This window comes from Dromiciops gliroides, chromosome 1, assembly GCF_019393635.1.
Source record: "Dromiciops gliroides isolate mDroGli1 chromosome 1, mDroGli1.pri, whole genome shotgun sequence".
NCBI lineage: Eukaryota > Metazoa > Chordata > Mammalia > Microbiotheria > Microbiotheriidae > Dromiciops > Dromiciops gliroides.
Genome location: NC_057861.1, coordinates 615,486,568 through 616,053,402, shown reverse-complemented (window position 1 = coordinate 616,053,402; position 566,835 = coordinate 615,486,568). Strand labels below are relative to the sequence as shown.

At 38.2% G+C, this 566,835-nt stretch overlaps 5 protein-coding genes and 1 pseudogene across 8 annotated transcripts; 3 read left to right on the top strand and 3 right to left on the bottom strand.

The window, feature by feature from the left end:
- Positions 1-17,968: 17,968 nt before the first annotated feature.
- MSANTD3 (Myb/SANT DNA binding domain containing 3) lies at positions 17,969-54,799 on the bottom strand. 2 transcript variants are annotated; one of them, XM_043975842.1, is made up of 3 exons: positions 54,703-54,799; positions 29,621-30,070; positions 17,969-20,999 (listed from the first exon to the last, which is right to left on the bottom strand). In XM_043975842.1, exons 2-3 carry the CDS (start codon positions 30,036-30,038, stop codon positions 20,590-20,592), a joined length of 828 nt encoding a protein of 275 aa, XP_043831777.1. In that variant the 5' UTR covers positions 30,039-30,070; positions 54,703-54,799; the 3' UTR covers positions 17,969-20,589. The 2 variants fall into 2 exon arrangements, with proteins under 2 accessions (XP_043831777.1, XP_043831776.1); XM_043975841.1 differs by lacking the exon at positions 54,703-54,799 and adding an exon at positions 54,556-54,635.
- Positions 54,800-116,806: 62,007 nt separating this feature from the next.
- Positions 116,807-121,864, top strand: LOC122752718 (annotated as a pseudogene).
- A 495-nt stretch (positions 121,865-122,359) lies between these two features.
- Positions 122,360-181,395, top strand: TEX10 (testis expressed 10). Of its 2 annotated transcripts, none has more exons than XM_043979545.1 (12): positions 122,360-122,471; positions 129,716-129,828; positions 132,091-132,323; positions 142,749-142,884; positions 144,753-144,928; positions 146,038-146,215; positions 158,107-158,195; positions 160,701-160,834; positions 170,524-170,604; positions 173,639-173,820; positions 177,020-177,230; positions 181,146-181,395. In XM_043979545.1, exons 1-12 carry the CDS (start codon positions 122,469-122,471, stop codon positions 181,257-181,259), a joined length of 1,650 nt encoding a protein of 549 aa, XP_043835480.1. In that variant the 5' UTR covers positions 122,360-122,468; the 3' UTR covers positions 181,260-181,395. The 2 variants fall into 2 exon arrangements, with proteins under 2 accessions (XP_043835480.1, XP_043835479.1); XM_043979544.1 differs by lacking the exon at positions 122,360-122,471 and adding an exon at positions 124,682-125,714.
- A 181-nt stretch (positions 181,396-181,576) lies between these two features.
- INVS (inversin) lies at positions 181,577-430,914 on the bottom strand. Of its 2 annotated transcripts, XM_043979547.1 has the most exons (17): positions 430,609-430,914; positions 408,771-408,897; positions 377,717-377,883; positions 270,834-271,007; positions 267,318-267,485; positions 264,809-264,989; positions 252,689-252,798; positions 234,167-234,338; positions 231,345-231,500; positions 227,132-227,361; positions 224,710-224,816; positions 218,004-218,216; positions 200,141-200,442; positions 196,356-197,136; positions 190,552-190,784; positions 188,659-188,739; positions 181,577-183,008 (listed from the first exon to the last, which is right to left on the bottom strand). In XM_043979547.1, exons 2-17 carry the CDS (start codon positions 408,874-408,876, stop codon positions 182,893-182,895), a joined length of 3,297 nt encoding a protein of 1,098 aa, XP_043835482.1. In that variant the 5' UTR covers positions 408,877-408,897; positions 430,609-430,914; the 3' UTR covers positions 181,577-182,892. The 2 variants fall into 2 exon arrangements, 1 of the variants encoding a protein (XP_043835482.1); XR_006354232.1 differs by lacking the exons at positions 181,577-183,008; positions 188,659-188,739; positions 190,552-190,784; ... (10 more) ...; positions 270,834-271,007; positions 377,717-377,883 and adding an exon at positions 399,510-400,724.
- A 157-nt stretch (positions 430,915-431,071) lies between these two features.
- Positions 431,072-563,785, top strand: ERP44 (endoplasmic reticulum protein 44). Its single transcript, XM_043979548.1, is given in 13 exon segments — positions 431,072-431,290; positions 494,898-494,970; positions 498,092-498,131; positions 500,624-500,739; positions 505,279-505,463; positions 506,718-506,833; positions 509,108-509,182; positions 510,842-510,885; positions 510,888-510,955; positions 534,931-535,042; positions 537,227-537,368; positions 560,890-560,992; positions 563,180-563,785. Coding segments are annotated over 13 exon segments (1,233 nt in total). The 5' UTR covers positions 431,072-431,233; the 3' UTR covers positions 563,282-563,785.
- LOC122737102 (40S ribosomal protein S21-like) lies at positions 556,779-557,269 on the bottom strand. The gene has a single exon (XM_043979546.1). The coding sequence runs from the start codon at positions 557,154-557,156 to the stop codon at positions 556,779-556,781; it is 378 nt and encodes a 125-aa protein (XP_043835481.1). The 5' UTR covers positions 557,157-557,269.
- Positions 563,786-566,835: the final 3,050 nt, after the last annotated feature.

Here is a 566,835-nt window from a genome sequence, read left to right as displayed (position 1 = left end):
TTCAATGCTAAAATAAAGAGTGTGTATTTTATCCTTTTTGAAGTATTAGGGAGTCACCAAAGGTTTCTGGGTCAGAAAAATGACATGGTTAGACCTGTGCCTTAGGAAGAATTTTTTTTAGCTATCGTATGGAGGATGGATTGGAGAGAAGAGAAAATAAAAGCAGAGTGGCCCATCAGAAATCTATTGCAAAAGTCCAGGAGAGAGAGGTTGAAGGCCTAAATTGGGGTTTTGGCAGAGAAACTAAGAGAGATGTGGAGGTAGAATTAACAGCATTTGGCCTCTGATTAACTATCAGTCAACTAGAATTTATTACATGTCTATTGTGTGCCAGGCACTATGCTAAGTGCTGGGGATACAAAAAAACAAACAACAACAAAAAAAAACCCAAGCAGTTCCTGCCCTCAAGGAGCTTGAAATCTCATGGTAGGGAGACAATATACAAACAAGATATATACAGAATAAATTGGAGGTAATCTCTGAAGGCAGGCACTGCGATGCAGGAACTAAGGGAAGGTTTCTTGTAAATTTCTTGCAAATGGTGGGACTTTAGCTGAGACTTAAAAGAATCTAGTGGGGCAGCTAGGTGGTGCAGTAGATAAAGCACTGGCCCTGGATTCAGGAGGACCTGAGTTCAAATCTGGCCTCTGACACTTGACACTGACAGCTGTGTGACCCTAGGCAAGTCACTTAACCCCAATTGCCTCACAAAAAAAAAAAAAAAAGAACCTAGGGGAGCCAGGAGGTAGAGGTGAGGAGGAAGAAAGTTTCAGGCATGTGGAACAGCCAGTCAAAAAACATGGAGGGCAGTAAATTGTAAGAAGACTGGAAAGGTAGGAAGGGGCCCAGATCCAGGTAGGGCTTTGAAAACCAAAAAGAGGATTTTATATTTGTTTCTGGGAGTAACTGGAAGCCCCTGGAGTTTGTTGAATGGGGTTGGGGAGGGGTGTGTTATATGATCAGACTTGCATTTTAGGAAGATCAATTTGACAGTGAAGTAGAGCATGGATTGGAGTGGAGGGTGGGAGGCTGTCTTTCTGATGTTCTAAATGTTAAGGAGGTGTTAGTTGCTTCTGATCACTTGAAAGCAGGGGCTAAAAGGGTAAAGCAGTCACACCGACCGGAAGATCAGCAGGTGTCATCTTTCCTGAGGAAATTCAGATGGGAACAATCTTTTTACCTCTTCGTGAAGGATGGCTTGAAAGGTCACTGCAAAACAAGGTCATTTGTTATAATGCTTCACTCAGTATTTCAGTAGAAGAGATTTCACAACACTGGTTTTTTCTGTGTGTGAAACTTAGTGCTAATAATTACTACTTTTTTTTTTTGCGGGGCAATGAGAGTTAAGTGACTTGCGCAGGGTCACACAGCTAGTAAGTGTCAAGTATCTGACCTCAGATTTGAACTCAGGTCCTCCTGAATCCAGGGCTGGTGCTTTATCCACTGTGCCACCTAGCTGCCCCAATAATTACTTCTGTAATTAATTACCTTAGGGTGAGAGGAAGTAAAGGTATCAAATTATTTAGAATTAGAATATTAGGAAAAGAAAGGCCTGTTGGTATAATCAATAAACATTTGTTAAGTGATTACTATGTGCCAGGAACTGTGTTAAATATTAAGGATATTAGAAAAGGCAACAACCATCCCTGCGCTCCATGCAACTCCACATTTTATACACTGGTGATGTAGGGTAGTGGAAAAAAGCAATTGCATAACAGTTCCTACAACTGAAATACAAATCCCACAACTGAATTCTTAGTAGCTGTATAACCATGGGGAAGTCACTTAACCTCTCTGAGCATCTGTAAAATGGGTATAATAATACTTATTTGGCGGGGACAGTGGGGTTAAGTGACTTGCCCAGGGTCACATAGCTAGTAAGTGTCGGGGGGCAGCTAGGTGGCACAGTGGATAGAGCACTGGACCTGTATTCAGAAGGACCTGAGTTCAAATCCGGACTCAGAGACTTGACCCTTACTAGCTGTGTGACCCTGGGCAAGTCACTTAACCCTCATTGTCCTGAAAAACAAACAAACATTGATAACTAGTAAGTGTCAAATGTCTGAGGCTGGATTTGAATTCAAGTCTTTCTGAATACAGGTTCAGTGATCTATCCACTGTGCCACCTAGCTGCCCCCCATAATACTTATTGTAGTTACCTCAAGAGCTGTTCTGATGATCAACTAAAGTAGCCCCCAAAGCTAAGGCATCCTTGGGCTCCATTAATAGAATCATGGCTTACTGCAGAGGTTCTTAACCTCAAGTCCATCAACTTTCTAAAAGATAGTTTGATAATTGTATTTCAGCATAATTGGTTTCCCTTGTAATCCTTTGTGCATAATTTATGCATTTAAAAATATTCTCCTATCCAGCTTCAAGACACTTGACGCTTACTAGCTGTGTGACCCTGGGCAAGTCACTTAACTTTCATTGTCCTGCAAAAAAATATATATTCTTCCAGGGGGCAGCTAGATGGCACAGTGATAAAGCACTGGCCCTGGATCAGGAGTACCTGAGTTCAAATCTGGCCTCAGACACTTGACACTTACTAGCTGTGTGACCTGAGCAAGTCACTTAACACCCTCATTGCCCCACAAAAAATGAAAAAATAAATAAAATAAATAAAAATATTCTTCTGAGAAGAGGTCCTTAGGCTTCACCAGAAGGGGTCCATGTCACAAAAAAGGTCAAGAACTTCTGGCTTATAGGAACAAGGAGGAAGCCAGCAGTCTTGCCCTGGACAGGTAACATCTGGAGTATTAAGTTCATTTCTGAGCACCGTATTTTAGGAAGGACGTTGATAAATAGGAGAGTCTCCAGAGGAGAGCAACTCAGAATAAGGACAAGCCAAAGGGTGCAAAGCTCCATGCCGTGTGATGATCTGATGAAGGAGAGGGGAATGTTTAGCCTGGAGAAGTCTTAGGCTGAGACATGTTGGCTGTCTCCAAATATCTGAAGGGCTGTTATGTGAAGATACATTAGATTTACTCAGTTTGGCTCCAGAGAGCAGAATTCAGAGGAATACATGAAATTCAGAGAGACAAATATTAGTTTACGTCAGGAAAAATCTTGTGAATAATTAGTGCTATCCGTTAATGGAATGGACTGCCTCTAGGTAGTGGGTTTCCTCTCACTGGAGCCTTTCAAGAGAGAGTTGGAGGACCACTTCTCAGGGGCGGGAGGAACGTCTTTGTAGATATTCTTGTTTTGGTAAGTTACTTCAGAAGGCCATGAGGCTCCTTCCAACTTGGGAACTCTTATTCTGTTTTGCAAACCTTGAAGTACTATGTATATGTTGGTAATGATTACAGAGGAGGAAGTGACTTACTTGAGGTCACACAATGCACTTTGGCAGCAATAACCCATGCTTTTCCCACTGCAGCACCGTTCTGTAGGTAACAAAATCTTGACAAGTACATTTGGCTACTCCTCTTTCAATAATCTTGCCTCTTGTGGTTTCCATGACAATGGATTTTCCTGGCTGTAACGATTGGAATAACGCCACCTGCTGGATACTTACTGTAGAAGAGTTCTGCCCATGAAGCGAAGGTCTTTGAGGGCAAGACCAGGAGTCTTTTCTTTGGCGGGAGGAAGTGACGCGGAGTAGTGGGAGGAGGAAGGAAGAGACTGGCGCTGACTCTGGGGCTTTTTCCTGAGGACGCTGGTGGAGAAGGGAGCTAGAAATGTGCTCTCCCTTTAATAGATAGGAATCTAGGCCTTTCTCTCTCTTTACCAAATTCTTATTCTCCTTAATAAATGCTTAAAAGTCTAACTCTTGCTAAAGCTTATAATTTATTGGCGACCACTCATTAGATATTTTAGACAGTTTAGCTAGAATTTTAGCCGTTAACAGATGGCTGACCACGAAGAGGAAAGCTAACCCTCAGTCTTCTTCTGATCTTCTAGTTGGGTAAGAAATTTCCCCTCCCTCTCCCTTTAACTGCTAAGTACTGGTGTACTGGCTGTGTTTTCCTTTAAATTTTTTCAAATGGACCTTTTAAACTCCCTAATTATCCTATTTTTGATTTTAGTCTGTTTAACCAGACAAATGGGAGATAAGATCATGTTAATGCTTTGTTTTTGTGGATTTTCTATTTTTCTTTTTATTTTTGTTAAAAGAGCCAGCAACTTACACAAGGAAATATCTCTCCCTCTCCCAACCATGCTTTTTCAGAGAAACCTGAAGAGATTCCTGCAGCTTTTCCCAATTCTAACACTAATTGTTGCTCTAATTTTGCATGCCTGGAGGCAATGACCCACCCTCTAGAAGCTTTTAATTCCCTAGCACCTGGAGGCAAAATGGGGGAAGAGGAATCCAGGCCTGAGTTCAAAATCAAGTCGGATTCAAATTGTGCTGGTCCCTCCCCTCCTCTCCAGACCCCACCCTCTACTCCTCCTATGGCCAAGCCCATAGCTTCCCCTGCCTGGGAAGTCCAGAGATCTGATGCGCATGCTCAACTTTTCTACCTGCATTTGCAGCTTCAGGCTCAGCCCTTCCCCAGCCTGACTGTGCTTCTGAGACAACCTTAGAAAACCCTTTAAATTCCAGATATGCTCGTTTTGTTCATAATTTTGCTAACCTGCTTTTGTCTTTAATTAGTAATCTTATAAAGCATTTGTATGGTGAAAAGCCTGACAGACAATATAGAGGGGTTAAAGAAGAAAAACTTAAGCTGAATAAGAATGACAATCAACATAGTTCAAGACTCTGCTTCTTTTGCCATGGAAGGGTATATATTTTACAGAAATGTGGAAGTAAGCAGCAAGGTATTGATATGAGTATTGGGGATTTTAGATATCGGAATCAAAAGTGTTCTAACTTCACTCAGATTATTAATAGTATCAGTTCAGAGGTTACATAGGATTTCTATGCTATTACATATACATTTTGAAATTAATGGTATGGGTTTCTTTTCATAGAGATTTTCATGCTTTTGAGATTGTGTCTTATACTTAGTTTCTAAAACAAGGAGAATATTTGTAAAAGCTTTCTATAGTCATGTGATCAAGTTTATATTTTATAATACTCTTATTGATATTAAGTTCATATTCATTTAGATTTCCTTAGTTTGAATTTCACTGTATTTTATTGTTCCATGTGTATTTTCTTCTATTCATTTGTCTATCTAATTTTGAAACATTGCAAGATGATTTTGATTTTATTATACAATGTTAATTCTAGGAGTATTGTGCTCCCATATTCTGAGTTATTTGTTTTTGCTTTTTTTTCTCAACTGATTATTTGATCAAACTCTTTAAAGCATTTCCCTGGCAAATTGTTTGCCATGGCAAGTGTAAATTGATTCTAGAAGTATTATTTTTGATAAGCATATTCCAAAAAAAAAAAAAAAAAAGAGGGGAACATTTGTAAAAGTTTTCTTTTTTCAAAAAAAAAAAGTTCTTTGAGATTCTGTTATGCTTTAACTTGTATTTAAATATATTCAGATTTTTCACAAAAGTAATTGTATACTAAGTTTTTAAAAAAGGGGTATTATTTGAAATTGTTGCATAATTATATATTGTGTTCTGAGTCAAGATGTATTCACATTTTTTGCAATCATTTATTATCCTCAATTTTTAAATACATATGAGACTTGGATTATGGGAACTTATCATTTAAGACATTAATTGCCTTTATTCTGAGTTATCAGATGCCAGTTGGCCAAGATGCCATCCAATCACAAGAGGAATACACGCAAGAGCAGACACTGAACTGTCACATGAGGGGAGACATGCATGAAGTCAAGGTATGGCCAAGGGAATGGCTTTTGACAAATGTTGAGGTTGGATTCTCTTGGTTTAATATTTTATTTTATTTTTCCCCACAATATTGTACAGATGGCTGGAAGTATTGATCCCACCCATCTCACTTCTACACCTGGCTTCTATGCTCCCTCCTATATGCCTGATGCCATGGACATCTCAATCCCATGCATCTGATTAAGTCTGACTCAGTTTCTTCCAATATGTTCGGTGGCATGGACATATATTCCATCCACCTCTTTTAAGCCTGGCATACTGTATGGGCAGTACATACTGCTCAAGTGTGGGAATGCTCATATCCCATCATTTCTCTGTTCTTTTATGGTAACCCCCATAATTATCTCAGGTGTCATGATAAATACAGTGTTGAATTTGGCCTTGACACCTGTTACCAATTATATTAGATTTTTTAATTTCTCATAATGGCATGAGGATAATTAGGCAGATGATGCAAAAAGTGATGAAACAAAGATAAAAAATTATTTTTAATAATTAATATTGCAGCAATTGTCTTCTCAATTACCCTCCATAAGGGGGGGACTATAGTAATATTATAATTTTAAAGAATGTTTCAATTTTTGTTTTATTATATGTTTCATGTGTAACAACTAAGATTATGAATTCCCTTAGACATGTTTTTGAGAACTTTCATTGTTTGATTTGATTATTGACAAAGCTATTTTAAAGTTGTGTTAAGCTCAATTTTGTAGGAAATTTCCTGGCTGATTACCAGCATCCACACATCAACCCCTGAAAAGACTTCCATTCCACGACTACACCTAGAGGACATCTGAGAAAAGACTTTCAGAGACTTTAAATGAACAGTTTTGATTTGTTGTTTTTGTTGTTTTTTTTCTCTTTCTGTTATATACACCATCTGTAACATGTATTCTCTGCAGAGGCCCTCCCTTTGCAAGACTAATGTCAAAGCATCGGTTCATGAGGACAAAAAATCGCCCCTCTGGACAAAACTTTCCTCTCTTCCTTTTCTATATTGTTGTTCACATATTATTAGTTAGCAATAGTTATTATATTCTTTTTACTGTTCCATCAAGGAAACATTTTGTTTCTTGAGGAACAACAGGGGGGACTGTAACGATTGGAATAACGCCACCTGCTGGATACTTACTGTAGAAGAGTTCTGCCCATGAAGCGAAGGTCTTTGAGGGCAAGACCAGGAGTCTTTTCTTTGGCGGGAGGAAGTGACGCGGAGTAGTGGGAGGAGGAAGGAAGAGACTGGCGCTGACTCTGGGGCTTTTTCCTGAGGACGCTGGCGGAGAAGGGAGCTAGAAATGTGCTCTCCCTTTAATAGATAGGAATCTAGGCCTTTCTCTCTCTTTACCAAATTCTTATTCTCCTTAATAAATGCTTAAAAGTCTAATTCTTGCTAAAGCTTATAATTTATTGGCGACCACTCATTAGATATTTTAGACAGTTTAGCTAGAATTTTAACCCTTAACATGGCTTTCTTCCTTTCTCTCTAACCACTTGATCTTTCCTGACTTTAATAAGAAGCATTTTCTCAGGTTCTGCCCTTGGCCTTTTTCTCCTTGCTTTAATCTCCATTTTCTTTTTTGGTGACCTCATTCATCCCTATGGCTTCAGGCAACCATGCATGACTCCCAGATCTTTATCTCCATCCCTCTTCTCCAGGATTCCAAACCTTCATTTCCAGCTGCTGGTTGGACAGTTCTGCTTAGATGTCCTGCTAAGCACCTTAAATTCAGAAGTTTCCAAAACGGAGTGGTTTATTCTCCTTTCCACATTCTACTTCTCCTTCAGCCATCACCACTTCTGTCAGTCGATCTAATTTCCTATGTTTGAACCTTGATATTTCTTTTTACTCTTCCTCTTGCTCACCTTTCATATCTATCTAGTTACCAAGTCCCATCTATTTTGTCTCTGCAATATCTCTCAACCATCCCGTCTATTCCTGTTGCTACCACCCTAATAGAACACCACTCAGCTGGAAAATGACAATAACTTCCTAAACTTTATTGTCTTTTTCCATGCCAATCCACCCTTCTGTGGGGATTAAATTGTCCAACCTACAACAAAATAGAATGAGGCAAAGATCTGAGCCAAAGGCACTATATTAAAGGGTCTGTGGTCCCTTCTAATGAAGTGGACCTCAGATCTTCCTCATGATCTAAAATGCCCCCTTCTTCTAGGGTCTTATCTTTATACAGTTTGATACCAGATCTATTACCTGGATATTCTAAAGTGGCTATACAAAGTACAGAATTCCATTGGTTGACATATGATGCATAAGCTAAAATAAGCAAAAATGGTATGTCAGCAGCGGGGTCTCGGGTTGGAGAAAGCATGGGGCATCTTCACTGACTAAGTGGTCATAAGATGGTCACCTGCTCATGCCAGACAAGAGAGAGTGATCCAGAAGTACACAAATAGGTTGAAGGGCTTTCCATGTAATTGAGCCACCTCCGCCACCCTGGGCTTGGTCACCATGACAAGGAAAAACAAGGATGGAGTACCTCTGGTTAGCTTCCTATGATTAAACAAGTGAATTTGCAATCTGCAACTCATAGCTCTGGGGCCTAATATACAGAACTTATAATAACTACCACTATGGAATCATACTGATTGGAATAGAGTAGGGGTCCAAATGAATTATTTCTCACACTTCCTACCCCTGCCAAACTAATTGAATATATCTGGTCCTGTCAATCCTTTGCTCAAAAGCCTTTAGAGTCTTCCTATTGTCTATTAAGTTTAAATTTGAACTTCTTAGTCTGGCATTCAAAGCTCTCAATAATCACCTCTATATCCTTGTCTCATAAGATTTCCATTTAAGTACTCTATGGGTTACTACCCATGATCAATATTTTCCTTCCTTTGTGCCTTCTTTATACTCTTCCATATGCCTGAAATGATATTTCTTTTCCCCCTCCCTCCATTTTCACCAGTTGAATTTCTGATTTTTAAGCCCAGAGCAATTGCCTACCTCCTCCATGAACCCTTCCCTGATTAGTACTAACCTTCCCCCTAGAACTTACTTTGTTTTCACCTCTTTAGTGAGCTTAGCATCACTTACTTAGCATTATAGTTAAACTTATTAGCTGTGTGACCCTGGGCAATTCACTTAGTCCTGTTTGCCTCATTTTCCTTATCTGTAAAATGAGCTAGGGAAGGATACAGCAAACCATTCAGGTATCTTTGCAAAGAAAACCCTAAATTGGGCTGCAAAGAGTCAGAGGCAACTGAAAAACAACTGAACAACAAAACAGTTACCTCCAATGTTTGTTTTTCCCCATAAGATCCAAGAAGGCAGAGACTATTTCTTAACTAAATTTCTTTATCTAAGGGGTTATTATCTTTTGTCTTCAGGATATTTCCCCTTCCTTTACTTGGCTCACAGTCTTTCTCTCCTCGCCATCTCTTTCCTCATACTAGAATCCTTCGGTATATATATTGGTTGTCCTTCAATTGGTTCAGTCATATCATAGCCAGCCAATGCTGTCCATGGGGTTTTCTTGGTAAGGATACTGAAGTGGTTCGCCATTTTCTTTCTAGCAGACTATGGCAAACAGAGTTAAGTGACTTGCCCAAAATGTGCTAGTGAGGCTGGATTTGAACTCAGGTCTTCCTGGCTCCAGGCTCAGCACTCTATCCACTGAGCCACATGGCCATCTATACCTATCAGGAACCCGCCCCCCAAATACTCTAACTTCCCAGTTCCTCAATCCACTCAGTTCCCATGACCTCCTTCAATCCACCTCAGCTAGATACAGAGATGGTGACATCCTTGATCTTGCCATCTTGACAAATCCTTTTTCATATACTTGTTCCTGGTTCACAAACTCTCATTCTATCTTTCCCAGGACCTTAAAACCTCTGACTCTGTTCTTCCTCTTCTCCATTACTTCTATTCCCCTCTACCCTCAGTTCTTATCCAGGCCATCACCACTGAGAGGACTGCACTCTTCTGCCTTCCCTATCACCAACCTTTGGTGAACCAAAGGAATTCCCTCTTAAATTCCTTCCCTCTTCTTATCATTAATCACACCTTTACACCGCCCCCCCCATCCTAGATTACTCCCATCATCTGTCTTTTTTATCTCCTTTAGTTCTGAATGGAACCAGAGGAAATCACAAAACTCTGCTGACCTGACTCCCATACTCTTAGCTGAGCACCTTGCCTCATATTTCAGCCCCCAGATTGAGGCCGTTAACAAAGAGCGGCCCGTTCTCCTCTCCTCTCACATCATTCATACATCTTTCCCAAAAATCCATATGAAGAAGCGGTCCTTTTCCTTGCCAAGGCCAATCTATCCACATGTACCTTTGACCCTATCCCTTCCTTACTTCTCTATCAAATTGCTTCCATTTTCCTTTCTGCTCTCTCTTATCACCATTCTCCCTATCTACTAGCTTCTTCCCTTTCCAGTCTGACTTCAGATTTCATCAATCGATTGAAACTGCTCTTTCCAACGACACCAATAATCTCTTAATTGTCAAGTCTAAAATGCTTCTTGACCTATCTTCAGTATTTTCATACTGTAGCTCAACCTGTACTCCTGGCTACTCTCTCCTCTCTAGGTTTTCATGACACTGCTCTTTACTGGTTCTCTTACTCTCTGTATGACCATCCAAGTTAAGCCAAATAACCATGGGTATCCCCCAAAGCTTTGACCTAGGTCTTTTTCTCTTTCCCCTCTATACATCTCACTTGGTAATCTCATCAGCCTCCATGGGTTTTGTTACCATCTCTACACAAATAATTCCCAGATCTATGTACGCAGCCTTAGTCTCTCCTGAATCACAATTCTGCATCACCAGACTGCCTTTTTAATGTCTCAAACTCAATGTCCCATAGGCATCTCAAACTCAACATGTCCAAAACAGAATTTATTATTTTTTCCTCTAACCCCTTCCTTTTATCAAGGAAAACTTCTCTGACTTTACTGTCAAGAGCACCACCATGTTCCCACTTACCCATGCTCACAACCTCTTATGTCATCCTCAACTCCTCACTGCCATTCACTTACTCCACATATCGAATCTAATGCCAAATTTTAATATTTCTATCTTCACAGCATCTCTTGTATACTTCCCCCTTCTCTCCACTCATTCAGGACCTCATCACATCACCTCTCTCCTGGCCTATGGCAACAGTCCTCTAACTTTGTGATCTATCCCTTGTCCGGCTGCCAAGGTATTTTTTTCTAATGTGAAGATTTGATGATGCTTCCCCCACTCACACCTTCATTGGCTTCTGGTGACTCCCCATTCCCACCAGCATCAAATATTTGTTTGGCATTTAAAACTCCCTACAAGCTCCCTGGACCCTTCTTACCTCTCCATTACTTTTATTATTGATTCCCTTTCCGTGAACTATGCGATTCAGTTACATCAGCCTATTTACAGCTCATCGAAGGACACTCCATCTCCCACCCCCATGCCCTTTATACTGACTGTTCCCTATGCCAGGAATGTTCTTCTTCCCTTTCTCTGCCTCTCAACTTTCTTGGTTCCCTTTAAGACTCAGCTTAAATCATACCTTCCGCAGGAGGTCCTGGCAGCTAGTGCCTTCCCCTTCCATATCCCCTTCATCCTTACTACCTTTGTTATTATTACCTTTCATCTTCCCTGTATGTATTTTGCACTTACCTAGTTATTTACATGTTGTCTCCCCTCCCCCCCCTTGTGGATGTGGATAGGGCTTTTTTCCCCACCATCTTCAGTATCCCCAGCACTTAATACCAGCACCTTGAAATTTCTTAATCAAAGCTTGTTCCTATAATCTTCCCAGCTGTAATTCCTAGTAGAGTATTCTGCACATAATTGACAGTTAGAAAATATCTAATAAATGACTTGAACTGCCTGTCCAAGTACCTATGAGGCCAAATTCTTTTAGCCTTCTGAATGTTTTTCAAGGGGAGCATCCAATATTACTCGGTAATAAACCAGACCTCAGGTCCTAACAGGCTGAGTAACCAGTATAAGATGGCAGTGATCTCTAAGCATTTCAAAATTATGAACTCAGTTTTCTGACTCATGGCCAGCAGCAACCTATGAAAGACCTTTCTGCAACATTAAAGAGAATTCTCTTGCTTGCTATGTCACTAAAAATCAGGACAGAGGGCTGAGACCAGAGTAAGGTCAGATGCAATATGTGTGAACAGGCATTGTTTAGGGGAGGGGCTGTGGACCCTACAGACCATAGATAGATTTCAATTATTTTGGGAAAAAATACATCTTTATTTTTACTAACTTCCAACTCAAATTTAACATTTCCTTTCATTATGAATGCAAGCAACCAACTGGTCATGTTAGCAATAACTGTGACTTTGTGACTGATAGAAATCAGCTATTTTCATATCATGTTAGTAGTTGCAGATTATTTTGAAATATCACTTCAGGGGGCAGCTAGGTGGCTCAGTGGATAAAGCACTGGCCCTGGATTCAGGAGGACCTGAGTTCAAATCTGGGGTCAGACACTTGACACTTACTAGCTGTGTGACCCTGGGCAAGTCACTTAACCCCCATTGCCCCGCAAAAAAAAAAAAAAAAAGAAAAAAAGAAAAAAGAAATATTACTTCAGCTCATCACTCTTTTGAAATTATGGTAGTTACTAAGGCCCGCTGCTAATATATTGCTATATTATAACTGGATTTCAAAATGGTGGGTTATTTGGCATGAACTTAATTTTTGCAACTGATGTTTTGCCTTCTGAGAAATGGTCCATAAACTTCACTAGACTGCCAAAAATACACAGCACATACACACACACACCCCCTAGCCTTCTCTAGAGGTTGCTATTCACTCTCAACAGTTTCCTAAATGGTTTTCAGGGGCCCTTTGGTACTTTTCACTAGCCCACTGTTGGAAAATCCACCAACTAACAGCAGAAAAAGAACAGAAAGAACAAGATTTTTTCCTTTCTTTCAGCTCCCAACAGGTTTGTTCATCTTGTGCTTTGCACAAAAAGAAGGGATAAATCAGAAAATCTACCTCTGACATCTGGGCTTCCAAGTGGGTAATACATCAGCTCAGGTTTCCAAAGGGCTTTGCCATCTGCAAAGCACTTGGCTCACAATAAAAATAAACACTGCAAGAATGAGCCTTCTTTTTATAGAGGAGGAATCTTCAGCTCAGAGACATTCGGTGACTGGAAGTCAAACAGCAAGTGTTAAAACTGGTCAAACCCAGACTTTCTAACTCCCAGCTCATTCATTGCTTTAAAAAAAGTCTATTAAACCAGGTTGATATTAGGCCTATTTCTGAGCCTGAAGCCTTCAGACATTTTACTGGTCCAACCCGATCTTCAGATCCTAGTGTGTTAAGGGAGTAACTGAGCCACCTTTCTCACATACATAACAAGAGAGCCACCATTCAGAGAGTCGTGTGAAGAGGACCGACCATCAGTCTTTTTTTTTTTTTTTGCAGGGCAATGGGGGTTAAGTGACTTGCCCAGGGTCACACAGCTAGTAAGTGTCAAGTGTCTGAGGCCAGATTTGAACTCAGGTACTCCTGAATGCAGGGCCGGTGCTTTATCCACTGCGCCACCTAGCTGCCCAACATCAGTCTTGTAATAATGAAATGACTGCCCTGCTCTGGAATTCTTGATTATTTCAGAAACCTATCAAATATACTGGACTGCCTTTTTTTTTAAAATTTTGGTGAGGCAATTGGGGTTAAGTGTTAAGGTCCTCCTGAATTCAGGGCCGATGCTCTATCCACTGCGCCACCTAGCTGCCCTCTAAGTACTTCTAAAGTCAAGCAATCTACTAGCCTCAGCTGGGAAGGGTGTACCACCACACAAAGCTATGTTGAGTTTTTTTGTTTGTTTGTTTTTTTAGTGAGGCAATTGGGGTTAAGTGACTTGCCCAGGGTCACACAGCTAGTGTTAGGTGTCTGAGGCTGGATTTGAACTCAGGTACTCCTGACTCTGGTGCTCTATCGACTGCGCCACCTAACTGCCCCTATGTTGAGTTTTAAAGTGGGCAAATCTGTAATGCTGCGATAGCACAGGAAATGAACACAGGAAGACTTTTAAGACCAGGAGTAAATGTTAGCATTACAACAATGTCACATACTTTAGAATACTTTTTATTATAAAATTTTTTTTAACCACCATTAACTGATTCATTTTAACAACATTCATGGGAGGTAGATAAGCATCACACCAATTTCACTAATGGAAAAACCAAGGCAGAGAAAAATTAGGTTGCATTCAAGGGCACACTTCATGGCAAAGTTAAGAATAGAATTTGCAGCCACTGTTAATCCCATTATTCCCTCACTGGCTTCCAATAGCTGTTGAATTTTGCCAGCATAAAAGTTGGCACAATACAACAGGACCCCATTTACTTGGTTCTTCCAAGGGTCACCTTCAGCTCATCCATACCAAATGTAAGAATACACAATCTCATTCCACAACTCCCTACACACACATACACACACACACAGAGTGATTTGACCTCCAGGATATGGAAGAATTGAGACCCATGTTGAGCAAGTGGAAACAGTGTCTAGTCAAGCTACAGATTTGGGTAAATGAAGTAAGGAAAGAGAAACCAAAAGAAAAAATGGAGAGAGAACAATTGGGGAAGATTATCAAGGGAGGTGAGAAGGCAAGAAGGAAAATAGCATGACCATCCAGGAATGAAGGCAGATACAAGAAACCAATAGAAATCCATAAAAAGAAAATCCATAACCAAGAGAAATAAACCAAAAGAAACTAAATAAACCATAAACTAAAAGATAGAAGAAATCCAGAAAATTTAAGGGGTTTAGTGAGACCTAATTAGGTTATGTGCTTTGACACTGAGGCATCCAAGTTGTTATGAAACATAGTACTGCAACAAGTATCATTCTTTGTGTGTGTGTGTGTGTGTGAGAGAGAGAGAGAGGGGGGCAATTGGGGTTAAGTGACTTGCCCAGGGTCACACAGTAAGTGTCAAGTGTCTGAGGCCGGATTTGAACTCAGGTCCTCCTGAATCCAGGACCAGTGCTTTATCCACTGAGCCACCTAGCTTCCCCAACAAGTATCATTCTTATGCCATTGGAACCTAAGGTAGAAGTGCCTTATTATATTCCTTTGAGGGGAAAAAATCTCAGTGTCATAGGTTATGAAGGCAGAGGGATGTGACTGGCAGGAGAGTGACAAGTTGGTACCAATGAAAATGCATGTCCTCTTTTTTTCCAAGCTTGTGAGCTTTCACATACCAAGCCTCTTTTCTCCCCAACCTTTACGTTTTCTTTGTTTCCTATTCTCCCTACAGAGCCCCTTCAAAGTGAAATATAATTGACTTTCCTTTCCCAAAGAGATAAAAGGAAATTACCTAGATGTACAGAAATATTTGTAGCAGCTCTTCTTGTGGTGACAAAGAATTGGAAATCAAGGGGATGTTCATCAATTGGGGAATGGCTGAACAAGCTGTAGCATACAATTGTGATGTAGTACAATTGTGCTGTGGGAAATGACAAGGGTGGTGGTTTCAGAAAAAAAACATGAGAATATGTATGCAAACGGATGCAAAGTGAAGTGAGAAGAACAGGGAGATCATTGTGCACAATAACAGCAACGTTGTAATGATGATCAGCTGGGAAAGACTTGGCTGCTCTGGTCAATACAATGATGGAAAAGAATTCCAAAAGATTCATGATGAAAAAAATGCTATTCACCTCTGCAGAGAGAAAACTGATGAACTCTGAGTGCAAACTGAATTATAATTTTCTCATTTTATTTTTCTTGCTTTTTTAAAAAAATGTGGCTATTATGGAAATGTTTTACATAAAAAATTCACTTGCCTTCCCCAAAATATTGCCTTCAAAATTGACTTAATTTTTCATGTAAATGCAAGAAGGACTCTATTATAATAATACTAACCAGGGAAACATTCACTTTTAGAATCTCTCTGAGTAACAGAGAAAGTGATGCGTTGTACATTAATTCCATTAAATTCCCTAGGACCAAAGCTTCTTTTTATAAGATGTTTTTAAAATATCAACATGTCATAATTTGTGGAGGCTCTGCTGCCCAAGGGGTAGTTCCCCAGCCCTCAGTCAGTGGTGATGGTGCTGCCTGAGATGATGGGAGTGGGTAAAGAATTTGAAGGTGGCCAAAGCTAAATTTGTAAGCAGCATCAGGAGCGGCAGAGAAGGTGGTGGTGGTGCAATGGCACAATCCCAGCAGCAAAGGCAGAGATGACCACAGCTGAGGTAGTAAGGTGGAAATGGAGTAACAAGAGAAAGAGGAAGAGGAGGGAGAGGCAGCAGCATTGTAGGGTTCCCAGAGGGGCTGGGACCTAAAAATGAACAACTGTGTTTCTTGTATTATCTCCCCTAGACCTCCCCATTCCTATTCATGGCATTTCTTTTCTCTAATTTACTCAGACCTGAAACTTCAGAGTAATCGGTGTCTCTTCCCTCTTGCTTACTCACTTCCCATCTCCAGATCTAGTCCACTCTTCTCTACAATGTCTCTCCTGTACTTTTGCTCATTCCCCTCCTTCCATTGCGGGTCCTAATTACCTATTCCTTGGATCACTGCAGGAGCCTAATAACTGGTCTATCTGCCATTAGCCTCTCCCCACTCCTATACATTACACAAATCACTGCAAGATGAATCTTCCCAAAGTATGGTGTTACTCATGTCAACTCCCAGCTCAAAGAGATTCAATAACTCCCTCCTGCCTACTGAAAAAAAAAAAAAGGCAAAATTCTCCAGGATGACATTCAAGGTGCTTTATAATCTGGCCTCACCCACCCAGTCACTTCATACTACTCTCCCATGTCTCCTCATGATACCTTCTCTTCTCATCCCTCAAGGTGCCTGGGATTATGCTATCTAGTCCTAACACCAGTCTCAGATGTCCACGAACGCAAAAAAGCATACACAAATACCAGATTGTCCTGAAAACAGAAGCTTAGAAAACTCATCCAGTTGATGGTGTGCTTCTCTTTAGCCAAAAAAAACAAAAGAAAAAGAAATCCATATTGCTTTCATTATGATTGCTTTTTGAGTGTGCAGTACAGTGTGGAAACAAGCAATGGCTTTGAAATCACAGGACGTTAGTTCAAATCCCATCTCTGCTATTTACTATCTATGTGACGTACAGGGCAGCTAGGTGGCACAGTGTGGATAAAACTCTGGGCCTGAAGTTCAAATCCAGTCTGACACTTACTTGTTATGTGACCCTGGGCAAGTCACTTAACCCTGTTTGCCTCAGTTTCCTTCTCTGTAAAATGATCTAGAGAAGGAAATGGCAAACCACTCCATTCTCTTTGCCAAGAAAACTCCAAATGGGGCCATGAAATGACTTACCAACAAAAATGTGGCCTCCAGGAGATCTCCCTGGACTTTTCCCCTTCACCTATAAAATGTTTTTTTGTTTTGTTTTGGTTTTGCTGGGCAATGGGGGTTAAGTGACTTTCCCAGGGTCACACAGCTAGTAAGTGACAAGTGTCTGAGGCTGGATTTGAACTCAGGTCCTCCTGAATCCAGGGCTGGTGCTTTATCCACGGCGCCACCTAGCTGCCCCTCTTCACCTATAAAAGGAGTGGAATTGACTTAGATGGTCTCTAAGGTCCCTTCCAGCTCTAAAGCTATGATGTAATCCGCCCAAGAATGTTAGAGATGGAAGGGGCCCCTAGAGATCATCAAGTCTATCCCCCTAATTTTACAGATGAGAAAACTAAGGAACTGAAAGTTAAGTGATATGCCAATGTCACACAGCTAGTAGATGTCTGAAGTAGGATTTGAATTCAGATCTTCTTGACTTTATCCACTATACCCCCGAGCTGTCATTTAGTCCAACCCCTTCAACATTATAGATGAGAAAACTGAGGCCCAGAAAGTGGAAGGAACTTGCCCAGGGGCGTACTAATACCCAGTGACAGAGCTGGATCTGGAATCATGCCTCCCGAATTCCAGTGCTATTTCCGCCACATCGTGGGTAGGTCCACAGGGATTGGGGAGGATTTAGAGTTGTGTTGATTGGAAAGAAGGCAGTGACCCAAGGAAATAGGAGAATAGGGGGCCGACTGTTAGAAAAAGAGTGATGGACTGCCCGTGGATAACCTATATCAAATCACCTTCGAGGGAGAGAATTTGGAACTCAAAATTTAAAAAGAAAAAGAATGGTAAAGATTGATTTTGCATGTAATTGAGGGGGATAATAAATATATATATTTTTACTGGGCAATGGGGGTTAAGTGATTTGCCCAGGGTCACACAACTAGCAACTGTCAAGTGTCTGAGGCTGAATTTGAACTCAGGTCCTCCTGAATCCAAGGCCACTGTGCCACCTAGCTGCCCCCCATAATTTTTTAAAAAAAGAAAATAAGTGATGTATCCAAAGCCCAGAAGACTTCAGGAGCCTCAGGTGTTTAGAAATACAGTGCTCTTGCTTGGTGCACACAAACCTTCTGCAGACCCATTGTTTTAGGATATTCTTGGCACTGATGCTCCAAGCAAGATAGGTCTTTTGTCCTCCAGAAAGTAAGCATGATAACAACTTACATTTATATCTTTTAAGGTTTGACAAATTCTTTCCCCACAACAACCCTGTGAGGTAGGTGATACGGGTATTATTATCTTCATTTTATAGATGAGGAAACAGAAACTCATAAAGGTTAAGTGACTTTCCCAGGGTCATCCAGCCAGCGAGTGTCTAAGGCGGAACTCAAACCCAGATCTCCTAATCCCAAATCCAGCCCTCTCCCCCCATAGTGTCCATCTAGATTGTATTCTATTCATTATTCTTTAACTCATCACATGTGACCTTGGGAAGTTTTTGCCTTGGGAAACCAATGAACTACCTTACAATGTAAAATAATAATAATAGCTCACATTTACATGGCGCTTCACAGTTTACAAAGCACTCTTCCTCACAACCACTCTGTGAGGTAGATAGTGCAACCATTATTATCCCCATTTTACAGATGAGGAAACAGAGGCTCAGAGGGGTCATAAGGATAATAGTTTGGGAACTAGAAGGAACCCTAAGAGGCTATTGTGTCCAACCCTCTAATTCTATGTAGGAGGAAATTGAGGCTCAGGTGGGAAGTGACCCACTGAAGGTCACACAGCGAGTAAGTAAGTAGAACAGAAACTCAGATCTTCTGATTGATAGTCCAGGGCTCTAATGAGACTGGCTTTTGCCATCTCTTTCAGCATTTATCACCTTATCCTAGCCCTTTCTTCTCCAAATTGTCCATTTATGCTCAGGAAGCACTTTTCAAAGTTTCTGTTGAATAAGTCCGTGTTGGTAAGATAGATAGGTTGGTGATGGAAAAGCAACCAACCAGCTTACTACTCTCTAAATGCATCATTTTATCAAATTACTATAAGATAGCACCTTTGGCATGGCTGGTGAATGAGCCTCTCCTTGGGTGTGACTGGAAGCCCAAATAAAAGGAAATCAATAATTTAATACTATCTAAGTAGGTAGAAAATCCAGGGAAAAGGTGGGAGCCCTTTGGACCACTTGCCAGGAGAGCAGTCCCTTCTTAAAATATATAGGGTGTGATTATAAAATAATAAGACAATGTAAAAAAATGTGCTCAAATGTATATATACATCCAAGGAAATGCCTTCCTTCCTCCCGGTCACCCTGGAGGCCATATACTTTGTTCAATGATATAAACTACCATTGCTCAGAATAGTTTTGGAATTCAAACTCCTCTTTGGGAGTACCTTTCCAAGACAAACAGTAACAAAACTTTATACTCGTGTCTCTGCCTCTGTCTTTCTCTCTCAGTCTGTGTATCTCCATCCCTCTCTCTGTTGCTCCCTCTGTCTTTCTATCTGTCTCTATCAATAAACTCTCCATTATCCAAAATTTGTCTCACAATCCTGTTTTATTATGCTAACACAATCCTGGCCAAGAGAACTTGGATTTCAGGCCCTAGACTACAGCCAGAAAGGATCTGAGGTCATCTAATACAACTTCTTTATAGTTGAGGAAATTCAGGCCCAAGAAGGATAAATGATCATACACGAACCCAAGATCACATGGGTAATAAATGTCAGAGGCAAGATTTGAACCCAAGTGTTCCGATTTCAAAGCTAGTATTCTTTCCTCTTCACTACACTGTCTACTTGGTATATTCCTTTTGCCATTTTGAGACCTTCAATCTGTCTCCATTACTCTGCAGACTCAGGTTTATTCCACTGTCTACGTCTCTTGGCCAAGATCCTTGTTTCATGCTTTGGTTTTATACCATTTTTTTCCCCAAGCACTAGGTGGGTTCTGGATGATTTCTGACTATTATAAAAAAAATCCAATTTCACCTAAAAGAATGAAAATGGAAGCTAATTCCATAAGAAGAGGTTCAGATGCGTTTAGAGCAATGGTAGGATCACTGGACCAAGTATTTGGCCTCCCAAGAGGATGCCTTTGAAGGGAACAACCCTCATTTGCACATACAAATCCTTGAATGTTAGTAAAAAGTAATCCAAATGATATTAATAAGTGGTCACATTATAAATACCTTGTATTTGATTAAAAAAACAATAAAAAAACAAACCCACAGAGTTCTTGTGTGACTTCTAATTAAAGACAATATCACATTCAGAATGATCACACTTATAGCTACAATGTTCAAAAATCAAAATCACTTCTTTCCTCATCCTTAGTAGAAGTGGTTAGAAATAAAGGAGTCAGAAAGGGGTCAAGTCATGTGTGCTACCTGAATGTAATCTCAGAAAAGTTACTACTTTCCATTTGACTCTGACATTTAATTGGTCTCATTCCAACTCTGACAAATTGTAAATTCACAGATTTATCTCATACACCCCTTTTTCCAAACACCTTTGTTAAATGTGAATTCACATGTATGTTCATTCCCCATCCTCTACGGTGAATTGGGGAAGGGCCTGTTAAATGATGACACAGGCCACTCCTTAGTGAAAGTCTGCAGTTTTCTCTCCCAATACATCTTCTTTTTGTTGAGAACTTCCATTTTTATCCTGTGTTCCTCTTCTGCCATTTCACATTCTCTTTCGATCTGCTGGATTTTGGCCACATGCACTTCATTCATCTGGATCAACTGCAGCTGCAAAATGGACATTTGCTGATGGTGTTCCTCTTCATGCATCTTTTTTAAAGCACTTTCCTGAGAGGCTCTGCTCCGGTAGTTTTTATTGGTTGTTATTCTGACCGCTGAACACGAAGGTTCAGGCTGTGAGGTCCCTTCACAAACTGGGAAATGAATTAGTTCCTTCTCTTCCTCGCATAGCTCTCGATTTGAAACAGGAAAAGGTTCTGAAAGACAAGAGCAAAAACCAGACACTCAAAGGTTGCTCTCACATGTCAACAGAATATAAATGCAGAGGGCAGATTGGGATGGGCAATACCAAAATGTTCTGGGAAGGAACAGATGGTATGGTAATTTCCACCCACGACAACCAGTTAAAATGGATTTCCATAGTGTCTTTGCTTCCTAATGCTAAATGCAATTTTTTTTTTTTTTGCGGGGCAATGGGGGTTAAGTGACTTGCCCAAGGTCACACAGCTAGTAAGTGTCAAGTGTCTGAAGCCGGATTTGAACTCAGGTACTCCTGAATCCAGGGCCAGTGCTCTATCCACTGTGCTATCTAGCCGCCCCCTAAATGCACTTTTGCCAAGAGGAAGAAAGTATTTTCTCTATAGGATAAAGTTTGGGGTTTGTTTTTGTGAGAGTAAATAAGGTCTAGAACTGAAGTTCTAGAGTAGGAACTTCCTCCACTGATACAACTCAGCAACTTGTCTATAATTTATAGTTTTCCATAAGACACTGAAAAGGTAAGTGTTTTACTCTGTTATGATGAATTTGATGGAGCTGCCTTATTATCCAAACAGATTTTATGAACCCTAGATTAATAAGAGCAAAATGCCCTTTGACTAAACTTCAAACTGAAACTAGATGGTTAGCAGTATAAGAGGCTAAAATTAGCCTCGGGTGCCCTGAACAGGCCACCCCTCCCCGAGTGTGACCGTTCTCCCGCTCTCCCCGAAACTGCCTCAGGGACACTGGACACGGCATGCCCTGCACAGAGGCCTCAGGCGCCTGCTCCGCTCAGCTAGGATACACATGCGCCAGCTTCTTCTGCTTAGCTCCTAGCTCCAGGCGCACCCAGCATGGGGGCTTTGTGCCCCTACCGGCTTTAGGTATGGCCTGGGGGTGCCAGCAAATTAGCTTGGTGTGCATGGGCACGGTCAGCCCGAGTTTCAGGGGAGAGAAGGTTTTTATAGCCTGGGGGGGGTAGAGATGCTAGGGGGACACTACTGAGAAAGGAAGACTGAGAAAAGAGACGCAGGGAGACGTGGAACTATAGAGAAAGAAGAGCAGGGGCAGCTGACAGTGAAGGGGAATGGTAGACAGGAGGAGAGCTATGGAGAGGGGAAGATGCAGGGAGCGACCAGGGGTAGAGCTGAGTCCAACTGAGTGAGGTGTGGCTACAGCAGCAGCCCAGGCCAGACACACCCAGAGGAGAGAGATTTCAAGGTGGCAGGGAGAAAGTTAAAACACAGTCAGGTCGTATTGTCCTATTTTTCTGTATCCTTATCTCTAAGTTTATTCTTATCAATAAACCCTGATATTTGCTTAAATTGAAAGAGGCTTTTTCTTCTCAATTTGGGAGAAGCAGTTGGAGAATTTTTAAAATGGCCTTTACAGACTGGCTTAGGCAGCTAATAGCCTACTGATAGGCACAGTTTATTAGCTTTCAGATGCCAAGCTAGCTAATTTGAGCTATAGAAATTTTTCAGCAGATAAGTCCCTCTTCACTAACTTCTTTCCCTAAGAAAGTAAATCTTATTGTTCTCCTTATCAAATATCTAGGCATCCTTGTTGTCCTTGATAAACCCTTCCGTTTCTTTAAGTTGCCTATTATAGTATTTGCTTTAGGTTGATTCGTATCATGCTAATGAAGTTACCCTGTAACCAGTGCAAGAGAAAAAAAAGGTTTATATAATGTCACAAAAAAGGGGAACCTTTGAGAGTTCCTTCTTTGGAAAGGGTTTCCACATGACTCATGCCTGCTTGTTCTTGGGACAAATAAACTGGTATTATGTTTTACCTGTATGTCTCGTATCTGGTTTTTCCTATAGGAGAAATTATGAAAATAATTTCTCTGATCTGTTTATTTTTATTTTTTTGTAGGAGACAGGCATAAAAACAAAAATTGACAACCCATGGTGACAGGATGTATCAAAAGCAAGATTTGCATCCAGGTCTTCCTATTGCCAAGGCCAGCCTTGTATCCACTATACTATAATTCATCTTAAATCTTAACAACAACAACAATACAACTAAGAGTTATACAGAATTTTTTAAAATCATAAAGCACTTTACATGTCATCTTTTTATATGCTCACAGCATCCCTATAAGTTAGTTACTATTATTATCCCAGTTTTACAGGGGGCAGCTAGGTGGTGCAGTGGATAAAGCACCAGCCCTGGATTCAGGAGGACCTGAGTTCAAATCTGGCCTCAGACACTTGACACTTACTAGCTGTGTGACCCTGGGCAAGTCACTTAACCCTCATTGCCCCACAAAAAAAACCAAACAATTTTACAGAGGAATTAAAGGTGAGAGAGATAAAGTGCCTCATAGAACTAGGAAGTATCTAAGGTAGGACATTAGCTCAGGTCTTCTGGAATCCAAGTCTAATGCTCTACATTGCTCTACAAGTCTACATTAAACCACCTAGTGGCCAACTTAAGCAGCATTCACTTTCGAGCTATTAACTTGACCACCATTTTCTTACCGAAGTAATGAAACAGTCTTAATGGCCTAGAAAAGTTAATGCACATTCCAAACATGGGTAATAGTGCTCCTTTGGATAAATTGCTTCCCAATTATGAATTGCATTATATTGCTATTTGTAAGCATAAAGTCCTGATGAGAGAGGAAGGAGGTGGAGACATCATTTTCCCCATTTTTCAAGTGAAACACATAGAAATCATGTTTGAGGTAACACAGGAAGTTAATAGCAAAGAGGGGTCTTCTTTCAAGCTCCTAATTCTCAGTACATTGAGCTATATCCAGTTTCAGCCTGAGACATAAGGAGATGATATAAAAAAATCAAACCCCTTTCCTGTTATTCCCTCCCACTGCATCATGGCAGGATGATCAGGGCACCTTCTTTATTTGTTAAAAAAAAAGGGGGGGGTGTAGGTGGGAGGGGAAGAACACAACCTCTGTTATGCAGATAAGATTAAGGAAATAGCAATGGATTAGGTAAAAGTTTAAAAAATACAACCAATTAAAACAAGAAATCATTCCACATATCACAATAAATTCCAAATTGATACACAACCTAGATATTAAAGGTCACATCATAAACAAATTAGAAGAGAATGGAGGCAGATACTTTTTATAACAATGGATAGGGGAAGAAATTATGACTATTCAAGGGATGGAGAGGGGTTACAGAAAATAAAAAGGGTCAAATTTGATTGCATGAAATTGAAAATGTTTTTGCACAAACAAAATCATTGAAATTAAAATTAGAAGAGAAACAGTTAACTGGGGCAAAAATCTTTACAGAAAGTTTCTCTGATAACAGTCTGATATCTAAGATAGCAGGCAACTAAATGGAGCAGTAGACAGAGTGCTAGGCCTGGAGTCAGGAAGATTCTTCTTTCTAGTTCAAATGTGACCTCAGATATTTACTAGATGTTCGAACCTGGGCAAGTAAAAGTAGGCATGATGCAAAGAAAAATTATCAATGTATCATATTAAGTATAAAACAAAGAAAAACTCCCATAACTATCTTAACAGATGAGGCAAAATTGTTTATTCATTCATTCATTTTTTTTAAATGGGGCAATGAGGGTTAAGTGACTTGCCCAGGGTCACACAGCTAGTAAAATAGGCTGGTGCTCTATCCACTGTGCCACCTAGCTGCCCCCATTCATTCATTTTTGCAGGGCAATGAGGGTTAAGTGACTTGCCCATTGTCACACAGCTAGTAGGTGTCAAGTGTCTAAAGGCCAGGTTTGAACTCAGGTCCTCCTGAATCAAGGGCTGGTGCTTTATCCACTGTACCACTTAGCTACACCTAAAAAGCAAGATTATATGTACTGCCATGCAAAACATGTTCTTGATTATAGGTCTTAAGATAGGTAGGAATAATTTTTTATTACTCTACCAAAGAGATCCTATTTAAAACCAAGAATTAACATTATACTGCTTAGAAAAGTTCCCCCTTAAAAGTAAGAACAAGGTCCCCAGTACCTAATACCTACTGAATACAATAAAGAAATTTTGATCACCATTTCTTTTACAAAAAGAAATGTTATAAATGTGACAGTAAGAAATTAAAACTTCACATTATATAGATAACACTAATATAAACTTAGAAAATCCAAAAGAATAACTTAAAATGACAAATTGAAAATGCACTCAGCATTCTGTGTCATTATAATGATCAAGTTTGGCTCTAGGAAGAGATGAGATATTGCACCTCCTTCCCTTCTTTGCAGAATAGCAGGGACTGTGGGTGTGAAACCTTGCACATATTGTCAGACTCAGTTGATGTGCTGGGCCAGTCTTGTTGAACTGCCTTCTGTTTTATTCTTTGTTACAAAGGATGGTGAAGGATGGAATATATTTGGAAATTAAGGTGATATAAAAAGAAAAGATATCAATGAAGAAAATAATAAGCAACAAGATTGTGACAATTAAAAATCAACTCTGGATTCTAATATATTAACAACATCTAGATAGAAATTACAATGAAAAAATAAAATGAGTGATAGAAAACATTTAATACTTGGCTATTAAAACTGATGATAAGGTACTTATGATAATAAAAACATTAAATTCCAGTGGGAACACTGCAAGAAAAGATTATTAAATGGACAACTTATTTTATTAAGTCTGAGAAGGCTAAATTAATGGAGATTTAATGCAATATCAATTTAAGACCCTGTGGGAAATTTTAAAGAATATGAAAAATTGATAGTGAAAATTATCTAGAAGGAATAAGAATACTAGGGAATTTTAAAAGGAAATAATCATATCTTTGCCCTACCAGACTTCCTTAATCTTAAGAGTTCCTCAAAATTCTTCAGTGGTTTCCTAGTTACCTCTAAGATAAAAAACTGAACTCATCAGCTTAGAATTCAAGACCCACTATGGGGGCAGCTAGGTGGCACAGTGGATAAAGCACGGGCCCTGAATTCAGGAGGACCTGAGTTTGAATCTGGCCTCAGACACTTGACACTTACTAGCTGTGTGACCCTGGACAAGTCACTTAACCCTCATTGCCCCACAAAAAAAAAGACCCACTACAATCTGTCCCTAAATTATGTTTCTTACCTTATTTCAGTTTTCCCCTTCACTATAGTCGGCTGTGATCTCAATTCAATCAGCCAATTTATTGATGCTATCTCTCATCTTTGTTCAGAGAATATGACAAGTATGCCATCTCTGTTGCCCTTTATGTCAGCATCTAGGTGGCACAGGGGATAGAGTGCTGTGCTTGGGATCTGGAAGTTCTGAGTTTAAATACGACCTCAGATGTTTACTTCCTTGCTGTGTGACCCTGGACAAGTCATTTACTCTGTCCGCCTCAGTTTCCTCAACTGTAAAATTAAGATAATAGAACCTATCTCATAGAGTTACTTTGAGGAATAAAGAAGATAATATATAAAGCACTTAGCACAGTGAATAGCATATAGCAGGTGCTTAATAGTGCATGTTCCTCCACACCCCCTTGCTCTATGCCTTCAAGTCATTGATAAAAACACTGAAGAGTATAGCTATGGTAGTATTCAACTAGAGATCTCACTACAGGTTGCTATCAACCTTGAAGAAGGCTTGTTTCCATACTTTACAACAAATGAGCCAAAGAAAAACATTTTTTAAAAATACTCTCTAGAAGGCAAAGGAAAACAGGAATATATAATATTTACATAGCACCTTCAGGTTGACAAAATACTTTACAAATAATATCTCATTTGATCTTCACAACAATCCTTAGAGGTATTATTACTTTCATTTTGCACATGGGTAAATTGAGGCAGGCAAAGGTTAAGTGATTTGCCCAGGGTCACACAGCTAGTAAGTGTCTGAGGCCACATATGAACTCAGGTCTTCCTGGTTCTGAAAGGCCCAGTGCTCAATCCACTGGACCACCTTTTACCCCAGCTTGTGGGGGAAAGATAAATTCATGATTACTGAAAATATGGAGGATATCAGATAAGGCATATTTCAATGGATATATTTCTTCAATACTTTGAAAGATTTGTGATCATGCTTACTCTCTCCATCAATGCACATAACAACCTCGTTACAGCTTAGTAACCAGCTTCAAGTTTTACCCTGGTCAAAAAGAAATTCATCACTTAATAATGTCACTCTTTTTCCTTAAACTTGGCTAAGTGGGTGATTAGATGATGAATTTTTAGTCCATTTGCCAAGTCCATTCATTCTATTAGCATTTCTAGCTTGCCAGAAGTTTGCCCCATCAACAAGAACGTAAGGTCATCTCTATGCCAGGATGACGTAGTAGAGCTACATTTGAATATTTTAATATAGACAAAGAAAAACATGGGAAAATGAGAAACATATAAATGATGAAAAATACTAACGATCTGTCGGCTCTGCATAACTGTTATAAAGGATGTTTCAAGGCTGGGGTTGGGGGTGGAGTAGGAGGAATATATTGGCAAATGAGTTTAATATAACAAAGCTTCAGTAAGCATCAATTTTTTTAATTGTTTTGAACGTGCCAATAAAAGCTTACTGTCCAAACACAAAGTGATATGCCTGATGTTGCCAATTCCATTTGCTAAGTGGTCAGAAAAGATTCCCTTCTTAGCAGAGAGGTGATGGGCTAGAGGTAATGAACGAGAGACATTCAAATTAAGATATGGCAAATAAGTGGATCTGAATTGTGTGACTATGCTTATTTGCTACAAAGAGAGAGCTTTTATTTTGGTGGGGTGTAGGAATTGAGGGAAATGGCAAATTACAGATAGAGATGCAATAAATAGGAAGAAAAGGAAAGAATGTCAATGAATGATTAAAAAATAAAGAAAAGAAGAAGAAAGAAATTTAAAAGGTATCAGATAAGGAGGGCCATATTGGATCTACCATATAAAATTTAAAATATAGAAAAAAATAACCACTATGTAGCTGGTAAAAAAAAAAATAAGCAAGGGGCGACTAGGTGGAGCAGTGGATAAAGCACCAGGCCTGGATTCAGGAGTACCTGAATTCAAATCCGGCCTCAGACACTTGACACTTAATAGCTGTGTGACCCTGGGCAAGTCACTTAACCCCCATTGCCCTGCAAAAAAAAAAAAATAAGCAAAAACTATGAAACCTAATATTAATGAGATACTGTTTATAGCTATGGACATCAACTCAATCTCAGCTCCTAGCATATAATGCTTTACAAACAACAGGTGTATATTAAACATCTGTTGGATTGATTCCATGAGAAAATGTGTTCCAGGTTCTAAATAAATGACTTCAAAATAGCTTTAATTAAAAAATAACCCAGTACCTAAGTTGAGAGTTTCCAAAACTATATAAATATTTTCTGACATTATCCTAAAGAGGAAGGCATCTCGGCGTAACTATTTCTTTTTGCCTGTTACTTATCTATAAATATTTTAATACCTCAAAGATACCCAGTCATTATTTTTTCTTACTTTGCAACAATACTTCCTTTTCCTTAAATGAGTTGTAGTTTTTTTTTCTTCCTTTTTTTTTTCTTTGCAGGGCAATGAGGGTTAAGCGACTTGCCCAGGGTCACAAAAGCTACTGTCAAGTGTCTGGTATGTGAACTCTGGTCCTCCTGAATCCAGGGCTGGTGCCTTATCCACTGCCACCTAGCTGTCCCCTTTAATGAGTTCTTTATGACATGCTTGTCAAACAGTTATAATTCCTAGTCAAGAAGACCTGAGTTCAAATCTAGACACAGAAATTTACTAGCTATGTGACCCTAGGCAAGTAACCTTAACCCTGTCTGCCACGGTTTCTTCATCTGTAAAATGGGGATTATAGAATATATTTCACATTTTTGTGAGGAACAATTGAGATAATATTTTAAAAGCAATTTTGAAACCCTTAAAGTACTATGAAAACGCTAGTCATTATTATTTCTTTAAAACATTTGAAATTAATTTTCTTCTTAGAATTTTTTAGTTCCCTAAGGCATTATTGGTTTTTTTTAAGAAGATCAACAAACAAGTTTATTACTGGAATTAATTGATATAGTTCTGGTCCCTTGATATAGTTATTGGGATAACAGTGTAGATATAGGGTATTGTTAAAGGTTGGGAATCATTGGGATAAGAATCATTACAATAAACTTTTGGAAATGCTCATTTTGCATTATTTAATAATAAGCATTAATGCAAATCCTCTTGAAGAATGCCCATTTCTACCCCCAGAATGCACTGTCTCCCATCATGCTGAATGATAAAAATCAACAGCAGTCCTTGGGGTAGTTAAATTAAAAAATTCTCCGGATTTTGGAAGTGTCTGTAATCCCTGTCAGATGTCACAAGGATAAAGGGTTGCAAACATATAATTCAACACCTTATTCCAGCGTCTGATTCTTTTCCTCTATACAACTCCATGATCCCCAATTTTGGGGGGGGATTGGGGTATTTGTGGGGCAATGAGTGTTAAGTGACTTGCCCAGGGTCACACAGCTAGTAAGTGTCAAGTGTCTGAGTTCGGATTTGAACTCAGGTCCTCCTGAATCCAGGGCCAGTGAGTGCTTTATCCACTGCGCTACCTAGCTGCCCCCATGATCCCCAATTTTTAACGGGAAAAAATCAAGAATCAACGTCAAAGTTATGTAAAGATGGGGGGCATTACACAAAATGCAGACGGCGTCCCAATGAGCAAAGGAAGGGGTAACAGGCACATCGATACCTTGGTTTGCTGCATCTGGGTGGTATTCCGACTCTTCTTCCGGAGGACTCTGTAAAAAGTAAATTTGCTCAGGTAGCATGCTGGCAATCTTCTCTTTTCCTATTACCTGTGTGCTCAGCAGTGGACTAACGCTTCGTTTTACCTTCTCTCTCCTTTCGTGGGCCATTATCTTTTTGGTCCGTGCCTTGATGTTTTCCCAGCACTTCTTCAATTGTTTGAAATCTCGAAGCGAGACGCTCGGTTGAGAATTGTACTCATGGGCCAGGGCTTGCCAGGTCCGCTGTTTAAGTGCAATTGTCCTGGCGTCACTTTTCTTACATTCAAGCACATATTTATACTTTTCCACTAATGCAAGCAGGATACTCTTTTCCAATTCAGAAAAGTATTTGGCAGGTTTTATAATTTCGTTGTTTTGCATTTTCTACTCTTTTCCTCCAGGCAGCAAGAATTCTGTAAAAGGAAGTTTTAAATAATAATTAGATGTTCAACCAAATGTTCAACAAATTATTTTAGCCTAATCACAAGTAAAGCCCTAAATTTATTATTTTGTTTTATTTTTAAAATTGTTTTTATTTCATTAAATGTTTTCCAAATAAATATAATTTTTAACAACCATTTTTTTAATATTTTGAGTTCCAAATTCTCCCCATCCCCCCTCTTTGGGAAGGCAACCAATTTACTATTGATTCTATATAGTCATGCAAAACATATTTCCATATTAGCCATGTTGCAAAAGAAAACACACAAAAAACCCCAATTAAAATAGAGTAAAAAAAGTATGCTTAAATCTGCATTCAGAGTTCATCAGTTCTTTTTCTAAAGGTGTATAGCATTTTTCATCATCAGTTCTTTGGAATGCCTTGGGTCATTGCCTTGAGATCTGAGTGACAGTCTTTCATGCTTGATCATCCTTTATAATAATGTAAAACCCTAAATTTAAATGTTTTCTTCTCTACTAAAGATTTTATTAAGAAAAGTATGATATCCTTAAATTTATCTATGTTCAAAATAGCTTTGGGGGGGGGGCAATGAGGGTTAAGTGAATTGCCCAGGGTCACACAGCTAGTAAGTGTCAAGTGTCTGAAACCAAATTTGAACTCAGGCCCTCCTGAATCCAGAGCTGATGCTTTATCCACTGCGCCACCTAGTTGCCCCGACCTCACCTTTTTTTTTTGAAAGAGAGACAGAGAGATAGTCTTGTGTAATGAAAGACCACCAAATTTGGAATCAGAACAGCTGGCTGCAAGTCCTAGCTCTTACACTAGCACTCCAGTCAGAGGGACCGAATGTAGTGAGGGTAGGTAGTGGGGAGAGATGGCAGTTCCAAAGCAGCTCTAATATGCAAGAATGATGAGTGTCTTGATGTTGAAGTTTCTTGAGGACATGATGGAGTCAAAGAAAAATAAGTAAATCTGGTGGGACAAGAAGAGATGGCTGTCCAAAAGGCATACCCATTGACCCAGCAATACCACTATTTGTTCTATATCCCAAAGAGATCATAAAAAAGGGCAAAGGACCCACATGTACAAAAAATATTTATAGCTACTCTTGTGATAGCAAAGAACTGGAAATTCAGGGAATGCCCATCAATTGGGGAATGGCTGAAAAAGTTGTGGTATATGAATGTAATGGAATACTATTGTGCTGTAAGAAATGATAGCAGGTGGATTTCAGAAAAACCTGGAAAGATTTACATAAACTGATGCTGAGTGAAATGAGCAGAACCAAGAGAACATTGCACACACTATCAACAACACTGAGGGATAATCAGTGGTGATAGACTTAGCTCTTCTCAGCAATATAATGATCCAAAACAATGCCAAAAGATTCATGATGGAAAATTATCTCCACATCCACAAAAAGAATTATGGCGTCTGAATGCAGATTGAAGCATACTATTTTCACTTTTGTTGTGTTTTTGTTGTTATTGTTTCTTCGTTCTTGTGTTTTTTCCTTTTGTTCTGATTCTTTTCTCAAAGCATGACTAATTGTCATGTATAACCTATATCAGATTGCTTGCTGGCTTTGGGAGTAGGGAAGGAAGGGAGGGAGAAAAATTTGGAACTCAAAATCTTACAAAAATGAATGTTGAAAACTATCTTTTTTTTGTGGGGCAATAAGGGTTAGGTGACTTGCCCAAGGTCACAAAGCTAGTAAGTGTCAAATGCCTGAGGCCGAATTTGAACTCAGGTCCTTCTGAATCCACTGGACCACCTAGCTGCCCCCTGAAAACTATCTTTACATGTAATTGGAAAAAAATTAAATAAAATACTATTAAAAAAAAGAAGAAGAGATGGCTGTTCTGGGAGTCCTCCTTGAATAGAAGCTTTGGACAGACTTAAAAAAAAAAATCCCTTTCTTCCAGCTGTTCAGTCCTCCAGTTGAGGACCAGAGCATAGTGAATGTACTAATAAGATGTGAGGCTTCAGACACTTAGTAGCTGTGTGACCCTGGGCAAGTTACTTAACTCTGTTTGCCTCAGTTTCCTCATCTGTAAAATGAACTAAAGGAGATGGCAAACCACTCCAATATCTTTGCCAATAAAACCCCAAAATGGGGTAATGAAGAGTCAGACATGATTGAAACAACTGAACAACAACCACAACCAATACTGACCTATAGCTATTTATATCATCTATAGCCATATTTATAGCTATAGCTATATTCATACACATGTGTGATATGTAACAGATATATATAATTATAACATATTCTATCTGTGACATCTACATAACATAAACATGAACATATAACATATATTTCATGTATATAACATTTAAAATACAGTATAAATAATGTGAGCATAATCAGTGACTGCCCATGTGTAATAAGTGACAGTATGCATGTGTAATATGTCATTTACTACATATGGGTAATATGCTACACATAACTCATAGATGATTTATATAAAAATATATTTATATAATTATAATATAATTAATCAATAGTGTTAAATATCAATTTTATATAATCATATAATATATTTGACAAGATGGCTGGCCTGGGAACCCTCTTGAAATGCTGGCTTTGGAAGGAGCTCTTTACCCTGCATTCAAGTAGTCTAGCATTCCAATCAGAGGATAACATAGTGTAATACTGACCTTTTCTTTTCTTTGGACTCTCCCTGCAATTCTGCAGTCTATACTTATCAACCACTTGTTTAGGTTGCTTTGAACTTGTCTTTTCTCCACAGTGGTTATTCCAAATATTCTTGGTTTTGCTCAAACCCTCCATAGCAGCACCCTGTCTCCCTATCCTCTCAGCTGAGGACCTGAACTCATTCTTTGCAAAACAAAACAAAAAAATTAAGGCTATTCCTTTTCTCCTCGTCTCATATAATTCAGCCATCTTTTCCCTCTCACTATCTCCATCTTTACCCCCAACCCACCCCTTCTCCTTGCCAAGGCAAACTTCTATATAAACCCTTGATTCCATCTCCTCCCATCTCTTCCAACACATTTCCCTCTCCAGCATCCCCATTTTCTCTAATCTTCAATTTCTATTTACAGGCTCCTGTTCTGTTCCCTACAAACACTCCTACATCTCCTCCATCCTTAAGAAATCCTAATTTCATCAGAACCACAGGCAGTAGTTATCATCTTGGGTCTCTCTTCCCCTCCTTTGAGAAAGCTGCTTACATTCCCTGCCTCTATTTCCTCTTATATTCTTTTCTAAACCCTCTGCAATCTGGAGTCATCATTCCACTGAAACTGCTCTTTCCAAAGATACCAGGGATCTCTTCATTGTCAAGTCAAATAGCCTTTCCTCAGCTCTTATCCTTGAACTGTCTGCAGAGTTTCAACACTATTGATCAGCTGTTACTCCTCGATAACCTCACTTTTCTAGGTTTTCATGACGTTGTTCTCTCCTGGTCTTCTCATTGTCTGTCTGATGACTCTTTCTTGGTCTTCTTTACTGGATCTCATCCAGGTCATGCCAACCAACGGTGAATGATCCCCAGTGCTCTGACCCATGCCCCTTTCTCTTTTGTTCTATATGACCTCACTTGGTGATCTCAATATCTTCTATGAGTTCAATTATAATCTAGGCAGATGATTCTTTTATATATACTTACAGCCCTGTCTCTATCCTGAGTTCCACATTACCAAATGTCTTTTTTTTTTTTTGGTAAGGCAATTGGGGTTAAGTGACTTGCCCTGGGTCACACAGCTAGTAAGTGTCAAATGTCTGAGGCCGGATTTGAACTCAGGTACTCTTGACTCCAGGGCCGGTGCTCTATCCACTGCACCACCTAGCTGCCCCAGCAACTGTCTTTTAATGTCTTAAACTGGATGTCCCATAGGCATCTCAAACTCAGCATGTCCAAAAGAAAATTCATTATCTTTTCCCCTTCCATTTAACAAGCTGAAAGACTTCTGGTTATTTGTGTGTGTCGAGGGGAAACACCAGTAGAACTTAAGATAAAATTCAACATATAATATCCAGGAGAAATACAAAGTAAACATTAAAGACCAATTATAAGGGATGCAATAAGGTCAAATTGTTTACTACTTCTTTTTTTTTTTTCCTGTGGGGCAATGAGGGTTGTGACTTGCCCAGGGTCACACAGCTAGTAAGTGTCAAGTGTCTGAGGTTGGATTTGAACTCAGGTCCTCCTGAATCCAGGGCTGGTGCTTTATCCACTGTGCCACCTAGCTGCCCCTGTTTACTTCTTATATGTGAAAATATAATCAGTACTCTTATGACTGTTATTATTATTCGGGTAATTTGATAGAAAGGCTTGGGTTGAGTTGAGTATGATGGGATGATTCTAAAAAAATTAAATGGTGTATGAAGAAATAAAAAATAGTAATTATCTCATATAGATGAGGCATAAAAGGAAAAACTGATACAGAAGAAACTAGTAGGGGGGAGGGCAGGTAGTGTTGGAACCTTACCCTCATCAGCAATGGGTTAAAGAGGGAACAACATATATATGTATATATGCATGTATAAAAATCTTCTAAAATCAAATAAGTTGGCAAGGGGATAGGGTGGGGGGAGAGGATAAGAAAGGGACTCATGGATGGGAGGGTAGATTAAAGAATAAGAGATCAAGGTAGCAAGTAGAAGTAAAGCAAAGGAGTGAGGAGGGATACAGTAAATAGGGTAGAAGGATAGTGAGGAAAAATAGGAAGGAGGAAAATACACAAGTAATTATAATTTAGAATCTGAAGGGGATGAATTTACCTATAAAATGGAAATGGATAGCAGATTAAAAATTTGAATTAAAAAATATGTTGCTTTCAGGAAACATAAAAATGAGGGATACACACAAAGATAAAATAAAGGGCAGGAGTAAGATTTATTATGTAAAAAAAAAGCAGGGGTAGTAATCATGGTCTCAGAGTTAAACCTAAAATAGAAAATTTTCTCAAAAGAAAAAATAAGGAAACGACACTATATGTCAGCAATATTATTCTCTATTGTTTTAGAACATTTAAAATAACTAGAAAGTATAAAATACCTGAGTATACGTGCCAAAACAGACACAAAAACTATATGAATGTAATTATAAAACAATTTTATATAAATAAAGTCAGATTTAAATAACTGAAGTAATGCTTATTGTTCACAGGTAGGTAAAACCAATATTTTTTAAACGTCAATTTTACCTAACTAATCTATTTATTCAATGCCATCCCAATTGAGTTACTTAAAAATTATCTTACTGAGTTAGAAAAAATAATAAAGTTCATTTGGAAGAACAAAGGGTCAGGAACATCAAAGAAACCAGGGAAAAATGATGAAGGAAGCAGATTCAGAAGTATCAGACCTTAAACTATATTATAAGATGAGAGCATTATTGACAGGTATAATGAATAATTTTGATTATTTTAAATTAAAAGTTTCTGCTATAAATAAAACCTATATGGCCAAGAGTAAAAGGAATACAGAAAATTGCGGGGGAAACTTTCATAGACAATCTCTCAGGATGTGATTGGGTTGGAATATAGCTATGATGTAGGAAATGATGAGCTGGTTGGTCTAAAAAAAAAAACCTAGAAAGACTTGGAATTATAAAGGAAAATGCTATCTACCTTCAGAGAAACAGATGACAGTAGTACAGTCTTACATATATATATGTATGAGTGTATATGTATATGTTTATAGATATCTATGTATATGTGTATGTGTGGGCAGCTTTAAAAACAAGGTATATTATTTATTATATAGGTTTTATTGAACTGGAAATTTATTGTTTTATATTGAATCCTCTCCTATGTTCTGCTGTGTATATGACCATGTTTATTTTTTCTTCTCTTGTTTTATTTTATTTAAAATAAATTTTTAAATGTACAGAAAAAGAAAAAAATATAAATCAATAACTATCAAAACTACCCAAATAAAAAATTAACCAGTGGAACAGAATATGGAACCCAGAATTGCGTCCAAATAAATGTTTAATATATGAGAAACTTGATGAAAACAAACAAAATATAATACAATAATATAAATGCTATTATATTATTAAATGTTATAGTATATAATACAATAAAATAAACCAACTGATGATATTCCTTAAATTAGACAAATAAGTTAAAATATTAAAACCCACAGAGATAGGCAAGGCTGTTGGAAACAGGTACACTCATATACTATTGGTTGCAATACAAATTGGTCAAATGCTTTTGTAGAACATGGGTTCTTAACTGCTTTTTGTGTCATGGATCCCTTGGCTGACTGACAAAGCCACGCCTGTTCTCACAATAATGTTTTTAAACGCCTTAGAATAAAATATCCAGGGTCCCAAAGGAAACTAATTATTGAAATAATTAAAACAAGCACAACACCACTACTCAAGCTCATGGACTTAGGTTAAATAGTCCTGCTATAGAGTAATCTAGCAAGTGGTAGAAAAAGCTATGAATTGATCATATCCTTTGTTTTATTTTTATTTACTTATTTTTTGTGTGTGAGGCATTTGGGGTTAAGCGACTTGCCCAGGGTCACATCAAGTGTCTGAGGCCAGATTTGAATTCAGGTCCTCCTGACTCCAGGGCTGGTGCTTTATCCACTATGTCACCTACTTGCCCTGATCATATCCTTTGACCCAGTAATCTTACCATGGGGTATATATGCCAGAGAAATTAGCCAAAAGACAGGGAGCCTATTTGTTCCAAGTTGTTTATAGTAGTGCTATTATAGGACCAAAACCTGGAAAAATCCCAGATGCCCAACAGTGACAAAATGACTGAACAGACTGGTCACTGCGATAATGTACTTAGTAAACCACCACTTAGAATGACAAATAGGAATACCATGCAGACATATGGAAAGGGCTATGCAAATATAATAGTAATATACAAATTTAATGTAAAGTGAACAGAGTAGAACAAATAACTCTATGTACATACTGATTACAACCATATAAAAATACAATGTTAGCTAAAAAGTGGTTATGGAATTAGCTAAGAGTTGCTCCTGATATTTGAAAGTATGTTTAGTTTTTCATTTTAAAGATGATTACAAAAAAAATATCACTTAATATGTTGGAAGCAGAGAAGAGGGAAAACTTTAAAACAAAGGTAAGGATCATGAGACCATATTAAAATAGGGAGGCTTCTTGATTAAGAAAAAACAAAAAGAGATAAAAGCTCAGAGTCAATGAGATGTCACAAAGCCTCTTCCATGTGCCAAGCACTGTGCTTAAACTCTTGGGATACAATTACAAGCACAAAAAATTCCAGCATCTGGCTTCAAGGAGCTTACTTTCTAAGCAGAGAAGATAATAAGGGAGCTGAAATGTGTGTTTGGTATAAACTGAAGCAAAGCTCCCTTAATGGAATTTGGATCTCTCTTTCCTCAAAGGGGAAAACCTGAGAAAACAAAGGCTAGTTCCTGAGACCTAAAATCCCTTCCTCCTGAAAGAGAAGGAAACCAGAGAAAGACAATGACTATGAGAAGATTGTGGAGGAAAGGCAGTAAGCTCTCAGAACTCACAAAATGATCGCTCCAAAAAACCTCCAAATAACGCCATAGGACAATTTCTGGAGCAGCAAAACCCACAAAAGAACAGGCTGAGATAATTTTCTAGCCAAATATAGCTTAGAAGGTCAGCAGGAGGGGGCTGCTGTGCCAGGGCAGGAGTGGAGTCCAACCCCGAGGTCACGCTGACAGAGATCCAATCCCAGGAAGGCCTCACCAGAGAAAGAGGCTCCCAGAGCCTCTGAATCAGCTGCAGTACCAGTGTTGTCTGGAACTAAGCTCACAGTCTGGTGAGAGAGATGAGCCTTTGGCAGAGGGGAGATTACAGAGGTCTATGCTGGTGCTGAGGCAGAACTTGGGTTTTTCACCCCTGCTGGGAACTGGGAACCAGGAGGTAGGCTTGAGTAGCATTGGCCCAGGATGGGGAGGGGTATAGGTTCATTGGAGCTGACAACCACAACACACAAAGCTGGTTGATTAGCAAGTTGGTCTGGATTCATCTACAAACCAGGGAACAGGCCAGGTGAGTGAAGAACCTGTTCCTCCTTAAATCATACCACCTGGGACTTCTGAAGCTTGGGATAGTGCAGCCTGGAAACAGTGCCCCACTTTAAGGAGCTAAAAGTCAAGTAAAAGAAAGGCAAGATGAGCAGACAAAGAAAGGTGAGGACCATAGAAAGTTTCTTTAGTGACAAGGAAGATCAAGGTGCACCCTCAGAAGAGGATAACAATGTCAGGGCTCCTACATCCAAAGCTTCCAAGAAAAATATGAATTGGTCTCAGGCCATAGAGGTGCTCAAAAAGGACTTTGAAGATAAAGTTTGAGAGGTAGAGGAAAAAATGGAAAGATAAATGAGAGTGATGCAGGAGGGTCATGAAAAAAAGTCAACAGTCTGAAAAGCCAAATTGGCCAAATGGAAAAGGAGGTACAAAAGCTCTCTGAAGAAAATAATTGCTTAAAAATTAGGATTGAGCAAATAGAAGCTAATGACTATGAGAAATCAAGACACAATAAAATAAATCCAAATGAATAAAAAATAGGGCAATGTGAAATATCTCCTTGGAAAAACAGCTGACTTGGAGAGATAATTTGAAAATTACTGGTCTACCTGAAAACCATGATCAAGGAAAGAGCTTACACATCATCTTCCAGGAAATTGTCAGGGAAAATTGCCCTGATATTCTAGAAGCAGAAGGTAAAATAGAAATTGAAAGAATCCACCAATCACCTCTTGAAAGAGATCCCAAAAGGAAAACTCCTAGGAATATTATAGCCAAATTCCAGAGCTTCCAGGTCAAGGAGAAAATATTGCAAACTGCCCAAAAGAAACAATTCAAATACTGTGGAGCCACAGTCAGGATAGCATGTGATTTAGCAGTTTCTACATTAAAGAATCAGAGGGTGTGGAATATGATATTTCAGAGGGCAAAGGAATTGGGATTACAACCAAGAATCACCTATCCAGCAAAACTGATCATAATCTTTTAGAGGAAAAAGTGGGACTTCAAAGAAAAAGAGGACTTTCAGGTATTCGTGATGAAAAGGCCTCAACTGAATAGAAAATTTGACTTTCAAATCCAAGACCCTAGAGAAGCATAAAAGGGTAAACAGGAAAAAGAAATTAAGAGGGATGTTTAAAGGTTAAACTGTTTACATTCCTACATGGGAAGATGATATGTCTAACTCATAAGAATTTTCTCAGTATTAGGGCAGATGATAAAAATAAATTTAGACAGAGGGAATAGGTAGGAATTGATTATGAAGGAATGATATCTATAAATTATTTATTTTTTGTTTATCTTTTTTTTGTGGGGTGGTTGGAGTTGGGTAACATGCCTGGGGTTGCACAGTGGGTGAGTGTCTTTTGTCTGAGGTCAGATTTGGGTTCGGGTCTTCCTGGGTTTGGGTCTTCCTGGGTTCAGGTTGGGTGCTTTGTCCACTGTGTCACCTAGCTGCCCCATGATGACATCTTTAGGGTAAAATCGAGATGTGAGAGGAATGCACTGGGGGAGGGGAAGGGGAGAGGTAGAATGGGGTGAAATCTCACATGAAAGAAAGGGCTTATGGAGTAGGGGGAGAGACAGGGAAGGAGTAGGGCAGTGAATGAACCTTACACTCATCAGAATAGGCTCAATCAGAGTTGGCTCAAGGAGGGATCAACATACACACCCAATTAAGTGGAGTAATCTATCTAAGATGGGCAGTAAATGAGCCTTACACTCATCAGAATTGGCTCAAAGACCTTAATCTCATCAGAGTTGGCTCAAGGAGGTAATATCATACACAATCAATTGGGTAGAGTAAGTTATCTAACCCTGAAGGAAAGTAGGAGGGGAAGGGGATAAGGAAGGAGGGATAAAAGAAGGGAGGGCAGATTGGGGAAGGGGGCAGTCAAAAAGAAGCAAATTTCTTTTGAGGAGGTATAGGGTGAAAGAAGATAGTAGAGTAAATATCATGGGGAATGGAATAGGATGGAGGGAAACAGTTAACAACAGTAACTGAAAAAGAGAAAAGGAAAATAAATTGTACAAAATATATTTATAGCAACTCTTTGTGGTGTCTAAGAATTGGAAATAGAAGGAATGTCCATCAATTGGGGAATGACTGAACAAGCTGTAGTATATGATTGTAATGGAATATTATTGTGCTATAAGAAATAACAAGCAGGATGATTTCAGAAAAACCTTGAAAGACTCATATGAACTGATGTATAGCGAAGTGAGCAGAACCAGGAGAACATTGTACACAGCAACAGCATTATAGCTCTATGAGCAATTGTGAATGACTTAACTACTCTCAGCAATACAATGATCCAAGACAATCTCAAAGGACTAATGATGAAGCATACTATCCACCTCCAGAGAAAGAACTGATATTGATTGAACACAGACTGAAGCATGCCATTTTGAGCTTTCCCTTTTTTTTAAACTTGAATTTTTTATGTAAAATGACTAATATGGTAAGGTTTTACATAATTGCACATGTATAGCCTATACTGATTGCTTGCAACCTTGGGGGAGGGTATGGAGGGAGAGAATGAGAGAGGGATAGAATTTGGAACTCAAAACTTTAAATAAATTAATTAATTAAGGAAAAACAATGACTATGAAAATTAAAAGAAAGGTTTTATTAAGCAGGGAAGAAAATTTAGCATGCTGCATGGGTACTGTCTAGCTTATTGCTACATAGGAAGCCAGGTAACAGATTGCAGGGGTTTATATGCAGTTTAAACAAAGGTAGGTAAGGAATTTGGAGGGAAAGATGGGCATAGAAAGGAATGAGCCCCATTCCCAAGGGTAGATGTAATGGGGAATTTCAGGGGTCAAGGATGGGGCCTTTGATACACAAATCAGAAAGCATCCTCTGTGATAAGCAGTTCAGTTCAAGGCCTTATTAGACGATGTCTTGATAAGAAGATCTCTCAAAAAAAAGAAAAGAAAAGAAAAGAAAAAGGATTATTCCAAAGTTAAGGGAGTCCTTGAAGATAAGGTTGTCTCCAAAAAGACCATAAACAGGATATATCCATAGTCATATATCTTGCAGTCAGATAAGTCTTTGATTGGCTTCAGAGTTACTCATTATCTGCATGTCCAATTAGGTTTACTCTCAGTCATGCAAAGGATTGTTGGTGTGTCAGTCAATGCAAACAATTCTCATACAGTAGCTCTGACTACCTGGATAAATAGGGGACTCAAGCAAATCAAGGTATACATTTTCACAGTGGGAAGGGGGGAGGGGTGGATGGGAAAGAAAAGGCAATAGTAGCAAAGTCAGAAGAGTAAAGTCCAGCTGGTCTGGTCCCTTCCTCAAAATGGAAGTTCCTAGGAGAACTCACCAATGGAAGAAGTAGGCCAGAAGGTAGAAGGAAAAGGCAGCTGAAACATGGTGGGTGCAAAAGGGAAAGATCAGGTAAAAACAATTCTGAAATAACCAGAACACCTAAAATGTCATTGAGAGGGAGAAGAAAATCTTACTTTGTAACCCCAGATCATCTTTGACAAGAGTTGAAAATCAGATCAGGGCTTTGTTTTAGGAATTCAACACTGGAAAAAACCCAAGGTTAGCAACTGGTGAGTAGGGGACCTGACTGGGCAGCCTCACTCTAAAATCAGCAACATCTGCTTTGCACCAAGTAGGTACTTAGTAATGGTTTATTTGAAGAATAGTATTATCTTTTATTAACTTTGTTCTCTGAAGAACTTTGGAATTGACTATATAACTTGGGAGACACTGGCAAAGGATTGACTAGCATGGCATGCCTACATCAAAGATGGCACCACTGTGCTCTGTGAGCAAAGCAGAATTGCAGCAGCTCAAAAGAAACATGAGATGTGCGGATTTAGAGAATCTATCCCAGATGTTCTCATAGACTCTTTGTGCCCAACCTGTTATAGAGTGTTCCAACCTCATATTGGTCTGACCAACCACAGTCAGACACATTGTAATTTTTTGGTTTGCTTTTTTTTTAGTGAGGCAATTGGGGTTAAGTGACTTGCCCAGGGTCACACAGCTAGTGAGTGTTAAGTGTCTGAGGCCGGATTTGAACTCAGGTACTCCTGACTCCAGGGCTGGTGCTCTATCCACTGTGCCACCTAGCTGCCCCAGACACATTGTAATTTGACTCTAACATAAGTGATGTAATTTTGGTCTTCCAGGAATGAAGGACAACAACCAACCAACCATATTAACTTAGGGTCATAGATCTTCCAGAAAGGAATGAAGATATTTATTGTCTAGATTTCAACATGCATCAGAATAGACACTCTAGAGTTTGTCCATCAGTATGAGTAAATATATGGGATGCACAATACAATGAGAAGAACCCTGAAATGAAAAAAAAGAAAAGTTGAGTAGACTGGATTGCTTTTGGGATAAAGCCCATATTACCAATATAAACACTTTATTGGTGTTACTATATAGCAGTGAAACCTAGAACACCATGGCCTTAGAAAAATTAAAGATATGCATCACTCAGAGAGCAATGGAAAAGCACATCATAGGTACAAGCAGGCTGCATAATATAAACAATGAGGAAATCTGATGAGAAACAAGAAAGAAGGATGTCATCAAAGAGTTCTATGACAGAAAAAAGAGATGAGCTCATTACCTAGTGAAAGGGAGGGATGAGAGGTGGGGTAGCCAGAGGGATCCCCTGGTACCCTTACAATGTCAGAAGAAATTAAGGATGAGCTCCAGCACATTGGGTGGGCCCCCTGTGGTAGGTATTTGAGAGAACATGGAAGAGTCACACAGAATAGGCAAGGGAAAATGTGTTATCTGCATCACTCTAAGAACTTCATGAATCAGCAAGGTCATGGATCCACTTGATTATTTACATACAGTTTTTGTGTTCAAATAGATGTTTAGGATCGTCTAGTTTGGAACCCAATCATTTTAGAGATGAGGAAACTGAGGCCCAAACAGATCAACCCTTGAGAAATGTACAGCTAACTATAGAGCAATTATGAGAAACATACAGGAACAGAAATTTTATCTCTGTATTGAGTTCAGTGGCACAAAGGGACTGATTTCCATAGGGTGCTTAAAATGACTAACTCTGAGCCATAAATGGGGCTGTGACTCAGCCTTGGCCTCAGGAAAAATTGTAAATTCCAGACATTTGAGACAACCTATGCATAGGCATGGAAAGTCATGAAAGACTAACAAGTAACAAGTCAGTTTAACTAGAATAGACTGGAAAAGTAGGTAGGAGTCACATTTTGGAGGGCTTTGAATGACAAGCTGAAGATTCTTTGGTTAACCTGGAGGCAATAGTCACTGAAGATTTTTTGAGTAGGGAAATGACATAGGCATATCTGTGTTTTAGAAAGGTTAATTTGAAGGGGCAGCTAGGTGGCGCAGTGGATAGAGTACTGGCCCTGGAGTCAGGAGTACCTGAGTTCAAATCGGGCCTCAGACACTTAACACTTACTAGCTGTGTGACCCTGGGCAAGTCACTTAACCCCAATTGCCTCACCAAAAAAAAAAAAAGAAAGGTTAATTTGACCACTGTGGAAGATGAATGGAGATGACAGCAACTGGAAGCAAGGAGGTCAATTAGGAGGCTATTACAATAGTCCAAATGAGAGGTAAGGAGGCCTTGAAATAGGAAGGTAGGTGTGTGAGTGAAGAAAAGGGAATGGATGCATTGCATGAAAGAATGTGAAAGTAGAGTCACTACGATATGATCCCTGGTTGAATATGAATGGTCAAGAAAAGGCAAGAGTCAAGGATGACTCTAAAGTTGTTAATCTGGGGTAATCTGAAGAATTGTGGTGTATTCCAAAGAAAAAGGGAAGTCTAGAGGAGGGATGGGGTTTTGGATGGAAATAGAACAGGAATTTTTCATCTTTTTTTGTGTTATGGGTCCCTTCTCAGAATAATGTTTTTAAATGCATAAAATAAAATACATAGGATTATAAAAGAAACCCATTATATTGAAGTTATAAAAAAAATTTTTTAAAGTTCACCATCCACCAGTTAAGAAGCCCTACAATAGAATGAATTCCATTTTGAGATATGTTGAGTTTGAGATGCTTACAAGGACGGACACCCAGGTAAAAATGTTTAGGTGGCAGCTGGTCATATGAGATGATAGAGTTCAGGGCAGTTCATCCTTTTCTCATACTTTTCTGCCTTTACCTCATTCCTAGTTTTTGTTTGTTTGTTTGTTTGTTTGTTTTAGTGAGGCAATTGGGGTTAAGTGACTTGCCCAGGGTCACACAGCTAGTAAGTGTTAAGTGTCTGAGGCCGGATTTGAACTCAGGTCCTCCTGACTCCAGGGCCGGTGCTCTATCCACTGCGCCATCTAGCTGCCCCTCATCCCTAGTTTTAAGGAGTTATAGAATGAAAAAAGTTTTAAGGAGTTTTTTTAATGGTCTTTTAAAAACATTTTAATGTATTAAAGGAATAGGAGGAGAGGTAGTGGAATGAAGTCAGTAGAGGAACAATCTTGGACTAAGCAAGGCTTTGAGTTCAAATCAAATGTCTGACAGCCCTAGTTTTAAGAAGTTATTAAATAGGGGCAGCTAGGTGGCACAGTGGATAGAGCACTGGCCCTAGAGTCAGGAGTACCTGAGTTCAAATCCAGCCTCAGACACTTAACACTTACTAGCTGTGTGACCCTGGGCAAGTCACTTAACCCCAACTGCCTCACTAAAAAAAAAAAAAAGAAGTTATTAAATTTTAAAAAAGCTTTAATAAGCATTGTTTATGGTCTTTTAGAAGACATTTTAAAAAATTGGGGGGGGGGGCCAGGGCAATGAGGGTTAAGTGATTTGCCCAGGGTCACACAGCTAATAAGTGTCAAGTGTCTGAGGTTGGATTTGAACTCTGGTCCTCACAAATCCAGGGCCAGTGCTTTATCCACTGTGCCACCTAATTGCCCTCGACATTAAAAAATTTTTTTTAGTGACATTTTAAATTTTTAAAGGAATAAGAGGAGAAGTGGTAGAAAGAAAAAGGGACAAACTTGGAGTCAGAAATATCTGCATTCTGATTTCATGAAATTAAAGTTCATTTTTAATGAGGCAATGCATAATTGCCTCTGACACATTACAGCATTACCTTTTGCAAATCTCTAAAACAAAAGAGAAGGTGTTTTTTTCAAATGGACCCTGCAATGAAATTATTGTTTGGGATGAAAAAATCCACATCCCTAAGTTAGAATGAGTCAGTTTATTAATGTCCTTCCAATAACACAACCAATAATAGCTCTCATTTATACAGTGGTTTCCAACCTAACAACTAGATGAGAGCAGATTTGGCAGGAAGGAATTGTCTAGGGGTCATAAAGGCACTGGGTTCCTATAAAAATGAAAAGTACAGTGACTTTACTTTCTAAATCAAAGTATAGGAAACACAGACTATCATGTTTGCCTTGTTGCCACAGCTGAACAACAGTCTTTTATTATTTGCTATTGGGGGAATTAAAACAGCAAATGGTAGTGGGAATTGACTGAACCACACTGCCTCCATCTTGTGACTCAATTCTGTACCTAGCTCAGTTCTCTTTCTATTCAATTATGGGTCTAGTCCTATTTCTGTCTGGAGAGAAAACTTTATTCAATTGTGAGAATTGTGAGAAAAAAACATTGTTTGAACCTAGCCCTGTGTGGCTGGGAAGCTGGACCACCTCTCCCTGCCACTTAGAGACCCTTAACTAAGGACCTATGACATTATGCTGACCAGAAACCCAGTCAGATCAAAAGACTGATGCAAGGAGTTTTCTCACCATTATACATTGCAAGTAGCCCATACATCTTATCTGAAAACTAGCCCTAGGGACATTAGTATCTGTATTGTTTTGTTTTCCTCTAAAGGGGTTCAGCTCTGCTTCAAACATGCAGGCTAGTAAGACACTGAATATAGGTCTGGTTTTATTAAACTCAACCAAAAAAAAAAACCCAAGAACCAAAGAATAGGCTTATATCCATGGAAAGCCAGGAGAACTCATTTCTGAAAAGTCTCAAGAAAGTGCCCTCTCTTTTGCATCCTACCCTCCATCACCACCTACACAGTCGACATGACTACGAGCAAAATAACAGGAGGTCCAGGTTGCCCCTTGGTGAATGTGGTTTGCTGCTGCACCAGCCCCTCTAGTATTGGCAAGAGCAAAGTTTTCAGGTTTGTTTTATCCTGGAACGACTTCTTTCAGCATCTTGGTGTCTATTTTCCATTCCTTCTAAGTGCTGCCTGCCTGCACAGACCTCTCCCTAGGTTTAGCCTCAGAATCAGGGAGCTCTCCAGTTAAGTCCTGATTCTGACACCTACTGACTGTGTGACTTTGGGTGAGTCACTAAACCTTTCTGTGCTCTAGACAGTACTCTAAGACTTTAGATTGTCGAGGAATTATAAATTGCCTGCATTGGTGGAGGGAATATCCTCACCTGAGAGCCCCCTGTACCAATGAAATCATTGTTTCAGTCTCTGTTTCTCTCCCAGTCCCTCTGGAATGAGTTGTTCACTCATAGTTCAGATCTCTATTTAATAAGTGACTGGTTTGAGGGGAGTGTGTGATGATGATTCCTCTCCCCTTCTGTAATATTGCTTCTATTTTCTAAGGTTTTTTTTTCAGCTTGTTCCTCTGCTCTCTCTTAATCCCTTCCCCACTAAGCTCATCAGCATTCTTATCCATTTAGGAATCTGACTCAAACACCCCCCTTCCCCTTCATTCTTTCCTGGCCAATAAGTGAGTTGTTTGTTTGTTTGTTTGTTTTGAGGCTTGGTGTTTTATGGCCCACAGCTGTGATATCTTCAAGGTGTGGAGCTCTCCAGTTCTTCCTCCACACAGCTGCCAGGCTGGATTAACACTCCTAAAATGTGGGTCTAACAACATCTCTCTCTTCTGAAGATGCTGCCCTATCAAGAACAAGAGAGATAACAAGCCAAATGGACTCTTCCCTAGTCTGATCCCTTCTGGAGTTTGTATTTAGTTCTGGCTAACACATTTTAGCCGAAACAATGACAAGCTGAAGTGCATTGGCAGGAAGGTTATTGAGCTAGTAAGGAGCCTGGAAGGCATTCCTGCCATTTTTTTTTTCAGTTGTGTCCAACTCTCTGTGACCCCATTTGGGGTTTTCCTGGCAGTGGTTTGCCACTTTCTTCCCCAGTTCATTTTACAGATGAGGAAATTGAGGCAAAGAGGATTAAGGGACTTGCCCAGGGTCTCATGGCTAGTAAGTGTCTGAGGCCAGATTTGAACTCAGGAAGATAAGTCTTCCTAACTCCAGGCCCTGGCACTCCACCTAACTGCCCATTCAAGGATTAATACAAGGAAGGAGGATGTTTGGCATAGAGAAGGGAAAACTTGGATTGCAGCTTTATATGCAAAATAAACATTCTTTACACTTAAGAAACTACCCCAGGAGGTAATGAATTTCTCATCCCTGGAGATCTTCAAGAAGAGAACCCTAATTAACACTGCAAGGTGTAACAAATGACACCACCTGCTGGACGCTTACTTCAGGACGCTCCGCCATGAGGAGAAAGTGTCTGAGGGCAAGACATGCGGTTCTTTGGCATCAGGAAGTGACGTTTGCTTATGGGAGGAAGAGGGGGTGAGGCTGGCTCTCTCGCTCTCTTTCATCAGGACTCGGGTGGAGAAGGGAGCTAGAAATGCGCTCTCCCTTTAATAGATAGATGAATCTAGGCCTTTCTTCACCAAATTCTTATTCACCTTAATAAATGCTTAAAAGTCTAATTCTTGCTAAAGCTTATAATTTATTGGTGACCACTCATGAGATATTTTAGACAGACTAGCTAGAATTTTAGCCCCTTACAAAGGTCAGCTGCACGATAGTAAATATATAAACTTAAGGTGGCAAACCTACTCTGTCTGTTCTAATAATTTTATAATCATTCTGTCCAGATGTCAAAACTACAAACTTCTACATGTCTGCTGTTATAAAACTTAAGCAAAATGAGAAACGCTGTCTCACTTCCCAAGCAAATGGAATTACCTTTATGTCAAATGAGACAACAGATGTCAAGTGTTTTTGCAAGATCTCCAGTCCTATAGAAATGTAAGCGATTATTGCCATCATCCTAATAACAAGTGGAAGGGCAAAACTGTTCATGGTACCTAGTCACAGAGACATTTACCAATGCTTTGCCACTCTTTTTTTGTTTGTTTGGTTTTTGTTTTTTGAGGGGCAATTGGGGTTAAGTGACTTGCCCAGAGTCACACAGCTAGTAAGTGTTAAGTGTCTGAGGCTGGATTTGAACTCAGGTACTCCTGACTCCAGGGCCGGTGCTCTATCCACTGCGCCATCTAGCTGCCCTTTTTTTTTTTTTAAATATCTTTATTTTTAATTTATTTTATTTTTTGGTGAGGCAATTGGGTTTAAATGACTTGCCCAGAGTCACACAGCTAGTAATTGTTAAGTGTCTGAGGTCTGATTTGAACTCAGGCCCTCCTGAATCCAGGGCCGGTGCTCTATCCACTGCACCACCTAGCTGCCCCGCTTTGCCACTCTTGATGCTTCTTCACTGATTTTATAAAAGTTTAGGTGCAGTAAAGTATCACTACTTAGAATTAGAGGATCATTCTTTAGTGCCTTCCCTTCTAGGGCTACCTTCCACCTACTCTATATTTATCTTATGTCTACCAATTGATGTATGTGTGGTCTTGCCCATTAGAACATAAGATCCCTGAGGGCAGGGTCTGTTTTCACTTTTTCTTTGTAACCCTGGTGATTAGCACAGTGACTGGCTCAAAGTATGTACTTAATGCCAGACATTCTGTGGTGGCATCACTCATCTCACTCAAGCCTATCTCTACTCACTAGCTAAGACATGGATCGCTTTTCTTCCACTTATAATCTTATGGCCATAATAGTAACAGCTGACATTTATATCATACTTTAATGTTTACAGAGCCTGATATATATAGCTATAACTATAGCTATAGATTTATCTATACACATATACATGCATATATGCACATATGAATATATAATATATAAAATTTATGTATATACATATAGACAGCACATATAAAATATATGTGTATATATACCACACATACATACATATATACATATATATGTGTATATATATATATATATGTATATATACATCTGTATATTTCATTTGAACCTTACAACAACCCTGTGAGGTAAGTACAAAAGGTATTGTTACCCTTATTTTACAGGTGACGAAACTCAGAGAGGGTAAGTGCCAGGATTCAGGGAAGTGCTGTTAAATGTTTAACAACTTGCTCTCCAAAAATCCATCACATAATTTTAAGTTTAATCCACATAATTAACATTTTCTCCATCACTTTCTTGAGTTTAGACAATCAATAAAACAATAACACTGATTTATAAGCACTTGCCAATTTCCAATTTGTAAGTAAATGCTCACAATAAAATTTTAACAATAGGCTCTTAAGAGCCAGTACACCCCTGTGAAGGTTCCAGATTTTGAAGGGTAGTCTTGCTTAATCCAAGCCCAATAGTACATCCATGCTAGTGTCCTCCACCCAGCCCTCCAAGACTACTCTGTTGTCTCTTAACTATCCACGGTCAGTCATTTTCCTCCCCTACTGTTTATTGTACGATTTCCTTTCGTTTACATTCCATAATTCCTTTACATTTACATTATTTCTGTGTATATTTACTTTTTTAAAAAAAAAAACTTTTTCTTTCCTCTGCTCTTCTCTGAATTTCTCTATGCATTATTCTGTACTTTGGGGGACTGAATAGGATATATGTGGTGGGGTGTTGTTTTTTTTAATATCTATGTGAGTTTGTATATCTGTGTGAACTAGACCATGATTGGAGTTAAGGAGCCCTCCTCAAAAAATATCCAGAAAGGATACTTCAGATGCCTGAAATAACCCTATCATTTCTTCTTGTTGTTGTTGTTCAGTTGTTTCTGATTCTTCATGATCCCATTTGGGGTTTTCTTGACAAAGATGCTGAAATCATTTGGCATTTCCTTTTCCAGCTCATTTTACAGATGAGGAAAGTGAGGCAAACAGGTTTAAGGGGGTCACACAGCTAGTAAGTGTCTGAAATAGGATTGGAACTCATATCTTCCTTACTCAGACTCAGTGCTCTATCCACTGTACCACCATCTAGCTATAATTATCCTATTATTAAAATCATCACTTTGGGATAAGAAAGCATTGTCTTCAAATAGGGTTAACACATTCATCCATTAGGACTGAAAAATGGATTAAATTATCAAATTAGTTTATATTATCAAGTCACAGAAAGGGTACTAAAGAATTGTGAGACAGGACAAGTAAATCACGATGGGAAAAGAGACCTAGAAATGGGATGACCATAAGTTAACTCCCCCTGCGGGCCCCCCCCCCCCAATAGCGTAACACAGGCTGGGTGATATAATGAGGAGGAAGGAGGAGGGAGAAGGGAAAGCGGGGAATGATACTAAAGTCATATTCATACTTGTGAGTGAGAGGAAGGAATGTGTGAAATGAAGCAGGGAATGAGATGTCAGCTCCTAGTGAATGAGGATTCTTGTTCTCTGTTCTGGTCTTCCACAGTGGTCGTCAGCACATTATCTCAAGCTTAACCACTTAATGAAGACAACTCTCCTAGTCAAAGAATGCCTGAAAGGGATACTTAGAGAACTTCGATCCCTTTGCATCCTGTGGCTCCCTGGGACACTTTTGCTGGCCTAACCATCTCCTAAACATCTAAAAATGGTCACATATGTGACGTCTCATCATGGTGTGGAGGTGACATGAGTCTCCTTAGAGCTTATGCCAGTAGAGGACAAGCTCTAGCTGGTCCTACTCAGTTAGAAAGGCTTCACATATAGCCAGGTGATTTAATAATCATACAGGAGTTTGGACTTTTGAGGCCTGGTATAGCTAGAGATGCTCATCAGCAAAAGCTTAGCCACTTGGTGATCATTTTTTTTTTCAGCTCCAACAACTCCTAAAGACCAATTAATCAAGTGATAAAGGGTTGCTGTAATCAGCCTTTGGTACAGGTAGTACCCACAGATATAAAATCACATGTCCTTGAAATATTTAAGTATTTAGATCAGAGAGAATTGTAAAGAAGGAAAAAAAGAGGTGCCCAAGGGCCACTTAGGAAAATATGCTGGATCCTAGTTGGGTCTCAATTTTAAGACTAGGCAGAAGGGGATCTTTGCCTTCCAAGGTTATTGGCCTAGTTAGTGGGTGCTAAGAGATTAAGGACCTCCAAATACTGTACCCTTTTGGAAAAGGTAACCTAATAGAATAAAAAACAAAGACCCTCATGTACAACTTGTACAGATATACCTTTTGTTGTTGTTATTGTTCAGTCATTTCAGTCATGTCTTACTCTTTGTGACCTCATTTGGGTTTTTCTTGGCAAAGATACTGGATTTGTCATTTCCTTCTCCAGTTCATTTTATAGATGAGGAAATTGAGGCAAATAGGGTTAAGTGACTTTCCTACCATCACAAAACTAGTAAGGGTCTAAGGTCATATTTGAACTAAGGTCTTCCTGACTTCTGGCTTGGTCCTCTATCCACTGCTCCACTTGGCACCCATTGCAGATAAGCTTTTTTTATTCAAGATGTGTTCTAAGAACCTGTAGCATCTTGGAAACTGAGAATGTTAAATGCACTAAAGAAGCTCACATTCTAAAGGTACCCTAAAATTAATTTTTTAACTGAAAGAATCCTTCAGTAAAACAAATAATTACTACTAAGTTTTATACTTTCTTTAACTCATTTTCATGTGTCAAAGTTTTCTTAAAAGTACACCTCTATCCGACCTCAGACACTTAACACTTACTAGCTGTGTGACCTTGGGCAAGTCACTTAACCCCAATTGCCCCTCAAAGAAACAAAAACAAAAAAAAAAAAAAAAAAAAAAAAGTACACCTCTAGTGGGAGATTATTGCTTTGTTTTTCTTAGTCACCTTCAACAGTCTGGATGACGTATTATATATAGTCAAGTAAAAACAAGAGGCACCAGAAACTTAAGAAGTCTGAACAATGTAAGGACCATTATTCCAGAGCATCTATGATGAAACATGCTACTCACTTCTTGACAGAAGTCACAGCCTCAAGACACAGACACATTTTTTTTTTAAAAATGGCCAATAAATGCCTGATTGAAAAAAAAAGTTTTTAAAATAAGGCATCAAAAAATCTTTTTTTAAAAAAGCACACTTCTACATTATAAGACAAAGTTAAGGTCAATTTAGATCAGAAAACAAAGTCATACCTTGAGTACTTAATTTCCTGGGAACAAAGCTCCTTTATATGAAGTTAGCCATGTTTTCAAAAAAAATTCTTCTTAATTCATGTGAAGAAGCTACCATTGTTTGTTAGGTTTCCCCAAATCCTAAATCAACCAATCCTTTCTGCCTTCACCCACTTCCTCACTTCCAGATATTGTCTTTAGCCACATCTGACATTATTTTGGCTAGCATTTATTAATAATATTTTTGTACAGTAAATATCCCTTAAAGCAATCTTATGGGGGGAAGGGAGGGATAAAAATTGGAACCCCAAACTATAAATAAAGGTGTTTATTAATTTAAAAAAACATTCTTATGTCCCCAATATTATTATTTGATCATACCATTTCTAACAAAGGGGTATCACTAGAATGCATCCCATTTGCTAACAGAACAATCACTGTATAAAAGTAATACTATAACTTTTCATTTTTGAAAAGTATTTAAACACAATTTTCTTTGAGTTTGCAATTCTCCAACTGCATTTATTAATCATCTTTCTGCCTGCAAGGTACTGGGCTAGGGAGATAGGGTTATAAAGTCATCCATAGGATGCTGTGGAAAGCATGGTGGTTCTTGGAGTCAGGTATTTGGGTTCCATTCCTGGTTTGGCCACTTATTATCTAAGGCAAATTACATAACCTCTGTAAGGCCTTAATTTTCTCATGTGTAAAATGATAGGCCTGAACTTAATGACCTCCAAGGTCCCTTTCACATACATATCTTTGATCTTGTAGCAGAAGTAATCCCTGCCCTCAGAGTTTACACTGTCCTGATTGGGGTCTGGAAGTGGAGGGTGGGATACAATGCTAAGTAATCAGATGGCAATTTAAGGAAGGGGAACACTGGAAACTTGTGGGGGGTTGATTTCTTGTAGAAGGTGGTGCTTAGGAGTGACACCTATCTCCTTAGGGTGATTCTCCCTGTGGTCAGCACAGTATTTCTTTTTTTTTTTTTAGTGAGGCAGTTGGGGTTAAGTGACTTGCCCAGGGTCACACAGCTAGTAAGTGTTAAGTGTCTGAGGCTGGATTTGAACTCAGGTACTCCTGACTCCAGGGCCGGTGCTCTATCCACTGCACCATCTAGCTGCCCCAGCACAGTATTTCAATAAAACTTGGGAAACTGGAAAAAAAAATAGAAGGTGGTGCTTGAGCTGAACTAACTGTTCTACTTGTCTCCCTTAGAATTTCTTCAAGATGAGATAATTTCATTTTTTTCTGCTCAGCTGCCATTAATTGTTCATCTTTTTTTGACTCCACATTTTGTAATAGACCACGCACACAGATAGATGGACAGATAAACAGATATACTTATCCCTATTTTCCATGTATGCTCAATTTTTACTGTCCTCTTTTACATTTCCCCGAAAAAGTGGGGTTCATATCTTTTACAGATAGATTTTACTGTCATGAGACAAAAAGGGGTGCCAAAACAAGTAGTAGCAACAGTTGGAATGTCATGGTTTGGAGAGATCAATGAAAAATCCCCAAGAGACAAGACAAATTCTCAAGATGCCAATTGCTTCTTGGGGAGCAGGCCACTCTTACGCTCTTTCATGTTCCCCTATCAACAACCCTCAAAGAAAAGTTAGAAACACAATTGCTCCACCAACTCTTTGAGTCACTTCATCCTGGCTGTTAGTCCCTAGCCTACCATGAGATCCTATCCAGTGTCCAAGGATACTGGTGCCCTCCATCCAGGTCACTGGGATTTCTTTCCATAGGCTTGTCTAACTGAGGGTATATAAATCACTGAAAATAGTGCCATACTGAAGACGGAGTGCCAATGCTACTTAGTAAGGTAAGAGCAGGCCTGGCCCTGCTTACCCAGCCAGATCACATCACGGGACTGGCATCCGAGGGTCTCCAAGCCTGTTAAGCCCCAAGTGCTTGGGAACGTCTGTTCTGAAAATTCATAGTTCCTGTGCTAGGTAATGATACCTGCCCTGTTGGGTTTAAAACACAAACTCAGATGCTTTCAAGTTCTTCTCTCCCTGGGAGGGGAAAAGGGCTAGGGTAGTTAAAGAAAAAAACAAAAACAAAAAAACCCCTCATTTTACAGCTGCTCTCCGTGAAACAAAATGTTGCCTGGGCGTTCAGGATGGAGAGCCCATCTCTAACGGCAGGTTAGCCCCATTCTCCGTCTACATGCAATTCCTGGGCAACCCACCCGGCTGGTTATGGAGGACACCAAAGGCAGCTCAGCTCAGAAGTCCCGGCTGGGGGCGAGGCGAGGAGCTGGCCCGCCCGGGCGAGCGCTGCCTGGGGAAGAAAGAAGGAAGGGGTGAATCCTACCTGATACTGCAGTGCATCCGGACCGCAGCGCCGCGGAAGCAGGGGGTGGGATGGGATGGGATGGGATGGGATGGGATGGGATGGGATGGGGGGTGCGGGGAGGGGGGGGAGAGGAAGAGGGAGATTCGTGCTGCCTTCCCCGCTCACCTCTTTTCCTCCCCCTTCTTATTGCAATGCCAGAGAGCGCGCAGCAGGGTTCCAGATTGACAAAGAATAAAAGCACCACCCACCGCACCGGCAGCGGCTGGCCCACGGGCGGGGAAGCAGCGTGGTCCGGAAGCCAGGCAGCCCGCACGGCCGCTTCCTCCGGCTGCGTTCATCTTCCCTAGAAGTGGGCTCCTCGCCCCTTCCTCTCCAGTCTCCCCCCACCCTCTCCTTCGTTCGGAGCCGCGCGGGAGCCCAGGAGGGGCGGCCGCGGTTGCGCCGCTTTCTCCCCTGGCCTAGCCTGCCCCTCGCCGCCTGCTCCGGGGGGGCCTAGAAGGGCTCGAGCCGCCGGGGTCCCGGGGCCGTGTCCGTTGCACGGGGTGGACAACTGCAGCTACCCAGGAAAAGGCTTGGAGAGAGAAGCCGAGCTCCGCTGGCTTTGCAGCTTGGCTACAGACCCCGGAGAGGGGCAGAGAGGCCTGTCTGTTCCCTTGGGGAGATGCACCGACCTGGGGAGAAAGCAGCAGTCCTTCCCGCCGCACTCCCCACGGCTGGAGGGCCGGCAGGCCTCTGTCACCTAGAGTGAAGCATTTGCCTACAAAATGCAGGCATCCCTTACTCGTTTTTGCACTTATTTGGAATTTTCTATTGTTAGATCTGGAGGGGGGAAAAAAACTTCAACTTGAAGTTTCCATGAAAAGAACATAGGAGTTCGTTGTGATTTGTGTGTAAAGACTGCATTTCATTTCATAGGCACTAACCTCACTCCACAAAGCGTTCGTTGGCCTGGTTTGGTTTGTAGGTCAGATGGGCAGGCAGCGTGTCTGACACTCCGGCTAACTTTTAGAACAAACAATGTACCTTTGCTTTTCTCAATCAGGGCGGTATTTGGGTGTCACTGATTTCTGTGAACGAATTGGAGCTGGGGCAGCACTGGCATTGCCTTGGTCATGATGAAATGATATCTCACGGTCACACTTTCTCATAGCCTCTTTTTTTTTTTGATGCAATAAACATTTTTATTTATAGTCCTGGGTTCCAATTTTTAATCCTTTTTTCCTCCCTCCCCTACCCCCTCCCTGTGGTGCCAAACAATCAGATATGGGTTATACATGTATATTATGCAAAACATTACCATATTTGTCATTTTGTACAAGGAAACTTGAATTTTTAAAAAATGAAAGTGAAAAATAGCATGCTTCAGTCTGTTCCATCAATATCAGCTCATAGCCTCTTGATCTCACCTCTTCCCACCCCTAATTCCTAAATTGTTGTTGCTCAGTAGTTTCAGTCATGTCTCACTCTTCATAACCCCATTTGGGGTTTTCTTGGCAAGGATACTGGAGTGGTTTGCCATTTCCTTCTCCAGCTCATTTTACAGATGAGGAAACTGAGGCAAACAGGGTTAAGTGACTTGCCCAGGGTCACACAGCTAGTAAGTGTCTGAAGTCACATTTGAACTCCAGAACATGAGTGTTTCTGATTACAGCATTGGCACTCTATCTACTGAGCCACCTAGAGGATAATGATATTTATGTTACCTAATTCAAAGAATTACTGTGAAATTATTGTACAAACTCTATAAATGTGAGTGATTATTTGGGGATTGCAAAGATAAACACATCCTCACAGTTCCTGTTGCTCACATTCACTGTTTGCCTGCCCTTGCCCCAAAGACCAAGGACAGGTCTCATCTGTGAATTCCCTTGCCCATACTGTTACTTAGGATCTGACCACCTCCAAGCAGCAGGTCAGAATGAGAAGGCATGGATAAATTATGGTTGGAACTAGAGCAGAAATTAAAATTACAGATTCGTCAAAGTTTTTAAGTACGGTTTAGAGTTAGGGAGTAGGCTTGTGATTTCACTGGTACAGGGAACTCCTCAGTGAAGAAATTCCCTTCCTCTATGCAGGTCGGCAACTTGAGGTTAAGTGACTTGTCCAAGATCACAGAAGCAGTTTATGTCAAAGGCTCAGAAGCTGGCTTTCTATTCACTACATCACATATAGGTTAATCCAACATTATTTAATTAAAAAAAAAAATTGAGGGTTAAATGGCTTGTCCAGGATCATACAGCTAGTAAGGGTCTGAGGCTGGATGTGAACTCAAGTCCTCCTGACTCCAGGGCCAGTGCTCTACCCACTGAGCCACTTAGCACAGTTATTTATTTTGCAGCTTCTTGACACCTGGTTGGTGTTAAATGCAACATTTTATTAGCCCATAAGCTCCTTGAGGGAAGGGTTGGTCTTTTCCCTTCTTCATATCCCTGGCATTTAGCATAATTTTTTGTACATAATAAAAGCTTTAATAAATGTCATTAAATATTTACAAAAATGCCATTAGGATAAATTGTGGACTTTATTAGAAGCAGCTTCTGGGACAGTGAATAGAGCACTGGGCCTGGAGTCAGAAGACAAGAGTTCAAACCCAGCCTCTTAACCTCTGTTTGCCTCAGTTTCCTAAACTGTAAAATGGAGGCAATAATAGCACCTGCCTCATAGGGTTGTTGTGAGGATCAAAAATATTTATAAAAAGCACTTAGCACAGTGCCTGGCACATAATAGGTACTATATAAATGTGTATTCTTTTCCCTCTAGTTTTCTGCTGTATGAATGAACAATGAAGGGATAAGTATTGATTATATGCCTTTCCACAGGAGTGATATGTGGGGAGACTTCATTTGTCTTGGGTCCTTGGGATCCCAGAAATAATCTGTATCAAATAGGGTGACTGGCATCTGAAAATAGTTGACCCCCAAAATTTCTTTTGCCCTGACTAGGGAATAATAGGAAAGGAGAGATCACATTAGCTGACACAGGACACTCCAGCTAGTATCAGGACTGATGTGTTTAGCGCCTCAGAAGCCAAAGCCACCTCTTTTCCCAGACCATTTCTGGCCAAACAGCTGCATGATTGATTTAGTTCTTGGTATTAATCCAGGCCAGGCATATTTACTTCCTCATTGAGCTCCAAGGCCTCACCCTTTGGGAATTCATCGACATCTGTCTGAAGCTGGGCTTCTTCCAGCTATCTGTGTCTTCTCCAGGGACCCAGGGAGAATGGTTAAGTGATGGGTAAGTGAATGAATGAAAAAGCATTTTTTGTGCTTTGCCATGCACTGATAGGCTAGGGAGGTACAAAAGTGAGACAATCCCTGCCCTAATAGGATAGGGGAGTACAACACAATAGGAGAGTGATGGCCAGGGAAGAGAATTTTGATCTGGGCAGCCACAGGGATTGTGAGATTGACTACAATAGGGCAGTCAATTTTCCTGCCCTTTTCAGTAGCAATGGTAGTATTGATTCGAATACTCTTTCCAGAGCAAGAGGCAGAAAACATTAATAAATGCTTGTTAATTTATTGATTTATTGGAAAAATAGTCTTCCCCCAAGGAAGGAAGGAAGGAAAGTGCCAAACAGCTGCTTATTGACTCTTTTCTGGGCATCTTCCTATCCCAGGGCTCTAGCCCAGCAGGTTCAGAGGAAATCCTTGGGGAGGGTGCTGCCTGTAGCCTAATTAGGTAGGCTCCCTTTGCCTTGCTTCCCCCACCCCATCTTATACAACTATGCTATCACAAAGTTTGACTTTGTGAGGGTTGCTAAGAGCCATATCCCCTCTCACCACTCAAAGCACTGTATGGTTTAACTGAAGAAGTAGGAGGAAAGGGAAGGAATTAGAGGCAGCTGAGTTGGCATCTTAACCCAAAGCTTTGTTACACACCAGTAAAAACCTTCCATTTTGATGAGGACAGAACTTTGAGACTTGGATCCAGTACTGGAGGAGGTTTCTTCCAAGTTTGTCATTTATAGAGTAAGGAGATCCTGATGTGGGTTCATTCTTTGTTTTTGTTTTATTTTCAAAACGGAACCCCATTTATTTGTATTTTAAATTTGTACACATTTGTATAATAATCTGTACCTTGTGATATTTGCTATTATTAGAAGGAAATCTTTGGATTCAGAACTACTTACAGTTTTCATATCATTGACTTGGTTTGTATTTTTAAACAAATCCTAGTGGTTTTGGTCCAAATCCAATGAAGGTTGTGTAAAGAAAGAAAATTTATATTAAAAAAAAAACAAAACCAAACCTAGCGGCAGCTAAGTGGCATAGTGGATAAAGCACCAGCCCTGCATTCAGGAGGACCTGAGTTCAAATCTAGATTCAGACACTAGTCACTTACTAGCTGTGTGACCCTGGGCAAGTCACTTAACCCTCATTACCCTGCAAACAAAACAAAAACAAAGCAAACCAAAACAAACCAAAACAAAACCTGATAGGCAGGGCCCTCACATAGCTAATATTTGAACTAGGGAAAAAAAATAACAACCAACCCTTGGCTGTTTTCCCTCTCCTTTGGAACCTACCAGTCCTTAGAGCCTTGTTAGTGATAGACTTTACTTCTCCAAAAGAAGGGAACTCTCACTCCCAGGGTTAAGTTCTTTGTGAACTCAGAAAAACCAGCTGGCTAAGCAATGCCCACAGGCATGAAAGTATGTGTGTGTATACACACATATATATTTATACACACATACATGTATGTTAACATTAATTTTCTGCACAACTAGACTATAGTCTTTCTCAATCTAAATTATGTTTAGAAAGTTCCCATAATTCCTCTTTATTGTCTGATTGCCAAGTGGTACCACTTCTAAAACATTTTAGGGGCTTCACTTCCAACAAACTGCCTAAGGCTATCTGAGTCTGACTCCCTCATTCCTCTCCTCCACCTCAATTCCTGACCTTATTATGCATATGTAGTTGTCCTCAAGACTTTCTAGCCATATCTCAAAACTTGCCTTCGCTAAGATTACAATAGTATAAATAAAAACTGCATTTAATTTAATTGCATTTATGTTCCTCTCCCTCCCTACCTGCTCAAACTGGGCAATCTAGGGTTAATGGAGATTGGGTGAACAAACTGGCATGTGAGCATAATGGTATTATATTATTGTGTTCTAAGAAATGATGACTATGAGGAATACAGAGAAATATGAGGAGACTGTATAAACTGAAGTATAGCCAGGTAAGTAGAACTAGAACAATACATACAGGTAGATTACTACAATGGAAGTGAAAGTAACAGTGATGGAGTTGAACCCTTAGTTTAAGAGAGCAGATAATGAAATACATACCACTCCTCTCTATGGAGGGGTGGGGCACTAACTGGGACATTGGCTACAGGTATGCCAGTTTTGCCTAAATCTTTTCTGTCATTATAAGGGAGAGTTAGAGGATGGAGGGGAGGGAGGGTCAGATGTATATTCAGAAATCACTTATGCAAGAAAGAAAAGGCATCAATTAAATGTATTTCAAAAAAGCGACAAAAATAACGATCCATTTCAATAACATATTTACAAAGTTAAATGCCACGTTCCTTGTTTCCGTTAATAATGGATAATCTATCATCTTTTTTTAGAAGAAGAAAATAGGGTGTGTCTGGAAGTATATCTTGCAACAAAATAAAATATAGAAATAACTTTTTAAAAGAAAGGAATATGTCATAAATAAATAAGCATATATAAAAATAAAAAACCACCTTCATAAAATGTTAGAGCTGAAGGGGAAGGTAATCACTATGTAGTTCAATCTTCTTAGTTTTACAGATGGGAAAACAGACCCAGAGATTTTAGGTGACTTGCTCAGGGCCATACTGTTAATGAGTGGAAGCATTACTCCTTGCCCAGACAAGGTCTGTCTGGTTGTAGGGTAGAGGGATCAAGTCTCATCTCTTGCCCTATTCTTGATTTTGTGATTTCAAAAGCCACGCTTCTATTACGGTTTAATCTGGGAACTTCCCTTCTTGCCTGGGGTATCCTTACTCTAAAGCAACCAACTAAGAGATTGTAGACCTTTAGAAGTCATCTTTTCACCATGAAAAATCCCTCCCAAGATCCATTCTCCTTTCTGTTTTCTCATTGGTGAATTCCTCCTGGAGCCTTCCTTCCTTCATCCAGTTCCCAGCCCTGTTCCTGACTTTCTAGACATCAGAACAGTCCCTTTATACAGGTATTTTCTCTCCCATCATCTTTTCAGTTCCTTTTTTGTATTTTGTCTTCCCCCATTAGGATGTAAACTCCATTACTAGGGCAGGGACTATCTTTCTTTTTTGCATGCATTTGTATCCCCAGCTTAGCCACAGTGCTTGGCACAGAGTAAATGCTTAACAAATGCTTTTTTCCTGCCTTCCTTCCAAGAAATCCCCCATCCTTATCCACTCTAACACTGAATTTGATTCTGCAAAGGATCCATTTATCTTAACAAACATACCTGAGAGATAATAAGGACAAGAGGAAATGCAATCGATTGTTTGATTTATCTGTGCATTTGCTTAATCAACTTATTTTCTAATAGCTGAGATTTAATAAGGGAAAAATAATTTTGTTAGGTGGGAAGATTTGGGAGCAATGTGAGAGAATTTTGGAGTATGACTCGTTGCAGAGGATAGCATGCTATAGGAGGGAATTTGGGCAAAGAAAAGTGAATTCATGGATGATGAAAGAGAAAAGGAGGTAGGAAATGGGTGACAGGCATATATAGTAAATGCAATTAAGTCCAATTAGACAAACATTTATTCAGCAACAACTAGGTGCATGGCATTGTCCTGGGTGCTGGTGATGCAAAGAAACTGGTTTCTCTCAAGAAGCTTTTTTTTTTATTTTTACAAACAGCAATACCGATTACCAAATGGTACCAGTCTTGCCAAAGAAGACTGTACTCAAAACCAATAAATAAGTAAATAAAAATTTTATACACTTTCAAGAGGAAGAGAGAACTAATAGCTTGTATCAGTTAAGTCCTCATGTAGGAGAGGAGACCTGAATTATGCTTTGAAAGAAGCTAGGGATTGTAAGAGAGATGATGATGATGATGATGATGATGATGATGATGAAGGGTCATAGGGTCATAGAATTTAGACCTCTAAGGATTTTTTTTTTTTTGCAGGGCAATGGGGGTTAAGTGACTTGCCCAGGGTCACACAGCTAGTAAGTGTCAAGTGTCTGAGGCCGGATTTGAACTCAGGTACTCCTGAATCCAGGGCCGGTGCTTTATCCACTGCGCCACCTAGCAGCCCCTCTAAGGATCTTTAAAGACACCTAGTCCAACTCTTTCCTTTTACAGAATAGTAAACTGAGGTCCAGTGGGGTTTTGTGATTTGCCCACAGCCACACGACTAGTAAGTAGCAGAACTGAGTTTCAAACTCAAAATCTCTGATGCTAAATCCAATACATTTTCCAGGAGTACATACACCAGCTGTGAGGGACCACCTGGGCCAGGGAAGAGAGGTGGAAGTTAGAATGCCACATGTGAATAGCTAATAGGCCAACTAGACTAGAAAAGAGAGAGTACATGAAGAGGAGTGATATGAAAGAAGATTGGAAGAGCAAGTCATACTGTGAAGGGCTTTAAATGCCAGCCAGAGGATTTCTTATTTAATCTCAGAAGCAAACAGAAGCCACTGAAGAATTTTGAATAGGACAGTGACATGATCAGATATGTATTTTATTTTTGAATTTTATTTTATACATGTAAAAACAATTTTTAACATTCATTTAAATTTTTTTTGAGTTCCAAATTCTCTCCTTTCCTCTCTTCTTCCTTCCCTGAGACAGTAAGCAATTTTATATTGGTTATAAATGTGTAACCATGCAAAACATTTCCACAGATATGTGTTTTAGACAAATTAATCTGATCTCTGTGTTTGCTTTCTATTTTGTCAATAGTGGTGGTGGTGGGTGGGATAGTAGAAACAGATTTTCTTTAAAAAATCATAAAAGTATTTTATTATTTTCCAGTTACATGTAAAGATAGTTTTCAACATTTGTTTTCATAAGATTTTTAGTTCCAAAATTTTATCCCTCCCTTCCTTCCCTCCCTGCTCCTTAAGACAGAAAGCAATCTGATATAGGTTATATATGTACAATCACATCAAACATATTTCTGCATTAGTCATGTTGTGAAAGAAGAATCAGACTTACTAGCTGTGTGACCCTAGGCAAGTCACTTAACCCTCATTGCCCCATCAAAAAAAAAAAAGAAGAAAGAAAGAAAGAAGAAAGGAAAGAAGGAAGAAAGGAAGGAAGAAAGAAAGAGAAAGAAAGAAGGAAAGAATCAGAACACAAGGGAAAAACTTCAAAAAACAAAAACAAAAATAGAAACAATATGGTGAAGAAGGAACAGATTAACAAAAGAAAAGAAAGATAAGTACCTGAAAAAGTGTTAAGAATAGTAATGTCAAATTTCCCATGTTTTGAGAGACTGTACCCAAAACCAAGCCTACCTAACACATTAATGATATTATTATGGTTATTTTTGTTATAAATATCTCTGCATGTTATATATTGTTTATTTGATGTTTAAGATTGGTTTATATGGTAATGAAATTGTAAAGAAAATTCTTTATTATAGATGTGAAAAACATGAATGTTTCCTTATATAAAAAGCAGAAAACAATAGGAAAATTGTAAACCATAACTCTATTATGTAGTTTCTTTTCTTAAGTATGTATTAAAATTAACATGATAGTACACACACACTGCCCTGTTTGTCTGTATCCCCTTTATGAACTTCCTTTTATTCTCTTCTGTATATTTTTAAAATGTTTAATCGATATTATTTTCCTCTTGAAAAATCACTATGGGGCAGCTAGGTGGCTCAGTGGACAGAACACACACCCCGGAGTCAGGAGTACCTGAGTTCAAATCCAGCCTCAGACACTTAACACTTACTAGCTGGGCAAGTCACTTAACCCCAATTGCCTCGCTAAAAAAAAAAATAAAAATCACTATCACTACTTCCCTTCCTCCCCATGATTTTTATTCCAAAATGAAAGCTTTCCCTTATAAAGAATAAATATGGTTAAAGTAAAATAAATGCAAAAATTATCTCTATCTTAAAATATGTGTCCTACTGCACCTCTGATTAATCCCTTTTCTGCTGAGAGGTGGGAATCATACTTTGTCATTGTCTTCAGGGGTCCTGTTTGGTCGCTGCAGTGATTAAAGTTTTAAAGTATTTAAAAATGATTATATTTGTATTCCTGTGGTCATTATATATGGTCTCCCCTGATTCTTCTCACTTCACCCTTAATCAGTTCATACATGTCTTCCCAAATTTCTCAGAATCCATCCTTTTCCTCATTTTAAATTATAAAAGTATTTTGTTATTTTCCAGTTACATGTAGAGATAGTTTTCAATATTTGTTTTTATAATATTACTAGTTTCACATTTTTCTCCCTCCCTCCCCCCTTCCCCAAGACAGCAAGTAATCTGATATAGGTTATATAGGTACAATAACATTAAACATACTTCTGCATTAGTCATGTTATAAGAGAAGAATCAGAGCAAAAAGGAAAAACCTCAAAAAAGAAAAACACCACCAAAAACAAAAGAAATAGTATGGTTCAATCTGCATCCATATTCCACAGTTCTTTTTTTTTTCTGAATTTGGAGAGCATTTTCCATCATGAGTCTTTTGGAACTATCTTGGGCCATTGTATTGCTGAGAAGAATCAAGTCTATCACAGTTGATCAACACATAATACTGATGATACTGTGTACAATGTTCTTCTGGTTCTGCTCATCATCAGTTCATGCAAGTCCGAAGGTGTAATAATATTCCGTTACATCCCAGTACCATAATTTGCTTGGTCATTCTTCAGTGGTAGACATTTGATGAACATGTTTTTGCTATACAGATTTGTAATAGACTTGGAAGATACAAATCAGGCCTCAAAAAAACCTTTCTGAAATTGGAAGAGGACAAGCAAAATAATCATTAGTTAAATCATGAAATCATGGATCCTTATAGTTAAAGAGCAATGTTAGAGTTCATCCAATTTATTCTTTGCCCGAAGCATGAAAGTACTAGGTTATAACACCCGAGACAAATGGTCATCTAACCTCTATCTAAACATTTCCAGCGATTGGGATCAAGGTGACTAATTCTATTTGTTACTGAGAGAACATCTGCCTTCTAACTCTGACCAGCTGAAAGTTCTTTACCTTGGGAGAGCTAGAGTAAGTCTAATCCATCTTTCACCTGAAAACTTTCAAAATTACTTGAAAACAATGATCATATCCCTTTCTATCTTCCCTTCTCTAGGCTAAATATCTCACTTCCTCTAATGAATAGTTATAACATAATATTTCAAATGGTCTCAGCACCTGGTTGCTCTCCTATGGAATTGATCTGTCTTATTAATCATACCTCCTAAAATGTGTCACCAAGAGATTTCTGACACAGCAGAATAAATAGAAAACAGGAAACCAACTCCACTAGCTATTTTGCAACAAAAACAGTATAATAATGTGAAAAAGATAACAAAAAACCATCTGAAATAATTATAGATGTATCTGGAAGTTGCTATTGCCACTTGATGCCTGCCCTAGGTCTGATTTTCCTCCTGTTTTCATCCCTTTATTACCTCTATTATTTACCTCTTCCTTTAAGGAAACCAACTCCCTTCTCCCTGTAAAAGTCACTTATTCTCTTCTCTTGGACAACAGATGTGGGCTAGAAAATATAATTAATTGGATTTGTAAGTTGTTAAATGGCTAAAATAAAAGAGTAATAATAATAACAATAACAACAACAACAATAAATTCATTTAGGAGGCAGCTAATTGAATCAGTGGATAGAGCACTGGGTTTAGAGTCAGGAAGACCAGAGGTTAAACCCAGCCTCAGACATGTACTAGCTGAGTGACCTTTGGCAAGTCACTTAACCTCTGTTTGCCTTAATCCACTGGAGAAGGAAATAATAAATCATTCTAGTAACCTTGCCAAGAAAACCCCATGGACAGTATGGTCCACAAGGTCATGAAGAGTTGGACGTGACTCAACAACTGAGCAATGACAGTGAAAGATTTCTTTCTACCCATGGTCCCAAAGTCTTTAAGCAAATGCTGAATGGCCTCTCATCGGGTATATTGTTGAAGGGGTTCTCGGTTGTATAGTTAGGGCTAGATAACTTCTGAGGTCCCTTTTGTCTCTGAGATTCTCTACTTGTGGAATTGCCTGCTTTCTTATTTGACTTAAAAACTTGTCACATTTGTAAGCCTGCTCCAATACAGGCTCAAAGCCTTTTAGTTTGGTGATACCTGCCAGAACTTGGGTTTGAGTGGCAAAGCCTTTGAGAAACCAGAGTTATTTTCTCATTACCAAGAGCCAGACTAAGACATCTGTGGAAAGTTTATACTTTATATACTTCCTGGAAGAAGAGAAGATGTTTGATTTAAAAAACCCAACAACCCTATACCATCTTTGTGCAGGGTTCATCAAGGATAATGCCTAGTTGTTGTACTTATTCTAGTTGTTTCTTTTTTTTCCCCATGTCGAATAGGAGCAGATGGCATTGATGCAGTTTTGTCACACTGCTAGAATGGAGATTTTTTTAAACGTTGAGAATTATTACATTAATATAACCTTTCCTCTACCTCTTTTGTTTTCACCTATCTGGATCTCAGTCTCCCCAGCTAGTAAAATTGACTGAAGAGCATTTCTGAAGTCACAATGGAGCCTCAAACAAGACTTTTTATGTCCATCCAATAATCTAAGGTCTTCTTTTTCTTTCCCATTAGTTGCAAGGAGGGAAGGGGAATTATTACAAAATTTCAAAGAGGATAGGAAAAGAAATAGACTTCCTTTTCAACCCAACGGGTTACAAGAAAGAGAGGTAGGGTGAGGAGGATTGGACTAGTTCTCAATTTTGTCTTCAGCTGTGTGATTCTAGGTCCTTTTAACTTTTTGGGCCTTACTATCTTTTTCACCAGTAAAGTGAGAGGAATATAGTAAATCCTTAAGGTCGTTTCAGGTTTTAAAATGCCAAAAATTGAATACTTTTACCTAATTACCTACCCCCCCAGGGAGAAGGATAAAAGAAAGGAGACTATGTAGTATAGTTGAAAGACAGTGGCTGTAGATTTCAGATGGCCTGAATTCCAGTCTAGCCAGTTTCTGCCTGTTTGACCAAGTCATTTACCATCCCAGGACCTCAGTTTCCTCATCTGTAAAATGAGGTGGCTGACCAGATAGACAAGGTGGCCCTTCTTGCCAAAGGCAACCAATCCCTCTGGATCCATCTTTTTTGGTCTTCTCCAGCCAAATGCCCTCTCAGTCATGTGGTCATGAGAAAGTTTCTATCTGCTCTATATCTGTGAATTATTCAACAAAATTTTATTAAGTGCCTCTCTGTGCCAAGGTGGTAACAAAAAGAAAAAATAATAATTCCTCCTCTCAAGGAGCTTACATTCTATTTGAGGAAACTACATGTATATATATATATATATAAGTATATGCAGATCAAATACAAAATAAACTCAAGGTAGTTAGGGAGTCAGGTGGTGGTTGGAGGATTAGGAAAGGTTGTTGTTCGCCTTTATTTATTTATTTCTTTATTGCTGGACAGTGAGGATTAAGTGACTTGCCTAGGGTCACACAGCTAGTAAGTCGCTTTTCATTTTGAAGAGAACGAATGATATCATGGGGTGATGTCCTAACTTGCACATGAATTGGATTTAAGTAAGGCAGAGTGGCACAAAGTCATCAGCTTCACTCTCTCTTCCAGAATCACTGAAGTCTAGTGGCAGGACAAAAGTCAAGACAACTGGAGAAGGCCCAGGATGGCATCTTTGATGTTTAACCAAGCTCTAAGCTTTCCACAGCTTCTGCTTTTATGGCCATTGGAATATTCCACCAGGGGGAAGTCTTCACATGTTTGGGGTAGATACCTCAACCTAGTGTAGTCCGGATTTCCTTAATCAAGTAGGTGAAGACCTGAGTTCAAATCTGACCTCAGACATTTACTAGCTGTGTGATGACATTTAAATCACTTAACCTCTTTCTGCCTCAGTTTCTCATTTATAAAATGAGGATAATAATAGTACCTACTTCCCAGAATTGTTGGGATGATAAAATTGGGATAATATTTGTAAGGAGCAGATAGGTGGCTTAGTGGATAGAGTGCAGGGCCTAGAGTCAGGAAGACTCTTCTCCCCAAGTTCAGACCTGACCTCAGACACTAACTGTGTGATCCAAGTTATTTAACCTTATTTGCCTCAGTTACTCATCTGTAAAATGATTCAGAGAAGGAAATGGTGAACCACTTCAGTATCTCTGCCAAGAAAACCCCAAATGGGGTCATGAAGAATTGGACACTACTGAAAAACCTAAACAAGAACAAAAATATTTGTAAAGGTCCTTGGAAACCTTAAAACACTATATAATTGCTAGCTATTATTTTTATTGTGTTGTTCTTTTGGCTCATCTTTCTTCATCTTGAATAAATTCATATAAGTCTTCCCATAGTTCTCTGATTTCTTTATATTTATTTCTACCACCATAGTATTCCATTTCAACTATATGCTGCATTTGTTTAGCCTTTCTCCAAACATTGGTCACATATTGCATTTACAGCTTTCTGTTATCACACATGAATGCTTTTGTATCTATGGTTCTTTCATGTTGTCTTTTGGGGGAAATGATAGAGTAGGGATAGGATACAGGGGTAATAGTAAGATATCTGGACCAGTAAGCATGAATAATTTAGTCCTTTTTTTTCATAATGCCAAAATGCTTCCCAAATTGGTAATTCTAATTCACAGTTTCAACAGCAATGAACATGCACATTGGTCTTCCAAGGGGCTTTGCAACACTGAATTCTTCCTTTAAACAAAACCAAAAAAAGTAACCATATTTGCAAATTTGATGGACCCAAGGGAATGCATCAAAGGTATGGATTGATCCTTAGTGTTTTAAAACAGTTTTTCAGATGACTATTGATAGTTTGCATTTCTTCTTTTGAAAATTGTTTTTTTCATATCCTTTGACCACTTGCATTTTGGGTAACAGCTTGATTTTCAAGATTTTGTCAATTACCTATAAATTTTGAATGTTAAACTTTTATCATAGTTGTAAAAGATGTAACTAACCATTCTTCACTTTTAAAAATAGTGTTGGGGGGGGGGCAGCTAGGTGGAGCAGTGGATGAAGCACCGGCCTTGGATTCAGGAGTACCTGGATTCAAATCTGGCCTCAGACACTTGACACTTACTGGCTGTGTGACCCTGGGCAGGTCACTTAACCCCCCATTGCCCCACAAAAACAACAACAACAACAACAACAAAAAATAGTGTCAAGAAGACATTGTAAAAGGGGAAAAAAAGAACTAAAAATAGGCCCATGCATTGACCTTACACATTCTAGTTCGGAGGCATCAAGCTTGTGACTTGCAAGCTGACAGCTGAACTCCAGAGTATGACATCAAGTTGTTTAAAATGTAATTGCAAAATGTTTAATTAAATAAACAAAAATAAAATACAATATAGATGATGTTAATTTGAGGTTTTCTAAGTCAATATGAGACCTATAGGAACCAGTTTCTATTTGAGTTAAACTCCATAGTTCTAATGGATTAATTCTGCCTTTAAAATAATTATTTGTATTTTCTTAAAAACCTGAGCTTCATTAAATGTGCTGTACCATTTCCTAGCTCATTAAAAAAGATGTTAAGGGGCAGCTAGATGGCGCAGTGGTTAAAGCACTGGCCCTGGATTCAGGAGTACCTGAGTTCAGATCCGGCCTCGGACACTTGACACTTACTAGCTGTGTGACCCTGGGCAAGTCACTTAACCCCCTATTGCCTGCAAAAAAAAAAAAAAGAAGAAGAAAAAAAAAGATGTTAAAACATTAAAATTTTAAATTTTAAAATATATTACATATTTTCACATTGTAATTCTAAAATATTGGAGTTTTATTTTACTTTTTAAAAATACACAACAATTTAAAATCATGTAACTAATTAATCACAAGAAAATTGTTTTGGATTTTTAGGGAAAATTTCTCATATTTCTTAGTTAATAAATAGAGTTCTCAGAGATTGAAATAGAATTGATTTTGTAAAGATTTCTCTTCAGGATGAGTCTCTATTGAGCTCACCTTTCCCAGCTGTAAATATTAATCATCTTCAGGAAACATATTATGTGACCAGTGGGATTGGTAATTAGAATAATAGAACCTTTGGGAATATTGATTGGCAGAGAAGAGCTTTTTAGTGAACATTCTCTTCCTCTTTATGAAATTATTTCAGATGTTGCTTTGTTAAAAACTAATTTTTTGTCTACACTTTTAAACAGTATCTGCTTTACAACAAAAGATGAAGATGCTTTAAAAACTGGTAAGTACCAGTGCCAGGTGGCACTGGTAAGTATCACCATGCAATATGATTATTTAGGGAAGATTAAAGAAAACGCACAATGTACAGATAGTTTTCTGTAAACTTTATCAATATGTTTGTTCTGAGCACAAATGTCTTTCAATAACGATAGCAACATGAAAGAATAACAGCTGGCTGTGTTAGTGTAGCTTCTCAAGTGAAAAATAAGACTTTTGTTGTGGTGCCCACAGAATAGCAGAGAAATCTAGGAGAGATGCTATCTTTGATATGTCAAGAACATGTCAATAGATGTTAACAGCTATCAATAGCATGAAGAGGAATGAACTGGAGAACTGAGGGGCGAGCTCCTTGCATTCTGCATTTGTCATGGGAAATATAAACAACTTGGGAACATGTATATACTTCCAAAAGAATCGTGATATACATGCAAAATTAATTTCATTTATCTTAGATTCCATTATGAAAAAATGGCTTTTTATAAATTCAAAAATTTCTAATTACTTGTCATAAAAGAGGTTGTACTTTTATTTGTGTATCCCATCAAAATTTGCCTCCCACATATATCTTAAAGAGAGGCAATGTTACTTCAGAAGTATTCTTTCAATGGGAGTTTTGGAAGAAATAATAAAATAATTTCAAAAAATTAGTATTAACTATTTATATTTCAGTATTTTCTAACTTCAAAAAGTCTACATTACACATCTACTTTTTTATACTTTAAATGGTACTCCTGGTAAATTCAGCTACTTTGTCTTCAACTCTTTTGAACAAAAGAGGGAGTCATATATTAGGTTCAATTATCCCCCATGTTTGCAACTTTTCAAAATGGCCAAATTAGAAAGGGTTATGGGTACCTAATTTTGCTCATTGACTCAATAGAGTTTGATTTCCCTGTTCAGATAGCAGACTGGAATGAGGAAGAGAGTATTAAACTTAAGAAATAGGAACAGGACTAGAATTTTTGCAGAAATAGAGAAATTCTCATTCATTATGTGACCAGCAACATTCAGGTCCAAAGAAAAAACTGACCTTCTGGTGAAATCTGCCCATAGTTAATGATGTGTTCAAGTGTGACTGATAGTCCCATTAATGATTGAGAAGATGGGAAGGCAAGAAGTAGAGAAGTAGAATTTAGTTTTTTATAGTGACTAACCACCCAAAGCCATATAACTGTTACCCTGACTGTTACAGATAGTTTGGGGACAATTACTGGACAACTTCATTTCTGAAGAGTTACCTTTGAGAGAGGGAGAGATGGAGTCTACTAGAGAGGCATAGTCTAGCAACCCTAAGCATTTACCATGCATTTACCCATGGTTTATAGGGCAGTCAGTGAAATAAGCATTTATTAAGCCTCTCTTTTGTGCCAAGCACTGTGCTAGATAGAAGACAATGAAAAGCAAAATAGTACATGCTCTCCTTTTGTTGTTGTTCAGTCCTTTCAGTCATGCCTGAATCTTTGTGATCCCATTTGGGATCTTCTTGGCAAAGATACTAGAATGTTTTGCTATTTCCTTCTTTCGCTCATTTTACAGATGAGGAACTAAAGAAAACAAGATTAAGTGACTTGCCCAGAGTCACACAGCTACTAAGTGTCTGAGGCCAGATTTGAATTTAGAAAAATGAGTCTTGGGGCAGCTAGGTGGCGCAGTGGATAGAGCACCAGCCCTGGAATCAGTAGTACCTGAGTTCAAATCCGACCTCAAACACTTAACACTTACTAGCTGGGTGACCCTGGGCAAGTCACTTAACCCCAATTGCCTCACTAAAAAAAAAAAGAAAGAAAGAAAGAAAGAAAGAAAGAAAGAAAGAAAGAAAGAAAGAAAGAAAGAAAGAAAGAAAGAAAGAAAGAAAGAAAGAAAGAAAGATGAGTCTTCCTGACTTCAGGTCCAGCGCTCTATTTACGGCAATACCTAGCTATCCACATGCTCTCTGGGAGCTTACATTCTAAAAGAGGAGTCAACATGTATAGAGGTAGAAATAGAGATAGAGATAGATAGAGATAGAGGTAGAGATAGAGGTAGAGGTACGTGTAGATAGATAGATACAGATATAGACGTAGAGGTAGAGAGGTAGAGATGTAGAGGGAGATGGAGATGGAGATGAATGGAGATGGAGATGGAGATGGAGATGGAGATGGAGATGGAGATGGAGATGGAGATGGAGATGGAGATGGAGATGGAGATGTAGATATAGATATAGATATAGATATAGATATAGATATAGATATAGATATAGATATAGATATAGATATAGATATAGCATGAAACACATATAAAGCAGATAGAGAGTAACTGTGGAAAAGGGGGGTTGGGAAGAGAGGTATGATCAGGAAAGATGTCAAGTAGAAGTTGGCATTTGAGTTGAGTTTTGGGGAAATCCAGTTTTTTAAAGAGGTCAAGATGATAAAAAACATTCCAGGCCTGGAGAACAGACAGTGTAAGGGTAGGGAGAGACAGAAGACAAAGTGTCCTGTATGAAGAGCAACAAGTGGGCCAATGGGATTGAATTGTAGGATGTGTAAAGGGGAGTGATAAGAAATGCTTTATAAAAGAATGTGTATTTCATTAGAGAAATATTAGGAAGCCACTAGAGTTTACCAACTGGGGTGGGGTGGGTGATGTGATTAGATTTGTGCTTTGGGAAAATTACTCTGGTATTTTCGGTGTGGAAGATGGCTTGGAGTGGGGAGAGAATGGAGTCAGGGAGAACAAGTAGGAGGCTATTGCAAAAGTGCAATTGAGAGATGATTTGGACCTGAACCAGGGTAGTGATAATATGAGTAGTAGTTGTTGTTGTTTGTATGTTGGGTGATGTCATGACTTTCACTGAATTGTATTTAAGTGAGAGAGGGTTGTGCAAGGTCACCAACCTTCCTCTCTCCTCCAGAGCCATCTGGGTCCAGTGGCAAGATATACATCAGGATGACTGGAGATCTAGGTCCTAGATGTTTAAGACGATTGGGGTTAAGTGATTTGCCCAGAGTCACACAGCTAGTAAGTGTCTGAGATGACATTTGAACTCAGGTCCTCCTGACTCCAGGGTCAGTGCTTTATCTACTGTGACACCTACTGCTCCTTATGTGATTAGAGAGATATCATGGAGATAGAAATGATAAAATTGGGCAATTGTTTGAATAGGTGAGACTTGGGAGTAAAAGGTAACTGTGGGAAAAAAGAGGAACATCAAGGAGAAAGAAAAGAACTCAAGTGGGGAGAGGTGTAGGGTGGAGGAGAGGAGAGACATGGGAAAGGTAGAGAAAAGAAAGTCAGAGAGGTATAGGACATGAACTGTAATTGATGCTGTGCTCAATTGAGTCAATGTGGTATTGTGAAAATCTGGCTAGATTTGGGATCAGAGGAGCTGACATTAGATTTTGCTTCTGTCACTTACTTCTGTGTGATCTTGAGCAAGTCATTTAATCACTATGACCTCAGTTTCCTTAACTGCAAAATGAAAGAATTGAATTAGATGACTTCTTCATTCTCTTCCAAGTGTCCGATCCTATAATCCTAGGTCAAAAACAAGACTACAAACAAAGCTTTTTATACTTGAACTCATTAAAACTAAGAAGGATGTGGTGAGAAGGTACAAAGATAAATTTCTTCTACTTTATAATTTTGCTTAGTCACAGCCTGATTTGTTGTGTCTCATAGAATTAGTAAGTTTGACTACTGTATGGTAAACAATCTCATCTTGTTACTGACTCAGTACAGAGACAAGTTTCCATTTAAATTCGATTCTCATAATTACTAATTAGATGTGCAATCATGGGCAGGGGCTAATCTCCCTTCCTCATTTGAAAAACAAGGTGGCTGAACTAGATGGTCCCTAGTTCTAAATGATCTTTGCAGCTATAAAATGTTGTCAATCTCTAATTAACAATTCTTCTAATTTATCATTCCCATTTTAATTGTTGTTTGGGTCTCATGAATATCCTGAAAATTTAGCTTTCAAGATAAGCTTTGGTTCTGTTATTGTTTTGTTGTTTTTTTTCAAGTGAGGCAATTGGGGTTAAGTGACTTGCCCAGGGTCACACAGCTAGTAAGTGTTAAGTGTCTGAGGCCGGATTTGAACTCAGGTACTCCTGACTCCATGGCTGGTGCTCTATCCACTGTGCCACCTAGCTGCCCCGGTTCTGTTATTGTTAAACTTTGATAAACCTAGATAAGACATTGATGGCACTGGGAACTTCTGATGGAGAATCTTGTCAAGGGGTTGGCTTACTGCTTGGCTGTCTATTGTCTTAGAAATGTAATTATTTCATTTAACTATCTGTGAGTAACTTTTGTATATTTACATGGAGAGAAAAAATTATTCAAAATAATCTGAGTTTAATCACTTGAGCATGTGTGGAGTGTGGTTTTTTTTCTTCCATCACTAGTTAAAATCGTATCTTCAGGTAGAAAATTTCTCTTTATGGTAAACTAATTACACGTATTACAAACATTGTGATTTCTCTGAATGATGCTAACTAATAAGATTTGATTGCTGTTTGATGGACCTCCTACAGTGGGAAGGGTATATGAACAGAGATCCAATGGTGAGGAAGGGGTCTTCGGTCTGAGAGAGATGCCAATAGATCTCCTTTTATTAATTCCCTGTCAGCCATTTTAATAAAAATGATTAAATTACCCAGAAACTATGTCTCATATATATTTTTTTGTGAGGCAGTTGGGGTTAAGTGACTTGCCCAGGGTCACACAGCTAATAAGTGTCAAGTGTCTGAGGCCATATTTGAACTCAGGTCCTCCTGACTCCAGGGATGGTGCTCCATCCACTATGCCACCTAGCTGCCCCCCGTCTCTCAAATTTTTAATCACAGTAGCATGACCCCTCATAGGTCTTTTAGAGGAATGGTTGGTCATTGCATTGATTAGAGTTCTTAATTCTTTCAAAGTCATTTATACTGTTGTTACTGTAGTTTTTGCTCACTTCACTTTATATCATTTCATACAAGTCTTCCCAATTTTATCTGAAACTGTCCCTTTCATTATTTCTTATTAATGCAATAATATTCTATCATATTAATACACAACAATAGAAATAATAGTATATTAATGAAATGTTATTAATATGTTAATGGGATATACTTTAAATTTTTAATTTATGGAATAACACAGGTATTTCCATAACATAATACAATAAAAAAGATGATTGTACATGAAACTGCAAATCTACTATGCACAACTTGCTATTCCTTTCAAATATACAACAAAGTTATCATGTAAATTTCTTCCCTTTCTAGAGATGTCTATCGTTATATATGTAAAATTATTCTATACATACTTTGATTTATCAGTTTTTTCTCTGGATGCAGATAATATCTTCATGTATTCTTTATAGTTAGTTTAGGGATTTATAATAGTAATAATAACTCATTGGCTCAAAGTTGTTCTTAAAACAATATTGCTGTTACCGTATATAATATTTTCTTTATTCTGCCCTTTGTTATTTTGTTCAAGTCTCTCCATCTTTTTCTTTTTCTTTCTTTCCTTGTTTCTTTTTTTTTTTTTGGTGAGGCAATTGGGGTTAAGTGACTTGCCCAGGGTCACACGGCTAGTAAGTGTTAAGTGTCTGAGGCCAGATTTGAACTCAGGTCCTCCTGACTCTAGTGCTCTATCCACTGTACCACCTAGCTGCCCCCCATCTTTTTCTAACATCACTGAACTCATAATTTCTCATAACATAGTAGTATACCATCACAATCATAATGATAACTCGTTCGACCATTTCCCAATTGATGGGCATCCCTACAATTTCCAGTTCTTTGCCACCACAAAGAGAGCTGCTATAAACATTCTAGAACATAGAGGTTCTTTTCCTTTTTCCCTAATCATCTCTGGAAACAGACCAAATACTGGTATTGCTAGGTCAAATGGTATAGGTAGTTTAATAACTCTTTGGGCATAATTCCAGATTACATATGTAATATTAGGAAGCATTAATATCAAATGAATGAAAGAAAAAAGTATTCTCTCATTTTTATTTCTTATTAATGCAATAATATTCAATTATACTCATATACTATAATTTATTCATTCATTGTCCAATTGTTGGATATCCCTTTAGTTTACATATGGATTCTTTCCTTTCTTTGATCTCTTTGTGGCATAGACCTTGTAGTGGTATAGCTGGTCAAAGAGTACACATATAACTTAATAGTTGAATGTTGGAAGTATGCCCCAAAATATATTAAACTGTGTACAAACCCTTTGACCCAGCAATGATCATTTGATGTATACCTCAGTGAGATAAAAGGGGGAAAAAGATCCATATATATAAAAATGTTTATAGTAACTTTTAATGGTATCAAAAATTATAAACTGAGGGAGTGCCCATCAACTGAGAAATGGCTGAATAAGTTGTGGTATATGAATATGATGAAATATTATTGTACTGTAAGAAATGATGAAGGGTTTATGTAAATTGATGCAATGATCAAAGCATATAAACAGTTTTCAAAGGAAGTCTGTTTCTATTTATGTCTAAAGCGCTACAGCTCTTCTCAGATCTGTTTTCTGGATTCCATTCTAGGTTTCCCCATTTCCTTCATATATTCCAAGATATCATTAGCTATTTGGAAATGTGCTCCAAATCATTAATAATTAGAGAAATGTAAATTGAAACAACTCTAAAATATCACCTCACACTCATGAGAATGGTGAGGCTAACAAAAAGGGAAAATAACTAATTTTGGAGAAGCTGGAGAACATATTAATTTTTATGATATTTTTAAAAAACATTTTTTGTCTTTTTTAAAATTAAATTTTATTTTATTTCCAGGTCCAAATTATCTGCCTCTCACCCTTCTCATTAAGAAAGCAGGAAAAATAAAACCCATTATCAACATGTGAAACAAACCCCCCATATTGGTCATTTTCAAAAATAACCCTCAATCTGTGCTCTAAGTCCATGCTTTCTCTATCATGAGTCTTTAGGAGTTGTGATTGGTCATTGTGTTGATCAGAGTTCCTAAGTCTTTCAAATTTGTCTGTCTCCTGGATCTACTCATTTCACTTTGTATGAAAAAGAAGAACATTATCTTTGTAACAAATAAATAAACCTAGCCATGCAAAGCAACTCTGTACATTTGACATGTCCAAAAATGTATGACTCATCCTGTACCCATCCTGAGTCCATCACCTCTCTGTGAGGTCTTCTGGAGTTGGGGTTGGCCATTGCTTTGACCAGAGTTCTTAAGTCTTTCAAAAGGACAAATGCTTCTTTTTTAAGGCATTCAATAGCCTCAGACCTTGAAGAACAATTTCCCAGGATCTATAGATTGTGTGTGATTATGGAGAAATCACACCATGCTTTGTTATATTTATTTGATTATATTTTGCCTCTTACTAGATTGTAAGCTCTTTGAGGACAAAATAACCATGTCTGGTAGAAATAATGAATCCCCTGAAGTAGTCACATTATTTGAATTCTAACCACATATTTCCATTGGGCTGGAACCAATGACCATGTTTTACATAATTATAATTTTTATAGTTAAAAGTTGAATACTTGCAACCTCTTCAGGGGATTCATTATTTGAAGTAATTAGGACCTAGCTATAAAGCATTGGACTCCATACTACATCTAATTCACTGTCTTTTCACACAGCAGGTACTTATTTTTAAGTGAATTAATGTAAGGAGAAGAATGAATATAATAATGGAGAAGAGAAAACTAATTCTTATACTTTCACCCAGTCTAAAGGTACAATGAATTTTCAATTATAAATAAACAAATATTAAGATATTATGCAAGTCATGGTACAGAAGAGGTCCAGGGGACTCATGATGGAAGAGGATCTCCAAATCCAGGAAAAAAAAAAGAGCTGTGGTGTATAGATGCTGAATGAACCATACTACTTCTTTTGTTTTTGGTGCTGATGTTTTTCTATTTTGAGGTTTGTCGTCATTGCTCTGATTTTTCTCTTATAACATGACTAAGGCAGAAATATGTTTAATGTTATTATGTATGTATATATCTATATATCTATATCAGATTACCTGCTGTCTAGGGGAGGGGGGAGGGAGGGAGAAAAATCTGAAATTGGAGAGCTTTATTAATTAATTAATTTATTTATTTATTAATTAAAAAAAGATATTATGCAAGTCACATAGAAAGGTACAACATAGTGTCTTCTGCTGAAGGGGCTTACAATCTAGTTGGAGAGATAAGAAATGCATGTAAAAAGCTAAGTTACGAGGTAATATAATTCAAAAGCTTATAAGAGATCACACGTGGTCGCTTTGAATAATTGGCAGAGATGAGTGTGCCACTTGGTGGAAGTAACATAGTAATCTTGTTTCTAAAGGTGATGGGACAAGGAGTCAACAAAATAATGACAATAACTCATTAAGTTGGACATTAAGTTGTATCAACAAAGAAATATATATCAACTTACAAAGGTGGAATAATAAGATCTAACATTATAGGTATGTTGATAAATGTTTAATAAATAGCTTTCCAAAAAATGGTACCCAGGATACACTTAAATTTTATTTTTTTAATTATCAATTAATTTTTTTCTCCCTTCTACCTCCCTCCCACAGGAAGTAACAAATTAGAAACAAAACCACCCTTGCATTAAATATACCTAATCAAGTAAAACAACTTCTCATATTGGTCATGCCAAAAATGTGTGTCTGAGTCTTTCACTTTTCTGATCATTATACACTTTTAAAGTTTAATCTGCATATTAACATTTTGTCTATCACTTTCTTAGGTCTAGACAGTTAACAGAACAATAAATTAAACCCTCATTTGCAGCACTTGCTGATTTCCTAGGTATAAATGCTCACACTGAAAATTTAACAATTTGCTCTCTTGAGAAAGTATGAGTTGGCTCTAGCACACCCCTGGCTAATGTTTTCATAGTCCTTTATGATTTCAAAGTGCATGGCATTTCATTTGATTCTCACAATACACTGTGAAGTAGGTAGCTCAAGGGTTATTTTCATCTCTATTTTTAAGATTAGGAAATTGAGATATAGAGAGGGGAAGGAACTTGCCCAAGTCCTTGAAGCTACTGAATAGTAGAAACTCTAGGGTTCCTGAGATCCTAATCCAGTGCTCACTCCCCTGTACCATTTACCCTCACATATAAAACTAAAGGGGCAACTAGGTGGTGCAGTGGATAGAGCAGTAGCCCTGCAATCAAGAGGACCTGAGTTCAAATCTCACCTCAGAAACTTACTAGCTGTGTGACTCTGGGCAAGTCACTTAATCCCAATTGCATTAAACATCCAGGACCATCTCCAGTTGTCCTGGTATGTATCTTGTCACTGTACTCAGATGGCTCTGGAAGAGAGAGTGAGGTCGGTATGACCTTGCACAGCCCTCCTTCACTTAAATCCAATTCACTGCAAGTCATGACATTACCCCAAAGTCATCGTCCGAACAAAGGACAAACAACAGCAACGCTAAAGCTGTAATCGAAGAAAGTTAGGAAGAACCTAAAATGGGTCCTCTAATTATGAACAGAACTGTTAGGGGCATGATCAGGAGCATTCAACGTTATGGTTCTTTTCAGTTGCTTTTCCTTTACTTGCTTCCTCTCTGATTAGATCATTTTAAAATGAATTTGATTGATAGCTTTTGTTTTTGCATTCCTCACTATGTTCCTCCTCTTCCTCCTCCCTCAAAAGAAAAAATAAAGAAGGGGCAGCTAGGTGGCGCAGTGGATAGAGCACTGGCCCTGGATTCAGGAGGACCTGAGTTCAAATCCGGACTTAGACACTTACTACTTACTAGCTGTGTGACCCTGGGCAAGTCACTTAAACCCAATTGACTAAAAAATAAAAAAATTTAAAAAAAAATTTAAAAAGAAAAGAAAGAAAAAAAAGTTCTATGTAACTAACAAACATAAAAAAGCCCAGATGTTAAATGCAGTATTGCATAGCCATGCACCTCTGCCTTTGGAAAGGAATGGAGGAAGGTATCTTCTCATACCTCTTCATTGTGGCCAAACTTGGTAATTATACTTGCACATAATTCAATTTCAACTGTTTTGTTGTTGCTTTCCATTTACTTTATTGTAGTCATTATGTGCATATTGCTTTTTCTGCTTCTGCCTGCTTCACTTTTCATCAGTTCATATATCTTTCCATACTTCTTTGTACTCGTTATGTTCATGATTTATCACAGTAATGTTCTATTGCATTTATGTATAACAATTTATTTGGCCATTTCCCAATGGATGGGCATCTACTTTGTTTATAAATATTTGATATTAAGGGGTAGCTAGGTGGCACAGTGGATAGAACACCATTCCTGGATTCAGGATGACCTGAGTTTAAATCCGGTCTCAGACACTTGACACTTACTAGCTGTGTGACCCTGGGCAAGTCACTTAACCCCAATTGCCTCACCCCTCCCCCCCAAAAATTTGATATTACATAGGGACTTTCTTTTTGTCATTGACCTCATTGGGATATATGGATTTGGATCTGAGCATATGGACATTTTCAGTCACTTTTTTTCACATAACTCATAATTGCTTTCTAGAATGGTTGTACCAATTTACAGCTCCACCAACAAAGCATTAGCATTCCTATCTTTCCAATACTCCTACAATAATAACTATTTCCATTTCTGATTTATTTATTTCAATAAAAGTAGTCTTTGCTGCATTGTGACCAGATGGCTTGCAAGTGGGAGATTGGTATTAGGATTTCCCAGCTATTAGGATTTAGGTATTAGGATTGGTAATAGGTTCCCAGGATTTGGGGTGGGGGATTGAACAAAAAAAATCCGAAAACTCTCCCCCTGAAAGTCACCTTAGGTAGAGGCTTCATGGCCTTTGTGCCCTGGTACAAAGTTTACAGGACATGATTTTATAGTGCTTTGCTTGTAATAAGCACTTAATAAATGATTATTAAATTGAAAATGCCAAATGAATGGTTACAAAAAGGAAGATACAAGAGACATTATGAAAGAAGAATCAATAAGACTTAGTTTTTTATTAGCTCTGGAGGATGAATGAAAAGGAAAAATCAAAGATGACTACATTTTTAGAGTCTGGGTAGACTTTTAAAGTACAAAGTTTTAGACTGAGTAACTGGAAGAATGATGGTACCTGTCTACTCCTGCCTGAAATTGCACTTGCATCTATCTTTTCCATCAGGATCAGGAGGCATGGCTAGCACCTTATGATCCTATAATATGTTTAATCTCCATCTTAAAAATTTATTTCTTTTCAGAGAACTTTGATTTAACATAGCCCTTCTCTCAAGTTATTGTATCCTGGTCTTTGGAATCTTTGCTCCATCTAAGGAAGGACTTCTCTCCTCCCTCATATCAGTTACTCATTAGCTCTTTTGACCTCAGCTCCGCATAATGACAAAACTTTTGGTTCTGCTCCTCTTGTAAAGGCAAGAGTCCCAGATCTTAAGCTCAACTTCCATGCCTCCCTGACTATGGCAAAAGAAACAAAACCTGGCATAATGACCATGCCCTGTCATGTGGGTCAAAACATTCATGTTTTACCTTACCCTGCTCCAAATGTCTAGGTAATGAATGATCCAGTCTATCTTTTTTTGTGTTTTTTGTTTTTGTTTTGTTTTGCTGGGCAATGAAGGTTTAGTGATTTGCCCAGGGTCACACAGCTAGTAAGTGTCAAGTGTCTGAGGCCGGATTTGAACTCAGGTACTCCTGAATCCAGGGCAAGTGCTTTATCCACTGCGCCACCTAGCTGCCTGATCTAGTCTGTCTTTGAAGATGAGGTGAGCCAGGTCACAGATCAGATATCTATCCATGACACACATAAGCTGAGTGGTATATTTATATCCAATAGTTGTATTTGTAACCCACTATTCCGCATAAAGCTGGGCATAGAGTGCTTAAATAAATGTTTTATCTACTATTCTATAGTTCTGATGGTTGCTACTGGAGACCCAATTGAATTGCTTCATGGACCCCTATGACAGGGCATGGCCATCATGGGCAGGAGAAAGCACACAGCCATGGTCTTCTTTTGGATGGGTTCAGAATTGGCTTCTTTTACATATTTACTGTGTGATACTGGCCACCTTGCTGTTCCTCACATGAGATACTCCATGTCCCAATCTCTTGGCATTTTCATTGAATGTCCCTCATCTCCAGCTTCTGCCTTCCCTAGTAGCTTCCTTAGGGTGCCACCTAAATATCCCACCTTCTACAAGAAACCTTTCCTGATCCCTTTTAATGCTGGTGCCTTCTCTCTAAGATCATCTCCAATTTATCCTCTCTCTTGTTTGTATATAGTTGTTTGCATGTTTTGTCCCCCATGAGAATGTGGACTCTTTGAGAACAGGGATTATTATTATTTATTTTTACCTAAAGAAATGCTTTAGGACAAACAGACATTACTTCATTAAGTAATAGTAGCTAGGGGACAGCTAGGTGGCACAGTGGACAGAGCACTGGCCCTGGAGTCAAGAGGACCTGAGTTCAAATCTGGCCTCAGACACTTGACACTTACTAGCTGTGTGACCCTGGGCAAGTCACTTAACCCCAATTGCCTCACTTAAAAAAAAAAAAGACAATATACATCTTTCTATCAGTTGCTTGGTTCTAGATTATGCTTTAGTTTCACACCCCATCTGGCTATCCCCTAAGGCCTTCTCACCATCTGCCTGCCTCACTCACCTGCTTCTCCTCATCTGGATTTGCCCCCTTCAGACTGGACCAGTATCCTTTCCTCCTTCTACCTCCCCTTCCATATGTATAGTCTTCCCCATTAGAATATAAGTTCCTTTAAGTCAGGGATTATCTCTTTTTAAAAGATTTCTGTCCCCAGTACATAGAACACTGCCATCTAGGTCTGTGCCCATCTACTGTGAAAGCTGAACTCATGCATGAGCTCTAATTCCTGTTAGGATAGGAGCTCCTTAAGACCAAAGATTATCTTGCTTTTCTGTTTGCATCCCCATGCTCTTGTGGGGCTCTCTGGATCAAGAAAGTTCCTTACCATTTTAGATGTTTGCCTAGGATGACTTAAGGGAAGTGGAAAAGCAAGGGTTTCCAGGAGACTTGATAAAAACGTGTATATCTCACCTTTAATTTTTTTAAAAAAAGGAATATTTCTGGGGCAGCTAGGTGGTGCAGTAGATAGAGCACCTGCCCTGGATTCAGGAGTACCTGAGTTCAAATCCGAGGTCAGACACTAGCTGTGTGACCCTGGGTGAGTCGCTTAACCCCAATTGCCTCACCAAAAGAAAAAGAAAAAGAAAAAAGAAAAGAAATAAGAAGGAATATTTCTTCCTGGAGATCCTTGAGTCTCTTTACTTTTTTTTTGTGAGGCAATTGGGGTTAAGTGAGTTGCCCAGAGTCACACAGCTAGTAAGTGGTAAGTGTCTAACCTCGGATTTGAACTCAGGTCCTCCTGAATCCAGGACCAGTGTTCTATCCACTGTACCACCTAGGTGCCCCCTTATTTTCTAATAGGGTATAAAACTAAACTTTAAGCAAACCCTTGGTTGTGAAAGAATGGCAAACATCACAGACTCAATGTGGGAGATTTAAAATTTTTTTCTGTTTTCTTTTTTATTTGAAATGAGATACTCTGTTCTTGCCTTTCTTCTAGGAGCTCCTTTTGAGAACTATCATGTCAAATTGTATATGAACATTTTAACACCAGAATGATCACTCTGTTTTTCACTTATTAGCACTCTAACAACTCCATCCAAATTCCAGTTCAAACCAGTTTAAATAGGTTCAGAGCAGTTTAAACTGGCTAAATTGGTTTAAATGGGCTAAAACCTGTTCAGACCAGTTTAAAACAGGTTCAAACCAGTTTTTAAAACCAGCTGAAGCTGGTTTAGATCAGTTCAAACCCTCTTAAATGAATTAAAACCAGTTTAGAACTGTGGGTAAAACCCACTCAGACTAGCTTAAACTGGTTCAAACGGGATAAAACCAATTTAAACTGGTTCAGGCTACTACACTGTTGTTGTTCTGTTGTTTCACTCATGTCCAATTCTTTGTAACCCCCATATGGGATTTTCTTGGCAAAGATACTGAAGTGATTTGCCATTTCTTTCTCCAGCTCATTTTACAAATGAGGAAACAAAGGCAAACAGGGTTAAGTGACTTTCATTCTTTACTAAGGCCTGTAAATATATTATTAGGAGACACTTTGTTTTCCAGAGTTAAGTCCCAGCAAGGAAGCTGTGCCCTGAGTCATAACATTCCTTTGTATTCACCCTCTGGCAAAATCATATAATTATTGTATTGCTTTGACCAGTAGCAGAATATGAAATCATGGATTTTTGAAATATTGTACTGAAATTGTCTTCAGGAGTTTTGTTTTTAAGGTATGGAGATAAAATTCAACTCATTGGGACCGTATATGTGTTGATCATAATCTTTTATTATTGGCTTCTATTTTTAGGAATGATACTATTTTGGTTTGTAACATGTTTCAATTATTTAGCTCTGTGTTTTTTCTTTTTTCTTAAACTTAAATTATGTTTTAATTCTAATTTGTGGTATGAACAGCTTCAAAAACTGACCATTATGATCACTGTACAAGAATTGTCCAAAATATGCTTTCTTTAAGGAATTTTTGGCATAACACGTTTAGAGAAACTAAATTGGTTGTAACTTTTACATTTTGTAAGTCATATGTTTCAAACAGTAGCCTGAAGCACAATTCAGTTAGAAGATAAAAAGATAAAGACTTTTGTGATTTAAAAGAACGTTTCATAAAGGGATATATTTTTTACTTCCTTTAGATTTATTCCTTTTTAGAGAACTTTAAGTGTCTATCTAGTACTTCTATAAAACATGACCTTTACCTTCAGGAAAGCTAAAAAGAGGTTCTTTTCTAATTCTTAATTTTAGCAAAAGGATTATAAAAATTTCTCCCTCTTCATGTTTCCTGAACATGTTTATTTAGTCACTATTATAGATTAGAAACCAAAAGGCCCTGAAAATGAACTTTTGCCAATTTTCTTTATGTTCCTCTACAGTTCTCCCTACAATTAACCCTCCTTAAATTATAGTTTATTTTGATTAAATAGTGCTTAATTTATAATAGTAAAAGTTAGAACCCAGTCAGTAAATTTTTTTTAGGTGCCTACGAAGTAGCAGGCACTGTGTGCTAAACCTTGGAGATACCCAAAAAAAAAAAAAAGGCAAAACACAGTTCCTGTACTCAAGAAGCTTATGAGTTAATGGGGGATGTGAGGGGAAAATCCATCCTCTTCTGAATAATTCTCAGGAACTCAGCAGTGAAGTGACAAAGGCTTTATTTCATCCTCATGAGAAAGAGGCACCCTAGTGTGCAGCTAGTGGGTGCCCAGAAAGGGGGCTCGAAGGCCCTGTTTTATACCCTAGTCCCTAACGAAAATGGACCCTCCCCTTTTTCATCACTGGTGGGGTTACAATCTACGAGTAAAAACTAGCTAGTATTCCCACCCCTCTTCCTTTTATGGGCATAACTCAGGAGTGGACCTTATACTTCCTTATATGGACACAACTCTGAAGCAAACCTTATTGAGACCAAGGCTCCTTGAACCATGTGACCTTGTTAACCTGTGGGGGAGGAGGGGATCTGAGACCTTTGTCCTACAAACAGGCCCCGGGGGAGTATGACTGACTGTTATATCCACATTGAGAGGAGACAATTACCCATTTCTCATGGGGGAGATGACATGAAAACAAATATATAGGAATATATACAAAACAAGAGATATACATGGTAAGTAGGAAAGAATTAGTAGAGGGAAGTCACTGGAATTAAGAGGGGTTGGGGAAGGCTTTCTGGAGAAGGTAGGATTTTTGTGGTGACTTACAGGAAGCCAGTGAGGTCAGTGGTGGGAGTGGAGGGAAGGAAAGCATTTCAGGCATGGGGAACAGCCAGAGAGAAGCCCTGGAGCCAATGTGTCTTGTTCATGGAATAGCCAGGAGGCCAGTGTCACTGAAATGAAGAATATGTTCTGGGTAGTAAAATGTAAGAGATTGAAATGGTAGGAGGGGACTAGGTTATGAAGAACTCTGAATGCCAAACAGGATTTTGGATCTGATCATGGAGACAATCAGAAGTCACTGGAGTTTATTGACCTGTGCTTTAGGAAAATCACTTTAGTGGCCAAATGGAGGTTGGCTTGATTTAGGGAGACTTGAAGCTGGGAGACCCATTGCAATAGTCTAGCCATGAGGTGATGAGGGCCTGCACTAAAGTAGAGGAGAGGAGAATATCAGAGGAGAGAAGCAAGAGAATTTGAGAGATGTTACAAAGGTAAAATCAACAGGCCTTGACAAAACAGAATATTAGATGGGGGTGGGAGAGTGGAGTGAGGGATAGTGATAAATCCAGGATGACTGCTATGCTGTTATCCTGAGGGACTGGGAGGGTGCTATTGCTTTCTACAGTAATAGGGAAGGTGGTGGAGGGGGAGTGTTTAGAAGGAAAGATAAGGAGTTGTGTTTTGCACATATTGTCATGGGGGAAATTGGTGTTGGGGGGTCCTTAGGTATTACTCTTTAAAGAATTACACCCTCTTGCACACAAATCCAATTAGAATAAAATAGTCTTTTATTTATATGCTAGAGAAAGGAACCAAGGGAGAAGTCAAGGATTTCTCTCAAGGGAACATGGTTCAGAGACATGATTCTCTGAGATATCTATTTCCTCAAACACTACCTGACAATGGAAAGTTCCCTTTGGGGGTGAGGGAAAGCTTGAGTGAGGTGGTGGTCCTGATTTCTGGGATTATCTCTGTCTCCCGGCACCTATCAGGCAGCAGACATGCCTAATGGGTTTATCTCTCTTCCTTCCCCAGGTATGTCTGTCCTTTATCTAGTAGGCCAGTTTAATAGTCCCACATTCCTTGATATGTCCCAACTCCATATCAATATTGAGTTTAAAATGACTACTGCACATCCAGCTGGAGATATCTGAAAGGCAATTGGAAATGTTCTATTGGAGGTCAGCAGGGAGATGAGAGCCAGAAAGGTAGATTTGAGAATCATCAGCATAGAGACGGTAATTAAATCTATGGGAGCTGAGGAGATCACCAAGGGAAGTAGTATAGTGGGAGAAGAGAAGAGGACCCAGGGCAGCACCTTGAAGGATACCTACTCTTACAGGGCTTGATCTGGAGGAGGATCCTGCAAAGGAGACAGAGAAGGAACAGTCAGATAGGTAGGATGAGAATCAGGAGACGTGGGTGGACCCAAAAGCTAGAGAGAAGAGAATATCAAGGAGGAAAGAGTGTTCAACACTGACAAAGGCTGCAGAGAGGTTGAGGAGAATGAGGATTGAGAAAAGGAAAACTATCTTAGACATTGTATTACGTGGAAGAACTCTTTAACATAATGTTTACTATCCTATCTAAGGATATTTAATTAAATGATTCTGTTTTGTGTATATATTTTATTGTTTCTCAGAGTTACTTTCAAAACTTTCCTGCTTTTCTGGGTTTCCTTCTAAACTGCCGGCTGTGCTCTTCTGTGTATTTTTAAAAATGGTTCGATGGTCCTCTTGCTTTTTGGCATCACCTTGCCATCTCTGTTAAAAACACAGAATGAGGGGGCAGCTAGGTGGTGTAGTGGATAGAGCACTAGCCCTGGATTGAGGAGTACCTGAGTTCAAATCTGGCCTCAGACACTTGACACTTACTAGCTGTGTGACCCTGGGCAAGTCACTTAACCCCAATTGCCTCACCAAAAAACCCTAAAACACAAACCCCCCCAAAAAAAACATAGAATGAAAATTCTTGTAACAAACAGGCATAATCAAGCAAAAGAAATCCTTATCATGTTCATGACCAAAAGTATACGTCTCCTTCTGTAGCTTGTATTCAATACCTGTCTGTTATGAGGTGGATAATGGGCTTCATAATAGGTCATGTGAAGATTTATGCATTTTTTTCTTATGACACAGTAATATTCTATTATATTCATATTGATATTCATATTCCCCAACAGACAGATAACCCTTCAAATTCTAGTTCTTTGCTTTTCACTTTTTTATCCTTCCCCTTTAGGATTAGGAAAACTTGTTTTCGATTGTGAACTCTCCCCAGGGAGCAGCAAGGTGGCACTGTGAGCAAAGTGCTGGGCCTGAAGTAAGGAAAATTTATCTTCATGAGTTCAAATCTGGCATCAGATACTTTCTAGCTGTGTGACCCTGTCCAAGTCACTAAACCTTGTTTGTCTCAAATTCCTCATCTGTAAAACGAACTGGAGAAGGAAATAGCAAACTACCCCAGTATCCTTGCCAAGAAAACCCCAAAGGGGTTCCTGAAGAGTCAGACACAACCAAAAATTACTAAACAACAAGCTCTCTCCTCCATCATCCCCACTTGTTTTCATCTTGAGTTTGATATATATTTCACACCAAATTAGTGTGGGAGGTGGGAATGGGTAGGTAGGGTGTCCGACCCTTCTTTGTCTAGTTCAGATAAGAATGAGGTTCATCAACAGATGCCTGTTCTCCCCACCCCTTTCTCCATGTTTAGGTACTCTTTTCAAACTCCCTAATTATGAGAAATGGCAAGTTCCACTCCCTTCTTCCTCCTTTGTACAATAGTGTAGTCCTTAGTCCCTGGTTCTTGCTATATGATGCCAAACTCTTGTAACACTGTGTATGCTTTGTCTACTTTCTCAGCAATAATCTGGCCTTTCCACTTGCAAATTGAAATGTGGTTCTAGAGTTGGTTCCCATCATTCTTCCCCTCCCCCCATGCCAACCTATAAAGAGTAATTTTTTTTAAAAATTCAGTCATATGTACAGATAGATCACTTGATATAAGGTTTATAGTCTGATAACTTTTATGTCTTCATTACAGAACCTGAATATGTCATTGAATATCATTCAGAGGAATATTTTTTCTGGTTCCTATGAATATCAGCTGTGCAAATGTCAGAATAACTTGAGTAATATGTTCATGCATGTTTTTGGAGTGAAATACAGACAAGCATATCTGGTAATTCAGTTCTAAAGCAATGGTGTCCTTTTGGATGATAATTACTTGAACTAGCAAATATTAACTACTACCACCTGGCTTTTGGAATAGATTTCATATTAAAGAACCAGATTACATATTTTTTAAACTACTAAATTATGTGTTCATGTATTTATTTTTTCTTTTTTTCCTAATAATAAACATTTTTATTTATAGTTTTAAGTTCCAAATTTTATCCCTCCCTGAGGCAGTAAGCAATCATATATAGGTTATACATGTGCAATTATTTAAAACATTACCACATGTATTTATTTTTTAGAAAGCACATTATGTTCAGTGGAGGAGAACCTACATGAGGAAATAAAAGATTTTTTAAAATATGAAGATATTTTAATATTGGGTGGCTATGTATTTAACCCCACTTAATTTTTTAATGAAGTTACAACATTTAATTACATAAATATTTATTACATGAATTACAATTATATTTGTCCTTTTTGGACTTAGGTCTTTATTAAAGCATGTTATGTTATTTCATTTTATATGTTTATATTTGTAAGCCAACCATTCAAGAGAATTCATTTCCTATTAGGTACTTGACTTGTAATTAGGATATGGTACCACCAACATTGGAGGTAGTTAGGTTATTCAGTGAATAGAGTGCTGGACCTGGAGTCAGGAAGACTTGAGTTCAAATATGGCGCCAGACACTTACTAGCTGTGTGACCTTGAGCAAGTCACTTATTCTCTGTTTGCCTTAATCCATTAGAGAAAGAAATGGCAAACCACTCTGGTATCTTTGCCAAGAAAACCCCAAGGAAAGCATTGGCATGATATGGTCCATGGGGTCACTAAGAGTCAGACATCACTAAGAGTGCCAACATGGTACTGTGTTAATTAGAGATTTTTGAGCCTAATACTAATAGCCACACTTCTCCTAGTCATGATTAACTGAAGGAAAATTAACAAGCTTTCTCAAAAAATTTCCTTTTTAAAAACAAAAATAGAATCATTTTTGGAAACAGTTAAACATTAACATCTCCATAAAATCTTATAAAAGGTGTTGCTACAGGGGAAAATAGCACATTTAATTTTAACCCATTTGTTGACATTTTTTTCCCTCCTTTAAATCTCACTCAGCTGTAGCCTGGTGTCAAGACACAGTGGTAAGGAAAGGTAGTTTGAAGTTCCTTCCTCATAGCCTCAGGGAACACTTCCTTATCTCCCTATTCTCTGGGTGACGTTTTGGCTAAGAGTTAAAGCTACTTATTATCCATGAGTTGAGAAGAGGTAATTATTGAATCCAGACAGGATAAGGAAGCCAAATAGCTTTCCACACTGCCTGCATTATTTAGGACTCACAGTGTAATTCCATTATTTCTTTGAAGTATTGTAAATTACAGAATATGACAAATTCTTAAGCTGAGTATAAAATGTATTCCAAATATCAACAAATTTTGATTGTCTTAATTAATACATATCTTTTTATACACAAGGCTAGAACTATATGAATTATCCACTTATCTGATTTAATTTAATTAAACATTTACTTGGCACCTAGTACCTTCATTGACTTTCTAGGGATCCAGGAGAATCAGAGAACAGGATCTTGCTCTGAAAGAGCTTATGATCTTGACACACACATGTGAAATAGCTAGAAAATGTACAAGGCAATATATAAGCAAATGTGTGACAGAGTACAGAATATTATAATTACTGAAAAAGTTAATGCAAGAGAACGACATTTTCTGTTGAAAATGAGAAAATTGATTCATGATACTGTTAAAGGCTAAAATTCTAGCTAAACTATCTAAAATATCTAATGAATGGTTGCCAATAAATTATAAGCTTTAGCAAGAGTTAGACTTTTAAGCATTTATTAAGGAGAATAAGAATTTGGTAAAGAGAGAGAGAAAGGCCTAGATTCCTATCTATTAAAGGGAGAGCGCATTTCTAGCTCCCTTCTCCGCCGGGGTCCTCAGGAAAGAGCGCGAGTCAGAGTGCCCGGCTCTTCCTTCTTCCTCCCACTAGCAAACGTCACTTCCTGATGCCAAAGAAAAGATGCATGTTCTTGACCTCAAAGACCTTCCTTTCATGGCAGAACTTTTCTACAGTAAGTCTCCAGCAGGTGGTGTCATTCCAATCGTTACAATACGCTTCATGGAAAAAATCAATTGATCAGGCCATTAATGTCAGAGTTTTATTATTAGGTTACAATGTATATCTTTGGGCTGAAAAGAATATTCCAAGCCTGAGAGTGTTTTTAAGATATGTGAAATTGTAGGAATATATCCTATCAGCCTATCAGAAAAATATCTCAAGAGTTGCTCCAGGCAGAGCCAAGATGGCGGAGGAAAGGCAGTGAGCTCTCAGAACTCATGACACAATCACTCCAAAAAACATCCAAATAATGCCATAGGGCAATTCCTGGAGCAGCAAAACCCATAGAAGAATGTGCTAAAATCATCTTCCAACCAAGGACGGCTTGAAAGGTCAGAAGGAGGGAGCTGCTGTGCTGAGACAGGAGTAGAACCCAAACCCACAGTCACCCTGACACAGATCCAGTCCCAGGAAGGCCTCACCAGAGAAAGAAACCGCCTATCCCCAGAGCCTCTGAATCAGCTGCAGCACCAATGCTGTCTGGAACTAAGCTCACAGTCTGGTGAGAGGGCTGAGTCCTTGGTGGGGGAGGAGGGGGAAGATTTACAGGGTCTATGCTGGTGCTGAGGCAGAACTTGGGTTTTTCACCCCTGCTGGGAACTGGGAACCAGGAGGTAGGCTTGAGTAGCAGTGGCCCAGGATGGGGAGGGGTACAGGTTCATTGGAGCTGACAACCACAACACACAAAGCTGGTTGATTAGCAAGTTGGTCTGGAATCATCTACAGACCAGGGAATAGGCCAGGTGAGTGAAGAACCTGCTGCTCTTTAAATCACACCACCTGGGACCTTCTGAAGCTTGGGATAGTGCAGCGTGGAAACAGTGCCCCACTTTAAGGAGCTAAAAGTCAAGTAAAAGAAAGGCAAGATGAGCAGACAAAGAAAGGTGAGGACTATAGAAAGTTTCTTTAGTGACAAGGAAGATCAAGGTGCACCCTCAGAAGAGGATAACAATGTCATGGCTCCTACATCCAAAGCTTCCAAGAAAAATATGAATTGGTCTCAGGCCATAGAGGTGCTCAAAAAGGACTTTGAAGATAAAGTTTGAGAGGTAGAGGAAAAAATGGAAAGATAAATGAGAGTGATGCAGGAGGGTCATGAAAAAAAGTCAACAGCTTGAAAAGCCAAATTGGCCAAATGGAAAAGGAGGTACAAAAGCTAGCTGAAGAAAATCATTGCCTAAGAATTAGGATTGAACAAATGGAAGCCAATGACTTTATGAGAAACTAAGACACAATAAAGCAAATCCAAATGAATAAAAAAATAGAGGGCAATGTGAAATATATACTTGGAAAAACTGCTGACCTGGAAAATAGGTCCAGGAGAGATAATTTGAAAATTATTGGTGTACCTGAAAACCATGATCAAGGAAAGAGCTTAGACATCATCTTCCAAGAAATTGTCAAGGAAAATTGTCCTGATATTCTAGAAGCAGAAGGTAAAGTAGAAATTGAAAGAATCCACCAATCACCTCTTGAAAGAGATCCCAAAAGGAAAACTCCTAGGAATATTATAGCCAAATTCCAGAGCTCTCAGGTCAAGGAGAAAATATTGTAAGCTGCCAAAAAGAAACAATTCAAGTACTGTGGAGCCCTAGTTAGGATAGCACAAGATCTATCAGCTTCTATATTAAAGGACCAGAGGGCATGGACTATGATATTCCAGAGGGCAAAGGAATTGGGATTACAACCAAGAATCACCTACCCAGCAAAACTCATCATAATCTTTCAGAGGAAAAAATGGGGTTTCAATGAAAAAGAGGACCTTCAGGTATTTTTGATGAAAAGAACTGAACTGAATGGCAAATTTGACTTTAAATACAAGACCCTAGAGAACCATGAAATTTTGGAGTTGGGGGGACATACCTGGGGTCATGCAGTGGGTGACTGTCTTGTGTATGAGGCCAGGTTTGGGCTGGGATCCCCCTGGGCCCAGGGTGGATGCTTTGTCTATTGTGTCACCTAGCTGCCCCATGATGACATCTTTAAGGTTAAAATGGAGGGGAGAGGGGAATGCACTGAAGGAGGGGGAAGGGCAGAGGTAGCATGGGATGAAATCCCACATGAAAGAAGCAGGAAAGGGCTTATGGAATGGGGGAAGAGATGGGGGAGGATCAGGGCAGTAAATGAATTTTACACTCAAACACCTTAATCTCGTCGGAGTTGCCTCAAGGAGGGATTAACACCACATCCTGTTTGTCATTTCCTATAGCACAATACCATTCCACTACAACTTTTTGTGGTGGCTAAGAATTGGGAATCAAGGGAATGTCCATCAATTGAGGAATGACTGAAGAAGCTGTGGTATATAATTGTAGTGGATGATCCCAGAAAAACCTGGAAAGACTCATATGAACTGATGTATAGTGAAGTGAGGAGAACAGGGAGGACATTGTGCATAGTGACAGCAGTATTGCTCTATGAGCAATTGTGAATGACTTAACTACTCTCAGCAATAAAGTGATCCAAGACAATCCCAAGGAACTAATGACAAAGCAAGCCGTCCACCCCCATAGAAAGAACTGATAAAAAGAGCACTTGTGTATTGTACATATATAACCTATATCAGATTGGTTGATGTCTTGTGGAGGGGGGAGCAAAGGGAGGGAGGGAGAAAAATTTGGAACTCTAAATCTTATTGTTAAGGGCTAAAATTCTAGCTAGTCTGTCTAAAATATCTAATGAGTGGTTGCCAATAAATTATAAGCTTTAGCAAGAGTTAGACCTTTAAGCGTTTATTAAGGAAAACAAGAATTTGGTAAAGAGAGAGAGAAAGGCCTAGATTCCTATCTATTAAAGGGAGAGCACATTTCTAGCTCTGCTCTCCACCAGAGTCCAAAGGAAAGAGAGTGAGACTGAGCGCCAGTCTCTTCCTTCCAATACCCAGAGGAGGGGCATACTTTCCTCCTATACCACCTCAGTCTTTGGGGAAAATAGGCTCAATTTAGGCTACAATTCCAATAGAGTATCTCTCCCTACCTCTTGGGTTTGCTGTGAGACTCATATTGAAGCTCTTTGCAAACCTTTAAGTACTATATAAACATGAATCACTTTTATTAGGGAAGGGGATAAAGCATTAGTGAAGCACACAGAAGAATATTTAGAGGTGTAATGATTGGAGTGACGCCACCTGCTGGAGACTTACTGTAGGACAGCTCCGCCAGGAGAAGAAGGCGCCTGAGGGCAAGACATGTGGCTTTTCTTTGGCTTCAGGAAGTGACATTTGCTTGTGGGAGGAAGAGGGGGTGAGGCTGGCAAACTCGTTCTCTTTTGTGAGGACTCTGGTGGAGAGGGAAGCTAAAGATGCTCTTTCCCTTTGATAGATAGATGAATCTAGGCCTCTTTCTCTCTCTTCACCAAATTCTTATTCTCCTTAATAAATGCTTAAAAGTCTAAACTCTTGCTAAAGCTTATAATTTACTGGCGACCACTCATTAGATATTTTAGACAGACTAGCTAGAATTTTAGCCCCTTACAGATGGCTGACCATGAAGAGGAAAGCTGAAACCTCCATCTTCTGATCTTCCAGTTGGGTAAGAAATTTCCCCTACCCTGTTCCTTTAAATCTGAAGTACTGCTAAATACCGGCTGTTTTCTATTTAAATTTTCAAATGGGTCTTTTAAACTCCCTTAGTACCCTGTTCCTGATTCTAGTCTGTTTAACCAGACAAATGGGGGATAAGATCATGTTAATGCTTTGTTTTTGTGGATTTTCTATTTTTATTTTTGTTAGAAGAGTGAGCAAGGTGCTCACACAAAGGAATATAAATATACCCTTTTCTCCCAACCATGCCTTTTCAGAGAAATCTCTGACTCCTGCAGCTTTTCCAAATCCTAACACTAATTGTTGCTCGAATTTTGCATGCCTGGAGGCAACAACCCAGCCTCTAAAAGCCTTTAATCCCCTAGAAGCAAGGAAAGGGGAAACCAGGCCTGAGTTCCAAACCAAGCCTGATTCAAATTGCCCTAGTCCCTTCCTTCCTCTCCTCTGTCACCACCTCCTACTACTCCCTTTGCCAAATCCCTTAATCCTCCTGCCAGGGAAGTCCAAAGATCTAAGCATGTGCAGCTTTCTCTACCTGCATTTGCAGTTACTCAGTTACCAGAGCAGTCAGGTTCAGCCCTCTCAGCCTGACTGTGATTCTGACTTGACCTGCTTTGGTTCTCTGAAACCAAAGAGAAAACTATGGAAGTCAAGGGAAAAAAGAGAATATTCAGAAAGAGAGGGTTAGAAAAGCAAAAAATACTGCAAGAATCAAGGAAGATAAGGATTGAAAAAGACTTTTAGGCATGATAATTCAAAAGCTATTGGTAACTTTTGAGAGAACAGTTTCAGAGATTGGGAGTAATAGAAGCCAGATTGCAAGGATTATAAATCAGAGGAGGTATTGAGTGTAAATAACTTTCAATAAATTAGGCAGTAAAAGAGAATAGAAAGATTAGGTAGTAGTGTAGAAGGCAAAAGGGGGGTTAATAGTAAAACCTAAGACCCAAGCTTTAATTTAGATATTAGCTCCAAAAGGGAGTTAGACCCCAGTTAATGGATAACTTACAAGTCAGGATGCTAGGTTCTCTTACCCACAGAAATCAGTACCCATAACGGGAACAGAGGGAGCCAGGATGTGAAGGCCTAAGAATATAGCAATGATAAAATTGACAGGCTATAGAAACTTAGACTATAAATAAAAGAAAATTGAAGATATTTTGAAACTAGTCATGGGAAACAGAAAGAAACATGTGCAGAAAAGGCCAAATTTGTCCCCAGATTCACCTTATGACGTGTAAACCCCCAAAACACACCTCCACTGAAAAAGGTACCCACGGGGGGGGGGTTGGAACTCCAAATTAGGATAAGCCCTCCCCTGTACCTCCCAAAGGTAGAGAATATTATAATGAGTAGGACAGGCCCTCCCTTGTACCTCCCCAAGGTGGAGATTATTATGATGAGACTGACAAATCAATTTATCTATGCTATAAATATAACTGTCTTTTCTTTCACTATTTGAGAGATACCTATCCACTATTCTGGTTCTCTCCCTGTGATCACTCACAGTATTGAAATAAAACTTGGGAAACTGAGTCACTGAGTCTTGTAATTCTTTTGGGACAACTCAAGATCAATTTGACCCCAAATTCTGCCCACATCATCAGTAGCTGTATAGGTGAGTTGGAATTTAGGTTATTGGTCTTCCCTTTCACTTAGTAGCAAATGTTCTTGAAATTGATATCTTTTAAAAAACATTCTCTAAATTAGTATCTGTGTCAGGTAGGTGGCTCAATGGCTAATGTGCTGGGCCTGACCTGAGTTCAAATCCAGCCTCAGATATTAGCTTTGTGACCCTGGGCAAATCACAACTTCTTTCTGCCTCAGTTTCCCCAACTATAAAATGGTTGTGATAATAATAGCATTTACCTCCTAGGTCCAACTCTTCTTTCTTTCTTTCTTTCTTTTTTAGTGAGGCAATTGGGGTTAAGTGACTTGCCCAGGGTCACACAGCTTGTAAGTGTTAAGTGTCTGAGGCCGGATTTGAACTCAGGTCCTCCTGACTCTAGGGCTGGTGCTGTATCCACTGCGCCACCTAGCTGCCCCAGGTCCAACTCTTCTTGACCAAAACTGGAATTTTCTTGGCAGAGATACTGGAGTGCTTGCCATTTCCTTCTCCTGCTCATAATCACAAGCTTCCCCCTCCAACATGAGTATTTTATACAGATTGACTGTTTTATGATTGTTACTATTATTTGATGCAGGGAAGAGTTATAAATTAATTTTTTCTGATCCATTTGACAGTACATCAATAATGGAGATTTCCTGTAATGGTAGTTTATCTGAAGTTGGATGCACAGTGCCACCCCCTACACTTAGAGGACTCCTCTGTGACGGAGGCTGTCCTGAGGGGCAGGAACTGAAGTTGCGAGCATCAGTTCTTTTCCCGTTGGTCTGGTTTAGTGATGTGGAGGTCTTTAAGAAGAGCCTGGATGACCACTGACTGGGTAGGTTATAGTGGACATTCCTTTTTGGTTTGAGTTGGACTACGTGGCCTCTGATGCACCTTCCAATTTCAGGTTTTGTGATATCTGTAGTAGTCATTGAAGGCAGTTAGGATTCATCTTTTTCCTTGTCATAGGTTTGCCATCTACTTCCTAGTCTAAAAACCATTCTCCGTTCAAGAAAAAATAGAAGTAAAAGAAGATGAATAATTCTGCCTTTTCTCCATCCAGTGTTCACATCCCATGGAGGACATGAATTTGCTTGTAAATTTTTTTTGGGGGGGGATGAACAGGGAAGGCAGATGTTCCTCAGACTTGGCCTGAGGCAAAGGGGGTGACAAATGTGCACATATGTTAGGACTGGGCTAGATTTGGACATATGAGCTAGAGTAAGTTGTGAGCTTGAATACGAAGTCTGTAAAGGAATAGGAAGCAAAAAGCTGGATCAGAACCAATTTTGTATGTAAAAACTGACTTGTGAACAAGTCTATGCTATTTTATTCAGGAGGCCAACCCCTTGGCACTAGAACCTCTTGTTCTTGGCATTAACTGCCCTAAATCACCTACAATATTTAATCATTCTTCTTGTCTATCCAAAGAACAAAGGGTATTTTAATTTGTAGAAACTGAAGACTTAGAAAAAAATTCTTATCAATGTTTTAAAAGTTTAAAGGTTTCCAGACCTAGTGCTTATTCATCTCATAGTGATTATATGGGCCATAGCTTTAATACAGTTCTGGTTTTTTAAAAATTAATAAAGTATGTTTTTCCCGTTACATGTAAAAATAGTTCTCAACTTCTGTTTATACAAGCTTTCCAATTTCAGATTTTTCTCCCTCCCTCCCCTCACTCCCCCCTCTCCTAGACAGCAGGTAATCTGATATAGGTTATATATATATATACATACACATACATAATAACATTAATCATATTTCTGCATTAGTCATGTTATGAGAGAAAAATCAGAGCAATGATGAAAAACCTCAAAATAGAAAAAACAACAGCACCAAAAACAAAAGAAATAGTATGGTTCATTCAGCATCTATACACCACAGTTCTTTTTTTTTCCTGGATTTGGAGATCCTCTTCTATCAAGAGTTCCCTGGAACTCTTCTGTACCATTGCATTGGTGAGAAGAATATAGTCCATCACAGTAGATCAATGTAGTCCATCACAGTAGATCTACCCGTTTTTTAAAGACTGGAAGCTAAGCCAATTAATTTGTTAATCCTCATTTGTTCTTAGGTTACTGTAACACCCATTTCTTTCTTTCTTTTTAAGTAATAAACATTTTTATTTATAATTTGGGGTTCCAATTTTTATCTCTCTTTCCCTCCCTCCCTTCTCCCTTCCCTGAGGCAGCAATCAGATATGGGTTATATATGTATGATTATGTAAAACATTACTATATTTGTAATTTTGTACAGGAAAACTTGATTAAAAGAAAAAAATGAAGGAAAGTGAAAAATAGCATGTTTCAGTCTGTTCCATCAATATCAGTTCTTTCTTTGGAGGAGGATAGTATGTTTCATCAATTGTTCTTTGGAATTGTCTTGGATCATTGTATTGTTGAGAATAGCCAGGTCATTCACAGTTCATTAAACAATATTGCTGTCTCTGTGTACAATGGTCTCTTGGTTCTGCTCATCTCACTAAACAGGCCTTTCTGAAGTCATCCTGCTTGTCGTTTCTTATAGCATAATAACATTCCATCACCATCATATACCATACTTTGTTTAGCCATTCCCAATTGATGGACATTCCTTTGATTTTCGATTCTTAGCCACCACAAAAAGATCTGCTATAAATATTTTTGTACACATAGGTCTTTTTCTCTTTTGGGGGATGTCTTTGGGATATAAACCCAAGAGTGGTATTGCTGGATCAAAGGGTATGCATAGCTCTATAGCCTTTTGGGCATAGTAATTCCCATTTCTTACAGAATGGCTACACTTGCAGTATTCAGGGATGACTAGCAACTCAGGTGTGAGGGCTTGCTGAGCCCTTTTCAGGGCTGCTCATCCACCTTTGTTGTTGATCTTCACCCAACTCTCACTTGTCACTCCAAGAAGCTTTAGCATATACAGTGACCACAACCTGGTATAGTAATATTAATTTTAAAGAATGTTTCAGGGGCAGCTAGGTGACGCAGTGGATAAAGCACCGGCCCTGGATTCAGGACTCCCTGAGTTCAAATCCAGCCTCAGACACTTGACACTTAACTAGCTGTGTGACCCTGGGTAAGTCACTTAACCCTCATTGCCCTGCCAAAAAAAAAAAAGAATGTTTCAATTTTTGTTTTATCATATGTTTCATGTGTAACAACTAAGATTCTGAATTCTCTTAGACATGTTTTTGAGAACTTTTATTGTTTGATTTGATTATTGACAAGGCTATTTTAAAGTTGTGTTAAGCTCAATTTTTTAGGAAATTTTCCTGGCTGATTACCGGCATCCACACATCAACCCCTGAAAAGACTTCCATTCCACGACTACACCTAGAGGACATCTGAGAAAAGACTTTCAGAGACTCTAAATGAACAGTTTTGGGGGTTTTTTTTGTTGTTGTTGTTTTTCCTTTTTCTCTTTCTGTTATAATATACCATCTGTAATATGTACTCTCTGCAGAGGCCCTCCCTTTGCAAGACCTATGTCAAAGTGCAGTTCGTGAGGGACTGCTCCTCTGGACAAAACTTTCCTCTCTCCCTTTTCTATATTGTTATTTACATATTGTTAGCTAGCATAGGATATTATTTTTGGTTGTTTCATTGAGCAAACGCATTCATTTTTCAAATGAAACAAAAGGGGGGACTGTAATGATTGGAATGACGCCACCTGCTGGAGACTTACTGTAGAAAAGCTCCGCCATGAAAGGAAGGTCTTTGAAGGCAAGACCATGTGTCTTTTCTTTGGCGTCAGGAAGTGAAATTTTACCAGTGGGAGGAGGAAGGGGGAGCCAGGCACTCTGTCTCTCTCTCTTTTCGTGAGGACTCTGGTAGAGAAGGGAGCTAGAAATGCGCTCTCCCTTTAATAGATAGATGAATGTAGGCCTTTCTCTCTCTCTTTACCAAATTCTTATTCTCCTTAATAAATGCTTAAAAGCCTAACTCTTGCTAAAGCTTATAATTTTTTTGGGCGACTACTCATTAGATATTTTAGATAGTTTAGCTAGAATTTTAGCCTTTAACACTGGTAAACTGTCTTGGCAGATAAGCTAAATCAGGTTGAGGGTAACAAACAGGCCTCTAACCCATTGGTGAGTTATGGGGATGACTATCCCAAGCATTTGAGGACTTCCCTCAGCAGAATGGGTGGATGAGAATAATTTGTTCCAATGGCCATGAAGGAGCTGTGAAGCACTTAGAGCTCAGTCAGACATTGAAGACTCCAAGGTCATCTGCTGTATCCTGGGCTATGGCCAGTCATCTTGACTTTTGTCTTGGCACTGGACTTCAATGACGCTGAAAGAGAGAATGAGGCTGATTACTTTGTGCAACTTTACCTCACTTAAATCCAATTCACACACAGATCAAGACATTACCTGTAATTTCATTGGTCCTCTTCAAAATAAAGGACAAAATAACAACAACACTTGTAACAGTATAATCTTAAAACAAAATCAGCAAGGGTTAAGTAACTATAATGGAGGGTCCTACTACTTCCCATCTTAGGACTTGAGGCTTTACCATTTCAAGTTTCATTCAGCCAAGTCTAAGCAGTTTAACCCTGGAGGGTCCTACTACTTCCCATCTTAGGACTTGAGGCTTTACCATTTCAAGTTTCATTCAGCCAAGTCTAAGCAGTTTAACCCTTTCCCCTCTATTTGCTTTCAAAGGTGGCATAGCTCCCTCTAGGTTGACTTTGATCTACTTCTGGGTTAGACCAACCATGTATGTCCCTTGAGGATTTGCTCCTCATTATGCTCAAGTGTCTACAAACTCTGGTGTGGATTCCAATTTTTGGACTTTTTCTGATCTTCTGACCTTTTAAAGTCCATAAAGTCATAGCTTAATCTGATCAAGCAAGGTGGTAAAGGGCAGAAACAACAGGAAGGTCATCGATTCTTGGTTTCATGTTAAGCTATATGGAGAGAGTACTATTGACCTGAAGATGGACTTCAACTATATCTGTGCAATGAGTTTATTATACTTTTAGCTGGAACTCTACAGGCTCAGTAAAGTATACTCATCAATCCAGTATATACTAACATTATTTTGTGACTTGGCCACAATGGACAAGTCTGGGTATACCATTTTGGCATAGTTAATAGAGTAGTATTTGGCTGATTGTCCAATCTTTGGAAGCTAATTGTTACATGGATTTGGGAATAGCCTGGGATTTAGTGAATGACCAACAGGCATGTTATAAATTGGAGCAATAATGTACATATGGTGGAGATCAAAGTTTCAGATAGAAAAAATAAGAATTACAATTTCCCTGGAAACAGTCAATATGTAGAATACTGTAGATCCATGTCAATGTGAAAGGAGACTATCTTGGGGGAAGATCTATTTGGGAGACACTACAACCCCTTATAATTTAAGTAATTAAGGGAAAACATTGAAGTCAGGTTACTCTGGCTGACTTTAAGGTTGGTCACCTGAAATGTTGGCAAATGTTTAAAGGGAAGAACAATGAGAAAGGAAAGGAGAAAATGGGTCAGGAACTAGAAGGGTAACAAAGAACATCAACTAAGTATCTTGAGCTAGAAAATAAAGTTTTAAATTGAGGTTGACTAAGGACAGGCTACAGAAGAGCAATAGACTGATGAACATCAGCTGCTACAACCCTAAACAGCCATTTCAGGAATAATAATAAGGGTATCAAAGGGAAACAAGAGAAATAAGCTTATTCCATGATGGACTTGAAAAAGAACTTAGGTTTTTGCACTGGCCAAAATGTAACATCAAAGCAATCAGGCTTCGCTGCTGACAGATATGAATAATAGAGACAGAGATATAGGCTAGATAATGGAGAACTCTACCTTGTCTCCTTAGTTTACCTTTTGTTCTGTCTTGAATTCATTTGCTGTGTGGATCCTGGAAGTCACTAAGGGTATCTGAATTCTAAATTAGGTAGTTCTGTTACTGAAGGCTTTGATCTCCCCCTAAGACATAGGTGGTGAAAGGAAAATACTTTAACTGCTATTATGAGGAAGAACAATTTAGTTACTCTACCTTAGTTGACCAAGGCTGAGATGGTTTGAGTGGTCCTGGAGGGGTAAACCTAGATTCTCTAGAAAAACAATAGTAGGGAATAACATTTGACATGAGCTACAGGGCTTGCTGCTACCAAAGCACTACTCATCTAAGACTCGCAGAGACTAGCAGAGCAATTCCCCTTAAAATCCAGTGATATAACATGTTTAGAGCTCTTTGCACACCTTGTTGTCGTTCAGTGGCATTTGACTCTTTGTGACCCCCATTTGAGATTTTCTTGGCAGAGTTACTGCAGTAATTCACCATTTCCTTCTCCTCCTCATTTTATAGATGGAGAAACCGAGGTAAATGAGTTTAAGTGACTTGTCCAGGGTCACCCAGTTAGGAAGTGTCTAAAGTCAGATTTGAACTCAGGAAGAAGTCTTTTTGACTCCAGGTCTGGTGCTCTCTCCACAGCATCACCTACTTGTCCCTGGTAAACCTTAAAGTGCTTCATAATTGCTGACAGTAATGATGGTGATGATGATAATGATTATGATTCTGTGGCCAGACTTACAAATGTCATCAGAACTAGGTGCCCTATGAAGCCCAGTGAAGCAAAAGTGCACCAGGGAAGTGATCTCACCAAAAGAAATGTGTTTGTTGGGGGTGGGGGTGGTCCTTGTAGCAAGAGACGCGCGTGCGTGTGTGTGTGTGTGTGTGTGTGTGTGTGTGTGTGTGTGTTCCTTCTACAGATATTATGCATTCATGGGTCCCAAATACACGATCCCTCCTCATTCTCATTCTCACTCTTCCTACTGATGGTGCCTACATTTGTATGTCCTGGGATTATGGGAAGAATATTCTATGATAAATATTCTTACTATGCTATTTAATTCAATACCTTAGCTTTAAAATGTTCTCAGCCTGACTAGAACATATAAATGGAGCACAAGAGCTATGATTGTGGGTGAACTGAGAATACACTTAACCTAGAGCATGTCTTCTGGGGCTCTTGTGTATAAGAGGAGGGTTCTTGAGTTATTCTAGGCTATTTCTGAGGTCGTAACGGGTGATGAACTCCATTGCTGACTGCAGATCCTGGCTGATGGACAGGGGGGAAAAGGATGAGGCACCCAAGAAAGATAGACATGAAAGAGATTTTAGAGAGAATTGGCAAATCTTATGGCATGTCCTCTGATAGTTCCTGACAGAAAGACAAGAAAGGAAATAGAGGACAACCTTTCAGTGGGTAGCTGAGGTTTCACTGGCTGGTAGTCATACTTGTAATATTTTCCCCAAGTCTCTGAGACTCAGTCACAATGTATTTTTGTGACTGCTACCAAGATTCAGGTCAAATTCTCTCTTCTACTAGACACCTTTCCTGGTTCCCCAGTCCCAACTCCTATTCCCATACATTGCTAGTGTCTTCTCTTTGAGATTATCTACAGTTTACCCTGTATATATCTTGTAAATTTATACATATACACATACATACATACATATTCATATATACCTATCTACCTTTCTACCTGCTTACTTATCTACCTACTTATCTATCTATGTATCTAATATTGCTTGCTGATTCTCTCATTTCGAATGTGAGTTCCTTGATGGCAGGGACCATTACCCACCTCTCCCCACTTTCTATATCCCCAGTGCTTAATAAATGCTTGTTGACTGACTGATAGTTAATGGGGGCTTATAGAGTTAGAGACTTAAGAACACTTACTAACTGGACTAGAGAAAATAAAGTTAAGTGTAGGGATAAGAAAGCCTTGGGAAAAGCTGGGTTTAAAGAAGCACAATAAAAAGAGCTGAAGACTAGGATTATCATAATAATGAGAAGCACTTGTTAAAAATGTCGGATGCCTCATTCACAAGAGAGAGGAGGCTGTGCCAAAGCCTGCATGGGATTTGATAGCAGTGTATCAGGTAAGCAGGTAGGTGTTAAGTGGGGCATTCAGTGAATCTATGCTGATTAGTGTAGTTCAGGAGCAAGTGGGAACCATTAAGGAAATGGACATGATTGTTGGGATTTTAAATGACATTTGAGGGCAAGATATTAGGCAACATTTGGGGAAGGAAAATGAGGAACAAACATGCTGGAGTGCATCAGAAAGGAAACTATGCTTTAATTTATATACTGTAGTATGACTAGGTGGGAGTTAAGCTATCTATGTGCATCCAGCTATGCCCCCATAGCTTTCTAGCTAGAGGTATTCAAGCTCATTAAGTAACATGGTATATCTGGGTCTTTTTACATTAACTGCAACCACTGGGCCATGGAAGATTCAGGAGGGATACATCCCCCCACCCCCCACCCCTCTGTCCCTAGGACATATTCCTCATTCCCCTCCTTTCAAAGGTGTATCTTAACATTTTTGTGTGTGTCATGGACCCCTTTGGCAGTCTGGTGAAATCTAGAGACCCCCTTCTCATAATAAAGTTTTTAAAAAATGAAAGAAATACTAAATTTCAGCTACAGGTTAGTGAAAATGAAGATGTAATTTTTTTTTCTGATCCAAGTTTACAGACCTCTTAAATCTTTTCACATACCCTTTGGGAATCCTCAAATTCTAGGTTAAGAACTTGAATCATGGAAATAATAATAGTAGTAATAGTAATAATGCTAACTAATAAATAACACTTGGATAGTGCATCCTATGTACCAGGCAAACTGTGCTAAGTGCTTTGCAATTATTATCTCATTTGATCTTTACAACAATCCTGTGAGGTAGTCATTGTTATTACCTCGTTTTATAGATGAAGAAACTGAGGCAATCAGAGATTAAGCGATTTGTCCAGGGTCACACAGCTATAAGTGTTTGAGGTCACATTTTGAACTCAGGTCTTCCTGACTCCCAGCTTGCTACTCTATCCAACTGTACCATCTAGCTGAAACAATCACAGATTAAGATATCTAGAGATAAACAAAATAATAACACAATACTAAACAAAACTTGATTAAGCACCTGCTCTGTGTTAGGTGCTAGGCTTATAAAGGTAAAAGTAAGATAGTACTTGCCCTCAAAAAGCAGGCTTTCTATTGGGGAAGAGATCTTGTGTCTGTATTTGTCTGTCTATATGTGTGTATTGTATGTTGTGTATATATATACAAACAAAATACTCAAATGGATCTGTGATCTTGTTGATTTGGACATTCCCTTCAGTGATGTAGATCATAGTCCATCCAAGCTTGCCCAACCTATACAACTTTTGTCCATATCTTCCCATAGGGTGTGAGTGATCTACCTTTGATTTCTCTTGACCATCAGAAGTATACCAGTGAATCACTGTGGCTGTCTACTTGTCATACCCTTGCCCTCATTATGTGACCAATGCATCCCCTTTTTTGATCATATATTTTTCTTTGATGACATTTTTTTTATATTATTATATTTTTTTTAGTGAGGCAAATTGGGGTTAAGTGACTTGCCCAGGGTCACACAGCTAGGAAGTGTTAAGTGTCTGAGGCTGGATTTGAACTCAGGTACTCCCGACTCCAAGGCCAGTGTTCTATCCACTGCGCCACCTAGCTTCCCCTCCCTTGATGACATTTTTTACTCTAGTTCCTCTTAAAGTTTCTCACTGGTTACTGTCAACAGCTCACAACCACCTTGTACCTCTCCATTGCCCTTTGTGCAATATTTTAATTTTGGGGAGACTATTATATTCTATTTCTCATTGCTATTAGCATTGAGAAAAAATGCAATTTAATTTTTTTTGGGGAGGTGGGACACTAGCACAATCCATTCATTGACTCCTCTTTTTTCTCTTAAAAGTCAGCATTTAGGCATGAATTCAATTAAATTAAACTTTATTAAGGGCCCTGCTATATGCAGAATGAGAGGAACGGGGGTCAGAATCAGGAAGACCCAGGTTCAAGTCTAGCCTCTCACACATACTGGCTGTGTGATTTTGAGGTAATACAATCACAGAGCCACAAATAACTAAGACTATAAATTGCAGAACAGTTAATAATTTGCCAAACTAATAAAATCACATCTAGACCAAAACCAAACAAACAATCTGAGTGTTCTTTTAGGTGCTGGAGATAAAAAAGTGACAGTATCTGTCCTCAAGAATCTGACAATGTTGCAAAGACACAGGTTGCTACAAGTTAAAAATGTGATAATACATACGAAAGTTTTGATGGAGACAGATGCACTGACATTTGGGGACAGCAAAGTCAATTTGAGTGGGGGTCAGCACCTAAGTGAAACTCCAGTCCATTCTAAGGTGCAGAATACATTAACAGTTTGAATGAAGGATGGATGGAGTGGGGAGAAACTTGTGCCAGGGAGACCAACCAGCAGGTTATTCCAATAGTCTAGGTGTGAGTCAATGAGGGCCTGCACCAGAATGGTAGCAGTGTCACAGAAGGAGGCATATGTGTGAAATATTATGAAGCTTTTGGAGTAATAATGTTTGAGATTTTCTTTATACCCTTGATAACTTCTCATCTTTAATGTATTTTGAGAATAATCTTTCAATGTCCTCAAAAATTGAATTAATCAAATTACCAATACCTACCTGTTTGCCCAAACTGACTTCTCTCTGAATGGTACCACAATTCTCTCTAGTTTTAGAACTTTAAAGTCATTTTCACTCCTTCCTTTTCCATACTCCCCACCTGCCATATCTATTAAGTGGTAGCTAAGTCCCTGTCATTTTGATATCTAAAATATCTCTTCTCTCTTTTCTTTATTCCCACTGCTAACATACTAGACCCTAATTACCTCTTGCTCAGACTATTGCAACAACCTGTTAACTGATCTATTTATCTTCACTTGATCTCTGTTCTAGTCCATTCTCTACTTCACCTTCAGATGAATTTTCAACAGCACATTTCTGATCATATCGGAGAGGTATCTATGCCAGATACTGTGTTTAGAATTATGGATAGGGGCAGCGAGGTGGCATAGTAGCTAAAGCACCCGGCCCTGGATTCAGGAGGACCTGAGTTCAAATCCGACCTCAGACACTTGACACTTACTAGCTGTGTGACCTTGGGCAAGTCACTCAACCCTCATTGCCCCTCCACACAAGAAAATAATTTTAAAAAAGAATATTGATAGAAGAGAGACAAAGACATAGTCCTTGCCTTGTGTGAGTTCATATTCTGATTGTGAAGATAACATACAACTATAAGATATATACAGTGTAAAGGGAAGATCATCTCTGAGGTGCAAGTAAGTGTAACTGGATGGTGAATGGAGGGGAGTAGAATATGAGAAAACTGGAAAGGTAGGAAGTATCTCAGGTCTTGTGAGAGGGTTTTTGTTGTTGTTTGTGTGAGAAGAGTTTTAAAAGCCAAATAGAGGATTTTATATTTGATCCTGGAAGGGTCAGGAAAAGGAAAGGGAGGGAGGGAGGGGATAAGCATTTATTTAGTACTACAATATACCAGGCACTGCATTAAGTGCTTCACAAATATTATCTTATAATAGGGAGCCAGTAGTGTTTTTTAAGTTTATCAAGACTGGCAGCTGAGGGGAGGATGGATTGGATTGGGGAGAGGAGAGGCAGGGAGAGCAACTAACAGGCTATTGCAACAGTCCATGCCTGTAAAGAATGTCAGACTTGATTGGAATCAGGAGACTTAGATCTAAATCCTGTTTCAGATTCTTTTACTAGTTCTGTGACCATATATGGAAAGCAATTTCTTAAAGCCATGTATAATATGGAGTTAATAATTACTGCTCAAAACATGTGTAAGGGTCATCTAGTGTAACCCTTTCATTTTACAGATGAGGAAACTGAGAACCTGTAGTCAAAGTCGAAGTAAGTGGAAGATTTGAAATTGAACCCAAATCCTTTGACTACGAATCCAGTGCTATCTAAAAGTGAGTTTTTATGTTACCCCTTGGCTCAGAAAACCTAATTGGTTCTGTAACTATCTCCAGAATACGGTTTATAAATCATGAGTCCGGCCCCATAATTGGGCAATAACCTGATCCTTACAACTTTATCTTCTCTCCACCCAATCTCCATATCAACCAAAACCTAGCAAACGTGATTTTCCTAGAAAACCCACCATGCTTTCCTGCCTGTTCTCTATTGCTAAAGTGACCTTTTCAGACACCTTCCCCTCAGTCCCCCCCCCCCCCCCATACTGTTTGTATGGACACTATCTAAAGATCCTTCCAGGTCCAGACTACCTCCTCCACCAGACTGTCCCGAATGTCCCAGCTTCAGCCACTTATCATTTCCTTCCTTGACCATCTGTTTTGGAGCCCCTTCTTATGTAAAACCTGTCCTAATTAACTCTCCCCAAACTGGAAAATGATCCCTCCCGTCCTAAATCCTTCGTTTTCCAATTCGACCTCTTCTTTGAATTGATTTAGTTCTTCCAGGTCACATAAATGTTTATACGGGATGTCTTCCGTCTTCTGTTCCACATCCCCCTGAATGAAAACTCCCTGAGGGCAGGGATTGGACCATTTAATAATCTTTGCATCCCTGGCACCTACCATAGTGCCCTCGACATAAAGCAGGGGCTTAAATTAATGTTTGCTCTTATTTTTGTTGACTTGCTTAAATTTTTTCAAGAATGTATGAACGAATGGATGCGAAATAACCAAATGTAAGGCAGGTGTTCCTCTTTCAGCCCCATTCAGTTCACATCCTTGGAGAGTTTGTTCTCTCGCGTACTCGGGCACGGGGAGCGGGCGCGGGTTGGGCAGACTACGTTCAACTGAAACTAAAGCACACAAGAGACAGAAACAGCCCGGGCTGGAAGCTTGGAATCAGGACTGGCCAGTGTTCCGAGGCACCGCCCCACTGGGGGCGGAGCTCCCCAGACGTCCCCGCCCCCGTGCCCCAGGCGCCGAAGACATCACGTGGGGAGTGCACCCTGCGTGGGGCGGGGGCAGGGAACCGGATTTCCGGGCGGGGGAAAGCTACGCGGAGGCCGCGTGAGGAATAGGCGATTTGAAAACACGCTCTCTGCTAGGGCAGAAGAAAAGGCGGCGTTGAGCGCGGCGATTTCGGGGGGGAGTAGTGGCGCGAGCTGAGTCTCTCCTTGCCTGGGTTGGGCCCTGCACACCCACATCAAAGTCCAGGTTAGAGCCCTGAGACGGACGGGGGGTTATGGGGAGAGCTCGAGCTAGCGGCGCGTGAGTCCCGGCGCGGGGTCCCGACCCGCCCGAGCCCATGGGCTATACCGCGTGGTTGAGGGTTGTGGGAGGCCGGAGGCCATGCGACTGGGGGGACCGACTGCCCCGGAACAGGGCGAGGAGCGCGAGCCTGGGGCCCGCTGGGGTGGCCCTTGCGGGCCTGCCTGCTGGTTGCGCCGGCCAGGGCGGGGCGGGGCGGCCGTTGCTCCTTAGAGCTCCGATTCTGGTGCTAAGGGCGGTGGGGAGGGGGAGCCTACCCTGCGCCCTTGACTGGGGGGTGGGGGCCGGCCTGGTGAGGGCCTAGCCTGAGAAACTCATCCCCTCCCCTACGCGTTCCCGCCCTACTCCTTCATCTGTGGCCTAGGCTAGGCCGGGGAGCAGAGCTGGAACTGTCTGGTAAATTGCAAAGAGGAAGTGGTCCATGCCCACCCTTAATGAATGCATTCCCTGGGGAGCGGTTGTGGTCTCTTGCTGTGGTGATTTGACAGGGAACGTGTACCAAGTTCATAATTAAGAACTTAATTAAATCTCATTCTATATCGGGATTTCCAGGTATCAGTGGCTTCGTTTGCTCTGCCATGGAAGATCTTCATGCATCACTGGCCCTGGCACTCTTAATTGAGCAATAGGGAGCGGGCGAGGCTTTGGAATTCAAAGCCCCCCATGATAGGAACTGGTGTCTCTCCCTTGCTTGTGCTCTGTTCTGTGCTTTCACTGAGATTGTCCCAGTCAGTATATTGGGTCAATATTATGTTTGTTCCTAGTTGTTTTCATGTTTGTCTGCTCTATTAGACTGTGAGCTCCATGAGTGTGGGGACTATTTTTTGCCTTTCTTTGTATCCCTAGAGTAAGTGCAGTGCTCATAACGCTAGTAGTGCTTAATCAATGCTAGTTGACCAGTTGAAGTTCACATCTTTTCATTTGCTGTGCTTGTGGGCTCAGTTCTGGAACGAAGACAGCTGTCCTGAGATGGGGTGGGGGTGGGGGATTGAAGCTACCAGGGAAAGTAAGTACATAAGATATACAAATTGTTTACTTCCTAGTTATTCAGCTGTGGTGAGGTTAGAGAATGGGAAAAAAATGAAAGAGGTGTAAAGCACCTACTATGTTCGAGGATTAAGCTTAGAGACTGAACTTAGAATTTTAGTAGTTTAGTGAACTCAGAGGTTAGGAAAGCTGTCTGCTATGCCAGGTAGGTTCCTCTTCAGTCTTTGAGAATTAGTAAGTGCTGAGAGGCAAAGTGTGACTGGCCCACAGTGACAAAACAAGGATGGTCCAAGAAGACCATGACATCAGGGTGGTGTCATGACTCGAAATGAATTGGATTTAAGTGAGGGAGGACCGTGCAAGGTCACCAAGCTCACTCCAGAGACTTTTAGGTTCAGTGGCAAGATTTGCATCAGGACACCTGGAGATGGCCCAGGATATTTAGGGCAATTGGGGTTAAGTAACTTGCCCAGGGTCACACAGCTAGTAAGTGTCTGAGGTGAGATTTGAACTGAGGTCCTTCCAACTGCGGGGCCAGTGCTCTCTCCACTGGCCACCTATCTGCCCATCAATTATATCAATATAATTTAAAGCAAGTCAGTCTTTTAACCACTAATACATAAAACTTGGGTTGGAACCTTGGAAAGAATAAGGTCCTCTTTACTTCTCCCTGGTCTGTTGTAGTAGTTTGTTTAGTCTCCTTTCCTTAGTCTGACTCTTTTACTCCCCTGTCCAGAAACTCCAGTGCCTTTTGCCTCTAGTCCAAAATACAAACTCCTCTGTTTGCCTTTTAAAAGCTCTTCTACACCTGGTTTCAGCCTGCCTTTCCAGGCTCATTGCAGTTTACTCTTCCTTTGATAAACTCTAATACTCTAAGTCCTGCCTAAACTGACTTTTTCTTCCCTACACCAGATGACATGCCAGCCTTTATGCTGGGTCCTTACTCGTGCCTACAGTGTGCTCTCTTTTCTCAAAGAATCCTTACTTTCCTTTAAAGCATAATGCAGCCATTACTTCCAATAGGAGGCCTGTTCTCATGCCCCTCTTTGCTAGTTCTCTCCCCTTGGAAATTACTTTGTAGATGTTTTGTATTTGATTTTAATTGGGGGGGGCGGGGCAATGGGGGTTAAGTGACTTCCCCAGGGTCACACAGGTAGTAAGTGTCAAGTGTCTGAGGCCGGATTTGAACTCAGGTCCTCCTGCATCCCGGGCTGGTGCTTTATCCACTTTGCCACCTAGCTGCCTCATCTATTCTCTCACAGACAGGACTATTAAGGATTTTGTTTGCATAGTTTTGATGATTGAGGGATGAAAGCAAAACCAAAATACCCAGTCCTAAACTTCAGAAGGGCAGCTAGGTGTGCAGTGGATAAAGTGCCAGGTCTGGAATTAGGAAGATCCGAGTTTAAATCTGGTTTCAGACAACTTCCTAGCTGTGTGACCAAGTCACTAACCCTGTTTGCTTCAATTTCTCATCTCCACTGGAGAAGGAAATGGCAGACTATTCCAATATCTTTGCCAACAAAACGCCAAATGGGGTCACAGAGTTGGACATGACTGAAAAATGACCTGACAATTTCAGAGAGAAAGCAAGGAAAACCAGCTTGAAACCCTTAACTACATTGCTTATGTTTTCTTGGTCATTAAGTCTTCTCTATTCCTTAATGTCTTTCATAACTATTCCTTCTCTGTTTTCATTGCTGCCATTCTGGTCCAGATCTATCTATAACACCTAGGTTGTGCCGTGCGTGTGCGTGTGTCTGTGTTTAAAATATGTTTTTAACATTCATTTTTAAAATTTGGAGTTCCAGATTCTCTCCAGGCCCTCTCCCACCTATTGAGAAGGCAAACAGTATGATATCCATTATACATACATGTGAAGTCATGCAAAACATTTCCATATTAGTCATGTTGTTTTTTAAAAAAAAGCAATAAAGGGGCAACTAGGTGGTGCAGTGGATAGAGTACTGGCTCTGGAGTCAGGAGGACCTGAGTTCAAATCTGCCCCCAGACACTTAACACTGGCTGTGTGATCGTGGCCAAGTCACTTAACCCAATTGCCTCACACCCCCCCCCCCAAAAAAAAAGAAAAAAAAGTAATAAAAAGTAAAGAAAATGGAAAATATGCATCCGTTCTACACTGTTAGTTCTCTCTATGGAGGTGGATTTTTTATCATGAATCCTTTGGAATTATCTTAGATCATTTATTGATCAAAGTAGCTAAGTCTTTCACAGTTGATCATTGTCGCAATATTGTTACTGTGTACAGTATTCTTCTGGTTCTGCTCATTTCATCTTGCATCAGTTTATATAAGTCTTCCCAGGGTTTTTTGAAACCATCCTGCTTGTCCATTTCTTATAGCATAATAGTATTCCATCACCCACAACTTGTTCAGCCATTCCCCTATTGATGGCCTTCCTCTCAATTTCTGATTGTTTACCATCAGAAAAAGAGATGCTATAAATACTTTTTGTACATATAGGTCTTTTTCCTTTTTCTTTGATCTCTTTTGGATACAGACTTAGTGGTATTGTTGGGGTCAAAGGAGTATTCTCCAAAATAGTGGGATCAGTTCTCAACTCTACTAATAGGTATGACTTCTAATAACTACCTAGTTGGTCTCCCAGATTAGATTCTAGTCTTGTCCTCCCCACTCACCCTTTCTTCCCCAGTCTCTTTTTTCTTAAATCCTACTTATACTCTGTTGCTGTTTGTCTGCTCGAGAACATGCAATGACTTTTATCTGTCACATAAATTCATCAGCATTTAGGGCCCTCTATGATTTGATCTCCTACCTATCTGAACTTATTTTTTTGCTCTACTCAAACTTAAATTACTGTTTTTATCTTTTATATCTGTTTTATATATTTTCCTTTCTTCATATCCGTGCTCATATGGGGTTCTTCCTGGAATTCCCCACTCTCTTCTTTGCCTAGGGACCTATCCCCAGTCTTCTGAAACTTTTCTATCCAGATGATCTTTGAGGTTCCTGAGGACATTTGTCTCCTATTTCTTTCTATTCCCTTATTCAGTTTTAGCATTATTTTAAGCCCATTGTAGGTCCTTAGTGAATGAATACTTGAGTATTGAATATGCATAAAACATTCTTAAAGCCCTGAAGTCCTCCAAATAGCCACGATTCATTTGAGTTGGAGCTACTTTAACTTCAGGGTCTTCATATATTTAATTTTCTCTTCTATTCAGTTCAAAATTCAACAAACATTTATTTAGGCCTTCTGTCTTTAAAAGCACTGATGTTTACAAAATTTGGCTCACTGTCCTTTTTACCTCAGTACCATCACTAATGCAGAAGGTGTAAAGCTGCTATTTTTTTTTTTTTACCCTTCTTGGTTTTAATTTTTTAAGCCTGGGATTTTTTATTCTAGGGAAGAAAATACTTGGGAGGTATGACTATTTTCTTCATATACTTGAAGGCCTGTCACATGGAAAGGAGATTAGATTTATTGTATTTTGAGGGCAGAATTGGAAACAGAGCCTAGGACTTAGAAGGAAGCAGATTTAACCTCATTGTAAGGAAGCAATTTATGACAATTAGATGTCCAGCAATGGGTTGGGTCATGTCTACAGCTAAAGAGCTGCCTCACAAGATGTTCACCTGGGTGCTAAATGATTGCTTGTCTTGCATGTTATAGATAGGAATTATGTTTCTTTCAGGTAGTAGTTGGATTAGCCTCAGAGGCTCTTCCAACTTTGAGATTCTAAGATTCTGTTTCTGTAAGGATACGTTGTGTGTGTTACCCTACCTGATCTGAACTCTGCTGCCTTAAATCTTGGAAGTAAAATAGTATGAAGATTCCTGACATGATTTATTCCATTAGTAATTGATTTTTTTTGGATCATAGGGTTCAGCTGAGAACAGGTCTCTAATGGAACAGTGTGTGTAGATGTGCATGCACGCTTGAGTGAGTGTGTGTGTGTGTGTGTGTGTGTGAGAGAGAGAGAGAGAGAGAGAGAGAGAGAGAGAGAGAGAGAGAGAGAGAGAAGTCATAAGAAGGTTTCAGCTCAACATTAGGAAAAGCAAGAGTGTCTGAAAATGGATTGGGCTACCTTATTAGGGATAGTGTTAAATTTAAGCAGAGGGTTAGTTATTCAACTTTCATTTGTGGAGAGAATTCTTATATGCAGTTAGAATAGATCATTTGGGAATCCTTTATCAGATGGTGATGATGTCATAATTGAGTATTGGGAGAAAGGGGATAACCCTAACTTAATGAAACTTTCTTTTGTTGATTCCACTTGTCTCTGAAGAAATAACTTCGAGAACCTTCAAAAATGTTTTGAGTAATAGCACCATCTTTAGGATAAATGCAGACTTATCCAAGTAATTTCTATAGTCTCCAGTTATAACGTTGGAACTAGAAATTTTTTAAAAAACCATCATGAATAAGTGAGTTTGATAGTGTTAAAATATACTAGTTTTAAGGTATTAGATAGTATTAGTACATTGTGCTTAATTTTTCTTCTCCTTTATTCTAAGACTTGATACTGTTTTATTTGTTTGAAAAAGTTAATCACTGGGGGGCAGCTAGGTGGCGCAGTGGATAGAGCACTGGCCCTGGAGTCAGGAGGACCTGAGTTCAAATCTGGCCTCAGGACACTTGACACTTACTAGCTGTGTGACCCTGGGCAAGTCACTTAACCCCAATTGCCCTCACTAAAAAAAAAAGTGATTGTAAAAAAAAAAGTTAATCACTAGATTTCACATATATCATATATCAGGAGGGTAGTTATGAAGGGTGTTAGTTCCAAGCCCTCTTATGCCCAAGGAACTTAATGTAGTAAAAATATTTGGAGGTTGCCTAGTCCTAATTGAGTCCTACCCCTCATTTTGGAAACACCATTTAAGCTTGCTAGGTCTCAGTTTTCTTATCTATATAATGAAAGAGTTGCTCTAGTAGTTGCTACTGCCATGTGATATCTAAGTAACAACACCAATATATTGCTGGGGATAGTGAACCAAAGGAAGGGCAAATTTCAAAGAGGACCTAACAATCCCTTTTAGGATTTGCCATTACCTCAAAAACATGAGTTGGTGCATTGCTCAGAATGATTGGTATGAATCCTGGGGCTACAGTTATATGCAAAAGGTGGCATCCCTAAGACATATCATCCTATGTTAAGCATTAATGGGAATTCTGGGCTTTATAACCTTTTTTCCTCCCTGTTTTGTATTTTGTTGTCCCCGAAGAAAAGCTATTTGCTTTTTTTATTTAACTTGCAAGCCCCTAAAGGGCAGCTAGGTGGCTTGGTGGATAGAGGCACCAGCCCTGGAGTCGGGAGGACCTGTGTTTAAATGCGACCTCAGACAATTACAGCTGTATGACCTGGGCAACTCACTTAACCCTCTTTGCCACAGTTCCTTATCTGGTAAAATGAGTGGAGAAGGAATTGCAAACCACTCAGTATCTTTGCCAAGAAAACCCCAAAGTAGGGGTGTGAAGAGTTTGGATGTGACTGAAATGACTGTACAACACCTCAAGCCCTTGACCTCTTAGCAGCCTCTGATTTTGAAGGGAAGATTTGGGGCCAGTTTTCTTTAATTCTTATAAATCTTGTTTCTGCAATGTGCAGTTTACTCTTTATCTATGCTGTGTAAATTTAAAGTTGGCATTGGTCTAGTAACTTTTTTTTTAATGAAAGCGAGAGTTATTGTAATTCTGTGAGAAATTCATTATATTATATTTTTCAATTGAATGATTTTAAGTCTCTATTTTTGATAAGTGTCAGCTGTTTAAATCTACCAGTTACTACCCAGTTCAACTGTATGTGGGAATAACCCATATCACATTGGGAGGGAAGGGGGCTCCAATTTGAGGCTGTTAATTTACAAAATGTATAATTAATTTGTAGTACAAAAGTAACTATTGTACTCTTAAGGAAGCCAAACACAACCTCTTTTTAAAATTGGTAGTGTATTTGTTGTCTGATGCCTAAAGACACAAAAGAAGAGAGGGGAAGTGGTCGGTCGAGTTTGATTTACTCCAAAACCCAATCCTTCCCTGGGAAATCATCAAGGTTTGAAATACGGAAAAATGTTTTCACTGCACTCAAGGATCATTTTTCCCAGGTTCCTGGACTCCAGGAATAGGTAGCCAGTTGATGTTTACAAAAACAGGTTTATATACTTAATGCACATGCATGAATTAGAAATAGTTTTTATATTATAGTTATGTTTGTGTCATTGTCACATTACTTAAGGTTGTGAGCTCCATGAGGGGAGCTTTTAAGTAGTAACTGTTGACTTTGAATAATTGGAGTTGGTGTTTGAGTGAGTGACTTGTTGCTGTACAAACTCTAAACTGGTTATATTTGGGGGTGGGATGAAAAGAGAAGACTGGGTGGATCTAGGATATTTTTGATTAACCCCCTCTCCTCTTCTGGGCTTCCCACCTCCACCCTCTTTCCCCCCAACTACAAAGACCATTTTGTTGAATTTTGCGAAGAGGATTTTTCACCCCAGTGTTTTGTTAATATGGCATACTTGCATTTTCCTTGTCCTCAGGGCTGTTAAATGTTAAAATAGTAATATAAGCAGCTGAACCATGCAGTTCTTTGAATTCATTATTCTTATTCTGTTTTTGAAATAATCCTTCTAATTTTAGGATTCAAGAATGACTAAAAAAAAGGAAACACCAAGATGATTTTCAAAAGGTGAAACTGGAAAGGTTGAAGAAAGAAGCCTAAAGTAGAAAATGCTACAGATACAAACTTTAAAACAAAAACAATATGCCTTCCTACGCAACTCAAAGAGGATGAAACACTCCCAACTAATAACAGAAAACTTAACATAAAGGTACACTATGGTATTTGGTAGATAAAAGATTTTTTACTATTATTTAAACAGGTTTTTTGTTTGTTTTTTTAACGAAAAGTGTTTTTGTTCATTTTAGTATGACTAAGAAGAGGACTGTCACAAAATGATTGGTTGATAGGCCAGATTAGTGTCTCTGTTTTCTGGTTTGAGGGGCCTGTCTTCTTTCTTTTGTACCCTGCTGCCGTTTCCTTACCTCTTCCACTATATTGTTTCAGACCACTTTTAGTCCAGTGGTCTCTCCTACCTCTAAACTCAAAGCACTTAATGTCCATACTATTCATTTGACAATTAACCATATATTACCTTATACCATCTATAGTATTACTGTCTTGTATTGTACTTTTCATTTGTGGAGCTTGTCTTTTATTTCTTGAGGAAAGGGAGCCTTATTCATACTTTTAGGTAGGATGATGCCAGATTATGGAGTGTCTTAATTGCAAAATCATAGGAGTTTGAAGCAATAGGGAGCTTTTGAAGATTGTTGAACTGAGGAGAAAGTGAACATTACTGTTTATATTTAAGAGAGATTATGCTGGTAGCATTTTGAAAAGGGGATAGGAGTAGAGATGGATTACAAGTGAAAAGTCATTAGTAAGTAATTATTAACAGTCTAGTAAGATGATGAGGACCTCTATCAGGGTGATGAAAACAGGAATGGTATACCTGATGTTGGTAGAAAAAAACAGTGCTTGGTAGAGATGTGTTATGAAATAGTGGAAAGAATGTTGGACTTGAAGTGAACAGACCTGGTATTGAATCCTACCTCAGACCCTTCTTAGGTATTTGATCATCATGGTCAACTCACTTTTGGATTTTTAGTTTCTCACCTGTAAAATGGAAAAGACTAATCTTTGTACTACCTCTCACAGTGTTATTGTGGGGAAAGCATTTTACAAACCTTAATATACTAATATACAATGTGGACAAAAGTCACGATATTTAATAACTTTGAAAATTATTTTTTCCTTATTTTTTGGCCATTTACCAGATTTGATTTTTTCCACACGTAATGTAAATTTGTTTCGTATACACACACACACACACACACACATTGTATGTGATGTTTGGTATTGTAAATTAAAAACAAAAAAAAAATAAAGCAGTTACTAAATAACAAAACTCCTTCCTGATTTTTGGCCTACCCTATATGTGTTTGGTAACTTACTGGATTTGAGAAATCAGGGAAAAGGAGGAATTATTAATGACCTCAACCTATGAGAGCATAGGGAACCAAAGGAATGATAGTGACATAAACAGAAATAGTGAAGGTCAGAAGGGAGAAAGGGGAGAGAAAGCTCTTAAGCCTGGATTTGAGGTCCTCATATGGACATCCAAGTAGAGAGGTTACTTTAGTCATCTGGAGATGCAGACTAAGTCTAGAAGAGAAATCAGAAATACGTATTTGGAGCTATGCCATGGAACGAGATTGTAGGGAAAGAGAAGGAAAAAAAAAGGAACAGGCGCATGTAGTTGGGGAAGACCCATATAAAAGGAGCAGGAAGATAGTCTAGGGAAAGAATTTAAAGATGTGGTAAATAAGAACTGTGTGTGTATCTAGGGCCAAGGAAGAGAGAGTATCCAACAGAGTGAACATAGTCAACTGTGTTAATTGCACAGAAAGGAATGAGGATAAAAATTGGGGGGGGGGGATTCATTTGGTTTGATTATTTAGAGGTCATTAGAGAGGAAAGTTTAGATAGAGTAGTATGGTGAAGGTCAGGAGCTACATTACAAGAGTTGGGAGAGAAGTGGATAAGAGGATAAAAATGAGATTTTGCTAAACAGTGCAGTAATAGCATGTGTTGAAATTCTACTCAATTTGTATTATTATAAAGAGATTACTTTTTTATGTTTATATTATTTTTCCTTTGAATTGTAGTATCAAATGAGATAATTATACTTATTCTCGAATCACTCTTAAAAGATTTAGAATAAAATCTTTTCATTTCTTGTGTGTTTTCCCTTAATTCTCATGTTAATGTATTACAGTAAGTGTACCCATAACGTCACTGTGGCTCTATACAGAAAGTGCTTCCCCTCCCCAATCCCAGAAATTACATAACTGAATGTATAGTTCCTTCTACAGTCCCAGAACATAGTCTCACCCCCTTTATACTCAACTTCCAACTATCTCTAGGCAAATAAAGACATACAATTCTCCCCAACATCTAAACCATTTTTATCATTCCTTTACTCTTAAACTCTGGGGAACTTAATCACTCAAACATTCTGTATCCTGAGTCAGGATTAGTGTACTGGAAGTGATGTACATGTTAAAGAGAGTTCTTTTTAAGGTGTACTGGTAGAGAATAGGTTCAGGATTGGTGCCTTGGCAAGACTATTGGCTTGGCTTCTTGGCTTTCTGTGTACATTTTATTGATTTTTGTCATTATTTAACAAGTATATAGCAAAATATTTTAAAACAAAAAACTGCAACAAATAATAAAGTATTTCTAGGGTGTGAAGCCATGGAAGTTTTGTTCTTTTTCTTCTTGGGATGGCTAGGATGTCAAGGAATTAGCAGATCATTTCTGAATTTAGGTGTACAGCAAAAATAAATAAATCAAAAGTTTGAGGGCATAGTTCACTTTGATATTTTAGCCTTAAAATTTAGCTGATTTTTTATACATATTGCTTTATCATACTATTATTAAATTTATTGGAGTATTATTACTATATATATATCTATAATGTGCACAGATGTGCATTCACATACAGAAACCAGACTTTTAAATAAATGTAAGACTTGTCTGAATATAGATTGAAGCTGTAGACCAGTATTTAAAATTTTAAAAACATGGAAACTAAAACAATAACTTTGAAGACACTTTAAAAATATTACTCTCTTGATTTAAAATTCATTGTTCTTGACACTGGAAGCTTTAAAAAATTTTAAGCCCTAAATCTTTGTGGATTGATCCTATTTGCTCATTTGTAAATGAGTAGAGACCTATATGTATTAGTGAGGCTCATGCGTGTGTATGTATACATACATACACACACACATATATTTCTCAAGTTCAAGAGACTTGCAGGGGCATTTATAGTTTGTTATTTAGACTTGATTTTTGAAAGTTTAGGAGAAGAGTGAGCTTGTTTGTTTTTTCATTGCAAAAATATAATGAACTTCATGACTTATCCAGGTTTTGATGATGGAATTCTATTCAAAACCTTCCATTCTACAAGACCTGATATGAATTAATCCTCCAAAAAATTAATATATAACAGGAACCTTTTCAAATCCAGTAGAAAAAGTGTGTGTGGGGGGGAGATAATTCACAATTTGTTTTCCTTTTGCATTTCTTAGCTTTCAGCTTATTTTTTTGTTGAAAGCATGGTTTGGGCATTTTGGGGCATTTTATGTTGAAGTTTGAGAATGATTTAGGGAAAATGAAGAATTGATACTTAAATGTTGAATAAAAGAGTATTCAAGTACGTTTTTGGCCTCTCATTCTTTTTGTCTTTACTTCGAGTCATTTATTATAATTGATTACTATTAAAAGAACAGAAATAGCATATCAATTTAGGACAATATAGTAATCAAGTGAAAAATATCATTCTGTGGGACTATCTGGTGATCTATATATCACTATTTCTGGTGATATAGGGGATTTAAATATTTGTATTATAATAAGATTTTATCTGCATGTGTGAAAAGTTCAATTAATGGGAAAGTTAGACTTTTTTTTTTTTAATTTAAAAAGGGGGAAAAAAGCATCCTGAATACTCTGTTAATCCTAATCAAAGATTTCTCAGCAGTGGAGGCTGAACGTATTAGTGAGGTTTATAATTTCTCTCAGGTTTTGATATAGGAATCCACTAGGTTGGGAGAATCTGGTGGCCAACTTCAAGAACAAAGAGACAATCCCTATGCTACTAGCATTCCATATGTATCATCGTATCCAGGTTTATGAAAATGAGGATTCCCAGCCAAACAGAGTACCCCAAGTTCTTTTAAGTACTTAATATTATAATTTAAGTTGTTTACTAATCCAATTAAATACTTACTAAATTCCTTGTGGAACTGAATAAGCCTACATTTTTGGAGAGCTGAGGGAATTGTAGCCATGAATTTAATATTTTCACATATATTCATATAGATGTACATAATACACACACATATAACTGTATTTATATTTATAGGACCTCCTGTCACAGATGCACCACTACAATGCTGGAGTTAAGCAAAGTGCTCTTCTTGGGCTCAAAGACCTTTTGTCTCAGTACCCGTTCACAATTGAGGCACACCTTTCAAACATATTAAGTGAAGTAACTGCAGTGTTTACAGACAAAGATCCTAATGTAAGAGCAGCAGCAGTCTGCCTTCTTCAGTTCTTGGCTCCAAAAATACGACCTGAACAAATAACTCCATTTTTTCCTTTAGTATGTTGCCCCATCTCTCTAGTGCCATGACTCATATTTACTGAAGGAATTCAGGAAAGACTCTTTAAAAGTCTTGGATATTCTGCTGGAAGAGTACCCAGCTCTTGTTACTGGCCGCAGCAGTGTATTGCTAAAGAATTTTGTAGAACTTATTTCTCATCAGCAACCACTTCTAAAGGACTGAAAAATAGAGACAGACCCCAATCCTGGCTATTGTCTGTTAATCCTAATCGGAAACTCACTTCTCAGCAGTGGAGGCTGAGTGTATTAGTGAGGCTCAGTAAATTCTTCAGGCCTTGACTATGGATCCACTAGGTTGGGAAGAATCTGGTGATCGACTTCAGGAACAAAAAGACAACCCCTATGCTACTAGGAATTCCATATGTATCAACTGGAAGGAACATGCCAATGACCATCAGCACATCCAGGTTTACGAAAATGGGGGTTCACAGCCAAATATCCATTCACAGTTCAGGCTACGGTAAGAGAGATTTCGGTTATGTCCACACTAAGTTATCTTATGTTGCCCTATAGTTGTTGATCATTGATGGCTGATAGAAGTCATGTCTTCCATAGTTAATCGTAATTTGATTTTGTGGAAGGAGTAAATTAGAGGTAGTTTTATTGTCAGGGAAACACTGTCTTGAAGTAATAATTTAAAAATTAACTCTATGGGCTCTATTTATTATTGTTATAGTACTTTGTTACTAGTATTTTGTATGATACTAGATGGAGACATTTAGCATTGGTTCACTTCATGTTATTTAAAACTGCTTTGAATCATCTAAGGGGTTGAACTTAAAAGTCATTTTAATGTCTCTCTTCATTTTCCTTTCTGGTTTAATACCTAGTTGGTGAGTAATGGGGTGTATGGATGAGAGCTTCTCATCGGCTGAAAAAGTTGAAAGGATTCATTGAAATAATAATTCCATTACTAAATCGAATGCTGATTGGAAGGCTGCACCTTCAGAGTTGTGCCTACTTCCCTTATGAATCTTCAGATCAGAATCTCATCAGCTTAGGAGCAAGTACTTAGTATTATTTCCCCTGTTGTTGAAACTCTCTAGGCAACATGATGATACATATAAAATGGAAGGAAAAAAAGAAAATTACATGTTATCTGTGACACTCTTATGGATATGAAGAAAATCTTTCTTAAATTATTGTATACCATTATTAAATTATACTCAGAGGATGCCATTTTGTAATTTCTACAAAAACTTGATTAGGGGGAATTATTTTGAAAAGGTACATGTCTCAGCTTTATCAAATTTAATTGGTCCTTGATACTTGCTAAGAGTTCTCATGAAGTTTTTTGAAGTTTACTAAAACAAAAGGTTGGTTTCCTTTTAATTTTCTTGTGTTGTTTGAAGTATTTGTTATTGTATATTGGAAAATACATGCTAGTTCATGTATGACCCAGCTGGTTTATGAATACTTTGCATAGGGACAAAAAAAAATTCTGAAGTATAGGACTCTTGGTTAGGCTTTTAGGGTGGAAGTGCTGAGAATTAGGCATAAATAGTATCAGGATAAGGTTTCAAGACTCGAGCCATTCCTCAGTTGTCATGAGACTAAATTGATATTCAGGATGAGGTGTGTTCATTTCTTTTAAAATATTTTCATAAGGCAGCTCTAGATAATCTCTCCAAAATAGAGGAGCTTCTAGCTATTGATAGAGTAAGTGTAAGAGAAGTACTATATGTTATTTTATTTTTGAAAATTTCTGTGTATTTCTTTTTGGAAGAAAATTTATTCTGAACTCGATCACCAAAAAAGAGCATTTCTATATACATAGCAGCATACAAAGGGGGTTCCTCTGTGAAGTGCTAAATTCCATTTCATACTACTTTGCGTTTAAAAAATGCATCTATACATATAATATGTATAATAAATTCTATATGTTACTTTCAAAACTTTCCTATTAGTCTGTTTCCTTCTGAAGAGAAGTGCTATAATCTCCTTAATATTACATAATTATATATCAGTAGCAGCTTCTACCTAGAAAGCTGATGGAGTTGTGATGTTTGATTTTTTTAAGAATTAAATAGAAGATAGTTTCCTGATTGAAGATAATTTGGTCATGGAAACTTTTCTGCTATGATTGTAGAAATAGCCTATGTAGTTTTTGTTTTTTGCTTCTGTGAGTGGTGCTGGGGGAAAGAAGCAGTAAGAGCTGAGTTGTAAACTGTCAGAGGGCAGATAAAGGAGAGTGATTTTTAAAGCTGAAGCACCTATAACTGGTAGCAGAGAAGACTGGTTAAGACTTTGATCCTATAATTAAAGCCCAGGAGCTATACATATACCCTGGGACAGGCTTTTTATCACAAAATGAAATGTGGGGTGAGTTTGACACACATTTTAGTCAGCCTCTAGATTATGCCCTTGCTATAGTAAATTACAATTGACAGTACTTAAACATGAGTGCAAAAGGTTTCAAAGTGTACCTTTTTTTTTTAAGGTATATACAAAAGTTAAGTGTTTGTTTTTTTTCTTAAAGCCTCCTGTATTTAGCTGTTTTTAATAAATTTCTATGGCAGTTCTGTTAATGAGATTATGAGTTGGCCACAGCAACCCTTGAAAGTAATTTATTAAGTTAGAGCAGTTTTATCTTACAGTGGAAGAACACATACTCACAATAACAAAATTCCACTATTGAAAAGTAGGGGGTTTTTTGGTTCAGGAATGAACACCAGTTGTTATCTGAGTCTCAAATCAAGACTGAGACCATGTAAAAGGGGAGCTCTCTTAATTTCAGGAAAAATACTTAAAGGGAAAATCCAGTAATGACTAATGTCAGTGAAGCACTGGAAAATAAAAATCTTGATGGAGTATTTAGTAACCTAGGCTTAATATCAGACAGTGAGTATGGAAATGTGTAAGCTGATCTAAAGGGAAAAACACATAACTAAAACTATGGAAATACTGTGTGGAAAGGGGCACTGGAAAATCTTTATTTTCTGAACTCCCCTCCCCCCCCCCCAACTCTTAGTAGGACTAGGTGATAATAGCTTCAGAAAATCATGGGTTAAGAGTTAGAATAATAGAGATCATCCAGTATAACCCCTTCATTTTATTTTTTTTAAATATAATTACATTTTATTTTTTCAATCAATAAAAAATCATTTTTCCCCCTTCCTCCTTCCCCTCACTGAAATAGCAAGAGAAAACAATCCCTATTTCAAGACATATGGTCAAATGTGTAGTCCAAACAAAGATTCCCAAATTGGCTATTTAAAGAAATTAAATGACTGAGCCTGTTTTCCTCCTCCTCTTGTTGCTAATATACTTCACCCCTTCATTCATACGAATCATGTAACTGTTCATTTTACTGATGAGGAAAGGCCCAGGGAGGTTGTGACTTGCTTGGGTAGCAACAATGGTGAGCATCAGAAGTGGGATTTGAACTTCGGTAATCTGACTAGTGTTCTTTCCTCTATACCTTGTTGCTTTATAAGATGGACATCCTTATTTCAAAAGGGAAAAAATGTATGAAATTATCTGTATCTGAAGTATCTGGTATATACAAATCCTATTTTAGCATATCTGTGTTCTCGTTTATGTAGATACTTGATTGTAACAGGTTGCAGCCCATCCACACCTTATCCTGTAAATCTATGTTTCTTTCCCTGACACTCCCCTGCCCCCATCTTTCACTCCTTACATAGATAACATTGATAAACATGATTTGGATTGCCTGTTTTATCTGACACTTTTGGAACATAACCAGACTACCTCATTTTAAGGGTATGTATCTTTATAATGCAATCCTTAATGTTACTTTTCCAGTACAGCTCTTTATTGGTAATATATATTCATAATGTCCCACTATTGCTTTAACATGACCTGTAATCTTTGCAGATTAGTATTTCATGATCCATAATCAGAAGCATCACTGGAAGAATATAGATGTTAAAAAATATGGATCATTATTTCAAGGAGAAGGTTAGGATCATAAAAAGTGTCTGATACAATGTCCCAAATCCAATCCAGCTTTTTTGGTTCCCGTTGTTTTAATTCTGTGTTCATTGTTCATCAACAGCGTCTGTCCAGGATATAGTACTGACCTAAAGACCAGTTTTTCTGGGTCGTTCCTCAAACTGCACATCTCATCTTCTTCCACTTAGTTTTTCTTGTGTGGATGGTTAGGCCCAGCTTTTTTGAGTGATTATGGATCTCATTTAGGAAGCTCTGCAGTGCTATGGGGCTTGAGGCTCCTGTTTCCAGATGACATTGTGCTGATTGCAGCTGGAGGACCTCAGCATGCACAGAGGAATTTCTTTTCAATTTGGACTTTATCCCGGACATCCTCCATGGTGGTGGCAAATACCTTTGGTGAGCATATGTCTCCCTCTTTTATGCCTCATGCAAAATTAATCATCAGGGGTTATCAGTTATTATTTGTTACATCTTTCAAGGAATCTTGTATGGTTTTGCTAAACTTGGGAGGCAACATGGGAGAGCCTATTAAGGCAGGATTTTGCTCTCCTGAATCAAATTCTTTTCTATGGTCAACAGATGGTAAATAATATGGGGTCTTATATTCTCTGCATTTTATAATCAGTTGTACGTCTGTAAAGGGCTGCTTTAGAATATCATTTGCAAAAAGCCTGTCTGTTGTCTTTTTAAAACCTTAATCAAAACATCTCCTTGATTCATACATGGATATTCTCATAAAGATTCAGAAGACATGGAAAAGAAGGTACATGGAGATTAACAGTTAATTGCTGTTTTCTTGGTCACCTCATTTGTTGTAAATTCATAGGTTTAGATTTGCATGGGACTTTGGAGGTTATCTAGTTCAGTTCTCTGATTTTGCAGAAACTAAGGCTTAGAAAGAAAGCCTAAGTGATTTGCTCAAGGTAACAGAGGTAGCAGTATCCATAGTTTCAACCCAGTCTTAACTTTGAGTCCACATCCAGTGCGTCTATTTTTCCTAGGCCTTTGATGCTTCCCCACTTTCAAATATGTTGAGAAATGATCGCTCCCTCTCAAAACCTTGTTGTTTCAAGAATGGACTTCTTCTTTGTATATTTATTCTTTATTATCTTTAGTGTTGTTTCTGTTTTTTATGTAGCAATATGATGACTTTAATTTTTGTAATTCAGAAATGTTAGATTCACTGTCATTGATGGGACAAAGAGTTTGTTACAGAGATCTTAACAAAGCTTTTATGTTTTTTGTTTATTCATTGTTCTTATGTTTGACCCCTTGGTCAATCTGGCATATTTGGGTCTCTCATCAAGAGTTCTATCAACATACTTTACCCTCTACTTTTTCTTTGTTGCTTTATGAAATGATATTCATTCTGTTCTACCATCCATTCCACAAAATTTTGCAGATAACTTGATATTCTAAATTGGTGTTGCTTTTGACTGCCATCTTTCTATGTTTAGCATGATAGTTGAAGTTAAAGACTAGAGTATTTTTCTTCCTTGATTTATATTCGTTAAAGTTCCTTAATATAAATGGTAATAGTCTATGTGAATATCTGGTTTTTTAAATCAGTTTCTGTCTTTTGGGAGATTTCAGCAGCTTGGTTAATTTGGGCAGGCTGGTATTGTCTTTGTTTCATGTTACATCTTTTAAAAATTCTTCTAAATTACCATATGCTTAGGTCTTTCCTATCACAAATCAATGATTTCTGACTATGCTGGTGGAGGTGATTTGGAAATGACTCCCACATTTCCTGTCAAACGATAATTTTGCCTTTTGGAGGCAAATGCTATTTGACACTAACTGTATCCAACATCTCATTCTTCTTGAAGAAAGTATTCATAATATAAAGTTACAAGGTCTCTAGTTATATGCTTTGGGGTTTTTAATTTCATAATTCTGAACCATGCTTTCTTACATTTTTCATCATGTTCTTCTATTTTTACCTTTTCATTAAAGTCACCATGTTTTAAAGTATGTGTTAATTTAATTTGGAGAGTTTTTTAAAAGTTCATAAATGAGGATTTTTGATTAAGAAGTGGAAGGGCCCTTAAAAGTCATGTAGGCCAACCCTCTCATCTTATAGATGAGGAGGAAACTGAGACCCAGAGAGATTGTGAGCTGCCTGAGGTGACACAGGTAAGAGCCATTATCAAAATCCTGGTACTTTGATTGCAAGTTTAGCCCTTTTCACACTATACCTACCCTCCATCATAGAATTTCCTTACCTACTCATCCTCTGCAAGAGATGTTAATGCATAAGCTGCTGGTATCTTTTGGATGATCTTTTGAAGATTTTTTTTATGAGTATTCCAATGATATGACCCAAGTGTCTTATGAAATGAGGGTTTTTTGTGCCTTTGGTCATGTAATAATATTTGATTCTCTGAGGTGAACCTGTGAGCTATCCTTCCATTTAGCTTCAACTTTTATTTTCTTAAAGTCATTTTTAAAGCCCTTGAAGCTAAAGGCTTTTAAAGCCTCAAGCCTCTGAAGGCTGCTAAAATTCAGTTCCTCTATTAGAGTGGGCAGTAAGTAGTTCATTGGACAAGGATCCTACATTTAGAGTACTAAGAGTTAAATGAAGAGTCTAGAAACTCAACTCTTAGTACCATCTATCTCTGTTTGCCATATTACCCCTGTCACTGAAGAATCAGAAGGTAGCTGTACTGGTTTTTCCTTTTGTTTCTTCCATTAATATCTTTTATAAGAATTTTAACACCACCTGGTCAGCTTGCTGCTGATGAGCCTCTTCATATTTAACTTGGCTGTTGCTAAGATTGTGCTTGAAGCTTTTTCGGTATGGCAGAACCTGCCAGGTATTAGGCTGTACTGACATGAGAGCCTATACTCATTTACTTGCCTCAGTGAGACATTAGAGTTGGGCAGAATGTGTTATTAAAAATTGATTTTTTGATCACTTCCTTTAGCTAGGCCTCTCCAGGCCTCTTAGACAGAATGGTTGGAAAGGCTTCAAATAAGTAAGGAAGGAACCCTAGAAAATCAACTTTGGGAAGCTTTAAGGGTTTCACTGACCTCAAGTTCAAAATAGATGTTAAAGATTTGAGCTTTAGATCTTTCCCAAAATTGCTTGGCAAATAATTGAGGGTCACAAGATTATTTATGCACATATATCTTTTTGGTCTTTTCACTTTAGTTGGAAAACTTCACTTGAAACAATTATAGCATTTTTAGCAAATTAAATTTTTGGTCTTTAAAATGAAAAAAAAAAGTACAGTGAACTATTACCAGGTATGATTATGGATTGTAATATTAAAGCTAATTAGGGTATTTAGTTAAAATTTGGTATGTTTGCAAGTTTTGTTATAGTTAAGGATCAGTGAAATGTATTAATAATTCTGAGGGCGCATCAGTAATTTTTAGTGTTTTCCAGTTACTCTTAATTTAAAAAACATTTTGTATCATTGCTTCAGTTGATGTTGTTTAATGAACTAACTATACTTATCTTTATCTGAAAATTTCTATCAGTGACACATGAATGTATATTTTACTGAATGCCAGTGCCTAGTTATCTTTAATGGAAATAATTTAAAAAGTGAATCATTATATATTTTGAGAAACATGGAGGAGAGTGTCCATACTTGAGTAACCTAGAAATGCTGTTTAGTTGAATGTTCTATGACAATTCTTATAGGTTTCATAATTATTGTGTTAATTGCTTAAAATTTTAATTTTTGTGGTATTTACTTCTAATGTAAAGTTTAACAAACAGGACAGCTTGAAAGTTACATGTTGAACTTACATTAAAAAGAAGTCAACCAGTTTACAATAGAGATTCATAGTTTCATGTAAAATGCTCTTTCTGTTTGACTTTGTATATGGAAATGCTCATTTTATTTGGTGTTAAGTTCAGAATAACAATAAAATTTCACTAAAGTTTAATTTGACTGCAAAACAAGTTGTGACTATAATTAATATAATTTGATGGTGAAAAAATGGTGGACCATACTAATTCATTTTACTTTTATTTAGTTTGTCATTAGCAGATGTCATTTTTAGTAATTACAAGTATAGCTGGGGGGGGCAGCTAGGTTGTGCAGTGGATAGAGCACTGGGCCTTGAGTCAGGAAGATCTGAGTTCAAATCTGACCTCCAACACTGGCTGTGTGACCCTGGGCAACTTAACCCGTTTGCCTCAGTTTATCATTTGTTCTTTAAAAATGGGGACATTCAGGAGAAGAAAATAACAAACCACTCCATTATCTTTGTCAAGAAAACCCTATGGATTCCATAGGGTCATGAAGAGTTGGACACAACTGAACAACAATAGCTGAAAAAAGAACCTTTAGTTTCTGCTTCTAAATTTTATTATTTAGATGATTAAATAATTGAATTAATTTTACTCAGGTTTTTCTAATGTTGCATTGTCTTTTTAATAGGAGGTATGGCTTCGAAAGAATTACCTTCTTGATTTTAAACACCATTTTATGAGTAATTTTCCTTATAATCTACAAGAAATTATGAAACATAAAAGGAAAGAATCGAACAAAAGGTATTGTTTCCCATTATATAGAGCTGAAAAAGGAATATAAGATCTATTACTTAAAAATATTGAGTCTTTCAGAAGTCATATTTAGGTTACTTCATTTTAATCACTGCCAAAATTGCTTGTGTTTAAACTAGGACTTTTTTGTCCTATTAAATATTTTTCTTTTTTTATTTTGGGAAACTTAGTACTTTTTAAAAGCATGTTTTTATTGATTTTTTGTTTTTCATGTCTTTATTTCTAAATATATTTTTACTTCCCTTTCCTAAAGAACAATTCCTTATACCAAAAAGGAAAAAAAAGAATAAAGTCAGTTGAACAAAATTAACAATTACATGAACCTAATCTGACATTATATACAGTGTTTCATACCTATCCTCTATGTCTTCAGGGAGGAGCTTATTTTGATATTTCTCTTTCTAGTTCTTATGAAATAAATATAGTGGTAATATGTTTGCCCATGGGCAGATTTTATTCTAGATGAGTGTCTGGATCTGACACTTAGTATATGTGACCATAGGCAAATTACTTAACCTATTTGAGCCTCAGTTTCCTCACCTATAAAATAGGAAAACAACTGTTACTAATAAAATTTTGTATAGATAGATGTTGCAGTTCAGAAAAAAGGTTATTTCTCACCAGAGTGAACAGAGATTTGTGGAGGGAGTGTTGTAAGCTAGTAGGGAGATGGTTCTTGACTTAATTAGGTTGAATCAATCCTATTGTAGTTCCTAGAGAAATCCATTAGAGAGTAGTAAGCTTGCAGCAGTGGTCCAGGAAGTTGAGATTAATTATGATCTCCTGTAAAACAGGAGAATGTGAATTAGACTTAGAGTTTTGGACCTGACAGGGGCTTCTGGAATCATCTGATTTAATTTTACAGCTGAGGAAATAGACCTGTAGGAGAGAAAGGTCTTGTCCAAGATCACACAGCTGATAAATGAGGAGTGGTAGCCCTTCCCAAGGAAAGAATGGCTTCCTATGGCTAAAGAAGAAAGGTCTAAACATAATCAGATCTTACCAAAAGGAGAAAACTAGTAATGTTTGTGACCAGTTAGGATGCTAGTTGTGGAAATATGACAAAGTTATATCTGTCAAGAAGAGACATTCTGTTCCTTAGTACTTATGAACCCAGAGAATATGACTCTGGAAAGAAAAACAGTATGGATTTTAAATTAATAATAAGATAGAAATTCATTGTAAATTTAATGAAATTAATGGGAATAACAGATAATGAGGTCCCTTTGGGAATGTTGTATATTTAAGACCCATACTTTCAATAGTTTGTTGAGTAAAACTTCTAAAGGGGATTATTATGATCTTAGTCCTAGGAAATCAGTGCTTGTTATATCTAATGCATGTTTTTTAATATCAATAATGACTAATATTTATGTAGTACTACGTGCCAGGCACTTTGCTATGTCCTCACAACAACCCTGGGAAGTAAGTGCTATTATTAGTTGAAGAAACTGAGGCAAACAGGTTAAGTGACTTGCCCAGGGTTACACAGCTAGTAAGTGTTTCCTGGCTGCAGGTACAGCACTTTATCCACAGTGCCACCTAGTTTTTAAAAAAAGTTTTATTGATAACATTTTAAAAATACCATGATCATTCCTGATACACTCCCTTTCAATTGAATGCCCTCTTACAGAGCAATATTTTCAATTGAGATAATATTTGTAAAGCTCTTAGCATAGTGCCTGGCACATAGTAGGCACTTAATAAATGCTTGTTCCTTCCCTCTTCTGTAGTAAAGATAAAGTTTAAGCAAGATGACCAGCAAAACAACTTTGTTTGACAATTTTTGTTGTTGTTGTTGTATTTTGCTCTTGGATGTACCCCTTTCCCTACTGTGAGTCAAGAAATGTGTTTGATTCCCCAGGACCATGGACCAAGATAAGGCATTGCTAGTAATTTGAAATCACTATCATTGCATGGAATTTTACCTGATGACATTAGGCCAGTGTGAAGTATAGGCCAACATATCTTTTGGTATATTGATGTTTTTACATTCTAGATTGAAACTGAGAATTGCCTAACTCCTGTTTCAGGTCTTCACCCCAAATATGACTCCATAATTGGATAAATGTCTTCCCTAAACTATTATTCCTAGCGTGTTTGCACTTGCTATTGAAGTTTATACTTTATTAAGGGAGATATTCTTCTTAATGTTTATTAATAAGGTACCTTATTAATTGTATTTGGAATGTTCGTTTTATTGGATATAATGTCTTATAGTGTTTTGTGTTTTTTTTATATATTTACCAGCAAATATATGACTCCATTAAACAACGTAGATCATCTTTTGCTGAATTTAACTTTGTGTGATATCATGGTGTCCCTGGCAAGTACCTCAACGTTGCAGAAAGACTTTGATTGGATAGAAATGATTAGGAAATTTGTGACTGAGAGTTTTGAAGATGGCTACAAGCTAAACAGTAAACAGTTGAACAGATTGCTTGGGGTGACATGGCGATTAATGCAGATACAGCCAAACAGAGGTAAATAATATTTCTAAAAGGACCCAGGCAAATAGTTGTGGATAAGATCGTTTTTATTTGTATTCCTTTCTAGTGTCTTTCTGAATTCTTTAACTATTTATTACTTGTCTCTGGAGGAAGAAGTTTGACACTACTGTTCACACTTTCTGTTTTTATGAACAATCATCTAGCTTTGCTTCAATTCTTTATGGTTACAAGTTTAGGTAAATCAGTATCTTTAACTTTTAAAAAATGATTACTTAGGGGCAGCTAGGTGGCACAGTGTATAGAGCACCGGCCCTGGACTCAGGAGGACCCGAGTTCAAATCCAGCCTCAGACACTTAACAATTACTAGCTGTGTGACACTGGGCAAGTCACTTAACCCCAATTGCCTCATCCCCCCCCCCCAAAAAAAAAAAAAGGATTACTCTCTCAGCTTGACCAAACACTTAAGAAATGCCTGCTGTGTACATAATTGTGTACTAAGTGCTGGGCATTTAGTGGCAAAAATGTAAGTCTCTGTCCTTAGGAGTATACATTTTGCTCTAGAAAGATCCACAGATGATTTGATAAGAGATGATTTGAAGAAGTTGAAGAAAATAGTAATAAATAGGATAATCAGGACAGATTACAGGAGGTAGTTTTTGAGCTGAGCCTTGAAGTAAGCTAGGAATTTTAATAGGTCAGAGGTAAGAAAGTGCAGTGACTTCCAAGGTTGGGAAATATGCTTGTTCATAGAGATACTACTAGGCCAGCTTTAAACTCCAACCCAAAGAATTTATATTTTATCTTAAAGGTATAGGAAGCTACTAGAGGGAGTGACATTGTTAGGCTGATCTATAAATAATACACTTTGTGAGATCCTGAAAGAAAAGTTACCAACAGGGAGGGAGGGAAAGGAATAGAAAATCAGTTAGGACTTTTAGACAGTGGCATTAGAATTAGACTTTTAAAAATGGGTAGCAATTCAACATACGGAAGCATGCAAGTAAAGTCATAGGAAAGTAGAGGGAATGTATAATCCAGTTTGCTGGCACATAGATTATATATAGGAGAGTATTAGCATAAAAGGTTAGAAATGTTTGCTAAATATGGTTGCCAAGGACTTGTATGTCAAGTAAAGGAGTTTAAACTTTACTCAGTAGGCAATAGGGAGACATTGGAAAGTTATAAGAGGAATAGTCCTGTCACTAACCCTATGCTGAAGGAAACCAAGTCTGACATTGTTGTAAAGAATTTCTGCAAGGAGAAATGAGGGATGGTAAGATCTTGTAGGAAGCCCCTACAGTAGGTCAGGCCAGTGGTAATTAGGGCTCATACTAAGATGATGATGATGGGAATACAAGGAGGGGATGGATACAAATAATCTTGCAGAGATAGAATCCAAAGGATTTAATAATCAGTTAGTTTCATGATAGGGCAGCTATGTGGTTCAGTGGAAGGAGTGCCAGACCTGGAGTCAGGAAGATTCACCTTCCTGAGTTCAAATATGGTTTCAGACATTAGCCATGTGACCCTGGGCAAAGTATTTAACCTTGTTTGCCTCAATTTCCTCATCTGTAAAATGAGCTGGAAAAGGACATGGCAAACGACTCCACTATCTCTGCCTAGAAAACCCCAAATGGGATGACAAAGAGTCAGATGTGACTGAAATGACTGAGCCACAATAACATGGTAAGGGAGATGAAAAAGTCTTCAGGGTTTTGAACATGGGAGACTGAGTTAATGGTAGTGTGCCATTGACAGAAATAGTGAAGTCTAAATGAGGAACAGGTAATCATTCATCTTTTTTTTTTTTTTTTTAGCAGGACAATGAGGGTTAAGTGACTTGCCCAGGGTCACACAGCTAGTAAGTGTCAAGTGTCTGAGGCCGGATTTGAACTCAGGTACTCCTGCATCCAGGGCTGGTGCTTTATCCACTGCGCCACCTAGCCGCCCCCTCATCATTATTTTTAATAAAAATATCCCTTAAGACTATCTCTTTTTACAACAGTTCTTTATTTAGCAAGCAACATAGAACTTGTTTTCTTGGTGTGGAGACTAGAGTATTGGACTCGGAGTAAAAAAACAAAACAGTTTCACTCTGCCACATAAAACACTTGTATGACCTGAGAAAGCAAACAATATATCAGTTATACATGTGAAATTATGCAAAACATTTCCATATTAGCCACATTCCAAAAAATAAAAAAGTAAAGCAAGAAAATTCTACTACAGTTTGCACTCAGAGTTCATCCATTCTCTCTCTGGAGGTGGATAGCATTTGATTATCTTGAATCTTGAAATTGTCTCGAATCATTGTATTAATTAGAGAAGCCAAGTCTTTCCCAATTGATCATCTATTACAACATTGCTGATGTTGTGCACTGTTCTTCATATTTCACTTTGCATCATATAGATCTTGCCATATTTTTCTGAAACCAACCCCCCTCGTTATTTCTGATAGCACTATAGTACTCCCATCATAATCATATGCCACAACTGGTTCAGCCACTCTCTAATTGATGAGCATCTCCTCAGTTTCCAATTCTTTGCCGCTACAAAAAGAGCTGCTATATTTTTCTACATATAGGTCCTTTTACTTTTTCTTTGATCTTTGGGGCACAGATGTAAGTAGTGGTATTTTTGGGTTACAGTATGTACAGTTTTGTAGCCCTTTGGGCATAGATCCAAATTGCTTTCCAGAATGGTTGGACAACTCCACCAGCAGTTTATTAGTATACTTTATTAGTATACTTATTTTCCCATATCCCCTATAGCATTTGTCTGATAGGTATGAGGTGGCACTTCAGAGTTGTTTTAATTTGCATTTCTCTAATCAGTAGTTATTTGGAGCATTTTTTTCATGACTATAGATAGCTTTGAATTTTTTTTCCTTCTGAAGACTACCTTTCATATCCTTTTACCATTTATCAATTGGGGAATAGTTCTTATTTTTACAAATTTAACTCATTGGAGAAATGATACCTTTTATCAGAGAAAATTTTTTCTATTGCTTCATTGTCTAATGGTACCTTTTATCAAAATGTAGTATCATCCCCATTATCTCTTTTAATTAGATTTTTTTTTTTGCTTTTGCTTTGTCCAAGATCATGATTTCTACCCCTTTTTTATTTCAGTCGAATGAATCTATTAAGATTTTGCTCCAGCCCTTTATTTTAACCCTGTGTGTGTCTTTTGCAGATAATTGTCATTTGTAAACAACATAGTGTTGGATTCTGGTTTCTAATGCATTTGCTGTTTCTATATAATGAGTTAGTTGATTTCATCCACATTTCAGTTATGATTATATATATTTCCCTCCATCCTATTTTCTGTTTATCCATCTCTCTTTTTTCCTGTTCCTCCTTAAGCATCTGTCTTGTTTCTGACCACTGCCTCCTTTAATCTGCCTTCCCTTTTATCATTCCTTCTATGTGCCTCCCCATCCCCTTTCCCTCCGATTTTCCTGTTGGATAAATTAGAATTATATACTCAGCTGAGTGTGTGTGTGTGTGTATGCATGCGTGTGTGAGAGAGTATTTCTTCTTTGAATAATTTCTGATGAGAGAGAGGTTCAAGCATTGCCCTCCTGCCCTGCCTTTTCCCCTCCATTATAAAAGCATTTCCTTGCATGTTTTTTTTATGTGAGAAAAAATTTCCCCATTCTATCCCCTTCTCCCAGTACATTTCTCTTTCTCACCGCTTCATTTTTATTTTATTTTGGGGGGGGGAGATCATCCCAACATAATTAACTCATACTCATGCCTCCTGTCTATGCAGATTCATTCTATCTGCCCTAATAATGAAAATATTTCTAAGAGTTACATGTAGCATCTTTCCATATAGGAATGTAAGCAGTTTAACTATTGAGTCCCTTATGATTACTCTTTCACTTTTACCTTTTCATGCTTTGCTTTAGTCTTGTGTTTGAATGTCAGATTTTCTATTCAGCTCTGGTCTTTTAATTAGGAATACTTGAAAGTCCTCTGTTTCAGTAAATGTCCATTTTTTTCCCCCTGAAGGATTCAACTCAGTTTTGCTGGGTAAGTGATTCTTGAGTATAATCCTAGTTCCTCTGGATTGTGGATTATTATATTCTAAGCCCTTTGCTCCTTTAACATACAAACTGCTATATCTTTTTTTTTTCCCCCAATACAAAATTTTCAATTTTAACTCATTTTTTAGCTTAAAGGTATTTTAGTGTCAGCCTGACAAAATCAAAGTCGCTTAGATACAGGTACTTAATAATTCAGTTGAATTGCTGGCTCTGGAATCTGAATTTTTAACTCATTTTAATTTAGCATTTTATTTTTCCCGAATTACATGTAAAAACATCTTTTAACATCCATTTTTAAAACTTTGAGTTCCAAATTCTCTCCCTTCCTCCCTTCCCACTCTTCTTTGAGAAGGTAAGCAATTCAATGTAAGATATATATATATGTGTAGTCATGCAAAACATTTCCAGATTAGTCATATTGTGAAAGAAAACAACCCCCCCTCCCCAAAACTCAAGAAAAATAAAATTAAAAAAAATTATGCTTCAGTATGTATTCCGACACCATCAGTTCTTTCTCTGGGGACAGATAGCATTTTTCATCATAAGTTCTTCAGAGTTGTCTTGGATCTTTGTATTGCTCAGAATAGCCATGTCATTCACAGCTGATCATCCTACATCACTGTTACTTTGTGCACAGTACATTTCACTTTAAATCAGCTCATAAGTCTTTCCAGGCTTTTCTGAGAGCAACCTGCTCATCATTTTTTATATAGCACAATAGTATTCCATCATAATCACCTACTACAATTTGTTTGTCCACTCCTCAATTGACAGGCATTCCCTTAATTTCCAGTTCTTTGCCATCAGAAGAGAGCTGCTATAAATATTTTTTGTACATATAGGTCCTTTAATTTTTTGATTTTTATTTCTTTTTAGATACAGGCCTAGTAGTGGTATTGCTAGGTCAAAGAGTATGCATGGTTTTATTAGCCCTTTGGCCATAGTTCTAAATTGCTCTACAGAATGCTTGAATCAGTTTACAATTCCACCAGCAGTACATTAATGTCTTGTTTTCCCCACATCCCTTCAATATTTGTCATTTTCCTCTGCTGTCCTATTATCCAATCCAATAGGTATGAGGTAGTACCCCGGAATTATTTTGATTTGCATCTTTCTAATCGGTAGAGAGAGCATTTTTTCATATGGCCATAGATAGCTTTGATTATTTTATCTGAAAACTGTTCATATATTTTGATCATTTATCAATTTGTGAAATGGCTCTTATTTTGATAAATTTGACTCAGTTCTCTATATGTTTGAGAAATGAGACCTTTATCAGATAAACTTGCTTCAAAATTTTTTTCACACTTAACTATTGCTAACTGTATTTCCCTCCCTTCTATCACCCCTCACCCCCACCCCAATCCCCTTATCCCCTTCCCCATCTCCTTTCCTGCAGGGTAAGATAGATTTTTATACCCAATTTAGTGTGTATGTTATTTTCTCTCTGAGCTAATTCTGATGAGAGCAAGGTTCACTCACTCCCCCTCACCTCCCCCATCTTCTCCACTGGTTAAGCTTTTCCTTGCTTCTTTGTGAGATAATTTATCCCATTCCACTTCTCCCTTTCCCTTTCTTCCAATGCATTCTTCTCTCACACCTTAATTTTATTTTTTTTAGATGTCATCCCTTTATATTCAACCCACACCTGTGCCCTCTGTCTATATACATTTCATCCACCTGCCCTAATAATGAGAAAGTTCTTATGAGTTACAAGTATCATCTTCCTCTGTAGGAAATATAAACAGTTTAACCTTTTAAAAATCCCTAATGATTTCTTTTTCCTGTTTACCTTTTTATGCTTCTCTTGAGTCTTGTATTTCAAAGTCAGATTTTCTATTCAGCTCAGGTCTTTTCATTAAGAATGCCTGAAAATCCTTTCTTTCATTGAATGCCCATTTTCCCCCCTGAAAGAATATAATCTCATTTTTGCTGGGTAGATGATTCTTGGTTATGATCCCAGTTTCTTTGCCCTCTGGAATATCATTCCAAACCCCTGATCCTGTAATGTAGAAGTTGCTAGGTCTTGTGTTATCCTGACTGTGGCTCTGCAATACTTGAATTGTTTCTTTCTGGCTGCTTGCGGTATTTTCTCCTTGACGGGGGAGCTCTGGAATTTGGCTGTAATATTCCTGGGTTTTTTCTCTTTGGGATCTCTTTTAGGAGGTGATCCCTGGGTTCTTTCCATTTCCATTTTACCCTCTGGTCCTAGAATATCAGAGCAGTTTTTCTTCACAGTTTCTTAGAAGATGATGTCTAGGCTCTTTTTTTTGATCATGCCTTTCAGGTAGTCCAATAATTTTCAAATTCTCTCTCCTGGATCTCTTTTCCAGGTTAGTTGTTTTTCCAATGAGATATTTCATATTGCTTTCTATTTTTTCATTCTTTTGGTTTTATTTTATTATTTCTTGATTTCTCATAAAGCATTAGCTTCCATTTGATCATTTCCTATTTTTAAGGAGTTATTTTCTTCAGTGAGCTTTTGTACCTCCTTTTTCCATTTTGGCTGGTTCAACTTTTCAAGGCATTCATTTACTCATTGGCTTTTTGTTCCTCTTACCATTTGGCTTAGTCTGCTTTTTAAGGTGTTATTTTCTTCAGTTTTTTTTTGTGTCTTTACTAAACTCTTGACTCTTTTTTCATGATTTTCTTACATCACTCTTATTTCTCTTCCCATTTTTTTCCTCTGCTTGCTTGTCTTTATTTTCAAAGTGATTTTTGAGCTCTTCCGTGGCCTGAGACCAATTCATATTTTTCTTGAGTCTTTGGATGTAGGAGCTTTGACTTCGTTATCACCTTCGGAGTGTGTGTTTTGATCTTCCTTGTTGCTGTAGTAACTTTCTATGGTCAGAATTTTTTTCTGTTTGTTCATTTTCCAAGCCTATTTCTTGACTTTTAATTCTTTATTAAAGTAGGACTCTGTTTCCAGGTTGGAGGATGCACTGTCACAAGCTTCAGGGATTTTGTGCAGTTGTTTTAAGAGAAACTTCTGTAAGTTTTCAGTTCTACTAAAGTGGTATGATCTAATGAGAGGTGTGTTGACTATGCTCCTGGCCTGTGCTCTGGTCTGCAGGCGGACCCCAAGCCCTTTTTTCTGCCCTGGAATTGTGAAGAGGGCCACTGTTGTGGTGTGCTAGTGCTCCTCCCCACCCTAGGATTGCCACCCAGAACTGTGACCCAGATCCAAGTATGGACAGAGCAACAGAGTCTTGCCTCAGTGCTAACAAAGAGACTCCTGTAATCTCTTTCTGGCCAGTTGTTTGATCCTCTTACTGTTTGTGGGGTTGAGAGTTCCAGAAGCAGTTGCTGCATCTGCTGTTTCAGTGGCTCCTGGGGCCAGATCTGTGCTGGCGCAGCCTGCACTGGATTGTGTTTCACTCTCACCCAGTACAACAGACCTTTCCCACTGATCTTCTAATTTGGCTGGAAAATTATTTCACCCTGTCCTTTTGTAGGTTCTGCTGCTCAAAGGAATTGCCTTATGGCATTATTTAAAGGTATTTGGAGGGGTCTTGGGGAGAGTTCAGGTGAATCACTGCCTTTCTTCAGCCATCTTGGCTCCACCTTTCAAAACTGATATATGTTGGATGATCTTACTGTGGCTCCATAATACTTGAATGGTTTCTATCTGATTGCTTGCAATATTTTCTTGACCTGGGAATTCTGGAATTTGGCTGTAATATGTCTTTCAGAAAGTGATTGGTGAATTCTTTCAGTTTCTATTTTACCCTCTGATTTAAGATATCAGGGCAGTTTCCTTGATAATTTCTGAAATAAGATGTCTAGGCTCTTTTTTTGATACTGGCTTTCAGATAGTCCAACAATTCTTAAGTATTTTTTACTGTTTTCTAGGTCAGTTTTTTTTATGAAATATTTAATATTTTCTCCTTTTTAAAAATTCATTTGACTTTGGTTTATTGTTTCTTGAAGTTTCATGGAATCAGTAACTTTCACTTGCCCAATTCCAATTTTTAAGGAACTTTTTTTTTTCTGTGAGCTTTTGTACCTTTTTCCATTTGGCCACTTCTTCTTTTCATTGATTGATTGATTGATTTGGTGGGGCAATGAGAGTTAAATGGCTTGCCCAGGGTCACACAGCTAGTATGTGTCAAGTATCTGAGGTCAGATTTGAACTCAGGTCCTCCTGAATCCAGGGCTGGTGCTTTATCCACTGCGTCACCTAGCTGCCCCCCACTTCTTCTTTTTAACAGGTTGTTTTCTTCAGTGACTTTTTGTGCTTCTTTAGGAAAATTCTGTTCTTTGAGGTCTTCCTTCCTTCCTTTCTCCCTCCCTTCCTCCCTCACTCTTTCCTTCCCTACCTCTTTTTCTCCCTCCTTCCCTCACCAAGCTATAAATTCTTTTTTCATAATTTACTTACATCATCTCAATTTTCCCCCTCTATCATTCTTGAGCATGGATCCAATTAGCATTTTTCTTTGATGCTTTGCTTGTAGATGTTTTCATATTATTGGCTTTTGAGTTTGTGTCTTGGTCTTCTCTGTCACTGAAATCGCTTTTTATGGTCACATTCTTTGTTTGTTTTTCCAGTCTATTTCTTGACTTTTTGTTAAATCTGGGCACTGCTCACCTGAGAGTGGGGAGGCATTGTCCTAAGCTTCAGGCTGTTTTCAGAGTTAATTCTAGGGATCTGCAAGTTTTTGGTGCTTCCAAAGTGGTGTGATCTGGTGAGAGTTCTGGTCATAGCTCTTTTGGTCTGCGCTCTGGTCTTTATCCAGCTGGGTTCCATGTACTACTCCTGCCACAAGTGCTAGTGTTTTTCTCTGTCTTGGAACTGTGACCAGGATTCCTGCTCCCTTGTGACTGACCAGAAGTATACCTCTCTGCCCTACTGCATCCCATGACAGTGTATTGGCAATAGAGTTGCCAGTCAGTGCCAGCTGCACCCATTGCTAGCAAAGGGTTTCCTGTATCTTTTTCTGACCAGTTGTTTGACCCCCTTATTATCTCTGGACTAAGAGCTCTAGAAGCTGTTGCTCCTGGTATAGCTGACTCCAAGGCCCTCTCCAGAGTTTGCTACACTGTGGATCAGTGGATTATAACACCCCCACCCCCACCCCCACCCCCCCAAAAAATTAGGTCTTTATATACTAAATTTTAAGAACCATGAAAGCAAGGATTTTGTCTCATCTACACCTTATGTCCCAATAGCACCTGACATAGGACTGTGTATACAATAGGTGCTTCAAATTTCTTTTTTTACTCATTTTTAATTATTTATTGGGGGGGGGACTGACTAGATTATTTCAAGTGCATTAAAAAACATTTTGAAAAGGAAAGGAAAACATCCTGATACTGATAAAATCACAAGCCTGAACTCCCCTCTCCACATACGTTTGTTGTACTGTTCTGTGCTAATCCAAAAGAAGAAAATGTTAGAGCACAACTACCATAGTTTTAAAGTTTTAATTAGACTAATTTTCTAAGAAATGTGACATGCCTGTCGTATGATTATAGAACAAGAAATAATAGGTGTATACTAAAAGTTACTAAAAGTTTGTTGAATTTATAACTTCAGGATGAGTTTTCTTTTTCCCCTTCCATGCTATAATGAATCTGAATATAGTCAACATCTCTAAAACGAGATATATTTGAAAACAAATATATGGTTATAAGCTGAAAAGTAATTAAAATTATATTAAAATATTTTTTACTGCTAAAGTTGAAGATGTGGACGGGAGGGTAGATAGTCTAATTCATTTTTGGCTGACCTCTCGGGGTTTGGTTGGTGTGTAGGTACTATGCAGATTTTCGGACCTACACTGTTTAGGGAGGGGAAAAAAAGACCCATGTGGGACTATGTTACATCTTCAGTTGGCCTCTTCTTGGAGGAGGTTGGAGCTGGAGTGAACAAAAAAGCCAATTAGAGCACAGTTATGTTACCTGTTAATATTTTTATCTATATTCTTGTTTTATTTGTCAGAAGAGTGTATTAATAGTAATTTTCTAATTTCCTCAGTAGCATTTGGGCTTATATTTCACTAAAAAGAAATCCTTTTTTTTTTTAATATTCCTCCTTTTCTCTCTTAAGTTCCAAACGTCTTGTATCCAAATTGAGGTTTAATGTCGCTTGAAAATCACATGAAACAACTGGTACCATCTTAATTGGTCTGTTTTGTGTTGTTACTTTTCTGTCAGAGAAAAGGCTAATGCATCCCTTCAGTTGCCAGTTGTTACTTTGACAGTTAGACCAAACACTATGAATCATTTTTGTGGGCCATTTAGTGGACTGGATTTTCTACAGTATTGCTAATTAATAAAATTTTATGATCATGAGTTTGCTGTAATATATTTTGTCCAGACAAGATGAGTACTGGTCATGTAATTGTGCCAAAACTCATGTTTAATCAATTTATATATTTGTTGTAAACTTTTTTCCTCCTCCTAGTGGCAACAGAGGTGCTAATCAGGGCAGTTTATACACTTTATCAACAGAAGAATCTCCTTGGTTCTGTTCGTTCTTCACTTCTGAACTTTTTTAATAATATCTATCAGAAAGAAGAAATGGGTCCTCACAAAATCAAGTAAGAAAGGATTTTAATTTGTTAAAATTTTTGCATCTTAGGTATAAATTTCCTATGATGATATTTCTTCCTTTTGGCATGTTGTACTGTAGTTTGATTAAGTGATTGCATAGAACAGTATAGTGTTTCTTGATCAATAAATCATGTAGAATAAAGACTTTGAAAGAAAATAAATGACAAAAGCATTTAAGTACATTCAAGATGTAAATAGAAAATCGAGACAAACCCTGCTTTTAAGGCGCTTCCATTCTAATCAGGGGAGACAACTCATAAAGGAAAGTTCAGAAATGAGGAGGATAGAAAAACTTAGGTTTACTTCTAAGATGCAGTGGCAGCATGGAATGCAAGGTCCATGAAAATTTTATAGTGCAGCAGTAGGGCAGATGTTAAGCCTGGTGGACCAGGAGGCATAATGACCTTTAAGCACCAATCATCCTCCATCTTATTGGAAGGATTGTATTTCGTAAATCTCTATACATTCAAATGGTGTAAAAGGCCTTGTCTTCCCTATATATGTGGGTAATTGGAGAGGCTCCTGACCTTTGAGAACAGGGGAGTGGGCACTCCAGACTTTTTCTCCTGACATATTTTTTCCTTGGCATCCAGCTAAGCAGAGAAAAGAAAAAGATTTGGCAAAAAGGTTCCAGAAAAGGGGAGATCCTGGTGGCATCTGGTCAGGGGTTTGAAGTCAATAGGGTTTAAACACTGAAGCAATTTTTATATAAATCATGTTATATGGCCTAACAACAGGGTTCTTAATAAGTTGCATAGATGTATAATTTTTTTTTTTTTAGTGAGGCAATTGGGGTTAAGTGACTTGCCCAGGGTCACACAGCTAGTAAGTGTTAAGTGTCTGAGGTTGGATTTGAACTCAGGTACTCCTGACTCCAGGGCCAGTGCTCTATCCACTGCGCCACCTAGCTGCCCCCATAATTTTTTAAAAAATCTTTTTAGCTTAAAGTTTTGTTTTGATTTATGAATAACTGAAGACCAGGCACTCAGGAAAAACATTCAATATTTGTGTTCAGTTTGGGGTGGGTTTGGCATATTAAAGGAGTCTGTTAAACATCTGGGCGACATTTTCTCTTGCTGTCCAAGTAGCTGCTCACTGAAAGACTTCCACTCTTGTGCAGTTTTAACTATGTCCTATGCCCTCCACTATTGGTGCAGTTGCAGAACATATAGGTGCCTACCATTGAGCAACCAGTGGGGATGAAACTTCTTTATAAGGTGTGTTTATGGGACATAGCCTCCTGAGACTTTGGATGTGAACACCACTATTTCTAGATAATGAATTCAGTCTCCCGTTGCAAATGGCCATTTGCTCTGTAGCCTATAATCCTGGAGGTATTGCCTGAGTCACTGAAAGTTCAAGTGATTTATTTGTCTAGAGTTATAGAGAAAGTACATGGTGAAAACAGGACTAGAACTCATCTTTTTTACTCTCAAGCCAGTGTTATATTCATTATGACTTGTGGCCTCTTTACCACTTGTTCACTTCCTGGTTAGGAATGACTTGGAGTTATTAAGAAAAGATTCAGTTACATTCATTGTATTCTACCTAATTCCTATTCTAGGAATATTAGAGTAAGACAAGTTTTAATTCCAATTATTTTAAAATTTTACTTAAGTGGAACAATACATTCCCCCTACTATTCCAGTCTAATGAAGGGCTCTGTGATAGTTCCTTGAAAATAGAGATTGTTTCATTGTTTGTATTTTTATCTCTAGTACCTAGCACAATGTCTGGCTCATAGCAGATGCTTTATTCCAGTATTTTTAAATATGCCAGTTGTGTTTTGTTTTTTCTTTTTCTTTTCTCTTTTTTTTAAGTAAATGAAATGTTTATCATCTTTGTCCTTTTTTAGAAGCCGAAGTAAAGTGTTATCTCGTTGGCTGGCTAGCTTGCCCTTGCAGCTTGCTCAGCTTGGCAGTAAAAACCCTGAACTCTCAACTCAACTTATTGATATCATTCATGCTGCTGCAGCCCGATCAAATAAAGAGTTACTAAATAGTTTGCAAGCTGCAGCTTCTCGGATCTATGGTAAGACTTGAGATGTTTAACAACATAGTTTCTGATGTTTTTTTTTTTTTTAATTTTTTATTTCTGTTTTAATATAACCTTTATCCCTCATTTCTGAATGTCTTATTATTTTCTGAAATAAAGTGAAATTTTCTAGGTAGCCTTTTCGTACTTATTAAATTAGGTGATTTAATGTATATTAAAGAATAATTAGTTGAAAAACCTTTAAATATTCAAATAGTTCTAAACTATGTAATTTAAAAACTAGTGGACTCAAAGCGATTATAAAATATTGGTAAATTGGACTAAACTTTTGTTTATGGATGCTTTAGACATGATTGCTCTACTTTGAAACTATAAAGTAGTCATTTCATTTCCACATAACATGAGACCAACAAATAGCTTAGTATCTGGGAGAATTTTTTTCCTTGAAGTTTAGGGAAGTTAGTGATATCTTTGTTTTTTTGAATCTTTAATCTCTCTCTCCCCCAACCCCCAAGTGAAACTCACATGTTAATCCCTGGAGGAGAAAATACTATTTTATTAAAAAATCAGTAACAATTCATTGTACTATGACATATTTATTTACATCACTAATCCCACATAACCTTTATGCTTTTATTCATCACTTATGGAAGGAGCATTTAAATAAAATATACTAAGGTCAAAAAGCTCCTCTTCAACTATTTCTGAATCACAGAACTGTTTACTTTCTGAAAAAGAAACTTTATGGATCTATTTCTTATTGTAACATTAAGCATTATATATTGCTGCTAGAGAGCAAAGCGGAGTAATTTTCAAAGTACTTTCTAGTGCTCTGGCTCTTCAAATGGCTAGAAATTAGTATTTTGCATATCAACCTATTCTGAACTATAAAGCTAGGCACATTATGGAATGTTCCCATTAAATGTTGATCAGGATATTTTTTTGTTTTCTGAATATATTCAAGAAAAGATGTTTTTATGATAAGTTGTTACTGTGACTCCATCCATTTCTAAATAAGGTTCAGAAATTGCAACATTCAGAACAATGTTCCAAGTCGTTGAGAATTGTTAAATCTTTCTAAGTGAATTCCTTTGAGACTTTTAACAATTTTTATGCTTGAATTTAATTTCTTTTTGTCTGTTTAGATCCACAAGAAGGCACTGTGGTTCTTCTTCCTGCAGCATCTCAGCAGCGTTTGGTCCAATTGTTATATTTTCTGCCTTGTCTACCTGCTGATTTACTATGTCACTTAAGTCATTGCTGCATTATGGGAAGACTCGGTTCAAATTTGGCTACTGCCCTTATAAGGATACTGCATGTGAGGTAGTATGCTCAAGTGAGGCTTATTTGTATGCTAATTTTTTTCCCTTACAGTGATTGTAATTTTGTTCTACACGTTTTTTACCATCAATATTGTTTTACGATTTTTTACTATAGTTGCTTGGTAGGATAAATAGCAAGTGTAGAAAATTAGGTATTGGTAATTGGTACAGTGTAAATGATTTAATAGTTTATTTCTAGTATTGTAGCAACTTAATAAATTTTAGCTGCTATATGATATAACTGGTAATTGACTGTCTTTGAGTAAGAATATATTGAGGTGTTTTATCGGTAGATTATAATTTAATTATATGACAATTATCAGCAAAAGGCAGTATTCACTTGAAGCTTGGCACTGTATCTAATGCTATTAATCTTATAGAATATAATATATAGCTTGTAGGTACCTTAGAGAATGGAATTAAGGTATGGAATCTAGTGGAATATTTCAACCATCAAAGTGTAATTTTCCTCCCCAAAACTAAACTGGCCAACTTAGACTCCTTGATTTTGGAAATTTTGGATACCCAGGGATGGGAAACTTTTGGTACTTTATTATTATTTTAACTGGCCCTTAGGGTAATAGTGGTCTAGATCAGTGATTCTTAAGCTTTTTTTTTTTTTTTAATATACTCATAACACAGTATTCTTTGCCATGAAGAATTGCAGTGTACTGAACCTTTGAGTGATAATATGAGGTATTCCATTTGCAGTTTTTCCTCAATAACAGCAGATGTTTTTGTTGAGTTCTTTGTTAGTTCAGGGTCTGGTGTTTATTGAGGTGAGCCCTTAAGTATATAATAGGCACGTTTTGTTTAGTTTGTGAATATTATATTTACTATACTCTATATTCTGATTAATTTGCATTAAGCAATTATTTATAGATTTTTTTAAAATCTGTAATAACATTTAGTATTGCGTGGCATACTTTGTGAAACACATTGCTTTAGAGGTGGCTCCTTCAACTTAGTCAATAGTGTTTACTATTGTAAATTATTCTTGCTACCATATTCAGAAACCCTTCTAAAACAGTGGTTTAAATTATTTGATTGCTGAGTCATATAATGCATTCAAAGTTATGGTATTCTGTAAAGTATATTTTAATGTATAACACAGAATTTTAGGGGCTCTAAGTTTAGATGTGGAAAAGCCACTGTGAGATGAGATCACAGTTTGTTACTGTTCTGTGAGAGTGAGAATGTGTATGTGTGCCAGATAGAACAAAGGCTCGGAATTTGGAGAACTTGGTTCTAGTCCCCCACTAAGCAATTTATTGATGTGTGATGGGTAGGCAAGTCATTTTTACCTTTCTGGCTTCATTTTCTTCCCTTGCAAAATAAGGAGATTGAGCTAGATGATATCTGAGTTTCCTTCATTGTCATAATTTAGAACAGCTGGTGGTGCAGTGCACTAAACTCCAGGCCTGGGAGTTAGGAATACCTGGTTTCAAATCCAGCCTCAGTCACTTTCTTGTTATATGACCCTGGGCAAGTCACTTGACCTCTGTTTGCTTTAGTTTTCTCAACTATAAAATGAGGATAATAATAGGTTTTTGTGAGGATCAAATAAGATATTTGTAAAGAGTGCTAAGTACAGTGCCTGGCACATAGTAGGTACTATATAATTGTTATTGTTATTACTATTGTTGATAATACCTAGCATTTATATGGTTCTTCAAGATTTGCAAACAGCTTTACATGTTATTTTATTTGATCCTTATAATAACCCTGTGAGGTAAGTGCTATTATGGGAAAACTGAGGAACAGAGAGGTTATGTGATCATAGAGCTAGTGAGTGCCTTGTGAGGGTCAAAATTTGATATACAAAGCTTTATTTGGGTGACTCGCCTTAATATTGGGGTCCCAGAAATATGAGGGACCCTTTTCAGTTTAACCTCCCCTCTGAACAGCCCTTTTTAGATATTTCTCCCAGGCCAATAAGAAAGGAGCCTCTAAGCTTTAGTTCACAAAAGGATCAGATTTTATTACTTGGGAATTAATTAAACAACAAAGGTGAAACTAATAAAAATCAAAGATAAGGAAATAGGAAAATAGAAATACAGAGAAATGTCTTAACTCTAAACTTAGCTTAAGCTGGTTCAAAGGAATTTAAGGTTTTCAGTAAGTAACTCACCAACCTGAACAGCCCACCAGTCTAAGGTTGCTCGCGTGCCACCAGGACCTCAGTCACCAGCAAGAGAAAGCATAATCGCATTCCAGAAGTCACTCTAGAGTTGGCGTTCCGGAAGTGCCCTTTAACCTTCAGAGAGCATTCTATCTTTTCTCCCCCAAAAGGGGAGGTCCTTCAAAAGCTGCCTATACCACAAATAATTTTTATCACATTTCCCCCCCTTTGTTTCTTTGGAAAGCATGTATGGGTTTGCTGATGAAACAGCCAAAAATATCAGAATATAATACCCTATGCTAGCAAACAATATGTTAATATCAGTATAGAAAAGGGAGAGAGGAAAGTTTTGTCCAGAAGGGCGGTCCCTCATGAATGAGAGACTTTGACACTAGCCTTGCAGAGGGAGGGCCTCTGCAGAGAGTACATGTTACAAATGGTGTATATAATAACAGAAGGAGGAAAAAAAACCCCAACAAAACAAAACTGTTCATATGAAGTCTCTGAGCTCATCTTCTTGGAGTAGTAAGATGTCACTGGGAGAAAACTCAACTCTGGTCTGGTCTCTGGTCTGGAAAGCTGGACTCTGGTCTGGACTCTCTTAGAAGAGATAGAGTGAGTTCCAGCAGCCCGAATAAATCCTAAATGCTGCCTATACCACAAATAATTTTTTACCACAGCCTTAATATCTTTTGGTATTTATTTAGCATTTCAAGTTTTACAAAGCACTTTAGAAATATATTCACAACAACCGTGGAAGAGAGATGCTATTATTATCCCCATTTTACAATTGAGGAAAGTGAGGCACAGAGAGGTTAAGTAACTTGCTCAGGATCACACAGCTGGTGAATTTCTGAGTCCAGATATAATCTCAGGACTTCTGATTTGATGTGCAGTGCTCTATCCACTGCACCATCTAGTTGCTAACTGCATGTTAAAGGTTACTGTACTGTTGGACCAAGTCTCTGGGGTAGCCATACAACGTCATTGTATAGACACTAAACATTCTTTTTAGATAGGCTGAACTCTTGAATTATTCTGGGTCTTGTTTAGGAAGAATTGCATTGTTTTGGGGCATGTTACAGTTAGCACAATTTCATTCACAAACAGGCATATGGGGAATCTCACAATCTCAGAGTACTCTTTCCTTGATTGGAGTCTGTGTTGGTCATTCGCCATGATAGTGGTCAGCACCTTTGAGCATAAATCTCCCAGTTTTATAATTGATATTAGTAATGACTATGGAATAGAGTTATACTTTTGATAGCAATGTCCTAAACATTTCCCTTATGCAAAATAGGTTGTGTTTTCCTTAAAAGGTAGGGAAACCATTCTTGAGGCTTGATTGACTCAGGCTGCTTGAGTACAAAACAGCCAAGAGGAGCTCCAATCTTGTATGATTCTCAAATATTGGATAAATCCTCTCATTTTAGATGTTTCTGCTATTGTTTTCAGTTCTTCACTGCCTTATGATACCCGTGGAGCACTCTGGCTGGCCACCTGTCATCCCTCACTCTAGCCACTTGGCTATTGCTTGTTTTTCTGTCAGAATTCTTTGATGACATCCATACTCCAGTTCTTTGGAGTTCCTTGATGGTTATTAAATATTACATCCCACCTCCCTCCTACCCTGCACTGTTTCCTTTGTGTTCTATACGATGCTTGTTTTTAGTTCTAGGTCTCACTGCTGTATAGGAATATAGAGGAATGCTTTTAAGGCAGTGCTTTACTTTACGTATTCAGATGTCTTTAAATGAATTAACACACCTAGTAGGGTCTTGTATTTGTTACAAAGTCTGGCTAGTTTAACTAAAAATGTGGTCTCTTGTGGAATTCATTTGCAAACGTCTACCTCTATTCTACCTCCATCAAGCATTACCTTGATCTCTGACTATTCATATTTAATAATCAGTTTAACTTTCCAGATTATATTTGTTGTTTGGCTTCTCCAGTGCCCTGTTTCTTTCTTCCTTTAATTTTTTAAATTCAGTTATCAAGCATTTTCTTTTTTTTCTCTCTCTTGCTTCTTCTGACCCTTTTGCCAGGGGATAAAAACAAGACACACAGTTCATGTACATCTTCTGAGGTTTCTTTGAAACCTTCATTTCTTATATTACAATAATATTCTATTATATTCAAATACTATAAAGTGTACAGCCATTCCTCAGTTGATTTTTACCCTTTTGGTTTCCAGTTCTATGCCTCCATAAACTGTTTTAAATATTTTTCAAATAAAGGAATTTTTTTCTCTTTCTTTGATCTTTTTGGAGTATAGGCTTAATAGTGGTATTGCTGAGTCAAAGAATGTGTGCAGTTTAGTAACTTAAGCTATAGTTCTAAATTGCTTTCCAGAATATGGACTGTACTGTTTCACAACCTTACCACAGTGCATCAGTGTACCTGCCTCCAGCCTCTTTAACACATCTGCCTTTTTTGACAAGACAATCTGATGGTTGTGAGGTGGAACCTTATAGTTGGCTTTGGTTTGCATTTTGCATTAGTGATATAGAGCATTTATTTATATGGCTATTGATAGCTTGGATTTCTTCCTTTGAAAAGTACTTGTTCCTATTCATATCTTTTAGCCATTTATCAATTGGAGAATGGTGTATATTCTAATAAATTTGAATCACTTCTTTATATATCTTGGAAATGAGACCTTTATACGGTAGACTTAATAGCAAAGATTCTCAATCCTCCCACCCCCTGTTACTTTTCTAAGCTTCGTTGGATTTTTTTTTTTTTACAAAAGCTTTTAATGTACACTGCATTCTATTCTCTAAAACATTTTCCTCTTTTTTCTTTCCTTTGCTATTTCTGTAGAAAGGTGTAGAATACAAGTATGCTCAGTACCAGAGCTCTATGCTTTATACAAATCCTCTTCTTTTCCTCTTAAATCAGAACTCAAACATAGGTTTTTACCCTTTTAAAAAATTCAGTTGTATTTTTAGTTCCAAATCAATTCTCTCCCTCTTTCCCCTTCCTGGCCCATCGAGGTTAGAAAAACAAAATTTCTTTCTCTCTTCCTGTAGAATTTTTCTGCTAATTCACAGAAATCCTGATAATTTATGCAAGTTTATTTTATAACCTGAAATTTATAATTTATCCTTTCTTTCCTTTTGGGGGGGGGAGGCAATTGGGGTTAAGTGACTTGTCTAGGGTCACACAGCTACTAAGTGTCAAGTGTCTGAGGTCGGATGTGAACTCTGGTCCTCCTGAATCCAGGGCTGGTGCTCTATTTACTGCACCACCTGGCTGCCCCCTTTCTTTCCTTTTAAACCCCTTTTTCATATTTCATATACCCTCTTCTGAATTTAGGATTTCTTTGCTTTTAACTGATCCTTCTTAACTGTTTCTCTTATTCTCACTCTTTTCTCTGTATTTCTTCACCTTTTTTTGTTGTTGTTGAGTTGAATGTTGTTATTACACTAAGCTTTTTCCATGTTTATTCTCTCATTTATATAGTCCTCTCACCCCTTCCTCATTTTGCATAGATATATCTACATGTTCCCTGATTATGTGATGTCAACTTTCTCATTCCTCCCCTTTTCTCCCATAGTGTATCCTTTTCCTCTTCTTTTCAAATCCCCAAAGCATAACTAAAATACTTTGTAGCCCCTTCTTATTTGGCTATCTCTGGACCTTGGTGACTTTATAGTTCTTAATGATGCTTGTGTCATCCTTTTCCTCGTTAGAATGCAAACATACTTCATTCTTATAAAGTCTTATAAGTTCACTTGTATTTATCTTTTTTTTTTTTTTTTTTAGTGAGGCAATTGGGTTTAAGTGACTTGCCCAGAGTCACACAGCTAATAAGTGTTAAGTGTCTGAGGTCGGATTTGAACTCAGGTCCTCCTGAATCCAGGGCCAGTGCTCTATCCACTGCGCCACCTAGCTGCCCCTGTTTTTATCTTTTTAATCTTTCTTCAAAGTTGATCTTTTCATTAGGGATCCTTGAAAATAGTCTATTTCATTAAAGGTCCATTTTCCCTCTTTAGAAGTACGTTCAGTTTTGTTGGCTATATTGTTCTTAGTTGCAGCCTTTAGCTTTTGTGTTTTACAAAATTGTGTACCTTGCTTTCTACTCCTTTATAGTTGTCGCTGCTAAATCTTGTGTGATTCCTTGGTGCTTGAATGCTGTTTGCAGCATTTTTTCTTTGACCTGGAAGCTCTGGATTTTCGCAGTGATGTTCCTAGTGGGATTTTTATTTTGGGTTTTCTTTTGGGAAGTGACTAGTGGATTCTTTCTATTTTTAGTGAGCACCAAATCTTTGTTCTTGTCACCTCTGGGAAACTCCATCTTGTTGGTCTGGGCAAATAGTTATGTATGTGAACACCCCTGGGAATCTCTTGCTGGCCTAGTTCAAAGATCTGGACACTGAATCCTTGTCCCAGGCCAATCTGAGAGACCTTGGGCTGCTGGCCTGGCACAAACCCCTGGCCTCAGTCCATAATCCTGTCCATACCTCTTCCTCAGATTCTTCACATTTTTTATCTTTGGCTGTGTAATGATTGGAATGACGCCACCTACTGGAGACTTAGTATAGGAAAGCTCCACCATGAAGAGAATGCCTCAGAGGGCAAGGCCGTGCGGCTTTTTCTTGGCGTCAGGAAGTGACATTTGCTCATGGGTACTGTCTATCAAGGCTACCAGCCAATCAACTTGAGGAGCCTCCCATTTGCTGGGAGGGGACAGGAAGGAGGAAGGAGGGCCTCCACGGAGAGCTCGCTTGACTCCAGAGGACTTCACAGGAAAATTGAGGAAAGATAGGAATGCCAGGCTGCTGGAATTCTCTTTTCAATCTTTCTTTTTCTATCTTTCAATAAACCCTTGAAAACCTAAACTCATTTTATCAGTGATTTTAGTCAGTTTCCCCCCAAACTAGGGGAACAGATTAGAACCCACATTTAGAATTTTAAATTACACAGCTGGAAAGATGATCCACTGGAGTTTTTCCTTATATTTCCTAATTACTGCCAGGTGACATTCTTATATTGTTGTTGGATTCATTGTAGGAATACCTAGGCTATACTGTTTCTATTCCACTATCTTTGCCTAGTTTCCTTGTTGGCTTTTTGTTTTGTTTTGTTTTCATGAAGAAAGTGTTCATGATACATAGATGTAAGGTTTCTGTATATCCTTTGGCCTCAAATTTCTTTTGAACCATTTTTCTCCAATGCCCATCCTAGCATAGAAGTCATCAAGTATATGTTGATTTTAATGTGGAAGGTATAGTTGGTCTTCATAGAATTTCTTATAGTTCAGCTTTTGTAACCAGTCTCGCTTCCTAAGCTAAAATTATATACATGGTTGTAATGTTGCAAACATTTAGCACAAACCTTGCAATGTGAAATAATCTGACAGTGCATGAAATAATGATTCTTTTTGCCTTTGGACCCTTGATAAAATCAGCTCTCTCAGCTCTTATTTGCCTCACTAAGGAAAACTTGTGAGAATTATGAACTGTCCTTCCATTTATTTAGGTTTAATTCTGTTCTGTTTTCATTTATAGTGAGAATGTCAAGATTGACACAGATCTTTTCCTCTACTAGTACATACAGTACCAATAGCTAAGCTGTTTCTAAAACTGTGGTAAGCCCTTTGCTGCTGCAGAAACTAAAGGGAGTCAAAGAAGGGATAACACCTTTGCTTTCAGTGGTTGGGATGATGAGATCACAGAAAATAGAGAAAAGACAGAGCTATTCAATTCATTTTATTTCTGTTTTCTCTGCAAAGAATAATGGTTTTTACATTGGAAATCATGAAACACAAATGACTGATGTGGAGTTATGGCCAATATAAGTAAGGAGATAGTAAGAGAGCACCTATTTGCCCATGATGGATTCAAGTCTGCTGGTTCAGATGAACAACATAAACCCTCAGGTCCTAAAAGAACTGGCATATGTGATTGTTAAGCTGTATTCAGTGGTATAGAAAAATTCATGAATAAATGATAGTACTTGAAGGTTTGCAAAATGCTGTACAAATACCATCTCATTTTGCCCTCAGACAACTATCTTGGGGATTAGGTGGTATTATTATCCCTGTTTTAGAGATGAGGAAACTGAGGCAGAGAGTGACTTGCCCAGGGTAAAGAACCTGAGTATCTGAGGTAGGATTTAAATTCATGTCTTCCCAAGTCCAGGTCCAGTGGACTAGAGAAAAGAGCCAAGTCTGCAAAGTATAGGCCAGTGAGCTTGTTTGTTATTCTTAGAAAAATTCTACAAAGAATCATTAAAGATTTAGTTGGTGAACATCTTGAAAGGGAAGCGGTAATTATAAGGAGACAGCATGTATTAAACTGTGAATACCCTCTGATAAAGCAATAGAACTACTAGGTCTATACTCCAAAGAGATCAAAAGAAATGTAAAAGGACCCTTATGTACAAAAATATTTATAGCAAATCTTTTCGTAGTGGCAAAGAATTAGAAACTGAGGAGATGCTCATCAATTGAAGAATGGTAGAACAAGTTATGGTATATGAATGTGATGAAATATTCTTGTGTGGTAAAAAATGATGAAGATAATTGCACATGTATAATGTATAACTGATTGCTTACTGCCTGCGGGGAGTGGGGAGGGATAGAATTTGGAACTCAAAACTATAAATAAAATGTTTTATTATAAAAATGTTTTAATGGTTTCAGAAAAACCTAGGAAGACTTGTACAAATTGATAACATATGTGGAATCAGGAGAATGCTTTTTAAATAGTAGTAACAATATTGTAAAGACAAACAAGGTTGAAAGACTTGGGACCTCTGATCAATACAATAGAGGCTACCATGGTTTCAAAAGATACATGATGAAATTTTCTTTGCCTCTCCAGATAGAGAGGTGATGGATTCAGAGTGAAGATTAAAGTATTTTTATTCATACTCGGCTAATGCAGAAATTTGTTTTGCTTGACTCTACACATTTGTAACAAATTTTGGTTTTCTTGCCCCCTTTTTTTTTTTTTAAGGTTTGCAGGGAGTTGTGAGGGAATTAGGATCTGAAAATAAAATAAAATTGAAATCCCCCCCCTCCCCGCCAAAACAAACCATATAGCATGGTTTCATCAAGAACAGGTAGTGTTGGGGCAGCTAGGTGGCGCAGTGGATAAAGTGCCAGCCCTGGATTCAGGAGGACCTGAGTTCAGGTCTGGCCTCAGTCACTTGACACTTACTAGTTGTGCGACCCTGGGCAAGTCACTTAACCCTCATTGCCCTGCAAAAAACAAAAACAAGAACAGGTAGTGTCAGTGCTTCCTTCCCTCTTATCCAAAATGGGTTTGAACTTAATTTATCTAGATTTTTAGCAAGGCTTAGGGTGGCATTACTTCTTACTATTCTCATAGAGAAGGTGGGGGTACATATATCATCATATTAGATGATAATGCAATCAGATGAATTTGTTACTGTTTGGGTGGTTGGACTCGTTAGTTTTCAGTTGTTTAATGCAACCTTGAAGGTGGTTTCCAGGGATCAGTTCTTGGCCTTTGTGCTGCTTAACATTTTTTATCAGGAATAGGAAGAACAGCTAACACAAGATCAGAGTTGGTATCCAAAAGGATCGTAACAGGCTATAGTATTGGACTGACTCTATTAAGATGAAGTTCAATAGAGATAAATTTGTACATATTTAGGAATTTATATAGGAATATTATATTCTTTGGGAGACTTGGGACAACTTATATATAGTACAAATGTGAAATTTATAAATAGAATGGATTTGATTGGTATTTGAATTCATCTTCAGTGATAAGGCATAAAAATTAAATACTTTCTATAGCCTTGCTATAGCTTGAAAGGTTTTGATGGCTTTCTGTATGATTTTCACTTTTAGTATATGGCGTATGATCCTTCAAACTTAACTTTCAACCTTTTTGGTTCCCAAGGGGGGAAAGAAAGCTCATAATTATTTCCAGGGAAGTAGTAGTAGTCCATCTCTTACTCTGGCCTGCCTGCTACTTCACCTTCAGGTCACCATGAACTCTGTGAGCAGCTGAAAAAAAAAAAATCACCATGAACTCTGTGAGCAGCTGGGAAAAAAAAAAAAAAAGGACGAACAGTAGTAACTAGGATTAGAGATTCTGTATGTGACAGAAGCAAAAAGAAATGAGAGTCAGGTTGAGTATGTGGTTGAAAAAATATACAAAAGAAAGTTAATGTTAAAAAAGAATTTTAAAATATTTCACAGGTCAAAAGATGACTTTTTTGTTAAAATAGTACTTTTATTATAATTTAAAATATTCTTTATAATTCATTTCATTTAATAGTTTTATTCTGTGGGATATGGGGAAAATTCTAGGCAGCAAGAAGGGAAGCATTAGATCTGCCATTAACTAGCGCTTTGAAAGAGTCACGTAACCTCCCTGGTACTTAATTTGTTTGCTCTTCGTTTTGGAAGAGGACCATGATATAGTAAAGATGTCATGACTTGCACTGAATTGGATTTAAGTGAGGGAGGGCTGTGCAAGGTCTCCAACCTTACTTTCTCTGCCAGAGCCAGCTGGATCCATGGCAAGATATATATATATCAGGATGACTGGAGATGACCCCAGATGTTTAAGGCAATTGGGGTTAAGTGACTTTTGTTTTAGACCAGAATTTGATCTCAGTTGAGTAGTATTTTTTTGTTTGTTTTGTTTTGTTTTTACTTCTAAAAAAGAAACTATTATAAGAATCCCAGTGAAGCTAATAGCATTGGGCCCCTATCACCACTGGGATTCACCTCTTCATCCTCCTTCCCCATCCATTACCCATAATGCCTTGTAACTTGTAGTGTGTTTATGTGTAATGAATACATAAATACATCATTTCTAGTAGTTAGAATCTTTATTTTTTTATATTTTTGACCTTTCACATATCTCTCTTTTTTTTTTAAGTGAGGCAATTGGGGTTAAGTGACTTGCCCAGGGTCACATAGCTAGTAAGTGTTAAGTGCCTGAGGCCGGATTTGAACTCAGGTACTCCTGACTCCAGGGCTGGTGCTCTATCCACTGTGCCATCTAGCTGCCCCCTGTGACCAAATTTCTTTACCATTCTAGGCTTCCTTTTCATCATCTGTAAAATGATGAGCTTGAACTAGATGATCTCTAAGGTTCTTCCCAGATCTGAAATTCTTAGATTCCATGATTTTTAGTAAAATGTTTGTCTGAAGGGAAAATAAAAATGGTGGTGTAGTGAATAGAGTGCCAGGCCTGGAGTCAGGAAAACTCATCTTTCATGAGTTCAAATCTGGCCTCAGACACTTACTAGTTGTATGACCCTGGCCAGGTTCACTTAACCTTTTTTGCCTCAGTTTCCTCATCTGTAAAATGAGCTGGAGAAGGAAACAGTAAACTACTCAGGTATCTATGAAACAAATCCCACATGGGATCATAAAGAGTTGAACACAACTGAAATGACTCAGTAACAACAGACATTTAAATTTTAATCTATTCTTTCTTCCCAATTGCTTTTGGAGCTATTGAGTATGACTTCTCCTTATTGTCCCTTTTTATTTTTATTTTCCAGAGATGGGCAGGTGGGAGGGATGGGGGTGGGGAGAGGAAAATGGCATGTGTTTTTGTCCCCCCTTTGGACTGGGAATTGGAAGACCTAAATCTGAAATAACTTGATTCCTCAGATAACTTGATACCATGGGTAAATTACTTAGCCTCTCTCAACCTATTTATTCATTCATGAAATAAAGATAATAATACTTGTAATACACTTCAGAGTTTTAATGGAAGTGTCTTATAAATTGTAAAGTACTTTATAAGTGTGAATTATTATTTTTGTAGATCTGCATTTTCAGGATGGAAACGTTCTCTGCAAGCAAGTACCATGAATGATGTGGACTATTTCAGTTTCTTATTTTCAACCCTTACAGGTAATTTATACCACTCCTAGACCTCCTCCCTCTTCTCTCTTCCCTTCTTGCTATGTTAAGTAAAAGGAGAATGAGGATAATGCTGTGGGACCTTCTTTTTAAGATGTGCCATGTTGGTATGTTGTGTTCCAGTATTTAAAGTTGTTATACTTTGGAATTCTTAGGTGGTAATTGATACATTTCTAGTTGGCTTAATAATGCCATTTATTGTCTTCATCATTCTCTTTAAAGTTTTACTGGGTTGAAATGAGTGTTTGATTTACTTTAGAACATTTGAAGGAAAACCTTTTAAAAGTACTGTTTGAATTGGATTCCCCCACCCTCTCACTCCTCCCTCATCAACCTAAATTGTCTATTTTAAACATAACTAAAAAGGCCATGTTGAACTGTACCATGCTTTCAGTCTTCCTTAGTATCGTATTCAATTCTATTTGCCTTCATAGATGAATGAAGTAAAACATATTTAGAGGGTATGTAGTATATAAACTGTTTAAAAAAACCAAACAGAAGCAGCCATCCACTTTGAGGGAAAAAACACCAGTGGATTATTATTGATTAGTTATGTGTTTAGCATCTAAAATTGGGTTTTGAATGTTTTTTCAGGAGTTTACTGGATGAAATGGATATTTATTAGAAAAGAATCCTATTTGAAGAGTACCCTGGTTAGTGAGATTAGCAGCATTTGGCTTTTGACTTCTTTCTTAGGGTTGTTTTTTTGTTTTTTGTTTTGTTTTTTTAGTGAGGCGATTGGGGTTAAGTGACTTGCCCAGGGTCACACAGCTAGTAAGTGTTAAGTACCTGAGACCAGATTTGAACTCAGGTACTCCTGACTCCAGGGCTGGTGCTCTATCCACTGCGCCACCTAGCTGTCCTTCTTAGGGTTGTAAGAAGTTTGATTAGATAATAGATTATATTAATAATATAGAATCGTGTAGTGGCAGAATGCAGCATAACCAGAATTTAGGAAATTAAAAAAGATAAAGTTACCTACAAATTACAGATTTTAAATTTACTTCATTATTTATATTGTGCCTTAGAGTTTACACTAGTTGTATTTTAAATTTGGGTTATATCACTTGCTTACTTGCTTTGAAAAGCAATCACTATTTATCTTCTAGTTTCCTTTTGCTACCTTTTACTAGAAATTGTGGCTTTCACCATAGTTTAACACAATAAAACCCTGTGGTAACCTTACTGTGCTAATGGAGGTCATCATGTCTCCCATGCACAAAAGCCTATGGTGTTTAATTCACCTCCTGTTGCTGTTGTATTTCACTTTTCAGTGTGCTACACAAAGTGCTAGAACATAAAAAAAACCCAGAAGAATTAAGTTATTAAAAATTAAGAATTAATAAGGAATTTGTCTTCATTGTTACCTTCTGTAAAGATAATGCTTTGAAATAGCCCTTGATGTCATGTAATGGAAAAAGCACTGAATCCAAAATTAGAATGCCTGGGTTTTAACCTGGACTCAGCCTACCACTATTGTTTAAAATAATTGCTGTAGATGCCAGTTTTGGATAAGCATATCATTAATTTATCAATATTATACCAGTAAAGTTTTGACCACCTGTCTGCCTAACTTCCCATTATCTCAGGCTGCATGGTAGAGAAAGCAGGGAGAAAGCTTCAGCATGCCAGCTAGTAGGATCAGGAGAAAAGCCCCCCAAAACCCGTGTGGTCTTCCAGAAAGACAGAAGGTGGTCTTAAGGAGACCCCAGAGAGAGTGAGAGAGATGGAGACCATGTGGTCTCAGAAGCAAGAGAGACCTGGAAACTGGTCTTCCAAGATTTTTAACTCTTTTGATAGAGGTGGGTCATTATACATCAGACAAATCTAATTGATTAGCACCATTGAACTCTATTGGTTGACCTGACTTTAAGGTGGTCTACATTAAAATGAACTCTAGGGATGATATGAATGCAAAAAATCCCTCATTCAAGTTGCTCAAGGCAAAGTCCATTATCTAGATGTGGTTTAATCCCATCCATCTAGACAAAAGAATCTATCTCCATTTGTTTTGTTCATCCCAGATGAGATTTGATGAAGTTTCTTAAGAAGACTAGACTTTCTGGGGTTGGGGGAGGGAAGGGTGTTAGGACTGAGAAAGTTATCTCTGGGTCCCCCAAGAAATTGATTATTAATAATTATTTTCTCGGGGCAGCTAGATGGCACAGTGAATAGAACACTGGCTCTGGAGTCAGGAGTACCTGAGTTCAAATCTGACCTCAGACACTTAACACTTACTAGCTGTGTGACCCTGGGCAAGTCACTTAACCCCAGTTGCCTCACCCCCCCCCCCCCAAAAAAAAATTTCTCACACCACTTCTGTCACCTTAAAGAAGTCATTTAACCAGTCTTACAGTTCTCTCTTATGAGGCTTCATTATAGGCCCAGTTTCCTCATTTGTAAAATTATAAGACTGTATTATATGATTTCTAAGATAACCTCCAATTCTAAATCTTATAGCATGATACTATGTTTCATTAATTTTACTTTCTTTAGGGTTTTCAGCAAAGGAAATTTCATGGATTCAAAGCATCCGAGGTAATCCTCATATCAGCCAAACACAGCTCTCACCAGTACTTCTCTACCTAACTGACTGGGATCACTTTTTACATCACTGGGATGTTACAGAGGTAATTTTTACATTAATTTCAAGTGATAGCTAGTGGTAATCATCTTAATAATTTAATGAAATTTGAATATTTACAGTGTGCAAGGCACAGTTTAAGTTATGGTCCCTTCCCTAAAAGAATTTGTCCAGTTTTGTAGACAACATCAGCATGTCAGAAGTTTCATATGAAGAAATAATAGTTCAACTACTGAAATATGTGCTGAATTTTATTTGGCAAGTGAATGCCCAAATGATCAAAATTTGGAGATGATAATTGCAAAATTCGAAACAATTTATTATTTATGTTTTTAGGTGTTTAATGTTTTTTTTTAAGTTCTGAATTCTCTCTCTCTTCTGCCCTCCCCTATCCACTGAAAAGGCAAAAATGTGATAGCGATTATACATGTGAAATCATACAAACCATTTCTGTATTAACCATGTTGCCCCCGAAAAAAGCAAGAAAAATAAAGTGAAAAAATTATTGCAGAATACATTGTACATAAAACCACAAAGGTTGCAACTTGTAAGGAGATCAATTTGAGTTGCTGAGAGCTTTATTAGTGAGAGGTAAGGTTGTAAAGATAGGTAGGAGACAGCTCTTAGAATGTCTTGAATTCTAAGGCCAAGAAGTTTTCTGGTTTACTTGAAGCCTATTAAGGTCTTTTGAGGGAGGAGAGAAAAGAGAATGTAATATAATTTAAAAATGTTTTAGGAAGTGGACCAAGTACGTTGGAAAAGGATTGGAGGGAGTTTGAAGACCATTGTAGTATCACACAGTTTTCAAGTTGGAAGGTACCTCAGAGGCCTGGTCCAGCCAGTGCATGAACAAGAGTTCCCTCCATAGCATGCATGACGAGGTCCTCCATCCTTCTGGTGGAAGATCTCCTGTAAGGAAGGATTGACTCTCTCCTAAGGTAGTCCATTCCTTTTTTGGATAGATCTAAGTTTTGGAAAAAAAATTCCTTATGTTAGTCCTAAATTTATTCCTCTGCAAATTCCCTCAATTACGTCTACTTCTTTTCTCTAGAGGCAAGCAGAGCAAGCCAAAACCCTCCATAGGACAGTCCTTGGGCCATTGGAAGACAGTTGTCTCCTCCCTCCCAAAACCCCTTCAGGCTAAACATTCTTAGTTCCTTTAACCACTCCTCATGTGATAGGAACTTAACTTTTCCCTGTCCTGTGGCCTTCCTCACGTTTTGTGCTCGGTGCTGAGCAAAGTGTTTGGAAGTATTGTCTGACCAGGACTGTCATTTCCTACTTCAGGTTACGCTGCTTCTTTTTACCTTAAGATCCCATTACCTTTTTTGGCTGCAGTATTAGCTTACAGTTGGCTGAAAACATTCAGGTATTTATCCTGAGGTGTTTTCTAGTCATAGCACGCTCTACTTTACTGTAAAGTTGTTTTTAACCCAAATATTATACTTTAACACATTTAATTTCACATTAAATTTCACACTAGATTTAGCCCAATATTCTAGTTTATCAGGTTGTTCTTAGTTCCTAATTATACTCTCCAGTGTGTTATCTGTTAGTCTTAACTTTGTTTCATCTAAAGATGGGATAAGTATGCCACCTCTGCATTTATGTAAAACTCCAATATAAATGGGCATGGGACCAGCCAAAGGGGTCCTTATCCTGGAGACTTCCAACCTGAGATTGACGTATTCATGGCTATTCTAGGTAGCCTAGCCTGAATCCACCTAGTTGTGGTATTGTATAGTCTACATCTTTCCATGTGTTGTACATAAATAACATGAGGAACTTTTTTTTCTCCCCAGTTTATGTATAACATTTCCCTTATTGGCCAATCTAATAGTCTTATCTTACCCTCTCCCCCACCCAAAAAAAGGCTACTCTTACTTGACCTGTTCTTGGGAGATAGGTTGGCTCTTGGTGATCACCCCTTTTCTAAATAGTCATTAAGCATTCCGTTGGTAATATATCCTAGTATTTTGTCAGGAATTAAAGTCAAGTTCACTGGCTGAATATTTACAGGTTTCATTCTGGTCTTCTTTTTAAAAATAGGGATGGCATTTTCTTTTGTTCATTCCTTTCAGACTGCTACTGGCTTAGTTATCATATCTGCTAGTTCTTTTGGTGCCTGGGTTTGTAGTTCATCTGGCCTTAGTGACTAGCGTCATCAGGGGACAGCTCTGTCCTTTCATACTGTCTCTTTATCTTTCTTTTCAGCATTCAACATGCATTTATTAAATGCCTGCTTTGGATCAGGTGCACTGTTTTAGACACATGGAATAAAAAGACAGAAGTAAAACAGTCTCTTTTTTCAAAGACCTTAAAAGTGTTGAGGGGGAACAACATGTACACAGAAAAACAAATATTAAATATATACAAAGTAATTGAGGTGTGCTCTAGCAGCTGTGGAGACAGAATTGGCCTTGTGTAAAAGAGAGAACTCGAGGTGAACCTTGATTGAAGATAGGGGTTCTGCAAGGCCCAAATGGGACTGCATTATGCTCAACAGGTCAGTTGTTAAAAATTTATTTCTTTGTTTTTTTGTTTTAAAGATTTTTCTTTTTCTTTCTTTTTTTTCCCTCCCCCCAGGGCAATGAGGGTTAAGTGACTTGCCCAGGGTCACACAGCTAGTGAGTGTCAAGTGTCTGAGGCTGGATTTGAACTCAGGTCCTCCTGAATCTAGGGCCAGTGCTTTATCCACTGCACCACCTAGCTGTCCCCTCAAAATTTATTTTAGAACTCTGAAACTGGGAGACAATGGATCCCTAAACATCAATGAATATAATGACATATTTATACAGATAGTTATTGACTTAAAGGAGTTAGATTAGGAATAGGAAACAAACATTTTAATGAGGTCAAGTGTGGGAAGAGAAGGGGCTTTTCAAAGACACATTCAGCCCTCAGCTGAGGAGAAGAGGGCTTAGACATATGATAGTGTAATTCAGCTGTTCTCATAAGATAAGAACATCTATGTTCTGCCTGTTAGAGTGAAAGAATTCCTATCATGTGGAGTACAATCATGAAAGGGAGAGTCTGTATCTTGGTGAGTTTTTCCAGTTTTGTAAGTTTGTACCCAACATTATATTTCCTTTTCTTCCACAGAAAGACAGGTCACACAGGCCCTTTTTTTTTTTCTAACACAGGAAAACCTTTTTGTATATTGAGTTAGAATTGTCAGTATTTAGAATGTAAACCAGTAATGATAAAGAGAAGGCAAATTTTTAGGCACAGATAGCTAAAGATTTTTTCTGCTATGGGAAAAATGAAGAGGGGTCAGGAACAGCCTGTGCACTGAGAGAAGAGATGGGATGTTGTGAATGGTTAGCATTAGGCAGGCCCATTTGACCAGAAGGTTTTGTGTCTTCAGTCATTCAACTTGCATGTTGGACTGTAATTGAAATCTGTTTTGGTTCTAGAGATGTTAAAGGTTTATCTGCTTTGTGCAAGATACTGTTCTAGGTGCTGGGAATTCATAGACAAAACCAAAGTAGGTACTGCCGTTGGAACTTACCTTCTATGAGGGGGATTTATGTGTACACAGAAGCAACATGTTGCTCAATCAGCAAACATTTATTAAAGACTGGGATACGGGGGGCGGCTGGGTGGCGCAGTGGATAAAGCACCGGCCCTGGATTCAGGAGTACCTGAGTTCAAATCCGGCCTCAGACGCTTACTAGCTGTGTGACCCTGGGCAAGTCACTTAACCCCAATTGCCTCACTAAAAAAAAAAAAGACTGGGATACGGGAAAAGTAAAAGTCCCTGCTCTTAAAGCTCACAGTTGAATGGGGAAGACCACACACAAACTACTGTGTACAAGTGAGAGACAGGATAAATTGAAAATAATCAATAGAAGAAAGCTACTAAAATGAAGGGGGATTGGGAAAGGCTCCATGTAGAAGGTAGAATTGTAGCTAGGTCTTGAAGAAAAATGAAAGTTAGGAGGTGGGGATGAGAAGGATAACAATTCATACAGTACAACCAGTGAAAATGCTGGGAGTCAGAAGATGGGAGTGTCTTGTTTGGGGAACAGTTAGGAGGCCAGTGTCACTGAGTTCCTTGTTTATTCCTACTGGTCTCTACAAAGTTCCTAATTTTCCTTCTCACCAGAATTGATTCTCTTTGCCCAGAGAGTTTCATTCTTGAGTTCTCTCTCCTGGGCCCTATAAAATTTTAGTTCAGTGAACTCTCTTCATTCTTCTGAACCCTTTGCTTCTAAGAACGAAATGAATAAAGGACTTGGACTGCTGGTGCTGGTATTAGGAATGGAAAGGAAGGGTTTCAAGAGACTTAGTGAAAAAGAATTGACAGGATGGAGTGATTAGGCATTAGTAGAGAAAGGTAAGAGTTCACTCCTATCCCCCTAATTTATCCACCATTCTCCTGTCCACTATGGCTCTTCTCCTGCAAATGACAATCCCTCTACTTGACCTTTATTTCATTCTTTTCTGGCTCCTCTGGGAGATTGTCTCTATTAGCCCACCACCATCCCCCTATCAGTCCCTCTCTCTGTTTATTCACTGGCTTTTTTCATGCTGTCCACAGACTTATCAAGGACTTCGCCAGTCTTAAAATCCCTTCAATTTAATCTTCCATTAACTAGAATAAAAATCTCAGAATAATTCATTTCTGAAATAGGAATGTCTTACAGCCAGACTCAAGGTAATCTACACTCATTGACTCCATTTCCTCATTCCTTTCCACTTCTTTTAAAAATGTTTTAATGATATATATTTAGTCCATCCTTTCTTTCTCACTCGGATCTAGTAGATGAATTCTTTATCATTAGATAGTTCATTGATTAGAGTTCCAAAATCTTTCAAAGTTTTTCTTTACAGTTTTGTAACTACAAATTATTTTGTAAGTTCTGCTTACTTTATTCTGTCTCAATTCATCCCTTTCTTCATGTTTTATGGTGCTATATTAAAGGAAGCAGAGCAGGAACTTTCATTCTAATCAGGGTAGAGGACACAAGATGTAGCTGGAATTGTAGCTAGGGATTGGAAGGGTCCCTGTGGCTTGAATATGGCCACAAAATGCTGCTTTAAATACTTTTTTTAGATGGCATCTGGGTCCTTCTCATTTTTCTTTTAATATCTTTAGGGTACAGTACTAGTAGTGGTACTGCTGTTGAAAGACTTTTCCTCCTTCCCCCCCTCTGCTTTAATCTGCCCTTCGGGATCAGGAAGCTTTTTTAGCTTGTGGCTATTCCTTCCCTGGTGCTATTTTCCTCTTACCTTCCCCATCCTTGTTTGTTTCTATGTTGAGTTTGATAAATAGACTGCTTGTGTGTGTGTGTGTGTGTGTGTGTGTGTTTAACTCTCCCTTGTCTCTTTCAGGTAAGTTATCTAGTGCCCAGGGGGAGCTAGGTGCAGTAGATAGAACACTGGCTCTGGAGTCAGAAGGCCTCAGGTTTAAATGGGGCCTCAGACCCTAGGCAAGTCACTTAACCCTGATTGTCTCAGACATCTGGGGCCATCTCCAATTATCCTGATGTGTATCTTGCCACTGGACCCAGATGGCTCTGAAGGAGAGAGTGAGGCTGGTGACTTTGCACACACAGCCCTCCCTCCAATTCTTTTTTTTTTTTTTTTTTTTTTTTTTGGTGAGGCAATTGGGGTTAAGTGACTTGCCCAGGGTCACACAGCTAGTAAGTGTCAAGCATCTGAGGCCGGATTTGAACTCAGGTACTCCTGATTCCAGGGCCAGTGCTCTATCCACTGCGCCACCTAGCTGCCCCCCTCGCTCCAATTCTGAAAGTCTATGACTGCAGGTCATGACATTAACCCAATGTCATGGTCCTCTTGAGGACAAAGGACAAATAACAACCAAATCTGCTGCTCATTCACCTCTTTTCCTATTTGTATATACTCTTCTGCTCACCTCTGTTCTGTGAAATAGCAAGTTATACCATCTTTCTTCCTACATTACTGTATTCCTTTTATTCCCCTTTTTTCCCCCTTTTCTTCAAACACTCAAAACTGAACCAGTCTCCTCTTAAGATCTCTTAATTATTTAACTCTAGTAGTTCTTCTGAAGGCATTAAAATTCTGAGGGCATTCTTGTTTCTTTTCCCCTTCTTAGTTAGTACTTCATTGTCATATGGCTCAAATAAATGTACCTTCCTGGGTTCCTCTGGTTCTTGTGTTTCTATTTCATAGTTCCCACTTAGCAATGGTTTTTCCATCAGAAAGGGAAAAAACCTGTGAAGTTGATCATTCTATTGAAAAAGTCTGAAAAAAATATGCAGTATAACACACCTGTGTATATCCTACTTCTTCAGAGTAGGGCAAGGGTATCTTCTCATATCTCTTCTTTGGAGATATTCTTGCTCTTCAGTTTTGCCATATTTGTTTTTGATTATTTTGTGGTGATTCCCTTGATTTATACTGTTGAAATATATATTCTTGGCTATGCTTATTTCACTCTGCATCAGTTTGTGTAGATCTTCCCATGCTTCTTTGTATTCATTATATTCATCCTTTCTTACAGTCCATAATATTAGGTTATATTTATGTACTGCAGTTTGTTCAGCCATTCCCCAATCCAGTGGTGGTGTACTTTGTACATACTTCTTTTTCAGAGTTATTTCTTTGATGCAGGAGCTCTTGATTTTGTCCAACTTACCTGGGACTTCAATTATCTCCTGAAAGAAAATTTTAAATGTATTCTATCTTTACTTTGCTCTCTGGTTCTAATAGATCTGGGCAATTTTCATTTGTGACTTCTTGAAATATAGTTTTAGGTGGGCAGCTAGGTGGCACAGTGGATAAAGCACTGGCCCTGGATTCAGGAGGACCTGAGTTCAAATTTGGCCTCAGACACTTGACACTTACTAGCTGTGTGACCCTGGGCAAGTCACTTAACCCTCATTGCCCTGCCCCCCTAAAAAAATCAACACTGGATTTTGTCATGATACCAAAAAATGTGAAGAGAAATATGTAGAGAGGTTTTTGTCTGAAATGATCCACTTGTGAATTTGATATGCCTCTTTAAAATTGACAGTTCTTCCTATTTCTTTTCCACTCTCCTATTTTTTCCCTTCTCCCTTTTCCTGCCTTATTCATATATTTCTTTGTGACATCCATATGTGAAGAAAGTCATATAATCTGCATCTGTGCTACAGGAGTCTTAGTATTCTTCCATTTTTCTTAATAGCTCTCAAGTTGGTATAGTACTGGGGCTGCAGTTTGAATCTGTCTCTAACAATTTTTCACTTGTTTTTGTTTTTCCTAAAGGAGGGTTGGAATCAACAGCTTTACCTAATAGTGTTCTCTCCAAATACAACTTTTCCCCTCCTCTGTGCCAGGGAACTGTTTTGTTCAATTCCATTGTTTTTCTCACAGAGTAGAAAATATATAACCCTGTATATCATCAGACAACCCACTTGCTTGGTATTTTGAGAATAAATCCATTAGAAAAACAAAATGAAAAAGAAAAGAGCACAAAAAGAAAGCCAGGTTTTAATTGCAATGTTTGTTCTTGATCTGGAAAATGGGTAATGAAACAGGTTTGCTTTCTTTTATCAGGGAACCGGGACAGGGGTAAAATGTTGTATATGTTGTCAGTTGTTTTTGCTTAATTTCCCTTTTTGGGATTCAGTGCTTGGTGTGAGAAAGGATATATTCAGAAATCATAGTGGTGTAAATGTTTGAATAAAAAAGCATTTGTTGAAGTGCTTCCTGTGTATCAAGCACTGGGGATACAACTTCTTTTTGGAGGAGATAATAGAAGTGAGAGTTCTGCAGCGGGGCTGACGGAGAGGCCCAGCAATCATAAGGAAACATTAGTGAGTTGGACGGCAAGGCCTCTTGTGAGAGGTGCTTGGGTTTTATAAATTGGTCAGATGACAAGGAGGGGAGAGGACTACAGGGTGTAGGTAGGGGCAAGACAAAAGATAAGGCCTAGAGGTCCTGCCTTCATCAGACGGAATAGAATTCCCTTGTCACAATTCCCATGTCATCAAAGTCCTGTGAATAGTCCCCACCCCAGGTGAAAGGGGAAGAAAAGGGAAGAAAGGTGTTTCCAGTAGTGGTGGGGAGAAGGAAGTATAGGGAAAGAAGGGTGCCCCTGGTAGTAGTAAAAACAAAGCAAAGCAAGGTCATTGATACTTTTTAGAAAAATGTATTTTAGGATGAAATCTTATGTTATACTCATATACACTTACTCATGCCACTAATGCATTTGTAGTTTTTTCCTTACGTTTTATTGATGCCTTTGTTATATATATAATATATCACAGTCATTTTTTAAAAGTTTGTTTCAGTTAGTAAAAATCACCTTCCCACCCCAATCTCCTTTATAGTTGAGAACAGAGGAAAATCAAAACCCATTACAAACATGTAAAGCAAATCACAATGGATTTCTACATTGACCATACCCTCAAAAATATTTCTCATTTTGTATTCTAGGTCCCTTACTCATGGTATAGAATTAGTTTTCTGGAATTGTGCTTGGTCATCACATTGATAGAAGTTTCTAATTTCTGTTGTTGGCCTTTACTGTATAGTCATTACATAAATTGTTCTCCTAGTTCTGTTGACTTCACTCTGCATCTTCATCAGTTTAAACAAATCTTCCCTGGTTTGTTTGTGGTCATTTCATCTCTCTCTCTCTCTCTCTCTCTCTCTCTCTCTCTCTCTCTCTCTCTCTCTCTCTCTCTCTCTCTCTCTCTGTGAGGCAATTGGAGTTAAGTGACTTGCCCAGGGTCACACAGCTAGTAAGTGTTAAGTGTCTGAGGCTGGATTTGAACTCGGGTCCTCCTGACTCCAGGGCTGATGCTCTATCCACTGCGCCACCTGGTCATTTCTGAAGATGGTCACTGACTCCCCCATTCCAGGAAAGAGACAATTTAGTTACTTTTCATGCTTCATTCCAGATTGCTTTCCAGAATTTGTTGAACCCTTTTATAGCTCTGTCAACAATATTTTATTGGTCCTCTCTTCCATCACCACTGCAGCACTATTTGTTTTTTTGTTGCCTTTTCCTTGATGGATATGAGGTGAAACTTGAGTTCTTTTAGTTTGCGTGTATACAGTATTTTTTTTTGTATGATCATTGATAATATTCAGTTCTTTTGGAAAATGTTATACTTTTGGCATTAATATGTACATCCAATACTACAGTAGTTGCGATATTGGGTGAACTCTTAAAATGAGATGCTTTTGAAAGGGCAAAAAAAAGTTTAGACTGGGAAAATTGTTCCCCACCACTACTCTGCTTAAATCACAGAACTCTCAGTTTTTTTTCATAGCTGAGGACAAGACTTTTACCCAGTACACTTTTCTTTTTATTCTGTGACCCTGAATTCTTGTGTCATAGCAGCAGTTCTTGGCAGGTGGGGTTTCTGGAGATTCCCTCAGTTTCTAGCCATCCTGTTTCTTGCTTCCAAGGATGCAAAGGAAGACAGCAGTTAATAGGCTTTGTATTTAGATACCTGTGGAGCTCAGGATAGGAATATAGGCAAGTTATTTGAAATGTGCCAGGGAAATAGATCAAGTTTTGTTCATTCATAGCACCAGCACTAGGGGTGTGAACGCAGACTTTTCCTGCTGTTCAGCCTGCTAGGGAAAGCTGTCTCCATGGTGTCTCTGGTGCAAAAAATAAAATTGTAGGCTGTTGTCAGGTTTTGGGGAAAGTTGTGGTTTTTGATTGGTTCAATATAAAGAAATCTTGTCGGATTTCAGTTTACATTGTGAAAACATTGATTAATTACTGGTTTTCTTTTATTTTGATAGGCAGTGTGTCACAACTTATCAATTATTCCTGCTCGAAGTCAGTGTTTGGATGTCCTTCAAAGTGCTATCAGTAAGCATATGGTAAATATATGTTTTACTAAATGTATTGACTGAATTTTTTTTTAAGTGCTGTGGGTGGTGTCATGACAGTAAAGGGACATTAAATTTTCTTTAGGAAATATATTAATATATTGCCTTTTGGTTCTTTCTTGGAATCTGCTCTAAGGGACCCTTCTTCACTATGTGATATGGAAAGATCATTGGACTTGAAGTCAGAAAATCTGAATTTTAGGAAGCCCAGCTTTGCTACTTCTTAGTTGTTTGACCTTAGGCAAAACATTTAACACCCTTGTGTCTCAGTTTGCTTATCTATAAAAGGAGTGGATTGGCCCCTATACTTTCTAAGGTTCTGGATCTCAGATTGTATGATTATATAATTCTAAATTGGGTGATCTAGTTCTCTGATTTAGCCATAATGGTCGTTTCATAGCAAACATCCCCTTTATACCTCTAAAATTTCCTTTATGTAGGATGAGTAATAATGGACTTGGACAAGCTGAAGGAGTGACACTAAAGGGGCCAGTGGGTAAAAAAAATGGAAAGAGTTGAGTAAATGTGATAGTATTGAGTACAGTGAATTTCTCAATACTCTTACCTTTCATGCTTCCATGACTTTCTGTAGCTCCAGGAAACTTTCTCTCACCTCCCCCTTTTGCTCTTTGGCATATGTGCAATGAATTGATTAATTATTGATTGATTTTACTCATTGTTTTCTCCCCAAACTCTCCATCTGAATTTCCCTACCACAGCACTATCATCCTTCCAGTCACATAGGCTCACGCACCTCAACTCTTCATTCTCACTCTTATTTATCCATCCATCCATCCATTTATCTGTCTGTCTGTCTGTCCATCCATCTGTCTATTGGTTTGTTTATTTGTTTATTTGTTGATTGATTGGCCCTAAATCTCCATACTCTGTTCCTTTGCACTTGGTATCTCCCATTACTTGATTGCTCTCCCATTTCCCCCTCTTCCTCAGTTTCTCTGACTTCCTACAAGGCAACTCAAATCTCATCTTCTGCAGGAGGCCTTTCCAATCAATCTCTTTATGCCTTGTCCAGAGATTATCTTTCATCTACTCTGTATATTTTGGATGTATTTACATGTTGTCTCTCCCATTATAATGCAAGCTCCTTTGTATCTTCAAAGCTTAGCTGAATAGGCCTTGTAGGGGGTTAGCACTTGCTTGCTGACTATGGCTGAAAAATTTTTTCTCCTCTACATTCAGGAATGTGTGAAAGAAGTTTTAGCACAACCTGAAAGTCTAAGAGATTTGGTTAAAGAAAGAAAGCTTTCCTAAATAGAGCTTTCATAATTTCTTTTTTTTTAAAGTATTAACTTTTCTAGGATCTTTGCTGTTAAATGATTAGAGTATTGTTATTCAAATAACCAGATTCCAAGCCATACCCAGACATGCATTTTCCCTGAAACAGTATGTAATGGGTAATTGCCTTCCCAGGCTAGGCCACAATAGCCTATTTTAGCCTATGCCATTCCTAAAATACAGTACTAGAATTACTAACTCATATGTAACAAAATTTCTGTTCAAAGATAGTCATGGTTCCAATTTAAGATGTTAGGAATTTTCATTTATTTATTTATTTATTTTTTAGGCAATGGGGGTTAAGTGACTTGCCCACAGTCACACAGCTAGTAAGTGTCAAGTGTCTGAGGCCGGATTTGAACTCAGGTACTCCTGAATCCAGGGCCGGTGCTTTAACCACTGCGCCATCTAGCTGCCCCGGTGTTCTTTTTTTTTTTTTTTTTACTGGGCAATGAGGGTTAAGTGACTTGCCCAGGGTCACACAGCTAATAAGTGTAGGAACTTCGAATTTAAATGGCTTGGTGTGTTGGAGGGGTTGGCAAGAAAGTGTTGTGGGGGGGCCATAGGAGTAGCAATTTTATGGTGATAGCTTAAAGTAAAGGTGTTAAACGCAACAAAACTCATGAGTGCCAGAATCAGGTTTTTAAAAATTGGGAAATGTTTTTTAAACTTCAGTACAATATTAATAAATGTTAATTTTGGTTTACTAAATCAATATATAGCTTCGGGGATCCTTTCTTTTGGACGACACTGGCATAAAGGACTTTGATAAGTTGAATAGTTGTACATACATTTATTGTGAATGTACATTAAGGCTCTTTATAAGTAGGCCTCATTAATCAGATTTGTCTTTGCCTACTCTAAAAAAGTTTCTTTGGGGGGACGAAATAAGGTACTTCCCTAAGAACAAATGGGTACCATTTGGTGCAGTGAAATAACGAATTGTTAAATAATGTGATGCTGAGGCAGCTAGGTGGCGCAGTAGATAAAGCACAGGCCCTGGATTCAGAAGTACCTGAGTTCAAATCCGGCCTCAGACACTTAACACTTACTAGCTGTGTGACCCTGGGCAAGTCACTTAACCCCAATTGCCTCACCAAAAAACAAAACAAAACAAAAATAATGTAATGCTGTGCTTACCATAAAGATATTACTCACATCCCTAACTTTCTAGAGAGTGGTTCATACAAGGCAAGAAAGAGGGCGATCTTAGATTTTTACTTCAAAATTCATTTACTTTGTAGCTGAGTTCAGTTCTTAGGTGCAATTGAGTTATTCAAGGAGAGCATTTGATTCGATTAATTGTGCTATGTATCATTTAGAAATCACAGGTGTGTGCCTGATAATGCCAAAGTAATTGTTATTTGGGGAGATGGATTTCTCTGGAAGCCTGAAAAAAATATTAAAGGTATTTCTGACTAGCATAGGTCTTTTAAGTTATAATAAGGAAAATCTAGGGAAAAGAACACTTGTGAAAAGGAAATATTCAGTCATATTTTTTCTTGAGATTACTTTCTAAGGTAAATTACTATAAGAATAAATTCTCAAAGGAAAATGGGAACCTTGAAGCAAGGATATAGAAACCTGTGTATTAAATTAATTTAAAATAGAAGTGCTTTAAGGATGACTTTGAGCCAAGCCTGTTTAGGGGTGGGAGTGGGGAGGCTTTGTAAAGAGGTGTGTAGTATCTTTTGTAAATATATAATTAACCTATGTCTTTTATACCTAGGCTGGATTGTCTGTAATCCCTGATAGCACTGCTGGATCTATTTTGTGTGTTGTGAGTAAGCTCCTGGATCAAGCTTGTGTACTTACTGAGACAATATATAAGTTTCTAGCGTCTTGCTGTTACAGTCTTCTTCACTTCCTCCTCACTTTAGAAAAAGCGGATGCAGAGCATATGAGAAAGAGGTAATGGTTTTTCATTTTCCACAACTTCTCTTCCCTTCACTCTCACTCACCTCTACTCTGCATTGAACTCTTACCTTCCAAAAAGAGAAAGTTTTCTTCAGTGTATTTTCTTACTATACATGTTAGCAATCTCATAAGAAAAAAAAATGCAGCATCCTAGATTTATAAGAAGATGAGCTTTTATTGTGATCCTTTGGATTTTGTTTCTGACTTTATTGGAGACTGTCAGAATTCTTGGGATTTAGAAGTTATTGTTTTAAAGAAGGGCTTTTTTAATTAGTTGGTGTGAGTCTGTGTTTAGCTGCATAGTTTAATGTGCTATTTTAAATTCTAACTGAATTTTGAGTTGTATCAGGCTTTTGTTCTATCATTTCTTAGGCTCTCAAAGCTAAGATCAAGTACAATTTCTGTCTCTTGCTGGATCCTCATCCAGATCATACCTTCTAAACTGTAGTTGACAGCCAGGATTCTGTCCTGGGCCCTTTTCTACCTCTATGCTATTTCACTTAGTGATCTCATCAGCTTACCATCTCTGTCATAATTCTTAGATCTACTTATCTTGCCCCAGTCTCTCTCCTGACCTCAATTCTTACATCTCCAACTGCCTTTCAGACATCTCCAACTGGATGTCCAAAACTGAACTCATGATCTCCCCCAAACCCTCCCCTCTTCTCAACTTCCCTGTTACTGTTGAGGGTATCACCTTTTCCCCAGTTACCCAGGCTCACAACCTAGATGTCATCCTTGACTCTTCACTGAATCTCACCCCACATATCCAAGCTGTTGCCAGGGTCTGTTGATTTCACCTTCTTCATCTCTCGAATACTGTCCTTTCTCTCCACCGACACTGTTACCACTCTACTATAAGCCCTCGTCACCTCATACTTAGATTATTGTAATGACCTGCTTCTGGGTCTGCGTACCTCAACTATCTCCCCTCTCCATCCAATCAATTCTCCATTCAGGCACTAATGCGATGTCCCTAAAGCACAGTTCTGATCCTGTCACCATGGTATTTAGTAAATTCCAGTGGCTTCTTGTCACCTCCAGGACCAACTACAAAATGCTCTGTTTGACACTCAGAGCCCTTCATAATTTAACCTCCTCCTTTCTTTCTAATCTTTTCACACCTTACTCTCCACCACATTCTCTTCTGTCCACTGACACTGTCATCATGGCTCTTCCACAAATAAGATGCTCCATTTCTTAGCTCCAGGCATTTTCTCTGTCTTGCATGCCTGGAATCTCTGCCTACTGGCTTTCCTGGCATCCTTTAAGGCCCAACTAAAATCTTATCTTTTATAAGAAGTCTTACCCAACTCCTCTTTCTTTTAGTGCCTTCTCTCTATTATTTCCCGTTTATCTTCTGCATAGCTTGGTTTGTTTGCATGTTGTCTCCCCCATTAGACTCTGAATTCTTTGAGGGCAAGGACTGTGTTTTGCTTTCTTTTGTATCTCTAGGATGTAGCCCAGTGCTTGGCACATAGTAGGTGTCTGATAAATGTTTATTTAATGATCCTTTTATTAAACATCTACTACATGCCTGGCACTGTGCTAGGTATTGGGAATAAAAGCACAAAGAATGAAAGAATCCCTGCTCTCAAGGAGATTACATTTTAACAGAAAACAAGTACACCTAAAATACACACAAGCAAAATATAAAGTTAGTTACAAATATATACAAAATGATCAAATATAAAGTAATTTGAGAAGGGAGTCACAATTGGGAATCAAAACACTTCATGTAGAAGATTGTACTTGAGCTTTGTCTTAAAGGAAGAAAGACTGTTGTGGAGGTAAGAAGGTAATGCATTCTTGGTATGTAGGATAGGCTGTACAGAGACAAGGAGATGGAAGATGATGTTGCATAGAAGGAAGCAAGAACTAGTTTGACTGGATTGCAGATAATAGGAGAGAGAATAATGTCCAACGAGGCTGGAAAGGAAGGTTGAGGTGAAGTTTTATGTAGATTTTAAAACAAAGCAGAAGAGGTTATAGGCAATAGGAAACCCCTGGTATTGATTGAATAAGGTCAGATCCTTGTTTAAGGAAATTTACTGACTAGAGTAGTGAAAAACCTGAGTCAGGGAAATCAGTTAGGAGATTAACAGTAATGTAAGCAAGGTGTTATGAGGGTCTGAACTGAAGTGGCAGCTGCATTTCTAGACAGAAGTGGTTAGATGTGAGCTGTCTTGTGAAGAAAGAGAAGGCAAGATTTGACCACTGATTAAATAGAGTTATTTCTTGGGCTTTCAAAGCTAAGCTCAAGTGTAGTTTCTGTATCTATTGTGGAGGTTAAAGGCAGGTGGGGAATTGATAATGCTGAGGTTATTAATCTGGGAGGCTGGAGAGATGGCCTTAAAGATGGAAGAATGGAGAGAAAGATACATTTAGTTTTGGACACGTTGAGTTTGAGATGTCTCTGGAACATCCAGTTCGAAATGTTTTATTAGCCTTGTCACTGAGGACTTAAGTTGTTTAATGTCTCTGAAACTGTTTCCTTATCTGTAAAATAAGAATAATACTTGCACAACCTACCTAACAGGATTGTGTTAAGTAAAATATTTTATAAAATTTTGAGGTGAAAAAAAAATTTTTTTAAGTGCCAGATAAATCTGAACTCTTACTATTAGACTATCCATCCATATTCCTTCATCCTTACTACAAGACTATCTTGAAATACTTAGTTGAATTTTAGAATCAAAGTAAATGGTATCTGTCATTTCTATGGTCATTGCTTCTTTTTGTGAGTTGGGGGGGATCACCTTATTCCTTTTTGAAGGCTCAGAAAACCCGCCATCCTAGAATTTCACCAGGGAGCTGTCTATAGTCCACTTCATTCTCTAATTTTTAGATTCTGCTTTTTTCCCTTTGGGGGTCACCAGGACCTTTTTTTCATCTCAATGTGTAGTTTACTATTGATTAATGTCTAGTGATCATCAATTGTCACTGGTTTTTTATTTTTTTACTTTTTTTATCAGTTTCTTAGTCTAAAAGTCTGGGACTTTGTAATGTATTCATAGAATTAATTTTCTAACAAAATGCATTTCTTCCTTATTAGCTCTTCTTTGGTGCTTTCAGCTATTCAAATATGTTGTCCTGTTAAATGGATAGTTTTGTTTGGGGGAAAGAAGAAAAAATTAACCTTTTCACTGCTGAATTCATTATAGCCTCAATGTTTGTCCTTTTTTTTCTTTAGGGATAAATTATGGGGATCCTGTATTTCCATATTGGCCCTTCTACCCCGAGTACTAAGACTGATACTCCAGAATCTGCAGATCAATAAAATATGTCAAGAAGAGTTGCCAATTGTTGCTCAGCTGATTCGCTTTCTACTGCAGCATGCACCACTGAGGGTGCACATGATGACAAATGCCCTTCTGGTACAGCAGATTATCAAGGATATTATGGTAAGAACTTTTTTCATGTCATTTCTCAAGATTTAGCACTAAAATGCTAATAATGTAGTCTGAACCAGGGTCCTGATTGGTTTCAACAGACACTTAAGATAACTATCTTGCGGCTAAGGTTGGGAGTTGATTATTCCTTTGTGCTAACTAGTGCAGGATTTGTTACATTTGTCACTCTAAAATGAGTGCTTTTACTTGTATTTCCTGGTTCAAGCAGGATTCAGAATTCTAGCTGTTAGAGTTTGTGATATCTCATACCAGGGGCCCAAATGTTAAGGCTCTGAAGCTACATGGGACCTTGTCCAGAAATCCTGTGTTGTTTATTAAGCAAGTTCTACTACATTTGATTTTGTGGGCAGTGGTATTTGAGATCATAGGATCTTGTATATAGAGTTGGAAGAAAACTCAGAAGAAAAATTTTGATAACCCCCCCTCCCCCCAATATCTGTATATTTACTTATCTATAAGTTATATATGTACACTGTACTAAGAGATAGTTACATGATAAAACTTACACAATAATAGAAACGTTAAAAGGATGAGATGAAATAACATTTTATCCTAAAGAGGAGCTAGGGGAGTTGACTGCTTTAAGAAAATCAATTTGGTAGCTGTGTGGAAGGTGGATTGGAGTGGGAGGAGACAAATAAGTAAGCTATTTCAGTAGTCCTGGCAAGAGCTGATGGTCTGAACCAAAAGGACCCTGGTAACTAAGGCAGCTAGACTCACAAGCAACATTTGAGGGCATGGAAAGAGGTGGGTGGTAGGTGTGGATATGAAAAAGAGAAGATTTGGTAATTCACTGGATATGTAGTATTGGAGACAAGTAATTCCAATTGAATTGTTGGCATTGAAAGAATTTTTCATTCCTCTCTAGAGTTTATTAATTTTAAAGGGAAGTCATTTCTTTTGTTCCAAAAATGGAAAAAAAAAAGTATCATGGCCGTTAATACAAAGTAGGGTTTTTTTCAGCGTTTACAACCTTAGACATTTTACCCAGCCAGTAATGTTTGTTGTCTTGTAAGCTACTAGGACGTGTGTGTGCTTGGTGCCATCTTTATGCTGAGGATTATATAAAATGATGGAGGAACGGTGAAGAAAATGCCCTCTTTAAAAATTCTTTGTCTTTTTGTCACTAAAGTAGAAAGAAACATTGACTTTATTAAAGGTCAGAAAGACGTAGGTTCAAAGCCTATATGTATTAGATATATAACTGGACAAGTCACTTAATTAACTCTTTGATCCTTAGTTTACTTGTCAGTTGACTTACCTGCAAAATAGGGAATACCTCTGGTACCAACTTCACAGGAGATAATGTATATAAAATATGCTTTGCAAAGCTGTAAAGCCCACTATAAGTCTTATTGCTCTTTTCACTGAACAGACCTGAATTGTAGTACTAGATTTCTCTTCTAAGTATTACCCACATATACTCTTTAGTTTTGTTCAGCTCCGCTAACTTTTGTTGTGTCCTATCCTAGAAGCCTGTGGCCCTCTCAGTCATGTTTTTAAAATACATTAAATAAAAATATGTAGGAATATTAAAGAAACCAATTTATATTGAAACTTTTTTTTTTTTAAACAAGCTTCCACTGGTTCAGAACTCTTATCCTAGAAGGGCTCTAGAGTTCGCCATGGGATTTCTCTCTTTTTCTCCTCCTCAAGGAGTCCTTTTAATTCTCCCTGTAGGCCATGGATGTCTTTTTCCCCTCCTGCTTGTCATTACTTTTCTATTAGTATTTCTCTGAAACCATCCCCCCAATTTAGGTACACATCTTTTATTTGGCAGCATGTCAGGATACTAATCCCAACCCCCTTTCCCTCACTCCTGGGGCCACTAGGATTATTACTCTGGATTGTAATTTGTTTAAAATGGAAAACTTGAATTTACAGTTTTTATTTTCCTTGATGAGAAAAGCAAAACAAGATTTGAATATTTACTCTTTTCACTGTGATCTGTTGCTACATTTGTGCTAAGTAGTTTGCTCATCTTTGATGTTTTGTTCAAAGTAAGAACAAAACCAAGGTAAACAGCTCTAAGGAATTTAATTCTGTATGATTCATAATGTTGCAGATTTGCTGTTACCAAAGGAGGAGTAGAAAGAGAGCAACAGGCCATTTTCTTGCTTTTTATTTTCTCTCTCCCCCAACCACATTAAAAAAAAAAAAGAAAACTAAAACACCTGTAATAAACATGCACAACAGTAATAATCATGTAACAGTCACACTCAACAAATCTTCTGCATCTTGATTGACTCTTTTCTCTCAGTTTTGTCACTGGTCCCCTGGATTTATTCCATTGATTAGAATTCTTAAGTCTTCCACATTAGCTTTTTAATGAGACTGTTATTATATAAATTGTTATCCTCTGAGTCAGTTCATTCAAGTGTTGCCAGGTCTCCCAGGAACTGTCTTCTTTGTGATTTCTCATTTTCCTATACCCTAGATTGTTGAGCCATTCCCTGGATGCCTCCTTTTTCAGTTCTTTGCCACTTAAGGAAGAGCTCCTTTATATAAATATACATGGGTCCTTTCCCGCTTTCTTTCATCTCTTTGAGGTGAAGGTATTTCTTCTGTTGGGAAAATTGGCTATCTCTGATTAACATCTACAACCACCAATGGCTTGTATTAATCTTTTTTATTGATTTAAATTTTGTTGATGTCTTAACTTTTTATGTTACTTTCTTTTGCCAAAATATGTCTCCCCTTCTCTTCCTCTCCCAGAGAATCATCCCTTATCACAAAGAATTTGAAAAAGAGGGGGAAACAGTTGCATAAGATCTCCAACACATAAGCCAAATCTGACATGCAGTTTTCAATGCTTATATTCCCTCTCCTCTGAATAGAAAGGAAGGAGGTGTACTTGGATATCTTTTTTAAATAATATAACTTTCACTGGCTACTTTCCAACTAAGGGATCTTGAAAATTATCATTTCTCTACTTTTGAAGAAAGATGTTAATTGTTTTTATAATTTCCCCATGTCAGGATTATGGTGTGTATTCATATGGTAAAGTCAAAAAAGCTTTTGTCTGTACTAGTGGGCAAACAATCCAAACTTAGTGCCATTACTATGACCACCCTAAGCCAGGTCAATTACTAATATCACTTTGATGACACTTGTTTGAAATACCTCCAAGAGGCAGCATTATATTAGTGAATAGAAAACTGGTCTTAAGACCTGCACCCTGTCTTCATGGCTCTATTACTGACATTTACTAGCTCTGGACAATGTACTCACTGTTGTCTAGGCCCCTGGGTAAATCTTGCTTCACTAGAAGTCCTTCAGAGAAATCAGGGCACCTTCCCCCTTAAGTCATCAGCTACACGTGAGGGGGCTGGAGAAAAGCCTTTTAATATGCCAAGCAGCATATATGTATTCATTTGGGGACAGAAAGATCAATGTCATTTTTTTTTTCCAGCAAAGTATGGTGAGGGTTTTTAAGGCTGAAAAAAACTACATAAAGCATCTCCCTAATTTGTTTAAATATTTTAGCCCTACCTCTTAGAAGATGCAAAGAATTGGTGGGTTGGGGAATCATTTATACAAGGTGACTGTCCTCTACTGAAAATTGACTACACAATGTTAACTAAACCCAGAAGTCAGATTTAGTTGTGTATGATATTATTTCTTCTTTGTTAAATTTTGTAACTCACTTAAAGTATAATGAATAGTTAATGTGCAAACCACTGTTTTAGTGATCCCAAGAAATAGCTCTTGGCCTTGTGGAACTTTCAGTTGAGTTAGAAATGTTGGCTAGATCTGTTGTAACTCTTCTCTAGCAGAGATTGTAGATGGAGGGAAATGGGCATAAGCACTGTTCAACAAAAACACATTGCAGATGCACCACACAACACAACCTGTGTCTGCCAGTACTCGAAGAGAGGTTACTCATTCTTTTTTTCTCCCCTACAGACAGTGAAGAGTGGAGGAGCTCAGGAGCAGTGGCTTACAGACCTTCATTACTGCTTCAATGTTTACCTGGCCAGCCGCCCCCAGGGCTCTGGGGCAGTTAGCACAGTCTGTTGAAGACACAATTTTAAACTGTTTACTTCTGTATTATTTTGAAAAAACATTGGAACAATATTTGTCAATAAAGCTGAAATTTAAAGAAAGCTGCATGTGTTCCTTTCTTCTACTGTGTTAGTGAAGTGAAAACTTGTAACACTTGTTTGTTACAAATCACAGTCATCGGTAGTGGATATTTTTATCATTATTACTTATAAAATGCTCTTATGAAAGGGCACTATTGATTATGTATAAAGAGAAATGAAGAAAAGCAGGACAATTTCATGCTCCTTTTTGTCTTGCCATATACAGTGGAGCTCCTCACTCCATTAGTCAGCCATCGAGTTTGTTTTTCAGTGTGATGTTAAAGACATATATTGTGATTACAAACAAATTTTTTATATGACAAAACCCTGATGGAGAGTTTCATATGATTTTTCTGTACCATATTCTCTTACTCCATTAGGGTTGAGTGTCTGTCTTGTCACTGTGCAGCTATCTGCCTATAACACCAGTCATCTTACCATGTAATCGAAATGATCTGGACTATTGAGATTTATGTATTCAGGTAATAGTTTTCTTCTAACCATCTGCGGTTGGTAAAGCATTTTATAGCTTGTACTGTGATTAATATTTCACAATTACTTAATGGGAAAGGCAGCAAGTAGTAAAATTCACTAGCACTTCCCTTTTCCTTCTTGTGGAACCTTCCCAATTCAAACAGAAAATGGAAAGTAGTTAACTCATTCTGTGCCCCCATTCATTACTCATTTGTATCTGTTTTTTATACAGACCAAATAGGTCTCCTAGGATGTGTAGAAAAACCACTGGATCCGGTTCAAAATTGGAGGGTTCTTGTGAGTAGCCAGAAATACTGATACAATTTGGATCTGATTTGAACAATTTCTCTTTTTCTCCCCTCCCCAGTGTGCACCAAACTATAAGTTAAGAATACAGTTTCCTCTTGCTTAATCCATTTCCTGTTGGGAATGTTCTAGTGAATAGTGGAGATGAAATTATTGTGTATTGTCACTGGACTAGGGTATTAGCCCAGAGATAATTCAGAGATGGGCATCTCAGATAAATGACTTTTTTTAGACACATTTTTGATGACGAAGTGTCTGTTCTTCATGGCTTTTAGGTACTCACCTTGTGATAAGTTGCTTTTAACTTGCTAAACTTTAGCTTAGATTTTAGCTTTTAATTTTCCATAGGGTACAAAAATGTTTTGTCCTGACTCCACTCACAAAGATTGAAATATTATGTTTGTGATAAGTGCTAAAATTCTTTGCAAAAGTTTAACCAAAATGTTAAATAGCACAGATCTTTAAGAGGCATTCTCCTGAAGGCCTTCCAAGTTCATGCTGAATGAGATTAATTTTTGTTATCAATTTACTTGATGGTACTAATTTTAAAAGGTGTCCAGACAACTGTTTCCCAGTCATGAGGGGGAGAACGTTTATAAAGAACAGTAATAAAGATTGTTACAGCTTTGACGGATAAGAAAACTTACTCGGAAGTCGATTTTAAACTTTTGTAAACATTGCCCCATTTCATGGCTCGATTTTTTAAAGTGACTGAAATGTAACAATTTGATGACTTTGCTAACAAACGAATATGCTTTAGGTGAACCATTGCTTAGGAAGACACTTCTTTAGTGACTGGATTTTTGATTTCGTGTTTTCACCTCGGTGGCTGGTCTCATGTTGTAAGAGAAGTTCTTTGGTTTTCCATTATTCTCAAGCAAGTGTACATAATGCAGGTTGCTTACTGTTAAAACAAAAGCCAAAATAGATATTCCAGGTCATTAGTTTTAATTCAAAAATAAATTTCTCAGGATTGATAAGATAGTATTAATTCAGCCTTCCCCACTTTTCCTAACCTGGTATGACCTATGAATTGATAATAAAAAGTCTGACTATAAACTCTGAAAGAAGAGGCTAAGCCTTTATATTATATATAAACTTCATTGTTGTGGAAGGAGGATTCACTTTACCCTAGTCTGATGAGGCTGCTTGCAGACATCAGATGATGCTAGGCTAAGTGGACCATTTTTAAGCCTGTGTACCCAGTGATGGTGTAGCAGGGAAAGGCAGGTCAAAGAGGTGTCAATTGGAGTTATCTGGAAAAGGGTTGTTAGAAGTTCAAGAAGTGGGGCAGCTAGGTGGTGCAGTGGATAGAGCACCAGCCTTGGAGTCAGGAGTACCTGAGTTCAAATCCAGCCTCAGACACTTAACATGTACTAGCTGTGTGACCCTGGGCAAGTCACTTAACCCCAATTGCCTCACTGACAAAAAAACAAGGTCAAGAAGTTGAGATTCCCTCTGGGACAAAAGAGTTGAGGACAGTTTTGGAAGTTTTTTAGACAGCTTTTAAGGGGTTGGAGGAGTATGAAGCATTCTAGGAATTACTCAGATTATTTAGGGCAAAGATATAACAAGGGTCAGGATGTCTCCCGAAATACAGTGCCAATTTCTGTCACATTTGCCAGTTTCTTTTAATCTGTTTCCTGGAAGAGAGACCCAATGCAATCCTTAGAAATCTCACATCAGGTTTCTTAAAGTTGGGGATGGGGAAAGGTTGACGAGTAGAGATTTTCAGGGATTATGATAAGCAAGGAAATCTAGTAATGACTACATGCGTTTTCTTGAATGTATACATTAAAAACCAAAAATAGCAATAAAAGTAAGGAACATTTTAAACATGAAACAGGATTGCAGGTAATCACTGATTAAGGTGGATCACTTTATCAATGTCTATCAAATCATTTGCACTTGAGTATCTATACATAGATGTACATAGAATAAACACATGTTCATATTATATACAGTACACGAACTGTGGCTATAAAAATCAGGCTGATTTTCATGTGTGATAGTTTAATTTTTAGATACAATGTACATATATGTATGGGCAGCTAGGTGGCACAGTGGATATAGAGTGCTGGGCCTGGAGTCAGGAAGATTAATCTTCAGTTCAAATCTGGCCTCAGACACTTACTAGCTGTGTGACCTGAACAAGTCATTTAACTATTGGCCTCAGTTTCCTCACCTGTAAAATGATTTGTAGAAGCTGTAGATAATACTCCAGTATCTGCCAAGAAAACTCCAAATGAGGTTACAGACAACTAAAATGACAACTCTATACACACACACACACACACGCTTAAATTTAGCTAATTTTGACATTCAGCAACATTTATTGGTTAAAATCAAGTTCAAAAACCCGATCAGTCTTAAATGAAAAAAAAAATGCATTTTGTGTTAGTGCCTTGGTTGGGAATAGATAAAGAAGTCTTCTCTTTTTAATTTAATCAATAACTACTTTTAAAAATTATTGCTAGCATTAACTCATTTCAGGCTTTGTCAGGACCATATATATAACCAGAGATTAGACTACACCTAGCATACATACAATATGCTATTTATTTTAATAGAATTTAATATATTTTCCTAATCCTTTGTTGTCTTGGGGGAAAAAAAGGAACACACAAGAACTTGCCAGCTTAGATTTTTATATATGTGTGATATTCCTTTGTTTAAAAAAAATGTTATTGGACAAACATTGTAACATATGGAATTATGCAACTAAAATAATAGTTTCTTGATATGTACATATGACTATACAAATATATTTTATTTTTTACTAATCCTTGCTAGCTACATTTGGGCCTTTCAGTTGTGCCTCTGACTTATACAAGCTGTGTGTCCATGAAATCAGTCACTTAGCCTCTCAGTGCTTCAGGCAATTCTGTTATGGGTGAATTCCTGTAGGACTTTCTATACTGATGAATTCAATAGTCCACATATTTTCCCCCATACCCAAGTTTTCTTTCTAGGATTTAGAAACTCTACCATTTAAAAACAAACTCTTCATGCCTTGATGACAAATTAACACACCCAAAGTAAATGCTTATATTGAAACACTTCAATAGGTTTCTATTTCCAGTCTTGTACTGGTTCTTCTTTGTTTGTTTTTTTTTGTTTTTTTTTTAAGTGAGGCAATTGGGGTTAAGTGACTTGCCCAGGGTCACACAGCTAGTGTGTGTTAAGTGTCTGAGGCCGGATTTGAACTCAGGTACTCCTGACTCTAGGGCTGGTGCTCTATCCACTGTGCCACCTAGCCGCCCCTGTACTGGTTCTTCTTTAAGGATTCTTCAAACCAGCCTTAGTATAACTGATTAAATTAAGCTATTTTGGTCTCTGTACCTTGTGTAAGATTGTTACTCATCTTTTCCCACCCCTACTCTTTTTTAAAACAAATTAAATTAATGTTAGTGCTGGTAGTCACTTGTCACTTTCCAAGATAGGATTTGCTTACATAGAATAAGAAAATCCAGGGTAGGGAGAATGTTACCACAGATATTTATGGTTGGAGGCATTCACTGGACCTGGTATTTGTCACGGATAGCACTGAAATTAATTTTTGTTATCAATTTGCTTGATGGTACTCATCAAACAAATTCAGTGCTGTCATGAGCCAATAGCCAGTAGTAAAATACATTGTCTTAAAGATGAAGTTAAAGTTTTCTGAACTCTTTAATTAGATAAGTGAAAACAGATAGTGGTCTAAAGAAACTGGGAAGGCACTCTAACACTGTCCTTTTCTTCTCCTCTCCTCTCCTCTCCTCTCCTCTCCTCTCCTCTCCTCTCCTCTCCTCTCTCTTCCCCCCACCCCCTGGCAATCACAGTTAAGTAACCACACAACTAGTTAGGTGTCAAGTGTACAGACCAGGGTTTGAACTCGGGTCCTCCTGACTTCAGGTCTCGTGCTCTATCCACTGCACCACCACATTGTCCTTTTCCATCACATTATGAAAGCTAAAGGCTACACCACTCTCAGGATGCCTCATGACCATATACAGGAATAGGAAAAAAATCTCAAACTTTATAGCTTAGATTTTCTAATTCTTCAATTTCTATTGCTTTATAGGGGTAAAATTATTTATAAAAATACTTACATTTTAAACAATATTTTCTTTATCTACTTTAATGTACTTAATTTTAGAAAACTGTCAACATACAAAATAACTATAGCAATTTACTAGTTGCTTCCTTCTGTCTTGTTTCCTGTGTACTCTGTGTTGCTATTACCAGGGTGTTTGTGAATATATTTTCCTCATGTAATTTTTGTTTGTAGAGGCAACATGGGTATCACAGAGCAGAGTGCTAGGCTAGGAGTCAGGAAGACGACATCATTATAATTATATTCCCCCCTGAAAGTGTTCATATATGTAGGACAGTGAGCTCAAGAGCTTTTGAAGAAATGTTCTTTTGTTACTTTCATTGCTGTTATTTCAGTCGTGTCCAACTTTGTGACCTTATTTGGGGGTTTTCTTGGCAAGGATACTAGAGTTATTTGCTATTTCCTTCTACAGGTGAGAAAACTGAGGCAGATAGGGTTAAGTGACTTTCCCAGGGTCACACAGCTGGCTGAGGCCAAATGTGAACCCAGAGAGATGAGTCTTCCTAACTTGAAGCTTGGCACTCTACTTACTGTGCCACCTAGCTGCTCTGTTAATTTTCATTATTCTTCAAATTTAGCCAAGTATGACTTTTGGCTGAATAGTAAACCGATCAGTGAGGGCTCAGGAACTATGATTTGGAAACGATTCTGACCTCCAAAGTGCCTAGAACTAAGAATAGCTTTCTGGGAACCCATGGGCAAGGGCCTGGACATTTCATTTGTGTGCCTTCTATTTGTCATTCTTAATTGCATTATGGTATTTTCTTACATTAATATTCCACACTTTGTTAAGCCATTGAAGTTGGGAAGTTAGGTTATTTTCAGATTTTTTTTTAATGTTCAGATTTTTTAAAAAATTACAAATAATGATAAATATTTTTTAAAAGATATGTTATTTAAGCAGGATGTTTTCAGAAAGGTCTGGAAAAATTTGTATGGACTGATGTACAGCGAAGAGAGCAGAACCAAGAGAACATTGTACAAAGAGACAATGATATTGTTTTGATGAAAAATTGTGAATGACTAAACTATTTTCAGCAATACAGTGATCCAAGACAATCCCAAAGGACTAATGATGAAGCATACTATCCACCTCCAAAGAAAGAACTGATAATGATTGAACACAGGTTGAAGCATGCTATTTTTAACTTTCATTTTTTTCTTTTATTAAAATTTTCTTGTACAAAATTACTAATATGGTAATATTTTACATAATTGCACATGTATAACTCATATGATTGCTTATTGCCTCGGGGGGAGGGAGAGAAGGGATAAAATTTGGAACTCAAAACTTTAAATAAAAATATTATTTTTTTAAAAAGCTACGTGATTATTCCAAAAATCTTATAATGAAATTTGCTATCCATCTCTGAGAAAGAACTGGAGTCTGAATGCAGATTAAAGCATAATTTTTTATCTTCATTTTTCTTGGGGTTTTTTTGGTCTGTTTTCTTTTGCAATATGACTAGTATGCACATAACTTTTGCAGGACTTAACATGTATAATCTATATCAAATTGCTTGCCTTTTCAAAGTGGTGAGGGGAGAGAGGGAGAGAATTTGGAACTCAAAAATTTTTTTAAATGGATGTTAACATTTTTTTCACATGTAATTACTGATACTTTTAAAAAATGTTTCTCAAAGGGGGGCAACTAGGTGGCACAGTGGATAAAGCACTGGCCTTGGATTCAGGAGGACCTGAGTTCAAATCCAGCCTCAGATACTTAACACTTACTAGCTGTGTGACCCTGGGCAAGTCACTTAACCCTCATTGCCCCACAAAATCAAAACAAAAGAGTATCAGTAAAGGCTCTATTATATAATTTCATTGGTTTGAGAACTCCTACCAATATATAGACCTATCTGACTTAATAGAAAAGTCCTACAAATTTAATGTGTGGGCCCAAGGATAACGTTTTGCCTGGCTTAAGTTTGGGGAGAAGGTTCATGTGATTTTTTTTTTTTCAGCCCCAGTCACTGACAAAGACTGCCTAATGTATTGGAGGCCTCTCCTGCTTTTTCTTGACATCATGAGGATGCTGGTGCTGCACATGAACCAGCCCAAAGGTGTTATTCCTTATTATCACCCCATTAGATGGTAAACACCTTGAAGGCAGGGAGTGTCTTTGTTTATACTTGTATTTGTATCCCCAGCCCTTAACAAAGTTCCTGGCACATAGTGAGTGCTTAATAAATGTTTATTAACTGACTGTCACTGAGAGGTAAGGGGTTGCGTCTGTGATGGTTAAGGGAGTACCCATGTTGACAAAAGCACAGATCCCTGAAATAGGGAAAAGAACTAAAAACTCAGGGGACACAGAAAACTGATTACCATTAACACATTCCCAGCAATCCTCCAGTGCCTGGTGGTTATGCAGATTAGGAAAAGATGAATTCATGGAACAGACACTACAGAGAAATGACCAGTGACTCCTGCCCAGAAGCCTCTGACTTACCTGAAATGAGGTGCATCGCAGAGAGAGGAGGCTTTGATGACGGTCTTACGGCGTGATGCACTTTCCCTTCTTGAGAGCATCCTAGAAGGAAACAATAGCTATCAGCCCATGTAGGAGGCTCCTATGGCCCCAGTTAAATCCAAATTCTCATCGAATTGAAATCCTAAGTTACAGATACCTGAATAAACAGAAGGTTGATCCTCTTTGTGTATTTATGGGGAGGAAGTATCATGCAGGCCAAGGGGACACTATGATTGAGATTCTATTAGAGAATTTGTTTCAGAATGTTTTGTTTTGCTGGCAAGAGTTATTTGGAAAAATGCCATTGTAACATAACATCATAGATTTAGAGCAGGAAGGAGCCTTCAAGATCGATTCCAATACCCTTATTTTACAGGTGAGGGAACCGAGCCTGAGAAGAGGGTGACTTGCTCAGGGTTACCCAGCTAGTGAATATCTGAGACAGAATTCAAACTTAAGTCTTTCTGATTCCCAGAGCTATATCTATTTTGCTGAGACCTAAAGTCAGAAAATCTGTATTTAAGTTCCAGTTCCAATATTCAATAACTGGGTGACCCTGGGCAAGTCATTTCTCTCTCAGCCTCTGCTTCCGTATTTGTAAAATGGAGATAATCATACCTGCATTAACTCCTTCACAAGGGGAAAACTTTAATATGCTATATAGGCATGGGTCATTATTGTCATTCCATTTCTTTTTTGGGGGGGGGCAATGAGGATTAAGTGACTTGCGCAGGGTCACACAGCTAGTAAGTGTCAAGTGTCTGAGACTGGATTTAAACTCAGGTCCTCCTGAATCCAGGATAGGTGCTTTATCTACTGTGCCACTTAGCTTCCCCCTTGTCATTCCATTTCTTAATAACAATTATGATAGCATTTATATAGAGCTTTACAAATATCTCATTTTAACCTCAAAACAATCCTGGGAAGTAAATGCTAGTATTATTCCCATTGTATAGCGAAGAAACTGAGGTAGACAGAGGTTAAATGATTTGACCAGGGTCATCCATTTAGTGTCTTAGGCAGGTTTCAAACTCAGGTCTTTCTGATTCCAAGTCCAGCATTTACCTATTGTACCACATAGCTGCCACTTTTCTTTTTCACAGAATCATCAATTCTATGCAGATCTTATTTTGATTACATCTTTTAGATAGTAAAATTGCCTAGAATTAGTCAATAGAATCAGTTATCATTAATAAGTATTTAATAAATACCTTCTGTGTGACAGAATGCTAGTTGCTTCCCCACAGATTGATATCCATGCTAAATAAATTCAATGAAATATCTCCCATATGTAAATACTGGTTTTCTTACTTCAGGTCTAAGTGGCAAAATAGATATACCTCTGGGCAAGTCACTTAACCCTTATTGCCCCACCAAAAAAAAAAATACGCTTCTACAGAACCATAAACTTCCATGTTTTGTATGAATGAGGCAACAGATTGGCACTCTCAAGTCAACCACAGGTTTACAATCATATGTGACAACTGTGTAAAGGAGAAGATTTGCTATCAAGACTGAAGAACCACCATTTTTCCAAGAGGTAGGTTTTTGTTTTTAATGCCAAAAAGCATCTCAAGGGATTTACAAAACTAGTAGTGACCCAGAAAAAAAAAATCACATGGGGACGTGTTACACAGCATTGTTTAAAATGCTTCTGATGATGACCAAACCCTTGAAAATAACATGTGAATTCTTTTGTTTGAGGGAGAATTTCAGAAAATGCTCCTAGAAACTTTCCCCATTGCTGCTCATGTCTAATTCACATTTTATCTTGGGAGAAGGATGTTTCACCACCGAATCTGGGCATAAGTAAAATGAACCCCTTCATGATAGGTAGATACTCAACTGTGTGAGAAAAAGGTAATTAATTACCATAGATCTGTTTGAGGACGGCTTGCTTGTTTTGTTTGATTAGGGAATTGTTCTTGTTGGTAGATTTGGGAGTTTTATAGAATGGGACTGGTTTGGAGGCCTTGGGATTCAACTGTTTCTTCCAAGCAACCTGGAAGTGAAAGGCAGCTTTCTCTTGTTTCCACTTGTCTTCACCTTCTTCACCCCGTCGCTGGGCCCTGCAAAGCTCGGATAGCTTCTTTCGCAGCTGGTAACTAGAGAAAAGAAGAGCGCTTATTTGAGGTGAGCAAATTTGGTCTGAATTCCATGAGCCAGTACATGTTGTCTGAGGAGGAGCTTAGGAAACCACAATGGCTGATAATTTAGTCGATGAAAAGTATTTGTTTAAGAAATTTAATTTGGGGTATAGTTCCCACATTCATCAGCTAATTCTGACTGGGCTTTCTCTGGATACACAATATAGTACTGCTATATTTAAAACGAGGTATTTTGTTGGCATAGTGTCTACTCCAGCTAAACATGCACCAGAGAATCCAGACCAATTTGCAGACACAACATCTATTTGGAGGGTGGGAGATTTGTCTTTCTTCATTATAATTAGCAGCTTTTTATCAAGAGCATTCTATATGTAAAAGTTGTTTTTTTTTGCTTGTTTTTTAAAACAGCAACATCTTCATTGAGACTAAGGTAAGATTCAATCAACATCAACATGCTAATTTTAAAAATATTTATAAAGCATCTACTGATAGGCAAAACTTACTGGAAGAAGCATGATAAGAGATGTGAATAAAGCGCATGAAATAATATATTTCAATTAAATAAGCATTCATTAAGCACTTACTATGTGCCAAGCACTGTGTCAGGCTCTGGGGATACAAGGGGGAAAAATAGTTTCTGCCTTTGAGAAACTTACATTTTATTTCAGGCATTAGTGAAGGAATAAAGTGAACTTAGGAAAAAAAAGTTACTCTACCTGGAGCAAAGGGTCAGAGAAACATAAGGTCTCTAGGATAAAGGAAGTGAGAGATCCACTATCCTCTACCCTGGTAAGAAATATTATTGTTTTTAGTTTAGGGTATTTCATTTTATTTATGTATTTTTAAAAATTATTTAGGTTTTATTGGTGCATTTTATCTTTCTTTCTTTCGGTACATTTTATTTTTACACATGGCATTTCCTATTTTTCCTACTCCTCCATTAGCCCCCCCCCCCCATCCTCCCTTTGCAACACAGAAAGGTCGATTATGCAGAACCAAGCAATACAGTTGGGTAGTATATGCAGCCCTTCGCGTTCTTTGTTCTAAAGAACCTCTGTTAAGGGGAAACACTTGATACTAGCTGTGTGGCCCTGGGCAAGTCATTTAACCCTCATTGCCCCGCACAAAAAAAAAAGGGGGGGCGGAATTATTCCCCAGGGTCAAGATTGGTCAGTATAGACTGTCCCAAAAATCTTAGTGCTGTTCTGAGCTACATAAAACTTAAAACTAGATGAAAACGATAAAGTTTTAAGCTACATAAAGCTTAGAACTGTTCTAAGATTTTTTGAGACACATGCTTTGTAATTAATCAGTTGGGTTTTTTTCCCCCTTTCCTTTTCTCTCTAGGGCTTTACCTTGCCCTGCTGAAGCCCCAAACTCTTCCCTCTAGACCTCTGTAGAGCTGGCTCCCCCTCTAACCAGACTGGGAAAAATAACAACACTCAGGGTCTTTAGTGATGTAAGTCTCTTTCCAAGGCAGCCAGTCCAATCTTTGTCCCTGTCACACAGGGAATTTCCTTTCTTCCGGGATCAGTTCTTTCACAGTTTTGATATTTTCTCCAAATTATTGAACTTCAATCCAAAAATGGTGTTACCCAATCTCACCCCATTAGGGGACATTTTCTGTCCAAACTGAGCTTCCTGACAAGTATATCAAATACCAAATAGGTCTGAATTTGTTTCCTAGTTACTAATGCTAACACTACAGATTTTTTTAGCTGTATATCATTCATTATCATTTATTCTCAGGGTATATAGATTGACTTAAGGAAAAAAAGGTCTTAACAATGTGAATGATGATTTTAGCCCAATTTCAAAAAAAATCAAACAGTGTATAACAGCCCCAAACCTGGTATCCCATGGACAACACATTTGTAGACAAATACATTTCAGGAGTATAAAAGCATTAAATTTTGTTCAATTACCTCAGAGTCTTGAAAAACACTTGAACTAAAGGGAACTTCCTAATTTCTTTGAACAATAATGGAGCTATAGGATTTGAGATTATTTCTTGGACTAGATAGGCAGAGGGTACTCTTTCATTGATAGAGGATAGTCTTTTTTTTGTTTTTTTTTGGTTTGTTTGTTGGCAGGGCAATGAGGGTTAAGTGACTTGCCCAAGGTCACACAGCTACTAAGTGTCACGTGTCTGAGGTCACATTTGAACTCAGGTCTTCCTGGTGCTCTATCCACTGTGCCACCTACCTGCCCCGAGGATAGACTTGATGAGGAAACTAATGTGGGTTGGCACTTCTGCAATTTAGGTTCTTGGTGAGTTGGCAGAAAGCCTGAGAAGTTAGACTTTCTCAGAGTCCCTTCAACCATTTCTCATACAACAACATAGTTTCAAGTCTCTCTGGTCTCCTTGGTTGTCCTTCTTCAGTTTGTCAATGTCCCTCTTAAGATATAATCAAACTGCCTCACTTTATGGATGAAAAAACAGAGCCAGAGAAGTCGACTGGATGTGCCCAAGGTTATACAGTTAGTGGCTGATTAAGGACTCAGAGCTCAGTTCTTCCTTCTCACTTCTACTTAGTCCTTGAAAAAATCCAAAGCTATTTATTTATTTATTATGCCCTAGATCTATTGCAACTTATTAAGAAAAAGCTACTTGTGCTTGGTACTTGTTGCCACACAATATCAAACTGGATACCATCCCAGCATATTGTTATTTTTTCCTCTCATAGTCTTAAGATGGGGGGCGGGGATGAAGAACAAGGATAACAAACATAGTTAAGAGCTATAAAAGTTTTTCCCATCCCCAAACATGACTCTAATAAGCATAATCATGCAACTCTAAGACTCCAAGTTTCAAATCAGGCAGCAGTCTACATCGGTAGAAGCAGTTCCCCATCAGGAGCAGCCTGTATTGGTGAAGTCACAGGTCGGGTCCAAAAAAAGTATAATCAGAGTTCTTCAATCATGAGCCTGTAATTCTGCATTGAGAAGCAGAGGACCATTAAAGAGTTGTTTTCTGACTGTCCTCCAATCAGCAGCATTATTGGCTCTCTGAGGGTTATGCTGTTTCCAATAAGACATCTTACAGGAATCCTGTTAAATTACTCCTCTATGGGCCCAGTGTTCTTGGGAGAGATTTCACCCCAGTTTGCTGAGAGTAGAAACCTAGAGATAAAACCTGTCAGAACCTACCCCTGCATGCATTAAAGAACATATCAGCAGGGGCAGTTAGGTGGTGCAGTGGATAGAGCAGTGGCCCTGGAGTCAGGAAGACCTGGGTTCAAATTCAGCCTCAGACACTTGATACTTACAAGCTGTGTGACCCTGGGCAAGTCACTTAACCCCAATTGTTTCACAAAAAAAACCCCCAAAACCAAAAAAACCATATCAGCGTTCTGATCACTCAGGGAACATCTGTCTTTTTGAACACAGTTTATTTTTCCTGTTAGTTTAGATTTTGTTTTGTCTACTTCTGATGTTTTCAAGAAGAAACCACCAAAAAAGCTTTCTTTCATCTCCCTACATCTGGCTGCCTTTGATAGTTTCTGTGAATTCTGATGCTTTCTTTCTATTTGTTATTCTTACAGTGGTCCTTCCATGACAGGTATCTAAGACTGTGTATACATACAAAACCATAGGCACACTAACTTTTCTTTTGACAGCCTTCTATTACCAAATACATCAACATACTCTTTTGACAGTTATCTAATACTGGATATTTCACCATCCTCCCATGAGAGACCTCTCATAGCAAACAGACCAGCAGGCTCCTCTGACTGCTACAGTACTCTGGGAAAAGGCTTTCATTCCCCAACTCTTATCCTATAGGGGCCAGAATAGTTTACATCTACCCAGAATGGAAAATTGTTTGGCTCTGATCTCCAGCTCTTCTCTGGGTCAAAGACTCATCATACATGGCATTCCTCATTTCTATACTGGTACCACAAGGGAAGGAGCCTGGGAAGAAAGTGCCTAATGGGTTCTAAACTGTGAGATGTGGAACCCCCAAAAGCACCAAAGGGGCTGCTATGAGTCATACAACTGAAAAGGACATACAGTGTTTATGGTCAAGTTTCATCAAATTTGGCTAGTCCAATAGTGTTCTTTAAAAAGGATAGCAGGGGCAGCTAAGTGGTGCAGTAGATAAAGCACTGGCCCTGGATTCAGGAGGACCTGAGTTCAAATCTGGCCTCAGACACTTAACACTTACTAGCTGTGTGACCCTGGGCAAGTCACTTAACCCCAATTGCCTCACTAAAAAAAAAAAAAAAGGATAGCAGATTTATGTAGGACTTTAAGAATTGTACTTTAACATAGTATTTCATTTGATTCTCACTCATAAAAACCCTCTGAGTTTTTGTGACTAAGGTTTTGATACTCTACACCTCCTCCACTCTCCCTCAGTTGCCTCTCCCCTCTGATTGGAGGGCTGGTAGGTAGAGCACTGCACTCACCAAATCTTCCTTTGATAAAAAACTCACAACCTTCCCGCTAACTTCATTTTCCATCAGCAGCTCTGCTGGGCTTTGACTCCATGGAACAACATGCCCCTGTGCTGTGGCCACCCCTTCCTTTTCAGTTTCCTTTTGTGTGTTATGTTCTCCTATTAAATTAGAAGCTCACTGAGGTCAGGGACCATCTCTTTTTCTTATTTGTCTCTCCAGCCCTTCACATAGTGCCTGGCACATAGTAAGGTGCTTAATAAATATTTATTAAATTGAATTGTCATGATAGTAATATTACAGGTGGAAAAACTGTGCCATGGAAAACTTAAATGACCAGCTTAAAGTCACATAGCTAATAACTGGTAGAAAAGATATTGGAGGGGACGGCTAGGTGGCACAGTGGATAAAGCACCGGCCCTGGATTCAGGAGTACCTGAGCTCAAATCCAGCCTCAGACACTTGACACTTACTAGCTGTGTGACCCTGGGCAAGTCACTTAACCCCCCATTGCCCCACAAAAAAAAAAAAAAAGAAAAAAAGAAAAGATATTGGGTTTTCTGACTCCAAATTGAATCCTCTTGCCACTATACTATTATCATAGCTGCCCCAAATCAAATGTAAATGGTTGATAATAGTTATACTTCCAACATTATTTAATGAAAACTCACTTCCTGATTTTCCCCAGACAAGAAGGCTCCATATTTGGTACACCCTTACTAAGCAATATGGTTGTTGCTGTTCATACTTCGTTCTTGAAGAGAACCAATGACATTACAAGGGTGATGTCTTGACTCGTGTGTGAATTAGATTTAAGTGAGGCAGAGCTGTGCAAAGTCATCAGCCTCACTCTCCCCTCCAGAGTCACTGGATTCCAGTGTCAAGACAAAAAGTCAAGATGACTGGCAATGGCCCAGGAGGCAGTGGGTGACTTTGGCCTTTCGAAATTAAGGTCTTTCCCAAGGTCCCAGTTTTTCTGAGGTCACACTCATTCAATGACTAAGGCCTAGGTCAAGCAATATGGTACACTGTTACTGGATAGAAAAGAAGTCCCCCTGTTATAACTTGATAATGCTATGGAAGCAATTAATTAGTATATTTAGGATATCAAGTTTAGGTGTTCCCAAAGAATTGTTTAAAAAAAATCACTATCAAAAAATCATCTTACCTTCTCCATGCCCTCTGAATCACAGCAGCAGCATGGTTCTTTTTCCGGAACAACTCTTTCCTTGTTCTTTCTTTTTCAATAATCATCAGCCGACTCTCTAATGGGAGAAGTTCAATATTCACATTCTGCCCCATTGGGGAGGAGGACAATGGATCACCTGTGTTTGTAGATACAGTTTTTGTCTTCACCAAGTTTAACCTTTCACCAGCCACGGGGTGCACCCCTAGATGACTGGGCCCAGATTTTGCCAATCCTGTTTTACGTGGTAGAACAGAGCAAAGTCTTCCTGTGACTTCATCATCTGCCCCTTTGCTTCTTTGTCCCCGATTATAAGAAACCTCATTCCCTGGCTGGGCAGGTTCCACTTTAGCACTTCCAGGTCTGCTGGAACCAGCTGGAGAGCATCTCTCTCCCTTTAGGTCTTTACTTCTTCTTTTCATCAAGTGCATTTTGGTCCTTGATACTGTTTCATGGTGCTTGGCATGCCCCAAGTTTCCAACTGGGCAATTAGAATTTGGCAAGCATGTCGTTGTTATGCCATCCAAGGGCTCACCACTACAAGCCACCATCCGCCTCTGATCTTCTAACTTCTCTCTAGCTCTACTTGCTTTATTACAAGAGGTATGCCTTGAGACACCCTTTCCTTTGAGAGATGGCAATTTTTGGCATTTTTCACTTTCTGACTTAGAAATGACCACCTGAGGTTGGCATTCATTATCCCTTTCATTGGGGCCAAAGTGGACAGAAGGAACTTTGCCCTTGGAATGCTCTCTGGTTGATTCTTAAAGGAGATAGAAAAAGCAGATGTATATCAGCACTAAATTACAAGGCACAGCTTATTTTGATACTTGATTTTTCATAAAATTAGTCTAGGGGGCAGCTAGGTGGCGCAGTGGATAAAGCACCGGCCCTGGATTCAGGGGTACCTGAGTTCAAATCCGACCTCAGACACTTGACACTTACTAGCTGTGTGACCCTGGGCAGGTCACTTAACCCCCATTGCCCCGCAAAACAAAAAACCAAAAACAATTAGTCTAGAAGATGTTCTACAGCCGAGGTCTCAACGTTTTCTGTTCACCATACCCCCTTGTTTATCAGCAAACCTTCCTATACTCTATTCAATGTGAAAAGAAACAAATTCTATAGTTTACCCTACATAAGAAATTAATAAAAATCAATTTAATAATAACATTTAATATGAAATTAAATAGGTTAAATTTTTATAAAGAAAACTTTCATTGGTACATCACATTTTTTTAGGACTAGAGATTCTGTTTCTTGTCAACTCAAAGTTTATTGTTAAGGGCAGCTAGGTGGCACAGTAGATAGAACAAGGGAGCCTGGAGTAAGGAAGACCTGAGTTCAGATTTGGCCTCAGATACTTATTATCTGTGTGATCCTGGACAAGTCACTTAACCCCTGTTTGCATCAGTTTCCTCAGCTGTAAAGTGGGGATAAAAATAGTACTTACCTCCCAGGGTTGTGAGGATCACATGAGATAATAACTGTGAAATGCTTAGCACAGTGCTTGGTACACAGTATGTGCTATATAAATATTAGCTAGCTAGTAGTAGTAGTAGTAGTAGTAGTGGTGGTGGTGGTAGTAGTAGTAGTAGAGTTTTATTTTTTTGGTGAGGCAATTGGGGTTAAGTGACTTGCCTAGGGTCACACAGCTAGTAAGTGTTAAGTATCAGACGCTAGATTTGAACTCAGGTCCTCCTGAGGGCCAGTGCTTTATCCACTGCGCCACCTAGCTGCCCCAGGAATAGTATAGTTTTTTGAAAGAAATAGTAGCACATCCAATTTGTTGCTTTCGATTTAATTAAGAACAGATTGAGAATCTTAATTATAAATGGAGTTAAATCATTGTGAACATACCTAAGAACAGGATATACTTTCCCAAGGGCACAACAAAATTTTGTAACTTCATTGACTGCAAATCAATTCAGTTATCGATTTTTGTGGAGATCATTTAGTTTGTTTTTCATTGGATTGTTGTCACCGTTTTTTTAAACTCTTAATACAAAAAGGGTTTCATATGCAACCTCATCCCTTGGCTTTGGGTCAGTAGGAATTATTGCTTCAGTTGTTTCTTCCAAATATTTTGGATGCACAAACACTTCCTTTCCTACTCCATATCACCTTCTCACTGTTCTCTCTCCAATCCTCAGCATTTTCCACTAACCCTACCACTGTTAAAATATTTCAATAGAATATTGTGTTATTTTTAACCAGATATTTCCCATGCCCTCTTACCTGCTAGAGGCATGCCTACCCCAGGTTGGGAAATCCCTGTTTCTCTGGCATCATAGTGATGCTGATGACAGTAGTAATGATGGGAGATAGACAAATAGGCAATAATGCTTCTCATATTGAGCTTCAAAAGACTGATCCCAGGGATGCACTTTGTCTTTGTTAAAACAAGAGCTAGGTCATGGTTCAGTCACATGAAATAATGAAGCATAGAGTCCAGAAATGTAGATAGATAGGTTTGAAGAATCTTGGAGCCAGTAATATGTACATCATTCCACAAAAATAGCACCTGTCTTAACTACATTTCCCAAGATCCCTCTTTTGCTCTGAAGATCCTTTCCAGTTCTAAAATCCTATATTCCTTCCCACAACCAACCACTCACTTGGAGATTCTATATCCTTTTGTTGGGTTGCCCTCATCAATGATAGTTTCCTTTTACCTGCCTTAGCTCCCTCGTATTTAAAGCGGGTATAGGGATCCCTGCTTGGAGGAACATCATAAGATTAAAAAACCATAAAAGAAATGGAAATTTTGGACCAAAGTTGTTATACAAATGAAGACTGTGAGGCATTGTAGGGTAAGGGGAAGAGCACTGGCCTGGGAGTCAGGAGACCTGGTTTCAAATTCCAGCTTTGCTGCTTTTCAATGAGATCTTGACCAAGTCACTTTTCCACTCAAGCCTCAATTTTCTCATCTGTGAAATGGGGGGAGGGGTGTTTGTACCATAAGGTCTCTAAGGTCCTTTCAAGTTATAATTCTGGGATCTCTGAGGACCCATTCAATGTTAACATGGTCTAATCTGAGAAGGTGAAATCTGTTGTTATATAATGGAATATTTTGGGCAAAGCTAAGTTGTGCCACTTGTAAATGTTATTTCTCATTGTGGTTTGCAAATTTGGCACTAGAAATCTTTATTTCCTATTTGGTTCCTGTTGGGGTAAGCTACACACAGGAGAGTTGGTGGTACTTGGGTTAAAGAAATCTGGCCCGAGTAGTTAGGTGGTAGGCACAGGTGTGGTTAACTGAATGAACCTCACAGCTGGCTTTGCTTATCCATGCATTTTTATTAAAGGGAATAGAGAGAAGGAGTGAAATAGACATGACTGCAATATAAAAAAAAGTAAAAGCCATCAATAAAGAAAGCCTTGTTAGTACCATATTAGCCAAAGGAGAGATCAGCCCATATTCTAGGCAGTGTGGTTCAGAGGAAAGCAGAGGGGTTGGGTTCAAATCCTATCTTTGGGGGCAGCTAGGTGGTGAAATGGATAGAGCACCAGCCCTGGAGTCAGGAGGACCTGAGTTCAAATTCAACCTTAGACACTTAACACTTACTAGCTGTGTGACCCTAGGCAAGTCACTTAACCCCAACTGCCTCACCAAAAAACCAAAAACAAATCCTATCTTTGACAAGTTCTACCTCTGTGACCCTGGGTAAGTCACTTAACCTCCCTCAGCCTCAGTTTATTTCCTTTCCAACGTTATAACTATGTTTCTACTTTCTACTGCTTCATTAGCATAAGTTAAAACATACCTTTTTGTCTTCGGTGGTTTTCTCCCCGCCTTTCTGTAGAAGGAAATTGCTCTTTCCTGTGTGCTATGTCTGAGGACACTCCTGGGGATCCTCTGTGGTTTTTCCCCATTTGGCTTGGAGATGCATTGCTGGACAATGATTGTTTGCCAGGAATAATCGTGGGTTTGCTGGGAGGTTGTGGAGGCCTGATCCCTGGGTGATGCTTCTCTGGAAGCTGCTGTGCTTGTACTTGGCATTTCATTGGGCTCAATGTTCCCTTTTGGTGTTCTCCTTCTTTCCTCTTACTTTCTTCTTCACGTTTTCTAGAATGAAAGCCAATGCTTTTAGCAACAAGAACAAACGTCCAGGGCATCCCAAAGAATCTGGAGAGTCTTCATATTTCTTAGCTAGCTCAAATCTATGTAATGCTTTTAAGTTACAAAGCACTGAGTTAAATGCTCATTGGTCATTGAAAGGGAACTGATTTCACACACTACAAATTTTGCTAAGCAGGGCCTTCTTGGCTGCTCAATGATCCTACCCTCTACCCTAGTGGAATCCCCATCTTATTCTCCCCAGGGACTGATCCAAACCTTGTCCCCTATCTTCAACCCCACACTTGTCTGGGGGTGGTCATTAAACACAGATTACTTATATGGCTAATCCCTAACCCATGTACATGCTTTTATTTTTTCATTGCAAAAAGCTATGCAGCTTCTATTCTTAAAAAAGAAAAAGATAGGGGCAGCTAGGTGGCACAGTGGAGAAAGCACCGACCTTGGATTCAGGAGGACCTGAGTTCAAATCAGACCTCAGACACTTGATACTTACTAGCTGTATGACCCTGGGGAAGTCACTTCACTCTCATTGCCCCGCCCCCCCCAAATAAAAAGATGCATTCCCATTGTATGGGGGGGGAGGGAATGTAATCTCTCTCCCAAGGACTTCCTACATTGAGAAGATTAAATTTATCTCGAGTCAATATGCATTTCCTAAGAGCTTGTTATATGTCAGGTACCGTGCTAAGTAAGCACTCTAAAAAAAGGCAAAAACTTAGTTAAAAACTTAGAATTTGAGTTGACTCTTCCATTCATAACTTCTCAGCACCATCACCCACTCTGTCATCCTTTCTTTCACAGAAGAAGAGGCATCTCTACTTCTCACTGAGGCCAATCTACTTATACGTTTGTTCTTATTCTCTATACTTCCTCTCTCTTGTGCATCTTCAATTTCTCATTCTCCTATTGCTCCTATCCATCTTCCTACAAACATGATCAGATCTTTCCAAACCCTCCAAAGAAAATCTTTCCTTTAATCATTGTACCTCCATCTAGCTACTATCCTGTTTTCTCTCTACTTCACTGCTAAATTTCTCTGAAAAGTTGTCGAGCGCTGATACCACTCCTTTCTTACTACCACTCTCTGCTCACCTCCTTGGAGTCTCTCTCTTCTCATCTCACCTTTAACAAACTGTTCTCTTAAAGGTCACCAGTATCTTTCTAATCACCATGATGACAGATGATCACTTTTCTCAATGCTTTTGACCTCTCTGAAGCATTTGACAATTGTTGACAACCTCTCCATCTGTATGCTTACATCCTTTTTTGGGGGGGGCAGGGCAATGAGGGTTAAGTGACTTGCTCAGGGTCACACAGATACTAAGTGTGAAGTGTCTGTGGCTGGATTTGAACTCAGGTCATCCTGAATCCAGGGCCACCTTGCTGCCTCCTGTATGCTTACATCTTGATTGATTTTAGAGACACCATATGCTCCTTAGCTGTTGCCTACCCTTTTGCTGAAACATTTATGGTGGGTGTTTCCCTAAGGGGTCTGTCCTTGACCCTCTGTTATTTTTTCTATCTTGATACTTTCTCCTTTGGCCATGTCATTCCCAATCATGACTTCAACTACTAACTGTAATGTTTAAAATCTAAATTGTGGTCACCTTAAATTAGAAGCTTTAGCACCAGTCTTTGGGCATTAAGCATTTATTAAAGCAATTGGGGTTAAGTGACTTGCCCAGGGTCACACAGCTAGTGTTAAGTGTCTGAGCCGGATTTGAACTCAGGTCCTCCACTGCGCCACCTAGCTGCCCTGGCAATAAGCCTTTTTGAATTTAGTGAGGTAACCTTCATAAAGGAAACAGTGGGCAGGGCGATCAAAGGCAATACAAAAGTTAAATTAAGTACAAGAAAATAACACAAGAAATCTCACTAAGTATTACATATCATATATCAAATACTATCAAACATTTTATGACTTCTGTGAGGTAGAGATGACTGTTGGCTATGGTGTTTCAGAAAAGGCTTTACAGAGGAGATGGCATTTGGGCTATCTTAAAAGTATTTGGAAAGGTGATGTGTGGAGAAGCCTAGAAGCATAATGTGAAAGCATAATGATGTGAAAATATGAAGTGTCTTTGGGATACCAGTACACTAGTCTAAATGCAATGATGGGGACTTGTATAGGAGTGATGAAGGAGAAAGATGGGAAGGTTGGTTGGGGCATGACTATGGAGGGCATGGACTTTATTTTTAGGCAATAGGGAGCTACTGAAGATATTTGAGCAGGGGAATGACATAATTAGGACACTTTTAAGAAAATCAGTCTGATGATGGTGTATAGTATGGAATGGATCCAGGGTAGACTAGAGTCAGGAATATGAATTAGTAAGGCCTGTTAGAATAGCTTAGGTATAAGATGAATATGATGGTTGTAGAGGGAGTGGAAAGGAAATGACAATATGAGACTCCCCCCACCCCCACAGAATCAATGGAACTTCATACAAGACCTGCACATTGATTTATTTTTGCTTCTGTCTAAAAACAAGGTTGACATCATTGGTGTGTGAGAAGCACGATGAACAGCAGATCTTATGTCAGAGTAGAAAATTGGCGATCACAACATCCTTGGAAAGACTCGCGAGAATGGTGCCCATATGGGTGGTATTGGCTTCACTGTTTGCAAGAATGCTGTTTGCCGCATTAAAAGTTGTGATTTCCTCGTGCCTTAAATGCTAAAACTACGTCAATGCAAGAGTCTGAAAATTATTCAAGTATATGTGCCAACATGGAGCAATAGCCAATCTTGAAAGGTGGCAAATGAGACATTAGGAAGACTCTGTTCAGACCTTGAAAAGATGATGAAAGAAATGTCAACTAAGAATATTATGCAGAGTGATTTTAGTTCCAGCCCTGGACAGAATATCAGGCAGGATAAGACCTCTGTTGACAAATTTGGAAGGATTGTGGTTTGGTCTTAGCCACTTCTATTATCAGTAAACAAGAATGCATGGCTTACAGATGGTGGAGAAGCACTTATGGAGAAGTCTTATAGAAAGATATACAATCAAAATGATTTTGTTCCCAATGACAAAAGGAGTTCTTTAAAATATCTCTTGTCACAGAAAGAATCATCAGCAATGTGCCAGACCATTGGTTTCTCAGGATACCATTTCAAGACATTCTAAAAGAATTGAGTCTCAAAGGCCCTAGTGAGAAAACTGTTCCATGAGATAACAGTGGCTGGTGAACTAAAAAAGGAAGATATTTGATTCAAGGAAGAAAAATGAGTTAGTGAGAACTTTATAAAGAAATGAAAGGGCAGCCAGGTGGCACAGTGGATAAAACACTGGCCCTGGATTCAGGAGGACCTGAGTTCAAATCCGGCCTCAGACACTTGACACTCACTAGCTGTGTGACTCCAGGCAAGTCACTTAACCCTCATTGCCCCGCCAAAAAAAAAAAAAAAAGAAAGAAAAAAGAAATTAATATTAGCCACCAAGAGATCAAGGTAGAATGTGAGAAAGGGAAATGAATGAGTGTGCTCTTTGGCAAGAAGAACCAAGATGAATGAAGAAGGATAGTTTGAGAGGGAAGAATATAAAAGATTATTCTAAGAACTCAGGATAGGATCACATAGATTATAAAGAAGTAAAGAGAGATAACTGAGAAGAAAAAAAAAGCTTGAGAAAGATCATTGACTGAAGTAGAAAAGAGTTGTCATGAAAATAGTTTCCATAAAGAATATTACAATGACTTCTAGACTTCTTGCATTTATGTGACTGGTGTGAATTGACCATAAATGCAGCATACTTCTATCTGGGATCCTATAGTAGAATCAGTTAAATAAATATGTGATGGGAAATGATGGGATCTATTCTGAACATCTCAAAAAGAGATGGAAGACATGGAAGAGTTATTCCACAAATCACTAATAGAGAAGTTCACATATCACCCGTAAGTAGTTTGGTTCCTTCCTTTCTGAAAAATGTGAAGAGCTATGCTTCTGAAAAAACAACATGATACTGATAACTTTTTCAACTATCTTATAAATCCATAAACTCTCCATCTAAAGCTTACTCTCCCATATTGAGAAGGACATCAGGAATATTATGAATTCCACAAAACCATCATGCCAGACATCGAGGAAGCTCTTAATAAATGCCTCTTGATTGGTTGAAGCCATAATAACCAGGCTTATTTTTCATGTTTTTTTCATTTTTTCTTTTATTTTTCATTTTTTTCCGTTTTTATGTTTTTTTTAACCAGTAATCACAATGCAGTCTGATAACAAAGAAAAATGCAAAGAATATTGAGTATCCATAGGCTGTGTGAACTATAAAGGTGAAAAATGGAAACAGCGGTGATATTGAAACACCTTGTTCAAGAATAGAGTAAATCCAGTGAATTTTGAGGTAATTTCTGTGACAAATCAGCATCTCTAGAGGAGCTCAGCAAGGGGATGCTATCATCCCCAAACTATTCATTGCTGCACTGCAGGTATTCTGGGAACTTGACTGAAAAGAAAATACAACAAAATTATGATTGGTGGTGAGCACATTACACAAATGATTGTGTCTTGTTCACAGGTATCGAAAAGCTGGAGTTGTAGAAAAGAAAAACTAGTAGATGAAGCTGCAGACTGTACATAAACTGTTTAGCTTAGAAACGAATATAGATTGAATAAAGTAGATTCAAAATGAGCATTGCCCACTAAGCAAGGTCTACGTGGATGGCTTGGAGACCCCAAAAGTAGTGGAATTCAGCTTTCTCAAGTCACTGATTGCAGTAAGATCAGAACAGAAGATTTAATGACCAATATTCATAGAGTGCTTTAAAGTTTTCCGAGCATTTTATATACATCCTCCTACTTGAGCTTCACAACAATCTGTGAGGTATGTACTATAGGTATTATCTCCTTTGTGCGGATAATGGAACAGACTTAGAAAGGTAGTGGCTTGTCCTTAGTCACAGAGCTAATGAATGTCAGATTTGAGATTGGAATTACGATATTCCTGATTCCAAGTCGAGTACTTTACCTACTATGCAATAATATCTTTCTAATTGGCACAAATGGATTCTCCAATAGATAAGTGGTCAAAAAATGAATAATGAAAAGTTAAAAATTACTAACAACCATATGAAACCTTTCCAACTCGCGAAGAGTATGAGAAGTAAAAATTAAAATAACTAAGATTTCACTGTATAACAAGCAAATTGGCAAAGATGACAGAAGATGGAAATGGTTAATGTTGAAGAGGAAGACGGGCACACTTATACATACTTGATGCAGATTTGAATTGCTCCAATCAACCTGGAAAATATTTGGAATTTTGTGAATAAAAGGACTAATACAGTTTGGCCCAGATATCCCCCTCCTAGGCATATAGTCCAAAGGAAAGACTCCCACATGCCAAAATATTTGTAATATCATTTTTGTGATGGAAAAAACTAGAAACAAAGTTAATGCCCCAATTTATTCAGCCCTTTCTCAGTGTTGTGCCATTTAGTTATTTTCAGAGGTTTTTTGCAACTACAAATAATTTTGCCATAAATATCTTTAAGTGACTGGCTTTTTCCTCTTCTCTTTTTTTTTTTGCTAAAGTGCTAGAAATTATTGTTTTGTACATAGGAGGTATTCAGGAAATATCTACTGAAAAGTGAAGTAGTGTCTGTTACCAAATTCACTAATAATGGGACTCCAATAACTAGCATCATTGCTTCACTGCCTCCTGAAAGTGGAGATGGGTGAGGGTAGAGTCTTTTGGGGATTACAAAAACTCCTAAAATGATGGGAATTGTAGCAAACATACTGTAGGGACTCGGGAATTAGAAGGGAGGAAGCAATGGGAACACGTCTTCTAATTAAAAACGGGTCTGGGGGCAGCTAGGTGGTGCAGTGGATAGGGCACTGGCCCTGGATTCAGGAAGACCTGAATTCAAATCCGGTCTCAGACACTTGACACTTACTAGCTGTGTGACCTTGGGCAAGTCACTCAATCCTCATTGCCCTGCGCCGCCCCCACCCCCCCAAATGGGTCTGCAGTTTGGCCAGTTGTGTTGATGTCTTTAAACCTTGGCTTAAGGATAAGCTACCTGTATACCGATCTTTAAAAAGAAATGGTGAGGAAGGAGGGTGAGGGGGGAAGATCCCAAACATTTCCCCAGCCACTGGTGGAAGCGCCTATTTAGTTTCTTTTTGTGGAGCCTGAGATTTTGCTTTTACAGATTTCAGTTCTACAATTATTTTTTCCTTCGTGAATGGGATGAGTTCATGATCTATGGCAGAAATGGTCTCGTGCTTGTGTTTGTTCTTCACAGTGGTTAGAGAATAACGTCGTCCTCTTCTTGGGAAAAGTGGACAGATGGTAAGTGTCAGAGCATGTAGCTCTCTGATACTTTTATTTGACTTGGATTCTGTAACATGGTTTGCTGACTGTCAACACACTAACTCACAGCACAGCAAATGACAGGTTAGTTATGCAGCGTGTCATCGGCGGCGCCTGTGATTCATATCAATGCCAGTAGGAGTCATTTCAGTGCGAGCTGTCAGGGAAAAGCATTAACTCTATCTGTCATTTGCTATCTTACCATGTACGCTCCACAGAAGGGGCTGATTGAACCTGGGTGCCTGAAATGCTGCTAATTGATCTAAAAACTGCACTCCTGGCAGGCCAGGGCACTGCATTCCCTCTGGCATTGATAAAATGGCTGGTTTCAAATACTAATATTGGCATTGCACAAACAGACAATGTGTGGGTGTCTGTCTCATGCTTGGTATAGATCTCCCTGCCATTACCCTGGTGTTTGAGCTGATAAATTAGACCTTACTATTCACAGAACAGTCATTTTCCTTCCTCCAGGAGAAGCAAACAGCCCACTAGCAGTACCTGCTGCTCAGTCCATAAAAGAAATGAGACAGTCAATGGACAATCAGCCCAGAATGAGGCTAGACCTTGTCACTTGTAGATGAGTATGTCAAAGGCAACAGCTGCTCATGTATGTTACTCATGTTAATCAAATGATTTCTCTGTTGATCATGGCCTGGGGTTAGGGATAGGGATGGAGAAGGGGATTATTCTCCTGATGAAGTTTTTCTTTTTGATTCCTCCCAGCTGAATAGAAGTAAATGGGATAATCATGGAGGGAGCAATGAGACAGTTACTGAATGTATAATTAGAGCTTTACTTTAATAGTGGTATGGAATTAACACTAAAAAAATCTATATTAGACTATCTACATCTAAGCCTCCAGTTAGCCCACTTGGCTCATAGGAGAACAGGACATTCAGGGACTCCATGGCAGTACCCTTTCTTGTAAAAAAAGATCTCCATATTTAAGAAAAAATTCAAACTCCTTTGTGTTTGCCATTTTAATATGGATAATGACAAGTCAATGCTATTCCTGACACTGCTCAGCTCACTGACCTCTTCAGACCCATTCCTTCTTCTTTGGAATCACTTATTTTTGTTTTTTGGGGTTTTTTTGTTTTTGTTTTCTGGGGCAATGAGAGTTAAGTGATTTGCCCAGGGTTACACAGCTAGTGTCAAGTGTCTGAGGCCGGGTTTGAACTCAGGTCCTCCTGAATTCCAGGCAAGTGTTTTATCCACGGTGCCACCTAGCTGCCCCTGGAATCACTTGTAACAGAGTCTTTCTGGGGAGCTTTTCACCCCTCTTGGGCCTTTGACTATGAGAATAGGGATTGTACATTAGAAATCTCTCCTTTGATTGAGAGTACATGTCAGATCATTTTCCATGTTCCCTTTTAGACTGCGAAACCCAAGAAGGCATGGCTGCTTCCTTGCAAGGTTCCTATAAGCTTTGCTTCACTAATCAGTAGTCCCATTATTGGTCTGACTCAGTTACAGAACAACCACATCCCTCAGTGCTTCCATGACCTCGTGAAGAGAAAGTGACTTCAGCCAGTATCTGAGAAGTGAAGTTCTTTAGCATGCTTGAGTACTTTTTTCTTTAGGAGGGATTTCAGAGGCTTCAGAGATAGGTACCGGTAACTCTAAAAGGGATGTTAGCTCAGAAGTGAGATGAAGTTTTCAAAGCAATTCCCTGGTATCTGGTTTGATACCATAGCCCCCTCTTTTTCTCTGTTGTTTTCCTCCTAAGTGATGCCATCCCTTATGTCCCCATAATGCTAGTTCCCTACTCCACCCACAATTATTTAGTATTTTTATTTATTTATTTTTGTTATTATTATTATTTTTTTTTTGCGGGGCAATGGGGGTTGTGACTTTCCCAGGGTCACACAGCTAGTAAGTTTCAAGTGTCTGAGGCCGGATTTGAACTTAGGTCTTCCTGAATCCAGGGCCGGTGCTTTATCCACTGTGCCACCTAGCTGCCTCATTACTTAGTATTTATGTTGCAAATATTTTATAGCAGGCATTGCCAAGAGAACTCAGGACTTGGGGGATGATGTTTTGCTGGCCAGGCATATTTCCCAGAATGCCCTGTCCCCAGGTGCCTTAGATTTCACTGAGGATAGGCTACTCAGAGCCCTAGTCAAGTTCTAGGCCACCTGTGCACTCTGGGCATCCTCGAATCCTGTTTTATATACTCTGGTGAACAGCCATCACTTAGCAATTGTGATTTTTTTTTTCATTATTATACCCTCCTGTTCTCCAATTGCATTTCTGGTGGCTATGAAGATAGGGACTAGGCCATATAAAAAGGGACACAGAAAACAAACATGGTGGTCCTAACAATGTCCTTTTATTCTTCTTGAACTCATTTTAAGGTGATTCTTGATATGAAATGAGTTGCTGAGGTACCACCTCACACCTATCGGATTGGTGTAACATGACAGAAAAGGAAAATGACAAAAGCTGGAGAGCATTTGGAAAAGTTAGGACACTAATGCATTGTTGGAGTAGTTGTGAACTGATCCAACAATTTTGGATTGCAATTTGGAACCCAAAGGGCTATAATACTGTGCATTTCCCCTTTGACCCAGCAATAGTACAGCTAGGTCTATATCCCAAGGAGATCAAATAAAAAGGAAAAGGATCTATATGTATGAAAATATTTGTAGTGGTTCTTTCTGTGGTAGCAAAGAATTGGAAATAAGGTGATGCCCATCAATTGGGGAATGGCTGAAGAAGTTGTGACATATGATTGTGACCGAATACTATTGTGCTGTAAGAAATGTTGAGCAGGGGTAGCTAGGTGGCACAGTGGATAGAGCATCAGCCCTGGATTCAAGAGGACCTGAGTTCAAATCTGGCCTCAGACACTTAACACTTACTAGCTGTGTGACCCTGGGCAAGTCACTTCACCCCAATTGCCTCACAAAAACCCAAAAACAAACAAAAAAGAAATGTTGAGCAGGATGGTTTCAGAAAAACTTGGGAAGACTTATATGAACTGATGCAAAAGTGAAGAGAGCAGAACCAGGAGAACATTGTATATAGTAAACAGCAAGATTGTACAATGATCAACTGTGAATGACTTATGTAAAGAATTAATTGTTATTTGAGGTTTTTATGACCCCATCTTTTGGCTAGAATTAAAAAAAAAACCTCCTTGGGCACACTGGCCTCTGGGGCTCCGCAAATGGGCACGGTGCTCCATCCACTGGTTGTAGCCATTGCCATGGCGCTGGCACCTCACATCATCACCACTCACCGACGCCTACATGGGCCTGGCAAAATGATAATGATTGGAAGCCCTTTGAGGGCAGTCATGTGACTCTCAGAACGGCCAGCCAATTGGCTGGGGGCTGTGTGTGGCCAGCCTGAGGTTTGCTGGGAAGAGGGGAGTTTTTCTGCCATTCTAGCTTGAAGCTGGAAGGTGAAAAGATGCTGCTGTGTGTTCTCAGCTGATTCCTGGGCGGTGGTGTTGTTCTGGTTGTATAATTTCCCTTTCCCCATTTTATTTCCTTTCCCTTAATCCTACTGATTCCTGTTTATGTTTTTTTAAAGTTTGTTCTTATTAAATAAATCCGGCTCTGTTTTGAGTGAGGCTGTCTGTCTCCTTCCTTGCCCCAATATTGTGGCTAGCCGCTTAGCTAACACTCTCCAATTAAAAATTGGTCCTCACACTTTAGCTACTCTAATCAAGACAATGATCCAAGGCAATTTCAAAAGACTCACGATGAAAAGTGCTATCTACCTCCAGAAAGAGAAGTGATGAACTCTGAGGACACTGAAGCATACTTTTAAAACTTTCTTTTTCTTGCTTTTTTTTCAACATGGCTAATACGTAAATATGTTTTACATGACTTTGCATGTATAATTGATATCATATTGCTTGCCTTCTCAATTAGTGTGGGAGGGGCTGGAGAGAGGGAGAGAATTTGAAACTCAAAATGTTTTAACAAACTAATGGTAAAAATAAAAACAAATTATAATTAAAAAAAAAAAAAGAAATGGGGTGCAGCTAGGTGGCGCAGTGGATAGAGCACCGGCCCTGGAGTCAGGAGTACCTGAGTTCAAATCCGGCCTCAGACATTTAACACTTACTAGCTGTGTGACCCTGGGCAAGTCACTTAACCCCAACTGCCTCACTAAAAAAAAAAAAATAATAAATTAATAGATAGATAGATAGATTATGAATGAAAAATAAATAAATGAGTGAATGAATTGATGAATAAATAAAAGAGATGAACTGTCATTGAATGTGTGCAGAAGAAGGATGACCACCTGCCATAGTTTAGAAAGGATTCCTACTTAGGACAGAAGGTTGAATTATGTGATTTCTAATAGCCCCTCTGCCATGTTCTATCTATTTCATCCTCTCATCTCCTCTCACATGGATTATTGCAGTAGCCTCCAAACTGCTCTCCCTGTCTCTCCCCCAGCCAATTTATCCTCCACATTACTGCTAAAGGTAATAGTCCTAAAGCAACAAGTTCAGCCGTATCACTTACCTAATCCAAAAACTCCCTGTTATCTCTAGGATGAAAGAGATTCCTCTCTTTGGTAATCTGGTTCCAGCTGACCTTCCCAGACTTATTACGCATTACTTCCCTTCACACAGTCTATACCGTAGCCAAACTGGCCTACTTTCTGTTCCCCATATATAATATTCCCTCTCCCTCTGAAATATGATCCTCCCTCACCATGGCCTCTTACAATCCCTAGTTTCCTTTAAAGTTCATTTCAAGAGCCATGTCCTACATGGGGCCTTTCTTGATTCCTCCAGCTGGTATTGCCCCACCCCCCCATACTTATTCTGTGTATGTGTGTGTGTATATCTATACATACTTACATATGTGTATGTATAAAACTTTTGTGTATGTATTGTCTCTACTACTCCCCCACAAATAGAATATAAATAGAATATAAGCTTCCTGAGGGTAGGATCTATCAGCACTTGGCACAGTGCCTAACAAACAGTAAGTATTTAATAAATGGTTGTCTACATGTGACTTGAGAGGCATCAGAAAGGCTCCAATGGTCCAAAACCCTTCACTATTAAGTGCCTATAATCCAATATTAAGAATATTTTTGATTGGGGGGGACTTCCCTCTGAGATACTCTTTTAAAATGCAAATGTTTCTGGGAAAATAACATAATAAACTATTTTCCATTACAGGATAAACAGCTTCACAATTCTTTTCTAGATCATCATCATTATTTTTTTTTGGTGGGGCAATGAGGGTTAAGTGACTTGCCAAGGGTCATACAGCTAGTAACTGTTGTGTCTGAGGCTGGATTTGAATTCAGGTCCTCCTGAATCCAGAGTCGGTGCTTTATCCACCGTGCCACCTAGCTGCCCCCCCCCCCCCAGGATCATCATTATCTTGCAACTACTCCTTGTGAGTATCCCCCCCAGGGCTCTGTACTGGCCTATCCTCTCTTCCCTCTATACACTACCTTAGTGAGGTCATGAGTTCCTATAGTTTCAGTTAAGATTTTCTATGCTAATGACTTCCAAATCTATTTATCCATCCCTAATATTTCTCCTAAATTCTATTATTACATCTCCAGCTAGTTCCTGAAATATGCCCCTGGACATTCCACAGGCAACTCAAATGCAACATGTCCAAACTGAAACATTATCTTTACCCCAACCCTCCCTCCCAATGCTATCTCACTTCCCAGTCTCAGAGTAGTCTTTTATCCTTCCCTCTGCTCCACTCCCTACAAAACCAATAAGAAGCCAAGCCTTGTCAATTTTACCTTTGTATCTCTTGTATCCATTGCCTTTTTTCCACTCACACGGGCCCCACCCTAGTTCAGGCAGGCCTCCCTTCTCATTTGGACTTCTGTACTTGACTCCCTGCTACCTCCAGTCTCTCTCTTCTAATACATCCTCAACCCAGGTGGTAAACTGATATTCCTAAAGCACAGGTCAGACCACGTCAAGGTCTGGATTCCTGTTACTGCTGGTAAAAATGAACTCCTCTGCTTGACATTTAAAACCCTTCACAATCCGACTCTAAACTACCTTTCCAGACAGATTTCACTTTCTCTACATTCCTGTACTTTCTCTACATTTCCATCAGAATGCTTTTTACCGCTATATACAACATTCTGCCTCCATGCCTTTGCGGAGAGTGGCTTTTATTTTATTTTTTGTTTTGTTTTGTTTTGGTTTTGGTGAGGCAATTGGGGTTAAGTGACTTGCCTGGGGTCACACAGCTCGAAAGTGTCAAGTGTCTGAGGCCAGATTTGAACTCAGGACCTCCTGAATTCAGGGCCGGTGCTCTATCCACTGCGCCACCTAGCTGCCCCTTTGCAGAGATTGTACCCCATGTCTAGAGCACCTTCTCTTCTCAACTCCACGTCCTACTTCAATTTGAGGATCAGCTCAAGTGCCATCCTTATTCAAAAGATCTTTCCTGATCCTCCCAGTTGTTACTTCTCTCCTAGTGCTCCAAATGATTCTATATTTACTTGGAATCTCTTTTGTGTTTATTTCTCCAAGTAGGTATTGTTTTCCCCAGGAGAAAGTTAGCTGCTTGCGGGCAGGGACTCGTTTGGGCTTTGGTCTCTGTGTCCCCCAAAGCCTAAGCACTTAATAAATACTTGTTGTATTTAATTGAACCAGATCACTTTTCTTCCTTATGGGAGGATGAACATTATATACCTAAGGGAGAAGGCACAAACAGATTGGGAAGTAGCATGTAAAGACAGAATGCTGGATTGGAAGTAAGAGGACCTGGGTTTAAATCTTGTCTCTTTCAGTTTCTACCTATATTGATTCTACTTTTATAGAAGAAAGAAGCAAGCAGAAGAGAAAGACAGAACTGAGATGCATTCCTAGATCTTATTTAACCTTTCCGGTCTTTATTTCCTCTTGTATAAAACGAAGAAGTTGGAAGGGAAGACTTCTATGGTCCTTGGAGGCAGGTAGATGGCTCAGTAGATGAATCCAGTGGGTCTGCAGGAGACCAAAGTTCAAATCCTACTTCAGACATTTACTAGCTGCGTGACCCTAGGCAAGTCACTTAACCTCGGTTTGCCTTAATCCATTGGAAAAGAAAATGGCAAATCACTCCAGTATCTTTGACAAGAAAACCCCATACAGGGTCGTGAAGAGTTGGACATGACTGAACAAAGGTCCTTTACAGATTTAAAGCTCTGCTTTAAATCTTACTACATTATTTAAAGAAAAAGGTGACAGACACCAAAGAAAAATATTTCATAAGAGCTGGTTCTAGTTAGATGCTTAATCAATTCCAAGTTTCACACTTCGGTATTTATAAATACATGTTACTGTGCTCCAATATCTCAAAGTCTGGAGAGGCAGGCAGGTCACAGGTCAGGCAGCTGATGGGTAAGTCTGAGCTATGGGGCACACAGACAATGGGTCAGGACAGCCAAGGTGTTATGGGGGATATAAGACAGTATAAAACATAATCCCTGCCCTAAAGGAATTTACATTGTACTGTCAAGATATAAGGAGACACCCTGTTTTCCAGAGCTAAGGCCCAGCAAGCAAGCTGTGCCCTGAGCTTGGCATAACAACAATCCTTTGCACTCATCCTCTGGCAAAATCATATAATTTATTGTATTGCTTTGACCAGCACCAGACAAGCTTGGACAAGTTCTGGTCACAGAGCCCTGCTATGAATCAAACTTCTCACATTGTTGCTGTTACCCCTTATCATCAGGGCTACAGGTCACTGCGAAGCTATTGGTATTGGTTTTGGGATCTCCCCACACTGTATCAGCTCCCCTCCACTATGGACAGGGCCCCAGGATGCGTCTAATTTCCCTCCTTGCTTGCAAGCTGTTTCGCTCCCTTTGAATTAAACTTCTGTTTGATTTCTGACTCTCCTGTCTCTAGCCTATTCTGTTCCACTCTGGCCATCTACAAGTTAGAGGCCAGTTCAGTCTGGTTGGCATTAAATAAGATGACATATACATCTGAAAAAGAAAATCCACCTCATCAACAGACACTTACCAAACACCTATTCTGTACAAGGGACTGTGTTAGAAATTCAAGGAAGTAAACACTAAATGAGGAGAACATTCCTGCTATAGCCAGGAATAGGCTGGTAAATGTTTAATAAATGGCTCTCTTAAAACAAAATGTTTGGGGGTGGCTAGGTGGCGCAGTGGATAAGCATCAGTCCTGGATTCAGGAGGACCTGAGTACAAACCTGGCCTCAGACACTTGACACTTACTAGCTGTGTGACCCTGGTCAAGTCACTTAACCCTCACTGCCCTGCAAAAAAAAAAAAAAAAAGTTTTTAAGTTTAATTGGTATCATTAACATTTCCCCATCACTTTCTAAAGCCTAGAAAATCAACCAAACCCCAATTTGCAGTACCTGTGGAGTTCTGAGGTGTAAATGCTCAAACTGAAAATTTAACCATTGACTCTGGAGATAAAGCTGACTCCTTCCAGCACACCCCTGGCTACAGGAGCTCAGTGGAGTGTGCTATTCAGGGTGGTCAGGGAAAACTTAGTTGAGGAGGTTGAAGTTGGGCTGAGTTTAAAAGATGGCACATTCATGTCCCATGGATCAGTGGAGAGAACAAGAAAGGGCATCAGCGAGTAGATAATTCTGGAGATTTGGAATGTTATCGTAATCCTCCCAACCCCAAATAAAAGTAATTTGTCTATTTTTAACGTCACCTCCACCTCTTCTGATCCCAAGATGTTCAAGGTCTCCTTTGAGTCCTATGTCTTACACGAAGCCTTCCTGATTCCCCCCAATTATTAGCTAGGCTATACAAACACCAAAAGTGACCAAATCTATAGCAAGCAAATATAAAATATGTACTTACCTGTGGACATATCCTTTCTCTTTGTTCTAGTGTAACCTCCTTAAGGGAAAGGCTATTCTCATTTTTTTGTTTGTCTCCTAAGGCCTCACATAGTGTCTGACACATAGTACGTACTTAATAATTATTCCCATTGAATTCATGTTCATGGCCAATATAACTCAAAGAAGGAAGGAGGGAAACAAATATTTCTTAAGTGCCTACTACGTGCCAGGCATTGTGTTTAGAACTTTATAAATATTAGCTCATTAGATCCTCACAACCCTGGGAGGTAGGTGCTGTTATTATCTGGTTATGATGAGTTTGAAGAAACTGAGGCAGACAGAGGTTAAAGGATTTAGACAGAGTCCCTACTAAGAGTCCAAGGCTGGATTTGAATGCAAGTCTTCCTGACTCCAGGCCTAGCACTCCATCTATTGTACCACCTAGCAGTTTGGCTAAAACAATGGATGCAAAAGAACTTACTGAGACAAAAGGATGTCAAGTTATTTTCAGCTTTAGCAATTTAAGGTGCTGGTGTTGGTACAGGTGAGAAAAATGACCTTTGAAAAATACTTTTAGACTTCATAGTATGCTTTGCATCTAAAAGGTCCAGAAACGTAACTAGAGGTTCCTAATCAATCTCAGAAGGAGCATATAATTTCTTTAATAAGGACAAAGGAGGAAGCTATAAAACACTAAACTTGGTGAAGTATTTTTACATTCTAAACCTCTTCTTAATCCTTCTCTGTCTCCAATTTCCCCATTCTTGGTTTTGGGAATTCATTGTGCCAATCTCACCTCTGGGTGTTAGTGATGATTCTGTCCCTAATAAGCCTGGTGGGGCACAGAGCCGCTTGGGGCCCAGCACCAGAGTGGAGAGAACACCAGACTGGGATCAGAAGATTCATGTTGGAGCCCTATGTGACCTTTGGCTGATTCCCTAACCAACCCGCGCCTCAGTTTTTTCATCTCTAAAATGGGAGTAATAAACCTTACCACATCTAACTCATAAGACTGTGAAGTTCAAATGAGACAATAAATGTGAAAGTGTGCTGCATAATACGCATCCATGATTCCAGTGAGTTGAATATAAGATAAAACTTAATGAGAATAAATGTAAAATCCTATACATGCTTTAAAAAAATAAAGTGCCCAGTTAGAAAATAGTTTGCATATAAAAAAGCACCTGGGCATTTTAGTGGGCAGTAAAAATCCTATTGAGATAATTTGGTTGATTTTCTAGGCTTTAGAAAGTGAAGGGGAAATGTTAATAATGCCAATTAAACTTAAAAACATCTAGTCTTTTTAATGTATTGAGATAGGAGTTACCTACATAACATGGCAACCAAGACAACCAGTACAAAAGTAGACTCTGTTAACAGAAATAAAAGTGCCCAGAATGAGATATTGTCAGAGATCTTTGAAAAATTGTAGAAAAACAAAGTCAGGATCACAGACATCTAGAGTGTTCAGTTCTGGGCAACACGTTTTGAAAAAGAGATTGACTAGATTTGGGGTGTCCAGAGAAGGATAACTGTGCTACGTTTAGGTCATTTGAAAGAACCGAGGATGTTGAGCTTGGAGAAGAAAAGATTTCGAGGGGGAGCTGAAGGTATATGTGGAATAGGGTTGAGGTTTGTTTTACTCAGCCCTAAAGGGGCAAAACTAGAAACAAAAAGGTGGAAGTATTTGAGAAGCAGATTTAGGTTAGATATAAGAAAGAAGAGGGCAGCTAGGTGGTGCAGTGGATAAAGCACCAGCCCTGGCTTCAGGAGGACCTGAGTTCAAATTTGACTTCAGACATTTGACACTAGCTGTGTGACCCTGAGCAAGTCACTTAACCCTCATTGCCCTGCCAATAAAAGAAAAAGAAAAAGAAAATTGTTATAAGGAAGAATTTCCTAACCCAGTTGGGCAAAAGTAGAATGGGCTGACTCATTGGGCGGCAAATTCCTCTTCCTCATTATATGTATTCAAGTGAAGCCTGGATGACAAATGGTTATGACTGTTTAGAGGGTGTTCTTGTTCAGGTATGGATTGTTACTTTCCCCTTTGGGAAAGTATTGTTAAGTTGTTCAAAAGAATTGTTAGATCCCCTCCAAGGGAATTTTGACCTTAAGGTTGCTACGGCGTCAACTCCATTTTTGCCACTAGACCTGCTCAGGCCACTTCTCCTAATTCTTCCCAGTCCATGTTTGCCTAGTTTCCTTTGGTTCAGCCTATTGTTCATTCTAGCATTTCCCTGCCTGGCTTCTCTCTCCCCTTTTGGGAGGAAGAAGAGAGAAAAGAAAGGTTAGCCTCTAACTCTCATGGGACTCTCCCCCATCTCACCTCCGTTTTTTTTTGGAGTCCTAGGGCGGGGGCCCCCTTAGACAGCAACCCCCTCCAAAGGGAGAGGACTCATGGCTACACTCCCAGGATCAGACTTACTTGGCGGCAGCATCCTTTCTCAGTTGCTCGTGCCTCATTAGGAGATTTTTTCGGTCCTGAAACGCCTTCCTGACCTTGTACCCTTTGTAGACAGCCTGGATTTTGAAAGCAGCAATGTCTTGAATAGCCGCTATTGACAGAGCCCCGTGTTCCAACATGAACTGAATGACTTCGTGGTGCTCCCCAAGCAAAGCATAATCAAGAGGTGTGTACCTAAAACAAGAAAATCATAGTCAATCATGGGAACAATGCCATTTAAGCTATATTTGGGTTAATAGTTGAGATTAGTGAGAATGAGGAATCCCTTGAAGTACTTGAGTGTGTTCAAATTCGTGCTATTCCAAGTTATAATTATATATAATATGGTCATTGGTTCCAGCCCATTGGAAATGTACAGTTCAAATTTGAATAATGATACTACTTCTGGAGATTCATTATTCCCACTAATAGGGATCTAGCTGTCACCATCAATGGAACTCTCTGCCTACCCACTATGCTCATATTGCAAAAATATACACATCCTGTCCTAGGAATTCCCAGATTCTTAGCTCCTGTTTTGAGCCAGCCAGCCAGCCCGCCTGCCTGCCTGCCTTCCTTCCTTCCTTTCTTTTTTTGGTGAGGCAGTTGGGGTTAAGTGACTTGCCCAGGGTCACACAGCTAGTAAGTGTCAAGTGTCTGAGGCCACATTTGAACTCAGGTCCTCCTGATTCCAGGACCAGTACTCTATCCACCACCACCAACTGCCCCTTGACAGCATTCTTAATCTAAGAACTAGATTGTAGAGAGCACTGAATGTCAGACAAAAGTGTCTTGAAGCAGGTGGCTTGCTTGATTGAATGAGTCCCTTGCTTGTTGCTCTCTATGGATCTAACTTACAACTTTTCATGTCAAGAAGTGAACCTGACTCTCTCAGAGCTGATCTCCAGGACACCTTCTGTAAAGTGTGCTTCATTCTTTGACAGGACCATGGCTATTTGGATGACACTCTCTGTTTGCTCTGCTACCGGTTCTTTCTTGGCTTCTGGGATGTTCCTTTTTTGCTCAGATTTTCCTATGCTATATTGACATAGGAATAGATAAAAACCCATCTTCCTTTAATTAGACTGAGCCAATTTAATGGTTAAATTTTTATTTGCTGAGGAATTAATATGGAAAGCAATATCAAACATCAAAAGGTATGAAAGAATGAGATAGCTATTTTTACATAGATGTTGGTATAATCTTCAGTTAACCCTGTCTGACCTTGTCTCAAATCCCTCCTTATTTCTCCTGGGAAAGTTACCCTCTTATTTAACCCTTCCTTATGGGCATGAAAGAGAATAAAGTCTCAATCAATTCTTTAGGCTCTAGTTAACCCTTTGAATCCTGGGTTCCCTTGGCATGAGGCATTATTTATCTCAGACTACATTTTTCATTATCTAGGACATAAATACAGGAAAAAACTCCAACCAAACATTTTCCTGTCATGATGCATTTTATCTTCCTCCTCCTCTTCCTCCTCATTATTATCATCACAAATATCGACCTTGGAGTCAGACCAAATTTCAAATCCTGCCCTAGACATTTACCAGCTTTGGGACCCTGGACAAGTTGTTTAACCTTTCCCTTCCTCAGTTTTTTGGTTTGTAAAACATCTCATAGAGTTGGGAGGATCAAATGAGATATAAAATATGTAAAGTATTTGACAAACCCTAAAGCACTATCTAAATGTCAACTACTACTACTACCACCCCTACTACCACTAGTAGTACTACTACTTCCCATTTGTTTCTTAGAGTTGTTTACTATTAGTTTTATGTGAGAAATGAACTGCATTTAAAAGCAAGCATGTAAATAAAAATCCACATAACAGTATGGAAGCAGCTAAGCAGCTCAGTGGATAAAAGAATGAGGAAGATCCAAGTTCAAATTCTGCCTCAGACACTTACTAGCTATGTGACTCTGAACAAATCACTTCCCCTCTTCTAGTCTCAGTTTCTTTATTTGTAAAATCAGGAGGTTTATACTCAATAGCCTCTATCATCCCTTCCAGCTCTAAATTCTATGATCTTACTATCATATGTATAGGATAACAGGTGAGTCCTAAAGCCAGTAAGACTTAGGTTCTAGCTCTGCCTCTGACACATACTAACCGTGTCTCCCTTGGATAGATCACTTAATTTATTAGACATCTGGGCAATTCTCTAAGACTGTAAATTGCTGACATAGTTAAAGAGAATTGCTAACTCAAGGAGTTCTTCATATCAATATATCACAGATCTGGACCAAACCAAAAAAAAAAAAAATACCGAAAGAAGAAATGAGATCAACTTTTCAATGATTTTATTTTAATTTGTATGATGTAAATGTGGGGCAGCTGAATGGTACAGTGGATAGAACACCAGGTCTGGAGTCAGGAAGATTCCTGAGTTCAAATCTGGCATCACACACTTAGTAGCTATATGACCCTGGGCAAGTCACTTAACTCTGTTTGCCTTAGTTTTTTCATCTGTAAAATGAGCTGGAGAAGGAAATGGCAAACCACTGCAGTATCTTTGCCAAGAAAACCCCAAATGGGTTTATAGCATGACTGAAAATGATTGAATAACAAATAATGCAAATTTAATTCCCCATGTTCCAAAAGTTATAGTACAATTTTAGGCTTTAAAGTTTGGAATAACTCGTTCAGTGTATAGGTATGGTTATTATAATCTGGTTTATGTTACTTCTCATTATAGGGCTTACCTTGGCCAAATTTTGCCTCTACCTACATAATACCAGTCATTTCATTCTATGGCAAACAGAACCAAGAAGATCAGAAGTTCAGGGTTCATTCTAATACTACAGAACAAAGAAGCCCAGTAGGGAAGTAAGATAGAATTGAAGTGCATTCAGCAATTGACCACACTGTGATTATCGTCATGGAGACTGTCTTCATCCCAAATTCCATTCAGCAACGTTCAAGCACAGTGAATATTACCGCTGGTATCAGAGTGTGGCTGTCAGGCATTTATTGACTGAAAGCCAGCAGCAGTAGACAAAAATGACGCCTACATGGTCCATCAAGCGAAATGGTTAGTGTCAATGCATGAGAAGGTAAAATTAAGACCTACTTGATGGTAACCAGGAAGGATGCAAAGCAGATAGAGATGAGAAGAAGAGACACAATTGGACTTGCCACATAGGGATTGGTGGATGGGATGATAAGAGTGCCTAAACTGAAATGTCAGGAAGAATCAAAAGCAAAGCCAGAGTACTGAAAGCCACACATCTTGGGATGTACCCAATGGAACATTAAATGGGCCCGGGACATGGCCATTTCAACTTCATAACTATAGGTTTGCAAGAGCATTTTTCTCCCTTCTTCTTGGGAAATTTCCTTTCAATTGAGGCATGTTTCCTATGATGGGGGAGGGAGGAAGAGGGTGGTAAATTGCTTGGATTCATATGGTCTTTTGGTCAGAACCGCCTGCCCTTGGAAAAGTCCCTTTTTCTCTGGGGGTCAAGTTTCCTCATTCGTGAAAGCAGATTGTTACTTCCAGCTCTAATATGCCATGACTGACTAAAGCACGTGTATGATGTTGTTGTTCAGTCCTTTCATGACCCCATTTGGGGTTTTCTTGGCCATCTCCTTTCTCTAGCTCATTTTAGAGATGAGGTGGTTGTTGCCATTGTTGTTTGTCCTTCATTCTAGATGACATCAGGGTGATGTCATGACTTGCAGTGAAATGGATTTAAGTGAGGGAGGGCTGTGCAAAGTCACCAACCTCACTCTCTCCTCCAGAGCCACATGGACCCAGTGGCAAGATAGACATCAGGAAAACTTGGAGATAGCCTGGATGTTTGAGGCAATCAGGGTTAAGTGACTTGCCAGTGGTCACACAGCTAGTAAGCATCTGAGGTGAGATTTGAACTCAGGGCCAGTGCTTATTCACTATGCCACCTAGCTGCCCCTTTGCTTCAGGGCTCAACTCTGTCAGAGGTAAGATTTGAATTAAGTGACTTGCCCAGGGTCACACATCTAGTAAGAAACTCAGGCAAACAGGGTTAAGTGACATACCCAGGGTCACACAGCTAGGAAGTATCTGAGGCCAGATTTGAATTCAGGAAGATGAGTCTTCCTGACTTCAGGCTCAGTATGTTATCCATTGTACCATCTATCTGTAGTGTGGAGGAAATGAATAAAACCTGTGAGCTGTGAGTCCGAGGCGGGGGAAAACATCTCTCTAGAAATTGTAGCCTTAGAGATGAAAGAAATGTAGCGCGTAGGGTTGCAAAAGTAAAGATAGATTCAGTCTGATTCCATCTTGAATTGATAATTTATGAAGTCATGAAATGGGTGAAGGCACGCCTAGTCCTTTGGGTATTTGCCAGGAAAGACCACAACAGCAGAAGGAGACAGGGCTGGAATCACACTTAAAAAACCACAGACTAGGGGGCAGCTAGGTGGCGCAGTGGATAGAGCACCGGCCCTGGAGTCAGGAGGACCTGAGTTCAAATCTAGCCTCAGACACTTAACAATTACTAGCTGTGTGGCCCTAGGCAACTCACTTAACCCCAATTGCCTCACAAAAACAAAACCAAAAACAAACAAACCAAAAAAACCCCACAGACTGTATGAGGTCAAACAGAACAAAAATCACGGAGACAAGTGTCAGCATGGACCCCACGGAGATGGAAGAATGCTATGGGGAGGGGCAGTGGTTTGAGGTCTCATTTTTAGAGTTTTTTGGAGGAATAGACTAACTCTTATCTGTGCCATCTTGGGGTTAGTTCATTAACACATCCAAGTCATCTCAAAGTTGTCAGTAAAACTTTAAAGTTAACATGTCCACACCATCTCAAAATTATCAGTTCCTTTTGGTGATCTGCTGGTCTTTACCGTAAGCCTGGAATTTGTTTGAGATTTACAAATCATAGGTCCAAATGGCTCTGATGGCAGCGCCTATGTGGCTTCCTCTAATTCAACACATATTACCAGGATGTGAATATTGGTTAATATGTAATAATACAATTGGTAAATTATGCTTCTTTGATCTTTGGGACGGTTTGCATATGATGTCCAGGCTCCCCTTTGCAAACTTATTTCCTGCTATTGCTCCTCTCCCACATCGCAACTTTTCCCATCAAGGTTTTGATATATCATATCTTGGGTTGGCATAAGAAATTAAATGGGAATTTGGGGGGAGTTTTGTGGAAGCTGCAGATGGCCGGCAAAGGCTAGCAGATGACACAGGAAAGGTTTAAAGATTCAGAAATGTAAGTTGGTACCTCAACTATGCCCTTTCTCTGACACTGTGTGACCATGGGCAAGTTATTTAACATTTTCAAGCATCAGTTTCTTCCTCTATAAAATGGGTATCATAAATGTTACCTACTTTGTATGGTTGTTGGGAAGAAAGAACTTTGTAGATAAAGCTTAAGTCTTTTTTTTTTATAAATGTTAAATTGTTATTATTTTTATGGTTACAGTTTTTATTATTCCTGGTTCATTCCCTTTCCCTTCTTCATTGTCTCCAAAGAGAAAAAGCCCTATCATTTTCTCATTTACTTGTTCAGTCTGAGATTCCTGGGCATCACTAGACCAAGAGAGTTTCACTTCTGGTCAAAACTCTTCTAGGAGAAGAAAGCAAGCTATAATGGAGAGAGTGTTGGGTCAGAAGACTTGTGTTCTCTAATACTGGCTCTCAAACTTATTAGCTGTGTGACCATAAGAAAGCCTGCTAAGCTCTCTGAGCTTCAGTGTCCTCATCTGTGCAATGGGCATATTTATTGCTTGTACTTCCTGGCTCACAGAAATCTTGTAAGGAAACTGCTATATAAATGTCAGCTACTATTTCCCAGTGGCCTTAATTATCCAAATGAGATACATCGATTCTCTGTGTGTCTTTTATATGGGTAACCTGAAGCATTAGTCGATTTTTCATTTGCTGTTTCAAATAATTGCTGTGTATTGGACCTCCTAGACTCTCTCCTTTCCTAATGAATGACTTTTTTTTTTTACCTACCCCTGTGGGGTGTAGAGCCATTAGCTTATGGGAGGAAGAGAATGTGGGTAGTCTGCCTGGTCTTCCCTGTGCAACTAAACCAATTCCATGCATTTTATTTCCAGGCAAACTGAAGTTGTAGATGGGAAGAAGGGTTAGGAAAGAAGCTTACAATTATCTCCTGGAGAGTAAGACAGAAAAAAGGAAGAAGAAAAGATTTGGACTTCTCTCCATTTTAGCCTGAACTTTACTATTCTTATTGCCAGCTAACCCATTTAACCACTGCCTACATTATGCCTCTTCCTCAGTTTTGACCTAAGAACCTCAAACCTTGACCTCCGTTTTTGCTCCCTGGATTCAGAGTAGCCCCACATACTCTCTTTCTATACTCAACAGAACCCCCACCTCTGATGTGTACATCATACCCTGCATGGGCTACATTCTGCAGGCCTTAGCTTGACTGTCATCTCCTTGCTGCTCTTGACTCAAGAGCTGATTAACATTCTGGACCTCTGTTTCCTCATTTGTAAAACGAAAGGGTTGGACTGAACAAGAGGTAACAATTCTGAGGTTCTCATTTGCTGGTGTAGGCAACTCTGCCGTGTCATTTCAGTTGATTTTAGTATCATTAAGTTCTCTGCGACAATAAGGAGACCTATGTTTATGTTTTTGGTGTCTGTTTCCATTTAGAAGTAAGAGTGTGTATTAAGCAGGCGGGTGAGTTTTCACCAACACTTTACCTTTCTTCATTGTTTTCCATCTGATTGGGAAAAGCCGCAAAACTGAGAAGCAATTTTATAGCATCAAGGTAGCCATTGTTACAGGACCAATGTAGCGCTGTTCTGCCCTGTGAACAAGAATAAAAAGCAAATGGTTCTGAAGCAAGAGAGTGTTTCGGGTTTTAAAAGAACATGTTATGCCAACTAAAAAAGGACAGATAACTGCATGTATATTCAATTTAAACAAAAAAAATGCCTAGGAGTGGGGGTGAGGGTAGGTGGAGAAAGAAAAGGGAGAAAAGAAACCAGATCTCAGAAAGACAACTTTTAAACTCTAGCTTTTAATACAATTGGAAGGAAGGAAGCATCTACTATATGTTAGGAACCAAATGCTAAGAGTTTTAGAAGCCTACTTGAGCTTCACAACAACCCTTGGAAGTAGGTGCTATTATTATCCCCCTTTCATAGTTGAGGAAACTGACATGTCCAGGATCACACATCTAGTAAATCTCTGAGGCTGGATTTGAATTTAGGTCTTCCTGATTCTAGGATTGGGGAATTACCTTATCTGAGGGATAGTCTTTTTTTTTTTTTCAGGGCAATGAGGGTTAAGTGACATGCCCAGGGTCACACAGCTAGTAAATGTTGAGTGTTTGAGGCCGGATTTGAATATGGGTCCTCCTGAATCCAGGGCCAATGCTTTATCCACTGCACCACCTAGCTGCCCGAGGGATAGTCTTTTAAAAAATTTTTGATGAAGACAAATCTTTACCCTTGGGTCAGTTTCAATTTTATTTAAATATCTAAAAGATATTCAGAATCAATTTTGGAGAAAAGGGTACGTAGGTAATCAGGCTGGGTAATACTTCTGGGGTCCCAACAATGTGATGCGACAAAGACATGAGACTGATTTTTGTATATGACTTCTGAAATTTGCCTTCGTGGCTAGTTTCCCAAGGTGACTACTTGGTTGGAGCCAACACCCATGGGATATTCAGAGATGGGATGGGAACTGAATCTTGAATTTCTTTGTTATTTGTTGTTCGGTTGTGTCTAACTCTTTGTGAGTCCATGGACCATAGCATGCTAATACTGTCCATCGGGTTTTCTTGGCAGAAATACTTGGAGTGGTTTACTGTTTCCTTCTGCTGTTAAGCCAAACAGAGGTTAAATGAATTGCCCAGGGTTACACAGATATTAAGTGTCTGAGGCTGGATTTGAACTCAGATCTTCCTGACTCTAAGCCCAGTGCTCTATCCATTGAGCCACCTAACTGTTCAAACGAGCAAACACCCTCTACCCACATAGGTCAGCACCTTCTCTTCAACTCATACAGTCTTAGAGTTGCCTGGAGCACCGAGAAGTTAGTTGACTTGTCCAAGGTCACAAAACCAGACTATGTCTGAGGTGAGACTTGAATTCAGATCTTCCTGGCTTTGAGGCAGCTTTTTCTATTACACTACACTGTCTCTCAAATTCCACTGTGATTTGAAAAACAGTAACAAAACACTCATTTTACCACATCCAAGTATATTCCCTCATTTGACATAATTGATGTGTTTCTGAAAGTTCTTGTCAAATATAAGTCTAACACAGGTGGTTAGATTTTTCCTCCCACTGACTTCTACTACAGCCAATTGTCTTCATTTCTAATTGGACTTTGATAAAAACCTGGACTTTCAACTTCTCTGTCTCTGAAGCTTTGTCAAGTAGGAAAATGTTTTCTTTGTATGACCACTGTGCTGCTTGAACTAATAGTCCAGTTGCTACAGTTTAATAATTAACTTTGCTCCTCTTCAAGTTTAGTATAGAGCAGAGATTATGACAAGACTGGAAACTCCTTGAGGGCAAGGGCTGTGTTATCTTTGTGGCCTTCCTCCACCCCCCATGGTGCCCAGTGAGCTTGGTATGATCATAGCAGGTGCTCAATAAATATTTGTTGAATGAATGAATGAATAGAGAAAAGATATGTCATGACTTGAAAATTTTAATGTATAGTATATATAACAAATGGGCAGCTAGGTGGTGCAGTTGATAAAGCACCAAGCCTGAAGTCAGAAAGACTCATTTGGCCTCAGACATGTCCCAGCTATGTGACTCTGGGCAAGTCAAAGTCCTGTTTGCCTCAGTTTCCCCATCTGTAAAATGAACTAAACAAGGAAATGGCAAACATCCCTAGCATCTTTGCCAAGAAAACCCCAAATAGGGTCACAAAGAGTTAGACATGACTGAAACAACTGAACAACAATAACAAATATATTATACAATATAGCATCTTATAACCATATGATGCTATGTCATTGTAAATATATCATTCAAATTATATTATTACATATAACATTCAATTGTTTAATTTTAAAAATTCCTAAGTAGAAGCAGCCTTCAGACAAAAGAATGATGAAACAAACTGAATGTATTATAGTAAAAAATACCCAATCCCTACCTCTTTGTCTTGGATGTTAGGGTCTGCATTATTTTCCATGAGCAAGGCCATGCAGTTGATATAGCCCCCATAGGCAGCACACTGCAAGGGGGTTCTTCCTGCATAATCTTGCACATTGGGATTGATTTTATTTTCAATCAATATTTGACAAACATCAGCATTTCCTCCCAGGGCTGCCCAGTGAAGAAGTGAATGTCCATCTTGGTCTACTAGATCTACCCTTGCTCCACCTGTAATGAGAAAAACAAATGGTTTTTAAAATATCTAATAAATAGGAAAAAAAAAAAGAAATGTGGAGTAGGGGATAGAGAGTATAGGCCTTGGAGTAAGAAGGCTGTGAGTTTAAGTCCCATCTGTGACACCTACTATCTGTGTGACCCTAGACAAGTCACTTAGCATTTCAATGGCCTGGGCAACTTCCTAAAACCATAAGTTATAGAACAGATGCCAGTCTATATTGGTACAGGAAGTTTCTTCACCAGAAATTCCTTATGACATTACATATGAAATTTCAATGACATAACAGGTTCTACCCAACCCTTCCACCTAGCCCACCTACCCCCCAAAAAAAGAAAAAAGAAAAAACAAACCCAGAAAACTATTTGGGTCATTAGAAAAGGGTGAAAGAGAACATTAGAAGACTCACTTGGTGAATTCCTAGTCCTCAATACTGAATAAAATAACCGCATCTAAACACAACAGTTTTCAAGCTTATTTCTTTGACTAAAAAGTATGTTTAATCTAGAGTCTGTGAGGTATAGTGGATAATCTGATGAGCTTGGAGTCCCAAAGACTCAAGTTCCAGCCTGTATCCTGGGCAAGTCACTTATGTGTATGTATGTACTTTAGACTTCTCTCAAGGACTTACTGACTGAGTCACAGACAGGTTGTGATTTCTACTGCTGGAAGGAGTTGCCACGCCAGGAGATTCTCATGCTGACAAAAATCACTGACCCTCCTTTTATTTGCATAGTTCTTCTATCTAAAATATATCTATGTCTCAGAGGCCAACCATGAGATAGAACCCCAATTTAATTATATTCCCTGTCAGGCCTACACACCTCTCTGCCATTTGGTGAAAAGCTCTAAACATAAAGGTCTCAATTGCACAATGCCCCACAAGTGAGTTTAGACTATAAAAAGAAGACAATAGCACCTTCTTCACAGGCTGTTTTGAGATTGAATGGAATAATGTATGTAAAATTCCTTGTAAACCTTAAAAGTACTATATAGGGGCAGCTAGGTGGCGCAGTGGATAGAGCACTAGCCCTGGATTCAGGAGGACCTGAGTTCAAATCTGGCCTCAGACACTTAACACTTGCTAGCTGTGTGACCCTGGGCAAGTCGCTTAACCCCAATTGCCTCACCAAAAAAAAAAAAAAAAGGACTATATAAATGGAATTATTTATTATTATTAATTATTATTATTAGGCACCTTGGAAAAGTAGACAGAACTGGCCTTGGAATTAGGAATACCTGGATTCAAGTCCTTTATGATACACACTGGCTGTATGACTTTGAGCAAATCATCGAACATCTCAGTGACCTAGGGAACTTTATAAGACTAAGCTTTGGTGAAGGTGCTGACCTATTTCTGTAGGAGTCTTCTCATCTGGGAGTTCTCAAAACCAATGAAATCACTGGTCCAGTTCCTATTCCTATCCCTATTACAACTGAGATATTATTATATGATATCCAGGGTGCCTTGGATGTCAACCACATTGAATCAATCAATAAATAATTATTGAGCTCCTACTATGTGCACTGGCAATACAAATACAAAGAAATACAAAATTACCTTTATTGTTCTATTCCCCTTGTCCCCTGTCTCCCTGACATTGAAACATATGTTGAAAAGGGAAATGAAAAAACATCCTACCCAGTTTTTCAGAGGTTTGGCAACAAGCAGCTTACCTTCCTGCTGTACACTTTGAGGAATTTAAGCATTTGTTTGTCTAAAAGATCGATCAAACAATGATTTCTTTCCATGTATGCTCACTTAAAGTATCAATGGAAAGTCAACCGTCTGAACACAGAATGTGCTCAATAAATTCTCTACAAATGAGTGAATGAAAATACAGCCCCACTCTCACAAAGAACTCAAAAGGCTTACAAGACAGCTAGAGGCACTGATGAAAATGCTATTTCTATTTTAAAATCTTGTTTACATTTTGTTGGAAACGTTCAGTTCTGGGTAAGGAGTACAGGCTGTGTGAAAACGGTTTTTGAATAGCCCTCTTGTGGGAGTTGTCGGAAAAGTTACAGGTTGTAAACGATACTAAGAGAAGAAATTCTGAGTGAAAAGTTGAATTATGGCTTCCGAAGTCTTTTCCAATTCTGAGGTTTCAAGAATCCAAGTATTTTGTAAAGAATGTGATCAGTAGGATCTCAGTAACGCTTCCATGATTTTTTTTTTTTATGAAGTCCACTGGTGAGGTTTATAAATGATTGGTTATCTCGGTAATGAATTAATTGTCAAAGAGATGAACACCTTGATGCTGTGGCTAGTCGTATACCTGAACTATGCCCTAGGATTTAGCTGGAGATTAAAAACCCAGCTGGAGATGGAGGCATCGGTAGAGGAGGGGACTTGAATGAAGATTAAGATTCAGTTCTTTTGAGCAGAGACAAGAGTGTTTCTGTGACTGCTTCAGGGAACATTGTAGTTCTAGGGATCACAAGGAAGTGAGGCAATAGTGGAGCAGTCAAGGTGTTTTTAGGGTCAAATAACAGATGTAACTGAGCAGAATGAGAAACAGAACAATGGTGTGGGAGAGGAAACCTGGACTTAATCTTTCACTGCATAGTGAGTCATGTGGACTGTGTCTTGAGGGGCTTGTCATTGATAACAATTGCTTCCCCTGGTCAAGGGAGCCCACTCAGGGAAATACTATGTGTCAGAAAGAATGCAGAAATCCTTGCAAGTTGGAAGAACCCAACACCAGTTTTGAGGACTGTACAGGTCTCAGGAGGAGACAGAGGCTACCTGGAGAGTGAAAGGATCTTGCCTTGTGGGTTTATAAGCTCACATATGAATTTTTTTTTTTGGTTGTGTTAAAGCTCCCAAGATGAATCTTAGAGGAATCTAGTCCAAATTCTTCATTTTACAGATGAGTAAACTGTCAAAAAAAAGTTGTTACAGCCAAGTATCCCATATGTGTTCAGATTCCATCCTTTCCCTCTCTCCACCCGTCCCCTCCCCCCAAAAGGAACATTCTCTTCCCATAGATACAGAGTAGGTTGGGCAAAAATCCTAGCAATTATTCTCTGGCTTTGTTTTTGTTTTTATTTAGGGGAGGGGGAGTGTGGCTAGACTTAAGAGTCTGTCAATGTGGGGAACTACTGGTATGGAAATCCCTTCCTCCAATGCAAATTGGCATTTCATCTGCATTGATAATCTTAGTGTTGGTGGAGAGGGACTCTACTTACAGAGAGGCTAAATTACTTGTCTGTGGTCACTCAGCTAGTATCAGAGATAAGGCTTGAAATCAGGTCTTAGTGACTCCAAACTATGCCATCTTGCTTCTCTCCCATGTACAATGAATTATCTGAACTTACTGATACAATATCACCCAAAGCATTATGTTCCAAATTTATTTTTGTCTTTATACTTGATACCACACACACACATACACATTTCACATATACATGTGAAAATACCTTGAAATGGCATAATAATATATGTGTATTTATATATGCATGCATATATTATAGTGTGTATATATGTGTATGCATACATATATGCAAGTGTATTATACACATATGTGTGTATATATATATATATATATGCATTGTCCCATTTCAAGATATTTTCACATGTAGCAAAGATTTCATTTGATCTTCCTAGCAGTCATGTAGGAGGAAGGTCAGACTTTATCCTATTTTATAGATTAAGAAACTGAGGCCATATACCTAGCTAGTGGTAGAAGGTGAACTATAACCCAGGTCTCTTGTCTTTTAGTACCTGTCTACCTAAAATCACAGGGTAGTTGTGAGGCAGTTTACAAATCATCAGGTGGTTTAAAAACATGAATTATTTAGGAATGTTTTATTTCAAACCATGCATTCAGAACCTCCTGTCTTATGCTATCAATTTCTTCATAGTCAGTGTGATTCAACAAATGTTTATAAAGTGCAAGTCACATACTGGGATGGGGGCGGGTTAAAGAGATATAACAAAAATTAGTCCATCCAGCTCAAGTAGCTAACTAACCTTTTATAAGTGTCTGAATCACTTCCTTGTGCCCCATCTCACAGGCTCGGAATAGTGGAGTATGCTTCATGACATCTGTAGCATCCACCTGAGCATGATGGTCCAATAATAACTTCACGGTGCTGACATGGCCAGAAAGGGCAGCTGCATGTAAAGCTGAAAAGAAAGTGAGAAAGTTAATAACAAAATCACAAAAGATAGCCTTACTTTCTTACTAGTCTAAATATATATATATATATATATTTTTTTTACCCTGATTTCCTAAATTCAAATGGATCTTCATGGCTCCTGATTTTCATCTTAGTTACTCCCACTTCTCATCTTTTTACTCATGAGTGTCACCTAAGAAGTCACTTCCTTCCCTTCCTTTTTCCTTTTCTGTCCTCACTATCCTTGTCCATGCAGTTTCATTTGTTTGAAACAATCACCTCTTCTCAGTTACTATTCACTCTTTTCCTTCCCCATTATCCTTTAGAAACACAATTTCTCCAGGAGCTAGAATTCCACTTATCTCCAAATAGAAAATTACAAGGGGTAAAAAAGCTTACTATATCTCAAGGATGTCAAAGACAGGAACAAAGGTCCAAAGTATAACAAATTATTCATTTTTGCTACTCTTTGTGGTAGCACACAATTGTAAATGAGATCAATGTTCAGGGATTGGAAAATGGCTGAAATCCCCCTCCCCCCACACACCAACAACTACAGTATATGACCATGATGGAATATTATTGTGCAATGAGAAACAATAAATATGAGGAACTTAGTGAAACTTGGGAAGATATGTGACCCACTTAAAAGTGAAGTAAGTTGGGGCAGCTAGGTGGCGCAGTGGATAGAGCACTGGCCCTGGATTCAGGAGGACCTGAGTTCAAATCCTGCCGCAGACACTTAACACTTACTAGCTGTGTGACCCTGGGCAAGTCACTTAACCCCAATTGCCTCACAAAAAAACCAAACCAAACAAACAAAAAAAGTGAAGTTGAACCAACAATGACAACAATGTAAGTGAAATGGTCACCAAATCGAAGTCGACCCCCAAGTACTGGAAAAAACCACCAAAGGTACAAAGAGAAGAAATAACAAAATATACCTTGTCCTCACAACAGAGGGATCAAGGACCACAATGACAAAATAGTTTAGATTTTTTTTGTCAAGTGAGGTTTCTGCATGATGTTTTTGCTTAATTATTTGGTTTTATGTGTTGTCTCTGTCCTGTCTCCCATCTCTGGTTAGGACCTGCAATTTTGTTGATGAATGGAACTCCTACCAATACATATCAGCATCTTCTTAGAAGAGCTTTAGTGTGGCTTTCAGACACTGATTGGTTAAGTGGTTAAGTGAATTGCATAGAATCATAAACCTAAAGAGAACAGTGGCACGATTTTAACTTAAGGATCAAGGCTGACCATCAGTCTACTTACTACCAGTCGTGGCTGCCTCAGTCTCTCTTTTAGATCATTCCCTTAATTGTTTTCCTTTGTCATAATCTATGGAGTCAATTTAGGGGTGGGGCAGGAAATGATTTTGGCTGAAAGGCAAAGGGCATCAATCATATTAATTACATATTGATTAATAATATTATATTAATGGTATCAATTAATTCCTATTTTATAAATATGTATTTTAAAATAATCCCACCTCAACACAAATATTTGCCAAAAATACCTTGAAGAACAAAAGACTAGCTGGAAGGGGCTGGGATTCAGATACTTAAAAAAGGTTAGTTAGCTGGATGGTCATCTAGTCCCCATTTTACAGATGAGGAAAATAAATCCCAGCGATGGGAAATAACTTTCCCAAGGTCAGACATTTAATCACTGTTAGAGGTGGGACTAGAACCTCTATCATTTGACTCCCAAGTCTGATTCTCTTTCTGCTACAATGTTTTATAGCTCTGTGTAGGAACTTTTTCAAGTGCTATTTTTTTTTATGTCCCTTTAAAATCTGCTTTGAAGCCGTCTATGAACAGAATATAAAAACAGGGACAGAGTCACAAACTTTTGACTGGTGTTATTGGCTGGCTTATTAAGTAAGCTCCTTAAAGGCAGGCGTTGTTTTCATTTATTTTTATGTTTATAGCCCAGTGTCTAGCACATAGTTGGCATTTAATAAATGCTTATTGCTTGATTTGTAGAGCTATAATTAGTTTTAGAAGAAGGAAGGAAGGAGAAAGCCAGGGGAGACATTTTTTCAGGGGGCCTAGTTATGTGGTTATGAGGGTTTGGTGATCTTGTGTGATACTTATTACGCATATGTGGATCTGTGTACATTTGTGTTTTTCCCAGGGGAATTCTGGTACTCCAAGCTAGGCAGAGTTGTCTTAAGTGTTGAGCACAGAGAAGAGCCAGCAATTGTTAGGTCCTTTGCAGCACCCCCTTTTCTCTTGGGTGTGCTTGTGTCTAGTGTAAGGGGACCCTTACAGTTAGCACAGTCCCATGACAAGTGAGAATGTTTTGATAGATTTGTTGTTGGTTTGCCATTTCCTTCTTCAATTCATTTTATAGATGAGGAACTGAGACAAACAAGGTTAAGTGACTTGCTAAGGGTCACACAGTTAGTAAGTGTCTGTGGCCAGATTTAAACTCAGGAAGATGAATCTTCCTGATTCCCAGCCCAGTTCTCTATCCACTGAACCATCTAGCTGCTTTTTTTTGATAAATACCTTATTCAGGTGACCTACAAAGAAAGGAGGTGTATATTTAGAAGCCAGGGGCCAGGTAAACTTCCCTGGAAAATGACAATTAGGACATGTTCACTCAGTCCAAAGGCTTTTTACTTCTTCATTATTTTCTTTTCTCATCCAGTCCATAAGTTCTTACCTGTACCTCCATATTTGTCTGTCATGTTGATATCAATGTCCAATTTTAAGCTCAGCATCGTCCGAAGGACATCGTCACTGCCTTTTCCTGCTGCCCACATAAAGGATGTTCTTCCCTCGAGGTCTGAATCATCTTTCACAGAGGGATGTTTCAAAAATACTTCCACTGTCTCCTGTAAGAAAGCTTCACTGAGTGAGCATTTAGCATAATTGCAACAAAAGAAGTTATCATGTATTATGCAATGTGAAAACTTTTACTTAAGGGTCTCCCTCCTTTTTTTTCCTTTATCAACTGCAAATTCTGTTAAAAGTTATAACCCTCGGGGGCAGCTAGGTGTCACAGTGGATAAAGCACTGGCCCTGGAGTCAGGAGGACCTGAGTTCAAATCTGGACTCAGACACTTGACACTTACTAGCTGTGTGACCCTGGGCAAGTCACTTAACTCTCATTGCCCTGCAAAAACAAACAAAAAACAAAACAAAACAAGACATAACTCTCAGTAGCTATACTGTACTCTATCTGATAGGCTAGGGTTTCCCTATTTTCCTGCAACAAGGAAAAGGCAACAAAATTGTCTCTGTGACTTGAATGGCCTGGGCCATCCCTGATGCAGTGTGCTGGTTACCTAATGGCAGAAAATATCCTGTTTACCAGTACCTGGGGTTCCTCTGGCTTGGTGGATTTGGGAAGACCACGAAAGTCATCTTACCCTGCCCTGTTGAACAGATATGGTTGGGGGGAGAGGGGGACTGCTTCCAGAGATGCTAAGTACCATTGTATTCTTATTGTATATCCTTGCTGTGTTAGGACAAAGCAAATTTCCTTTCGTTAACTACTTAGTGACTTGTAGATGCCTCATTTTGTCCAAACATGGTCACCTAACCTCTTATAAGGGAGAGCCACGTGAAACAATCCATTTCACTTTTAGGCAGATCTAATTGTTAGAAGCTGAAGGACTCAAGGAGTAATCAGCGTGTCTCAGCTAACTGTAGTAGACAGCTCCCCTACACTCAAGGATGCTTAGTGAGCACCAATTTCAGGCATATAGGACAATAATGAAACATCCCAGTGGGAAAGAATTCTCAGCAGCACTACATGAGTCATTTGAGCTTTAAGCTAGTGACACAATTTTTATGTATGTATACACACACATGCACACACACAGCTACACTTTGGTAATTCAATACTTCAGTGAATCTATGACTTCATTAGTGTAGGTATTCCCTCTACTAGGAGAAGATGGCAGCCCACACACAGCTTTTAATTCTTGTCCAGATCCTTGTTCTTTAATACTTCCACAGATCCTTGACTGGATCCACCAATATCCTATCTTTAGGTCTTATAACATTCCAGGAGTACTGCTGCAGAACCCAGGTGGTCCAACTAATTATGATTCTTTGTTTTTACTCCATGATTGATCCACTTCCTTTTGTGGTCATACATTCCCTCAACAATATCCTATACCTCACTTAATGTACAGGTCATTCTTGGAACCATGTTGCAGCTAATTAATGCCTACCATGTGCCTTTGGGTCACTTCTGCCTCCTGGTTTTCCTGGTTTCTTTTGAATAATAACTAAAGTTCCACCATCTAAAAGCAAGATTTTCCCTGTCCCTTTTAATCTTAGTGCCTTCCTTCTGAGGTGATTTCTAATTGATCCTGTCTATATCTTGGTTGTACATAGTTGTTTGTATGTTTGGCTCCCTCATTAGACCGAGTTTCTTGAGAAGAAGGGGCTAGGATTTTTGTTTGTTTGTTTGTTGCCTTTCTTTTTATCCCTAAGTGTTTAGGACAGTGACTGGAACATAATAGGTACTTTATAAATTGGAATTTACTTGACCTGAAACTTCAATTCTTCAGACATACAGTGTTCCAAGATTTGTAACTATACAGCATCACTGGGCTGGGAGAATTTTTTTTTGGGGGGGGGGGAATGAGGCAACTGGGGTTAAGTGACTTGCCCAGGGTCACATAGCTAGTGTCAATTGTCTGAGGCCAGATTTGAACTCAGGTCCTCCTGACTCCAGGGCCAGTGCTTTATCCACTGTGCCACCTAGCTGCTCCCTGGGAGAACATTTGTGTTAAAAACATGAGTTTTTGTGCTGGGGAGCAACTTGGGAACATTAAAAACACTGCAGTTTCCCAGATGTAATCTAATCTGCTCTCTTTTTCCTGTTCAGTTCTGGATACAATCTCTTGCCTATGTATAATGCTTGACCCAAACTGATGAACTAACTCAATGGACAAGCTTTCCAACTATATGTCATAGTGTGGACAAAAATATTTTTCATCCATTTAGTTTTTCCTCAATGAATTTTTGTTGTTGTTGAACTCTTTTTGAAATCATGGATCACATTGAGGAGGCCTATTAATATTCTGGGTCTTGCTGCAATTAACACAATCTTATTGTAAAGTGAAGCACCCATTAGACTAATTTCTGTGTGACTTTGGACAAATCACTTCATCTTTATGGTCCTAATTTTCCTCATCTGCAAAATGAGGGGTTTAGGCTAGATGACCTTTATGGTCTCTTTCCTCTCTAAAGCCACTATCTTTTGATCCTACAAGACTATCTATTGCAGGAGTTCTTAGTCTTTTTTTTTTCATCACAGACCCCTTTGAAAGTCTTATGAAGTCTATGGACTCTTTCTCAGAATCAGCTTTTTGAAAGCATAAATTAAAATACAAAAGTTATAAGGGAAATCAATTACAGTGAAACAACTATTAAAATATTTTAAACAAACTAAATCTAAGGATGATAAATGAAGAACCCCAACTCCAAAGTGAATTCCACTTCCATTTGGACTTTTGTACATGAAAACCTCCAATACAGTGGTGAACCCTTTTCATGAACATATATCTTTGTGGTAAAATATGAAAGTTTTTAACAGTCGGTTAGGATAAGTGAAAGACGCCAGTTTTTCAAGGACCACCCTTTTGGGGAGGAGATGAACAGTCTGCCTGCTGCGCATGTCAGACTGCCTGCCGGGTACAGTCCGCCTGCTGCGCATGTCAGACTGCCTGCCAGGTACAGTGCGCCTGCTGCGCATGTCAGACTGCCTGCCGGGTTTTTTTGACTTCCGGGGTGGAGAGAACGGGAGTAGCCTTTTTTTTGCCGGCTTGGCGGGACTCCGGGCGGCGCGGCACAGACGGTCTGACTCACTCCAAAGGTGGCCTAAATCGGTTTGGTGAGTTTTTATAAGGAATATAGACAGCCTAGATTTAAGACGATTTGTACTGTATTTCTGTTTTCCTATCCTTCTAATCAACAACACCTTATATACAATAAAGGCTCTATCTAGAAAACCAGAAGCTTCTTCCATTTACTAGTCTGGGAGATGAATTAAGGGAAGGGTTAAGTAGGGGAGATTTATGATCTAATATCCAATTTTAAATCTCACAGTTTGGCGACCCCGAAGGGACCTTAAGGACCCTCCCACCCTCCCTAGTTTGGCCATAAGCCGGCTAATTCGGTGGATTTTCCAAATACCCCCCCCCCCCCCCCGCGGACTTTCCCTTTGTCTAATCTCCCTTAAAGACTTTAAGCCTCTAAAAGTCTTGCTTTAAACAGAAAAGCCAGCCCAGTTTAAAGGGCAAGATGCTCGAATATTCTACCATCCCTTTGATTTTTCTCATCGGAATGTATTGGGACAGCATAACATCCCGACTTAGAGGAATAGTTTATTCAATGGTCCTTCATAACATTATTGGTTTTTTCCTCATTCAGGCAGCAAAAAGTTTTTTGTATAATAGTATACGTGAGAATCTTTGGGAAAATACGTTTAATATAAGTAGAAATTTTATGCCTGCAATTGAAATACCTTTTAATACCACATCCATAGTTCATACGACTAAGGATTTTATTTTTTTTTTGTTGTTTTTTTTTTGTTTTTGTTATTATCATTGTTTTTGTTATTATCATTGTTATGATGTGGGGGAAACTCTCACATATGGAGAGAGACCTCAAAATGGCTGTTTCTACTAGAGATGATCCAAGTTCAGAATCAGATCAGCAGAAACTACTCCCTCTGCAGGAAGCTATAGAACATAGTAAGAAGGGAGTGCCAATTCAAGTCAGAAAATATAGCCCCTTTAGACCAAGTGACTTGAGCGCATGGAAATCAATCATCCCTAGTTTTGAGAAAAATCCAAACACTGTAATTTCACAGTTAAGGACTATATTTAATGCATATCAACCCAGTTGGGCTGATGTTACTTGCCTTTTGGAAACTTTACTGTCCCCAACTGAGATTACAGATATTATCTCAGCAGGAAATGCCCTTGTTGCGAAAGGTAAGGCCGATGTGGAATGGCCTCTAAAGGATCCAGAGTGGAATTATAATGATGATAGGGATTTCCAAAGATTAAAAGATGCTAGAGAAACACTTCTGAAGGGAATGGAATCTTGCTCTAGAAAACCGGAAAACTGGCAGAAATTTTTAAGCCTACCTCAGGAGGCTAATGAAAGACCAAACAGATTTTATGATAGACTTTGTGAGGCCGCTAGACAGTACACCAGATTGGATCCAGTAGATTTAAGAGATTCCTGTATCATTCTCAACACATTTGTTTATAATTCACTGCCAGAAATACGCAGATACTTTCTGAAACAATGTCCAGACTGGAGAAATCTCTCAGTAGATAGAATTAAGGAACTTGCAAATTATGTCTTTGACTCACGTGAGGAAGATCCAGATCACCCTAAACAGAGCATTCTGGCACCAGCGATTCCTAGTCAGCCATGTGGACACCGGAACAAGGACACTAAGGTGTGTTGTTACTGTCGTAAGGAGGGGCATGAATTGAGAGAATGTAGGACTTGGAGAAGAAATTCTAATTCTAATTACAGGCGAAATCAAAATAGAAATAGATCTTTTTGGAGGAATACAGAAAGGCAGTACCAGAATAATGGTAACCAAGACCCCCCTCAGAAGAGGACACAGGAATGATGGTGTCTTGGGGAGGAATGGAACATAGATAATGAAAGCCATATATTCCCAGATCCAGATTTTTTGAATGCACTTGTGCCAGTCCATTCACCTCCCCAGAGTAATGAACCACATGTCACCTTAAAAGTGGGGGAGACTTATTATGATTGTCTGCTAGACACAGGAGCCTCTAAATCAGTATTAGTAAGCAAACCAGATGCTGGGTGTAGACCTGTAGGATTTTTGAATGTAGTGGGAGTCTCAGGAAAGAGCCAGAGAGTGGCAAAATTGAATCCTCGCATGGTATCTATGGGGCCCTTAACAGTGGAACATTCATTTTTACTCATGCCTGATGCCCCTGTAAATTTATTAGGTCGTGATCTCCTTTGCAAGCTTAGAGCAACCATATCTTGTGCTCCAGATGGGGCTGTCTCCTTACAATTGCCAGAGGATACTGTTCATTTATTACCAATTTTACTTACAGAAGCTCAAGGAACAGCAGGGGAGGTATCCAAAATCCCCTCTGACATTCCTGAGTCTTTATGGGCCTCATCCCCTAATGAGGTGGGGCTCCTTAAGTCTGCCATGCCTGTTACCTTTAAAGTTAAGGGGGGACCACCCCCCTCCATTCCACAGTATCCATTGTCTAGGGAAGCAATAGAAGGGATCACCCCTATAATTGAGGCTTTGAAAAGCCAGGGTATTATTATTCCATGTCATCACTCTCCATGCAATACTCCCATTTTGCCAGTTAAAAAACCCAAGCCTGGGCCAGATGGTAAACCTGTTTATCGCTTTGTGCAAGATCTTAGAGCGATTAATAATTATGTTATTCCTAGACATTCTATAGTCGCAAATCCGGCTATGATAATTTCCTCAATTCCCTATGAATCTACATGTTTCACAGTGGTAGACCTTTGCTCTGCTTTTTTCTCCATACCAGTACATGAGGACTTCCAATATTTATTTGCTTTTACCTGGAAAAATAGACAGTGGACCTGGACTAGACTCCCACAGGGATTTGTAGACAGTCCCACATTATTTTCCCAAATTTTACAGCAGGATCTGGCCTCTATTACCTTTAAGGGCTCCACACTAGTACAATATGTAGATGACTTACTTTTGGCCTCTCCTAATGCTGAAATTTGTCAGGAAGATAGCCGTCACTTACTGCTGGAGCTGCACAAGAGAGGACACAAGGTTTCCAAGACAAAGGTACAATGGTGTTTGCCCCAGGTAGAATATTTAGGATTTATTTTGGCTGCTGGAACTCGCTCTGTCTCTTCTAAGAGAGTCCAGGCCATTCAACAACTCTCTGCCCCCACTACTAAGAGGCAGTTGAGAGCCATTCTGGGAGCAGCTGGGTACTGTAGACAATGGATACCCTCTTTTGGTGAAATTACTAAACCCCTCATAGCTCTTACAAAAAGTTCTGTTCCAGACAGTTTACAGTTGGATCCCCAGCATCTCTCAGCCATAAAAGAATTAAAACGGGCCTTGTTATCAGCACCTGCCCTAGGACTGCCAGATTATAGTAAGCCTTTCACTCTCTTTGTGCATGAACAAAGGGGGGTGGCTTCTGGAGTCCTGACTCAGTCACTGGGGCCTAACCAACGTCCTATAGCCTACTATTCAATTCAGCTGGACCCTGTAGCGGCTGGAGCGCCACCTTGCCTTAGAGCAGTGGCGGCCACAGCGCTTTTGGTAGAAAAAGCCTCTGATTTGGTCCTAGGTAACCCTCTAACTGTGCAATGCCCTCACGAAGTGGAGGCTCTCTTACTACGTCACAGGACACAAGCCTTTTCAGATCAAAGGCTGGCTAAGTATGAAATAACCCTGTTAGGTAATGAGAATATCACTTTAAAACGCTGCACAGTTCTTAATCCAGCAACACTACTCCCTAACTTACCATTCTCGGGGGAACCGTTGCATGACTGTGCTTCTTTAGTTGATATGGCTGAAAAACCCCGTGATGATCTTTTTGATACACCTTTAGAAAATCCTGATCTTGTCCTCTATACAGATGGTTCCTCATTTATGAGAGAGGGAACCCGTTTTACTGGAGCTGCTGTAGTTTCTGATTATGACACCCTCTGGGCAGCTTCTCTGCCTTCCCATTTTAGTGCACAGGCTGCTGAACTTGTGGCTCTTACACAGGCCTGTAATATAGCTAAAGATAAGAGTGCCACCATTTTTACTGACTCGAAATATGGCTTTGGCATATGCCACTTTATTGGTATGATTTGGCGTCAACGAGGCTTTCTAACATCCTCGGGCAAGGCTATTGCCAATGGGGACCTTATCAAGGACCTCTTAGATGCCCTAAAACTGCCTTCTTCCCTAGCCGTTGTACATTGCCCTGCCCACACAGGGAATAGTGATCCTGTTTCAAAGGGAAATGCACGAGCCGATTCTGCAGCCAAGCTTGCTGCATTAGAAGCTCCTGAACATGTATTTAACCTTTCACCTTCTGAGGATATTCCTTCCAACCTAACCTATGACGATTCTGAAGTAGAAAAGTGGAAAAAGAAATTTAAGGCGAAACAGATCAATGGCATCTGGGTGTCTCCGGAAGGTAAGCCATTTCTTCCCCGGAAATTCTACCACCAGGTATGCCTCTCTGTTCACAGAAAAGGCCATTTTGGTACACAAGGCATTGTAGACTCTATTAAGAGAACCTGGATAGCACCAGGTGTGACTAATACAGCATCTCGAATCTGCTCGGGCTGCTCCACATGTCAGTCTTATAATCAGTATGCTTTTAAGGTCAAAGCTTATGGAGGGCGTCCTCTAGCATATACACCTTTTGAGCACTTACAAATTGATTATATTACTATGCCAAAAGCAGGACATTATAAATTTTGCCTTGTTATAGTTGATCAGCTCACTCGGTGGGTGGAGGCCTTTCCCAGCCCCCGAGCCACAGCTGCCTTTGTTGCCAAAATTCTTCTTAAAGAGATAGTACCTCGTTTTGGCCCACCAGCCCGCATCGATTCTGACAAAGGCACACATTTCACTGATTCGATTTTATCCCAAATCTACTCTTTCTTGGGAGTGACTCCAAAATTCCACACGCCCTACCATCCACAAAGTTCAGGCCAAGTCGAACGTATGAATAAAGAGCTTAAGAGTATGATTGGCAAATTATGTACTGAAACCCATTTGAAATGGCCTGATGTTCTACCATTGGCATTATTCTATCTACGAAGTAGACCAAGAGGAGAACTTCATATATCTCCTTATGAAATGCTTTTTGGTCACCCTCCTATCCAAGCTAAAACTTTTTCCCCAGTTTATACATCACTGGTGGGAGGTGATACTTCTGTTGCTTCCTATATACAGGAATTACAGACCAGGCTACGTGAACTCCATGAGGCAGGAGCTGTGGTCCAGGCAGGACCATTAGACTTTTCATTGCATAACTTCAACCCAGGAGATAAAATATATGTAAAGAATTTTCAGAGAACCAGTGGAACTCAACCTGCCTGGGAAGGACCTTTTCAGGTATTATTGACAACTCCTACCGCCATTAAAATTGGTGAAAAAGACTCATGGATTCATTGCTCTCATATAAAGCCTGCACCATTCATAGGTGAAGAGATTTCAGATAGACCTGAGGTAGACGCTAAAGAGGTAAAAACCCTAACGATAGCAACTGTTAAAGAGCAAAGAAAGTTCAGAGGAAACAGGAAGTTCCCATTTAAGAATCCCACTGATCAGTTAAATGCTTTGGGACTCAGTCTTCGTAAAGTATCAGGAGACGGAAATTGCCTTTTTAGGGCTTTAGCAGACCAGCTAGAAGGTCACTGTAGAAATCATCTCAGACACAGACAAGAAGCTGCTTCTTATATGATTAACCATAGACAAGAGTTTGAGTCTTTTATAGTAAATGACTCCCCTTTTGAAGAATATGTTGATGAATTAAAGAAATTTGGAAAGTGGGGAGGAAATGATACAATTGTAGCATTTGCTAAGCAGCATCAGCTGAATGTTGTGGTTCATCAATTAAATCAGCCTTTATTGAAAATCAGTGGCACAGACAAAACTGATGCTACAGAACTCCACATTTTCTACCATAAAGAACATTATGACAGCATTAGAAAGATCAATGACAATTCAGAAACCCCTGCCACTTTGGCATGCAGAGAATTGGGGAACCAGTTAAAACAATGTGGCATACCCCAAACTCTAGCAGCTTAAATACCTTATAATTTAACAAGCATTTCCTTCTACAGGCAAAAGCACTGAAGTACATGGCCTAGTTTTCTGGCCTACCTCAACTATTTTTTTTTTTTATTAATTTTTGGGTTTTTTTTGTTTTTGTTTTGACTTTTGAAAGGCACTGAAAAGACCTGGAATTGACTGCACCTTTAAGTTCTTTAAGAGCACAAAAGGGTGCTTAGCGAATCTTTTGCTTTTTATTTTTTATTTTTGGTTTTGCTTTGGTTTTTTTTTTACTTTTGTTTCTTTTGCTTTTCTTTAAAACTAAATTTTGTAAACTAAGTGATTATTCAAAGACATTTTAAGTATATGCTGTGGGTGAGGCTATCGGGCCTCAGAAGCTACCAGAATTCTTCTTTTTTTTTATTTACTCTTTCTTTTTGAGAGAACCATGAGTTCTAATGAGTTTTGTTTTATTTATTTATTTTTCTCCTTTCTCTTGTATGTTGTTCTGTTTAACTAAAAAGTACCAGAAATTGCTTGATACCTCACTGAAAACATTGAATATTGAATCTTGCTAATTGAAGTCTTATTTCTTTTTGATGAATTAATCACCACTTTAAGTATCTGCTACTGTTATACCAGAGAATTCATGTATAAGATGATGTGGTCTACTTGCTAAAAGAAGATTATGTAATAATGTCTAAAAGAAGATTATGTAACAATGTCTAATATAATCAGCTATTTACATTCGTTTATTATTTATATGTCATTATACTCTGGGTATGGTTTGGAATTATTGTATATATCACTAATATATTCTCAGTTATGCAGCATAGCACACATTTTTACCATCATATTGTCTTTGGTGAAATTAATGAGATTTCAGAAATATGGAAACTTATCATTTCAGAGACTAACTTGCTGTGAACTCTGACGCAGGCCCTGGAGAGAATATATGTGCAACAAAAGGAGAGACAGGTATACGTAAGTCCATGGTTTGCTTATGATGGTGACTATGTAGAGCACAATTACTAGGCACAGTCCAGTATTCATCCTCTCTCCCTCCTAATTTAACCTAATTTAACTGAACTTATTTATCTTTTTATCTCACTCAGTTGAATTCACCTGTGGCCTAGCACAATCACTGGCTGTCTCAGAACCATGAGATATGGTATGATAACCTTTCCATAACATTTTCAGGTGTCATGAACACATACTAAATTTGGCTTTGATCCAGACACATGGTGGTAAAAAGTGTTACACATTGCATAACTACCTCAACCCTCTATTACAAGTCTAACCATATAAAGGAGGGAATGTAATGGAATTTATTAATTTGATCATTGACAATGCTATGCTAAGGTTTTAAAAATACAGCAATTCAAACAGTTAAAGAAGATAATCCAGCTTTCCAGACCAGAGTCCAGAATCCAGTTTTCCAGACCAGAATCCAGTTTCCTCCTGATGACATCTTACCACTTCAAGAAGACAAGAGAACTCAGAGACTTTATATGAACTGTTTTGCTTTATTAGCTTTTACTATCTCCTTTCTGTTATATACTATCTGTAACATGTACTCTCTGCAGAGGCTCTCCCTTTGCAAGACTAATGTCAAAGCGTCGGTTCATGAGAAAAAAAAAAAAAAAATCGCCCCTCTGGACAAAACTTTCCTCTCTTCCTTTTCTGTATTGTTGTTCGCATATTATTAGTCAGCAAAAGTTATTATATTCTTTTTACTGTTCCATCAAGGAAACATTCCGTTTCTTGAGGAAGCAAAGGGGGGAAATGTGGTAAAATATGAAAGTTTTTAACAGTCGGTTAGGATAAGTGAAAGACGCCAGTTTTTCAAGGACCACCCTTTTGGGGAGGAGATGAACAGTCTGCCTGCTGCGCATGTCAGACTGCCTGCCGGGTACAGTCCGCCTGCTGCGCATGTCAGACTGCCTGCCAGGTACAGTGCGCCTGCTGCGCATGTCAGACTGCCTGCCGGGTTTTTTTGACTTCCGGGGTGGAGAGAACGGGAGTAGCCTTTTTTTTGCCGGCTTGGCGGGACTCCGGGCGGCGCGGCACAGACGGTCTGACTCACTCCAAAGGTGGCCTAAATCGGTTTGGTGAGTTTTTATAAGGAATATAGACAGCCTAGATTTAAGACGATTTGTACTGTATTTCTGTTTTCCTATCCTTCTAATCAACAACACCTTATATACAATAAAGGCTCTATCTAGAAAACCAGAAGCTTCTTCCATTTACTAGTCTGGGAGATGAATTAAGGGAAGGGTTAAGTAGGGGAGATTTATGATCTAATATCCAATTTTAAATCTCACATCTTTTTTTTTATGTCTCACTTGATCTTAATATTCAGAGGGTCACAGCAATATCCATATGGTTGCATTTATCAAGGGATCTTGTATGATCTTAACTTATTCATGATAGCCTTCATGGTGGAGAGGAACCTTTAAAATTGCATTTTGCCCTATCAAATCAAATGCTTTTTTTCATATGTGATCAATGACAACAACAACAAAACTACATACACATAGTTTCTTCACCTGTCAGTCAATTGTGTGACTGTAAAAGATGTGGACTTTTGAAGAAAACATTTATTTAATATATTATTAATATAATAATAATTATAATAGTATAAAGAATGTTTATATAAAAATTTTTTTATCTCAGTTGTAGAAGGGATCATTCAGTACAAGATAGAAGTACTTGATGGTATGAAATAGATAATAATGGCTAACATTTACAAAGTGTTTTAAAATTTTCTAAGTGTTTTATACATATTGTGAGATTTAAAATTGGATACTAGAGCATTAACCTCCCCTTTCCCTTATTTATCTCCCAGATTAGTAAATGGAAGAAGCCTCTGATCTCTAGTTAGAGCTTTTATTGTTTGGAAATTACAAGGTGATGTTGATTAGAGGGATAGGAAAGTAGAAAGACAAAACAAATAGTCTTAAGTCTAAGCTTAGTCTATATTCCGTATAAAACTCACCAAGAACACAAGGCCACCTTTGGGGGGGAGAGCCACGTCAAGCACGTGCTATTATGGAGGACCAGGCTGATCACCAAGGACCACGCTATCGAACCTGAGTCAGCATCTGTGTGCTGAGCAAGCGAGTGAAAGAGAGACCAACTTCCGTTCTCTCCTTGCTTTTAAGCTCGCACCCCGGAAGTGGAGTGCTTAGCAGACGCACAGGCGGTTCATCATGGTCTCCTCCCTGAAAGGGTGGTCCTTCAAAAACTGGCATCCTTCAGTTATCCTAACAGACTGTTAAAAGCTTTCACTTTTTTTACCACAATATGATCTCATCTGATTTTTATAATAACTTTGTGAGGTAGATGATAGCGTAATGCCCATTATACTTTTGAGGAAACTGAGGCTGAGAGAAGTTAGATGACTTTTCTAGGGTCGTACATCTAGTAAATTTTTGAGGTAGGATTTGAATTCACACAGATCTTCCTGACTGAAAGTCCAACACCAGATCACTTAGCTGCCAATCAAACTATTTCATGTGAAAAACAACAACAACCAGATGATTTAAGAAAAAGAACAGATTGGAAAAATTTGTGGCACATATAAATTAAAAATTTGTCATTTTAAATATGCAAATTATTATTAAAAAGTCACAGTAGTAATTCTCAGCCCACAGTAAGTAAGTGGTCACAGGATATGAATAATTTTCAAAAAGTGAAATAGAAATTGTTAATGTTTATTTGAAAAAGTGCCCAAATTCACTAATAATCAAAGAGCCATAAATTAAAACACTTTGGAAGTTGCCACCTCACCTCTGTCAAATGAACACAGATAAATTAAAAGCACCAAAATGCAGTGATACTGAGGTTGTGGAGGAACAGGCATCAACATCCATTGCTACTAGAATTTCAAAGTTGTAAAATGTTTTTGGTAAGCAATCTAGCAGTACACAAAAGGATTTTCAAAAATAATCCTATCATCTGACCTAAAAATTCAACTGTTGGGAATATACTCGAAATTATTAAAAAACAAGAGAGCTATCTTTAGATTGATTTTCTTTTTTTTTTTTTTTTTTTTTGCTGGGCAATGGGGGTTAAGTGACTTGCCCAGGGTCACACAGCTAGTAAGTCAAGTGTCTGAGGCCGGATTTGAACTCAGGTACTCCTGAATCCAAGACCGGTGCTTTATACACTGCGCCACCTAGCCGCCCCTTAGATTGATTTTCTAAGCAGTAAAGGTGATCTATAATCACATACATGCATCCTAGAATAGTCTGGATACTCAACAATAGGAGAATGGCTAAATAAGTCATGGGCCATTAATATGATGGAAAATAATGCAGGTAACCAATATAGATGAGGATCACAAAGAAAACCAGAAAAATCTATATGAAATAATACAAAGAGAAAACACAGAACAAAAAGAATGAGATATGCACTAACTACAATAACATAAGATGAAAAGTCAGTGAAAACATATAGACAAAAAATCCTAATGAAGACTGAGAGAACCTGAAAATTTGTTACGATAAACAAATTAAGTCAAATGTAATTAGTTACAAAGCAAGTTTGGTTGGTTATATTGATATCTGATCATCTTTTAATAAAACATTTAAAAATTATGTGGCCTACTGTATAAAATTGTTTGCAAATGTATGCTTACTTCTCATTTACATTACTTACATGTGTTTAGAGAATTTTCATAAAGATTTTCTAAAGATGAAAAGGTAGGAATAAGACTTGATAATTAATGATGTCAACTTTGGGGGGGACATTAATATTTTCTGGGTTTTTTTTACCCAAAACTTTTAGTATTTTGTAAAATTTTCTTTCAACGCTTTTTAGATTGTTTTACCTCCTATCTTGTTTTCTTCAAGGTGTGCTTGGTCTGATCTGGCTTCTTTTCTTGATGCCTTCATATTTAATGCTATTTCTATCCATTTTGAGGGGGCTGGGCAATGAGGGTTAAGTGACTTGCCGGGGGTCACACAGCTCGTAAGTGTCAAGTGTCTGAGGCCAGATTTGAACTCAGGTCCTCCTGAATCCAGGGCTGGTGCTTTATCCACTGCGCCACGTAGCTGGCCCCTATCCATTTTTATAGGCCGAGGTATTAAGCATTCAAATGAGGTAGTTTTCTTGGCACTGATGATAAAAATAGATAGGTATGGAAATACTGGCAAATTCGCTCCATTTTACATCTATTTGTTCTCTTGCTAGTTTTATCTATGCTCTTGGCATGCTGTGACTTAAATGGACCTCACACCAAGCTTCATGCAGATTTGTGATTGCTTCCATAACTATTTTAGAAGGTAATATGGCTCATAATTTTCTTCCATCCCCTTTGCAGTGTTTTATAAGCAAATTCATATTTTAAACTGTTGTTAATAGGAACATCATAAAAGCATGTTGATTGGTTAATTGATTAATTGATTAGCTGAAATCTCTCTCTCCTCCTTGGAAAAGGGGATCAAATATTTGCTGGCCAATGTTGTTTCTGGCTTCTTTCAGACTGCTTATTGTAGCAATTGATCGATGATTGCTAAGTGTCCTCAGGAAATGATTCTAAGACCACTATCTTTGCCTTCTTTTATTTCTATTTTTGGGGACTAATTTTGATGGGTCAGGTTGATACTGTTGTCCTGTATGCAATGCATAACTATATCTTTGTTTCTGATTTGATGTTGTTCTAACTGTTGAATGATCTAACTGTATACACACAGCTGAAATTATTGCCACACTAGTTATCGATCATTTTAATTAAATCGTAATTGATTTCCTGTTTGGTGATGCTATTTAGTGCTTCCCAAGTCCAGTACCCTCTGACTTTCTAGAAGAAAGTATTCATGATACATAGGTATGAAGCCTCTGTTGAACTGACTATCTTTTCTAAGAAGATTTATCCAGGTTCATTTAATTCCATTCTCTTAAGTTATACATTATAATCGATTAGTGTCCCTGCATAATTTCCTTTTGAGTTTCCTTTCTGCTCAGGTGGATTGGGCAAGGAAGTCATGAATGTTGTTCTATAATGAACAAAATTTACAAAGTCTGGGAAGGCATGGAAGCTAGGTGGTACAGTGGATAGAGTACTGGATCTGGAGTCAGGAAGACCTGAGTTCAAATCTAGCCTCTAACACTAGCTAGCTATGTGACCCGCCAAATCACTTAACCTCAGCCTCAGATTCCTCATCTGTAAAATGGAGATAATAATAATAGTACCTTAATGTTATTAAGTGTATATGTGTGTGTGTGTGTATATATATATATATATATGTATATATATATATGACCTATATCAGATTACCTGCTGTCTAGGGGAGGGGGGAGGGAGAAAAATCTGAAATTGGAAAGCTTGTATAAACAAAAGTTGAGAACTATCTTTACATGTAACAGGAAAAAAATAAAATACTTTATTAATTAAAAAAAAATAATAGTACCTATCTCCCAGGGTTGTTTTGAAGATAAAATGAGACAATATTTGTAAAGCACTATATAAATGATAACTATTATTATTTTCACTAAATGAACTCCTCTCAACATGCTGCTTTTATAAGGAAAAAAAATCACATAAGCCACCTTTACAATTTCACATAATCACAGAATTTCCAAGTTCAAAAGCTAACTTTGATGCTAACTCACCATCAGCCACCACAGATGCCACAAAAGATAACATTCCATAGCATAGCCACAACTAGTAATGGTCTTCTGTCATTTTTTAATGACAAAAAATGTCACACACTTGCTTACTTATTTGCACACCTTTATATCCCCTGTTCCCTATTCCTAGCTTTTTGGAGAATAGCGGGGTCTATTACTCACTTAACTGACCCGAAGATGAAAGTATAGATAAGCCTCCTGGGTCCAAATGCCTTCATCTGGAAAGACTTTAAGAATTATTTATGTTTATTATTAAAAAAAAAAAAAAAGAAGGGGGCAGCTAGATGGCGCAGTGGATAGAACACCGGTCCTGAAGTCAGGAGTACCTGAGTTCAAATCTGACCTCAGACACTTAACACTTACTAGCTGTGTGACCCTGGGCAAGTCACTTAACCCCAATTGCCTCACTAAAAAAAAAAAAAAAAAAAGAATTCTTTGAACCTCAAGGAGAAGAGAATGTGTCCTCGTGGTCGCTCGGGGGAAGTAACCCCACTATGCATAGTAGGTGAGTGAAAAAGCTTCTTTTCTTTCTGCATCCAAGAAAGTGATTGTTAATATCTTCCTCGGTAAGAGGGGGGAAAGAAAAGCAGGTTGATTAACTGCAAAGAGAGTTTTCTATTATTTAAGAAGTTGTGAAGCCTGATAATTGAAAAACTCTTTGAGTATTACAGATAAGAGGAGGTGGAAAGGTAAACAAGAGTGGGAAGGGTCTTTGAGGACAGAAAAATTTGAGAGAACTAAAATTAAGATGTATAGCTTAAATTCCTTCCAATGGGATGATTACAAGAATAAGGCAATCACCATTAGGGGAACTGTTACTCTTTACTTAAATTTCCTGGTGTGAGTCTTAAAAACCAGAAGGCAAATTTGCAAATGATTGAACGGGCTTCTGTGAATCAGTTTTCTACCAAATCAAATTGTACATATCTAATGGCAATCCTTACCTTTCCTTTGGGGAAGTGCTGAAAAGAAGGTGGTGGCAATTACACACAAAAGGTATCAGGAGAAAGCTGGGTTGAATTTATTGGAAAAATGACAGAGCAAATACCTTTTGTGTATTTTATGTGCTGGTAAAACAACATATTGTGCTTTCTTGCCCACAAACGTCTAAAGATGTCTTATCTTTTCTTTAATTAATACTCAAACGCATGCTTGGCTATAATGCACATTTGGTGAGTAATGATGGTTATTTAGAAATACAATATTCTCTTTTCATTCTCATAACCATAGAAATGGTTGACTATTTCAAAATTCTCTGACTTGATTCTACTGGGGAGAAATAAACATAATTCTGAATAATCCCTTTTCTTCAGAGGGTGTGTAATATTTGGCCTTTGGAATGTGTTTTTTTTTTAAAGCCCACTTTTGGCGGGGAGGGCTTTTGGGTAAGTGGGGGGTGATCCCAGCAAGGACATCTCTGGGGACCACGAGCAAGACCAAATTATGACAAAGTCAAATGCATTCCTCTTAGCTTATTACTAATTTCTCATTTTTGTTGTTTTCTGTGTACCTCTACCAAGAGATCTCACCAGTTGGGCACATTTTACAAATGATAAAAGCTTAATTGTGGGTTGGTAGGCATTTTTCAAACCAGGGGGATGTAAACCCTGGATGGCGTTCGAGGGAGTCAAAGACATTCAAGCTGTGGTGCTCGAAAAATGTGCACCACGATTATAAAATCCATTCTCCAGTGGGCATATTATCCCAAACAAATCTTCCTTTATTGATAGCACCTACAATACTCTGCTTAATTACTTGCTTTGTTGGGGGAAGAGAGGTGGGCTCCTCATCCTACTGACAGCATCTGCTCTGCTTAATTACAGGCTTTGTCTCCCTCCCCGGGCTGGGGCTGAATCTCCTCTTACTCTGCAGCACAGCTGGGAAGACCTTTGAAACACAAACGATTAAGGAGTCCCAGGTTAAGGGAAGGTCTGAAGGAGGGCAGCTATACTTGGTCTGACACCGATGGAAAGCAGCCTACCCCCAGGGGAACAGGGAGAAAATGAGCCGGAGGGGAAAGCACGGAAACTGCCTGATTTCCCAGTTCCTTCTAGACCAGCAGAGGTGGTGTGGCTTCATTATCTGTGTTTGCAGTTATTTTCCAGAACACACCCACATGCAGAGGTTAGGCATGGAAACACACCCAGAGCCAAAGATCAAATTTTGGATTATTAATCATTTTGGGTTGCCTGTGTTTCTCTTCCCCTCTCAGTATGGATAGTCATTAGCTGATTCCATTTTGCTTCCTATAATTTATCCTACTCATTACGAAGACAGTCAGACAAGTTTTAAAATTCACGCTTAAAAATTTCTGATCGATAAAAAAGAAAAATATAAATGAGTGTACTGATTGAAGCTGACAGATTTAACTTCAAAATAACAAAGATGATAATAACAAAAATAAATTATAAGTATAACGTGTAGTTTATGGCCTCACAAAGAACAAGGCAACCACAGTTACCTGATCCACTGGCATAATAGTTTCAGATCACCTGTGTTAGACATAGAATGTATATTACAAGAGGTGAAAAAATTCACCTCCTTCTCTTCTTTGCAAAGATGGGGGTGGGCCTCTCTGTCTTTAGTGTCATATATGCTGTTGTACTTTGGCTGATGTGTTTGCTGAACTGCTGCTCTCAGAACCACCACCTCCTCCCCATTCCCGCCCCTTCTCGCTTGTTAACTCTCTGTTCTAAGGGATAGTTCTCTGGGTAGGGGAAAGGGATGCATTTGGAAATAATGGTGATTTAAAAATAAAAGATTGCACTAATTGTTCTGAAAAATATATCTTACTGCAAAATTACTCTGGGATGCATAATGGAGTGGTGTTGCTCCTTGGCTATCAGATGGAATGGTTCCCAACTTGTTTCTTTCCAAGAGGAGATGGACAATTTGTGCATGACCTAAAAATGAACAAACAAAACAAAACATGGCTGTCATAGGAGGCTAGTAAGATTCAATGAATACATATGTATTCTAAAATGGTTTGTTTTTTAAAAAATGATTTGTTGAAAAATAAAAAATTCCATAAACAAATTCATAGTCTTTAAAAAATCTAGATGTAAGCTTCCCCCCACCCTTTATAATGTATTCAAAATTATCTTGATTTGAAAAAAAAGTTAAATATGCATATTGGTTCAAATGTATAATGCACTCCTTCCCCCTACCCCCTCAGATTTGGCTTATACAAAAACCTGAGCACAATCTATAATTATACTCTTAGTAAGAGAAGGATGACAAAGTAACCAAGACAACAATGTGAATAAGAGGAAGAGAATAGTGATGATAAAAATGCATAAACCATCTTTATTTGAATTGGAAGAGATGTGGGAAAAACTTGCATGGTAGTTTTCACATGATAATTTTGTTTCATTTATGTAATTTCCTTTCTTTTTAAAGTGAGCTCATTCTTAGGGTGGTACAACTTATACTCAGAGACCTATATTTGAACAAGTATAGTAAATCTCTAATATTTAAGGTAGCTGTTTCAAAGAATATCATTAAGGAGGGGCAAATTGAAATTCTGTACTAAAACTAGGTGTGTTAGATGAGCCTAGAAAATTTAGCACAAGTTTAAACAGAGATGGAATTTTAGATATGGTCTTAGAGATAGATAGCAGGGCTTCTTAAAAGTTTTCCACTAGTGACTCCTTTTTGCCTGAGAAATTTTTATGCAATTCTGGGTATATAAATATATAAAATAGGCATACAAATCAAACATTTACTGCCATATTTTTCATGACCCACCCCGCCTTCCACATTCAACTATGTGACTCCATATTGGGTCCCGACCTACAGTTTAAAAAGCTTTGAGAGATAGGAGTGGACCAGTATGGAAAGCGTCAGCATTTGATTCCTGACCTGATGAGTAGCTAGCCTTCACATGGTATATGAAAGAGCAGTAGTAGTTTGTTACCCTGGCAAAGCTATATGGAAATTCTTTCAATCTATTTTCGGCTAGTTTTCTAACTATGTTTGCAGGAATGAAAGGATAAAGCTAAGTCTTGTTAGCTCTTTTCATTAATATTCTGGTAGAAGGTTTAAGTCCTATAGAACATGGTAAAATTTCTCATTACTCCCCTATGAAATACTTGGAAATATAACATCAGAAACAGGCAGGAAAATGTACTGCTTGGGATTATTCTAAATTGATGAAATAGATCTTATGAGCAATATAAACTATTAGAATTAAAATTGAGGAAAAATCTCATTATTGTATTATAAAAGTCTTAGATTTAAAAATAAATTTTAACTTAATTTTTTTTTTTTTGCAGGGCAATGGGGGTTAAGTGACCTGCCCAGGGTCACACAGCTAGTAAGTGTCAAGTGTCTGAGGCTGGATTTGAACTCAGGAACTCCTGAATCCAGGACCAGTGCTTTATCCACTGCGCCACCTAGCTGCCCCAATTTTAACTTAAATTTTAGGCATTGTAAATAAATATTGAGAGAGAGGATGGCCTAGTGGAAAAGTCCTAGATTCAGAGTCAGGAAAGGGGGAACCCTGATGTGATATTGAATACTAATTTATTAGTCATGAGATGAAGCCTGAGCCAGAAGAAATGGAGATAATATATTGCACTCTTTACATCAGGAGACTGTTATGCTGAGAATGTGAAATAATATCCTTAAAAAGATATATAAATTTAACTTGTTATTTAGGTGGAATTCATTAACATATACCACACCAGGATGGTACCTAGTCAATTAATCTTCTGTCATTCATTATTATTTTATATTAAGACAATCAGACTTAAAGTTTCACGGGTCTGTAAAAGTGATCTAGTCCAATGTCTACCTGAGCACAGCCTAACAAAAATGGCCTACGTTTAAAAACTTCAACACATGGAGGCCTACCTCGTTAGGCAGCTTACTCCCTTTTTATTCTCTAACCGTTCTTTATATTGAACCCCATGGGTCCTATCTTTGCCCTTTGTAACGGAGCAGAATAAATCTAAACCCATTTCTATCTGACAACTCTAAGTAACTGAAAAGAGGGATGACCTCCTCCTACATCTTTTCTTCTTTAAGCTAAAAACATTCTCAGTTCCTTCAAATGATTCCCACACAATCCCGGTCATCTGCTTTGGGAATACTCCATCTTATCAATACCTCTCCTTAACTGTGGTGTACAAAATTCTTTGGATCCAATAACACACAGACTATCTGTTAAGTGTCCATTATATGTTTGGGGAGACACTGGAGAAGCAAAGCTTAACCAACAAACATATTTTGATTTATTTATTTTTAATTAATAAAGTATTTTATTTTTTTCCTGTTACATGTAAAGATAGTTCTCAACTTTTGTTTATACAAGCTTTCCAATTTCAGATTTTTCTCCCTCCCTCCCTCCCCCCCCCCAGACAGCAGGTAATCTGACATAGGTTAAATATATATATACACACACACACACATAACAACATTAAACATATTTCTGCCTTAGTCATGTTATAAGAGAAAAATCAGAGCAATGAGGGAAAACCTCAAAATAGAAAAACATTAGTACCAAAAACAAAAGAAATAGTATGGTTCATTCAGCATCTATACTACACAGTTTTTTTTTTTCTTGGATTTGGAGATCCTCTTCTATCATGAGTTCCCTGGAACTCTTCTGTACCATTGCATTGGTGAGAAGAATATAGTCCATCACAGTAGGTCAACACTCAATGTTGATGATACTGTGTACAATGTTCTTCTGGTTCTGCTCATCTCACTTGTCATCAGCCCATGCAAGACCCTCCAGGTTTCTCTGAACTCCTCTTGCTCATCATTTTTTACAGCACAATAGTATTCCATTGTATTCATATACCACAACTTGTCCAGCCATTCCCCAATGGATGGGCATCCCCTCATCTTCCAATTCCTTGCCACCACATAAAGAGCAGCTATAAATATTTTTGTACATGTGGGTCCCTTTCTCCTTTCCATGATTTCTTTGGAAAAAGACCCAAAAGTGGTATTGCTGGGTCAAAGGGTATGCACAGCTTTATCGCCCTTTGGGCATAATTCCAAATTGCTCTCCAGAATGGTTGGATCAGTTCACAACTCCACCAACAATGCATTAGTGTTCCAATTTTCCCACAGCTTCTCCAACATTTATTATTTTCCTTTTTTGTCATTTTAGCCAATCTGATAGGTGTCAGGTGGTACCTCAGAGTTGTTTTAATTTGCATCTCTCTAATCATTACAGATTTAGAGCATTTTTTCATATGGGAATAGATAGCAAATATATTTTTAAAACTATTTACTTTGTGCCCAGTTCTGTGCTCAGCACATATCCTGCCCTCAAGAACCTTACAACAAAATAACTATCACCTCCTTTGTTCTAGACTCTATACTTCTGTTAACAGCCTAAGTTTTTATTAGCTTCCATCTCATCCTGCTAACTTCCATGGTTCTTTAAAGTCCAAGATCTTTTTCACATGAATTGTGTTGCAATCTCTCTCTCCCCCTCCAAACCTGTATTAGTGAGGCTAATTTTTAAAAATGTAAATGAAAGAATTTTACAGGCATCTCTACTAAATGTCATGAGAATTTGTCCATAATATTATATAGTTTCCCTATTTCATTTTGGATCTTTTCTTTGATACCTACTCCAGCTTTAAATTACCCCCAGACTTAATATGGATGACCTTCACTTCTTCATCCCAATCACTGATAAAATACAGTACAGAACAGGGTCAGTGGCAAAGTCCTGAAGTACTCCACATTGATAGTAATTAGTGCTTTTCAGATCTGGACAGTCTAAATCTACCAAAGTCTACTTTCATTCAGCCCACAGTCCTCCATGTGGTTCACTAGAATATCATGAGAGATGTGTCAGTCGGAGGCTGCTGATTGGTCCCCAGGGTCCCTGGCAAGAGAGATGGGGCAAGGCTGTGTCTAAGATGTCTGGTAACTGATCAGGAAGAGGGCTCCACAGTCCTCCATGTGGTTCACAAGAATATCATGAAAGATGTGTCAATCAGAGGCTGCTGATTGGTCCCCAGGGTCCCTGGCAAGAGAGATGGGGCAAGGCTGTGTCTAAGATGTCTGGTAACTGATCAGGAAGAGGGCTCCACAGTCCTCCATGTGGTTCACAAGAATATCATGAAAGATGTGTCAATCAGAGGCTGCTGATTGGTCCCCAGGGTCCCTGGCAAGAGAGATGGGGCAAGGCTGTGTCTAAGATGACTGGTAACTGATCAGGAAGAAGAGTCCACTTAACAGACTTTAAAAAGAGCTATAACTTTTACTCTTATTCTTCTCTCTGAGCATGACTCTTGGGACTCTGCAAATGTCCCAAGCTTAGGACTTGTCAAATGCCTTGTTGATTTCTAGTGATGTAGTTTCCATCATTCCCCAGATTTAGCAATCATTTAGCAGCCTTAACCAAGAGTAAATATGGAATAACCATTTAAATGGCTAATAGTTGGTGACTAACATTCAAAGAGGTTAACATCACGGTAAAGTTGCACAATATAATTTCATAATAATTGTCGGTTTAAATTAGAATAACGGGTGGCTGGCCAATAAACCCAGTGTTTCTGAGCACCTACAGGGTGCTCAACTGATTTAATCCCCAGGTAGACTTTGGAGGGTGCATAGACATTTTATAATTGGTTCCAGAATTCTAACCATATGAAGGACCTCATTGAATTGGCCAATTATTAGGAATTGGGGGGTGTATTTAAAATGAACTACCCAACCAGAACCTGATTCTTCTTTTATGGGTCCTCCTTGACATTTCCCAAAGAGATAATGCTGTAAGAGGAGAGTGGAGCCCTCCTCATCTAAAACAGAGCTATGGCTTGAGAATAATTTCTTTGCCTCATAATTTATTCTTTTATTTGAGAGGGAAGTCTTTCATTTTGGGTGGATGTCTGGGAGTGGAGCCCAGGTGGAGTTCTGAAGCCAGCCTGTCCAGCAACAATGCTCAGAGGAGTACGGAGTAGCCTGCTAGACCTACACCACTGGTAGGTGAGACAGGGACTTATCCAGCAGCCAATGCAACATTTGAATCTGGACTTAGTAAGGCCAAATCTATGCGAAACTAAGTTAAATCTGAGCTCACTCATCTATTGTAAGAGCTAACTGATGTTAATTGGACCTGGGGTGTCAATGCCTGGTAGTAAACAATCAGTAGGACACACAGGAATAGGGGTTCAAGACAATAATATTAAAGAAAAAAACTCCCAACCCCTCAGAAGTACCCCTTAGAACCAGAAGGAGATGTAGCCTTACTTAAAAAGTTAAAATGAGGTCATAATACTCAAGGTGTTGGTGAAGATCTAAAATGCTCAAGGATAGCCGCTATCTTAAGTGGGCATGTAATTCTCTTTACACTAGTGATTTGCTTCAAAAGCACTTTCTATCACACTATTACATAATCTGAAGTTAATAAAAAAGCAGAGTTCAACCCAGCCCTGGATGAATTTTCATTATTTTCAAATTTGTTGAGGCTCAACTAAACTTGCCTTTGCTTTTCAGGCTTTTTCTCAGAAAACTCATGATAGCTCCGATGAATCCAGATATATCCATTACCATATTAGGGGGCAGCTAGGTGGAACAGAGGATAGAGCACTGGCCCTGGAGTCAGGAGTACCTGAGTTCAAATCCAGCCTCAGACACTTAACACTTACTAGCTGTGTGACCCTGGGCAAGTCACTTAACCCCAATTGCCTCACTAAAAAAACAAAACAAAACAAAAACAACCCTTAAAAAATAAATAAAAATAAATTTTAGCTGAAAGTAAGTGGTGCAGTGGATAGAGTGCTTGACCTGGGATCAGGAAGATCTGTCTTCAAATTTGGCCTCAGACACTTACTGTGTGACCCTGGATCCCTCAGCCTCATTCTTCATCTGAAAAATAGGTGCAATAATAGCACCAATCTCCCAGGGTTACTGTGAGGATAAAATGCAAGAATATATTTGCAAACCTTAGAGAATTAGAGCAATACTATGTTATATTTACTTACATAAGTTGTTTAGAAAGTGTATATAGAGGGGGAGCTAGGTAGCACAGTGGATAGAGCATCAGCCCTGGATTCACGAGGACCTGAGTTCAAATCCGACCTCAGACCCTTGACACGTAATAGCTGTGTGACCCTGGGCAAGTCACTTAACCTCAATTGCCTCACCAAAAAAAAAAAAAGTGTGTGTAGAAAAGGAAGTAGATTGTGGGAGTCTTTGGGTTTTCCTCTAGGTCACTCTCAGCCATCCTTTTTAATTTTGGAAATTCCTCCACTCCCTCCTTTCCCCAACCCCAGTACATCACAGTAATCAGTGGTAAAGATAATTTGGAACTCAATCTGCTCCACCCTCTCCCTTTCATCAGCAATTCCTTTCTCTGAGGCAACAAATAAAAGGGTAGGTAAGTAATTATTGATCTACCAGGAGTGGCAAAGATGTCTTGTGATAAAAGAAAAAAAAAAGCAACTGATTTGTAAGACTACCCTAACAAAACAAACGAGAACATCCTCAACATTTTTAGAAGAGGATATCAATTTTGGTTAATAAATATTCATACCATGTGGCCAAGGGGATTTAAAAGAACATCAGTATTTGATGTTTCCATCCACTAGGTGGTGCCATAGTATGCAGTGCAGTAGGTCTGGAGTCAGAAAGACCCAAGTTCAAATTTGACCTCAGACACACACTAGCTGTGTGACCCTAAGAAAGTCACTTCACCTCTGTCTGCCTCAGTTTCCTCAACTATAACATGGGATGATAATAATAGCACCTACCTCCCAGGGTTGTTGTGAGGATCCAATGAGATAATGACTGTAAAGCACTTATCACAGTACCTGGCATATAGTTGGCACTTAATAAATGTTTCTTTCCCTCCTTCCTATTATGCCCATTTTAGTGTAATGTGGGTAATAAAGGAAGTCCCTCCCATACCCCCTAATCTGCTGGATTGAGACACTTCTCATGGAACTGAGCTTGTGCCCTTTATTGGTCCCTAGTGAGGAGGGGGAAGGCTGTGTCTAAGATGGCTGGCATTCAAGCAGGAAGAGGGAGCCACTCAGCAGACTTTCTTTCTTTTTTTTTGTGGGGCAATGAGACTTAAGTGACTTGCTCAGGGTCACACAGCTAGTAAGTGCCAAGTATCTGAGATCGGATTTGAACTCAGGTCTTCCTGAATCCAGGGCCGGTGCTTTATCCACTGTACCACCTAGCTACCCTACCCCCTTTTTTTTTCCCACTCAGTAGACTTTCAAAAGAGAAACAATTTTCACATCCACTCTTCCCTTCTTTTAACATGACTCTTGGGACTCCACAAAGTAGATTAGACTTCCAGTGATTGAGGGGGAAGGAAAAGGGATCTCCCCCTTCTCCTCTTCCCTAGAGGCATCTACGGATGGCAAGGCCCACCTTGCAGCTGGCCCTCCAGCTGCTCCATGATGGTTTCTTTGCCATCTTCCTTCTTGTTTTAGCTTCTTCCTCCTCCTCCTTAAAGCAAGCTCCTGCCTGGGTAGTCTGTCCCAAGTCAAAGTCAAGGCTGCAAGAGACTGGATAGTCTTGGGGAAACTGCGTGAGCAGCAGGGCTCTAGCTGGCTGTCTGTACCACCGTGCTCATTGGGCAGGGCTCGGAAGACAGGTTGTATTAGTAAAGGCACACACCATTGTCCTTTGCAAGGGAGTCTTCCTGCTATTGTGACACTTTGAAAATCCTGCGTTTAGAGGTAGTATTGAGGATCTAGTGCTTTTCATATTTTAGGATAAAATTTTCCTCTGGTAGAAAGTAAGCTCAAGCACAGGGACTATTTGGGTTTTTTTCTTTGTATCTCTGCACCTAGCATTGTTCCTGGTATCTAGAAAGTGTTTTAAAAAATGGATAATCGACTTGATTGATGTAGGCACCTCTGGACCAGGGGAAGGATCTCTGGACACTGTTCAAAGTTATACAACTGAGACCTCTCTACCGCACAAGAATAGGCCAAAGGATGTGGGAAAGAAGTGAGCATCTAGCATTAGTTGCTTCTTGTTTAATTTAACTTTTTATCTACCTTGGGAAGACAAAGCACATTTTATTTCATGCAAAAATGTTCCCCAGCTAAACTCGTTCACTCCTTTGTTTTATAGATCAGGAAATTGAGGTAAAAAGGGGTTAACTGACTTGCATGGGGTTAGATGGGTAGCAAATGGTTAATTGAGGATTTGAATCCAGTTCCTCTGATTCTGTCTACATGAAATGATGGGCCTCCTTGCCTTGCACAGGGTCACTTGGGCAGCAAGTGGCTAAGTGAGGGTTTAAATCAAGTTCCTCATGCTCTTACCAGGGCCTCCAAGACGTTCTTCAAGTTGCTAAGGTGCCTTTGGTGGCAGATAGGATTAGGTTTCAAAGAGAAAGAAAGCAACGACATAGGAGAGAGTGTTAAAATGTTTATCTTTCCATAAGGCAAGAAGCTCCCTAAGGTCAGGGACTATCTTTCTTTTTTTGGTGAGGCAATTGGGGTTAAGTGACTTGCCCAGGGTCACACAGCTAGTAAGTGTTAAGTGTCTGAGGCTAGATTTGAACTCAGGTCCTCCTGACTCCAGGGCTGGTGCTCTATCCACTGCACCACCTAGCTGCTCCTGGGACTATCTTTCTTAAGTGCTTAGTACAGTGCCTGGCACATAGTAATGTTTACTGAATTGAACTGAATCTTATTTTTTTTTTCCTTCCCAAAAGGTCGAGAGAAATAATCTAGGCAATTTTCCTTGGTTGCATCCCAGCAAAAGAAAAGGACATTTTAAGGCAGTGGCCCATGTAGTTGGTGCCTCTCAGGATTTCCTCTTGTCCCACTAATCCTACCCAAAGTTACCAAAATTTTGGGGAAAAATGTTTTCTCCCCCCCAAATAATATTGTGGTGGAAAGTTTAGATTTTACCACTTATAAGCAGTATGATCTCAGGCAACTCACTTTAGCTCTCTAATGCCTCAGTTTCCTCATTTGTTAACATATAAAGGGGGTCAGGATTGTACAAACTGATTTTTTTTTTTGGTAAGGCAATTGGGGTTAAGTGACTTGCCCAGGGTCATACAGCTAGTAAGTGTCAAGGGTCTGAGGCTGGATTTGAACTCAGGTCCTCCTGAATCCAGGGCCGGTGCTCTATCCACTGTGCCACCTAGCTTCCCCCACAAACTGATTTCTAAGGTAATTTCCAGCCCTGTGAATTTGTGACTTTCCAAAAGACAGTTTTGTTTATTTACTAGTAGTGACAAGGGAATCTGGGACTTCACTGCTCAGTGAATTACCATCTCAGTTAAAGGACTAAATTATCTTTAAAGCAGGACACCCTCCTGCTTTGTGAGAATCCAGAAGATTCTGCTTACAGAACTACTGTAAACAAACATTCTTCATTTGTCAGGAACACCGGTAGATGGGGGAAGTCAAGCCTGGCCAGTGATTGGGGAGGTTGGCTTTAACCTAGCTTCTGATGCCTTTTGAAAAGCAGAGGTTCAGATGACAAGCTCAGGCTCTCCTGCAGACAAGGATGCTCTACCAGGAATGCTTGGCTCTTATTCATAGAGGACAGCTGTTTACAAGATGAAAAATCTAGAAAAACCATGTCTTAGTAATCATTATTTTCACTGCCATCTAAATGACAACAAAAGCAAGTGGCTTGTTTCTACCTTTATTCCATTAATGTTATTAGTTCCATTAATGCTGTTTCATTAATAGGGGCAGCTAGGTGGTGTAGTGGATAAAGCACTGGCCCTGGATTCAGGAGGGCCTGAGGTCAAATCCGGCCTCAGATACTTGACACTTACTAGCTATGTGACCCTGGGCAAGTCACTTAACCCTCATTGCCCCACAAAAACAAACAAAAAACCAACCAAAACAAAACCCTATCCATTAATGAGCCTGGAATGAAATTACCTCTAGAGCAGGCATTATGGAGTCAACAAATGCAAGGATGTTCTGCATGGTGATTAATAATAGCTTGTATTCCTATATTTATTTAAATATGGCCAAGTGCTTTACTTACATTTTGTCATTTGGCCCTTACAACAACCTTGTTTGGTAGATGCTATAATTATCCCCATTTCACAGATAAAGAGAATGAGGCCAAGATAAGTTAAATGACTTATTCAGAGTCTCACAGCTTCTAAGTAATTGAGGGAGGATTCAAACCTGGGTCTTCCAGGCTCTAATTACAACACTCCATTCTGCCTCTTATTCACCATTATCTTTCAAGTTAGAAATCTCCCACTGTAGAAAGTCAGCAACTAGGCTGTCCCATGTTCTATTGCCTAATGGTCTTTAATACGCGGAAAGCTCAAGATCTGAAAGAAAAAATAAAAAGGGACCACTACCACCAGCCATGGAGCTATGCTTAACCTTAGTGCACTTTTAAGATCAGGTATCCACCAAATTTATTTACGGTGATCAGTCTGGTTTGGTCCTGTTTCCCAGTCTTCTTACCACAGATGAGAGTTAGTGATATTCTATTGAAAACTCAGTCTTATTTTGTTGCTTCTATTTCCATGGAAAATCAACAAAAGATTCTGTGTCATTCTGTTTCCCCAAGAGGAAAGCATTCTTATCAAGTATCTGGGGTTTATTTTAATGTGAATTTATAGTCTTGCTTCTTGTCCACAAGGTTATGATAAGGGAAACAAACAGAATGCAAAGAAAAGAGAGGGAACAAGTAAATAGTCAAAAGGTGTTATCCTTGGTAACTATGCATGAGATTACATGACATAAATTGGCGGTTTCAGAACCAGTTCCCATGAAACATGACTTGTGGAAATGAGTACAAACTGTTCAGCAGAGGCAAAAGACCTAAAATGGATCTGAAGCCTGAATTTCCAGTGTGGGGAACAGTTACAGGTCAAGAGGTTGGTGACACTAGAGAAATGGACTGTACTGATAACATAGTTGGGTAAGAGAAACAAGATTCAAAATGATTTGGTTAAATTGTATTTGTGGGCCAAAACCAACAAGATGAAATTTAACACGGATAAAAAATTCTACAGTTAGGTTTGAAATAATGAATTACGTAAACATAGGATGAGAGAGACTGGGAGCCATTTATATGGGAAAAAATGGGAGAGGAGAAGTTCAGTTAGTCACAAACTCAATAAGCCATGACAGATGAGATATCTACAGGAAAAAAAATGAGATATAGTATACTATGTTAGAGTAGATCATGGAAAGTAATAACTCCACTGCATTCTGCATTGGTCAAACTACAGTTAGAATACTGTGTCTAGTTTTGGTATCATGTTTCAAAAAGTTTCCAAAGAAAGGAAACTAAGATATTGAGAAATCTCGACATCCTGTCAAGTGTGTGTGGCACAGGGAAGGAGCTTGGGGGTGGGAGGGTGCAACAGACTCTGCTTCAAGACTGCTTCCACAATTTATCTGTTATGTGACCTTGGATGTCTTCCCTCTTCCTCATCCTACCCCTGACACATCGTGAAGCAGCCTTGCTCCTCACCAAGGCCAACCTCTCTACCTGCTCAAACAATCCTGTTACATCCCCCAACAGACTGCTCCCTCCATTGTTCCCATTCTATCACTTCTTTTCTTTTGTTTTTCCTTTTTTCTTTTGTGGGGCAATGAGGGTTAAGTGACTTGCCCAGGATCACACAGCTAGTAAGTGTCAAGTGTTTGAGGCCATATTTGAATTCAGGTCCTCCTGAATCTAGGGCTCGTACTTTATCCACTGTGACAGCTAGCTGTCCCTGATTCCTATAATTTTACCTTAAACTGTAGTTCCACAAAGCTTATTTTTTCCAACTAAATAGGTCTTCTCTCCACAAATCTGGCTTGTATGAAATCTGAACATAGCCTATGACTGGTATTATTTTTTAATATGTCCTGTGTACTTTTCCCACAAACTGATTGAAATGTTAAACATGACAATGGGCAGGGGCTTCCCTGGGCAAGAGGTAAGGGGAAGAGCAACATAAACTTGGGTTTTAATTCTTATTAAACTTACCAAGTAGAGCAGCCCAGTGAAGGGGCGTCCGAAATAAGTTATCATAAGATGTGATGTTGCAGCTTTCATAGGAGGTCAAGACATCAACCACCGTCACATTCCCATCAGCAACTGCGAAATGAAGAGGTGTTCGTCCTTCATAGTCCTGCCAGTTTAGTAAAGATTCAGTTGGGGCAGCATCCTGTGTTTAAATGAACAGAGACTTCAGGCACACATGGAATACTGACTGAATCTTCTTTCTGTCTTCTTTCTTTGCATCTCCAGTACTCAATATGGTGCCTGGCACATAGTAGGCATTTAATGAATGCTTGTTGACTGACTATTGACTGATACATATAACAACAAATGCTATATGGTTCCCCCCCCCCCAAAGCCTCTACTAGCCTTCTTCTAGTATCAGTGTTAAATAATAACAATAATAACAACTATCATTGAAATAATGCTTTAATGTTTGAAGAGTGCTTTATATATGTTATCTCATTTGACCCTCACAACAATACTGTGAGGTATGTGTTATTATTACTCCCATTATGTACAGATGAGGAAATCGAGGCGGGAGAAGTTGAGAGATTTGAGTAAGGGTTATAGGGCTAGTAAGTTTCCGAGGCAAGGTTTGAACTCAGATCTTCCCGATTCCAAGTCCCAGATTGTAGCCACTGAGCTGCCTTTAAGTCTGAAGAACAGAGCTTAAGAACATAATCTCACCCCTTAAAACTACTTTGCCTTTTCAAAATATGGGGGTAGAGTATGCATGTGTGTGTCTGTGTGTGTGTGTTCCAGGGTAGAACAAGGGACCGCCTACAGTAGCATGATTGAGGCCATCCCTTGGCAGAACTTCCAAGTGGGTGACCTTTGTGATTAAAACATTAGCAGGGGGGGCAGCTAGGTGGCCCAGAGGATAAAGCACCGGCCCTGGATTCAGGAGGACCTGAGTTCAAAGCCAGCCTCAGACACTTGACACTAACTAGCTGTGTGACCCTGGGCAAGTCACTTAACCCCCATTGCCCCGCAAAAACAAAACCAAAAAAGAAAATAAAAAAAAAGAAAGAGCTGTAGACTTAGATTGTGGCTGTGCCACTGACTGGCTGTATGACTTGGGGGCAAATTAACTTTCTCTTTATCTCTGTAAATGAGGGGATTGGTTTGGGTGATCTCTAAGACACCCACCACCTCTAATATCCTAAGACATAATTCTTTGATGAACTTTGAGCATCAGACAAATTTTAAATGGAGATTTGTTTAATATGAAATTAATAAAGCAAAAGGGAAAGTTTTCTTTTTGCTCAATAGTCTAGAATTTAAATTTGTACCACTGATCAAAGGAAAAAATATTGAGAAATCATTATTTTCTGCCTTCCTTTCTTCCAGGTTGGGCTCCCTCCTTGGGCTTGAAGCTAACTCCCTTTGAAGTCATTGTCTGAAATACGTGTTCTCCTCATCATCACCTCTCAGAATTCTTATCTTCCTTCAAGGGTCAGCTGTGGTTATCATGGAAGGTTATCCCTCCAAGAAACCTCTGTTGTTAATGCTCTCTCCTCATTCAAAGTGCCTTGTGTAGTGTGCACGTTGAAGACAAAAAACCTTTTCCCCACGGTAGAATGTTTCTTTTCTTTCTTTCTTTCTTTCTTTCTTTCTTTCTTTCTTTCTTTCTTTTTTTTGTATCTTCACAACTTAGCACAGTTAGTAAGTATTCAACAATTATTTGTTGGACCTAATGAATGGTTTATTTGCTCCATATTAAAATGGGAGTATACTCCAGTGAATAACTGTCCTGTGTCCTGTATAGTGTGTTAATCTAGGTTGAAGATTTCTGAAAGAGGATGTGACCACTTGAATAAACCATTAATCATATGGTCATGATGATTCTCTAACTTGGTATCAGATCAACATGATGACCAGCCACAATTACAGAGGACTGATAATGAAGCATGTTACCCACTTCCTGACAGGCGTTATAGACTAAATATACAGAATGAGACTCAATTTTTTTTTTTTTGGACAGAGGCGAATTTATTTAACTATGCATATTTGTTACAAGGGTTTCAACTTTCTTTTACTTCTCTGTCTCTTCAGTGGGGGATGATAGGAGGTAGAGAAAATAGAATTTTGTTAATTAAAATATATTTTAAAATTTGGAACCAATAAAAAACCATCACTGTCTTCTTTTTCACACAATAGTTCACTGCTGACCCCAATGTACTTCTAGGGAAGCAAAGGTGGGGCAGCGAGGTGGCGCAGTGGATAAAGCAGGCCCTGGATTCAGGAGTACCTGAGTTCAAATCTGGCCTCAGACACTTTACACACTTACTAGCTGTGTGACCCTGGGCAAGTCACTTAACCCCCATTGCCCCACAAAAAAAAAAAAAAAGAGAAGCAAAAGGAAAATCCATTGTTTTTCACACCTAGGATATCAAGCAACATCCCCAAAATAAAAGGGAAGATAGAGTTCAATGTCATTAAATGTACTTTAATATTAAAAGAGAGATTTTAATAGAAAATATGTACTCACCAGGATACATCTGACAGTATGGACAGCACTGGGATCTTTGTGGTTAGCTGCCCAATGAAGTGGGATCTTTCCTTCAATATCAGGGATTCCAATATTAGAATCATGTTTTATTAGAAGCTTCACATGCTCTGGGTTATTATAATAGGCACTCCAATGCAGAGCGGTTTGCTAGAAATGTAAAAAGAAAAAAAGCATGTATAAGTAAAAAACCTATATCCATTTATTTTTAAATGGAATGGTCAGTACACCTTCTTTCTTTCTTTCTTTTTTATTTTAGCAACACTTATTTTATTTTTTTCAGTTACATGTAAGGGTAGTTTTCAACATTCATTTTCATAAGATTTAGAGTTCCAAATTTTTCTCCCTCCTTCCTTCCCTCCCCTCTCTACAAGATCGCAACCAGGTTATATATGTACAATCCACAAGTGTTCTTTTTATCAGTTCTATGGCGGTGCATAGTAAGCTTCCTCATTCGTTCCTTGGGATTGTCTTGGATCATTGCATTGCTGAGAGTAGTTAAGTCATTCACAATTGCTCATTGAACAATACTGCTGTCACTATGCACAATGTCCTCCCAGCTCTGCTCATTTCACTATACATCGATGTTCATTAGTCTTTCCAGGTTTTTTGGGGATCATCCTGTTTGTCATTTCCTGTAGGACGAGACCATTGCACTACAATCATATAGCACAGCTTTTTCCATCATTCCTCAATTGATGGACATTCCCTTGATTCTCAATTCTTAGCCTCCATCAAGAGTTGCTATAAATATTTTGTTTGTTTGTTTTTGCGGTGCAATGGGGGTTAAGTGACTTGCCCAGGGTCACACAGCTAGTAAGTGTCACATGTCTGAGACTGGATTTGAACTCAGGTACTCCTGAATCCAGGGCCGGTGCTTCATCCACTGTGCCACCTAGCTGCCCCTATAAATATTTTTTGTACAATTTTCCCCCTTTTTTCTTTTTCATGATTACTATTGTTAACTGTTTCCCTTCCCCATGATATTTATTCTATTATCCATCTTCTTTCATCCTATCACTCTTCAAAAGGGATTTGCTTTTGTCTGTCCCCTCCCCCACCCTGCCCTTCCTTCTTTTGCCCCTCTCTCTTTATCCCCTTCCCCTCCTATTTTCCTGCAGGGTTAGAGAGATTACTCCACCCAGTTGAGTGTGTACATTATGCCCTCCTTGAGCCAATTCTAATGAGATTGAGGTCTTTGAGCCAATTCTGATGAGTGTAAAATTCATTTACTGCCCTGCTCTTCTCCCATCTCTTCCCCCACTCCATAAGCCTTTTCCTGTTTCTTTCATGCAGTACACCTTATTTCTAAAAAATTACTTTTTTCTTTTTTTGGTGGGGCAATGAGGGTTAAGTGACTTGCCCGGGGTCACACAGCTAGTAAGTGTCAAGTGTCTGAGGCCAGATTTGAACTCAGGTCCTCCTGAATCCAGGGCCGGTGTATTATCCACTGCGCTACCTAGGTGCCCCCTAAAACATTACTTTAAAAGAGACAGGCAACTTGCTGACAAGTTTAATAGATGTTTTATGACATGATAAAGCTTGATTCTTCTCTTAATCACCAGCAGGCTGTCCATTCGTTGAGTTATGTATGATCATAGAATCGGCACCAGAAGGGGCCACTCAGTCGTCATCCAGTTCAACCCTCAATTGACTCATGAGGAAACTGAGCACAGAAGTAAGGTGATTTGCTCAAGACCTGAGTGGTTTACAGAAAGTCCTCTTCCTCAATAAGACTGAACCCCCTCTTTGAGCCTTTGATCTCATCCCTTTTCCTCTCCTCCCCTTCCCCCATTAAAACTTCAGTTTCTCTCATTCTGCTCGCTCTTTCCATGTTGCTCATACACATGTTCAGACCTCTATCATTAGAAAATTTTCACTTGATCCTGTGATCGCCTCAAACTACTCCCCTCTCTTCCCAGCCCTGGCAAAACTCCTGGAGTCATCTACATGCAATGCCTCCACATCATTACCACCCACTTACTACTTAAATCTCTGCCCTCTGACTTCTGAGTCTATTCTACCGAAACTGCTCCCTTGAAAGTTCCTAGTGACTTCACAGCTTCAAACTCTGGTGGACTTTTCTCAGCTAGTGATCTGCTGGCCATTCTGAATGTCCTGTAAGCATGTGAAACTCATGATGTCCAAACAGAACTCACTATCACCCTCCATTTCCAAACCTCATGATTGCTGCTGTGGGGACCTTCAGTATACCCAAATTAGTAGCCACTGTGTCATTCTTGACTGTTTCCTCTTCTTTATTGTCTAATTCCCAAACACTGGCCACACACTGGTGATTGCTTTAAATCTGTCTCCTCCCCAACAAAGGGCCTCATCACCTCTCACCTGGACTATTGTAATAGTTTATTGATTTGTCTACTTGTATCTAGTCTTTCCACCCGTTAACCCATCCTCTACAATACTGTTCAAATAACTTTCCTAAGGTATAGGTCTGAACAACCCACTCACATATTTTTAAAAACCCAAACCTTCAATGGCTTCCTTTTCCCTCTAGGACACAATAAAAAATTTTCAGTTTGGATTTTATGCAGTTCCAATCTATCTTTTCAAGTTTGTTTTAAATGATCCCATTTCACAATTATTTTTTAGCCAAATTGGACTACTAGATGCACTTCATAAGTGACAGATATTATTATACCTACCAATTCTATATATTTGCATAAAGTGAACTAGAATACAATCCCTCTTCATCTATACCTCTTAGAATTAATAATTATAATAATTATATATAATGTAATTATAATTAATAATTATAATAATTAATAAAAAATTAATAATTAAAAATAATTCAGGGCTGTTGTTGTTGGTCCTTCTTTCTCAAAGAGGACCATGATATTAGGGTGATGTCATGACTTGTAGTGAATTGGATTTAAATGCTGTGCAAGGTCACCAATCTCGCTCTCTCCTCCAGAGCCATCTGGGTCCAGTGGCAAGATAACAACTGGAGATGGCCTAGGATTTTTTTAAGGCAATTGGGGTTAAGTGACTTGCCCAGGGTCATGCAGCCAGTAAGTGTCTGAGGTGAGATTTGAACTGAAGTCCTCTTGACTCAAGGGCCAGTGCTCTATCCACTGTGCCACCTAGCTGCCTCTTTGTTTCAGGGCTCAGCCCTGAGTCCCAGGTATGGTCTGACTTCAAGGCTAACCATCTATCCATCATGACACTCTGCTTCCCTTTAAGAAGATTACATTCCAATCTCCTATTAAAAAGCACCCTAAATAGTGTGGTATAGTGGATAGAACACTGAACTTTGAGTCAGAAAGCTCTGGGTTCAAATTCCATCTTAAACACTTAATAGCTATATGACTGTGGGCAAGTCACTGAACCTCTCAGCTTTAGTTTCTTCATCTATCTAATGATGACAATAACAGCACATATTTCAGAGTTGTGAGGATCAAAGGAAATGTGTACAAAGTCATTTGCAAACCATAAAGTGCTAATATAAATGTGAACTATTACCATCATTATTATTATTACCTTATTTTTGTCCTGTGTATCCACTTCTCCTGGTGCCATAAACTTTAACAAAAGGGCCAAACATTTAGGACTTTTATGTCGGGTTGTCAAATGCAGTGGAGTCATTTCTTCTAAGTCCTTTTGCATCCAGTTTGCTCTTCGAGTGAGTAAGAGTTTCATGAAACGATAATTTCCCTAGAAATAGAAAAAAAATTGACAATAATGAGCATCAGTGATTTGCTAAGCAATAAACTCTAATGATCTCCTTGAGGAGATATATTTGTAGACACAGCTACTATGTAATCCAGCTCAACACTTTTTAGGGACACAGGGTCTAAAGAGGTACTCCCTAAATAAATCCATAGTCATCGAAAAGTTACCATGGTAACCACAGCAAAGTACCATTTGGAATGGTACCCACATACAAGCCAGCTAATATAATTCACTTTAGCTAAACTTTCAGGACATATTTGTTAACTGAGGATTACTTCCCAAGTGTAGTTGGTTTTGTTTAATATGAGGAAATCAAAATCCCAGTGGTGAGAGAACTAGAATAGGAACAAGGAAAAAGTCTTGTATCCTTTATTTCCTTTTCCCTGGGGGGACCCTATCATATTATACTAGTAAGAGATGCACAAGCATAATTAAATCAATCTCTGTCCCATTAAAGGACAAAAGAAGGGAGTTTTCTATTGGATACATCTTTATCTTTCTGTAAACACACAGTAAGATCTTTCTGAAATGTTTGCTCGAGGGCCCAAGATTTCAGCTTATGGTACTGGATCCAGTTCCCTGGTTTGCTAAAAACAAACAGAACAAAACTGTAGCAATCTCATTATAGTGACTTCTGAATATGGATATCACTGGATAAAAAAGAAATTCTAGGATAGTCTCTACGAAAATAAATGTTCCCTCATTGATTTGCTCTGCTGGGAAAAGGAGATTAAAAGACACAGACCTTGCCATCCAAGAACACACAGTCAAATGGGGGAGGCAAGGCATGTGCACAAATCCAGGGAAAGTTCTGGAAGAAATTCAAGGAAGGAGAGATTTCTCTTTGTATGAGAGAGAGAGATACAAAGTAAAGGAGGTTTCATGAAGGAAGTGGCAGCTAAATTGGGTCTAAAAGGAAGAAAGAAACTTTAGTAGATAGACATGAGCATGGGAGAGTTTACTATGGGTATTGGAGACAGCATGAGGAAAGACATGTTGATGGGAAAGCACAGGCTGAAAAAAGGGATGGCAGGCTGGCATGTGTAGTTGTAGTAGTAGTAGTAGTAGTAGTAGTAGTAGTAGTAGTTGGTGTTGTTTTGTTGTTGTAGTTGTAGTAGTTGTTACAGTTGTGGTTTTTGTTGTAGTTCTAGTTGTAATTGTTGCTGTAGTAGTAATTGTTGTCGTAGTAGTTGTAATTGTTGTTGTAATTGTTGTAGTAGTAGTGGTAGTAGTTGTTGTTGTTATAATATATATACACATATATACATAGTGCTTTAAGGGTTTACCAAATACTTTATTCAAATAATCTTATAAAGCACAAATGGGAAAGTATCATCATCAATATTTTAAGATGAGCAAACAACAGGCCCAGAGACGTTAGATGACTTGTTCTGGTCACAAATCTATAAGTACCACAAATGGGATTTGAATCAATGTCTTTGCATTCCATGTTTCATATTCTTTCTACTATACATCATTATGGCCTTTAATGTAGAGTAAATGAAGACAGATGAGATAAGGTTGGAAAGGCAAGTTTAATTCAAGCTATGGAGAGTCTTGAGCACCAGAAGGAGGAGTATATATTTTACTTAGTAGCCCATGGGGAACCCATGAAGATTTTTGAGAAGGATGGTATGATCCCAGTGCTGCATTAGGTAAATGATGTGGGGCAGAGGCAACAAGGAAAGACCAGAAAAGGGGTTAGGCTGGAGTCTATTATTGGGGGTAGACCAGTTAAGAAGCGACATTATGCTAAAACTGAATCAGATGCTTTTTTTTTTTAAATAAAAAATGTAAAACACACTGGGATCTACCTACCTCTACAATGACCTAGTCCATATCTCCCCATTTTGGCCATAAAAATACCTAAGGATAATTGAGAAATTTAGAACTGGGAGGGGCCTTGGAGGCCATCTACGAATGTCTTCATCTGTAAGATGAGGAAATGAAACCCTGGCACACATAGTATGTGACAGAAACAGAATTTGAACCCAGCTCCTCTGATACCAAATCCAGTGCTCTCTCTGCTGTAGCACATCATCATGAGAGACTTTATCAGACGCCTTCCTTATATTTAGGTAGATTATGTCTAAACAACATGGTAGAGCGGATAGAGAGCTGACCCTAGAGAGTTGTGTTCTGTTCCTGTCTCTGGCATGTACTTTCTGAGTGACCCTGGACAATTCACTTGACTTCTTGGGGCCCTAGGCAACTTTCTAAGGTCATAAGCTGCAGAACAGTTGATAATCTGCATTGATAGAGAAAGTTTCTTCATGCCAGTGAAAATACAGGTCCAGACCTCCCCCTAAAATACTCTTGAAGTCTATAGTATTTTGGTTCTTCTAGTCTATCTACCCTGTTGAAAAAGAAAATCAGGTTAATTTTGCATATATTGTTCTTACTAAACCAGTGAGAGGTAGGTGATATAGGACATTGAGTGCTAACTCTGGATTTGGGAAGACTTGTAATCAAATCTGGCTTCAGACACTTAATAGCTATATGATCCTGGGCAAGCCAATGAGCCTCAGTTTCCTTAGATATAAAATGGGTATAATAATAGCACCTATGTCGCAGGATTGTTAGAGGATCAAATGAAATATTTGTTAAAAAAAAAAAGAAAGAAAAAGGAAAAATGAAAACGTGCTTAGCACAGTGCCTAGCAAATTATAGAAGCTATATAAATGCTTATTTGTTGTTGTTCAGTTGTTTCAGTCATATCTGATTCTTTGGGATCCCATTTTTGTGCAGTTTTCTTGACAAAGATACTTCAGTAGCTTGCCATTTCCTTCTCCAGCTCATTTTACAGATGAGGAAACTGAGGCAAACAGGATTAAGTGACTTGACTAAAATCACACAGCTAGTAAATGTCTGAGGCCAGATTTGTTTTTTTGTTTGTTTGTTTGTTTTTTGGGCGGGGCAATGGGGGTTAAGTGACTTGCCCAGGGTCACACAGCTAGTAAGTATCAAGTGTCTGAGGCTGGATTTGAACTCAGGTACTCCTGAATCCAGAGCCAGCGCTTTAACCACTGCGCCATCTAGCTGCCCCTGAGGCCAGATTTGAACTCACAAAGTTGAACCTTCCTGAGTTCTAGCCAAGGGCTCTCTATTAATACCATCTAGCTGTCCTTAAATGCTTATTCCCATCCCCTAAACCCATGCTAGATCCTAGTGCTCACTATTTTCTCTAGGTACTCACAAACCAACCATTTAATAATCTATCCTAAAACCTTGACAACTGGTCAAATTGTCTGTAGTTTGTACATTATTCCCTTTCTGAAAATTGGAATATTTCCCAAACTATTTCTGCAGCATCTCTCTCATTCTCCATGATCCCTGAAATATCATTAACAATAGTTCAGTAAACGCATCTATGACTTTTCAGTATTTTGTCATATGGACTGAATGTTCATTCTGAGCAGCTGGGTACCAATATTTATCATGAATTTTAATTGTTTGTTAATTATTTTTGGTCTATTCCTCTTTTTGGGGATCAAATATCTTTGTAATTTCATAATATCATTTTAAATTGTTTTGTGTTTGTTGTTCTTTTGATTTACATTGTATATTGTTTCCGTGCTCTGCTTCCTTCACATTGCTTCCATTCATGTAAGTCTTCCCATGATTCTCTGTTTTCAATATATTTGTCATTTCTTAAAACACAGTAAGGGGGCAGCTAGGTGGCGCAGTGGATAAAGCACCGGCCCTGCATTCAGGAGTACTACCTGGGTTCAAATCCAGCCTCAGACACTTGACACTTACTAGCTGCGTGACCCTGGGCAGGTCACTTAACCCCCATTGCCCGGCAAAAAAACCAAAACCAAAACAAAACAAAACAAAACACAGTAAAATCTGTGTTCAAGGACTGTGAGTGAGATTTTCCCTTTGATACAAGTGATTTACCAGTAGTACTAAGCAGTTTATAGACTACAAACTTTGATATTCTTTATAGCTTAAGCAAATGATAATAAAGTAAGATAGATATTGGTAGGAACAAACATAAATGCTATATTGTCAACTTGTCTACTCCATCACTTACTTAGAATCCATCTATCTGACTTCCAATTGTGGTTAGGCATAGCTACCAATCAGCTTAAAGGTCAAATACCAAAAATAGTAACTTCTGAGCTGAAAGGGACCAATTAAAGCTAGGGAGAAGTTGGAAAGTCGTTCTTAAAGCAATATGGTGGAAATCTTTGACAGTAGAAAACAACTCAGAGGACTAGAAGTAAGAGAAGCATTGTCTGAGATGGCCAATAGATGGTTTCCTATGTTAAGAGCCTGCTACTTAGTAACAGGGCTATTTTAAGTAAGGTATATAGAATGGCAAGTGACTATGTTGATATCTGACTGGTGGTTTCTTTCTTTCTATTCCATACTTATTGTATATGTACCACTTAGATTATGTTAAATTGTGGGAGGAGTCATTGTGTATAAATATCCATGGATCCTGAAGCTTGGGGTCTTTGGGTCCTAGACCTGAGCCTGGCTTTACTGTGAGACAGGATCCCTCTCTCAAAAAACCTATCTTCTTTGGCTTAGAGACTTTGGTTTGTTTTTTCTTTGTCTAACAATGTGACCTAGAAATCTTCACAACAGTACCACAATTTGTTTAGCCCAACACTCTGTAACTCCTCTGAAATTGACCATTCCCATTTTTTCGTGTGTGTGTGTGTGTGTGTGTGTGTGTGTGTGTGTGTGTGAGATCATCGTCAATTGGTTAGATGTGAGGAGAAACCTCAGGTTTATTTTTATTTGCATTTATCTTCTTATTTATGATTTGGAGCATTCTTTCATAAGATTTTTAAAAGTAGTTTGCAGTTTTTTGGAGAACTATTTATTTAACTCCCTTAACTGCTTACCTAATGGAGAATGGCTTTTGGTCTTATATATTTTTGTTAGTTGTCTATGTATCTTGGATACCAAATCCTTATCTGAGAAATTGGATACAAAGCTTTTTTTTTCCTAGTCAACCATTTCCCTTTCTTATCCTAGATGCATTTTAATTTTGTTTGTGCAAAAGCTTTTCAATTTCATGTAATCAAAATTATCTATTTTATCTTTTGTAATTGCTGCTATCCCTTGTTTGGTTAAGAATTCATTTCCTACCCATAGCTGTGAAAGGCATACATAATCTGCTTTTCTTCTAACTTTTTGTGGTATGATCTTTTATATTCAGGTCACATATTCATTTTGAATTTACTGTACATTATGGTAAAGCCTAATTTCTGCCAGACTCTTTTCTAGTTTTCCCAGCAGTTCTTATCACATAGGGAGTTATTTCCTAAGTCATTTATGTTTTCAGGTTTATTGAACACTTGAGTATTGAGTTCCATTATTTCTGATTTTCCCTTGTTTAGTCTGTTGCATTGATCTACTTTTCTATTTTTTTTAAAAACTAATACCAAATCATTTTGAAGGTTGCTATTTTTAAATATATTTTGAGGTCTGGCAGAGCTAGTCCCCAATAATTCCTATCATTTTAAAAACATTTTCCCCTTGGTATATATTTCCTTTTTTATTCCAAATGAATTTTGTTATTATTTTATTGAATTCTGTAGTGTCCCTTTTGTAGTTTGGTTGGTATAACATCGAACCTGTAAATTAATTTTGTCAATATTGTAATTTTTGTTATATTGACACGGTCCAGCCACGAACAGTGAATATCCTTTTAGTTATTTAGGTTTTCTTTAAGTAGCATTTTGTAACTGAATCTATAAACTTCCATTTTTAAAAGACATTTTGAGGTACAGAATAGATGATAATATAGTTAACTGAATTTGAAATTGGCTAAAGGGTTAGATCCCCTACCCCTATGAAATAATAACTGATGGACTAATGATAGTGAATATGTTGTCAAAACAGCCAACTGAGCAACAGAATAAAATGACTATGGGATACTCAGCCCAGTAGTAGGGGCTTTGAGGAATGTGTGCCATAAAGAAGCAAAATGCCTCACACAGTAGTAGCTCTTTCTACATTAGCAGAGCAGTAGCTCCACCTATTCTGATGTCATTACAGACCATTGTGCCCTATAAAATCTAGAAACGGCAATGTAATGTAAACAAATGGTAATGTAAACATACAGCTGATTCAGGAAGTTGATCAGGGAATGCCCTGATTAAACTGATGAGTTTACTAGATTGTGAGCTTTTGTTGTTGGGGACTTGGATTGCATCTCCCTGTTGATGATACATTTGTAGATCCATTCATAAGTTTTGGGATCTAACCTTTTAGAAATTGAAGGGGAGTTTCTGGGCAGATGCAGCCTCGTGGAGATTGAAGAAAGTCCTATAATCCTATGATCTCCTAGCCAGAGAAGGGGAAATTCTTGGGTGACAATTGTCTTTTTTGGGAAAAGATAATGGTGTACAACTTCCCTTCTTCCACCATCACAAGCTGGAGGAATAATAAGGTAATGAGCCATGACAAGGGGGAGCAAAACCAAAGACTTTACTCTCATTTATTACCATGAGATATTAAAATAGTATCAGTCTGATGAGAAGCACATTGCTGCTCTAGCTGGTTATACCATAAAGCTGTGTGCTCATATGGGTCTCTGGAATGAAAAGGGACTTACCAGAATGCCAAGATTTGCCATCAAACCCAAATTTGCTTTTTTTCTGGGGGACTCCAAATGAGAGGGTAGTACAATGAGTCTAGGAGGAATACATGGGGCCCTGAGGAATGAAGGGACTGCCCAGAGAGACTGGAAAATTATAATGATTATTTATGTTCTACTGTGAGTTCTTCATGAAAGGTCAGAAAGCATCAAAGTCTGAGAAGTCAGTTTGAGGAAGGAAAGTGGTTGGATTAAATTATTTCCAAGGTCCTTGATGCTATAGATCCTAAGAACTAAGGTAGGACAAAAATACCATAACAAAAAACACAGGAGGGTCTAACATTTTATTATCAATCCAAGTAGAGACAGGGCAGGCAGAGGTCTAACTAGAAGGAAATTTATTGTCCAAATGGATAGGCAATTGACCCATATACAGTGATATGGGGAAGCCCAAGTTATGGGCTGGGTAGTGGAAGATAATCAACAATGTCAGAGCAGGACTAGAAAACCAAGATTGACCCAAAACATATCTAGAGAAATATTGAGGTGGGGTTCCTTATAGCTCCCCCTTTTAGGGCCAGCACTGATCCAAAATTATAAGATGGAATGAAGGCAACTTTGATAGGATTAGAAAGACATGGGGGTTGGGGAACCAACCTTGCTAACCCCTATATACAGTTTACTTGATTGGAGGTAACTAGTCACATTTCAGGGATCTGAAAAAATAAGTGGATAAAAGATCAATTTTTTTCCTTTCTTTTTTTATTTACTAGAAAATACTCTCCGTTGAAAATTGTTGATATGGAGAACATTCTAGATTTCCTGGTATAATTTCCAAAGTAATTGACTGTTTTCTGAAGTAGACAGTTCATTATTTTATCATCATACAAAACTCAAGTATGATTTACAGATTTTTATTTTCACTAATAAAAGATTATATGCTAGCTTCAAATTTTAGACAAATAAAGACTTCAATATGTAGTTTAGAAAAATAAATTAATGAATTAGCTGCTTAAGAAAAATTCAGTTAATAGCCCATAAAGTGCTAACTCTTGATATTAAAATAGGTGTGTGGCATTTGGTGATTTTCATTTGTTCTTAATATTTTACTTACTTGAGCTTTATTTATCTAGACTATCTATTTTAATGAGTGCCAAGAGAAAATGTGCGAATTGCCTCAAGATGGCACCCTGCTCCAAATTTCTTACCATCTCCTTTCCTCTAAAAAGCAATAAATACTCAAGAAAACCAAATAAATCGATGGGGCACTTTTCATACCCAGAAATCAGGTTTGACCTTTCTGGTCATAACATTTCAAAGATAATAAAATAATTCATCGTGACCTTTAAAAGATATTTAACCACTGCAATCCTGCTGATGTACAAGTCAGTGGGAGTTGTGGCTGGGCAAAGATTTTTGCCTTGAACCCCTCACCAGTACATATACAGAAATACTGTGACAAATTTTTATAGATTAGCTTTGTAGATGAAAGGAAGCACAAAGTCTATTGTGTGCAGGCATTACTTTTAAAGAAGAAAGAACACCTGATGCACTTGAAAAAGAAGAGTGCCTATACTGATGACTAATCCACTTATACCTGAGATTACCTATTTAAAACAACGTTTTCAACAAAAATATCTGGGAAGTGTACATTGTGATAAAGTGTGGGCATGCAAGATAGAGATGGTCAAGTGGCATCAGGATTCAGGTAGACTCCTAAATGGTCTAAGGATTAAAGGATACAAACATACAAGAGTCAGAAACAGCCAAAAGGTTAAGAGTCCAGGCAGTCAGGGTCAGAGGTAAAGGAGCTACCAAATAACAGAGACAAATAAGGAGCCAGAAGACCACAATCAGAGCCAATGTGTCACCATGAAACTACTGCCAAAAATAATCAAGACAGTCCTGGAATTCAGGAATTTACATCTGTGGTCATAGAGTCAAGAGATAACCATGCTCTGGGACAGACAAAGAATCAAAATTTCAAGGAATTGTAAACAACATTCCTTCTACTTTTTAAAAGTTGTTAAATAGGTGACCGTGGTCCATTAGCAAGCTGTCTGTGCTAAATGAGCTCAAAGAAATAAAGGCTAAGCATATGATAATCTTAGTGGCCCAGGAGGAATGTTACTTAGGGCTCACTATGCCCATAATCTAGCTCTTCCTATCCCATCTCAACTCTAAAGAGGCAAACTCATTAGAAACATCAAGTCAAGTCCATCATCCTTATCATTGAGTTACCTTGTAGGGCAGTGAGTTCCCTAATTCTTCAGGTCTTGAAGTTAAGTATGGGAACCCACTTGTTAGGTGTGTTGTAGAAGTAATTCTCGCTCAGATATGAGTTGGACTAGATCTGAGGTCCCTTCCAACTCTGCAATTCTACTACTATCATCATTAACACCAAACATGTACTGAATGCTTATTACATGAGAAATCAAGCTTAACCCACTCTAGAACAAAGGAAAAGAGCAGCCTGGGTATTGGGAAGAAGTAGAAAGGCTGGAGGGACATGGACTAACTGGTACATATCCAGAAGAAGGAATCAAGGATGGTGAAGGACAGAAACACCATGTCATATGAAGATCAGTTGAAAAAATTGGATGAGTTCGACATGGGAAAGTAAAGACAGGGAGAGAGATTTGAGGATGTGACTTGTTCTGCTTAGACCCAGAGAGCAAAATTAGGAGCAAAGGACAGAAGCTGCAGAGAGGCATATTTCAAGTTGATTCAAAGAGAAAATTTCCTAACAGAGTTGATCTGAAAGCAGAAATTATCTCCTGCTTCTGGAGGCTCCTTCAAGCGGAAGCTGGACAGCGACTTCTCAGGATGCTATTATAGGAACTTCCTGTTCAGTCAATCCATAAGACAGCAAGCATTTATTAAGTGTTTACTGTGTAAATACAAAGGCACTAACTGATCCCTTTCACCTCTGGGATGCTATTATTCTCTGACTACAGAAGTTAAGATGAGAATATTTGAGGGGCTAGGACTAGGAGGAAGAGTACACCATGGGCAGAGTTCTGCTATATTAGTATCTCAGAAAAACAGTGAACTGGTAGTGGGCCACCCTACACCAGATAATTAAAACAAAAGGTAGTCTATAAGTCTACAAGATAGCTCAAGGGAATAATGTAGATCCTCTAGGAATGAGGAATTGTAAGCATCTCTTCCCTATAAGGGAGTCAGATAGATTCCCCCACTGAACAGGAAGAAATGAATGAGGGATAGTTAAGGAATATGGTCCTCCAAAGGGCCAATCTAAGGTTTGTATCTAAACAGCTGGAGGCAGAAGATGGTCTATATAGGGAATATTTGAGTGCAAATAAATATAAAAAGGAAACAATAATCACTTTTATTTTCTTGGGCACCACCAGAGGAGAATCTCTGTTCAATTCCATTCAACAAACATTTATTAAGTACCAACTTTGTACAGGCCGAGCGCTAGGTGCTAGAGACATGAAGACAAAAATAACTGAGAAGTTTATATTCTACTGGAGGCAGATAAGAGAAAGGAGCTGAATCTAAAGACTGGTCCTTTCATTCTCAATACTCTAGTTGGAGAAGCCCCAAGAATAGAGATGTTATCTGAACTCCTTGGAGTTAGAGACCCTTCATTTGAGATGGGTCTCCATGGTCCTACAATTAGTAATACAGGACAGTGGGCCTACGACTCCTTGTTTTCCATTGAAATTGTCAAAAGTGACAACTACACAGAGGGAGATCAGTCTTATGTATGATGTCTTAGGGGAACAGCTGAATATGTCACTCAAGTAGGTTAATGATGCTGATTGGTAACAGGAAATGTAACATGTTAAGGGGAGGATGATGCACATATAATAGAGTGTATGTAAAGTCTTCTGAAGGCAATTCTATTCTGAGATATTATATAACATGCACCTGCATGTGACCTATTTTTCTAGTTTACTGTATACAATTATACCAAGTAATGCTGAATGATACATACTTTGATGCATATGCCACTAGGGTAATTTGCAAGGACCTGATATGCAGGCTTTGGAGTTGGAAGCATCCCCTTCTCCTTGCTTGGCCACTTTGCAAGGGGTAAGGGAGAACAGGGTAGGCTGCTGTAGATATGGTGGCAAAAGGAAGATTATTTTCCACCATGCTGAGGCCCAAAGGTATGTGGCAGAAGGGCAATGAACAAGCACTATGGAAAGAACAACAACATGAGGAAGGAGATATTTCCAGGAGGCAACAATGAGAGAAGCCCAGAACTGGCTGCAGTGGGTGATGGTCATGAACAAAATTATCTGAAGTGGAACCAGGAATAGAAAAAAGGCAATCTGGGATCTACAGAAGAGGTGACAGCTGGGGGGCCATGATTCTGAAGAGGGCAGCAGCAGTGGGAGCAAAGACTTGGAGCCAGGATAAAGGCAACTGATTCTGAAACATCCCTGTGACCATTCACTGGCACTGTACCTCACCCACAGCTCCCCTTAGATTTTCCCCAATTGGTCTAGTTTTGGGGGGACTAAACTGAATCGAAGCTGAAATGCAGATTTGGTACAGCATGAAAGGCAACAGAATTGAAGTCAGAAGACATGTATTTAAATCCAGCCTCTGCTACTTCATAGCTGTGTACTCATGGACAAGCCATTTTATTACATACACCGGGCCTCAGTTTCCTCATATATAAATGAGGGAGTTGGACTAGGTGGCTTCTCAAGGACCTTTAGGCTTGAATCCTCTCATTCTTTTTCAGTTTACATCATTCTGGGGTCAGGAGAGGGAAAAGAGGAGATGGTATACTAGGCTCTTCTATGCCCATTACTGCCTTGAATAAATTGTATTTAAAAGATATAGAAAAAAATGTGAAATATGCATGCTTGTTACTAAGGCTAGTGGGGTGCTTGGAGTGAGGTGTCCCTTGATGTGAACTCCTACCATATCACACCATTCCTATATCACTCTTTGTACAAGGTGTGCAGAACATCCCAGTACTCTCTGGGTTGGCTAGCTCACTCCAACCTAATCTAATCCTGACAAGTCTAAATTCCCAGACACAAAATACTACTACATGGTTACATTCAAACTCTCTGTGTAGGGAGCAGCTAGGTGGCACAGTGGATAAAGCACTGGCCCTGGATTCAGGAGGACCTGGGTTCAAATCCGGCCTCGGACACTTGACACTCACTAGCTGTGGCAAGTCACCCTCATTGCCCTGCAAAAAAAAAAAGAAAAGAAAAAAGAAAAAAACCTCTCTGTGTACTAGGGGTAATCCTGTTGAATGGAAATGCATTCCTCCTTGCCACTCAAACTCCTAAGCCCCAATCCAGTGCATTTTCTGTGTATTCATATACACAGTACTGGGATGTTCTGTACACCTCATACAGAGTGATATATAAATGGTGTAATATGGTAGGAGTTCACATCAAGGGACACCTCATTCCAAGCCACTCAATGCAGATCATCAACTCATCTCTAATTTATAAACTTAGAGGGTTGCTTGGGGTCCAAGAAGTTAAGTGATTTTCCCACAGTAATGCAGGTAATAGATGTCAGAGGTAGGGCTTAAACCATGTCTTCTAGGCTCCAAGATCAGTCCTATATATAATTACATTGCACTGTTTTCCTCACAAAAAATGGATTAAATAGAAGGAAAGATGGTGTAGTATCCTATTTTAAGAAATTATATACCTGTGTGGGAATCCACAAATGTAGCAGTGGCCTGGAGTCAGGAAGACCTAAGTTCAAATTTGACCTCAGACAATTACTAGCTATGTGACCCTGGGCAAGTCACTTAACCCCAGTTGCCTCCACAAAAAAGGGGGAAATAAAAAAGGAAATCCACAAATGTGAAGGAGGAAGTGTGGTGGACAACATTTTAGTAAAGATCAAAGGAAAGAGAAACAAAAGTAATGCCATTGTGAGAGTATATTAGAGATGTCTTGGCTAGGTAATGAAGACACAGACCACCACACCGGAACAGAAAGAGGATGTAATTGTTATAGGGAGCGTTGGCTCTTTGGATATTTTCTGGAGGTCTTAAAAAGCAGAGCATCTGATACATTTCTGCCTTGCCAAATATTTCAACCCTCCGAAGTTAGCAGAAGCAACAAAGAGAACTTTTTCTTAACTGATTCTAATATGCAGGAACTTGATAGCAGAAATGTCTAGAACCACTAATTCCATTCAACATACATTTATTAAATACCTATGATACATGACATATCGTGCAAGCTAATGGACATGCAAAAACAAAAACAAGATAGTTTGAGACCCTCAAAGACCTTAATTCTTCTTTGGGAGAAGGTTACCAGGCCAACTTAAGCACTTAGGACAGATAAGGAAGAGGAATTCTGGGCAGAGTCTGATATTGACCCTAGACTACAGGAGAATGGATTTTTTGAAAGTAGAGAGAAAAATGTAGGTAGGTAGGTGGGTAGGATTGTTTGATCTGAGACAATAAAATGAAATCTGCTCCAAAGGATTAGGAGACTTCCAAGAACAAAATTCTGATGATGAAACCATTAATGAGTGTGACTTCCTATGTCACTTAAAGGGGGTTGGACTAGATGGTTCCTGAAGTCCCTTTGAGCTCTAGATTTATGATTCTATGATTCCCATGAAGAATAAAATACTGAAAACTCACATTTGTATAGCCCTTCAATGTTGACAAAACATTTTCCTCTCAACACACCTGTGAGGCAGATGTTTGTTATAAGTACTTTCATCCTTTTTATAGATGAGGAAACTAAACTTTAGAGAACTCAAGTAAGTTGGCTAAAATCACACAGCTAAGAAGTGCTGGTGGGGCAGCTAGGTGGTGCAATATATAGAGCACTGGCCCTGGATTCAGGAGGACCCGAGTTCAAATCCGACCTCAGACACTTAACACTTACTAGCTGTGTGACCCTGGGCAAGTCACTTAACCCCAATTGCCTCACCAAAAAAAAAAAAAAAAAGGTGCTGGCATTTAGTCTCTCCTAACTTGAGGTCCAGTGCTCTTTCCACCATAGCATACTACACTGATAGACCTCCAATATGTTGAGATTTTGCACAAGAAGGGAGTAAATAGGCACTGTTTCTAGATACTTATTGTTGTTGCTCATCCTTTGTTTTCAATGACCAATGACATCACAAAGGTGATGTCTTGACTTGCACATGAATTGGATTTAATTGAGGTGGTTTGCCACGTTAAAGTGCTACTATGTGTATTGCTTTATTTAAGAGAGTAAAGCTAGGCTCAGAAGGGGGAAGTTACCGAGAGACAGATTTGTGTGTTGGCCAGACTCTTATGTGGAGAAGTACAAAGTAGGTATAAAGAGGCTATATTCATGACAAATATATTATACAAGATAAACAGAATGAAGGATGTCCCTTGAGAAATGTATGGGCAGAAAAAAAAAAAGACAGACCAGTCATATAGTAAAAGCAAGAGATTACTGATGTATACCTTATATGTGCCGTGAGTTTTGCTCCACTGGCATCCGCACAATGTTGAGACAACAAGAAAATGTAGGAGGAATCAAGGCAGAGTGAAATAAGCAGAACCAGGGAAACAATATACACATTGCCTACAATCACCTAAATGAAAAGGACATGGAAACAAAGCATGTATGTAATTGCAGGCAACTGTATGTATTTGTGTGTAATTGTATGCAATTGTAATGACCAATCTTGACCCCAGAAAAGAGATGAGAAACACATTTCCCTCTGGTCCTTGAAGAATTAGTGTCTCAATTTTCCCACATCTACTCCATGTAACGATTGGAATAACGCCACCTGCTGGAGACTTACTGTAGAAGAGTTCCTCCCATGAAGGTCTTTGAGGGCAAGACCAGGAGTCTTTTCTTTGGCGTCAGGAAGTGACGCGGGCTAGGGGGAGGAGGAAGGAAGAGACTGGCGCTCGCTCTCGGGCTCTTTCCTCTGGACTCTGGTGGAGAAGGGAGCTAGAAATGTGCTCTCCCTTTAATAGATAGGAATTTAGGCCTTTCTCTCTCTCTTTACCAAATTCTTATTCTCCTTAATAAATGCTTAAAAGTCTAACTCTTGCTAAAGCTTATAATTTATTGGCGACCACTCATTAGATATTTTAGACAGTTTAGATAGAATTTTAACCCTTAACATCCAACATCTGTCATTTTCCTTTTCTGTCATATTAGCCAATTTGATAGGTACAGGATAGTAGCTCAGAGTTATTTAATTTGCTGCTTTTGACACTTATTATCTGGGTAACCATTGGCATATAAAGTCCTTTAACCACACTGAGCCTCAGGCAACTTCCTAAAACTATAATTTCTAGAGAGGTTTACATGTTAAACAAAGGGGAAGGTAGTTCCCACGTCACAAAATCCTTTGTCTTCAAATACAGTTCCTTTAAGGGCATTTCTAAAATTGGATTTGGGGGTTATTTTGAAGGCAACACATAGGGTTTTGAATTAAATTAAATTTTTGATTAAAATGTAATTTATTTGGGGCAGCTAGGTGGTCCAGTGGATAGAGCACTGGCCCTGAATTCGGGAGGACCTGAGTTCAAATCCGGCCTCAGACCCTTGACACTTACTAGCTGTGTGACCCTGGGCAAGTCACTTAACCCCAATTGCCTCACCAAAAAAAGAGTAATTTATTTAAAATTTAATTAATAAAAGTTTAATTTTTACATACAAGCATCCATTCAGAATATCCACATATCCACTGGTAGTGTTCTATAAAAGACCCAGGTATAAGTTTGAAGATCAATGTTATTATTTTACTCCATTACAACTGTGGCCATCAGGTTTCTCTGGACCATGGCAGAAAGACCCAAGAGAGCTTTCCTCTGTTGGTTTACATATCAACAACTATATGCAAATATAATGAAGAGGCATTTTTTTTCCCCTGATTATCCTTTTTGGATCATGCTTCTCTTCAACTGATCTAAATATATGATTAAACTGTATTTACTTGGTCTTTCTATTAAAAATAAACCTCTATGCAAACATGTCTGCCTGCCTGTTAAGACAACAAAGAAGTTACATGGATTCTTTTAGAGATGTGGTAATTTAGGTGTAGTGGAAGTGGGGAGATTTAGCATCCTTCCCCAACTCTTACATTAAATCTTACACTAATATCCTCCCTTACACTATGCCTAATGGCCTTGTGATTATATCCTGGCTTGTGAACATCTTTTCATCTTGTAATTTCATCAAGTGAGCTAGAGAGGGGTGGGAATCCAAATTTCCCAATAATAACATAATTTTTAGCTAGAAGGGAAACCTTGGAGATTAATCAGTCCTGTCCTTTTATTTTAAAAATGAGGAAATTCAGAATCAGTTGAAGTGATTCACTTAATGTCACATAGCTTGGTCTTCTGACTCCAAAGTCAGCTACCCTTCCATTACACCATACAAAATTCACCTAGCTGCAAAATAGAAACAAAATCTGCTTTGTGAAGTTCACAATCATTCATTCCTGTGTACTTAACCTATCTTCTTGGGTCACATCTAAATATGGCATGTTAGTCTGATTAGATAGCACCCAAAATGATATCAGCATCACTAGCTTGACTTCTATAAATCTTTAGAAGCTTCTTTTCCTCTAAGAAACTTCATCCAAGACTGAAAACAAAAATGAAAAAGTTAGCTCAAAAGTCTAAATGCAGCTCCTTCTTTTTTTTTTTTTTGCCAGTTTTCAAATTTAAGATGTTCATCCATCTGGCAGACCAACTAGACAACACATCAGCCAAGAACATCTCTGACTTGAAGCTGATTCTGGCTCTCAAATGCAGTCTGACTGAAAGGAAGGTGATGTCTTGAGCTGCTCTGTGGCTGAACTCCTAAGCTATTTTCCCTAATGCCTTTTTTTAAAACCTTGGCTCTACTCATCATGGTTTCCATAGGAATAGATAGCTATCAAGTGGCACACAGTCAAAGGGCATGATAGGGAAAGAAACTGCTATTGTAACACTGAGGATCAGGTCTTTTTCCTAAAATAAGGGAACAATCTAAAAAGGCATCTTTGATGCTTCCCCACCCCCGCCTTTGCCCAGGGCTGGGATTCTATGTGCTCTCTATGCTTTGTGAAGCTCACTTTTGTCCATTGGTACCATGGAAAAGCATCCTGTTATTTGAAGAAGTAACCAGAATCTGGTTTAGAGCTGACTTCTCTTATTGGGTCATTTTCTCTCCCCTGTGCTTTAAAGTAATCTTGGCCAAATTCCTTTGCTATCATGTAAGAGATCTCATGTGATATGTTAGTCACATCTCCTTCAGGATATAAGGTTGAAACAATAGCAGCTTTCTTTGATGAAGGGTTCAATTTCAAGTGACTGAGGAGACAGAACAGAATAAAGGCAGGCAAAATACACAGAAGTTCTGCAAGGAAAGGACTGGGTACTTCTCCCTGATTCCAAGTGTATTTTGCTTTTGTCCTTTGGTTTGGGATTCAGATAGCAGAAGCTACTAGAAGAGAGGGAGAGGGAGAGGGAGAGAAACACACACATACAGAGACAGGGAGAGATAGAGACAAAGACAGGAGGAAGAGGAGAGGTAGGAAAAGAAGAAGGGGGAGGAAGAGGGGGGAGAAAGGGAGGAAGAGGGGGGAGAAAGAGAGGAAGGTGAAGAAAGAGAGGGGGGAAAGAAAGAAGGGGAAAAGAAGGAGAGGGGGAGAGAAAAAAAAGAGGGAGGTGTGTGTGTGTGTGTGTGTGTGTGTGTGTGTGTGTGTGTGTGCGCATGCATGTGCATCTTTGGACAATATGCTACAGCAAGGAATTCAACCCCATGAGTCCAAATCAGAATAGTTCCCTATACCTCCCTTCTTTCTACTCACAACCAGGACCAGGAGAAAAAGGAATTAGACTTATTCTGTTTCAACAAATGGACATTTGTTAAGCACCTACTATGTGGAAGGCATTCTATGATGTGCCTTCCTGGTTCTGCTTCTGACTTTCTGGGCTTTACCACCATACCTCAGCTACAATCTCACCCTGGAACTTCCCTTGGTGTCTGGAGACTTCTCACCATGGAACATCCACTTGCCAATGTCCCCTCTACCATGTGTGAGTTCCTCTCAAGGCTGTCATTTTAGGGATGCCAACCTTCATTCCCCTCCTGGCTCAGCTACTTTCTGGACTTTGATACCATGCCACAGATATGGATACTGTCTTTGCCCTTCCTTCCACTTTTGTGTATTATCTTCCCTTAGTAGAACAAAAGCTCTTTGAGGACCAAAATTATCTTCCCAAAAAATTGTCAAAAAAAATTTTTTTTGGCTTTTATCTGTATTCCCAACACTTAGCACAGTAGCTGATATATAATAAGTGCTTAATGCTTGTTGCCTTGTCTTACTTTGCATGATGTATTGGGAATCTAACAATGAAACCTAAATAGTCCCTGCTTGCAAGGATCTTATGGTCTCCCCTGTAGGTTTGGTGATTGAGGATAAAATGTGTATGTAGGAGTGAAGGGAATGGGGAGAAGTTAAAATATAAAAATCAATGAAAAGACTGGTATATTAGTCCTGGATGATGGTGATGAGAATTTTACTTGGGCAGATGGTGGTATAAGGAGGCTAAAATTGTGGGGAGTGGGGTGTACAATTGACAGGTCCCTGTAACTTACTAGATAAGGTAGATGAGATTCAAAACGCTGAGGTGTTGAGCCTGTGTGTAACAAAGATGGTGGGAACCTTTATAGAAATAGGGAATAGGACTCTGATTGGTCCAAGAGGGTAGAACTAGGAACACTTAGGTAGAAATTGCTAAGAGGTAGATTTCTGTTCAATAAAAGGAAAAACATACATATATACACATATGTAATCACTTGTTAGAATATAATATGTAATATGATAGCTTATTCTGCTTTTTGACAGTTTTATACGTGTCTATGTGTGTGTATATATATGTACATATACCTAGATATAAAATGCATGGATACATAAATCTTTATATACTACTGCTGCTACTACTACCAGTTAGCATCTATATAGCACCTACTATGTGGCAGGAACTCTACTAAGCACTTTATAATATATTATTTGATCCTTACAACATCCCTGGGAGGTAGGTGCTATTATTATCTTTATTTTACAATTGAGGAAACTGAGGCAAACAGAGGTTAAGTGACTTGCCCAAGTACAGATGGGGTAATGTCTGAGGTCAGATTTCCAATTAGAAAAATCTACTCTGACATCCCTGCTAATCAAGGGGGGGGGGGAGGGAGGATTTCCTAGGCTGTAATCATGTGGTCAGATTCCAGAGGCAAGTTCTGTTCTGGGGATGGGGTAGAGACAAGCAAACTATCTACATACATGCACATGTACATATATCCACATACATATATCCACACACATATACATACAATTAATATAGGTATATGAGTATACATGTGTGTATATACACATACACACACACACACATATATATATGGGGGGGTTGTTTGTTTTTTGGGTGAGGCAATTGGGGTTAAGTGACTTGCCCAGGGCCACACAGCTAGTAAGTGTCAAGTGTCTGAGGCCGAATTTGAACTCAGGTCCTCTTGACCCCAGGGCCAGTGCTCTATCCACTGCACCACCTAGCTACCCCTATATATATGTTTTAAAAGGAAGGCAAATGCTTTTTGAAAGTTATCTCCTTACCCTAGTTCAGTTTCAAGGTGGCTATATGAAATTGATTTAACTTTCCAGCCTACCAGGTGTTCAAAATATTTTGAGTTTTAAATTTTTTTTGGTAGGCCATCAGTTAGCTCCTCCGCCTATACTGTATAAAAATATTTTTTTCCACCTTAAACAGGGAACCAAAACAAACACTAGGAAAGGAGTTACTTTTCTTCTTCTGAAGGGAATGTGTGTATGTAGCAAACGAACAGGGAAGCTTGAAGGATCCTCTTGTGTTCATTTAATGCATTGCTTGTTTTACCTTGTGCACTAAAAAATCCCCAAAGAGCCTTCTGCAGAGAGAGCTATTGACTACATTCTTCTCCAGAAGCATCTGGCCCCCTGTTTGTCGCTGTTCAAACCCTGCAATTTTTTCTTTTTTCTTATGCATCATGATCATATCATCAGGGAATTTTTTCCCCTTTCTTTTGATAACCCCAGATGACCTTTCTCAGAAAGGTTTTCTCTTCTTTTTTTAGGCATGCACCAATATTTCATTTCCCAGCACATTAACAGTGAAGTCTTACAGGGCTATAGAAATGCTATTTTCATTGATTTACATCCTCCTACACCTTCAGAAATAATCTTTTAAAAGAAAACTCCCTTCCTTTGTTATTGTTTGTTTTAGGGAAAGAAAAACAAGAATGCTTCGCCTTCCATATCCCTGTGCTCTAGCCAATGTCTACTTTTTCTATCGCTATATAAATCTGTCATGAGAACATTCAGTGTACCTCTCCCCTCAGTGGCCTCGATAAGGCCTCTCTGAGCTGCATGGCAAACCCCTTTATTATAAGACAATCCTGAAATATTAAAGTCTGAGGTTGCAAGTAACCAATCTTGTTTACCTTCTTGTTCCTTGGGGAGATCCAGGATTCTGATATTATGTTCCCTCCTTTGGTTTTCCAACAAGCTTATATTGTGGTTCATACTACAGTTTCATTGATTCTATCATGTAATTTTAAAAATCAATTCATCTACTCAGTCTAGGTGTGTGCCTTGGGGGGCATTTTCTAAAATTAATTTTCAGATCTATCTGTTGTCTTCTCTAGGTTCAATTCTACAGTAGAAGTGTAATTGTATAAGATACTGAGAAAAGAGAGATTTACATATGAAGCATTAGACAGACAACTGAAATTAACAGGCATGGCCAAGACTCAAGGTTTTCAGCTAAGTAACTACTGAGTGCTGCCCTCTTGCTTGACAGTTCTTCCCCATTCTCAAAGTCAAAGCCTTTACCACCATATTTAGGATGAGCAGAGGTGAATTTTAATTCTGTCCTGTGTAAAATGATACATACTATCACCTATGGCTATATTTTAGCAGTTCTTGACCTCAAACCAAACTGAGAGATGGGTGTCTGAAATTGTAGAGGATGGTAAAATACAATATAATGACAAAGCATCATGATGGATAAAGTGGTATAATATGATTTCCAAGCCAAAAAGCATTTTTTCACAGTCTCCTTTTGGTCTTTATTCCAGGGAAACTGCCCTGCTGGCCTCATCCATTCTAATGGGACAGTCAACATTCAAATAACTACATACAAAATAAACTATATACAGGGTAAATGGGAGATAATCTCAGAGAAGGCCTTAGGGTATAGAGGGATAAGGAAAAGCCTCTTGCAAAAGGTAGGATTAGAGCTGAGTCTTTGTTTTGTTTTGTTTTTTTGCTCGGGGCAATGAGGTTTAAGTGACTTGCCCAGGGTCACACAGCTAGTAAGTGTCAAGTGTCTGAGCTCAGATTTGAACTCAAGTCCTCCTGAATCCAGAGCCTTTGCTTTATCCACTGGGCCACCTAGCTGCCCCCTGAGCTGAGTCTTAAAGGGAGTCAGCTGGGCAAGCTGGGAGGTGTAGGTGAGGTGAGAGCAGTCCAGGCACTGGGGACAACCAGTGAAGAGGCACCGAGTCAGGAGATGGACAGTAGCATTCAAGAAATAACAAGAAAGGGGGCAGCTAGGTGGCGCAGGTGTACATGGACGGGCAGCAGGGAAACAGCCAATTGACAGGGATAGGTTGAAGATTAGTGAGGGAATGGAATGCTAGAATGAGCAATCTGAGAAAGAAGACAGGATGGAATGGGATCAAGGATACATGTAAAGGGGTATGCATTTGCAAGGAAAAGAGCCATCTGATCTTGACCTCTTGTGTGTGTCTCTATTTCCTTATATATCCACTTAATATACCCCTTTCTTATTGTTCTTGCCTCCCTACCCCAATTCTAAGGTTAGTAACCTGGATTTCCTGATCTTCTGCTGTTCTTGTCTCATTAACTCTGAACACTGGGCAAAACCATAGCATCCATTTATTTGCTCTTAAAAACTGCCAGAGAAATCATGAAATCACAGAAATGTTATCCACTCTAAAGTTATTCTTTGTATTCTCAACTGAGTCCTCACTGTTCCTTGGCAATCCTTTATTCAAGTCATTGATTTTCTATTCTATTCTATGTCTTCTTTCTTTCCTCAAGCCCACTTCTGTCCCTACACTAAGTGATGACTTCATCTATAACTTCAATGAGATGAGGCTTCCTCACTTCCCCTTCTCCATAATTCAAAGCTTTTCATTGTCTTCATCCATTATCTTCTTTTCCTGTTAGTCTCAGAGGAAAAGACAAGGATTCTATGCCCTGTTAAGATTAATTCTACTAGTGCCTTTTATCCTACTCTCTTCTACCATCTTTAGGAACTTGCTCCTTCAATTATCCCCTTGCTCTCATGAACTTTCAATAGCTTCCTCTCCACTGGGTCTTTTCCACATGACTACAAATATGTTCCTATCTCCCTAGTCCTAAAATACTTTCTCTGAGCCTTCTACCTGACTACTAGCCTTCTAGTCTCCAACTAACATTCCATCTGTCTCCTTCCTTTTACTTTGAAACTTCCAAAAAAGAGTAGTTTACACTCAGTGCCTTCACTTCCCTACTGTCTAACAATCTAATTGCCATCCCCACTACTCTACTGAAAATGTTCTCTTCAGGGTCACTAGTGCCCTTTTTATTGCAAAGTTTCATGGATCTTTTTTCATTCCCTTGATCTCTCCCTTGATCTCTCTATAGTGTCTGACACTGCTGACCACCCGGCTTCCTTCTCCATGGTCTTCTCCTTGGCTTCCATGACATCACATTCTCCTGGTGGTTCTCTGATCTTTATTGACCTCTCTTTCTTTTCCCAACTCATAAATACTGGTGTTCTGAAAGGTTCTGTCCTCGGTCCTCTTCTATTCTACTTCCATACTCCCTCCCTTGGCAAACTTATCCACTCATATGTTTTTATATATATATTTAAACTTTTTTTTATTTTGTGGAGCAACGAGGGTCAAGTGACTTGCCCAGGGCCACACAACTAGTAAGTGTCAAGTGTCTGAGGCCACATTTGAACTCAGGTCCTCCTGAATCCAGAGCTGGTGCTTTATCTACTTAACCACCTAGCTGCCCCCCTTTCATCTGGTTTTAAATATTACTTCTGTGAAGATGACTTCCAACTCTCTTATCTCTCTTTCTTCCACTTCCTAAGCTCTAGATCTGCATTTCCACCCTCTCTTAGACATCATTACTTGATTGGTAAATTAACACTTCAAACTCAAAATTCCCTAAACTGAACTCTATCTTTCCTTCCAAACATACTCCATTTGCTGACTTCTGTGTTTCTGTTATCTAGTCAGTTATGTTTGAAACCTTGTTGCTCTTTTCCTTTCCCCTCCTACCCAATCACTTCACTGCAATACCTCTATCAGCCGTCACCTTTATTTTCATTGCCACAACACTAACATGTTACATATATAGTCTCACTGCCTTCTATTTGAACTATTATAACCTTCTCCTAAATTTTCTTTTTGTGTGAACTTTTTCCTTTCTAAAATCCAGCCTTCACACAGTTGTCAAAACAATCTTTCTTATGCACAGATTTGATCATGTCATCTCTGGTCAGAACTTTTCAATGGCTTCTTACAGCAAACATAATCAAGTCCAAGGATTCAAGGTATGTCATGGGATTTAAGGATTTACTGGAGACAGGAGATCTTGTCAGGCTTTCCTGCCCATTTCCCCCACCATTTGGTAGCAAATACTTTCTAAATGGGAGAATTGGTAGTAAGTCAGTGGCCACACAAGAGAAAATGAAAAATAGCCCACACAAAACCTGCATATCAAAAGGGGTTACTAAGGATTCTGGGTCCTATGTTTATGGGAAAGTGCACTAGAACACCAGTGTCTCCACTGTTCTTCCTGGGCCTCTGAAAAAAACTTTAGATCTCTACAATGGTGGTGAGATCTCATGTCACTGGCATTGCCCACAATGCATGCAATTAACGGTCAGCTTTGGGGGTTTTACAATTTAGGAAATATGGTTTTTGGAATTATGTATTTACCAATTCATTAATCTATAGTTTAAGCATATCAAGACAGTGATGGGCTAAGTCAGAGGCAGTTAATCTCAGAATTAAAATGCTTGACCCTTATTTTATTGAAGGCTGGGAGATCTGTGAAACTCCCTTATCTATAAATTCTCAGAGTTAAGGGGCCCATCCTTGAAACATATGGCTATTACCTATGTAGCTATTGCTCCTTGAGAGTTTGGACAAAGGACCTCTGGGCTCAGGTGTGTAAGGGTAGCAAACAGGTTATTTTTGTTTGCTTGTGGGTTTTATTTGTTTGTTTGTTTGATGGGGCAATGGGGGTTAAGTGATTTGCCCAGGGTCACACAGCTAGTAAGTATCAAGTGTCTGAGGCTGGATTTGAACTCAGGTACTCCTGAATCCAGGGCTTGTGCTTTATCCACCGAGCCACCTAGCTGCCCCCTGTTTGCTTGTTTTTCAATCAATGCAAATATTTTATTACAATTCTTACAAGATTAGTTTTGAACAGTTTATACACTGAAATGTAGCTTTAGTTATAAAACCCCAACAAACAAGGTACATTTAGATCAGCCTGAGTCTGTAAAAGCCAATCTAGAGGTTTAAAAATAGGTTTTTAAAAAGACCATTAAGACTCTGCCCATGGTCTAAAGTACACAGCTTAATTCTTTACTCTCCAACATCAGTCTCCAACCTTTTAGTCCACCATATAGGTGCACTAAACAGGTTAATATTTACTCAGGGCTTTTGTTAAAACTAGAACAGGTATTTCCAAAATTGAGGATTTCACATGTGAGAGTTGAATCAGAAGTAAAACATAGAGATCTAGAAAGGGCTACCATTACACATATTGTGCTATTCTATAATCTGATGCCAATCTTCCTTCCCAGCTTTAACTCTTCCTACTACCTTCGACATACTCCACATTCCCATCAAACTGGATTTCTTACCCTACCTTATACATGTACGATATTCTCTTGTTTCAGTGCACTGTGTACATCATTCCCTAAAACCTGGCATGCCCTTCCTTCACACCCACCTGATTTGGAATCCTTTACTAGCCAGCTCAAATACCATTTCTTCTATGAAGTTATCCTGGATTTCCCCAGTCCTAAATTAGCTTCCTCCTTAGAACTTGTCAAGTATCTGCCTTTGTTTTCTTTTGCATTGTGATTGTCTATGTCTCCTATTCCCCTCCTGAGCTCTCTAAGAGAAGGACCCTGGGTTTTATTTACCTCTACTCTGCCCATAGCAGGTGTTTAACAGATGTTTGTTGCTTTTGGCTGAATAGTCTTTTATCCTTTAGATGGTATTTCTATTTCTACATATTTCATATTCACATAGTCATCTTTACAGCACTCAGAATTATCATCTTTAATTATAATCTATTGTCATCTATAACTGAGGAAAACAATACTGAATGAGATTATCTAATCAGTTCACTTTTTAAAAGGCTTTATTCCTATCATTCACAAATTCCATTAGCATCTCCAAAGCTAAATTTGGGAAATGGAAAATTTAGACACCCTCTTAATAATTTGAATGAAAGGGAGAGCAAAATTGGTTGTTCATTATTCTATAGGTGTAGATTAATTAAAGTGACCCTTATCATTGACATGCTTACTCGTGTAGCCAGTTTGTGGGAATCAAAGTTTATTTCTATCTTACTTTTGCTTCAAGTATAATTCACCTCATTCTCATCCATCACCAATTTAACCAACTGTTTACAGACAGATAGAGAGACAAATGACAAATTAGTATGCCCTGGGTTTGTGGCATGACCATAAAAAGTGAATTTATTTTTCAAATACCTTTTACAGCTACATTCCTGCAAGTAGAAGACATCTTATCTGGTTTGCTATTGATCCAAATGACAAGCCTGAGCATCAGATTAAGGCTATGTCAGAAACCTGAAAGACGATTTCTAGATAATGCAGCAGGCTGTTGCCTTCCTTCAAAGTGATCCATTACTATTATGGTGTTTACAAAAACACTTGTGAAAACATTGCATAAATATTCTGGTTTACATCAAGTTGCAAGCATAACCCCAATGAAAAATAAGTAAGCCTACCTACTAAAAACAGCCTCAAAACACTACTAAGCTCCACAAAGAGGGATATCAAATAGGTACATTTTAGTAGCAAAGAAGCTTATGCTCTGTTGTCAGCAAGTTTTATTGATGATAAAAAACCAAAAGATATTAGTTTCCTTTCTCCCCATTCCCTATTCATAGTCTCTCTTACCCATCAAATGACACCACCTCTCTGAAATGGCTTCTGTTTATCATGGTGTTTGGCACAGTGCCTTAAACAAAGCAGAAACTTAATAAATGTTTGTTGAATTGCTCAGAGATAGTAGATACTAATTTGAGCCTTGAATGTCAATTAGAAATGCTATGTATGGTAAGAACATCTTCTGTAGAGAGTATAGCAATAGCTAGATGACTGATACAAAAATGGCATTTGGAAACATCAATAACATAATGATATTTTTGCATGCAAGTGTGAAATGATGTTTCATTAGACTAGGTTTTTAAAAACCTCTAACTCAGAGGTTCTTAACCTGCAGTGTGTGGATAGGTTTCAGGGGGTTCCTAGACTTGGATGGGAAAAAAATTCATCCTTATTTGAATATCATTCATTTCCTTTGTAATCCTGTATGTTTTATTTTGTGCACTGAATACTAGAAGGGCCAGGTATGTCAACTGATACAAAAAAATTCACTTTAAAATAAAAGCTTTCATCCTACTATCTCCATTTTCTTTATAGACAAAAAAATTACAATGCTTCAATTGATACAGCTTGGTCCTTCAAAATATTTTTTCATTCTAGTCTTTTATTCTGTGAAAAGATTCCTAGCCTTCACCAGACTTCCAAATGGGGCCAAGACACAAAAAAGATGAGAACTGCTCCAAACTATTTTAAAATGATAAAAATAATGAAATAAGAAAAAAAACACCCTTGTTCTTATGTAAAAGAAATGCTACCCCGCAAACATCTTTTAAGAGACAATGCTCTTTTAAGTAAAAACCATCACTTTCTAGAGAGAGTTGAAGGATTTTTTGAGTAGTAGAGAAATAGAAAAGGCTTTTTTTTTTTTTTTTACGGGGCAATGGGGTTAAGTGACTTGCCCAGGGTCACACAGCTAGTAAGTGTCAAGTGTCTGAGGTCGGATTTGAACTCAGGAACTCCTGAATCCAGGGCCGGTGCTTTATCCACTGCGCCACCTAGCCGCCCCAGAAAAGGCTTTTAAGAATGATCCTTTTGGGCGGCTAGGTGGCGCAGTGGATAAAGCACTGGCACTGGATTCAGGAGTACCTCACTTCAAATCCGGCCTCAGACACTTGACACTTACTAGCTGTGTGACCCTGGGCAAGTCACTTAACCCCCATTGCCCCACAAAAAAAAAAAAAAAAGAATGATCCTTTTGAGTAATTTCTGATATCCAGGGTGCTCTGACCAATATTAGGGAAAAAAAATCTATTACCTCACAAAATGACAGAATTTCAAACCCAGAAGCCACTTTATTGGTTGTCTTGACCAATCAAAAGTGGGCAGAAAAATATGCCATTGAGTAGTCATACAGCCATTGTTTGAAGAGTGAGGGAGAACTTATGACCTCCAAAGGCAACCCATTTATTCCATTTGAGATAGTTTGATTGTTGGGAAGTTTTTTCCTGCAATTAAATCTAAATTTGCCTCATTGCAACTTCTACCTATTGGTCCTAATTCTGCCCCCTGGGACTAAACACAACAGAGGTCAGGTTTGGTAGGTCCAACAGAACTCTAACTTTAGCAATAGTTTGTCTAATGTTTGGTTTTCGTAGTTTCTATACCTTTTTCTTATTATATGTATAAAGAGGTGGTTTTGCTTCTTAGAATTTTGGAATTACAAATGCTATCCTTCCTCAATTTGAGGATCATAAATGAATCAATGTTTTGAAAATTAATTTGGAATCAATTGCTTTGGAAAAATATGCATATATGTATATGGTTATATATAAATATATGCAGACATTTATACATAGCTATGTTCATAAGGAAAACCTTTATCCCCAAGTTAAAATCTCTGTGTATTAGGAGTTTCTTTGTCCTTTCCTATGGACTCTGAGCTAGCGTTTCACTTGTGACATCCCAAGGGAGAAAAATGAAAGCACTTTCATAAGGCTGTTGATCCCTCGCTTGAGAGAATAACCCAAAGCCATTCTTCTGGCATTTGCTAGATAATTTAAGAGGCAAAACTCCCTGGGAAGATTTATGTCCATAACACTTGGCATATTTCCTCTAAGTAATTCCTGCCTCTTTCCTTTTTAATTTAATTTTGCTTACTCCTAAAACCAGCCAGGAAAGTTTCCCTCTCTTTTCCCAATAATATACCCCCCAAATAAAGTGTCCAGCTGAGCTCAGATGGCCCCTTAGCACCTGGAATCATAAATAAGAGCCTACACATTTCCCGTGTTAACCCACCTGACATAAACCAGGGAACATTGCACTTTCATTCTCATCCCATTCAACTAATTATTGGACTCAAAGATGCCAAAGCACAGAATTGGAAGTGGAGGTAGAAGATAACACCATGCTCCACCAATTGCCATGCTAGAACCTGAGAGGAATCTCTAAGGTAAATCAAGAGATGGGACTTGTCCTACACAAAGGGGAAGATGATACTGTGGCAGAGCATGCTCAGAAGCACATTACTTGGTTCTGACCAAATGGTTCAAAATTTGGGTGCACTGAGGATGGTTGGACCATGTGTTTGACTCAGCACTAAAGGACCCCAAGAATGTGGGCCTTTTGAAATGAGAAAGACTTCCCTTCTTAAACTGCTAATCTGGAGAAGCCAATGACTCGGTGGAACTGAGTTAGAAAGAAGAGACAATTTACAGGTTGCCATCTTGCTTCCACTCTCCCACACGGCACGCAGTGCTCTCTTGTCACTAAACTCCTACTGAGGGGGTGGAAGGATGGGAAGTGTTCATGTTGAGCATATAGGCTCCTAAAACACTTCAGTCTTTTTTTCAGATTTATTGTTGTTTAGCCATGATGTTTCCCTATCTCCCGGTGCCAAGTGCAGAATCTGGCAACACAATATCCTTCTTCCTAGCTAGATTATAAATTCTGACTGTGTCTCACACCACTTCATATTTTTAGCACAAGCCCTACATATAGTATACAGGTAATAATTGTGTTTATTGATAACTATAGTATTAAAATAGTATCCACAATTATCATAGGCACCATGGCATGATATAATGGATGGAAATATCACTGGATTTGAAGTCAGAAGACCTGGGTTCAAATCCTGATTCTACTTTTTGCTCCCTTGGTCTCAGTTTCTTTATAAAAAAGGGGTTGGACTGGGGCAGCTAAGTGACACAGTGGATAGAGCACCAGCCCTGGAGTCAGGAGGACCTGAGTTCAAATGCGACCTCAGACACTTGGCACTTACTAGCTGTATGATCTTGGGTAAGTCACTTAATCCCAATTGCCTCACAAAAAAAGAGAGTGAGAGAGAAAAAGAAAAAAAAAGAAAAAGAGGTTGGACTACATTATCTCTAATGTTAACATTTTCTAACTCATAATCTCCTATTCTTTGATGTACCTTCGGAGTGGCTAAAGCACATAGTAGGAAATAAAGAGGATTGGCCTTAGGCAAAATTCTGAAGTAGTCACAGAAGATGTTTGGTGACCCCTTCCCCCCCTTTCTGCACTCTTTTCTTCCATTAGTGGAATGTCTTCTCCTCTTTCAGGCACCTAGTCCAGGGTATGCTAGTAAATGTTTAACAACTGACTCTCCAAAACTACCAACATACTTTTAAATCTAATCTGGATTACTACCATTTTCTCCATCATTTTATTAAGTCTAGACAATCAACAAAATAATAAATCAAGCTCTGATTTGTAGTGATTGCTGATTTCCAAAGTGTAAACACTCACACTAAAAATTTAACAATCAGTTTTCAGACAGGATGAGCCAACTCCAGCATAACCCTGGGCACAGTGCACGTATGCTGCAGGTCTAGTTCTTCTGAGATGGCAGCCCTAACATACTCAGCTTGCAAACCTCAACGAGTAAATGACAGAGTAATGTCACAGTATATAAATATGTTTAAACTGTACATGGTTATCAGGGGAAACTGTTGATGCTGACACCATTCATAGGTATTGAAACCTAACAGGCTGGGAGAAGAAAATGTCTTTTTTTCTTTTCTTTTTTTAAAAAGAATATAGGTTTTATTCTTTGACATTATCAGCATTGTTTATCCACAATTCGACTCAATAAATTGTATTAATTATACAGAAATCTTTGAATGTCTTAGAGCAATCAATTGATCAATCAATCAAGAAACATTTTTTTTTGGTGGGGCAATGAGGGTTAAGTGACATGACCAAGGTCACACAGCTAGTTAGTGTCAAGTGTGAGGTCGGACTTGAACTCAGGTCCTCCTGAATCCAGGGCCAGTGCTTTTATCCACTGCACCACCTAGCTGCCCCCGAAGAAAATTTCTAAAAACTGCTTGATTATATAAAAATACAGAACAGCTATTGCTTATGCTGAATGATCATGCAGAATAATGGTAATGATTCTGTGATGGCAATTACGTCTACATTATTAAATATGTCAGATTAACTTGGTTGTAAATTATATTTGATGACAATACTAAATTTCATTCATGTTTATAGTTGCCATAATTTGTTGCTCATTTAGTCTCATCTTGTACATGTATTTATGTTGTAGAGCCAAAGACTAGGAGATTGGGTGTTCACTCACATACCTGCAGAAGCCAGAAGAGGGCAGCAACATTATATCTGAGACAATACTGCAACAACTGGACCAAGTAGTAGATATAAAATATCTGACTGGGCCGAGGCAACGGCAACAATAGCAACAACATCAACAACAACAACTTAGGGAAGTACTGAAGCAAGTGGAAGGATCATTGGATTATGGGACTTCGAGCTGGAAGTAATGTTAGAGATCACAGAGTTCAAAATCTTCATTTTAAAGATGTGGAAACCGAGGCTGGAGAGATTAATGGCCAGCATTCTTGACCTAACACCTCACTAGAGATGTGTATGTGGTGGGGGGAAGGGCATAATAATTGGAGAATAAGGTATTTAATCCAAGGAACAACCAAAAATATCACTGATAGGCTTTGTGAGTTCAGTCAGTGAAGAGTTGATAAACATTTATTAAACACCTGTTTTGTACCAGCTACTGTCCTAAGGTGGGGATATAGATACCAACTGTGAGGAATAAAGAAAATCCCTGACCTTAAGGAGTTTATGATCTAGTGGGGGAAGAAGCTAGTCTGGCATGATTTATTCCTGATAAACTCATTCTTAGCAACATTGCTTCCTTCAAGTGACAAAGTGTGAGTTGACTTTATCTGGAAGATCTTGTCAAGGTTTATAGAATTTCTCTATTTCTTTATCCTCTACATCAGATGTTGACTCATACACTAAATTATCTTCATGGCCATCCTGCTGCCAATATTCATCATTGACACTATTAAGACGAAACAACCAAGTATCCTATGAAAAGCTATTTCTTGTTTTTGGATGCAAGATGAAATGAACTCTGCCAACTCTTTTTTTTTCTCTCTCTCAAAGGTGATTTTTGGGAGGCACCCTTTCATGTAGCTATAAATTCCTTTAGCCTATCTATATTATGACAGTATTAAGGAAAATATTAAGTTTCCAGTATTGTATTATACAGATAGAGTCTGAATGTCAAGAGACAAAGGATAAGAGACAGGGACAGGGATTCATATGTGGAGATAGAAACTAGAGTGAAATTAACAAACTCTCTCATCCCCAGTAGGTAGAACTTTGGAAGACGTATTTTATAGTCAGCTTGTCAAACAATACTTTAAAAAAACCCAACAAAACAAAACAAAAATCCTCTAAGAGGGCTGTTCTCTGTTCTAGAAACCCAAGGGAACAGGTCTCTTAGGAAATCCTCTTTGCTGTCCTATCTGGGTCTAGGAAGCAAAAGTGCTGTTTAAAAAAACAAGCAATAATAAAACACATTGATTCAAAGGCAAATGCCAATCATGATATATTCTACTAGAGCAACAAGCTAGCCACTTTCATTCAATAATAATTTAGCCTCCTTACTGGAGGCTAAGTAGGGAAAATGATATAATTGTAAGGAATAAAAGTAATCAGACTAGATTTAAATAAATATTACTTTCTTGCTAGTAGAACAAATATCAAAATAAGTCTACATAAGCATTAAATGCCTTCAGACCATTGACTCTCAATAACATCAGAGTTATACAGAACAGAGAAAGGGTCCCTCACTGAGGATTGTTGGTTTAAAAAAAAGTATTGTGTGACAAGCAGATGGTACAGTAGGGGTTCTAAAGTCCTAATTAGCATAGAAAATAAAATGTACCAATTCTACTCCCAAGTCTGAATCTCTATGTCATTAGTGAGCATGGATTGGAATGAATAAATATCTTGAAGTCAGGAGGAAAAAAAAAAAAAAGTAAAAAGGGGGGCGGCTAGGTGGCGCAGTGGATAAAGCACTGGCCCTGGATTCAGGAGTACCTGAGTTCAAATCTGGCCTCAGACACTTGACACACTAGCTGTATGACCCTGGGCAAGTCACTTAACCCCCATTGCCCTGCAAAAAAAAAAAAAAAGTCAGGAAGATATTTTGAATTTGTCCACAAAGTTGAGACATAGATGGGAATAAAAACAAAACCATGTAGTAGGTGAGAGGTCAAACCACTCAAACCAAGAACTGATATAGATAGGAGAATAAAGACCACATCCTTGGTGAATATTGGTAGGAAAGAGACATAAAATAAATAATGTAGATACTATATTTTACTATAGGGGAATTGTGACAAAAATTTTGTCAGCAAGTATTTTATCCTAGGGATACAAAGAAAGGCAAAAACACTATCCCTGAAATCAAGGACTTCACATTTTGAGGCAATCAACAATGTGCAAGTAAGTGTACATACAAGATATATACAATGGGATTTGAGCAGAGTATTGAAAGATGCCAGAAAGCCAGGAGGAGGAAGTGGGGAGGAATGCATGGGGTACAGTGAGTGAAAAGGATGGGAGATAGAGTGTCTTGCGTGATGAACAGCAAGAAGTCTGGTGTCACTGGACTAGAGTGAATTGGAAGGGAGTAAGATGTAAGAAGACTGGAAAGATAGGGGGGCCACCATGACAAGCTTTAACTGTCAAATATAAATTGTATATTTTATCTTAGAGGTAATAGCAAGCCTCTGGCTTATTGCTTGGCAGTTATGGGGGATGTTTGGGGTAACAGGATCAGACCTTAACTTTAGTCAATAGGAAGGAGAGTGTATTGGAGTTGAGAGATACTTTAGGCAGGGAACCAAGCCAGAAGATTATCCAAATAGTCCAAAAGTGAGGTGCAAGGTGGTGGCTGTATGAATGAAAAGATGCGACAAATATTGTGATAGTAGAGACAATGAGATTTTTTTTTTTTGCGGGGCAATGGGGGTTAAGTGACTTGCCCAGGATCACACAGCTAGTAAGTGTCAAGTGTCTGACTCAGGTCCTCCTGAATCCAGAAGCCTGTGCTTTATCCACTGTGCCACCTAGCTTCTCCCAATGAGAATTTGTTTTTAAAAAATCTAAGAGTGAATGCAAGTGAGGAGCTGATAATGACACCAAGGGTATGAATTTAGGTGACTAGACCAATGGGTGGTACCCTCAACAGTAATAGGACACTTGAGAAGAGTGAAGTTTAGAAGAAAGATAATGAGTTCTGTTTTGGACAAGGTGAGTTTGAGATGCCTCAAAAAGAGATTAGTTCTAAGGACCCAATTATATTATTGTTAAATCATACTTCTATAATTTGCATACTGGTGGTAGGTTCAGGCAGTCCTACATTACCTTAAATGATTGCAAGTCCACCGACAAGAACTATACCGAGAGTGCCTTACACATAGTAGGTGCTTGCTAAATATTGCCTGGATGATGAACTATATTGTCCTTCTCTATATAAATATACATATCTATATAACATCTATATGACAGTAAATAAAGCAGTCAACCTTGGATGCCAATTACATTCCTTATATTTGTCAGCTAAATTCATCAAAGTTGTGTTACATATTTTGTTTAGCTTGTATTCCAAAGAAATAGTATCTTTGTTGAGGTTTTTAAGCAAAGTCTTCTAGAGATTTTTGTTGTTGTTCAGTCATATTTCACTCTTCGTAACCCCATTTGGGTTTTTCTTGGCAAAGATACTGGAGTAGTTTGTTATTTCTTTCTCCAGCTCATTTTACAGATAAGGAAACCAGGGGTTAAGTGACTTGCCCAGGGTCACACAGCTAGTAAGTGTCTGAGGTGAGATTTGAACTCAAGATTTCCTGATGCCAGACTCAGAGCTCTATCCAATGTGCCAGCCAGAAATTTTAGTCTACTTCAAAACTAGGGCCATACAGTTAGAGTATTGACCGATCAGTGGTATGCAAGCCTTGAAGCAGTTCCATGGAAGCCCTGCTACTGAAATAGCTCTGGATGTGTCATTCCCTTTTAAAAACTTTTCTTCCCAGTGTTTTTTTGTTTTTATGTTAGGGGATGGAATAAGCATTTACATGGTGCTTTTGTGCTAATATTTACAAATATTATCTCATTTATTATGTTATAGCCTTTTTGGTAAGAACAACAACAAACTCCTCCCACTGAGCTCTCCCCTCTAAAAAAAAACACTTAAGCAAAAGTAACTGGCACAATACCCTTTGATCCAGAAATACCACCGCTAGGTTTATATTCCAAAGACATCCCCGAAAAAGAAAAAGACCTATTTGTACAAAAATATTTCTAGCACCTCTTTTCGAAGTGGTTAAGAAATGGAAATGGGGCAGCTAGGTGATGCAGTGGATAAAGCACCGGCCCTGGAGTCAGGAGTACCTGAGTTCAAATCCAACCTCAGACCCTTAACACTTACTAGCTGTGTGACCCTGGGCAAGTCACTTAACCCCAATTGCCTCACAAAAAACAAAGAATTGGAAATGACAGAATGCCCATCAATTGGGGAATGGCTAAACAAGCTGTGGTATATGATGGTGACAGAATATTATTGTGCTATAAGAAATTATAAGAAGGATGATTTCAGAAAGGCCTGGAAAGACCTGTATGAACTGATGTCTAGTGAAATGAGCAGAACCAAGAGAACATTGTTCACAGAGACAGCAATATTGTTTGATGAAGAACTGTGAATGACAACTATTCTCAGCAATACAATGGTACAAGACAATCCCAAGGGACTAATAATAAAGCATACTATCCACCTCCAAAGAAAGAAATGATATTGATTGAACACAGGCTGAAGCATGCTATTTTCACTCTCTTTTTTTCTTTTATTTAAGTTTCCTTATACAAAATGACTAATATGGTAATATATTATATAATTGCACATGCATAACCTATAACCGATTGCTTACCACCTCAGGGAGGGGAGAGGGGAGGAGGGGAAAGAGGGGTAGACTTTGGAACTCAAAACTTTAAATAAGTGTTTATTATTATTATTATTATTATTATTTTGTGGGGCAATGGGGGTTAAGTGACTTGCCCAGGGTCACACAGCCAGTAAGTGTCAAGTGTCTGAGGCCGGATTTGAACTCAGGTACTCCTGAATCCAGGGCCGGTGCTTTATCCACTGCGCCACCTAGCTGCCCCCTATTATTTTTAAAAATTAACTTGCACAGCAACTACTGTATCTGACAGTATCTTCATCATTCTACCCTTGCAAGTCTTCTACCTCTCCACCAAAAAGAAGGAAGCATGTTGAGTGAATTCAAGGTTTCATGGAAAGACATACCTGAGTTCCTCAGATATCTGTTCATAAAAGTCAAATCTTTTCTCAAAGCATGTAAGGCCCATGAAAAAATGGCCTCTTTTCTTTTCTTTTCTCTTTTCTTTTTTAATCAAAAAGGTCAAGCAAGCTATTTTTAAAATCCCATTCAAATTAAGAAATGAAGGAAGGGCATCCAACTGCACTAGACTGACTCAGTAAGAGGAGACAGATTGCTTAAGTCATGTAGTAAGGAGCAATATTTCACTACCAGAAATTTTTTTTTTATGTGATAAGGCACTAGGTCCCCAGGAGTCCCCCATCAAAATTAAGCTATCGGGGAAGCTAGGTGGCACAGTGGATGAAGCACCAGCCCTGGATTCAGGAGGACTTGAGTCCAAATCCGGCCTCAGACACTTGACACTTACTAGCTGTGTGACCCTGGGCAAGTCAGTTAACCCTCATTGCCCTGCAAAAATAAAAATTAAAAAAATTAAGCTATCCCTGCCTTTACAATTTCCCATGGTGGTTTTTTTTTTTCCCGTGTATGGGGTTCATTTAATCCTCACAAGAACCCTCTTAGGTAGAACAGGCACTATGATCATCCTCACTTATAGGTAAAGAAACTGAGACACAGAGATATTAGGTGATTTGATTAAGTTGACATAGCTAGAAAGTAGTGGATCTAAGACAAGAAAACGCAGGTCCTTTACCTCCTAGGTCATTCCTCTTTCTACTATTACAATATGATGACTTTCATTTAGCCTAAATTCTTCATCTCTGCCCACTGCATTTATATATCATAAAATTAATAAGCAAAGGGACAATAAGGGAGTCCATGCTCAAACTCAACCAACAGAGATCGAAAATAGAGCAAGATATGACTGGCAAATAATGATGAAGAGGATGGGCTTGCTGGCTTACTTTTGTTACTTATGACTTCATTTAGTTTCTAGAAGGAGAACTATTGATTTCTAATTGAAGAGAAAATACCAACTTGGCACAACAAAGTACATTTATATTACCATGGGATTCATGAACATTTATAACTTTTTATAATAGTCATATTCTATTCCTCATGGCATGGAAGAAAGTTTATGTATTCCCTTTGTTAATTATGAATAAAGATCTTGCCAAAAGAGAAAGCCTCTGTCTTTTGTCGGTACCCACAAATGCAGGAACTACTTGTCTTTTTAAAGGTCTGTTCTGTTCAAATAATTTTAAATGTTCTGAAAAAGAAAAAAAAGCATTGTCTCATAAAATGAAAAGCTTAATTTAAAAAGGAGCTTCAAGGGAGGGATTGCTAAAGTGTGGTTGTTATAGCCATTGGGGACTAAAAAAAATTATTTAAAAAGGCAGTCACAAAGATTTATTCACATAAGGATGCAACTTTAGAAAATCTAGCATAACAGATATTTTGATCTGTGCAAAAACAAATATAGGATCACATCCAGCAAACTGGCAAAGATGACAAAAGATGGAAACAGTTAATATGTTGGAGGAGTTGCGGAAAAACAGGCACACTAATAAATGATCTGTTGGCAGAGCTGTTAATTGATCTAATCATTCTGGAAAACAGTTGGAGAAAAGTTGAGAATATGCACTTCCTTCATTGCAGAGGTTGGGAAATATGGACATTGAATACTGTTTGCTGTCAGAAAAGGCTGATTCTATTGAATTACTTTTATCTCTTTCATTTTAAATCTTTCTTAAAAGGTAGGGCCAGGGGCAGCTAGGTGGCGCAGTGGATAAAGCATCGGCCTTGGATTCAGGAGTACCTGAGTTCAAATCCGGCCTCAGACACTTGACACTTACTAGCTGTGTGACCCTGGGCAAGTCACTTAACCCCCATTGCCCCGCAAAAAAAAAAAAAAAAAAAAGGTAGGGCCAACCAAGAAAGTAATGAGGTAGATATTAAGAATGAATGCATTGTAAAAAAAAAAAAAAGAAAGAAAAACTATTGTAAAAAAAAGAAAAATTAAAATAAAAAAGAAAGTATTGTTTAAAAAAGACATTTAAGGGGGCGGCTCGGTGGCGCAGTGGATAAAGCACTGGCCCTGGATTCAGGAGTACCTGAGTTCAAATCCGGCCTCAGACACTTACTAGCTGTGTGACCCTGGGCAAGTCACTTAACCCCCATTGCCCCGCAAAAAAAAAAAAGACATTTAAAAACAAATTAAGGAAAGGGATCAGGGAGTTAAGATGAAATGGGAGGTTAGTAAGACAATTAACATGTCTTTGAAACTTCAAACTGATAGATAAAAATTTTAAAACCATGTAAAGGCAAAATTAGGAGCAGAGAGACATAGAAATATTATGGCTAGGCAATCTTCAAGCACCCTCTAGAGAGAGTCAAGGAAATGTCTATAACCATGGAACTCTGCTTCCCACCCCAGCTCAGAGCCAGCCATTTTCAGTTTTCATCACCTGTCTGCCTCCAGGCTGGGTTTATTCACACTTAACTCTCACCAGAGTTGGTTGGCATAAAGATAGTTGAGGCTGTAAAAACAAGTTGCCTCAGAACCACATCCTTTTCTTTCTTTGCTCTTGGTGCCAAATTTCTGTTCTCCCATAATCTTTGCTTCTTCAGTTCTTGTTTCTCTTGAGCACTTATTATGGTGTCCACTGCTCTGACATTGCCCTGATTATCTTTTCACTAATCTGGATTCTGATAACCGTGTGGCCATGAACCTCTTCTTTTCTGGGTACTTGGCTTCCCCAGTCCTGACTATACTTTGTCCCCCAAACCTGTGGGACCCTTGACCTAGTATGAGGATAGAATCAGGAAGCACTGTGGTCCTATGGGTTTTTCAAGCTGTCGAAGTTAATCATGAATCCTGGGACCAACAAAGAGGCTTTATCAACCCAGAACCCATCAAATACTACCATACCTTTTCTAGGATCTGTCCCTCATGCCTTGGCTCATGCCCATATAGAATATTTTAATGGGACCCTCCCCTCCCCAAACACACACACACACACACACACTGGAGAGGATAATCCACCAATGTAGCCTTCTATCTCAGCCCTACCCCTAATGTGAATGTTTTCCTAAGTGTTTAGGATGGATCTTTGCTCACCTGCCCCTCTATACTGCTAGAAAGGAAGGATCTGAGTGGAGAGAGGGTAGAACAAGTGGCCTAGGACTTAACCAGGTTTGAAAATATAGAATTCTATGGAAAGTCCTTTCTAGAAAAAAAGAGTTTGAGTGGTGCTGAGTATATATCCTATATAGACCAAAGAGGTTTTTCTCTACTACCACCTAGATCTCCAGGCTAGACAAGTTTCTCCAACTCAGACCACCTACATGGCCTTGAGGAGGCCCGAAGATAGCCTCACTGTGCTAGCCAGAAGTGCTTACTGGTTTGTGACATTGGGGTTAGATCCCTTGAGAGGCATAGAAAAGTGTCTCCTGGATACAGATCACAAACTGAAAACACAGTAAGAGACACAGAGATAAACCCAGTCTAGGGACATTTTTCAGGGAAGATCCTTAGTCCTCCACAGGGAAGACTCTGTAGGGGACTAGGCCAGGCATGTAGCAGGTGTTACGAGTCCTGCAGGCCCCTACCTGTGACAAGATGCCAGTTTGATAGGAAGCCTTAAAGGTTCTGCTTGTGAACACTGTCAGGGTGAAAGGAAATGGAACCCTGGACTTATGTACTTAAAATGAATATATAAACTTGAATTATTCTTTGTCCCTGGGCAAATATTAGCAGTGATACAGATTAAATTTGGAGGGTGGAAATTCAGTGAAGACTAAAAAGGTCATCCCAATTTGTATCTCAGGTAGACAGCCACTATCCAGCTTGCTACTGAGAAGAGTGGTACCATCCCTAGGGCTATAGACTTGGCTAGAATGACCCAGTTTGGACCCCAGTCACAGAACTTTGGAGCTGGCACGATTTAAAAGGATCTCTATGGCTATAATATCAATGAAATCTTTAAAGGTTATAGACAATGACTCACAAGATCTCATGTAACAAATACTCAACTCCAACGACCACATGGACATTTTTGTGTCCATGGGACAAGGAAATTAAGCAGGTACTGACTCAACTGAAGGAAATCACAGAAACACTAGAGACAAACTCATCCCACCTGGAAAGGTAATGAAGCAAGGTAGTGGAGGTCAAACTGGACTGATACATGAACATCACCATCAAAAGAAAATGCCCCAGGGCAGCTAGGTGGCGCAGTGGATGGAGCACCGGCCCTGGAGTCAGGAGGACCTGAGTTCAAATCCGGCCTCAGACACTTAACACTTACTAGCTGTGTGACCCTAGGCAAGTCACTTGGCCCCAACTGCCTCACCAAAAAAAAAAAAATGCCCCAAGGCAGACATTCCTTTTGTTACAATTGTAGAGAAAATACTCCATGCATCTGAGGACAGAAGAAGATTTTGTTGGCATAGAAGCTGAGAGCAGGATCGGCTTTAGGAAAGAGGAGGTCCATCAGGGAAGGAGGTTGCTCATGTCCCTGAAAACAATGACCATGACTTTTCTGGCAGTTTCTAATGGGGTGTTTCCATTAGGATTTGCAAGGACCCTGCATGGAGGTGACTGTAAAAATTGAGGTGTGAGCCGCATTATTGTCTTAGACAATGGAGCGCAAGTAAGCATCATGTTCTACTCATTCTATGAGAGATACGAGAAGAAAATAAACACCTATGAAGTCTCTTGAAGGTTTTGCCCTTAAAGGGGTAAGTGAAAAAACACACAACAACCACCACCAACTATCCATATCTGGAATATATATATTGAAGTAACTTTGGAATTTCCTGAAGCTATTATTTCTGGTGTCCATAAGGCAATGGACATTGTAAGCTCTGCTATGCATAGGTCCAAGATAAATAAACAGAACACTAGCTTTAATTGAAACCAATTCCCTTTTATTCAGGATACTAGCAGAATTTTGCAAGCCACAGAGTTTAACCCAGTCAAAACCAGCCAGTTTGAATTATCCATGAAGCATGAATAGAAGCGTACCAGAAAAACAGAGATGGAAGCCAATAGTGACAATGAATGGCAGAAGAGCCTTAGCCTTTCAACCTCTGAAGTGGAGCCGGTGGAGCAGCCATTCCCTGGTAGTAGAGGAGTGGTTGAGACAAAAGCAAGTTTGTTCTCAATATACAAGAGTGAGATATTCAATATGACCAAGGAATAATTCATGAGGTCCAACTTACCAACTCCCAGCCATTCTAGGAAAGAGCTAGAAAACCTCCTTTATAAGGAACGATTTCGGAGGACATGGAAATAGCCCATATGCATCATCAATAGTGACGATAGTGAAGAATGGAAAGATGTATGTATGTTGACTACAGAACTCATCTTTCTGTAAAATTACATCAGCTCTACAACTCAGACCTCTTCAGTACTCCCTACCCTTAGGGACCCTTCCCTCCCTCTGACTGGAAAGGACAGAGGTTAGACATCTAAGAACTCTCCCAGATCCTCTATTTAAGGAAGAGACCCAGGGTCACCATCTGATCATTTCTCACCTGCCTACCTCAAGTCTTCATCATGTTCCTACCCTAGGTACCCCACTCCCCCAACCTCTTCCTTTTTACTTTTTTTTTTTAATTAAATGTGTTATCTTCTATTAGATTGAGTTCCTTGAGGGCAGCGACTTTTGCCTTTCTTTGTATTCCCATACTTAGTACAATGCCTGGCACATAATAGGTACTTAATAAATGTTTACTGAATGACTAACTACAAACAAAAAAGAATCAAAGTGGACCAATATACCATACCAAGGGTTCAAGATGCCCATCATTGTTTGTTAGACAAGCAATGATTTTCTAGCACAGTGGATAGTGCTGGACCTGGATCTGAATTCAAATGTGACCACAGACACTTACTAGCTATGTGGCCCTGGACAAGTCACTTGACCTGCCAAAGGACTCACGTGCAACTCCCTTGAAGGCACTTGAATGTCAACACAGCGGTGGAAGGTGGAGCCATGCAACCAAGGACTGTAGTAGACTGTCATTTATCACACACATGGTAACAGGAAGTAGTCAGTACTACCTACATGGAACAGCTCTCTATGACCCTGAAAACTCTAGATGATGCTTTTGGATATTTAGTTCATGAAAAGACACTAAAAACAGCAAGAAACAGATTTTACTGGCTGAAGATAGCTGCAGCAGCCACAAAGAAGTGTGAGGTTTCTGTTCAGTGTATGCAAAAAACCCCACAACACTACTACCAGCTCATGCCGCATGTTGGAGAATATAAGCACCAGCAAACTTTTAGAACTTGTGCACATTGCCATTTTATGGTTGGAAGAAGGAAGTAAAAACATGGCATGTACTCGTGGTAACTAACCATTTCACGAGGTACATACAGGTACAGCCAACATATAGACTTCTTGCCAGAATCCATTTGGAGCAAGGCAGAGACTTTGAATTTCTGCTACTCGAGGAAATGTTAGCTTTGGCTGGCATTAAGAATAATGCCTGCCTAGCCCCAAGAGGATCCACAACCTGAACACACACTAAATGGTATACAAGGTACATGGAGACCAGAACACCTTGTGTTCCACTGGCTTTTATAGCACTTTATGATCTGGCTCCAACCTATCTTTCTAGATTGATTTCACTTTATTCCCCCTCACATACTCTATGTTCTAGTCAAACTGTACCAAAAAACATTTCATCTCTTGCCTTTGCTCTGGCTGTCCCCCATGCCAGAATGCTCTCCTCACTCCTCTCTGCCTCCCAGAATCCTTGGGTCCATTCAAGGCTCAGCCCAAGGGCTACTTCTTACACAAGGCATGCTCTGATCTTTCCAGTTGTCAATACTCCCCTTGAAAAATTACCCTGTATTTGCTTTGCATATATTTTATGTTTATTATACGTGTTGTTTCCCTCCAAGAGAATATAATACTACATGAGGGCAGGGACTGTATTTGTAACCCCAGTGCCTAGCACCGTCCTGATACTATGTAGTAGGCACTTAATAAGCACTTGTTGAACTGAATATTATATTGCCTCCCTTCTTTCAGTCAAATGGGAGGGCAGGGATGGAGGGAAGGAAAAGGAGAGGGTCTCATCAGGACCAATGTCTGAGGAATCCTATTTTATTCCATGGTGGCTCCAGCTGCCATTTACCACCATGACTGATTTAAAAGACTAATTTTGTGGACAGTAAAATAATATAGCTTGAGGGGGCAGCTAGGTGGCGCAGTGGATAGAGCACGAGCCCTAGAGTCAGGAGTACCTGAGTTCAAATCCGGCCTCATACACTTAACACTTACTAGCTGTGTGACCCTGGGCAAGTCACTTAACCCCAATTGCCTCACTAAAAAAATTAAAATTAAAAAATTAAAAAAAATATAGCTTGAGGGACAGCTAGGTGACACAGTGGATAAAGCACTGGCCCTGGATTCAGGAGGACCTGAGCTCAAATTTGGCCTCAGACACTTGACACTAGTTATGTGACCCTGGGCAAGTCACCTAACCCTCATTGGCCTGCAATAATAATAATAATAATAATAATAATAATAATAACAATAACAATAACAATAATAATAATATATAGCTCAAGTGTATCCTGCCATGGCTTTAAATCACTCCAATTTTTATATAAGGTGCAGATAGGATTCTTTGTCATCTTATACAATTACCTAGGAAACTATACTATTGCCCATGCTCTTCCTCACTGATCATCATAAACAACTCAGATTCGGAAATATCTAGAAGCCGCAGTTTTCATTCATTTTTTAGATTTGTGGCTTCTCATTTTTGCCTCACTGTTATATGAAGCTAATAAACTATTCTATTCTACTTGCTACTGTGCCAGTTTGCCCCACTCCCAGGATAATCTTAAATAGCCCAAACACTCAGAACCTCTTCAAGGACCATTACCCAATGAAAAGCGATCCTGATCCCAACCAAAACCCAGCTATGAAATTACCAACTATTTAGCCTGTGTATGGATTTTCTAAGAGGAAAAAAAGGGCTATATGCTCCTTTCACATTGCCCTTGTGATTTCCCCATAGATTTGTTAAAGGTCCTTGAATGTCTGGCATACATATCAATAAAATGGCACCTACTTAATAGCAATAATAGCACCTACTTAACAGGGTTGTTTTGAGGCTGAATGAGATGTATGGAAAGTGCTTTGCAAACTTAAAAGTGCTAAATAAAAGATGGTTTCTATAGATACAACTTGAGGAAAAGGGAACAACTCCAGAGAAGTTGCCCATCCATGTCAGTGATCTTAGGATACAGATTCAATACAGCCTATGCCCCTCTAGTACTTCTCTGTGCCTCAAACCCAAGGTCTTTTAGTCAACCATAGAATGGACACAGATCAAGGAAAAAAAAATGCCAAAGTCCTTCTCTCAATAGCTTCCCTCAGAGGAGAGGTGATTTGGCAGAATGCAAGAGACCTAAAAGAGAAAACATTTGTGAGAAATAATCAGTAATAATCAATATCTTGGGGGACCCAGTGATCTCCCCTTCTTTCTCAGTTTGTGCCCCCACCCCCATTGAAAGGCAAACTATTTTGAGTTCCATCAAATATCCTCAGATGGGTCAAACCCAACACAACCCAAGTTTACAAAGAATCTTGGGTGGAGACAGATCCTTTTGTCTAAATCAGAAGGACTGATGAAATTAAACCACACCTAGATGGAAACAATTTTGCTCAGATCAGCTTGAGTTGGGGGGGGGGGTGTCTTGTATTCTTTTCACTGATGTCATCCCTGGACTTCATTTTAATATAACCCACCTCCAGTGATTTCATTTAGATTTGAATGATGTTAACCAATTAGATTTGATTACTGTGTGATGGACCTCCTATAGATGGAAGGGTATATGAAAGGAGATCCAACCACCACGAAGGGTCTTTGGTCTGAGAGAGATGGCTAAAAGACCTCCTGTTGGCATATTGAAAAAATGATTAAATTACCCAGAAACTATGTTTCTCATATTTTTAATCATCACACACCTGGAGACTCCCTTAGACATATACAATCTACTACTTTACTTTTTGGGGAATATATTCTGCTGAATGTAAGAAGACTAGAGCGGCAGCTAGGTGGTCCAGTGGAGAGAGTGCTGGCCCTGGAGTCAAGAGGACCTTAGTTCAAATCTCACCTCTTACTAGCTGTGTGACCCTAGGCAAGTCACTTAACCCAATTGCCTTAAACATCCAGGGTCATCTCTAGTCATCCTGATACATATTTTGGCAGTGGACCCAGACGGCTCTAGAGGAGAGACTGAGGTTGGTGACCTTGCATAGCCCTCCTTCACTTAAATCCAATTCAGTGAAAGTTGTGGTATCACCCCAATGTCATGGTCCTCTTTGAGAACAAAAGACAAAAAACAACAAAACAATAAGACTAGGTGATCATCCAAGCAGACCACTAAAACTATTAAGAAAGTTCCTGAAACATCATTTACAAGATGGTAGAAGTCATGGGATGATAGATTTAGAGATGGAAGGGTCCTTAGAAATAATTTAGTCCAATGATCTCGTTTGGAAAATGAGGAAACAGATGCCTAGAGAGGTTGTGTCCAACCCAACTTGCTCATGCTATTTGTGATCCAGAGGGATGATCTTGAGATTGTGTGCCCCTCCACTAACATCAGCAGTCCGCTAACATAGACTGAATAGCAAATATCACAGAAGCCAAAGGGAAAGAGAATTTCAGGGGGCAGATGGGCAACAGTGTCTACAGCTACAGTAGCCAATGAGGGCTGAGAAAAAACAACACTGGATTTGGTGATTAGGCCAATGGAGATCTTGAACGGAGTAATTTCAGCAGGAGGTGTGGTTGGTGAGCATTAGAAAAGGGAGTCATATTGCTGGGGGCAGGGTTAAGGAGAGACCGGGTATCCTTATCTGCTCACAGGAAATAACTCCCCAGTCCATTCCTCACCCCCCCCACCAAAGTCTTACCTTTCTCTCTTCCCTCTTCTCCAGATGAATTAGTTTTAGAAGGAATGGGATTAATACCCCATACTTTTTATTAATTGTAATCACAAAAACCTGTTATTCATCAAGATTAATTGCTTCTAATAAGAGCAACAAAATGATAATTTATGAGGAAATTTCCATACTCTCAAATAGCAATCCTGAAATTAAAAAAAATAAACCTGCAACTTTTATGCATGAACACAAAGGATTTGTGATTTTTTCCCCCCATGTATGAAACTCCCAGTGTAGGAACTCTCTTCATAAGCATAGATCACCACCCTCAAAAACCCATCACCACATTCATAACCCTTTATAAGAGATCATTTTTGGGGAAGTGAATCTCATAGAAGTTAAGTGACTTCACCAAGGCCACACAGTAAATGTCAGAAGTTGTCTTTGATTCCAAGCTTTTCTGACTCCAAACCTAGTAGTTTTAAAAATAAATGAAGTGATTTCCTGTGGGCAAACCATAGCTCGAAGCATATAGTAAGCTAGGTAGCACCATGCAGAGAGACTTGGATTTGGAGTTGGGAAGAGCTGAGTTTGAATCCTGCCTCAGACATTAGCTGCATAACTAGGGATAGGCTATACAATGGTAACTTTTCTCAGCCTCAGTTTCCCTTATCTGTAATAAGAGGGGAGTTAGACTCAATGGTCTCAAAGGTCCCTTCTGGATTTAAATTTATGATTATAGGCTCCTATAGCTCATTAGTTTGCATCGTTGATGACATGTGAATAGTTTTTATTCTTCCCTATTTGTACTTAAATTCCATTCTGTTGCAGAAGTCCTTTGAATCATTTCAAATTGGTTGAAATTAGATGCTATAAATATGGAAGCATCAATTATAGAGAGAACTTGAATGTATATTTCCAAACTCAAGAACTATTCAGTTCCCATCATCATTACCATCAACTTGCCTTTTTGTGAAGTTTTCGTGGTCTCCTATATATGTTCGTTTTATATGACAGACTGTAAACCTTATTATCGCCTGTAACGAACTAGGATACTCATAACTGCTCCCAGAAGCTAATATATCCTCAGTGCATTCAAAGAAATTTATAAATGCTTTTAGAGAACAACAGTCCTTTAAATTAGATTTGTATGTAGAGCATATATGTCTGTGCTACAAATTCTGCCTTTGTATTCAGCATTTATCAAGATTAAGTTTGTGCCTATTATCCTTACAAGGATTTACTTGAATTTAAAGTACTTTACTTGGTCTCAAAGAGATAGTTTTCAGAGTATTGCAGTTAGAGGGCAATTTGATTTCCTTCAACCCATCCATACCCCAGCCCCGTGGGCATGTTACCAAAAAAATATATAAGTACAGAAGAGATGGTCTCAAGCAGGGAAGGAATAAGGAATTGTAAACCATTGGTGCTTGGCATTTAAAATCTAATCCTTTTATTTATTCCAATATGTTAAAAGATTAAGTATCTTGGACATTATTTTTAAAATAAAATAAAGAATTTATTTAGCTCCCTATCATTTTTCATCCATTGGCTTATTTCCTGTAAATTTGAAAACCTTTTATTTAAAAAAAGAACCTGACTTTCGCATAGCAGTCCAAAAAAAAAAATAAGATTGCCAAATATCTATCCAGAATTATAAAATATTCCATCTGGGTTAGTTGATGCTCCTAACAACAACAACCCCTCCCCCCCCCAAAAAAAAACCACACCCGTCTACCTCATTAATAACTAATTCTTATAAAAGTGCTTGCCATTATCTAATAACAATGTCATCATTTAGGACCCCCTTGTTCCCAAATAAACCAACCATAGGTTGCTACTTCCTATTTTTCATCTCCATTTGACCAGTGCATTTGCTGAAAAAGAGGACATAAAGAACCAGCTTGGACGTGTAGTATGTGCTTCCTCACATAACAGGGTATGAAAATATCATTAAAGTTGCAGAGATTCATTATCCAAAGGGATGTCTAATTTTAAAATAAGAGATAGCATATGTTCATCTATTTTACTTTGCCATCCATTACTTTATAAAAAGAGCTTTTCATTTGCCTGCCTGCCTCCTGGATTCTAAAGCCTAACTCTCCCTCCTTCCCTTCAGTATGAATAAGGCTGACATTTGACGACTTCACCCAGCTGACAGGGTTACCCAACAGCCCACCCTCCCTATTCTCAATCCAATTAGACCTCTAATCCTCCAGATGAAAGGCCCAACTACTCACGTTCCTCATGACAAGGACAGCTATTGATTCCTTGTCACTACAGTTAACACCTTCTCTGTCGAGGCCACTCTGACAGAAGCAAACCCACCAAATTAGACAGCACTTTATCTGCCCCGGAGGCCAAATGGCACAACAAGTAAAGGCTAATAAATGGTATAAAAATGAACAAATCATAACATTATGACAGGCTGATCGTTGCCAGCAGCTTCCCTGTGAGAGCTTGATGTTCTGCGAGCCTTGCTTCTTCTCTTTCTCCTCCGCTCAAGCTCCAACTTTGACTGAATTAAAGGCCAGAACAATTAAGGCATTTGACCAGCAAAGATAAGCCAATTGAAGTATCATCAAGGGACAGGAATGTCAATAACTGACTGCCATTTGTCAATACAAACATTCTAGAGATGCAAATGCTTATGTCTTTCCTCTCCACTAGGCTGCACTGACTCTCTATCCCTAGAAATTCAGCTCGAACAGAAACTGCAGAGATTAACCTGAAAATATAGTAGAAAGCACCAAAGGGGGGAATGTGCTAGCGGGCACACCAGCCACACTATTGGAGTGGAATTGCTTAGGCATAGCATGAAGCTCATTAACTTATTGGCCCTAGAAATTTGGATATGCTGGAAGGCAAAGCTATTCTTTGCCTTCACCCCCACTTCACCCTCTGAGTCCCAGAAAAAAAAGGAAAATCCATCCAATGTTCCGTGCCTAAAATAGTTATTTTTTCCCCAGTTAGATGTATATAAAGTATAAAGATGCATAATGTGGCCAATCCTGAGGGACCAATTAGGAGAATTTTATAAAACTACCAATTTGAGAAACGCAGATTTCTAAATTGCATGAACCATCTTAAGGTTTTGAGAAAATTATAATGAAATGTGATATTAAGACATACATCGACAATAAGAAACTAATTTGGATTTATAGTTCATTTCATTAACACCTACAATTTAAAACATCCATCTGTACTTACAGCAACTATTTCTATTCCAAGAATCTTATCCAACACAGCGTTAAGAACAACATTAATAAGCTTTCTGCTTATCCAATATAATAATTTATCAAAAAAGATTTTTAGAAACATATTTTGGTCCTAGAGTCAAAAGGCCTAGATTTGAAATGACTCTCTGACAGTTAGTGCTTGGGAAAATCCTTCACAAGTCATTAAATTTCTGTGAACCTTGATGTCCCCATATGTAAGGTGGGGACAATAATACTTGTACTACTTACTTAGGATCAGAGAATCTAGAACTGCAGGGCATCTTTGTCATTTGGTCCAACTCCAACATTTTATAGATGAGGAAAACAGGGCCCAGACACATTAGGTGACTTGTCCCCAGCTCACACTTCATGGCATTTTTGGTTGGAGTAAACTTTGTGCCTGAGAATGCTATATAAACGTAATATATTCTGCAGAACAGATTGCTTTTCTTTTGTTTACTAACTAAACCAATTTTGCAAGTGACTTTAACTTTGAGAAATTTAATTGGAGGGGGAAGGGGATTTTGTACCACCTTAAAATTCTGACCTTTGTCCACTTGTATAAGTCAATGGTGTACATGTTACTTCTCCAACTACTTGGAATCATAGAATTTGAGTTAGAAGGGACCACAGTGGTCACAATTCCATCCTCCTATCCAAGAGACCTTTCATAGCCCATTTCACACTGTTAAGGCTAAAATTCTAGCTATATTGTCTAAAATATCTAATGAGTGATTGCCAAAAAATTATAAGCTTTAGCAAGAGTTAGACTTTTAAACATTTATTAAGGAGAATAAGAATTTTGTAAAGAGAGAGAGAAAGGCCTAGATTCCTCTATCTATTAAAGGGAGAGAGCATTCCTAGCTCCATTCTCCGCCAGAGTCCACAGGAAAGAAAGAGAGTCAGAGCGCCAGGCTCCCCCTTCCTCCTCCCACAAGCAAACCTGATGCCAAAGAAAAGACGCATGGGCTTGCCCTCAGAGCTTTTCTACAGTAAGTCTCCAGCAGGTGGCAACATTCCAATCATTACAACACACATTGCATCTTCCTCACACGAATCTCTGCACAAGCAAATAGATGCCTTCTACAATCCCATTTATTAGCCTATCTTTTTGCCTTCCATAAATGCCCCTATGGAGATGCCCTTGGTCATATACTGTAAAGACTATTAGCTCCAGTAAGGTAGCTCCAAAATAGTTTACAGAGGTAAAGAGGAGATGACACAGGTGGCTTGAGGCAGTTTGAGATTCTGCTTTTGAAGCTAATGTCCTGAAATTGTCACCAACACACCTCCCATGTCATGGACTCAGGTGACTGAGGATCGAACAGGCATTTCTGATGATGGGTAGAAACATTTCAAAGGTGGTAATGAGTTTAAAATATTGTATCTCGGGGGCAGCTAGGTGGCACAGTGGATAAAGCACTGGCCCTGGATTCTGGAGGACCTGAGTTCAAATCTGGCCTCAGACACTTGACACTAGCTGTATGACCCTGGGCAAGTCACTTAATCCTCATTGCCCCACAAAAAAACAAACAGAAAAAAAATATTGTATCTCTGTTCCTAGCACTTGTTTCCAATTGGTTAAGCCTGTGTATCAGTCCTAACCCTTGACTTTTGGTGGGTTTGGGGCAATGTGTGGCTGAGAAACAGAAGTGAGCATAGGACAGATGGGAATTTAACCTGTCACCTGGGTTACTGGTGAAGGAGGTGTTGCTGGCATGGAGAATCTGTTGATGGAGGAATTTCTCCTGAGCTATTTGGGAGGGGACCCAATAGAAGAAAAGCTGTTGGTGGTAAGCAGAGATTGGCCATTACTTCGTAAGTAGAGAGTGTTTGGTGAATTGGTGAAGTGTATAATGGGGAATCAATCTGAAGAGTTTGAGGAGGGTGAGAACATCTGCTTACAATATCTGGTTTTTTATCTCATTGTGGTGGGTGGATGTTCATTGGTATCTGTAGGCTCAGTTTCATGGCAGCAATGTTCCACTGGCCATGCACAATGTGTGCCCCTAGTCATGTAAGCAATGATGAAAGATGTGGTCTGTCTCCGTTTGCCCTATGTACCTGAATTGTGCCATTAGAGAGCTTGTTTCTGATTTCTCATCCCTAGAGAAAGGGTTCTGAGAGCACTGGACTTAGCTAACCACTAGTTGCTATCAACACACAATCTCCTGGTTTGGGTTTTCATTTTCCCACAACCCTGACATCAATTTTCTGGCATCTACCCCCAGGTTCTGCCCACTTTCTTCACTACTTCTTTGCCCTTTTCAAAGCTACTTTATAAACGTTTCTGTCTGAAGTTTCCTTTTAAGGAAGACGTCAGTCAGTGGGGCTGAACAGAAGAAAGACTAGGTCATATCACAGTCTCGGGATCTTAAAGTTTAAAAAGACTTTTGAGATCATCTAGTCTCATTTCCTACACAATGAACAGATTTCTCAACAACCTCCCCAATAAGTGATCATCCACCCTTTGCTTGAACCCTCCCAGGAAAAGGGAACCTCCTTAATAAGGCAGTTCAATCACTCTAATTGCTAAAGATTTCTTGAGTTCAGCTAAAATGAGTCTCCTTATAATTTCTACCTACTAATTTTACTTCTGTCCTAAAACTACACAAAATACCTAATGCCTCTTCCACATGACAGCCCTTTGAAACATTTGGAGACAATGATGACGGTCTACCTAAATCTCGTTTGTGATTCTCAGTCTGTAGCATCTGGCATGTTGCCTTGTACATATTTCAATAATTTTGAGAGGAACAAATGTATTTATTCTTGACACTATTGCTTGTTAATATGATCTAACGACTGAAGAATAAAAGTTGTCGTTGAGTACCATGGACGTAAGCAAAATGTCAACATCAGGATACATCACTCCTTGGTTTATCACTATGGATCCTATGTGTTAATAATGGATCATGGATCACAGGCTTTTAGATTTAGACTTAGAGCTCGAAGAAACCTGAGAGGTCACTAAGTGCAATGTCCTCAGTTTACAGATAAGGAACATGAGGTCTAAAAAAGTGTAGTGACTTGCTAGAGGTCACACAGGAGGTAAATTGGGAAACTGGTATTCAAATTCAGGCCTTCTGATTCCAAACCCTATGGGCTCTTATAATTAGATAGGCAGTTAGGGAACAGTAAAATATTGGATGCCATGTAAATGTTTCTAGGAATTGAATTACTGGGTTGGGAATTGGCATTTCAAGAATGAAAAGGTCCTATATACAGAATGGCCACATTTTAGATGGAGGATAGTTATTTACAGGATTTAGAAAAGATACATTAATTGATTGACAAGTTAATAAAGCTTTTATTAATTGGTGAAATTTGCAGTAGAAAATTTCTTTCTTCCCATCGTAGAAACTATGACTTATTTTTTACTGTGTAAATTATTTTTTAAAATATGAAATTGAGGTTAGGAGGATTGGGAAGATTATTCCCTTGGCAACTGGCAGGGATGGGAGTTGGGAGACAGAAGGAGGATCAAGCGAGGAGAAGAATGGGAGGGAGAAACATGAGCACAGATTCAAAAGAGATATTTGGGAAGTAGGTAGAAGCTGGCTGGGGACACAAAGTTCATAACTCAGCAAACTGAAGACCTCTCTACTTTTTCAATAACCTACAGGCATCTCTCAGATAAACAAAAATAGGAGAAGTGTGGGCTTTGAAAATGGAAGAGCCATGAAATTTGATTCCAGCTATCAAAAGAAAGTGATGGAAAAAGGAGATGGGAAAAACAGTACTTGCCACCAAGGCTTCTAGCAAGACCTGGTCCAGGTGACAGCTGGCAGCACAAGAGTAATAAATATAACAATAAATGAATTCCTGAGGTTCACCTAGGGGCAGAACTCTAATAATTACTAAGTAAATATTCCGCAGGAAAACTAAACAGATCAGAGATGAAAGTACAATTTACAGGGATCTAACCCCCAAAGTAGGTAAAGGAGGCAACTTTGAGGTCAGCACAAAATGACCCAAAACTCAAAGGGAGAATTTTTGAGACTAGATAATGAAGTACCTTCCTTAGTCTAGCACTTAGGGCAGTTGTAGACTAAAAATACAGTAGAGGCTAGAGCAAAAAGGTATACCTGGAGAACTGTTACTGGAAATGACTGAAAACATCATGAAATCCATCACCCTTATTTTACAGATGAGGAAAATAAAGTCTAGAAAGGTTAAATAACTTGTCCAAATTCACATAGATAGATGATCTGGGGTGTGCACCACGGTTCTCTGACTCCCAAACCAGTATTATTTCCACTGGCAAACCATGCTAGCTCAAATAGAGACAGTAAGGTACAGTGTAATTCAAATAGAGGCTGACATCACCCACCAGTGATGTTGAAGAATGGATTTGTGCATCAGGTAGGAAGCTGGACTAGATGATCTTTAAGTACCCTTCAACTCTGATTCTATGATTTAATCTATAGTTCAAGGGTAAGCCCCTCACATTTTGGCTTTTGAGTCTGTTTGTTCACTTCCTACCCCCCAAGGGCTGGCTTGTGCGCTCGCTCGTTCTCTCTCTCTCTCTCTCTCTCTCTCTCTCGCTCGCTCGCTCTCTCTCTCTCTCTCTCCACACACACACACACACACACACACACACACATATACACATATACACATATATGTATGTATATCTATAAACACACACACACACACACACAGAGGAATTGTCCATAGGCATGGGACTGAGACCCAGAATACCTACTCACTCTTGATGACTAGCTGCACAGGCTACAGGTGAGAGGTATGGGTTGGCCATTTCTCCATACCATGCTAATTTTCACTTTTCTTGACTCCTTAAATCAAGATTCACTCTAAGAACACAGCCAAATCTATTGGGACCTGTACCGAGAGTCACCTCAAAATTGCTGGGGAACCATCCATGTTTGGACATAACCCTAAACCATTCACATTTTCATCACAGTATCTAGTTCCTAGTCACCCTCTCCTGTTCTCTAATTCCCATTCTCTACACATATTAAATTGTCCAGTGCTCTGAGTTCATGTACCCAGGACAGTTTCTTAGCTGTGCCTACTCTACTGGTTATCAGTGTCAGGGGGATATCAAAATCACTTCTTTATAGCCAGGAGGACAGCTAACAACTTCAAGAAACTGCAAGTCTACTTCATCTTTGTAAGATAGTCAATCATTCCTCCTTCAGATTCTATCAGGTATTAGAAAATAAGATCAAGTATAAGGAAATAAGTGGACTGAGACATTTGACAAAGTCTATCAAAATATCCTAGTGAACATAAAGGAGGGATGTGGCTGGTTGATAGTAGAGTTATACAAGACCAGACCTGACAGTAGTGCATTCCAGATCTACCATGTTTTTAATGTCTTTGGCATCCATTCTTTAACATTTCAAATACAACCTGATTAAGGAAAGGAAAAGGCACCAAGTCCTCATTCTTTAAAATGAACTAGACAAGTCATTCTACTGCTAGATTAAACTAGAATAAGAAATCTGCACTCTGTAAACTCCACTATTTCTATATTTTTATGTTTTGTTTTTCCCCCCTTCATTTCCTAGGAATAGTTCTGTAGGAAAGTGCCCAAGGGAACAGAAGAGTTCATTTTGGATGTCTGCCTAGTGCTAACAACTAGGTAAAGTTCAGACAAGAATTATGACAAAAAATATTTTACTATCTCCTACCAAATTCCATATACCTCAGCAATAAACCTGGAGATTTAAATTGATCGTAAAATAATGATGGAAAAAGATGCATCTCCTTGGATCTTAGAGTTAAAAAAAGATCATTCAATCTAATTCATATCTGAAGAAGAATCTTCCCAATAAAATTCCCAAAAAAGTCCTGATTGAGGACCTCCAGCAATGGGGAATTCATAGTCTTTCAAGGTAGGGCACTCTACTTTTTTTTTTTTTTTGGCACTCTACTTTTGAACAATTTCTTTTTTAGCAGTTTTTTTTTTTCTTAGACTAAATCGAAACTCATTGGCTCTAGTTCTGCCATGGGGGGAGGGGAAGGCTAAGTAAAAGAAATAGAATCTCTCTTTCACATGATAACTTTTAAAATACTGGAAGACAGCCATTATATCACCTGTAAGTCTTCTCTTCTCCACATTAAACTACAACGGTTTTCCTTTAACCAATCCTTAAAAATGACATGATTTCAATTTCAAAGTCTTTTCACAATCCTGATGACTCTCTTTTGGTTGCTGTCCAAATTGTTTTAAAAAAACACTTTCCTAAAATGTGACACTCAGAACTCAGCACAGTAGAACTGTAACCAGGGTTTTGCCAGAGACAGCTTACACTGGATCTCAGGGGTCAATTGTTAAATGTTCGACATTAATATTTACACCTGAAAAATTGGCAAATGCTACGTGTCAGGGCTTGATTTATTACTTTGTTTTCTACACTTAAAAAGGTGATGGAGAAAATGTTAATATAGCAGATTAACCTTAAAAAGTACCTCCTATATACAATTCCTCACCCCCATAGAGCTGGTTGTTAAACATTTACCAGCAGACTACTGGCTATAACCTCTATAATTTTGGAAATTTCTAATAATATGGTCTAAGATTGTTGATTCACTTTGATATTACAGTGTACTACAACTTTCAGGTCTTTTTTCATATCAAATTTGATTTTTTCATCTCTGGCCTATCCTGTACTTGCATAGTGAGCTTTTTGATTCCTAGTGCAGGATTTCTTATTTATCTCCATTAAGATTTATCTGATTTCTGAGCAGAACCAGAAGAACATTGTACACAGTATCAACAACATTATGTGTGGAGCAACTGTGATAGACTTGATTCTTCTCAGCAATACAATGGTCCAAGATAGTTCCAAAGGACTCATGATGGAAGATGTTCTCCAAATCCAGAAAAGAAAAAAAGAACTGTGGAGTCTGGATGCAGATCGAACCATACTATTTCTATTGTTTTTCTTTTTTGAGGTTTTTCCTTTTTGCTCTGATTCTTCTCTTATTACATGACTAATGCAGAAATATGTTTGATGTACATGTACATACATAACCTATATCAGATTACTTGCTGTCTTGGGGAGGGAGGAGGGAGAGGATGGAGAGAGAAAAATTCGAAACTAGAAATTTTATAAAAACAAATTTTAAAAACTATCTCTAAATGTAACTGGAAAATAATAAAATATTTATATGGAGAAAAAAGATTTATCTGATTTCTTTGGTCCATTGTTGAAGTTTGTCAAGTTCTTTCAGATCCCACATGGAAAATGTATGTTATTTTTCCCATCTTCCTGCTATTTGAAAATGATATATATTTCATTTAAGCCTTGATACAAGTCACTGTTAAATGTTGACTGGTCAAGAGCAAAATCCTAGGGCATTTCACTAGATAACTTTCAAAGGTGGCATCAGTTCCTTTATCCATACACTGCTTGGATCTGGTCCTTCGATCAGCTCAGTATAACTATATCATCCAATGCAGATCTCTTCCTCATGTCAACAAAGTTGTTTTGAGAGACACTGTCAACTACCTTGCTGAAATGCAAGTATTGTATGATCACAATGTGTGTGAGGGTATACAGCCAAAAAAAGAAAATTATTTGTTGACGAAACCATGCTAATCGTCTGATGGTCTTTTCCTAGTCTTCATTGTTTTCTACCTCTCTCCTGCACTTGACACTAGCTTTTTTTCCTGGGCATTCCCTCAGTCCCTCTGGACTGTTACTTCATTATGCAGTGACTGTGATAAGAATTCCAGTTCACAACTCCCATCTCTCTGGTTGAAGCAACAGGAAAAGAGAGGAAGAAAAGGGTGGGAGGGAGTAATTAATGCACATGAGACAGGCAAGCAGCAATGCACCTTGAGGGAAAGATAAAAGACAGCATTTGCCAGGTAAGTCAAACCAGCACCACTTTAACTACGATGTCCCCTTAGACTCTTTTGGAGACAGCCCAAGACCCTGAACTCAAGAGTCTGGGGCTTCTGACCCAGTAAGACCTTATCCATTGTCCTACGAAGCAATTCAGGTAGAGATGCAGCCTGGCAACTGCTCCTGCAGGTGCCACTACAGTTGCTGAATACCTAGAAAAGTTCTTCCTAGCCAAGTCCTTGACACTGTCAAATGGTTCAACGTTAGACACTGATATCATTTTACCAGGGGAAATGACATTACAGAAAAGGCATTAAAATTTTCTTTGCTACTGTACTCAAAGAACTGTGTGACCTTTTAATCTGATTTGCAACTGAAACCTTCCATATGTATTATCTCTCCCATCGGAATGAGCTCTTGGAGAGCAGAGAGTGTCTTACTTTTTAATCTGTAACCTTAGCACTTAGCACATTGTAAATGCTTAATAAATGCTTCATTCACTCATCTTGGATAAGTTCTTTTGCTGATGGCTGACAGTGGGGTAGGGGATGAAGAAGAGAGAACAGAGTCCAAATCCAGATCTAGCCTGGTAGTCTGAGTTTGTGGGGAGGGGACATGGATGGGATCAGGAATATCTCATTGACCAAGTTGGGCTTTTGCCAGTCAGTTCATGTAGTACAAGGGGTGGAATACACATGTGATATACCAAGAGGTGACCAGAAGAATCAACCAAGTAGTGAGGTTCGGGTCATATAACGGGAAAATCAGTGGGCCAAAAGATTCTATGGAGCATGCAATAACAGCAGTACTTGGCTTTGTTTGTTCTTGGACTGCTGGGAGCCATCTGCTTTTCAAGCTTGCCTCACCCATGCTGGGCTGATGAGCTGCAGCTGGTGCTGACAAGTAGAGGTGTTCAATAAGTAGTGGAAGAATGAATGATACAATTCGCATTAGTTCTCTATTGATTTGCAATATATTTATATCACTTATTTCTCTGATTTATTCATTCAATACAGTAAAATTCTGCATTTCTATCAGGTTCTCCAAATTGTTTCTTATTCCTTATTACCTTCATTTCACCTTTTAGACGAATTTAATATGCATGCCATTTTCTAAATTAATATAATTATACTGTTATTATAAGACAAGGATTCTTAACCTGGAGTCTGTGAACTTTAAAAAAATTGTAACAGTGTTTCAATGTAATTGGTTTCCTTTGTAATCTATTTTTTTTTTTTTTTTTTTTTTTGGTTTGGTTTTTTTTTTTTTTTTTTTTTTTTGCAGGGCAATGGGGGTTAAGTGACTTGCCCAGGGTCACACAGCTAGTAAGTGTTAAGTGTCTGAGGCCGGATTTGAACTCAGGTACTCCTGAGTCCAGGGCCAGTGCTTTACCACTGCGCCACCTAGCTGCCCCCTGTAATCTATTTTTTATTTTATGCATTTAACATTCTGAGAAGGGGTCCAGAGGCTTTACCAAAATCCCCAGTGTGGGGATGGTCCAGGACAAACAAAATGGTTAAGAATTCTTGTAGGAGGTCCAAAGCACAGTTTAGAGCAACACCTACTTTCAATTTAATTACTAATTCAAATTGTTGGGGTTTTTTCATTCATTCAACAACTATTTACTGAGTACCCATTGTGTATTGTAGGATTCTGGGATGGATATGAAATACAAAGTGTATAACAGTCCTGGACTTGAAGGAGTTGAGGAGTCAAGAAATATCTATGTGAGAAGTTGACTATCAGTACTACTTCAAGGATTTGTGATTTTGTTAGTGTTAGTATTCCTTCCATTGATGCAGATCCCAACCCTAATCTTATCTAACTTGTTAAATCGTTTTCAAGAGTTGCTGAGGCTAGAAAATAAATTACCCTATGGTCTTTCCAAAGTGAGACTCAGTCTCTTCATCTGTAAAATAAGGAGATTGGACTACATGACTTCTAACATCTATTCCAGCTCAGAATTTATGATCCCTTGATCCTAACTTAGCAGGTACATCCTTAGGTGATAAACCTAGAATTCAATGCTAATCCTATACATGAGAACTTGTACTATGTTGGTACAAAAACACAGTGGTCAGTTCCATGCAAAGGTGAGGCACTAGAATAAGACTTTTGTAAATCTTTTGTTTGTTTGTTTTGTTTTAGTAAATAACAATATTAAAATACAATGTCCACAGAAGATAAAAGTGTGAGAGATGATACAAGGAAGTACTGTATGTGACCAAGAGCAAATGAGTGCTTTTAGTTAAGAGGAGGGAAGTAGCCTTCTAAGCTTCAAGGGTCATGGAAGTCTTCATAGAAGATGAAGGACCTAAACTGAGTGTTGAAGGATGTATAGACTTTCACTTAGGTGAAAAGTATGGAAGAGGGCATTCTGGGTAAGGGTAAATAAAAGAAATGGGTGGGAATGCATATGGTCAATTTAGTTTAATTCAACAAATTCAATCCAACTCAAACATTTATTAAGCATCTACTAAAGGCAAGTCATACTGAAACACAGGCAAGAGATATTCTCCATCCTTTTGATCTTTCCTGGGTGGTTGGAAAAGTCAAACTCTTTGGGTAAGTACAGGTTTCTTCCAGGAAGTTCTGTAATGTTCTGAAGGGTGATGCAATCAACACCATATCATCAACAAACAGGAGCATTTGAAGGATCTTACCACCCAATGGGAATCCCTTCTTGACCTGAACTCTAGGCTGGATCTCACAGTGCAAACATCTTTAATAAGTAGTTATCTCCATGTTTTATGCTTTGCCTGTTTATTATAAAAGAGTCATTGAAAAGGGTTGTTTCTGTTATCTTCCAAGGAATCATGAATGATGTTGATAAATGGATAGGAAACAATTGGCTTTCAGAAATCCTGTAAGAACAGTATTGTAAGATGATCATCTGTGAATGACTTAACTATTCTCAGAAATAAAATGATCTAAAACATCTCAGAAGAACTTATGATGAAAAATGCGATCCATCCCCAGACAGAGAACTGATAATAAAGCATACTTTTTAAACTTTATTTTTGAGGGGTTTTTTTTTGGGGGGGTCTGTGTTTTCTTTCATAACATGACTAATATGGAAATGTGTTTTCCAGGACTACGCACGTATAACCTATATAATATTGCTTGCCTTCTCAATAAGGGGCATGGGGAGGGAGGAAGGGAGACAATTTGGAACTCAGAGTTTTAAAAATGAATGTCCAAAATTGGTTTTTCCATGTAATTGGGGGAAATGAAATACTAAACAAAAAATAATAAAAATAAAAAACAAATCAAAACCAAAAGCCTGTAAGACATTGTTTTGCTCAACTGAGTTTGAATGCTTTTTAAAAATCAACAAACAGGAAGTATAATGGAATCTTACATTTTCTATATCTTTCAGACAGTTGTGAGAATGGTAATGAATATAATTCAATGTTTATTTGCAAAAGCCTGATGACTCTCTACTAATATTCATATTGGAGATGCCCTTAATTCATGTTCAGATTACCCTCAAAGACTTTTTACAGATGAGAGTCACATATAGGTTGGTAGCAGTTATTCTATTGGCACCTTTTAAAAATATTGATAAGGTCTGAAATAATTTTCCTTGCTTTTGATATCTCCCTGTCTTTTAGATACTTTTAAAATCAGTCTTTCATTGCCTGACAATTGTATTGCCTTCAGGATGATTTCCCCCTCCCCACACCCCTCCCTTCCCATCCAATCTAACAGCTGTCCCTGTCTTTGTCCTCTTTGGTGTCATTACTACTTCCTTAGACTGTGAGCTAATGGACAACATGGATTATCTTTTATTTTTCTTTATAGTCCAGCATTTAGCATAGTGCCTGGCACACAGTAAGCACTTAATAAATGCTCATTTACCTACTGGTAATACCTCAGAGACTGATATTAGAGCCCAAATATGGTGATTCCACTATCTTTGATGGAGAAAACAGGTTGCAAATCTCCATTTTTTTCTGTTCCCTTTTCCAATGTTCATCCTTGAATACCTTTGCCATAGATTTGGGTGGTTGTATATCTTGCCAATCTTTCATTTGACTGGTTTTAACCACCACTGGTTTTTTTCTCCTTTATGAGATGATATTGTTTATTATTCTTCTACATAAGAGTTTATAGTTTAGATTATATATACACTGAATGGATATCTTACAAGGCTTGGCCAACAATATGCATTTCTGGGACATGTGATAAGGATAGACTGTGAGCTGGGCCCAGAATTGAAAAAGAGAAGAGTGGGCTGGATTGCTTTCAAGAAATTACTAGGCGGGTGTTTGGGGGGGCAGCTAGATGACACAGTAGATAAAGCACCAGTCCTCAATTCAGGAGGAACTGAGTTCAAATCCAGCTTCAGACACTTGACACTTACTAGCTGTGTGACCCTGAACAAGTCACTTAACCCTCACTGTCCAGCCAAAAAAAAGAGAAAAAAATTAAAGAAATTACAAGGCATATTTATTGACCACAAACTTTTTTTTTTTAACAGCAAAGGTGCATCTTTTTTAACAGAAGCATTTATAGATGGTGCTATATGGCAGTTGGACTTGGAATACCTCTATCTTTGAAGAACTAAAAATGAGCATATAACAAAGGGCAATGGAAAAATAAATTGTCAGGATGTGATTAGGCAATATATAATAAGGAACTCTGAAGAAGAGCAGGAGCAAAAGAAAAGATGAGCTGGTCATAAAAGATGTCAGGCTAGAATTTTCTACTGGGATCCTTATGATGTCAAGATTCCTTTGGATGGTTCAGAGAGAGTAAGGAAGGTTACTAGTATGTTGAATAGACACCTTGTAGCAAAATTTGGGGAGCACATGGATGAGAGATGTACAAGCAAGCAAGAATGAATTTTAATCCACATCATTGGAAGGAACCATTTCCTCTCCCATTAAAATATGAACTTGAGAACAAGAATTGTCTTAATTTTCTACTTGTATCTCCCCGCATTTATCACTATCTTTGCACATAGTAAGTGCTAAATAAGTTTTTTTTTAATTCATTCAACTTTCCAAACCAATGAGATAAATCCATTTGAGTATTGGAATATGGGCAAATTGTTAGGTGTTGGGGATTCAAAGACAAAATGACAGACCCAGCTCTCATAGAACTTATATGGAGCAGGGTAGGGAGAAGGATACAACACTGAGATATTATAAGGGTACAGACAAGATCACTTCATCTCATTTAACCCTGATAAATTTATCAGATGAAAACACATATTAATAAATAATTTAATAACTTGACTAAATGCCAAAGGATGTGAAATATAGCTGACGCTAGATGATGCAGTGGCTAGAGTATTGAGCTTGGAGTCAAGAAAATGTATCTTCATGAACTCAAAACCTGCCTCAGACACTTGTGAACTGTGTGACTCTAGGCAAGTCACTTAACCATGTTTGCCTCAGTTCCTTATCTGTAAAATGAGCTGGAGAAGAAAATGGCAAACCATTTCAGTATCTCTGTCAAAGAAGCCCCAAATGGGGTCATGAAGAGTTGGACAGGAAAGAAACTACTGAACAGCAAAAACTAAAAGTCCTTGAAAGTCATTGGATGAATGAAGGCTGTTCTCATTGGATGAGGCACTTAGTCATTAGCAAAGGAACTTACATAAAATTGAAAAACTATCTTAGAACCACAAAGACATTTTGAGGATCTTGCAACAAAGCTGAAGGAATGAGGACATCAAGAGCCAAGAGGTGCGTCAGAGAAGGGAGAAATAAAGGCACCTCAGGGCAGAAGACTGGCTAATGTCACCTGTTTGGCCCACCTCCTTAAGGACAGAAGGAAGCCCTAAGAAAAGGTTTACTTTACCCAAATTCCCCTCTCAGTATCTTCTTATTAATCATACTTTTTTTTTTTTTGTGAGACAATTGGGGTTAAGTGACTTGCCTAGGGTCACATAGCTAGTAAGTGTTAAGTGTCTGAGGCCGGATTTGAACTCAGGTCCTCCTGAATCCAGGGCCGGTGCTCTATCTACTGCATCACCTAGCTGCCCCATTAATCACACTTTAATACACTCTGGGGCTTCTTTACCCAAATGTTTCTAGTAATCTGGATTCTTTCCCAGCCACTAAGAGGATAGAACTAACCAAGAAATAAATATAAATATAATTAAGGCAGAAAGCAAAGCCTCCGTGTGGGTGATGGGGATTTTCCTAACTAGTGGCTCAGACTGTGATGGTATTTCTAACTTTTCCATTAAATATTAACTCCCTAAAGTAGCAAAGAACCTTTGGACCTGAAGAGACATTATACTTCCTGTATGCTTAAAATGAGCTCATTATAACAATGGGGTATATAACAAATAAATATAATATAATTTGAGGAAACAAGCAAAGCAGAGGTTCTTAATCTAGGGTCCATGACCTTATTTTTTAAAAATATTTTTCTAAATGCATTTCGATATAATCCATTTTATTTATAACACTATGTACTTTATTTTATACATTTAAAAAACATTATTCTAAGAAGGGATGCATAGGATCCACCAGATTGCCAAAAGGTTCCATCACACACACACACACACACACACACACACACACACACACACACACACACACACACAACAATACCTGGGTTAATCCTTGTATGAATGTAAGAATTCTATCAAGGGAAAATGAGCAAGGATTCCAAGTATGAGAGACAGTTTGTGAGAATACAGTGAGACAGGAAATATATAATGCTGAGTTTGGGGAATAGTTAGCAGATCATTTTGGCTAGAATTTAGGGTATGTGAAAGGGAATAATGAGATAAATCTACAAAGGTACACTAGAGCTAGATGATTTAGGTCTTGATAAGGATAATTTATGCCGTGATAAGGAATTTTTACCCTAGAAGCAACAGGGAACTTAACATATTTATTAAGTCCAATTTGATTTGTAAGCTGCAGCCTCCTCCTCCTCCTTTTCTTTCTTTTTTTGGGGTGAGGCAATTGGGGTTAAGTGACTTACCCAGGGTCACACAGCTAGTGTCAAGTGTCTGAGGCTGGATTTGAACTCAGGTCCTCCTGAATCCAGGCTTGGTGCTCCACCCACTGCACCACCTAGCTGCCCCTCTTGCAGGCTTCTTTCCCCTTCCTCCTGTGCCTGCTTACAGCTTGCTTTTAGATTTTATCTTTTTTTCCATTAGAATATAAGCTCCTTGAGGGTAGGAACTGGCTTGCTGGCTTATATTTGTATTTCCAGTCCTCAATATAGTGCCTGGAACATAGTAAAGACTCAATGAATGCTCTATGTACAAAGTAAACAGGCATCTAAGTGGCACAGTATATAGAATGTCTGAGTTCAAATCTGGCCTCAAACACTTACTAGTTATGTAACCCTGGGCAAATCTCTTTACCCTATTTGTTTCAGTTTCCTCAACTGTAAAATAAGCTGGAGAAGGAAATGGCAAACCACTCCACCATCTTTGCCAAGAAAACTTTAAATGGGTTCACAGAGTCAGATGTGACTGAAATGACTGAATAAGAAACTCTCCTAGGCAGTGGGGATGGGAATGTAAACTTGATGAAGGTCATCCTTTCCAAATATATGTTGCCATAGAGAATTAGGCTGTTAAGTGCAAGTGTCCTACCTAGAGCTCTCCAATTTTCTAGGATTTTTGACCTTGAGAAAAGCTGTCCAGAAAGGCTCAGAGAAGGAAGAAGTATGGCTGTATCCAGTTCCACACTTACTATTAATACTGCCGTCTTGGCACCAAAAGCAAGGAAAAATAGAAGTGATCAGACCAGGGCCAAAAGAATCACAATGACCAGACGGGAGAGAATGGATCTGAGTTCAGGTGGGTTAGGACAGGTCAGAGGGGCAGAAAGCAATCTGGCTAAATCAGCAGCTTGGTCAGTTGGTGAGGGTAAAGTCCAGCTCACAGCTTGTTTCTTTTCCTCTGTTTATTTGGATCAATGCCCAGGGAAGCTACTGTTGAACTATTTCTTTTCCCCTTCAACCAGTGGGAGGAGGGGTAGGATATGGGGGTGAAAGGAAAAAAATTCCATCCATCTGTAATACACGTCAGCTTTCTCTATATTGTTTTAATGTTGATCTGCTTTTTTCTATACTATTAATACTGCTAATAATGTATATGATCATTAACAGTGATTTTTGGTCTAAGTTTCTAAGTTTATAGTTTGAGATAAGTTGCAGAAGAAGGTGCATTGGTATAGGGGACTCCATCTAGACGTTGCCTAGATCAGTGAAATCACAGATTGGCTCTTTACCTTATTACATACATAGCATACCCTAGACTGCTCTTTAAACCATAGAGACTTAATAAAGAACCAAGCTTGTAAGCAGAACAGAGAAAGCTGGGGGCTACTATAGTTCTTCTGAGTAGACCTTTTAGCACTGTTGCTGGTACCTAACCTTGCCTAGCATTAGATGATTTTCTAATACACCCACATTCCTGTCACATGTGAGACTCTCCAGCTTTCTCCTTACACAAGATAAAAAGTGATATAGTCCTTGCCTTCAAGGTGCTTACATTCAGCTGGGTATGGGGAGTCACTTTAGCAAGAAAGATGAACTTGCTTTCAGATATGTTTGAGGTGAGAGTTGAAGATATAATTTTACCACTGACAGAGAGAGACAGCCCTCTGGAAGTCAGAAAAGATAGCAGCACTAGAGACATATGTTTGGAAGCCATTCTCAAAGAGGTGGTAGCTAAAACCATGGGAGTGAGTGAGTTCTATGAGAGAAAGATAAAACCAGAAGAGCAAAGTGCCAAGGACCCAGCCTTGAGAGATGCTCACAGTGGAGATGAAGAAAGAGTCACCAAAGAAATTGCTTGGGGAGAGAGAAAATTCCAAATAGTGGGGAATTTTTTTCCCATATAGACCACTCTCCAAGCAAGAATACTCATATTAATATGGGGTTTCTGAAACAGGCTATAATAAGCAAATTAGGTAATTAAATTATGTGTATTTGGTTGTTGGTTTTTTGTTTGTTTTTTGTGGGGCAATGAGGGTTAAGTGACTTGCCCAGGGTCACACAACTAGTAAGTGCCAAGTGTCTGAGGTTGGATTTGAACTCAGGTCCTCCTGAATCCAGGGCTGGTGCTTTATCCACTGAGCAACCTAGCTGCCCTCATAAATTAGGTAATTAAATTATGTTTAACAAAAAAAGAAAGAGAAAGGGAATTATTGAAGGAAACAGAAGAATGGTCAAAAAAAAAAGAGGAGAATGAAGGACATATAAGTCCAAGAAGTTAAGGGAGAAGAGAGCTTCAAGGAGGAAGTGATCAGCTGAATCAAATATGAGAGAGTTCAAGGAGAATGAAAGTTGGGAGAATGACCCTTGATTTCTTAATTAAGGGGTCATGGAGGGTCAGCTAGGTGACGCAGTAGATAGTGCACCGGCCCTGGAGTCAGGAGTACCCGAGTTCAAATCTGGCCTCAGACACTTAACACTTACTAGCTGTGTGACCCTGGGCAAGTCACTTAACCCCAATTGCCTCACTAAAAAAAAAAGGGGGGGTGTAATGGAAACTGGATTTGGAGTTTGAGGAGCTAGATTCAAATCTTGCCACTTCAACCTGGGTGATGTTGGGCAAAGTTAATTAACTTCTTTGGGCCTTATTTTCCTTATCTATAAAATGAGGAGGTTAAACTACATGATCTCCACAGTATCTTTCAGCTCTTACTCTATGATCCTGTGATTGTGATCTTCAAGAATGTAGATGGGGTAAAGTGTTGAAGATGGAAGTCAAATCACAGAGGATTAAGTATGTAACATGCAACAGTAACATGGCTAAGTGAAAGGTCTTGTCCCTCATCACCTGAAAGCAGCAATAAATATACCAAACAAAAGGATCACAATTGGGGAGGGGGAGGAATCTTCATGGAAACCAAATGAAGAGAGTAAAGAAATAGTTAAGCAAAAGAAAGGACTTGGGAATGCACAAGGTGGGCCAAAAGTTGTGATGTTGTAATAACTTTTTGAAAATTATTTTTCTTTATTTTTTGTCATTCATGAGATTTGATTTTTCACATGCAATGTAAATTCATATATTTGTATACATATATATATAAATATGCACACACATATACACTGTATATGATGCTATGGTATCATAAATTAAAAACAAAAAATAAAGGAGTTATTACATATTGAAACCCCTTCGTGATTTTTGGCCCACACTGTATAAATACTACAGGGTAGAACAAAGGAAGGAGAAATCTCTAAAAAGAAAAGAAAAAGATAACCGAATTCTCACGAGAGAGGATGAACCAAACACAAGAACATTCAGAGTGGTTGGAAAAAAAAAACTCAGTAAGAGATGTAAAGGAAGATCTGGCACCAATAAAAATAGATATGAATATTGAAAAAAGAGAACAAAAAGATGAGTAAGATACTCCCCAGCTTGGTACAATAGGTGGAAAACTACAATAGAGCTTTGTGCTGTCTGGAGAACAGGACTTGTACTCTCAGGTATGAATATGCAGAGCTGGCAGAACATAATAGAAAAAAATGTGAATGTGAGCTCAGGTCACTGAAAACCTAATCACGAGATATTTATAGACTCTGATGCTTGACCTACCCTCCATTCTTCCCTGGTGCTTGAGGGATACTGCCCTCTGTCATCACAGAATTCTTTAGGTAGGAAGCCAAAGTCAAATGGTACTAGGTACTTCCCTATTCTACGTTTAGCAAGCCCCTACTTTTGTCTCTCCCAATTCCTGTGATTCAGGATCACTGTCTGGCTGTCCAGACAAAAACTCTTGTCTCTTGTTATTTCTATTCACTGCCTTCTCATTTCCACCTACTTTAGTCCTATCACATCTATGTCCAGGTCCTCCACAGCCCTTCTCTTCAATATTCCCTTTGGAAACCCAGTTTTATCTGTAATAAACTTTCCTTTATTTGGATTTCCCCCCCTCTCAGCTCCTTCCATTTTCTCACTCACAGAAACTTGGCTTTCCCCAGAACAATTTGAATCAATGAGCACCCTCTCCAGCACTAAATGTACCTTCTCTCATGCATCCTGGTCCACTGAGACAAGAGGAGGAAGTAGACTCCTTTCTCTTGACTGCCACTTCCAGACCTTTCCTCTGCTAATATCATTCAACAAACTCTCCTTTGAGGCTCACTGCATCAGATCTTAATGAAAGTGATCCACCAGTCTCTGTTCAGGTCATTTTCCTTCCCTTCTTTAGGAGTTCAATACCTGCACTATATCTGTCTTCCTTTTTCCAGTCACTCTCCCAGAAAAAGTTCTTCATACTGATTTACTCTACTTCATATCACATTCATTTTTCTTTTTTCTTTTTTTGGTGAGGCAATTGGAGTTAAGTGACTTGCCCAGGGTCACACGGCCAGTAAGTGTTAAGTGTCTGAGGCCGGATTTGAATTGAGGTCCTCCTGAATCCAGGGCCTGTGCTTCATCCACTTCACCACCTAGCTGCCCCCACATTAATTTTTCAATCCCTTATGATCTGGCTTCTTAATTGAAACTGTTTCCCCAAGATTACCAGCATTCTCTTCATTGTTAATTCAATGGCCTTTTAAAGATGGCTTAATTCTTCTTGGCCTTTCTGCAGCTTTTGATGTACTGACCATATCTTCTTCCTCTGGGCTCTTCCTTCCACCCCCCTTGGTTTCTATGATGCTGCTCTCTCTGGTTTCTTTTCCTATCTGATTGTTGTTTATCAGTCTTCTTTTTCGGGTCATCATCAATATCTTCCCCTTAACTATAGGTGCCCCTCAAGGTTCCATCTTGGATGCTCTACTTTTCTTTCTCAATGCTCTCAGCAGTTCAATTAATCATTATAGAAATGGCTCCCAAATCTATATATCTAGCCCTAACTTGTCTCCTAAACTTTACTTCTAGCCATACATATCTAGGAGAGTACCACAGAAGTCTTGAAATCAATATGTCTAGAATGGAGCTAATTACTTTCTCCCACAAATCAACCCTTTTTTCAAATTTCTCTACTTCTTAAAATTTTTGTTACTGTTATTTTTTGTTTTAGCATCACCTTCATTTCTGAATGGTTCTCTCCCTTTCTTCCCTAGCAAGCCATCCCTCATAATAAAGAATATTAAATAAGGAGAAAAGAAAATAGTTTAGCAAAACTAATCAACTCATTAGCCAACTCTAACAGAATATGCAGTGTTCTACACTCATAGCCATCCAAGTTTGCAAAGAAGAGAGGTTCATTTTCTTATTTCTTTCCTGGAGTCATACTTTTTCATAATTACTCCTTTTTATTGGACAGTGCTATAGTCATTATTATATACATGCATATACATTTTTCCTGGTTCTGCATCAGTTCATATATGTCTTCCCATGCATCTCTGAATTCTTCCTATTCACTGTATCTTTAACACAGTAATGTATTACACGTGTGTACCATCATTTCAGAATTCTCTATTTCTTCTGAGGGAACCACCATTCTTTTTTTGGGGGGGCGGGGGGGTGGAGCAATGAAGGTTAAGTGACTTGCCCAGGGTCACACAGCTAGTAAGTGTCAAGTGTCTGAGGCCGGATTTGAACTCAGGTCTTCCTGAATCCAGGGCTGGTGCTTTATCCACTATGCCACCTAGCTGCCCCCAAACCACCATTCTTCTAATCACTCAGGGTCACAATTTCTGTCATCCTTAATTCTTCACTCTTGTTCTACCCCCATATCCATTTTCCCTTGTCTATGTCATTTCTCACATCTATATGCTTCTTTTCACTGACGACCTCCTGACTTTGAGGCTTCATTGAAGGCTGCATAAATTATTACAATAGTTTTCTTTTTTTTGTTTTTTTTTGCAGGGCAATGAGGGTTAAGTGACTTGCCCAGGGTCACACAGCTAGTAAGCATCAAGTGTCTGAGGCTGGATTGGAACTCAGGTCCTCCTGAATCCATGGCCAGTGCTTTATCCATGGCACCACCTAGCTGCCCCAATAGTTTTCTAACTAGATTCCATGCTTTCAACCTCTCTTCTTTCCAATTCATTTTTCAAAATTCTCTTCCTAAGGCACAAGTATGATCATGCCACTCTACCCTCTCTGCTCAAGAATCTTCAATGGCTCCCCACTGTCTCTGGGAGAAAAAAAGATTCCTCTAGCATTTAAAATCATTCACCTTTGGGCTCCAACCAACCTTCCCAGACTTATTTCATTTAACTCCCTTTCACAATCTCAACATTTCAGCCAAACTAGCTCATCATTCTATATTCTACCTCTGTGCCTACCAAAAGGTTGCTTCCCATGCCTGGCAGGCAATCTGTTCTCAACTCCCATTAGAATATTTAGCACTGGTGCTGCTTCTTACTCAAAGCCTTTCTCAATTCTTACTCAATGTATACTAACTCTTTGAATTATATTTTCCTTATTTATTTTTTAAGTGCTGTATTTCCCCAGGAGAATGTAAGTTTCTTGTGGGCAGGGACCTTATTTGGGGGGGGTATCTTTATATCCTCAGCAATTAACACAGGGCCTTGCACACAGCAGACACTTCATAAATACTTAATGAAGTAAAGTGAACTATTGAACAATTTTTTAAAAATTCATACATGGAAGAAAACTTGAGATCTGTACAAAGACAATGGAATTATTAGCTTGTGCTCAGTAAAATAATCTGAGAATTTGAACTAATAAAATATGAATTAATAGTTTAAATGTTATTTCCCATGAAGTTATATATGAAAAATATATTGAAAAGAGTGTACACAGCACAGATTACTAAAAGCCAAAGGATACTCAAAGAAGAGCAAGATTAACTTCCTAGAAATATAGTGACCAAACTCTGATAGCATCGACGTCAGTATTACAGTGTTGCAATGGAAAGAAAATTTGAGTCAGAGCATTTGGGTTTACGTCCAAATTCTACCACCTATATATTCTTGGGCAAATCACTCCACTTTTCTAGGCTTTAGTCTCTTTTCCTGGAAAATCAGGGATTGGACTGAATGATCTGTCATCTAAAATTGCTCCAAAGAAAGAATCTTATAAATTGCCAAGTGAAAGCAACCCCCATATGAAAAAGCACCAATTCAAATTGTACAATGGGTAGAAAAAAAAGATATTATATGGTATTCTGACAGTGTAGGAAACTCAGCACTAACCCCAAAATTGCCTATCTTGCAAACCTTCTTGATAAGAAAGTCTTTAATCAGAGACTTACAATTTTTTCTTACCTTTAACAAGGTAAATGAAGTTTAGGGCTTGGAATGAGTAAGTGATCAAGTATTACCTAAACACACCAGACTTGATCTATAGGATTATCTCATTACAGAAAGAAATAAGGATATTTTTCATGATTCTTAATATATATCCTATCCCATGCATGTATGATTATAACCTCTGAGAGCAAGAGACTGTCTTTTATTTCTTTGGATCCCTTGGGATAGTAACTGCTTAAGAAATAGTTGACAGATTCAGACTTTCACAGATTCAAGCTTTTAAAATTCCAAATCAAACTGTTCTCCTGTGCTTTCTCTCTTTTCAACTCTTCCCCCCCCACCCATCTCATCTGCTTCACATCTTATATTTACATTCTCTTCTAGTACTTCAGAGTCATAGATGTGTTCTGGTTTCAGTTCTCTGAAATTGCTGTCTTTTTTTCTCCCTCTCTCACCCCTTTGATCACCTGCACCCTTCACACAGGAGTGGACAAATGATTTTATTTTCAATTCATTTCCCATTAAGTATCTACCAGTGTGCAAGACATTACATTAGATACTATGTTGCATACATAGGACTTAACAATTGATAAATCACAATTATTGACAAATTATAGACACTATTAGACAAATCGACAAATGATACTCACTAATAGTAAAATGTGTTAGATTCCAGCAAGAGAATAATAGTTATATGTGATCTAAGATGCTGGTGATTGTGTGTGGACCAAGATTTGGGAGGAATTTAGGGAAGTATTAAGGATTAGGGAAGTATTAAGGATTAGGGAAGTATTTATTTAGGGAAGTATTTAAGGAAAATTTTAAATATTAACATAAAAGAAACAAAAGGGGGGAAAGTAATTTTTTAGCCTTCTAGCAACTAAAAATGTATGTGCATAGGGGCAGCTAGGTGGCGCAGTGGATAAAGCACCGGCCCTGGATTCAGGAGGACCTGAGTTCAAATGCAGCCTCAGACACTTGACACTTACTAGCTGTGTCACCCTGGGTAAGTCACTTAACCCTCATTGCCCAACAACAACAAAAAAAAAACAAAAAAATGTATGTGCATAGACAAGAGTAGGTATATAATCCATATATACACCCCCAAATTCACTCTTACCCCGTCACTGCATATGTACCAGGTTAGCTCTCAAAGGATTCTGTCATAGACATCATTTGTCCTCCTGGAGCTGTGAAAAATACTTGCCTAGAGGGTTCTGATAGTATTAAAGGTTGTTCCTTTTCTACTCTGGGTTGGATTTCATTGGTCCCTGATGAACTCAGTACTTTCCAGCTATTGAGGTATTATTTCACCTATTTGGATATGGATCTTGTCTTCTTATATTTCTTTGGTTGTACTTTAATACATCCCCCCCATCATATAATTCCCTACCTCATAATTTTAAGGAAGAAATGCAAGATGCTCTCCTTCTCCTCCCCCCCCCATGCCCACCCCTTACCTTTTCTGGTGCCAATCATATCAATCTTAATCTCTGAAGGCACAGTAAGAACCAGTATTTATAATCTTTTTTTTTTGAGGCAATGAGGGTTAAGTGACTTGCCCAGGGTCACACAGCTAGTAGGTGTCAAGTGTCTGAGGTCAAATTTGAACTCGGGTCCTCCTGAATCCAGGGCCGGTGCTTTATCCACTGTGCCACCTAGTTGCCCCTGGTTACAATCTTAAGGTAAAATTTCTAGTACTTTGTCTGGTGAGGTTTACCCCTGAGTATTATCCAGAGGCTTGTTATTTACTGTTTTGTTGCCTTAGAGGGGGAATAAATTAGAACAATGGTGATGTAATTACACATCTGGCCATGGGGTACTGTTCTCTTGAAATTCCTGACAGTTTGAGTTCAGCCCAATTGTGCAGCTGAAATAGGTTTCTTAGGGCTTTTTTGTTAGTTTGTTTTTTTGGGAAAAAAATCAACCCATGTGTGCTTCTGCCCCCACATTTTAAAATTTACATTGTGAAATTCATTTTCTGTAGCGATGGAAAGTTGTGGGGTCTAGACCTATAATTTAATTGGTGTAGGAATGCCAGCTGTGGAAACTACTTCCATATCCCACCCATAGAAACAGGCATTTTGCCCGTAACTTATAATCTTAGAAGATGGTATGGGACACAGACAAGTTTAGTGACTTCCCTGAGGTCATACAACTAGTATGTGTCAGAGATAGGACTTGAATTCAGGTTGTACTGACTCTAAGATTGGGACTCTATCGATAATGCAGGTTGTCCTTCAGAAATGGGAATAAAGGGAGGCACAGCTAGGTGGTGCAGTGGATGAAGTACTGGACCTGGATTCAGGAGGACCCGAGTTCAAATCCGGACTCAGACATTTGACACTTACTAGCTGTGTCCTGGGCAAGTCACTTAACCTTTATTGCCTCAAAAAAAAAGATTGTAAGCACTGGTTGCCCCACCCGCCCCCCCCCCCAAAAAAAAAGAAAGAAAGAAAAAGAAATAGGAATAAAACCTAGCAACACTAGTATAACCTGATATGGTACTCTTTCTTTGTTGGTAGAGACCAGTATCCTGTGCCTGCCCAAGGGAATGGAAGAGAGGAGAGATCTCTTGTTTCTTTGCTCTGGTCAGTTTCTTGGGAGGTCTTTTGGCTTTCATCTTTGAGAGAGATGAACAATTTCAACCTCACTTTGGGTTGATAAAGGGAGAAAAAGTTTCTGGGAAAAGCAGACATGAGAGGATCTGACAATCTCCATCATGTCCCCGTCCACAGCCTGCTACTCTAGAAACCTTGGGGACTTTTCCCATTAATAAAACCTGGGATTCTGTCTTGGGTGAGCAGAGATACCTCACTCCAATAGGAGAGCTTCTTTAATTTGCATTAGCTGATACATATTCTCACATTTATACTTGCTCTGATTTCTGTTTTGCTATCTACTTGGATAAATGAGTTTCTTTGCTATTTGCTATATGTGTTCTTCATGGAACTGGTATTGTGTAGGAAGGGCATCGTCTTGGATATAAAGCTTAGGCTTCCTCCTTCCTCATTAAGAAATAGCTTGAACCTTAAAACTACCTTCCCTAGACCAATATATATTTTAGGGATCAGACAGATATAATCCTAACTTGGTACTTCCTCTCTCTGAGGAATGCAGAGCAGCCTCTGGCCCCAATTTCTTTCTTCCCTTCCTGTCAAGAGCTAAAGAGGAGATGCTAGAGATGTATCTGATCCAGACACAACTTTTGAACTGTACACAACAACCCACAGTATACAAGTTATCTTAACAGTAATTTGGGCTAGATTGTTATGGTAACTAGTATTTCTGGATTTTATTTAACATTTCTCTAGTAAATATTTATTGAACATCTACTACGTGCCAGTCGATAATTCACCTACATCTGGTCCTTTACAAAGCACTTGCCTCGCAAAAAAAGAGGAAAACTATGATGAGAAAGGTTAAATGACCAACCCACAGTCTTATAGCTGGTAACTGTCACAGAGGGGTCTTAGACCAAGTTTCCTAGTGTATTTTCAATTCTTTTCACAGTAGAATAGTCTGAGTATCTTTACCTAGAGAAATCTCAGGCATATTTTTTTTTTTAGTGAGGCAATTGGGGTTAAGTGACTTGCCCAGGGTCACACAGCTAGTAAGTGTCAAGTATCTGAGGCCAGATTTGAACTCAGGTACTCCTGAATCCAGGGCTGGTGCTTTAACCACTGTACTATCCAGCTGCCCTTCAGGCATATTTTTATTACTATGCATTTAAAGGGTGATCAGTGTCTTTGAAATGTGTATCACCAGATAAGCTGGATATGGTTAATCTGCCAAGGGAAATATGGTTTCAAGGATGCTTGGGTTCACACAGTATCCATCATGCTCCTCTTTTTTCTAATCAGTAAGTTGTCTATAGGGGAAAGAAAAAAAGGAAAAATTATACGAGTAAATATGGTATTATAATATATGAGTCACTATTGAGAGTTAAAGCCTAAATTTTGTTTTGAAAGGAGGATTTAAACAAAATGATTTTTTTAAAAAGAAAATTGATGGATTTAAAGATCCACTGCATCAGGCATGAAAATAATCACTGGCCATATGCCCAGGATCTAAAAGAAATCAGCATGGGCCTAATGAAAAGCAAGCAGTAGGTCTAAAGGAAATTCAATATACTTTCACTCTTTTCTTTTCATTTTTTTTGATTGGTTTCCATGGGAATCTGTGCTAGTGAGGAACTCTGAATCTATTTGTAGCAGATATTTGTTTTCTTAGCTTAGTGAACACAGAATAATTATAACTAGTAGTAATAAAAATTCACATTTACTTAGTGCTTTACAATTTACAAAGTGTTTTTCTCACAACAATCTTATAAGGTAGGAAGAGAAGGTCAAAGTGAGGAAGAGGGAAAGATGGTAGCTTTTTTTGACTATGGTTTATGTGAAATTCTAAAAGCAATATGTTTTTGAAAGTTATGGGTATATCCCATATAAAATCAACAGCATTTTATAGTTACTTTAATACATAATAACCAACATCATTTAACTGTCTTAAAACTCAACCAGGTTAAAGCACTGGCCCTGGATTCAGGAGTACCTGAGTTCAAATCCAGCCTCAGACCCTTGACGCTTACTAGCTGTGTGACCCTGGGCAAGTCACTTAACCCCCATTGCCTGCAAAAAAAACCAAACAAAACTCAACCAACATCAATTTGCCACCTATCATTCTATAACATTGTTCTAGTAGAATTAACTAACCTTGTAGTATATGGTGGAATCCTATTGTGCTATAAGAAATGATAAGTAGGAAAGTTTCAGAAAAACCTGGGAACACTTATATGAACTGATGCAAAGTGAAATGAGCAGAGCCAACAATATTGTATGATGATCAACTGTGAAAGACTCAGCTATTCTCAGCAATACAATGATACAAGACATTTCTAAAGGATGAAAAATGCTATCCACCTCCAGAGAAAGAACTGATGGAGTCTGAATGCAGATCATAGCATACTAAAAAAAAAACTTTATTTTTCTTGGTTATTTTGGACTATGTTCTCTTTTGCAACATGGCTAATTTGGAAATAGCTTTTGTGTGACTACACATGTGTAATCTGTATCAAAGTACTTGCCTTCTCAGGGAAAGGGAAGAGTGAGAAAGGGAATTTGGAATTGAAAAATTATTTAAAATGAATGTTAAGGGACAGCTAGGTGACACAGTGGATAAAGCACTGGCCCTGAGTTCAAATCCGGTCTCAGACACTTGACACTACCTGTGTGACCCTGGGCAAGTCATTTAACCCTCATTACACCCCCCCAAATCTATAAAATAATAAAAAATTTTTAAAGAATGTTAAATTTGTGTGTGTGTGTGTGTGTGTGTGTGTGTGTTTTTGCAGGGCAATGAGGGTTAAGTGACTTGCCCAGGGTCACACAGCTAGTTAAGTGTCAAGTGTCTGAGGCTGGATTTGAACTCAGGTCCTCCTGAATCCAGGGCCGGTGCTTTATCCACTGCACCACCTAGCTGCCCTAAATTTGTTTTTACATGTAATTGAGAAAAAGAAAATTAAAACATTCTAAAAATAGAATTGACTGACCTTTATAATGCTTTTCATCTAATGTTGTCTTTCTTTAGTTAAGTTAAATTTGCATTTGCAAATCTATTCTATTCTGTTTTCGATATGAATGTTAAATTGGAGCTTCATTCTAAATAAATATCAAAATGACCAGTTCATTTTTAACAATTTATTTATAAAGACTTTATAATAAACTTAATATGAAATATCAATATAGTTAAACTTGCTTTACAATTATTTACATTTAAATAAATGAATTTCAGTGACTAAAATGTCACAAAAAATTCTCAGTCACTCTGTCTCAATCATGATTTTTGTCCATTCTTTCCCATTTTGATGAAATCATAGAGAAGATGTTGAGAGAGAAGTCACCCAAAGTTAGCGGGTGAGACAGGTATAATGGATTAGAAAAGGAAACCGAGAATCCACAGACAAGTGAAAAGAGAATAAAAAGAGAGTAGCATGATGGAATTATGGGGAGGAGAGAATGCGTAGAAGAGAATGGTCAAGAGTATCAAAAACTGCTGAGAGGTAGACCATTTCATTATGAGTTTTTTTGGCATGGAAATCCATGAAACAAAGAAAAATGCAAATGGCCCTCACTCCTGGGGGGCCCCTATCCACTTCAACAGAGACAGTGTCAGAGTGGTAGAAGAGGGAGCAGAGGCTACAAAGGATGACACACCTTTTGAACTGTCTATAAACACTGCCTTAGCTGACAGTACTTTAATAGTGAGATCATTGTCCAATGAGAAACAAAGGGAGAGACTTCTGGAAGAATGAAGTTGTAGATGTCTTGACTTATTTTTTGCTTTAAACTGAAGCAGAAAACAAAAGGAAGTTAAAGCTAAATGAAGGATGAATCACAGATACTCCTTGAACAAAAAAGTAAAAGAGTTGGCAAGGCTGGTTTTATTGGACATAAAAAGTCAAGAACAAACATTAATTCATGGCGCATTTGGTCAGCTTGTGTTGCAGTTCTCATGACAAGGGTGTGCAAAAAGTCTACCATGAAAATCACTGTAGTTTATAATGATGGTGATAACAATTGTACTACTTATAGTGCTTTAAGGTTTGCAAAGCGCTTTACCAGTATCTCGTTTTATCCTCACAACAGCCCTGAGAAAGAGGTGTTATTATTATTATCATCATTTTACAAATGAAGAAATTGAGGCAGAGGTTAAGTGACTTGCCCAGAGTCATACAGCTATTAAGTGTCGGAGGCTGGATTTGAATTTAGATCTTTCTGACCTTGGGCCCCGCACTCAGCCTACTAGGCCACTATCTTATAAGCAAAATACTCTGATTAGCACTATATTTATTGACATATTCTGTTGCAGAGAGTGAAGAAGTAGAGAAATTCTATGAAGAGCTTGAAGAAAGTCTCAAAATGTTATCAACATAAACAGGGACTGGCACATGTATAGAAAGCCTCTGATAATGTTCCCCATGTGGAAGAGTCTGAGGAGCATGCTTCTGGGAGAGTTGTTATAGGTCTAATGGACGTTCCTTGGAGAGACTTTGGAACATGAATAGACATTCTGTAACTGGCAGTTAGGCAGTACTGGGCCTGGAGTCAAGAAGACCTGAGTTCAAATCTGCCCTCAGACAAGTAATAGCTCTCTGACCCTGGGCAAGTCCCTTAACCCTGTTTACCTCAGTTTCCTGATCTATAAAATAAACTACAGAAGGAAACGGCAAACAAGAAAACCCCAAATGAGAGGGGTAGCTAGGTGGCACAGTGGATAAAGCACCAGCCCTGGATTCAGGAGGACCCGAGTTCAAATTTAGCCTCAGACACTTGACACTTACTGGCTGTGTGACCCTGGACATGTCACTTAACCTTTATTGCCCCGCAAAAAACCCCCAAAAAACAAAAACCACAAAAGGGGTCATGAAGATTCAGATGTGACTGGAAAACAACTGAATAAAATGAACAATATTTAAAAAGATGCACTTGTAAGGTCAACTCCATCAATCTCTTCCTGCTCCCTCCCGCAGCATATCTTGTGACATTTTAGACTTTTTTTTTTAACTCACAGGCCTTTTGAAATATCATAGCATAGTATATGCTGATGACCATGTGTCTCCAGAGGAAACCATGAACAAAATAACAAAGGGCCTCAGTTTCTCTCCATCAACTTCCTGACATTCATTCCTAAAGACCAAAGTTCGAACATGTGACCGACACAATCAGTAGAGGATATGGAGGTAGTACTGGTTAATAGTGAACCCCTAGGTTTGGATGGGTCTATAGATAATTTGGTTAAGAGTACTTCAGATCAGGGATGGAGTTCCAGGCTGGTAGCGGCCCACTCTGACCACCAAAGTCCAGTCCTGTGCTGGATGAGCAGGTTTGTTTCGGATACTCTTGTGAGTTCTCTTCTCAACATATCATTGTCTTTAAAAACGTTTGAGGTCATGCCTTCCTTTGGGATTAGCCAGGTATCATGCATGTAGACATTCTGTTCATCTCCCTGGATACAAGGAAATCCTTGGTCACCTGGATCTTCTCCATATTTTATGGGGCTGCTTCATGTGTGAGAACTACGATAGTGAAGGTATAGATTAGAAGGATGTGAATCAGGATAACGTCACAGATGCTAAGCTTCAAGATGAACGTACCAACCACATGATCTAGTTGGGACAACAGGGAATTAGAGCTGGCTGGGAAAGTGGCAGTTTGTTGATTTCAAGAATGAATCTTTGTACTGACCGATGCTCTTTGTTCAGAATCACCACAACAACCTTGTCCCCATTATTCTTCTTAAGTAAATGTTTACCTCATTCAGGGTTACTTGGAACATGTTATTTCAGCTCTGGGTGGCAGGATATCTTTTTTTGTTTGGTTGGTTGGTTTTTGGTTTTTAGTGAGGCAATTAGGGTTAAGTGACTTGCTCAGGGTCACACAGCTAGTAAGTGTCAAGTGTCTGAGGCTGGATTTGAACTCAGGTACTCCTGACTCCAGGGCTGGTGCTCTATCCACTGTACTACCTAGCTGCCCCGGCAGGATATCTTGATAGGCACATTGTATTTCTTTGTTTTCTGGATTTTCTAGATTCCAATAGAGTAAGCCTCTTGGACATAGATGAGATGTATGGCCATCTCCAAGAACTCAGAGAAATTAGTGACAACTTGTCCAAAAAATTAAAGTCCTAACAAGTAAAGTCATCCTTCAAAGCCACTAGCTCTGGGTTCTGGTAGGTGAACCAGAAGCTGTGTTCAGGTTCTCTCTTTCCTTGGCCCCAGCTTGGCATAAGGTGAGATGATGTTCCTCCTCCTCCCAGGTCCTAGACCATGCTTGCTCTGCCATAAATACATGCATATATGTATGTACATGTGTATGGAAATACACTTGGCAATTACCAGCTGTGTGACCCTGGGCAAGTCACTTAACCCTCATTGCTCTGGGAAAAAAACCCACATATACACACATACACATATACATAGATATAGTATCCTATAACTTCGTTGAATTCGCTTTTCTTAATTTTTTCATTAAATAAGATCTTTTGAATTTACTACCATGTCACCTGCAATTAATAAAATTCTGATTTCTTAATTTCTAATATTAATTCTGTGAATGTTTTTCTTGTTTTCCTACAACCACTAGAATCCCAATACTATGTCAAAGAGAGTAAAAGTAGACACAGTGGACATTATCAGACTTGCTTTTAGTGGAAATTCTTTTAATGTTACTCCATTTCACATTAAGTTAACTCAGTTTATGGTCAATACTTTTGATTATGTTGAGGAAAAATCTTTCTGTTCCTATCCTTTTTAATGTGTATTTTAAAAATAAAGTATTAATCAATGTTGAATTTTTCCAAAGGCTTTTTTGGCATTAATTATAATCATATTTCAGGGGAAATGTTATTTGTTGTATTAGATTGATAGTTATTCTAATGTTGAACTATCTATTCTTGATAAAAATCTTGTTTGGACAGGAGAAATAATTTAAAATGTATTAATGTATTCTTATAGCTAATGTTTGTGTAGAATTTTTGCATCTATAGTCATTAGGGAAATGATTATATGTTTCCTTTTTGGTATTATCTTTGTTATGCTTAAAAAACCAATACTATATTTGCTTCATAAAAGGTATTAGGTGCTATTCCATCTTTCTCTACATTTCTGAATAACTTATAGGATTGTGATGTATAAAAAGTTTAAGAGAAAGTTTCTGGGTAATTAATAATTTTATTATTCTAGCTGATAATTATTAATAAAAGGGGTCTCTGGTACTCTCAAATACCAAAGACCTCTCATGGAACCCACTCAAGGCTTATATGCCCTGGGAAGAATGGGTGTTCCTGAGGGTGGCAATCAACTTTTTTTGTTTGTTTTTTTTTCAGAGCAACGACTTCCCCAGGGTCACACAGCTAGTAAGTGTCAAGTGTCTGAGGCCAGATTTGAAATCAGGTCCTCCTGAATCCAAGGCCGGTACTTTATCCATTGCACCACCTAGCTGCCCCTCAACTTTTGTTATGAATGAGAAGAATGAATATTATAATGAGAGGTGGGCTTATTCTAATGAGGGGCTAAGGGACCTTGACTCTGGTCACTCAGTCCCAGACTTGACTGACTAAAACACAATGGACTGGATTTCATCAAACTAGAATTTTGTTGTAAGGTTTTTCTAGTTGGGTGGGGCAACAACTCCACCTGGATAAGATGGTCCAGGTAAGGTAAATTTTTGGGCAAGGTCAGAGTTCTCCCTGATAATTTGTTATTTAATAACCATTTCTCTCAGGATCTAGAGATTATTTCTTCTTGGAAAGTTTTAACAAATTCCCCTGTAAAGATTGGGTGGGGGGGAGCAGCTAGGTGGTGCAGTGGATAAAGCACCAGCCCTGGATTCAGGAGTACCTGAGTTCAAGTCCGGCCTCAGACACTTGACACTTACTAGCTGTGTGACCCTGGGCAAGTCACTTAACCCCCATTGCCTTGCAAAAAAAAAAAAAAAAGATTGTTGGGGTTTTGTTTGTTTGGTTTTGCAGGATCCAATTCTTCGATGACTTGTCTTAGCTCTTCTGTTATTGGTTAGTTAAAAAAATGAATGTCCTGTGGTGTCAATTTTGATAATTGACATTTTTGTACATAATTTTCTACTTCTTTTAAATTATCTATTAGCATACAACTGTGTATAGTATTTCCTACTAGTATTACTTTTACCCCATTGGGTTTACAAGGAAGGTATAACGTAAGAAGTGAATAGAATTGTACAAATGTAAGGAAGAAGCACATCCTTAGTGAGTGTCAGGAACTAGGAAACAGAAAAGGAATCCTTTTTGCATTTCTTCAAGGTCTGCCTGAGAAACCAGGGTCAGGGTGACCGTCACAGTAAAAACAAAGTAGCTGTGATAAGAAACCTGAGACCAAAAAATCTTCAAAGCAGTTTCTCACAGGCAGAATGGAAATAAAACCAGCCCTGGAATCAAAGGACTTGAGTTCAAATCCCTCTGTCACTTAAAACTTGTTTGATCTTGGGCAATTCATAAAATCTGGGTTTCATTTTCTTCTATTTTAAAATGAGAACAACGGAAAAGATGGCCTCTTTGCTTCCTCATAGTTCTCTGTGATCCCAATTCTCTCTCAGTGAAGCTTAGTTAAGGAATTCTGCTGCTGCATTCAAGGTATGAAGAATGCTGAACTTGTAATCAGAAGACCTGAGTTTGAATTCCACATCAAATATTTACTAGTTGTATGACCTAGGACAAGTCATTTAATTTCTCTAGACTCACTTTCTTCATCTGTTAACTGAGGGAAGTAGACTCAGAAATCTCTAAGGTCCCTTCCAGCTCTATAATTTATGATTTTGAGTGTCTTCTGGACATTCCTTTTTGGATATCCCATAAACATTTTAAACTCAATGAATCCAAAATGGAAATAATTTAAACTTTTCCCTTTACCCTTTTCCCTGTCCTTCCCTCTAAACTTCCCTATTTTTTTGAAAGAATCATCATCTTTGTAGTCGCTCAAATTTAAAACTAGGCAATTTTTGTTTATTCTTTCCTCTCCCTTAATCCCTACATCCAATTCCATGCCAAGTCTCACATCTATTTTCTTTTTTCTTTTTTTTGCGGGGCAATGGGGGTTAAGTGACTTGCCCAGGGTCACACAGCTAGTAAGTGTCAAGTGTCTGAGGCCAGATTTGAACTCAGGAACTCCTGAATCCAGGGCTGGTGCTTTATCCACTGAGCCACCTAGCTGTCCCCCTCACATATATTTTCACAACCTCTCACATTTGCCTTTTCTCTCCATTAGTTCTATTAACCAGAAATTTGCTCCCACCAAAAACATAAGTGAATCACAATTATAAAGATAAACACCCTTGGGGGCAGCTAGGTGGGGCAGTGGATAAAGCACCAGCCCTGGATTTAGGAAAACCTGAGTTCAAATCTGGCCTCAGACACTTGACACTTACTAGCTGTGTGACCCTAGGCAAGTCATTTAACCCTCACTGCCCTGCAGAAAAACAAAACAAAACGAAAAGGAAAAAATAAAGATAAAGATCCATTTTTATTCTTCTCAGTAACTTGGTTACATGCAATTGCATGTGGAAGAGAAGAGTATTGAAGCAATTGAAAGGGGAGGTTACGGGGCAGCTAGGTGGCACAGTGGATAAGGCACTGGCCCTGGATTCAGGAGGACCTGAGTTCAAATCCAGTCTCAGACACTTGACACTTACTAGCTGTGTGACCCTGGGCAAGTCACTTTTCCCCCATTGCCCCACCAAAAAAAAAAAAAAAAAGAAAGAAAGAAAGGGGAGGTTATACAGTGCCTAGATCAGCTAGGGTTAGGATTAACTCTCTGCTCTTAATTCCAGTTGCACAATACAAGTCAGTCTGATAGCTCACTCCTTGAAAGCAAACAATGTGGATTTGAAGCCAAAAGCCTATGGGGATTTCTGCAGATAAGAGAGAACCATGTAACCCCCCTTCCCTGTCACTGGCTCAGGGATGTGAGGGAGACTAGACAGTAGAAAATCATGTCTCCAGAAGACTCAAGAGAAGCCTACTTGGTTTGTCCTTTTATTGTTCTCAGGAATGTCTGGTTATTTATATATCAGCCAGGTTCAATCTCTGAAGGGACCTTTGATTTGTTAGGCTAAGTTTCCTTATAGTTCCTCTGGAAAAATAAGGGAATTTTACCAAATAATTATCAGTTCATTACTCCTTCCTGAACTATTAAAATAGTCTTCTAACTGGTCTCTCAGCTTCCAGTCTCATTTATCTTTAATCCATCTTCACACAGGTTGTAAAGTGATTTCCTAAGGCACAGATCTGACTACAAATCATTTCCCAGTTCAAAACTTCAATGACTCCCTATCACCTGTAGAATGAACTACAATCTCCTAAACCTGGCATTTAAGGATTTCTATTATCTTACTTGGCTCTTATTTCATAGTTTGCCCAGGCAAACTGAATTACTGAAATCAATGAATTCCTCACTTTGAGTTACTCTATCTTTACCTTGAGCTACTCTTTTTTTTAATTGCTAATAAATTAGAATATGATTCTTTGTAGTTTAATCTAGTATCTGGCAACTTGATTGAATTCACTTGTCTTACCTTTTTTTAAAAATTAAATAAAATGTTTTGGATACACGGTCATGTCACCTCCACTTTGGGAAATCCAGATCTCTATTTCTAATTTTAATTCTGTGAATGTAGTTTTCTATTTTTAATGAAACCACGAAAATTCCTGATACCATATCAAAGTAGTAGTGAAAATCTCTGCATCTTTGCATAGTGTTAAGGGCTAAAATTCTAGCTATTCTGTCTAAAATATCTAATGAGTGGTCGCCAATAAATTATAAGCTTTAACAAGAGTTAGGCTTTTAAGCATTTATTAAGGAGAACAAGAATTTGGTAAAGAGAGAGAGAAAGGCCTGCATTCATCTAACTATTAAAGGGAGAGCACATTTTTAGCTCCCTTCTCTGCCGGAGTCCTCAGGAAAAAAGAGGGAGTCAGAGCTCCAGGTTCCCCCTTCTTCCTCCCACCAGCAAATGTCACTTCCTGACGCCAAAGAAAAGACGCATGGTCTTGCCCTCAGAGACCTTCACCTCATGTCGGAGCTTTTCTACAGTAAGTCTCCAGCAGGTGGCATCATTCCAATCGTTACAGTAGGCCATCTCTAATGCCTGAAAATCACCTCCTTTACATCTCTGCCTCTCAGAAACTTTATCTTCCCCTTCAAGGCTTAGCTCAGTTGTTACCCCCCCCCCCCCCATGAAATCTGCCCTTATGCCTTCTCTCTCCCCCACCCTTTATTAGTCAAGCTTCCTCCAAGATTACTAGTGTTAGGAAAATATCTTGACTGACACTCTTTTGCACCCTGGGAGGAAAGAGGTAGGGAGTCAATGCACAATTATGGGTAGTTGTAAACCTTTGACCCTAAGGTATAGCCATTCTTAACTTTATCAAAGGGGCCAGCTTCGAATCTCAATCAGATTACCAGCGATGACCCTTAGGAAACTCCAGAAGTTTGTCAGCAGTTTTAAATGTTGGTGTCTCCCCTCATGTGTCTGCCTTAGGGTGGTTTGTTCTTCTGTGAGGTGTATGACTTTAGGCTTAGCCAGTGAAGCTATTATACTTCTGCCACCAAAGTAACTCTCTTGGCCAATTGTTCTTCCTGGATGGTGAAGTTTCTGAAAAGTGCAGGTCATCTGTCACATACAAACGTGTCTACATTTGGAGACTGGGAAGAGGGAGTGACTTGTTCTCTTCTGAATTAGGATTGCCAACAAATCCAGTGGTGCTTTTAATAAATTTGAAACTTAAGAGTATCAGTTTCCTTCTGACGATAATTTCATTCAGGCAACTAGGCTAAATGAAATCACCACAGTGATTAAAGACAAAATTGAGCACAAAGCAAGTTATGTATGATTTCATAATGTACTTCACTTCCTCCTCAGTTCACTTCCCAGATTATTTCACCCTGTGGATGGCTTTGCCCTGAGGCCTGCTCACAAATTGGTGAATCCTGGTCTGATATAATTATATGTATAACTATATATATATATATATGCACATATATTTATGTTTATTTGGTTAAATGTTTTCCAATGACATGCACAAAATTTTAACATTCATTTTTAAAAATTTGAATTCCAAATTTTCTCCCTCCCACCCTTGCCCCACTCCTTGAGAAGACAAGCAAGATATCAATTATCTATATCAAGCCATGAAAAACATGTTTCCATATTAGCCATGCTGCAAAAGAAAACATACACACAGGTAAGAAAAATAAAGAAAGTAAAAAGAGTATGCTTCAGTATATACTGAGTTCATCAGCTCTCTCTATGGAGGTGGATAACATTTTTGGCATTGGAGAGGACCATTTCTTGAAGAGCCCCTTCATTTTGCTCACTTAATTGCTTGCTTAGCTCATTCTCTGGACTATTCTACCTCTCCACCAGCTGCCTTGCCTCTACATGGGTACTCTCTTTCCCTCCACTCTTTAATTTTCAAGGTTCATTAATGTTTTCTCTTCCCTTATTAGAATGTGTGTTTCTTTGAGGGTAGGGACCATCTTGTTTTCTGGTATTTGCCATCTTCAATGCTTAGCACAGTTCCTGGTATACAGTAAATGCTTAATAAATGCTTTATGTATTTCAATTCTTTCACATATTCCAAAGCAGACTAGATTTAGGTTTGGCTGGTACACGTTCTGTGGGAATCATCCCTTCAAAATAGAAAAAGAGGAGCCAGAATCACAGACTCAGGAAGTAGACACAAATGAGTGGGGTCTAGTCAGGGCTTCTCCCTTTCTTAGGAGGAGGATGTACCACTTTTTGCTTTTGCTAGTCCCATATGGGCTGAGCAGAAGGAAACACAAAAACTCACCCAACAGGTTAGTTGAAGAAGGGTTTCCAGAAATTGAAGGAGGAGAATTCCCCAATACACATGGTCTGCTGAGTGTTCCTCCTTATGAAACAGTTCCTGTTTTTCAATAATCTCTCAAGGCAAGACTGAGAAAGGTAGTGATCAAAGTTCACTGTCAGAAGCATCACAAACTGTCCCTGGTGGTGGGAGCTGCTAATAAGAATATCGGTCCCGCTGGGCTACCAGCAATGCTTTTCAACCCCTACAGCATGTCTCTGGCCCACTCTCTTTACAGGGTAACAACAAAGTTACCCTCAGCAAAGCACATAATTAGACAAAGTAAGCAGTTGCCTATGGTGCAACACAGTGTGGTACAAAAAAACCAAACCCTTTTTAGACAAAAAAGCTTTTGCTGATATTTTTTGTTTTTCACTAACTCCAAAGTCCCAAAATATCCCTTCCCCTTCCCTTACTCCTAGAGCTCTTATGTTTTTTTTTTTAATTTGTGGGGCAATGAGGGTTAAGTGACTTGTCCAGGGTCATATAGCTAGTAAGTGTCAAGTGTCTGAGGCCAGATTTGAACTCAGGTCCTCCTGAATTCAGGGCTGGTGCTTTATCCACTGTGACCACCTAGCTCCCCCCAGCTATCTCTTATAATGAAGATTTAAAAGGAAAAAGATTTAAAAGCAGTATAACAGAAGCAATTAATACATCAATCATACTGATAGTATCCACAATCTTTCACCTGTGCAAAGAAGGAAGAGGTAGATTGGTGATGCAGTGGATAGAACATTGAGCCTGGAATCAAGGATTCTGGATTTCAAGTCTAGCCTCAGACACTTACTAGCTGTGAGACCCTGGGCAAGTTACTCAACCTGTCTGCCTCACTCTCCTTATTTGTTTAGAATTTTTTCCCAAATTACATGTAAAATACAAATTTTGACAGCATTAAAAAAAAAAAACTTTGTTGGGGTAGCTAAATGGTGCAGTGGATAAAGCCCTGGCCCTGGACTCAGGAGGACCTGAGTTCAAATACAGCCTCAGACACTTGACACTGACTAGCTGTGTGACCCTAGGCAAGTCACTTAACCCTCACTGCCTTGCAGAAAAACAAAACAAAACTTTGTTACAAATTCTCTTCCTCTTTCCCTGCCCCACAAGAACTCAAGCAATTCAATATAAGTTATACATGAACAGTCATGCAAAACATTTCCACATTAGCCAGATTGTGAAAGAAAACAGACAAAAACAAAACTTTGGATAAAGGAACTAACAAAAAAAATTATGCTTAAATCTGTATTCAGATACCATCAGTTCTCTCTGTCGATGGATTGCATTTTTCATAAGACCTTCAGAATTATTTTAAATCATTGCATTGCTGAAAATAACCAAGTCATTCATAGTAGATCGTCTCACAATATTCACTCGCCTTATTTGTAAAATGGAGATAATCATGGCACCTACCTTCCAGAGTTGTTGTGAGGATCAAATGAGATAAAACTTATAAAGCACTTAGTAAAGTGCCCTAGCACACAGTAGGCACTTTACTAAGGAAACAAATGCTTGTTTCCTTCCTTTCTTCTTGAGGTTTGGTCATTAAAATAACACAGCATTCAGTTTCATTTTTCTTTGTTTTTTGTTTGTTTATAAATACTGTTGTTGTCATTGTGCTCCTTATTTGGCTTTACTTTTTTAGAAGTCGGGTTTCAAAAATCTTTTCATACTTCCCCATGTTCTCCATATTCATTGTTGCTTATGCCATAATTCAGTTCAATTCATGTACTGTCATTTGTTTAGCCATTCCCTAACTGATGGGCATCTGCTTTGTTTGCAATTCTTTGCTATTCCAGAAAGTGCTGTTATAAATATTTTGGTGTTCTCTGGACCTGTTTGTAAGGAAGCTAGGTAACATAGTAGATAGAGCACTAAAGCTAGAGACAGGGAGGTGAGTTCAAATTCAGCCCTACACACTTACCAGCTGCTTAATCCTGGGGAAAACACTCTACCTGCCTCAGTATCCTCAATGAAGATGATAATAGCACCTACCTCACAGAGTTGTTGTGAGGATCAAAATGAGATACTTGTAAAAAAAACCAAAACACCCATCTAGCTTAGTGACTGGTACACAATAGCTGCTTAATAAATATTTATGCCATGCAATAAGAGGAATGCACTAGAAGAAAGAGAAAGGGAGAGGTGGAAGGGTATAAAGTAACTCACATAAAAGAAACAAGAAAAAGTTTATGGAGTGGAGGGGAAAATGGGGAAGGAGCAGGAGAGTGAGTGAGCCTTACTTTCATCAGAATTGGCTCAAAGAGGGAATAACATAAACATTCAAGTGGGTATAGTAATATATTTTGCCCTGAGGGAAAGTGGGAGGGGAAGGGGAAATGGGGGGAGAGGTGAAGGAAGGAAGGGCAGATTGGGGGAAGGGGCAGTAAAAAGCAAAACACTTTTGAGGAGGGATAGGGTGAATGAAGATAGAAAATAGAGTAAATATCAAGGGGAAGGAATAGGATGAAAGGTAATATAGTTAGCAATAGTAACTGTGAAAGAAATGATGAGCAGGATGCTATCAGAAGGATATATGAAAAATGCAAACCATCAACAGAGGAAGAACTGATGGTATTTGAATACAGATTGAAGTATAATTGTATTTGTTAGTTCCTCTTCCTAAAGTTATTCCATCTATTTTCTTTCACAACTTGAGTAATGTGAAGATGTTTGGCATAATTGCACATGTATGACTTATATTGAATTGCTTGATTCCACAGGGAGGGTTGAGGAGGGAGGGAGATAGAAAATTTAGAACACAAAGTTTTCAAAAAAAAAAATCAATGTGAAGAAATGATAAGCAGGTGGATTTCAGAGAAACCCGGAAGGACTTACATGAATTGATGCTGAGTGAGATGAGCAGAACCAGGACAACATTGTGCACAGTATCAATAACATTGTGTGTTGGTCAACTGTGATAGACTTGACTCTTCTCAGCAACACAATGGTCTAAGATAGTTCCAAAGGACTCGTGCTCTCCAAATCCAGAAAAAAAGAACTGTGGGATCTAGATGCAGATTGCACCATACTGTCTCTACTTTTTTTATTTTCCTTTGATGCGGTTTTTCCCTTTTCCTCTGATTCTTCCTTCACAACACGACTAATGCAGAAATATGTTTAATGTGATTGTACATAGATAACCTATATCAGATTGCTTGCTGTCTTGGGGAGGGGGCAGGGAGGAGAGGGAGGGAGAAAGATTTGAAACTAGAAATCTTATAGAAACAAATGTTGAAAACTATCTCTACATGTAACTAGAAAAAATAAAATACTATATTAACAAAAAAGAAAACAAAAAAATTTATTATCCCATGCTCTTGTGTCACAAACCTACCAGCTGGACCTCTAGGTCAAAGGGTACTGACATTTTAGTCACTTTCTTAGCAGAGTTAACAAAGAACACTTCCAATGTTACCTTTTGTAAGTATACACTTTAATGGCAGAAAATTGTGCTCTTCATAGCATATATAGGTAATTATTTTGAGATAAGACAAGTTTAAATGTTATAGAGAAAGCTCAAAACTTTTCACAGAGAAAAGAAAAGAAAGGAAGAGGAACAAGAATTGATTAAGTGCTTCATGTGCTAAGCACTTAAAAGTAAGGGATTGAAGGTTGAGAGTACAAATAGCTCATTTCAGTTCTTAAACTGATGGTTGAATGGTAGGTGTAATTGCCACTGCATATAGGTATTTAATTCTTGCCAGATATCATTAGAATCCCATAACCCAGGGATACTTCCTTGTCATTTATGATAAATTTGTGGTACTGACATACTTGAAAGAAGTTCAGTATTCTGTGGTGAGTCAGAGAGAGGGTGTGTACAAGAACCTAGAAAAGCTTTGTATGTTATTTAGTCTATGGCCTGATGGGTGTGACTACTGGAAAACCTGACACAATCTGCTTATGACCAATTCAGTGATCAGCAGGGGTGGGAAACATAAATAGCCACAAGTCATAAGTCAGTTCCTCCAAATCTCCCTGTAGCCTGCCTGTGGATCTGGTATGAATCTCTGTTCTCATAAATGGTTTTCCAGATCATCTCAGCCCTTTAGATTTCAACAACTCTGCTACATCTTGCTACCAAACTTATCCTACTTTCTTATTATTGTACACCTCCCCATTTGGAACCTTGCCCCTTGGACTTTGTGGTATCCTGCTCACCAATTTCCAACCTCATTGAAAAGAGATCCCTCTTTTGGACAACACAGAAGGCTGCTAACATCTTCCTTAGAGTTGAAATTGATTGTTAGAATATTTGATGGTTCCATCTATCCTGAGAAGCAATAGCTCTGGTTCTGTTTGTTTGTTTGTTTGTTTGTTTTTTTAGTGAGGCAGTTGGGGTCAAGTGACTTGCCCAGAGTCACACAGCCAGTAAGTGTTAAATGTCTGAGGCCGGACCTGAACTCAGGTTCTCCTGACTCCAGGGCCAGTGCTCTATCCACTGCACCACCTAGCTGCCCTAGGATTCACTTTTAAAACAGAACCGGAGGGGGCAGGATTGACCATGTGGCAGCTAGCATGAGCAGAAGAAAAGCCCCAGACCCATGTCTCAAGGAGAGTTCAGAAGACTTACAAAACCTACACTGTGCTAAGAGGAAGAGCCCACACCAAGAGAGCAAGCAGCTAGGGTTGCCAAGGATTTTATCCTCTTCTGATAGAGGCAGGTCATTATACATTGATCAAAGCTAATTGGTTAGCATCATTCAATTCCATTGGTTGACGTGACTTGAGGGGAGTCCACATTAAAATGAACTGTACAGATGACCCTCACTCAAGTTGCATAAGGCAAAATCCATTATCTAGGTATGATCTTTCACTGAACTAGACAAAAGAGTCCATCTCCATTTCTTTTGTTCCAGGCTTGCCCCAGAACAGATTTGCTGAAGTTCCTCAAGAACTGGACTTTCTGGAGTGCGTGGGGGGAGGAGAGAAAGGACTGAAACTGATCTCTGAGTTCCTCCAAGAAATTCATTGTTAATAATTATTTTCTCGGGGCGGCTAGGTGACGCAGTGGATAAAGCACCGGCCCTGGTTTCAGGAGCACTGGCCCTGGAGTCAGGAGTACCTGAGTTCAAATCCAGCCTCAGACACTTGCCACTTAACTAGCTGTGTGACCCTGGGCAAGTCACTTAACCCCAATTGCCTCACTAAAAAAAAAAAAAATAAAAAAAAAATAATTCTTTTCTCACAAGTGGAATCAATTGAGAGCATAATACACAGTGGTAAATGACCATAGTAATCTAGTGTTTGATAAACAGCAAAGATTCAAGCTTTTGGGACAAGAACACGCTATTTGACAAAAACTGCTGGGAAAACTGGAAAGCAGTTGAGTAGAAACTAGGTATAGCTCAACATCTCATACTTTATACCAAGATAAGGTCAAAATAGGTATATGATCTAAACATAAAGGGTGATATCATAAGCAAATTAGGGAAGCATGGAATAGTTTACTTGTCAGAATCATGGATAAGGGAAGAATTTATGACCAGACAAGAGATAGAGATCATTATGGAATGTAAGATGAATAATTTTGATTATATTAAATTTAAAAGTTTTTTGAACAAACAAAACCAATGCAATCAAGTTTAGAAGAAAAGCAGAAAACTGTGATAAAAATTTTACAGCAAGTCTGATAAAGGCCTCATTTCTCAAATATATAGAGAGTATATATGAATTAAGTTTATAAGAGTACAAGACATTCCCCAATTGATAAATGACCAAAGGATATAAACAAGCAGTTTTCAAAAGAAGAAATCAAAGCTATCAAGAGTCACATTAAAAAATGTTCTAAATTTACTATTGATTAGAGAAATGCAAATTAAAACAGCTCTGAGGTACCACCTCACACCCATCAGATTGGGTAACATGACAGAAAAGGAAAATGAGAAATGCTAGAGGGGATGTGGGGAAAATAGGTACAATAATGAACTAGTCCAACCATTCTGAAGAACAATTTGCAACTATGCTCAAAGGGTTATCAAACTGTGCATACCATTTGACCCAACAATATCACTACTAATTCTATTCCCCAAAGAAATTTAAGGAAAAGGACCAATATGTACAAAAATATTTATAGCAGCTCTTTTTGTGGTGGCAAGGAATTGGAAACTGAGGGGATGCCCATCAGTGGGAGAATGGCTGAACAAGTTGTGATAAATGATTATGATGGAGTACTATTGTGCTGTAAGAAATAATGAAGGGTATGGTTTCAGAAAAACCTGGGAAGATTTATATGAATTGGTACAAAGTGAAATGAGCAGAATCAGGAGAACACTGTACACAGTAACAATTGTGGCAATTATTAATTGTGATCAATACAATAATCCATGACAATTCCAAAGGACTCATGATGAAAAATGCTATTCCACTCCAGTTAGAGAACTGATGAACTCTGAGCATAAATTAAAGCATTTCTTTCTCTCTCCCTCTCCCTCCCCCACCCCCTCTCTCTTCACCTCCGCACTCCCAATATGGTTAATGTGAAAATATGTATTGCATCACTTCATGTGTAAAATGGGTATCAGATTTCTTGCCTCTCAATGAGTGGGGGAGGGATACAGAGCAAGAATTTGGAACTATAACTAAAAATTAGACAGAAAAATAAAAGAAACAATGAAAGGGATAGTTTCAACCAGAGAAAGTTGTATAATCTTATTTAGACTGAAGTAAGCAAAATCAGTATGGTAATTTATATAGTACAATATTATGAAGAAAAATAACTTTGAAAGACTTAAGAAATTCAAATGGCACAGCAACCAAACATGATTCCAGAGAACTGATGATGAAGAATGTTGCCAATATTCTGAAAAAGATGTGATGAACTAAACATGAAGAATAATAATTTTTGGATATTACCAGTACAATAATTTGTTTTGCTTGACTATGCATATTTATTACAAGGGTGTGTGTGTGTGTGTGTGTGTGTGTGTGTGTGTGTGTGTGTGTGTGTTTGTGAAGATAGTGGTGAAAAGAGTCATAGGGAGAGAAAATAAGCATTGGTTGATTAACAAAAATAAAATATTAATTAAAAAAGGAAAAAAAGTGCATGTTGACAATTTAAATAGAGTCTTTATTGTACTTAGCACCTCAGCATTTTCAAAGGAGTTGCAGTCTCTGATAGTAAGTGCTGACCTATATGGTAGGCCCTGGTGTGGAGAGAAGTGTACGAGCTATATACTAAAGAAGGACTTATGGAAAAGCAAGAACAAGATGGGACCAATGTGAGATGCCATAGAGAATTTGTGATATGCATGTGCAAAGGGAATTCCCACAGTTAAAATTGCAGTGAAAATTTAGTATAGTATTTCAATTTCCTGAATTTGGTTCTAATATACTTTAACACTCTAGGGATTAACTAAGTAATGTGATCATCTGCTACTGAATTTAAAATGTGCTAGTCGTGTGACCAGGTTTCTATATATAGCACCGTTTTGGTTTGTGCACATATATACTGAAACTTCAAGACCTGAAGATGTTTTCCTGTTTCAGTTGGGCACATGGAACCACATCTTTTGCTGAGATGATAAAGGCCTTTAGTTTTCATAGGCAAATGATTTACATTTAGTGTCTGGAGAGAGAAGTTAAAACAAATGTTGAGATATATCAAAATAAATACATTTTATGATTATTATAACTAAACTAACATTGAAATGTTCATTTTAAATGTATTATATTTTAAGATCTCATCAATATATTCAATCATATATTTTGCTTCTTACCTTTTCTTTCAGCTCCTTAAATATTGCTTCAGGGCTTAAGCTACTTTTCTTTGCACTAGGATTATTGTTTTTTTTTACTATTCTTCAAATTTAATATTATGTCCTTTGTAAGCTTACAGTCAACTCCTCTCTCTTTCCCCCCTGGATTTTTTTGCCCCTGGGAGATGAAAAACTCTTAATTTTTTCAACTGACACCCTGGTACTCCCTTAAATCTTCCCATATCTTATTTTCCTCCAGCTTAAACATGCCTTTTTCTCTTAACCTTTTCTTCCTGGCCTACTTCTTGAACATTTTTTTATTGCTCCTGTTAATCTCTTTTGATATGTCCCCAATTTATCTGTCTGCTTCAAAATGTCATGCCCAAAGGAGATATACACTGGCTTGGATCCTTACCAGATGTTGCTGGCCAAGAAGTCTCTCTCTTTTTTTTTTTTTTAGAGGTTTGTTGTTGTTTTTTGACAGACCACTTTTTCTGTTATCTCCTCAGATACTATTCTGAGTTAATCCAATATCTGCAGAGATGTATTTTTATTCCAAATGATAACCTTCGTTTCTATAATCATAATTTCAATTATCTTCCTTTTCGCTATCACTCCTTAGGATCATTTAAATCCTACATTTAGAGTTGGAAGAGACCTTATAGATCATCTCTTTATTGTTGTTATAGAATTCTCATTTACATAAATATTGCTTAGCCTAAGTAGAAAAAGAGAAAGTACATAACACATTCAAATTAGGCCATAGGAATAATACATAGTTACAATAGATCATATTTTTTCATTGTAACTAGATGCTTAAGGAAAAACAAACAAAAAGTGAGCAAAAATGGAAACAATCAAATTTCTGAAAAGCTAGAGGTGGTATAGGAACTCTCTTCATAATAGGAGTATCAACAAAGAAATTTCAGAAATGTTTATGCATAAACAAAAAAGACAATGAATAAATCAAAATGCCAATATAATTTTTAATGCACTAAAGGAAACAAGGAAAAAAGTACCAAAATGCACACTAAAAAAATCGTCAGAAATTACATCAAATAAAATGCCTTCAAACCATGGGAGAGGATGAGATCATCAAGTGAAATGGTATAGAGGGAGAAGAGGGCCCAGGTCAGAGTATTGAGGGACCTCTACAATTCACAGGTATAATGTGGAAGAAGAAACAGCGAAGGAGACAGAAGGAGCAATCAGGTAATTGAAAGAGGAACAAGACACCGGTGTCATGAAGATCTAGCTTATCAAGGAGAAGAGGATGATCAGCTGTATCAAAGGCTGCAAAAATATCAAGTAGAATGAGGATTGAGAAAAAGTCATTAGATTTGGCAATTAAAAAATTATTAGTAATTTTGGATAGAGTAGTTTGGGCTGAGTGTTGAGGTCAGAAGCCAGATAAAAAAGGTAGTACGATAATAATGGATAAATAGGAATATGGTTTAGGTTTTGCATTTTTAAAGAGCAATAAATAGGTATGGTGGTCATCTCTGGTATTTGAAGGTGGTCAAGGCAGTTTTCATTTACAGTTTGGGGAGGGGAACAGGTTAGGTTTCTTTACGGGTTAAAAAAACAAAAAAATTTTAAATGTATAGTATAATCTAGTCCTTAATTTTTTGATGAAAAGTTTTAGAAATGTTCTACCCCTTTTACTGATTTATTCCCAAACCTTTAAGATGGAAATATGGTTCCATATAAACTGAAAATTCACTCTCATTGAAGTAATGGCTGAATCTAGTCTGGAATTTTATCTATGGAGAATGTCAGGTTAGAATTCACCATAGCCTAAAGCTTCTTTAATTTTTATATCCAATATGAGATAAATTTTCTAATTGAGTTGCATTAATCTTCTTGAAACTAAATGAATAAACTCCTGGGAGATTAAAGTCCTATTGAAGATTTAAAATGCACTTAGTAAGACTAGTGAAGTATTTTGTCCTCATTAATGAAGAAACACGTTTGTGAAATTCATAGAAATAGATTGGCCTTACCTAGGGCAAAAACATTGATAATTTAGTATTTTCTGTGAAAAGACATTAAAGAAATATGACTGATTGCATTTTTTAAAAAAATGAAATTAGGAGTGTTAAATGAAAAACAAATCAGGTAACTCATTGAAAAAGCTAAGATTAATTTTATTTTTCATAGGTACCATTTTTGTAGTTGCTTATACAACAGTTTGATGCAAGAGAAATAAACCTCTATTACAATAATTACAGTCAAAACTCTAATCAGCACACTTCAGAGTAAGTTTTTGACATGCTTTTAAAATGGATAAATGTGCCTAATAAAAACTGAATTTCTGAAAATTATATTTGATTTCTAACATAATAATGCATTTGTGCTGGGACAGATACCGAATCTTCTGTCGTTATTTTCGCTTTCAACTTTGATAAAAATATAAAGGGCACATCCACTAAGATCACAGACACCTAATTAAATGGGATGGTCTATATGTTGAAAGATAAATTTGATTATGTGACTGGGAAGATAAAACAATGGTCATCAGAGTGGCATATAACGAATAGTACAAACCTAACAAAGGAAAAACTAAGATATGGATTAACTACTTAAAGAGAAAAGAACTTAGGGATCATACCAGAAGATTTTACTCAGAAAATAAGAATGATACATAGCATGTGGGGTGAGGAAGCTACTGTGCACAAATAAATGGTTTATTTTGTGTTGTATATATTAAAATATATACATACATATGTATGTATAAAAAGATGTGGGAATTGGTTTTATGCAAATGTTTTTCACTTTTCCCAATTTTTATGGAAAAAAAAAACTGGAGATAATGGTGTTTTCAATAGGTAGTCATTATTGTGTTAACTGCAGTGACAGCAATAATTTAACTTCAAAAGGGCAAAAAAAACTTGGGTTTAGTATCAATAAATCTTGAATTTATCATTTCTTTTCTATTGTAATTGCAGCCATTCTCATCTAGGTCCTCATTACCTCCCAAACAAATTTTTACAGTAGCCTCACTGGTCTAACTCCACTTTTTGTCTATTATAAACAAAAATTACTCTTCCTGATAGACAAGATTCATCATGTGACTACTCTGCTCACAACCTTTCCATGGCTTGCTATTAACTACGGGGTAAAATCCAAACTTTTTACTCTGACATTCAAGGCCTTCTAGAATCTGGTGCTAATGTACCCTTTCATCCTTCTTATACCATCTTCCCTTCACGGCTCCAAGCCAACCTGAACTTATTGTACTAAACTTACACATTTCCATCAGTTTTTATTCATGGTATTTCTTATCTTTGGGATGTTCCCTCCCAAGCCCTCTCCATCTTGGCAGTGGATCTGTTAAAATGCTTCTAGAACCTGTTCAAATGCTCTTTTCCTCCATCAAGCCTTCCTCAATTCCCTCACTCAGAAGCTCCTCTTCTTGCAGAAATCAGACCATACACAGCCTTTTGTTTGTATTTTTTTTAACTTATCAAGATCTGTTTTGTCTAATGTTGCTACTCTTAATACCATGAACTGACAATCGTATAGCAAGTCAAGGTTCAAAGAACTCTCTCCACAGCTACCCTAGATAGTGCAGATATTATTCTCATGTTACAGATGAGGAAGAAACTGAGGCTCAGAGACTTGTCTAGTCAAATAGCTAGGAAATGCAGGAGTCAGGGCACTGATCTAACACCAAGTCCTTTGCTCTTTCCATTAGGCTACTGGTTATTTATGCATGTTTTCTCTCTCAAATGATGAGTTCCATAACTTGGTGGTTTTGTATCTTACCCTAGTGCCTAGCTCAGAGCTTTGTACTCAATAGACTCTTGGGAAACATTAAGTTGAAGGAATTGCTTTCATATTATCTTTTGTCTGATTTCATTTCCCCCTTATTTTAGTTTTATAAAATAAAATTGTTTATGACGCAATTTTGTGGCAGTTTCTCGCCCCTTGGCCAGAAATCGAGGGGGTTAAAGGTTGATTGGATTTGAGGAAAACAGGACTAAGGACATAGGTACGGTTTTGTCAGTAATTTCCTTCTTCTCTTGTTGCCAATGTAAATGGCAGGGGCTTGAATGATGGCCATGATGGAGTATTTGCAGGGGCCTTAAAGTCTGCAAAGTGCTTTACCTATGTCTTCTCTTTTGGTCCTCATCAAAACCCTGCAAGGTAGGGGCTTATTTTCTCCATTTTACAGATGAGGAAACTGAGGCCAAGAGAGGTTAAATGCCTGAGGTAATACTTGAACTCTGGTCTTCTAGTCAGCAAGTCCAATACTCTAACCATTGTGCCATCCAAAGCCATCCTTGATACAGTGGCACTGACTCCAAGCATTTCCATCTGTGGAACTCTGACAATTAATATAGTAATCTCCTCCTCCAGGTAGGTACACTGCATTAATAAGTAATCAATTCCTTAATTAAGACAGGAATTAACTGCATTAATAAGAAAGGAATTTTGATAAAGTGGTCTTACTAGTTCCAAGTACATTAATGCAGTCTAAGAACACATTCGTTTCTCCCCCCCGCCCCCCCCCAGTCACTACACACTGCTGGCTCTTATCGAACTCACAGTTCACTAAAACCCTTTGTTAGGCTCAGGCTCCCACCCCCAAGGATCCTCCCCTAACTCTCTCTTCCCCCATTAAATTGCAGTACTTGCAATTGAGCTTTTGAACCTGAGGGAATTATGCCTCATTGAAAAGCAAAACGGTGTCATCTTTTAGTTGATGGAGGTGTCTCCTCAATAAATGTTTATTTTATGTGAAAACTAAGTAACTGGAGCAAATGAAGTTCCACTTCCTAGTGTACAATTTTAACTGCTGACAAGCTCAGGTTAGAGGTGAGAAAATCTGATCAGTAGTTAAAAGATAACAATGAGGAAAATTTTGAAAATTACTATAATGAAAAATAAATTCAAGAGGAGTAACTCTCAGGAAGTGACCTAACAGACATAGCTGATTATAATACATAACTAGTAAATTTAGTAGTATAATATTTTAATGCCAATTTCCTTTCATGTAGTCAACTAATGAAAAAGACTTTTTATAACCCTTCAATTAATAAGATATAGCTAGTTTACATTCTATTATGTATAATCAATCTAATGTTCCCATTGAATTTGCTAACTCATTTTAATGTTATTTTCAATCCTTTTGATTACCCAATCAAAGAACAAGGAGAAAAATGACTAGTATTTGGAAAATCTTTTGCAGATGGAAGTTTTATTTTACAAAGAGACTTTTAGGTGAATGTCTTTAATTTAAATAAATTCACATGTTTATCATTTTAAGATTTGTTTAATCTTGGGGGAAAAAACATTTCGCATTAATCTTTTGAAACTTGGACACAATAAAGTTAGCAAGATGACTTTAGATTTTTAAAAAGCATGTAGAAAACAATGGAGGATACCTGGATAAATTATGGTATCTTAACACAATATATTTAATTTAATTGTTTAATACATTTTAAATTTAATATAATTATATTTAACAAAACCTAATAGTTAATGTATTAATATATAATTACTTTAATATAATAAAGTCTATATAATATGATGGTACTATAAAAATACAAAGCATACAAAGAAACATGAAAGGACTTATTTGTTGTAATACAGAGGCAAAATCATCAGAAGCAGAACTGTATTTATACAAATTATAGCTACATAAAAAAGAAAAAGGGAAAAAAAAGGAGGAAAACAGGACTCATGATGGGAGGACTTCAGGCAGGCCTGGAAGAGAGACAGAATATTTTCCTAGGCTGTTGAATTCCTTTGGTTCAGAGTTATTTTAATTTGCCCTTCTCTTAGCATAAGAGATAACTAACAGAGGGCCAAAATGCTACCCACATCTCTACCCTCAAGATATCAGGAGGATCAGAGGAAAGCCTTTAGCATGTTGGATGAATCCCCTATGGAGAGCAGCTGGAAATACATGAATAAGAATCTCATAGAATGAGTAAGTATAGAGAGGTTGTGATCTGTGTCAGTGGATAGAGTACATGTACCAATTGAAAGCATGGAGCCATTGCAGTGAGGTGAAATTTGGAGGGCCAGCAAATTGTTGAGAAGAGCAGTATCAAACTCAAATAGAGAACAGATCTCTACAGGCTACATATTAACTTGGAAAACCTTAAATTAACATTATCTATGTTGTCCTGTATTTCTATTATTTTTGTTAACATTTCCAAATTACATTTTAATCTGGTTCAGGATGCATTCAGTTTTGCTGTGGGCCACAAGTTTGACACCTCTGGTTTAGAATGAACACCGAGGAGAAAATAAATGGCTAAATTTGAAATGCTAAGGTAGCTATATACTTAACTATATTTTCTATTTTTTCTACTTCAGCAAAATGGTGAGACCAACTTCTAGAATATTAAGACATTCCCACATTTCATTTTTTGTCTAGGAGAAAAACATACCACATGACTTGCAAATCGTGTCAATGATTTTTTTCCTCTCATTTGTCTAGAGGTGAGATTTCAATGGCATAAGAAAATCTCCATAAAGAAAACTGTTTGTATAAATGCAGATCTGTATGGTATTCAGTTGTGTCTGACTTCATGACCTCATTTGGGGTTTTCTTGGCAAAGATACTGGACTGGTTTGCCATTTCCTTCTCCAGATCACTTTACAAACGAGAAAGCTGAGGCAAATAGGGTTAAATGACTTGTCTAGGATCACACAGCTAAGGGAGTGTCAGAGGCCAGATTGGAACTCAGGAAAATGATTCTTCTTGAATTCAGGCCCGGCATTCTATCCACTTCCCCACCTAGGTGCCCCTGCAAGTGCCCTTCAATTTAGAGGCTTTGGGTTGGAGCACTACCTTGAGGTCACTGAGAAGTTAAGTGACTTGCCCAAGTTTAGGCAGACAGTATGTGCCACAGGTGGATCTTGAACCAATGTCTCCCTGATCCGGAAGCCAGCTCTATATACACTATACCTTGTGGTCTCAACTTCAGTGAGACAGACATTTCTAAATGCTATTAGCATGATCCCCATAAATAGAAATGCTTCTAAAGATGTTAATATTTCTTTATTGAGAAAGACCAGAATGGAGAATGCTCTTTCCATTGTGCCTGATTTAGAAGTTCTCTTGCTTCTGTAATATTAGTGACATTTTCACAAAAAACATGCTCATCCTCAAGCAACCAAATTTTGCAATTATATACCAAAAATTCTCAGTGGTCTCATTTTCAGATAAAATGATACCTGAAGATTAGGAAACAAATGACCCAGCTCTTATAAGAGCTATTGATTCTCCTGGAACAACACTGGTAGCAAATGAAGATAACTGCTATCAGGGAGTTTTTACATTACTAAGATTATCCTACTGCTTACCCAGCAGACATTCTTTGAATAAGTCTCTTTAGGAGTCAGGTAATGGAATCTATGCAAGGAATAAATCAATGAGGCACTGTGTCTTGCAGTACTTACATATAGATAGACACATCTGGAGGGGAAAGGATCATAAACTCTGTGATAACTCTTTAGTGTGTTCTTTACAGAAGCATCAGAACAGAAGAATACAGATTTACTGTGGTGAGTATGTATTGTCAAGCATCATGGAACACCAACCCTATGTTTCCATCTGAAAAGAGGTCTGGGTCAAATCCTGGTGTCCATGTGGAGTTTGACTCACTATTTGCTTGAGATTTTTCTGTGATCTCAATAATACTAGTTAAGCACCCTAGGGACAGAGTTTCTCTTCCTTCTTGGGTATACTCGTCCCTACACTCTCACCAAAATGCATTTAAATATGTTTGTCTTTCCCTCCCCCTTCCCCCAAAGTCCTTGGGTTTTGATTTGATTTGATTTTTAACTGTAAAGGCATGAGGTCAAATAGACAATTTTCACAATCTTCCTGAAAGGAGAGAGAACAATCTTGGACAGAATCCTTGAAACCTTATTTAAAGATTGCTCAGAATGGCCAAATTCATGACGGCCAAGCTTCGTGGTCTGTACTATAATCCTACACATTACCTAGAAAGAAGGCTTAAGGATGCATGTTGTATAGCTGCCATCTTTTTTTTTTTAATGAGGCAATTGGGGTTAAGTGACTTGCTCAGGGTCACACGGCTAGTAAGTGTCAAGTGTCTGAGGTCGGATTTGAACTCAGGTACTCCTGACTCCAGAGCCAGTGCTCTATCCACTGCACCACCTAGCCGCCCCAAACGGGTTTTTTTTTTGGGGGGGGGGTTAGGCAATGGGGGTTAAGTGACTTGCCCAGGGTCACACAGCTAGTAAGTGTCAAGTGTCTGAGGTCGGATTTGAACTCAGGTCCTCCTGAATCCAGGGCTGGTGCTTTATCCACTGCGCCACCTAGCTGCCCCTTATAGCTGCCATCTTAATGGAGAGAGATAAGACCTTCACTTCTTCCTATCTTAAGTATCAAAATCTAATCGCTGTCTTGCATTCCAGGAAATGTTTTCTGGTACCTGACTCTTAATAATTCCAAGTGATGATTATGTTAATAACATTGTTCACTTTCCCTTATAATATAGTTACACATATAATGCATAATTGATTACATATGAATGTTCACCACTAAATCACCCCACAATGGTCATTTTGTTTCTTGGAGTCCTACAGACCATAGAGAGTGGTCAAGTATTTACTTTATGGACTGATAGGGCACATATGAAGAAAGTAGTATTACCAGGACAAGATCCAACATCACATGATACATCAGACCAGAAGTTTTTAACCTTTTTTTTTTTTTGGTGTCATGTACCCATTCCTAGAATAATGTTCTTAAGCACACAAAATAAAATACATAGGACTGCAAAAGGAACCAATCAAATTGAAATAAAATTTATTTATATACATATACATATATATATTTATATATATTTAAAACCCAGTTCAGGGGCAGCTAGGTGGCACAGTGGATAAAGCACCAGCCCTGGATTCAGGAGGACCTGAGTTCAAATCCAGTCTCAGACACTTGACACTTACTAGCTGTGTGACCCTGGGCAAGTCACTTAACCCTCATTGCCCCGCAAAAAAAAAATCCAGTTTAAGGAGTCCTAGCAGTTCTAAGAACTCCTAGGCCAGGGACTAAATAATGAGCACAGGTACCTGATGAGATGATAAAGAAGAAAAAGTTAACTGAGATATTTTAGAATATTAAGGACAAAGTTGACTGTTTACTGAGGAGGGAGTTATATCTCTGCCTGATAGACCTGATGTCTAACTGATTGTAATGAATCTCAATCACAGCAGAAATTAGCATCGATTGGGGAATACAACCAAATTTAAAGTCACAGTTCCCAAAAACTGATGCATGCAGGAGCCCTGGTAACTTCCAGGGAGAGCCAAGCCTGTTTCTGACTTAAGCCTGGAAGTATGGGAGCAGAGAATCACTGCAGTGATTTATAGGGCACATACTGTTTCCTGGCTTGCCATGGTAGTAAATGTTTGTATATACTGTAAATTCAAGCTAATGAATTTGCTAGAAGAGAAAGTGTCAGGACTTAAGAAATTTCTTTTTTTAATGTGCCAACTGATCTGACATGGTATAAGTGAAAAGAAATGATCCAGGAAGAAAGCCATCAGTAAAAATATTCCAACGAGGTAGAACAGAGTAAAAACCTGTGTTGAACAGTTTTGTGAGTAGAAGAACTTGTCACAATAGAAGAGAAAGAATAAACTGTACTAATTAAGGTATGTAATAGGAGTATTATAATATGGAAGTTTTCCTTATAGTGAGTGAATCAATATCTTTTGAAGAAATAGCACCCCAGGGGCAGCTAGGTGGTGCAGTGGATAAAGCACTGGCCCTGGCTTCAGGAGGACCAAAATTCAAATCCAGCTTCAGACACTTGACGCTTACTAGCTGTGGGACCCTGGGAAAGTCACTTAACCCTCATTGTCCCACTATACATACACACACACACACACACACACACACACACACACACACACACACATATCCCACGCACCATTAAACGAACAAAAATATTCACAGGCACAATCAAGGATGAAGACTCCTTACTCCTGTTAAAACTAGAATCAAGGATGTTCACACTGGTACTTAGTGACTTCTTACTCAGGAGGACAGGGATGGTTGTGTATGAACCTAATATAAAAAAATGTGGAGTGTTTAACCAAATTTGATAGAGCCCATGTCAGGATTCACTTAACCCAAAGACTATTACAGACTCCTGAGTCATATGGGAATGATACCATTTGGTTTGAAGAAGTTTGGAATATGTGGTTTTTTAGGTGCTGAGTAGGAAACTGAAAATTTAGGGACATGGGGACATTTTCTTCTTCCTGTTGAACTCTACATCTTTGAAAGGGAAAAAGTGACAGTATTCAAGGACAGGATTTGGAGTATTGGGATTTTGTTTCTTTGTACCATATTTTATGATATTCAAATGACAGACTCTTGACAAAAGATCGAATGCATCTTATATCGATCATTTTAGGCAGAAAGCAGCCTACTTGTTAATCTAAGAATTTATAATAGTGAAAAGAGGGAATGATAGATAGAATCTTTAGTGCATCTTAAACTTTCAGAAATTAAATTTCAAAAAGTTCACAGATAAAGTAGATATGATTCCAGGGTGAGATGTCCACAACCACTTAGAGATGACCCTTTTCTTGGAGGGCATGCCTCCTTGAGAGTAGTGGAGAGCTGCCCAGTGAAGCTAATATAAGGAAATGGTAATGTAGGTCAATCCCTTATGCCTAGACATAAGAGAAACTATGTTCCTAGAAAATTGAGTGTGTTACAAATTATTTTAGGATCTTAGTGAAAAGTCAGATCTCTCCCTTTCTCATTCCTCCCCTCCCCATTCCACCAGCATCTGCTATTTTCTGCTTGACCTAGATCCTGTCTGTTTACTTTTCCCTTTAACATTGTGGTCCTCTGATATGACCTCATACTTCTAATTTGGACCTTACTCCCTGCTGATTGCCTATTTGCTAAGCAAACTATATCTTAAGGTAACAAACTCTGCATGACTGACCCATGCTTCTCCTGGCTGTGGTTTCCAGCTTGAGAATATCAGATTGTATTTTGACAATTTCTTTTTTTAATTTATAGCATTACCATATTAGTTGTTTTATATAAGAAAACTTGAATAAAAGAAAAAAATGAAAGTGAAAAATAGCACGCTTCAGTCTATGTTCAATCACTATCAGTTCTTTCTTTGGAGGTGGATATTATGCTTCATCATTAACCTTTGGGATTGTTTTGGATCACTGTATTGCTGGAATAGCTAAGTCATTCAGTTCTTCATCAAACAATATTACTGTCACTGCGCACAATGTTCTCTTGGCTCTGCCCACTTCATATAAGTCTTTCCAGGCCTTTCTGAAATCATCCTATTTCTCATTTCTTATAGCACAATAATATTCCATCACAATCATAAACCACAGCTTGTTTAGCCATTCCCCATTGATGGGCATTCCTTTGATTTCCAATTCTTAGCCACCACAAAAAGAGCTGCCATAAATATTTTTGTAAAAATTGGTCTTTTCGTCTTTTTTGGGATGTATGACAATTTCTAACTCTTAGTCCACCGTAGGTCTCATTCCTAGTTCCATCAAAAGTGGTTCATTACAGCAAAGATTATAAAAAGGAATATGGTGACAGGAATGACTTTTCAAAAATGAAATTTTGATCATGAAATGAAAAATTAGGGAGAAAAAGGGAAGATAAATGTCATGGGGAAAACACTTCAGGTTAAGAAATAACATAGAAAAGATAGGAAGAATGAGACATAACCAGGGTCCAATAAAAAGATAAACATAAACCTGTAAGAAAGACAATAGGAAAAAACAAACTAAAGACAATAGGAAGGCTAATGTCAAGAATAAGCAAAGATTTAACCAAAAAAGGCTAAAAGGGACCCATTTAAAGCCATTTTTTTTTTTTTGGTGAGGCAGTTGGGGTTAAGTGACTTGCCCAGAGTCACATAGCTAGCAAGTGTCTGAGGTCGGATTTGAGCTCAGGTCCTCCTGAATCCAGGGCCAGTGCTCTATCCACTGTGCCACCTAACTGCCCCTAAAGCCATTTTTAAGATAAGAATAAGTGATGTTAGTAGATGACAGAGAAGGCAGATCTACTCACTTGTATTACCTTTTCCAATTAAGAGAATGATATTCCAACTGGAAAGGGTAAAATAAGCATAAAATCTAAGAAGTTAAGATACAGAAAGAAAGACCATAGCCACAATAAAATATTCAAACATCTTGCTCAAACTAATTACATTGCATGATACAGAAGACCTTTTATGTATCATAGAACCACTGTTAGTCATCTTGGAGAAATGGTGGCTGGGAGGGATTTCAGAAGATTGGATCAGACTGCTGGGATCAAGAAGAGCAGGTGGGTAACAATGTGAAAGATGGATTAGATGTTTTGCATACCCACACTTAATTAAAAGAGATTCTATTGAAGCAACCAAGAGTTATTAAGAAATTACTTCACTTAAAAAATGTGAATAAAGCATTAAAAAAGGAACAGATTAGAGAGGATCCTTTGTGGCTGTTCTGAAATTTATGCCAGTTGTCTGACATTTGAAAGCCTACTAATTAGATTTAATATGTAACTTAATGGAGAGACAGCATGGCATGGATAGATGATAGGGAGCTGGTCTCAGGGTCAAGTTCTATGTCTGATGCATACCAACTATATGACCCTTGATGAGTCACTTAGCTTTTTAGTGACCAGCAACATTTAAAACTATAACTTTTATGACAGGTGCCAAGATACATTTATAAGTAGAGTTTCCTCACAAGGCAACCAACCCCTATACCAATGAAATTATGGGTCCAGTGCAAAAAAAAACTTCAATGGAATTATAAAACCTCTCAGTTTTTAAAGACAGAATACAAAGGTTTTTGGTTTGGTTTTTTTTTGTGTGTGTGAGAGGCAATTGGGGTTAAGTGACTTGCCCAAGGTCACACAGCTAGTAAGTGTTAAGTGTCTGAGGCTGGATTTGAACTCAGGTACTCCTGACTTCAGGGCCAGTGCTCTATCCACTGTGCCACCTAGCTGCCCCCAGAATATAATTTTTATAATTCCATTGAGTTATTTTTCTACCTAGTGCTGGGAGTTTAGTCTATGGAATGAACACTTTACAAAGGCATAGTTAATTAACAAAACACTTCTAAGCAAGAGTCCACAATTATGATTTTCACCTCTAAAACTGCTAAGCAGGACAGCTAATAATGTAACATCAAGGTAGTTAAGGGAAGTCAGTAAGTAATAAGGACCATACAAACTATTTAGGCTTTAATGTGATGTTTCTCCTCACCTTTTGCGCTGCAAGATGGAGTGCTGTTCTCTGGCTGTGATCAGCTTTATTAACATCTGCTCCTGCCTTCAGGAGGGCATCTGCACAATCGACACGGTCTGCTAACACACAGTACATGAGAGGGGTTCTCCCAAACTGATCTTCTTTGTCTTTCAGGTCACGATTTCCTAAAATGATGAGGATTATATTGAGTTGACTGCTCTCAAGAAAGCATATGATTTATAATTACCTTTAACTTATCAAAGTTCATAATGGTCACATAACCAGCATGACAATGAAATAAGTGCTTTGTGTAAACCTCTTCTACCCAGAACCCGCATAACAAACTGTGTGTGCCAGATTTAGAGTAATTACAGCTGATTCCACAACACAGTATAGAATTCTGTATTTCCCTCCCCAACCCAAGACAAAAATCTTATTAATTCTTGGATCTCTCTTACTGATCCATCCTGATCCCAAATGATCATTTATGTTCATGGCAGTAAGTGCAAAACAACTTGCACTTGTGACTGAAGGTCTTTGGGTTGGGGTGAGTCTTTGCAAACAATAAGGCTAGTAGAAACTTAGGAAAGCTTTATAAAATAACTTCTTTCTGTTAAAATTCCATAACCATGAATTTGTGGGTGTTATCTCTAGGCCTACGAGCTATGGTGGGTCTGTATTCTGGTGGAAGAATGATCATTTCCAGATTGTGAACTGTGCCATATGAGCTTTGCTTAAAAAGTACTTTGGTTGACCTAATGAATTTAATTTGTAATAATTTTATAATATATATAACATACTTGATTTTACTGATTAATTTTTAATTAAATTTTATATTAATTTAATTTATTGATTAATTTAATTAATTAAAATTTAATATTAAATTTAATAATGTAAACAAGTCTTTAACTTATAGGAGAGGAAGGTAGATTGTAGAGGAGCAAGAATTCATTTCTACCACCTATTCCATATAAACTATCCGCATTTCTACACATTACCAACAAAACTGAGCAGGAAGAGATAGAAAGAGAAATTTTATTCAAAGTAATTAGAGAATTTATAAAATACATGAGAGTCTATCTACCAAAATATAAAGGAATTATATGAACATATGAATATTACTGAAACTACAAATGATTTTTATAGTAACAAGGATAGTTTAAATAACTGAAGAGAGATTAATTTCTCATAGGCTGGTTGAATCAATATAATAAAAATAAAGATACTACTTAATATATTTACATTTTGTGTAACTAGAAAAAAATTAACAAAATTAATCTGGGGAAGTACATCTTCATGGAAATAATGAAAACAATTAGGAAGGAAAGAGACATGGCAGTTAACATATCTCAAACCAGACTACAAGGCAGTAATCATCAAAAATGATTTGATGCTGATGAAAAAATGTCCGTCAGTGGAACCCAACATACAGAAGCAAAAGAACACAGTAGCAATAAATCCAAAGACTACATTTGTTGAGGTTAAGAATTCCATCATTTGACAAATACTTCTGAAAAAACTGTAAAGAAGTTTGGCAGAAATTGGTTATGGACCAACATCTAACACTATATACCAAAATAAACTCCACATGGATACATGACAGACATATGTAATATCATAAAGCAAATTAGAGAACCAAGGAAGAAACTACCTTTTAAGATCTAAAATGGGGGGGGGGGCGCAGCGGATAGAGCACTGGCCCTGGATTCAGGAGGACCTGAGTTCAAATGTGACCTCGGACACTTAACACTTACTAACTGTGTGACCCTGGGCAAGTCACTTAACCCCAATTGCCCAGCCCCCCCCCAAAAAAATATCTAGAATGGGGAAGAGTTCATAAATAAACAATTGACAAGGGCAGCTAGGTGGCGAAGTGGATAGAGCACCAATTTTCATTATATAAAATTTTTTAAGTTTTTCAACAGAGGTTTAACAAAACTAAAAATTGAAACAAAACAGGTTATTAGAAACAAAACTTTGCAATAACTTTCTCTGATAAAGGTCTCTTAATCTGAGATATATTAAGAAACTGATTCAAATGTGTAAGATTATAAACTATTTCCCTATAGATAAATGGTAAAAAAATACATGAACAGTCAGATTTCAAAGGGAAAAAAATTTATACTAAGAATCACATGAAAAAATGCTCCAAATCAATACTAATTAGAGAATTAAAAATTAAAGCCACACTGAAGCCCAGTTCATACTCATCAGAGTGGCAAAATAACAAAAAGACAAATACTACAGGGATTATGGAAAAAATGGGCATATTACTTAACCACACTGTTGGTGGAGTTGGGAATTGGTCTAAATATTCTAGAAAGCATTTTTAAATTATTTCCTCCAAATTACTCAGCCGCATACTCTTTGACCTAGCAATACCACTATTAGTCCTATACCCCCAAAGAAGTCAAAGAAAGAGGACAAGGTCTGATATACAGGTGTCCCAAAATTCTCAGTGAGGTTTTCAGCTATTCAAGCTTTTGTAAAACAGCATCTAAAGCTGTATACAAAACCATAGGAGCTTATTTTGTGGAAGTCAAGAATAGGAAACTAATGGGAGCCTGACAACCAGGGGAATGGCTAAAACAATTATGGCATACAAATATAATTGAAAATTATGCTGTAAGAAATTCTGAAAGGTATGGTTTCAGAAGAACCTGAGTGAGATTTGTAAGAACTGATGGAGAGTGAAGTGAGCAGAACCAGGAGACCAATTTATAACTATCAGAACAACATTGTAAAAACAATTCTGAAAGACTTAAGAAATCTCATCAGTGCAATGATCAACCATAATTCTAGAGGACAACTGTTGAAGAATACTACCCACCCCGTGACAGGGAGATAATGGATTAAATATGCACAAAGAGGCATACATTTTTGCATGTGGCCAAAATGGGAATTTATTTTGCTTGATGATGTTTATTTCTATAGATTTTTCCCTTTTTTTTCCCCCTCTCCAAGTATGTGGAGAAGACAGGAGGAAAAAAAAATGCTTGTTAATTTAAAAAAAGTTAGATTTTAAAATAAACCCCTTCCTAAATTTATAAATAGATGCTTCCCCACTCTAAACTTTTTTACAGATGTGGAAGGGAAGAGGGAGAGAATAAGCATTTATGTAGTACCCTATAGTATGAGGGCACAATGTCAGGAAGACCTGGGTTCAAATTCAGCCTCAGACACTTGTTAGTTGTATGTCCCTGGGCAAATCACTTAACCCCATTGCCGAGAGAGAGAGAGAGAGAGAGAGAGAGAGAGAGAGAGAGAGAGAGAGAGAGAGAGAGAGAGAGAGAGAGAGAAAACCTTCTTTCCAAAGTTATCTAACCCTGTTTGTCTCAGTTTCCTCATCTGTAAAATGAGGAAGGAAACAGTAAACCACTTCAGTATCTTTACCAAGAAAGCCACAAATGGGGTCAAAAAGAGTGGAACATGAATGAAAATGACTGAACAACAGTGTCTATATTGGAGGCATTGTGCCATGCACTTTCCAACTTATTATTTCATTTGTATCTGAATGAAGGAAACTATCAGTATTTAATCTAACTTCTAGGAAAACAATGCCCTCCTTGAAAACTTTTCCTGCCTTACTTAAAAATCTAAATTACTTTCTTTGAGGAATCTGAGTAAGAGTTGTGTTCATGGGGGGGGGGGAGGAGGGGAATCTTTGTTCACTCTGAGGGTAGAAATAGAGTGATCCATTTAAGCATAAAACCTTCTAGGGCAGTAAGGTAGTACAGTGGATACAGTGCCAGTGCTGGAGTCAGGAGGACCCAAGTTCAAACCCAGCTGCAGATTCATTAGCATGTGACCCTGGACATGTCACTTAACCCCACTGCCTCAAAAAAAAAAAAAAAGTAGAACCTTCTTTCCCAATCCAATTCTTGACCAAAGTAAGGTAAACCAATCATTTTGATTTTTGTCTTTCCACTAGACTTTGACGACTCTGGAAGAGAGAGTGAGGCCTGCAATTTTGCACAACTCTGCCTTACTTAAATCCAATTCAAGTCAAGACATCACCCATTGTGAGGCCATTGGTCCTCTTCAAAAATGAAGGACAAGGGGCAGCTAGGTGGCACAGTGGATACAGCACTGGCCCTAGAGTCAGGAGGATCTGAGTTCAAATCTGGACTCAGACACTTGACAACTTACTAGCTGTGTGACCCTGGGCAAGTCATTTAACCCCAACTGCCTCACCAAAAAAAAAAAAAAAACAAACACAAAACAAAAAAAACGAAAGACAAACCACACAGAACCTGAAGAACAATCACCTGCAGACAGAGAGCAGTGACCCAGAGTCCAGACTCAGCAGCCTTTACCACACATTCTTAAAAAACGACTTTGCTAAGAGAAAGTTGTGAGCACCAAACGAGTCTTCATGGAAAGCACACTGGTAGAAGCTCTGGAGTGTTAGAAGGGTGGCCCCATATGACATATTTTAGAAACTTGAAATTAGTCTTCTCCTTGGGGATTCAAACTCAAACCTGTATCAAATTGGAGGGGGAGCTACAAAAGCAAATGCAGAATCGGCACAGGAAGGACAGGACTGGGAGAAGTTTGTCTAACAGAACAATGGGAAGAGTTGCAAACAGCAATGTGGAAACCAAATATGGAAAAACAAGAATAAAAAACAATGGAGTTTCTCCTGACAAGTGTTAAGAAGAAAGTTTGCAAATGGCACGGGAAGTCATTTTCTCCAAACACCAAATTGTTGCACTGAAAGAGGGCATTTTGGCCTAGATTGTCAAAAGGAAGATAAAGTCGTCTGATGTCAGATTCTGAAAATTTCAGACATTCTCTTTAGTCGCAGAGATGCAATCAGCTCAACAATGACACAAGAAATTTCAGAATTTGATTATTGAGCTTAAAAAAATTTTTAAAAAGCTAGAGATCTGAGCAGCTAGGTGGCGCAGTGGATAGAGTACCAGCCCTGGATTCAGGAGGACCTGAGTTCAAATCTGACCTCAGACACTTAACAATTACTAGCTGTGTGACCCTGGGCAAGTCACTTAACCCCAATTGCCTCACCAAAAAAAAAAAAAAAAGCTAGAGACCCCCCCCCCAATGATGTTAGTATATGTCAAGGGTGAAAAGCCATGAAAACAGATGTACTGTCCAAATGCTCCAGTAACTTACATGAAAGATTAAAAGATCAAATGGGCATCTAGGTGGCACAGTGGATAAAGCACTGGCCCTGGATTTAGGAGGACCTGAGTTCAAATCTGACCTCAGACACTTGACACTTACTAGCTGTGTGACCCTGAGCAAGTCACTTAACCCCAACTGCCTCACAAAATTTTTTTTAAAAAAATCAATTAAAGAAGTTCTCTAATACAACAGGTAGGTCAGCTAAGGTAGATTTACATAAAGATATGAAAGAAAATCACAAAAGTACTTACTGAAAGACTACTACCTTGATAGCAATGTGAAGATGAACCTTTTAACTTAACTGATAGAGGAAGAAACATTTATTTTTAAAGTAGCTTTCCTAATTAACTGAGGCTCTTCACTCACTCCAGTTTATTTTTTAAATAGGTTCTGAGAGAGTTGCATAGATTTAGAAAAGAACTAAAAATCATTCTTTCATTCCACAAACAATGTGGTCATACCATGAGTCTTTGAGCTGAAGTCTTGGATGCCTTTGATAGAAAGCTAAGATCTTGGATGAATTTGTGAGAGCTAAAATAATTCATTCAACAAACACAATGTGGTCGCATTTGTTTAAGAGTAACGTCAACACTTCACCACGTGGTCCTACCTTTTCCTAGTAAACAAGTAATAGTGTGTTCAGAAAATAAGATTGAATGAAAATTTAGTAAAGTTTTCAAAGGAGAATGTATCTCTAGGCAACAGGTATAAACTAAATGGGAGACGAAGTCTATATGTATGAATCTGGAATATGGAAATGTTTATTCTTGCCAATATCACTATATGCATGTTATCTATCCATATTTATGTACATGTCTACAGTATGTGGGCAACTAAGTGGTACAGTGAATAGATGGCAGGGCCTTGGGTCAGGAAGACTCATCTTTCCAAGTTCAAATCTGGCCTCAGACCCTTCCTAGCTGTGTAACCTTGGGCAAGTCACTTAACCCTGTTTGCTTCAGTTTCCTCATCTCTAAAATGAGCTAGAGAAAGAAATGTCCAATCAGTCCAGTATCTTTGCCAAGAAAACCCCTAACTGAAACAATTGAACAATAATTACTGTATACACACATATGCATATATATATCTATATGTTCTATATATAGATATATATGTCCTTATATCTATATATCTACATATATTATAATATCTATATTCTAATACACATATACGCATCTATATGTGTATATACACACACGTACTGGATAGCAAATATTAGTTTAGTTTTAAAGATTTAAATGTTTTAAAAGAGGTCATTGAAATGAATGTATATTATGGGTAGTTTTCATTTTTCTAATGCATTAATCACAATTATATAAACAAATTATTTTTTCACTTATTAATAAATATTTAAGTGCTTACTTTGCTAAATGTGGGGGCAAAAACCTGAACAAGTGAGAGTTCTTGCTTTCAAGGAACTCACACTTAGTTGGGGGTGATAAGTAAAAATGTTAAATTGCTGGACAGATAAAAAAGTTCAGAATTCATAAGAATTCACCAGCAAGGTATATAGCGAGGCACAAGGATAGTGAGACTACACCAATTAATCAGATGAGAGAGAGATCTACAGAGAATATAGGTAGGGCAAACGGTAAGGTCTCACCAAAACTTATTGATTTTCATTTCATTGAAATTGTATGTGGGGCAGCTAGGTGGCACAGTGGATAGAGCACCGGCCCTGGATTCAGGAAGACCTGAGTTCAAATACAGCCTCAGATCCTTGACACTTACTAGCTGTGTGACCCTGGGCAAGTCACTTAACCCCAATTGCCTCACCAAAAAAAAAAAAAGAAAAGAAAAGAAATTGTATGAGCAATAGGAACTATATGGATACAAACATTAAACACTTTTATACAAATAAAATCAAATCTAAATAACTGAAGCAATATTTATTGTTCATGGGTAGGTAAAGTCAATATAATTAAAAAGTGACAATTTTACCTAACTTATCTATTTATTCAATACCATCCCAAATAAATTACCAAAAAAAATTATCTTACTGAGTTAGAAAAAATAATAAAGTTCATTTGAAAGAACAAAAAGTCAGGAATTTCAAGGAAACGGGGGGGGGGGGGGGGGGGGGGGGGAGAGATGTAAAGGAAACAGATTCAGCCGTATCAGACCTTGAACTATATTATAAGGTGAGAGTATTGTTGAAGTGTAAAATTGATCATTTCTATTATTTTAAATTAAAATATTCTGGTATAAATAAAACCAATGTAACCAAGAACAGAAAGAATGCAGAAAATTGGGGGGAAAACTGTTATAGACAATCTCTCAGATAGGAGATTAGTCTTCCCCTTGGGGATTCAAACTCGAACCTGTATCAAATTAGAGGGGGAGCTACAGAAGCAAATGCAGAATTGGCACAGGAAGGACAGGACTGGGAGAAGCTTATCTAACAGAACAATGGGAGGAGTTGCTGTTATGTAGGAAATGAGCTGATTGATTTAGAAAAAACATGGAAAGAGATTTATAAAGAAATGTTATCTACAGAGAAAGATGACAAGTGGAAATATGCATGGTACAGTCTTACATATATTTGTATGAGTATCTATGTTTATAGATATCCATGCATAAGTATATATGTATGTGTATATATGTATATGTATGTTCATGTGTATATATCTTCATGTTTAATCCTAGCCTTCTTTGTGGGGGGAGGGAAGAAAGGGATAAAATAAAGTCAAAAGTGCACAGGAGAACAAAAGAAAAATGTTATGGGCCCATAGCACCCCAGAAGTTCTCTGGGGCACAACGAAGAACCTTCTCCTTGAAAAACTAAACCAGAGGACGGACACTCCTAGAGAGTTAAGTGGAACCAGATCAGATTGAGTTAGCTCAGGGACCCCCACCCTTCATTTTAGTCTCCCTCAACCTTGGGGAGATAAGATTAGGTGTGGCTGCTGCCTTTGTGAGATCTGCAGCCACTCCTCACCCAATCCCTCCAGCCACCACCAGTGGGGGATGGTCCTCCCTCACTAAGGAAACTTTCCACAGTCAGATGGTCACCCCCATCAGTCCTCTATAAAAAAGTACCTGCCTGTCTCCTGCTTCAAGGGGATTGGTATCTCAGAGCCACTCTCTGTGCCATGCCTTTCTCCCCATGAGAAGTCCAAGGATTTCTCTCTTGGTTTTCCTTCCCTTCCCCTTCCTCTAAATAAACCACTATCTTATTCTAACTGCTTTTGTGTGCAAGAGGGTGTAATTCTCTTTTTTTTGGCCAGGCAATGAGGGTTAAGTGACTTGCCCAGGGTCACGCAGCTAGTAAGTGTCAAGTGTCTGAGGCCAGCTTTGAACTCAGGTCTTCCTGAATCCAGGGCTGGTGCTTTATCCACTGCACCACCTAGCTGCCCCAAGAGGGTGTAATTCTTTAAAGAGGAATTCCTAAGGACCCCAAACCCCCTACCCCATTTTCCCCACAACAGAAAACCTACAAGGAAGCAAAGAAAAGCTGGGTAGCTTTGAAAACAATGTAGTATTTATAGGTTTTATTGAAATGGAAATTTGTTGTTTTATATTGAATCCTCTCATGTTCTGCTGTGTGCAGGGGCTGGGCAATGTTCTTTTTTTTCTTTTGTCAGTTTGTATTCGAGTTGAAAATGAATTTTTAAAAATTTACAAAAAAAAAAATTGCGTGAGCAATCCAGCATCTCAGATGGGTTTTGGGGTGGGCCAGGATGGGAAAAAGGGAGGGCAACAGCAAAAGGAGAAGGTTAGGAAGGGAAATGTGCCCCTGGTCATGTTATATAGCATGTTGAAGGCACTAGGGATATAAAACAAAATTAAAAACAGTTCTGAGGGGTAGCTATGTGGCGCAGTGAATAAAGCAACAGCCCTGGATTCAAGAGGACCTGAGTTCAAATCTAGCCTCAGACATTTGACACTTACTAGCTGTGTGACCCTGGGCACGTCACTTAACCCTCATTGCCCCCCAAAACGAAAAACAGTTTTGTTCCTATTTGTATGTATAGCAGCTCTTTTTGTGGTGGTTCTGGGGGTACTTTGAAGAACAGTGGGATTCTTTTAATGCTTTTAGAGAAGAGGGCAGGGTTCTCTATGATCCATGGCTGCAAGTAAAGGATTTGGGTAGGTTGGCACTGGGCAGAGCAGATTATACCTGCTTGAAGGACGGGACCCTTGTTGGTTAGTCCCTGCTCTCACATGTCAGTTTGTCAGTCTTAAAACACTACATAAATGAGTGCTGCTGTTGTTGTGACTACTGCTATTAATATTATTAATAATGAAGGGCAGCTAGGTGGTGCAGTGGATAGAGTACCAGCCCTGGAGTCAGGAGGACCTGAGTTCAAATCTGGCCTCAGACACTTAACACTTACTAGCTGTGTGACCCTGGGCAAATCACTTAACCCCAATTGCCTCACTAAAAAAATAAAAAAACAAAACAACCCCCCCCAAAAAAATAATGAAACATGAAAAAGAACCTGATCGAATGATGCCATGTCCCCTGCTATCAACTGCAAATAATCCACAGAGAGACAAAGATTAATAGGATGCCTATGTGTAGATCCCTGCTCTTAGGAAAGAGTCAACAGTAACAGGAAGACTACCCATAGGCAGGGCACAAAGCTCCCCGATTCCCATGATCTGGCAAACTTGCTCCCCTCATTCTCACTGATAACTGGATGTAGTGAACAAAACAAGGAGCTAGATCATCAAATCACCAGTGATAGGCTCTAACTGCTATTCCTTTTGATAGGCATCACTTGTTTTGAAGGATTCACCAGCTGAAGTGAATCTTTTTTCAATTCTGTAATTCCTGCTATTCCTCTCTCACTCACATTCCTCTCTGCCCATGCATGTTGCCAGCTTCCTGCCCAGCAAGCTTTTGTTATGAGGTGTAGCTTCTGCCGAGCATAAAATCACTATTTGCCAGCTGCCCAAGAGTCTACACAGGAGTTTTCATCAGCATTAAGTTCCTGAAAAATTCATTTTTTTGTAGGTGCAGAAGGACAACTATGCTGAAGTTAAATAAGAAACGAACAGAATTTAATTGTAATTAAATTCAACTGACAGAAATTTAGAGTCCAGGCTCTTAAAATAATTCTTTTGTTAATGACAAGACTCCAGTAACTACAAAAAAAAATCTTATGCTCTTGGTATAAGCCAACTTGCAATGGAGATACCCAGATTGTTTTAAATGCACCATACGTAGATGTTGTACAGTTGTATCTGACTCTGTGGCTCCTTTTGGGGATTTTCTTGACAAAGATACTGGAGTGGTTTGCCATTTTCTTCTCCAGTTCATTTTACATATGAGGAACTATAGCAAACAGGGTTAAGTGACTTGCCCAGGGTAGCACATCTACTAAATGTCTGAGGCCAGATTTGAACTTAAGAAAATGAAATCTTCCCGATTCCAAGCCCAATGCCCTATCCACTGTGCCATGCATGTAGCTGCCCCATGTGTTGCAAATGTACTACCCCAGAAAGAAACACAAGAAGACACTTTCTCTTGGAAGCCTTCCCTGAGGGTCCCCTCCCTCCAATGACCTTGCTCTGCAGATTTTCCATAAAATGTTTTATAATTCTCTGTTATAATACTGTGTACTCCAGCTATCTGTGTGTGTCTGTTATCCCCTTCTAGACTATGCACTTCATGAAAGCCAAGATATTTTATGTAATGTTCTATCTCCTTGACTACCTAACACAGTGCTGTGCTCCTACTTGATGCTTGTTGTAGCACTTATATCAATATTTATTTTTGTTCTTTTTTTAGTCGTTTGTCGTGTCCAACTCTTTGTGACTTCATTCGGGATTTTCTTGGCAAAGATACTAGGGTAGTTTGTCATTTCATTCTCCAGTTCATCTTACAGATGAGGAACTGAGGCAAATAGGGTTCAATGACTTGCCCAGGGTCACACAGCTAGTAGTAAGTGTTTGAGGCCAGATTTGAATTCATGAAGATAAGCCTTCCTGATTGTAAGTCCAATACTCCTAGCTGCACCATCAATATTTATTCCTATATTGTTAAATGCTCTTGTGCCCTCATATGCACAACCTTACATTACTTAAGAACAGTTTAGAAGGAAGCTGTCAGACAAAAATCTGATCAATTAACACGGTAAAACCTCAGACTCTTTAAAAAGGGAGTGGAATGAAAAGGGAAATAAGCTATCATGAGTTTCAATTGATACAATAGCCACAAAAGAAAAAAAAAGTAAAACTAAAAAACAAAAAGCAAGTAACTCTTGCTAGATTATCACACTATTGCTTACAAAGGACTGGAAGTTGCTTTAGCTCAGGTAAAGCAAATCGTAAGACACCTTATATAAAAAGCAGTGTGGAGTAGTGAAGATTCATATACCATCTCAAAAAAAAAAAAAAAAGAGCCTAGAGGCTCTTCATCAAGCTAACAGTATAAGGCACATTGGGAACAAGGTGAAATCTGAGCTCTATCTTAAAATGTTTGATGCATTGAATTTCAGTACAGATGGATTACATAGATAAATGACTCTGATTTTTTAAAAAATAGTCATTGCTAGTTGTTGTAGACTCATATTTTGGGATAGCCAATACCCTTCTTGGTTGAAGCAACTCAACTTGTGCTACTCCACAAATGTTGCTTTAAAAAATTATACGCCACTTTGGCACCTCTGGAGAAAATGGCTACACCATTTGAGCATGTCCCTAAGCCTTTGTTGACCATTCTAATTATGAAACAACAGTAGTACATCTCTCACTAGTCTGGAACATAAAACAAACAAACCCCCCCCCCCAACATCAAATAATCACAAGTGCTCTAAAAAAACCAATTTATCAATATCCAAAGCAATGAGTATATGTTGCCCTTTATCATTGCTTCTATTAGGTAAAATTAAAGGGTTGAGGGGCAGCTAGGTGGCGCAGTGGATAGAGCACCGGCCCTGGAGTCAGGAGTACCTGAGTTCAAATCCAGCTTCAGACACTTAGCACTTACTAGCTGTGGGACCCTAGGCAAGTCACTTAACCTCAATTGCCTCACCAAAAAAAAAAAAAAAAAAATTAAAGGGTTGAACCAAAAAGATTCTTTCCAGTTCTAAAGTTATAAGTTTATGATTCCTAACCTTTCCCCTGGATATTGCTATAGATACTGCCCCCTTGCTAGAGTTAAGCTATTCATTCTTACCCACTCTACTGCCTGTTACCCAAGTTCATCCTGTCCTGTCACTGGTAATTGTTCCAGTTCCTCCATTACCTGAACAGATATATCTCGCAACCTCTCTCCTTCCTCACTCCCAGGACCTATCTCCCTTCCCCCTCCATCCACCCCTCCAAAGATACACCGAGACTGAATGTTGTGCCATGGACCATAAACCATGAGAGCTGGAGGGGAACTTTACTTCCTGAAAAATTCCACTCAGGTGACACCTCCTCCAGAGAACTTCTCCCTCTTCAAGTTTTCTTAAATCTGTGTAAATGCTGTTTTTGAAAACTTTTTTTTCATATCCCCAGCAACTAGCATAGTAGTTTGCACATAGCACATTTATGTTAGAAGTATCTAGAATTCTTGGAGCTGGAAAGAAACTTCAAGAGGTCATTTAGTTTAATTTCTTCATCAACAGCAATTATTCTTATAACATCTAAACGTGATCATCCAGCTTCTATTTGAGGGCAGCTGGGTGGTAGCTAGGGGCATGCAGTCAGGAAGACTCATCTTCCCGAGTTTGAATAAATTCAAAATTTATATGCCCTCAAACACTTAACTATATGACCCTGGGTAAGTCACTTAACCCTGTTTGCCTCAGTTTCCTCATCTGTAAAATGAGCTGGAGAAGGAAATGGCAAACCACTCCAGTATCTTTTTTTTTTAATTTTTTTTTTTAAGTGAGGCAATTGGGGTTAAGTGACTTGCCCAGGGTCACACAGCTAGTAAGTGTTAAGTGTCTGAGGCCAGATTTGAACCCAGGTACTCCTGACTCCAGGGCCGGTGCTCTATTCACTGCACCACCTAGCTGCCCCCACTCCAGTATCTTTTAACCCAAAAAGAGTCACAAAAATTCAGACATGATTGGGGAAAAAAAAAAAAAAAGACTGAAAAGCTTCCACTTGAAGATCTCCAGAAAAACAAAAGGGTCATTCTATGAAGCTTTTCCTTACATCCTTCTGTTAGCTGTTTCTTATTTATCCAGTGCATGGCTTCTTTTGTATATACTTTTTTGCATGTTGTTTCTTCGATTAGATTGTAAACTCCTTGAGGTCAGGGACTGTCTTTTGGCTTCTTTAGCACAGTGCCTGGTACATAGTACATAGCATCAAGTACCTAGGTGCTTAATACGAGTTTATTGATTAATTCATTTTAAAGTAACAAGAAACCTATCACAAATTAGTTTTTTATGAAAAGTAACCATTTTCCAAGAAAAAAAAATTAATTAGTGGCACTGTTTCACATATTTGTGCAAATTTCTAATGTCTGGCTTAAGAGAAGACAGTGAGATTCTTATACCTGCTGGAAGATAGGAATAAAGTCTGGCCTTAACACACGTAGTTGGAAAAGGGAGGAGTATCTTAGTAGGCAAATACCATCTCAGTATTATGAAAACCATCTGGATCTTGTGGATCCCTTGACAGGGTCTTGGAGACTTCTAAGGGTTCATGAAGCACACAACAGCTGGTTTAAGGCATCCCTGATGAGGGAATGCTTACTACTAATGCAGATCTGCCACATTTCTATACTTGCCCAAAGTCATAGAAGCCAGAATGTATCAGAGGTGGGGTTTGAATTTAGTTTTTTTTTGGGGGGGGGGAGGGAATGGGGGGCGGCATTCAGGGTTAAGTGACTTGCCCAGGGTCACACAACTATTGTGTCTGCAGCTGCATTTGAACTCAGGTTCTCCTGACTCCAGGGTTGGTGCCCTATTTACCATGCCACCTAGCTGCCCCAAATCTCGGTCTTTTTTATTGTAAGGGCCCCCACCTCTTTGTCCACTATACCATGCTGTCTTCCTATGCAGTGCCTATGAAAATAGCTAACATTATGTAGTGCTTTAAGCTTTGCGAAGTTCTTTATATGCATTCTTATTTGATCCTCACACCAACCTTGTGTGGTACGTTTGACCAATGAATAAACTGAGGGTGGAAAAAAATTGATCGACTTGCCCAAGGTCACACAGCCACCGAGTCTGAGGCAGCAGTCCAACTGAAGTCCTCAGTCCAGCACCCTCCACTACATAGCAACCTCAGTTCACAGAGTCACTTAGCTTTTTCTTTTCTTTTTTTTTTTTTGGTGAGGCAATTGGGGTTAAGTGACTTGACCAGGGTCACACAGCTAGTAAGTGTTAAGTGTCTGAGGCTGGATTTGAACTCGGGTCCTCCTGAATCCAGGGCTGGTGCTCTATCTACTGAGCCACCTAGCTGTCCCCCGAGTCACTTAGCTTTTCACTGCCCCAGGCAAATGTAGAAGACTATAGGCAGTCGGATAGGTGCCCACCTTCATTGGTCATAGGAATTTCTCTTCCTAGTGATGGAGGAGGCTAAAAGGGTTACTAGATAACCTATCAATAGTACCTAAGAGGGTTCACAGAGAAACCAAGGTTTGTGCTCTTACAATAACCAAAAAGGTTCATTCCTTACCAACACTCCCCATCAACAAAGACAGTAGGGGCAGCTAGGTGGCGCAGTGGATAGAGCACTGGCCTTGGAGTCGGGAGTACCTGAGTTCAAATCCGGCCTCAGACACTTAACACTTACTAGCTGTGTGACCCTGGGCAAGTCACTTAACCCCAACTGCCTCACTAAAAAAAAAAAAAAAACAACAAAAAAACAAAGACAGTAACCAGGGACCATTAATAGCCATACAGGACACCTAGAAACCAGATCTTAAGAGATACCATGAACAGAGAGACCCTTTGAGTCTGACAAGTTTAAGCATGTCTTTAGGAACATGCACAGAAAAGGCCAAATGTGTCCTTAGGTTCACCTTATGACATATAAGCCCCCAAAAGCCCCACCCCCCAGCCTCAGGGGTTGTCTTAGGGTCGAACCCCAGGAAGTCCAAATTAGGATAAGACTTGCCATGAACCTCCCACAAGGAGGAGATTAGGAAAATGAGGAGATATATTTATAGTAAAAAAAAAAAAGTTAACTATCCTTCCTCCCCCTATTGGAGACACCTCTCTCCTTGGGTGCTTCTCCTTGTGGTCAGCACAGTATTTCAAAAAAACTTGGGAAACTGAGTCACTGAGTCTTGTAATTCTTTGGGATGCTTTATGATCAATTTGATCAATTAAATCCACCCCTACTACAGTAGGATTTTCTATACAATGAAATCATTAGTCTGAAAAGAGTACACCGAGTTAAATAGGTTCTGGAGGGGCACTATTCTGTTAATTTTGCTACCATTTTCATCTTAATTTCTATTGAGAACTTTCAAGTCTCAAACAACTTACAAATAAACCTCTGCAGTATGCCAGATTCCTACGTTGGGCACTGCTTCATGGTATTTTAAAAATTCCTAAACAAAGGCCTGAAAATACATATTCATATCTAAACTCAGTTATTTCAGCCCCATTTTAGTTTCTTTTAGCTCTTGTGTCAGATTGTAGGGTAGGAGGACACCAGACAGACTGGAAGAATGAGGCAGCAGGAAGTCTTCTACAATTTGGCAGAAATCTGAGACAAAGACCAAGGTGGAAAAGAATGGCTGAGGCAAGATACAGTCTGGATTTGTGAAAGGTGAAAGACAGAAAAGAGAATGGAAACCCAAGATCAAAGGGCAGAGAATGATACAGTCTGGGCAGGGTTGAAGCAAAAGGCAATCTTCTTCCCCCGACCCCTCCCCAAAAACCCAAACCCAAACATTACTTACCTATTTGTCAAACAGCCTGGGATGGTCCAGAGGCAAAAAAGGGCTGGGTCCACATATTGTGTGGTTACTAGATGAGCCACCCTGAATCATAGGCTCAGAGAGAATGGGGAGGCTTAACAATCCAGTCAAGATAAGGGTCAGCAAAACCAGAATAGTCAGGTCAAAGAAAGAGTTTGGACTTAAAACAAGAAGTCACATTTTCTCTTGTACTCTTTGAGTGAGGCATCCCTACACAGCCTTTATGCACACCCCTGATTTCCAAATAAGTGGAGTAACTCCGTCTGGACGTCTTGATCCTTTCTCTGCCATTCCTTTTTCATACCCCTTTGCCCACCGCCCCTCTCTACCGGTAGCCTTTTCCAATAATAAACTCCTTAAAAGCAGAGACTCTGTGTATCATGGTGCTTAGCACAGTGCCTGCTTCTTATCATCAGTTAATGAATTCGGTCTCATTTATTGGTTCATCTTCCTGCCACCTGGCGGTGTCTGTAGACCATTATCAAATCCCTTTCTCAAAATCAGTGTCAGCTGGGGCCTCTTAACTCCGTGTGGCCAAGGTGGTCTTGAAAAACAGGTGTTTTCCAGTAATCCTTGGGTAGATAGGTATTTAAAAAATACTATGGCATTGTAGCTTGTTCCTCAGATGCCACTGTATCCCATATAGCTTCACCCCCTCCTATGTTGTACCTGGATTTTCCTTTCTCAGGTCATAGACTTTAATTCTAACACAGGGGCCTGATTTTACTGTGATAGCCCAACTTTTTTTTTCACTCCCAGCTCTCTACCCCATTGCCCTTGAGGAAAACTTCCAGGTGAAACTCAGATGCAGGTTTTAGCCACGTTGTCTACGTTTCATCTTTTTTCTCCTCCTGGAGCCTAAATTCAGAAAATGGAATAACTGCAGCTTAACAAACTAAATTACCAATGAAACAGAGAATGGAAGGTTGGAGTAACTTCATGGAGAGAAATGTAAGGGTGGATGTAGTTGGAAAATGGGAGTAATCCATCGGTTCTCTAACTAGAGGTGGATAGCATGTTTCATCATGAGTTCTTTGGAGTTGTGGTTGGTCATTGGGTTGATCAGAGACTAAGTTTTTCAAAACTCATTATCGTTGTTTTTGGATAAATTGTTCTCCTGAATCTGCTCACTTTGCTTTACATCTGATCATACAAGTCTCCCCAGGTTTTTCTGAAGCTACCTCTTTCATCATTTCTTTTTATTTTATTTTATTTATTTTATTTTATTTTTAGTGAGGCAATTGGGCTTAAGTGACTTGCCCCGGGTCATACAGCTAGTAAGTGTTAAGTGTCTGAGGCCGGATTTGAACTAGGGTACTCCTGATTCCAGGGCCAGTGCTCTATCCACTGCACCACCTAGCTGCCCCTCATTTCTTAAAAGTGTAACATGATTTCATCACATTTGTACACCATAATTTGTTCAGCCATTCCCCAATTAATGGGCGTCCCTTCAGTTTCCAGTTCTTTGCTACCACAAAAAGAGTTGCCATAAATATTTTAGTACATATAGGTATTTCCCCGCTTTTAAAATTTTTCTTTGCTGTATAGACCTCATATTATATTGCTAGGTCAAAAGCTATTAATAGCTTTCTGGTCATAGTTCCAAACTGCTTTTCAGAATGGTTAAGCTGCTTCATTTTCCTTTTTTGTCATCTTAACCAATTTGATGGGTGTATAAAGTTGTACCTTGCAGATGTTTTATTTGCATTTCTCTAATTATTAGTGATTTAGAGAAATTTTTTACCCATATGGCTATTGATGGCTTGGATCTAAAAACTGCCTATGCATATTCTTTGACCATTTATTAATTGGGAAATGGCTTTTATTATTGTAAATTTGACTCAATTCTCTATATCTTAGAGCAAAATGTCCTTCAACTGAACTCCAAACCTGAACCCAGATAGCTAGCAGATAAAAGACCCAGGTATTGACTTTTTTCCCTCAGGATAGTAAGTCCCTATCTTATGGTAACATCTAGGTGTCCTCACCCTTGCAAGGGACTGATCCTGTAGTCTTATCATGATGCTTCTGTATTTCTTCCATACTTGTTATGACTGAAATTGTTAAACTGCTTTTTGCTTCTGGGTTGATTTCTGTATCATACTATTGAAGCTGACAATGCCCTGTAATCAGTGGACTAAAACCATATATATACCCTCAGAAATGGGGAGTGCCCCGAGTTTCTCTCTTAGGAAGGAAGTCTCCACATGATCATGTTGTGTTATATTTCTTCTTGGGACAACAACATATTAAATTGATATTATGTTTTTCTGTCTGTCTCTGTTTTTTTTTTTTTTTTTTTTTTTTTGCAGGGCAATGAGGGTTAAGTGACTTGCCCAGGATCACACAGCTAGTAAGTATGAAGTGTCTGAAGCCAGATTTGAACTCAGGTCTCCATGGTATCTAAGGGACTCTCAAAGTCTTCTCTAGCACCACAGTTTCAAAATGTCTATTCAAAGGCTATCTACTCGAGGGCGGGAGTGGGGGTTGGGGTTGGGGCCCAAAAGTTGGCTGAAACCAGATCAGAGAACATGATACCTGTCTTCCTATGAAACAAATCAGAGACAGACAGAGGACAACTAGATGGCGCAGTGGATAAAGCACCGGCCCTGGATTCAGAATATGCATAGGCAGTTGCCAAGCCTTATCTGCTTCTACAGCATGTCTTGCACTGTTTCCTTTATTTACACAGATACCACCCTAGTTCAGTCTTAGCATGACTACAGAAATACTTTACTAAGTGGTCTCTTTCACTCATCTCTTCTCTCCAATCATCTTCTACCCAGTTGCAAATGATTTTCTTTAAGCCCAGGTCTGATTTTTCCCTCACCTGGTTCCCCAAATTCCAATGGGTTCCTCTTGCCTATCTAGAATTAAATAGAAACTCTGTTAGGCATTTAAAATTCATCAAAATCTGGCTTCCACACACTTTTCCACACTTATTTTTCATTATTCCAGTTCACACACTTCCACCACAAACTGACATTCCTGCCGTCATTCACACAGAACTTTTATCTTTCTTTATGCCATCAGACAGGTTGTCCCCTATGCCTGCAATACCTAATTTCTTTCAAAGTTCACCTCTGCATTTTCTCATCCCCTCAGGTGCAACTTGGGCACACCTTAGATTTCAACATTTCATGGAATTATACCCCCATCTAGGGAGGACCATAACCTCTTCTCTCATTCCTTCACTCACAGATAATCATATGTTTTGCCTTCATTATGATCTCAGATCCCTTGACCCATTCCTATTCTCCAATCCACTTCTTTCTGGTTTCACTTGCTTTGATATCCACTCTTGGCCACATAGTCAGATACTGCTATTTTCCTAGCTACTCTCCTAGAGTCCTTTGTTCTCCTGATGTATATTTATCCCTGGGAAACATCCATTTGATTCCTTTGCTGTAGGGCTCCAGGGCTGCTGATCACCATTAGAGAGTCACAAAGATGAGCTGATTTCCTGCATTACAAATTCCTAGTCATTTGTAATAAATTAATAATCATCTGCCTTAAGCGTGACCCTGATACTACTTGACAAGTCTTCTACTCTGACCATATTATCAATTTCCTATTTCCTTCTCCAAAGTGACTTTTTGTTTGTTTTTTGCAGGGCAATGAGGGTTAAGTGACTTGCCCAAGGTCACACAGCAAGTTAAGTGTCAAGTGTCTGAGGCTGGATTTGAACTCAGGTCCTCCTGAATCCAAGGCCAGTGCTTTATCCACTGCGCCACCTAGCTGCCCCACAAAGTGACTTTTACAAATGTATAGCCCCATCTCCCTACTTACAATAGATGGCCTAGCCTCCAAAATCACCAATACTGAGATGTGCCATTCTCTTCTATCATCATTATAACTTCCCAGTCTCATCACTCTATTCCTTTCCTTTGGTGACAAAAGATGTATCCTAATGCTTATAAGCTTTCTCATATTGGTTATTCCTCTCCCCCCTTGCATATTTGTACAGGTCCTTCCTTACCTTTGGCTAGGATGAAAGTTGATTTTTATTATTACTACCACAGTTGGTGACAATTGAAGACTTAAAGAGAGACACAACAAATTGATCTGTCTTCACACACACAAAAAAAGATTTGCATTGCTTATAGCAGAGTGTTTGAGTAAGGGAGAACAGCAGATACAATAAAGAGAAAACTATACTTGCATTTTGGGGGGAGGGGTGAGGGAGAGGCAATCTTGGTTAAGTGACTTTCCCAGGGTCACACAGCTACTAAGTGTCTGAGGATCTTCCTGAATTCAGAGCTGGTGCTCTATCCATTGTGCCACCTAGCTGCCTCACCTGCATTTTTTTTAAATGCCTTGTGATGTAGATGTCCCTTAGTTTTTGAAAGGTATGTTAGTACAAGCTCTGGCAGGTTATACCAAGCTGGAAGGTGTTCAAGTGCTAGCGGGGTGACAGGCTCTGTGACAACTAGCAAAGCTAAGAGAAATTCCTCACAAAAAGGCTGGCCCTTGGCAGATGAATGCATTTGGTCAAGGTAACCTATAAAACAGACTGACAAAAAATTTGGTTCCCAAATCATAGACAGAGATCTAAAAAATTAGATCTTTATGAAGTCCCCACTTAAAGTACTGCGAGGAAACAATGAGACAAAGGCACTACTCTTGAAATGCTCACCAGTAAGAGGATTCAGCATTTTATCATCTTATAGATCTTCTCTGTGAGGACAAGGATAAAATGTAGATCTATATCTATTTGCAGATTTATATGGCAGTCCTTAAGCAGATATGAAATGGGGAGAGCTTTTGAAACTTCCATTGCCTGAATTTGTAACCCTGATATATTCATAATGTTGGGCCTGATTAATAGAATTCTTAGTTTCTAGGTAAGTATAATCTATGTAGCCTGTGCTGTTCTTGTTTGTTCTTTGTTCTAGAAGACGACCATGACATCAGGAGGCGATGTCATGACTTGCAGTGAATTGGATTTAAGTGAGGGAGGGCTGTGCAAAATCACCAGCCTCACTTGCTTCTCCAGAGCCATTTGGGTCCAGTGGCAAGATAGACATCAGGAAAACTTGGAGATAGCCTGGATGTTTGAGGCAATCAGGGTTAAATGACTTGCCCAGGGTCACACAGCTAGTAAGTGTCAAGTGTCTGAAACTGGATTTGAACCCAGGTTCTCTCAACTCCAGGGCCAGTGCCCTATACACTGCTTCACCTAGCTAGCTGCCCCTGTAGCCTGTGAATATTTGTGGAGATCATCTGGATAACCACTTACCTTATCATCCAAGGGTTTAGACTGATTTTTTAAAAGTAAGACACTGTTTCTTCTCTCCTTTACAACATATACTGTGGGCCTCAGAATTTACAAAACACTCAATAATCTTTGTATTTTCCAGTAGTCTTTTAGATAAAGAGAAAAAAGAATTAAAATGGGCCTCCCATTTTCCTACTTCTTTATTGTTTGTTTTGTTTTTGCTTTTTTGTAGGGCAATGAGGTAGTGACTTGCCCAGGGTCACACAGCTAGTAAGTGTCAAGTGTTTGAGGACAGATCTGAACTCAGGTCCTCCTGAATCCAGGGCCAGTGCTTTATCGACCTACACCACCTAGCTGCCCTTCATTTTCCTACTTCTGCTGACCACTCCCCCCACTCCCTTGTCTATACACCAAATTTAAGGGATGAGCTAAAATACTGTAGAATATTTTATGCATGTTGACAAAAGGGACATTAGGAGCTAACATCACAAAAGAAGAAAAAGATCCTGATTCTTATTCCCCATCCACAAAAATATTACCACTAAAAATATCTAATAATTATAGTATGATTGAATACACACCAAATGGATTTATTGGTTTTTTAATTATTTTTTGTAAAATGATGTAGATAAATTATTAATTTGTTTTGTGTTGAAAATGTGATCATAAATTGAAATGGAAATTCTACTTAAATAATAAATATCCAACAATTCACTGGAGTAAAACCCATGCCATGGACTACTTGTAGAACATCTCTGGCTGCCAATAGAATTAGAAGGAAAGGGCAACAGCATAGACAAGGAAACATAGGTAGGATTTATTCGTCAGAGTAAAGGATTTCATGCAAACATAATTCTGAAAAAGAGCTGATGAAATCTCAAGTTCTTTCCAAGATAAAGATAGTTAACAAAGTGGAACTATTTAATGATATTTACAACTGATAATAAAATTGAAACATGATAGAATTTTGTAAAGAATCACGTTGTTTCTCTTGAGATATTTCTTTTTCTTTCTTTTTTTTTTTGCAGGGCAATGAGGGTTAAGTGACTTGCCCAGGTTTACACAGCTAGTGAGTGCCAAGTGTCTGAGGCTGCATTTGAACTCAGGTCCTCCTGAATCCAGGGCTTTATCCACTGTGCCACCTAGCTGCCGCCCCCCACTCCGAGATATTTCTAAAATTAAGATACAACTTTTGTCAGAGGACTGTTCTGTAACAGACAGGATTAGACTATGTCATTTAAAGTATGTTCCCAATTATGTTTATGGCACTCACTCAAACTTTGTATCTCAGTGTCATCATTTTCCAAGTACAAAAATAAACACTGATTGATTTCATAGCAAGAATGGAAGGATTAGTAACTTGATTATAAAGCATCTTGAAAATATTAAGTGGGGCTCTTTACAATGATGATGCTGAGATAAAGAACTAAGAACTCACTTAATGGATCACTGTATTATGTCAGGATTGACTCCATGAAGTTTTAGAGGACACGATGTAGAATACAGTAGATATTATAAATATAGTCTGTTAAAAAAGGAATCTACCTTATTATATTAAGTACTCAGTATTGTCACTAAAATATATCTGATTCAAGGAAAATTTCTTCACTCCTCTTCCATGACAATGTGCAGCACAGAAGGTATTGGATTTAATCATTCAGGTCTGTAGAGATGGACACATCTGTTTCCATGGAGTCACATACCACACTATCACTGACATACTTCTCCATGGAGACAGAGCAGGGAAGTCAGAAGATACTAAAGTGAATGGATTCACCGAGCGGTTAGTGAGCAAAGCTGAATCCAGACAAAATGCTTCATCCGTTGTGACATGCCACAGTCTAGAAAAGTGAAACACAGCATACATTTTGAGATAAAACTTAAAGGTTAAGTAAAAGTATGCTTAAAATACATGCAAGTTTAAGAAGAAATAGGAGTTAGTTGCAGAAGGATACAAAATTTGTGAACTGTGACAGCAAAAGTATCAATGATGACCAAAGCCAGTGGAAAAATTCCTATTAAAAATAAGGTGTCAGGACAAATCTGTTAAGAATCAGGTAAGAAGTTTAAAAACCAAGAAAAACAGTTTAAAATAAAATCCACCCATTTAAATCATGACTTGATTGGTTCATGTTTTCTATTTTTGAGGATGTTGGTTAAAAATAATTGGTCAAATAACAGGACATATGCTTTACCTTTGCAGAATTACAAGTATAAGGCAGTTTAAGTTCCATTTAAGAGCAAATTTAACAAATACATTACTTGTATGAGTGACTGCACCTTCATTGTACATGACTTCATCAGTGGACATCAGAACAGACAATAGCCCATTTTTTGGTTGAATTGTGGGAGAAAAAGTCATCACTTGGTGGCCAGCCTAATGATGATGTGTCTCCAAACCTAACGAGGCTGTTCTTTTGGCTACAGATGAGTTTCTCTACACATATGAAGGTTTTATTGCCAATAGGGCCTGCCAGATCTTGTGTTCCTCTGACAGGCTCTGAGAATCCAGGCCTACCTCTAAAACCACAATGGTACACTGGAATAGGGTGTCATTGTAAGAGCCTGGATTACTGGCTGAAAATTCAAATCTTGCAACACTTGATTCCAAGAATATACTCATTTCTAAAACAAGTCCCTTGATCTAAGGATTTCCCTTTTCTTTTAATGTTAGAGGCTTTTTCACTTATTACCTCACACAGGCACCAAGATCTGATGCCTCATTGTGGTATGGAGGTAACCTTGGGCTCTTAAAGGCTACGCCAGCAGAATGAAAGCCATTGTAGAGCCTTTTTATAAAGGTTTTAGCCAAAGATTGTTTGCTTTTTGAGGACCACGTTAGGTATGGAGGTACCACATGGATAGGATGATCACTTGGCAATGGATTCTTTGTCCGTGGCAATCCAAGAAACAATCTTTTTTTCTTTTTTTTTTTTTGGTGAGGCAACTGGGATTAAGTGGTCACACAGCTAGTGTCAAGTGTCTGAGGCCAGATTTGAACTCAGGTCCTCCTGACTCCAGGGCCGGTGGTTTATCCACTGTGCCACCTAGCTGCCCCAGAAACAATCTTAACCAACCCAGAATGATGAAAAACAGGGTAGGGGTAGTTAACAATCACAGTTTTAAGATCATCTTTAAACATTAATTATTGGTACTCTAAATGTGGGAGACTTATCTACTGCTATATCTGTCTAGTTAATATATTGCTGAAGGAACAAAATTATATCACTCTTGATAGTCTTGCAATAAATGAAATGAAGAGATGAAAGGAAGTTATAGTTAAATGGAGAGATGAATCACAGGGTTCACCTTGTAAAGGCAAGTAGAAGAGCTAATGAAGTTAATTTTATTTTACATCTAAAGGCAGCAAAAAAACCCATTACAACATTTCATGAAACATTTATACTCAACATTCATAAGCATGTGCAAAAAAAACAACACTGAAGAAAATCGTAACATATGCCAACATCCATTGTTGGTGAGGAAGCAGAGAAAGAAAAATATCTTAATATTCCAAATGAAATCAACTTATCCATTAATACTAGGGAACTTCAATGCAAAAGATGGCAAAAATATGTTGGAAAACATGGTTTAAGGAACAATGAAGGTCAAAGACTATATAGCTCATTAGAAGTCTTGCACTTATAGAACAGAAATACTTGTCTTCAAGAAGAGAGTTGGGAGATATGGCAAGTGCCAAATAAAATCATAAAAGATGAAACTGATAATATTATAACAGACAAAAAAATGACCGGTTATTGATGAGTGTTGATTCCAAGTAACTTATCTTACACAATCAACTTGTTTAAAATAAAGATCAACATCAATACAAAATGAGAAGAATAAAAAATGAGAAGAAAGTATGGGAAACAGTTCAAACAATTCAAATGCAAAGAATTTAGATAAGCTGTTGACATAAAAAAGAGAGAAATGGATAAAAGAATAAACACTGACATAGACTGTCACATTTTTTGTTACTGTTTCAGACATATATTGTCATCAAGGTATGGAGTTTCTGGTGACAAAAGTCATTCTACAAATTCTTATTAGGAACTCTTCTGCAATTTAGTTTTAGAGAGTTGTCTGAGGTGCTGCAAGGTTAAGTGAGTTGCCCAAGTATCACCACTATTTTAAAAAGAATTTAATAGAGGTAAACCAATTGTTTCAGTGAAGAGATGAATGATCTTCACACCAAGCAAAGACAGATGGAATCTAGGGTCAATATCATTTGGAAGAGAGATGCATTTGCAACATCTTATGGAGAGAGATGGTGGAAAATAATTATTGGCAGTATTATGCTAAACATGGAGGGGGAAAAAAGTTTATAAAAATCATGGCAAGAGATTCATTTAAATGAAGGCATCCCAGACATTTTAAGCTGTAAATGGAAGGATAATGAAGAATCAACAAATCGAAAAGATCCATCAAGATTTCTCTAACAGACTCTTTTCTTCCATGATTGACAGCTGATCCAACACAACTGGATTTTAATGTCAAAATCTATTCTGAAGAAAACAGAGATGGGAAGAGCAGAAAAACTAAATTTCAGGCATTAGTAAATTATATCTTGTCAGCCAAACCTAACCCGCTTCCTATTTCTAAATGGCCTGCAGGGCAAAAATGGCTTTTACATTTTAAAATAAAGTTTTGTTGTACTTAAGAATGTAAAAGCCATTCTTAGCTCATGTGCCATACAGAAATAGGTGTTGGTCAGATTTGGCAGTGAACCATAGTTTGCTGACCAGTGGACTGGACCAAATATACAGAGAAGAGGTCTCTGCTGGAAGCAGAAGTTTTAAGTGAGGGATCAAGTTTCAAGAGATCTGAAAGGGACAGAAAATCAAAGGCTTGGAAAAAAATCATAGCCCTTACTATTACCCCAAAAGGCAACTGAGAAAATAGCAATATTTTGATATTGCTGATCTATAACTGATCTATATTTCTATTTTCCCCTTTCTAAAAATCTTTATTACAATAATTTATATGTGTTTTAGGCCATCTTTAATGAAGTTATGAGAAGGGAACTGCAGGCATTTTAAGTGATATTCTAAAGTATATCACATCTTTAGTCAAAGAATTGAAAGACTGATCAAGAGAACATAAGATGTCATTGTACTTATTGTTGACTATAAAAAAGTCCTTTGATTTGGCAGAGTGAAACACCACTTTACAGGTCCTCATCTAACAAGGTGTATCCCATTAATAGGTCAGATTTTTATAAAATTCTTTGAAATATGTAATAATAAAGATAAATATTTTTATCTATGATATTAATGTCAAATGAAAAATAAGAATAATAAGACAGGGAAATGATCTTTACCATGCCGTCATTATAGGGGATACCTAACCTCAAATTAAAGAGGAATTCCCTGTAGATGGATGGATCTTGTAGATGCTCCTATTTATAGATGACACTGCTTGCTGATTCCATCAAACTCTAGAACATTTCAGAATCTCCTAAATAAGATCTATAAATCACTCAACTGTTTGGTCTAACAAAATCTATCCAAATACTATCTAAACATGAAAAACCAAGTGGATAAAGAATGCCTGTTGTCCAGGCTATGATATACAGTTGTATGGACTGGAGCATCAGTACTGATACCTTGGACAGGCACAATGAATGGACAATGAATTGGGACAAGGACTGAAGAAGAAGAACTTGGGCTAGACTATCTTTGAGAAATTGAGTATTGTTTTTACTGACCCCAGGCTTCACCCTGAAATCTATCTATCTTCTGAATACCAATATTTCTTCTAGTGAGTCTACCTCTATAACTTCAGGTCATGAAACACCACAGCTTACAAAGAATTAAAGTTTAAGGTCACCCAAAGGGGCAATATTGTGGGCACCATCAGGGTGCAATATAATATGAACCAATAATTGTACAAAAGGAGAATCTTAAAGGATTATCATTTGACAGATGTATTACTTGAAAAGAGCCCATCCTTTACCATGATATCAAAATATCTAGGGGAAGGCCCTCTAGATCTGGAAGGAAGATCTGTGGAAGATTTAAAGGACATGGACAGGGGCAGCTAGGTGGCGCAGTGGATAGAGCACCGGCCCTGGAATCAGGAGGACCTGGGTTCAAATCTGGCCTCAGACATGTAGCACTTACTAGCTGTGTGACCCTAGGCAAGTCACTTAACCCCAATTGCCTCACTAAAAAAAAAAAAACAACAACAACAACAACAACAAAAAAATAAAGGACATGGACAAGGGTTGTGCAAGGTAGGGTATAAATGGGTTTGGATTTGCACATATGGGTTAAGTTCCACATTGATGAGGTCCCAAATCCACTGAAGTATCAAAGTAAGTGCAGGATAGAACTTTTCTGTCCTGCCAGAATCCAATCCCTTCAAATCAAGGATATCGATTAAAACATAAATTAAGCCAAGTTCCTTCTTTCATTATCGAAAGTAAAAATGAAAGCATTTTTTATATATCCTGCCCCCTCAATAGCCAGGACTGTTGTAATGTTTCTTCTCATATACCTCCACGTGGTTTTGTGGAGGGTGATACTGACTTTATGGTCTCTATTGGTATGGCTATTAAAAGGGTTATCACCAGTATGTCATCTCTGAATATATGGCATAGTGTAGAAATAAAAATCAACTCTGGTTAGTGTTAAAGTCGAGGTCTAGTGCAATGCTCTATTCACAAAAATTATGTTAGAAAATGTGCTCATTCACAAAATAAATGTTATGGAAAGGTAATTATATTAATAAAAATAAAGCAAAAAAAGTTTAACACTTGAATGCTTTTAGGTTTGTTTGCTCTTCAGAAGTAGCTTGGCATTTAAGATTCCAACCTATTTGTTCAGCTTCATTTCACACACAGTCTTCCTGTTCTCCATTCTTTGTCCCAGAGAGGTTTTTTGGGGGGGTTCCCTAGTCTTGGTTTGCCTTCACCTTCTTCTTAGTTTTTTTTTTTAATTTAGTATTCAATTTTCCGCAATTACACGTAAATCTTCTCAGCTTTATATATAAATCCCTCTTTACTGGAACAATCCTAGACCCCGCCCCTATACCTAGAGAAATCCTCTTCCTCCAAGGTTGAGTTCAGCTATCCGCTCATCCATGAAATCTTCCATAATCTCTCCAGCTAGAAGGAATAATGTCTTTCCTCTCTGTAATAAGGCATCTCTAAGGGTCTCTTCCAGCTTGGAATCTAAATCTGTGATCTCTACTGGCTGGGGACAATTCCTTATATAGAGTAGATACATAATTATTTATTGAATTGTTGGATTTTAATTGATTCAGTCATTTAGTTTTCACATTTATACCTCAGAAATGAGAGGGACTGTACTTGTTAATACCCCATGAAACAATTTTCATTGGCTTAAATTTTCTTAAAGAAAAGCACTCCTTTAAAAAAATACAACTGATGTTAATGTGAAAAAACGTAAATAATTGCCTATGATTAATGATGTTGCTTGAAGTACTTATATTTTCTTAAAATTCTCTACTAGGGTCATATAGCAAATTACAGAAAAAAAGTAAGAATTTGACATGGTTTTTGTTTCATATTCAGAAGCATTAATATTAACTTGATTTTCTATACTTATACAGTTTATCAACAATATTAGGTACATGAACTATAAAACTATATAACATCAATGATTTATAATGATTTTAATTTATACCATCATCATTTTTAAAAATTAACATATCACATATGTGCTCTTTAAAGTACATACATCAGCACAGTAGATTACAGATTTATTTTCTTTAAGGCTTCTAAGTTCAGCATACTTTTCCACTGATGCACAAGGTAACAAGTCAAGGTTCAACAGATATACTTGTTGATAAAAAGTATTTTATAATTGTATAAGTTAATCATTTTAGGGGGTCATTGATTTTACATCTCACTTAAACATATACTAATTATGCTAATTATAAACAATATAATCTAACTTTTGGCACCTTCTTTGACTTGCAATTTAAAATTTCTTTTTACTTTGGATTACTACATAGCAAAATGACAGTTACTAGGTAACAAAAGAGATTAAGAATTATGAACAGGTATACATTTAAAAAATCACATTCACTACTTATCTCATTGAAACATTATGAAAATAAAGTCAGAAAAGGAGTGGGTCCCTTTGAAGATACTGTTGAAGGCTAAATGATCATTATAACATTTGGACTTTTTGTCTTTATGATGTTGGTTCCACTATTTAACTAATAATACATTCATGTAGCTCTTTCAGATTTACCAAATACTTTCCTCGCAACAACCTTGTGAGGTTGCAAATATGATTATCTCTATTTTAAGGATGAGGAAATGTAGTGTCAAAGAGGGTATGGCCAACGTCACAGTGGAGCTAAAAAGTGTGACATTCATAACTCAAACTTAGATATAGTGCTTTTTCTACTATACAATCCTGCTTTCCATGACCAGGGATTAAAATGAAAGTAACCAAGGAATAATAATAATAATTACTACTACTACTACGGATCACTACAATGACCCTGTAAAAGCAGTGATTATGCATTTCTTTTTTTCTTCTTTATTTTCTGGGTCATTTTGAGTGCTCTCTTATTTTCAAAGATGAAATAACTTGAAACTTAAGGTACGTGACCAAGTTCAGTAAGGTATGTGTATATCTCTATCTCTATCTCTATCTCTGTCTCTGTCTCTATCTCTATGTATTCTCCAGTGACTGACTTATTTTCATGCAGTACCTGCTACAAAAAAAGACCTTCTTGTTCTGCTTAGCTGGTACTGCTGTGATCTTCCTCCACAAATTACTTTGTAGTTTTACTAAACTGTGTGTTTGGTGTAGCTAATACCAATACAAGAGCATAACTATATATAGCTCTAGATCCGACTTCAGAGGTCAGCTGATTCAGCACCCTCTCTCTTCTCCCACCCCCATTTATAGGTGAGAAAACGGGCCCAGGAAGGCTAGGGGATTGTCCACGATCATGGAAAAGTCAGAGTTAGAACTCAGGTTCTTTAATACTAAATTCAGTGCTCAGTGCCCCTCCCCACACTGCCCAATAGAATGTAAATTCCTGGAGAAGAGGGCCAATTTCAAGTTGGTCTCCATATCCCTAATGATTAACATAGTAACTTAAACACAGCAGGCACCTAATATTTATCGAATTGAATTTTTAGCCACATTTCATCTAATCTATAATTTTGGTTATTAGACCATATCCTTTATTTTCTATGTCTCTTCTAGATTTCTTATTAAATTAGTTTGGAAAGTGGTTCATAATAGCAAGCATTTATATAGCTCTGTAAGATCTGTAAAGTGTTTTACAAATGCTGTCTCATTTTATCCTCATAATGACTCTAGGAGATAGGTGCTATAATAATCCTCAGTTTAAAGATGAGGAAACGGAGGCAGAGGTTGACTTAGCCAGGGTCATACAGCTGGGAAGTGTCTGAGGCTGGATTTGAACTCATAACTCTCATCTATGATTTTACTAACATTTCTTTTGCTTCATGAAAACTCTATTTTTAAAAGTTCTTTCATGGGGCAGCTAGGTGGCACAGTGGAAAGAGCACTGGCCCTGGATTCAGGACGACCTGAGTTCAAATCTGGCCTCAGACACTTAACACTTACTAGCTGTGTGACTTTGGGCAAGTCACTTAACCCCAATTGCCTCACCAAAAAAAAAAAAAGTTCTTTCACACAAATGATTGTTTAAAAATAACCCTTTTTAGGTACCCTTCCTACTTTTTTCATTTTGAAAAGTTTTAGACTTTGAATAAAACAATTTATAAAAAGGACAATTTCCACTAAAATTAATGATGAATAATCTCTTGCAAATTCAAGTTTGGATTTAAAAAACCTCACATTCTAAAACAAGAAAATAAATGCTCCGCCAAACTATTTTTAAAGTTTTCTGACTTTAAAAAGCATGCTTACCTGCTATCAGTTTTTGGAGAGCACCCTTATCTCCATTAACGGCAGCAGCATGAACTTGGGATGCTAATGATGAACCACTAAGGACCCAGCTCTCAGAAGTGTTCATAGTTTTCTGAGCCTATGCAACCTGAATCAATTGATAAAACATAATTAATGAAATACAAAAGAATTTCCCACACCCCTTCTTCATCCATTCTTTTTTTTTTTAGTGAGGTAATTGGGGTTAAGTGACTTGCTCAGGGTCACACAGCTAGTGAGTGTTAAGTGTCTGAGGCCGCATTTGAACTCAGGTACTCCTGACTCCAGGGCCTGTGCTCTATCCACTGCACCATCTAGCTGCCCCTTCTTCATCCATTCTTATTGATATTGGTCTGGGCTAACTCAAAGGTTTTCTCCTTGAGAAGCTAAGCTGAAGGATGGACACACCTTCACACAGTAGGGGGAGATAAGCTTTGCCCAGGACAAAGATAGCTCCAGAAGTTAGGACCACCACCCCTCATTCAAGCCTCTCACACTCCACCAGGAGATAAGCTCATTAGGCGTGGCTGCACCAGGGGAAAGAGATACCACCACCCCTCATTCAAGCTTTCCTTACCCTCCAAGGGAACTTTCTATTGTTGGGTGGTCACCCCATCTCTCCTCTCTAAAAGCTTTGGCCTTTCTTCCATTGGAGGAGAAAGATGTCTCTAAGCCATCTCCTCCCCGTAAAGGGAAGTCTTTGACTTCCCTTCTTGGTCACTTCCTTCAGCCTCCAAATAAAAGACCATTTTATTCTAATTGGATTGTGTGTGAGAATTGTAATTCTTTACAGAGGAATACCTAAGGACCCCCACACGACCTATTTCTTCTGTGACACTTATCATGTCTATGAAATAGGTTACATATGATATGTCATCACAAATCATTTAGTTTCACCAGAAAAAATTTATCTATCCTTTCGATTTAAAAAAATGTTCATACTAAAACAAAAACAAAATAAAAATTAAAAATGCTCATACTAAAAAATTCTTTCCTTAGCTATGAAATCCTACCCTGTTGGTATGGAGATTATACTGGAGGCTTGAAAAATATGCAAGTGCATATAAGCTTGGGCAAAAGGTTTAAAACACAGTTTCACTGAAATATCAAATCTGATGTCCCATAATCAATTTAGCTAAGTATGCAGACACTCTTTAACAATAAGCTGGCTATTAACTAATGAATTCTTTTACCATGGCAACCCATGAATACAAAGAAAAGAAATAAAAAAGGGTATTGAATCTTGTAGGGGGTGAGTGGTGTTTGGGTAGAGGCAGGGAGAGAAGGTCCTACTAGAATGATGGAAAAGGGGGGGGTAGACCATTCTAGGGATCACAGTTTTTAGACCACCAACAAATCCTGGAGCATACACAGAGTAACTGTAGTTAGAGCAATGTCTTAAGAACAATGAACAGATTTACTGCTGGAAGAAATGAATTGCAGCAAACAAAACCAGAAGACAAAAGGAAGTTGTAGTTAAAGAAGAGCTTTTTGGTTTTCCTGGCCAAGGCAAACAAAGGAGTTGAAGAGTTGGTTTAATTGTATGCCTAAAGGCATTAAGAAACATAGTTTCACGGGGCACTTGGTATTCTTATCTTGCAGTGGCCATAATAAGCAAAAACAAAAAGTTGACCTATGAACATTACTGTAGCTAATGCACCATCTGTTAGAGCAGGTGTTCTGAATCTTATGCAGAGGTCTCTGGACCCCCTCTTAGAATATTGTTAGTAAATACATACAATAAACCACATCTATATGAACACAAAGGAAATTATTACATTAAAATCATTGTCAAAATATTAACAAAATTCAAAATAATCACAAATTCGTGGACCCCAGGTTAAGAACCCCTCTTTTGGTAGATAAATAAGCAGAAAAATTCTATTAAGAACTTGCCAAGGGGCAGCTAGGTGGCGCAGTGGATAGAGCACTGGCCCTGGAGTCAGGAGGACCTGAGTTCAAATGCGGCCTCAGACACTTAACACTTACTAGCGTGTGACCCTGGGCAAGTCACTTAACCCCAATTGCCTCACTTAAAAAAAAAAAAAAGAACTTGCCAAGATCCTCCAACGTCAACCTTTACCTTTTATACTTGGTGACTGCAATGGGAAGGTGGGCAGGGAGAAGGTTTGTTAGCAAATATAGCTCAGGTCTCAAAAAAGCCAGAGGCCAAAGACCTGTAGATTATCCAGAAGACTATGTCTATACTTTATTAGAGGAGTAATCAGAGGCAGTAAATATGAGCACTGGAAAAAAAAATTATACACAAAATGAAATTAACTAAAACTTAACAGATAGGAAACACTTGGTTATTACTGTGGGAGTCATACTAGAATCAGCTGGACTAGACTGGACTTAATTACAGTTAGTTTGATCAAAGGTAGAAAAACAAAAAGACCCCAAATATACAAGAAGGACAAAGGTAAGGAAAGAAGGAAGATACTGCCAACAATTTCAATAAAGTCAACCTGGTCTATTCAAGCCATCTGTAAAATGGGAAATGGAAAAAAGGCAAAGATAGTGGCTTTATCACCACTAAAGTTTAAAACTAACATAATGAAGTCACCACAATGATGTAAAAAGAAATTGTCTTAATCAATAAAGACTTTCTCTCCTTGCCAAATGGGGAGATATTTGTAAAATCTACAGAGGAGAATGGCAGAAGATTACTAGTATCACTTTATAATTATACATGTATAACCTATATCTGATTGCTTACTGCCTCAGGAGGGGGGACGGAAGGAGGGATAAAAATTGGAACTCAAAATTTCAATGAGAAATAGGACAATTTCAGAAAGGCTTGGAAAGACTTGTATGAACTGATGTATAGTGAAGTGAGCAGAACCAGGAGAGCGTTGTGCACAGTGACAGCAATGTTTGATGAAGAACTGAATGGCTTAACTATTACAGCAATACAGTGATCCAACACAATCCTAAAGGACTAATGATGAAGCATACTATCCACCTCCAAAGAAAGAACTGATATTGATTGAACACAGACTGAAGCATGCTATTTTTCACTTTCTTTCGTTTTTTCTTCGATTCAAGTTTTCTTATACAAAATGACTAATAGCATGCTTCAATCTGTGTCCTATTTCTCATTTCTTATAGCCCAACAATATTCCATCACAATCATATACCACATAATAATTTATACAGGAATAAATATGATGAAAATTACTTACTGAACAGAATGAAAATTATTTCATATTCAGAAAACAACAGGAAGTTCAATGGCATTGTTACTAAGAGACATGTAGTAGGTAAGGCACTGCAGATGGACAGTGACTCAGGTCCAGAATTGAAATGAGAGGGGTAGATTTAATTTGGGAAATTGAGTTGGAATTTTTAATTTATCCTAAGTTGATCCTAAGCAGCAAGGTTCACCTTTTTTAAAAAAAATTATTTTTATTAAGATTTATGATGGAAAATGCTATTCACATCCAGAGTAAGAATTGTAGATGGAGGCATACTATTTTCACTTTTATTTGTTTTTGTTTTTTCTTCCTCAAGGCTTTTCTCTTTTGTTCTGATTTTTCTTTTGCAATGTGACTGATGTGAAAATGTTTTTTAAAAAAAGAAACAAAAATTATTTTTATTTCATTAGCTATTTCCAAATTACATGTAAAAATTTTTTTAAACAAACATTTTTTAAAAATTTGAGTTCCAAATTCTTTCCTTTCCTCTTTCTCCCCTTCCTAAGAGGCAAGCATGAAGAGTTTTCAATATTTAATAACTCCTTTATTTTTTGTTTTTTAATTTACAATACCATAGCATCATATGGAGTATATATGAAATTAAGTTACATTATGTGTGAAAAATAAAATCTCATAAATGGTGAAAAATAAAGAAAAAATAATTTTCAAAAAGTTATTAAAACAGCATGACTTTTGGCCCATCCAAGCAAAACATTTGTATATAATGTGAGTAAAATTTTTCCCCAACCTTAGAGTTAAGTGATTCAACTTCAAAGAACTGAATTGTTTCTTTTTTTCTGCCTTCTGATACTAAATAATTTTTAATTGGATTAAAAAAAATTAGAAAGCTAGATGTAAATTATTCTCCATGGGTCCTAGCTTTCAGTTTTAAAAAGAACTTCTGCTTTTTCATGTTGCCTACTAGATCTGGAAGAGTTCTTTTTAAACTGCGCAATCACTGACTTTCTGTTAGAAGGAGAATCATTTATGATTTTAACTTTGTTAAGATGAATATATGGATCACCTGGATTTGATGGAGGTACCTTATTATCCAAGAGGAGTTTTATGAAACCCTGGATTAATAGGATTAATAGGAGCAAAATGTCCTTCAACTGAACTCCAAACCTGAACCCAGATAGCTAGCAGATAAAAGACCCTACCTAGTGACTTCTTTTCCCTCAGGATAGTAAGTCCTTATCTTACGGTAACATCTGGGTGTACTCATCCTTGCCAAACCAAAAAAATTGTTCGAATCCTGCAGTCTTATCATGATGCTTCTATATTTCCTCCATGTTTGTTATAACTGAAATTGTTAAACTGCTCTTTGCTGCTGCTTCTTTTTTGGGGGGCAGGCAATCAGGGTTAAATGACTTGCCCAGGGTCACATAGCTAGTAAGTGTCAAGTGTTTGAGGCCGAATTTGAACTCAGGTCCTCCTGAATCCAGGGCCAGTGCTTTATACACTGAGTCACCTAGCTGCCCCCCCCCCTTGATTCTGGGTTGATTTCTGTATCATACTATTGAAACTGACAATTCCCTGTAATCAGTGGATAAAACTATATATATACCCTCAGAAATGGGGAGTCTCCCGAGCTTCTCTCTTAGGAGGGAAGTCTCCATATGATCATGTTGTGTTATCTTTCTTCTTGGGACAAAAATATTAAATTAATATTATGTTTTTCTGTCTGTCTCTGATCTGTTTCGTAGGAGGACAGGTATCATGTTCTCTGATCTGGTTCATTTGTAGGAGATATTATGAGATTATAATTTCTCAGATCTTTTTTCTTAATTTTGTAGGAGAGATTAAACATTATTTCTCTGATCTGTTTGTAGGAGACAGACAGATACAAAAACTATATTTTAATATTTGACAGCTTTTAAAAATATAAGGGGATAATAATTGGTAATATTTCTAAATTGAAATTTGGATTAGAATTATTTATATAGAAATAAATTAGGATTATTTATAATATTTTCAAATTAGAATCTGGACAATTAGGTCAGCTAAAATTGTAAAATTGTTCTAAATTAAGAAGAAAGGTGAGGAGGGGCTGGTGACTAATGCCATAAAAAGGGTTTTAGTAACCCTGTATTTTTTATTTTTTATTTTTAGGTCATACCAGATAGCTATTTTTTCTTTCAGGGCAATGGGGGTTAAGTGACTTGCCCAGGGTCACACAGCTAGTAAGTGTCAAGTGTCTGAGGCTGGATTTGAACTCAGGTCCTCCTGAATCCAGGGCCAGTGCTTTATCCACTGTGCCACCTAGCTGCCCCCAGTAACCCTGTATTTATGAGCAGTAGAGTCCAGATGGTCTGCCCCACCAGAGTGTGTATTCAAGGGTAGTAAGGGTGTTTCTGATCAGTCAGAGAAAGCCCCACTTGTAGGAGGTCTAGAATCTGGTTCTGTTTGCCTAGTACAAGCCAGATTGGTCTTCCACACTCTAAGTGACATGGGAACTAGGCTAAGCAGAACATCTATTTCTAAAGATTCTCTGTTAAATACATTTTTTTAGAGACATGGGACAAAGGAGAACTGTAGGCAAAGAAATAAATAGAGAAACTGCCATCAGATATTGCTCTTAATTGGTTTAAAAACCTTAGGAACCTCTGAAAATTGTAACTTTTTGATTCTTATATTCTAAACAAGTTAGAAAACTTCTTAGAAAAACAGGAAAATTGGAAACAGAATAGTTTGTTGAAAATTGTTAAATACTATGATTTCTGAAGAAATTAAACAAAGAAAGGAGTTTGTTACTCTTTATCCAGTAGTTAATATATCATCAGGTCTTCCTTCTCATTTTATACCTGAAGAGGAAGACTGGGCATGCCCTGACATACCTCAGAATGCCCTAAAATGTCCTAACCTGATAGAGACATTTCCTCAATCTCTACTGTTTTCTTTAATAGCAGACATAAAAAAATAAAGAGATGGGGCAGCTAGGTGGCACAGTGGATAGAGCACTGGCCCTGGAGTCAGGAGGACCTGAGTTCAAATCCGGATGCAGACACTTAACACTTACTAGCTGTGTGACCCTGGGCAAGTCACTTAACCCCAATTGCCTCACTAAAAAAAAACAAAACAAAAAAAGTAAATTGATTCTATAGATGATCTAATTAGAAGAATAGAGGTTTTCTCAGAAAGACCAGAGAACTATAGTAAATTCCAAGAGACAACACAGGAAAAAGATGAGACCTCTATGAGGTTTTATGATAGGTTGTGTAAGAATTCTAGTGTTATGGGCCCATAGCACCCCAGAAGTTCTCTGGGGCACATCAAAGAACCTTCTCCTAGAGAAACTAAACCAGAGGACAGACACACCTACAGAGATAAGTGGAACCAGATTGGACTGAGCTAGCTCCGGGACCCCCACCCTTCTTTCTAGTCTCCTTCAACTCTGGGGCAATAAGCTTGGGTGTGGCTGCTTCCTTTGTGTCCTGAGGAGATGGCTTGTGAGAGATCTGCAGCCACCCCTCACCCAATTCCTCCAGCCACCACCAGTGGGGGATGGTCTTCCCTCACTAAAGGAACTTTCCACAGTCAGATGGTCACCCCCATCAGTCCTCTATAAAAGTACCTGCCAGTCTCCTGCTTGAGGAGATTGGTATCTCAGAGCCACTCTCTCTGTGCCATGCTTTCTCCCCATGAGAAGTCCAAGGACTTCCTTCATGGTTTCCCTTCCCTTCCCTTGCCCTGAAATAAACTACCATCTTATTCTAATTGCTTTTGTGTGCAAGAGGGTGTAATTCTTCTTTTTTTGTTTTGTTTGGCAATTGGGGTTAAGTGACTTGCCCAGGGTCACACAGCTAGTAAGTGTTAAGTGTCTGAGGTTGGATTTGAACTCAGGTCCTCCTGACTCCTGGGCCAGTGCTCTATCCATTTCGCCACCTAGCTGCCCCGAGGGTATAAATCTTTAAAGAGGAATTCCTAAGGACCTCAAACCCCTATCCCTTCCCAAACCCCCAACCCATTTTCCCCATGACACTAGGTTTGTTATATTGAACCCTATAAATCCTAGGGACGCTAGAATGATAATTACTGCTTTTGTGAATCTGTCTCTTCCAAATATTAAGGAATATTTTTTGGAATACTGCCCTGGATGGCATGAAAAGAATAGAAAAAAAGAAGAAGAATATTGAGGAATTAAAAGCAATTGCTCAATATATGTATGAGGAAAAAGATAAGGGAGAAAGATCTAGTTAGGAATCTAAAACTGTTCTTGCTGCTGTTGAGCAGGTACCTACAGGGCAAAAGAACAGGAGAAAAATTCAATGTTTCTACTGTGGGAAAATAGGACACATAGCCAAAGAATGTTTTAAAAAGAAGCAGCATAAATAATTTGGGTATGACCAAGGAGTTGAGTAGGACAAGTCCATACATGCCCGGACAGGACTGAATAAGTTTGTTGATGCTTCTGTCCCATCTAGTATATTTGAAGTGTAAAATGTTCTTGCTCATGGTGGATGATTTGTTAACTTGATTGCTTACTACATCTATTTCTTTTTGTGGTGACCTAAAATTTCCCATTTTGGGGTAGAATATTGTTAAGTGAATTGGACACTGTTATTCAAATTTGAAAATTGGTATTTATTGTGTACTAGAAAATCCAGTAATTGTTAAAAAGTTTGATAAAGATCTTCAAATTGCATTGTGTATTTATGTATTACTACCAACCGAGGGAAACTACCATCTGTACCTTGGTTATTATTCTATGTAGGTCAGAGGCTAATATCCCAATTCTTCTAGTACAGAAGCCAAAGTCTGATCCTGACAGTAAGTCCATCTATTGTTTTGTTCAGAATTTTAGAATGTTTATGTAATTGTTCTTCATTTTGTGATGCCTAACCCAGCCACTATTGTGACTGTCATTCCTTGTGATGTCACTTGTTTTTCAGGATTTGATTTATAAGCCCTGAATTCCAGTATCTTTTTGCATTTATCTGATTATCATTTATAAGGTTCCACTTTGCTCCTAACAAGAAACTTGCTACCAGGATAGATGTCATTTGGTTTAAGAACTATTGCAAGGACACAAGATCTAAAGTATTGTGAACCCCCTTGCTGCTTGTCTGTTTAAGATTTACTGCTGCGGTTACTATGATGTGTTGTGGTCAGCTTTACTTCCATTAACTTTTTTTTTTTTTTTAGGCAATGGGGGTTAAGTGACTTGCCCAGGGTCACACAGCTGGTAAGTGTCAAGTGTCTGAGGCTGGATTTGAACTCAGGTACTCCTGAATCCAGGGCCGGTGCTTTAACCACTGCGCCATCTAGCTGCCCTTCCATTAACTTTCAATGGACAAGCAGCTGAATTTATGATCTTAGCAAAACCCTGTCATTGTTCAGTTCATAAGCTGATGTGTTGCAAAGACAGCAGCCACTGAAGGTTCCATTTTACAAAACTTAGTTATATAGATGAGGAAGTGGAAACCCTTTTCTTCCAGAGAAATGTTATCACCAGGCCTCAGAACCAGGCAGTTCTTTTAGGACATCATTATGGTACACAGGCAATTACAGATATAATAATTGACAATAACTGGCTTCTTGTATTACAGTAAGTTGTTTTGAAGATTTAGTTTTCTATTAGTAAAAGGAAGGGGACATATGGTGGTTACCCTCTAACATATCTTCTATTTGAGTCATTGTAAATTGGTTTTATAATTTGCTAAAGGTTAGACACCTTAAATACTGTTTGAGTCTTATTGACAAATCAACAAGGTTGGTAGAAGCTTTCCCTGATTCCAAGGCTGATGCAGCCTTTGTGGCCAAAATAATTATTAGAGAAACTGTCCCTAGATATGGCCTTCCTGCTCAAACTGATTCAGATATTTTACAGACACAATACTTAATAGGGTATATTTAAATTTAGAAATTGTACCAAAGTTTCATACTCCTTACCCTTCTCAATCCTCTGGACAGGTAGAGTGTATGAGTGGAGAGGTTAAGTTTTTGATTGGAAAATTATCTCTTTTTTTTTTTTGGTGGAGCAATGAGGGTTGAGTGACTTGCCCAGGGTCACACAGCTAATAAGTGTCAAGTATCTGAGGCCACATTTGAACTCAGGTCCTGCTGAATCCAGGGTCGGTGCTTTATCCACTACACCACCTAGCTGCCCTGGAAAATTATGTCAAGAGACTCATTTGAAATAACCTGATGCACTTCCTCTACTTCTGTTTCATCTTAGGAGTAGGCCCAGAGGAGAGCATCATATTTCTCCTTATGAGATATTATTTAGTTATACCCCCCTGAAAATAAGACCTGAAAACAAGACCATTCATGTTGAGGGGAGATCTATCTATCTATCTATCTATCTATCTATCTATCTATCTATCTATCTATCTATATGTGTGTATATATATATATATATAAAATTACAAAATAGGCTAAAAGAATTACAAATTATTACAGCATTATTCCTATCTGATTCTATTGATTTTTTCTTATATGATTTTTGATCTGGTGATTTTGTATACATGAGAAATTTTTAAGTTCTAGTGCAATTCAACCTGCTTAGGAAGGACCCTTTCAAGTCTTTCTGATGAATCCTACATCAGTCCAGGTTGAATGGAAAGGTTCATGGCTTCATTATCCACACATCAACTCTACTCCTTTTACTTTTTTGGAGTGGCCTCCAATCTTTTTTTTTTTTTTGGGGGGGGGGGTTTAAGTGACTTGCCCAGGGTCACACAGCTAGTAAGTCTCTGAGGCTGGGTTTGAACTCAGGTCCTCCTGAATCCAAGGCTAGTACCTTATCCACTGCACCACCTAGCCTCCAATCTTTTTGAATTTGTTTCTGCTCTATTTGATCTGAATACAAGATACTTTGTACAGTTTTCTAAATTTCTTTATGTTCTGGGTAGATTTGCTTCTGTTATTAATCTTGGAGTTGTTTATATTCTAGTTTGCTTAAGACACAAATATTCAGAAGAATAGGATTTGAATTTTTCTTTTTTTCATTATGTTATTTGTGGAATGCCTTCTATAGCAGCTGCTATAGCTATTAATACGGGGTATAATGTGACCTGTTTTCCCTGTGTCACTAGCAAAATAAGATTTTGCATTTCACTTATTAAAGTTATGGAACTTTTAAATGCCCTACACTGATAGAGTTTCCAGTGTAGCAGAACTTTCTCTTTTCTCTGTTAAGGCCAAATTTTACTAGAAGAGAGACATTCACTTGGAAAAGTAAAATGACACTACAAATTCTGTTCTAAAGTATACCTAAACTTATCAATGTAAACTATTTCCCTGTATCCCTGAAGATATTTTCAGTTGTACTCTTTGCAAATTTCTTAGTTGTAATCTTAGCAACTTTCAGGGATTTATCATTTGTTTAATTAGATTTACTTGTTCTTATGGAGCAATGCCTTATTCTGCTTATGTCTTAGAGGGTACGGTATTAGGTTTTGTTGTTACATTAAAATGTTTTTTTAATGATTCTAATAGAAATTATGAGGATTTAGTAGTTGGAGTTGATACAGTATGATTTGTGATGAGTTTTCACTCCAAACACCACTGCCCTGCAAGGAGGGATAATAGAAAATTATAAAATTATAACTGGTACTGGTATAATTGAAATTTTTTGAAATTTAGAATAAGAATAACTGGTATACTTCAGGAATTCAAATTGGTATGAAAATTCAGAAATTCAGAATGAGATATAAGGAAAAACTGTGTAAAAATTGTTTGATTTTCAACTTTTGTGAGAAATCATTTTTAAAATTTTTGAGAATTCAACTTTAAATACTGAGGCCTTCATTTTTAACTTACACAGCATCCTTTGGTTTCTAGACATAGCAGGTTATAATTTTTATTTATGGATTTTTCTATTAGTCTTAGTCCATTTAGTTATATTTCTGTGCTGCTTCGAAATTTTTCATTGCTATATTTTCTGGAGAAAAATTCTCCCAATTAAAAAATAATTAGGAAATTTCTAATATGGTATTCATTGATTTTGCTGAACTCATCTCTTATGTAAAAAGAGAACTTTGTTATAAACATCAGTTTATTGAACAGAAACAAGAAACCTGTTGTAATTCTGGAAGATTTCTAGATGTTACAACTCAGATCAGTGATTTTGGAAATAGGAAATATATTAAAAAGATGTATATGATTGCTCTTATGAGAACATATATCAGCATATGACACATGAAGTAAGGTAATAGAATTACTTTTAAGTATTCCTGTACTCAAGAGATCTTTTGTAAAAGATGATCAATGGGGGCAGCTAGGTGGTGCAGTGGATAGAGCACAGGCCCTGGAGTCAGGAGTACCTGAGTTCAAATCTGGCCTCAGACACTTAACACTTACTAGTTGTGTGACCCCGGGCAAGTCACTTAACCCCAATTGCCTCACTAAAAAAAAAAAAAAAAAGATGATCAATAGTATTTGTAAAATTATCACATTTTAGCTCATTTGCCCTATTTGTCTATGAAGTATGTAATCTTTCTGTAAAAACCCTAAGCAAAAGTTTTGTACAATTAATTGATTTTAGATCTTTTCACTGCAAGCCTATGTTCTAATTGATCAATTATTGATTGATGGAAATTATACATTAATGAATGTTATGTAATTTGTTTGCAATTGTAATCATTTATGGTAATATTTAGAATTGTTGTATGTTATATCCTGAGTCAATAAACCTAATTCACATTCTTTGTTATCATCACTGTCCTCAATATTTAAATCCATATGAGACTTTATTAGAAGTTATTATTCTAGGGGGAAGCTAGGTGGCACAGTGGATAAAGTACTGGCCTTGGATTCAGGAGTACCTGAGTTCAAATCCAGCCTCAGATACTTGACACTTTCTAGCTGTGTGACCCTGGGCAAGTCATTTAACCCTCATTACCCTGAAAAAACAACAACAAAAAGAAGTTATTATTCAAGACATTTTGGGACTGTTAATTTCATCATTCTGAGTCTGACTCCAGGTAGGATCATCAAGAAATACTGTTGAGCCAATGAGTCATGGTACCAGCAATCCTAAGGGATTTTACATCAATGACTTGCCAGTGGTGGATCTGTCATGGGAAAGGCTGGAAGAATGACTCTTAGTAAGAGCTGATGTAGGATTCTTCTGACTTGATTTCCCCAAATGTGACACATGGAGCAGAAACATCCCACCTAGCTAATTCTGAGCCTGACTCAATGCACTTGGCTATCTGCATAACTTTTGCCTGGAGTTGTCCTGAATGTCAGGAAAGAATACCTTCCCTGCTATATAGTTTATTTCCCTAATCTTTTGTGGTTACTTCCTATGATCATGTCAGATGTCATATGATGAACACAATATTTATTTTAGCATTGACATATGTTATTAGCTATGTTGGATTTTTAATTTCTCATAATGGTATGAGGATTAAGAGAATGATGCAAAGAGTGGTGAAATCAGGATATGAATCTGTCTGTTAGTTACTATTACACCTGTTTTAATCTATGTTAAAGGAAGATATATCAACATAACTTTTGATCTATTATGCCTTAAAAGAGACTTCCATTCTTGTTAGACGTTATTGATATGGCTAAAAGTTTAAATTATTCAATAAGTTAATTGATAAACACTATTGTGAAATTGATTATTTAATATTTTTTTGCATATCATTCTTGAATTCTATTTACAATTGAAGTTACTCTGATAATTTTTATATGATCTTGTTTTGTATATTGAAGCCTGTGCTATTATTAGTCAATCTTCTTTTTCTTATGTAAACTATTCAGGTGATATTATTAATGAGGTTGAGGAATGATAAAAATTATTGGATAGCACATTGAAAATAGCACTGCATAGTCATGTGCAAGAGAGTACTATTTCTTGGTTGGACCCCTCTTCATGATTTTCATGGATAGCCTCATGGTTCAGCAGTGGAGACTTATTATAATTTGTTTTTAAAATGGATCTTAATTATCTCAGGAGCTTTAATTTCTGTTAAAATAACTGTGAATTGTTCTATCTCTCAATTTTCTAAATGTTAACTTGATTATAAGAAATGTTTTCTAAGTATATTTCCTTAGGCCTGAACTCTTCCAAGATACTACACATGTTCTGGAGCCCATTTATCTTCCTGGTAGACTATCTTCTGCAAATATAAAACTACTACCTGTTCCTTTTGACATCTGCAAAGATCTTTTTTTTTTGATGAGGCAATTGGGGTTAAGTGACTTGCCCAGGGTCACACAGCTAGTAAGTGTTAAGTGTCTGAGGCTGGATTTGAACTCAGGTCCTCCTGACTCCAGGGCTGGTGCTCTATCCACTGCACCACCTAGCTGCCCCACATCTGCAAAGATCTTAATTCTGGTGAACTTCATCTCACCCATAATGTTTAGACTTTATTGTTACTTTTGGGAATTTATCCTTTCTTTTGGTAATGACAATACAGCTACCAAATAGGAACCAGTATTTGATACCCCTACTATTTCCTCAGATGAAAATATGAAAGACTATGTTCCTGAACTGAGTGATGCTCACAATTTTGCACAATTTTGCTGTGTATAATTTGTGAGGGGAGTATGTAAGATTATAAGTGGAATTTTGTGCTGTAATAACTGTTGTGAATTTTATGAGAAGACTACAAAATCAACTCATACATGAAAGCTTATTGTTGACAATGACTGTCCCACATTTTCCAAATGTCATGTGAGAATCTACAATAGATACTAAATTGTTGCTTGTAGTTTTAAGAAAGGTGTTAAGGTTAAGAACTTCTATCCTAGATGTGCTCTGTCATTATTCAAATAAGTAATATTAAGCTTTACTGTGTTTCTAATTCTGTAATTGTGTACTTGATGTTATTATTAGGTCTGAGCCTGGCTGTATTTTGTAACTGTTTTTTAATTGGAATCAATATCCCTGTACTTATATAAGATGTACCCATTTGAATATAGTCATGTGCCTCAGTTGGGGACTGTCCCCTCTGGAATTAGTGCGGCTCACAGAGGACTTCCCTCTATGAATTAGATTGTTAATGATCCAAGAGACAAATATTAGTATTTGTCTTTGGATCAAAGGAGGGATAATGTGGGTGAAATTTTTCCCAACCTTAGAGTTAAGTGATTCAACTTCAAACAATTCAGTTCTTTGACTAAAAGAATGTTTTTTAATGTGATTTACCTATTTCTTTAGTAGCTGAAATTAATAGTAATGCAACAAATAGTAGATATTATTTAATATGTCCTTATATATTGTGAACTTGTCCCTTGACCAACATAACAATTCCATTTGTAATATGACTAAATGATCAATGAGGTACTAAAAATAGTATCTCTAACTGAAGGAACCAATCAGCATTGAAGGTTGTTTGATTTTAGAAATTTGCCCCAAATATTGTACATTTGGCTGCCAGCCATGATTAGGCACCCCTAAGCCTAATTCATGATTTTTAAGATGATGACCATTTGTAAATGCACATATTCTGTACCATTTGAAATAGGCTCAGAAGATAATATGGGTGGAGTTGTGTTTAAAATTAGTAGGGTATATAAGCATTTAAGCCTTGTTGGGGTATAAAAGCCACCAGATCCCTAGGGTCAGGGTCTTTTGGCAGGTTTACCCCTGTCAGAAGCCGGCTTTATTGTGAGATAGGCCCTCTCTCAATAAACCTATTTTCTACGGCTTGGAGACTTCATTTTTCTTTCATTCCTCGGACTTAGAAATTTTCACGACAATTACAAGGCCCATCTTTTCTTTTTTTTTTTTTTTTAAAACACAAATGTTGGGGGCAGCTAGGTGATGCAGTGGATAAAGCACCAGCCTTGGATTCAGGAAGACCTGAGTTCAAATCTGGCCTCAGACACTTGACACTTACTAGCTGTGTGACCCCACTGCCCTACCAAAAAAAAAAAACCAAAAAAAAACAACCCACAAATGTTTCCCCAACAATCCTATATTGTTGGGAATACTCAATTCTACAAAGAATTCAAACTGCAGGTGACTCAAAAGGCAGTGGAGGGACACAGTAACTCAAAGAGGCTGTAGTGTATTTCCAAAGAAGAGCTACAGGCAAGATGCAGCATAGGTGGAAAAATGTATGATTAGAAGAAAGGGTAGGTAGGTGGAACAGTGGATAGAGTGTTGGAGAGCCAGGAATACCAGAGTTTAAATCCAGCCTCAGGTACTTAGTAGCTCTGTGGCCCTAGGCAAGTCACTTAACCTCTATCAGACTGTTTCCTCATTTGAAAATGGGGAGAGGGGCAGCTAGGTGGTATAGTGGATAAAGCACTGGCCTTGGATTCAGGAGGACCTGAGTTCAAATCCAGCCTCAGATACTTGCCACTTACTAGCTGTGTGACCTTGGGCAAGTCACTTAACCCTCATTGCCCCACCCCACACACAAAAAAAAGTTAAAAAAAAAAAAGAAAAGAAAAGAGGGCGAAAAATAGCACCCACCCCCCAGGGTTGTTGTGAAAAAACAAAAACCCCAAATGAAATAACAAATATACAGCATTTTGCAAACCTTATAGCACGGTATAATCGCTTGCTATTATGAGACTGGTCACTTAGTATAGCAACTCAAGTACTTCACTAGAACCTATGAAATGTTAAGATTCCCAATTTATTTCCAGTGTGTTAGAAACACTATTTGGAGAATCTGTGGAAGGGACCAGATAAGACTTTTACAAGTTTAAAAAGCATGAATGGGTTGCAAACTGCACCACTGGATAGAATGCTCCTATTAACGAAATCAGATTCATTTAGTAAAACTTTCTTCTCTCATCTCCTGACACTACACAGGAAAATCCAGATTGATATATTCTGTGGGGCACATGTTCACATAGCCTACATATGTTGCCTAATGAAGGCCCAAGGCATGCTTGGTGGGTGGGGAAAGTTATTGCCCATCTCTCCCTGCCCATCCCCAAATTCTTCTTGAAAGGTTAAAAACAGCATGGTGTAGTGGAAAAATCACTGGTCTGGCAGTATGGTTGGTCACCTCTGGGTATATTGTAGAGGGTATACTGAGGGAGTAAGAGGCTAGAAGAATATGACCTAAGAGACCTTCCATCTATGATTTGGGAGTGTCCGGAAGTTATTTAGTGATTCAGGAGTCACTAGTCAGAAAATCCTGACTCTTAACCCCTGCTCTGACCCTAAATAGTAAGGTCACACAAACTTTATACAGATTTCAACCCCTTCAGGTCTCAGTCTCCACATCTATAGACAATCTCTAAGGTTCTTTCAACTCTAACCCTTTTATTATCCTATGACTGATTTTAAACTGATATTCTGAAGTGAAATCTTGGACTGAATTTGATCATTGTGCTTTGTCTTAAATGCACTTCTATCTGGAATAAATTAGGATTAAGCTACAGGTAATATAATTGTGGAAATAAAGTCCCTGTCCAAGGCTTTCATATGAACAGCCCAGACAAACTAGATCTGTGTGGAAAGAATACTTCACTTTTGAAATCAAGGTGGAGTTGGAGGCATCAATTTAGTGAATATGAGTCAACACAATGCAATATTATTTATAGACTACAATTAAAAATATTTGAAGACCTTTGAATAGATTTAGGTTTTTACCAGCTGCCTCCCTGGGTTAGACTGTAAAGTCCCAAGGGACTGTTTCTCTTTTGTCTTTGTGTCCCCACCATTTAACACTTAATAAGTATTTGCTGATTGATGATTGGTTAATGGAAGAGGGATTGTACTTATTTTGCTCAACTCCACAGCTCAGAAACAGGACCAGCAGTCAAAAGTTAGGGTGGGTAGCTAAGAAAAAACACACCAGAAAACTTCCTAATCCAATCTTTCTTATCCTTGATCTCTCTGTAGCCTTAGACACTGCTGATCCCTTTCTCCTCTTTGATAATCTCTTCTAATTTTCAGGACACCCCTCTCTCCTGGCTCTCCTCCTATCTGACTATTCCTTCTCCATCTCCTTTGCTGGATCTCCTCCAGATCAAGCCATATGAGTAGGTATCCCTCAGGGTGCTGTCCTGGGTTCTTTTCTCTTCTTCCTCCATGCTACTTCCCTTGGTGATCTTATCTCCTAGCAAGTTCGTTACCATGTCTATATTGATGATTCTCAAATCTAACTGTCCTGCCCCAATCTCTCTGCTGACCTCCAATCTCGCATCTCCAACTGCCCTTCAGACATCTTCAATGGGTATCCTGTAGACCAGGGTTTCTTAAACTTTTTCCGCTCATGCATGACTCCTTGTTGCCCGAGAAATTTTTATATTTAATTTGGGTATATGGGTATATAAAACACGTATACGTAACCTTTTGCTTTCCAAATTTTCATGACCTCCCTCCACATTCAGTTATGTGATCCCATATGGGGTCTGGACCCACAGTTTAAGCTTTGCTGTAGACATCTTATGCTAGATATGTCCCAAACACATCTCATTATCTTTCCCCCTACACCTTCTCCCCTACCACCACCATCCCTATTATTGTAGAGAGCAACACTCCCTCCCTGTCCCTCAGGCTGACAATCCAGGAGTCATCTGAGATTCTTCACTACCTCTCATCTTCCCATCCAATCTGTTTTGCCATTGGTCGATTTTGCCTTTGTAGCATTTCTCAAATCTTTCCCCTTTTCTCCTCTGACACAGTCACCACTTTAGTGCCAGCTCCTATCATCTCATTCTTGTACTAGTGTAATAGCCTGCTAGTGGGCCTGCCTGCCTCAAGTCTCTCTCTACTCTAATCCATTCTCTATTCAGCCACCAAAGTGATTTTTCTAAAGTGCTGGTTCAATCAACATCACTACCTCCTACTCTGTAAACTCTAGCAGCTGCCTAATCACCTCCAGGATCAAATACAAAATGCTTTGTTTGGCATTCAAAGCCTTCCATAACCTGGCTGCCTCCTACCTTTCTGGCCTTCTTACATCCTTACTCCCTACCACATGCTCTTCAATTGAATGACACTGGCCTCCTGGCTGTTTTATGAACAAGACATACCATCTCTCACCTCTGGGCATTTTTACTGGCTGTCCTCCAGCCCTGGAATGTTCTCTTCACTTCCATTTTCACTACAATCTCCCTTCCTTTAAGTCCCAACCAAAATTCCACCTTTTACAGGAAACCTTCCCTAAGCCCTCTTTTTTTAAAATTAAAAAAATTATTAATTTTTTTTGGTGAGGCAGTTGGGGTTAAGTGACTTGCCCAGGGTCACACAGCTAGTAAATGTTAAGTGTCTGAGACTGCATTTGAACTCAGGTCCTCCTGAATCCAGGAGCGGTACTCTATCCACTGTGCCACCTAGTTGCCCCTTCCTAACCCCTCTTAATTACAGTGTCTTCCCCCAGTTAATTATTTCTTATTTATCTCGTATATATCCTGCTTTGTATATATTTGTTTGCATGCTATATCCTCCATTAGATTGTAAGCTTCTTGAGGCCAGGGACTTTTTTTTGGGGGGGGGGAGGAATTGTTAGCACTTAACACAGTGCCTGGCACATAATAAAAGCTTAATGAATGTTTACTGACTGCTTGATCAATAATTACAACTGACCAGCAATGAAATGGAATGCTTTAGGAAGTAACAAATTCTACTACATTGGAAATCTTTAAGAAAAGTCTGGATGACCACTTCTCAGGGGAAGTCAAGCTTCAAGTAAACGGTGGATAAAATATAACAATAACAAACAGTACATATTTATTATAGCACTTTAAGATTTACAAAGCACTTTTTTTTCTGTTGAAAGCCTTGTACTCTTTTATTTTTTAATCATAAAAGTATTTTATTATTTTCTAGTTACATGTAAAGATAGCTTTCAACATTTTTTTAATAAGATTTCTAGTTCCAAATTTTTCTCCCTCCCTCCCCAAGACAGCAAGCAATCTGATATAGGTTATATATGTACAATCACATTAGACATATTTCTGCATTAGTCATGCTGTGAAAGAAGAATCAGAACAAAAGGGGAAAACCTCAAAGAAGCAAAACAAAAAAAGTAGAAATAGCATGGTTCAATCTGCATCTAGATTCCACAGTTCTTGTTTCTGGATTTGGAGAGCATTTTCCATCATGAGTCCTTTGGAACTATCTTGGACCATTGTATTGCTGAGAAGTCAAGTCTATCACAGTTGATCAACACACAATGTTGTTGATACTGTACAAAGCACTTCTCTTGCAATAACTGTAAGGTAGATGGGACAAATATTCTTATGCCTATTTTAAAGATGAAGTATAGGAAGCTGAGAAGTTAATCAACCTCCTCATGGTCACACTACTATGAGTATGACCTTGAAACCAAAACTTCTGAATTTAAGACCAGTGCTACTTGCTGGGTAGTGTTCTGCCTTACCTCTGAAGTTCCTGACAACTTTGAGATTAACTTTTGAGTTAACACTTTAGAAAGAAGGTGCTAAATTTGCCAAGTTAGAGGCATGATATCAAACTGTCTTCTTTTCTTCTATAGCCATGAAGAATAGAGTTTTCCTTCCTTATGTATAACAAGGAAAAACACAAATTTTGAGATGTTAGATTTCTTGTTAGTTCTCTGGCAAACCATAATTTGTCATCAAAAGTGATTCAATATGAAAAATGTGGTTTTACAAGGAGATTAACATAATCGTATTTTGTCTCCAATCATATTCTACTGTTTAGGAATGTAGTATAATTATTATGGATGGGAAACGCTATTGTTTTATCAATACAATTATAATGACTTAAATTGTAGAAGAAACTAAACATTTTCCTTATCTAATGACCCCTAATGCTAACTTCTTTATTTCTGCTTATAGTATCAGCCACCCAGGATCACAACCTGTCATTATTGACTCTTTCCTTTCCCTTGCCTTCCATATCCCATCAGTTGCCAAGAACTGATGAGTTTACCCTACAATATCTTTTGCATGTTCCTCCTTTCCAATACCTCTACAACCACTCAGGTTCAAAGCTCTTAAATGTTTCAATTGCTTTATTGTAAATGCCTCAAGGAATTCCAACTTGTCTCCAACCCATGAATCAAATCATAAATTTCTATTCCTGACATTCAAGGTTCTTCACAATCTGGATCTAATTCCAACTACTCCCCTTTTAATGCTCTACATTTTAGCCTTACTAGACTACTATCCCTCCCTCCCCTATCTCTATGCCTAGAATGGAGTTCTTTCTCCTTTTCTACCAGGCCTGCCAATTTCTGCTGAAGTACTTTTCTTTAAGGCCTAATTTAGGTACTGCTTTCTTCACAAAACCTTACTTGATATCTCTCAACATAAAGTGATGTCTCATCGTACTTTGCCTGGATAGACCCTTTTGCCCTTATCAGAATCTCTTTTATCAGTTATTTGTGTTCTATTTTCTAAACCCTCACTCCCATTTGATCACAAACTCCTTAAGACCAAAGTACATGTCATAACTATCAGGCACTTTGCACATAGTAGGTACTCATATCTTGGTTAGGAACTGAACTGAATTTTCTTTCTGGTGCTATAACATCAGTATTTGGGACCAGTTTTCAAGGAGGAGCTAGTACCCTTGGGCTACTCCTTAGAAAGAGATTATTCTTCAGACCCAAAAAACATTTATTAGCCTGACTTAGGTCAGTTTGGTTCCAAAGAAGTATCTAGCACCAAGAATCTAAAAATGTATTTCTGCTAAAAGCATGCTACTATAACCTCAGAGACTCTCAGGATCTGGCAGGATAGCAAGACAAATCTCTTCAGTCAACCTAGATCGCGTTACCCTTTGTCAGTGACAAGGATTATTGGATCAATCTCTGCTTTAGAGAATGTGTCTTCTTAACAATGCTGAAGGCCAGGCGTTCTAGCTCACGTATTTTTTTTTTTTTTTGCTGAAGCAATTGGGGTTAAGTGACTTGCCCGGGGTCACACAACTAGTAAGTATTAAGTGTCTGAGGCCAAATTTGAACTCAGGTCCTCCTGAATCCAAGGCCGGGGCTCTATCCGCTGTGCCACCTAGCGGCACCCCACTCACGTTGTATTTAAAGCTTGGGTTGACATTTTGGCAGGAAACATCCTGGAGGGATCCCCATCACTCTGGGTTATGTTTCTAAAAGCGTTTGACAGAACCTAAAAACTTTCTTTAGGTTTCAAGTACATCAGTTGTCCCCATCCTGGAAATAATCATGTTACTAAAGATGACTACTGAGATAAACACAAGTTAGATACTAAAAAGCACGTGTTCTTATGTGCTATTAAGAATGAGTTGGCTACCCTAAGCCTATAGGGTAGGACCACTATTTGGGGGAGGGGGAGGTGCAGGGGAACCAAAATCAGATTCCCTGCCTGGGCTAGCTGGGATTGATGCTATCTTCCAGTTCCCCCTCCTCCTCCCTACACGCAGTTTGACCATTTCTGGGTACTGTTCCCATTGGGCGGATGGATGTGCCCTCCAATCAATCAACATTTATGAAGCACAGTGCTAAGAGCAGGGGATACGGAAAGAGGAAACAGCTCCTGCCCTCATGAAGCTTGCAATCCTTTCGGGAAGGTGGAAGTTTAGGCATCTCCTCGATACCTGCAGCCAAGAGTGGGATCTGTGCTCCCCTTGTTGGAGAGGGGGGGGAGTGTTTTCCCTAGTTTGTCACCTGGGGACCCCGAGAAATGAGACACGAGGAAGGGTAGCTGATTTGATCCCTCGACAGTGATGAAGGGAAAGCCCCGAGCTTCTCCCAAAGTGATTCCCCGTCCCTGCCGCCCCCACTCACCCATACCTCCTCCAGCACCGACATCCCACGGGCAGTTCCACCGAAGTAGGCAAAAGCCCCCCAACCCTCCAGGCCCCAGTGGAATACTTCCGCTCAGAAGCCGCCGCTAGTCTCCGCAGAGTTTTGGAAAGAGGGGCGTTAACGGGACACCCCCGACAGTGCTTTTCCGGCGCATTCTGGGAATTGTAGTTTTGGTTCAGTCAGACAGCCGCTCTTTCATAAGGGTCTTCTTTCAGATCCCAAACTGCTACGCGCGGAAAGTGGAGGTCGAGGGGGTGGGGGTGAGGGTGGGGACGGAGGAGGGCCGGCGGAGTGGAATCAGCCAGGATCCTTCAAGTGCCGCGGTGTTTGTTGGGAAAGCGAGTTCTCAGCACCCTTATGGACTCGTAAGGGCTTGAGGACTACAGTTCCCGGCGTGCTCCTGCGTGTCCAGGACCTGGAAGTGAGGGCGTGCGGGCCCTCTCTGGAAGTTGTCCCGGGTATTAGTTGCTGGAGCCCCGGGTCGAGAGGACGAGGCGCTGCAGTCGCCTGAGGAGCAACCGCCGCCCCGCCACCTCCTCGTTCTCCTCCTCATCCCCCAGGAGCTTGGCCACCGCCTCCGCCTCTCCCTGCCCGAGACCCCTTCGCTACAATGAAAGCTGCCATCTTCTTGCCCTCCCCCGACCTCCGATGCTCCCTGCTGCTTTTGGTGAGTGGCTGACACCTCCCGCCGCTGGCCGGGCCGGGGACTTCGAGGAGCCGCGACTCCGCCCAAGGCGCCGCTGCTCGAGCCTCCGGAGGGGAGCCGGAGCCGGACCCGCCCCCGCCGGCTCTCCCCGATGCCTCCTGCCCTGACCAGGGTCTGGCTCCCTCGCGGCCTGCTCCCGCCGGCCGGGCCGGGCCAGGGAAGGTGGGGTTGCCCGGGACTAGGGGCTGGGAGAGCAGGGGCCGAGCCCTCTGAGGAGTGGTGGGGGGTGGGTGGGGGAGGCCTGACCACCGAACCTTGGGAAGGGAGGGAATCCCCAGGCGGCCCCGGCGCCGGTGGCTCAGGGGCGGTGGGCATGAGACATCTGCGGAGAAGGGAAGGCTGGGGGTTTAGAGTCTGAATGAAACGCTGCAGGCCGACCCTTCCCCTCCTCAGGACCGGGGGGCGGGGTGGACAGAGACGGAGGCTCCTTCGGTGCAGCCTTGGAGGCGGGGGAACCGGGCTCGGGGTCGGGGGGGCGTGGCCTTGCTCACTGCGGGGTGGGGGTGGGGGTGCCGGAGGGGAGATCTGTCCTGAGAGACCCGTGGTGGGGGAAGCCCCTGGGTGTGAAGCTGACAGGTGCGGCGGCTGGTTTCTCTCCCTCTCTACCCCTTAAACCATGCCCCTTGGTGGATCCCTCTGTTGTGGCTACATGTGATTGGTTGGAAACACGGAACTTGTCTGGCTGACACTCTGCCCGAGGGGTGGGGGGACGCGGTGGCGGTGCTATTCCTAGACAGCTTGAACTTCCAAACCCACCTGAACCCTTTCTTTCTTCCCCGGCCACTGAACTGGGTCCGGGGAATGGGCCAGGTCTTTTTCCTGCACCCACCCACACCCGCCTTTTAGATCTGCCGGGACACCCAGTGTTTTGAGCTCTTCTTCCAGTCTCATTGTACTGAGGACCTTCCCGCATTAATCCATGTCTCCCAAACACACCTTGAGTATGGTAACACCCTAGGTGACCCATCCTAGACAAGTTTAACTTTGGAAAAGGGCTAAGGCTTGCCCGGCCTCTTGTGATACTGGACAGGTACACTGTGGATATTTACCAGAATACAGTCTAACCTTACCGGAATTGAAGACTGTTAGAATTGGAAGGGATCCTATAGACCATCCTACCCATCTTTCTCATTTTTGCAGGTGAGGAAATGAGGCTGAGGTTACAGTGAGTGTTACTGCTAAGACTAGAATACCATTTCAGTACAACAGGATGAGACCAACTCCTCCATCTCTTTGCAGTTGAGGAATTGGGTCTGAGTGAGAGGTTAAAGAATCTGCCCAGGGTTTCATAGTGAGTACTACTTTGAAGACTAGAATATCAATTCAGTTCAGCTAACACGAAGTACCCATCATATGGAAATAATTGTACTGCTTCAACAGCAACGTGCTAAGTTTTAGTATTGTTTATATTTGAAAAGTTGCAAGTGAGATAAAAAGATAGTTTACAAGAGACCCCTCCAGTCGGGGAATCCATCTTCATGAGCTCCCCTGGAACCCAGGTAGAAAATTTCCTCCCAAGACTTAAGGTCTTAGAGACTAAGGACTTTGACCTTTTTAATTTTGTTGTGCCTATAGGTATTTATTGTTTTTTGGGTTTTTTGCGGGGCAATGGGGGTTAAGTGACTTGCCCAGGGTCACAGCTAGTAAGTGTCAAGTGTCTGAGGCCAGGTTTGAACTCAGGTCCTCCTGAATCCAGGGCCAGTGCTTTATCCACTGCCACCTAGCTGCCCCGGACTTTGACCTTTTTAAAGGAAACATTATAAAAATCCAAACAAGGTATTGAAACAACGTAAAAAACAAAGGTTTATGTAAAATGGAATTGATTATTAAGTAAAATGGAAGAAAATAATTTGAATATTGAAAACTTCTTAAAAGACTATCTGTTGTATTAGTAATAATTTGGAAAGAGGGAGTTTCCTTTTCAGGAATTCCCAACAACAGTGAAATCACAGGTCCATTAAATGAAAAGGCACATATCAGTCACCTTACTGTGCATGTGATCATAGAGTCAGAGTGGGAACAGACATGAGAGACTTACCCCCTTATTTTAAAGGTTAGGAAACTGATGCCTCAGAAGGTTAAGTTACTTGCTCAAGGTCATAGATATTGAGGCAGAATTTGAACCCAGGTCCCCTGACTCCAAAACAAGGGCTTTTTTCACTGTATCAAGTTGCTTGATATAAACTTAAATGTAGTTTGCATATATAGATCCTCATTCCAAATTGCTATTATTTGATGACATACCAATGCTTTAGCTACTAATCATTATAAATTTATTTTTGAGAAGCCACAATAGAGCCATAGTGAGATGTGATAGGTGACAAGTAGAAGATATGTTCTTAACTTCACAGAGGCAGTGGTTGAGAAGCTGCTTTTTTCTCCAAGGCATTCTGGTCTAGAGGTGATTTTACAACAACCCCTTTTATGTAAAAAAAAACAAAACCCCACTTCTGTGGACCTGTGGTCCTGTCTTTAAAGGTATTCCTTTTCAGGGCAGCTATGTGGCACAGTGGATAGAGCACCGGTCCTGGAGTCAGGAGAACCTGAGTTCAAATCCAGCCTCAGACACTTAACACTTACTAGCTGTGTGACCCTGGGCAAGTCACTTAACCCCAATTGCCTCATATTTAAAAAAAAAAAAAAGGTTTTCCTTTCACTGGCACAGATCCTAACACATCTTTTTGTGTTTCTATATAAAAAGTATTGGGGGAGGGAGAGAAAAAGCAAGAAAATTCAAAAATATGAAAAATATTGAACAGGAAAACTACTGTACAACAGATATAGTTTCTTAGAAGCTTTTGTCTAGTTCAGACCATGGCAACTTGACAGACCTCTTGAAGAAAATTGAGAAAAGATTAATGAGTCACAGCATTTCAGGAAAGGAACCTTGTATCACTTACTTCAAACCTTAAATGAGCAGAAATCCTCTCTGCAACAAATGCTTATGTAGCTTCTGCTGGAGGAGTTCTGAGGAGGGAAATTCACTATTTCCCATATCCCTTTTCACTTTTAAGAACTACTTATTAAGAAATTTTCCCTTCATTTGTTAACTTTGGAGAAGTTTAAAGGAAATGGAATTTATTTTTTTGCAACTTGTAATACATTGCTCCTATTTCTGCTGTCTTGGACCAAGTAAAGGATCTAATGTCTCCTCTGCATGTCAGCCCTTTAAGCATTTAAATAAAAATTGTAGCATGTCCCCTTCTTTTCACTTCTCGCCCTCAAGTATTTTTCTCATTGAGGAAAAAAAATATCTTCAGTTCAGTTGCTGTGGTTTCAAATCTCTTACTGTCCTAGTCATTCTTTTCTGAATATGCTCCAGCTTGTCAAGATTCTTCTTAAAATGTATTCCATAGAACTGAGCACAGTACTTTCTTCCATTGCGATTTGACCACAGTAGAGAACCATGGACTGTCACTTCCTTTTTCTGAACATTGTCCAATTCAGTTCAACAAATCTTTCTCAGGTCCCTGTTTTGTGCAAGTTACTGGGCTTTGTCCTAGGACAAAAATGAAACAATCCTCTGCCCTGGGGGGGGGGGGCAGGAATGCAACATGTACACCAATGAGAAAATACCAGAGAACTGCAGAAGGGAGAGAGCTTTAATGATTGGGTACATCAATGAAGGGTTTAGGATGTAGGTTCTTAACCTTTTTTTGTGTCATGATCCCTGCTGGCAGTTTAGTGAGGTTTGTTGACCCCCTTCTCAGAATATTTTAGAATGAATAAAATAAAATATCCAGGATTGCAAAGGAAACCAATTATATGGAACTACAGTTATCCAAATATTAAAAAAAAATTCACAGAGCCCCTGGTTAGGAGAAGGTACAGCCTTGAGGGAAGCTAAGGATTTGAAGAAGGGAAGCATTTCAGGCCTGAGGGAATGCAAAATGCATGAAGGGGGTGAAAACCCCAAAAAGCACAAATGCATGAAGGTGGGGAAAAGTATATTGAGGTCAGGGCAATGGGGGTTAAGTGACTTGCCCAGGGTCACACAGCTAGTAAGTGTCAAGTGTCTGAGGCTGGATTTGAACTCAGGTTCTCCTGAATCCAAGGCTAGTGCTTTATCCACTGCACCACCTAGCTGCACCCATTTTAGTCATTTTAAAAGAAATAATTGAACATGTAGGTATAGATGACCATTTTGCCTGGTGAGAAAATATAGAAGGAAGATTGGATCCTTGAGAGATGCCCTTCCTTTGTGTGGGATGGGGAAAAATGGTAGAGATTACTGATAAAAGTAAGAAAAATTACTGTCACCAAAGTCTAGGAAGGCCTGGAGAAACAGGAAGTGGTTGTCACTCTCAGTAATTAAATAGAGATAGTGAGAATAGACCATTCTTTCTAGGAATTTGAGTAGCCATTCTAAGTGACCTCCCTGACTTTTTAAAAATCCCAACCAAAATCCTACCTTTTACAGAAATTCTTTCCTAACCTCTCTTAATTCTAGTCCCTTCCCCCTGTCAATTATTTCCTGTTTATCCTTTGTATAGCTTGCTTTATATATATATTTGTTTTGTTTTTTGGTGAGGCAGTTGGGGTTAAGTGACTTGCCCAGGGTCACACAGCTAGTAAGTGTTAAGTGTCTGACTTCGGATTTGAACTCAGGTCCTCCTGACTCCAGGGCCGATGCTCTATCCACTGCGCCATCTAGCTGCCCCTATATATATATATATATATATGTATTTGTATGTTGTCTCTCCCTGTCATATGGTAAGCTCCTTCAGGGCAGAGACTGTCTTTTGCCCTATTTTGGGGGGGGGGTGGCTTAGCACAGTGCCTGGCACATAATACATGCACTTAATAAATGTTTATTGATTGATTTATTGATTGAAAGGGAGGGGTTGGCAAGGTCAAATAAAGGTTTAAGGATGAGAGAAATCTGAAGATGTTGGGAAACAGTAGTGAAGGAGCCTGTAGAAAGGGAGAGATTAAACATGAGAGAAAGGAAGTATAGAGCAAGTTACTAGGGGAAAGATGGAAGGGAATGGGATCAAGGGCACAAGTGAAATTGCTGACTGTGACAAAGAAGGACCTCATTTTTCTCTGAGTTTAGAGTAAAAGATTGTGAAAATGTATGTGAAAGTGTGGAGTAGGCGAAATTATAGAGTTCAAATTGGGTCTTTATTTTCTCTATGTAAAGTAATAAGGCAAGATGTCTTTCCTCTTCCCTTCCCTTCTCTCCCCCTCCCCCCCAAAAGAAAGAAAGAAAGAGGATTAGTTTTAGGGAATGGAGTAAAGAAGAAATTTAGAACATATATTAACTTTTTTAACCTGATCTCATTGAGCTTGCAGGCCATTACAGTGTGCCAGTGTTTTTCATGTGAACTGTTTTCTATTCTAAATCTGAGTAAGGCTTTATATATACTTATACAATTTTGCCTTTTTAGATTTGGTTTATTTTAGATTCTAGGCAGTTCAGGTTTTTTGATCCTGCCTATTGAAGTTTTTTGATTAGCCAGCGTTAATTACCTTTCCCAGTTTTTTATGTCAGCCAAAAACTTGGAGAACAGGTTATCTGTAACTCCACCTTAAGTCATTGATAGAAATGTTGACTAGAATAGGGCCAAGGGTAGAACTTTGTGGCATTCCTCTAGAGATCTCCTCCCTTCAGTTGATATCTACCTATTAGTCAGTCACTACTTTGGTGGTATGCTTGTTTTTTTAATCAGTTCTTACATTTACCTAATTATACTATCTCATACATATCATTTAATCTTATCTCTAATAATATAGGAGATTTTCTCAGTATATTAAAAAATAAAACCCACAGTAAAGTTACAGATCAGCCTGGTTTTTAACTAAATATTAACTAAGGAAATTGAGATTTTTAAAAGTGTTTTCTGTTTAATCAACAGGTAGTTAAATGCTTACTCTGAGCAAAGTGTTGTGCTAGCCATTATACATTGTGTAAGTCTCTGGTTTCTGCTCTGAAGGGGCTTAGAATCTCAGGCCTTTCTTGGCCTGAGTTTCTTCATCTATAAAATGAGGACATTTAACTAGATGATTTCTAGGTCATTGTTATATTTTTGGGGGGGTAGGGTGGGGAGCAGATTTAGTGGGAAGGGTAAGTTTCATTATGGACATGTTAAGTTTGAGGTGCCAAAGAGACATCCAGGTGAAGACATCCAGGATGATATTAAGCTCTGGCATTCTTGGTTTCTACTGAGAGGTCACTATAACTTAATGTAGTCAATAAAAGCTTCTGGGGTAAGGTGGAAGTTGAGATGGGATTACAAAAATGACTAAAATTTGAATATGCAAAGAAAGGGAGCATAGGAGGATTTTAAAAAGAGGAGTCAAAAGAACAAAGGGATGGGAATGTACTTGTAGTTAGCAGGTCAACTTAGATAGGAACTGAATATTTGTGTTGAAGTAGGTAGGTTAGAGTCATACTGTGTAAGTCTCTTGAATCCTAAGCTTAAGTTTGGTCTTGATTCAGTAGGCTTTGGTAATCCACTGAAAGCTCATCAGCAAGATAATGATAGGATAAAAGTGATTGGATAAAGGATTAGAAAAGTATCTTGATGTGTGCAAGAAGCTTTGGAGAAAAGAGAGTCTGAAGATAGGACTCTATTTTAATAGGCCAGATGTGAGGATGGCAAAGGGAATGGGAAGAAAGTCATTATTGCAAGAGAAAGTAGAGAGGAATATCAATCAACTGGAATATTGGGGCCTAAAGGATGAATGAGCTGGGGATAAGAGAAGACTAATGTGAAGAATGACTTTTAAGTTCATTTTATGTTGAAGAGGGGGTAGATTGTTTATCCCATTGTGACTAGTAAGTTATTTTAACCCTTTTAGAGTATAGAATGTTTTACTATATATGTTATCACTAAGATCCTGTTCAAACTAATAACAGAATTTCAAGGTCATTGGTTTACATTCCATCTGCTCTTGTTTTGGACTTTGCTCCATAAGTCATCTCTTCTCTTTCATGCATTTACTGATTCCTTCTTATCTTTCTGCAAACATGCTCAGGTGTCTTTTGTTCAAAAAACACCTTCCCTTGACTATTCTCCATTGGTCGTGTAGTCCTTGCTCTTGCTAAGTATTAACATTGAGACCTTATAGGATCGGAAGTTGAAAGCCAGAAGGGACCTTACAGGTCCTCTAGTCTAACCCTTTCATTTTATAAATTAGGAAACAAAGCATACCTAAATCACATTTTGTGGTCTTTTGCATAATTCTTTCCAAAAATTATGCCATTTTAAATTTGTGTCGATTTGTTTGTTAAAACTAAATTTAAGCATAAAAATGGCTTTATTTCTCAGAGTCTGTGGAAACTAGATTTTAAAATAATAAAGTTAAAAATTATAATTATCCATAAAAGTACTTTATGTTCTCAGCAAATTATATTGTAGAAATTAATGAGGCATTATCTGTCATTCTGCGAAAGTGCAGAGTAGGATTAAAAATTCCTTCTTGGTATACTTTAAGGACAGCAAGGCCTTATGCTTTCTCTTGTGATGTGATGACATCATGTTGGACAAATAACTTTACCTTTTGGGGCCTTGGTTTCCTCATGTGTAAAATGAGAGGGTTAGACTTTTTTTTTTTTTTTAGTGAGGCAATTGGGGTTAAGTGACTTGCCCAGGGTCACACAGCTAGTAAGCGTTAAGTGTCTGAGACCGGATTTGAACTCAGGTACTCCTGACTCCAGGGCCGGTGCTTTATCCACTGTGCCACCTAGCCGCCCCTGAGAGGGTTAGACTTTAAAGATCATTAAGCATCTTTTGTCTCTTCAACTCTTATGGTAGTTCCATTTCTCCATTTATTCGCAGCTAAACTTCTTGGGAAAAAAGGAATCCACCTTACACTCAGTAGTTCCCATTTCCTCCTCACCTACTCTCTACAACCCTTTGCAATTTGACATCTTAGTTTTGTTTTCTCTTCCCCTTCTCTTATTTTTGCTTCTTGGTTCTTTTACGTTTTCATCTTCATGACCCTTCCTTCCCCTCTCCAAGGTTTCTCATGGTTTTGTCCTTAGCCTTCTTTTGTATCTTTACATTATCTTCCTTGCTAACATTGTTTATTTCCATAGTTTCAATTATCCCAAATTTCTACCTCCAAATTTGTCTTCTCTTCATCACCAACCTTGTATCTTTAACTGACTACAAGACATGGATATCCTATTGATATTTCATACGTAATGTATCTAAAACAGAGTTTGTCATTCCCCTAGAATATGCTTTTCCTTCAAAGTTTACTATTTGTTAGTGGTACCACCATTCTCTATTCACATATCTGGAGCTTTGTTATTATTTTTGAGTCTTTTTTTCTTCATCTCCTTTCATATCTGGTTAGAGCTACCAAGTTTTGTTGATTCTATCTCAGCTTTACCTCTGCCTACTTCTCTCCATTCTAACTTCTTCCCTTAATTTTCTTTATATCATCACATCAGAGACAATTTAAATTTATACCCTTTATGTATACTCTTTCTGTCTATCCAAATAGAGATACTGTTCTCAAGAGTTATAAGTATTATCTTCCTATGTAGTGATATAAACAGTTTAACCATATTGAATAACTTTTTTCCCCCCTGTTTACCTTTTTAAACTTCTCTTGAGTCTTGTATGTTAAGATTGAATTTTCTATTTAGTTCTGGTCTTTTCATCAGGAAACCTTGAAAGTCCCCTATTTCATTGAATGTGCATCTTTTCCCCTGAAATACCCAGTTTTCCTGGGTATTTCATCCTTGGTTGCAATCCAAGCTCCTTTGCCTTCTGGAATATCATATTCCAAACCTTGTGATCCTTTAATATTGAAGCTGCCAGGTCCTGCGTAATCCTGACTGTGGCTCCATATATTTAAATTGCTTCTTTTTGGCTGCTTGGAGTATTTTCTCCTTCATCTAAATTCTAGAATTTGGTTACAATATTCCTTGGAGTTTTCCTTTTGGGATCTCTTTCAGGAGGTGATCAGTGGATTCTTTCAATGACGATTTTATCCTTAGATTCTATAATACCAGGGCAGTTCTCATCTGAGTTTCTGTTTTGCTCTTCCCTGTCCACACAGAAGCTCTCAATGGTAAGAGCCTCCTTCTGTTTCTTACTCATATCGCAACTTATTTTTTTAAAGTTGAGGTTTGCTCCTGGGACACAAAGGTCACTGTTTCAAGCTTCTTGTGCTGGCATATAGGGGCTGTATCACTGGCTTTCTACTCTGAGGCCTCTATGACTTGTGGATTTCTCACCACCCTGGGTTTGCTCTAGGCGCTGGGATGGCCAGACCTGGACGTGCCTGTCCTGTGGGTGGCCCTCCAGCTGGCAGCTTGCTCTCTCTGCTGGTACTGATGTGCCTGCTGCACCACCAGCTTGCTGAGCCAGGATCAGGGGGCCTCAGTTGCTCCACTGTGACCAAGAGCTTCCTGCTGACTTGCCCTGACCCCCTTTGTGCTGCACAGTGCTGTTGTGCTCCCCTTTTGCCCAAGTGAGATGGACCTTTCCTGAAGTCTTCTAAATTACCTCAAGTTGGAAGATTGTATCTCTCAGTCTTTTTGTAGGCTCTGTAATTTCAGAATCTGTTTAGAGGTTTGATTTAATGTTGGTTTTTTTGTTTGTTTGTTTTAATGTTTTTGAGGGAAACTCAAAAAGAGTTTTTTGAGAGAGCTCAGGCAACTTCCTATCTTCTCTCCGCCATCTTGGCTCTGCCCCTTCCATTCCAGCTTCTAATCCCTGAATATTGGCCCTTATTAATGCTTACCTGGAGAATTGCAGTAGTCTGGTATTAGTGGAACAAGGGAGGGAAACAGACATTTATTGAATATCTACTATGTGCCAGGAACTGTGATAATAAGCAATTTACAAATCATTTCATTTAATCTTCACAACAACCCTGGGAGGTAAGTGCTATTATTATCCTCATTTGATAGTTGAGGAAACTGAGGCAGACAGAGGTTAAGTGACATACCCAGCATCACACAATTAATAAGAATCTGAGGTTATATTTGAACTCTGGTTTTCCTGATTCCAAACCCAGCATTCTATCTAGTTGCTATCTAGCTGCCTCAATAAGTCTTTTCCCACTCTGTTCTCCCTTCAGTTGTTCTTGTTGCCAGACTGATATTTGATCATTACTCTGCAAAGGGTCTTCCAGTGATTCTTTGTTGTCTCTTAAAGTTCAAATTTTAGCCTAGCAGAGTTCTTTATAAACTGTCATTACATTAACTTGTTTCCTCCCATAATTGGCTTTTAAAATTATAAACTTTATAATCATCAGCAAACATAAACATTTCAGTATGCAAAGAAAAAAATCTCTGCATATAAAATTATGAATTCTGTTACATAACACACCTTGGATTTTCCCTTTACTTTGCCTTACTTCATTTGTTTTTGTTTACCATTTAGTTGTGTCCGACTCTTCATGACTCCATTTGGGGTTTTCTTGGCAAAGATACTGTAGTGGTTTGCCATTTCTTTCTCGAGCTCCTTTTACAGATGAGGAAACTGAGGCAAACAGTAAAGCAACTTCCTTAGGGTCACACAGCTAGTAAGTGGCTGAGGTTAGATTTGAACATGGGTCTTTCAGACTTCAGGTCCAGTGCTCTCTATACTCTCCCACCTAGTTACCTGGTTTTCTTCATATTATTTATGATCCCAGGAATGCTTTTTGACCTCTTTACATATTGAATTCTTACCTATCCTTTCAAGTATAACTCAGCTGTCACCTCTTCCTTGAAGCTCTTCTTGATCCTTTGTCAATTATGATCTTTTCCTCCTTGCATCTCATCATATTTATCCCTTTCTTGCACTTAGTACTATATTTTATGTTATTTGCATATATATTTATCCTTCAATTTGACTGTAAGCTCCATAAGATGAGGAGTCCTGCCTTATCTAAAATTTATATCTCCCTCAAAGTGTAGTCTTATTCAATACATAGGAAATTAATATATATATTTGTTGAATTTGAAACTTAGAGTGGCTACCATGTACATGTTCTGTGGATATCACAGGTATATATCTTATACTTGCAGTAGCAAAAAATATATCTTTCTGCCCCATCTGTGCAATGATGATTGTATATAAGAAGAGATAAGTAGGTTACTTACATAAGGTTAGGATTATGTGAATGTTTGAGACACTATAAAAACATTTATTTGAAATTGTCTACTCTTAAACATGCTCTTTATGTCTGTCTTTTGGTGGCAAAGCTTTGCTCGTATGTGGTGATTTTTCCCCCCTCTTACTAAATTACACTTTCATCTCTGGAGACAGATTATATATTTCTGTAAAATAATCATTTTTCAAGTAGCTAGTCATTTATAATAAGTCAGGGATTTATTTTAAAAGTGATTTTGAGTGCTCAGGTAATTGAGAGTGATGGCTTTCCATGCAAAGGAAATGATACCTTTCATCCTACACCGCACAAAATGTATTTGCTCCATTTTTATTTATACCACTTAGCAAGAATACTCCTTTTACTTATATTAGTATTTTAAAATGTTTGTATTAAAAGCAAAAATATATACTATGATTTTTATTTATATCAATCTTAATTGCACTTGCCACTATTTTGACATCTGTGTCACAACTTATAGGAAAAAAATGTGACAAGCACTTCAAGGAACCATTAATTATTTAGTTTTCATATAATAAAGAGTCACATTACTCTATCTCGAATTACAGATGGCCAAAAAAGCCACATAAGCACCATCTGTTAAAACTCAGAAAGATTGTCAGTTCAGTGGCCATATGCCTCCAAATAACCAGCCTTGGTGCAAAAAGGTGACTGCAAAAGTCAGATGCTTGACAGCAGCTACTTTCCTTCTATTTCTTATTTTACATGTATATTGGTAGTCATACTGGAACCAACGAGAGAATATATCCAGTTGTATAGCCTATTATCTTTGGAAGTAACACGAGCCACATGATATATGGACAGATCCCTTGTACCTGGAATTGCTAGAAGAATCCAAGTACTGTGTATATGCTTAGAGTTTACAAAGTATTAGAGTGTCTGCATCGAACATATGCCCCTCACAAAGTCCAACCGTGATGCCTTATTGTGGCTTGGAGGTGACCCTGGATTTCTTAAAGGCTATGTCAGTGGTATGCAAGCTTTGAAAGATTCTGCTGATTGTAAGCGCTCTAGTGCTGTCTCAGCAGCATATAATGTTCTTTGAAGACCAGACTAAGTATGAAAAGTCTGACCATCAGTAGTCAGGCAGTTAATATTTTGGCTGTGGCAACATACGAAACAAGGACAGGTACAAAATAGCCCATCCGTCTTGTTTGATTCCCTCTACTTTTGTAGTGTTGAGGTTGGAGAATGCTGGGAACTACAGTTTTTAGACTCATCTAAAACATTACTTAATTAAATTGGTGCATTTGATTTAAGATCCTTGTCCAGTGATCAGTGCTTGACACGCTGTGAAGCATATCAGTATTGATATTCTTGTTATAATTGAGACTAGTACTTAAAAGGAAGTTGTAGATAAGCAAAGGATCAATTATAGGTTCTCCTTGCAGGAAGGCAGATAAGAGAGCACTGTTTTTATTAGGTGTTCAGAAAATGAAAATTATGTGGCAGAGGAAGTTGTGTTTTAGTGATGTAGCAAAAATACAACCTTAAAGAATCAGTAAAATAGCTCTTGTGAATATGTTGAGATCACACAAGATTCCTTGATAGTTGCACCAACAGTAATAATTTTATTCAACCCTCCAATTTATCATTAAGTAAAATGAAAGCGTATATTTGCCAATAGTATTTTCTGAGGTCATGGTACAGTATAGAGTTCAGATTGAAAGAGGATTCCCCATAGATAATGAATTCCTCTGGTTGTGCTTATCTGTGGATGCCATTGCACTGATTGTTGGACTAAGTTCTGGAACACTGAAAAATTGACAGTTTAACAACTTGGAGTTCAACTTTAGAATTGCACTGGAATACTCTAGTGGATGAAGAATGCGGTTGGATGGACAGCTCACCGAATTAATTCATTAATACATTCTGTATATCTTAAACACTGCAGATGGACAGTGACCTAGAATTGAATTGCATTAGGGAAATAGTACCCTATTTTCAATGACCCTAAGCTTTTCCCATGAACAAAACTCTATATTTAAAAAAAAAAATGGATGTCTTTTTAAAAAAATCACCTACATATCCTAATACATCTCTCTCTTAGTAATTCTTTATATTAAAGAACAAGAAAGAGGGGGACAAACAGTTCAGTAAAGCAAACCCAACCCATTAGTCAAATTTAATATTATATGTGGAATTCTGCCCTCATAGTTTGGTCCTCCCTCTAGCCTCCAAACCCCCAAAAGAGATAGAACAGCACTTTAAAAAAATATGTTATTTGACTTTTGAGGGCATCATTTTGTTCCAGTCCTAAGCCTGAACCATCTGTCTGCTCTGAATCAGTCCTGGCCCAGAACAAACTCTTTCTTTTTAGAAATGAAGACATTGAGGCCCATAGAGGCCAAGTAACTTAACACTTTTCTTCAGTCCAAAAAAATGCGTTTTAGTACATTTAGTAGTATTTAGACTGCAAGTTGCCAGTCTTCCTAATGCCATATTTACCAAAGCTACAAGTGCCACAGAATAGCACCTATAGAATAATAGCTCCCGCTCCACCTGGAGAGTAATTTTCGGCATATTGGTTCAAGGGATTAATTAACTTCCACTCTGATACTTTGGAGTTGCTTATGACATATCTCTTCACTTTCTCATATTATTTATATATTTTAGAATTAGATTATTATTTAGAATTACTTAATGTCTGTTAAATATAGTCTTTTATAACTACCATAAAAATTTTGAATTAGGAGACATTAGTTATTGATCTATTTTATCAGATTAGGAGCCAACTTGGGGAATATAGTATAACAAAGATGTTCTGCGTGGGGCAGCTGGTGTACTTTACTACTTTTATGTAAATACTTCACAGGATGTGTAGACTAGGTTTTGCACATTATGGAAGTTTTTTTTTTTTTCTAAATAGAATGCAGGAGGGTTAGTTTTTCCTTCACCTTTCCTTAAGATAATAATGGTCTACAAAATGAATTTTACATATTTAGTGATGGACTTGAAAACTGAAGTAGTGATTGGCTAATTCATGATAGGAATACCTAAACCTGTGGTCATATTACTTATGTCAGAATGTCACGTATCTGATTTTTACATGTTGGTATGTAGAGTACCTCTACAATTTAGCAGTTGGTACTGGCAGGAAAAGCCATGAATTTGAGACTATGGTAAATCTCTCCAAACAAAGCTGCACTGCTTGTAGCTGTCAGGTTGCAGAACCAGAGACAAAGTTTATCATTAGACCCATGCTTAACGTCTTTTCAGCCTGCCAGAGCTCATGGTCTACTGATGTGGCTATCGTTCAAGACAGAACCTCAGATCCCATATCATGATAAAGCTTTGAAGCAGAATCATAGTTGGAGATTATTTGGGCAAGGAAAAATGTGTTATTCATTAATTTTCAAATACTATTGACAAGTTATCCTCATTCTCTCTATATTCGATTGCTGTATTGGGTTACTTTGAACCCTTATTAAGAGCCTGCTCTGTTTCAGATACTGTCCTGATAGGTAGGATCTTTAGATAAGTCAGAATTCCTAGGCTCACAGAACCTGGGAGGATGTGATGCATCCTGATGTACCCTGAATCACGAGGGAGGTGTTGACAGTGCTAGGTAAGGCCATTACAGAGTGGGAAGAGCCAGATAAGTAATAGCAGGATCTTTAATGTGCCTTCAGCTCCAGCTCTTCTGATTTTCTTAATTTTATTTTTGGCTGGGGGGTGCGGGGGGGAGGTTGCATTTAAGTTAAACTTTAAAGGCTGTGAAGTGGGAAAAGGGATTCCGGTCTTAGGCGTAGTAGGGCAGAAGTCTGAAAAGGGCACAGCACTGGATGGGTGAAGGATAGGATGTGCTTGCGGGCAGGGAGTGGTTGGTTGTGCTGCCGTGTAGGTTAGTAGGAGGAGATAATGTTGCAGAGGGAGGGTGACCCTGGTTTGCAGAGGAAGTTTTATTGTACCTTGTAGTCTCTGTTCTTGTTCTTATTTCATGTATGACTTTATGCTAAATTGTAAGCTTCTTTTTGAAGATGGGAATTATGCTATACTTTTGTTTCCCCACAGCAACCAATAGTGTTGGAAGCATAATAGATACTAAATACTTATCAGTTGGTTGATATTTTAAAATAATACTAATTATGGTAATGTCTGGCAGTGTGTTACATACTCCCAGTGGGTAATTATTTAGTTTAGAACAGAACTAACACATCTTTTCATCACAGATAACATTCTTAAGCCCATTTTTTTTGCATTAGAAAGTAGGTTGCTTATTTTGTTCCAAGCTAGTGATAGAGTAAATCTCTAAGAATTCCTTTTCATACCTTGAGTGTCTTGAATAGTGATGTGACTTGTGATGCTTCTGCGTTTTCAAAAATGTTGTTGTTTCGTTACTGGTGGGGCTCCTTTCAGTGGATCAGAGCCCCTCATTACTTTAGACCATCTTCATGAATTGCTGTAGCTAAAAAAGTTCTGTTACCTAATGGACAGGTTTCTGATTGTGGACTTCTCCAAGCTGGGTTAAATTTGTCATTGGACAAAAGACATGCGTTCTGTCACAGTCCTTTGCTCAGTCCCTACTTTAAGCCTTTCTGCCTTGGCAGAACTCTGGAGATGTGGGAATTTGCACTTTCCTAGAATGGTCTTGATGAATCTTGCTTTGTTATATACTTTACACAGAAAATGTATCATAATGTCTTACATTTTAACTTTCTAAGGCCTGATACTTTTAGCATTTGAAAAGAAAAAGACAGTTATCCATAAATTTACATAGTACATTTGATAACTTGGTGAGTTTCCCATGTTTACAATTTCTTTACTCCTTTTCTCTAAAGAGCCAATACCTTAGAAACTTAGCAGACAACAAGTTAGCCCTTTTTTCCCCCTTCAGTGGCTTTTTTTGGGGGGGGGGGGAGGTCAAGGCTTTTGTGACCACCAAGTCTTTTTTTTCCCTTTTCCCTTTATTTGTTTATTTATTTAGAATTTCCCCCAAGTTACATATATAAACAAATTTCCACATTGATTTTTAAAACTTTGTGCTCCAAATTATCTTCCTCCCGCCCCCCCCCCCCCCCCCCCCCGCCATTCCTTGATGAACCAGAAGTAGGACTTGAGGTGGATAAAACAGCTTAAATATTCTTAAAATAAACAAGTAAACCCAGGGCTGTAAATTCTCTGTTCACCAAAGAGCTTAGAAAAGGTTCCTCATTTTGGTTACCTTCGGTTTCTCCTGGGAATTAGAGGTTGGGAGGTTCTTAGGTGATGTTTAATTGAATAATTCTGTATATAATTTCTGTACATGGAATACTAAGTCAATGGGTTTAGTGAGGATGGCTACAATATTTTTTAAAGGTTTTATGAGAGAGATCTTTTTTTTTTTTGCCCGTTTCTGAATTGTGGCTTTATTCTTGATTGAAGTTGCTGGAAATTTAATCGCCAGTAAAAGGGGACATTTTTGATGAAATGGATATCAGGCAAATTTGCATTCATAACTAGCCTGTCCTTTGAAAACAGTCAATTTCCTTTAACTGAACTCTTCTAGCTCAGTGACAAATGTAAGTATTTGTCATAGCACCCTTAGGAAGAAAGCATGAAGACACAGGCGCCTCTATCCAGTGTGCACTCATGGATAGTTAATAGGGCTGATAGGGAAAGAGGGGGACTGAATCACTGTGGCAGCATCTCTGGGGCAGTAAGGGACATGCAAAAGAAGAGCTCTGTGATCGTGATCACTTCTTTCATTGCTTCCCTTCAGAAGGTCAATTACTGGGTCAGAACTTGAGTCTTTTATTGCTGTTTGACTGGCCAAGGATGCCTTAATCTGTTCAAGATTGCCTTGGGTGGAGGCGATGATGAAATTGCTACCAATTGTATTAATATGTTGGGGTCTTAAAAGGAGGGGGCAGTGGAGTAAAAAGCACCAGCCCTGGATTCAGGAGTACCTGAGTTCAAATCTGGCCTCAGACACTTGACACTTACTAGCTGTGTGACCTTGGGCAAGTCACTTAACCCCCATTGCTCCACAAAAAAATTTTTTTTTAATTAATATGTTGGGGTCTGATAACCTATAAGTATGGTTTGTTCCTTACTTGAGGGATTTGTGCCTTAGAAAGAAGATATTTCTTCATGGTACTTCTTTAATAGATCCATGGGGATCCCCTCTTTTTTTTTTTGTTTGTTTGTTTTTAGTGAGGCAGTTAGAGTTAAGTGACTTGCCCAGGGTCACACAGCTAGTAAGTGTTAAGGGTCTGAGGCCGGATTTGAACTCAGGTACTCCTGAATCCAGGGCTGGTGCTCAATCCACTGTGCCACACCTAGCTGCCCCTGGGATCCCCTCTTAATGGTATAAATTCCAATTTATCAATATGTCCTTTGTAATTCTTGTCCATGTCTTTCCACAAATCCTCTGTTGTGGGTCCACCAGATATTTTGGGGAGGTCTTCTAGGTCTCTCCATGTTACCTGGCTACCAGAGCTGTTCATCTATTATTTCATGGTCTGACTACATGGCCTAAGCCACCTCCTTTTCTGATTATACATTTCTTTGATGGGTATTTTTTACACCACTCAAATTGGGTATCAATAAATGTTGATAAAATTTATAGAAAATTGTGAGAAAGGGTAGTGTTGCACGCACACACGCATGCACACACATACATATCTATTTTAATGTAGAAAGTACAATACATAGAATTCAAACAGACGTTATTCTAGTTAGAAGTTTATTATATTTTATGTTCATTTAGCCAATGGGAAAACCCACTAGTAAAAAATAACTTGCCAGTTTGTGAGTAGTTTCCCTGTATTCAGCCAAATATAAAGTATATCAGTATACATACCAGAGCTCTCAGTGGGATTCAGAAATTTCAGTATAGGAGCCCTATTTAGTATAATTGCTATTGTCTTTTTTGTTGTTGCTGTTGGTATTTTTCCCAAATACAGAAACTAAGATGTATCATGAATAATTAATGTTTTGGTATAGCTGGATTTAAAATTGTGATTTTGTTCTTAATTAATTTAATGATAATTATTGGAGAAATTTACTTGTTCATGTTAAACTGGCATAGAAACCACAATCCATGGACAATGAGGATAACTTGTTGCAAAATTATTTAAAAAATTTTTACCAGATGTGATTTCATTCATGTAGGGAACTCCAAGTAAGGAACTTGATTTAATAATGCATATTCTCTGTGTTTTATGGTCTTGAGAGCTTCCTGGGGCACTGAGATGTTAATTGATACGTCCAGTGTGTTACACATGTAAGTATGTATGTATGTATGTATGTATGTATGTATCAACCAGCTCTCCTTTAACATCGCACTATGGAGCATATGTAGTTAAAAACAAACAAAAATCTAGATATGCAGACTTTGAATTTTCTAAATTTCTAAATGTTCTGGAAACTTAGTAGTTATACACAAGTATACTTTTCTCCTCATCCTGTTGTAACGATTGGAATGACGCCACCTGCTGGAGACTTGCTGTGGAGAGCTCCACCATGAGGAAACTCATGGGTGCTGTCTATCAAGTCTACCAGCCAATCAACTGGAGGAGCCTCCTATGGTCTGGGAGGAGACAGGAAGGAGAAAAGGGAGGCTGCGCAGAGAGCGCGGGCCTTTTGGGTTCCGGACTTGATGGTGGTGGCGGCAGAGGACTTCACAGGAAATTTGAGGAAAGATAGGAATGCTAGGCTGTTAGAATTCTGTTCTCAATCCTTTTCTTTCTATTTTCCAATAAACCGTTAAAAACCTAAACTCGTTTTATCAGTGATTTTTAGTCAGTTTCCCCCAAACTGGGGGAACACATTAGAATCCACATTTAGAATCTTAAATTACACACCTGGCTTCTATGCTCCCTCCTATATGCCTGATGCCATGGACATCTCAATCCCATGCATCTGATTAAGTCTGACTCAGTTTCCTCCAATATGTTCAGTGACATGGACATATATTCCATCCACCTATTTTAGACCTGGCATACTGCATGGGCAGTATATATTGCTCAAGTGTGGGAATGCTCATATCCCATCATTTCTCTGTTCTTTTATGGTAACCCCCATAATTATCTCAGGTATCATGATAAATACAGTGTTGAATTTGGCCTTGACACCTGTTACCAATTAAATTAGATTTTTTAATTTCTCATAATGGCATGAGGATAATTAGGCAGATGATGCAAAAAGTGATAAAACAAAGATAAAAATTATTTTTATTAATTAATATTGCAGCAATTGTCTTCTCAATTACCCTCCATAAGGGGGGACTATAGTAATATTATAATTTTAAAGAATGTTTTAATTTTTGTTTTATTATATGTTTCATGTGTAACAACTAAGATTCTGAATTCCCTTAGACATGTTTTTGAGAACTTTCATTGTTTGATTTGATTATTGACAAAGCTATTTTAAAGTTGTGTTAAGCTCAATTTTGTAGGAAATTTTCCTGGCTGATTACCAGCATCCACACATCAACCCCTGAAAAGACTTCATTCCACGACTACACCTAGAGGACATCTGAGAAAAGACTTTCAGAGACTTTAAATGAACAGTTTTGATTTGTTGTTTTTGTTGTTTTTTTCTCTTTCTGTTATAATATACACCATCTGTAACATGTATTCTCTGCAGAGGCCCTCCCTTTGCAAGACTAATGTCAAAGCGTCGGTTCATGAGGACAAAAAAAAATCGCCCCTCTGGACAAAACTTTCCTCTCTTCCTTTTCTATATTGTTGTTCACATATTATTAGTTAGCAATAGTTATTATATTGTTTTTACTGTTCCGTCAAGGAAACATTTTGTTTCTTGAGGAACAACAGGGGGGACTGTAACGATTGGAATGACGCCACCTGCTGGAGACTTACTGTAGAAGAGTTCTGCCCATGAAGCGAAGGTCTTTGAGGGCAAGACCAGGAGTCAGGAAGTGACGTGGGCTAGTGAGAGGAGGAAGGAAGAGACTGGCGCTCACTCTCGTGCTCTTTCCTCTGGACTCTGGCGGAGAAGGGAGCTAGAAATGTGCTCTCCCTTTAATAGATAGGAATCTAGGCCTTTCTCTCTCTCTTTACCAAATTCTTATTCTCCTTAATAAATGCTTAAAACTCTAACTCTTGCTAAAGCTTATAATTTATTGGCGACCACTCATTAGATATTTTATACAGTTTAGCTAGAATTTTAACCCTTAACACTGTCCACATCTGCAGATTTTCTTTCCACATGTCTACTCCCACTAATTATATACTTCAACTGACATGTATGCTTGCCTTTTTTCATCCAGCCCTAATATAGTGGACAAGGCATTGAGCCAGGAGACCTGGGTTCTAATTGTGTGAGCCATTTGCTGAGAGCTCCCTCTTCTGCTTTCCTCCTCTCACACCATTCAGTTGTCTTTCCTCACCATCTCCTCTCTTACCTCTTATCAAATATAAAAAATTCTCCCTTTGGCACCCGTAGCTCTTCATTACCAAGCCCTCTTCTGCCCTCTCCCATTCCCCACAGAGTTTTTCTTCTCCTCCCCCCCCCCCCCCCTTGGGGAACATACTCTTGGATCCAGTAACACTGACTTCCTTGCTTTCCTCCAAGACACTCTCAGCTTTGGTCATTTTCACTTGGTTTCCCCCATCCTATGTCACATGAAGAGGTAGCCCTTCTCCTTGCCAAGGCAAACACTTCTCCACGGACCTATGATTTCATTCCATCCTGTCTTTTCCAGATTGACCTCTGTCATCTCTACTCTGGCATGAATCTCTTCTCTTTTGCTGACTGCTTCTTTGCTCCCTACAAATGTCTATGTCTCCCTCATCCTTAAAACATTTCTCACCTGATCCTCCCATCACCCTAACTGTTCTGTATCTCTCCTTTCTTTTGGGCAAAGCTTAAGAAGGCCATGCATAATCAACCCCTCTACTTCCTCTGTTCTCACTCTGCAGTCCAGCTTCACCTAATGGCCTTTTGTCTGCCTTTGACATTGTCAGTCACTCTCTTCTGTTTCTCCTCCTACCTGTATGAACATTATTAGTCTTTTTTTTTTTTAGGCAATGGGGGTTAAGTGACTTGCCCAGGGTCACACAGCTAGTAAGTGTCAAGTGTCTGAGGCCAGATTTGAACTCAGGACCTCCTGAATCCAGGGCTAGTGCTTTATCCACTGTGCCACCTAGCTGCTGCCCCTCATTATTAGTCTCTTGCTGAATTTTTATTTAAGTAACATCTACCAACTATGGGTGTCTTCTAATGGTCTATCCTGGGCCCTCTTCTCTTTTTCCTCTATACTATTTCAGTTGGTGATCTTATCAACTCCCATGAGTTCAATTATAATTTCTGTGCAGATGATTCTCAGATTTGTTATTTATCTATACCTGACTTTTCTCCTGACCCCCCCAATCTTACATCACCAGCTGCCTATTAGACATGTCAAATCAAATGTCCAAATATATAAAACATGTCAAACTCTACATGTCTAAAACAGACTTCATTATCTTTCTTCCCAAGCTCTCCCTTCTACCAACTTTCCCTGTTACTGTCAAGGGCACCACCATTCCCAGTCATTCAGGCTTATAACCAAGGTATTATCTTCTACTTTTCACTCTTCCAACATATCCAGTCTGTTGCCAAGTCTTGTCATTTTTACCTTACAACATCTTTTACATATGCCCTCTCTTCTCTTCTGACACTGTCACCAATCTGGTGCAGGCCCCCATCACCACATGCCTAGTCTACTGCAGTAGCCTCCCAGTTTATTTCCTGGTTTCAGTCTTTCAACATCCCAGCCTATTCTCCACTTAGCTGGCAAAGTGATTTTCCTAAAGTTCGGGTCTGACCATGTCACTCCCATATTTAGCAAACTCTATTGGCTCCCAATCACCTCCAAGACTGAATACAAAATCCTCTTTGGCACCCATAGATCTTCATAACCTGGCCTTCTTCCTCCCCTGCCCCTCTTCCAGGCTTCTTTCACATTTCTTCCTCCCCGCAGATGCCCCGAATACTCTTTCAGCCACTAACAGTAGCCTCCTTTCTTCCAAAACACTCTCAACTTTGGTCATTTTCATTAGCTTTCCCACTTGCCTGGAATGATCTCCCTTCTAAATTTCCCTTCTATCTTGCCTGGTTTCCTTCAAGACTCAGTTCAAATCTCACTTTCTGTAAAAAGCCTTTACTAATCTCTATCCCTGCAGCCCCCCAGCAAACTCCACATATACTGATATTGCTTTTCCTCTGATGATACTTCTCATTTTCACTATATAATATATCTTGTATATACATAGTTATTTGCATGTTATCACCCTTATTGGAATATGAACTCATTGATGTCAGGGACCATGTTTTTGTTTTACTTTGTATCTGCAGCTCTTAGCACAGTGTAGGTGCTTAATAAATGCTTACTGACTGTTGACTGACTAACTGATGTTGCTACCAGCAGTCTGTGTGACCTTGGTTCCTTAGGTTAAGCGAAAAGTGGTCCTGCATTTGGAATCAGAGGAACCCTGGGTTCAAATCCTACCTTTGTCAATACTTGTGTGATCTTGGGCAAGTTGTGCTGGGCCTCAGTTTTTTCATTTATACAATAAGAGGGTTAGACTAGAAAATATTTCATGTTCCTTCTAGTCTTAAAATTCTAAGATTTTTCCAACTCTTCCTTATCCATATTGTCTGGGATGGTAGCATCCATTCCTGGAAGTGTTGAATGTTCGTACAATTAACAGTAAGGGTAGGGGCCAAGCTTAATGAAAAATGAGGTCATGGGATAATGTTTGTGAATTAGGAGGAATGCTGGAATGGGAATACTTTCCTCTGTTTCTTGTTTGTAAGCTATAATACTTTGGGCAGTTCTAGCTTTCTTTGTTTTATTTCCTAATAGAATTATGTACAACAAGTTTAGTGTGGGAAGAGGAGAAGCTTTTTCTTCCAGAGCCCATAGAAATGCATATTTCCTGAAGAACCTCATCCTGGTACTTTTATTTTGGCTTTAGCCTGCACCTATAATAATAATAGTAACTAGGAGCCAAGATGGCGGAGGAAAGGCAGTGAGCTCTCGAACTCATGACACAATTGCTCCAAAAAACAAACAAATAATGCCATTGGACAATGCCTGGAGCAGTAAAACCCACAGAAGAATGTGCTGAAATCATCTTCCAACCAAGAAAACTTGAAAGGTCAGAAGGAGGGAGCTGCTGTGCTGATACAGGAGTCAAGCCCAACCCCAGTCACCCTGACACAGATCCAGTCCCAGGAAGGCTTCACCAGAGGAGGAGACCCCCAGAGCTTCTGAATCAGCTGAAGCGCCAGTGTCGACTGGAACTAAGCTCACAGTTTGGTGAGAGGGCTGAGCCCTGGGCATGGGGGAGACTACAGGGTCTATGCTGGTGCTAAGGCAGAACTCGGGTTTTTAACCCCTGCTGGGAACCAGGAGGTAGGCTTGAGTAGCAATGACCAAGGCTCGTTAGAGCTAACAACCACAACACACAAAGCTGGTTGATTAGCAAGTTAGTCTGGGATCATCTAAGGACCAGGGAACAGGCTAGGCGAGTGAAGAACCTGTTCTTCCTTAAATCATACCACCTGGGACTTCTTAAGCTTGGGATAGTGCAGCCTTGGAAACAGTGCCCCACTTTAAGGAGCTAAAAGTCAAGTAAAAGAAAGGCAAGATGAGCTGACAGAGAAAGGTGAGGACCATAGAAAGTTTCTTCAGTGACAAGGAAGATCAAGGTGCACCCTCAGAGGAAGATTTAAATGTCAGGGCCCCTATATCTAAAGCTTCCAAGAAAAATATGAATTGGTCTCAGGCCATAGAGGTGCTCAAAAAGGACTTTGAAGATAAAGTTAGAGAGGTAGAGAGGAAAAAAATGGACAGAGAAATGAGGGAGATGCAGGAAAGACATGAGAAAAAATTCAACAGCTTGAAAAGCCAAATGGAAAAGCTCTTTGAAAATAATTGCCTAAGAATTAGGATTGAACAAATTGAAGCTAGTGACTTTATGAGAAACCAAGACACAAGAAAACAAATCCAAATGAATAAAAAAAAAAATAGAGGGCAATGTGAAATATCTTCTGGGGAAAACTGCTGACCTGGAAAATAGGTCCAGGAGAGATAATTTGAAAATTATTGGTCTACCTGAAAACCATGATCAAGGAAAGAGCTTAGACATCATCTTCCAAGATATTCTCAGGGAAAATTGCCCTGAAATTCTAGAAGCAGAAGCTAAAATAGAAATTGAAAGAATTCACCAATCACCTCCAGAAAGAGATCCCCAAAGGAAAACTCCTAGGAATATTATAGCCAAATTCCAGAGCTCTCAGGTCAAGGAGAAAATATTGTAAACTGCCAAAAAGAAAGAATTCAAGTACTGTGGAGCCCCAGTCAGGACGGCACAAGATCTAGCAGCTTCTACATTAAGGGACTGGAGGGCAAATTGGGATTACAACCAAGAATCACCTACCCAGCAACACTGATAATAATCTTTCAGAGGAAAAAAAATTGGATTTTAATGAAAAAGAGGACTTTCAGGTATTCATGATGAAAAGACCTGAACTGAATGGCAAATTTGACTTTCAAATACAAGACCCTAGAGAACCATAAAAAATTGGAGTTGGGGGACATACCTGGGGTCATGCAGTGGGTGATTGTCTTGTGTCTGAGGCCAGGTTTTGGCTATGATCCCCTTGGGTCCAGGGGGGATGCTTTGTCCACTGTATCACCTACCTGCCCCATGATGACATCTTTAGGGTTAAATTGAGGGGTGAGGGGAATGCACTGGGGGAGGGAGAAGGGCAGAGGTGAAATCCTACATGAAAGAAACAGGGAAAGGCTTATGGAGTGGGGTAAGAGATAGGGGAGGAGCAGGGCAGTAAATGAATTTTACATTCATCAGAATAGGCTCAAAGACCTTAATCTCATCAGAGTTGCCTCAAGGAGGAATTAACATACACACCCAACTTCAAGAAGTAATCTATTTAATCTGAGCAGTAAATGAGTTTAATACTCATCAGAATTGGCTCAAAGACCTCAGTCTCATCAGAATTGGCTCAAGGAGGGAATAACATAGACACTCAATTGGGTGGAATAATTTCTCTAACCCTACAGGAAAGTAGGAGGGAAAGGGGATAAAGGGAGGGGCAAAAGAAGGAAGGGCAGATTGGGGGAGGGGACAGACCAAAGCAAATCCCTTTTGAAGAGGGATAGGGTGAAAGAAGATGGATAATAGAATAAATATCATGGTGAAGGGAATAGGTTGGAAGGGAAACAGTTAACAATAGTAATCATGAAAAAGAGAAAGGGGGGGGGTTGCACAAAAAATATTTATAGTAACTCTTTGTGGTGGCTAAGAATTGCGAATCAAGGGAATGTCCATCAATTGAGAAATGACTGAAGAAGCTGTGGTATACGATTGTGGTGTAATGGTCTTGTGCTATAGGAAATGACAAACAGGATGATCCCAGAAAAACCTGGAAAGACTCATGAACTGATGTATAGTGAAGTGAGCAGAGCTGGGAGGACTTTGTGCATAGTGACAGCAGTATTGTTCAATGAGCAATTGTGAATGACTTAACTACTCTCTGCAATGTAATCCCAAGGGACTAATGACAAAGCTTACTATCCACCCCCATAGAAAGAACTGATAAAAAGAGCACTTGTGGATTGTACATATATAACCTGGTTGTGATCTTGTGGAGGGGGGAGGAAAGAAAGAAAGGGAGGGAGAAAAATTTGGAACGCTAAATCTTATGAAAATGAATGTTGAAAACTACCCTTATATGTAACTGGAAAAATAAAATAAATGTTTGTTACATATAAAAAAATTCATTCTAACTAATCTCTTACCAAAGCAGACTAAGAAGATAGAGAACAATACATATGTAATCAGGATAGTTATGCCATACATACCATCCTTTCATAGATAGGCTACAGCTACTTGGAAAGAACCTGGGTGTAATTTTCCTTGCTGTCTGATGATGCTGGGCAGACAGCTTTAGGCACTATGCAGGTGAAAACTTCTGGGCCCTCAGGAACAACTCAGAGGGATTTGATTCAAGAGTGGAGTGCCAAACCTTCTTGATTCTGTCTCCAATTAGGCAGCCAGCTGGTCAGTCAGCAACCATTTATTAAGCACTGACTAGGTACCAGCCACTGTGCTAAGGGCTGGGAATGCAAAGAAAGGCAAAAACAATCACATACCTTCAGGAACTCACATTCTTCAACCGCCCACCGACACCCCAGATTTGGAAGTTGCTCTTATTTTTGCTAATAAACATTTTTATTTTAAAAAAATAATAGTAACTATTATCTTTTCAGTGCTTTAAGCTCCGTACACCACTTTGCATACATTATCATATTTGATCCTCACCTTACTCTGAGGTAGATGCTGCTATTTATTGAGGCTAAGAGAGTTTATATAATTTGTCCATGCAGCTAATAAGCTTTTGAGGTAGGTTTTAAACTCCGGTTTGGCCAATTCTCCGTTTACTTTCCACTACAATGCTGTGCTGCCTCTCTTACCTTATTAAACCAAATGGAAGGTAACATAGAAATGAGAAAGTCTCTTCGAGGAAACTGGAAAGTCAGTGTAGTGCAGCCATAAGGACAGTGAATTCAGAAATACTTATTTGAATCCTTCCTCATGTGACTTTGGGCAGATCACAAACTATCTTGGAGCTTAGTTTTCTCATTTGCAAAATGGCAGTGATAATACTTGGATTATCTGTTTCCCAGGGTTATTGTGGTATTTAAATGGGAACTATCATTATTATTTTTACTTTTCATGACTACTTAGACTGAATTTAAGCTTTTTGCCCTTTTTTCTATGCTGTTACTTATTCCATCCCCCATGTCTAGAATGTTGCTGTTGTTGTCGAGTCATTTTTCAGTCATGGCCGACTCTTTGTAACCCAATTTGGGCTTTTCTTGGTTAAAATACTGGAGTGGTTTGCCATTTCCTTTTCCAGCCCATTTTATAGATGAGGAACTGAAGCAAACAGGGTCAAGTGACTTGCCCAGGGTCACACATCTAGGAAGTGTCTGAGGCCATATTTGAACTCGGGAAGACTCATCTTCCTGACCCCAGGCCTGACACTCTATCCACTGAGCCACCTAGTTCCCCTTGTCTAAAATGAATTTCTCTTATTCTTCATCTCCCCTATACCACCCTGATATTCTTTCCTTTGTTGGAAACTCAGTCCAGATGTGACCTTCATGAAGCCTTCCCTGCCTCCTCCAAATAAAGATCTCTTTATCCTGAAATTTCTCATTAAGTTTACCTGAATGTCTTCTTTGTGTTCTACACATGTTCTTTTCACCATATTTCTTTTACTCTTCCACACAGTAGGTGTTTCAGGGAATATTTGTTGAATGTTGAATTAATAAAAGCAGGTACCCTAATGGGTACTTTATGATTTGGGCCCTGAGAGGTGGAAAGGAAAGTGACAGTTTTAGACCTGTTTTCCACCCTGAGGCTAGTAATCCATTGTTCATAAAAGGTTCGCCTATTTGAGAATTAATGAGATGAGTCAATACACAGGTTCAGAATGAATTCATTTAAGGTCTCTTAGTATGGAGCCTGGGGCTATCACTTTCTTTGCCAATTTTCTTCTACCATTTCCATAATAAGAAGTTTATGCCTTCCCTTATAAAGATTAATCTTCAGGTTAACAAAAGTTTATTTCTGATTTTAGTGCTTTGTATTTGAAATGTTGAAATAGTGTAAGGCAAAGGTGTCAAACATGCAAATTGTGGGGCCCCAATACTCTGCAGTGAAGTGAACCAGATTAAAAGATAATTGAGAAATATTTAACAAAACAAAGTACAATAGATTATAAACAATATTAAAATGTGGTTTTCTAAGTCCATATATGACTTGCAGGAATCCTTGTATACAGATTGGGGGAGAGATTAACACCCCCCCCCCTAATTTATGTTCTTTGCTCAATAGACACATATTTCATCTTTTTCTAATTAGAATAATAGAATTTAAGTTGCAAGGAACCCAAGATTATCTTTTTTTTTTTTTCAAATGTAAAGGATTCTAATGGAATATACAGACTTTGAGCATGCTCTAATAACAAGTTCTAAAAATTGGGTACAGGATTTTATATATAAAATTGTATTGTTCACCCTCTGCATAAGCCAGAAATTTTCTGTTTTTTTTTTATGTATAAGGTATTCCAAGATTATCTTTTAATAAAATTACCATTTGTCATTTATATGATACTTAATACTATTTGAAAAACCATATTAAATGAACTTGTTAATATATAAAATGCATTGTTGGAAATAAGAGCTGATGTAAAATTGTTGCTGTCTTATGTGTACAAAGAATTATGCCAGTAAAATTTTCCTAGTTTGACTTGACGTTATTTTGTTCTATTAAGCATTAAAAGTTATTCTTTTGGTTTGGAGTTTTAAGATCAGTTCTGTCATCTTCTCATTTTTCCTTATTCAATACGAATTCTAATAAGTTTAATTGAATAAATGACATTTTAAAATAAATAAGATTCTTGCTACCTTTGGATTCATTTATCAGTTATACAGGTTTAGCATGTCTAGTGGTCCACAAAAATGTTTATCTCTGAATCTCTTCCTGTATAGAATAATTGAGAATTGTTTATGAACCAATTTTACAGGATAACTTTATTTAAGAAAAAGCTATAGATGCATTGTAATTTACTTTAGATGTCTAAGTAGAAAATCTTTGCGTAAAAAACCCATAAACTACCCATTTCAAATAACACAAATGATTATTAATGAATTATAGAGAAATAGTATATTAAAAATGTCCATATGATTATTCTTCATATAGGTAGCACATTGCCAGATACAAAGCACTCTCACATAGCATATCTTTTTTTTTTTTTTAGGTAATGGGGGTTAAGTGACTTGCCCACAGTCACACAGCTTGTAAGTGTCAAGTGTTTGAGGCCGGATTTGAACTCAGGTACTCCTGAATCCAGGGCCGGTGCTTTAACCACTGCGCCATCTAGCTGCCCCTCACATGGCATATCTGATCCTTGCAGCAACCCTGCAAGGGAGCTAGCATGAGCATTTGTTATCTTTATTTTATAGATGAAGCAAGAGAAACTCAGATTCCTCTGGAGGACATGCTGCCTCTTGTGACAATATTTGGACGTTCCTATGGCGTTTTCTATAATGGAATTGGACTTCATTTTTTGTTGTTTTTCAAAATGACGGGAGTGTTGTAGTAGCTACAAAGACTGCTATAGTCTAATTGCATCATTTATTGATCAGTTCATTGTGGGTAGAGAGCTTGTCATGTCCTCTATGTTTTAAAGCTACATGTAATTTGACCTAAATAAGTGGCAAGTCAATTTATTTTGGCTATTTACTTTGAATAGAGTTGTTTTTTGTTTTTTTGTGGGTTTTTTGTGAGGCAATTGGGGTTAAGTGACTTGCCCAGGGTCACACAGCCAGTAAGTGTTAAGTGTCTGAGGCTGAATTTGAACTCAGTTCCTCCTGACTCCAGGGCCGGTGCTCTATCCACTGCACCATCTAACTGCCCCTGGCTATTTACTTTAATGTTAGTAAATATGCTTCACACCTTAGAGAAATTTAGTTTTCATTTTTTTAGAGAGTACACAATGCTTTGAAATCAAAGCAGTAGTTTGATTTGATTTTACTACTCAATATTCGTCTTTCTAGTTCTCCCATATCGCTATACATTTAAATAAGAGAACAGAATTATAGAAAACTAATTCAGTGTAGTTTACCAGGTTAATTTTGGGGGTTTACAAGGTGTTTCCCCCCCCTATTATGTGTTGGGATACCACTACTGCAAAATACCTGCTATTTATGAACTTTTATGCATTAGATATCTTTCTTGACAGTAAGCATACTTTTCCAGTTTTTTTAAAGCACATGATGCTTTAAGTAGTAGAGGTAGCTAACTGGCCTGCTTGGTGGATAAGAGGATTGGGCCAGGAGTCAGAAAGACCTGAGTTCAAATTCAGCCTCAGGCATTTACTAGCAGTATGACCTTGTGTAAGTCATTTAACCCTTATTTGCCTCAGTTCGTAAAATGAGCTGGAGAAGGAAAACTACTTCAGTATCTTTGCCAAGAAAATACCAAAAGGAGTCTTGAAGATTTAGATAGGACTGAAAAATAACTGAACAACAATAACAAATGCTTTTAAGTAGGGTTAAGTGTAAAATGCCAGTTCTTTTTAAAACAAACAAAAATACACAGTGAGTCACATCAGTCTAAGAGAATTAAAGTTTTGGGTGTTGCTTTCTAACATCCATCATATTCCTTTTTTAGTTTTTAGTTTTGTTTTTTCACATGTGGATTCAGGAGTCTAAGTATGGCTTGCAGGCGTTTAGGAACATAGTTGATAGAAGAAAGAGAAATGGCTTATTTGGGAAGTTAGGCCACTCAACCTGAGCTGGTTGAGATAGGCTAGTACTATGTAGATAAATTCAGATAACACATTAAATTATAATATTTGTTGAACAATCTTATTTTTGTAGCTGATGAATTTCTCTTAAAGCATTAGTAAGAAAGTTAAAATTTCTACTGAAAACATGATTTTAGTGATTTGAGTTATTTAAATGTTAATTTTTTGAAATCTTTGATTTAAGCAATTATTTGAATTATAAAATGTGTATACCTGGGTTTAAAATTTAAATGCAAAGTTTATTTCTTAACAAGGTCTTAATATTTTATTTTTAGAAGAAAGGTTTCTCATTATCTTTGTTGGGACCATGATCTTAACCGATGCAGATTTGTAACCTGTGCATCTATTTACATCAGTGTCATTTCATATATCTTCTTTTTTTAATACTTAATTTAAAAATATTTTCTCATATATATGTAAATTTTTAACATTCTTTTTTTGTTTGTTTGTTTTGTTTTTGCGGGGCAGTGGGGGTTAAGTGACTTGCCCAGGATCACACAGCTAGTAAGTGTCAAGTGTCTGAGGCCGGATTTGAACTCAGGTACTCCTGAATCCAGGGCTGGTGCTTTATCCACTGCGCCACCTAGCTGCCCTTAACATTCTTTTAAAAAAATTTTTGACTTCTAAATTCTTTCCCTCCCTTTCTTCCCCCTCCCTCCCTTTGAGAAGGCAAGTAATTTGATATAAATTATACATGTGTAGTCATGAAAAACATTTCATATTAGCCATGTTGCAAAAGAAAATGCAGGCCAAAAAAATCCCCAAACAAAACAAGAAATCTAAAGAAAGTTTTTTTTTTTTAAGTATGTTTTAGTCTACATTCAGAATTCATTGGTTCTTTCACTGGAGGTGAAATCTTTGGATTGTCTTGGATTGTTGGATTGCTAAGAATAACAGTCATTCACAATTGATCATTGTACAATATTGCTGTTACTATGTACAGTGTTCTGGTTCTGCTTATATTTCACTTTGTGTCAGTTCATGTAACTCTAAGTTTTTCTGACACCACCGTGATCATCATTTCTTATAGCACATTAGTATTCTATGACAATCGTATATAACAACTTGTTCAGCCATTTTCCAATTGATGGGCATCTCTTCAATTTCCAATTCTTTGCCACCACCAAAAGAACTACTCTAAATATTTTTGTACACATAGGTCTTTTTCCTTTTTTTTTTTTTAATCCCTTTGGGTTACAGACCTATTAGTAGTATTGCTGGGTCAAAGTGTGTACACAGTTTTATAGCCCTTTGGGCATAGTTCCAAATTGCTCACCATAGTGGTTCGATCAGTTCAAAACTCCACCAGCTGTGTATTAGTGTCCCAGTTTTTCCACATCCCCTCCAACATATATTTCCTTTTTTGTTATATTAGCCATTCTGATAGATATGAGGTAATACCTGAGTTGTTGTAATTTGCATTTCTTTAATAGTGATTTACAGCACTTTTCATATGACTATATGTAGACAGCGTTGATTTCTTCTGAAAATGCTCTGACCATTTATTAGTTGGGGAATGACTTGTATTCTTTTAAATTTGACTCAGAAAAATGAAAGATAGGACCTTTATAAGAGTAACTTGCTGTAACACTTCTCTGTCTCCGCCCCTCCCCCTCCTGTTTCTTGCTTTCCTTCTAATATCTTGGCTGCATTGGTCTTGTTTGTGCAAAACCTTTTAAATTTAATGTAATCAAAATTATCCATTTTACGTCTCATAATACTCTCTGCCTCTTGTTCGGTCATAAATTCTTCCCTTATGCATAGATTTGACAGGCAATATTTTCCATGCTTCCCTAATTTACTTATGTCACCCTTTTAGTCTAAATCATGATGCCATTTTGACCATATTTTGTTATATGGTGTGAGACAATTGAGCTATACCTAGTTTCTGCCAAACTGCTTTGCAGTTTTTGTCAAATAATGAGTTCTTGTCCCAAAACCTTGGATCTTTGGGTTTATCAAACACTAGATTACTATGGTCACTTACTACTTGTGTATCTAGTCTCTTCTACTAATCTACTATTCTTTTCTTAGCCAGTACCAGATTTTTTTGATGATTATTGCTTTATAATACAGTTTGAGATGTGCTACTGCAAGGCCACCTTCCTTTTTCTTTGAAAAAAAATTAATTTAGAATTTTCTTTTTCCAAATTACATGTAAAAACAAATTTTGGTGTCAGTTTTTTAAAACTTTGTGTTCCAACTTCTCTTCCTCCCTTCCTCCCCCCCCCCCAAGAACTCAAGCAATTCAATATAAGTTATACATGAGTACTTCACATTTATTTTCATTGATTCCCTTGATATTCTGGACCTTTTGTTTTCCATCTGAATTTTATTATTTTTTTCCAGCTCTCTAAAATAATTTTTTAGAAATTTGATTTGAATGGCACTGAATAAGCAAGTTAATTTAGGTGTAATTGTCATTTTTATTATATAAGCATAGCTTCCTCATGAACAATTAATATTTCTCCAGTTTTTTAAATGATTTTATTTTTGTGAAAAATGTTTTGTAATTGTTTTCATATAGTTCCTGGGTTTGTCTTGGCAGGTAAACTCCCCAAAATTTATATTGTCTGCAGCTATCTTAAATAGAATTCCTCTTTCTATCTCTCCAACTGGACTTTTGTTGGTAATATATAAAAATGCTGATAATTTATGTGAGTTTATTTTATATTGTGCAACTTTGTTGATGTTGTTAATTATTTACAATAGTTTTTTATTTGATTCTCTAAGCATACCATCATTATCATCTGCAAAGAGAGTGATCATTTTGTATCCTCATTGTGTATTCTAATTCCTTCAATTTCTTTTTCTTCTCTTATTGCTAAAGCTTATATTTCTAGGACAATATTGAATAATAGTGGTGATAATGGGCATTCTTGCTTCACCCTTTGATCTTATTGAGAAAGATTCTATCATCCCCATTACAAATAATGCTTTGTGGATATTACTTAATCATTTTAAGGAAAGCTCCATTTATTCCTTTGCTTTCTAGTTGTTGTTTTTTATAGGAATGAGTATTGTATTTTGTCAAAAATTTCTTCTGTACCTATCAAGATAATCATATGATTTTTGTTGTTTTTGTTGTTGATATGGTCAATATCAATTATGCTGATAATTGTCCTAATATTGATGTAATCTCTTTGCTAGTTTTTTATTTAAAATTTTGTATCAGTATTCATTAGGGAAATTGGTCTATAGTTTTCTTTCTATATTTTTGATCTTCCTGTTTTAGGTATCAGTGTCATATTTGTTTTATACAAGGAATTTGATAGGACTCCTTTGCCTATTTTTTCAAATAGTTTCTACAGTATTTGGAATTAATTGTTCTTTAAATGTTTGATATAATTCACATGTGAATCTATCTGGTCCTGGGGAGTTTTTCCTTATGGAGTTCATTTATGAATTATTCAATTTCTTTTTCTAAGATAGGGTTATTTAAGTATTCTATTTCATTTTCTTTTAATCTGGGCAACTTGTATTTTTGTAAATATTCATCCATTTCACTTAAATTGTTAGATTTGTTGGCATATAATTAGGCAAAAATAGTTCCTAATAATTGCTTTAATTTTATCTTCATTGGTGGTGAATTCACCCTTTTCACTTTTGATACTTATTATGTGGTTTTCTTTTTTATAAAATCAAATTGACCAATAGCTAATCTATTTTATTGTTCTTTAAAAAATAAAACCAGTTCCTAATTTATTAGTTCAATGGTTTTCTTTTGATTTTATTAATTTCTCCTTTGATTTTTAGGATTTCCAAATTGGTGTTTAATTGTCGATGTCTAATTTGTTCTTTTTCTAGTTTTTTTAGTTGCATGCCCATTTCGTTGATTTGTTCTTCCTCTTTTTTTTAATACAAGCATTTATCCATAAATCTATCTTTCCATGACTCTTTATTGAATATAATTTTTATTGCATTATGGTTTGGAAAGGATGCATTTATTATTTCTACTTTTTGGCTTTTGTTGTGAGCTTTTAATCCCCTAATACATGGTCAGTTTCTGTCAAGGTGCTGTGTATAGTTGAGAAAAAGGTATGCTCCTTTCTATTCCCATTCTGTCTTCTACAATGGTTTATTATATCTAACTTTTCTAGAATTCTGTTAATTTCCTTAACTTCTTCCTTGTTTATTTTATGGTTAGATTTATCCCGTTCTGAGAGGGGAAAGTTGAGATTCTCCATTATTATAGTTTTACTGTCTTTTTCCTCCTGTAACTCATTTAACTTTTCTTTTAAGAATTTGTATGCTGTGCCATTTGGTGCATATTTGTTCAGTACTGATACTGCTTTATTGTTTATGATACCCTTTAGCAAAATGTAGCTTCCCTGCTTATCTCATATCTTCCATAGAAAGTCTACTCAGTGGATTGCAGGAGTTGACAAAGTACACTCCCCCACACAACTCCCCCAACCCCATTTTAATATTGTCCAGGAGCTAAGAATGATTTTCACATTTTTGAATTTAAAAATGTAACACCCATTCTTAGCTACCTGTAGTATAAATAGAGGTAATGGAACAGAACGTTTGGTCCAGGACCTTAGTTTGTGGACCACTGGGTTAGAGGACTGTGATTTAGGCTGTTATCTCTTGTAACATGACTGATCTTGATTTTTCTAGCCTATTTTTGTCTGTTTTTGCTTGGTTTTGGTTGTGTCATTGTTTATAAAATATTCAAAATTGATAATATGCAGCCTGTAGTCATCTTCAATTTTGATTCTTCTGCAATCACAACCATATAGTATTAAAGGTAGGAGATTGGTATTAAAAGATAATATTTAAGAGATATTCTGATAACTAAAAATAATATAATTCTTTAAGATTAAAGAATAAGCTTTTCTCACAACAATACTGTCAGATAGTGTAAACATTATCTTAATTTTTTTGATGAGACTGAGGATCAGAGATGTTAAAAGTGTTGCCTAAAGTCATACAGCTTGTCAGTTTAAGAGCTAGGATTTGAACCCAAGATTTACTAACTCCAATCCTTTCTACCATACAAATATTTTAAGACAAAGTGTGTGCTTGTGTATCAGAAAGAGAGAGAGAGAGAGAGAGAGAGAGAGAGAGAGAGAGAGAGAGAGAGAGAGAGAGAGATATTGATTGATAGTGAGGGGAACTAAATCTGTGATTTTAATAGTGTTTTGAGTTACTTAGTGAGTACATTTAATGCAGATTTGCAACTCTTTAGTAACTACCTTAGAGGAAAAAAGTGAAGGAAGAGATAAGAAAAGAAGGAAGGAAAGATGGATATCATCTCCTTTGGTCCTTACATCAATTCTGTGAGGTAGGTGCAATTATTTTTGCCATTTTATAGAAGGGTAAACTGAGACAGACAGAAGTGATGTGACTTGCCATGGGTAACCCAGCTAATATGTGTCTAAGGCAAGATTTGAACTCAGAACTTCCTGATTCCAGGCCCAGTGCTTTGCTTAGAGAGTATACAGGGTATTGAGAGGTTATGTTAGGTAGACTTTGTATTTTCTCTTTAAGTACAAATCTAAACTGTCAATCAAAATATTACTCTTTTTTAAAGTGACTTTAGAATTTTAAGTTATACATGTGTAGTCATGCAAAACATTTCCATATTAGGTTGTGAAAGAAAACAGGTTAAAAAAACCTCAAGAAAAATAAACTTTAAAAAATTATGCTTCAGTCTGTATTCAGACACCATCAGTTCTTTCTCTGAAAATGGATCACATGTCCTTCAGAGTTGGTCTTAGATCATTGTATTGCTGAGAATAGCCAAGTCATTCACAGCTGAACATCCTACAATACTGCTGTTACTTTGTACACAGTACATTTCACTTTGCATAAGCTCATGTAAGTCTTTCCAGGTTTTTCTGAGAGCATCCTCCTCGTCATTTCTTATAGCACAATAGTGTTCCATCATAATAACATACTACAGTTTGTATAGTCATTCCCCAATTATTGGGCATCCCCTCAATTTCAAATTCTTTGCCACCAGAAAAGAGCTGCCATAAATATTTTGTACATATAGGTCCTTTAACTTACTGGTTTTTTATCTCTTTTTAGATACCAACCTAGTACTGGTATTACTAGGTCAAAGAGTATGCATGGTCTTGTAACCCTTTGGCCATAGTTTCAAATTGCTCTACAGAATGTTTGAATCAGTTTACAACTCCACCAACAATGCATTAGTGTTTCATTTCCCCATATCCCCTACAACATTTGTCATTTTCCTCTGCTGTCTTATTATCCAATCCAATAGGTATGAGGTAGTACCCCAGAATTGTTTTGACTTGCATCTTTCTAATCAATATTACTCTTCTTTATTCCTAAGTCACATTCCCAGATCACTCTGTTCTTCTGTATTTTTATGCTTTTGGGACCCCTAGGAATAGTGTAATGGAAAGATCACCATACTAGGAGTCAGCAGACCTCCTCAAACCTTGGTTTGAGTCCCAGATTTGCCACTATTTTTTGGTGATTTTTGCCAAGTAACTTCATGTCTCTGTGCTCTCATTTTCTCACCTGATGAGGAGATTAGACTGGATGCTCCCAAAAGTTTATTCCATTTCTAAAGTGCTCTGATTTCTATGAGATATTATAGCTGCAAAATAGCAAAAGCAATAATGGAATTGATAATTTTTATATTTACTTCATTATTGTGAAGATAGATCATTACCCATTTATATATGTACTTTCCATATGCCTGCTTTTTGTCCTCCTGTAAATTCATCACAGAAGATCTGTCTACCCTGCTGAAGGCCTTTCTGTTGACATCTGAGAATGCTAGTAGACCACACAGACTATCCATTGGATAAGCCTCCCTTTTGCAAAATGACCTGCTTGTCTTTTTTGATCAGTGTATTTCTTTGATGAAATCCCTTACTTAACTTTGTCATTCTTTGCTTTTTTTTGTATTGTGGCCTGCTCATGCCCGTCATGCCCTTTTCATTGCTCTTTAGGTGATACACAATTTTTAATTCTTCAGAGATTAAATTTACTTTATTGTGGTTTTTTTTTGGTGGGTCAGTGGGGGTTAAGTGACTTGCCCAAGGTCACACAGCTAGTAAGTGTCAAGTGTCTGAGGCCAGATTTGAACCCAGGTACTCCCGAATCCAGGGCCGGTGCTTTATCCAGATTAAATTTACTTTAAATGATAAGATGTATATAAAGTAGTTTATAAACTGAAAAGCACTAGATAAATGCCATCTATTCCCTAGCTCCCTTACTCTAGAACAATATCTTTTCCCAAACATGAATAGTTTCCCAAAGGACTGGGTTTTAAAAATTATAGTGCTTGCTTTTCCTTTTCCTTTTTCTTAAAACAAAGAATTCTGGGGTAGCTGGGTGGCGTAGTGGACAAAGCACCAGCCCTGGATTCAGGAGGACCCGAGTTCAAATGTGGCCTCAGACACTTGACACTTACTAACTGTGTGACCCTGGGCAAGTCACTTAACCCCAATTGCCTCACCAAAAAAACAAAACAAAACAAAACAAACAAACAAACAAAACCAAAGAATTCTAACTTCATGTCTCCTTTTCTATTTGTGAACTTATAAACTTGTTAGATTGGTGATCTAGTGGAAATACTGAAATATTAACCTCTATGGAATGAAATAGTAGCCTACATGCCATTTTTTCATTAGTCAGACTTTTTAATATTCTAATTTTTATTTTTTATATTAGGAACTTAAATATTGATAAACAAGAAGCTTTCAATATATAAATAACAGAAAAGAGGAATGTTTATAAAAATATGAACCTGTATCCAGTTTTAAACATGTATCAACTTTAATATAGTAATATTAAACCATCTTACTTCATGTACCGTATTTTACAAAACTTCTATTCTGACTGCAGCTAAGTTGTTAAATATTTATCTTGTCATCTATGACTTACTACTTCACACTATGCCCCATTGTAAAGTTGCTATCAAGCTATACTGTCTAAAAATCTAATGAGTGGCTGCCAATAAATTAGAAGCTTTAACAAGAGTTTAGACTTTTAAGTATTTATTAAAGAGCATTAGGATCTAATGAGCAGAGAGAAAGGTAAAAATCTAACTATTTTTAAGAGACCCCATCATCCAACCTACCATAGTGGCGTCAGGAACAAAAAAGACCCAACGCTTCCTTCCTCCTCCCAGAAACCTCCTGTCTAAACCGGATACATCAAACGTCACTTCCTGACACCAAGGAACTGACCTTCCAAGCCACATGGCTTGCCCTCAGACACCTTCTCCTCTTCCTACAGTATCTCTCCAGCAGGGCCCGTCACTTTAATTGTCACACCATTACCCTACTAATGATTTCAATAGGTTGTCCTAAGGGTTGGTAGCAAAGTTTTTGATAGTGGACCCTCTTCTTTGGACAATATTTGTTTAGGTAGAGGCCAAGAAGCAGAGGTAGAAAATCATGTAAAATCATAGCAACATCAGGGGCATTCTCAAGGAGATAGTGTGTTGATTAGGGGTTAACTAAATAAATGACCTCTAAGGTCCCTTTCAGCTCTTAAGCGGCTCTATGAGACTCTTGAGGTCATTTAGAGCAGGAGTTCTTAATTTGGGGTGTGTGAGCTTAATTTTGTTTTTAATTTCTGCATTTCCATAGAATTGGTTTCCTCCCTAATCAATTGCCTCAAAAAAAAAAAAAACTAAGTAGAGAAGTTAGTATCTAGTGTCAATAGGAAGCCACATTAGCTTTTTGAACAGGAGTGAGGTGGTCATACTTGGTTTTTTTTGGGTTTTTTGGTGAGGCGATTGAGGTTAAGTGACTTGCCCAGGGTCACACAGCTAGTAAGTGTCATGTGTCTGAGGCCGGATTTGAACTCAGGTGCTCCTGACTCCAGGCCCAGTGCTCTATCCACTGGGCCACCTAGCTGCCCCAAAGGTGATCATACTTGTACTTTAGGAATAAAGCTTTGGAAATTGTGTTCATGGTGTTGGCATTGTTTGTCCTTCATTCTAAAAGAAGACCATAACATTGGGAGGTGATGTCATGACTTGCAGTGAATTAGATGTAAGTGAGGGAGGGTTGTGCAAAGTCACCAGCCTCACTCTCTCCTCCAGAGCCATATGGGGCCAGTGGCAAGATATATACATCAGGACGACTGGAGATGGTCCTGGATGCAGTGGGGAGACCTTGGCCTTTTTAAGCTAAGGTCTTTCCCAGGTGTGTTTGTGATAGATTAAAGAGCAACCTAAACTTGAGAAACAGAGATCAATAAGAAAGCTATTTAATAGTTCTGGGGAGATATAGGGCCTGAACTTAGGATAATTGTCCCAGTAGAAGGGGACAGTTGCAAGAGATGTAGAGGTAGAATCTCCAAGACTGTAAAATAGATACTTTTGATTATGTAAAATTAAAAAGTTTTTGCACAAACAAAACCAGTGTAACCAAGATTATAAGGGAAGCAGAAAACTGGGAAAAATATTTTGAAATAAGTATCTTTGATAAAGGCCTCATTTCTCAAATATATAGAGAACTGAATAAAATTTCTAAAAATACAAGTCATTCTCCAGTTGATAAATGTTCAAAGGATCTGAACAGGAAGTTTTCAGTCAAAGAAATCAAAGCTATCTATAATCATATGAAAAAATGCTCTAGATCACTATGGATCAGAGAAATGCAAACTAAAACAACTCTAAGGTATCACTTCACACCCATCAGAGGCGTGAATATAACAAAAAAGGAAAATTTTGGATATTGGAGGGAATGTGGGAAAACTGGGATGCTAATCCACTGTGGGTAGAGTTGTAAACAGAGAGCAAAAAGGACTATCAAATTGTGCACACCCTTTGATCTAGTAATACCACTGCTATCCCAAAGACATCCCAAAAAAGAGAAATACCTATTTGTACAAAAATATTTATAGAAACTCTTTTTGTAGTGGCTAAGAATTGGAAATCAAAGGGATGTCCATCCATTGGGGAGTGGCTAAACAAGCTGTGGTTTATGATTGTGATGGTATATTATTGTGCTGTAAGAAATGACAAGCAGGATGATTTCAGAAAAGCTAGGAAAAATTTGTATGAACTGATGTAGAGTAAGTGAGCAGAACCAGGAGACCATTGTGCAGTGACAGCAATATTGTTTGATGAAGAACTGTGAATGACTTAACTATTCTCAGCAATACAGTGATCCAGGACAATCCCAAAGGACTAATGATGAAGTACACTATCTGCCTCCAAAGAAAGAACTGATATGGATTGAACACAGACTTCAGCATGCTATTTTTATTTTCTTTTATTCAAGTTTTCTTATACAAAATGACTAAGATGATGTTTTACATAATTGCACATGTATAACCTATATCTTATTGCTTACAGGGAGGGGGGAGGGAAAAGAGAGGAGGAGGGATAGAATTTGGAACTCAGAACTTTAAATAAAAGTGCTTATTATCAAAAAAATACAGTATTTTGCAAATTAAAAGAAAAAGAGGGGGCAGCTAGGTGGCTCAGCGGATAAAGCACGAGCCCTGAATTCAGGAGGACCTGAGTTCAAATTCGGACTCAACACTTGAAATTTACTAGTTGTGTGACCCTGGGCAAGTCATTTAACCTTAATTGCCCAACCAAAAAAAAAAATTAAAAGAAAAAGAATCTTTAAGACTGTAGAGCCATTACCATACTTCTGAAGTCAGAAGTGGTCTTTCCTTTTCCCTGAACTTTTCTTTAAGAACACACCACTAAGCAGATTTCTTGAATATTTCCTCATTAGCCGTAATCTATCTAGCAGTCTTCCAATATTTGAAGGGTTGTCATGTGGAAGAAGGATTATATTTTAGTCGCAGCTCGAGCATTTATTCATTATGTGCTTGTATATGTCTAAAGTGAACAATATGGAGGTAAAGCAATTGTATCGTTTGCCTTTGTATCATTTCCTCATTTTTGAATTGGAAGTACCTGAGAGCTTTAAAGAGTCTTGGCCTGGGGAATCTAATAATGCGTCACTCTCTGACATCAGGAGGACCTGGTTAGGATTGAGAAACAGCGGGGCAGCTAGGTGGTGCAGTAGATAAAGCAGTGGCCCTGGATTCAGGAGGACCTGAGTTCAAATCTGCCCTCAGACACTTGACACACTTATTAGCTGTGTGACCATGGGCAAGTCACTTAACCTCTGTTGCCCGGCGCAAAACAAAACAAAAAAACCTTTAGAAGGATTGAGAAGCAGAAGTCAGTTTTCTTCCTCTTTCATTTATTCAGAAAGAATCTTTTTTTAATATCTTCAGTGAGGGGGGCAGCTAGGTAGAGCAGTGGATAGAGCACTGGCCTTGGAGTCAGGAGGACCTGAATTCAAACCCAGCTTCAGACACTTAACACTTAATAGCTGTGTGACCTTGGGCAAATTGCTTAACCCCAATTGCCTCACCCAAAAAAAAAAAAAAGAAAAGAAAAAAGAAAAGAATATCTGCAGCGACAGCATTTATCTAGAACTGGGCTATTTAGCAATCTCATTTAGTGGAGGCATAACCAGATTTCAGGTAGACACCCCCCCCCCCCCCCGAAAAAAAAAAAAGACCTCTGAGTATTGAAATTGAATTTTAAATTGTATTTCCATTGTTAACAAGCAATTTGTTTTCTCTGCCTTCTGCCTCCTCTCCCCTTCTCTTCTAGGGTGGAGGAAAACACAGAACTCTTGTAACAAATGATCATAGCCAAGCAAAATAGATTTGTAGATTGGCTATGCCCCAGAAATGTGTGTCTTGTTCTGTATCTTGAGAATGCCACCTCTCTCAGGGGGTGGAGTTTTTGGATTCTCTGGAATCTTGGCTGATCCAGTCTTAAAAGCCTTTCCTCTACATTGTTACTATGTATATTATTCGCTTTACTCATACAAAATAGATCTTACAAAGGACATGTAATTTACTCTGATGCCCTCACTCTACATATTTACCCTACAAAGCTTCCTTATTTAAATTCCAAACCCATAGCCGATTGGAAGCAGCATATGAGAAGAGAAGAAAGAGGCTGTTACAAGCAAGTACATTGGCAGCACTTATAATTGACATCAAGGAGGAGAGAGAAAAGCTATTGAAAAAAGGTTCAGGACTTTCTGGCTGTTTAGGGCAAAGCTTCTTAAACTGGGTCTCTACCCCATATGGGGTCAAGTAACTGAATGTAGGGTTTGTGAAAAATTTGGCAACAGTAAAAGGTTATGTATACCTATTTTATATACCTATATACTCAGTCACATAAAAATTTCTTGGACAAAAAGGGGTCGTGAGTGGAAAAAGTTTAAGAAGCCCTGAAAATATCTGAATTACTCCTATGGGCATCCCTAAATTAATTATAGATAGTGATTAGTGGGTTTGAAATGGCATAGTGTCATCATAGAATCAAAATCTTGGAGTTCAGCCCCCAGCACTGTTGCTTACCACCTGTGTAACTGTTGAAAACCTGTCTGGACCTTGGTTTCTTCAACTGTAAAGTGAAGGGGTTAGACTAAATAATCATGGAATCTTAACTTGAGTTGGAAGAGACTTTAGAGGTAATTTAATTCAGCTCCCGCATTTTACAGATGAGGAAACTGAATTCCCTTCCAACTCTTAAGGTCTTTGTTCAGAATGATGACCTCGAGTAACCAAAATTAGATAATCTTAAGTTCAATGTATTATTTTTTTAAAAGCTAGTATATATATTTTTTTAAGTGAGGCAATTGGGGTTAAGTGACTTGCCCAGGGTCACACAGCTAGTAAGTGTTAAGTGTCTGAGGCCGGATTTGAACTCAGGTACTCCTAACTCCAGGGCCCGTGCTCTATCCACTGCGCCACCTAGCTGCCCTGAGCTAGTATATTCTTAATTGTAGCTCTGAACAGTCTTCTGACTTGATGGTGTTTGAATTGGAAAACATCTGAGTGGTGTTTCCTATGTGACTTAGACAGATGAACCCTGATTCTCCTCTCTCCTTCTAGTTCTACTGAGTAATTCTTGTTCCTTAGGTCTCCTGAGTGACCTTAGAATCTCTTGAAATCATTTTGTATTATTCTGTAAATACCTATCTTATTATTTATTGTTTCTTCACTGTAGAATGTAAGCTCCTTGGGGGTAGGAACTATTTAATTTGGATATTCCAGTATCTTGCTAGGTACTTAATTAATGTTTGTTGAATTGAATGTTATATCCTGTATACAGATAAGTAATATAGGGTAGGGTGTGATACAGCAAAGGACAGATGCAGAATAACACCTTAGCTGAGCCAGATAGAAAGTAAAATATTTTAACAGGCAGAAATGAGAAGTGAGTGAGTGCATTTCAGGTTGTTCTTATCATTTGTTGAGTATGTCCTCCTAGCAGTCAGCCCAGAGCATTCATTGCCCATAATAAGCACTTTAGAAATATTTGTTGAAATATTTATAGCAGTATTTTATGTAGTAACAAACAAATTCAAGTTCATGACTACACCTAGACACCTATGGTGGATAGACTGTTAGATTTGGAGTTAGGAAGATCTGCATTTGAATCCTGCTTCAGACCTAGTTGCATGCGTAATGATTGGAATGACGCCATCTGCTGGAGGGCTACTGTAGGAAAGCTCTGCCATGAGGAGAAGGCCTCTGAGGGCAAGCCTTGCAGTTTTCCTTGGTGTCAGGAAGTGACTTTGCTCGTGGGTACTGTCTATAAAAGAGGCGAGGCTTGCTCTCTTTCATGAGGATTGACGTGGGGAGTGGAGCTAAAATATACTCTCCCTTTGATAGATAGATGAATCTAGGCCTTTCTCTCTCTTCACCAAATTCTTATTCTCCTTAATAAATGCTTAAAAGTCTAAACTCTTGGGGCGGCTAGGTGGCGCAGTGGATAAAGCACCAGCCCTGGATTCAGGAGTTCCTGAGTTCAAATCTGGCCTCAGACACTTGACACTTACTAGCTGTGTGAGCCTGGGCAAGTCACTTAATCCCATTGCCCCGTTTTAAAAAAAAAAAAAAGTCTAAACTCTTGCTAAAGCTTATAATTTATTGGCAACCACTCATTAGATATTTTAGACAGACTAGCTAGAATTTTAGTACCTTACACATGACTCTAGGTAAGTCACTTAATAATAGCATCAACCTCACAGGACCGCTCTGAGGATCTAATTATATAATATATGCCAATTACTTTGCAAAACTTAAAGGTTTTTATTGTGAATATAATGGAATATTACTGTACTTAAGAACTGTGAGCATAGAGAATTCATAGATACATAGGAAGAGATGAACTGATTCAGAGTGGAATCAGGAAAAAGGTAGGCACTGTGACAAGGTAAATGGGAAGAACAAAAGAACAAAACAATTTGATTTGTAACTGTAAAGACCAAGCTTTGTTGCAGAGAACAGAGAAAATCAATCTCTCTCCCTTCTTTGCATATATACACTTTTACACAGTAGATGTGAGTTTTGTTCAATTGTGTGTTTTTTTAACTCTTTTAATCTTTGTTACAAGGGATGGCTCAAATGGTAGGGGAAGGGAAAGGGAATAAACATTTATATAACACTTACTATGTGCCAGGTACGTTGCTAAGTGCTTTTACAAATATGAGTTAAGTGCTATTATTGTCCCCATTTTATGGTTGAGGAGACCGAGGCAAACAAGTTTTAAGTGACTTGACCAGGGTCACATAGCTTGTAAGTACCCGAGGCTAAATTTGCTATCAGATCTTTCTGATTCCAGGCCCAGCACTCTCAACTGTGCAGCCTTTGCCTCTGGTAGGAAAGGGAACAAGAAATGAATGTTACATAGAAGCAAGTATCAAAAATAGGATTAAAAAATTGCTTGTCCAGGGCACCTAGGTGGTGCAGTGGATAAAGCACCAGCCCTGGATTCAGGAGTACCTGAGCGCAAATCCAGCCTCAGACACTTGACACTTACTAGCTGTGTGACCCTGGGCAAGTCACTTAACCCCCGTTGTCCTGGAAAAAAAAATGGCTTGTCCACCGGCCCTGGATACAGGAGGACCTGAGTTCACATCCAGCCTCAGATACATGGAAACTTATTGGCTGTGTGACCCTGGACAAGTCACTTAACCCTCATTGCCCACCCCCACCCCCCAATTGCTTGTTTGAAATAAATCTTTTGTACTAGTAATGATACTCAGACTCTACTTTTCCAAAAGGCTAGTAGTACTTTATGGCATAATTTGAAGATAGAGGAAATGAAATTATTTGGTAAAATATTCCAAATTTTTTATAGTTGATAGAATTTATTCGGTTCCTTTCTAATGCCCACCCATGGATACTTTATTTAATTTAGTAATTTATGCACTGCTTTAAAAAAGTAACAATGTTAATTGCAACTCCTTAAAAAAGTTCATTCACCAATAAGTACAGAAAAATATGTGTGTGTGAGAGAGAGAAATGTTTTGTGAACCTACCTTTTTTTGTGAAGCTGGTGAGCTTCCCTATGGCCCTAAGTAAAGACTGTGTTTGTCTGTCCTGAAAAGAGGAACTATGGTGAAGCTGTTTTGACCTGGGCTCTTTTTGGTTCTGGTTCCATTTCCTAAAGTGTCTGAAGCTTAACAGTTGCTTTCATCCCTCAGGGCTTTAGTCTTCAGCCTTCCATGATTGGCTTCTTTTTGTTTCTGTCTTGCTTCCCAAGAACTACTTACCCTGTTTCCTCAAGGAGCAGTAGCCATTTCTAATACCAAAAAATTTTATTCACTAGGGAAAAAATAAAAGGATTTTGTTTAACAAATGAAATCCTACTCAAAGTGCATAACAAAACAATCAATCTAATGCTAGATTGGATTGTTCACAAGTCTACTAAATTTACTTAGTTTTTATAGTTGCCCAGAACCTCTTACTTGGCCCACTCTGTGGCTTCAGTATCACCTCAATACTTGGGACAGTGTTGCTCCAAACCCGTTGCTTTATAGTCCTCAAATGATGAATTTTCTGTCTAGTACCCTTCTTGACTATGTTGGCTGGACTAAGGGTCTTTTCCCCTGGGTCTTTTCATCCATTAAAAACAAACAACAAACTTGTATCACAATCCTAAGTATTATAGTTTCCCATTCCAGGATGAATCTATTATTCTGCCCACACATTTATATGTGCCAACCATCTGCTTTCTTTTTCTTTCTCCATCCTTCCAAAATCAGAAAAACGGTGTTGGGCTGAGGGTCTAATTTATACAAGACAAGATAGTTACTTCCTTAGCACCACAATCACTGTATCTACCAAAAGTCCACAAAGACATTTCCAGTTCTTAGGTGTATTTACTATAACATGATTTACCTAAGTCCACTAATCTGTACAATAATACAGTGAATTCCAACTAATCGAATCCTTTTTTCTTTATCAAATTCATTGTTGACTCTGCATTTATCACATTTTTCTTTAATTGATGAATTGTCATGATATTTATTGATATTCTTTGTACTATCTTTTTTTTTTTGGTACTATCTTTTTTTTTTTTTTAAGTGAGGCAATTGGGGTTAAGTGGCTTGCCCAGGGTCACACAGCTAGTAAGTGTTAAGTATCTGAGACCGGATTTGAACTCAGGTACTCCTGACTCCAGGGCCGGTGCTCTATCCACTGCGCCATCTAGTTGCCCCGGTACTATCTTTTAAAAGAAATAAATGCATACAATTTTAGATGTTTGATAGTGAGGTGGAAATTGGAGACTGAAGGTGGAAAGAGAGCTTAGAGTTGGACAAGTCGATTTGAGAATTGTCTGCAAAGAGATGATAATTTCAATCATGGGAGCTGATGAAATCACCAGAAGAAATAACAGAGGAAGAAAAGAAGAGGACTCAAGACAGAGCCTTGGGAACCCCTATAATTAAAAAGTGTGACAGACTTAGACCCCTGGAGGGCATTGGCATACAGGTGGGAAGAGCAACATGATTGTTTATACCACTGTGTTGCACAGTGCCATGAACATTATAGTTATTCATTATGTATTTCTTGAATTATTTTAACTAACAGGATAATAACTTTGGTCTGTTATGACATTCTTAGTATACCCAGGTTGAGTCCTCATGATTACTGCCTTCTTTTCTAAGTTATTTATAAACCATTTATTTAATAATATTTCGTAATTTTTCTCAGGATCAGTTTCAAATAATGTAATTTCTAGAATAATTTTTGTGCCTTTTAAAAAAATTAAACATTTTTATTTATAATTTTGGGTTCCAGTTTTTATTCCTCCTTCCCTCCCTCACCTTCCTCCTCCTGGAGGGGGTAAGCAATCAGATACAGGTTTCCTCTTAATTTGAAAAGAACATGTTCTTCATGGTTTCAAAGATATTACCATGAGTAGGCCTGAGATCACATCTACTTTGTCCTATAATTTAATTTGCTTAGACCTAAGAATAAATTTAATTTCAAGCAATTAATAAGGCACTAAACTCTCTATTCACTTATCTTGAGCTCCATTTCCTTTATGATTTTTCTACTCTAACCAGTTTTGAAGATCATTCTGTTTGAAATGAAGTAAAATTGGACCTGAATACTTCTAACTTAGCCTGTTTATATATCATTTTCCTTAAGCATTATACTATCTCTTCTTTCTTCTTGCTTCCAACATAATTTATAGTCCTTTTTTGCTCTTAGCATGTTTTGCAAATCAAAGATTTTCCTGGGCATTAGCCTTCTTAGGACTTTTTTTTTTAATCTGTTAATTGTATATTTATTTTTAAAATTCATCTGCTAGGGGTAGAGTACATATTTCATCGTCAGTCTTTTGAAATTATTGATCACTTTATCAGAGTTCTGCAGTTTTTTTAGAGTTTTTTATCTTTAATTTATGTGGTCATTGTGTAAATTGTTCTGATTCTGCTCCTTTCATTATGCATCAATTCATATAGATCTTCCCAAGTTTCTCAGAATTCATCATCATCATCATTTCTTATAATGCAATATTTCATTACATTCATATATCATAATTTATTCAGCCATTCCCTGACAGACATTCTTTATATCCATTTCTTTGCTACTACAAAAATTACTTCCTAATATTAGTATTTTAGTACATATGCTTTCTTTCCCTCTGTGTTTGACCTTTTGGGGCTATATGCCTAGTACCCACTTACCTTTCTCATTTTTTTTTTCCATATCACTTCCTTTCCTTCATCCTCTGTTCCAAACTAACCTGCTTAGCTGTCCTTTGTATGCGATTTCTGTCTGCAGTATACTTCTTTCTTATTATCTGTTGCACGGAATGCCTCACTTCAAACCACAATTTGAGCACATTTTTGATTCAATTAGTTGCTGAGAGAATCTTGTTTCAAATTACTTTGTTTCTCCATCTGCCCAAATATACAGCCTCAGGGAGGCCAAAATGATACTGGAGATACCTGTATGGATAAGTCTCTTGTCTGTATAATACTCACAATTCATGACTGGACTAATACCAGTGTTATTAGTATGAGTTACACAATAAAACCTCTTGTTAAAAGTTAGATTATTTTGAAGTGTATATGTTGTATTCTTCCGATAAAGTCAAGGGCTATTTCATTTTTGTATTTTTATTCCTAATATTTAGTCAGTCAGTTAATAATTTATTAAGTAGGTACAGTGTGCTAGGCACTGTGATAAGTCCTAAGGATACAAAGAAAGGCAAAAGATAGCCCCTGCCCTCAAGGAGCTCACAATCTAATGAAGGAAGACTGCACATTAAAAGAAGCTGAAAAGGTCGGGGTGGGGTGGTGTAGAAGCAGTGCAAGGGTACCTGGCATAGGGAAATGATGAATGATGGCTGTTCTGGAGGAGGTCTTTTATGTCCACTTTCTACCCTCTCCAAGAAGGAGGAGGAGGTATGTAGTACTTGCATATGATAAGTGCTAAATAAATGTTTCTTGAATAATAATAGCTAACATTTACATAGTACTTACTATTACATATGACTTGCTATCATGTTATATGTTTTACTATTATATATAGTACTAGGATATATTAATTGCTTTATATTTACTATTTATATAGTACTTATTATTACAGAGTACAAACCACTCTGTTAAGCTTTTTACAATTATCTCATTTGATCCTCTCAACAAATTTGGGAGGTGGGTGCTGTTATCATTCTCATTTTACAGTTGAGGAAACTGAGGCGGGCAGTAGTTGAATAATTTGCCCAGGGTCACACAGCTAGTAAATATCCAAGTTCAGATTTGAATTCAGGTCTTCCTGACTCCAGGATGGTGTTTATCCACTGTGCCACCAGCTTCCTCTAGAATTGAAGAGGGGCCTTGCCTTACTCATCTCAGTGTCAGGCATATACTTTATTGTTTTTTTTTTTCAGACACATACTTTAGCGCTATGTTGTAGATTTCATTTTCCTTGATCATAGCTTACTACCACAATAATGATCTTTTGTTAGCAATTATGGATCATTTTTTTCCTAGATTGATTGGATATGTAAATTGAAGAGGACACACAATTTTAATTTATACTATTTGGGTAGTGGGGGAGATCTTGTTTTTTAGTAAAAATTGCTTTTCAATTTCTTACTTGTTTTTGGTAACATTCTTTGTAAAGCAGTAGGTTGAATCTCTAATCCAGTGGAAGTGGGATGTTATATAAGGTAGTAAACTTACTGAAAAGCCATATTGTGTGTCTTCTCTGTGTTGCTAGGCACAGATGAGAAATAATCAGGCAGGTAGTCAATATTAAACCAAGAAAACATTGTTTTATTATTTAATTCTTTTTTTGTCTTTTTCATTGGCATTGTGATGGGAGTGAAACTTTGGGGTTGAGAAAAAACCTATATAATCTCAAGAACTCCCAGATAATGGTTTATATTGAATGAATGAATAAATCATATATTAAGCTCTTATTATGTGCTGTAACGATTGGAATAACGCCACCTGCTGTATACTTACTGTAGAAGAGTTCTGCCCATGAAGGGAAGGTCTTTGAGGGCAAGACCAGGAGTCAGGAAGTGACGCGGACTAGTGGGAGGAGGAAGGAAGAGACTGGCGCTCAGTCTGGGGCTCTTTCCTGAGGACGCTGGTGGAGAAGGGAGCTAAAAATGTGCTCTCCCTTTAATAGATAGAAATCTAGGCCTTTCTCTCTCTCTTTACCAAATTCTTATTCTCCTTAATAAATGCTTAAAAGTCTAACTCTTGCTAAAGCTTATAATTTATTGGCGACCACTCATTAGATATTTTAGACAGTTTAGCTAGAATTTTAGCCCTTAACAGTGCAGTGCATTGTGCTATGTACTGGAGATACAAATAGAAACATAAGATAGAACTGGCTTTCAGGGGTCTCACTTTTTAATGGGAGAGACAACAGATATAAAAGGTTTCCTTTGCAAGTCACATGGAAAGGCTCCATGGTCCTTAGGGTGCATCAGGTAAACAGATAGATGGTAATGCCTCTAATGTTATTTCCACCAACAAAATCATATCATTTTCTTATGCTAAACTAGTTTGCAATGCCAAAGACTGGCGATGAGAACTTTGTTTTCTGGGTTTTCTGTAGATGTAGCACCTTCAGGAGCAGTTGCCAAAATATATCTCCACAAAAATGATGACTGAAGGCATTGGGCTGGACACATTACTGTTAACAGTGATTCTTGGCTTCAGGGTCCTGGGTTGTCTCCATCAGAGTCTGCAGGGAGATGGTGGTCATAGTGGTTGGTGGTGACCCATGCTGCCACTTGTTTCTCCCACAGTATACCTTGCTTCTTCAAGTAGGCTGGTTTGCCTACTCTCAATCACAGTTGGTTGGCACGTGGTGGGGAAGTTGCTTCCCTAGGTGATGATGCTCCCCCAGACGAGGACTGGGCTAGAAGGACTGGTGGGCTGGGGGATGCTGCCACTGCTTATCTGCCTGTTAGCAATTTGGTCAAGATTTGTTGCTGGTGCTGATGCAGAAGGTGGACCCTTTTTCTGTAATAATTTCTCCCTTCACTGATGGCTGTGGGGATTGGGATGGCAAGTTTGGGGGTTTAGAAGACATAGTTATTCCCCAAACTCTTAGGTTTGTGAGAGAATTGATATTCATACATCTCTAAAGTATGTAAATTGGTGTGAAGTTCTGCTAAATAAATGTTTCATAATAAGAGTACTCCTTTTAAAGCAGAAAATAAACTACTGACCATATCCCCATGATATTTTGAATTTTAAAAGTATTATTTGAATTGATGAAAAATTGTTGTGGTAGCATATGCAAAAACCAGAAAAGCTGAACTAATGTTTTATTAAAGTTAGATGCTTTTATAAAATGCCACCAAGATGATTAAGGGTTAAATTTGTTTCTCTAACCGAATGAATTGGATCATTTTTACTTTCCTATTATTTCATATACTATTTTTTCCAGTCTTTGAACTTTCTAGTTCATTATAAGCCTTCTGGGAATATCCAGTGAGATGTTCCCTATTAGATGGTTCTTAAGTCAAACTTCAGGGGTTCTTACAACTCCTGTCAGCCTCAGCTTTGCTTTCTCTGGGGACTGTTCACATCTTCTATCCTTCTGTAGCAGGCTGCAAACTCTTGTGTTTCCTGTTGCCTGCCAGCTTAATGCAAATCTAAGAGCAGCAGAGGACTAACAGTGCAGAAAGGAAAATGTACCTAGGGAACAAAGTCAGCCGTTGGATCCTGTGGGGTTAGGGCTTCAGGTGGTAGCTCCAACATGTCAATCTGGATTAGAAATGGGAGAGAGCTGTTTGCCTGGTGCAACTCTAATTTCCTGCTACAGGAGAGACTCAGTTTGTAAAGGGCTTTTAGCATCTCCCAACAGAAAGGAAGGTAAATGAAAGATTTAACAAGAATAAACTAAGCTATTAATATAGCATGCCCAGCAGATCTAATGCTAATTAGAAAAAGTAATGCCACAAGGAAGAATAGATTGCATACATTCTCCAGACAGTTTATAGTAGAAGTGAAACTATTTCATGCAAATATTTTAAATGTAGAAATACCCATTGATGCTATTTTAAATAGATAGCAAGAGAATAGTTGTTGTTTTTAAATTAACAGCTATATAATTTTTGGATTAGGTTAGAGATACAAATTTTTTTAAAGGCTCACTTTGAATATTAATGTAAAAGGCCCCTGGTATTTAAACTCATTCTTTTCTAGTACTTACAGTGTACAAAATGTAATATAATTCACCTGGTTTAAAAACCGACAGCTTTTTAAAATCTTGCAAAGTGTTTAGCTTTAAAAAATTGTTTTTACTGAGAATATTCTGGTTTTTATCCAAACTCATAGTTGCTAGTACACCCTAATAAAACATTTATGATAAAGCTCATCAAATGTGTCCATAGGCTTAGATATTATATAATTGTTTCAATGTTTGATAGTCTCTTGTACACAAATTTTTATTGTATTTTTGTCCTAACAGACTGAAATTGTTTTGCCATTGGATTCATTTAACCAATTTGAAATACTGTATTTTGTTCAAAAATTAAAAAAAAAAAATTAGTTACCTCCTAAATGAGGAAACTAGAATGGTAAAGAGGGAAGGGGTTTGGGTCTAAAACCATGAGATTCAATTCAGTAAATATTTATTAAGTACCCATTATGTTCTAGGTACTGAGGATAAAAAGATTAAAAAGAACATAGTCTCATGAAACTTGCAGTCAACTAACGGAAATAAGATGTGTAAACAGATAACCCTGATATGTTAGGCTGTGATAACTATATAAAAGAGGTTCAAATGGTGAAATGAGAGATTAGAGAAAGGCAGAAGGATGATTTATAGATGGAATGGGGACTTGAAGGGAACTATTAAGGAGACTTTATAAAGGGAAGCTGGTAGAATTACGGACTGATGGGGAGTAGCATGTAGATGGTGGTCCTACAGTGCAGAAAAGTAGGAAACATCAGGACAAGAGACAGTCGTAGCACAGTGGGAAAGAACACTAGACAGGGAGTCAAAAGGTCTGAGTTTGAATTTTGCTTCTCTAACTTGGGCAGGCCAGTGCCTCCTCCCTCACAGGGTAGTTGATGAAATCAACTGAGATCACACATGTGCAGTGCTTTGTAAACCTTGAAGTGCTACATAAATGCTAGTTATGGTCCCCATCATTTTCCAATTTGTCATGGGGGAAAAGGCTAGAATATCTGGCCATTAGGGTCTACACCTGTGGTCCTAAGATAAAGAAATAGACTTGAATGGTGCATGTGAAGGAGAGCAGCATGAATTTAGGTTGGATGCAAATTGTGGAAGATCTTGACTTTGAGGTAGAGAAGTTTTTTGGTTTTGTTTTTCCCCAAAGAAAATACAATAGAGAGCCATTGAAAGATTTTGAGTAGAACTTTATACATAGAAAGATAGCTTTAGCAATAGAGAAAGTAGAAACCATGCCAGGAGACAATTTAGGTTGCTATTATAATAATCAGGTTAAAGAGTTAATAAAGGAGGCCTTTGGCAAAGTGATAGAAATTGGTATACAAAAGAGGGGACAAATGCAAGAGGTAGAAATAATAGCAACAGTGGATTTTGTTTTGTTTTTCTTTTTCTTTTTCTTTTTTTTTTTTAGTGAGGCAATTGGGGTTAAGTGACTTGCCCAGGGTCACACAGCTAGTAAGTGTTAAGTGTCTGAGACCGGATTTGAACTCAGGTACTCCTGACTCCAGGGCCGGTGCTTTATCCACTGCGCCACCTAGCCGCCCCTGTTTTGTTTTTCTTAAAACCAGTTTTCAGGTATTCCAAGTGTTGTCAGGTGGAAGTAGGGATTTGAATTATCCTTGTAGCCCCCTAGGGTTGAGCTCAGATCTTTAGTCAGAGGTTGTAGGGAGGCAGATTTCAGTCCAATAAAAGGAAGATGTTTCTAACTATTATAGCTGTCTAGAATTGGACAGCTCGAGTATTCTTTTCACGGGTTACTTTCAGGTATGGATTGGATGATCATCTGTCAGGATGCTTTAGAGAGGATTCTTACATTGAGTCAGAGGTTGACAGATATGACTGTTAAGGTCTTTTCAAAGTCTTTTTCATTTAAATTTATACTGGTTCAGAGGCAGTCAGATGGCACAGTGGATAGAGCACCGGCCCTGGATTCAGGAGTACTTGAGTTCAAATCCGGCCTCAGACACTTTAGCTGTGTGACCCTGGGCAAGTCACTTAACCCCAATTGCCCCTCAAAAAAATAAATAAATAAATTTATACTGGTTCAGAAGGAAGAATAGGTACATTCCTTGCTCTCCATTGCCATGTCTATATTCTTCCTCTTATCACTACCCTTTGGTATCTTCTTTTCTTCTAAGGATTATGCTATCCGTATTATATCATCCTGTCTGGGTCCTGGTGACCATTATCTGTTGTCCCCTAGTTCATTCTCTATTAGTCACTGTCATCCTTTCTACCCCATCCCTATGCTTAGGTATAGGACTTCAGCATACACTTTGATGTTGAGAGTTGAATGTTGTTGTATAGGCTAAAATTCTAGCTATATTGTCTAAAATATCTAATGGGTGGTCGCCAATAAATTATAAGCTTTAGCAAAAGTTAGACTTTTAAGCATTTATTAAGGAGAATAACAATTTGGTAAAGAGAGAAAGAAAGGCCTATGTTCATCTATCTATTAAAGGGAGAGCACATTTCTAGCTTCCTCCTCCTCCCAAGCCCTCACCCTTGCTTTGGCTTAATTTTCTTTCTTTCCAATCTTAACCATATAGATAACCTGTTCAATTACAAATTACCTTAGATTGACAAATCCCTTGACCTTTGTCCTTTCCTAATCTGCCCATATGCTAAGTGGTCCTTCCCATTAAATTGATGTATATGTGTGTAACATGTTTTTTTTTAAATCTACTTACACATTAATATATCTTCTCCCTCACTTGAATGTAATCTTTTTTTGTTTTTGTTTTTGTTTTGTTTTGCAGGGCAATGAGGGTTAAGTGACTTGCCCAGGGTCACACAGCTAGTAAATGTCAAGTGTCTGAGCCCGAATTTGAACTCAGGTCCTCCTGAATCCAGGGCCGGTGCTTTATCCTTTGCGCCACCTAGCTGTCCCCGAATGTAATCTTCTTGAGAATAGGAACAGTTTCATTTTTGTCTTTGTATCTCCAGTGGCTAGCACATAGTAGGGGATTAACAAATGTTTAATGATTATTCTTTCCCCTACTTAAGAAACTGCAGTGGCTCCCTTTTTCCTCTAGTATCAAATACATACTTCTCTATTAGGCATTTAAATCCCTTCAGAACCTAGCTTCAGCCTTTTTATATACAACTTTCCTTCACACTACCTTACAGTCAAATTGTCCATATGGATTATCTTCAAACTCCATCTTTTTACCTTAGCATTGGCTGTCCTCTATGCTTGAAATGCACCTTACACTCTCATCTCTTAGGAGCCCTAGTTTTATTCATGGCTCACTCAGTTCAAGCACCCTCTTCTTTGTGAAGTCTTTGGTGCCTTCCTTTCCAAATTACCTTGTATTTATTTACTATATACTTGTATAGATATATGTACATGTTGTCTCTTCTGCTAGAATGTAAAATCCTTGAGGGTAGAGATTGTTTCATTTTTGTCCTTGAATCCCCAGAACCTGGCATGTGGTAGATGCTTAATAAATATTGGTTTGGTATATTCTAGTACAGATTGAGTGACCATCTGTCAGGATGTTTTTAGAAGGGATTTTTGAATTATATGAGAAGTTGGACTAGATGACTCCAATCTCTAAATTTGTTATATTCAGATTTCCAGAGAAATACCTGAATGATATAGTATCTCCATAGTACCTAATTTTAGTTACATGTGTATATACTTACATACTATCTATGTACATACACACATATGTGTATGTGTTCATATACATATATACATGCAAGCCTTTTTAAGATGCCTCTTCTGTGCCAAGCAGTTTACTAAACATTGGGAATGCAAAGACAATAACAAATAGTCTGTATTCTCAAGGAATTTACATTCTGTCAGGGAAGATAACATATACATAAAGAAGTATGTACAAAATAAATACAAGGTAGTTTGGGGATATGTGTGTGAGGACAACTATCAGCTGGAGAGAATCAAAAAAGGTCTTGTGAATATATGTCATCAAGGCACTAGTTGATTTGGTAGGAATTTGAGAGCCTCCAAAGGAATCATAGTGTTTCATTCAGTGTGCATTGGTACCTATTGGTACCTATGCAATCATAGATCCACCAAAGTAATTCTAGTACTAATAACAACTCACATTTATAGAATGTTTTAACATTTTCACAGTACTTTTTAAAAATAGCTCTGAAGTAGTATCAAAGTATCTTTAATAAGTCATTGATTCTTTGTATTATTAGAATGCTACTCCCACCGTTTTCAGGTACCATTTAGTATTTTGCTTTCCTTTGCAACATAAAAAAGACAAAAACTTTCGTATTAACTTTTTTTGCTCTTTATTTGGAAACATTCATTTTTCTGTAACAGGTCAAATGTGTTTTATTGTTTTTTCTTCATATTCCAATCTTTCCTGTCCCCAATTCCAGATTATGTCAGCAAATGCCTCTACAATAAGCCTTAACTCTTATTCATTTGGATTTGCTTTATTGTGTCTTGGTTTCTCATAAAGTCACTGGCTTCCATTTGTTCAATCCTTGTTCTTAGGCAATTATTTTCATCAGAGAGCTTTTGTACCTCCTTTTCCATTTGGCCAATTTGACTTTTCAAGCTGTTGACATTTTTCTCATGTCTTTCCTGCATCTCCCTCATTTCTCTGTCCATTTTTTCCTCTCTACTTCTCTAACTTTATCTTCAAAGTCCTTTTTGAGCACCTCTATGGCCTGAGACCAATTCGTATTTTCTTGGAAGCTTTAGATATAGGGGACCTGATGTTGACATCTTCCTCTGACGGTGCCCCTTGGTCTTCCTTGTCACTGAAGAAACTTTCTATGGTCCTCACCTTTCTCTGTTGGCTCATCTTGCCTTTCTTTTACTTGACTTTTAGCTCCTTAAAGTGGGGCACTGTTTCCAGGCTGCACTATCCCAAGCTTAAGAAGTCCCAGGTAGTATGATTTAAGGAAGAACAGGTTCTTCACTCGCCTGGCCTGTTCCCTGGTCCTTAGATGACCCCAGACTAACTTGCTAATCAACCAGCTTTGTGTGTTGTGGTTGTCAGCTCCAACGAGCCTGTGCCCCTCCCCCACCTGGGCCACTGCTACTCAAGCCTACCTCCTGGTTCCCAGCAGGGGTGTAAAATCCAAGTTCTGCCTTAGCACCAGCATAGACCCTGTAGTCTCCCCCCTGCCTAGGGCTCAGCCCACTCACCAGACTGTGAGCTTAGTTCCAGACTACACTGGCACTTCAGCTGATTCAGAGGCTCTGGGGGTCTCCTTCTCTGGTGAGGCCTTCCTGGGACTGGATCTGTGTCAGGGTGACTGTGGGGTTGGGCTCGACTCCTGTATTAGCACAGCAGCTCCCTCCTTCTGACCTTCCAAGCCGTTCTTGGTTAGAAGATGATTTCAGCACATTCTTCTGTGAGTTTTGCTACCTCGGGCATTTTCCTATGGCGTTATTTGGATCTTTGTTGGAGCGATCATGTTATGAGTTCGGGAGCTCACTGCCTTTCCTTTGCCATCTTGGCTCCACCCCAGAAGTCTCTAAGCCTTAACTCTTAAGTGATAAAAATTTGGGCATTTTTTAGATTAATGGCTTTTCTAAATAAGGCAAAGAATTTGAATTGCTTGGCAGTTGAATACAGTAATGAATATTTTTATACCTCTGTGAATGCAATGGCTGTTATATTTGATCATCTTTTGAAATTTAAAACTTAATTTAAAATAATAAAATCACTTATGATTGTGCTACCCTCTCTATCTGTAAATGCCACTATTGATAATCTCTGTACAGAGTACCTGTTTTCTCCTATCAGCTTTGCTGTTTTCCATTCCTCTTCCTATTTATATTAAGCAGGTTAGGGAATGAATGCATAGCTTTTAATAGATAACCTATATCATAATCAGGAAGATAAATCTGGTATCTGCCCTTCCAAATAATGTATTTTGAGTGAAATATGCATGTTTTTATTTGCTGCTGGTTTTATTTTTTATTTTTATTTTTTTGAATAAAAGTATTATTATTTTCCAGTTACATGTAGAGATAGCTTTCAGCATTTGTTTACATAAGATTTCCAATTTCAAATTTTTCTCCCTCCCCCAGACAGCAGGCAATCTGACATAGGTTTATATATATATATATATATATACACACACACACACACACACACACACACACACACACACACGCACACATATACATATACATAATAACAGTAAACCTATTTCTGCATCAGTCATGCTATAAGGGAAGAATCAGAGCAATAAGGAGAAACCTCAAAATAGAAAAACAACACCAAAAACAAAAGGAATAGTATGGTTCAATCAGCATCCATATTCCATAGTTCTTTTTTTTTCTGGATTTGGAGAGCCTTTTCCATCATGAGTCCCCTGGAACTCTCTTGTACCATTGTATGCTGCTGGTTTTAATTATGTACACTCCAGTATGGACACATGGACACACACACACGTACACACACACGTACACATACATATACAATATTGGCTATGTGTAATTCCAAATTGAAGTACTTTTCAATTAAATTGTACTGAAACTGCTTTTACTTTACCTTGAAAACATCCTATTTAACTACCTATTTTTTAAATGATAGTAAGAATCATCAATTTAAGGGGGCAGCTAGGTAGTGCAGTGGATAGAGCACTGGCCCTGGAGTCAGGAGGACCTGAGTTCAAATCTGGCCTCAGACACTTAACACTAGCTTTGTGACCCTGGGCAAGTCACTTAGCCCCAATTGCCTCACCCCCCCCCCCAAAAAAAAAATCATTGTTTAAACATTGATATAGAGTACTTTCTAAATAAGAGATAGTAGAAAGACTGGCTTTTCAACAGTGTGGCATAGTGCAAAAAGTACTGACTCTGAATCAGTTCATATCTCACTTTTAAAACCTTGGGTTCTCCATTAAATCTCCTTGGGCCTCAGTTTCCTTCTCTATTAAAAGAGAGGGTTGGACTAAATGGCTTGTGGAATCTTTTCCAGTGCCAGATCTTTTCTTGATCCTAAAAATTGGAACCCTTGGAGGTCAGAAAAACAACAAAGATCATTGAGCCCAAACTTCCAGTTTCATACAGAGGATATAGGCTTTGAGAGGTCAAGTCATACAGCTATTTAGTAGTGAGGCTGGGACTAGGACTCAGGTATTGTGAATCTTTATTACTCATTAGTCTTTTGATTGGAAGAGAAAACAGAAGATACAAGGTAAAACTTTTAACACCGTAACTTATGACATGTAACTTATATTCCTTTACTGAGCTTACTTGAGCTTTGTTCAAATGCTACTTTCTACATGAGGCCCTGTAAAATTTTACCCTTAATTGCTACTATATTCTCTCTCAAAAATTAGTCCTTTTTTTTCTCTTATTTGAGTAATCCCTCTCTTAGTACAGATTGCAATGTATCCATACCTTCTCATCCATTCCATTTATTTAGTTCATCAATATATGTAAAGACAGTCCTCTATGGAAAGTGAGTTGACCATACAACTAAATAGAAGAAAGAGCAGGATGGATCGTATTGTTTATTGTGCAAGGTTTTTTGTTTTATTTTGTTTTTTAATGATCCAAACTGGTGCAGAAGCCTGTAATTTTATTTCATTTATTTATTCATTCATTCATTCATTTATTTTTGTGGGACAATGAGGGTTAAGTGACTTGCCCAGGGTCACACAACTAGTAAGTGTCGTGTCTGAGGATGAATTTGAACTCAGGTCCTCCTTAATCCAGGGCTGATGCTTTATCCCCTGCGCTATCTAGCTGCCCCGAAGGCCTATATTTTTAAAAGAAATGTTCTCCTGGCAATACCATACAGTTACAGATTGATACATGGTAAAGATAAGCTGCAGCATATTTCTAGTGAAAACCTACTTTGTATAGAGGGATATCATCAAGAAAATAATAGGAAAAGGAGGTAGATTAGTCATATGGCAAAAGCTAGGAATAACTATAGTTCTCTATGGATTGCTATGAAATATAAAAACACCTAACCCTTTAGCACTTTTGCTGATCCTTTGTGGAATCTTCATGAAAGAGGAATAGAAATTCTGTAGGATGGCAATATCAGTAAAGGTTAGAGAACACTTCATACTGGAACATTTTTGAAAATAGGCCCCTACAAATTATTTTTGGTAATTTATTAAGAGCCTCCTCTGTGACAGATGGGACTTAAAGGAAGCTTGAGAAGGCAGTAGGTGGAGAGGAAGAGGGAGAGCATTCCAGGCCAGTGCCCAGGATGGAGTATCTATTTTATTAGACAGCAAGAACACCAGTGTCACCGGATCAGAGCACAGAGTGAGGAGCAAGTTATGAGAAGACTGGTAAGGTAGGAGGAGGGCTAGGTTAGGAAGGGTTTGGAATGCCAAACAGGATTTTGTATTTGACCTTGGAAGCAATAGGGAGCCACTGGAGCTTATAGAGTAGGAGTGTGACATGGTTGGACCTTTGCTTTAGAAAGATCACTTCGGTAGCTGAGTGGAGGATGTTTTGGAGCCCGGGAAGACTGGAGGCAGGCTGACCCATCAGCAGGCTATTACAGTAGTCCAGCATGGTCTGGACACAATGAAAGTTTGTTTCAGAATGGTGACAATATCAGAGGAGAGAAGGGGGCCTATTTGAGAGATGTTGCAAAATGTATTGTTGATAACCACTGTTCTGTTTTTCACTGTGATCTGCTGTAGTTATTTATGTACTTTGGTTTTGTGGTCCAAACACTACCATTTCTCCCCAAATTGTGTAAACTTCTGTAAATAAGAACTGTGTCTTTGATGTCAAATTACTCAGCCCAGAACCTTGAATGTCGTTAAGTGGTAGATAATTTATCTGTTGAACTGAATTCGATCTTCATAGCAGTTTTTATTCAGCAATTAAGCATTGATCCTGTGAGAATATTGGCAGGAAGAGAAGCTAGAACATTCAGATATGACCGTTCTGTATTTTAGTGGACTAACATGTTATGTGCCACTTTCTAGTCACATGACCTTGAATAAATCACTTAACATCTCTGAATCTCAGGTTTTCCATGGTATACATATCTTGTAAGTGGTAGAATGAAAAGATGGGTTTTAATTGTCTGATTCCTACTCCAGTACTCTTTCTCTAATAAACTCTTAAACAACAGAACATTCACTGTGATGGATCTTAGAATATCTTAAGTAGAACCACATGTAGAAGGCATGCTCTTCATTGTGATCTTTAACATCTTTAATAAAATCTATAAAGAGTTCATTTTTGTTAATGGGGGGGTGGGGCAGTAAAGGTTAAGTGACTTGCCCAGGGTCACACAGCTAGTAAGTGTAAAGTGTCTGAAGTCGGATTTGAACTCAGGTCCTCCCGAATCCAGGGTCGGTGTTTTACCCACTGTGCCACCTAGCTGCCCCCTATAAATGTTCTTATATAAAAGTTTTATTAGAGTGGGATGTAAGGAGTTTGGGCATTAATTATTCATTGTTGAGGAATAATTGTGCCATTTACATCTCAAATTATTATAAGCAATAAAAATCACCTATTCCAGAATTTCAGGTTACATATTTTATCTTTGGAAAACAGTTACATAGGATACTAGAAGTAGAGCTGGGGGAAACTTCATAGGAAAAGTGACTCGATCATTACTCAGATGAGGAACTTGAGACCCAGGGCAGTTGTGACTTGTAGATAGTGAATCTCAGAGCCCGGCATTTGAGGGTTTTGAACTTAGGCCCTCTAATTCTAAGACCTCTTTTTTTTCTATTCTACCAGCCAGAAGGCCATTTGCTTAGTAGTCATGTCTTCATAATAATAGTTCATATTTTTATATAACAAGTTAGGATTTGCTAAGCCCCTTCCTCACAACAAACTGGTGAAATTGATTGATCAATGGGGCAGCTAGGTGGCACAGTGGATAGAGCACCGGCCCTGGATTCAGGAGGACCTGAGTTCAAATCCAGTCTCAGACACTTGACACTTACTAGCTGTGTGACCCTGGGCAAGTCACTTAACCCCAATTGCCTCACCAAAAAAAAGAAAGAAAGAAAGAAAGAAAGAAAGAAAGAAAGAAAGAAAGAAAGAAAGAAAGAAAGAAAGAAAAGAAAAGAAATAGATTGATCAAGTATTACCACTTCCATTTTACAGATAAGGAAATTGAGGCTCAGTAGTTGAGGCTCATCCATCTACAGTCACAGTTTTGAATTGAACCAGTTCAAAGGATTTCACAGAAGGAAATGAATAAGATGGACACATTCTATCTTACATATGATGTCTTTATACACATTGTAACCCTTGAGTAATTTGTAAACATTTCAATTTTTGTTATGTTTAATGTTTTCTTTCTTCCTCATCTCATTTTCTTTTCACCTCCCCTACTTCATTGATCCAGTTGTATGGTGAGAACTTGGCAGGGGCTTTGAGGCCACATTTTGACAAAAAGTGACTGTATCTTAAAATAGTGCTAAAGTAACACTTGCAATTCAGGATAAGTTTCACTGTAAATTCATTCAAACTTAGAAAACAATAAAGAGCTTGTATTTCCTTGAACATTAGTCATAAAGAAATTTGGTGTAGTTCAATAAATAGTATAGCTAATACAGCAGATTTTGGGATTGTGATAAACTATGGAATTGACAGTGGATATCTTGAAAAGGCCATCTCCTTTGAGCAGATATAAACTCAGTTTTCCTGAGTGATTACAGAACTTGTGATTTTATTTATTTGCTAGTATAAAAGCAGTGTGCAGGCATGGTGGTAAACACTTGTAATTCCTGTTCCTGGAGATGCTGAAGCTGGCAGATCTCTTAAGCTTGGGGGTTCTGAGCTACATTTGGCTAAAGCAATTAGGTGTCTCTATCAATTCAATATGGTGAACCCTGGTTGGGGAGGAGGGACCATCCTAGGTTGCCTAAAGAGAGGTGAATCAGCCCTTATCAGAAAGCCCCTGTGCTGATCAGAATGGGATCTGGGCCCATGATTTGCTTCCACAATTCCAGCTTGGGTGAAATAAGGAGACTCAGTCTTTTGTAAAAAATAAAATTAAAATAAATAAATAGGAAAGCAAAGAGATAGGCTTGTTATAATAAGTATCTCTAATTTTCTTTGCCTTACACGTAAAACTTTAGATCTGAAATGTCTTAGAAAAATTTAATTGATTGCTGGTTATTTGTATCTTTTTCACATGGAATGACCTTTTATTGTAAAATTTCAAAGTGTTCCCCACATTTATTTTATTTATGTCATGTTAAAACATTAGTGATAATTTTATACTTTTTACATTTTCAGATAACTTGGATTTTTACTCCAATAACAGCTGAAATAGCAAGTCTTGATAGTGGAAATATAGATGAAATTTTAAGTAAGTACTTGGAAACTTAATTTTCTTTGTATAATCACTATTCCATAAAGAGTTGCCTGTGTGAAATTACTGTTAAACTCTGGCTAATTGGAATACTTGGGAAATCAGTATTCTGATTAATTTAATTTCATTAGTAATTGAAGGGAAACCAGAAAATACTTTTGATTTCAGGGATTGTTTAATCTTTCTAAAAATATATTGCTACTTCCTTACCTTATTGAATATATTAAACAACTTTGTTTTCATGATAATTCAGTATCTTATTGTGGTTCAGTTTAACAAGTATTTCAGACTGACTTTCAAATTCAGTTCTCATTGTGTATATATGGTACAGTAGACATGGACATTATAGTATTTGGGGCTACATACTTAGCCCCAAACTGAAACCATACTCCAAAGGTTGCTTTTTAAACCAAATCACTGATAGTTTAATTAGTTGTTTGTTAGCTACCTCATCTACCAAAAAATGTAAAGTACATTTTTGATGCCTTATTGACTGAAGATTGCTATTTATTTACATTCCAAGCAGTGATTGTTTTACTGTTATATTTGAAAGCAGTGTGATTGTAGTCAGTCTTCAAGAGTTTGGGGATGGGTATGGAGATGGTTTTTCATTTCTGAAATAGTAATAGGAGAGTTATTTTGTGGACAGTGATTATAATTTTGAGGTAAAACACATGATTTATTGAAAAAATTTTAAACTGTTATATTTAGAGTTTGTGTTTCTTTAGTTATCATCACTGTCTTAAATACTGTATCAATAATCACTCACCAAAGTAATATTGCAAAAATTAAAGTGATTTGGATTAAAACAAACAAATAAACAACATTTTATAATGGATATTAGGGGACATGCAAGTTGTTTTATTGTAAAATATATTTTGTCCAAATCAAAGTCTTACTCTGAAAAACCTCTTTGTTGTTAATTATGGAGTCAAAAGAAGTACTTTAAATCTTGTAGTTGAAGAGGGGAGGTGTTACATCTGTATCACTTTTTGTTTAAGGCGTGAGATATTTTCCCAATTTGTTTTGTTGGATAGTTTGGAATTTAAGTGCCTTTTTCTTACTTGATGGTAAGACAAAATTATAGGGAGTTTGACTTTCTCTTCATTTCTTCCTGCAGTGATATGCACATGTCATAATTGTTTTGTTACAGGAGTTATTGATAAGTGAACGAGGACCAAAGAAAATACAATAACTTTTGGTGGGGGGTGATGTTCCTAGAAAGCAGCACAAAAGTAAAAAATATCAATGTTGATACATTGAACCAATGGGAAATATGGGGTTAGGTTCACATGACCATCAAAAAACTAATTTTTTTCTAGAGATTAATGAAAATACATTTTTCTGCATATAATTCTTTATAACAAAACATTAGTCCTGATAATATGCACTTTCCCTAACACAGTAACTGTGAAATAACCCATAAATTACACAAAATAGAATTGGCAACATGCAAAACATTTTTCTCATTAGTAATTCCTGAGAATTCTGTGAACTTTTGTGCTAGCATCTCAATAAAAAACTCATTTATTTCAGACAATATTCATTTTTCATAATACATGAAATCTATAATACCATAAATACTGCATAGTAAATAAAATTCTTAAAAATGAAAACATTTTTAGACCTGAATCTTAACTTCCACTGTGTCAGTTGACAGTGTGAGGGCATTGTACTGTCTACAGGCATACCTTGGAGATAGATATTGCAGGTTTGGTTCCAGACCACTGCAATAAAGTGAGTCACACAATTTTTTTTGTTTCTCAGTGCATATGAAAACTATGTCTATATTGTACTTTGGCTTATTAAGTGTGGTCTATTGTGTGTATCGTATATAAAAATGTACATATTATTGCTAAAAAATGCTAACCATCATCAGAGCTTTCAATGTCATAATATTTTTGCTGGTGGAGGCTTTTGCTTGATGGTGATGACTTCCATTGGATCAGGGTGGTGGTTGCAGAAGATTGGGGTGGCTGTGGCAGTTTCTTAAAATAAGACGGCAATGATGTTTGCCATGTCGATGGACTCTTTCTTTCACTTGAACACTTAGAGGCCACTGTAGGGTTATTAATTGGTTTAATATCAACATTGTTGTGTGTCAAGGAATAGGGAAGCCCAAGGAGAGGTAGAAAGATAGGGCACGACCAGTCAGTGAAGCAGTCAGAACACACACAACATTTATCGATTAAGTTTGTTGTTTTATATGGGTGTGGTTTGTGGTGCCCCCAAAACAATTGTAATAGTAAAATCAAACATCACTGAAATTACCATAACAGATATAATAATAATGAATAAATTGGAAATACTATGAGAATTACCAAAATGTGACACAGAGACATGATGTGAGCACGTGCTGTTAGAAAAATGGTGCCGATAGACTTGCTCAATGCAGGGTTGCCACAAATCTTCAATTTATAAAAAAGCACATTATCTGTGAAGCACACTCAAGTGAAGGTATGCCTATAGTGTACTGCTGTAAACCTCTCTACCTGGGCTGCCTTCTGAACACCAAGGAAGAAGTTGTTGGGACTTTAGTTGCTGCTATTGGAAGACACCAAAGCTACTGAGGTCTCCACATCACCTTAGAGCTCAAAGGACTTTCACTCTGCTTTGGGGGAATAATTGCACCAACAAAACTTGGGTTTAAAAGGCAAACAATGGAATATGTAATGAATGCATGGGGAACTCTTAGTTAGTTGTATAAAAATTGTAATCAAATGGGCATCTTTTAAAATTTTGAAGAGGCTTTATGTCTGTCTCACCAATCTTAATTTTCTCTCCTAATGGAGCATATACACAAAGCTTATTTACAACTCTTAGTTTTGTTTCTCCCCTAGCTTATATGAACGCTGATACCTGTAGCTAAATTGATTGATCTTAAATTAATCCTTCTCCTTCCCCTCATCCCTTGTAGATGCCAAGAACAATGAAATCATCTAGAGAGAATATGTAGTAGAAGACTGTGAAGCAAAGGGGGACTTCAGTAATTGTAGAATTGGCCCTGACTGATTGCATATGGTTTTCTGAATAAAATTCAAATCACAGTAACAGGAAAAATATGATATGAGTAACTTTAAGTGTAATATGTGTTGTGTGTGTTTTTTTTTAATTTCAGACAATGCAGATGTTGCTTTAGTTAATTTTTATGCTGACTGGTAAGTAATAGCTTTGATTTTATGCATATTAAGATTTCTTATGTTTCAGAATTGAATTTTTTTCTGGTAGGAAGGAGTAGGAAATCTTTTTTTCTCTCCTCAATTTAGGACCATTTATATATAAGAAAAGAGCAAGGGAGCACATACCAATAAAAACAGTTTAGTGATTTGTTGATTTTGGAAGGGAGAAAAATAGCTTATGCTCCTCTACTTTGGCAGTTAAGAGGTAGCACAAAACTCCATTTGATAAATAACGCAGAGAATAGAAAATATATTCTGGTTCCTTTGGTCAGCTGAGGAGAGAAAGGGAAGTGAGGGGGAGGACAAAGAAAAGTAGTGATGAGAAAGAGGAGGAAGAAATAAAAATGAAGGAGAAAAGGGAGAAACATATTGGGGATAACCCTCTTGTGCTCAGATTTCTAAAAGATATAGCACAAGAGAAGCTTTAGCTACTCTTACAAGCTTCATTACAGGACAAAAATATCTTCTTTCTTTATTTATTCTTTACCTGTGTGTGATTTCGTTTTTATGGTATAAATGACTAAAAGGCAAAGGAAAATCACTACTATAATTTCTATAGTGTACTGTAAAGTTTACAAAGTATTCTTCTGACAGCTTCACAGTTAGCTAAGTGGTAGACACCTCCTTTTTTTTTTTTTTTTTTTTTTTTTTGGTGAGGCAATTGGGGTTAAGTGACTTGCCCAGGGTCACACAGCTAGTAAATGTCAAGTGTCTGAGGTCAGATTTGAACTCAGGTCCTCCTGAATCCAGGGCTGGTGCTCTATCCACTGTGCCACCTAACTGCCCCGATACCTCCTTTTTAAAGATGAGGAAACTGAAGGTCAGAGATGTTAGGTGACTTGATCAAGGCCACAAAGCAGGAGCTGTTTGCAAGATCTATGGCAGAGTCAGGCATGTTCTCAGACCAGCTCCTATGGTCCTGGAGTAATAGAACTTAACAATATAGGGAAGCTAATGATCATCTAGTATTCTTACTCCTTTGTTTCAAATTTTTATTGATGCCTTTCATTTTTATATTGCCTTAATTTCTGAATGAGGCAGCCGGGTGGCTCAGTGGATAGAGTGCTAGACCTTGGAGTCAGGAAGACCCGAGGTCAAATCTGTCCTGAAAGTCAGTTAGCCTCTGTTTGCCTTAATCTACTGGAGAAGTAAATGGAGATTACTCCTGTATCTTTGCCAAGAAAACCCCATGGACGGTATGGTCCACAGGGATGTGAAGGGTCAGACATGACTGAATGACTGAACAACAATTTCTGAATACGTCCCTTCTTCCCTGACCAGTAAGTGAGTCATTCTTTGAATGAAAAATCATGTATCTGGTACTTATTGTGTGCCAAGGGCTGTGCTAATAATCACTGGGGATGCAAATAAAAATGTAAGATAATCTTGATTTTCAAGGATTTCATCTCTTAATTGGGTGAGATAGCACACGTTGGAGGTTTCAGCAGTGGGGTGATTGGCAGTGCCTAGAGGTCCTGAGGGTGTATTGGCAGATCAGCTGGCAATGTCTGGATGTCTGGAGGGCATTAGCATTAGGTTATATGATAAGTAAGACCTAGAGGCACTCCTCCTTATTGCAAGGATTATAGTTGATGTGTCACTGCTCCTTACAGAATTTTTTAGGCTGTGTATGTGTACACACATGCATGTATATATGTCTCCTTTTACACACACGTGTATGTTTATCTACTTATACACATGCATTACATATATTCACACATGTATGCAAACACATTTTTTCATGATATGTGGTAGGGACTTTACATACACATGTCTCTACCTAAAATAGATTGCTTTTTTTTTGTGCTAATTGGCAAGCATGGAGAGGAAACCAATAATCTTGAGTTGGTCTAATTCTTTCACTATATCACCAGATATTGGTGCACACATCTACCCATTTTAGATTTAGTAGGTAAATCTAGCGTGTTATACCTGAGACAAATAGAGGTTAGGAGACTTGACATAGGTTCACATAGCTACTAAGGGTTAGAGGTAGAATTTGAACTCATCTATTTTGAAATCCAAGCCTCTTTAATTCTTGTCACATTTCTATTTTGAAAGATAACTGAACAGATATATTAAAATTGGGATAACTAAGTGCTTTTCTAAAAGCCTTGGTTTCATTTTTAGAGGTACACATAAAGGCAGGTGACATATAGAGTGTCACATCACAGTAGTATCAACAAGACTTCTCTGTTTCAGTGCAATTCTAAAAGATCTGTAGGTGTGCATTCATTCTGTAATCCTTAGGTACCTTTCCTTACAAGAAAAACAGTCTAAATTTTCATTCTTATATACTCTTTTTAGTCTTTGACTTCCTTTCGAAAAGTACTTTATTTGAAAACTATCACATTATAAATAAATTAATGGTATACCATTTTCAACATGAATAAACTCACAGTATTAATTACTATAATAAATCTGAATACTTGTGTTTTTACATTTTAATTTGTTATTTTCACCATGAATAGGTGTCGATTCAGCCAGATGTTGCATCCAATCTTTGAGGAAGCCTCCAATGTCATTAAGGAAGAATATCCAAATAAGAATCAAGTAGTGTTTGCCCGAGTAGATTGTGATCAGCACTGTAAGTACTCAGTCTTATTGTTAGTGGCAGGGACCATCTCGTTCGCTTTAAATGTTTTGTTACAGTCTGTTTGAAGTGGCATACCAGAAAGGATTTTGTGACCTTTTCCAGGATGATGATGATTGTTAATGTTTAATCTTGGGGAAATTATTACCTCAAGCTTTATTTTTATCTTTGTGAAGTATTAAATTGTGATAGTTGGATTGGTTTTATTTCTCATATATATATGTGTGTGTGTGTGTGTGTGTGTGTGTGTGTGTGCGCGCGCGTGCGCTTTACTTCTCATATATATGTATATGTGATGAGGAAGAGGGAGAACTGGGTAAAAATCTGAAAAAGCAAGGTTTTAATTAGAGTAGCAATACTAAAACTCATTCGGATTTAAAAATAGATTTTAATCTGGGTATGAATAATGATCAGACTTCTAGTGTCTTTAGAAACAACTTAAAGATTGACTACAATAGAGTTGGGGTTTTTTTGTTTGTTTGTGGGTTTTTTTGTTTGTTTGTTTGTTTTTGGTTTGCTTGCTTGTTTTGCATAAGATCTATGATTTGATCTGTGTAGGCAACTCCCTGTGAGGAAATTCCCTCAACTGGCTAAAGAACAGCTCCTGCTCAGAAACTGACCCTCTTGGAGAGTTATCTAGGAGTATTTAGAGGCCAAGTGAATTATGTGACCATGGTCACCTAGCCAGTGTTTGTTTGTCAGAGGCAGAACTGGAACCAACATCTTCTGACGTCAAGTTCAGTTCTCTCCCCATGACACTCTGGCTGCCTTAGCTGTTATAGTTATTTAACCCCCCCCCCCCCCAAAAAAAAAATCAGTCATTAGTCTTTTGTATTTGATTTAATGGATTATTGTTAATCACTGTGGCACTTTATAAATATCTTTGGAAGCTCATTTGTCTGATTACTGTTACCAATTGAGCACTCAAAAAGTTTTGTTTAAAGTTATATATTACCGCTGAACACCCTTTATGACATAGGTCAGCTTCCAGTGCACAAGAGCACGTCTGTCAGGTTCCTCTAACCTTTGGCTAAGAAATAAGCATCCTTGATGAAAGTAGCACCTACATATTAGAACTGTCATTCTTAGAAGTTCAGTGTCTACCTCACTGCTAATTAGATGCCTCCCACTCTCCCTATCTGCATTTCTCTGTTCAACTAATTCTGTGGAAAGGATTAGAAATAAAAATACTAGACTTAGAGAATTTCTCAAACCTTCTATTCACAGTTCCCCCTCACACAAGTTAATAACTCTCCTTCCTAATCTAAATAGTTAAGCAATAGTATAGAACCTCTAGCAGAGGTATTTGATGTAGGTGCAGACAGGGCTCTTACTCTACTTCATCCTATACCACTTCTTAGATTCCACCTCCTTCACCCTAGAGACTTTTGGGGAGCAGATAAGCCACAAGTTCCTAGTTTCAAAGTTTGTGAGTTATCATTTGGGTACTACACAGTGCATGTAGCAATAAAGTTTGCATCATAAAATCAGAAATCATGCTTTCATGTCTAGAGTTCCTAGGAAAAAAGTAGATATTCTCCCTATGGACTATCAAAAATCCTCTGTTGTTTGTTTGAGAGATACAGTTCTTAAAGTATGTTGGCATCAGTGCCCATGTTTGCCAGGGTTTATTGTCTTATTTTTGTGTCTTAAATCTGATAAGACTTGTATAGATGACATTTTGTCCTATAGAGACATATAAATTCAAGTTTCTTGTCACAGCTTCTTTTGATGAAAGTTACATATAAATGTATTTTCTTTAGATTCCACCCCCCCACCCCCGTGCTTAGCACCATTCTTGGCACATAGTAGGAGCTTAAGAATGCTTGTTGACTTGACTTTTCCCCCTACTCTGAGAAATTTTTTCATTTAAAAAAAAGGATAATATGGTAACTTTAATAAGTTGGTTGGTGTTTTCTCCATCCCTTTTGTTTATCTCTAGCTCCGTTGTTGTTTTAGAGTTGTTTTTGTGTGAATTAAGGTTAGATGAGTCACGCTGTAGCGTGGTACCAGTGACCCTGGATTCTTCAAGTTAATATGCAGGGTGATCCAGGCAGTGTGCAAGGTGGATGCTTCCCACACTAGCCTTTAGGGTGTGATGTTTTCATGTATTTGTGGGGGTGTTTTAAAAAATTACATTTTTCAACTATTTGCCTGTAAAACAGTGGTCAGAAATTTCCTTAGTTCTAAGACACAAGCAGTGCTTATGGATACCACTATCAGAAATTATTTTGGCTCAGTGTAATGAAGAATTTCCTAACAATTATATCTGTCAAAATGGATTAATATTCCTCCAGAGACAGTGTATTCTTTTTCACAGAGGTATCAGGAGATAGATTATCATTTGTCCAGGTTATTATAGTGGAGTTTCTATTCCATCCAGGTAGAAAGATTAGATTAGATGTCCTCTTAGCTGCCTTGTAGGGCAGCTAGGTGGCGCCATAATGCACAGAGCCCTGGGCCTGGCATCATCAGGAAAACTCATCTGAGTTCAAAGCTGGCCTCAGACACCCTGAGCAATTCCCTTAACCCTGTTTTGCCTCAGTTTCTTTATCTGTAAAATGAGCTGGAGAAGAAAATGGCAAACCAGTCCAGTATCTTTCCAAGAAAACCCCAAATAGGGTCACTAAGAGTTGGACATGACAGAACGACAAGTTTCTTCTGAGATTGTGACCTCTAAAATCCCTTCTATAACTCTTAAGAACCTGGTTGTTTGAGGTCACACAGTGTATTCCTGGCAGAGCTTATATAGTGTGTGCACTGCACCACCTAGCTGCCCCCTAGAGCTCCTCTTCCTACCAAAGTCAGATCTAAGGGTGAGTTAGGCAGTCTGGTAGATTGAGAATGATACAAGTCATTAACCTCGCAGGTACCTCTCCTCTACACCTGTCCTCCTATGATTTCCTTAGTGATATATTATACTGGGCAGGGGGGGGGGCAGAGGAGGAATCTAGGTAGGGTCCTTGAATTGTTGTGAAGCACATCAGAAAGCAAACTTGTCCGATTGTGTGTTTACTGCCTTTTGCAAGTGTCTCTGCCTGAAGTAATAAGGCAGCTAGACCAAGTCCTATAAATCCCTGTAAGACCTGAACCATCTGAACTTTAGCAACTTTATGTTAAAGGTGGCTACCCTGAGATTATAGATTTTAAATATGAATAGAGGTATTTGATCAGCTTGAAATTTTATATATAGTTAACTATATTATTTGTATCCAAGAATTCCCTTAGGCTATCATGTCATTTAACTGTTTCCCTAAACTGTGTGTGCTGTACTGCAAGGGATGAAGTGGGGTCCAATAGAGATACCTTAAGAAAAGCTTGAGATAGTGGGAGAAAGAAAAAAGGCCTTTCCAGTAGGGGGAAAAATCTTTCTCCACTTTTTTTTTTTTTTTTTTGGCAATGAGCAGTTAAATTTAAAGAGAGAACCTGAAATTCCTGTTAGATGAGACAGAGTTATGTGACCTATCTTGTCAGTCATAACTATTGACCTAGCAGTAGGTTTATTATGGTGGGAGGACCCATAAACGGAAGATTCCCTTCCACTAGGAGTCTTTTTTTTAATTATAGTAAGTAATTAATTTTATGCTATTGCCTGGGGTGACTCCGGATGTTTGATGAAAGGGATTTGCTCTCTTCCTTTTTAATAGGGGGCACTTGTACATTTTTAAGTTACAGCTGTGATCTAGACCTGCTTAGTCACCAATGAAAGGTGGAAGAAGGGATCTATGCTTCTGAAGATTTTAAGAAAGAATACACATAGCCATGAAAACAAAGAGAGAAGTAAAATGTTGAAAAGCAGAACATATCCATTTTTCCTTCCCAACTTGCTTTTCTTTATTTCCCCTCCCTCCTCCATTCCTGCTATTGAAATCTTTCTTTTAAAGATTTAGCTCAAATGCATTCTTATCTAAGAAGCCTTTGATGAACCACATCTTCTTTCATGCATCTCCATAGATGGCATTTTGTACCTCTTAGTTTTTGGGAAAAGTAGAATTTTATTTGTTTTTATATCCCTTGCAAGATCTATTATAGTGCCTTACAATCTGTCAATCAACAAGCATTTAATTAAGTGCCTTACTAGGCAGTTACATGGTCTATATATAATGCACTGAGCCTAGAGTCAGGAAGATCTGAATTCAGCTTTGGTCTTACATACTTGGTAGCTGTGTGACCTTGGTCAATTCATTTAACCTGTTTGCTTCAGTTTCCTCAATTATAAAATGGGAATAATGATAACATCTACCTTGCAGAGTTGTTGTGAGGATCAAATGAGATATTTGTCAAGCTCTTAGCATGATGCCTGGCATACAGTAGACACTTAATAAATATGTTTTCCTTCTTTTCTACTAGATTGTTAGCTCTCTGAAGGCAGGAATGGAGTTTTCTCTAAATTTTGTACCTATACTGTGTTATACACACAGTAGTCATTGAATAAATGTTAATTGACTTGAATTTTGATAAGACAAAGGATCAGTGTACCTATTCTCTTAAAATGACTGAAGTAGTTTTTTTTCAACTTTTCCATTTTCTTAGCGGAAATAGCCCAAAGATACAGGATAAGCAAATACCCTACTCTAAAACTGTTTCGGAATGGTATGATGATGAAGAGAGAATACAGGGGTCAGAGATCAGTGACAGCAATAGCGGATTACATCAGGCAACAAAAAAGTGACCCTATTCAAGAAGTTCATGACTTGGAAGAAATCAAATTTCTTGATGTAAGTTTCTGAAGCAACTTTGTTCAGTACCAACCTTGTAAAAAGAACTTAGTTACAATACAAATCTTATAACAACAACAAAAAATTACAATTCTTTAGCTAATACCTTCTTTTTTGGTTTCACTTCAACATTTCAGCATAATCAAAAGAGTGACTGATCTTAAAGCTCATTATAGGATTAAAGTTAATTGTAATAGAATTTTATCTGTACTGATTTGGCTTTTTGAATTACATTTTAAGATAGAGACTATCATTTTGCTAAATGAAAAATTATTGATTAGAATGTGTAAAATATATTTAAATCTCACTAATTTGAATTAATTGGGGAGGGAGCTGTAAGTCTATAAAGAAGTCTGGAATTTTTCCCCCCAAACATGTGGGTCAAATTAGGTTAACCAAAGAGATGGTATAGACAAAAACTTCAGAGTCAGAGTCTGAAACCTTATGTTTACTTCTTGGCTCTGCTACTTGCTATCTGTGTGACCTTGACACAGTCACTTATTAACTTTTCTGAAGTTTCATTATCTGTTAAAAGAGGGAGCTGGAACCCCTATGCTTTCTGTGGCTCCTTTTCTCTTTCAAGTAAGTACCCCTGGGAGAAGTATCTTAGATAATTTGTGTGTCTGCTTTAATGAATTCGAGAAACTTGTAATCATTTGTTTATCATTCATTTACATGTAAGTTAGTTTGAAATGGTGCTTAAAAGAAATTTATCCTTTTAAATATTTTAAGTATTTTCCCATCTTTACACTATTAATTTACCTTAAAATTCATTTTTTCTCCCATAAATTGTGCCAAGGTCAATTGATAATGTTTGAGTGCTTACTGCATGAACTTGTAATCTGCCCAACTTTTTTCAGATCATCACAAATGTTAAATTCACTTACTGAGATTTTATTATATTTTAAAATGCATCCAACCCAAAGTAAAACATGAGAAAAAAGACTTGGTAATTCAACATTTTAAAATACTTTTTGGCCTTTCAAAATAAAATGCTGAAAACAAATTTTAATAGTCTTCTGGTTGGCATAAATATCAATACTATTTAACCAAGCATTTTTCATATTATGAGTTTTAAGTGTTTAAAATTGAATTCTATTTAGTTATATATATTTGGAAATAGGAGTGATAGTTATGGCTATTTAGATACCTGAGGAAGGATACATGAATAGTGTCGTGTTAATACAGTATGGGAGTAGGGTGGAGAGCATTATATGTACAGAATGATGTGCATGCTTTGTTTCATATTTATAGCGCAGTAAAAGAACAATCATTGGATATTTCGAACAAAAGGACTCAGACAATTATAGAACCTTTGAAAGAGTAGCAAATATTTTGCATGATGATTGTGTCTTCTTTTCCGCATTTGGGTAAGTTGATTAATGTTTGGATTTTTTTTTTTTTTTTACTCAAATGACCTCATAGATCCCATTTCAGTGTGAGACTCTGTAATGTGACTTTATATAAAATTTCAGCTGCTGTTGAAGGGCATTATTATGTATATCTAATATCATTGCTTTTTCCTGGAGCCCCATTGTGGCTCAACCCTCCACTACTTTTTTTTTTCTTTCTTTTTTTTTTTTTTTTTAGTGAGGCAATTGGGGTTAAGTGACTTGCCCAGGGTCACACAGCTAGTAAGTGTCAGGTGTCTGAGGCCGGATTTGAACTCAGGTCCTCCTGAATCCAGGGCCGGTGCTTTATCCACTGCGCCACCTAGCTGCCCCCCCTCCACTACTTTTAGGCAATACAAAGAGTACATGTAAGCATCCAGCCTAACAGAGTGATTTCCTGATACATCAAGGTGTAGAGGGATGGGATCAGAGGGTAACTGGGCTTCCACAGTGATGGAAAAATTGAGTTGGGTACTAGAAGTCCTTAATGGGTAAGGCAAGGTGATAGCCAGAGAAAGGGATAAAGGGCATCCCTCAGCCTAGAAAAGTTAAAAACTAAAGGCTTACAGTTAGAGGAGAAAGCAACCACAGATATATTGATAGAAGGAACTTAAAACCAGAGAGCTCAAATGGACGGTTTTAAGACAGAAGAGCCAGGGTATCAAACCAGACTGGTAGGGGACAAACTAACAAATAATTGACAGTTGAAGATCTCGACACTGTTGACAATGCTTCTATCTTATTACCAACAAGCACTGTTGCAAGGATTGCTAAATTGAGTGCTGCATAATTTTGATGTTATTATTGCTATTGTCAGTAATCGTTACCAAGATAGAACCCCAGTAACCTTGTCTTGTTAAAGATCAATATATCATACTTTCCCATAGGACCTGATACTGCCATGTATACTATTGCAAGATGTGAACGAATTTGAAGTCTAGGACATCCTAAACTCCACTTTCCTCTAGGGTTCTGGTAACTTATGGACAGAAAAAAGTATGGCCCAAAACACTAGCCATGACTAGCCTGGGAACTGGTCATCCCTATTTGTACTGTCCAGTTAGTCAAGGCTTTTTTATCTCTGCTGTCTTACAGAACTAGACCTCAGATAGAACAGTGCCAAGGGTAAGAACATCAGGTCACTTCAGATGAGTTTTAGTGCACAATTTGCCAATCATGCTCTTAAGCTCTTTATTCATAGGCTCCACCTGGCCTGAACTTTGTGGGTGGTTGGGTGTATGGAACTTTGGAGTTACTCCCAGGAAAGAGTAAATCTGGGATAAAAAAGAATCAGTAAAATGTGTGCCTTTGTTAGGATCAATGCGGGCTGGTGGGCCAAAGTGAGGGACTATTTCTTTAAGGAGAGTTTTTGGCAACAAAGGCAACTGTTGGCTCTGAACATGGAAAAGCTTCTACCCACTGAGTGAGTTGATCAACTATAACAAAACAAAACCTATAACATCCTGCCTTAGGCATTGTGATATAATCAATTTGTAGATGCTCAAGGTGCATATGCTAAAGGATGTCCTCCATAAACTTTAGCCCAGAAAGCATGTTGATTATAAGTCTGACAGAACAAGAGGCACAAATGCTAGAGGTCACATTAGTAACTCCAGGGGCAATCCAAACCCTTTTTACTGGGTCCACAATTCCTTGTATACCAAAATGGCCTTTTCTGTGGATAGGCATACCTGACAATAGAAGCTCTGGGGGGAGAAGCGGCTTCCCTTCTGAAGTCACCCAGACCTCATTGACTTCTTTAGCCTTGAATTTCTATTTCTACTTCTCTACTTCAGACTTAGCATAAGTAAGAGAAATGGAAAACACATAAATTTAGGTTATCTGGATGTAGGATACGGTCATATATCACCTTGAAGCTTATTGCATATGATAGAAAATATTTAATGAAATGAATTGTCACCAAACTGCTTCCTAGTTTTCCTAGCAGTTTTGTCAGATATGGAGTCCTTATTTATAGCAGTACTTGTCATCCTTGGGTTTATCAAATAATGGGCTACTATGGTTGCTTCTGGTTTTGCTTACCTAGTGCTTACCTTTTCGATTTTTTTCACCACCACCTAATAATTTGACTGATCTTTGCTTAAAGGTAGAGATGAGTTCAGATTGTTGTCATTTTTACTTTTTCCTATACATTGGAATGTAATTAGCCAAAGCTACTGAAATTTCATTACTGTTTTTTAACTTTTGTCCTAGTAGAAAAAGCATCTTCATTTATGTCTTTATTTTTATTAGGTCTGTTTCAAAACCAGAAAGATTTAGTGGAGACAACATAATCTACAAACCACCAGGGGTAAGTTTATTGTAAAAGTGATCTGCCACTTGTAATCTATAGTATTTCAGCTCTTGCTGCTATGAATCATTTGTGTATATAAAACATTTCTAAATTACTCCATTAGCTTTGTCATTAAATTATTGTAAGAAAGGAAACTAACATTTAGTAAGTACCTACTTTGTTTCCAGGGACCATGACTTGGACAGAATGTTTATAGAATTTATGAGAGAAAAGGAGACTTTTATGTAGCTATTTAGTTCAATACTAAATAGTACTCTGTTGAACTAAAGTTTAATACCCAGTTTGTTTCCAGAACTATCTTATTAATGTATATGGCTTAATATTATATACATTGGTAAACTTATTCATATGCTCAAATATCTAATAACTTAAATCTATAAGAAATTCAAAGAAAATTTAAATCGTTACTGTTTTAAAGACATTTCTTAACTTTGAAATGATGCATCTATCTAGTATTGGTTCATTTTTCTTCCTCTATGAAATTTTGATGTATGCCATTGAGATTGTTTTGCTTTCCAGGTTCTTGGCTATAGGGGATTTTATTTGTAGCATAGCTTAATTATATTTTTATAAAAAAATCCCAAGTGCCATAATTTCCTTTGACCCCCGATGTTAGTACAGAATTAAACAAGTAAATTAATAAGGTCAGTTATTGAGAAAATCAGATATTAAGTATAAGGTGGATATGCTTTAATTTGGTAAAGGCTATAACAGTAAGGATATTTTTTTCAGAAATCATTTTTTCTTCCTTAGGTTTCAAACATTTCTAATTAATCAACTATTTATTTTAGTTGCACTGTTTAAAAACAAGGATATTATATGTAATTATTAGTTATGATTGTGATAGTGATAATAGCCTACATTTAGAAAACACTTTACAGATTACAAAATGTTTTCCTTGGGGCAGCTAGGTGGCCCGGCATGGATTCAGGAGGACCTGATTTCAAAACCGGCCTCAGACACTTGACACTTACTAGCTGTATGACCCTGGGCAAGTCACTTAACCCTCATTGCCCCCCGGGGGGGGGTAAGGAACATAATATTTTCCTCACAAGAGCATTTTCCATACAGAGAGGTAAAATGACTTGTCCAAGGTCTTTTAGTTTAAGTGGCTGAGCCAAATCTTAAATCTAGACCTCCTCATTCGAAGTTCAGTGCCCTTTCTGCTACATTATGTAGTTTATAAAAATATATAGGCAATACTTCTATTTTTTCCAGAGGGCTTTCTCTTAGCACTTATAGTGAATACTAATATTTTACCCAATATTACATTCAGCCATGCTGTCCGACTAAAAGACTATTTAATGAAAACCATTAACAAAGAATGCAATTAGCTACTGAACCAGAAAAACTAAAATAAGGAATTGAATAAACAAAAAGCCTAGATAAGTTAGCAATCGCTGATAAACATAGTCTCCTGAATAATTAGCTACTTTATATAGCTAGAGTATAAAACTGTTTTTTTTTTATTAGAAACATTGTCTTATGCTTATTTTCTTGTTCATACATTACCTTGGTCATATAATGCCTACATTGTTAAACATGTAGACATTCAGTACATGCTTGATCTTCCAGTTAATTGATTACACATGCCATCTTAGATCTTTGGTCCACTTTGCAAGTACTGCAAGGATTGTTACCAAAACTTTGTTTCCAATTTCTTTCCCTAACAGAACATGCACCGATATGGTATATCTGGGTCCTTCTAACAAATTTGACTGGCTTATGCTTGGACTCAAGATAAATGTGTCCCTCTTGTTCGGGAAATAACATTTGAAAATGGAGAGGTATGCACTTTTCAGCATTGTGTTTTTAATTTATATTTCTCCAAGAACAAGGCTTCTGCATCCCTCACATACAGAAATAATCATTTGTGGCTTTTGTAATTGGAGATGGAGAAAAAGAATATTGCCTTTATGGCCCCCTATCTTTTTTAACATAAAATGAAGCCTCTTACCAAAGTCATCTTGGATGGAGGTAGCCTTTGGTTTTCAAAGATATTCAGGAGAGTGTAAATTAAGTTCCAACAGGTCCTATTAAGTTGGAAGATATAGTAGTGGACTGTTTGCATATATGTCATCTGTGGACCAGTATAGCTAATTGTGGAAAGGCCTATCACTGGAAGGCTGGCCAATAGGGAATGAATGTTTTCAGCCACATCAGCTTCTGAAGACTTTCTACCAGGATGTGGAAGCATTGTGATCTATATTGGTGGAAGAAGTACCAACACTGTTGAGATCACAATAAATTAAAATATACATCTAAGTAAAAATGAACATGAGCATAAAACTAGTTAAAATTATAAAATTCTATGACAAAGTTACCTTGATGTTCTACAAGGTAACCTATGGATATGTTTTCTTTCTTTGTACATCATAATTTAATAATAATAATTTATATTTACATAGTGCTTTAAGGTTTGTAAAGCACTGTCATTGTAACTAACTCTCTCCTTTGAGATAGTGCAAGTAGTATCTTTGTTTTTTAGATGAGACAGAAGGTTAGAAAGGATGAAAGCACTTGCTTATGGTCACATAGCTAATAGTTTCTAAGGATCTTTTGACTCCAAACCCAGTGGTCTTTCCTCTGTATCAGGTGTTCTTAGGATGTCTGAGAAGGACAGTGAACTTAGATGGGGAGAAAAATTAAACTTTATTTTCACTAACCTTTTGTTTCCTTGGTAATCCTATGTGTTGTGGGTTTTTTATGCATTTAAAAACATTATTCTAAGAAAGGGTTCCTTGGCTTCTCTAGTCTGCCCCCAAAATGTTAGGAACACCTCTTTTATACAATGCCGCAATAATTACATACATACATACATACACACATACATACATATACATGTACATATCTGCTTCATAAGTACTTCCTCCAATCTGCATCTAAATAATAATTGTGTGTTTTTTAAATTGAAGATGGAGACAAAGCAGTTACTCCTATGTGTCTCCCTACTCAATTCAGACATCCCATGCATGAAAATAAAATTCACCTTAACTCTTGAGTCTCACACCAATGTAAAACAAGCCCCCTAAAGATCCACGAATTGTAAAGATTGAAAGATTAAACTGGTTTTTCAGCCCAGCTGACTCTCAGGTCTTGCTTTTCTTACTCTATGTGAATTGTTTTGAAATATATTCATTTTAAATAAAATATTCTTTTGTACAAAATAACTTGACCACCTCCCCTAAAATAGGTCATCCAAGAGGATGGGGCAAAGAAGCTAAACCCAGACCTCACAATAGATAAACCACAAATTATGTCAATTTAGTGAAATGTCTTTTCAAGCTGTTAAATGTCCCATTTTGTTTGCTATGAAGGCATTTTACCTTTGCTTGAAAGTCTTATGACTTCAAGTTACAGGTTCATTAGAAATTCATAAACAAGCTCTGTAAACCTTGAGATCTGTTAGCATGTCAGTTCCTAAGACTGATTGAAAATCTCTTATAATCTTTTGAGATACTCTTACCTCCTAGAAATGTAAGTGAAAGGTCCATATGTTAGAGCCGGAAGTGACCTTAGAGTCATCTAGGCTAACCACTTTCTTTTATAGGTAAGAAAACCAAGTTTCAGAGATGTTAAGTGTCCACAGTCTTGCAGATACTAGGTGGCAGTTTTGAACCAAGGTTTTCTGACTAATCATTCTTTCCGCTGAACATCTGATCTTTTTATTTCCCGCTAAATCCATATCTTTTTTAAATGTAATTTATATTTTTCTTTTAACTATTTAGATGCAATGCTATTTGGGGTGTATATGTGTGTGTGTGTGTATATGTTAAATATTACAATTAATTCATCATGAGTGCTATCTTTAAGGAAACTGTTGTTTTCCTGTTTATTTCTTTGAATTAAGTCTATTTTTGCCATTACTGTGTCTGTGATCATGATTGCTACATTTTTTCTTTTTTTAAGTTCAGCTGAGGAATAATAGATTTTTGATCTAGCCCCTTATTTTATGTTTCAAGTGTATTTCTTGTAAAAAGCATATTGTTGGATTCTGCTTTCTTATCCATTCAATCTTTTTCCATTTTATGAATGAGTTAATTCCAATCACATTTCCAGTTTTGATTGCTCATTGTGTATTTCTCTCTATCGTATTCTTTTAAACTTTTTCTTTTAATTAAATTCAATAAACATTAAGTGCTTCCTATGTGCTAGGTACCTGTTAAGCACTGGGGATGCAAATAAGAAAAAGAGAGTCCCTGCTGTAATGGAACTAACAATCTCATGGGGAAAGATACACACAAAGGGGGCAGCTAGGTGACACAGTGGATGGAGCACCGGCCCTGGAGTCAGGAGTACCTGAGTTCAAATCCGGCCTCAGACACTTAATACACACTTACTAGCTGTGTGACCCTGGGCAAGTCACTTAACCCCAATTGCCTCACTAAAAAAAAAAAGATACACACAAAGAAGCTAGAAAATGAGGGGGGCAGCCAGGAGGTAGCTTGTTCTGAGCAGTTGAAACCAGGCAGACCTTATAATCGTAGGTTCTTTTCTTTCCTTTTAAAGCCCTCTTCAGAACTCCCTCTCTGAGTTTAGGGTTTGTTAGGTTTGTGACTAATCTGCTCTGCCTGAAATTATTCTCCCTTTATTTCTCTCTTTTCCCCTCTTGTTGCCCTATTGTGTTGAATGCATTTCTATACCATACTGTGTGTATGTATGTGTTTGTATTCTACCCTGATTTTACCAGTTCAGATAAAAATGAGGCTAAGTAACTCCTGATCCCCTTTACCTTTTTTGTTTATATAGACTTCTACTTGTGGCCTCTTATTATGTGAGACATTTCCCTGCAATTCCTTCCCTTTTCTTCCCTTTCTCCCTTCCTTTCCATTCTTTTTTTTTCCCCTTTCTTTCTTTTTTTTTTGTGTGTGGCAGTTGGGGTTAAGTGACTTGCCCAGAGTCACATAGCTAGTAAGTGTTAAGTAGCTGAGGCTGGATTTGAACTCAGGTCCTCCTGAATCCAGGACCAGTGCTCTATCCACTGTGCCACCTAGCTGCCCCCTCCATTCTTCTTTCAAAATCATTAAAACCTATAAAATCCACTCCCTGTCCCTCTGTCTTGACTCCCTCTATAATCTTTAATGATACTGGCTTTCTGAGGAAACACTTCTGTCTCTTTCCCCTCTTCCATTAATTTGTAAACACTTTATCCTTATTTATCCTTATAAATGATTGTTCATCTATATTTACCTTCTTATGTTTCTCTTAATTATATATTTTATATTTCAAAGTTTCTGCTCATCTCTAGTCTTTTCATCTGGAATGTTTAGAAGTCCTCTGTTTCATTAAAGATCAGTTTTTCTCCTGTAGGAATTATGTGCAGTTTTCCTGAATAAATTATTCTTAGTTGGAAGCCTTCATCTTGTTGTCTTTTGAAATGTTGTATTCCATGCTTTCCCCTTCTTTATGGTAGCAGTTGCTAAAACTTGTGTCATCTTGACTGTAGTTCCTTGGTATTTGAACTTTCTAACTGCTTGTAGTATTTTTTCTTTGACCTGGGAGCTCTGGATTTGGGGCATGATGTTCCTAGGAGCTGTTATTTTGTAGTTTCTTTCAGGATGTATCTGTGAATTCTTTCTTTTTTCAATTTTCTCTCTTGTTCTAATATATCTATGCAGTTTTCTTCCATAATTTCTTTTTATATAAAATTTAATTTTATTTTGTTTTTAGTCTGAATTCTTTTCCTCCCTGCACTGAGAAAGCAAGAAAAACAAAATCTACTACAAACATGTATAGTCAAACAAATTCTCAAATTAGCTATGTCCAACAAAAATGCTTCACTCTGTAATCAGAATCCATTACCTCTTTATATCTAATTAGGCTGCATGTTTTGTTATCAGTATTCTGGAATTGTGGTTGGTGCTTGTGTTGGTTCCTAAGTGTTTCTCTTTCCTTTTTTTGAATTAAGTTAAATGGAATTTTCAGTTCGTTATTCTCTCTCCGCTTCCTCTGCTCTTTCCCTGCCCATTGAGAAGGAAACAAAAATAAAGGCCATTGCAAATATATCATACAAAACATTCACACATTAGCCATGTCCAAGGAGGGGAGGAAGGGAGAAAAGAAAATATATTTCATGGGGCAGCTAGGTGGTGCAGTGGATAGAGCAGTGGCCCTGGATTCAGGAGGGCCTGAGTTCAAATTCGGCCTCAGATACTTGACACTTACTAGCTGTGTCACCCTGGGCAAGTCCCTTAACCCCAGTTGCCTCACCAAAAAGAAAAGAAAGGAAAAGAAAAGAAAAGAAAACATACTTCACTATGCACTCTGAGTCTATAATTTTCTTTATATGGAAGTAGATATAGCCTTTTGTGATTTCTTGAAATATGCTATGCAGTTCTTTTATGGTTTTGATTTTTTGGATATGACTTTCAGGCAGTTTATTCTGAAATTAGCTCTTACTGATCTGTTTTCCAGGTCAGTTGTTTTTTATTTTTTTGATCTTTTGACTTCATCTTAATGGGTTTTTGTTTTCACATGGAGTCATTAACTTCTATTCTAATTTTTGAGGAATCTATCACTTGGATGAGGTTTTGTATCTCTTGTACTAAGCTATAATTCTTTGCAGGATTTATTTTCATTGGTCTTATTTCTCTTTTGATTCTTTTACCCAGCATTCTCATTTCATTTTTAATATTACTTTTTATCTCTTCATTTTTCTTCCTATTTCTTCAAGGAATTCTAAATGATCTTGTGGCCAAGCTGTGTTTTTATTTTAAGGCTTTGCTTATACGTGCTTTACAATTATTCCCTTCTGGATTTATTCTTACTCACTCTTCCACTGGGAATTTTTATTAGGGCCAGACTTTGTTCACTCCTTCTGGGACTGTCATGATGGCCTGATACAGTTTTGGCCTGTCTTATATAGTGTTCTGCTACTATTTTTCTGATATTGTATCTTGTGACCTTCAAGGACGGGAATGGATTTGATGAGTGAGCAGCAGATTTTCAGCAGATTCTGTGTGGTCCAATCAGGGGCACAGTCTGATCACTGCCATTCCAGAGCCTGCTTTGGGTCTTGGCAATAAAGCTGCAGATTTACAGAGTAGAGCTCCAGAGAAAAATGTGCTGGCCTCAGCCCCTCCAAACTAGCTGGGTCTACAGGTTCCTCGTGATACTGCTTTCAACTTAGAGTTGTTCTTTACCCTGAGACTGAGTTTGCCATGCCCAATCTATGTCAGAGGGATGGAGCTGAAGCCCTGTTAGCATCTAGTCCTAAAAATCTGATGATTCCCTTTCCTGGATTAAACCAAAAAAGTTGTAGTCTTGTTCTGCTTTGGATACCTAGCTCTGGGAACTCCTTTGAGATTTAAACAGTTGAGCTGCAGTTCTTCTTTGCCTTTGGATTTGAATCTTTAAAAACCTTCAGGTTTTAAGGGAATGTGGGACAGTGCTACTGGCTTGTTTTGTTGCCCTGATCTGGCTCTTCTTTTCTGACCTACCTGGTTCCATCATTCCTGCTTTGGTCACTTACCTGAGGGTGGAATTTGTAATCTTAGGAAAGAAAAATAATCTTCTGGGGTTTTTCCTTTTTTAGATTGTTGTTGGAATAGTTGGTGAGGGAGCTCAGCTGTACTGCTTCCTTTTATTCTACCATCTTGACAGTTTCCCAGCCGTATCCTATTTTCTGTTCAGGTAGAGCTAATCAAGTTTTGTTTGATTTTGCTTTGTTTTGTTTTGTCAAGCATAAGCAAATATAAAATATTTGATTTATTTTATTTTGCTTGGAAAAGTAACAGCAAGACTTACTTATTTATTTGTTTTGTGTTTGATGTTTAAAAATGCTTAAACTCTTAGGTTTTGTCTAGACGGATAGCACCCAATTATTTTTAAATTGGGCTTATTGTTTGTTCTCAATTAGAGAAAAATGTGCAAAGACTACTGTGTGTCAGTTGTGAAGATGTATTTTCAAATATATATATGAGGTCAGCAAAGCTTCACCATAAAATATTCAAAAGTAGAAAATAAACTAATCTGTTATTCCAAATAAAAATTTGTTGAATTGAAATGATGAAAGGAATCTTTTTAGTACTTATCTGTAGAAAAATCATTTCTGGAGGCTTTGTATTTAATTGCTTTTGGAATTACTTTTAGCAAGAAACCCTTTTAGCAATAATAAAATCAAAGCAAAGAAACCAGTTGGTGTCTGACCCTGTTCTACATTTTGATGTCACATTTCTAACTCCAGTGATAGAAAAATTAGTGAGAGAGCAGTAATAATACTAATTATCTTCAATTTATTTTATATTTTTATAGTATTTATGCGCTTATCTTTAGCTCTGATTTCTTAATGTGGATTTACATTTCATTTCAGTCATAAGAATAAGGAAAATTTTTGTTTTACTCTTATTGCAGAATTTAATATGTGTTATATACCTATGCAATTTTAAGTTGTCACTGAGGGAAAGTTTAGATATTTTAAGGGTTTGTAATATAATTTGGTTCAGAAAACATTGCTCTAGACATAAGATGGGGGTGACCGTGGGACTGTCTAGAAACTTCATTAATACGCCATTGGTCTATCAAGGGCAAATACTTTTGTAGTTGCAAGCTGTGCTCATAATTGTGGTGATGGGTGTGAGACATATCCCTTGTCAGAACAAATTGAAATCTGATCTGCATTATTTCTAGTGGCATTTGGTGTTCTCATTAGCAATATACAATGCAGCAATTGTATGGAATTCAAAGAGACTTTATTTTTCCCCCCAGGTTAGCCTTCTGCACTCACCATTGTCTCTACCAGTTAGGTGGGGTAGTGCAGGGCTTCTTAAACTTTTTCTACTTGTGACCTCTTTTTGCCTGAGAAATTTTTACACAACCCCAGCTATATAGGTATATAAAATATGTATACAAATCAAACTTTTATTGTCAAATTTTTCCCAACCTTCACATTCAGTTACACAATCCCATATGGGGTTGCAACCCACAGTTTAAGAAGCTGGTAGATTATAGATGGAGTATCGAACCTAAAATCAGGAAGACCTCAGATGCTTACTAGCTCTGTGACCCTGGACCATTCACATACCCTCTTTGAACCTCAGTATTCTCATCTGTAAAACTGGGATACTAGTCACACCTACTTCACAGGGGTATTGTGAGAATCAAATGAGAATCATATTTTTAAAATGCTTTGCAAACCTTAAAGTGCTAAATAAATGCTAGCTGTTATTGTTGTTAATGCCACCCCAACATTGTAGTCAAACCTCCATTTTCAGTCAGGTTTTATCCTCAGTCTTCTCAGGAAATATCAGAACATGTTTAGTCCCATGCAAACTGAGGTGTTTCCCCTGCCTTTGCAGGTTGCATGTGCTAGTAATATCCTGCTGGGTGAAACAGTGCTAGTCAGATACTCCTTACTCCTTACTGAGACCTGACAGTTCCACCAAAAATTCTGAGAAATCAACCTATACTAAAATTTCGTCCTTCCATTTGCTTTGTGCATCCTATCCCATGTGTCAAAAATAAAATTAGGCATTTCTAATTACTTATACCATAAAACCTTGAATTCAATCTTGGTACAAGATTACTACCTTCTGTTCCTAAGTCCTGACTTGCTGGACAGGCTTCTGCACATCCAGGTCTTTATGATATTGGACATTTGAGGAGACCACCTTTCTTAGGTGGATAAAGGAAGAAAGCAAATGGGAAAATCACCTTTCAACTTAAACATGCCTTGTTAGAACTTATATATGGCCTTTGTAATTCCCATATGGATTTATTATAGGACACCTCATGAACTTAAATATGCTATGACTGTAACAGAAATATAGGCACTTCCTGCATGACATCTTAAAATACTTACTAGGGCCCCAACCAATATCTTACCCAAGTTAGCCTATCCTACCCCTGGTACAACAAGCTATTTTCAAAACTGGTAAAATACACATTTTATAGGAAGAGAAATGGAGTTCCTAGAACACTGAGTAGTGTGGCATCTGCATAAATTCTTCTTCCCGTTCTCACTGACAAGTGAGAATGGTTATTTATTACGTCTAAAAGTGAAAAACTTCTAGTTTCCTTCACTGCCACAATTCTTCATATTTCTACCTTGGTTGTTTCTCTGAAAAACCTAAAAAAGAGATGAAGACTATTCTTAGTTGTCATTCAAAGCCAAGAAAACCTTCTTTGAACTCAAGGCCTTTTTATATTCTGATTTACCCAGATTTCCAAAATCATTTCATTGTATAAGCCTCTAATTTGGTATTTAAGCCTCTCTTTCAAGTTGAGCCCATGCTTAGCCTTTCCACTATTCCCCATGTACCTTTTAATTTTATGTAACTTTTCTCAGTGGAAAATATCACAGGGTGTGGGGAAATGGAGGTCTTTAGTAATTAGACCATTTTAAAGTTCTGATTGCTATACCTGGAAGGGATCAGATACCCAATTATGAAAATGAATCATTATAATTTTGAGTACCAGTAGATAAGATAGACCTTCAGCTCACATTTATGTTTTCATTTCTCATATAGCCGTGGATAACATCATCAGATACATTGTCTCTTAAACTGGAGTATTGTGAATCATCAACAGACCATCCATTACTGACCTTCCTGTGCTTTCACACATACACGGACATTTATGCATTTCTACGTACGTGTGTGTGTGTGTGTGTGTGTGTGTGTAGGTGTAGTAATATACCCTGTGGCCCTTCTTTCTAATCCTTTTATTACCAAAGAGGGCTAAACTGAGATGCTCCTTTATGTTTAGCATAACATTCTTTCTTCAGGCAAAATAGGATTCTTTAAGACCCACTATATATCCACTGAAGAATTTTCATAGGCATGAAGCCACTGTGACCATAGTGCCTAGTGCAGTACATGTGAAATGTATGTCTGGGCTAAGGACTCATCCAAGGGACCTGAAAAGGTTCTTGGTGATTGATTAGTCCTGAATTAGTGGCTGCCATATTTTTAAGTTTCAATACCAGCTTACATTTCGAGGCCATGATGCTTTCCTCATTGTAGACACCATCATCAAAATGTCCCTCAAACTCTGAATATTAGCTCTAAGTCCTGGTAGAACGTGTAAATATAGATTTCTTTTTGACCTTTTTCATGATCAGTATTCCCTAGCTTTAGGCAATCGCTTCAAAGTGAGACAAGGTAGTGTTGCTTTAATTCGGATAGAACTTTATTGCCCTCTGCTGGCCCCCAAGAATCCTGCAGGCCCGAAGCGTCCCAAGACCCTGGACTGAACCCTGTAAAGTTGGCTTGATCCTCCTCAGAGCATACAAGGTTTGGGAGATGATGAGTTTGACAGATTGCCATGATATTCAGGTGAAAATATCTCCATCAGTTGAAGTTAACAAGTGCTCACCATCAGGAACTGTGCTAAGCACTAGGGATACAAAGAACCCAGCTCCTGCCCTCAAGTCGCTCATCATCCAATGGGAGGAACAACATGCAAGCAAAGATGTACATACAGGGGCATATAAAAGGTCAACGAGATGTGTTATCAGAGGGAGGGCACTCCATGGGATGTTGGGGGAGAACTAGAAAAGTTCTTTTGCTGAGTCTTAAAGGAAGCCAGGAGCCAGAAGGGAGAAGGGAGAACATTCCAGGCTTTGGGACAGCCCATTAAAAGGCTCAGGCAATGAACTGTCATGTGTGGAGAAGAGCAAAAAGGCCATTGACTCCACAAGTACAGGAGGGGAAATTTAAGTGTAAAAAGTCTGGAAACGTAGGAAGGAGCCAGGTCATAAAGGCCTTTAAAAGCCAGACAGGATTTTATGGGACCCTGGAGGTAATAGGGAGCCACTGGAGTTTATTGAGGAGAGGACATGAAGTAGTCAGAATTACACTTTAGGAATATCCCTCTGGCAACTGAATGGAAGGTAGACTGGAGCGGGAAAGACTTGACCCAAGGAAACTGACAAAAATGCTCCAAGGTGGCAGCTATCTCAGAGGAGAAAGGCGGTTGTACATGGAGAGATGTTGTGAAGGTACAATCAATAGGCCTTGGCACGAGATTGCATATTTTGAGCACGAATGAAGAATTGAAGATAACAGCTAGGTGGTGAGTCTCAGTGACTGGGAGGGATAGCAGTGCCCTTATAGTAATAGGGAGATTTGAAGAAGGTGAGGGGTTGGGAGGAAATAGAAACAAATCATTAGAATGAGATAATTAGGAACCATCTACAAGGAGATAATTATTGAAGCATTTGGCATAGACTACTGAGAGTATAATGAGAGAAGGATACTTAATAAGAGGGCATAGAAAGAAGAGTCAGGAAAGGAAGCAAAAAAGGACTGTTAAAGTGAACAGGGAAAAATTAGGGTCACAGGAGCCAAGGAGATAAGATGTCAGGTCCAAAGATCCAAGGAAGTCAAGAAAGATGGGGACTGAGAAAAGGCAGTTGGTTAATATGCTATGTAATTCAAGCATTTATTAAGCACCAACTGTGTACAACATGTGAAAATAATAGAGACAAAACTGAAAATGCCCTTGGCCTTTAGGAGGTTACATTGTGCTGGAAGTAACACCAGGCCTGTTTTTAGAAGGTCTGGGTTTGAATCCTGCTGCTGCCCTTTATGGTATGTATCACCCTAAACAAGTCACTTTTCTGCTTTGGATTTTAGTTTCTCACCTGTAAAATATGGTGTTAGAATAAATAATCTCTAAGGTCTCTTATAGTTTTAATATTCAGTAGTATATTGGGTTTTTGACTTTTGAGAAAACAGATTCAATACAGTAGTAGGAGTAGAACCAGATTTCCAAAGTGTTTAGAAGTGAATGATGGGGTAAGGAAGTCTAGGCATCAGTATAAACAACTTGAGATATTCAGTGTTTATGAATGGATCATGTTAAAATAGTAAAAAATGGTAATACCCCTCAAATGAACATATAGTTAACACAGTGAGAAGCTTGCTGTGTTAAAGAGAAAGCTCATGTTGAAGACCTGACTCCAGGTCTTACCTGTGGCACATACTGGCTGGACAAGTCATTTAACCTCTTAGTGCTGTAGGAAATTCTCTAAAACACTTTAAGTTGCAGAGAAGGTGTTGCCCTTCACTTTTTTTTTTAATTTAAAAATTTTATTTATGATGTATAATTATATTTTAGACATATCAAACATAGATATAATATACACATACACATAGATGACATATATAATGTAAGTTTTCTACATTATTACATTTAGATATACTTAGCTATATTCTAATATATATAACTTAGTATTTACCTTAAATACTTAAATAAGGATTTACCTTAAATAACTTTTATTTTTTAATTTTTTTTTTTTTAGTGAGGCAATTGGGGTTAAGTGACTTGCCCAGGGTCACACAGCTACTAAGTGTTAAGTGTCTGAGGCCGGATTTGAACTCAGGTACTCCTGAATCCAGGGCCGGTGCTCTATCCACTGCGCCACCTAGCTGCCCCCCAACTTTTATAACATACATATCAATTTATATAAATAATTTATACCACAAGGAGTTTCCACACTTAGAAATTCCCTATGCCAATGAAATCACAAATCTAGTTCCCTTCCCTTTCACTATTTAATATAATACCAATTAAAATATAAAAGAGCTTAATAGAATTAGACAAAACTGTCATGAAATTTATATGGGAAAACAACTTGGAAAGATATCTAAGGGTACACTGAAAAGAAATGCCAGTGAGGGGTGAGGTTTTACATTCCCAGACTTTATTTTTTTTTTTTAGTGAGGCAATTGGGGTTAAATGACTTGCCCAGGGTCACACAGCTAGTAAGTGTTAAGTGTCTGAGGCCAGATTTGAACCCAAGTACTACTGACTCCAGGGCCGGTGCTCTATCCACTGTGCCACCTAGCTGCCCCACATTCCCAGACTTTAAAACAGAATTGTTATCAAAACTGTATAGTATTAAGTAAACAACTGAGAAATCAATTAACAAAATAGAATAGATACACCAGATATTCCAACAATATATTAAAAGATGAATTTGAAGCGGCAGCTAGGTGGCGCAATGGATAAAGCACCAGCCCTGGATTCAGGAGGACCTGAGTTCAAATTCGGCCTCACAGTCACTTAACCCTCCTTGCCCTACTACCCTCCCCCCCCCCAAAAAAAAAGAAAGAAAAGAAAGGGGGAAGAGATGAATTTGATCAATCTTTAGAAAATAAAATTTAGAGAAAAGAAATCATTGTTTAACAATATACTTGGTAAGATTAGTTGTCGATTTGGCAGAAAAGGAATTTGTACCCATATTTTACACCATATACCCCATTGAATTCTAGTTGGATGACAGGTTCAAACAAAACGAACTCTAGAAAATGTGATGAAATATTTATCATAGTAGTTGAGGGGAGATAACTTTTAGTTCAAGAAATGGAAGGAATTGTTGGGGAAGTAATAATGTATTAAACTATAACAAAATTGAAAAAAACAACAATCTAAAACTATTGTCATTTTAAAAAGAAAAATAAAAGATTGGGAAAAATAATCTTGGCAGATATGAGTGTTAAAAATATAGGGGGCTATTGAAAAGGCATAACAACAACTTGTTCAAAATGGATGAATAGGGGGTAGCTAGATGGCGCAGTGGTTAAAATGCTGGCCCTGGATTCAGGAGTACCTGAGTTCAAATCCGGCTTCAGACACTTGACACTTACTAGCTGTGTGACCCTGGGCAAGTCACTTAACCCCCATTGCCCCCCCAAAACAAAACAAAACAAAAAAAACCAAATTGGATAAATAGTAAAAGGATATGAACTCTTTTCAGAAGAAGGAACAAATTACTAGTATGCACTTGGGGAAAAATTGCTCACCCTAATAAAAAGATACAAATTAAAACAACTTTGAAGTATCATCTCATATCCATCAAACCGGCAAAAATAATTAAAAGTAATAAAACTCTGTGCAGATAGAGTTGTGGCAAAACAGGTGCATTGATTTATTGATGGTAGAATTGCAAATGTGTAGAATATTTTTGGAGAGCATTCTGTCAGTACACAGTAAAAGTTACAAAACTAATATTGTTTGATCCAGTAATTCCTTTTTTTAGGAACCACGTCCATTGTTAGAAAAAAACCCAAACCCTCCCCCCCCAAATAAAATGACTACAACTCCAAACAAAAGAAAAAAATCTGTTCAAAGATGTTCATGTTCATACTGTAGTTAATTTCAAAAAAGGAAAAAAAGGAAGTAACCTAAATGTGTTGTCCTAGAGGAGTAGGAAAATTATGGTACAGTGTTCTCACTGTAAAGAAATGGATGGACAAAGTGTCGGGATTACAAAAAAAACCTCTAGAAATAAGGCAAAGCAATAAGGATCAGAAGACTATAGTATACACTACAATCATTTGATGAGATGATTTTGATTATAAATGACAATAAATAGAGAATATTAATGGGAGCTTAGAGTTTGGCACCAAAAAAATATTATGCTTGAAATTATTTTACGTGTAATTACTAAGTATTTTAATTAATAGTAATTTATACCATTTTTATTTTAAAAATATTTCTGAATTACATTTCTAAAAATTAATGTGCATTTTAAAAAATTTTGAGTTCCAAATTATCTCCCTCCCTCTTGCCCTCCCCCACCCCTTGAGAAGGCAAGCAGTCTAATGATTATATATGTGAAGTCATACAAAACATTTCCATATTAGCTATGGTCCAAAAGAACACATATATCCCTTACCCTGAACAGAGAAAGTAAAAAAAAGTATGCTTCTATCTACTCTCGGTTCATTAGTTCTTTCTCTAGAGGTGGATAACATTTTTCATCATGAATCCTTTGGAATAGTCTTAGATCATTGTCTTGATCAGAGTAGCTTAGCCTTTTACAGTTGATCATCATTGAAATATTGTATAATCTTCTCCTGGCTATGTTCACTTCACTTTACATTTTTTATAAGTCTTCCTAGGATTTTTTGAAACCATCCTGTTTGTCATTTCTTATAGCACAATAGTATTCTGTCACAATCATATGCCACAGCTTGTTCAGCCTTTCCCCAATTGATGGCATCCCCCGCAATTTCCAGTTCTTTGCCACCACAAATAGAGCTACTATAAATATTTTTGTATAAATAGGTGCTTTTCCCTTTTCCTTGGAATATTAATTTTTCTAATTAAACATAATGTTTGATAGTAAAGAGTTTAAGTAGTTACTCGGAGGGTAGAAGGTTTGATAAAAAAAACTTCTTAATTTTTTTTTAGGAATCAGGAAGGTGAAAACATCCGTAAGGCAGTTCAGTTTGATTCAGTGAAATTTATTAAGTACTTCCTGTATTCAAATATTGGAATAGAAATTAAACAGTCCAACTCTTCCTGTCATCTCCAGCAGATTGCATCCGCAGTCATCCTCCCTTTCTCTTGAATCTTTGACCATTTCCTGTGTATCGGTTCCTTCCTTACAACCTTCAGACATCCCCAACTCTCCCCATTATTAAAAAAAAAAAAACAACCTTCAATTAACCCTATGTATCCTCTCCATCTATTGTTCTATATCTTTTCTCCCTTTCTCAACCAAACTCTCTGAAAAAGTTATCTACATATTACCTTCCCTTCTTCTCCTCTCACTTTTCACCTGTTTGCAACCTTCTGTCATCCAAACATGCAACTGAAATTCCTCTCTCCAAGTTAATAATGATCTCTTACTTGCTGCATTTGATGGTCTTTTTTTCAGCTTTCATCCTTCTTGATGAATCTACTGCATTTGACTCTGTTGACGAAGTGTGCTCTATGCTCTTCCTCTCTTGGTTTTCATGACATTACTCTTTCCTGGTTCACTTATCTGGCTGCTTCTTCTCAGTGACCTTTCCTGGCTTATTGTATCATTTTGCCTGCCGTGTGGGTATTCCCCAAGGTTCTGTCCTGGCCCCTCTTCCCTTCTCCTTCTGTAATCACTCCATGACCTCATAAGTATTCATGGATTATCATTTCTATGGAATGACTCCCAGAACTGTATATACGCTTCTAGTGTCTGCCCTGAGCTTCAGTCCCATGTTGCAGTTGAATATTTCAAAATTACTGCAACCACTGCAATTTTCCTGAAGAGCAAATCTGGCCAATTGATTTCATTGCTCAGTCAAGTGGCACTCATTGCTTCCAGAATAAAATACATACACTTCTGTTTATCTTTGAAAGGCCCGCACAACCTGATCCCAACCTAGCATTCTTTTTTTTTTTTTTTTTAGTGAGGCAATTGGGGTTAAGTGACTTGCCCAAGGTCACCCAGCTAGTAAAGTGTTAAGTGTCTGAGGTCACATTTGAACTCAGGTACTCCTGACTCCAGGGCCAGTGTTCTATCCACTGCGCCACCTAGCTGCCCCCCAACCTAGCATTCTTACCTCATTAGATAGTACTCAGTCTCCTCCACCTTGTGATCTAGTCCCACTAGACCTCTTTATCTTACTGACAATATTCCCAGCCTTACTTCATTTGCACTCACCATCCTCCCATGCCAGGCATTCATTCTTTCTTTACCCTCCACTTTTTCTATTCCTTTATGGTTCATTTCAGACACCCACCTTCAGCAAAAAGCCTTTCTGATTTCTCCCTGATTGCTTCTCCGAACTACCTTCTATTTAAACCTACTTTGCATATGTTTGTATTTACTTACTTTATATTTCTGTTCTGTATAGCTTCTTATGGGACTGTTTCTCCCATCAGAATGCACATTCGTTGTATCATTATATGTATTGATGTCCTCAGTGCCTTGCATGTAGTAGATACCTTTTTGATTGATTAGTTAAAGTACAGCAGCGCTGCCCTTAAAATGACCTAGAAGTCTAGGGGAGGGGGGAGGCGAGGGAGAAAAATCTGAAATTGTAAAGCTTGTATAAACAAAGGTTGAGAACTATCTTTACATGTAACGGAAAAAAAATAAAATACTTTATTAATTAAAAAAAAATAACCAATGGACAACACAAGGGCTCCATTGGTATCCTTGAAAAATAAAGCAAAATTGATTAAGGAAAAAAAATGACCCTAGAAGGATGTGTGGGCCAAGATGTTGGGAGGAGCAAAGAAGGAACACATCAATTGTTCTTTTCCTCCCTTCTCCACCAACTCCTCCAAAAAGATCTAGAAAATGCACAGAACCTAATCTTGTTTGGGAAATCCAAGGGAAAAAAAAGTTGTAGAGGTAATTTTTTCAGCCCACCTCGGAATAGGGCGATAAAGAGAGTGTATGAACACTGAAGCTAGGGTCTGGCTAGGAATGTGCCAAGGCCCCAGAGTATCAGGGCAGAGAAAGGCTGCATCATAGGTAGAAGGTCCAGGGCTAGGTAGAGGGGCTTATATTTGTCTAGGGTAGAGGAATGGATGCCAGCTGGCAGCTCTGTTACTCACTACTTCTTATCAGTCCCAATTCCAGGGCTCCTAGGTGTGGTAGTCTAGAATCTGCAGCACAGACAGGCCCCTCAGCTATATCCTGAGCCAGGATTTAGTGCAAAAACAAGTACCACATAAACAGCTCCTTGGAGGTGAAAAGAATCTTAACCCTTTCTAGCCCAAAAGGAAGTCCCAGACCAAAGGGAAGTTTACAATTCTGTCACATTCAATAAGCAGGTCTTCCAACTGACTAATAGTGACTCAGTCCAGAAGCAGTCTTCTTAAACATCAAAGGAGGGAAGCCCACAGGCTCCTTGCGCAGGCCCAAACCCAGATCAGAAACTTGAAGACTGGGGGGAGGGATCAGAATTTGCCCTATTTTGGACTACTTTGGGAGCACTGCAAGTTTGTAGGTTTCTTCTTGAGCTGTTTCTGAAAGCCTGGAATAACAAATGCAACACTCAGTACCCACAAGAAAGCAGTCCAGGAGCAGGCCAGACATTCCTTAAAGAAATATGCAGAGCCTGACCCTAACAAAAAATCTGAGGTCAGGAAGTAGGCTGGAAGAATGGGGAAAAAAGAATCCTACCATAAAATGCTATCATGGTGACAGAAATGCTTAAAATACAAACTCAGAAGTAAGAGAATGACTATAAAACATCTACAAGCAAAGCCCCAAAGGGGCACAAATTCAACTAGATTTCCTGAAAGAGATGAAGTAAGAGGTTTTGTTTTTTCGTTTGTTTTCTTTTTTTAAAGATTAAAAACATTTTTATAGGGGGCAGCTAGGGGGTGCAGTATATAAAGCACCAACCCTGGATTGAGGAGGACCTGAGTTCAAATCTGGCCTCAGACACTTGACACTTACTATCTGTGTGACCCTGGGCAAGTCACTTAACCCTCATTGACCTGCCCCCCAAATTTTATAAAAATTTGAAAAAAGAGCTTTGGAAGAAAGAATTTGAAAGGGAATTGATAATTATCACAACAGGTAAAAATCTTACCCAAGCAACAACTTGCTAAAAACTAGAATGGACAAGATAGAGGTTAATGACTCCACATGACAACAAGAAATAGTAAAAGTCCAAAGACCAGGGGAAAAAAAAAAGAAAGAAAAGAAAATTTAAGGTATTTCATAGCAAAAACAACTGACCTGGAAAACATCAAAAGGAGATAAGTTAAGAATCATTGAATTGCCTGAAAGCCATGACCCCCCCCAAGAAAAAGAAAAGAGTCTAGACATCATTTTTCAAGAAATCAAAAAAGAAAACATCCTAGATCTCTTAGAATCAACTCAAATAGCAAGAATCCACTGGTCATCTCCTGAAAGAAACTCCAAAATGAAAACTTCCAGGAACATAAATAGTCAAAACCCAAAGCTTCCAGGACAAAGAAAAAATACTTCAAGCAGCCAGAAAGAAAGAATTCAAGTGTCCACAGTAAGGGTTATACAAAAGGTAGCAGCCTCCACTAAAAAGAAGCTAGAGTGCTTGAAATGAAATTCCAGAAGGCAGTGGATATAGGATTATAGCCAAGGATAATTTACCTATTAAAACTGAATATAATCCTACAGGGGAGAAATGGATCTTTAATGAAATGCAAGGCTTTCAAGCATTCCTGATGAAAAAAACCAAAGCTGGGTAGAACTTTTGAAGAGCAAAAACAGGAGTTAAGAGAAACATAAAAAGGTAAATGTGAATGAATAATCATGAGAATTTAAACAAAGCTACACGATGTACATTTTAATATGGAGAGATGACATATGTCTCCTCTCAGGGCCCTATGATTATTAAGGATCATAGAAGGAGCCTAACTAGAAAGGTCTGGGAGTGGCTCTCAAGTATTGATGATCTTAAAAGAATGTAAAGGGAGAAGTACTAGTGGCAAGGGAAGGAAGAGAAAGCTAAGGAAAAATTATCTCACAGTATTGGTGCATTCAAATATACGTCTATAAAACAAGGGAGGAAAGGATGGAGGGGAGTGGGTGACACTTGAACTTCACATTCCTCTGAACTGGTTAAGGGAGGAAAGAATGCACAAAGTTGGGTACTGAAAGTATATTTCACTTAACAGAGAAACAGGAGGGAAAGGAGAAAAGGGACAAATTAGAGGAAGAGGGAAGGTAGTTGAAGGAAGAGATTAATTCTAAGTAAAATAAATTCTAATTAAAGATGTACAAAAAATTAGAAGTAGTAGGGTTTTCTTGTTTGTTTTTGTGGTTGCAAAGAATTGGAAATAGTGTGCCTATCCATTGGGGGATGGCGAACCAACTTATGGTTTATAAATATGATGGAATGCTTATTTTGCTGTAAGAAATGATGATGGGGGGCATCTAGGTGGCGCAATGGATAAAGCACTGGCCTTGGATTCAGGAGTACCTGGGTTCAAATCCGGCCTCAGACACTTGACACTTACTAGCTGTGTGACCCTGGGCAAGTCACTTAACCCCCATTGCTCCGCCAAAAAAAAAAAAATGATGATGAGAATAGTTCCAAAGAAACCTGGGAAGACTTGTTTGGACTGACGCAGAGTGAAGTGAGCAGAACAAGAAGAAACAACTTTTACATTGACAATATTATAAAGAAAAATTTAGAAAGTCTTAAAAACTGATCAGTGTGGTGACTGTGATTCAAGAGGACTCATGATTGGGGCAGCTAGGTGGCTCAGTGGATAAAGCACCAGCCCTGGAGTCAGGAGGACCTGAGTTCAAATATGGCCTCAGACACTTGACACTTACTAGCTGTGTGACTCTGGGCAAGTCACTTAACCCCAATTGTCTCACCAAAAAAAAAAAAAAAAAAGAGGACTCATGATTAAGCGTGCTACCCAACTTCTGATAAAGGTGAGGGACTCAGTACAGAATTGGACCCGGACCTGGCCAATGTAGAAATCTGTTTGTTTAATATGCATTTTGGTAACAGGGGTTTTGTTTTTCTTAGTTGGGGGGAAATTGGGTAGGAGGAGAGAAGGAAGGCAGATTTTTGCTGTTGGGTGGCGCAATGGATAGAGCACTGGCCTTGGAATCAGGAGTACCTGGGTTCAATCGGCCCTCAGATGCTTGACACTTACTAGCTGTGTGACCCCTGGGCAAGTCACTTAACCCCCCTTGCCTCACCAAAAAAGAAATAACACAGCCACTTATGGGAGAATTGAAAGTATCCCTCAGGTGCACAGAGACAGCAGTATTATTTGATGAAGAACTGTGAATGACTTGACTATTCTCAACAATTCCTTATGGGACATTATTGTATTACTTTCACATCCTGTAACTTTTCTTGCTATTTCCCATATATAAGGCATATATCTTTTATTGTTGCATTCCTCTCATATAATAGTAATAACAACTTGAATTTATACATTGCTTTAACGTTTATTAATTTGATCCTCACAACAACCCCAAACTCTAGTAACATCATCTCTCTCTCTCTCTCTCTCTTTTTTTTGGACTGGGCAATGAGGATTAAGTGACTTGCCCAGGGTCACACAGCTAGTAAGTGTCAAGTGTCTGAGACTGGATTTGAACTCAGGTCCTCCTGAATCCAGGGCCAGTGCTTTATCCACTGCGCCACTAGCTGCCCAACATCATCGTCTTAATGTGAACCTTCCATCAAGATGCAACTCCCTTCATCCTAACCTGAGGGATCTGGCTGGATAGTTTTTGTTGGGATCAGAATCCTATCCTGCACTATACTCAGAAACCCAACAGATTGGTAGAAGCAGCATCATTCCTTGGTCCAGAGACGTCCTTGAGATGAACCTCAAACATAATCATTTGTGCACTCACAGTCCAGCATCCCCCTGAACTTCCAGGTTGAACCTGGTGATTCCCTAGAGCAGCTCTGCCCTATCCCCAGATTTGTTTTCACTTAACAGGACCCTGCTTTTACTTGGCCTGCACACATTTGCAAGACATTTCCAATGTCTTTCTTAAAATGTGTCTCCCAGAACTGAAAATCATGTTTTTGGGGTGGTCTGATAAATGGAGGTACAGAGGTTTGCAATCACAATCATGTGGTTTGGATCAGGTTTTGCTTTTGGTCAGTTAGGGCCCTAATATTTTGATATCAATTGCTGTCTAATCTTATCTCCGCTATCTATGTGCTTGATTAACTTTTTTTTTATCTGGAATTTAGGAATTTATATTATCAAGGGGTCTTTTGGATTCTGATTCTGTCAATCCAACATTTAGTATCTGTTACTCTCTCTTTTTAAAATTTGAAAGATATGCTACCTAAATCATTGATTAAAACAGTGAGCAGAACAGAACTGAGCACCAAAGCCTTATGGTACTGGAGACCTACCAGATGGACAGTGATGCATTAATTCTCTTTGGACCCTGTCATTAAACCAGATATGAATCCACCTACATGTACAGTGCCCACCTTTTCTCAGACTTGCTACAAGAGTGTCATACAAGATTTTTTCAAAATGTGCAGCCTAGCCTTGCTGAAATCCAGATAGGTGACATCTGTGGCATTCAATTATATTCAGACTGTTACCAATCAGTAAATGTATCATAATCAGGAATAACCTTGGTCCTGACATAAAATTTTCAACTCCTGGTGAACTTTACTTATCTTCCTGTATGCTCACAAGCAATCTGTTCAGATTCTAGAATTTAGCCTGAGTTCAACTAGAAATTTACTTTGCTATAGTTGGCCAGAATTCATTTTCTTTCCCCTTAATAAAAAGAATTGAGAAAAATTTGCCCATCAGTCTTATAGCATACCTTTCCCATTTTTCAACTACAGTCACAAGATTGCCCCAAATGGTTTCCATATCACATCTTTAATTTATTTTAGCATCCTACAACATAATTTGTCTTCTGTCCCTATCTCACCAGTCTTTGTCTCTAGTTTACTTTTAGCTGTGTTTATTCTACGCCTTCTAGTCTGAAGATCATTCTCTTTAATAGAGAAGGTAGAATCAAAATAACAGTTGAGCAGCTTCACTTTCTTTGCTGTCCATTAACACAATACCATCTGCTTAACCAATAAGCTTACTCCTTCCTTATTTCAAAAATAGATTTTAAAGCTCATATGATTAATTTTAGCACTTTTCATAAAACTAGGCGCATTTTGAGTTTTGGTCCTTCTTCATGTTATTTTTACAGATACATGGCACTGTTTTGTGTTTGCCCTTGGTTAAGTACCAGTACCCTTGCTTCCATCTTTTGTACACATCTCTTTTGAATATAAATCCACAAGAATTCTGTGAAAACACATCAATGTTTTATCATGCTTCCCTCCTTTCCTGGGCAAACTGACCCACATTGGTTGGTTTCTCTGGCCCTCTAAGGAGTGGATTCAGTTATGTAATAGAGAAGCCTCTCCAAATAGTTCTTTTTGAGCCAACAAAACTAGTACCAATACATGAGACACTGTAAATAAGTACAGCCAGTTGATGTTTTTTCCCTAACAAAAAGATTGTGTGCATGTGTATGTGTTTATGTGTATCAGGCAGTATTCTCTAGTAGACAGAAAGTTGACCCAGAGGTGGGTTTTCCCACCTCTGACACAATTGTCTGTTTGACCTTGGGGAAATCACTTAGTGCCACAGAAAGCTCTCTGAGACTAACAGTTGCTGACTTTCATTGGCTTCCAGGCTGGGAGGTCACTATACCTATGAAACTACAGGTCCTGACAAAAGAAAAAGATGTGTATATATTTGGGGTTTTTTTGGTTTTTTGTTTTTTTGTGGGGCAATGGGGGTTAAGTGACTTGCCCAGGGTCACACAGCTAGTAAGTGTCAAGTGTCTGAGGCTGGATTTGAACTCAGGTCCTCCTGAATCCAGGGCTGGTGCTTTATCCACTGCGCCACCTAGCTGCCCCCTATAAATGTTTTTATATATGTTTGTATACATATGTAATATATGGAAGTAGATTGAGTAGTAGTGGATTTAGTACTGGACATGCTGTTAGGAAGTGCTAGATTTGAAGTCAGGAAAATATGGGTTCAGATCTCACTTTTGACATTTATTAGGTGCTAAATAAGTCACTTAACTATTCTTTGCCTTAGACAATTCCCCCAAATTAAGGAAAGAACACTAGATTATGTAGTTAGGATTATTTTTTCCCTGCCCTTTATACCCATGGCTTTCTGCTTGCTGTTTTTAACCCCATCCACATGGAAAATCTTCTCTTTTTTTCTCCTTCTTTGTCTACATGATACTCATCTTTCAAGCCCTATTTCAGCTTAGTTTCTGCAACAAGGCCTCATCTGATTACTCTAGACCATACTAATCTCACTTTTTCCTGAACTCCAATGTATTAATACTCAGTTACAATGTAGTTTGTCACTTAGTTTTCTTTTTTCTTTTCTTTTCTTTTTTTTTTTGCGGGGCAATGGGGGTTAAGTGACTTGCCCAGGGTCACACAGCTAGTAAGTGTCAAGTGTCTGAGGCCGAATTTGAACTCAGGCCCTCCTGAATCCAGGGCCACTGCTCTATCCACTGCACCACCTAGCTGCCCCACTTAATTTTATTTTCATTGTTTTATTAATTAGTGTTCCATCCCTAACTAGATTATAAATTCCTTAAGGACCAGGACCATATTTATACCTACTTGATAATCTCTGTACTGATGGGTATGTGGAGGTGCTCAAGGAACACTTACTCATTGATTGAACAGGGGAGAAGTTCTTGACTGATAAAAACAATTGTTCAAATCTTGCAGTTATATGAAATAAGCAATTTTTTTTCAGTAATATACAAGCCTTCTTTTTAAATGGAATCCATAACTATCTCCAGACACCAAAACACAAAATAAAACCTTCTAATGCTTACTGGTCTTTCAAGATTACTAAGTCATCTTAAAAATCAATAAAAGATGAAAACTGACAAGACTTATGATTGAAATCTAAAGAAGTATGAAGGGTATGGATAGGATAAACATAGAATCATGCATTTTTCACTGGAAAAGGACATTAAAGATCTTTGAGTCTAATCCTTTGCACCTTAGAGATACGGAAACAGCCCAGAAAAATCAAGTGAGATGTCCAAAATCACTCAACTAGTCTTTGGCAAAATTCAGGTCTTCTAACCACAATGACACCCTGATTTATGTTCAGCAAATCTCAAAATAGAAGACTATAGGAAGAAGTAATTTGGGTGAAAATAAATTCAGAAATAATTTACAGATTGATGACAAATGGAAGGAAGTAAAAACTGTTTGAGGGTATGTCCCCATACCTTTTGTTGTAAATATCTAAGACAGCAATGGTAGCTTACACACACTCTCTCTGTGCTATCCGCAAAGAATATTGGGCTAGATGGACCATAATTCTGACTTAGACTTGCTTTGCTTAGACATAGGTCCTTCTTGCTCTAAGGGCAGTGTTATCAATATTTATATTTAGACTGTTTTACCATGGTATTTTGTTGTTGTTGTTGCATGCTACTTTTGTTGGGGTTTTTTTTAATAGTTATATTCTGCTATATTCTAGAATATAACTAGAACTAAATGAAAAGGTATAACAATTCTCATTTAATACCTTCTCTATACAGGAATTGACAGAAGAAGGACTGCCTTTTCTCATACTTTTCCACATGAAAGAGGATACAGTGAGTTTAGATGTATTCCAAAACGAAGTAGCCCGGCAGTTAATAAGTGAAAAAGGTAGATTCACTGAGGTTTCTCTTTTATCTTTCTTATTCTTTTCAAGTATGCTTAAAATCACTTGCTATGGAATCTACATGCGAAAATCTAGTGAATAATTTTAGAGCTGTTGTCAAGTGATAATTTAGCATGAAAATAAAGGAACATTAACAGAGGAAATAAAAAGCAATGATTCTCTTGACAATTCAGTTCAATTCAACAAACTTTTATTCAAGTATTTGTTATGTGAAAGGCTCTGTACTAGGGACTGGGCATACAAAAATAAAAAACAATATAGCCTTTGCCCTTAAGTAGCTTATGATAATAAAGGGAGACAGTGTATACAAATAACCATTATACAGGTTAGAAAATGATAAAGTAAAGAGCTGGGCTCTAAAGGAGAAGAAGGTAGTTAGGGGTAGGGGTGGGTACCTGTTCCAGCCATGGGAGACATCTTTCACCAGAGGATGAAGGCAGGAAAAGGCTAGAGGAGTCAGAGTGTTGTATAGTCCAGTTTAGATGGAGCTTAGAATTTGTAAAGAGATAAGTGTTATTCTCTCCTACTGAAATAAGACTGGTAAGATAATTTGGAGACTGGTTGTTTAGGGCTTTGAATGCCAGGCTCATAAGTTTGTATTTATGTAAGTAACAGGTTAAGGGGTTTTAGACCCACTGAAGAATATTAAACGGGAGTGCCATAATAGATAATAGATCTCTCCATTACACAGATTACTTTGACTTTGGTTTCCAGTCATTAGTGTGTCATAGATTAAATAGCAGAGATAAGCAGGAAACTTAGGAGGGAAAGTAATAAATTTAGACACTTTCCTCTACCCCTCAAATGACCCCTTTTTAGTTCCTTATTTTTCACTAAAGTTCCCCAATCATATAGCTAAGAACTATCTGGTCAGCAAATATTTTTACACAAAAAGAGGTTGTCAAATTATTGTGGGTTTCTCAGAGTATCAGGAAGTCTGTAGTTACAAACATCTAGAGACAAAGGAAATGAACTAAGAATATGGCACAATGTTGTATACATACTAGCTGCCTAATGAGTTGAATTGACTATCAATTGCAATAAAATAGAGAAAATTTCTGATTGGGTGATGATGGTCCCCATGTAGATCAGTGAAACTTGGTCATGGTATCATTGTCTGGTCTATGACATTTGGACCCTGTCCTTGGGACAGTTAGGTGATCTGTAGAGTTGATTGTCAGAAAATTGGACCTGAGCTATAACCTTCAAATTATCATCTCTTAAGGTAAGATGTAATTTTTTTTTTTTTAAAGTGAGGCAATTGGGGTTAAGTGACTTGCCCAGGGTCACACAGCTAGTAAGTGTTAAGTGAAGATGTAATTTTGATAAAATAGAAATTTCACTCTTAAAAATCTCTAAGTCAAATGTTTACTACTTCAAGTGGTACATTGGGAAACAGCCACAATTTTTAGTTTTTATAATTCCTAAATTAAATAACTCAAGTATATTGATTTTATATTTCATTGTCAGGTTTTTCAAATATTGTATTGGTTCCAATACATAATAGTAGCCAATATTTATTTAATGCTTGAAGATTTGCCAGTCACTTTACATATATTATCTCATTTTATCCTCCTAACAACTCTGGCAGGTAGTTGTCAATATTATCCCTGCTTTAATGATGAAGAAACTGAAGTTGTCAGAAAGGAACTGACTTGCCCAGGGTTATGTAGCTAGTAAATGACCAAGGCAGGATTCAAAATCAGGTCTTCCTAATCCAGAGTCCTCTGTTCTATCCGTTACACCACACACTTTTTCCCAAATCTGACTTATACAAAAACTGAATATAAGCTCTTTATAGCATGTTTTCCTTGATATCCCCTATGAGAGTCTTTGGTACCTACTGACCTCAGTCCTCATTCAACTTTTCCTTCAGCATCTCAAATGTGCCTGTGAAATTGTGGAGAGTGCCTGTTTGCTATTTACAATGTAAGACTTTAGGGCAGCTCCTCACCAACCTGGTAGTCCCCCTTAGTAGAATGCAATTTTCACTCTATGTACATATGTGTTTGGGGATAATTTTGTGTAATTGTTTTTCATGGTTTTCTTTCTTTCAAAGACCTCTCATTTGAGACAAATGTCTTATATTTGAACTAGCATGTTACTTTTAACATTTTAGAAATATAAGATCAAGTAATTCTAATCTCCAAATACTATTTCTTTTTAAGGTACAATAAACTTTTTACATGCTGATTGTGATAAATTTAGACACCCACTTCTTCACATACAGAAAACACCAGCAGATTGTCCTGTAATAGCCATTGACAGCTTCAGGCACATGTATGTCTTTCCAGATTTCAAGGATTTATCGTAAGTATCCATTGAGACTTTACCCACTATTGACAGAAATCAAGTGAACTTAAAATGTTTATGCATTTTTTTCAGATAATTCTGTATTGAAATAATAATGTTTCATTAATTTGATGGGAGACAGTATTTTCACCCTCTACCCAATTGAATTGAATTTTACTGTTACATGACAAATAAGTTCCTGTATGGAAATATCACTACAATTGAGCATGACCACAGGAATATTTCAGAAAATCCTTTTCCTATGGAGTGACTTGATGAGGAAGGTAACCAGGATGATGAGAGGACTCAAAATTTTGTTATATAGGTATCAGTTGAAAGAAATAGGGATAACTGGCTTAAATTAAGAGTGAGAAAATTGGAGGAAGGGGAGAATAACAGGTGAATTCAAGTATTTGAAGGACTGTCATGTGGAAGGATGAAATGTATTTTGCTTGTCTTTAAAAGGTGGAACAAGATACAAGTTATGAAAACTGCAGTAAGGAAGATTGTAACTGGATTTAAAGAAAAATTTCTTGATTAAAACTGTCTAAAAGTGAAATGTGCTTCTGATCTCTGGGAATCTTCAAATAGAGACCAAGAAACCATTGGTCAGGGATGTCGCAGGGCCATTTCCTGCTCTCATTGGATTCTTAGTTTTTGTTTGATGATTCCAATTCTTCTATTATTTTCTTTTTTCTAAGAGAGGTCTTTCTTTTAAGTAATTAACTTGTCATCCTAAAGCTTGATAACCTGTAGTGAAAAATTAGAGCACAGGTTTGTGTTTCTTATAGCATAATCATATTTCATCATATTCAGATATCACAATTAATTCAGCTATTCCTCAGTTTCTATATATCTCATGAGTTTTTAGTTTTTGCCACCATAAAAAATAATTGCTGTAAGTGTTATATATTTAGTACCTTTTTCTCCTTTTATCTCTTGGGTATAGGCCTAGCAGTGCTATAACTGGATGAAAGGGCAAGTACTAACTTTTTGTGTATAATTCCAAATTACGTTCTGGAATGGTTGTACCCTATTCATAGGTCCACCAATAGGGCATCAAAGCGCCCGTTTTCCCATAGACCTTTCAGCAGTTGTCATTTTATATTTTTTGTCATCTTTGTTCCTTTTGTGGGCATGAGGTGGAGCTACAGAATTGCTTTAATTTGCATTTATCTAATGGTTCAGAACATTTTTTCAAATGGTTATAGATAACCTTGGCTTCTTCCCTTGAGAATTGTCAGTCCATGACAGAAGACTACGTAAACTATAAACAACTATTTACAGAAATACAGACCTAAATAGTTAGGAAAATAAAAGTTGCTCATGGGTAAGATGAGCCAATATAATAAAAATTATGATAGTACTTACCTTCCAAAGGATTACTACCAAATCAACATACCAAAGGATCACTTTCTTAGAACTAGAAAAAATAATAATGAAATTCATGTGGAAGGAGAAAAAATGAATGAGAAACAATGAAAAGAAAGGAGAACAAAGTAGGCTTCGCAGTGCCAGATCTCAAACTGTATTACAAAACAGTAATTCTCAGAACTATTTGGTAATCATTAAAAAATAAAGAAATTGATCAATGGAACTGATATGGTACACAACATACAGAAGCAAACTTTAGTATTCGGTAATGCAAACACCCTAGGTACTGGGATAAAGACTCACTATTGACAAAAATTGTTGGGAAAATAGACAGCAGTCTGGTAAAAAATAGATTTAGATCAACACGTCATACCTTGTGACAAAGATCAGATCTGTGGATAGGAGAAAAATTTTGGTTTGGGGGAGGTGAGGGGGATGTTTACCAAACAAGGAATAGAGAAGATCCCTGAAGATAAAATAGATCATTCTGGTTACCTGAAATTAAGATGTTTTTGCACAAATAAATCTAGTTAAGCTAAGATTAAAAGGGAAATTATTGTCTCATTTCTAAGATACATAAGGAACTTATTCAGATAATATTAAAAAAAAAAGAGGCATTCCTAAATTGATCAATGGTCTAGGGATGTGGACAGTTGTCAAGGGAGAGAGCTGGCTTTTTTTGACCATTATGAAAGCCTTAGGGAATGCTTTTCAGGGATATAGCACATGATAATCAGTAGGTAATAAATGAAAGGATTGCATAGCAATGTTTATGCCATACTTGGTCATATACAAGAAACAGTGCCTTCAAGTTCTTATTATGATTTCAGTCTTGAGTGCTTTTTTTTTTTTATATTAAAGCAATCAGGGGGCAGCTAGGTGGCGCAGTGGATGGGAGCACAGGCCCTGGAGTCAGGAGGATGTGAGTTCAAATCTGGCCTCAGACACTTTACACTTACTAGCTTTGTGACCCTTGGCAAATCACTTAACCCCAATTGCCTCACCAAAAAAAAAAAATTTAAAGGGTGGGGGGGTGCAGCTAGGTGGTGCAGTGGATAAAGCACCAGCCCTGGATTCAGGAGGACCTGAGTTCAAATGTGGCCTCAGATACTTGACACTTACTAGCTGTGTGACCCTGGGCAAGTCGCTTAACCCTCATTGCCCTGCAAAAAAAAAGAAAAAAAAAGAAAAGAAAACCTCAAATATTAAAGCAATCAGGCTGATCCTTGCTGCTGTATGATATTTTGGAGCAGACAAGTTTTGAGTTCCAAATTCTATCTCTCCTTCTTTCCTTTCCTACCCCCCCTCCCCGAGACTGTAAGCAATCAGGTATAGGTTATGCATGTCCAAGTATATAAAATAATACCGTGTTAGTCATTTTGTATAAGAAAACTTGAAAAAAAAAGGAAAAAAATGAAAGAAAGTGAAAAATAGTAGGCTTCAGTCTTCAGTTAATATCAGTTCTTTCTTTGGAGATGGATAGTACGCTTTATCATTACTACTTTGGGATCATCTTGGATCATTGTATTGCTGAGAGCAGTCAAGTTATTCACAGTTTTTCATCAAACAGTACTGCTGTCACTGTGCACGTGTACAGTGTTCTCTTGGTTCTGCTCACTTCACTGTACATCAGTTCATATAAGCCTTTCCAGGCCTTTCTGAAATTATCCTGCTTGTCATTTCTTATAGCACAATAATATTCCATCACAATCATATACCACAGCTTGTTTAGCCATTCCCCAATTGATGGACATTCCTTTGATTTCTAATTCTTAGCCACCACAAAAAGAGCTGCTATAAATATTTTTGTACAAATAGGTCTTTTTCTCTTTCGGGGGACGTAAACCTAGCAGTGGTATTGCTGGATCAAAGAGTGTGCACACAGTAACAGTAACATTGTGTGATGATCAACTGTGATAGACTTGGCTCTTCTCAGCAGTGCAATGATCCAAGACAATTTCAAAGAACTCATGATGGAAAATGTTCTCCACATGCAGAAAAAAAGAACTGTGGATTCTGAATGCAGATTGAACCATAATGTTTCTTCTTTTTTTTTTCTTTTTTGAGATTTTTCCCTTGTGTTCTGACTCTTCTTTCACAACATGACTAACGCAAAAATATGTTTAATGTTATTGTACACATATAACCTATATCACAATGCTTTCTGTCTTGAGGAGGGAAGGGAGGGAGGAAGAAAAATTTGGAACTAAAAATCTCATGAAAACAAATGTTGAAAGCTATCTTTACATGTAACTGGAAAATAATAAAATACTTTTCTGATTAAAAAAGGGGGGGGGTAATGTACAATTTGATAGCCCTATAGGCATAGTTCCAAATTTCTCTCCAAAATCGTTAGATCTTTTCACAACTCCGCTAACTGTAGATTAGTGTCCCAGTTTTCCCACATCCCTTCCAACATAAAATATTTTCCTTTTTTTTATTATATTTGTCACTCTGATAGGTGTGAGGCGATACCTCAGAGATTTAATTTGCATTTCTCTGATCAGTAGTGATCTAGAGCATTGTTTCATATGACTATAGATAACTTTGATTTCTTTGTCTGGAATCTGCTTGTTCATACCCTTTGACTATTTATCAATTGGGCAATAACTTGTATTTTTATAAATTTGATTCAGTTCTCTATATAATTGAGAAATGAAGCCTTTATCAGAGAAACTTGTTTATTTATTTTTGGTGGGACAATAAGGGTTAAGTGACTTGCCCAGGGTCACACAGCTAGTAAGTGTCAAGTGTCTGAAGTTGGGTTTGAACTCAGGTCCTTCTGAATCCAGGGCCACTAAGCCACCTAGCTGCCCCAGAGGTCTTTCTTTCTTTCCTTCCTTCCTTCCTTCCTTCCTTCCTTCCTTCCTTCCTTCCTTCCTTCCTTCCTTCCTTCCTTCCTTCCTTCCTTCCTTCCTCCTTCCTCCTTCTTCTTCTTTCTTTCTTCTCTCTTCTCTCTCTCTCTCTCTCTCTCTCTCTCTCTCTCTCTCTCTCTCTCTCTCGCTGGGCAATGGGGGTTAAGTGACTTGCCCAGGGTCACATAGCTAGTAAGTGTCAAGGCCAGATTTGAACTCAGGTCCTCCTGGGTCCAGGGCTGATGCTTTATCCACTGCGCCACCTAGCTGCCCCCAGAGATACTTGTTTCAAAAGTTCTTTCCCAGTTTTCTGCTTTCCTTATAATCTTGATTACATTAGTTTTGTTTGTGTAAAAACTTTAATTTTATATAATCAAAATGATCTATTTTACATTTTGTATTTTTCTCTATATCTTCTTTGGTCCTAAATTCTTCCTCTGTCCATAAATCTGACAGATAAACTATTCCATACTTTCTCAATTTGCTTATATCACCCTTTATGTATTAATCATGTACCCATTTCGACCTTAGTTTAGTATATGGTGTGAGATGTTGGTCTATACCTAGTTTCTGCCATACTGTTTTCCAGTTTTCCCAACAGTTTTTGTCAAATAATGAGTTTTTGTCCCAAAAGCTTGGATCTTCGGGTTTGTCATATAATAGATTACAATAGTCATTTACTGTAGTGTAATTTTTACCTATTCTATTTCACTGATCCACTTCTCTGTTTCTTAGCCAGTACCAGATTGTTTTTAATAATTACCACTTTATAGTACATTTTGAGATCTGGTACTGCTAGACCACCTTCTTTCACATTTTTTTCCATTGATCTCCTTTATAATCCTTGAGCTTTTGTTCTTTCAGATGAATTTTGTTATTATTTTTTTCTACATCTATAACTAATGCAACATTAACAAGGTAGGTAGTCTAAATATTATGCCCATTCCACAGAGGAGGTAACGAAGGCTCTAAGGGGTTGAAAGGCAGCATTATATAGGGGAAAGAGGCCTAGACGGGGTCATGAGAGATTCTGACTCTCACAGTTAATAGCTATATGACCAAGTTTCCTTTTCCAGAATTATGAAATAATAGATGATAATAGTAATATATAATATAGATATTGTTAGAGCACCAGCCCTGGAGTCAGGAGGAGCTGAGTTCAAATCCAGTCTCAGACACTTGACACTTACTAGCTATGTAACCCTGGGCAAGTCACTTAACCCTCATTGCCCTGCAAAAAACAAAAAACAAAATAAAAATTATCTGAGTATTTATGGGCAGCAGTTTAGACTGTAATCATGGTCCTGTTCCAGCTCAGTTTATTGTTGAAGCTCTCAAGAACATTTTGGTCTCTGTGTATAGTTTAAGGATTTGTCATTTGCCAGTCCATGAAAGAAAGTTTTTAATGTCTAACTCTAGCCACCTGGTAATGTCTTATTAGGTACTCAGTAGGTATTAACTTTTTACAGCCTATACTGAAGTGTTGTATAATTTCTACTGCTTCATTGAATAGTATATGTTGATCACTAAGTCTGGGCTCATTAAGAATAATGAGCTCTTTTTATAATTTCTGGTGATAATGATCCAATCCTGAATTGCTGTCATAAATCCCTCCCTTTCCTCAAACTGACTCAGTCATTTGTTTAAAATTTCTTTGTTGATGTATATTTGAGCTCATGACCTTGCTGCCCCCATATGTGTGTGTGTGTATGTGTTCACACACACACACACACACACACACACACACACAGACATATATTTCAAGAGATCATTGGTATTCTCATCTTTTGACAATAGATAATAATATATAATTCCTTCTGTTAAGAAAAATGGGATTGGGGGGCGTCTAGGTGGCGCAGTGGATAAAGCACCAGCCCTGGATTCAGGAGTACCTGAGTTCAAATCTGGCCTTAGACACTTGACACTTACTAGCTGTGTGACCCTGGGCAAGTCACTTAACCCCCCATTGCCCTGCCCCCCAAAAAAAACAAAAAAAGAAAAGAAAAAAAAAAAGAAAAATGGGATTGGGCATCCAAAAGAAAGCTGGTAAAGATGCCTTGCTAGTAATACAACACACCAGTGCAAAGCATTTGAGCCAAAACTTACTGATCTGGCTGATTTCCAATTTTGCCATGAGATTAGAGTTTCATTGAGGGAGTTTCCTCCCTCAATGTGACTGTGTTGTCATTCATTGCAGTAATATTGGGCAAGCTTTCTCTTTCTTATTTGAGTCGACTTGAATTTGTATTATATTAGGTTCTTCAGTTATATAGATGACCAGAAAATTTCCACAGCTTCCTTCTTAAGGGGGGGTCTGTGTAGCCTTTGATTTCACTGCTTTTCACACCTCTGGGGTAAAGTTGTTGATTGGTGTTGAAATGTTTATTTTATTCTTTACGCTGCTCTGACTGCTTATATTACCCCAATTTTTTTACTTTGGTTTTCAATGACTGATTAAGGGAATCTAGAATTTTTTGTTTTTGTTTGTTTGTTTTGTTTTGTTTTTTGCAGGGCAAGGAGGGTTATATGACTTTCCCAGGGTCACACAGCTAGTTAAGTGTCTAAGGCTGGATGTAAACTCAGGTCCCCCTGAATCCAAGGCCAGTGCTTTATCCACTGTGCCCCCTAGGTGCCCCTAGAATTTCTGATTTACTTATATATTCCAAACTCTTTTCTTCATGTTGCTTTGAGTCTGGCCACATGGGGTTTAGGTTTTTTTATTGTGACCATCAGCTAGCTATTGATAGAATCTTCTATTGCCTTTCTGTAGACCTTCAATAACTTTCTCAAATTGCTTTTTTCACCATGGTGTTTGATGCCTGTCCTTAGATCTATAGCTTGTTGGCTCCACCTTTCCCTTCTGTGGTTTTTACTGTGGCAACAATTGCTGTGTGCAGGTCCTGAATTGTTTTTGTACTTTCTATCAAATTCTGAAGGAGAAGGCTTGATGGTTGTAATAGATGCTTGGTTTTTTTTTTTTATTACTCTGCTTTGGGTCGAAATTGGTTTGATTGTTGGATTCATGCTTTCAACTCAAAGAGCTTTTTTGAATTTGTCTAAGTATGGTCATTTCCCTTTCAAAATAATTTGGGACTTTAGTAGGTTTTTTTCCTCCATCTTTTTATTATTACATATAATTTCTAGAATTTGCATTAAGTGAAAGTTTTCAATGACTTCAGGGTCTTCATCTTTCCCCTCTTTAGGTTTTAGTAGCTTCTCAATTTCATCTTTTATTTCATCTGATCTAAGCTTAGGAATGACATTCTTCCTTAATGATTGTCCTATACTGATGAGTTATGTGACTGGTCAGCGGTATGTTATATGACTTGGAACTGAGAATACTATTTGCAGGAAGCAATATTAGGATTTATCCTATAACTTATGAGATTTGTTTCTACTTTTATGATACAGCATTGGTGCATAATGTATGTATTTATATCTTCAGTCCATTTCAGACCCATGGTTTGCACATTTTAGTTGTCAGTGCCATTTGCACTGTAGCATTGCCAACAGATGTAGTGAGGGTATTCTGATTTGTTCCAATAATACGAGCTTTTTTGTGGTGCCGGAATATGAAAGAGTGCTGTCTTCTCTATGATGGTGGACATTGTTACAGGCAGGTCCAACCTGCAACGCTGTGTAGTATTAAAAGTGTAAATTAATTCTGGTAGCATTATCCTTTTTATTATATTGGGATGGCCTAGCCATGAGCACTGAATATTTCTTCAGCTATTTAGGTTCGTCTTTAATTCTTTAAGTAGTACTTTATAATTGAGTCTATTCTGAGTCTTCTGTATGCTTGGGGAGGTTGATCCCCAGACATTTCAGGCATTTTGTAGTTACTTAGAATGGGGATTTCTCTTTGTATTGTTGTTTCTTACAACCTTAGTATAAATCTCACCTGGTCATAATGAATGATTTCTTGGATAAATCACTGTAATTTTAGTCAGTGTTCATTAATGATATTGGCCTATAGTTTTCTGTTTATGTTTTATCTTTCTCTGGTTCAGGTATCAGGACTATATTTGTCTCATAAAAAGGTTCTGGAAGGGTTCTTTCTTAATTTTTGCAGTATGGGGTACTAACTGTTCTTTAAAAGTTTGATAGAAGGGGCAGCTAGGTGGCGCAGTGGATAGAGCACCAGCCCTGGAGTCAGGAGTACCTGAGTTCAAATCTGGCCTCAGACACTTAACACTTACTAGCTATGTGACCCTGGGCAAGTCACTTAACCCCAATTGCCTCACTTAAAAAAAAAAGTTTGATAGAAAATCTTATAAAAATGAATGTTGAAAACTATCTTTACATGTAATTGTAAAAAAAAATACTATTAGGGGAAAAATAATCTAAATTATTTAAATATATAGTGTTGTCTATGTATATATCTTATACACATATATAATGAATATATATATATATACATACATATATAAAATGAATATGTAACTACTATATTTATAGTAGTTATCCAACATGACCAGAGCTTGACAGGAAAAACTAACAATTTAGACACCTTAGAAATTTTAAAATACTTTTTTAGATAAAATATTTTCCAGAAATATTATTGTCTCTTAAACTTCCAAATTTATAAACCTTCAATATTTCTATTAAAGTCATCAGATTTTTTTTTTAAGTTTAATAGAATTCTCCCTTGAATACAGCATATCTCGGAGTTTTTTTTTTTCCTCCCTATGGTAGTTTCGTTATAACTAGATCTATTTATTTTTTCTGAGATTGGGTTATTTAAGATCTCTTTCTGGTTTTCTGGTTTGTTTGGGTATTTTATATTTTTGAAAGTATTTCTGTATTTCTCTGGTATTTTCAATTTTGTTAGCATATTAACTATATATAATATGTTTTGAGTATTCATTTTATTTCTAATGGTTTTGCTATCATTTCCTCTTGCTCATTTGCTATTTTATTGATTTGATTTTCTGCTCTTTTTAAAAATCAGATTAGCAAAGGGTTTATCAATTTTATTCAGATTTTTTTTTAAAACAAGCTTTTAGTTTTATTTATCATTTCTGTGGTTTTTTTTCCTGTTTATCTATTTCCCCTAAAATTTTTAATATCTTCTCTTTTGTATTTTAAGTTTATTTGTTGATTCTCTAATTTGTATATGCATATTCAGTTCATTAATGTTTTCTTTTTCTATTTTGTTAATGTACAATTATGAGGATATGATTTTATCCCTGAGGACTACTTTAGCTACACCCCAGAAATTGTGGTATGTTGTTTAATCATTATCATTTTTTACATACTTATTATTTCTATACCTTATTCTTTGGTCCACTCATTTAAGATTAAATTCCTAAATTTTCATTTGAGTCTGTGTCTACACAGGAAATTCAAATAATCCAAGACTATTCTGCACCTACTAGAAAAAGAAGGAGCAAATGGAATAATGTGTTATAAAGAGCACTAGAGCTCAGGATATAGCCCTCCCGGGTTCACATTCTTTACAACACTTCTAAACATGTAGACCACCCACCCCCCAGTTGTGGTGCCACTGCTGCCCCACCCTCTGGGACAGCCAGACCCTGAGATTTTACGATTCTTTGCTATCTAAACAGAAAACCTCTGTTAACTCAGCAAGGAGAGGAAGGAAAATTTTGGGGAGTGGGGAGAAGAGGCCTGTGGGACTTGAATAATGTAGTTTGTTCTTATCTGAGAGGAGTATCCTCTACTGGTTAACTGTTAACTCAGCAGGAAAAAAGAAGAAATGGTGGAGATGGGGGTGGGAGGTGGGGATGAAGCCCCCAGGACTTCAATAATGTATCCTGCCTACTGAGGAGGACACATTATTCCTCTTAGTTTCCTTGGTTGCCGTGTCTCAGATGGTCTTAGCCTCCTCCCACACTGGGGAATTCACAGTCCACCAGCTTAGGTTTCTGCCCTGACTTTTGGGTGGTCAGAACTGGCCTCAGTTGGATGCTGTGTTCTTCACTGAGACTTGGTGGAATGCTCACAGCTCCCCACATACACATTATCCTGTCCTTGTGACCTGACACCCTTCGTTCCTTAGTTCTTTGGCCTAGCAACATCATTTCAAAGCCTGCTGGCCCTAGCATTGGCAGTACAGAGCCACAGTCAGTTCATAATGTAAAGTTGCTGTTTGTATAGGACGAAAATTCTAGCTAGACTGTCTAAAAATCTAATGAGTGGTCGCCATAAATTATAAGCTTTAGCAAGAGTTTTGACTTTTAAGTATTTATTAAGGAGCATAAGAATTTGGAGAGGAGAGAGAAAGAGACCAAGATTCCTTCATCTGTCTATCTCAGGGGGCCAGCATCTCAGCTCCATTAAAACTGAGGTCCCAGGCGCAAGAAGAATGCCCGCTCCCCTCTCCCTCCTCCCTCCTCTTCTCCAGCAGGAAACAGGGCTGTCTGCACACACACAACTCCAAGCTAATTGGTTGGTAGTTCTGATTGACAAGTCCCGTAGGTGGTTCTATAGATGTAACTTCTGGACACTAAAGTCACATGGTCTCTAAATCACATGCTTTCTCCTCATGGTGGACCTTCCCTACAGTATCTCTCCAGTAGTGGGTGCCAAACCAATTCTCACAATAATTTTACATCATTGTTACTTCCTGATTGCAGCCCCCAGCAGGCTTTTGTTCCTGAAGCTATAGCTGTCCTGAAAGAACTTCCACAGCCTGGAGACAGGGTCCCTACTGCATTGGGAAGAGGAAAGGGGGACCGGGGTATTGGGGTGTGTTTTAATGTGAGCCTGTGTTGTCTCTGGTAGTGCAGCCTTGCTGCTGGTAGCTTGGGAGGAGAAGGAGGGGTGTTCAGGGTCAATAAGCATTAGTTCTTAGGTTTGGTGATTTTTTTTAACCTTGTTTTGGGTTCTTGGTGTTCTAGACAGTGGCAATGACTGTCTTATTCTTGGTGCATAATTTCTCATAGAATCGGAGAAAATGTCTAGTCTACCATCTTGTTGCTTACATGACCCAGAATAATTTCGTTTTAAAATGTAATGTTTTCTATGTTTTATAATATTTTTATTTATTTTGTCACATATTTGCAAAATACATTTTAACCTGATTTGGGCCACACTCGAAAATGTTGTGACACCTTTCTTTTAGAGGTTATGATATCCAATATGGTAATATCTATTAAAAACATTGTTTAAAAATTTTTATTCATTAGTGTTAAGTCTAGGCCATTGCAGGCAGTATGTGTTCTTTAATGATGTTTTGGTTCAATAGTTTATTTGTTGAATTCTGAAGGATATTTTGGCATCTCTTAGCTTATTAAGGATAGCTAGCTTCTGGTGTATAATTCCATTTACCTGATGTTGTCTTTCTACATTTCTGGAAAATGCTAAAATTTTATACCTTGCAATGATATATTCTGCTGTTTCCACTATGTTGTATAATTTTCATTAATCAACAAGTCTGGTATCTTTTAGGATAAATTCTTTGTAGTTTAGAATTTGATCTAGTTTTTTTCCCCTACTTTGTTAACATATTTTTGGTTAAGTTGATACAAATGTTACCCTTGGAATGCCTTTTGATTTCTCCTCTTGGATCTTAGCCATTTCATAGGTTACATGAGGAGAATAACCGGTTACTTTTATATTCAATACTATTTTTATTAGTATCACTTTTCTCTCTTGTTTACTTAATTATTATTTCTGTGTAGGTGACACATAAATCTGTATATTGCCGTACTTTTATCTTCCCTAAGCTTCAATCCTACATCACCAATTGCCTGTCAGACATTTTTAAGTGGGTTGTCCAAGGGACGTCTCAAATTCAACATATCCAAAACTGAAATGATCTATCTCCCCCCCACCCCCCCCCCACCCCTCGCCACCATCTACTCCAAACTTTTCTATTTCTATATGAGACCACCATTTTTCCAGGCTTGTGTTTTATATCTTAGTATTATTCTCAACTTTTTATTCTCCCTCACCCCAATATCCATTTAGTTGCCAGAAATGGACATTTACCAACAGAATATCTCTCAAATCCACCCTCTTCTTTGTACTCATACAACCACCACCTTAGTCCAGACACTCATTACTTCTCACACAGATTCTTGTAGTGGTCTCCTAGGTGGTGTCTCCTACTCAAGTCTCTCCACTGCGGTCCATCCCCCACACTACCACCAAAGTGCTTTTCTTCTTAATCACAAATCTGATGATGTATCCCCACCCACCCCCCAGCTTAGTAAACTCCAGTGGTTCCATATTGCCTCTGGGATAAAACACAGACTCCTTTGTTTAGCTTTTAAGGCCCTTCACACCTTTGCCTTAGCCTGTCTTTTTAGCTTTATTGGACATTGCTTTTCCTCTGTACCTGTAATACAGCCAAATTGGCCTTCTTTGTCTTCCTTACACATAGCATGCCACCTCTATTTCTGTTCCTTTGCTGTGGCTATACCTTGTGCCTGGAATGCACTCCCTTATTCACTCTACCTCATAGACTCTCTGTCTTCCTTTAAGATGCAGCTCTGGGTCTCCCAGCCCTCATAGGTAAGCTTTTGCCTTATCTTGCTGGGGCACAGGCCTCTGCCACTTTCTGGCCCTCTCCTTACCGTGCTGTCTTTCTGACCTCCATCCTCATCCCCTCCCACTAGAACCTTAGTCTCCACTCTTGCTTCCCCTGACCTGGACCTTGGGGCTTTTGCCCCAAGTCAGTTATTCTCTACCCTTTTGTGTTGACCATCCTGATTAGAAAGTAAGTTCCTTTATGATCTGCCTCCTTGACCTTCTACCTTCTGTATGAAGCATTTCCTGACTTCCCCCAACTTAAGTCAAATCAACAAGAATTTAAATGCATACCATGTGCCTGGCTAAGCACTGGGAATATGAATACAGGTGGAAAGAAAGACTGTTCCTGGCCTCAAGTAGCTTATATTCCAATGGGGGAGACAACACATAAAAAACAGCTGAAAAGTAGAGGTGGTGGGTATTGCCAAGAAAGTAGGTGGAGATGTTGGAGGCATGATAAAGTCCTATGGTACGTGAAGACCTTTTTGTTGTTGTTGTTTGTCCTTCCTTCTCAAAGAGGACCATGACATTTGGTGAATTAAATTTAAGTGAGGAAGAGCTGTGCAAAGACACCAACCTCACTCTCTCCTCCAAAGCCATCTGGGTTCAGTGGCAAGATATAGATGGCCCCAGATATTTAAGACACTTGGGGTTAAGTGACTTGTCCAGGGTAATACTGCTAGTAAATGTCTTAGGTGAGATTTTAACTCAGGTACTCCCAACTTCAGGACCTATCCACTGTACCACCTAGCTGCGCCCTACCTGTAGAAGATTGAAGACATGATTGACCTCTTCTTTTAAAATGGAGGTTTTGGAAGAAAGCAGCCAATCAGAGGGAGAGGCCCCAGGTATAGAGGTACTTATGATGTAATATGTAGCCAGGAGTGGAGTGAGCTTGCAGGGTAAAGAGATTTCTTTGTCAGGATAGACAAACTCCTGTGGAGGGTCAGTAATATACCTGGAGAGGACCATATATTGAACTACTTGATATTTCTTTCTTTTTCTTTTCTTTGTATTTAATTCTGTATATGCTTTTATATGTACTTGTCTCCACATCCCACCCTCATTAGAATGTAAGTTCCCTGTAAGTTGAGATTGTTTCATTCTTTGTATCCCCAAGACCTATCCTAGTGCCTGGCACACATAGTAGGTGCTTAATAAATGCTTGTTGATTGATACTTTTGTAACAGACTATTACTATTGCTTTATAAGGCCTGTCTGTTCCAAAAGTATTTCTAAAAACAAACAAAAGTATTTCTATAAATTTTTAACCTGTTTGTCATATGCTCTGGGAACATCTATTCATCCTCTTCCTCCTTTTTGGTGAGGAAGTATAGAAATGTTTATAGCTGCCTTGGAGCTAATGAGCCCTGTATTTTATTAAGTGTAATTTTTCAGGTTTTTGTTTGATCACCTTTTGGACCATCTCATCTGTTTTATCATGCCAAAAGTACTCATTAAGACTGGCATTGTGTTGGTGTTAATTGCTTTAAATATGTTCCTACTGCTAAGTTTTGACTTCAGTCTTTTAACAGATTAGCATTCTTTCTGATACTTTTTTTTCTCATTGTGGCTTACCTGAAGAAGACCAAAGCTTTTTTTTTTTTTTTTTGGTGAAGCAATTGGGGTTAAGTGACTTACCCAGCCAGGGTCACACAGCTAGTAAGTGTTAAGTGTCTGAGGCCGGATTTGAACTCAGGTCCTCCTGACTCAGAGGGCCAGTGCTCTATCCACTGCACCACCTAGCTGCCCCCGACCAAGGCATTTCTAAATGTTGCTTTCATCTATTGGTTCAATTTGCCATTTAGATTTAAGCATTCTATTCTTCCTTGATAGACATTTGGAATTTTATATTTCTCAAGTCCAAATTACATTTTGATATCAGTGGAGTGATGATAATGGATTCTGGTAGACAAAGCCATAATGGGTTTAAATTGTCTCCCTGAAAAAATGCCATGTTTGACATCAGTTGTTGTTGACATTACTGTGTTAGTGGCACAGTTAAAAAAAATCCACAAGTTTTTTATGTGGACTTTACTCTGACATTCTCACTATGCTTTGATCTCTTTTACATATTTGAAGAATGTGACTTTGTTTCTTGGGTTGCCATGGTCAAAAATGTTATCACCAAGTGCCTAGCTTCCTAGTGATTAACCTGGTTGGTCCTTGGAAAATAAAAATTTGTTGCCAGAGCCATATTGGAAGCTCTTCTAGGGTAGTGGAACCTCCTGGCATTATATTCCAAAGGTATAGCCTTTAAGAACAAAAGACCATAAATAAACAAAATGACTAATATGGTAACATTTTACTTAATTACACATGTATAATCCTTATCTGATTGCTTGCCGCCTGGGGAGGGAGGAGGGGAGGTGGGGAAGGAGGGATAAAATTTGGAACTCACTATAAATAAAAATTTATATAAATAAATATAAATAAAAGTTTATTATTTTAAAAAAAGAAGAACAAAAGACCACCTCCTCCTCACAATGATTTATCAGGCTAAATTACCTTCAAGAAATTACAAAACTATTCTTAATGAGCTTAAAACTGTCTTTCTGGAAAATGCCATGTTTTATGTCCGTTGTTGTTAACGTACACTTTCCATGGATTCCCATAAAAACAAAGGTTCATCTTTTTAATAAAAATATTCTGCTGGTGGTGTAGTTTGGCAGCAAGAAATGGAAATGCAAATTATAGATGTTGATGGAGGGGCCCATCCTAGGTATGAATAAGCTGTAACATAACCAGTGAGGAACTCTAAAGAACAGGAGTAAAAGATGTTCTCAAGGAATACTGTAATAGGAATAGAAAAATGGGTTGGTTGTTAAACTGCAACACCAGCAGAATATTTTTATTAAAAAGACTAACATTTTTTTTATGGTAATTAGTGAACCTCACCTTGTAGCAAATTTTGGGGAAGATATGGATGAGTCTTACAGGATAGATTGACTTTGATGAGTTGTAATTTCCATTATTGGAAAGAACTTCTGAATTGATGAGATCACAGATCTATTTTATTTGAATAACTGAGCAGTACAAGAGTATATCATGATTGTGGAGTTGAGTCAGAGTCTTTGTGATAATTTAGGCACTATAAATATTATGGTGCTTTTGAGGAGCTTCTTGAATAATTTAATAATTCAGTGATTAGCTGCTCTTTATACTCCTGGGGCTTTTTACTCCTTAGCTAATATATTATTGCCTTTTACATGTTTATAGATTTGTTTTGAGTGATACAAATCATGGCGCAGCAATAAAATCTATGAAAGTACATAAGCACATCATTGTTTGGAGGCATCATTGGTGTCCCCATTTTTTGGAAAGAGCTGTGTGATTCCTGTTGTTAAGGAAGATGGAGTCACACCTGCATCAGAGAGGAAGTTCATTGCTAGTCATTTAAAAGCCACTGGATATTTATAGTTGCTCTTTTTGTGATGGCAAAAAATTGGAAATTGAGGGGATGCCCATCAATTGGGGAATGGCTAAGCAATTTGTGGTACAGGAGTGTAATGGAATATTATTGTGCTATAAGAAACAGTAAGGGGGGCAGCTAGGTGGCGCAGTGGATAAAGCACTGGCCCTGGATTCAGGAGTACCTGAGTTCAAATCCAGCCTCAGACACTTGACACTTACTAGCTGTGTGACCCTGGGCAAGTCACTTAACCCCCATTGCCCCACAAAAAAAGAAAAGAAAAGAAACAGTAAGCAGGTGGATTTCAGAAAAACCTGAAAAGACTTACATGAATTGATGCTAAGTGAAGTGAGCAGAACCAGGAGTACATTGTACACAGTATCAGCAACATTGTGTGATGATCAGCTGTGATAGACTTAGCTCTTTTCAGCAATACAGTGATCCAAGACAATGCCAAAAGACTCATGATAGAAAATGCTCTCCACATAGAGAAAAAAGAACTGTGGAGTCTGAATGCAGATTGAAACATACTATTTTCACTTGTGTTGTTGTTGTTTCTTCTTTCTTGTGGTTTCCTTTTATTCTGACTCTTCTCTTACAACATGACTAATGTGGAAATATGTTTAACATGATTGTAATATATCACTTATATTAAATCACTAGCAGGCCTTGGGAGAAGAGATGGAGGGGAGGGTGGGAGAAAAATTTGGAACTCAAAATCTTACAAGAGTGAATGTTTAGGGGCAACTAGGTGGCACAGTGGATAGAGCACCAGCCCTGGAGTCAGGAGGACCTGAGTTCTGTGTGGCCCTAGGCAAGTCACTTAACCCCAATTGCCTCAAAAAAAAAAAAAAAGAGTGAATGTTTAAAACTATCTTTATATGTAATTTGAAAAAAAAATAAAGATCAGGTAAAATGAAAAAAAATTATTAAATGCCACTGGAAGTATTTTAAATTGATAATTATATATCTTATCCAGACCTACTACTTTTCAGTTTTCAGAGAAGATGGAATTTCATTATATTAATGGTATGCAAACTTTCTGTTTCATGTTTGATCCAACTTGTTTTTTCATTGTGTTAGACTTCTTACAGTCATATAAATAACCAGAAAGTCTCCACATTTTTCCTCCCTTAGGGAATTTCCTTTAATTCCTTTGCTTTTCAGGCCTCTTTGGTAAACTTTCTGATTGTTGTTGAATTGTTTATTTTGTTCTTTGTACTGCTTTGACTCCTTGTTGTGAACCTATTAGTTTTTGCTTTTAATTGCTGATTAAGGGGATCTCTGGAAGTTCTGTTATACTTGAATTCCATTGTGTTTGTTTCTTTTCTTATTTTTTAATCAATTATATGATGTTCAGGTTCTACTATGTATATTAACTAGATATTGAATATTCCAACTTCTTTCCATAGATCTTCAGTACTCTGTCAGATAATATAGAAGAATGTGTTCATTCATGGTGACCATAGCAAATAAGTTTTTAAAAATTACTCTGTTTTGATGACTCCATGCTATCATATTCAAAAAGGACTTTTTGGAATTCCGTTCTACCTATGCTCATTTTTAATATTGTTGATATTGATTTGCCCAAGGCTACACCAATATTTAAATGGTATTAGGGCCCATATTTGGTCACCCGGCTCTAGGTCTAGTGCTCTTTCCATTACACTCGTCATATGTCTCTTTCATGTTATTGTTTTACATATGAGAGATTTCTATGGACTAAAAGCCAATTTTCTTAACACCCATTTCATGTTATAGACATATTACCATGCATTACCTTACTCAGATTTCTAAAAAAAAGCCACAAGATGGCAATATCATGCCATAGAATGTTAGAAATAGAAGGTGCCCCAGTCATCATCTGATCAAAAGCTTATATTTTACAGAAGAAACTAAGGCCCAGTAAGGGGAAGTGACTCGTTCAGGGTCACCCAGTGAGGATATGCTGGCAGAAGGGAATAGCTCTTTAATTCTCTGGTAGCATATTTTCCTTTACAATGCTGTCTCTTATAAAATAAACTTCACTTTGGTAAAATTGAAATAAAGCCTTTTCATATGACCAGATTTGCAAAGTAATGCTTTTATGATTTGAAAATTATGGGAATGGCTAAAGGTTTTCAAATTATCCAGTGTTTCTCAACATCCAATTTTATGGAAAAATTCTTTTAGGGATTCTTTTCCCAGTTGTAGATATCTTCCAGTTAGTGTAGATTTTAAAAAGTGGAAGAAATTCTTTATTTGATAGCTTTGTCTGTTCCCACTTTTAAGGTTTATTTTTGTACCTAATAGACATTCTCCAGCTATACCTATAGTGATTTAAATATTACAAGCAGTTGTATTTTGTTTCAAGATTTCTTTGTTTCTGGGACACTTGAGCTGCAATTTTGGCAAAGTCTGAATCTGAGTTCTGGGTTTCTGCTTTCTTTCTTTAGACTTTAATTTACCAAATTTGCAAAAATGTCCCTGAATACATGGGAACTAAAGACTGAAAAGCATTCACCACCAGTAATTAGCATTTCAAAAAGATATCAGACTTTTTGATGAAGGTGGGGTGGTTATTGGTGGATTTGGGGGGAGCTGAAGGGTAAGGGTATTGAAACTTGTTGATTGAACCCTAGAATTCTGAATTATAGATCTTTGGAAAGATTCCCATTCTAACTTAGGGTGTTTCATGTTTGCTTCAGCCTGGGTGTCTTCCCTGTAGGATGTTGCACCAGGTCTTCATTACTCATTAATGTTGGGTCAGTTCTCTGCTCAGAAATCTTTAGTGACTCCTCTTGCCTACCTAGTGAAGTTTAAATTCCTTTCCTTGGTTTATGATCTTCCACAATATGTTGCCTCCTTACCTTTCTGGCCTTATCTTACTCTTATTATTTGCTGCCATATATGTGTTTTCACCAAACTGGACTAATTCCAGTCTCAATTTTCTGCCTCCATACCTCTGACCTCATTGTTTCTTTTGCCTAGTATGACGCGCCTTTACAGGTGCCTCTTGACATCTTGCCAAACACAAGTGCCTCCAAGAATCCTTCCCTATTGACCTCAATATCCAAATGTATGGATATGGTGCCTGGAATATAAGCACTTAATAATACTTGTTGATTAGTGGCCATACATATTAATACAGATGCATACTGTGTATTATTCCCTTATTAGACTAGGGGATTGTCTTACCTAAACTTTGGATCTTTCTAATTGCCCAGCATAGTATGCTGTTCACAACAGACACTTCTTTGGGGGCTGTTTTTCTGATTTATTAAGACATATTCCACAAGTTTTCTTCAATTAGAAATTCTTTAAAACAATAACATTATTTTTTGCCAGCTGGAGAATAGAGTCATCAGATTCTCCCATTTTACGAATTGCTCCACAAATTGCATAAATTTTAAATTGACCATTGAATCTGCCTGTGACCTTGTCAACCTCGGCCATGTTCATCTGGATGGACGTGTGGTCCTTGGCCCCGGTGATCCTGTTGCTTGCAGAAAATTTCCGCGGCACATACAGGTCCACAAACTCACTGGCATCATTCTGCATGTTGGCAACTGAGGGAACCGAGTGCAAACTCAAAAGCAGCGGAAGAAAAAAAAGCAACACAGTAGACAATAAATCTTTGTCCAATTTAAAATTGGTCCTAGTGATACTATACACACATATACACATGTGCAGAATGCACCCAGAAATTAACTTTGCATGCTACTGGCATAATGAATTTAAGTTTAAATGTATCCCATTAAGATTAAATAAAGAGGGGCAGCTAGATGGCACAGTGGATAGAGCACCGGCCCTGGAGTTAGGAGTACCTAAGTTCAAATCTGGCCTCAGACACTTAACACTTACTAGCTGTGTGACCCTGGGCAAGTCACTTAACCCCAATTGCCTCACTTAAAAAAGAGTATCTATCAGGGGGCAACTAGGTGGCACAGTGGATAAAGTACCAGCCCTGAATTGTGTGACCCTAGGCAAGTCACTTAACCCCAATTTCCTCACTTAAAAAAAAATTAAATAAAGAGTGAAATAGAAATTTCTATTAGAAAACCTTCCTTTGATCAGGAAATTAAGATGTACGATTGATTTCAACATCCAAGAACCAACGGAGTCAAACAGAAAGTAGTGTTAATCAGTAGATTTTACTTTAAACGTGAAACTTGATTCAGTTTTAAGCCACGTAAAACACCATTTTGGAAATACTGAACCTTGATGGAAAATGATGGAGGGGCAATAATGTATTCTGAACCCCACCCCACCATCACCACCCATGGCAAGGACCCAAACATTGGAAAAGAAAAAGAAATAATCTTTTTCCCCCAAGAATGACCCATAATGGCCTCACTTTTAAGCCAGAGTTGCTTTCTAGCAGAGGTCCATGATGACACCTATTCATTGTTCTTCCCACTCTTATCTATGAAATATTTTTTTTTAACTCAGATGAAGAAGAACTTTTTTTTTTTTCTGTGAGGCAGTTGGGGTTAAGTGACTTGCCCGGGGTCACACAGCTAGTAAGTGTCAAGTGTCTGAGACCAAATTTGAACTCAGGTCCTCCTGAATCCAGGGCTGGTGCTTTATCCACTGCACAACCTAGCTGCCCCCGACAACATATTTTTAAAGCATATTTCAGTAAATTTTCTTTGACTTTCTGCTATCTCTTGATCTGATCAGCTATGAAATTGAAACATTGGACAGTCTATCCAAACCACTTCTTAAATAACACTAAGGCTTTTGAGTGGAGGAAAAATATCTCTGACAAAATAGTTGGTCCTAAACTTATTAAAGTAAAAGCATGTGAGTTTCCTTTCTTTTAATAAATGGTAAATTTAAAAGTTGGGAAATATACTTTTTTTGCAATTTTTTTGGTGGGGGGGCAGGGCAATGAGGATTGAGTGACTTGCCCAAGGTCACACAGCTAGTAAGTGTCAAGTGTCAGAGTTTGGATTTGAACTTAGGTCCTCCTGAATCCAAGGCTGGTGCTTTATCCACTGCACCACCTAGCTGCCCCCTTCTTTTGCAATTTTAAAAAAGGGTATCAGACATTTTAGGTTTTCTAATGGAAATTTAAATCAGCATGAGCTATGAGCATATTTCAAGTATGTAATTGATTTGCTTACAGTTTAACTTTATTACAAGTTTAAAGGATGACTAATTTAACTGTTCCAATAAAGCTGCACAACTGGAAAGTATTCTGACATTTCTCAAAATACCCATTACACTTCTGTGGACCATGTCTTTATCATTTCTATAGTTTTGAATATATTTCTATGAGACAGAGATTCTTAGAGTGTAGTTTGGGGGTCACTTGTGGCCCAGAGGCTGGTCTAGAAGACAAGGATGGAATGTAGTAATGTCGGATAAGCATTGCTAGCCAGCACATGATGAAAAAAAAAAAGAGGGGGGGAGCACTGTTTATGCTTAGTAGATATTTTGCTGGTATTGTTTATCCTTTGTTTTCAAAAAAGGACCAGTGACATCACAGGTGATGTCCTGACTTGTGTATGAAATGGATTAAAGTGAGGCAGAATTGCCCACAGTCCTCAGCCTCACTTTCTCTCCCTAAGTCATTGAAGCCCCGTGGCAGGACAACAGTCAGGATATAGTGAATGACCTTAGCATCTTTCCCTGACCACACTCCAAGCATCCCACAGTCCCTCATCTGCCCATTCCATTGAAAAAGTCTTCATATGCTTGGAGTAGACATTCCCCTAATTTACCAACAGGTTTGAGCACTATCAATTACCCTCAAAATGATTTAACCCATCTGTCGAGATGGTTTACCAGGGTGTGGCCACTGCACACACTGTAGCTTCTTGGAGCCATAGGTGAGAGTTGGGTGAATCGGGTGGGCCCCAGAGGTGGATGAGCAGCCCTGGGAAGGGTTCCACAAGCCCTCACACCAGAGGTGCTATATGAAGTAGAGTGATCAGGAATCAGGAAGACTCACTTTTGTGGGTTCAAATTTAGCCTTAGACACTAGCTATGTGAACCTGGACAAGTCCCTTACCCCCTGTTTGCCTCATTTATAAAAGTGAGTTTTCTCATCTGTAAAATGAGCTGGAGAAGGAAATGGAAAACCACTCCAGTATCTCTGCCAAGAAAACCCCAAATAGGGTCACTAAGAGTTGGACACTACTGAAAATGGCTGAGCAACAACAAAAAAACCTCTAAGGAGTATACTACTTTATCTTAGGCATCAATAATACCCTATTTGCCATTTTTGTTCTCCTTTGCAGCCCAAAGATCCTTCTCCTTGGCAGAGAAAACAAGCATTTTTAAGAGTTGAGGATCTTCACTAATTTTTCAAGCTATGGTTGTAGATAGTGCTTTGAAACATTATCAATTTGTTACCTTGAAGGTTTGATCATTCATAAATTGCTAGTTGCCCAGCAAAAGTAACTCATGGTGATAGAGTATATTATAAAATGCAAAATGGATGATTTTGATTATATTATATTAAAAAATTTCTGTACAAACAGAAGCAATGCATCCAAAATTAGAAGGGAGGCAGAAAGCTGGGAAACAATTTTTATGGCCAATACTTCTGATAAAGGCCTCATCTCTAAAATATATAGGGAACTAAATCAAATTTATAAGAATCCAAGTCATTCCCCAATTGAGAAATGGTCAAAGGATATGAACAGGCAGTTTTCTGATGAAGAAACCAAAGCTATCTATTCCCATATGAAAAAATGCTCTAAATCTCTAATGATTAGAGAGATGCAAATTAAAACAACTCTGAGGTACCACCTGACACCTATCAGATTGGCTAAAATGACAAAAAAAGAAGATAATAAAAGTAACTCATGGTGTTTGGGTGTGATCTAATCTTTAGACCTTACAAGAACAGCTAAAAGTAGTTTTCATCCTAAGCATTATAGAACATTTGAGATTCATGGATAGAATTGATATTTTAGCACTTTGCTGTGGGAGACAGTAGATGATGTCAGATTAAATTTAAATTGATCTCTTGGTGTTTATCTCTGGTCCATGTGCAATTACTTCAGCACTGGAGAACCTTTCAAAGGCATCCTGTCAATACAGCTACCTGACAGTCATTTGTATTTGTAAACTGTGCATTTGGCACCCGCTGTTCTCTGTTACTCTGTGGCTGGTGGGGAGTCAGAATGGGTATACAATGAAGTTATTGGTTAGTACAACTCAGTGGGAGTTATTGAAGGAAAGAAACAACACTTGCGTGCCCTCAGGAGAGGATAAGAGAGAAAAAGAAAGTGGTAACCTTAATGCATACCTTCTTTTCTTTAGCTACCAAAAAATAATGACTGGACAAGTCAGCCAGCTCTATCCATAGCATTAAATTGTTTGTAACAACCACTCGTTGTTGTTTTTACTTTAAAAATGCATTTTAATATTCTCAGCTGAATTTATTTGGCTTTTTTGATTTCAGGATTCCAAACAAGCTTAAGCAGTTTGTATTAGACTTGCATTCGGGAAAATTGCACAGAGAATTCCATCATGGTCCTGATCCCACTGATGTTGCCCCTGGACAGGTAGGAGTTTATTTTTTTCCCCAGTAGTGGAAAGAGAAGCTCTTCTTCTCTTGCGTTGATTTAATGAGTTTTTATTCTAGGAAGAAATGTTAAGCAGTCCTGCAGTCATGGGTAAAATGAAAATAAGCAAAAACAAAAGACTTTTTAAAAATATTGAGACAGATGCTCTCCAAATTTTTCATTTCTTTATTGGGTAAAGTGAAAGTTTCCCTGAATCTGCTAATGATGAAAACTGGAAGTTTTAAAGATATTAAGGTAACTACTTCTTTCAGCAATACGGTATTCTGAATAGGGAAGAACACGTTTTTAAATAGTACCCTGCCTAGAAATAGGGAGTTTAGTGGATTCTGTTCATTGTTGAATTACCACATGTGGCTAACAGATTGATTACATTGTATAAAGAATAATGATTTCATTCGTTAATTTTGCTGACCCTATCAATATAATATTGCTTCGCATTTATGATGAGTGCAGTTTTATGTAGTTTTAGGTTTGGGGGTGTATATATTATTACCTTTCTGGATACTCGGTAGGTAATAAGTAATCTCTATAGGTTGTTTCATTTTGTTTTTGAGACTGATCCTCCCTATTTCACCCAGGCTTAGAGTGTCATGGCCTCTCAAAGGCCTGGTCCCAGTACTAACCTGTTCCTTTGCTTTCTGACTTAAGCTAGTTTGCCCCCTTCCTTAGGCAGCCTTAGAGCTCTCCACTTCCTGGAGCCCACCATATTTGTGCCAGACATAATATGGACACCCAAACCACTTTAGTCCACCTGCAGCTCAGAACTCCTCAATTTGTGTAATTTACCAGCCTCAGCCTCCTTCAGCAGCAGGGATCACAAGTGTACACCACCATGCCTCTCCCATTACATTTTCTCCTTAAAAGTTTTTAGCTTCTTGATGTCCTCAAAAATGAGTGTTTTTGTAATTTATGTGATTTCTGTTACCTTAATGAACATCCCTTCTTTTTCCATGGCTGTGGCTTAAATCCTCTTTTCTTCTAGGGTTTTTGCCTCCCTTTGCCCCTTTAAAAACAACAACCATGTTTTCTTTCATTTTAACTTCTTTATTTAGTGCTTAAATTCTTTTCTGTGACAGAAGCCCCTTTAGAGCACTTTAGAGTTCCTTTTTTCTTTGAGAATTTTAATCCAATAATTTTCTTTAATAATTTAGAAACTATAGAAGCTGATAACCACATCCTGTTGAACAGACAGCTTTGAAGAAGCACTCTAAGGTGTTTTTTTCCTAAATACAAAGTTATGGTTAGTGTTTTCCCAGGCGAGGACAAAATGATATGCATCATAACAGACCAGTTAATATTGTCAGCTGAGTTGGGTGAAGCCAACCATCTATTTCACTGAGCTAATGAGATGGGGAAATTGAACATGACCAGATAAAACCAGAGGGATGGACACAATGTCATATATATGGCATACTTTTATTGTATTAGAACTCCTTTGCTCTTTCTTGACATTTCAAAAGACAGGGTATTTTTCTTTACTACTGGTGTACATTGAAGATTATTATTAGGGTAAATTTTAAATGTTGAAATGTTAGCTTTCTGGGGGGCAGCTAGGTGGTACAGTGAGTGGATAAAGCACTGGCCCTGGATTCAGGAGGACCTGAGTTCAGGTCTGACCTCAGACACTTGACACTTAGTATCTGTATGACCCTAGGCAAGTCACTTAACCCCCATTGCCTTGATTAAAAAAAAGAAAGAAAGAAATGTAAGCTTTCCTCTTTATCTCATTAGGTTTTAAGCTATTGTACCATTTAAGCATCTTAGGCAGAAAGGCTACTATATAAATAGGGAATTCTGTAAATGGGGTCCGAACTATATTGTTTCCACAGAGTACAACAAGAAAAGGACTGGGTTGTGTAGCATTCTCTGCATCCAACAGAAATGTGAATTCAGTGTGGGTTACCTAACATGTCACCCAGAAAAACTGAGGTCACTTCTTTAGTAATTGAGACTGGGAGAGGCCATATTTTTTTTTTTCAAAGGCATATGAAATAAGAAAAACAGCACCTGAGTCCTCTCCTTTGGAAAATGAAATCAATGGCTGTCCCCTCAAATAAAGTCTTTAGTCAGTAAACCATCAAGTATTTATTGAGCTTCAACTCTCTAAACTCTGTGCTCAAGTTATAACCTTGAAGCTGAAATATATTATCTTTTTATCTTTTACAGCACATTCAAGATGTAGCAAGCAGTCCACCAGAAAGTTCCTTTCAGAAACTAGCACCCAGCGAATATAGGTATACCTTATTGAGGGATCGAGATGAGCTTTAAAAACTTGAACAAAAAAATTGCAAGCCTTTCAAACAACAGCATCAACTTACGTGGTGGAAATAGTAAACCTATATTTTCATAATTCTATGTGTATTTTTATTTTGAATAAACTAAAAGAAAGGTTTGGGTTTTTAATTCCCCTGACTCAAATGATATGGTTTGGTGGGTCATCCAATACAACTTCTTTTTTAAAGTCCAATTAAAATTTAAAAAGAAAAATGCATCAGAGGCCCATCTTCACTTTGGATCTAACCCTGACCTCCAAAACGTTCTTAAATCCAATGGAAGGTAATATTGCCAGAGACAATATGTTGTTAACTTGCACTGCTCCATTAAATAAGAATTGGGATGTTTTCTGTGTAGTCTGGTAGTATGTACTCTCCTGCCCCCTCCCCCCCTTCCTTTCCATAGGAACTCTTGGTACTTTCATTGTCACATTTCTCACAACAAAGAGGGTATATATTCTGGATACTTGGGAGGGGAATAAATTAAAGTTTTACAGAACTTTGTGTTGTGTTACTGATTCATGAGATACTGCTTGTGAAAATTTGATTATGGTCTTTTGGGATCTTTGATCTGTTGCTGAAGAAGCCAGAAAGCCCTAAGTCAAAAATTTGGCCTGACATATTCTCTGAGCTTAAAAAGAGAAAAAAATGGGGGAAAATGCTGTTGAGCTTATAAATGTTTACATAGTAATGGTGATAGGAGGTATTTCAAACTATTAAGAGTGATTTATTCATAAATTTGGGGGGGAAATCTAATTCAAATGAATTCCAGTGTTTCTAATGGGGAATGCAACAAATAAAATCCGTCCAATTCCTTATGTGTTCATTAAGAGTAGATCTTTTCCCTTAGCAAATTTTGATTCATGTAACTATCTAAGGTAGTGCTGAACCAAAACCTCAATATTATGACCTAACTTCATCTTACAAATTGTTCTTCCACCCAATCCCAATTACCCACTACCTTTTTTGGGTCTTCCATTGACCCGAGTGGGTTACTGATATAGCTGCTACTCAGCATTCTGCCCACTGGATTCCTGATGCAGGATGTAGAAGAAAGCAGCACAAGAGAGAGACCAAAGCCAACAGAGTGGTGCTTTGCTGGCTTGGGCTGGCACTGTATGGATCAGGAGTCTTTTTATACTTTTTATACTAATACATATAAGTCAACCCCAGTTTAGGGGAAGGGGGTTTTTGTTTTGGGGGGTTTTTTGGTTTGTTTTTTAATTTAAAAGGTTGACTTATGTGCCATTATATGGAATATGTAATGATACCTGTAACACCTACAAGTTCTTTCAAAATAAAAAAAAAACCTTCATATTTCTGCTGGATATTTAATTTTTTTTGTTCTTTCAAAAAAAGAACCAGCTTAGTTAATTCTGGATATAGGATAGATAGATAGATAGATAGATAGATAGATAGATAGATAGATAGATAGATAGATAGATAGACAGATAGACAGATAGACAGATAGATAGATAGACAGACAGACAGACAGATAGACAGATAGACAGACAGATAGATAGATAGATAGATAGATAGATAGATAGATAGATAGATAGATAGATAGATAGATAGATAGATAGATAGATAGATGATAGATAGATGATAGATAGATAGATAGATAGATAGATAGATAGATAGATAGATAGATAGATAGATAGATAGATAGATAGATAGATGATAGATAGATGATAGATAGATGATAGATAGATAGATAGATAGATAGATAGATAGATAGATAGATAGATAAAGATAGATAAAGATAGATAAAGATAGATAAGGTAGATAGCAATCTCCTACCCAGTAAAGGTATCTTTTAAATATCTTTAACAGGAGCAGCCAGTCTTTCTTTGAACACTTAATAGTGATGGGAAACTCAGATCCCTATAAAACTTTGCATTCTGGTTTTGGATGGTTCGGTTATTATGAAGTCCTTCTTTATATTGAGCCAAAATCTACCCTCCTATAACTTCCATATATCGATTCTAGTACTATCCTCTGTCTTTTGAGCGAAAGGCTTTCAGTTACTTCAGTGGGTGGTTCCTCGTTTGATATCCTGATAGTCCTATTGACAATTCTTCATTTTGTCCGTGAAGTGTCATAATGTGTCCATAACTGGACACATTAGTCCAAACATGGTTTGAACAGAATAGAATATAGTAGTATTATCACATTATATTTCTGTTGATGTGAACTAAAGTTATGTTTGATTTTGGGGTTTTTTTGTTGTCACATAGGAATATAGATTTAAAGCTAAATGTAGGGCAGCTAGGTGGCACAATGGATAGAGCACCAGCCCTGGAGTCAGCAGGACCTGAGTTCAAATCTGGCCTCAGACCCTTGACACTTACTAGCTGTATGACCCTGGGCAAGTCACTTAACCCCAATTGACTGACCCCCCCCTCCCCCAAAAAAGAAAAACTAAATGAGACCTTAGAGGTTATCTAGTCCAGTCCTCTTCAGATGAAAAAACCAAGGCCCAGAAAAGTTAAATAACTACCCAAGGTCACATGGGTGTAGAGCCAAGATTCAAACCCAGGTCTTCAAATCATAAATCTATTGCTCTTTCCAATGTCATGCATCTTCCCCATCATTTTAAGCTTTCGATTAACCAAAATTCCCAAACTTACCCCCCCCATACTTATACATTTGATATTTTGGAACCTAAATATATAATTTTACATTTATAAAATTATTTGTTTTAATATGTGACCTGTTGTCACAATCTTTTAACATTAGATACTGATTGTATCATCCAGTATATTAGGTATTCTTCTTAGCCTTATGTCATTTATTAATTTAATGGGCATTCCAAACATATGTTTAAACCATTAGGAAAAATGTTGACCAGAAAAGAATCAAGAGACCTATGGCATCCTACCAGAAATCTCTTTTGGTTGACATTAGATCCATCTTTTATATATGTGTGTGTGTATGTATGTGTGTGTGTGCATGTGCGTATACCCTCATTCAGTCCACGTGTCCATTTTTTGTTTGTTTAGAGATGTTGCGAGAAATGTTTTCCAATTCTGAGCTGAAATCTAGAAACTACATCTTTAGTATTATTCCCTTTGATCTGTCAGCTTATTAAAATTAAGAGAAAAAAGGAAATGACCTTGTGTACCACATCTAGTATATTCTTTTTTTTTTTTTAATGAGGCAATTGGGGTTAATTGACTTGCCCAGGCTCACACAGCTAGTAAGTGTTAAGTGTTTAAGGTCGGCTTTGAACTCAGGTCCTGCTGACTCCGGGGCCGGTGCTCTATCCACTGCGCCACCTAGCTGCCCCACATCTAGAATATTCTGATGAGTCTGGTGTCATGTTTGAGGAAGAGTGTTGGCACAATATAGTGCCTGCACAATAAAAATATCAAAAATTTAGTGATAATTTTATCAATGAAAATACAAGCCCAAAGATTCTAGTTTGCCAAAGTCACTCAACTGATTAGTTACAGACCCAGGTCTTTCGACTTCTGGGCCAATTTTCTTTTTCCTATGCCAGGCATCTTATGGCTAGGGTTGAGGAAGCATTGTCACAAGGAGCAGCAG

Coding starts and splice junctions, on each gene's coding strand:
- TEX10 (XM_043979544.1), top strand. CDS start 125,643: ATGCACAGAGGAATTTCTTTTCAATTTGGACTTTATCCCGGACATCCT. Junction 132,324..142,748: donor GCAGATACAGCCAAACAGAG/GTAAATAATATT, acceptor TCCTCCTCCTAG/TGGCAACAGAGGTGCTAATC. Junction 158,196..160,700: donor CTTATTTTCAACCCTTACAG/GTAATTTATACC, acceptor TACTTTCTTTAG/GGTTTTCAGCAAAGGAAATT.
- LOC122737102 (XM_043979546.1), bottom strand. CDS start 557,156: ATGTGTATATGTGTGTATAGTATCACTAGGACCAATTTTAAATTGGAC.
- INVS (XM_043979547.1), bottom strand. CDS start 408,876: ATGAACACTTCTGAGAGCTGGGTCCTTAGTGGTTCATCATTAGCATCC. Junction 224,817..227,131: donor CTAACATCCAAGACAAAGAG/GTAGGGATTGGG, acceptor TCTTGTTCACAG/GGCAGAACAGCGCTACATTG. Junction 190,785..196,355: donor ATTCAGAGGGCATGGAGAAG/GTAAGATGATTT, acceptor TCTTTTCTCTAG/TTACCAGCTGCGAAAGAAGC.
- MSANTD3 (XM_043975842.1), bottom strand. CDS start 30,038: ATGCAAAACAACGAAATTATAAAACCTGCCAAATACTTTTCTGAATTG. Junction 21,000..29,620: donor CCCAGATGCAGCAAACCAAG/GTATCGATGTGC, acceptor CTTGTCTTTCAG/AACCTTTTCCTGTTTCAAAT.